This window comes from Drosophila montana, unplaced genomic scaffold, assembly GCF_035044405.1.
Source record: "Drosophila montana isolate Dmon_TW-CO22-7 unplaced genomic scaffold, ASM3504440v1 contig_3733_1, whole genome shotgun sequence".
NCBI classification, from domain to species: Eukaryota; Metazoa; Arthropoda; class Insecta; order Diptera; family Drosophilidae; genus Drosophila; species Drosophila montana.
The window spans coordinates 4,381,183-4,864,223 of NW_026998620.1; the positions used below are offsets into that span (position 1 = coordinate 4,381,183).

The 483,041-nt window shown below is 39.9% G+C and overlaps 59 protein-coding genes, 7 long non-coding RNA genes and 3 other non-coding genes across 104 annotated transcripts; 29 read left to right on the forward strand and 40 right to left on the reverse strand.

The window, feature by feature from the left end:
- Window positions 1–5,731: 5,731 nt before the first annotated feature.
- Ipp (inositol polyphosphate 1-phosphatase) lies at window positions 5,732–7,125 on the forward strand. The gene is made up of 2 exons (XM_064693671.1): window positions 5,732–6,326; window positions 6,391–7,125. The coding sequence occupies exons 1-2, from the start codon at window positions 5,846–5,848 to the stop codon at window positions 7,038–7,040; spliced, it is 1,131 nt and encodes a 376-aa protein (XP_064549741.1). The 5' UTR covers window positions 5,732–5,845; the 3' UTR covers window positions 7,041–7,125.
- An 845-nt stretch (window positions 7,126–7,970) lies between these two features.
- Kots (Kotsubu) lies at window positions 7,971–11,786 on the reverse strand. Its single transcript, XM_064694228.1, has 5 exons — window positions 11,332–11,786; window positions 9,408–10,860; window positions 8,622–9,343; window positions 8,365–8,561; window positions 7,971–8,307 (listed from the first exon to the last, which is right to left on the reverse strand). Exons 1-5 carry the CDS (start codon window positions 11,475–11,477, stop codon window positions 8,156–8,158), a joined length of 2,670 nt encoding a protein of 889 aa, XP_064550298.1. The 5' UTR covers window positions 11,478–11,786; the 3' UTR covers window positions 7,971–8,155.
- A 5,527-nt stretch (window positions 11,787–17,313) lies between these two features.
- On the reverse strand, window positions 17,314–17,914 carry LOC135437298 (uncharacterized). The gene is made up of 3 exons (XR_010437662.1): window positions 17,782–17,914; window positions 17,518–17,714; window positions 17,314–17,461 (listed from the first exon to the last, which is right to left on the reverse strand). It is a non-coding gene; the product is annotated as an uncharacterized LOC135437298 (long non-coding RNA).
- Window positions 17,915–37,231: 19,317 nt separating this feature from the next.
- Octbeta1R (Octopamine beta1 receptor) lies at window positions 37,232–48,225 on the forward strand. The gene is made up of 7 exons (XM_064694660.1): window positions 37,232–37,850; window positions 41,940–42,137; window positions 42,202–42,373; window positions 44,598–44,734; window positions 44,791–44,973; window positions 45,457–45,610; window positions 47,623–48,225. Exons 1-7 carry the CDS (start codon window positions 37,438–37,440, stop codon window positions 47,887–47,889), a joined length of 1,524 nt encoding a protein of 507 aa, XP_064550730.1. The 5' UTR covers window positions 37,232–37,437; the 3' UTR covers window positions 47,890–48,225.
- A 3,894-nt stretch (window positions 48,226–52,119) lies between these two features.
- On the reverse strand, window positions 52,120–64,405 carry LOC135436683 (1-aminocyclopropane-1-carboxylate oxidase-like). Its single transcript, XM_064694368.1, has 6 exons — window positions 64,334–64,405; window positions 62,107–62,397; window positions 53,432–53,547; window positions 52,600–53,376; window positions 52,344–52,528; window positions 52,120–52,232 (listed from the first exon to the last, which is right to left on the reverse strand). Exons 2-6 carry the CDS (start codon window positions 62,189–62,191, stop codon window positions 52,160–52,162), a joined length of 1,236 nt encoding a protein of 411 aa, XP_064550438.1. The 5' UTR covers window positions 62,192–62,397; window positions 64,334–64,405; the 3' UTR covers window positions 52,120–52,159.
- Window positions 64,406–65,198: 793 nt separating this feature from the next.
- Window positions 65,199–66,895, reverse strand: LOC135436782 (very long chain fatty acid elongase AAEL008004). The gene is made up of 4 exons (XM_064694503.1): window positions 66,650–66,895; window positions 66,335–66,592; window positions 65,977–66,276; window positions 65,199–65,908 (listed from the first exon to the last, which is right to left on the reverse strand). The coding sequence occupies exons 1-4, from the start codon at window positions 66,731–66,733 to the stop codon at window positions 65,690–65,692; spliced, it is 861 nt and encodes a 286-aa protein (XP_064550573.1). The 5' UTR covers window positions 66,734–66,895; the 3' UTR covers window positions 65,199–65,689.
- Window positions 66,896–82,149: 15,254 nt separating this feature from the next.
- Window positions 82,150–85,787, reverse strand: AdipoR (adiponectin receptor). Of its 4 annotated transcripts, XM_064693169.1 has the most exons (7): window positions 85,769–85,787; window positions 84,785–85,136; window positions 83,790–83,888; window positions 83,183–83,535; window positions 82,820–83,121; window positions 82,680–82,759; window positions 82,150–82,614 (listed from the first exon to the last, which is right to left on the reverse strand). In XM_064693169.1, exons 2-7 carry the CDS (start codon window positions 85,103–85,105, stop codon window positions 82,480–82,482), a joined length of 1,290 nt encoding a protein of 429 aa, XP_064549239.1. In that variant the 5' UTR covers window positions 85,106–85,136; window positions 85,769–85,787; the 3' UTR covers window positions 82,150–82,479. The 4 variants fall into 4 exon arrangements, with proteins under 4 accessions (XP_064549239.1, XP_064549238.1, XP_064549237.1 ...); XM_064693168.1 differs by lacking the exon at window positions 85,769–85,787 and having other exon boundaries at window positions 84,785–85,164; XM_064693167.1 differs by lacking the exons at window positions 84,785–85,136; window positions 85,769–85,787 and adding an exon at window positions 83,981–84,127.
- Window positions 85,788–86,651: 864 nt separating this feature from the next.
- Window positions 86,652–88,406, forward strand: dnk (deoxynucleoside kinase). Of its 3 annotated transcripts, none has more exons than XM_064693173.1 (4): window positions 86,652–86,667; window positions 87,142–87,493; window positions 87,554–87,824; window positions 87,886–88,406. In XM_064693173.1, exons 2-4 carry the CDS (start codon window positions 87,159–87,161, stop codon window positions 88,039–88,041), a joined length of 762 nt encoding a protein of 253 aa, XP_064549243.1. In that variant the 5' UTR covers window positions 86,652–86,667; window positions 87,142–87,158; the 3' UTR covers window positions 88,042–88,406. The 3 variants fall into 3 exon arrangements, with proteins under 3 accessions (XP_064549243.1, XP_064549241.1, XP_064549242.1); XM_064693171.1 differs by lacking the exon at window positions 86,652–86,667 and adding an exon at window positions 86,688–86,843; XM_064693172.1 differs by lacking the exon at window positions 86,652–86,667 and adding an exon at window positions 86,897–87,005.
- Window positions 88,320–89,443, reverse strand: LOC135435912 (uncharacterized). Its single transcript, XM_064693174.1, has one exon. The coding sequence runs from the start codon at window positions 89,244–89,246 to the stop codon at window positions 88,479–88,481; it is 768 nt and encodes a 255-aa protein (XP_064549244.1). The 5' UTR covers window positions 89,247–89,443; the 3' UTR covers window positions 88,320–88,478.
- Window positions 89,444–89,530: 87 nt separating this feature from the next.
- LOC135435913 (thioredoxin domain-containing protein 9) lies at window positions 89,531–91,302 on the reverse strand. Its single transcript, XM_064693176.1, has 3 exons — window positions 91,143–91,302; window positions 90,663–90,949; window positions 89,531–90,605 (listed from the first exon to the last, which is right to left on the reverse strand). Exons 2-3 carry the CDS (start codon window positions 90,837–90,839, stop codon window positions 90,132–90,134), a joined length of 651 nt encoding a protein of 216 aa, XP_064549246.1. The 5' UTR covers window positions 90,840–90,949; window positions 91,143–91,302; the 3' UTR covers window positions 89,531–90,131.
- Window positions 91,303–91,724: 422 nt separating this feature from the next.
- Rfk (Riboflavin kinase) lies at window positions 91,725–92,704 on the reverse strand. Its single transcript, XM_064693685.1, has 3 exons — window positions 92,592–92,704; window positions 92,318–92,529; window positions 91,725–92,246 (listed from the first exon to the last, which is right to left on the reverse strand). The coding sequence occupies exons 1-3, from the start codon at window positions 92,609–92,611 to the stop codon at window positions 91,873–91,875; spliced, it is 606 nt and encodes a 201-aa protein (XP_064549755.1). The 5' UTR covers window positions 92,612–92,704; the 3' UTR covers window positions 91,725–91,872.
- A 1,059-nt stretch (window positions 92,705–93,763) lies between these two features.
- On the reverse strand, window positions 93,764–98,758 carry spas (spastin). Of its 2 annotated transcripts, XM_064694218.1 has the most exons (6): window positions 97,722–98,756; window positions 97,052–97,222; window positions 96,660–96,869; window positions 96,168–96,343; window positions 95,856–96,108; window positions 93,764–95,797 (listed from the first exon to the last, which is right to left on the reverse strand). In XM_064694218.1, exons 1-6 carry the CDS (start codon window positions 98,425–98,427, stop codon window positions 95,052–95,054), a joined length of 2,262 nt encoding a protein of 753 aa, XP_064550288.1. In that variant the 5' UTR covers window positions 98,428–98,756; the 3' UTR covers window positions 93,764–95,051. The 2 variants fall into 2 exon arrangements, with proteins under 2 accessions (XP_064550288.1, XP_064550289.1); XM_064694219.1 differs by lacking the exon at window positions 96,660–96,869 and having other exon boundaries at window positions 97,722–98,758.
- Window positions 98,759–98,814: 56 nt separating this feature from the next.
- On the forward strand, window positions 98,815–102,599 carry Miro (mitochondrial Rho GTPase). Of its 3 annotated transcripts, none has more exons than XM_064694221.1 (4): window positions 98,816–99,771; window positions 100,504–101,705; window positions 101,970–102,032; window positions 102,268–102,599. In XM_064694221.1, exons 1-4 carry the CDS (start codon window positions 99,181–99,183, stop codon window positions 102,401–102,403), a joined length of 1,992 nt encoding a protein of 663 aa, XP_064550291.1. In that variant the 5' UTR covers window positions 98,816–99,180; the 3' UTR covers window positions 102,404–102,599. The 3 variants fall into 3 exon arrangements, with proteins under 3 accessions (XP_064550293.1, XP_064550291.1, XP_064550292.1); XM_064694222.1 differs by having other exon boundaries at window positions 98,818–99,771; window positions 101,970–102,008; XM_064694223.1 differs by lacking the exon at window positions 101,970–102,032 and having other exon boundaries at window positions 98,815–99,771.
- Window positions 102,600–103,067: 468 nt separating this feature from the next.
- On the reverse strand, window positions 103,068–105,216 carry Mettl3 (methyltransferase like 3). Its single transcript, XM_064694224.1, has 3 exons — window positions 105,003–105,216; window positions 104,630–104,941; window positions 103,068–104,570 (listed from the first exon to the last, which is right to left on the reverse strand). The coding sequence occupies exons 1-3, from the start codon at window positions 105,139–105,141 to the stop codon at window positions 103,165–103,167; spliced, it is 1,857 nt and encodes a 618-aa protein (XP_064550294.1). The 5' UTR covers window positions 105,142–105,216; the 3' UTR covers window positions 103,068–103,164.
- Window positions 105,217–105,527: 311 nt separating this feature from the next.
- On the forward strand, window positions 105,528–152,258 carry KrT95D (phosphofurin acidic cluster sorting protein KrT95D). Of its 3 annotated transcripts, XM_064694215.1 has the most exons (12): window positions 105,528–105,619; window positions 106,714–107,085; window positions 133,439–133,783; window positions 133,852–134,099; window positions 141,461–141,738; window positions 147,339–147,666; window positions 148,405–148,530; window positions 149,871–150,465; window positions 150,536–151,025; window positions 151,101–151,686; window positions 151,748–151,864; window positions 151,935–152,258. In XM_064694215.1, exons 2-12 carry the CDS (start codon window positions 106,817–106,819, stop codon window positions 152,063–152,065), a joined length of 3,513 nt encoding a protein of 1,170 aa, XP_064550285.1. In that variant the 5' UTR covers window positions 105,528–105,619; window positions 106,714–106,816; the 3' UTR covers window positions 152,066–152,258. The 3 variants fall into 3 exon arrangements, with proteins under 3 accessions (XP_064550285.1, XP_064550286.1, XP_064550287.1); XM_064694216.1 differs by lacking the exon at window positions 148,405–148,530; XM_064694217.1 differs by lacking the exons at window positions 105,528–105,619; window positions 106,714–107,085; window positions 133,439–133,783; window positions 133,852–134,099 and adding an exon at window positions 141,328–141,350.
- LOC135436516 (uncharacterized) lies at window positions 138,145–139,734 on the reverse strand. Of its 2 annotated transcripts, none has more exons than XR_010437544.1 (3): window positions 138,753–139,734; window positions 138,389–138,612; window positions 138,145–138,322 (listed from the first exon to the last, which is right to left on the reverse strand). It is a non-coding gene; the product is annotated as an uncharacterized LOC135436516 (long non-coding RNA). The 2 variants fall into 2 exon arrangements; XR_010437545.1 differs by having other exon boundaries at window positions 139,348–139,393.
- An 887-nt stretch (window positions 152,259–153,145) lies between the features above and the next one.
- On the reverse strand, window positions 153,146–154,987 carry LOC135436583 (actin maturation protease). The gene is made up of 4 exons (XM_064694226.1): window positions 154,702–154,987; window positions 154,387–154,634; window positions 153,565–153,661; window positions 153,146–153,499 (listed from the first exon to the last, which is right to left on the reverse strand). Exons 1-4 carry the CDS (start codon window positions 154,927–154,929, stop codon window positions 153,278–153,280), a joined length of 795 nt encoding a protein of 264 aa, XP_064550296.1. The 5' UTR covers window positions 154,930–154,987; the 3' UTR covers window positions 153,146–153,277.
- LSm3 (U6 snRNA-associated Sm-like protein LSm3) lies at window positions 153,725–154,299 on the reverse strand. The gene is made up of 2 exons (XM_064694227.1): window positions 154,151–154,299; window positions 153,725–154,098 (listed from the first exon to the last, which is right to left on the reverse strand). Exons 1-2 carry the CDS (start codon window positions 154,169–154,171, stop codon window positions 153,808–153,810), a joined length of 312 nt encoding a protein of 103 aa, XP_064550297.1. The 5' UTR covers window positions 154,172–154,299; the 3' UTR covers window positions 153,725–153,807.
- Window positions 154,494–156,064, forward strand: LOC135436587 (uncharacterized). Its single transcript, XR_010437551.1, has 2 exons — window positions 154,494–154,623; window positions 155,238–156,064. It is a non-coding gene; the product is annotated as an uncharacterized LOC135436587 (long non-coding RNA).
- LOC135436586 (uncharacterized) lies at window positions 155,201–156,021 on the reverse strand. The gene is made up of 2 exons (XR_010437550.1): window positions 155,792–156,021; window positions 155,201–155,723 (listed from the first exon to the last, which is right to left on the reverse strand). It is a non-coding gene; the product is annotated as an uncharacterized LOC135436586 (long non-coding RNA).
- A 1,097-nt stretch (window positions 156,065–157,161) lies between the features above and the next one.
- On the reverse strand, window positions 157,162–160,103 carry Rab7 (RAS oncogene family member Rab7). Its single transcript, XM_064694239.1, has 5 exons — window positions 159,957–160,103; window positions 158,900–159,147; window positions 158,614–158,832; window positions 157,691–157,828; window positions 157,162–157,632 (listed from the first exon to the last, which is right to left on the reverse strand). Exons 2-5 carry the CDS (start codon window positions 159,077–159,079, stop codon window positions 157,546–157,548), a joined length of 624 nt encoding a protein of 207 aa, XP_064550309.1. The 5' UTR covers window positions 159,080–159,147; window positions 159,957–160,103; the 3' UTR covers window positions 157,162–157,545.
- A 487-nt stretch (window positions 160,104–160,590) lies between these two features.
- On the forward strand, window positions 160,591–164,730 carry Epp (Ecdysteroid phosphate phosphatase). The gene is made up of 8 exons (XM_064694712.1): window positions 160,591–160,779; window positions 160,916–161,156; window positions 161,216–161,411; window positions 161,634–161,735; window positions 162,010–162,179; window positions 162,251–162,578; window positions 162,643–163,527; window positions 163,589–164,730. Exons 1-8 carry the CDS (start codon window positions 160,664–160,666, stop codon window positions 163,825–163,827), a joined length of 2,277 nt encoding a protein of 758 aa, XP_064550782.1. The 5' UTR covers window positions 160,591–160,663; the 3' UTR covers window positions 163,828–164,730.
- On the reverse strand, window positions 160,859–161,879 carry LOC135436938 (uncharacterized). The gene is made up of 2 exons (XR_010437630.1): window positions 161,651–161,879; window positions 160,859–161,590 (listed from the first exon to the last, which is right to left on the reverse strand). It is a non-coding gene; the product is annotated as an uncharacterized LOC135436938 (long non-coding RNA).
- Window positions 164,731–164,955: 225 nt separating the features above from the next.
- LOC135436936 (uncharacterized protein CG5902) lies at window positions 164,956–166,019 on the reverse strand. The gene has a single exon (XM_064694713.1). The coding sequence runs from the start codon at window positions 166,008–166,010 to the stop codon at window positions 165,222–165,224; it is 789 nt and encodes a 262-aa protein (XP_064550783.1). The 5' UTR covers window positions 166,011–166,019; the 3' UTR covers window positions 164,956–165,221.
- Window positions 166,020–166,070: 51 nt separating this feature from the next.
- LOC135436933 (diacylglycerol kinase theta) lies at window positions 166,071–194,685 on the reverse strand. 9 transcript variants are annotated; one of them, XR_010437628.1, is made up of 20 exons: window positions 193,437–194,684; window positions 183,362–183,441; window positions 183,167–183,269; window positions 182,140–182,246; window positions 181,978–182,062; window positions 181,709–181,909; window positions 179,729–181,273; window positions 179,061–179,345; window positions 178,565–178,991; window positions 178,185–178,506; window positions 177,889–178,118; window positions 177,679–177,827; window positions 177,346–177,615; window positions 176,376–176,661; window positions 176,156–176,312; window positions 175,978–176,085; window positions 166,946–167,031; window positions 166,680–166,883; window positions 166,305–166,624; window positions 166,071–166,245 (listed from the first exon to the last, which is right to left on the reverse strand). XR_010437628.1 is itself a non-coding variant. In XM_064694708.1 (17 exons), the coding sequence occupies exons 1-17, from the start codon at window positions 193,558–193,560 to the stop codon at window positions 172,856–172,858; spliced, it is 4,560 nt and encodes a 1,519-aa protein (XP_064550778.1). In that variant the 5' UTR covers window positions 193,561–194,683; the 3' UTR covers window positions 171,856–172,855. The 9 variants fall into 9 exon arrangements, 5 of the variants coding, with proteins under 5 accessions (XP_064550778.1, XP_064550776.1, XP_064550777.1 ...); XR_010437626.1 differs by having other exon boundaries at window positions 166,680–166,886; XR_010437627.1 differs by having other exon boundaries at window positions 166,680–166,895.
- LOC135436937 (transmembrane protein 179) lies at window positions 167,613–168,840 on the forward strand. Its single transcript, XM_064694714.1, has 4 exons — window positions 167,613–167,808; window positions 167,871–168,014; window positions 168,074–168,317; window positions 168,380–168,840. The coding sequence occupies exons 1-4, from the start codon at window positions 167,699–167,701 to the stop codon at window positions 168,581–168,583; spliced, it is 702 nt and encodes a 233-aa protein (XP_064550784.1). The 5' UTR covers window positions 167,613–167,698; the 3' UTR covers window positions 168,584–168,840.
- Window positions 193,948–194,319, reverse strand: LOC135436997 (TATA-box-binding protein-like). Its single transcript, XM_064694795.1, has one exon. It carries the CDS (start codon window positions 194,317–194,319, stop codon window positions 193,948–193,950), a length of 372 nt encoding a protein of 123 aa, XP_064550865.1.
- Window positions 194,686–198,509: 3,824 nt separating the features above from the next.
- On the reverse strand, window positions 198,510–202,543 carry AP-1sigma (AP-1 complex subunit sigma-2). 2 transcript variants are annotated; one of them, XM_064695091.1, is made up of 5 exons: window positions 202,395–202,543; window positions 202,023–202,201; window positions 201,851–201,959; window positions 201,653–201,790; window positions 198,510–198,674 (listed from the first exon to the last, which is right to left on the reverse strand). In XM_064695091.1, the coding sequence occupies exons 1-5, from the start codon at window positions 202,395–202,397 to the stop codon at window positions 198,630–198,632; spliced, it is 474 nt and encodes a 157-aa protein (XP_064551161.1). In that variant the 5' UTR covers window positions 202,398–202,543; the 3' UTR covers window positions 198,510–198,629. The 2 variants fall into 2 exon arrangements, with proteins under 2 accessions (XP_064551161.1, XP_064551162.1); XM_064695092.1 differs by lacking the exon at window positions 198,510–198,674 and adding an exon at window positions 199,628–200,026.
- Window positions 202,544–202,829: 286 nt separating this feature from the next.
- GluProRS (Glutamyl-prolyl-tRNA synthetase) lies at window positions 202,830–209,554 on the forward strand. The gene is made up of 6 exons (XM_064695090.1): window positions 202,830–202,991; window positions 203,157–204,059; window positions 204,117–204,288; window positions 204,355–205,426; window positions 206,447–208,264; window positions 208,325–209,554. The coding sequence occupies exons 1-6, from the start codon at window positions 202,949–202,951 to the stop codon at window positions 209,411–209,413; spliced, it is 5,097 nt and encodes a 1,698-aa protein (XP_064551160.1). The 5' UTR covers window positions 202,830–202,948; the 3' UTR covers window positions 209,414–209,554.
- A 3,074-nt stretch (window positions 209,555–212,628) lies between these two features.
- LOC135436809 (putative fatty acyl-CoA reductase CG5065) lies at window positions 212,629–218,809 on the forward strand. Its single transcript, XM_064694529.1, has 6 exons — window positions 212,629–212,731; window positions 214,196–214,454; window positions 217,199–217,593; window positions 217,648–217,757; window positions 217,823–218,276; window positions 218,340–218,809. The coding sequence occupies exons 2-6, from the start codon at window positions 214,233–214,235 to the stop codon at window positions 218,755–218,757; spliced, it is 1,599 nt and encodes a 532-aa protein (XP_064550599.1). The 5' UTR covers window positions 212,629–212,731; window positions 214,196–214,232; the 3' UTR covers window positions 218,758–218,809.
- Window positions 218,810–219,008: 199 nt separating this feature from the next.
- On the forward strand, window positions 219,009–220,286 carry Aos1 (activator of SUMO 1). Its single transcript, XM_064694034.1, has 3 exons — window positions 219,009–219,183; window positions 219,265–219,693; window positions 219,753–220,286. Exons 1-3 carry the CDS (start codon window positions 219,071–219,073, stop codon window positions 220,228–220,230), a joined length of 1,020 nt encoding a protein of 339 aa, XP_064550104.1. The 5' UTR covers window positions 219,009–219,070; the 3' UTR covers window positions 220,231–220,286.
- Window positions 220,287–220,466: 180 nt separating this feature from the next.
- Rpn9 (regulatory particle non-ATPase 9) lies at window positions 220,467–222,053 on the reverse strand. Its single transcript, XM_064694033.1, has 4 exons — window positions 221,762–222,053; window positions 221,592–221,705; window positions 220,995–221,525; window positions 220,467–220,940 (listed from the first exon to the last, which is right to left on the reverse strand). The coding sequence occupies exons 1-4, from the start codon at window positions 221,869–221,871 to the stop codon at window positions 220,547–220,549; spliced, it is 1,149 nt and encodes a 382-aa protein (XP_064550103.1). The 5' UTR covers window positions 221,872–222,053; the 3' UTR covers window positions 220,467–220,546.
- A 473-nt stretch (window positions 222,054–222,526) lies between these two features.
- On the forward strand, window positions 222,527–247,092 carry Hmgcr (HMG coenzyme A reductase). Of its 4 annotated transcripts, none has more exons than XM_064693195.1 (6): window positions 222,527–223,194; window positions 243,065–243,617; window positions 243,930–244,017; window positions 244,077–244,652; window positions 244,716–246,320; window positions 246,406–247,092. In XM_064693195.1, exons 2-6 carry the CDS (start codon window positions 243,191–243,193, stop codon window positions 246,476–246,478), a joined length of 2,769 nt encoding a protein of 922 aa, XP_064549265.1. In that variant the 5' UTR covers window positions 222,527–223,194; window positions 243,065–243,190; the 3' UTR covers window positions 246,479–247,092. The 4 variants fall into 4 exon arrangements, with proteins under 4 accessions (XP_064549265.1, XP_064549267.1, XP_064549268.1 ...); XM_064693197.1 differs by lacking the exon at window positions 222,527–223,194 and adding an exon at window positions 242,619–242,723; XM_064693198.1 differs by lacking the exon at window positions 222,527–223,194 and adding an exon at window positions 242,648–242,666.
- On the reverse strand, window positions 246,892–248,871 carry RanBP3 (ran-binding protein 3). The gene is made up of 3 exons (XM_064693200.1): window positions 248,712–248,871; window positions 248,131–248,567; window positions 246,892–248,074 (listed from the first exon to the last, which is right to left on the reverse strand). Exons 1-3 carry the CDS (start codon window positions 248,725–248,727, stop codon window positions 247,211–247,213), a joined length of 1,317 nt encoding a protein of 438 aa, XP_064549270.1. The 5' UTR covers window positions 248,728–248,871; the 3' UTR covers window positions 246,892–247,210.
- A 23-nt stretch (window positions 248,872–248,894) lies between these two features.
- On the forward strand, window positions 248,895–250,687 carry Rpt5 (26S proteasome regulatory subunit Rpt5). Its single transcript, XM_064693202.1, has 3 exons — window positions 248,895–249,244; window positions 249,309–249,729; window positions 249,782–250,687. Exons 1-3 carry the CDS (start codon window positions 249,035–249,037, stop codon window positions 250,435–250,437), a joined length of 1,287 nt encoding a protein of 428 aa, XP_064549272.1. The 5' UTR covers window positions 248,895–249,034; the 3' UTR covers window positions 250,438–250,687.
- Window positions 250,688–250,736: 49 nt separating this feature from the next.
- Window positions 250,737–254,265, reverse strand: Hrd3 (HMG-coA reductase degradation 3). The gene is made up of 7 exons (XM_064694796.1): window positions 253,458–254,265; window positions 252,660–253,405; window positions 252,416–252,590; window positions 251,775–251,923; window positions 251,367–251,701; window positions 251,101–251,305; window positions 250,737–251,048 (listed from the first exon to the last, which is right to left on the reverse strand). The coding sequence occupies exons 1-7, from the start codon at window positions 253,906–253,908 to the stop codon at window positions 250,737–250,739; spliced, it is 2,373 nt and encodes a 790-aa protein (XP_064550866.1). The 5' UTR covers window positions 253,909–254,265.
- Window positions 254,266–254,616: 351 nt separating this feature from the next.
- PTPMT1 (protein tyrosine phosphatase, mitochondrial 1) lies at window positions 254,617–255,942 on the forward strand. Its single transcript, XM_064693210.1, has 4 exons — window positions 254,617–254,790; window positions 255,028–255,171; window positions 255,289–255,606; window positions 255,672–255,942. Exons 1-4 carry the CDS (start codon window positions 254,779–254,781, stop codon window positions 255,798–255,800), a joined length of 603 nt encoding a protein of 200 aa, XP_064549280.1. The 5' UTR covers window positions 254,617–254,778; the 3' UTR covers window positions 255,801–255,942.
- SdhD (succinate dehydrogenase, subunit D) lies at window positions 255,938–256,914 on the reverse strand. The gene is made up of 4 exons (XM_064693211.1): window positions 256,755–256,914; window positions 256,553–256,668; window positions 256,303–256,493; window positions 255,938–256,244 (listed from the first exon to the last, which is right to left on the reverse strand). The coding sequence occupies exons 1-4, from the start codon at window positions 256,795–256,797 to the stop codon at window positions 256,040–256,042; spliced, it is 555 nt and encodes a 184-aa protein (XP_064549281.1). The 5' UTR covers window positions 256,798–256,914; the 3' UTR covers window positions 255,938–256,039.
- A 165-nt stretch (window positions 256,915–257,079) lies between these two features.
- On the reverse strand, window positions 257,080–259,571 carry udt (protein undicht). Its single transcript, XM_064693199.1, has 4 exons — window positions 259,410–259,571; window positions 258,883–259,301; window positions 258,009–258,820; window positions 257,080–257,948 (listed from the first exon to the last, which is right to left on the reverse strand). Exons 1-4 carry the CDS (start codon window positions 259,456–259,458, stop codon window positions 257,357–257,359), a joined length of 1,872 nt encoding a protein of 623 aa, XP_064549269.1. The 5' UTR covers window positions 259,459–259,571; the 3' UTR covers window positions 257,080–257,356.
- Window positions 259,572–260,331: 760 nt separating this feature from the next.
- On the forward strand, window positions 260,332–262,898 carry Lsd-1 (lipid storage droplet-1). Of its 3 annotated transcripts, none has more exons than XM_064693203.1 (7): window positions 260,332–260,492; window positions 260,555–260,853; window positions 260,931–261,141; window positions 261,455–261,651; window positions 262,104–262,294; window positions 262,361–262,538; window positions 262,596–262,898. In XM_064693203.1, the coding sequence occupies exons 1-7, from the start codon at window positions 260,489–260,491 to the stop codon at window positions 262,740–262,742; spliced, it is 1,227 nt and encodes a 408-aa protein (XP_064549273.1). In that variant the 5' UTR covers window positions 260,332–260,488; the 3' UTR covers window positions 262,743–262,898. The 3 variants fall into 3 exon arrangements, with proteins under 3 accessions (XP_064549273.1, XP_064549274.1, XP_064549275.1); XM_064693204.1 differs by having other exon boundaries at window positions 261,458–261,651; XM_064693205.1 differs by having other exon boundaries at window positions 260,336–260,492; window positions 260,558–260,853.
- Window positions 261,173–261,587, reverse strand: LOC135435932 (uncharacterized). Its single transcript, XR_010437456.1, has 2 exons — window positions 261,448–261,587; window positions 261,173–261,378 (listed from the first exon to the last, which is right to left on the reverse strand). It is a non-coding gene; the product is annotated as an uncharacterized LOC135435932 (long non-coding RNA).
- Window positions 262,735–263,593, reverse strand: LOC135435928 (probable oligoribonuclease). The gene has a single exon (XM_064693209.1). It carries the CDS (start codon window positions 263,526–263,528, stop codon window positions 262,866–262,868), a length of 663 nt encoding a protein of 220 aa, XP_064549279.1. The 5' UTR covers window positions 263,529–263,593; the 3' UTR covers window positions 262,735–262,865.
- On the forward strand, window positions 262,887–265,028 carry LOC135435927 (dnaJ homolog subfamily C member 8). 3 transcript variants are annotated; one of them, XM_064693206.1, is made up of 4 exons: window positions 262,887–263,029; window positions 263,831–264,016; window positions 264,154–264,474; window positions 264,533–265,028. In XM_064693206.1, the coding sequence occupies exons 2-4, from the start codon at window positions 263,948–263,950 to the stop codon at window positions 264,905–264,907; spliced, it is 765 nt and encodes a 254-aa protein (XP_064549276.1). In that variant the 5' UTR covers window positions 262,887–263,029; window positions 263,831–263,947; the 3' UTR covers window positions 264,908–265,028. The 3 variants fall into 3 exon arrangements, with proteins under 3 accessions (XP_064549276.1, XP_064549277.1, XP_064549278.1); XM_064693207.1 differs by lacking the exon at window positions 262,887–263,029 and having other exon boundaries at window positions 263,876–264,016; window positions 264,224–264,474; XM_064693208.1 differs by lacking the exon at window positions 262,887–263,029 and having other exon boundaries at window positions 264,014–264,153; window positions 264,224–264,474.
- Window positions 264,924–268,859, reverse strand: tst (twister). The gene is made up of 3 exons (XM_064693194.1): window positions 266,468–268,859; window positions 265,335–266,402; window positions 264,924–265,276 (listed from the first exon to the last, which is right to left on the reverse strand). The coding sequence occupies exons 1-3, from the start codon at window positions 268,772–268,774 to the stop codon at window positions 265,073–265,075; spliced, it is 3,579 nt and encodes a 1,192-aa protein (XP_064549264.1). The 5' UTR covers window positions 268,775–268,859; the 3' UTR covers window positions 264,924–265,072.
- An 854-nt stretch (window positions 268,860–269,713) lies between these two features.
- Window positions 269,714–270,874, reverse strand: LOC135436164 (uncharacterized). 2 transcript variants are annotated; one of them, XM_064693660.1, is made up of 3 exons: window positions 270,759–270,874; window positions 270,540–270,688; window positions 269,714–270,483 (listed from the first exon to the last, which is right to left on the reverse strand). In XM_064693660.1, the coding sequence occupies exons 2-3, from the start codon at window positions 270,663–270,665 to the stop codon at window positions 269,800–269,802; spliced, it is 810 nt and encodes a 269-aa protein (XP_064549730.1). In that variant the 5' UTR covers window positions 270,666–270,688; window positions 270,759–270,874; the 3' UTR covers window positions 269,714–269,799. The 2 variants fall into 2 exon arrangements, with proteins under 2 accessions (XP_064549730.1, XP_064549729.1); XM_064693659.1 differs by lacking the exon at window positions 270,759–270,874 and having other exon boundaries at window positions 270,540–270,729.
- Window positions 270,875–271,178: 304 nt separating this feature from the next.
- Window positions 271,179–278,834, reverse strand: Nup98-96 (nuclear pore complex protein Nup98-96). Its single transcript, XM_064693073.1, has 9 exons — window positions 278,205–278,834; window positions 275,439–277,973; window positions 274,842–275,363; window positions 274,600–274,770; window positions 274,008–274,195; window positions 273,665–273,950; window positions 272,579–273,590; window positions 272,108–272,517; window positions 271,179–272,043 (listed from the first exon to the last, which is right to left on the reverse strand). The coding sequence occupies exons 1-9, from the start codon at window positions 278,482–278,484 to the stop codon at window positions 271,541–271,543; spliced, it is 5,907 nt and encodes a 1,968-aa protein (XP_064549143.1). The 5' UTR covers window positions 278,485–278,834; the 3' UTR covers window positions 271,179–271,540.
- Window positions 278,835–279,103: 269 nt separating this feature from the next.
- mbc (myoblast city) lies at window positions 279,104–303,448 on the forward strand. Of its 2 annotated transcripts, XM_064693970.1 has the most exons (17): window positions 279,104–279,691; window positions 289,328–289,439; window positions 293,218–293,374; window positions 293,433–293,702; window positions 293,771–295,070; window positions 295,152–295,440; window positions 295,508–295,858; window positions 295,927–296,101; window positions 298,504–298,617; window positions 299,239–300,082; window positions 300,154–301,479; window positions 301,551–301,782; window positions 301,846–301,932; window positions 302,158–302,239; window positions 302,298–302,474; window positions 302,537–302,681; window positions 302,746–303,448. In XM_064693970.1, the coding sequence occupies exons 1-17, from the start codon at window positions 279,646–279,648 to the stop codon at window positions 303,066–303,068; spliced, it is 6,030 nt and encodes a 2,009-aa protein (XP_064550040.1). In that variant the 5' UTR covers window positions 279,104–279,645; the 3' UTR covers window positions 303,069–303,448. The 2 variants fall into 2 exon arrangements, with proteins under 2 accessions (XP_064550040.1, XP_064550041.1); XM_064693971.1 differs by lacking the exon at window positions 298,504–298,617.
- Window positions 303,449–304,172: 724 nt separating this feature from the next.
- On the reverse strand, window positions 304,173–324,796 carry LOC135436388 (shootin-1). 5 transcript variants are annotated; one of them, XM_064693973.1, is made up of 8 exons: window positions 324,654–324,796; window positions 313,371–313,577; window positions 313,120–313,306; window positions 312,754–313,060; window positions 312,587–312,699; window positions 311,647–311,836; window positions 310,719–311,109; window positions 304,173–304,675 (listed from the first exon to the last, which is right to left on the reverse strand). In XM_064693973.1, the coding sequence occupies exons 2-8, from the start codon at window positions 313,555–313,557 to the stop codon at window positions 304,506–304,508; spliced, it is 1,545 nt and encodes a 514-aa protein (XP_064550043.1). In that variant the 5' UTR covers window positions 313,558–313,577; window positions 324,654–324,796; the 3' UTR covers window positions 304,173–304,505. The 5 variants fall into 5 exon arrangements, 4 of the variants coding, with proteins under 4 accessions (XP_064550043.1, XP_064550044.1, XP_064550046.1 ...); XM_064693974.1 differs by lacking the exon at window positions 324,654–324,796 and adding an exon at window positions 313,648–313,851; XR_010437511.1 differs by lacking the exon at window positions 310,719–311,109 and adding an exon at window positions 311,337–311,530 and having other exon boundaries at window positions 304,513–304,675.
- On the reverse strand, window positions 315,388–324,796 carry eIF4G2 (eukaryotic translation initiation factor 4G2). Its single transcript, XM_064693972.1, has 6 exons — window positions 324,654–324,796; window positions 321,153–323,029; window positions 320,301–320,459; window positions 319,356–320,243; window positions 318,139–319,289; window positions 315,388–318,068 (listed from the first exon to the last, which is right to left on the reverse strand). Exons 2-6 carry the CDS (start codon window positions 323,008–323,010, stop codon window positions 315,732–315,734), a joined length of 6,393 nt encoding a protein of 2,130 aa, XP_064550042.1. The 5' UTR covers window positions 323,011–323,029; window positions 324,654–324,796; the 3' UTR covers window positions 315,388–315,731.
- Window positions 324,797–328,459: 3,663 nt separating this feature from the next.
- On the forward strand, window positions 328,460–359,734 carry LOC135436525 (protein Skeletor, isoforms B/C). Of its 2 annotated transcripts, XM_064694150.1 has the most exons (14): window positions 328,460–329,234; window positions 345,321–345,397; window positions 345,460–345,611; window positions 354,138–354,249; window positions 355,503–355,636; window positions 355,688–355,772; window positions 356,539–356,739; window positions 356,897–356,917; window positions 357,003–357,327; window positions 357,384–357,598; window positions 357,667–357,938; window positions 358,002–358,132; window positions 358,191–358,354; window positions 358,417–359,734. In XM_064694150.1, the coding sequence occupies exons 1-14, from the start codon at window positions 329,009–329,011 to the stop codon at window positions 358,585–358,587; spliced, it is 2,286 nt and encodes a 761-aa protein (XP_064550220.1). In that variant the 5' UTR covers window positions 328,460–329,008; the 3' UTR covers window positions 358,588–359,734. The 2 variants fall into 2 exon arrangements, with proteins under 2 accessions (XP_064550220.1, XP_064550221.1); XM_064694151.1 differs by lacking the exon at window positions 356,897–356,917 and having other exon boundaries at window positions 328,465–329,234.
- On the forward strand, window positions 337,199–337,364 carry LOC135437334 (U1 spliceosomal RNA). The gene has a single exon (XR_010437668.1). It is a non-coding gene; the product is annotated as a U1 spliceosomal RNA (small nuclear RNA).
- On the forward strand, window positions 340,024–340,189 carry LOC135437336 (U1 spliceosomal RNA). Its single transcript, XR_010437670.1, has one exon. It is a non-coding gene; the product is annotated as a U1 spliceosomal RNA (small nuclear RNA).
- Window positions 359,735–361,328: 1,594 nt separating the features above from the next.
- Window positions 361,329–363,922, forward strand: LOC135436898 (larval serum protein 1 beta chain). Its single transcript, XM_064694667.1, has 2 exons — window positions 361,329–361,620; window positions 361,679–363,922. The coding sequence occupies exons 1-2, from the start codon at window positions 361,411–361,413 to the stop codon at window positions 363,833–363,835; spliced, it is 2,367 nt and encodes a 788-aa protein (XP_064550737.1). The 5' UTR covers window positions 361,329–361,410; the 3' UTR covers window positions 363,836–363,922.
- A 378-nt stretch (window positions 363,923–364,300) lies between these two features.
- Window positions 364,301–364,466, forward strand: LOC135437337 (U1 spliceosomal RNA). Its single transcript, XR_010437672.1, has one exon. It is a non-coding gene; the product is annotated as a U1 spliceosomal RNA (small nuclear RNA).
- Window positions 364,467–365,222: 756 nt separating this feature from the next.
- On the reverse strand, window positions 365,223–400,740 carry Pli (E3 ubiquitin-protein ligase pellino). Its single transcript, XM_064694135.1, has 10 exons — window positions 400,435–400,740; window positions 399,510–399,643; window positions 371,603–371,695; window positions 368,415–368,646; window positions 367,427–367,618; window positions 367,169–367,357; window positions 367,004–367,102; window positions 366,783–366,936; window positions 366,540–366,717; window positions 365,223–366,472 (listed from the first exon to the last, which is right to left on the reverse strand). Exons 2-10 carry the CDS (start codon window positions 399,518–399,520, stop codon window positions 366,346–366,348), a joined length of 1,275 nt encoding a protein of 424 aa, XP_064550205.1. The 5' UTR covers window positions 399,521–399,643; window positions 400,435–400,740; the 3' UTR covers window positions 365,223–366,345.
- Window positions 400,741–401,395: 655 nt separating this feature from the next.
- TfIIA-S (Transcription-factor-IIA-S) lies at window positions 401,396–402,204 on the reverse strand. The gene is made up of 2 exons (XM_064693841.1): window positions 402,043–402,204; window positions 401,396–401,775 (listed from the first exon to the last, which is right to left on the reverse strand). The coding sequence occupies exons 1-2, from the start codon at window positions 402,112–402,114 to the stop codon at window positions 401,524–401,526; spliced, it is 324 nt and encodes a 107-aa protein (XP_064549911.1). The 5' UTR covers window positions 402,115–402,204; the 3' UTR covers window positions 401,396–401,523.
- Window positions 402,205–402,833: 629 nt separating this feature from the next.
- Window positions 402,834–403,310, forward strand: LOC135437001 (homeobox protein rough-like). Its single transcript, XM_064694798.1, has one exon. The coding sequence runs from the start codon at window positions 402,834–402,836 to the stop codon at window positions 403,308–403,310; it is 477 nt and encodes a 158-aa protein (XP_064550868.1).
- Window positions 403,311–405,145: 1,835 nt separating this feature from the next.
- Window positions 405,146–409,316, reverse strand: LOC135436621 (oxidoreductase-like domain-containing protein 1). The gene is made up of 3 exons (XM_064694277.1): window positions 409,161–409,316; window positions 405,491–405,618; window positions 405,146–405,430 (listed from the first exon to the last, which is right to left on the reverse strand). Exons 2-3 carry the CDS (start codon window positions 405,605–405,607, stop codon window positions 405,206–405,208), a joined length of 342 nt encoding a protein of 113 aa, XP_064550347.1. The 5' UTR covers window positions 405,608–405,618; window positions 409,161–409,316; the 3' UTR covers window positions 405,146–405,205.
- On the forward strand, window positions 407,801–408,940 carry ro (rough). Its single transcript, XM_064694799.1, has 3 exons — window positions 407,801–407,933; window positions 408,175–408,409; window positions 408,607–408,940. Exons 1-3 carry the CDS (start codon window positions 407,801–407,803, stop codon window positions 408,938–408,940), a joined length of 702 nt encoding a protein of 233 aa, XP_064550869.1.
- Window positions 409,317–409,383: 67 nt separating the features above from the next.
- Window positions 409,384–412,331, forward strand: Rb97D (Ribonuclear protein at 97D). Its single transcript, XM_064694272.1, has 6 exons — window positions 409,384–409,537; window positions 409,691–409,920; window positions 409,991–410,235; window positions 410,296–411,009; window positions 411,070–411,229; window positions 411,405–412,331. The coding sequence occupies exons 1-5, from the start codon at window positions 409,460–409,462 to the stop codon at window positions 411,222–411,224; spliced, it is 1,422 nt and encodes a 473-aa protein (XP_064550342.1). The 5' UTR covers window positions 409,384–409,459; the 3' UTR covers window positions 411,225–411,229; window positions 411,405–412,331.
- Window positions 412,332–413,683: 1,352 nt separating this feature from the next.
- SPARC (secreted protein, acidic, cysteine-rich) lies at window positions 413,684–417,283 on the forward strand. The gene is made up of 3 exons (XM_064694274.1): window positions 413,684–413,800; window positions 416,183–416,358; window positions 416,423–417,283. Exons 2-3 carry the CDS (start codon window positions 416,206–416,208, stop codon window positions 417,173–417,175), a joined length of 906 nt encoding a protein of 301 aa, XP_064550344.1. The 5' UTR covers window positions 413,684–413,800; window positions 416,183–416,205; the 3' UTR covers window positions 417,176–417,283.
- A 6-nt stretch (window positions 417,284–417,289) lies between these two features.
- On the reverse strand, window positions 417,290–419,146 carry LOC135436620 (histone H2A.v). Its single transcript, XM_064694276.1, has 4 exons — window positions 418,986–419,146; window positions 418,521–418,598; window positions 418,184–418,297; window positions 417,290–417,933 (listed from the first exon to the last, which is right to left on the reverse strand). Exons 1-4 carry the CDS (start codon window positions 418,986–418,988, stop codon window positions 417,703–417,705), a joined length of 426 nt encoding a protein of 141 aa, XP_064550346.1. The 5' UTR covers window positions 418,989–419,146; the 3' UTR covers window positions 417,290–417,702.
- Window positions 419,147–419,242: 96 nt separating this feature from the next.
- Slu7 (Pre-mRNA-splicing factor Slu7) lies at window positions 419,243–421,325 on the forward strand. The gene is made up of 4 exons (XM_064694271.1): window positions 419,243–419,976; window positions 420,034–420,262; window positions 420,318–420,501; window positions 420,558–421,325. The coding sequence occupies exons 1-4, from the start codon at window positions 419,376–419,378 to the stop codon at window positions 421,281–421,283; spliced, it is 1,740 nt and encodes a 579-aa protein (XP_064550341.1). The 5' UTR covers window positions 419,243–419,375; the 3' UTR covers window positions 421,284–421,325.
- Window positions 421,322–423,752, reverse strand: CPSF2 (cleavage and polyadenylation specificity factor subunit 2). The gene is made up of 2 exons (XM_064694270.1): window positions 423,512–423,752; window positions 421,322–423,460 (listed from the first exon to the last, which is right to left on the reverse strand). The coding sequence occupies exons 1-2, from the start codon at window positions 423,658–423,660 to the stop codon at window positions 421,345–421,347; spliced, it is 2,265 nt and encodes a 754-aa protein (XP_064550340.1). The 5' UTR covers window positions 423,661–423,752; the 3' UTR covers window positions 421,322–421,344.
- Window positions 423,753–424,100: 348 nt separating this feature from the next.
- On the reverse strand, window positions 424,101–425,069 carry LOC135436622 (uncharacterized). 2 transcript variants are annotated; one of them, XR_010437566.1, is made up of 2 exons: window positions 424,631–425,069; window positions 424,101–424,566 (listed from the first exon to the last, which is right to left on the reverse strand). It is a non-coding gene; the product is annotated as an uncharacterized LOC135436622 (long non-coding RNA). The 2 variants fall into 2 exon arrangements; XR_010437565.1 differs by having other exon boundaries at window positions 424,627–425,069.
- A 403-nt stretch (window positions 425,070–425,472) lies between these two features.
- Window positions 425,473–426,765, forward strand: beta4GalNAcTB (beta1,4-N-acetylgalactosaminyltransferase B). Its single transcript, XM_064694273.1, has one exon. The coding sequence runs from the start codon at window positions 425,590–425,592 to the stop codon at window positions 426,556–426,558; it is 969 nt and encodes a 322-aa protein (XP_064550343.1). The 5' UTR covers window positions 425,473–425,589; the 3' UTR covers window positions 426,559–426,765.
- Window positions 426,761–430,096, reverse strand: LOC135436614 (SCY1-like protein 2). Its single transcript, XM_064694269.1, has 6 exons — window positions 429,880–430,096; window positions 429,209–429,808; window positions 428,276–429,151; window positions 427,997–428,216; window positions 427,739–427,939; window positions 426,761–427,678 (listed from the first exon to the last, which is right to left on the reverse strand). The coding sequence occupies exons 1-6, from the start codon at window positions 430,004–430,006 to the stop codon at window positions 427,132–427,134; spliced, it is 2,571 nt and encodes an 856-aa protein (XP_064550339.1). The 5' UTR covers window positions 430,007–430,096; the 3' UTR covers window positions 426,761–427,131.
- A 300-nt stretch (window positions 430,097–430,396) lies between these two features.
- On the reverse strand, window positions 430,397–431,264 carry LOC135437064 (uncharacterized). Its single transcript, XM_064694896.1, has 3 exons — window positions 431,093–431,264; window positions 430,726–431,043; window positions 430,397–430,668 (listed from the first exon to the last, which is right to left on the reverse strand). The coding sequence occupies exons 1-3, from the start codon at window positions 431,153–431,155 to the stop codon at window positions 430,516–430,518; spliced, it is 534 nt and encodes a 177-aa protein (XP_064550966.1). The 5' UTR covers window positions 431,156–431,264; the 3' UTR covers window positions 430,397–430,515.
- A 13,050-nt stretch (window positions 431,265–444,314) lies between these two features.
- wat (waterproof) lies at window positions 444,315–478,525 on the forward strand. Its single transcript, XM_064694178.1, has 10 exons — window positions 444,315–444,745; window positions 473,127–473,237; window positions 474,916–474,990; window positions 475,054–475,166; window positions 475,239–475,487; window positions 476,898–477,153; window positions 477,222–477,414; window positions 477,484–477,723; window positions 477,784–478,041; window positions 478,111–478,525. Exons 2-10 carry the CDS (start codon window positions 473,150–473,152, stop codon window positions 478,199–478,201), a joined length of 1,563 nt encoding a protein of 520 aa, XP_064550248.1. The 5' UTR covers window positions 444,315–444,745; window positions 473,127–473,149; the 3' UTR covers window positions 478,202–478,525.
- The last annotated feature ends 4,516 nt before the right edge of the window (window positions 478,526–483,041 follow it).

Below are 483,041 nucleotides of genomic sequence, written 5' to 3' on the forward strand. Positions count from 1 at the left end.
AACGTGCAAACAGCGAGCACACCTTTTGCATAAATTGCAATAAATTCTAGTAAAGACAATTAAAAAACTCTCTAATTAAGTGATTAAAAACGCGCACAGACATCAAATTGTGGAAATATGCAAGTCAATAAAGCAAAAGGCATGCAACCCGCAGCCCGACACAGCCAACCCACACCCCACCCCCCCACACCCCACACACACACACCATTTGGATATGTGTGTGCGTTTTGTTGGTTTTCCAGGAACAAACACGCTTTCGCATTTTAATGCCGCGCAAATGAGGCGACGAGCGGGCCAAGAAACGAGCCGCAGCGTGTTGGCCAAATGTGTGTCTTGGCCATGCGGAGGTGTCTGTGTACGAGTGTGCAGGTGAGTGTAGCTAGCACGCACACACACACACCAGCACACACACACACACGCACGCAGACATTGCCTTGTTTCTGGCTAATAAATGCCTTTTTAATGAATAAATCACTCAGAGATAAGCATCTCTTAATAACGTTCATTTAAAGCAGCGAAAACAAAACACACTCCGACATACAAACAAGCCAACAACACACACACACACACACACACACACACACACACACACACACACACACACACACACACACACACACACTGACACACACACACTCGCATATCTGTCGAAAGTAGCGCCCCAAACACTTGGCGTTGATTTTGAGCATTTACTTTGAGAGAAACCTTGAGAGATTGGCGCTAGAAACGCAAGCGCACTTCCAACTTTCAGCCTCTCCCCCTGCCCCGCCTGCCCCCCCCCCCTGCTGCCTGCTGTCTGCAGGTGCCACAAATTTATTTGTATGTCTTCTTCATGTCAGTTGGTTGCGACTACAACTAGCAGACTATATGCCTGACATACGCAGCTCAGCTGTCACTCTGCTACGATATGATTTTTTAATAATTTTCTTGCCGCATTCGCAATTCCCATTCCGAGCACGCTGCCCAGGTAGCCGGCGTTCTCAGAGTTGTCCGCTGCCGCAATCATCAATGTCAATTAAATGTTAATGCCAAATTGTTGGAGGCCATCAGAGAAGTGCACTGCGTGTGGGAGTTAAACAGGATATGGCCATTGGAATGCAAGGTGTCTGCGGCAAATGAAGCTATCCCCAGACGCTATCAGACAGGGTCAGGACCCGGGCTTGTCTGTGGAATGGCTGCCACAATTCATTGGCCGGCGCGTAAATCTTTAACTAACGCCTCCAATGCGAAAACAAAATCTACATATTAACGCCACAGCAGAGCCAGCTGGATTGGCACAGACTGGCCGGGGCCAGGTCCGCGACCCAAAACGACGATCATTTACTTTATGATCACTTGAAAACCAATCAAGCATAATAAATAATATCTGCGGAGAGGAGCGAAGCAGGGAACGGGTACAAGCAGCGATATTGAAAATTGCAAGCACACACACACATTAAATTATATTCACACTCTGGCCCCCGAGAAAATGAAATGGTTTTAAATATGGAGGAAAGCCAAACAAGCCAACTCAGTCTTGCAGCAGATCGCGCCGAGATCAGCAAACAGAACAACAACGAGGAGGCAGGATGCGTTCTGGCGCGATCCCGTCCACAGGCCATTAAACATGACTCGGCATTGGCAGACACACAGACCCCAAAAGCAGTCGCAGTCACACTCCCATTCAGAGTCCCAGAGTCCCCCTGGCTGGCCAGGGTTGAGACCTGGAGACCTGATCTTGGTCTCGCTCCGCGGGCAGCCGCAGCCGCAGCGCAGCGCAGCGCAGCACGTTCGACATGGTCGCCGCAACGTTCGCTTTGCTCGCTCGCTTATCATCATAACAATAATGTTAAAGTGGCAAAATGGCAAACTTTGCGCAAAATCCATAAAATTTATATGCACTCGTCCAGCAACAGATTTGTATTTCTATACGATTGTATTTCCGCTCGATCTCTGCTCGACTGCTAGAGCAAGGAGCACGAACACAATGGCAACCAGCGGCAGGCGGAACAAACTAATTTGAATTCTCTGACTGTCAATTATGGTGAATAAGTGAATGCAAACAAATACACGCCTCTCACATATATTTACTAGGCACTTATATAGACATGTAGGAAGCAATAGATCAACCCCAGGGCCAAATATCACATATAATAACATATAGGAGAAATAAGTGCATAAAAATATATAACTATCTTAAAAAATCAGCATCAGGTTCAGAGAGAGAGAGCGTAAATAGGAGTGAAAATATGTTTATATATCATTTTAATTACAGCATGACAGCGTGTTAGTCTGAAATTATGAGATTCGCAAAGAAGGGCAATATTTAAGAATGTGATTTTGTTGAAATTTGCAGTGCTGCATAGAATGTCATTATAATTGTAAATTAAACTTGCATAAATTTGGTATAACAGAACCGATTTTGAACGGAAAAAGCTAAAGCTTTGAAAATGAGATTGAATCCGATTGCGCGAATAATAATGAGTTGCAATCAATAGTCATCCCCAGATATTTGGACTTTTCAATATCGGATATATTCTATGCATTTTTGAAAAACTAAGCTTGAATTCGATCGAACAAAATAACACATTCAACTTTAGTCCTCAAATTTCTATATAAATGTTTATATATAAATATCTTCCACTTTTGGGGGGTGAGTTTTCCCAGTGAGGAAAGTTTTACCGTTACATAAGTACAGTATTTACTGTAATAACATTCAACTTCCCAGATCGTACGAATCAGTCTGAAAGTTTATTTTCAATCAGTTAGTCAGTCAATCAATTTTAGCTTTGTTGATTGATAAAGTGAATATATATGTAGGTTTTTTTTTGTATGGCTAAAGCGACTTTTATATAAATTACACTGTAATAAAAATGTATGCTATTTTTGATCCAATAAAATAAACATTTATAAAAAAAAAAATAACTTAAACTGTTGTGATTAGCTTCGCTTCAAATATTTTGATAAAAATTGAATTAATTGTTAAAGTCGTTGATAGTTCAATCTAAAAATGTTTTGTTTAATTTTGGTAATAAGGATCCAGCCAGTTCTTAAGAAAATATATTTCTTTTATTTAGCGCAAGGTATAGGAATGAATCTACAAAATTTCTTAATTGCATGATAAGTAAATTCTAATTAATTTAAGATATTGAATAAATAGTCAAAATGTGCCATTTTAAGACTTTTACAGTGTTTTCTTATTAATAATTTATAAATTGATTAAAAATGCTTGGAAGTGCAACTTAATATTGGAAAAAATATTATCTAGACCTTTCCATATTTTAAATATTTGATTTGCTTGAGGTCCGGGTTTGTTAAAATAAAATATGTTAAAATTTAATATATCGGTTGCACATTGGCAAACCCTCTTCATGGCACTAACAACAAGATACATAAAACTTAAAATACATTAAGTTAAACAATTAATTGAACATTTTACATAGATTATTTTACACGTCTGCGCTTTTTGACGTGGAGACAAAATATTACCCTACAAACTGATTATGAATGCAACTAATTAAAATAGGCTGAAAGGTTTACCAAAATCGAACTTGTATTAAATGCAACGTAATGGTAAATGCTTATCGATGTAACTAAGCACATAAGTCAAGATCCAATGTGAAAGACTTAAAGTTGGGTCAGGGAGCAGTGGGATGCTGGAAAATGAAACATGGCAGGAAATGCAACTGGAGAAATAGAAGCCGCAGCTGAGCAGCTTTGTCGAGGGGGTGCTGGCCTCTCTGCCTGTCTGCCTGTCTGGCTGTCTCTTGGCAATTGCGCACCAATCGAAAACTGGCAAAGACAAGTTCTATGTTCAATAGGTAGACATTTTGCAACAGACTCCAGCTGCTGTCTCCCTTGCTCGCTTCAACTTGCATCGCTCCATCTTTCTCTAACGAACAGAACATTGTCACCAAGTTTTTGCCGAGCTCGCAGCTACTTAGCTAATTAATGAAGACGTGCATTTCGAGATACTTTCTTGGCCATTTGGGTTTGCCACGCCCCCTAATTACCAAAGCGAGATCTGAGGCTTAATTAAAAACGGTTATCAACATTGTTAGTTTTGTTGTGGCATCTTAATAATCAAGTGAGCGCACATAATGATAAACAACAAATGATAAAAGCAAACAAATTTGTAGAAGCGCTGAAACTTGTTTCAAACACCTCAGGGGAGGAGTCGGCGCAACAACAACAACAACACAGACGACAACAACAACAATATTGTGGCCATAGCAGAAATCAAGTCACAGACAATTTGAATATTTATACACAACGAGAGAATATTTATACAGACGACTGGCTTACTTTTCGCTTTGGCGATTAATTAAAGACTCATTATGAATTTGTTTAGCCCAAGCGATTAATTAAAAGGCTGTTAGACTTGAAAAGGGTACACAAGACATTAAGACAGAAAAAAAACAACCAAGACGACAATAGAAAAACATGTGTAGCCATGTGAAGCATATCACAGCCTAACCCCAAGTAAAACAAAAGACTTAGGCGACAAACTTGCTGCGACGACGTCCACACACTGAACCAATGTTATTTATTTATGCTCACATATAGGAAGAGCATTCGAATTGAATATGTTTGTTAACCAACACAAGAACATTTTCGGACTTAATTTCATATGGAGAAGCCCGCGGAGATGACGAATACTTCAGGCTGAGCTGTTGAAAAATCGTTTGCCAAAAGTTGTAGTTGTTGTAGCTATGGAAATTGAAACGTCAAAAGGTAAAAGGTGGCCAAAACGAAATGCAACATATGTTGCGGCCGTTGCGGCCCGCATGAATATTAACACATTATAAGCAACGCGTGCGTTTGAGTGAAAAATTAGCCCAAAGAGAGCCCAACATGTTGCTGTTGCTGCTGCCGCGGCTGCTCCTGCTGCTGCTGCTGGCGTAAATTATGCAAAGTCATCAAGTCAACGTTATCCAAACATCAATTGCTTGGCTGCCTGCGTCTCTGCGGCGCGCTGCCTGGGAAAATTAGCATAAGCCAAGCGATACACGAATAACTTGGATGAACGCTGGCCCGTAGGGCAGCCAGGACAAGAGCAGGGCAGGGCAGAGCAGGGCGGGGCGGGGCAGGGCAGAGCAGGGCAGAGCTGGCATTGCAAGAATGCGTAGTCGTTGCCACATTGATGCAGTCACTTTGATAGCGCGACATTAGCAGCAATTTATATGCAAATGCGGCCGGAGAGCAGCTGATTGATGGTCTCATTTCATAAGATGATGTCGCGGAGTGCGGCAAGGACAGCGAAGCCGGAGCGTTGTAGTCAGCATCATTAATGCGAATCATTAGCGCTGCTCGTCGATAAGATCGGGTGCAAATTATGCAGCAGCTAAGGTTGCAGCATCAGCAGCAGCACTCGTCCAATATTGTGCTCCTCCCCACTTTGACATGATTTATAAATTTGTCTGATCACGCTAAATGGGGCGGTGAGTGCTTAATTATTAATTGCCAATTAAAATTGGTTCAATGAAGATGTGAAGCCAGTGACAAGGACTTCGAAAAACTAAACACTTGCACAAGAAAATAAAAATAAATTAAACTAAAAATGCACTCTATTTAATCTTTTGTTTTATTTTAATTTTATCTATTTATTTGAAACTTATGTTTTGATTTATATAAATCAGAAGTAAACAAACATTCAAAATGAGCTTGCCAGTTATTGCGTCAAGTTGGCAGTGCTAAATATTTCGTGAGAAACTATCGCATAACATCGATATGTACTGCGTGTGGCGGCAGTCGATAATCGATAACTGGCATATATGAGCAATCTGTTGGCATACGAAATGAAACCTTAAAAGCGAAATAAAAACGTTAAAAGTATGCAATATTAATTCGTAGTCCAACTAGCAGAATGGCTGAGAACATAAATTTGCTACGAGTGCTAATTAACTGTGCAGAGAAGGCGGCAAACATTGCGCGCGTCTGTCGCTCCAATGAAGAACTTTTGGCGCTGCTCATCCAGGAGAAGACTGGAGCCGAGGCCAATCAACGGTTCGAGCACGATTTCAAGACGCTGGCTGATGTTTTAATACAGGAGACCATCAGGCACGATGTGGGAAAACTGTTCCCAGCCATGCGCGAAGCAATATTTGGCGAAGAATCCACGCATTTCACCAACAAACTGGGCCAGGAAATTACCATAGCTGTGGGCGATACGGAGGCCGAAACTGCTGCTTGCCTTGAGGCGGTGCTCGATGGACATGAGAAGGCAGCTGCTGCACTGGCGGCCGAGGTGCATAGGATCGTCGACTATGCAGCGAACCTTGGCGACATTCCGGAACTTCCAGCTCAGCTGGACTATAGTAATTTGGGCATTTGGATAGATCCAATTGGTGTGTAATACGAAATATCTCATTTCTCTTTATTGTTGCTTAATGCACACATATTTTTTTCCAGATGCCACTGCTGAGTACATTTCCGGTGACAGCATGTTCACCGACTTTCCGGGCATCACCTCCACAGGGCTGGATTGTGTTACCGTGCTGATTGGTGTCTACGAACGCGACAGCGGCACTCCGGTAATCGGCATAGTCTCCCAACCTTTTGGTCATAAGCTGGATGAGCGTGTGTACAGTTCCTCGTTGTATTGGGGCGTCTGTTTGCCCACCGCAAAGGCTCATAACTGCAAGGCTGACGCAAGCGGCAGCCACGGCCATTCCAAAATTGGAATATTCTCTAGTTCCGAGGAAGCCGAGATACTTCTGCGTTTTCGCGACTTAAATTATGAGCTGGCATTTTCTGCGGGAGCAGGTCACAAAGCACTTATGGTTATCTGCAACGAGGCGGACATCTACTTGCTCAGCAAAGGCTCCACATTCAGATGGGACACCTGCGCCCCACAGGCAATTCTGCGCGCACTAGGCGGCGATGTGCTCGACTTTGATGCCAGCATCAAGCAGCAGCTGCCCGTACCCATAAAGTATATTGCCCCTGAGGGCATTCAAACAGAATCCGGCTCCGATTGGAAGCGTAATGCGACGGGCTTGATAGCCGTGCGAGATATCAGCATTTTAAAGGAGATCTTTGGCAAATTCGCCGAGCACTAAATGTTGTTTTAGATTAATACCCTATTTATTATTGCTGTTGTAGCTAATCTGTTGTTGTTTGACCGTATAAAAACTGAAAACCAAACATATTTTTTTAAAATGTTAATCTAACACAACGGACAGGTGCAAGATAACCGAAACGAATGGGGTTTTCTTGCTAATCAGTACCTTCAACCAATTAAAAGTGAAGGGTTAACGACATGGAAACATCATTCATAGTAAAATATATATATTTTTCTTATAACATCAATCGCAGTGATAACTCGAACTGCCGGGCACTCTTTCTCCGCTCAAAAGGAGTGCCGGCTAAAGAAGGAGAACGATGTGGCCTTTATAACATTTTTTGACTTACAGTCATGTAGTAGATCTACTTTGAATATTTTTGATACATTTACATATATATAGTCTGCATTCACAGCTCCCTACAAGCTTCATAAAGTATACCAAAAGATTTTCCGTAAACGATTAGGGATTAGTATATTCTTCTTGTGGTGTGTAAATTGTAGAAATTTGACATACATCGAATCATGAGTTCTTTTTTTAAATCGGGCTTTTTATCTTTCATCGATTGGTATTCCTCTTAAGAAATCCTTAAAAAATAACAGAGAATGCATTCTCCGAAAGTCTAGGTTGCAGAGTAAAAGAGTATAGAATGAAGATTCAACTAAACTATAAGCAATAAGATTAACTGAAAGGGAGATTGAACAAAAGATATTATCAATTGCCAACATAATTTCAAAAATATTTTCTATAAGCCTATTACGCCCATTTCTATATTTTCCGATCTCTGTCTCAGGTCACATTTTCTGCTTTCACAAATATAACATTGAAATTTTTAAGTCACTTAGAAAGACGGCATTCTAGACAGCGTCTTACGTCGCTTGCAACAATCTTCCTCCTTAAATAATCCAATTCAAGAAATGTCATATGTATAGTAAATTATGAACATTAAATGTATTCGAAGTTTCAAGTTTCTCAGAAACAAAAGCAGCATTATCATTGATAATTATATATTAATTATGTATATATGTACATATACATATATTATACTAAAAACATAACAAAAGGACGTTATTCATATCGTCAAAAACGAAGTTTTTCAAAGTGTATTAAAATTAAATAAGTTCCTGGGATAAAATCTTGTCCAAGTGCGGAATGTTAATAAGACGGGTATTTGGCTCAGGTCCTTCGAGCACATTGCAGAGTATTTTATTTTTATCTGCCAGATATTGCTCGAGAATCAAGAAATTTTTGGCTTTATCGAAACCTGAAATCAGTTAAAATATTTTATATAAGTCCAATGGGAATAAGTTTATTTACTTACCATCTATAAAGCATTTGGTGGCATATACTCCATGAAGCACATCGGGCGGAATTGGTTTAATCCGATCCAGGGGAACCACTTCCGAGTTTCCAAAGTCACAATACAAAATACTAGCTTTCTGCCCGATAACCCGCTGGCAAACACCACGGTACCAAGAATTGTCCTCGGAAAACAGGGTCAGGCACATTTCGCCAACGCTGTTTTAAGAGAGATTGGATTAAATAATTACAGACTTTGTTAAAATACACATTATTTACTCAGGTAAATAGCCCGGTTTTAATGTATCGTCTACGCTGCCAATTTTGGCCACAAGATCGAGCAAGTTCTGGAAATTTTCTGCGACCTTCTCGCTGGAGAAGAAGCAAGCTGTTGCGTATCCAGTCTTATGTAGACCCGTAGTATTTAGGATCAAAACTAGCATATTTTCGCCCAGCGGTAAGAGATGCCGCTCCAAATCATTGAAGTAGTGTCGATCCATAACTTTAGACGACTTATCATTTTCAATCGGTGAATTTGGCGGTGAAGGTGGAAGCGGCGGTAATTCAATGGCTGCCATTTGCTCGGCTTGTAACGCCTTGATGGGCTCCGGCGCAACTACCGGGGGTGCAGGTAAGCTCAGAGCTGGCTCCAGCTCAACTGCAACTGGCGTAAACATCAGGGGCAGCATGCGGGTCATCAACGATTGCGGCTCGGCCGAAAAGTCAAGCAAATCAACTGTGCTACCATCGGCATCTTCAAAGTCCACCTGCATCTCCGTCTTCTGAGCAAACAGCTTCATTAGTGTCTGCAGGGCAACTGTATTTGGCGGCACTGCCGACGACGGAATGTTGCAGATGGTTTTGATTTTGACGCGGCATTGGCACACGGGCAAGTTCTCCAAAAATCGACAAGGCATGCGAAGGTTATTCCGTGCCACAAGATGCGTGGAGCCAGTGTCGATGTTACGAACAGCAAACTTATTGTTCTCCAGTCCAGTAATCTGTGGTATTATTTAACGAATCAAATAGATAAATATGAATATATATTTATGGGTTGTAACTAACCTCTGCACGAAAGTTGCCTCGACTGGGACTCACGACCAACACTAGGCTTCCAACGGCGACTTCACTAGACTGCCTAAATGGTGGACATTTTGGTTCCACGTATTTAAATATATCTTCGTATTGCTTGGTCTGTACAGAGCTGATGCAGACCTCCTGGTAGTTGATGACATGCGAGATGTACACCAAGCTTCCGTTTTCAATAGACTCCCGCCAGTACTTGTGGCCCAGGTCGCAGACGCGGCCCAGGAAGGTCATTGCGCGCACAGCGCTTACTTGGGCATTGTCGGCCAGCAGAGTTGCCTGGGCCGTGCGCAACTTGTCCTTGCCTTGCAAGTTCTCCATGTTAAATTTGATGCATAGATTGTCACCGCCTTGCGTTAGCTCCTGCTGCAAGGATCGCGTGTAGCCCTCTGCAGGAGTGACGGCAAATACGCGCAATGCATGGCCGAGTAGCTCACTGGGAATGCGACGCACATCGTCGGTCAACGAGATGCGGCCCTCGTCCATTTCGTAGACCAAATATAGCATAGGCTGCTCTATGAAGTCCAGCAACATGGCACGCCGATAGCCCTGTTTGGTGCGGGCCGCCAGAAAGAATGTACGTATCTCTTCTGGAAAGGGTTCAGTGAATAGCTGTCCAGGCTTGTCACTCAGCCTGGCGTTCAAATCGTCATTTAAATTATCCATAACCTTGATTTGCAGCAAAGCCACTTGCGGCTCCTTGAGTGCGGCGTCATGTTGCAGAGCTCTTACGAAGCTTACCTCCGGATTGATGGCCAGCATTTGTACCGGCAAGTTGAGGGGGATTGTCATTTTGGGCTTCATTTGCACCTGCTCGACGCCATCGGGCGTCTTGCTGCCCAATAGGCGCAATGATAGATTCTTGTTGATCTGCACGCCCGCATTGGTGGGCAGCTTGACCCTCAAGGCAAACGCATTGTATTCGGCCATGCGCGGCACAGGCAAATAAATGTCCTGCAAATCGCAACTAACAACTACGCCATAGTCAATGAGTCGCACCTCGGCGCCGGCATTCAGTGCGATAACCTCACCGCGAAACATTTTATGGTCAACATTGACGCCAACCAAGTCGCCAACAAGAATATCCTGAAATAAGCAGGATTTCTGATACTGCATGCTGCGCGCTATGTTGTCGGTGAGACGCTCCAGGCGCTCAGTATTGGCTACATCCACAACCCAAATGGATCCATCCTTTTCTATGTAAGTGACGCGACACTCGAAGAACTCCTTTTCCGGCGGCATTATAGACTCACGCCATGTCAGACTCCATTTCTTCTCAATTGGCTCGCTAATCTTTAAATCCTTTACCATAGGTTCAAGTGCGATTTGTTCATTTGGAATAGTTGTTGGCCTTGTTGCATTGTTAACGACGGGGGCAGGAACTGCTTCATGCCTAGAAGCCACCGCTGGTATTGAAGCCTTCACCAAGGGTCTAGAAAAATATAATACAGTTACGGATGCGTTACTTAACAATAATAATTGACTACAAATATAAGGACATACTTGGAGTGCCTCAGATTGAATTCACATGCGGGTTTTTTTTAAATAAAATAAATTCGTATGGCATTTGCCCACTTCTTAGAATAGTTTGTCTAACATGATTAGGAATGCACTAATAGACGAGGTCGGGCTGGGGATATATTTTCTTCTATACGTTACATAGTTCGTCATAAAATTATAATACCTTTGTAAGGGTATTAACAAACTGCTCTAAAAAAATAACAGCAAAGTAGAGACCAATCACCAACACATGCATACATAAGAATGTGTAAGTAGACCCTTCTCAGTAAATGTAGTATAATATTTTCTTAATCAATTTTAAAGTGTGCATTCATACACACACACTTACATGCACATAAACTTACATATGTATGTATGAATTTTAAAGACTACTACTACTTACGGCATTATGGAACAGAAATATTTGTGGCGCTGCCAATCCCTCCGTTGACAGACGTCGTTGCAGTAGGATTCTCCGCAACGCTGGCACATTAAACTGGCCAAAGTGCCGCAAACTATGCACGTCAGTTTATTAATATCCAAACTCATAATTGATGCTTAGCAATGATTCACAAGAAATTGACTCTAGAAAAGCGAAATCACGCGGTGTATACAGAAACCAAGAAAGATGGCGGACTAACGGTTGTTCACTTAACGCAAAGCCGAATGTACACATGTACATATATAAAACCAAAGTATGCGATGTGCTACAATTCTTCAATATTAAATTTCACTTGTGTCATTAGTGACTACTCTAGCAGCGTGATTATTATTTAAATAAGGTTAAATAATTGTCGAGCAGTAGCAAATTACTTAATTTAAGTGATTCTTTAATAGCTTTCAGGCGTTTAAATTCCGTGCAAACTCGCGAAGTATCGATATGTTCTTGCTTTAGCTAACTATGCGACTTTTTTGATATACTCCAAAAATGCACTGTTGCCTTCGGCTTGTACTGTTATCGGGGTATGCAATGTTAATGTACGGCGACTGTTATTCTCAAATGGTACTGTTACACCAGTTTACAGTGCTGGTAAACAGACTCATGCTTTAAAATTTTTCAATTGGGACTTTTTGAGTGCAGCGTCGATATAGAAGACAAATAATGTAATGAAGAGTCATTTAAAATCTGAGAGAAACATTTATTTTTCATTAGAGCAATTCAAATTTCAGAATTCAGAAAAATTGTAAAAAAAAATGTTCGCTTAGCTAACATATGGATGGTCCAAACGATGCAAATAATGTTTCAATTAAAGCTTTCGGAGTTGGGATTAAAAGATGGTGTTATTTTATGGAACCCATCTGGCAACTCTGAAATTGTAACGGCGGACACACAAGTGCTTTTAAAAAAGCTTTAGATCCGTCCGCACAAGTCTTTCTCTCTCTTTCTATCTCTTTTTATAAGCGGACAAACGTGTGTCGGTTGCAAAAGCCAAAAGCCAAATTGGCTTGCTTTTATTTCACTGCAGAAAGGGAAAAGGGTAGAGTGCGAGAGAGACAGGCTGATACTGCATTGTATTACTAGTTGTTTTCCAGCAAAGTGTGACGATTCCGTGCAATTAAAGCGGCTTTTGTGGATGTCTTCAACTTCAGACAAATGGTCTCGGATGCAAGCGGAAAACATACTCACACGCACACACACATATATGTAAACAGCCACAGCTGGTTATTGCAGGCAGAACGCCGAATTAACGGCAGTTGGATGTATTACTTGTATTTGTATTGTGTGTATGTTTGTATGTATGTAGATGTGCAGCATCGCTTGTGTATTATGTTGAATTCAATTTACTGTAAAGTTATTTATGCATGCGTATATGTGTGGACACATTGTTATTATTAAGTAGCTTTCCATCGGCTACAACTACAGTTCGTTAATGACCTGTAGGAGCTGCAGGCGCTGTAGGAGCGCAAACGTTGATAAAGGCATCGGTTAACTGAAAGCCGACCTGGGCGCAGGCGTCACGCACGCACACACAACCGCAAACAAAATACACGCAGTGTCTTTAATTGCCCTGCTGCCCGGGAGATGGCAGGGAGCAAGCGGTTAAGACTGCCAGTCTCGCTTGGAGTCGCACGTTTAGTTAACGTTGGGTGGGATTTATGTTTGCCTTACATGCATGTTGTACAAACAATTTAGCTGTAACTGTGACATTCACATACAAACTCACACGCACACACAGACACAGACACGCAGACACGTTCGAACATGCACAGCCAACTGGCGACCTCCATTTAACACCAAACGTGTCATTTGTGGCCATTTGCTGGTTGGTTTGCCTTTCTCTTCTTCTGCATTTGCTTTATGGACTTTTTCAGCTTTTGTGGTCTATTAAGTGGCCCGCAACAGTAAATCAAAATACGTACTGCATAATCTTTATGAGCCTGCCACAATACGCGGCGTATGAGTTATTTAACGCAAGTAAGCGAGCGAGCAACAAGCGGCAGAATTACATTTTTAGTTGTCCCGTTAAAATTACACAAAGTGCCGGCAAACCGTTTCCAGGGCTTAGAACTGGAGAGTGACAACAAAGCGAAATGAATGTGGATGTAGTATAATATAAACTGAAGTTCATTATAAGTAAAAACAAACGAGCAAAGTCTTAAGGCAGCTAAAGAACTTTGCTGCGCATGCAACAGTGGCAAAGACGTTGACAAGACAAAGACCAAGACTAGCCAAGTTAATTGCACTTGGAGAATGTTTCTATAATGCTCTCAGATTAAATCGCCATAGCATATATAAATCTGGGTCAACAGAAAAGTTTTATTACAACTGAATCTGGCATTATAATGATTAAAATGTTTCTCCATAAATTTCAATAATTTACATTAAGACTTGAACTTGATTTAATTATTATTTACAATCGTGTTAGCAGCAAAAATTAGTTGTTTCTGTTTAACTTACTTAAGTAACTATGCTCTTTACATATTTGACATATTTATATATTTATAACGATTAAAATGTTCCTCCATAAACTTAAATAATTTATATTGCGACTTGAACTGATTAATTTTCGATTTAATTATTAATTACAACCGTGTTAATAGCAACAATTAGTTTTTTCCTTTTGCTGAAGTTACTAATCTATTTTAATTATTGACATATTTATATAAAATGATTAAAATGTTCCTCCATTAATTTAAATAATTTACACAACTTGAACTGATTGAGTTTTGATTTAATTATTAATTACAAATGTGTTATTAGCATAAATTAGTTGTTTCTTTTTAACTTACTTAAGTTACTATACTCGTTTAATTATTGACATATTTTCTAGCTAATGATTATTTAATTTCAGTTGTTTTACAATTTTTACAGTGCATCCGGTCATCACACACGCGCAAAAACTTTCCCAAAGCAACAGGAAGCCGCACACACAAGCACATCCCCGTATGGATGGATGGGTTAGGATGCGTCGCATAAAGTTGTCTATCTAAGGCCGTTATTGTGTGTCTGTGCCTGCGTGTCTGTGTGTGTTTGTGCGAGTATGTGTGTCGGCTGGGTCGGTAAGCTTGTATTAAAAGCATATAAAAAGTAACGTTTAAAAACCAAACCTGGCTGGCTGACTGGCTGGCTGGCGGCGGGGCAATGAGCATCGCCTCGCGCAAATAAACAAATTAATAAAAGCCAAATAAAAATACAACAAACAGAAAAAGTAACTGAAGAAAAACACAAGAAAAACACGAGTCATAAATTAAATAGAAACAACGAAAATTACTTACCCAAAAACAGAGGCCGCCCAAAACGCCGAATGTGTCCCCTTTGCTGTGGCTGTCAATTTTTTTGTAGCATACACACAGGCGCGCGTCAAAAAGGAGTGGGCGCCGCTTGACGGCGGGAGGGTGGTGAGGGGGGGGTTGCAGCATTGGGTGCCAGCACGAATAATCTACTAGCGATTTATTTGTTGCTGTCGCCGCGTTCGCAGCCGCAGCCGCTGCCGACTTCGCCGCCAACGCCGCTGCTATTTTTGTTACTTCTTTTTCATATTTTTACTTACTTTCAACTAACGGCAACCGACGTCGCTCTGGCAATGGGCCATAAAGTAACTGCTGCTGCTGCTGCTGCTGCTGTTGCTTTTGGTGTTCGGTTATTCTAGCTCGTCAGCGTCGGCGCTGGCGTCGGCGTCAATGTCGGCGTCCTCGCCATCGTCCGAGCTCGTGCTCGTTCGCCGCAGTCGTGCGTTATCCTTTGCTCCAGTCGGTTGTGCACGCGCTTGGCAGCTGTCTGGCGCACCAATTTTCTCGCCAATTTGCTAACTTGGCTGCGAGACACGTCCAGTGCACACACCTGTGAGCGCCACTAGGCGGCTCTGCCTCTGCCGCTAGCACAACACAGAAAACATACCAAATTTGCACCTAAATTGCTTTAAATTATCGGCACAACATTTGGCACGCGCGAAGTTTGCACGGCGCGATTTGAGTATTGTTTGCCGCCGCCGTCGCCGCCGCTGCTGCTGCTGCTGCTGCTAATGGGTGTTTGTTTGGCGGTTTAAGCTGGAAAAGCGAAAGAACAAAAACATCACCGTTAAGTGTTTTCCAACTTGAAGGCATTAACTTTGGGTCCACTCTGTCCGTGGCTGCAAATCTTGGTAAGCATTTACTTGTGTCTTTCTCTCTCACCCAAAAGCCTTTTTAATTGTTTAAAGTTTTTGAAAATTGGCATTGTTTCTATGAAATATATTAAGCACAATTTGTTGTCCCTAAAAGGTTCGCCTGAACCCATTTCTTAGCATTTATATTTAAATGAGTTTTCGGGTTATGCGTATCAATGTGAAATTTGTTCGCTTTGTAAACGAATCTTAAAATCTATTTCGGTGCTTAACTATGTGGTTAAGATTTGTGAAATTCATCCCTCGGGTAAACGAAAGATTTGCTTTTCCGGGACTCCTGAAGCGTGTAAGCAACTGTCCTGACTTCATCGAGCCGTCACCTTGTCGCACCTGCATTAACATGTTCCTTTTCTGAGCTCCCGATGTGCTTTGCGTGTGTGCAGGCCGCGACGGCTTGTCTTTCTGCTGTGCTCCCGTTGTTGCTCCCGTTGTCGCTCCTCATATTCACGCATAAATTTTAATATTATTTCTATGCTTTAAATGGCCCTCGAGCCGTGTTTTACTATGTTTGTCTGTCTATCTGTGTCGTCGGCTTTCTAGCTTCCCCACATTTGGCTCCCGGTAAAAATAGCACACGGCATGCACTTATCCTTGAATGTAAATTTCAGAATATAAAATTTACATTCATGTGCCGAAAATAGATAGGGGTTCTTTTGTTTGTAACCACATTTAGGTCAAAGAGAGAGAAACTAACAAAGAGACAGAGCTAAAGTCAATTTCATAACTATTTACATTTCGGTAAAATTAAATTTAAAATACATTAAATATTACGTTTTATGTATAAACTGTGTAAAAGGTAAATATTTACTTAAGAAAGTTAGATAATTATTTAAGTTTCATAAATGTAGTAGGATGGGTTAGAGAAAGGGCAAGAGAAGGAAAGAGGAATAGAGGGAGGTTGCAAAAGACAGTGAGTAAGAGAGGGGGAGATATTAGATTAGAGATGCAGTACTACAGTACTCCCTCGCTAAGCGCAACTCAACAGGCCAATTGCTTAAATTGCGCTTGTTGCAAAACTGAGCTATAATTTTCTATTAACGAACGGACTTACTATTAAAGTGAGGTTCCTTTTCTGCACATTAAAATAAAAGTAATTAGAATTAATCTATATATAGAGTAATAATTTAATTTTGAAAATTGGTAACTTTTGGTACCACAATATTTTATTTTGAATTTACGAGCTTAAGAATGCGAATGTTGAGTTTATCGAGAAGTTGCTTGTATCGAGGGTTGCGTTGGGCGAGGGCTTACTGTACTTAAACGTAAAATACATTCACCCTTACAAACATACATTGGAAATTTTCATGCATACAAATCCACATATATATTTATATATATTGTCTAAAATGAAAGAAAGAAAATGAAAATAGCCCTGCGAAATACAATAATGGCTCGAATAAAACAATATAATATTTACTATATAACGGAACTGAATATGAAAAGTATTTACTAATTTTCTGGGCAATAAAAAAAATTTGAAAATATCTGCAATATATGAGATGCAGTTTGCCAATTAAGTATTCTATAAATGTTGCTGATTTGTGATCCTTTAAAATAAAGCAGCATTTGCAATTTGCATATTCAGCATTTCAATTATTTTCGTACGAAGTGTGGGCAAACACGTGGTCATCAGTTTTGCAATTGGCTGTGAGAGTATTTTCCATTAGCACATTTCATTTTAATTAAGCTGGCAAGTGTCACGTACTTCAGTTCGCTTTATTCTGCATTGAGAGCTGTTCCCCTTCCCCTTCCCCTCCCCCTCTCTCTATCTTGTCTGCCTCGTTCGACAGCAGCTTTGCATGATTGCAATTTACCTTTGCCCGTCGAAATGTCAAGTGGTAGCTGTGAATGTTACACAAAGTTCACAATGTTCCAAATTGGCCGCCCACCTGTCTGCGCTCGCTCGCATCAAATTCAAATTCAAACTACCTGAGAACGTACGTATGTATTTGACCCAAATCGTCGTTTGTGCTTAAAACACTTACTTTGATTTGATTTAAATCCAATAATATTTAGTTGGGCCAAATTTGGCGCAATTTCCAAAAGTTTTCGCCGAAAAGTTCCATACAAATTGGCGCCCCGCCCTCAATCGCATTTAATTAAACGCATTTTAATCGTTGGGCGCCACACAAACTGATTGCGCTGTTGGCCTGAAAAGTTTTTCAGTTGCCAAAATCAAACACTAAGAACGGCATTTTTTGGGTAACCAAAGTATAAAGACCCTTGCAGATATATGGCTAGAAAGTTACGACAGATATTTGATATGGTAGTGCGATATGCTCGGCGAACAGTGAAGATTTTGAGTTGGATCAAGATATCTTGAATAACTGTAAAACTCAGGTTAATCAATTAATTAATCTAGAAGTCCAATGAGGATTAGATTTTACTTAAATGGAGGGATCATATTGAAGATCGCAAATTGCAAATTTTATTCCAAATCTAAGAGATAAAAACATTTTTCAAATTTGTAGTATGAGTTTGAATGTAGCAATCATATTGAAGATCGCAAATTTCAAGTTTTTTTCCAATTCTAAGATATGAAAACATTTTTCAAGTATTATGAGCTCAATTTTCGACTGTATGATATACATAGAAGTCAAAGCTGGCCGATTCCGATATATATACAAGCTGCAACAAAATAGAAGACAGGCAGATGTCCATATTGACTTGCTTGTGGATCAAGAGTATATATATATATGAGTATATATGTATGTAAGAGTATGAAGTATATATACTTCATGGCGCCAAAGACGTCGTTTTCGTGGCAGTTGATAATACCCTCTGGTAGGGTATAAAAACAAGGAGTATAAAAACAGTTAGCGAGTTTGGCAGCGTTTATTTAAGTTGTTGCTGCCAATTGTTGGCTTTGAAGTAGTTAATTAAGTGATTGCCTGATTGACGACCAAGCCAGTCATCCCCCCCGCCGGCTAACCAAGCAGAAAAATATTTCCAGTTAGTGATTTGATTTTCAGTGGACTGAGTATTGAGTAACAATTTCTAGCTTCGGCCTTTAATTGGCCACAACATGGCCGAGGAAATGTTGCAGCAGCAAAACAACAAAAGTAAATTAAAGCTGTCGATCCGGGGGACTTAAGAGCGAAGTGCTCTGTCGACTGCAAGTGCCAGGGTCAATTAGAAGGGCCATAACAGAATTAGCCTTGATAAGTGTGTGCACTGCAATAGCTCGGCAACAGTAACAGGACGCAGCGAGCAGGATGAGTTGGCTCCTTTGGCTCGTTTGATTGATAGTCGAGCGGAGTGCAGAACATGACAGGAATAACAAGGTTACTCGTACGTAAGGCCAGCAGCAGCAGCAGCACACATATTAGATTTGTGCACAGTTTAATTCAGCATCATATTTGAGTTATTAATAGATAAAACAAGTAAGAGGTTCTAGTCGGGAGCTCCCGACTAGGGGATACCCTGAACCCCCTTCTTCCAACAGGCGATGGGTATAAAAAAGAAAGATACTTGATATATATATACTATTCTAGAAGCTACTTGTTAAGTTTGGCGACTCTAGCTCATATTATTTGCCGAAATTGTTCAAAAAACATGATTTCGATATCGATTTTTATCGATTACTTGGAAACGGGGCAAGTCATCGAATATCGGAAACAAACTCGATCTGCGCGGGCACTAGGAGGACCTGAAGCTAAAATATCAAGACTGTAGCTCTTATAGGTTCTGAGATCCTTGCGTTCATACATACGGACAGACAGACGGACGGACAGACGGACGAACATGGCTAGATCGACTCGGCTGTTGATGCTGATCAAGAATATATATACTTTATGGGGTCGGAGATGCTTCCTTCTGCCTGTTACATACATTTGCACAAATACATTATACCCTTTTTATCCATTTTCAATGGGTTCTGGGTATAAAAAGAAGAAAAGATGTAAATGCCCAAGTGGTTGACTAGGAAACAGTTTGTATGTAGGCACAAAAGACTGCACATTTTATTTTCTTTTATTATTTATTATTGGTTGATCAAACCAAGTATTTAGTACACAAAAATAGATTAATTACAATTGGATAAATATCCTTTATTTGTTATCCAACTCTTTGGAACTGGGAGATACCCTGATCCCAGAGCCAAGCTATTGTTACAAGCATTCTGGCATCTTATATGGTATATCAACACACACATCCGCACACACATCCGCAAACAAATCCGCACACCCAAGCATGCACTTCGCATTCTGCGCAGTTAACACAAAGGTTGTGCTTCTTCTTTCCTTTACATTCTTCAACAGATTCTGTGGAAGGCGTTTCTGTATCTTATCTATACCTATATGAACAAGCTTGCAACTTCCAATTGCTTGTTTCAAATTTAAGACATCAATTTTCCCGCCCTTGATAATCGACATTTACCCGTTTTATCTTAAGCTCCACAGCTCGAGTCATATTTTAATTATATATTTAAAAATTAATTTGATGTCTATTGAATTAAAAACCAATCAACGTTTTCCGCTCATATTTCACTTGTGTCGTGAAGTTTAGGGCCGAAAAACAAACTTTTATTCATTCAACCATCCAATTGAGTTGTCACAAAAACTTTAAAAATTATACTGAACAAAAAGTAGCAAAAAAGTCGTTTTCCACCCATTTTTCACAGTTGTGATAGAAATTTCTAAAATCGCTAACACATGTGTTCATTAAGAAGAATAGTTCAGTTCTTCAAAATATGTTTAAAGCCGATCGGTCGAAACTTAAAACTTGCACCAACAAATTATTGAACAGCATTTTCTTTGGATGTTTCTTGACTTTTTAACTTGGATTTTTCGCAAAAAATAAAACAAGTCTCAATTGAATTTTCACTGTAATTCAAATTTTCTTCGAAAAGTTGTGGAATTCGCAAAAACGCGAATAAAGCATCAAATGGGTTTTCATCAAGATCTTGAAGCCGATCGAAATGGCAAACGAAAAGGCTTTCACACTTTCGGGTGGAATTTCCCAAACCTCTGTTTTAGCATGTACCTGAGGTAACAATAGTAAAAACTTTAGCTTTCTAGTATTTACGGCTTGGATCAGTCAATCACTCAGAACAAACAGTTTTGTTTTTAAAATTCTGTCACGAAAGTCCATTTACATAAATAATGCAAATCTTCTGCCTTTTAAAAAGTAAGCATATATTTATAACTATGCTGCTTTTTAGCAGTTTTATTATAATAATATTCAGATGAGATAAGATAAGATAAGATAAGATAGCAAAAGTAATTCCTGCCACATGCCTGTATCCAAGCTTAGGTTCAAAAATTGCTTAGATAAATTCAATGTTTGGGGTCCAAGCTATTTGATTTAGCCCCATTAAAATAGTTTTTGTTTTTAAGAAAATATCCTATTTTTTTTAAATATGTTATGGCTTGGGTTTTGATGCGGCTGCGTTTGGCAACTAGTTGGGGTTAAGGTTAGGTTCATAGTTTAAAATAAATTGGAATGCCGAGCACGAACAGTCCCAAAAAAAATTTTTAATTAATTTTATTTTTATGCGCTTAGCTTCAAAACCTTTTGAGCTTTTGATAACAAATATGTAAAAAGTAAAGCGCTTTGCCCCTTAAATGGAACTAAGTGAATCCCATATTATTTTTACTTGAAGTAAGGCTCCAATTTGACTCCTCAAAATCTACAATCAAACGAATTTTATATATTTATGGCTAATTAGTGTGACTAACTAGTTAGTGACTCTTTCTCATTTCCATTAGTCAACTGACAAACTACACACTTAGCGATACGCAAAAGTAAGTCAAAACTTGTTTCACATAACTCATACGCACCGTTGTCCACGGCAGTTCAGTGTGCATTCTTAATGTGCCACGACATGTCGCCCAAGTAGGCACACACACATACACACACACACACGCACACACAACTGACTGATTAACAGCCATTCGGGCCGCAAAACGTAGCCAAACAATGCGATATTCGGGCCCCAATTGTAAGTGTTTCGCCATGGTGATGTCTATGGCTTCTGATGGCTGTCAGTTAGAATTTGGCTGCGCAGACGTTTGCAGCATTTGCTGCACGTCTTGTTTCTGATACTGTTGGCTGCTGGCTAAAAATACGGGGCCATGTTTTTGTGTATCCAAGAGATACACATCGCCATTGTTGCCAACCTGGCGAATTAAGAGCTCACCGGGCCCCTTCGCATAGATAACTAGAGCGAAGAACTTCTGCTTAGTTGACTGACTGACTGAGTGACTGGGTGACTGACTGACTGACTGAGTGACTGGGTGACTGCTGCTGCTGCTGCGCTTATCTAATTATAGCTTCATTACGGCAACTGGATGAACTTAACGAGCAAATGGAGCGTTCGTAGGTGACAGAGCTCGGCCATTCGAAGGACGACGCGCCGCCTGACAGGCTGTTGCTCTGGCTGGCGACATGTGCAAAGGCATCGCTGGCCGGAGACAGTTTATTTATTTTGATCATTATGGCTGGCAATATGACAGCCTGATAGTTTTATACGTATGTATTATACGATGCTGATGACATTGTAATGATATTGTAATCAGCCCGAGCTGCGCACCAATAGTCAAAATAACACTCATTAGGCAATAAGCCCACACTTACAGTTGTCAGTCAACAGAAATTGAGTTCGTTAACGGTAGGCAATGTCTATATGTGTGTGTGTGTGTATCTGTGTGTGTTTGTGTGTATCTCTGTGTGTGTTGTTGTTGCTATTGAAATTGCGCTGTCATAAGTATTTGCAGCAAGCCATCAACACCATCAAATTGAAAGCTTTTTCTCACCTTGGCTACATTGGCAAATGGCAGCTAAAATGACGCCTGACAGCACATACATTTACTCACACACACACACACACGCTAATACACACCCACACACACAGCTGCAACCAGTGCCATTATTTGCTTTTTTGTTGTTGTGTTCGCTTTTTATTTTATTTGATTTGCCTTCACATTTCACAGACGCTGCTCAGCTTTTGGCTTTTGTTGTTAAATCGTTGGTCCATTTCTCTTTTCCTCCTGTTTTTTTTTTGTTTTGTCGCCTCGCTTGACGCTGATTGAATACAAATACGAATGCAAATGGGAATACAAATATAAACAAATGTCGCCCACCTGCATGTAAATACAAACAACAGCTTTAATACACCATCAAATGATGGCATGTCTGGCAGCCACCTGCGCTGCCTGTCGCCGGGATACTTTACCTCGGCGAAATTCGATTTACAACATTTTCTCCTCTCTTTTTTTTTACACTTTGCTCGGGGTGTTATCGCTTCTTTTTTTTGTTGGGCTGTTGCCATTATGTGATTTTGTTATACTGTGCACCTTAAATTCAAAACACACAAAATACGTAATGGCCCGTCGCCAGTTTATGCGTAACAAGACATCAAAGATACCCTGTAATCAGCACAGGAATAACAAGTTGCTTGGGTAGATGGAAAAGATGCTTAACTCAACTTAATATACGATTACATTCATAAATCAAGTAGAGCGAAAAATATGTTATTAATTATTAATTTCAATTAATTTTATTTAATTTTTCCTTTATGTTTATATACAGTGTGCTAAGAATGTCTTTGCACAGCGACTAAGATATTCTTTGGTAACGAAAATAACTAACTTGCAACAGAGCAACAATAAAAGTTTAAATGCAGTTTTCTGTATCTATTAATTAACTTAATTTAACAAAAAAATATAGTTATAAATAAAAAACCAAAAACAAAGTCACGTTTTTGGCTCCAATAAAGTCTTCATACATATTTCAAGTAGGAAGAAAAATATGTCATTAATTATTAATTTTAATTAATTTAATTTAATTTTTCTCTTATGTATACATATAGTGTACCAAATTCAGTTTTCTTTATCTAAAAATTAACTTTATTTAACAAAAAAAAAATATATATTCAAAAGTTATAAATAAAAAACAAAAATAAGGCTCGTTTTTGGCTACAATAAAGTCTTCATTCATAAATCAAGTAGAGCGAAAATTATATCATTAATTATTAATATTAATTCATTTTTTTTTTTAATTTTAATTTTTCACTTCTGTAATATATGGTATATATTATCTATGGCCTCCTGTTACCCCTTTACCTTATCTTCTATAATAATATCTATTATTATTGTTAACAATTAACCAATTCGTATATTCACTTGTTAACTTACTCTCGAAATGTAGCCAACATTTTGTGACTAAATTATAGGGTATTCATTGTGATAGTTGGTGGGTTGGAGGGGGATGGGTGGTTGGGGTGTTGGCCAGCTCGACAGCCATTACCTTGAAATTCCCCATGGAGCATTTGACTTTAATGGCGTTGGGAGTTAAAGTATATTGACATGTTATGATGCGTGGCCCAAGCAGCGGGTGCTCACACACGCCAAGCCACCCAACCCACCCACACCCACACACACACACACACACGCACACACACACACACATGCACACTCTGATTGTTTGGCGCGTGTGCAGCTGAAATTTAACAAGCGCTGCGTGCGCTGCTTCTTAACGTCCGCCCAGCTGCCATTGAGAAGTCCATTGTGCCGCCTTTTGGCCAGCAAGATTGGTATTTCAGATTTTCTCCAATATTAATTTAATCACTTTAGTTTCGATTGCCATTTTATGGCGCGCTCTTTAAAGCTTGCGCTCTCTCTCAATTTCGCGAGTTTGATTTATTTGATAACAGGAAATAGAGACCACAAATCGAATATCAGACAAAAGCCATCAGCCCGGCGGCTTCTTTTTTTTTTTGTCCTGTTGTAGTTTTTGCACGTTTATTGTTTCTATGCCATCTTGAATATCGTGATTTTTCTTGCAGCTGTCAGCCAAATAACAAATATGTATTTTCTTGCGAGCATTTTTCACAAAGCGCTGCTTTGTCTGCGCTCAATATGCTTGCCAGACCTTGCAAGGTCGCCAGCCATCAGGCCACGGATTGGAGGGGGGGGGGGGGGGGGGATAAGTCAGGCATGACCTTTGCTGGCAATCCGAGACCGAATCGCATTATATATATAGATATACGCAGCGCCAATAAAAGTTAAATTGTGCACCATATACCGAGCATTCAATATGGGATTTCATATTTGTGCCCTAAATATTTGATTGGGGCCAGTCAAAAGGGTAGTTATAGCACACAGCCTGGCCATCTCCATCGATACTCGAAATTGCTTTCTCGGCACGAGCAATAGATAACAAATTAGATTGTGCTCAGACCTGAACTATTACTTACTCAATTTACGGAGCCTGAGCCTTTGAAACATTCAAGTTAGTTTTATTCTCCTAGAGACTATTGCGGTAAATGTAAATCTAAAGTGACTGCTGGCACTGCTTGAAATATAAATAGTTTACTAGCGGATATTACCCGGCTTTGTTCGAGCCAGCCAACGGTCTTGCATCCGCCTACAGGCAGTTGAACATTAAGAGTTCATAGAGAGTGCGATTTCCCAATCACGATTCACAGACATTTAAAAAGGGTTTTATGACGATCGGATAAAAATTGCATTCGAAAATCGGACAATTTAAGTTATTTATGATATATGAATGTTAAAATAAGTGTTGATGCTGCTGCTGCTGTTTCGTCCATACCACCTTTGACTTTCATTTTTGAAGGATTGGTGGATTTATCGAAAAGTGTAAGGCACTTCTCCAATGAATTCTCAACAAAATGTTTGAAAGTTAGTACAATGCCAATCGGATGGTTAGCAATAAAGTCTATACAACCATTTTCGCCAATTTTCCACACTTGCGTGTGGAATTTCTTCAAGCCCCGTCTTGGCGTATACTTTCATTATATAAAGTATTGAAGTTAAAATTTCATTTTCCCTGCTCTTACGTCTTGAGCTGTACCAATCGGTCAGGCAGTCTGGACAATCAGGTTTACTCAATTCAAGTGGACTTGGTCTGCAGTATGAATCAAGAATTCACGATCATAATTTCGAACATAAATGTTAACAAGAGTTTTAGTCAAAGTGTTCTCAGTCGAAATGCGAAAACGTGTAGCTTTCCATTATTTTGCACTTACAATTTTCCAAAGGAAACAATTCGCGGAAATCTGCGAGCAAAGCCAATATAAAAAAAGTCAAAGGATTTTCAGGTGCAAGCTTGGCGCTTAACAGTGGGCTTATGTGCTCGGGTCAGTCAGCCGCGTCGACAAGAGTATTATTTTATTTCTTATAAATATTAGATACTAAAAGCTGATATCATATTTTATTGCTGCCAACAAAGGGTTTGTGTTTGCCAGCTAACTTTAGAGACGCTTAGCTAGAAAATGCTGCGAGTTAAAGTTGATATTTTTAAGTATTTAAACTGAATAAAATTTGATTTAATGTGCGTAATTTTATAGCCAAGTGCATTTAAAGACTGAGAATTCAAGCAGAATTTCAGGCAGATATTTGTGAGGGATACAAGTTTAAGATACTTTTGCCTCTTCATGGCATTCACGTGAATCGCACCTGGAAATATATATTTAATTGTTTAAAGGCATAATTACTCACATTTAATGTACAAAAGAACATTCTTGGTTTCATATCATAATTTATATTTGCAGTATTTAAATTTGTCACAATAAGTTCGTTTTAATTGCGTCCTTTCTTTGGCATTAAATTTGCATTTCAATTAAATTTGTTGTTCATATCTTGTAAAGCAATTAAAAGCTTTTTAAATGTTATTTAATTACATGAATATCTTAATAAATAATAATATAATATTTAATAAATAAGTAAATATCCTAGCAAATGCAAAAAGCAATCAACTTATCTACCTATTTCATGTTTAAAATATTCATTATTGTTCTGGCAGCTTATTTTTTTATTTTTTTTATTCAGTCAACATTCTTGGCTTATTAAATATGTTATTTACGGCCAAGCTGCGTGGGCTGTGCTTCTGGGTCGGGCCATAAAAACGAAACGGTCCTCAATATAATCATAAATACTTACATACATACAAATACATATGTATATATTTATAGGTATGTAAGTACACAAGTCGATAATGTGCTCAATATGCGCACGTTTGGCTGCACAAATGTAGCCCAAGAGCGCGCTGCTTGGACTTAAAAGATGCCGCACTTTAACCAAAACTGGGCTTAAATACAAAATTAAATATTTATTCAAGCGAAGCGCGCCTAATCAAATTCTATTCTCCGAAAAGTGCGTAATTGCCGCTAATGGAGGAAGGGAGAGAAGGGAGGGAAGCGAGGGGAATGTGATGGAGGCAAAACAGCTTCCAATCAGATATTCATACACCAACTCGGCGGCGTGTGTGTGTGTGTGTGTAAATAAAATAAGTACAAAATTGCAGTAATATTAAGCATCAAGATGCCATCAAATGTGCCGCATTTTACACACTCGAATGTGCTTGAGTGCGTTCCGCAGATGCCATAAAAAGCGACACAAAAGGGGCGTGGCACGGAGCACATGGCATACTTTCTTTTTGGTTGGCATTTAGATATGTGTACTATATATGTGGTATGTATTTGATGTGCGATGCAAATGGCAATTGACATTCCTTTTGACCGACAAAGGCACTAAAGTCGATCCCAATCGCAGGCGAAGGTTGCCCGGCATGAAAAGGCCAAAGTCATTGTCTATCGACTTAGTTGATTGACTCGAACGAAATCCGGACCGTGCCGTGTACGTGATTTCATGTTAATCATAGTTTTGCTTGGCTCAGCTGCAGCAACAACTTGGCAAAGTTTTTGCCCGCCAAACCGAAACCGAGCCAGGGCCAACCGCACCCCCCCGCCCCCCCCCCCACCCCTCCGGCGGGTGTGTCTGCAATTTTGCGCTTCGTTTGTCAATGTCGTCGCAGAGACTTTGTCGTCGGTTCTTACTTCTTCGGGCCATGTAATCAATTAACACTAATGAAGCAGCGCATTCTGTTTGCCACTCGCTGATGCTCTACTCTGTGTGTGTGTATTGGTGTGTGTGTGTGTGGCAAAGTTCTTGTTTATGTTGCATAGTTTCAGGCACTGCAATCAGGTGCAGACCGGCGACCAAGGTCGTGTGGTCTTGGGCAAAAACAAAAGCCAAAAAGTTTGTGTGCGGCTGATAGACGCCAGTCCTTCGAGCCACGTGGCACAGGTTGGTTGGCATTCAGTCTGCAGCAGCAAACCCAACCACTCGTGCTAAGAGCAGCTTCCTCTCTATCCACACACACACAGACACACTCAAATAATCAGCACAAAAGTAACAACAATTGAGGAAAGTATTTTCCGTGTGCCGCCCACATAATAAGAGCAACAAGAATATGGTAGCAAGGTGCCTCGCCTCGCCTCGCCTCGCCTCGCCGTGCAATTGTTTATGTCCTTGATGGGGATGCTTCTTTTCTATTGTTAGCATGGCATTTAAAACTAAAATGCTCTCGTTTTGCTTTCTCTCTGTCGCTTTCACTCGCTCAAAGCCAGCGGCTGTGCCTGGTCGATGCCACATTGCCATGCTGCTGCTGCTGCTGCTGCTGCACCAGTGCATTTATAAATATGAAATCATGCGGAAGGCAGACGCACTGCGGCAGACACATGAGCAGGACCATCTGCTGCTATGCTGTTGCCCTTGTGGCCGTGTCTCTGACATATATACACATACTACTTATATAGAAAAAACCATAAAGCCAGGCCTGGCTTTTCGACTTTTCTGTATTATCCCTCAACGTGAAATAAATCTACAAATTTGTCAAGCGTTCACATTTGCAACACCTTGTGCATTAATTTAAGCGTTGAGAACACGTTTAAGCAGTTACCTTTGGTTTTGTCAAACAGCTTCATGTCGAACGTTTTTCAACATTTTATTCAAGTACAACTAATTCTGTTTGGATTTTACACAGTCTGGAAATAAATTTGTTTTACGATTTTAAACCATTTAGCATGATTTTAAATCTTTTGGGCTTACATTTTTTTTGTCAACTTTAATTTATGCGAAATATGTTTATATCACAAATTTAGGTTTATTCCCTTTTTGCGCATGCAAGCAAATTTACTTGTCAGAGCAATTGAAATGTGTTAATACTTTGTGAACTATCAATGCAATCAGACGTGTTTGGTAATATATTTATATATTTATATATATATAATTAAATTAAATTTATATTAAGGTAAAAGATCAGCCAACAAATATTATTTTTATTTTTTCATTTGTATTTTTTAACTTATAAATTGAATAGCCTATTCTTTTTGTTAGCACATTATTGTTTTTAGTTCCTGAACTTGTCATACATTTAATTTACATTACTTTCAAGCTTAGCTTTAATAACTTTGCTTGTGTAAGTACACATTATATATGTATATATGAATACTTGTTCTTAAAAAATCCCTGTTTTTCACTAACTTTAATAGGTTATAAAGATATGGAACCAAACACCTATTTTTGCATACAATCAATGTCTTTTCTTTATACAATCTACCGTGTAAAAAAAGAATTAGGTGTAATTTAAAATGCCTTAAAAATTCATAAAGCTTCGAGCGTGCATCCATTTTGTGGGCACAGCTCAAATGCCACAAAGTATTGTCCGCTCGATGGCTGGCTAAATAATAAACACAAGAATAAACAACTAAGTTAAATATTTGCATATGTGAGAGCAACAACAATGACACGGCACATGTGTGTGTGCACACACACCTGTGCCTGATGAAGTGTCCTGCGCTGACTTCTTTACACTTTTACATTTGTCAAATAAATTATGAATGCCAACGCTGGCGGCTAAATGTGTATAATACAAATTATGTAACCAAAAGCAAACAACAAACAGCATGAACGAAAGGTTCTCTACGATAAGCCGAAGACTTAATACCCTGCCGGGCATTTGACAGCATAGTGCTTGCATATATAGAACTTATCTAATCCTGTTTCGTACATGTGCTAGTAACATTTTGGTCAAGAGATCTATAAAAAACAAACCTTTTTTCTCATGTTTCGACCTTCCTTTATAATAAAGAAATCTGATCTTAATTAGACTTTGTTAGTCATATGTAAAAGGGATGGTTAATCTCGCAAATACCGAGCTTTGGTAAAAGTTTACATACAAGAACTGAATTTTTGACAGATTCTTAAGTCGGCAATACATAAGATATTGCTGCATGATCCGGTAAATCCCCAAATATATATGTATTACCTGCATTAAGAAGACCTATGTAAACTTGCATGACGATAGCCTTAAAGCTGAGCAACTATTTTGCATAGAAACGGTCAGACGTCAAGAATTTCTATATTTTATAGAGTCGGGGACGTCTTCTTCTACACGCCTAAGCTACCCTCTTCAAGGGTATCACAAAAAAACTCAACTGCCTTGGGAAACGTGTTCACGCTGTCCAGTGTGCCCACACAAACACACACACGCAAATAAGCTGAAATATTCAACAGCTGGCGCGTTGGCACAGAAACGCAGCGCTGAAAAGTATGCTATGGAAAATGGTTTGCCGCGCCGGAAACGGCTGCCAGCGCAACGTATGCGCAATGTTACGCAGATGAGCATGGTATGCGATGGAAAATAAAAAAAAATAAAAAAAATGCAAAATGTTAAACGATGCTTAATTTTCTTGGCTTCTCTCATTTGTGATATAAACATTTATTTTTAGTGCACGAAACCCAGGGCAAAAAAAATGCATATGAATTCACGTTCATTTTTCATAGGCAAAAACATGTTGAACAAAAAGCTGGCTATGGGCTTTGCTTGCAACAGGAGAAATTAATTAAAAATTGCACAAGTGGCATTTTTTTTTTGGATTTACGTTCACACAAAGGGCTGCCAGACACACAAAGCATGTTGATGTCGAGCATGCACGACTTAAAGTTACCCCAAAATTAACTAAAAAGAATTTTTGTATTGATTTATTATAAAAAAAATGTTTGATAAATAGACGAAAATAAACTTTCAGATGCACTATTAAAAGGAAATAAGGCTCACAATTGATTATCTAATTATTATTATTAGGAAAGTTTTCAAGCTTGCTGTCTTATGTTTATTTAATTGCTATAAATCTTGCTTGTTCCAACATATCTACAGGGAACTGTCCAACTAATTCTACATTACAATAAGTTTTGATATAGAATATGTTGAGCCTCTTGTATTCATAATTTTTAACAACTGTATTGTGTTCATTTTACCCAGATGATGGGTATGAAAACTATCCCTTTGCCTGCTTGTCATGATTTAGCTCACAGTTTTATTTGCATATAAAAAACAGGCCTCAGGTTGTAATTAGCAATCCGTTGTAATGTTTGAGAGTATGTGTGCATATGAATTTTCAATTGAGCCAACCTTCAAATTGTTCTTGTTGCTTTCTATTATGTTCGCCTGCAACATTCTTTTATATATTTTACACATATTTATAAATATCAAATAATATATATACATAGGTAACAGCATATGCTAAATAAAGAAATAAACAGTTGTGCAGGATTTTTTATTTTGATTTTAACCGATTTGAAGGTCTGTACGTGGATGAAAGCATGCGAAAGCCTCTTATATTTGCGATTGCTTCCGTGAAGCTTGTTAAGCCTCGACACGTGTGCTCGCTCATGCGTATCAAGTTCAAATGTCACAGTCGCCAAGAGTAGCAAATGATTTGAATTTGTTTTCAACCTTGTGCACGAAACTTTTTGCGTATTTTTTGTTCCTTTCAATAAATGTCGAACTTGAAATCAATCATATGAAAGGTTAACCTAAGCCTTAGATGTGTGAGTTGGTTCTACAAAAAGGGTTTTCGATTTTTCTGACTTCTATGCTAAGGCTTATAGAAACCGACAGATGCTATTCGATTGGCCGCCAGCTGCTGTATATGAATATAATGTATGTACACTCATTCTCTTGGCCCGTAAAATGTTGTAGTTTTGTACAGAAATCAGGTCAGCCCACAGGTTTTCATTGCCTCTGACATTTACTATTTACATTTGTAATTGTTACTTGTGCACTTTTATGACATGTCACTTCTGTATATTTATACCCTGAACCCATTCGAAATGGGTAAAAAGGGTATTATGTATTTGTGCAAGTGTATGTAACAGGCAGAAGGAATCATCTCCGAACCCATAAAGTATATATATTCTTGATCAGCATCAACAGCCGAGTCGATCTAGCCATGTCCGTCTGTCTGTCCGTCCGTCCGTCCGTCCGTCCGTCTGTCCGTCCGTCCGTCCGTCCGTCTGTCCGTCCGTCTGTCTGTCCGTATGTATGAACGCAAGGACCTCACCTATAAGAGCTAGAGAAATTTTAGCTATAGGTCCTCCTAGTGCATGCACAGATCGAGTTTGTTTCCGATATTCGATAACTTGCCCCATTTCCAAGTAATCGATATCGAATAAGAGCTAGAGTCGCCAAACTCAAGTATCTTTCATTTTATACCTATCGCCTGTTGGAAGAAGCGGATTCAGGGTATCCCCTAGTCGGGAGCTCCCAACTAGAACCTCCTACTTGCTTATTTTTATTTTGTTGCTGCCATATTCCAGGAATATTTTAGAAAATGCCACCCTTTCTAGTTGTCAGCCACATTGAAAAGCTCTGTTTAAACCACAGCAGTGGTTGTTGTCGTTGTCACCAGCCATGTGAATGTGAAAAGCCGCTTAAATGCTGCCAGCCTCAAAAGTTCGCTCCAGCTCAGCTCAGCTTGCATGTTGTGCGTGTGCGTGTGTGTGTGTGTGTGTGTGTGTGTGTTATGCAAACTAAATTCAAATTGTGTACAAAAAAATGCTATTCAGAAATTTGTAACGCGTATTTGAGGCCATTTAGCTGGCAAATGCAAATACAAATACATGGTTGCAATTTAAAATGTAAATGCTCGAGGCCAAGGAGATGGCCAATTTGCTGTTGGTCAGCAATCTACATAGATGTGCGTGTGTGCGTGTGTGTGTGTGTGTGCCGTATTGCATGCCGTTCCGTCATAATAATGCAGAGGAAAAGAACGTGTTTGTGGGTAGATGAATAATTGAACTGCGACTTCCGCACCGCCAGCTGATTGCCCGATACAGTTCGCAGCACTCGCAAGGTCATGGCGCACACACACACACACACGCACACTCACACACATACGCCCTGCGCTTGTGTGCTTCATGTTGGGCAACCGAAAGTTTTCTCGTTTCCTTTTCCATTTGATTTATCAAATGGCCGCTATAAACCAAAAATGTTGCCCCTTGTTTTCTGTGGTCGGGCAGATCGCTGCGGCTTTATCTTTGCATATTTCGAGGCGCCCAATTAGTTTCGATTCGTTGGCATTCGATTTGTTGTTTACGCATTCGGTTCGATTTGTTCGATTTGGCCAGCAAAAGAATGTTCGCTTGATTTCATTTGTTGTCCCTCGGCTCGTCCTTTTATCGTGGTCGCATCGCATCGCATCGCATCCGTTTTGTCTTTGCGCATTTTTAGCACTCAATTAATTCCCGCATCTGGCGAAAAGGACTCGAGCAATATTTTTCTGACCACGTCCTTGTCCGCTGTCCTGTCCTCCGCATTAATACTGCCGTGATAAATGACCCAAGTATTTTTTATACTTACGCTACTCGAGCCCACTTTGGAAGTGAAATCAATTAGCGTTAAAAATCTGCGTTGCCTGCATAAATAAAAAATTAATTAAAATCAGCGAAAAGTATTTAATACTCGCCCCACCCAGATTCCAAGATTCCAGCACAAAGAAAGTAATTAAAGCCCAAAATCGACAACTGACCTTAATCCAAGCCAACAAAAAACTTGCTGTCTTTGTACGACGAAAATGTCTTTAGTTATTCTACACAACTGTGTGTGTGTGTGTGTGTGTGTGTGTGTTAGCCAAAGCAAATAGCTGACGCCTGGCCTCGCCCAATGCCCAGCTGTAAATAAACACTGGCAAATTCAAATAAGCAAAAATAAGTACGAATAAATAACTTATAAGGGAAGGCAAGAGAAAAAAGAATATCCGCAGGTAGCCAGCCAGCGAATCATTCTCGATTGCACCTCAACAATGGCCAGACGGGCCGTAGTCGGAGCCCAAACGAAATGAATCACATCCCGTCACAATATGAATGGAGCGTCGTGTGAACGACCCGCTGACCCACCAGCCCATAAACCCGCAACGAGAGGCGGCACAGTGGATACAACAGATCGAAACTACAAAAATAAATCAAATAATATATAATTTAAATAAAATACTTTCAAGGAACTGAGACTATGCTATACCTTTAGCAGCTCAATTATGTTCCACGTTATGATAGCTCCTAATTCATCGAAAACTTTTATATTAATATCAAAACACATTTTAATAAATATCGCCCTTCTATGCAATTCTCATGCAAAGACAGTCATATTAAAAGTGTTGTTTGCCCGTCTCTCTACTTATTTCGCTTGATCTCTCCTTCTTATATTTATAACTAATATATAAAGAAATAGAAAGCTCAATTATATTTCACATAACGATAGCTCCCAAAACATTGAAAACTATTATATTCATATAAAAACACACTATTTTAAATATCGCCCTTCTATGCAATTCTCATTAACAGACAGTTTGCCTGTCTCTCTCACTCTCTCTCTTGTTTCGGTTGATCTCTCCTTCTTATATTTATAACTAATATATAATTACATAATTATATTTAATAAGAATACACAATACTGACCAAATTGTGATTTATTAAGATGATGTTCAAATAAAAGAGATATTCTTAACTTTTTGGTAATGAGAAATATTCAAAATGTTCACTTTTGCTTCTTCCTGCTCAATTTCTTTCCCTCTCTCTCTCTCTCTCTCTCTTTCTTTCTGTGTTAAATTCATGGTTTCGATCTCGTTCCCACTTCCAGTCGAATTTTCATTAATAGATAAAATAACATCATGGACATGGATATTTATCAGCCTTAGGTACTTTATTGATTTTATATAAAGTATAAATGAGCTCTCGCTAATTCCCATATGCTTTGACCTCTATGCAGCACGTATTGCTGTCAGTTGAAACTGAAATATTCATTTCTGCGCCATTGTATGTTGACCTTCTCCTAAACATGACCTTCCCCTAAGATTGAATGAATCCCAAAAGCAAACAAGCGCTGCCAAATCCCAGATACTTTAACAACAAATAAAAGTCGAAAGAAAAAGAAACGAAAAGAAAAGCGTGAAAAACGCGAGTCAGCCAACAATCTGGACTAGGCCCTGAGAGAGAGAGAGAGAGAGGGAGAGAGGGGGAAAGTGAGACTGGGATGAAAGTGGGCTGAGAAGGGCTAGCGGCTGTGGTTTGAAATGTCCTTACCTTGAGCACCGATGTTGTGCGCCTGTGAACGGCAACCAATCTCAATCGACTTCAGTTCTGCTCTCCTCGCCTCTCGTCCTCCGACCTGAATCCCCACAGCCCTTGGGCACTTGTGAGGCACAGCTGCAGCTATTATGCTCTTCTTCTTGCCGTATTGTTGTGAAGCATTGTCAATGTGGTTGACAAAAGGACTCTTGGCAAAGCAGCAGAGCACCGCCGCGTGACATATTTCAAGATTTTCATTTCGTGTTTTTCTTCTCGCTTTTTTTTTTGTCGTTCTTGTTATTGATTTAAAGTTCACTTCAGCTGGGCAAATGGGAAATAAAAGCGTGCGCGCGCTTTTGTGTGCAAGTGTCGCTGTGTGCGTGCCGACACGAAATTCATTTACCCGAAAGCTAGAGGTAGAGCACCCAAAGGTAGAGCACCTAAAACACACAACACAATCCCATCAGCTTTATACTTTGTTAGCTACACACACACGCCCACGCACACGCACACACACCCACACGCACACGCACACGCACATACATTAGCATCTACTGTTTGTTATATTTAAGAGACTTGCAAGTCAAAGCCGCAAATGTTTGCTTAACCGGAAGCAAATCAAAAGATAACTCCCACACACACCACCACACACGCACACACACACACTCACTTTTGTAAATAGCAACATATTTTTTTGGCAACAGCCTTTAGATATTTGTCTATGCGCAACTTGACGGCCTTCTTCCGTTGCCAGGCTTTCGTTTTAAGTTCCTAAGTTCCGGTAGCGTTAAAATAATCCCATATCCTTAAAATATATTTATATTTAATCTAAAATTTCGCAAACCAAAAAACAAAACGTTTTTTATTTTAGTCTTGCTTCAGTCTAAAATATGCATTGAAGCTTATTTATTTATGAGTAGCGCAAATATCGGAAAGTATTTAATTATTTATTTATATAAGCTAATCATATAGTTAAAACTAAATGTTAAGTGAATATCAGCAATGGCCGGCAGGGCCTGCAGCTACTATCAGAAAGTAAAAAGAGGTTTTTCTTATTATTCTTAATCAAACTGTTTTATGAAGCCAAGCTTTTTTTGATAGAGTTTAATTCAATATATGTTTTGAGCAAGTTTTATAATTATATAAGAATCTGGCGACTTATAACTAAATACACAAAGAACTTAAAAGCTATTTAACAAATTAAATATTAAACAAAAAAAAAATGATGTTTAGGTTGCGCTATTTTTTGTTGTAATTGCTCCGGTTTAAAGTTTAAAAAGAAATAGGAGTTCCTGGTTTGGACCCATCCTTTTCAAGCCCGAATTTGGCCTTGATTTTGATACGTGTTTACTTTAACATGCATTATTTTTTTATATCAATGAATCAATGAAAGGTTAATCAAGAACTCATTTTCAAAATGAAGCCAACAACATGTTTTGGCGGTTATATATTTTATAGAGTTCCATTAAATTATGAACAGCAAACTATAATTACTAACAACTAAAAAACAACTACAAAGAATCTGAAAGCTAAAGTAATTATAACCTAAGAAGTATGCTGCGGTTATCTTTTAAATAAATTAGAAAATCTTAAGTTGACTATACGATAGTTTAGATTTAGATAGTGACTAAAAGACTTAGTAGTTGCTAAGAATAATGAGATGATTTGTAGTTATAGCAAAACAGACATCATTGGCGTATAAAAAAGCAAGTTAAATTCCTGAAAATTTTCATTTTATAAGCTTTTTATTAAATGTTCAATAGAAGTTAAAATGCAACCGAGAGCAGCCGTTTTTTCCAGAACCTTAAACCAACTTAAAAGATTGCAGTTTTTATGCCGAGAACTATTACCGATTAATATTTGCTTACAAGCACAGAACTTCTGTGGAATTTGTTAGATAGATGTTTGATTGGAAACCTGCGCTGCTTGGCAAATTGGAAAAGTTGTAGAAGAAGTGCTCCGATAATTTAAAAGTTGATAAGGATAAAATATTGACAGGCAACAGTTGTCGGCAAGCGGAAGGAAGCGAATTTTGTCGCTTAAGCTAAGGCGTTACAGAAAATGTCGCTGCCAGCAGACACATTGGCGCTATTTATGGCAAATTAAGCCAATTGAGTTGAGTGGGATTACGTTGGGCGCCAAACAATTTGATATCCCTGTGTGGGTAGCAATTGCCATTGGCAGTGCTCAGCCAACGGCTCATCCGTAGCTTTATTTGTGTTTCTAGTGTGTGTAGGTGTGTGTGTGTGTGTGTGGGTATTCGTTAGTCAAGCGCCTGGAGCTGCACAATTTATACCAATACCATCAAAGGGACAAGGTGTTTATGAGGCTGGTTTTACATTTGCATGTTGTACAAATTGTGGCCCGCCCCGAGCCGCAGGCTCAGATGGTTGATAAATCGTTGGCACGTTCTGTGCTTCATTAAACTGGCACAACAAATGCCAAATTGATACAAATCGAATAAGTATAGATTTCAATGCGACAATAAATGAAATATGAGCACTAATAAATCGTTCATATCTATTCAATTGCAGACTTGGCCAGCAACTGCTGTCGGCAGTAAAAGCAAAAGTCAATAGCAACAACAGCAACAAACAACAGCAAACAACAAATGACAGCTACATTCAGCATGTCCTGCACGGCGAGCGCCCCTAACCACGACAGCAGTGAGTGGCAAGCCAATAATTGCATTCGATTCAAGGACTAACTTTGCCACCGAAGCGCAACAGCAACAAAATAACAATTTTGCCATCCACAATGACTCTCATGCGCAGGATAACGGCAACGGCTGCGACTGCGGCGAGGAGCCTGCTCGAGGATGCGGAAGGAGCGGGGGCGACATCACAACCCGTTTACATGCCACTGCTGCTGGAGGCAACGGCCGAGGTATCAGCATCGGCACATGCGAGCTATTTGAATTTCGTTGCCGATGGACTCATCGATGTGGACGAAGGTGTCGGCAACGGCGGCAGCCGGTCCGTTCCTTTGGCTGATGTTGGCGCTGGCCATGTCCAGGACAATGGCAGCACTGCCGCAGCCGCTGCCGAAACGGGCGGCGCGCATTTGACATTTGTCATCGTCAAGTGTTTCATTATTGGTTTCATCATACTGGCCGCCATACTGGGTAACATGCTGGTGATTGTATCCGTTATGCGCCACCGGAAATTGCGGTGAGTTTTGATCGCGTTGCCAGCCACAACGGCAACAAAAAACGAGAAAGATGGGCTATCTTCGGCACGCCGCAGATTGAATACCCTTACAGACCCAACCTTTTCATAATGCTCATAGATAATGCCGAGTATGGTTAAGATATCTTGAAAAACAAAAAAGTTTTCCATACAACAACTTAATTATTGACCAATCGTTCCTATGGCAGCTAAATGATATAGTAGTCCGATGCTGTTAGGATTTTGCAAATATATGAGGAGCATAGTAAAACTAATAATTGCCAAGTTTGGTCAAGATATCCTGATAAACAAAAAAGTTTTTCATATAAGAACCTACTTTTCGACCGATCGTTCCTATGGCAGCTATATGATATAGTGGTCCAATGTAAATAAGATTTTGCATAAATGTAGGGAACATAGTAAAACTAATAAATGCCGAGTTTGATCAAGATATATTAATTAACAAAAAAGTTTTTCATATAAGAACCTACTTTTCGATCGATCGTTTCTATGGCAGCTATATGATATAGTGCTCCGATCCAGCTGGTCCCAACGTATGTACTGCTTGCAACAGAAGGAGCAACGTCTGCAAAGTTTCATGACGATAGCTTTAAAACTCAGAGACTAGTTCGCATAGAAACAGACAGACGGACAGACCGACTTGGCTATATCGACTCGGCTGTTGATACTGATCAAGAATATATATACTTTATGGTGTCGGAGATGTCTCCTTCTATGCGTTACACATTTCACGACAAAATGATAATACCCTCTGCAAGGGTGTAAAAACAGTAATGGAAGCAACGCCCAAACGTGTTTAATTTATTCCTTCAGCCATTGGCCCGACTAGCTTGCGGCGCGCTTTTATTTTAAAACCCTGTGCGCATTAAAAATGGTTTAAAATGGTAACAGCTTTTGTACAAATAGGAGTGAAGCCATTTTGCCAGCTTTTGTACAAATAGGAGTGAAGCCATTTTGCCCTATTATGTAGAGATATGTATAGATACTGTTGATCAGTAGCAAAAACGGAGTCGATTTATCCATGTCCGTCTATAGCTATCGATCCCAGAGACTATAAGAGCTAGAGAATTTTTTATTATCGATTGCTTGTCCCGTTTTTATGAAATCGATAAAAATTGATATCGAAATCCGGAGAAATGTATTAGCACAGATCCAAAATATGGAACTTTTCGAATTGTAACGACAGCTAAACGCTCGGCTTAGGGTATCTGCTGGTCTGGCATTGCCGACACTCGCACTCTTTCTTGTTTATTATTGAATTGTTCGCCACAAAGCAGCATTGTCATCAGCGGACATCAAGGACACGGCCAGGACTTTGTGTCTATGTAGCTTTTTGCGCTGTGGCCGCAGGCGTGTTAATCCCGTTCGCCTTAGCGCCCATTAGCTGGCCATCATTTATCATATTTTGGCCAAGTTGCGTGTCAAGATATTTGTCAACCAACTGCTTGTTGGGAGGAGGAGGAGGAGGGGGGGGGGGGCGGTATCTGTTTAATAACTTGACCCCATTGGCATACTTATGTGCGGCACTGTCAAATGTCAAAAACGTGCGTAATTACATCGAATATGTTAATAAGAAGCGCGCATTAAAATATTGTGGCCTTCTTCAAAAAGGCCACACACACACACGGCCGGGTTGGTTGGCATTTCATTTACGACGGTTCGTATAAATTTTGTGGCAACAACAACAACAACAACTGAGTTGTGGGCGACTGTCACCCTGCGGCCTAAGGCAGTTCTTCATAATTTTGTACGTGTTTCAGGCACAAATTCATATGTTGTATTTTGCTGGCATTTAAGCAACATAAAGCACACACATACACACCTCCCTCTCCCTCTCCCTCCCCCTCCCCTACGCTACAGGCCCGGGGGCGTCCAATGTCAAGGCATAACAACTCTTAAAGCAGCCCAAGAAAATGTACACCTTGGCGACAGCCCAAAGGGCCACACAGAGACACCACTGACATTTGCGGGGCTCATTTAACTTGTGGAGCCTGCGTAGCTGGGTAATTTTGATGCCCGGGCAGAAAGGGCAGGTAATGGAATGCCAGATGTCTATTGCCAGGTGCATAAAATTTTTTTATCTGGCTGCTGCTTCTTCTTTTGGGCCATTTCAAATGTTTTGCTTAGCTGCGCAGTTTAAATCATTATGGCAAATTAAGCCTAATTATGCTTAACATGCATTCCTACTTAAGTCTCTTGCCCGTGAGTGCCCTCTATGTGTGTGCATGTGTGTGTGTGTGTGTGTGCGTGTCAAATCACAGGTGTGCGTCTAACTCCAGCTTCGCATAGCCTGCGATAATTTGGGCCTCATTTAACCTGACTACATCACAAGGCTGTGTAAACGTGCAGAAAACTCTTTTCCTAGTTCAAAGAGATAGCCAATTGTACGTGTGCGGCTGGCTGACTTAATATCCGGTCCACTAATTGAAGAAACTTTCCTACAGACCATTAAGGTGAAACAAACTAAAACTCGGTTGTGTTGCGGCATGTCTAAATAGAGCTATATAAGTTATATGGACTGCAAAGATGAAATGCTGCTTATTATATTCTAGTTCTAGTCATATTACGGCAGCAATTCGTGTGGAATTTTATGTCTTACGGCTTAAACTTGTTTAATAAGAGCTCTAAGAGTTACTAATAAATGCTGGGCTTGTCAGCCTCCGCAGCATATTTTAACATAATGTTAAACTGTTTTCGCTAATCTGTGTGACGTAATAAACTCAAATTACAATGCTGTCACCTTGCATCTAATATTCCCCAACAAGTTAACAGCTTGCAATTAACATTTAATGTGAATTCTAAAATGTATCGAGCTGTGTATCGATAAGTCAAAGACAATAAAAACACTGCAGAGAATAACAACACACATTCAAATATGCTGTTATGCATGCATATTCACACACATACAAATACAATTGCTTGCACGGCCCTTACAGAGCCGATGCTGTGAGTACATTCTATTTATAACTTTTCGCTCTTTCAGCTGTGAGAGCGCAATGATACTGACTTTGTTTTCGTTCTCAATCTTAGTGTTGATATTGTCTTTGGATAAGTGTTGTCAATTTTCAAAATAGCATTGCCACATTTTAAAACTTCACTTAACAGATAATGCATGTCAAAACAGAATTTAAAATTTACATTGCAATAAACAAGGTTTAAACTAGTGTTTAATCTATTCCATAGATTTTCAAGAATATTCAACTAAACATCTATTAAACAATGTTCAACATAGCCCACAACAAGCTACCAATCATTTCGAAACTGCGTATCTTGCCTCTTCAAAGACCCCAAATTTTAATGGTGAAGTTGACAAGTCATAAATCTAATTAAACTTGTCACCTATCAGAATGGACGTGGCACCGTTCATGCTGCTGCTCCTGCTCCTTCATCCTTTAATCGGCTTTAAAGCGACGCCTTTTTACTACTTATATTCTGATGTTGCCTTCTACCTTGTTGCCATTTTCTGCGTGGTGGTTAAAGCTGGCCATCAACTGTCCGCCTTTGGCCAACCCCTTGCCTTGTCTGCCATTTGACTGCCGGCATCTGGCGCTGCTTCCTGCGGATTGTAATTAAGTTTTGTGGGCGTTTGGGCGTAGAATTGTGCGTGGTTCATTGGCCTAGTGTAAATTGTGAATTATGAAAATGTAATTGCCTCTCGCTTAAAGTTTCGGCAATTAAAGCTGCAATCAGTTTTCAGCGTTGCGCATACGCCGTGTGTACATAATTGAGTTTAACATTCTGCGGTGCTTGTTATTATTTATACTGCTGGTGGCTGCTGCTGGTGCCGCCGTGTGTTAAGCAAATTATCAATTAACTCATTAAACTCCGAAATCCACAGTCAGGCCAGACGACATGCGGCTGTCACATGCGGCGTATGTGTAATATGAGCACAAGTTTTCGTACCACACAAAACTGACAAGTTATTAAGACGATAAGCTGAAGGGAAAACTAGACGCGGGAGTATTATGACATAAATGTGCAGTGCATAAAACTCAATTTGTACAACTTTTACATTTCCATCCGTCCAAAGTTTTTGAGATTTCCTTTTGCATATTCCTGCTTAATTTACAGCATCATCACGAACTATTTTGTGGTTTCACTGGCCGTGGCCGACATGCTGGTTGCCCTCTGTGCCATGACTTTTAATGCTTCCGTCGAAATATCGGGCAGATGGATGTTCGGATCGCTCATGTGCGACATTTGGAACAGTTTTGACGTCTACTTCTCCACGGCCAGCATTATGCATCTATGCTGCATTTCGGTGGACAGGTAAGTGGCCAGCAACAAATGCCATAGCCGCACAGGTAACCCAAAAAAACACTGTTATTCTCAGGTACTATGCGATTGTGCAGCCGCTGGACTATCCGCTTATAATGACGCATCGTCGTGTGTTCATCATGCTGCTGATGGTTTGGCTGTCGCCGGCGCTGCTCTCGTTCCTGCCCATCTGCTCGGGCTGGTATACCACTAACGAGAACTGGAAGTATCTCAAATCCAATCCCCATGTAAGCTGCCTTAATTTTGTGCCTGCATTGTTTATTCAATTTCCCAGCGCATCAGAATTCCAAATTCGCAGCTTCCGCTCCGAGATTACGTGTCGGTGTGTGCAGGTGTGTGTAGGTGTGTGCAGGTGTGTGCGTCTGTGTTGGAGGTAACTGCCAGACATGCATTTTGCTGCCTGCTGCCCCACATATTGGCCACAAGGTGTGCCATAAATTCTGCCAACACCTGCAAGTCTAGTTGGCACTTGGACTTTAATTCAGACCAGAGTTGGACGCGTGTCGGAATTTATTATCACGACACAAGACCTTTTACTCTGGATGTAAAATATATATAAGAGGTTTTAAAAAAATTCTTCAACAACGATACAATTTTATGTTGGAAATCCTATTTTTAGATTTATAGAGTGTATACATTGACCCTCTAGTATTTATTATTATATCTTTTTAATTTGAAACTTTACTTAAGGACATTCATTAAATTGTGTAATGCCTTCTGATATTCTGATATAAAAGAATTAATGGTATGAGGCCTGACGGGTGGTTCGTAGGCTGAAAGCGCTTTAGCTCCAGCCGATTACAATGTACTTCCTTGATTCCTTGATTCCTTAGAAAATTTTGAGTATATATGACATAACAAAGATTAAACTAATACCTGGATTGAAGGATGTGGAAAACCAGATTCGCGATTCGGTAGCTAAAGGCAGAGAATTTGTTCGAATCGTGAACCACAAATCGATGTAGCTTGTAGATTATACTTAATCATAGACTCCCAAGGGAAACTCTATACTGAAAACTGCCGACATATTTGGCACTTGGATCCCATAATGTATATATATAATATATATATCTATAGAATATAGATATACTTCATCAAGAAGGCGAGCTGATGTGGTCGAGGTGTCCATTCGTCTTTATCAATCGTGCTGTCAATCTCGAATACTAAAATATCGATAAATATCGATTTAAGTTCAAAGTTTTTAACTCAAATATTGCTAGAGTTAGATACAACCAACTTGGCATGGAGCTTCTCGATAGCATACACAGCTTAGGATTATTTCATTTCTTTGATACCTCTTCCAATTCCCTTAAAAAAAACTAAAAAAAAAATAAACTAATTTTGAATGCCATCAATGTGCCCTGTCCTGTAAGGATCGGTCTATAGACACTGAAGCTATATATGCTGTATATGCAATTATGAATTTTTCGAAGTGTGTGTGTATAGAGTGCATAGTTAGCTTGCCTGTATGTAATTACACACATACTCATGTGTGTATGTGTGTGTGTGTTTGCAGCTTTCTGGGTATCTCCCGCTCGGGTTCTCCCGCCTAGAGCTTGCCCGTAAAATGCGCATATTCCATTCGAGCAGCTCATATTAAGTTCAGGTAGAGGTTCACGATAGAGAACACGACACGCGTCCAGCTCTGTTGGCTCAGACTGAGAGCTTGGTTGAAGGAAAATTGATTTATGTGTGCAGCGTTTTTATGCTATTTTAGGCGCTCAGCCGACGGCTGGCATATTTATTACTAAGTCTGCTTTATTGGCCAGTTTTCGACATGAGCACGTCCTGGACCAGGTACCAACATATTTGTTAAGTTGTCAGCGAAAGTGGTTCAATACCTGCTGCCTACTGCTGCTGCCTAACAAGCTGCTGTCGGAGGGAGACTCGAGCCAGCTTTCCGCCATACAAATGCTGATGTATAAATAAATGTAATTATATTTGCGTTTGTGGTGTCTCGTGCTTCTGCTTGTGCTTGTGCTTGTGCCGCCTGTCCATAATTTTCGACTTCACACAAAGCGCCCGACTCGTTGAAAGCCCTTTGCATACATTAGCATTCAACTTGGGCTTTAATTAGTTTAACTTATTGCTGCTGTTGTTCTTGTTGTACTCTCGCATAAATCTAATTAGATGGCCTCAGCAGAATTGTGGGCGTGGCAACAAGCATCACATCATTGATTTAATGTATGCGGTAATTGGGTTTCTAACATATTTATTGCTTGCAATTCAATGCAATAATCGCATTACGCATACGCAACGTTGCGCCCGCGATTAGCCATTGTCTGGCCGGGCTGCATATTGCATTTTACTGGCCACAGCAATTGGCAGTCTTTTGTTGAATTCACTTTACTAGGTTATTTATTTCGATTTATTCCATGAAATGACAGCCCTTGCATATCAAGTGCTGCACTCTCGGCGTGCAACGTGTAATCTATTTGAATTGAATTGCAGATATGCGAATTCAAAGTGAACAAAGCCTACGCCATTGTGAGCTCATCGATGAGCTTTTGGATACCGGGCATTGTCATGCTGTCCATGTACTATCGCATTTACCAGGAGGCGGACCGTCAGGAGCGTTTGGTCTACAGGTAAACCAATTAATTTGTTTGCCACAATTAACGCTAATTACATAGCCCGCACGCAGATCTAAAGTGGCCGCCCTGCTGCTGGAGAAGCACCTGCAGATTAGCCAGATACCCAAGCCGCGGCCAAGCATACAGGTGGAGCAGTCAACCATAACGACAATGCGGCGCGAACGGAAGGCGGCCCGCACATTGGGCATCATAATGAGCGCATTTCTGCTCTGCTGGCTGCCCTTCTTCTTATGGTGCGTACAGCAAGCAGGATATCAAATATTAGACAATTTACTAAGAAATTAATTGAAATACGTGCAAGTCATTTCTAAACAGCCAGTTATTATTTTGCTAGTATTTTATGAACATTTTAAAATAATTTTAATCACTGTCAAAGATTACAAGACCCGAAGACTTGATTTTCTTCTTGCGCCTAAAAGTATGCTATGCTTTTTTAGTTATAAGTTGAGATAAGAAAAGTTGAAAAGTAAAAGTTCTTTGCTCTAATAAACGAGTTGAAAGTTGCAACTAGCAAAAAACTAGACGTTAGTTATACTAACCGTGCTTAGTTAATTACTTATAAGGCAAGAGAAAGAAAACAAAGATATATGTATGAAAATTAAAAGTCTTTGCAAGTGAAGTTTCTACCATGACTGAATATACATATATATTATATTTATTTCTATATATATTATACATTTATATTTAAGTAATATATTGGTTTCCTTCCTCAACAGGTACATCATATTCACGCTCTGCGATAGCTGCAAAACCCCACGACTTGTTGTTGGCATTTTGTTCTGGATTGGTTACTTTAACTCGGCGCTGAATCCAATAATTTATGCATATTTCAATCGCGATTTTAGGGCCGCCTTCAAGAAGACGCTCAAGGTGAGTTCAATGTGAGGGGGGAGGGGGTTGGGCGATTTGTCCTATTTACGTATTGGGCGGGGCCTCATTATACAAATTGCCAAGTAAGACCTTCTATCAAATACATATTGCTTTTGAAAATACCTCGATTCCCAAACGCCGTTTGCCTCCCAACTAGACTTAGTTAGAAGCAGCTGCTGCAGCAACGGAAAACCCAAGTACAACAGCAACAACAACAACAACAACAAAGAGAACAACAACAACAATAAGAGCGGCAACTGCAACAGCGCCCAGAGGCCCATTCTGGTAGCTATGTATATGAGTTAACTTGGCGCTGCATTGGCAACTAGTGCCCCTTTTTAGCTTGAACTTAAAAACATAGCATATATATTAGCTGACTGAGCAACAGTATTAATTTACTATCAACTGTCAACTGCAGCTGCTTTAGCTTTTGCTTCTCCATGTCACGACTTTCATTGCGACTGCGAAATTGTTAATTGCCTGTTGACTTCCATGCACGACCTGCTTGCCCTTTCTCTATAACTGTAAAGCAATCTCTTGCAATTTCTCTGTCTCTATTGGCATCGTATGTACATACTATATTGTAAATTGGTTTGTTTTCCTCTATCTTTTATCTCTCCTCTCTCCTCTCTCATCTGCTCATCTTTTCCATGCACAGCTGGCTTTTACTCTACCGTTACGTTGCCTAACGTCCGACAAACGCTAAGCCCTGCCAGAGAATGCCACAAAACAAAATGTAATATTCAAATTGAAAAGCTTGCGCGCATATAAGTATGGTATCATAATATGTACATATCCATATATGAATGAGTTCACACACACACGCACACACATACAAACACACACATGCTGCTCTCTTTTCGGTTAAGCAACAACAGCACCTGTTACAAAACGGTCGCCAAACAAACAACAACAAACACTTATAAATGCGCATATTTTGATGCCCACAGTTTGTTTGAACAACATTTCTTTTTCTGCCTTTTTTTTATACCATTCTCATTTGGCACACTAGTCCTTAACAACAACGCACACATTTACACGAACACACATTGCGATTTAGCCAAGTCCGTCTGTAATAATCAGAAAATATAAGAGCCAATGATTTCAAACTGTAAACTTGGGTCCTTCTAGTGCAGGCCTATATTGATTTAAAATATCGATAACTCTACCCACTTTTACAAAATCGATGAGTATCGATATACGCTCTCTCACAATATGAGAATATCCCATTTTTGGTACCAGATTTACGAGGTAATTGTAAGAGTGTAGTAGGATAAATACATGTACATATGTACACACATACATAGACGCAGACACACATCAAGTCAATTTGATCAACAATTTCCCGTTTATCTCAAGTTCGCTCAATTGTACTATTCCTCTTGTTCTCTAATTCTTGCAAGAAGAGCTCGACAAGCTCAATTACTTCTTGTCTCGCTCACACATGCATAAACTACATGTCACTTCTCCTTTAGTCTGTAGGCATAAAACGAACCTGGAGTCAGTCGCGATCGAAAATTCGCATAAAATAGACGTACCGGGGCGATTTTGTGTTTAACTTCGTAAGCGACATTTGTCTTCTACAAGAGGTAGAGCCTACGTTTTTGATATTTTACACTCTTTTGTATGCCATATTTAAGAACTGCATAGGTATATTTGGAAGATCTACGCTGAGCTTAGGGTATATCCTAGTCGGACACTTTCGACTAAACCACTTTTACTTGTTTATTTTCATTTTCTTTTTTTTTTTTGTTTTACTAAAAAACTTTGCAGAGACATGTGCTGTCTACCTCACACCAACACACGCCCACCGCCCACCGCCCATACCCGAATTCCGAGTGTGTGTCTCTTTTTGTCTCTTATCTATTTATCTCGCTCGCTGTATCTGTCCCAGACGTCGTTTAAATATGCCTAACCTTTGCGTACGTAGTAAGCATTCTCTCTCTACGCCTATTTGCACTCATTTTGTCTGCGTCTGTTTGTATGTGTGTGTGTGTGCTTTTCTCTTGCAGAGCTGCTGTCCCTATGCGTTCATCAATTGTCGCGCCAGTCTGCGGGCAGCTGGAAGGGGAAACGGCGCTGGCGGCGGCCACCGAAGAGACAACGGCGGCATCAGAGACGGATCCGCCGAGCTGCCGGCCTATATGAACTCGACGGCCTCATCGGAGATACACATGAATGTGATGCGTGCGCGACAGTATACAGCTGGCACGCCCACGCCGACGCCCACAATGACAGGACAGGAGCAGCAGCAGCTGCATCCGCTCTACACCAACTAAGCCCTTTCAGCTCCTCTTCTCTTGCTTATGTGTAACTGTGTGTGTGTGTGCACAGCTAGATACAGCACAACCTATGCTAGGAATTCCATATATGTATATGTATTATCTATATATAGAGCTATATATGTATGCCCAGAACTATGACCACGCTAAGCAACAGTTAAAAATGGGTTTAAGCCGAACACGACAATCCCACAGAAAAATATTGAAGCCTTCAAAGAAAAAACAGATTATCCGAAATAGATGTGCAAAAAATACACTCGAAATATGAAATATGAATACGTACAATAAAAAAAAAAAGAAAACAAATTGAAATATTTACAAATTGAATTTAAAGCGAAATTGTTGGGCAAAACAAATAATGAAAGACAAGAATTGCAAATTCCTAGAATTGCCAGCAACGATTTCAAGCAACATTTGATTGGCATTTAGTGCAGTGTTTATATAAAGCATACTTACCTATTTAATATATACACATACATACATACATAAATATATTGTATTGAATGTTTGATATACGTATTGCTATTTGATGTCCCATAAATATTGCTAACATGCGTGCGAATCGGATTAATTAAGTGCAAATTGTCTTCTAACTGAAACATATTTAATTGATATATATAGTATATGCCATGCCATACCATGCCATACTCGTATGACTAACATATCCAAATGGGTCTATTAGCCACACCTCGACACACCTGTAGTTACTAGCTAAAATGTAAAATGTAAAATGTGACTTAAAGTCTCATCAAAACAAAGCTGTTGCAATTGATGTATGTATGTATGTATTTGAGCATATTTGTTGTAGCATATAGTTAGCGCTCAAATATGATATAGATGTTAACTAAATATTTAGTTGCTAAGTGTATAAGTACAACACGACGAACAAACAACTAGTTGATTATTAGTTAAAAACTTGAAAAATAAATCAAATTAGTTGCAATTTTTTCTACAACTATAACTATATATATTTTGATACTTTTTTTAAGGTATTTATTTATATATGATTTGTATTTTATTTAATCTGCTTGTATTTATAGCCTTAGGTTCTATATATATTTATGATATTTCATATCTATCTCTTTATTGGTTCGCAATGCCCAGACAATCTTATCCAAGCACATTTTGACTTTGCATCTAGATTACGAACAATCGAAAAACAAAAGAAATTATGAAGATTGCAAACTTGTTTTTATACCCTGAACCCATTGAAAATGGCTAAAAAGGGTATAATGTATTTGTGCAAATGTATGTAACAGGCAGAAGGAAGCATCTCCGACACCATAAAGTATATATATTCTTGATCAGCATCAATAGCCGAGTCGATCTAGCCATGTCCGTCTGTCTGTCCGTATGTATGAACGCAAGGATCTCAGAACCTATAAGAGCTAGAGACTTGAAATTTTAGCTGTAGGTTCTCCTAGTGCCCGCGCAGATCGAGCATGTTTTCGATATTCGATGACTTGCCCCGTTCCCAAGTAATCGATAAAAATCGATATCGAATAAGAGCTAGACTCGCCAAACTTGACATGTAGCTTCTAGAATAGTATATATATATCAAGTATCTTTCCTTTTTTAGCTATCGCCTGTTGGAAGAATACGGTTCAGGGTATCCGCTAGTCGGGAGCTCCCGACTAGAACCTCTTACTTGTTTCTTTTGTTTCGGTTTCCCGTTGAACTTTCATTTTTCGACAAAGCAATTATTTACAGAATGAACGCTTATCAAGCGTTCACAAATTCCCTTTGTTTGGCTTTAATATCTATTATATTTTCGCTAGTAAATAATATACATATATATTCCAAATCATAGTCATTATCTACAGCGCCGGCTTAATGGCTCAGCCCAATAGACAAATGAGCCCGAGTCTGTCCGTCTGTCTGTCTGTCTGCCCGTATTTAGACTTCTGCCAATATTTATTTTATTTAACTTTTGACGCTTTGATTAAACAAAGAGGCGCCCGTTGCCTGAGCTATTGCGTTGCAAAATTAAATTGAAATAAATTAATGGCGAAAAATATTTGCTAACGAAGTTTACATATGCTAAAATTTAGCAATTGTAATTAGTTAATTTCCATATTCCAAGAAATAGTCACAGTTGAGTTTCTCTGTCTATTCTATTATTATTATTATTCATAGTTCAATTAAACGTGTAACTAATCGAATTAAATTGTTTCCTTGACGTTAAGAGTTATTTAAATGGTTTTAAATACTTTTGAAGTGTGTTTGAATGATTTCTAAATTATATCTACGAATAGATATCATTTTGATACTCTATGAATATACAAATTATTCAATTAAATTGATTCCATAAATTTCAACTAAGTGCAAAAGCTTGTCGTTAGGAAATACTTGAATATTTTTAAATACTTTTGAAGTGTGTTTGAATAATTTCGATATCGTTTTGATACTTTATGCATATACAAATTAAATGTGGCGACTTTAGCTCTTAAAAGCCTCAAGAAATGTTCAAGAAACTGAATTTTGAAATAAATACTTATCGATTTTGCGGAAACGGGGCGAGTTATCGATGATTCGAAATAAAGAGAGAGATAAATAACGTTTCAAACTAACTGCGTTCCAAATTTGTAGTCTCTAGCTCTTATTGTCTCTGAGATCGAAAAGTTGATTGGATCAAACATTTACTGGAGAGAAATGCCATTTGTCTGTCTGTAACATACTTTTTCAGAAATACTTGATACCCTTTTGGAGTAGAAACAGGGTATACAAAAAGCTAGTTCGTCTTCTCTTTAAATGCAGCTAAAGAATATATTTATATATTTGAGTTTTTCTCTGCCCGTTTTATGCCTTTGCAATATTTTGGAATGCATTTTTTTATTAATTTTTATTAAACAATAAGTTACATTGATGACTTAAGTGCAGATTTGTGTTTCCGTCGCCCCCCCTCCCCTCCCCCCCTCCACTTCCTAATAGACATACGATTCTATAAATGGTTATTAACAAATGAAACAACTAGCAGATACTTTAAGTACACACTTAGTTGCTTACAAGTAGAATATACTTAGAATATGCAATTCCCTGAGTATATCTATTCACAGTTATGACTGTGCCGATTGCGTGGCATATTGAAAAGACAGTTGGCTATTGATCAAATCAGTTGGCTATAAGCAGCAACAACAACAACAACAATAACAACAACAAGAAAATTGTTCTTATTGTCAGTTGGCATGTTAACTGACAGTGGAGCATGTGACTTGCAGTTATAAATAAAATAAATAAAATATTTTGCGCAAATATGGGGCTAAATAATTAAGTTATGGCAGCTCGCTAAAGCACACACACACACACACACACACAAACACAAGTACAGTAATGGCAAAAATGATAAGCACAGGTATTATTAAGCTGTAGCTGTTGTTAACTCTTGCCTGCGACTGTATAAACATTTTAATGACTGATTAATTTTGTTTGATTTTGTTTTTGTTGTCTCTTTCTACGATTATGTTAGTTACTAACTAATAAGTAAGTGTGTACGCTGTAGCCGTAGTTGTGTATATTGTTTGTATATAAAACTTATTAAAGAGAGTATGCAGCATTCGGTGTCAATCAATCAATCAAGCAGAGCCAAATACTCTCGGTAAATGTCCAAAAGTTTGACTACATGTAATGAAATTACCAAAATACAAATGAATAACAATTAGTTGTTAAATGTGTTTTTTGTGCATAGTTGAAGAAAAAGCAAAAACAAATATATATATATAGTATATATATTTATGTATATGTGTATGAGGAATTTAAGCAAAAGCTAATGGAAATAAACATTTGAATGAATCACATTCAGATAATTGAAAGATATCGTAAAAACTCACCGCAGCCAGACATAAAAAGATATATGTCTATATGGTCTCTGATCTCCGATTGAATCTGAGTCAACTTTGGACAGTGAAAAGGAAATAGTTGCATCTTGTATCTCTAAGCTAAATGTTAATATATGTGTGCGTTTCTCTCGGTGTATAACTAATATTAATACTCGAATTGTGCAAAACATATATATACATATATTTGTATGTTGTATGCATTGTATTGTATTTGTATATAAATATTCATGTATGTATATCAAATACATATGATACAAACTAAAGAAATGAAGCAATTACAATCGTATATTATAATGATATTTAAAAATAAAAAGTTACAAACAACATGCGTGTTGTTCACTTTTCTCAAATACGACGGAAACTCTCTCTCTCTCCTCAGTCTGGATGACGCGATGAATGGGGGGGTTGTGAGGGGTTGTTAGGGGGGGACGTCATTGAGAGTGATTGTTATTGGTATACGTATCTTTAAACTTTTTCTGTATTAACTGATACGCATTGTATACGCTTTGGGTTGATCAATTTACGGCGTGATAACAACAAAGAAACCCATAAAAAAAAGAAAAAGAAGAAAATCAAGTTAGTACATTTTTGTTGTTTTGTGGGATCAAAGCTTACCGCTCTTTCGCCGCCTTGAAGGACTTCTTGCGCTGCTTGAGACAGGCGGAATTCTGTTCGGCATCGGTTTGAGGCAGATCGTTGGGAGATATCATTGTAATATTGTCTGGATGGCAGAAGAATGCGATTGAGTGCCGGCCACGGGACCGTATGTGCTCCTGTTCGGGTATAACCACGCGATGTTGCTACGGTTTGTACAAAAGAAAAGGACATGAGATAAGGCTGCGAGTCCTTAACTTAGTATTTCGTTGCCTACCAGTGCGGGATATCGCTCCCTGGTCCAAATGGACAGGATCTCGCCACAGTTGACTAATATGGCACCCGGCAAGTGGCCCACACGATGCCACTTTTCGCTGCCCGGCAGCTTCACTTCGAGGCCACCCTCGGAGTCCTGAGCGAGCAGCGTAAATGTGCCGTAGTCGACATGTGCACCGCAGCGTATGACGGCCCCGTTGGCCAGCTTGTGCTCGGAGAGCTCGCCATCTCCGTCCTTGCCATTCGTTTGCACGCCGTCCAGCTCGTTGAGGTCGTCGTCGCGGGGATTGTGTTCGGGCCGAAAGTCCGGCTGATCGGATAAGCAGCGCTGGTAGCTATATTGGCAACGGCCCTTGAGCACATCGTTCTGACTATGGCCGGGCTCATCGTCCACCACGGGCGGATAGTAGAGCATGCGCAGGGTGGTCATGTTGTCGTGATCGCCGGACAGCATGTGTGAGTGCTTTTCGAGGAAGAACGTGTGCGGAATGTCCAGCGAGACAGCCAGCGCCTGTAGTATAAAGCTGGCCAGCGCCTTAAAGTCCTTGGCCAGTGTGCTAATGTGATCCGCAAAGCCCGGCAGCGGCTCCTCCGGCAGATTTTGGGCATTCAGCGTGCATATGTTGAACGCATGTCGCAGCTCCGGTGTCTTGCCATCGAAGCGCTCAATACCAGGACTCACATAGCCGTGATTGTCGCCATCGCTGCGTATATAATGCTGCTTGACATCCGACGCCAGATCCACAAAGTCATCCAAGTGATCCCAAGCCGTTTTCAGCTAAATCACAGTTCGTTTTAGAATAGTTATGGAAATGAAAATGTGTTTTAGTCACCTTTTCGTCGGATATGCCGTGATTGACCAGCAGAGCCATGCCCTTCTCGGATAACGCCTTCTGGAGCTGATGACCGACACGATTCACCACAGATTTGACGGGCACCTCCTCAATGCCTGTAATTATATATAACGATAATAGTGATCATCAGTTAAGTGCGTGGGCGTGGTTCAGAGGAACTGCCACTTCAATCATTTCCTGGAACAACAAGCAATAATTATCAGCCCCGGCCAGCTGCTGTCAATAACCATAAATAACATGTTCGCAGCCCGTCCAATTAAAGTACAAAAACCCCAAACGTATTAGAAACTATATGGACGCCAATAAACGCCCAAAATGCCACACGCCAAGTGTCGAGCAAATCCACGTTCCGGAAATTCGACTAATTGGAGCTCGCAATAATGGCCAATGATATAAAACCCATTTTGAGCTGTGGAATTGTCGAGTTAAAGCATCGAAAACCCGATAAATGCAAGGCGAACGAATGCAATAAAGGTAAATGCAATCAAGTTGCAATGCCAATGCGACGCGACACGATTTGGTTTTCCCGGGCGGAAAATTATATGAAAATAAAAGTGCGGCGGAAGTCAAGTCGAGTCGAAGACGCGGCAGGTGATGGGGCTATCTATCAATAGAGGTTGCAAAACGAAGCTCATAAACTGAAGAGCGTGAAACAGCTTAAAGTCCACAGATATAGCCAGGCCCTTATCTCGCCGAGATACGGCTTTGTGCATGTGATGCGGCGTTTTGTATTTGAAATTTCACTCTATATATATGCATATGAATAAATCTTTTTCAATGAATGAATATGAATAATTGCAAATACATTTGCACGCGTTCGCATTGACACACGCGGCGTATGCGCAATCTATAAATATATAATTGCCAATTTCAGCCCACCTTGCCCACCTGGGCTACCCTGCCCGCCCCCATTTCTCACTCTAATCAGGAGCATGACGCACAGTTTTTCGACTGATAAGCAAGCAAATTCACGGCTAATACTAATTACGTTGTATATGTGCAGTTATCAGTGCGTGTCGTGCTTCGGCCTTTTTTTTGGGCACCCAAAACAGATTTCTGTCACCAGGCGGCATACACATTAAATTGTACACAAATTCTATGGAATTTTTTTTTTTTCGGGGGGGCAACATAATGTTTATGACGATGATGAGATAGCTTGGCGAGAGGTCAGGCTGGCTTCTGAATGGCATCAATTGAAGCGCAACGCAGCCTTTCGATTTCATTTGATTGAATGCACATGGACTTATACTCAATGCTAGCTGGCATTACCCGGCTTTGCACGGCCAAGCACAAGCACAAGTCTTAAAAGTCTTAGATATTTTAAAATTTGCTTGATTTCGATCGAATGAAAAGCAAGAAAGTTATTTATTTTTCTTGAAAATAAGTTTTTAGCTTCATATTAAACTAACACTCTTGCTAACTTTAACCCCATTTTCAATCCACTATAAGTGTAAAAAACATTATTTAAATGTAAATTAAAGTATACATTTTTAAATATCATTATTTTAATTTAATCTATAAGGTTCTATTAGTTGAAAAAAAAAAACAAGAATATATATTCTTTGATAATAATCAATCTTAAAGAAATTATTTATTATTTGTAGTTATTTTAAGATTAGGTTGATGTCGATCGAATGAAAAGCAAAAAGTTGGTTATTTTGCTGGAAAGTGAGTTTTTAGCTGCATATTAAATTTACATTAATTTTTCCGCATTTTCCAGTGGATTTGCCGAAAAGTGTGAAATCATATCCGAATAAATTTTCGCAAAGACCTTTTTGAAATTCCCCCAAAGCCTTCTTCCATCCGTTTACCATACTTTTTCCACAACTGCTGGTGGAATTATCAAAAACCTTTTCTTACCGTGCACTAACAGTTATATATATATAGATATAGATATACTATATACAGATTCGCAGTGCCGTTTGGTTGTATTTGAGTTAATTTGTGGGCGTGACGCGATGTGGAGCATGTTTGCATGCACTTCAATTGGCCGGCGAATGTGTTTTGGGTCGCCTTTCAATTTGCGGCAGCTTGTAATTGGGAACAGCTCGCATGCTAGTCGCTAACTTGTCGCTAATTTATCTATATTGAGGCTAATTAATTGAGTCAGCAGCAGCGAGCATAATGTACAGAGGCCGCCTGTCGCAATCGTTGAAGATCATCGCCTCGAACGCTGCTTGCCACATGGGAGGAGAAGGGGGTGGAGGGGGGGAAGGGGCAAACGAATTTGGTTTTTGGCTTTGAATTTCTATTTCTAAATATTTGATTGGCATCACAGTTCGATCCGTTGCCAAATTGTTTGTGTTTACGAATATTTATATATATATGTATATACACAATATATATTCGATATTTATGGGCGTTCTGCTGTAAACAAACGTCAATGCGTTTGACGTCGTTTTGTATACTCTTCTTGTTTTGTGTATGTTATGCGTGGAATTTCTATTGACGCGACGCCTGCTGCTTTGTACCCTATACTTAATCTGGGGTAAAATAAAACTATGCAACTGTATGCGACAGGAAACCTCTACAGCTCTATACAAAAAAATAAATATATATATATATATATATATTCTTTATCAGCTTTGAACGTCCATTTGTATTTCAGTATATTTTTATACCCTGAACCCATTGAAAATGGGTAAAGAGGGTATAATGTATTTGTGCAAATGTATGTAACAGGCAGAAGGAAGTATCTCCGGCCCCATAAGGTATATATATTCTTGATCAGCATCAATAGCCGAGTCGATCTAGTCATGTCTGTCTTTCCGTCCGTCTTTCCGTCCGTCTGTATGAACGCAAGGATCTCAGAACCTATAAAAGCTATAGACTTGAAATTTTAGATGTAGGTCCTCCTAGTGCCCGCGCAGAACGAGTATGTTTCCGATATTCGATAACTTTCCCCGTTTCCAAGTAATCGATAAAAATCGATATCGAAATCCTGTTTTTTGAACCATTTCGGCTTCTAGAATAGTATACATATATCAAGTATCTTTCATTTTATACATATCGCCTGTTCGAAGATGAGGGTTCAGAGTATCCCCTAGTCGGGAGCTCCCAACTAAAACCTCTTACTTGCTTTTTTATGAAGAACCGAGCATACCCTGTCTAATAACCATGCTCTATACGATTCTCTAATGGGCATCTTGTAGTCGATCACAAGGCTACAAATTGCTTTGCTTTGTTTGTATTGAAAATCGAATTGATTAAATATATATATAGCGCAATTTATATACAGACGCGAACAGCTTAATGGCATCAATTTAGTTGGGGAATGCCGTACACATAAATGTTCGACCATACTTATAGAATATTTATATTTATAGACAAATAAACCGCGCGCGTAGTTGAATGGGCGGGCGTCTGCCCAAATGCCTGAGTGTGGGTAAAAAAAAAAAGTATTTATATTACTATAGTAAAAAGCCTGGCTACGCTTCAAATTGCCAGACTCAAATGTAGAATGGCCACAAAACCATATAAAATATTTATTAAATCTATAATTTTTTAAAACAAAAAACACTCAGGGAAAATAGTCTGTACTTCTTTGATGTTCGGATCGTTCAAATAAATGCCCACAAATATTTGCATATCTATATGAATCGAAATGGGCGAAAATATAATAAACATTCTTGAAAGAAAAATCTGCAAAATGCATTAAAAAGTTTGTATACTTGAGGCCTGGCCAAAAATCGAAATCTTGAAATTTGGTCTTGAAGACGCAATAATAATTTTCTCATTAAAATTTGAATGCATGTAAGTACAGTAAAGTATATATGCTCTTGATCAGTATCGGTCGATATAGCCATGTCCATCTATCGGCTATCGTCATGAAATGGGCGAAAATATAATTAACATTCTTGCAAGAAATCTGCAATATACATTAAAAAATTTGTATACTGGCCAAAAATCGAAATCTTGAAATTTGGTCTTGAAGAGGCAATAATAAATATGTCATTAAAATTTGACTGCACATAAGCGACCCCCTAAAGTATATATATTCTTGATCAGTATCAGTCGATATAGTCATGTTCGTTAGTTTGTTGTATGGACAACTTTTTTGTTTATCAATTAATCTCAACCAAGCTCGACATTTATTAATTTAACTATGCTCCTAGTATAAATGCAAAATCTTATAAACATCGAAGCTCTATATCATATAGCTGTCATAGGAACAATCGGTCGAAAAGTAGGTTAGGAAAGAAAGGTATGCAAGATATCTTGACCAAGCCCGATATAGTCTTACTCTGCTCCTTTATCTGCTCCTTTATCTGCTCCTTTATCTGCTCCTTTATCTGCTGCTTTATCTGCTCCTTTATCTGCTCCTTTATCTGCTGCTTTATCTGCTGCTTTATCTGCTCATTTATCTGCTGCTTTCTCTGCTCCTTTATCTCCTACTTTATCTGCTCCTTTATCTGCTCCTTTATCTGCTGCTTTATCTGCTCCTTTATCTGCTGCTTTATCTGCTCCTTTATCTGTTCCTTTATCTGCCCCTTTATCTGCTCCTTTATCTGCTCCTTTATCTGCCCCTTTATCTGCTCCTTTATCTGCTGCTTTATCTGCTCCTTTATCTGCCCCTTTATCTGCTGCTTTATCTGCTCCTTTATCTCCTACTTTATCTGCTCCTTTATCTGCCCCTTTATCTGCTCCTTTATCTGCTCCTTTATCTGCTCCTTTATCTGCTCCTTTATCAGCTTCTAAAAGCAAAATCTTTTCAACATCGAAAATTGGTTCGAAAATTGAGTTTTTATATGGACATTTCGCTGTTTTACGCGATATCTCAACCAAAATCAATACAAATATTCTCTAAATGCATAAGATACTCAATCGGTATCAACCTCGAATTGTCGCCAATTATCATTTATCAAAAATGACCCTCCCTGCAAGCTGAATTTTAAATTTGGCCATTTGAATGCGTCAGATTCTTCAGAGAGAGAGAGAGACAGTCCATAACAAAACATAAAATGACAAAAAATTCATTTAACACCTGGAAGCCTGCGACAGAGTTAAACTTTGGCTAGATATGCCAAGCCCCGCACACAGGTTAAAGCCGGTTTAAATCGGATTCAGAAAGCGCGTCGTTATTGTTGTTGGCTTGTTTAATTCTCAGCTCAGCTGCTGTGACGATATTTGCCGCATGTTTCAATTAAGCTGACAATCGACGGGTGACGCTGCCTGGGAATTCGCTGGCCAAATGCGTCACGAGCTGCGGGCCTGTTACCGAGTTTATTACGCGGCTTAGCCCGGGAGCAGAGTGGGTAAATATAGAAGCTCAAACAACAAATCAAACACTGCGCCACGCCCACACGCCCCGCCCCAAACAAGTGCAGCACAAATAAATACATATGTATATGGTATGCAAAAATATGCAAATGTATGCCAGAGCCAAAACAGAAACAGAAATAAAAATCGAAATAAAATCACAAGGCAAATCAAATCGAATAAATACGCGATTGTAAATATTGTGCTGCAATTTTGTTTGAATTTCCGCACTTGCAATGCCAGGCACAGAACTATGATGGGAAGCACTTCATAGACCCCAAGTAGTTCAAAAACCTCTCTCGAGCTGAAAAAGCAATTTAGGTTCCGTTGACACAACTGCGGCGCACAACTTTCAAGCTGTCAATGTCGTTTATTTACTTGCCTTTTGGGGGTCAATGGCTGAAATGTTTTGGACGCTAAGTCGTCGCACGGAGGTCAAGTGCCCAAGTGAAGGTCGACTGGGCATGGCTTGGCATGGCTCTACGACTCGAAGTCGCCCATTGCGCATATTCCCTGCCTGTCAGCCACACAAACTGTTAATTTTGTCATCGAAGTATGGAATACACATTGTGCTAAATACATCAACAATTTGTTTACATATCTACAATACCAATTTGCAGCTTTATTATCAAGTTATCGATTTACCAAGAGATATACGATTGCAAATCAATTTATACCCAATTTGTCTTACTTACGCGCCTTTTTCGCGGCCTAAGTTAACAGGCACTTTATCATGAAGTCTATCATTCTGCCTGACAAATACAAACATCAACTCATCGAAATGTCAAATATAACTGTACGTTGCATTTACTTCTTGTCAGTTGTAGTTGAATTTTAATATAATCGATTTTGGGGTCTAAGTTAACAGGCACTTTAACATGAAGTCTATTATACATATTTCGGACTAGCAAATATAAACCTCAGATCTTTTTTCACATTCCATCGCAATGTCAAATATAACTTTATAATGTTTTTACTAATTGTCAGTTGTAGTTGAATTTTAATATAATCGATTTTGTGGTCTAGGTTCACAGGCAGTTTAACATTAAGTCTATTATACATATTTCTGCCTGGCAAATATTAACATCAACTCATCGAAATGTGAAATATAACTGTATGTTGCATTTACTTATTGTCAGTTGTAGTTGAATTTTAATATAATCGATTTTGTGGTCTAAGTTAACAGGCACTTTATCATTCTGCCTGACAAATATAAGCCTTAACTCTTTTTTACCTTTAATCGGAATGTCAAATATAGCGTTATTTTGCATTAACTTATTGTCATTTGTAGTTGAATCGATTTGGCGGTCTAAGTTAACAGGCACTTTAACATTAAGTCTATTATACACAATTCTGCCTTGCAAAAATAAACCTCAGATCTTTTTTCACATTTAATTGTAATGTCATATATAACTTTATGTTGCATTAACTTATTGTCATTTATAGTTGAATTTTAATATAATCGATTTTTAGTCTAAGTTAGCAGGCATTTTAACATTAAGTCTATTATACATATTTCTGCCTGGCAAATACAAGCCTCAACTCTTTTATCACATTTCATCGAAATGTAAAATAGAGCTTTATGTTGCATTTAATTATTATCAGTTGTAGTTGAATTTTAATATAATCAAACAAGTTCTTCATAAAATATTTAGTATTTATGCAGATAGTATGAATATGCATAAAGGCATATTTTATAAAGTTATACTATCTGCATAAATGGATTCTAAATAATAATAGAATTCAACTAAACAAGTATTTATATGTGTGCCTAACAAGTGTATATAATATATCTGAATATTTACGATTTATATTTTGGTGTCCAGTAATTGTTCAAATTATAATAATTATCTAGTATGATATACTATATCACATACAAATTATTCATGTATGGACAATATTTATTTTTGCCAGCCATCAAAGTGCACTAACCATGACATGTCATAATTTTGGGCCATTAGCTTGTGTGTTTACTTTAGTATCAATAAAAGTTTTATGGCCTACTAAATTATGACTAACGATAAAACATTTTGGTAAATATTTGTTAGCTAATAATTAAAGTATGTGCAGCATATTCCGGCAAATATTTTATGACAAATTAATATTGTTTAATAATCGTTTGATGCAAATTATTAGCAGAAGACTTTTCATTCTCTTCATATTCCAGCTATATTAGTCTAGCTTGTTTCACTTTAACATTTGCTTAACATGCAGAATGTACAATTTTTAATTTGTGTTTAACTTTTAAAACATTTAAGTTGACAGCGTGAAAGTGTCAGCAGCACAAGTCAATAATTAATATCGACTCCGATAAATAATGCAATAGATTGAGAGCTCGAAAAAAAAAACAAGAAAGTGGCACGCCGAAGATTAAATACCCTTGCAGAACAATGGGTTAAGCTCTTGCAGATATGTGAGGAGAATAGTGAAACTCTTGTGAATATCTAGAAATATAGATAATACTACAATAGATAAACTCCCTTATCGACGGACTCTACGTATAGAGCTATTTGGCATACAAAACCGATGTTGACAAGATATGGCTCATATATAGGGAGAACAGTGAAATTAATAAAAGCCAGGCTCGATTACGATATCCTTATAAACTAATAAAGTTTGCAAGCTTTATGATATAAAGCTCCGATCTGACCTAATCGGACTGCAATTGGTCAAGAATATTTATACTTTAGGGGATCGAAGTTGTCTCATTCTAAATGTTAAAATTATAATACGCTCAAAAAAAGTATAGAAAATGTTCAGGAACTAGAACTAAGCTCTTAGCCCATCGGTTGCGCTGGCAGCTATATTTGTTTTTTTATATAGTTTTATTTTACCAAGTTCCAATTTTGGCCACAATTTGAATGCCATTGACCTTCTGAGAATATACAAATATTCTATAGCACAATAGGCTCAACTGTTGAATTTCATCAAGATCGGATAAGAAACACAAAAGTTATTATGGTTTTAATTATAACAGCATGATAAGTAGATATCGATAAGGAAATAAATGTAAAAGAGACAACCCGAAAATAAGTTAAATAAATTAATATAAAATACTACTACAATAATTTAGTGGTTCGATCCGGTCGCCGTCTACTTCTGTGCGTTACATATTTAGTAACAAAGTTGTTATACCCGCAAAGAAGGGCATAATTAGGAAACTGCAATTACCAGGCACACAGACACGCAAGAGAAAACCACAACATGAACAACTGTTAATTATCTAGGAATGAGTCAGGGTCTGTAGCTAATTAATCAGCGAATGTTGGAGCTGTGGTTGAAGGCGTGCTTGGCAACTGGCAACTAGCACACCAAAGTCCGAGCCAGGCACATGTTGAACCCGCATTGTAAAATTTATGTACATGGATAAGTTGCCATGGTTGAGTTGGACTTACCGCAATGAGCCAGATCGATGATTGGCACCACAGATCGGGAGAGCAGCGTGTCCAGCTTGTCGTCGCTTGTTTTTGTTTTCAGCATTTTGCCTGTGTGTGTGTGTGTTGGTGTGTGTGCGTGTGTGTGTGTTGCTTTATTGTGCAACTCTTTCTGCAGTTCTTTGGTTTGGCAGCACTTGGCGCAGTTGCGGAACGCTTTATCACTAATTGCGCGCGACGAACTGATCAATATTTATTTGTTTATTGTTTTGTTGTCTGTTTCTGTATCTCTTTGGTTATTCAGCTTGACGACTAAGCAATTAAATTGTTACTATTTGTTATTCTTTTTGTTGTTGTTGTTGTTGTTGTTGTTGTTGTTGTTGGTGGCTGGTGGCAAGCACCTAAGCACAGCCAAGCGTTGTCAAATATATAAGCGCATATATATAATTAAAAGCCAATATCAAAACAAAAACAAATCCAATCGAAGCCAAACGGCTATCAAATCCAATTGGACAGCGAGGGGTGGCGGGGGGCGGGGGCGCGCGTGTCGGGCGTTTCTTTAGACGCCTCGTAAGAAAAAATCGCGCGTGGTTATTTAACGTAACCAAACGGAAATCTACGTTGCGATCGCGGCGCGTTTCTCTGTTAAACTGATCAGGTATGAAATCGAGTTGGCGTTTTCTTGAACATTCCTCAAGTTGCCGCTGCCTCTGCTGCGGCCGCCGTCGCCGTCGCTGCCGTCGTCGCTGCTTATCGCACCTTTGGCTTTGCTGCTGAGAGTGGCGCATGTTATGGGAAACTTAAGAGGCTAGGCATGAATTCGCACTTGTGTGCGTCACACACAAACACACGCAAATCACAGTAAATGTGTGTGAGTGTGTGTGCGTGTGTGTGTGCCCGCACTCTCGCATGTGCGCCGCAATTAGATAAAAATGTAATCAAATCAAATTTGTGATAAGTAAATTAGCACTTGTCGTTTGTGCAATGCAGACGAACGGAGGGAGGGAGGGGCGGCGGGAGGGGGAAGGAGGCACTATGGGACGAAAGGAAGAGACGGTAGACAGTCTGGCGGGTGAGGAGCAGCACATATGCTAAACACGATATTTGCACTACAAAGTATCTCAAAAGCTGCTGCCGTGAGTGGCGGTCTCATCAACAGGTAGCTGCCAGTTCGCTCGCGAGTCGCGATATTCAGGTAACGCGCACACACACTTAAATGCCGCTCTACACACACACACAGACACACAGACACTTGCATGTACATAGGTACAAGTGTGTGTGAGTTTTTAGCTTCGCTTTGTGTTTTTATTCGCAAGCCAATACAGATACGTTTGTCGATGTGTATGCGTGTGTGTGTGTTTGCTTGTATGGGCGCAAATGTATCTGACAGATCTCGTTTAACGGCACTCGCACACTTGGACTCAGGTGTGTGCCCTGCTGCTGCCACAGCTTCACCCCTTGGCGACCAGCTGAGCAGCTCTAAAGCCGAAGCGTCGTGCCTGAACTCCGCATTTGCTTTTGTTTTTCTTTTTGTTTTGATAGCGTCCATATATGTATGTGTATATACGAGTATATTTCTTTATGTATATACATACATATGTATCTCTGGTTGCCGCGGCTGTTGCCAAGCGGCATCGCAGGAAACGCCAGATGAACAAGAAGCGGCTATGCAAAGTCTGCAACGTTTGCATCTTCAGGGATGGGATGGCAACGCCAGAGGAAAAACCCTAACTGAATGCGTACATGTGTGTGTGTGTGTGTCGATCTATCTGATTGCGCGTGTGTGTGTGTGTATGTGTGCGCGCATGAGTAAGCGTTTCTCCAACATATATTTGCATTTTCAAATCAAATCTATTTTTAAACAACTTTGAAAGCACTTTTTTTCTGTATTCACATTCGGAGTTAGTCGAGTTTTCGTGGCTATCGGCGAAAAATCGCTTTCTTTTTTCGCACAGATTTCCCTTAACAGGTTTCAACGTCACCAAAAAAAACGTTGCCAAGCAATTCTTTAGCTTTGTTTTTGTTTTTATTTTTTTTTTTGTTTTTTTTTTTACTTTTCGCACACTTTCCAACATTTTGTAACACACACGCGAACGCGAATTTAACCTAAATACAATATAAAAATGCGCACGCCAACAGTTGAGCCATGCGAATATACCTATATACCTGGCAACAGCAACCAGACCAACGAACAACAACAACAACAACAAAAGTAGTATATTTATAGCAACAACAATGCGACACTTACAACAAACAATACGCAAACGACAACGCGCCAACGAGCGGAAGGGACGCGTCTGCACTTCACCACATTTTCGCCAACACTGCGAGGCGAGTTTTAGTTTCAAATTCAATTTGCCTGCAACTTCAACATACACACACATCTTCACATACAAGCAAACGTGCATACATATGTATTGAATAGTGACATACATAAATACATAGATACACATAAATTATTTTTCTAGCATACTTTTAGACAGCCCATTAATTTGTTTAGCTACGAATTGAGTCTGAATATGCGAAACTCAAGTCCGGATGTTATGGCCAATGTGCTTATACAGATATCGAAATATGTATCATATATTAATCATCTTAAGTAGTACATCATTTGGTAAATATTGCCTGAGTCACGTTTCTTCTCTGGAAGTCTTTTATCTCGAATTCAAGTCAGTCAACTGTTCTTTATCGAATTTCCGCAGTATTCTGCTTACATATCTGTCTAGAGAAGGCATATCAAAAATTAATAAGAAAAAGTGTAACTGAAAATACGAAAATTTTTAGAATTAATGAATAAAATTATACTAATATGCATTTCATTTTTTTACAAAATTCTAAATTAAGGTACAAGCCCATTTGCAGCAGCTGCTTTGTGTTATTTTTGCTTGATGTAAATCCCAAATTAGCCAGCTGCTTTGCTGCACTTTAATAAAAAATGAATACGCACGCAAATTACAATAATAAAACACGGCTCGTTCCAAGAAATTAACTGGGAAATTAATTCTCTGAGTCAGACTCAGCGGCACGTGCGCGCCATCTAGCGGGAATAATTAATACCTTTTGCTTTCCTGAAATTCGCAAAGCATACTTTTAGGCACGAAAAAATTATACAATTCAATTCGTATTGTTTATTTATTGTTTTTTGAAAATATATTTTACAATTTACATGTTAATGTTTTGGAATTTAGAAAAGAAAATGGCAAATAAAATTACTGCTAATGACAATTTGGTGTTTTGCCATCTGCTGTATGTCTTAGAGTTTTATTGCACGCCAATCAATAAAATAAAAACTACATACATATCGAACAACTAAACTTAAATATTTGGTTCTATTATACTTTGCCATCACGTCAAGTGCAATAGCGACTGTTCCTTTGTCACAAACTCATTGCTGACTTCAAGGAACCTTAACAGCTAGAAAATGTACATACACCCAGCTTGATCTATGTATATACCTTAAAGATGGGGGTAGTCGGGGTGTGGAATACCCGTTAAGAAAGTGTATCTTCACAGTAGACGTGTACAGGCTATATAAACCTAACTAACGATCGCCTTTGGCTATCGATCTTAAGGCAAAAGATATAAAACATCGGCTATGTCGCTTCTACTCCTGTTTAACCGCCAATTTGGCCTGTGCCGCCGCCAGCTTGGCCTGCGCCGCCTGCTTGGCCTCCCGCTTGTAGTTGTGCACATAGAACGAGCTGAACATGTAGGTGAAGAGGCCGGCATTGAAGGTGAGCAGCGCCGCAATCGATTTGGGGAAATTGCAGCTGGGCTGGAACTGAATCTGCAGCGTGTGCACAAAGATAATAAGGAATTGCACCTGTTGCAAAAATAAAACAAAATATGGTTGATTGACTGGATCAATAACACGCTCTCGCTATAGCTTACAATCTGGAGAATGGTAATGTACTTCTTCCACCACAGATACTTCTGGACCTTGGGTCCCATGGCCGACAGCAGATAGTACGCGTACATAATGATGTGGATGAAGGAGTTGATGAAGCCCAACAATGTGCCATGGCCGCCGGCAAAGTACTTGACGCCAATGAAGGCGCACACGGGCATCAGCGTGTGATGGTACAGATGCAGGAACGAGATCTGGCGATCCTTTTTGCGCAGCACAAAGAACACCGTGTCCAGCAGCTCCGTGATCTTGGCAATGTAATACAGCCAAACAGCGCGCGCCATCTAAATAGAAACAGCAGCACAATTAATGCTAGTTAGAGTATATTGTCGTGCGTCTTACTCTCATGGAGATGGGATCTGTGGCATATGTCACCGGCTGGCACTTGAAGTTGTAATGTCCGCCCCAGCCGCCCTTGTAGCCCTCGTAGAAGAGCACCCAGCTGAGCAGCACCTGTACGGCATTATAGATGAGGAGCGTGTTCTTCAGCTCGAACGGCTTGCGGTCGCGCATATAACGCGGCCCGGCATACAGGCAGAAGTACAGGTAGGCGCCGAGTATCATGAACAGCGGCCCGGGCGCATTCGACAAGAACCAGCTCTGTGGAGAGATAACGTTAAAGATAAAGAGATAGATAGATCGATTTAACCAACTCACCTTTGTGCGCAGATCCTCGTGCTCCACAAAGAAGTTGACCATCTTGTCAACAATGTTCTGTGTTTCGTTCAGTCTGACCGACATTTTGCTCCAACTACAATTTAAACAAATAGATGATCAGCCAAATGTTGTATTTTTAGCACCTGGGCCACCTTTGATGCAGTTAGTCAACTGATATTTGATCTACTGTTGTTGGCCGGACGAGCATGTTAATCACGAAGGCACACAGAATTGCGAAAGCCAAAGCGAAGCCGCGCCCACGCGCGACCCATGCGACATTATTAATGGGATGTTTTTTGTAAATAAGCTATAAAGCAAATACGGCCCAGCTCGCTAAACTAACTATATATATAGATATATATATATATAAATATCAGGGCTGGCTCAAACCCACAATTCTCGGGTTGAGCCCATAAAACAGACGAACCAAAACCCAAACCGAATCATATATTTTTAGACATAAACCATATAAAGCTAGCTGCAACTTTTTGTGTATAGATTAAAAGGGCAAGTCCCTCTCTGACTTTTTGAAGTATATATATTCTTGATCATGTCCGTTTATATATCCATCATCTGTCTGTGAACGCTTCGTTTTCAGACACTACAATAGCTAGAGATACATATGCTATATATATAATTCTATATCGCCTCTCATTTTCATAATATTCATATATTAAAAACGAATTTTGAGACATGATTTATAAATCATAATTTAAAAGATATAAGACCTAGATACAATTCATGTAAGCTCTCGTAGAAAACTTATATAGATTTAAAGTATTTCACCTTTTGAATACCGCCATCCATTTCTCCAAAATCACGAAATCTAATTCATTTTCATAAGTACAACCTTCGTATTAGGTATATTCTTTCATTTGGCTGTCACAATTATGCCCTGTTAATTGCATAAAGATTGCATCGGATCCGACTACAAAGGTGCAGGGTATCTCGTAGTCGGGCTCTCCCGAGCAGAGCACGCCCATTTGTTAATTCACGGCCAAATTTAACGAACCTCAAGGCAGACCTACTCAAAAGAGTAGATTCTTTATATAAGCCGAAGCTCCGAATAATTTGTTGTTATTATTTTGTTTGTTTTGTTTTGTTTCCAGCCCTGATTTATACTACGCACTGCAGTTGGGTGCAAATTATCTAACTAATATGTATATGAGCATGTAAATTAGTCAAAGCGTCGCAGGTTTCCGTGGCAATAACCCTGCTGAATTTCTGCTTAATCAGGCCCTTTTTTTTCGAGCAGCTCAAAACTTTGCCTTGTCTCAGCACAAAGCGATTTTCTGTTTTCATGTACATTTTTGTAAAATTGTTTTACAGCTTTTTTTTTTTGGTTTTTTTGTTTTAGCCGCTAGGCTTAAATTACAGGCAGCCAGGGATGCGAGATACACATGATTATATATTTGCTGAAAATTATTATGGGCAGGAATGGAAGATTGGACTCGAAACTGGTTTGATTTCGACGTTCGATTTTGATTGTCATCTAGTTTTTGTGTAAGCGGGAATAACCCAGCCAGCAGCAGGAGCAGGATAGTTCAAGGACAGACAACTTGAGGGCATTTATTTTTTATATTTTAGCCACGGAGCGCAGAAACCTGTTTGCCTGTGACAGCTGCTGCTGGGGGCAGTTCCATCACAATAATTGGTCTGGCTAATGGCGCAATCACAGACAAATGCGGCGCACTTCAAAAAACTGGCATAAATCTTTACTTAACATCAGCTATGACAAGTTTCGGTGAGAAATTCATATTTTGTTGCCGTTCTAATTATGACGCTTGCCACTCGGCGGGCGTTGCATGCAAATTTGCGCGTCATTCTCGAATTATATCAGACCGTAACCAAACCAAACCGAAACGAGCCCAAATGCCGCCCATTTTCTGGCCAGTCATCGTTTTTATACCCTTGCACAGGGTATTATAATTTTGTCGTGAAATATGTTACGACCTGTCTGTCTATGCGAAAAAGTCTCTCAGTTTCAGAGCTATCTTTATGAAACTTTGCAGAATTGCCTCATTCTGTTGCACACAGTACATATGTTGGAACCAGCTGGATCGGACGACTCTATCATATAGCTGCCATAGGAACGATCGATCGAAAAGTAGGTTCTTATATGAAAAACTTTTTTGTTTATCAAGATATCTTGACCAAACTCGGCATTTATTAGGTTTACTATACTCCTCGTATACATGCAAAATCCTAACGACATCGGACCACTATATGATATAGCTGCCATAGGGTCGATCGATCGAAAAGTAGTTTCTTATATGGAAAACTTTTTTGCTTATCAAGATATCTTGACCAAACTTGGCATTTATTAGGTTTACTTTGCTCCTCATATATATGCAAAATCCTAACAACATCGGACTACTATATCATATAGCTGCCGTAGGAACGATCGATCAAAAAGTAGTTTCTTATATGGAAAACTTTTTTGCTTATCAAGATATCTTGACCAAACTCGGCATTTATTAGTTTTACTATACTCCTCGCATATATGCAAAATCCTAACAACATCGGACTACTATATCATATAGCTGCCATAGGAACGATCGGTCGAGAAAAAGTTGTTGTATGGAAAACTTTTTTGTTTTTTTCGATATCTTGACCAAACTCGCCACTTATAAGTTTCACTATGTTCCCCACATTTATGCAAAATCTAATACACATCGGACCACTATATCATATAGCTGCCTTAGGAAAGATCGGTCTGCAAGGGTATTTAATCTTCGGCGTGCAAAATGTAGCCCATCTTTCTCGTTTTTCTCATTGCTTTTTTGACAAACCGCGAGAACTTTGTTTGTATTTGCTTTGCTTAACATGCTCTTAACCCAATCCGACACGTGCATCTTGTCTAGAAGTTGCCTGAGCAGAATTAACAGCCTATCTGAGATGCAATTTGACCGGACGATCACACAATATTAGGCAAGAGTTAATAAACATATTCAGATTTGGCTTAAATGTTACGCAATCTATTAACATTTACATATATTTATATTTTGTATATGCCTGCTTCTATCTCCTAGTCTAGTTATATGTTCATGTTAATCAGGAAATCGTCTTCATGTTTAATTCAGTCTGACAAACCAGAATCAAACTTGTCTCAAATTTCATCAACTTTCGATTTAAAGTGTTTTTTTTTAATTTTTTTAAGAAAAGAACAAGCATTCTCATTCAGATGTCCAAGTGACCTATTCATTTGGGCAACTGAGCAACGAGCTTCAGGGTTTGCTTAAGCACAGAATTAAAGATTTTTACAGTAGTTCCCCATTTTTGAAATTGTAGAATTCATATTTATAGCTAATTTTTTTAGTATTTTTAGTTAATGTATACTATCATATTTTATAGGAATTATTAAATATTTTATAGAAAGTATTTCATGATTAACTTTGGTATTTAAAGGCTGATTCATATGTTATTTAAATAATAATATAGTATCATATGATAATAAATTTATAATATTATACCCAAATGTGTGTATATCCAAAAACAGAAATATTTTTAGTCTATTCATAATGCGAAGAACCTTAATACCTAGTTTGTTCAATCTGGCTAATATAATTTTCGAGCTATGCTTAAAATACTCTGTCATAAAATCGATATTTATCGATAATATAAACATTGGAGATATCGAAAATATTTATTTCAGATACAGACACAAACACACGGACAGACATTTGAGATCAACGCAGCTCGTCGTGTTGATCAAGAATACATATACTTTCTTCCGGCTGTTAGATACACAAGGAAAACTCTGAGATAAGTGTGAATATAAATAAAAATATTGTTAATCTTTGCGAATGCTATTTCCTATGACAGTTGTATGATTTTAAGCTACGGCATCCAGTTTTCTATATAGCTGAGAGATTAGTTGGCTTAAAACCGAGATGCAAACAAACAAGGCTATATTAACGCAGGTTGTCTTCCTAATCAATATGTAAGTTTTGTAAAAGAAGAGTTTCCTCTTTAAAGCAGAAATACTATACCCTTAATAGAATACGTAAACAGATGATGTTCCTTAGAGAAAGCTGCCCTAATGTCTAATGCCTAATGTCTAATGTCTAGACGTCTGCACTTCGATGACTAATAAGCAATATCATAAGCGAGCATATTATACAAATTCTATATTCCGTTTTATATATTTTTGATTTTTGCCCATTTGGCTATTTATTGGCATTCTAGCTATAACTGGCAGCGGCAACTAATTCCAAGCCCGCCCCAACAACATCATAAATGGCAAAATTTCTTGATTCGGGACTGGACTTTGCCTTTCAGCCTCTGTCAATCGGCATATATATATATACATATACACCCGTCTCTTTTTCTATATGCATATAATATATTCTAGATGCTGCATACATATATATATATATATACACAATATCACGGCTGATTCTAAGCAAACAGCGTTTGGATCTATGCTGTAAATTTTTTGCATATTTATTTACTTGGCTATTAATTTCCTAAACATGGCCAACCTTCACATGCAAATCAGCTATAATTCGTATATGTGTGTGTGTTCTTCCCGAATACTTGAACGCTTAAAAATGCTCAAAGCTAAATTCTTTAATTTGTCCAACCCGAAAACGAGCTCACAATCGCGATGCTCTATAAATATTTGCACCCACAAGGCGAGACTTTTCTTCTTTTGAAGGTAGACGTAACTCTATAGAGTTTGGCCAATCAATTAGCGAGGCAATTGCAAAATTGCGTACACATTGTTGGAAAAAAAAAAAATGTAAATAAATAGAAGTTTTATCCGCACGTAACCGCGCCCCTGCCGCTGACGTCAACATCCAGTTTCTCATTATGCGATAATCGGCCCGTCTACGGATCGGACGATCAATTCTAGACACGCGTTGCCCGTAGCACAAAAGAAGCACACGTTTAATTATTATTCCCCCATCTTCCCCTGCTTCCCCTTCTTCTTCTTCCTCTGTCCGTTTTGGACGTGGCGCACATGTCGTATACGCTTTTGGCCTTTGGAGTCTTGATTCAGGTTTAAAGTTTGGGCCGCTCAAAAATTGATAAGAGCCGCAAACGAAGGCTGCATATCTATTACATGCGTAGTTTTTTTTTTTCTTCTATTGATATCTGAAAAGCGCCAAGTCATTCGGGCTTTGAAAAATCTTGACTACGAGCCGGCTTTGAAAAGAACACACCGAACATTAAATACCCTTGCAGCATGGCTTATTAATGCAAATTGTTCATGTCCGCCCGATTGTTTCTATAACTGTTTCTATAAACTGAGCTTGGTTTAAGATATTTTAAGATATCGAATACTTTAAAATACTTTAAGATATACAATAAACATTTATATAAAAATCAAAAAATAAAGAAAAAAAATCATTTTTCAACCGATTTTTCCTTTAGATATATATGTATATATATTTTTTTTTTGTTTTTTAACATTATTATTTTTATTTAAAATCTGCCCGCTTTTTGGAATTTAAGATATATATATAATATAGTAATCATTTTTCAAGCGATTCTTCCTTTAAATATATATATTTTTTTTTTGTTTTTTCAACATTATTGTTTTTATTTAAAATCTGCCCGCTTTTTGGATTTAGAGATATATGATCTAGTAGTCCGATGTTTATGACATTTAGCTTACATGTCAGGAGCATGTTGAAGATCTGAAGTATCAAGTTTAGTCGAGATATTTTGAAAAGCAAAGCATTAAGTGAGCTTTTCAGCGATCGTTCCTATGCCAGTTAATATATTAAGATTATTATTATTTTTATTTAAAACCTGCCCGCTTTTTGGGCAGCTAATATATAGTGTTAGACAAAGACGGACCTGGCTGTTCATACAGATAGAGTATGATTGTCTGTGCGTTACAAATTTCATGACAAATTGAATATACCCTCTAGGGTAGAGTATGGGAAATGAGCAAGTGAGGCGCATAACATTAATCGGCACAGACAATGTCAGTGTCGGCAGCATCTGATCAGGCCAGAGAGACATTGCTGCTGCCGCTGCTGCTGCTGTTGCTGCTGGACTCGAGGCAACAGCAACAACGACAGCAACAACAACAACAACAAAAGCGACAACAACAACATTCAAAAATCGCTGGCAAGGTCGTACGCTTTTGAGGAAACGAAGCACAATCGAAACAAAATGATCTCTTGCACCTCCGGATAGGCGCATGCGTCCCTGGAACCGCCTCGCTAGCTGTTTATATGGCTAATACACACAAAAAACCTAAACATTTAAATACGTTATTTACAGCATCGTATTAGACGGCAACAGCAGCAGCAGCAGCAGACCACAAATAGCGTGAATTCGTATGCAGATTTTTCGTCGTTATTGAAACTCGATTTTTATCGCTTTTTACACATATTTTTAGCATTCGTTTTTCGATCGCAGCAACAATTGCCTTGAACTAGTGCGTATGCCGCCGCCTTATAAACCCGTATAACATAATAGCATAATAATATAAAAATAAACAAATCGCATACACGCATATCTTTCACTCATAAATATCAACATCAATAAACTATATCAAGTTTTTAGCACTTCCGTGTGCCGTTTGACAAATGCAACAATCTAAACGCATTTGTTTTTGTTTTTGTTTATTCATTTGTTGCTAACTTTATAACTACATTAGCTACATATGGCAAACGCGATATGCTGGAAGTGTTCCTAATTGATTCGAGGTCTTGCTCTGTGGTTTAGTCAGCGCTTAAATATGTAGTTGACTCTTGTTTGATTTTCAGTGTTATGTTTTATGGGCATGGCTTATTGGTAGAACCAGGATTTGACATGTCTTTCAATTCGGGAGTCTTTGATAGCTTATAGCTTATGGACTTATGGACTTTTTGCAAATGTATGCAACAGGCAGAAGAAGGCTTCTCCGAGCACATGAGCTATATTTATTTTTCCGACTCCATCTCAGAGACTATACCAGCTAGAGATTTAAAATCTAAAACATAGCTCCTTCTATTGCCACGAAACTGAAAACTACAGATTTTTTGGAAAATATTTCTGTTAAGAGCTAGACACAGCAAGTTTAGGCAGGTTTTCGAGCATGCTACATTTGTACAGCCATTTTCTCAATATGTTTAACAAGTTTACCATCTTTTGAGTCAAAGACTTAAGCTTTGTTATATACACAGTTTTTAATGTCATATTTAAGCCATGAAACTTTCATAAAGATCGGACCATAAGCACCGAAGTTATTGAAGAATGCATATGTGTGGCTAAGGAAGAAGAAGCCCGGCTTAAGGCTTGAATAAGCATTCATATGTGCATATTTTGTAGAATGTCCCCAAATATTTCTGACGGGCATTTCGCCGCTTTGTACAGGGTATCTACCAACTGTTGCCCTCTCACTTGTTTAATTCTTTTGGGTTTTGTGCCTTTCTGCCCTGGCTGCGCGTTTTATTTCCATTATAAACAATTCGTTAATGCTGACTTTTTGTTTGTCAGCTTTAGATCAATTTAATTGTAAAATTTGCATTAATTGTCTGTAAAGTGAATGCCATTAAATATTAATTATTATGGTTATAAACAGGTGTATTTGCGTTTTCGATATTAACTTTAAGCTTTAGCTTTAAAATATAAAAAATTTAATTTAAAATTATATACAAGTGTATAAATATTAAACAATAATTATTAATTTTTATATTATTATTGAGCTTTAGTTTTAAAATATAAAAAATTAAAGTTTAAATTATATAAAAGTGTTTTTAATATTCACAGAAATTTAAAAATCTCTTTAAAATTTTATTTTAATGAACTTTAAGTATTTTTAAATCTCAAAACTGGTTTTTCGTGGAAAAGTAAGGGCTTTTTGTTTAGGCTTACAATTTGTTCAAATCTTTCAATTAAGTTGACTAATTTTTGTTGTGCTTGTTAATTTTGAAATTTGCGCCCAAACAATAAGTTCAGAGTTCGTTGCCTGAGTCTTTCGTTTAGAATTGTTTAGCTAGAAATTGGCATAAATTAAAAATGTGAATATAGCTTTTAATTGCGATAGAGAGGCAAATGCAAATACCTACAAAACTTGCGGGAAAATTCTATGATTCGTTTCTCGATATGCAGATGAAAATCACAGCCAGAATCAATTGGAGACTTATTTGTCGAACAGTCATCAACATTGGATCATCATCATCAATTCTGCTATAACTATTACTATTATAATTATTATTATTTAATATTATTGCTGTTGCATTTAGACAAATCATTTACTCAATACCAAGGCTGTTCAGATAGGCCAAGTCATTCGTAGTACGTAGTTAAATTAATAAAAAAAAAACCTATATAACCATATACTAGTTACTTCTGGCCTCCAATATTTGCAGGCGTCATCATTTGACGTTCTGTCAGTCGGTTTTGTCTTGCTCTCTTTTTTTGGGCGTGTTTACGTTGCCATTATTATCAAATTTTTGACCGGCGACCGTGGCTTGTTAGGCAAACGAAGTCATTTGAAAATCACCTGGCCAAGAAAATAGCGAAACTCAAACAAAGATGATTTGTTTTTTTTCTTTTTTGTAGAGGTGCTCGAGAAGGTGTGACCGGCCACGCATGTGACCCCAATTGGACGCAAAATCCAAATGATATTTCACATGGCAAGAGGTGTCACCAAAAAGGCCAAACAATCCGCCCTCGCCCCCGGGCAGCGCCCCCGCCCTTGCCCCCAGCATCGCGCCCCCCTGTGCGGCACTTGCTCAACGTGCGAACGGATGTGCAGCACAAATCTTTGCTGGCAGCTCGTTTTTTATTTTCTTTCTTTTTTCTGACTTTGATATTAAGATAATTTGAGTGGCGCGACGGTCGGGCTGGCGATCGGGCTGTTTGCGCGAAGACAACAACTATAAAATCATAAGTAAACAAATTGCGCGCATGCGTTGCGAGCGCCTTTTTTGAAGGGCACACCGAATCTGAGAAATTCGTTACAGTCCGGCCAAAAAGTTTCGATTTCCCATACATACACCTGTGTATGTACTAGACAGGTATGCATATACATATATATATATATATATATATATGTGGATAGGTATATGGAGTGTATCTTGCCGTTTAGCACATTGCTGGCAGCTTTTTGTGCCCCGAACTTGTCCAGGTTTTCAAGTGATTTTTGTTGTTGCCATTTTCAGATGATATAATATCACATAATTGTAACAAATTGGCCAGCTCTTCAGCTATTTGTATGTATTTACGGCATTAACAGCAACTTGTTATCGTTGCGTCGCCTTTTTTACTGATAAATAACAGTCAAGCACAACTGATTATGCTAGTTGATCAATCGTCAAATAAATTTATATATATATATATATCTGTGTATATACGAAAACCATTTACATATGCGTCTCGTTTGTGATTGACTTGGCTGAAGCTCACGACTTGGGGCCCAAACGTGGCCCATATGTGTGCATGTATTGGATGTTGTAATCTGGTTTCGGAGATGTCTTTTATTTATTTTTGGTTGTTTTTGTTGTTTCTCTTTTGTATACAATACATTTTTTGGAGCGGTGAGGGGGTGGGGGGGGACCTCGGAATTGGTCCACAAACACGCGCATCTCTTTCGCAATGGGCCAAAAAAAAAAATACAAAAACTGGCTCAGCTTGCAGCCAATTGTTGATATGAAATTTGTATTTATATTAATATTGAGCATATATTTGGTATAAATATTATTTTCAATTAAATTCTGCTGCACTTGTTGATATGAAATTTTGAGCGCATTTCTTATTTAAATTAATATTGAGCATATATTTGATAAAAATATTTTATTTAACTAAGTTCTGCTTGCACTTGCCTTTTATTTGATTTTCGGACAATTTAGTCGAATAACTTTTAATTTATTTATATATATATAATATATATATTTATATACACAGCACACAGCACTTTTTCGGGACACACAGAGAAAATCCTTTCGACAAATAGTTGGCCGCAGATTTCGCGTTTAATATTTAATATATTCTGAATTTTTGGAGAACATGCGGTTATTAGCTTTGCCAGTTGGCCAACTTCACGCTTTTGCGCTTACTTTGCGGTTAAAGCGCCGGCAACAAACTAAGCGACATCCGGACGCGACAAGCTGTCTTCTATGCGCCCGCTGCAGACACACACAGCACACACACACAGCACACACACACAGCACACACACATGCACACTCGAGCTTTTGATACGGCTCGATCGATCGCACGAGGTAAGGTCCGAAGCCGATCGCGATCGCTAGCCAACTTGTTAATTTAGCCACAAGAATGTATATGTGTCGATCGCGCCAGTTCTGTCTACCTGAACAGGTGATCGTGTCTCTGTCTGTGTGTGTGTGCGATCGTGTGCTTATTTTTTCTCTCATTTTATGCTATGGCATTGCATGATTTTGAGGGCCCGTTGTTCTAGGATTTTATAATATTAATTTATCAGCAAACTAATAAGCTAATTATCCGTTCGATCGCAGATTAGCGTCAAATATATGCACATACATAAGTTGTGATTAGAAAGCAATAATTTCTAACTATCGTGGCCGAGCATTATAATTATCCAAACACCTTCAACGAGTTTTTCCATATATATAATTTTATTGCAATTTTTGTTTTCGTTTCACTGATTGAATATGGCATAACTTTGGCATATACTATATACTATATGAATATTGGCAGGCAGTTGTTGGGCTGCGCCCAAACGGCGGCCCAAAGGCGACCCATATGATGCTGTGTGTGTGTGCAAATCATTGCGCAATTTAATGGCACCAAAAGGCCACAACCACAAGACCAAACCAAAATGACGGCAACTGCAACTGCGACGACGACTGCAGCTGCGACGACTGGAACCGCAGACAAGGCATACCAAAACTTCAGTGGCCCCTTCTGACTTTGCGCCAAGTCATCTATGGAGCTTGAGCTCGGTGTCATTATGTAGGCGCAGGTATGAATATGAGTGCGACTATGAGTACAACCATATGAGTACTCAAACTATAAACATAACAATAATGCACACAAGAAAATGAAAAAGAGTCTGACTGACATTTGGCAGCCAGCCGGGGCCCAAATGTCGGCACAAGCTGCAATTTGGCCAACAAATTAAATGGCACTCGAAGCGGTTGCCTTGGTCCCTATTGTTAATTACTCAATTGCTCGCCAGACAAAGGCGAACTAGCGGCTGCCTCAGCCTCCGATTGATGTGTCCGCTTGTCTACAAAAAAATCAAGTAAGAGCTTCTAGCTCCTGACTAGGGGATACCCTGTTCCCTCTTCTTCCCACAGGCGATAGGTATAAAATAAAATATACTTGATATATATATACTATTCTATATTATTTGCCGAAATTGCTCAATAAACAGGATTCCGATATCGATTTCTATCGATAACTTTGTAACGGGGCAAGTTATCGAATATCGGAAACAAACTCGATCTGCGCGGGGACTAGGACGACCTACAGCTAAATTTTTAAGTCTCTAGCTCTTATAGGTTCTGAGATCCTTGCGTTCATACATACGGACAGACGGACAGACGGACGGACGGACAGACAGACGGACATGGCTAGATCGACTCGGTTGTTGTTGCTGATCAAGAATATATATAGAGATGCTTCCTTCTGCCTGTTACATACATTTGCACAAATACATTATACCCATTTTTAATGGGTATCATAAATCTGCATGCATTACTTTGAATTTCGTTTCATTAACGATTCAGTCGCAGATTTTCAGCAGCGCCCAAATCCGATTTGGCCACATTTCAGCTTCCGCAGTTTTGAAGGTGAGCCTAGCCTGGCTTTTTAGGCATGCCAGGCGCGTGCTAGCGCCTTTTCTGTGCGCCGTGCATGCGGTTCATTTCAATTGCCGAACAGCTGCTCAGTCACACTTTTTTTTTGGCAACAGTTGCACGAAATTTGGCGCGTGCTCGGGCCATCGTCTGCTAAGTGCGCCTAAATTCCGAATGTACAACTTGTAACATCCATTTGACATGTATTAATTAACGAGCTGCGACCTACGTAGACCTAGACCCAAACGGCAATCTTTGATCGGCATGCTCTTCAAACTAGTTTGCAATCTTAAATTGTGTACGGTATTTGCATGTCTTGTGCTTGTTCAACTTACAATTAAATCGGTTTTCAAGTCAATGTCACGCGGCGGAAACAAAAGACTTAAGACACAAACTTGCGCATGTCTATAGGTCTTTTTTTTTCCTACCATATAACGACTCATTCGATTAGAGTTTTTTGTACAAACAACTACACTTAAACCAATTTGTATTAAAGCATCTTTACAAAGCACGAAAACGAGGGAAAAAAAACAGCTTTTTTTTTTTGTTTTGATTTGTTGATCTTGGCAAGATGGCATAATTTGCATGAAAATGATTGGGATTCGATGAGGCACCGGCAAGAATTAGACACAACAGTTTCGGATCATTAGCCGAGGCGCGCGCTAGGAAAAAACCCAAATCTGTACCCTTTATATGTTTTACTTCTGGTTTTTTATTTTTTCGAGGCAATTGGAGTCTACATTAAAACTCAATTTATGAGCAGCATTAAATGCGTGTTCGGCTACGAAAAGAACAAAAAAGCAGCACACGAATTTGGCCTGGGAGGAGTACGTCACGCTGATTAGAAATCAATTTGTTGGCTGCAGACAAGTTAAGTCCCTGCAATCTGGCCTTGACCATAACACTTATAAGCTGAAGGCCTTCAAAGACACGAGTTGATTACCGTTGCCTCTGACTGTCTGTATTATTGATTTAGACGCATAAAATCCGCTGCAGAGAACCATTAATAAAAGCAAAAGCTCAATAAAACCGAGAGGGTCTTGAACTCTATTGAAGCATACTGACATTGAACTACACACACTGACGATTTATGCTGCTTCCGAGTTGCTAGGAAATGCGAAAGAAAAGGCAAATGACGAGCATGACGACCATTAAATACTCTCACAGACTAATTGTGGACTACAACAAAATGTAGCTAAGGATTATAATCAATGGGAAACTATTTTCAAAGACAATTGATGAAAGCAACGTTTATCTATGTTGTCGACCATTTAATAAATAAATATATAAATAAATAAGTAAATAAATAAATAAATAAATAAATAAATAAATAAATAAATAAATAAATAAATAAATAAATAAATAAATAAATAAATAAATATATTAATATATTAATAAATAAATAAATAAGTAAATAAATAAATAAACAAATAAAAAATTAAAAAAATAAGTAAGTAAATAAATGAATAAATAAATCAATAAATAAAAAGTAAATAAATTAATAAATATATAAATAAGGTAGTAAATAAATACATAAATAAATAAATAAAGAAGTAAATAAATAAATAAATAAGTAAGTAAATAAATTAATAAATAAATCAATAAATAAATAAATAAATAAATAAATAAATAAATAAATAAATAAGTAAATAAATAAGTAAATAAATAAATAAATACATTAATAAATAAATAAATAAATAAGTAAATAAATAAATAAATAAATAAGTAAATAAAAAATAAATAAATTAATTAATTATTTAATTAATTAATAATATAAAAAAATATATTAAAAAAATATCTATGTATATCGTGGCTCAGTTCACAGATCAAATATCATGACTCGTCTTAAGGTTCAGCTCGAGAGTCTGGCTTTAAACTCATTCAGGTTCAAGTTCGTTTGTTTTTCATCAAAGTTATACTGTCTAATGTTCCGTTCATGTTTGGTAAATAATAGGAATTTTAATTTAATCAATTTAATTTTGAATAGTAAGATATTTAAATCGAATAATAAGTAGTTCACTAAGTATATTTTATTTTTATATTAGCTAATATGCTTCACAGCAATTGCATTACGTCTAATTCCATAATCATACCAAAAAGAAAATCACAATTATCCTGCTCCTAGACCATGAAACCCTTTATGAAATTGTGCTCCACTTAAATAGAGAATTGTTATTCATCTTCAGTGCGTTACGAGATGCACAACGTAATTGACATGCCCAATGCGAGGGCATAAAGGCAGACCCTCTCATTGTCGCATTAAATATAATGATCGAAATTGCAGCTTGCGTGAACAACTTAATTGAAAGTGAAAGCCCCGCTGGCAAATTTGAAAACTTAAAATGTTGAACAAAAACATCAAAAATTCGGGTCTATCCTCTGCCATTAATGCCTAGCCATAAACATTTCAAATATACGGCTGAGCTAATGAAGAAGACAGGGAGAAAGAAAGATATATATATATATATATATCAAATTTCAAGTTTGTACTTTAACCCGAAAAAAACTAAACACCAAAACGAAAATGACAAACGCTTCACGCATAAATTGAATTAATCTTTAGAGACATTTTATAAAATGCAAAAAAAACTATTTCGATTGGATCAAATAACTGTATATTGCGAGAAGAGGATTGTGGATTTTTAATCCCAGCCTCATTTATATGCACGATGCGTTGGCTTTATGGGCAAATTTTTGGTTTATGGCCAAATAAATTTTTTATTTTTGTGAATGAATTTGTCATACAAATTTTAGCTTGAATCTGAAATTGAAAAAGAAATACAATCGCAATTGGTTTTTTATGTAGTTATTAAAACACACTACAAAGAACTTTAATATTTGCATAATTAAAATAAGTATTTATAAATATATATATATGTATAAATATGTGCTACATAGATCTATCAAAATCTCTGACATATTAGCAACTGCCATCAAACCAAAGACAGAGACTTGAAGTAGAACGAATAAAAATAAAAAAAATCTCATCTCAGATCAAGTCAATACAGCGGGTCAAAGTCAACGCTTGAGCCAAATTTTTGCCAGTCATTAGCTGGCAGCACGTTGCCCTCGCTGTCGAGTCCAAGACCAAAACAAATAGTTAGTATATGAACTAAACTCATAAACCCACTCACAAAGGCGACTCTCTATAGATTTCGATATGCGCGCATTAGGCTAAGGCAATGGAGCACAGCAATTAAGAACATGGTAAGATGAGGAAACTCTCCCGTGTTATGCCACATTATGATTCCAAAGTTAATCACCAACTTGGCAAATACTAAATCGAAGTGTACTTTCGAAATACTTTAATAGCCTTGATAGCCTAAGCGATTAATTCAATAGAATGTTCTCTAGAATGCATTCAATTAGTGCCAAAGCGAACAAAGCATTGGAACTTTTAGTTTTACCCCCTTTTGGATTCGCTATTTGACATTTTATTTCATTTAAGGTTCTATCTTGATTATATTATATAATATATTCGTGCTATAATTAAATCTTGCACTGGTTATATATTTTAAATATATTTATATTTTAGAAATAATAAAAATCAGAACTGAGCGATTTTGTATTTCTTATTTCGATTATCTGAACGTTCTCAATTGAAAAGCTTAAAGTATAGAATTGCTTGAGTGGCCTTAGTATTCTGTTTAAAATTAAGCCCCTGAGCGCAACGATTGTTGAAATGTTTTCATTTTTACGATTTTACGATTACTCCACCAGCAAAATATGTACTATTTAAAGATCAATAATCTAAAATAAAATTAGGTAAAAAATAACTTTTATAAATTATTATATTAATTAAACTACTACAGATTTCATTCGATTATAATAAACGGGTATTGCTAAGTAATTTATAACGCGAGTTTTTTAATATTCATTCCGGATAACAGATGTCCTTGTATTCATCCTGAATGTTGGTATTTTTTCTTATTTTAGCCAAATAACAAAGAACAAATGCGAGCCAAACACTAAAATGGCCGCATTGTCAAACTGCGATAGATTTTTCATATAGATGTGTGTGTGTTTGTGTGTGTATGGAGTTTTTGTGAGTGTGTGCATATGATTTGATGTGACTAATGTAATATTTGAATTTGCTGGAGCATTTAAAAAGTTATTGGCTCGATGGGCACAGTACATTCGCCGACGGTGACGCGATACATGGCCATTTCGGAGATGCCGTGGTAATGCACAAACGCTGCCGCAATAACGAGCACATGGAAAAGTTGATGTGACTGGAACTGCAAGAGACGAAATGCATTGGTAAAGAGAACTTTCATTTATAACGCTCACAAAATAAACTTACCCAAATGTCAAACTTGCCGGGGAACCAGCGCTCGGGCACGCGGAGAGCATACAACAAAGCACCAAGTATATATAGTAAGCCTTAAATCAAGTTAAAGATTTGAGTATAAGATATAAGTTAGTGTTATTTGCATAGCTTACCCATCAGTATAAGCCAACCGAGACTAGCGCGGCTGATTTGACTTAACCAACCCTCCATGATGCTGTAGTGAATGGCCGGAATAACTCCAGAGAGGCCAAAACTCATGAATACGCCGGCACGCAGCGGGCGCAAGGCTGGCTCCGAAAACTTATCCCACAGCGAGACTATGATGGAAAGACAGCCGAGCACGCAGACCACAGAAAGATATATAACCTTTGGCTGATAGTGACAATAGAAGCCATAGTAAAGCCAAGGAACAAAGGAGCCCATTATAAGTAGTGCAATTCCACAGTAGTCCAGTCTGAAATTAACATAAATTTAGATTAATATAAATATCTAGATGATAGAGTATGCACACTTACTTTGAAAATAGTCTGCCAATCTCAACCGAATGACAGCTTAACGTATGAAAAGCGAACGAAAATCCTAAACAAATGATGGCGCCCATAAAGAATGCGCCAAAAACTAACTTCTCTTGAAATTGTATCTCAACTGTGGGACGGGAAACAAAATATAGGGCCACGCCAATGAAAGCAATGCACCCAAGCAGATGCGTCCAGATGTTTCCAGTTTCCGTGTGCACACGGAATATCGATTTGAAGCATGCCCGGAACGAAGGGAGCGGCGGGCGATGACCGCGATGCAAAAAATCATTGTCCTGCAACCATTTGGGCAAGTTTCGGTAATGGCAAACCTTCCAGCTGGCTTCCCACACCTGCGAACAAATAAAATGATTATAACACGAAAATATATATTTAGATTAACATGTAATTATTTGACAAAGAATCATGAAACGAAACAGAATGAACAATTTATGATTTAACAAAAACTAGTAAATGCATTTATTAAACATTAAATGTGAATATGGGTTAAAAAATATGTGTTAGTACATGATTGTTAAATATACATTTTAAGGAAGTTACAAAAAGGCCCGTCAAAGAAATTTTTTTGCTTGAGCTTTCAGCTTACCTTGCGCACAAATTCCTCGGCCTGCTCGGCGGCATTGTGAGCCAGTGCGCCCAGATCAATCTCGTCCGAGAGCACGCCAGCCTTTAAAACTTCTGTCATCTAAAAGAAAAAATATATGCGTTAAGCTTGAGGTACACTTTAAGGCAGACTTAAAAGCTTTAAATTAATTTACTATGCCAGAAGAGACTAACGTTGATTTCGCTTGATTGAAACTTAATTGGTTCTTCATAGGGTTGATTCTTAAATGATTCCAGAGATTCGCCCACGTTTATAACAGCATCGAACTCAACTCGCGAATCAGCCATTGAGCAGCTCATAAAATTTAATATAAATACTGAATAAAATATAAAGTGCACGAAAAGGCAAATGGCAAGTTTTGTACTTTGAAGTGATAGTCGATCGCCTACTAAATTCAAAAATTGTGTACACATTTGCGGCGGAAGAAAATGCGAACGAAGCCCGCGATAAGATAACGAGTGTAAAAAATCGACGCCAGACGTAAAACAACTATCTGCGTCACATCTGTTGTTATATTTTTTTTGGTTTTTTTCTTTAATATTTGCCTCGTCGCCAACAAGCGCCCAAATCCAGTGCTCAACGCCTAATCCGCACCTGACCCCACAAGGCGTGCTAATTGTCAATGCAGACGCAAATGACAGCAATAAGTTATAAATACATGTACATATGTATTTAACTACGCAGACATGCTTATAGCCCATGCGGGCAGGTGTTGGGTGGCTGGTTGTCTTGTCGACATTTTGCACCTGCGCTAAAGCATGAGGCAACGCATATCGAAGTGACTCCAGCGATATGATAAGCTCCGTCGCGACATTCAAAATGTCAGCGAACGATTGCTCCAATTCGTATATGCATGAACAAACATACAAACAATATACATACGTATAAACATGTGTCCAACCCACTTGTAAATGCTGATAGCCGCTGACCCCTGGGTCAGCTAGCTGGCAGCTGATTGCGTCTTTGGTTTGACTTACCTCTGCCTCTATGAGCTGAGTGTCCTCTGGCGTTGACGGCAATGGACAACCGGCATCGTCCTCCTCGACGAGCTCGTCGTCGTCATCCTCAAGCAAGTCTCCTGGTCCCCAGCCGCGTCGCTTGCGCAATATCATTGTCACCTGCTCGAAAATGTCCTCGTCTTCATCCTCGCCGACAGCGCTCTGCGCCGCAGGAGTATCGTTCATTTCCACCGACGAGGGCAAACCAGAATCCTGATCGGTAACGTTGGCGCTTGTGCTGGCCAATTCCTTATCGCTGCCTGAGCTGTTGCTTTCCAGCAGTTTCTTAGAGGAATCCATCACAATTGTTTGTAGCCTCTACGCAAATGTGCTGAAAAAATAGATTTATTTAAAACAAAATATAAGACAAACTTTTAAATGGAAAATTTTTATTAAAAGTCTCTATACAGATGTACAATTTACATTAGCATTCCAAATCGAGAGTTTGAGAGTCATGAACACATGGCAGTTTACTATTGATGACGCTTGTCGAACTTTGTACCCTTGATAGTTAATAAATGCACATGTGTGTGTGTGTATTGTTATTGGTTTTACATTTATCGGGCTGCGCGAACATGGTAACGGAGGTGCATACGGCAAGAGGAAACAAACAACGAAGCAACAAGCGAGCGAACGGCTATTAAAGTAATTAAACTTTTATATAAGTGCCCCCACAGGTTTGCGTCGTCAAGGGCGGCGGTGAAGGAGCTGCACTGGAGACGGAAAGGGCACACAGATAACTGGGCTGATTTTCCAACTGTTTTACTTATGTTTGTTTGGTTCAGTGGTTTTCATTAACAGACAAGTAAAACTCTTAAGCAGATTCCACGAATTAAGCTGAGCTTTATGTATGCATCTAGGTCATATAATCTGTTTTCACATTTATTAAGCACTGTGGAATTAAGCCCCAACTCATTCTTAAATGCTAAAATTAAAATATTGAACCGAGTTAAAACGACTTACCCCTTTTTTGGACGCAATGTTTTAAATTAATCCGTGCGAAAAATGGATTCGCGTTGAGTCGAAACGAAAAGTTTTAACAAAAAATTATACCAATTTCCTCTTTCTACAATATAACAAAAAGTGTGCCCACATCTATGGCAGCTGTAACATTTTTAATTTAGTCTCATGCACATTTTACGATACTTATCGATAGTTTTTCGGGCTCTACCTACCTAGTTATTCGCTGAACTTCAATTATTTGAATCGCATTAATATAAAATAATAAAATTCTTTCAAGAATTATGGGAGGCTAGGTTTCATTCATGCCAACAAAATTTTTACTAAGATAGCGGTGAAAGAAGAACTTAAATTGAATGATTTCGACATACATTGTATTTAAAAAAATGAATATATCCTTAATGCGCAGTTAAATTTTTATAAAACCCTACAGTATTTTGGAGTTTAACATTTGCGACCAGGGCTAGTAACTTTTTAGAAGCAAAAAAAATCTTTATTCGAAAATAATGTGAAATTTCCAGCAAACAAACCTAAAAATCTGTTTTTTATCATATTTATTTACATTTTTTCTATACATTTTTAAAATTTCAGTCAAATTCAGTATAATAGATTTATTAATATTTAATTTAGGAGTAATTGGTAGTTGGTAGATCCTCTACGCAACTGGTATCTATAATATAAAAAATTGGCTGACCCTTAAATCTGTGATTTAACTTTGTGCGTTGTAGTACACGAGTATGTTAACTTGCCATTTTCACAAAAACAATAGAACTCTGTTCATGCTAGAAATGTTATGTTAAATTCGATAAGTCACCATGCTTGTCGATGTAAAGTTTCTGTTAGACCTGGAAATTTTACATATTGTTTTCTTTGTGTAAGCAAAGCGGAAGAAAGGCAAAAGGGTATTTAAAAGCTAGAGATTTCGTTGCCCGCTGTTTTCGAGTATTCCCCGCAATTGGACTTATAAAAAAATAAACAAATTTGATAAATGCAGACAACCTAACAACAATCCATATTTTCTAACTTATGATGAATTTACATAAGATGCCGGGCTCACCAAAAATCATCAAGCAAATATGTAAATAATTTCTTTACATTTATCGATTTTAAGTTAACAAGCATTTGTTAATCGAACAGCTGTTAAAAACAACCTAAACAAACAACTTTAGAAATGCCGCCTTTTCAAAGATAGTTCCCGCTTTTTTCGTTTTTTCGGCACCAAAATCGTGACCATCTCGTGGTTAGTTCGTGAGTCGCGATCTCATCGTACAGTTTCATTGATTTGCTTTTCGGCAATTTCACAACACATCGTTGCATTCACGCATTATTTTTTAGAAGATTTACTAAAATAAATATAACACATTTTTGACGAACAGATAAACGCTTAGCTTTAATGATGGCCACGGCAAAAGCATGCACAAGCAATGGCCGAAAGTACGCCCAGGACACACAGCCCTTCACGGTGCTGATTGAGGGAAACATTGGCAGTGGCAAGACGACATTTTTGAACCACTTTCAGAAATATGACAAGGATGTCTGCCTGATCACAGAACCAGTCGAGAAGTGGCGCAATGTAAACGGTGTCAACTTGCTGGAAAAAATGTACAAGGATCCACACAAATGGGCTATGCCTTTTCAGTCATACGTCACATTAACGATGCTCCAGGCGCACACGGCACCGACGGCTAAAAAATTGAAAATAATAGAACGCTCTATTTACAGTTCACGGTAAGCAGAATATTTGGTCAGTTTTTAGAATTTATAAAATTAATTATCGTCCCGTTGCAGATATTGCTTTGTTGAGAATATGTTCCGCAATGGCTCCTTGGAGCTGGGCATGTACAACACACTGCAAGAGTGGTACAAGTTCATCGAGGAATCGATACACGTGCAGTCCGATCTGATTATATATCTTCGCACCTCGCCCGAAGTGGCGTATGAACGTATACGTCAGCGCGCCCGTTCCGAGGAGAGCTGCGTACCATTGAAGTATTTACAGGAGTTGCATGAGCTGCACGAGGATTGGCTCATACACCATAGGCGTCCACAGCAATGCAAGGTTAGTTGAATTGAACTCGCCCAGTCGTTCAAAGTGGTATTCAATGTTTTTGTTATTGCAGGTTCTTGTGCTAAATGCCGATCTTAATCTAGAAAATATTGGCAGTGAATATCAGCGTTCCGAGTCGAGCATTTTTGATGCAATCTCAGGGGCGCATCAGCAACAGCCTACTGCGGTGCTGGTATCGCCCAGTAAACGCCAAAGATTATCTAGTTAACCAACTTGGCCTCGGGTCGCCGAAATCAGACGATCAATAAACCCGGACAAAGTTTACATAAGCAAACACTTTTATAATCTTACGAAATTCTGCTCCTGGTTATATTCGCCCAGGACATCATGTAAATGGCTTCAGCTATTGTTCTTTATAAGATAGTAATCGCATTTCATACATCACAAATATTTTAAATTTTACCAATATAAATTGTAATTTTATTGAAAGCAGTGCTCGATAGTGTAATTAGAAATTTTATTTATGACACCTTCAGTTCTAACAATTTTATTCAATGTTATATCCTATACAAAAAACCTACATTGTAAGCTAAAATGTTTAATAAAAGCAATTCTGTCTTTGCGCTTAAACAACTAATATAATAACCAAGTGTATTATTGTAATGTGTGCATTTGTCACAAAATATAAACAATTAGCTCAGCCGTCTAGCAAAAGTCAATTTCTGCGCCGCCGCTTTGTAAAACAGCCTCCACACGCCACGTCATCGACTCGTACAGCTGATCTATCTTGTTCACCAGCTCCTGGTCGCTGTGCCAAATATCATAGAGCACGGATCGAAACTCGTAGACATTTTGTGGTGCCTGGGTTTGTATCTTGGGCTGTATGATGGCCATTAGTTGCTCCAGCAGGTTCAAATCATTGCATTCGCCGCAATCGGGGCCCACCAATGTGTCCAAGTAGATTTCTTTGGGCGTTGAGCCTACCATAACTTTCTGGTCGTCCATGTTGAAGATGTTGCGCCAGTCCTGTACCGTCCATTCCTCGTGAGCGCGTGCCCATTCCAGGCGCCTCTGCCGTACAGTCGCACTCAAGCCTCTATTCTTTGGTGGGAATGGGCGCGCCCTTATCTCACTGATGCGCCTTTGAAGCGTGCGACGGCTCACTTCAATGCCAAACCGATTCAGTAGCTCGCGCTGCACATCTATCGACGTATAGTGTGGATGATCACAGAGCATCTGCTCCACCAGCTCGCGGTTTTCAAACACTTTCGGCCGTCCAACTTCCCGCCTGCTCTGCAATTCCGGCAGCGGCCTCAGCCTCAATTTAGCCACTTTGCCATCATGCTGCTCAGTTTCGGTAATGCAGCTCGTCACGCTTTCAACATCACACTCCAGCATTTGGGCGATTTCCGCGTGGCTGTAGTTATCCTTCAGTGTATGCACAATATTCCGTATATCGGTTTCAAGCACCATCGCGAAATATGACTTGTTGGCCGTGCCAAAATCAAACAATAAATGCGCAGAGTTTAGATTCAGCGCCGTGTTTATATGCGCTGGCAGGTAAACTTCACAGCAAATGCAGCTGCTTAGGTTTATGACGCGCAAGCTGCCACGGATTAGTGAAACCTTTTATTACGCACATTTGCCCGTAGGTAAAATGGTGGCTGCGTGTCCATATATGCTTTTTAATTGCTTGTATGGAACTATTTTCATTTTTACCTTAGTGTACATCTGTAAGCCCCAAACAATAAAATAGATTTTTTCCGTACTTGCCATTTAATGTGAAGACGATTTCATGTTGATGTATGATTGTAGAATTACAAAAATAAATGTAAAAAACTTGTACATGTGAGTTAGTTATTTCTACAGTAGGAAATGCATCACTGCCAAATGTCAGATATTGTTAAAAATATATGCCAGTTTTGTCTTTTATATTTACGTAGGTATTCATTATATCCATTTATGACGAACGAGTTAGAGCTATTCATATTGTGCCAAAGGCGCGCAAGGCCTATTTTGAACGAACAACATAGAGGGGCTTTTAGCTGGGCACAAGTGTGTGTAAAAATATAAAGGAGGAAAGGCAACCATATAAGCTCGCAGTGAGCACCCCTATGACATGGAGAGTTAAGGTTTGGGTTAGTAGCATTAGCTTGATTGGAATTATACAATTAAATAAATAACGATAAAGTATGCCTAATTGGTTTCCTACATTCATGTGCTAGGTTTTGATTTGTTTTCTTTTCATATGATGTTTTTTGTTTTTGTTGAGTGTTCCAGGCGCAACAAAGTGCCAAGCAGCTAGTGTTTACTCTTGTGGATGTGTTTGTTTATGTTGCGGCTGCCGTAGGCGCCACATTAGTCATCCAGATCGATATCTGAATCATCGGAGTCATAGCCGCCGCGTATGGTCTTCTGTGGGCGATTTATAAATGGCTTGCGTTTCACATCTGGTGGCTGCATAAGATCGCCTTTGTACTCAATGACGCCCGAATGGGCAATACGCCACTCGAGCATCTCTGTGGAGAAGTCATCACAGTTGCCCAAATCGGTGAAGCCGACTATGAAGTCCTTGGTTTTACTGTCCTTCACTAGTGCTATTGTTGGCAGCACCTTGATGCGTAGACGTTGGGTCAAGAATGGTGTCTTCTCAGCATTCACCTTGCAGAATTTGGCCTCAACATGCTTGGCGGCGAGTATTTTCAGATGCATGTCGACAATGCGACTGCGTTCCGAGCTATCCCTATAGAAGTGGCACACAATGTTCGGCGATTTCTTGGATACCTCAAAGAACTCTTTCTCATCGGCCAACTCGGAATAGGTGCCGTGACCCTAGAATAAACATTCAATTAAAAGATAAAACATCTCAAGCAGCCAGATTGTACTCACGTTTCTCAGCCACTCTTGCTTTTTATTGTTTAACTTTTTCATTTCCTGTAAGCGCTTCTCTCTCAAGGCCTTCAAGTCGTCCGTGTCAAAGTTATCCAAGCGATCGATCTCCTGATCCAACTGCTGCTCAATTGCTTGCGCAGCAGCATATAATTGATTTTCCACTATGTGCGCCATATCTCCGGTGTGAGCTGTGTAGGTGCACTTGCTGCTTGTGGCAACTAATTCGTATCTATTTTGACTCTTATTATGCCTGTTTGTGCGTCTGTGTGTGTGAGCTGTACGCACTGCGTGTTTGCGTGTCGTGTTTTACAAATGTTTTGTTTTGTGTGTATGCGTGTCCGGCATAAATGAAAGGCGTATCCAGATGCAGATGCGTCATGTTTTGTGGAAAATTCAATAAAGTAGCCAACGTTAATATAAAAGAACATTTTATTTGACTTAAGACGAGTATAAATCAGCTATTTGGCGACTACTTACGTTAATTTTTCACTGATTTAATAGAATTTGAATAGATATTTCTTATAGCTTATTTATTAGCAGTGTGGGATGGCGATTGTACAAGTGAATCGATTAACTTCACAATCGGTGTGGCTGCATAGTGAAAGCATTAAAATACTGATTTCGATATAAATTACACTTGTAGTTTTGTTAAGTCGTGCTAAAGATGACAAAGTGAGTCGAGTATCGATATGATTTTAATATGAGTATTGTAACTCGATAGCTCGATTGGTTATCGGTCAACACAAATGAGTATAAAAAGCTTGGCAGTTAACAAAAATTAAATCCTTCAATTCAAAAAATTAATATTTGGCTTATTTAAATCAATTATAAAAAGGTAATTGTCATAGTTAGTCAAAATATAACCATACACAATTTAATTAATTCAAATAAATTCCTTTAGACTGGACCTTGTCTTGGTCAGTATACGTTCTTTATTTTGTATTATTAAACTCTTCCTTCAACGAGTTTCCGCGTTCTGTCGCGCTCTTGTCGGGTGTTTAGAAGTCGAGTACTTCCACTTAAGTCTAATGACGTGGCTAAGGTAATCAATCAATCGACTTACGTGATGGAAATGTAAACATTTAATTCAAGATCAAGATTTATCTTAAGTACATTCAATTTTATCTATCAATTACGTGAATCTCGGAAATTCGAGTCATCAAAGTACCTGAATGATAACAAAACTATAGCGTAGCGATCTACATATTCAACATTTTGAAATTTTGTCTGAAAAGAAGGGATTCTCTTGCAGCTTTCTATTTTCCGGCTTGTCCAGCAACGTTTTCGCCTCTTCTATGTCCGACTTAATAACTTTAATTAAGTCGTCCAGCGAGTCGAAATTTTTCTCAGGTCGCAAATATCCTACAATGCAGATTTTTAACGTTTGCCCATACAAATCACAATCGAATTTATGCAGCATATGCGTTTCCACGCTCTTTTCCTTGTTGTTGTAGAAAGGATTCCATCCCACACTTAGAACCATTTTGTACACCTCACCGTTATTTACATTGGACCAGCCATAGTAGACTCCGGTGTGCAGGGATTCGGGCAAAGACTTTACAACATCAAGCGCTAAGTTTGCTATCAATAGAAATCGAGAACATTATTAGGCGTTATGTGATCAGGTTACGACAGTCAAGTTCTGTACATACCCGTTGGAATGCCTAGCTCTTTGGAGCCACGGCCAAAACCGCGTACAATCTCGCCGCTGGCATAGATTGGCAGCTGGTGAAGCATTTTTTTATGGTCGTTGACGTAGAAGCTGTCTGTTTTGCTGGATCTGCTATAGAACTTTGCCTCTGGTTTGTGGTCTGCTGAAATGCAATTTCGTCTGGTTGCCCTGATCACGTTACTCGCCAATTTTCTGAAACAGCTTGCAAATTAAGCATAATTATCAGCGCGTGCGATAATTACAACATCACTCACAAAACTGTTAGACCCCCCATTGATAATGGTATTATAAGCACAACAGTGAGACACAGTCAGCTGTCAACACGACTGCAAGCAAATCGAAATCGATTATCGTAATCGGTTATCGGATTATCGTTTATTGTTTACACGAATATGAATAAACACAATTATTCGTCGATCATTTATCGTTGTTACGCGGACTAAATAGATCTGGCTAGCAGGTGTCGAATAATTAACAAATAATAAAATTATAAATAAAAGTGCAGCCGTGTTAAAATATTGGCTAATATGAGGAAAATAAGTGGCGATAATAAGCGGGCGAACAGGTTAACGGCCATCAGGTGCTTCAAATGTTAACTTCCATTTAAGCAGACTAATTGTAACTACAAACTTTAAAGCAGAACAAAGGCATTAAGAAGATGTTTGGGCGTGACTGCCTCAAGCCTTTCGCAAAACTGTCAAATGTTTAAGAATTTCTTAAACTCCAAAACTCCTCATTATACAGAAAAACATGCGAATCTTATAAAGCCTAAACACTAAACAACTTAATAATGGCAATAAGAACACCTCGCCAGAAGAAATACAATCCACAAATTCCAAGATATGGTCTACCATATTTTGCCACAGACGTCTCAATATCGGATATCGCTGTTGGATTAGCTGTACACGATTTCACAGACAAAGTAAACTGAATATACAATAACAATACAAATAATTTCATACACCTGTGCGAAACTGTTAGCTTTAAGAGAAAACATTACAAAGTTTATAATATTTACAAGCAGTAATGGAGCTCCTCTTCATATTTAGTAGCTGAGCTAAGGTACACCTGAGACTGGACAGGTATATGCACACCTGGCAAATGCACATTTTGAAAAGAAATATAAACTGCAGAACATCTAATTTTTAACTCTATGAAAAATATATAACACTTTCTCTTCAGTCAATTCTATTAAAGACATCCTAACCTGTGAAGAACAACTTAATCTAAGAGAAATTTAATTTTTATATTAAATTTATACTTCAATTCTACTTGTGAAAATCCAAATTGCGAATGATTGTCTTTAATTTTGGACTGTCTAAAATGTAATTTTTCATTTTTATTACGCTAAACTCGACAAAAAACTAAGCACTAAAAAAGATTGTCAATAAAATAAATATAGGTTTGAAATATGCAATAAACAATATCTGTTGAAATGGTTTTTTATTTTCCGCATTAGCTTATGTTTGTTTTCGGGGTTGTATAAAGCTATTAATTAGCGTCGTAAGCAAATGTTAATAATTCTAGGTACAATAATTTGGTAACGGTACTATAAATAATATAATTATGTATTTGTCTGTATAGAAGCATCTATTATTGGTTGAACGAACGATGAAAGATACGACTGCAGCTATTGTACATTCATAAAGGAACTAAATTCTAGTTAATGTTTAGAGCCTTGGCTACAACTTAGATCAATACACAGATGTGTTTTTTTTTTTGTGAAACGTGGCGCTTTTATCTTACGGCTATGCTTATGTCTACGATTACGTGTAATTATATTTGAGTGGAGGTTTTGGTGGATACTAAAAACAATTTATTATTATTATTATTATTATGGTAGTGTCTATGGCATAAACTGTACAACAGAAACTGCTTGAAGGCTAATATGTATTTAATTGGAAGTAGACAGTGGACTATTGAGCCACTAAACAACTTAGTATTAGGATTTTTAATGATTAAACAATGTTTAGCTACACATGGAATGCTTTAAAGTAGGTACAGAATTCGTTTAGAAACAATTGAAAATATAAAAAAAAAATAGTAGTTATACATTTTACAAATGTTTACTTAAGCAGTTAAGTGAAACTCATTTAACATCTTTCTTGGATAAGATAAGTACAGATAATATTATAAATGAGTATAGTTTGCAGTAATATGATTTAGACAGTATCGCTTATTATTTATGTTTCGTATGGATTATGATCACGGCACCGTTTAAACATAGCATTTATAAACATAAAACAACTTACAATGAAGATTTCTCGTACAATATTCTTAAACATAGGGAACTTGTACGTTAGAAAAAAGCAAATGAATTGCAATCTCATATTCATACAGATAAATCAACAAAACTTGTGAACACAATTAAAGACTACCATGAAGATAAAAGCTAAATGCTTAATGAACGTTCTATAAATGTTAAAAATACAAGTCATAGATGAAAACTAATGCGGTTGCATGTGCAACACAACAGCAAGAACAACAAAATGTAAATTCCGTCACTCACATCACATACGATTGCGCCGGCCTTTCAAGCTGTGTGTGGCCTGACGTGGACAAGTGGGCGTTGTGGCCTTGTTTCTGGTATTGTGCTTAGCTTTGGACTGCCCGCTGGGCTTTTGTACCAGCTAGCTGCATTTGTTGTGGTTGGGTGGGGTGTCACCAAAAACAAACCAAAACCGATTGCAGATTAAATAGAAAATGCGACCAAACTAAATGGTAATGTCGCCATAGTCCTGCGACCATTTCTCGTATGAGTTGAGACTTTGCGGCGCTACCGAACGACGTATGCGCTTTAACGAGTTATGGAAATCCTTTTCGGTGATTGGGCGCATAGCGCTTATGTCCAGACACTTGACCTGCTCCACATTTAGTTCACGTATGGGCTCTAGGGCTGCATCCTTGGCCAGCGCTGTTAGATCAGAGCCCGAATAGCCGTCAGTTATCTTTGCCAAACGGGCCAAGGCTTCCGTATCCAGTGGACTTCCCTGCTTCTGGAGCAGGCGACTTAAAAGCAGCTCGCGTGTTTGTACGCCGGGCAGTGAGACGTAGACGCGCTTGGTGAACCGACGCAGCGCAGCTTCGTCCAGCTCTTGCGGTCGATTGGTAGCTGCCAGCACCACAATGCGATCTCCCTCTGGATTGCCAGGTAGCCCATCGAATTCGACCAGGAATTCGGTTTTAAGGCGACGCGATGCCTCATGCTCGTTGCTGCTGCGCTCCGAGAGCAGCGAATCGACCTCATCAATAAATATTATCGATGGCTGCATGTGACGAGCCACCGCAAAAAGTGCGCGCACCAGTTTCTCGCCATCGCCCACATACTTGCTGGTCAGCGAGGCGGCCGAGATGTTTAGGAATGTGGCGCTGCACTCGGTGGCCACGGCGCGCGCCAACAAAGTTTTGCCATTGCCGGGCGGTCCGAAGAGCAGCAGACCCTTGGCGGGTGCGCGCAGGCCTGCGAAAGAACAAGTTGTTGTTAAACATATGCTCTATTTGAGGACGGCGCAACCTACCTGTAAAGAGCTCGGGACGCACGGACGGCAATATGACCATCTCCTGTAGCGCTTGCTTGGCCACATCCTGGCCGGCAATGTCGGACCACTCCACCTTGGCGCCACCCTCAACAATCTCGTCGAGTATCAGCTGCACCAGCTTCTGCTCCACGCCCTTGACACTTATCATTGGCGTGCTGGCCCCGCTGCCGCTGGCCGCATTGTTGTTGATGGGCGTGCGTGAGCGCTGCGGCGGTGTATTGCGGCCGGATGACTGCAGGGATTATATATATATTACAGAAGTCTGAGATGTCTTGTGAAATCTTGACTTACAAATTGGCGTCGCACGGCCGGTGGAGTAGCTGCCGTTTTGGCTGGCTGACGCAAAGCGGCGCCCACGGAGGTTGAGGTCGTCTTCGAGCCGAGATTGCGTGGCAGCGTTTGTGACTTGTTGGCGACGGCCAGATTGCCGGGTCGCTTGTTGCCAATGGTTAGTTTGCGCCCAGAAGCTGTATTTGAGATGACAGTTCGATTAATATGCGCTGCAAAGATTGTGGCTAGGGCCTTACAAGCTATAATTTTGTCTAGACCAAATCAAAAGCTAATCAAAATAACTCAAATTGAAACTAAAAATCATGCGGTGCTTGAAGTGGAAATGCGAGAGTGTGAGGAAAATGTTGATTGTTCGCTTGCAGTCGTTGGTATAATTATAATTATTATTATTATTTTTGTTGTTGTTGTTGTTGTCGCTCTTACTGGACTGGGTGCTATAGCTTTTATTGTTGCTTTTGCTGTTGCAGTCGTTTTAAAGGTTACGGCACTTACCCGCTGGCACGGCTTTGGATGTGGTTGCGCTGCTGCTGCCCGTTTTGGGTCCGTAGCCGCTGCTGCGCAGTGTTATTTTCGGTGGATCAGCGCTTGCTCTGCTGCTGGTTTGACCCACCAGCATGGGTTGCTTAAATTTGTGCGGCAGCTGCGTCTTGGGCTGCTCCTTCAGGGACAAACGTTGCATTTGCAAATCTTCCTCACGCAAAGCTGGGGGAAATGGACGCGAATGAGGGGCCGGGGATGGGGGCACAACGTAAAACAAAATGTGCAAACACAAAACGACAAACACAGGTGCAAAACAAAAGAAAAAACCAAATAATAAATGAACGATTACACTACGCTCAAGGGCGGAGGAGTTATGGATGCAGACATACAACGCAGCTACTCACCGAGAAAGTGCAGACGATCGCGGGCCATGGAGAGATTGGTTTGCATTTTCTCATGCAAGCGCTGGGCGCGATCCCAGACATCGCCGCGTCCGCTCCAGCAGTCAACGGCAATGCCATCCTCCAGCTCCTTGATGCCCTTACGATACAGCTCAATGGCCAGCTCTTTGTGGCCTGCAGGCGTATGCAAAAGCAAAAGAGAAATGAAAAATAAAGTATCAATAACAGAGTGCACATGTGTGAGTGTGTGTGTGTGTGTGTGTGTGTGGGCGGCTATTGATTTGCAGCGGAGAGTTGGAGAGGAGAGTTGGACGCGGGTCGAGTTTTCTTTCGTGACACGAACACTCACGATAGAGGACGTGCCTGTTAAACAGGACAAACACGGATTAGCATCGAAATCAAAGACATATAATTTGAATTGCATAGAAGTAAATTTAATTGTTGCAGAAGATGCAATTGTATGTGTATGCAATTGTATCGTATATGTATTTAAAGATATGTATGTGTATTTAGTCTTTCCCAATTGTGATTCGTGTCGTGTTAGATAAATGCAACACGAGCCTATCTCTAGCTCATACAACAGATACGACAACAAAGCGCGCGCTGCGTTCGATGACTCATGAAGCACCACTCCAGCAGCCGCAATCACAAAGCAACCCCATAAAAGGCTTACCTTCGTTCTCCTCGTCAATTTTGAGCGCCTTGGAAATGTACTCGAATGCGCGTCGATGATGATGTTTTTGCTTGGCCAGCAGCGGATCACCGGGACCAGGTGAATAGCCACCACCACCACCGCCACGACTAGCTGCCATTTCTAGGGTTTGGAGTGCGCGTTGTCGCTGGGGCAGAGTCTGTGCCTGTTCAATGCCGACGCTGGTGCCCTCCAATGGACAAATGATTGCCTGCTGCTCCTTGGAATTCTGGACGACAATCTCAATGTTGCAGTCGCGTCGATGGGGACTGCGATAGATCACCTTTGTGCTGGCGCCGTACAAATATCGAAAAATGCAGAACAGCTGATAAATCAGAGAGCGCAAAACGTTGAACAGAAATATAATGGGAAATGAAACAACGTAGAGATTTTGCTTGTGCACCGAAGTTCCGCCTCTCGGCACGTTTCCACTGGTTGGCGTCAGGTCCGCATCGGTGGTGTCGTCGTCTGGTGAACTGCCCGGTGTAGTTGTTGTTGTTGTTATCGTTGTTGTAGTGCGTTGACGGTTCGACGACAGCTTCGAATTAGACTTGCCGTCATCGATTAATGCATCACTGCAGCTGCGACTGCGATTGGCGCTGCTGCTGCCGCCTCCGCTGATCTTGACCGGCGATTTGGTGCTGCTGCTAGCGCTGGACGACGACGATTGGTTTTTGGTGCGTACCATCGATATTGATTCCGCGCCGCAGCACCCAAAACCTCACTATTTTCTAAGCTATTCTCTTTTCGCAACACCTTCCACCTCCACCTCAACCTTCACCTCCATCGACTGAGAATCGAAGTTTTGCCTCACTCTTCTTTCACAGCTCAGACACAAAGACAGTAAACCAGAACGCGTACGCGATTAAATAATGACTGAAAACAAATAAACTGAAATGGAACACACGACGCGCGCTATTTGTTGTTAATTGTTGTTGCTCATTTTTCTATATGTATTTATTGAGCGCCGTTTTTTGTGCCGTTTCAACTCGCAAAACAAATTTTCTCCGTCTCCGTTGACGTAGTTGCCAGACGGCTTGAGGTTTACGATTTGAATATTCTTAAAACTTCAAAGGAGCAGCAAACGCTGTTTTTCGAAATAAAAGCTGGTAAATTAAATATAGTTTGATATTAAGGTCAGCAAATGCAACAAACATTAGTCACAACTTGAATATTTTCAAATAGGCAATTGGTCCGGCAGCACCACATGGGTTGTTCTAGGGTTGTTGTCGTTTCGAAAATTTCGATGTTTTGAGGTATCGATACGCGTGTCTTTATAAAAACAGCTGCCGTCTCGGCTGTATCTGCGTTTTTTGCATAACAAATTCTTTAAAATTACCGTAAAACCACAAGAGAAAGTAATCAAAATTGCAAAAAAGAAAAAACGAGAACGTAAAGCGATAAGCCTTGTGTACTTACAAATAGAATAACAAAACAAAAAATGGGACAATACACGGCGTCGCAGCGCAAGAACGTTAGAATTTTGCTTGTCGGCGATGCTGGAGTTGGCAAAACATCGTTAATATTGTCCCTGGTGAGCGAGGAGTATCCAGAAGAGGTGCCGCCGCGCGCCGAGGAGATCACAATACCGGCAAACGTTACGCCCGAACAAGTGCCCACCAATATCGTTGACTTTTCGAGTGTGGAGCAATCGGATGACGCACTGGCTGTCGAGATAAACAAAGCGCATGTCGTGTGCATTGTATACGCCGTAGACGATGACGACTCTCTCGACCGCATTACATCCCACTGGCTGCCCCTGGTCCGTTCCACATGCAACAGCAACAGCTCCACCACAGACGGCGAGCCCGATGTGGCGCGCAAGCCAATTGTGCTGGTTGGCAATAAAATCGATTTGATCGAGTATTCGACCATTGACAGCGTTTTGGCCATTATGGAGGACTACCCAGAGATCGAGAGCTGTGTGGAATGCTCAGCGAAGACGTTGCACAACATTTCCGAAATGTTTTACTATGCACAAAAGGCGGTGCTTCATCCCACCTCACCGCTGTACATCATGGAGGAGCAAAATGTAAGTGCGATCTGGCTGAATTATTGGTCTAGGATACGCTTTAACATTGTTCATGCTTATACCCTTGCAGAGGGTACTTTAACTTTGATACAAAATGGGTGACGCTCAGAAGCAGACGTATCCGATCTTATGAAATCGTCTATCTGTTTTTGATCAGCAAGATGATGTACGTCCGTATAATCATGCTCTTCCGTCTTTCTGGTGCAGGCAGTACATATCACTCAGCCGAGACGGAACACTAGCTTCCATAGGAACGATAGGTCGCAAATTGATTTTCCTTTTGTAGAAAGCTTCAAGTTCTCTTAACTCTCGCATCAAGATCAACTACCATGTCACATAGCTCCCCTTGGATTAATCAGCCAACAAATTCAATTTGTATATGCACAATTTTTTTGTTTTTAAAGATATTAACCCAACTAGACATATCCTAAAATATTCGCATCAATCTTAGTACTAAAAGGTTCCTCTAATAGCTAAAATCTGAAAATGTATTAATACAGTCTAAACGACTGCAAGCGTATTTAGTCTTCGGCACTCCGAAGATAACTCAAAATTATCTTTATCAAAGTGCAATATTATATTATATATAAATTAATTTAACGTAGCTATAGTAACCGGGTTGTGTGTGGCTCGGTGCAGACATAATATTGCATATAGCCCATTTCATGGCAAGATTATTTAACCTTTAACCCGAAGATAACTTTTTCATTGCGAAATTTAATTTGATTTCAGCTAACACCTGCCTGCAAGAAGTCGCTGGTGCGCATATTTAAGATATGCGATATTGATAGTGACAATCTGCTCAATGATTACGAGCTGAACCTGTTCCAAAGGCGCTGCTTTAATACGCCGCTGCAGCCACAGATACTGGATGAGGTGAAGTCCGTGATACAGAAGAATGTGCCGGATGGCATCTATAACGATGCCGTTACGCTGCAGGGATTCCTCTTTCTGCACTGCCTGTTCATACAGCGTGGCCGGAACGAGACGACGTGGGCGGTGCTCCGGAGGTTTGGGTACAACGATCAATTGGAGATGTGCAAGGAGTATTTGCGGCCGCCATTGAAAATACCGCCGGGCAGCAGCACGGAGCTATCGCATCGCGGCCAGCAATTTCTGATAGCGGTCTTCGAGCGCTACGATCGCGACGGAGATGGTGCCTTATCGCCGGAGGAGCACAAAATGTTATTCAGCACTTGCCCATCGCCGCCGTGGTCCTACTCGACGGACATACGCAAATCGTGTCCAACCAACGACGACGGCTGGGTGACCCTGCACGGCTGGCTCTGCCGGTGGACTTTGATGACACTGACCGACGTGGTCAAGACTCTGGAGTATTTGGCCTATTTGGGCTTCAATGTGCACGAGAACGACAGCCAACTGGTGGCCATACATGTGACACGCGAGCGTCGCATTGATCTGGCGAAGCGGCAGAGCAGTCGCTCCGTCTACAAGTGCCATGTGATCGGACCCAAGGGGTCGGGCAAGACTGGACTGTGTCGCGGTTTTCTCATTGACGACATGAGCAAGCTGCTGGGCAAAGAGTTCAAGACCAATGTTGTTCACTGCATCAACTCGGTGCAGGTTTATGGCCAGGAGAAGCATTTAATATTGCGCGACATTGATGTGCGGCATGCGCTCGATCCGCTGCAGCCGCAGGAGGTTAATTGCGATGTCGCCTGCCTGGTGTACGATGCCTCCAATCCGCGCTCCTTTGAGTATGTGGCTCGCATTTACATTAAATACTTTGCGGAGAGCAAAATACCCGTCATGATTGTGGGCACCAAGTGTGATCTGGACGAGCGTCGTCAGGATTATCTCATGCAACCGTCGGAGTTCTGTGAGAAATACAAGCTGCTGCCGCCGCATCTGTTCAGCCTGAAGACCAACAAAAAGGAGCTCTATACAAAGCTGGCCACAATGGCAGCGTTTCCGTGAGTAATAAAATGCTTTTTCACATTGGGATTTCCGGTCATTCAAAGAGCACGCTCATGGGGCTTGGGTTGTTGTTACACTCTCATCTGTATATCTGGCATATATCTGGATTAATGGCTATATTATTATTATCTTCTCTTATTTCCCTTCCCACTTAACCACTACGTCTTTGTGTTGGTGTTCTTGTTTGTTTTGTTGATGTTTGTGCATCCTTAATGCTTTCGGACTCTGCTGCTGCTCGCCATGGACTTGCTGCCCCGTAGGCGCTTTCAAGCCGCCTGGATACTATTCTACAAGCACAGGTTGGTACAGCTGTGGGAATCGGCGTAAGTGTTACATATTTGACTTTAATATTTACTAATGCTGTCTGGGTTTCTTGTTATATATATTCTACATGCATTGCGACAGTAATTCCATCCCATATCTCCCGCACAAACACGCATAAACACACGCTTTATAAATGTGTTCTGTATGCAACAACAACATATTCCGAAAACCCCATTTGTATCTCCGAATTTGTATCTGAAACTAATCAACAATTTGTTTACAACATTCTCTTAGATATTTGCGACAATTTGGACTCATGACAGAGGATCCAAAGGTTTGGATAAAAGCCGGTCTGGGCGTGGCCGCCGCCACTCTCCTTGGCTTCATTGTGCTCAAGGCGATAAGTACAACTGGAACGCATTCACGTTGAGGATTTGGATAGCTGACACGAGCTCGTAACTGCCCAGGCAAACAGCGCAAAGCAGACACACACACACACACACATATATATATATAGATATACACACCAAATGTTCAGAAATTGATGTAACTTCGTGTATTTTCGTTTGACTTTTTTCCCTTCATTTTTGATCAAAATTTATTGTTTAAAATACCACGTGAAACTATTTCAATGGGACTTTTCGTGTCCAAATGAGAAACTAAACCGAGTCATGTACATAAGAAGCCATCCACAGGCACAGACAAACAGTTGAGTGAGGGTATTACAGGGCAGGGGACTGCACACACACACACACACACACTTCATACGTTGCATTTCTACAAGCATATATATATATTTATGTATACATATATATATACATGTGTTTATATATATATGTATGTATATATATGTATAATATAGACCTTAACGCTGTACTCTCTGGATAAGTCTTATTAGTTTACGTCCTATTTATGCCCATTAGTACTCATATATAGCTATCACGCATATAATGCTGTGATTATCATCGTATCTAACTAGCTGTTCTATGTACTATATATAAATGCATAGATTTGTGTATACATTTAATATATATATATAAAGGTACCCATTATTCATTTAGCGCCGACACTTGTAAATACGCGCAAAGTCCCAATGAGCAATAAAATCTATTTAAATATTTACTTTAATCTTAACGTACTCGTATTTATAAAACCTTGATAACATATAATATCCTTGTCCGTGTATATTGTTTAATTTTTGATTGCATTTACCGCCGCCGCTGTGGGCGACATGCAGTTGCCATCGGGATAACGCTTTTGGAACTGGGTAATCAGCTCGGGATCGACGAGGCGTATGCCGTCCAGCTGATTTCCCAACGTTATCCAGTTGGGCTGGATGTTGTGTGGCCGCCCGAAGAGCTCGATTTTTCGTGTGCCCGGACTGAGGCGCTCAATGATGCCGTAGATCTCGTCGGGCTTGTGGCTGGTGGCGCGCACTTCCGCCACAATGACATCGCAGTCGAGGCCACGATTTAGATTTGTGGGATTGCCCTTCATGCCAACCAGACAATGCTCCTTGCCGTGATTCAGCCAGTGACCGGTGCGTCCAGTGCGTATAATGCGCTGCAGCTGATTCGTTTTCACCCAAATCAGCTCGTCGACGCGCTCGTAGCCCCACAGTTTAAGGCAATCGCGACCCAGTTCCATGGCACGCCCGGTTACCCAGAGAAATATGAGACCTTCCTCCTGCAGCGCTGGTATGCCCAAGGCACGCATCTCGTCGTCCGACATGGTGCCATAGGGCAGCTCCATGTGTATGTCCCACGGAGGATCGGCCATAACGACAGCAAATTTGCCTAGCACAGTCATGTCCAGAAATCGTAGATCACACTGTATCCACTGGGGCGGATACAAAGTGCAGCTGGAGTCAACGCTGCGCTTCAGGCTGAGCTTGGTCTTTACATCCGTCGGCTTATTGGTATTAATGTGCGGCAGCGTGTCCACCTCATAATGGACGTACTTGCAGGTGGCCATGTGGAAGCAAGTGTTTAGGAAACTGCAATCGCCCAGGGATTCGTCCGTGTGCGACTGAATGATTTTCTTAAAGTGCAGCTTTGTGCATTTGTCCGAGTCGCCGGAGGTCTCGCTGTCGTCCGTCGACTCTTGCGATTCACCCTCACAGTTGTTAAGGGTATCGGCAATGATTTCACCATCTTCGGCATCCTCGGAACCCAACTTGACTAGCTTGCTGCTGGTGCTGCCAATGGACACGTCAGCGACAACAGAGCCGCGCAATTCCTTTTCCTCACGACGTTCGAGTTTTTTCTTGGCCGCCATTTCGTTTGCCACCTGCTGTGCCTTGAGGCACTCGACTTTGGTGCCATGTGAGCAAAACTCCATGACTTGTGCACCGCCATGAGATTTAAACTTTTCGGCCACGGAGCGCTCCTTGGCCGTCGGCTTAGTCAGCAGCTCGAGAATCTCCTCACCAACCTGTTTGCTCTGTTTCTCGCGCGTTGAGGGCAGGGAAAGCAGCATCATGATGTCATCAGAGGCATCCAGACTGGTGGACTCCTTGCGGGCGGCACCTGCATCGACTTTTAGCATTTTACATTGCAAACGCGCAGCATCGCTCATCTCATCCTGCCCAGACTCTACTGCTGGGTAATTGGTATTAGTTGGAATTAATATATACGACTTTCGGGCAGTTTCTTACACTTTCGCTTGACATCCTTCTCCTCATTCTGCTGGCAACTGTCGTTGACATCGTCATAGATCTCCAACAGCTCCTTGGTTTGCACGGAAATGACTTCGTAGCCCGCTTCCGTGCCAATTGTGACATTCCTTATGCCAATGGCGCCTTGATTGGCAAGCTTGCCCAATATGAAGTTGACCATTTCCATGGTTGGCGGTTTCTCCATGAGGCCACCGACTTTATTTACCACTTGTGTAGAGACAATTGGCAGCACCAGAGTGCTGGCACTGAGCGCCTGCAGTACTGCCTTTTGCACCTCGACATCGGCCTCAACTAAAACATTTATTTAACACATTTAATGGGCGCATCTACTTGTTGCCGGCTTGCCGCTTACCAAGCTCCTTTTTTGGATTGGATTGATCCTCCTGTTTGTCAGATAGTATGTCGAAGCGTTCCTTTTTACGCTTTTCCAGCTTTTCGCGTAATGTATTGCGCTTTGTCTTGAGCGACTTTATGTCCCAAGCATCGGCCATTATTTGTTAGTTTTATTTGCGTCGCCGGAAAAGTGTCTTTTGTTTACATCAAAAGCTATGATATGAAAGATGACTGAAGCCCTGGCTGCATCGGCGATAAGTAATCGATGAAATTTAGTGTTGGTAAATGCAGACAATACTCTGTTACGGCTGTGTAAGCTATAGTGATTTGTTGCCAATAAAACAGCTCTAGATTTAAATATTAGCCCTATTATTTGCACAACTAGCTGCAATTTAAGATAATGTTTAACTATATTTTGGTTTTTTACAAAGACTTGCATTCACAAAAATAAGCTTTTTATCATTTTGCCAAAAGTAGTTTGCAGTCACTGTTAACAACATTTCAGTAACTGTTAAGTTGTTGTTTGTTGCTGCCTGTGTGTTAGTATGCTGCTGTTAGTATGGGTTAATCTGAACGAGCAGCGGACGTTGTTGATGGTTCCGCGATTTTTTACTCAATAAAACGTGATAAAATTAAGTAAATAATAAATGAGAGAATATCTGTGTGAAAACATAAACGATGTGCACCCAAATTTAAATACAAAATTGTGGAAGGGGCTACTGCTGTTGTCGTGCTAAGGCGCTCTCCTACATTTGTAGGTATATATACACACACACACACACACACACACACACTCATATAGTCACTCATTGGGCCTTTTGTTTCCTTTTGTTTATGCGCGCGTAGGAGAGCATAAAATGCGCGAATAAACACACGAACAACCAAAACACGGACACAAATTTTGCAAAAAGCGCCAACGTTGTGTTAGTGTGTGTGCTCGTATGTGTAGTGTGTGTGTGTGTATTTGCGTGTGGGGGAGTGCGCACATTGTTATTGTTGCCGCTTGCGCTCTTGACGCGCCCCAGCAACGGGCTTGTTGCTTACTGAATTTCTCTCTTTCCCACTCTCTCGCTCACTCATTCTGGTTTCAGCATGCGAATTGAGTGACTGTGAGAAATTTATAACGCGACATTCGCACGGCTACTTTGGAGCATGACGGTTGTTTCTGTTTCTCCAACGGCATAGCACACAACGCGTACGTGCGGTTAGAGCTCTGAGCTGCTCCCCTAGACGCTCCAGCGAAATCAGTAAAATTCTGTAACAGATTCAAATTGGGTGCCAGCTAAAAGTGGTGTTATTGATTCTGTGTGTGTGTGTGTGTGTGAGTGTGAAATTTGCAGTTGCAGCAGCGCTTGGCGCTTGCTTTGCCTCTGTCTCTTCTCGTTTTGTGTGCACCGCCCCTCCCCGCCTGCTCGATTTCGTTTTGAATGCGTCGTGATTCTGTGTATACTACGAATAACACTTTGTTGACCGTTAAGGGCGAGCAGCACAGCAGGCAGCCAGCAGCTGGCGCGCCCCACAACAGCAGCAGCCGCCCAATCGCTGCAACGGCAAAGATTTAAAAAAAAAGTGCAAAAGAAATCTTGTATATACATACACACTGGATGTACGTAAAAAAAAAGTTTGCCACGCTCCAAACGCTACTTTCGAAAAAAAATATATATGAAATTCAGATACATAATACGAAACAACGTAAAATCTAATTTAACTGGTACTATATATTTTGCTAGATTCATAATGTGCCACAGAAATTAACAGCAAACACACAACATACAATAAACAACAATAAAAAACAACAACAAAAATAACAACAGCAATAACAACAAATTCACCATGAAGATGGTGGACAAATCGTCAAAATTGATGGATAAATTTGTCGCCAGTGGCAGCGGCGGCGGCTCAGCTTCAGCGGCAGCAGCGGCCAATGCAGCTGCCGCCAGCGCTGCATCAGCCACAGCGGCGGGCTCAGCCAGCGGCATCGGCGGCGGCGGGGGCTACGGCGCTGGCAGCAGCAATATGACAGGCAACGGACAGAAGCCGGTGCCTATGAAACTCTTCGCCGCCTGGGAAGTCGATCGAACGCCGCCCAATTGCATACCAAGGTGAGTGCAAGAACAACATTTACATAATGTGCAATTGATAAAGAGAGAGCCAAAAGAGAGCGAGAGAGAGATGGCAAAATATCGTTGCATTAAAAAAGGCAATGCCATAAAATATATAAACTACATATGTGTGTGTATAAAACAGGGCTGCAAACCCAACAAAAATTGTCGGTTCACGGATTGAACTTCGAACCAAATTCCTGACTTTAGGTTCGGTTCGCGCAACTGAAGACACTAATTTTGGTTCAATTATATTGTTTTTCATACTTTAAATTAAATAATTTCATGTTTTAATTTAATGCTAACATTTGCTTTGACATTAAATTGAACTGTTTACAGATTAGTTTTTTGCTTTCGACCTTGGCAGTTTTCTAACGAAACGAAATTCTGTAATTTCTTGGACATATCTTTTCTGCTCTAGGAGGACCACAAACTGGAAAGTTGTCCGCGGTTGGTAGCTTTTACAGTAGATGTCGGCAAAAGTATTTAATTGTCGGCACTTTGAAGACAACGATTCTTGTAAACATATATTTTGTTTGCTTTTCTTTCTATTGTTAGCCACAACAACAATAATTGCACTGTCTGGAATTGTTTGTTTCTCTCGTGGTTGTTGTTTCTAGTTGGCTATTTGGCTTTTCTTTGGCTTGACATTCATGTTAGCAGCATTTTCTGGCGTATCTTGTTTATCGGGTCCTGTGCTAGTGACCCCCAAAGTGAGATTAGTTTTTGTTTAATACCAATTTGTATTTGTCTAATTCGCATGAGTCACATGCAGATATCAAATATAAGATACAAAGATGTGGCGTCTGTTTACCCACAGATAACGCAATTCTATTTTGGCCTAGACAAAAAAACTGCCTCGTGCCCTTTTTTAAATATCAATGCGCAATTTCTGCTAATCGTCATTTTTCTCAGGGATCAATTTATGTGCCGAATATATGATTAGACACCGTACATAGTATTTGTCGCAATCTTGTAAACAATTTTGTCTTCGCTTCGTGTACTTTGTCGTAGCATCAACCGGCGGGTAAAATTGGATTTGACGGTTTGAGTTAATTTATGCACAGACGAGATTCTCCCAGCTCTTTCCACATAATCTCAACACTCACAGAGTCTCTAAGTGTAAATGGCTTAAAATTTGGGTACATCCATATTCTGTATAGCAAAAGTAAATATCAAATTAAAAATAACTAAAGTCCGATTTGCCGAAATCCATTAATATAGTTTCTCAGCTTGGGGTTTGTATATGAGGTATATTACCTTCCCTTTCCTCATCAAAATTTCATAAATTTTAAGATGCACAGGCAAACTATCTCAACGTCCTGAGAATTTCAAAGAGAACCGACTGTAAAAACAAAAGTCAAGAATAATTTTGATATGTGAATATACGGGGCATCTCCCAGTCAGTCACTTTTGCTTGTTCCCCTTGTTTTTTTTGTTTTGTTTGCCTCAGCTGAAAAGGTCATGCACGGGTTGAATCTGCTTTATCTGTCGGGCCACATTTTGTTATTTTTTTTTGTTTTCGACTGCCTGCCCGTTGTTTGTTTATAATTATGCGCTCGCTTGAAGCCCGCCCAAAATTAGAATCGGAGGCACTTTGCGCAAACAAAAATTTGATATCAGCTTCGACTGACATTTGCAAAGTGTGAAAGGCAAACTTTTCCTTTAAGGTCAATTTGCTGCTCCAAGCGACCTTTATTCCATCGTTTTCCCAACAACTACTTCAGCCGTCTTTTTTTTTATGTGAATCGGATTGTATCTGCCATCCATATGAATGCGGCACGTACGGGATTACGGCCGGGTATTAGGGCACGCGGCATTAACGCAACAAACTGTTACTTTAACTTTGGTTGACCAAAACTACGTGCGGGGACTAACCCGAAACTCGTTCGACTCGTCGCCTGACATTTAATTCAAATCAAATGTTTTGCTACCACAGATTACCACAAATTTATTTTGGCCAATGGATTGTAACGGTTTTCCTTTTTTGCCAGTTGCAGCTTGAAATAAAACGTACATGTTTTATTCATAAAGTTATGAGCGAGATTTGTAGGGCCACAAACATTCGTATTTATCTATACACAAAAATAAAATGGCACACATGTAAATTTATCAATTCCATCCCAGTTAGATCATTAAGTGTTTAAAAGGTAGTATTTTTAAGATAGTTAAATAGGGCATAAACATACTTTTTCAGAGATGGAGAAAAAGGATATATCAATGCTTGAAAAAGATCTTCACACGAAACTTAAATCTTGTAGTCGCTAGTTACTCAATGTTATGAAAATCGCGTAGAAAGGCGATATTTTAAAGTGAAAGCCAGCAAGTGAATTGGCGCATGAGAGATAATTGGAGAGTGACAGGTAATTGAAATGTTTTTCTTAGATCATAAATATCGCATCCATTAAAATTGTACTATAGTGTAAGTAATAATTGTAACAAGCTTGACGTGTGAAGGCTGTTTCGATATCTTTAAATAGATCTTTTTGGGACAGATCTAAACATTTCTTTGTAGTTCCCAAGCAGTTAAGAAAGAATATTCTCTGTTCTTTAAACTATCAGTAATTACATTGCCTGAAAAGTTTCAATTACATTCTCAATATCCCCAATTAGTTCTAATGTAATCTGAAAATTACATTTGTGTGGCCTATATGTTCACATTCCCAGTAGTTTTCATGTCAGATAAGATCTCAAATCCAGATTATGTATCTAACAATATATATCTGAGGACAGCAAACAATTTAAGCTGGTCCCTGCCTAAGATTGTGGGTCTTTCTTTTATAGCTTGGGCTAGGTTCGATTTGTGGGCACTTCGTTGTATCCTTAATCTTATCTTTAAATGTGCTCCGACAATTATTTATACGCAATTTATTTACAATTTACGTGTGGCTATAAACGAAATTCTTCCGAGCACATGACGGATCAACATGATTTTGAACATACGTACAATTATATATATATATACATTATATGTATGTTCATGTGTATTCTACTACATGTTTATATTTGTTTTAGCCATCTTTTCATGGGGTTTTTCGGTGCGTTCTAAAAATAGAACACCTGGTGACAATTTTTTTTTTTGATCAACTTTGAGCAACAGCTTTTCCCCAATGTGAATTTGTAAACAAGCGGCAATGTTTTTTTTACTATAGATTAATTGAAAGCCAACAGCCAAGCAGAATTAGCTGAATGACATACTTATCTTGCAGATACGTTTGAGTTTTCTTGAGGTATTTGTAGCTGCGGCAGGAGAGGCGCGGCCCCGGTAGCCTCTACGTAATTGCCTGTGTGTGTCTGTGTGTGTGTATATACAAGTAGAATTTAAAACACGACACGCGGCAACAGTTGTTTAGCTCAAACACTCTTCCTAAATGCGGTTACATTAACTATAAGCTACGATTGGCAAAACGAAAAGATTGCAAGAATTCCGCTCAAAAGCATGGAGAATGGATGGAAATCGATGTAAACAAAAACGGATTTTAAATGATATTCAATAAAAGTATTTTGCACTGGCAAAGCAAATTGCTACTCGCTAATCTTAGATTTACTTATATAACTTCGATCCTCTAGGTTTTACTTAACTAGTATTCTATATTTTATCAATCGCATTTATCGTTTTTTGAGATTCAGAGAAGGAAGTATATATTGTAAGGGTATCTTTTATTGGCTATGCCAAAAGAAAAAAGACTTTTTCTAAATATTGTTTTTGATGCGCATGTTGCCCACCAAATTTTAGCCTTGAACTTTTTGTTTGTGCTTAGCAACAACAACAACAACAACGAAGAAGAAGAGCACAACCTCAACAATAGCAAGATATACACAAACTTGTGTATATATACTTATATCTTTGCATCTACAAACTTTTATAGATACTCGCGTGTGTTTGTGTGTTCATTTGACAAATTGCATAGAAATTTCACTGCAGCAATGTCAGCTGCATTTGCGTTGTTTTTGTTGTTTTTGCTGTTTTAGTTATTTGCCATTTAGACAAAAACATTTTCAAATGCATTCAATTTGCGCTGCTTTTACGGCTGCTGCCATTTGTTGTTGTTGCTGTTGTTGTTGTTGTTGCTTTAATCTGACTGAAAGTCAGCTACTGCAATGCGTTTAAAATTGATTTTGTTTGATTTCGCATGGAATTTACTGGCTGAGATGATTCAGCACAGGGGCTCGGCACTCAATTTATTGCACCTCATAAAAAAAAAAAGTACGAATATTCGAAACGTATATGCCCGACTGTGCGGTACACTAGGTGTTCGTGGGCGTGGCAGAAAACAATCATCGTTTAATATTAGATTGGTTACCCTGTGCAGCAGCAGCTGTTGCCCAAATGAACCCGCTTATTTTCTTATGTCATATGAAATGAAAATATTGCAATACAAACATTTTAAATATAATTTTTAAATAGATATTTGGGCTCAAAATCCTTAGCTACAAAGTTATTTAATAATGTAAGTTTATTAATTATTATAATAAATATTAAATATTACAATAAATTAAAAATAATTTTGAATATCTAGCATATTTTAAAGAATATTTATTGCAGCATGATAAATATATAAACATATAAGAAGTTATTTAAAAGTTATTCATTCAAAGCTTTGCGGTCTTTCTATTAGAAGTTATTTATAGTCTCGTAAAGTTATTCATTCCAATCTTGGGGTCTCAAGAAATATATATAGATTTCCAATTCGTTCAGTCAGTTATTCTCTCAATCGGAAAGAAAGTTAGAAAATTGCGAAATGCCCATGAAGTATCTTCTAATGGAATTGATTCCAAGCCACATTGACTAACCGATTGCGTTGCTGACCCAAATACCAAAAGCCTGTTGCAAGCGTAACCAATTTGAGCCCGGCTTGGCTCACATTTCTCCGCAGGGGCCAAAGGGTGTTTGGGAAGGGGAAAGGGGGAGGAGGCATAAGCGCATTTGCCGCTTAAAAGTTGGCGTTAGGTTAATGCTAATGCATTTTCAGCGGCCAGCTGGAAAATCTCTGTGGTCATTAGGGCCAACAGCTTGCGATAGAAGGAGGGAAGAGTCAATTAGAGTAAAAGAACGACAGCTGGCCAGTCTCTGGGGGAAGAGAGAGAGGGAGAAAGAGAGAGGGGGGGGGGGACTGTGGGCTAAAGAAAACTGAACAAAGCATAATAAAAATTCGAAATGCAGTAGTTGGTTGCATGTTGAGTGACAGCAGCAGCAACAGGAGCTGCCAACAACAACAATGGCAAAAAAACAATATCCAAAGATTCTGACTTAACCAAGGAGCTCTCGACAAAAGAGGGAGAAAGCGAGACAGAGACAGAGAGAGAGAGAAAGAGCTGGTCAATAGACAACAGCAAGTGGCGGCAACGTCAACAAAATGCAACGTCAAAGTTAAGTTTGTTGACTTGTTGTCCGCCAACCTGCGCCAAAGTGGAGCTGCCAACAGCAACAATGGCAACAACAATGGCAACACGATTGGGCCTGGTCTAGTCGCAGGAAGCTTCCGCTTCGACGAGCGCCCAAACGAGCAACGGATGTCAGCTGCATAAATCGTTGCCTGTCGCTCACATCTGCATACACTGCACACACACACACACACAACACAAACACACACACAACACAAACACACACACACACAAGCACACACCCAAAGACATTCACATAGCCAAGTCCATAAAACTGCAATTTATTAGCATGTAGAGTGCGCTCTGGGACTTGGCCAGGCCCAAACAGTTGAATGTGGCGCAGGTTTTGCTCTGGGGCCCTGACTTTTATGGACTAGCCCAACGATAAAAACAAAACATGCCAAAAGTGCTCGACTAAGAAATACTCTGTAGGCAGCTTCGCATCGGTATAAAGATTTTCATGGCTAAAATATGGTAATCCAATGAGAAAGTATCGAACATGTGAAATGAATTCAAGATGTGTCTACTATACCAAGAACAGTTAATTGTTTATACAATCGATTTTTGGGAAACGGATGAAGTTATCGATCATGTAACCTGATAATAAATTTAATCCAATAATAAGATAATATGGGAACGTATTTGTGTGAAGTCTAGCTTTGAAATACAGACAGCAAGCGAACAGAAATGTTATCGATAAATCTGTTGCGATATACAGGAACATATTTTTGTAGATGCTAGCTTTTATAAGACAGACGGAGAGCGGACAAATATTTCAGATAATCGATGTTAAAATAATCGATTACTGAGCAACAGAATAAGTTATCGATAATTTAATTTGTTTATTGTGTATGTGTAAAGGAACATATTTATGTGAAGTATAGCTTTTGAAAGATAGATAGATAGAGTTCAGACATTTTATATAATCGATTGCTGAGGAATGGAGAAAGTTATCGATAATTTAATCTGTGTTTGGTATATAGGAACATGTTCTTGTAGAGTCTACCTTTTGAAATACAGACATTTAGTGAACAGACATTTTATATGATCGATAATTATATAATCGATTGCTAAGGAAGGAGGACAGACATTTTATAAAATCGATTTGTATATTATCGATTGCTGGTGGAACGGAAGAAGTTATCGATAATTTCATCTATATGATATATAGGAACATATTTATGTGAAGTCTAGTCTAGTCTGGCTTTTGACCTACAGACAAATACCGGACAAAAAGATACACATATATCACTTGATCCACTCGGCTGTTTACGTTATTCAAACCATCATACCCGATAATTGCAAACTTTCGATGGATACAGGGTATACAGAGCAATAACCAAAAGCCTAAGAAAAGTAAACAAACAAAAACTGCAAGTATGCATGAATTTAGTTGCAGTCGCCAGGTTTTGCAGTGGGTCGCCATCGCAAAATGTTTGTACAGACCCGGCCTGCTGCATTGGCCATAAAAATGCAATCAAATTTGGGATGCAACTCTCGTGTGCATTCAATTTGGCATTTAATTTTTTGTCCAAAACTTTGTGAATTTTTGCATCGTTTCCACTCGCCCTGAAACGGAATGCCTGTTTTCTCCATCATGCAACATTAATATCCGCTATCGAAATGAAAAGCAAAGTTTTGTATTCAACTTGAAAAGAATTCTTGAATTTAATGGCGTCTATTAAGTAGTACACCTGGATAAATTCGAAACGATTGTTTGTTATATACTATAAAGATATAAGGGAAATTAAAATATGTTTAATTTTTAAATGTACTGCTATTTACATACTCCTTCACAAAGTGCAAAAGTGTATATTAATTTTGTTAGAGAAAAACTTAGACTTGAAATATAGACTCGTGTAAGGTGCTAAAATTAATTAAGTTGTCAGAAATTGCGGGCAATAAATTAAAGGCTCAAAAAGGGCTGGGCTTAACGAATGTTAAGTAATCAAGTTAAACTATGAGCTGTTTTTGTCTACATAATTTATTCTAGATTTGACATATATGTATATATTTTGCTACTCAGCAAAACTGTGCCTCAAACATTTATAGAGATTATTTTGAGTTATTGGCTTTTAGATATATAAATAAAATGACGGTTAACAAATTATTTACATCAGCTTAGTAACCTAAGCACCCAATTTAGCCATAAGAAGACCCAACATAGTCACGAGTCGTAGATTTCTTGGTGTCGTCCCATCAATTAGCGTTCAAGTTCAACATCTACTAAATTTCAATTAAAATTTTGCACATAAGACATGATTAATACACTCTTGAAAGTACGTTGTCGCATCTGAAGATGACGTCGTTGATGACACATGGCCGCAGATGAGTGTGCCTGGGTTGAATCAACCCGACCGACTGACTGGTGCCTCCTTCAGTCGAGTGTTGCCGTAGTTGTTCATGTCATTTGATAATCAAATACATACACAGATGCACACACATACATAGATAATATATTCATTAAGAATATAAGAAAATAAAACAAGACAGAAGAAGTTAACTTAGAATTGTTGAAGACTTAATACTCTTATATATATGCTACATAATTTTACAACTTTGACATCTGAACTTTATCATAGTTTTCATAGTTATATCAGAGATAATTACTAATATAATAATAAAATATAAATAAATAAAAAGAGGAAAGAAGGCGTTGCCATACTACCTTTTCGTTATGTGTTAGGTTGGCCACAGATAAAAGTAAGAATAATAGATAGAGATATAGATAGAGATATGGATAGGGAGGTATAGATGGATGGATAGATAAATAGAGAGTTAGTTAAATAGAGAGATGGATAGATAGAGGGGTAGATAGATAGAGAGATAGATAGATGGCTAGAGAGATAGATAGATGGCTAGAGAGATAAATTAATAGAGAGCCAGCTAGATAGAGAGAAAGAGATATAGATAGAGAGAGATAGAGATATAGATATATATATAGAGAGAGAGAGAGAGAGAGAGATAGAGCTATAGATATAGATATATATAGAGAGAGAGAGATATAGATAGATAGAGAGAGATAGAGATATAGATAGATAGAGAGAAAGATAGATTGAGAGATAGATCAATATAGAGTTAGATATATAGAGAGAAAGGTTGATAGACAGATAGATAGTGAAAGCTAGATAGAAAAGGATAGATACATAAAGCGATGTGTTGATAGATGGATAAAGAGATATATGGATAGATAAACAAAGGGAGAACTATAATTATATATGCTGCACACGTGCTTTAACAACGTAGTATACCCTCTGCTGTGAGAGTATCAAAGCTGTAAATTGATTGAATAGCGAGTCGCAAATGAAACTCTCGCTGCTGAATCATTTCGCATCATTTGAATGTATTTTTTTTTTCTGATAGCTTTGGCTGTGTATATATATTTTATTTTTTCTTGGTCTCGTGCCGCCGTCATGTGGCAAAAGTCGAGTTGAAGCGAGTGCGGCACATGTGAAGGCAACTGCGAGTGCCCGGCAAGTGGCAGCCGGGCCAAAATAATAATCAAATAGAAAGTGAAAGGCGCCGAAATTTGCAAAAAAAAACATTTGCATGTTGCCCACGAAAATGAAATGAAGCGTACCGAACTGGGATCAATTCAAAGACAGTTCCACTCTATTGGACACAAGAGACAAAAGCGAAGATTAAAATGGACTCAAAATGTTAATGATTCGTGGCTGCGGCAATTATGAAATGCCGGCTGCCAAGTTGTTGGCCCAGAAAAAGCGCTTTAACCAAATTGAAAGAAGCTGCTTGACATCAATTCTTGCTCTACTGCACACACATTTTTCTCATATACTCATAAATATTACGAGCTACAACTATAATAAAAAAGTAGTTTAAATTTTTGCATATTAACGAACAACTTTGACAATCTTGAAAACATATTCATAGACATTGAGAAAAGTTGGAGGGGAAAAGGCTTCAACTTTGACACAGCCGCCACTTGGCACAGTTTTTAGTGGTTGCGGGCCGACTTTCCCAGGCCAGGGGGGAATGCAATTTGATTGTAGGGCTAACAAATGCTCCCGATTTCTCAGCACAACTTTTCCAGGCATTTTTTATACCCTGAACCCATTGAAAATGGGTAAAAAGGGTATTATGTATTTGTGGAAATGTATGTAACAGGCGGAAGGAAGCCATAAAGTATATATATTCTTGATCAGCATCAACAGCCGAGTCGATCTAGCCATGTCCGTCTGTCTGTCCGTCCGTCTATCCGTCTGTCCGTATGTGTGAACGCAAGGATCTCAGAACCTATAAGAGCTAGAGCTAGAGTTTATTCCGATATTCGATAACTTGCCCCGTTTCCAAGTAATCGATAAAAATCGATATCGAAATCCTGTTTTTTGAGCAATTTCGGCAAATAATATGAGCTAGAGTCAACAAACTTGACATGTAGCTTCTAGAATAGTATATATATATCAAGTATCTTTCATTTTATACCTATCGCCTGTTGGAAGAAGAGGGTTCAGGGTATCCCTAGTCGGGAGTTCCCGACTAGAACTTCTTACTTGTTTTTTATTACAATTCAGTTTTTACCTTCACTTTTATTGAATCCCAAAGTTCGCAAGTACTTTGCGTTTTATTAATAGTTTTTATTTTTATGGTTACATTTCTAAAGATTAGTCAAAGTTCGCTTGAATATTTGCTTAGCCTTATCAGAGCAGAGTTTTATGTTGCCAATAAACTGATAAAAACAAATTATAGCATAAGAACTTTCTGGTATTACTCATCAAATCGTGAATATATCCAAAGCATTTTAGCTAACCCAAGGCAAATATCTTTCATACTTTAACAAGAAACAAATTAAATTCCTGTGGCTAATTTTTTACAAAAAAACATCTCAACACACTTGCGTTGCAAGAAATAAACAAAGTTGTTTATTGTTTATGTGGTATGCCACAATATATGCTTTTGTATACAACAGCGAGGCATTCATATGTCGACTCATTCGCTCGTAGATCGCAATGCATGATTTAAATTTAGAAAAACTCAAAAAGTATAATCGAAAAGCATCTCAAAGACACAGCACATAAATTACAAGTTTTTCAAAGTAACTTGTATAAACATTCATGCTACTAAAATAGCATAGGATATTGAGGAATATTGTGGATTGCAAACATATCTAGAATAGCTTAAACATTTATAGATTCCACCTAACAAAATGAGAAGCTATTAAATGTTGCTAAACTCAAGCGAAAGGTTGACGTAGGTCATTTCAATGCTTCTTTAAGTTTTGTAAATCTTTTAAGGCTTTAAGCAACGCGTTTTCTAGATCTTTGACTCACAAGCTGTATCATGTCGTTCGTAATTTTATGTTGTGTGATCTCTAGAAGCTTATTACATTTATTAAAAATCAACAAATTTATAAAATAGACATATGTGTGTAATTCTTTGCATTATAGAAGCATCCAGGAATTATTTAAAATTAGGTCTTAAGATTGAATGTAAGAAGATACGAGGTATATGTAAAATAAGTAGAACCATCTAGGGTTAAGGACATATTGCTAGGTGTTTTCTAGGCTCATTTTGATAAATAAAAATTGAAACAGAATTCAAAGTGAGTTTCAAGTATATCACATCTCAAGAAATCCAATAAAGGGTACATCTAGGGATGTTCTTTGAATCTACAAGGTTGATTTTGGAAAAATGATAATTAAAAAATAATTCAAAGTGAGTTTCAAGTATATCACATCTCAAGAAATCCTATAAAGAGTCCATCATGGGATGTTGTTTGAAGCTATTAGATATGCATATTTTGTACAGAAATTAACATAAATAAATTGTACCTTATATATGTAAGTTAAATCCAAAGAAATCATTTCAAAATTAAAAACCGAGAAAAATAGCAAATAAACCAACCCGTCTCCCATGGCTTCTATTGTACTTATTTGAATAGCGACATTTGTGAATCCCCCAAGACGTGATATTCTCGGATGTGGTCAAACAATTTCAATTAAAATGAAGAAGAATTGATCGGCGCCCAGCAACGTGGCAGGCGATGGCATCCTGCTGCGCTGGCCACCTGCCGCGTTCGGTAGCAATGCCAGTCAATTCTCTGTGCACACAAACACACACACATTAAAAGTTGGCCAACAACCACTTTAAAGGCAAAGTGTCTGGCGCTAGTTAATTTTATGGGACTGTTTTTACACTGTCCTGCAGCGCAGGCAACAACTTTGCATTGGGGCGTGGCTCAATAATGTGCGACGTGGCGCCGTCGTCATTGTAAGCCGCTTTTTGGCCCCCGCCACGCCTCGTGGAGCATTTTATTTGTGCGCCTTTGCTTTGTATTTTATATTTATATTTTTTATAGATATAAAAGGCTTTATATATATGTATATATATACATGTATGCAACCAGACTTCCTCATGGAAGCATCTGCTATCTGTAAAGCATATATATTCTTAATCAGAACAATTTTCTGAGTCGCTCTGACCATGAACTCTTTTATCATATTGAAATTTGATGTACATATATATTCTCATGAACGCATACAAAATATCGTTTGTTTTCCTCAATGATTTCCTTAGGTTCCTAATATCGATAAATATCGATTTCGAGCCAAGGTTTCTAGAAAATATATCAGAGATTATATGACTTTCGACTAGAGAACCCTTTTTTTACACTGAACCCATTAAAAATGGCTAAACAGGGTGTAATGTATTTTTGCAAATGTATGTAACAGGCAGAAGGAAGCATCTCCGACCCCATAAAGTATATATATTCTTGATCAGCATCAACAGCCGAGTCGATCTAGCCATGTCCGTCCGTCCGTATGTATGAACGCAAGGATCTCAGAACCTACAAGAGCTAGAGACTTGAAATTTTAGCTGTAAGTCCTCCTAGTGTCCGCGCAGATCGAGTTTGTTTCCGATATTCGATAATTTGCCCCGTTTCAAAGTTATCGATAAAAATCGATATCGAGATCCTGTTTTTTGAGCAATTTCGGCAAATAATATGAGCTTGAGTCAAACATGACATGTAGCTTCTAGAATAGTATATTTTCTTTTTTAGCTATCGACTGTTGGAAGAAGAGGGTTCAGGGTATCCCTTAGTCGGGAGCTCCCGACGAGAACCTCTTACTTGTTTTTAACTATATTATTTTTATATGTTTTTAACTATATTATTTTTATAGATTTCTATCAATTTCTTTTTTCAATAAGGCTCAATATGTTTTTTGAAAAAATGTTTGCTACAGCTACTGAATGCAATTTACAGGGTATTCGCCTAGTCTAACACGTTCGACTAAAGCACTCTTGCTTTTTAACTATCCTTTTCTTATAGATTCCTACCAATTTCTTTTTATCAATATGGCCACACTTGCCGCACATTTGTTTAGATTTGTGGGCGGCATTCGGAACACATAATTCGAATATTTGAGCAAGGTAGATACGCACATGCGTATCATATGTATATATGTACATGTGTGTGTGTGTGTGTGTATGTGTGTGTGTATCTATAAGCGTGCACGCTGATATGTATTTTATTTATGTTGGAAATTCCGCATCCTCTGGCAAAGTGTGATTTTTCGTTATGTCAACCTTATCCAACTGATTTGCGTCACAAATTTGAGCAAAAGGCTAATAAATAAACAATATATATTTATCTGATTTTCTCGTATATGGTTTATTTCTGCGGCCCCAGGCCCAGACGAAAATAATTGCCAAAAAGCTTTGCACATAAATCTATTCCTAAGAGCTCTGTTACCTCATATTTTGTGTAATTTGTTTAATTTACTGCTTATATAATTTGTCGTGTGTTTACACTTGAAACATAATATGCAAGGTGTGTGTTTAATACCTTTGCGAGGTGGGCGACCTTTTAGGGCATAATTAGCTGAACGTACTTATTATGAAAGATTACAAAAATTACTTAATAATGGCTGCATTTTACAATACATTAAATAAATTTAATTGTTAACTTTCTTACACTAAAGTTTCCTTTCCAGTGACAAATTCCTTATTAATGAACTTCTCTAATCTAGCTTAAGCTTCCGCTTACAAAGGAATAAAGCAAATAAATATATATTTACTTTTCCTTTCTCAATTCTGCATTTTGCTGATTATCTTACAAAATTCCTAACAAACTATAATTCACAAAAGCCTTTAGATTAGTATCTAAAATGCAGTAAGAGAATATTTAATGAGTTGTATGAAAAACAAGGTCTTCCAGGCACAGGATTATTAAGCAAATAGCAACTTGGTCTGAGAAGCGACCTCTGCGCAGTTTGTGTAGTTTTTTAATGAGAACTATATCTTCATTTATAGTAAAAACAAGTCCAGTTCCGAGCTGCATTTAGCAAAAGTCTAGATTTGTTTTTTGTATAAATTAAAACACAAACACACTCTTCTTTTCTTCTCCAACTACAATGTCTATAGTCTGATCTTAATGAGGTTCAGCGCTTTAATATGACTTACATAAATGTGAATCAACTCGTAAGACTCGCTCCTAAGCTGAGTTTCTTCCAATTTTGATTAAATGTAGCAGATATCCAAGCGGTAAACCATTTTTAATCAGCTTATACTATACAAGAACTTATTCACCAAGTTTGTTATGTTCAAGGAAACATGACTCAAAATGGATTCGAATTCTGAATGTTCGTCGATATCGAAAACAATGAAAGCTAGAGAGTTTGAAGTTGATATATTCTCCTAAGACATAGTAGTGTGTGATGTACATTTGAGGTATATATACATACCCTAAAAATATCATAAAGATCGGGCAATGAATAATAGAAGTTTTCAACATAATATCCGGAAGAAGTTGAGCAGTTGGCCCCATGAATGCATTCTTAAGTATTCTAGAATTTATATTGGACTATATTGTATAAATTTAAGAATTGATATCGTTGTGCTTTAGCAGCCTAGATATTTTACAGGGTATTCTGTAGTCGTTCACACTGGACTGCTTGGCTCGTACATGTTTTATTTTGGAAAGCATCATTTTACTTGCAGTCTGTTTATATTTAGCAGCTGCATTGTTGGCAAATTTTTTTTCTTTTCGAACCTTTGTTCTTTTTACTGAAAAGTCAGCCAACTGTGTTGGTCGTTTTTTTCAATTGATTGCCCCCGCCCCCGCCCCCTTCAGCCCCGTCCATTCGTCAGTTGATCCCCCGCTGGCGTTGGTGGCCCTCGTCAACGTGACGTATGAGTAATCGGTTGACAGATTCATGCGGCATTCATTATTAGTTATTGTTTATGAGTGTGTCTGTGTGTGTGTGTGCGAAACACATACACATGCAATATGTGCTTAATATCCAAGCCGTTGAACAATTTGTTAATGACCCATATATCATATGACCCACTGGCCACGCCCCCTTCCCACCTACCAACCAGCCAGCCAACCGACCGACCATCGCTTTTTATTAAGCACTGTTGCGGCTTCTGTCAGTTACGCGTTGCTTATTTTGTTTCTCCGGTTCATTTTTCGCCGATTGTTACAAAATCAATTGGCCAATGCCATTTTATTGATTGCCTTTAACATTCATGTTACATTCATACATACATGCGAATACATAAACATACATCACAACTGGTAAGTTGTCATCATCGCTCAGCATTTTGCTCAATCCATCAAAATGTTTGCAACTTTGGAGTCTGTATATAAATAAAATATCTATAAAAAAAGTCATTTTTAGAATCAATTTTTTAAAATATATTTCCGTTTGCAGCATAAGAGAGCAGACTTTTCTAGCGCTAAATAAATATATTTTTAAACAAAGTTAAAAGAAAAAGTGTTTGAATAATTTTTGGTCTAACGCCTAGTACATTATGGTTAAACAAAACCTACAATGAATATGTTCCTCTCCGTTCCTCTAAAGAATATATTTTAAATCACATTTACAATCGTTTTATGCAAATGTATGTAACTGGTAGAAGGGGGCATATCCGACACCATAAGTATATATATTCTTGGTCATCAATAGATAAGTTTCTCTTACCATGTCCGTCTGTCTGTCTATCCGTATGTATTCAAGCGTCGATCTACAACCAGGGGGGCTAGAAACTAGAGAAGTGTCGATCTTTCTAGTACGAGTTTGTTTTAATTCATCAATACATTTTCACGTTCTATTGAAATCGATATTGATTTTTAACTATATCTCAGAGCTTTTAAGAGCTAGATACGGCAAACTTTAGATATATAGATATCTCGTATAGTATACACAGATGCGTAATATTTTAATATTTGGTTGAGCCTCTCGATGTAATATCATCCGTCTGGATGTCATTTGTATGCCCTAAAAATGACAATGATCGGACAATAAGCAACGAAGCAATGGAAGCAGTGCAGCAAGCAGTGTGTGTGACTTTGTGCATGTATGTGTAGAAGGAAGCTTGAATTCTTCTGCCGGCGCGAGGCCCAGAGAATCTCCTAGTTGAGCACTCCCGATCTTGCTCTCATGATATTCCTCATAATTGCATTGTTTCCAAACCGTAGTAAAAAGTAATATATTAAAAATGTTAACAAGTTCTGCTGACCATTGTAATAGTTAACTCTGGAATTTCGAACTGTCTTCTTTTTATGCTTTTTTACAGACTACTTGCTAAGCAAAAAAGGTGTGAAATTGCATTATACAAAAACTATTTAGCACTTTTGCTGCATTCTCAAATGTCAATTAACAGTTTCACTTTAATTGGCCCTTGAATATTTATATTGTTGTGGTTATTATTGTCGGTGCCTCACCTGTTGTAAAATGCATTTTTCAATTATTGATAGCCCCCCGCGCCAACTGTATTGTGGGGGGTCGGAGGGGCGTGAACTCGTTGTGCTGCCAGTGAATGAACTGCAATGACCTCTGCGACTTTATGTTGACGTCATAAATTCAACCCCCTTTTACCCGATTTTGTAGCTTTACATTTGTCGGGTCTTATTGTTGTCTTCAATTGCAAATTAGTTGCTAATTATCACAAATTGCAGCCGTCAATTATTGATACTCAATTTATTATGCTCTATGTGCAAGTATAAGTTTATTTTGTGTAAAGGATAGTCGCATTTGAAGTAGAGAACATTGTAAATGATAGAATGATAGAAATGAATTTATAAAGAAGGGAACTTAGTCGGTTAAGGAAAATTATCTAAATTCAGGTGCATTTTTCCATTCGTCTAATTATTTTTCCGTTTCGCTCTGTTGTTATTCTTTAAATTTCGACTGATTGTGATAGCTTTTTGTAAGAGAGAGTATAGAGAGATACATAGATAGAGAGAGAGAGAGAGAGAGAGAGAGAGAGAGAGAGTAACTATTGGAAAACAGCTTACATATATAATTATATACTGTAGAATACTAATAGTATCTTTACTGTAGAATAATAATGTACGGAAACTAATACGAACTAATTCTACACCTGAACAAACAATAGTCTATTGTTTAAAATTACAACATTATTGTACTAATATTACAAAAGACTCACAAAACTATCACAGAAATGAAAATACTGTTTGGAAATTTAAAAAATACTGTTAAATTATGTTTACAATTTAAATATAACAAAATACTAATAAAAATACTACAGAACTACTTATTTGAATATACAACTAAAAACATTTTTAGACACATTTACAAAATTTTACCAAAGTTATGTAATTATACCAGAAAAAATTGTTTTTAAATACTAATAGAAATACAGAATAACAGCCCCAAATACTGTTAATAATATACAAAATAATACTAAATACTTAACAGAATAATACGCAAAATGATACGAAATAATTATATATAATACTGCTAAAAAATACTCTTACAAAATACCATTGAAAAATATAAATTGAAAACTAAACTAAGCTAAGTTTTTTTTAAATATCGAACTACTTTATTATTATTATTATTACAGGGTATTTTGTGGGCGCATCGAATGGCTTAGTACTGAAATTTGTTGCTACTGAATGTAATTACGTTTATTCGGAATATTTGAGCATTTAGATATTTGAAGCTGAGCTACTGCCCCTCGTTCAATCAAATAGTCAATGTTCGGGCACAGTTTCCCAGCTTGGGGCCATTTCCGGGCATTTGAGGCATGCGTAATTCTCGAATTAATTCGAATGGCCCGGCGGCACACGGGGGGCGACCAACCGTGGCACTCGCCCGGGGCATGCATAAGTAAAGCGGCAACTTAAGCGCATACAAAATGCATTTGATCAATAATGCAATGGCCCAGTATGTAGACGGGCGTGCTGTGCCCAGACTGGCGCCGTCGCAGAACTTATGATTAGGGCAGGCAGTAAGCTTTCGTTTGGGGCGGCACCTCCTAATTATACACCCACCTGCATGCGAGTATGTAAAAACTGGTTTCGTGCCTTAAATTCATTTGGAATTTAAGGCCTGGCCGTTCATTGCCCGGCGACATTTTAAGCGTTTTATAAATTCATGAGTCATGAGCCCTCCAAGCCGGGCAAATCCTTTATAAATTACAAAATTCGACACCAACATTTTCAGCAGGTGTATTGTTTGCCGGGACTATGTATATGTAAATCGATATGCTGTATTTCAGGGCACACACACCATGAGCCCATACTTAAATGAAACCCTAAAAATGGCCCATAAGTCGCGACATCACATTAGCCATGAGTAATGTAGGCTGTTGGCTGTTCGGGTCCGGGATAATGACGTCTGGCTCAAATGGGTAGGGCGAACTCTGACGTTGATTTCTGCTGGCTCAGTTCGCGTTCTTTGTGTTCTCATCGTTGTTGTTGTTGTTGTTCTTGTTGTAATGCGGCGATTTGCTGAGCAATGACACTTGACGTCGCTCTGTTTGTCTGTTTTAAGACCCGTTCTTGTTGTCCTTGAGGTCGCGGAATTAAGCGACTCTTTGTCATATCATCTATGAGAGTACAATAAATAAATACATGCATATATGTATTTACGAGGGGTAGCCTGTTAAGTTATTTATAAATTGTTTAATTCAAGCTCTAATTGATAAAATTTAATATTTGTATTCCTATAAGAGTATTTTGGAAGAGTATGTTAAAAAATCGTTTTAAACTGTGCAATATCAGAACATAAAATCTCGCATATTCTATAAAGTTGACAGGCAGCTTAACTTCATGTTAAATATGTAGCAGGGCAAACACACAGCAACAGTTGCATAAATCAAGTACATTTAACATTGCCATTCACACATCTTAACATAAACATTAACATTAACACGCTCTGTAACATAATTGAGCATTAGAGATACACAGGGAGCTAAATGAGGAAAAGGAACGGAAGAGAGTTGAAGAAAAATGTGTTATTTGGCTTAAAAGAGCATATTAGTCTTCTACAAATATAACAATTAGTTTACACAAATATTTAAACTGTCTATCTTCAGGCTTACAAATGTCTCAGTCAATCAAAACTTGAACTCATTACGAATTATAACACGTCAAGTGACAAGAAAATAAATGTATGAAATATTTGACACGGAGACACGCACGAACTTCTTAGATGATTACAATAGTAGATTAATTTAACAGAAAGACTAAATTAAAAATACGAGTAATAAAAGATAACAATAAATGGATAAGCTACTTTTCGTTAAGATTTCATCATTTATTTGAAATTCTTTTCAAATTGAAATCTGTTATTCTGTTATTCATAGGAACAAATTAAGAGATGGTTACTTATTATGTATTATTATATATATAACAATATCTTCACTTTAACAGAATGCATTCAACTCTTTGAAACTCGACAAACGGCCCTCGTTTAGTCAGAGCGGAGGCGGCTCTCTGCCATTGTGGCTCGGGCACTTGTCATTTCAGGAAATGCAAAATGCTATTTAGGTAGAGAGCCCCTCCTCGTTTGCGGTTTCTCATGAGTCATGAGTCGGGAAAACATTTGTTATGGCACGCAAATGAAACGCTAACTGCGAGAGTATTTGCCAAGCGAGCGTCAACCAACTGCAAATTAACATGTTAACAAAATTGCCGGCTAGCTTACTGTGTCTGTGCCACTGTCTGGTCTGTTAACAGCAGCCCACAACGGCAACAACAATTGTGGATGATCATGATAAACCTGTAGCTATCCACACGAGTCGCACGCAACAGAGAAACACATTTTTGAAAATAACTTGTGTGTGCTTGTCACTGCCTTGTTGTTTTAATTATGTCAAAAGGTGCTGATAAAATGGGTGTCACAACAAAAAAACAGTCACCGATGCACAATAGCGATGCTCGCATACGCTAAAAGACTTTGAACAAAGATACGACAGTTTATCTAAGAGATACATCTGCTGTTTACATGTCGTTTACAAGCCAGAAACGGTTTGTAACAGCGCGCATTAGCTGTTATCGCATCAGAAATAATGTATGTAAATGGCTCATTGTTTACATTTATTTAAGTTCTTAAACTCAAGTCTATCTTTCCTTTACGTTTAAGCTAAGAGAGCGGTAACTCTATATAACAGAGCAAAATCTCGCTGTTAACATCACTCAGAGACATTATAAAAGGGCCAACAGCTCATATTTAACAACTTTAAGTTAACAGAGTAGAAATTATATATTATAGAAAAAGAACTAATTGTGAAATGTTACTGTTGAACGTTGCCTAATATGTTGGCTAAGTAAACATTTCTCTGTAAGCATTTAACTTAGGCTGTTAACATAACATAACTCGCTGTTAACATAAATCAGAGAAATTATTAACCACTCTTTAGGCCAACAGCTCAACTTATAGTTAACAGATTTGAAATTATGTTAAAAGAACTTATTGTGAAATATTTGTGCGTCAATGTAAAACCAAAGTATATATTTAACATTGCCTAATATGTTGGCTATGTAAACATTTCTCTGTACAATTTAACAGAGTCTGTTAAACAAAGCTATTGGCAAACGTAACTTAACATACAACAAACTTTAAGATGTTATGTACAAATATTTTCATATTTCTTAGCAACTTATTGAGTATTTTCAATAATAGGTGATTCTTCTTCAACATATTGCTGCTATATCGTGAAATATTTTCTGATCATCGAACCAAATAGAATATTTTTCAGTGCGCCATCAACTTGAGTAGCAATGTGAGCATACCCTCATCTAAAGAGCCGCTCAGAGCATTTCCCATTTGCTGATGGATGCTTATCATGATGGGGGACTGATGGGTCGCGTCCGGGTCTGATTCTGAGTCCCCGAGTCCGGGTGCGGGCAACGCGCCACTGACACCGTTTTTTTGAGCGCAGCTGTGGAGCAGTTGCTGGCGTGGAGAAGGGGGAGGCGGAGGGGGTGGGTGGGGTGTTGGGGATTGCGTTTGAATGACGCGCTCGCTATTTCAATTTATTTATGCGCAGCATATTCATTTTTAGCTGTTTTATTTGTTTGTTTCCACAACTCATTTTAAGCTGCTAAAACTTCCACTAATCAGTCTCAATTTGTTCGCTTTTCGCTTTTCGCTTTGACCTTTGCTGGACTTACAAGATAGCAGCTGATACTTAAACCTAATAGTTGCAGATTAAGTAATTATTGCTCGGCGTGCGTTTTATAAACTATTGCACTGAGCACAAGTTGTTAGTTTGGTTGTAATTGGTTGGGTGAGGTGTTGAAACACAATTAAGATTGTTAGATTACCTGTAATAGCTTTCTCGCTCTATACCTGGCCTGTCAATTAGTGGGTTAATCGTTCAAGGCATTCAGATTTGTCTGATATCAAGTTATCAGTTATCTACTTGGCACGCCGTATACTCGCTTTTCCGGGTACAATGAACCTTTTCATGTTGCAATACTGAATTTGAATATTAAATGAAAGTAAAGTGAAGAAAAATCGTGCGGGAAATTCCTTCCGTCAATGTTCGACGTGTGTCATTCATAATAAACCGACAAATTCGCGTTGACAATGCTGAGAAAAAACACAAAGCTCTCCCAAAGAAAACCCGAAGCAAATCAATAACAACAAAGACGACAAAAGTCACTTTACATTGACCAAGTCATTCACATTGCCAACAACAAAGCCAGCCAAAATACAATAAAAACAAATATTCTGTGTCCGACTAGGGGATACCCTAGATTCGGCTTCAGCTGAATAATATAATCGTAGATAATTATTTTGTTTATCGTCCGATCTTTTTGCAGCCTTCGGGGCTTAAAGATGACATTCTATTAATTCTCTAGACCATAAAATGTGTATTTTAAGTTTTTTGGGTGCGAAAAAGTTAGTAAATAGTGAAATATTCTTAATATGTTACACTATACGTTACACTATACGATAAAGTTCATAAGTTTTTTTTCTCTAAATTTTAAGTTCCAGAGATATGCTCAAAAAATATATGTTTAAGATCAATATTTATCGATTGAGCGAAAATTGTTATCGAAAAGAAACTTATATATACTTTGCCTTCCTTCTCATATTACATTTATTTGCCATAAACATTTATAACTTGCTTTAACCATTTTAATGGGTATGGGATACAAAAACGGGGCGTGTGCCTTTTTTTTGCCAAGTTTGCGTGTGTGTTTCCAAAAATAAACGCAACCAAAAGAGAATTCAACAAACGAAAAGTTGTTTTTTATAGGCCAACATGCAAACCAAAATGCCGTCAAGTGCATGCCAAAAAAAAAAATTAGTCTCTACATCATGAACTTTTGCAGTTTAGCAAATTGAACAATTATGCATCGAAATGAAAACTACAATATATCTATCTACAGTTTACAATAATTGTCGATAAGTTAACTAAGGGGAAGTAAAAAAAACTCGCGCTTTGGGAATATTGATCAATCTTTGCGATGTAGTATGTACACATTTCTGTATATAGCTGGGAAATTATAGGAATTATTCATACATACTCAAAACGAGTACTCGCTATTCGTTTCAGTTTAAAATCGCATTTAAACTATTCATTTGGAAAGACTTTGTCCTTCTGACAGCATTTCATTTGAACTTTATCTGCGCGTCATTCAAGCATTAAAATCTTTACCAAGAAACGAAATTAATTAAAATTCTCATTAATAATTAATTTTGAAGTTCAGTTGAACTGATTCAAAATTTATATGCATTTATTAAGAATTGCATTTTTGATTAACTTTGAGAATGTTTCGTAATCCTTTTCCATTCGCTTAATAACTTTCTGAGTTTTTGCATGCGAACTGCGTAGGTTAAATTTCTACTTGTTAAGCGCGTTCTGGGTCAATCAGTCGAATAAGTTTTTAACCACATACAGTTGTCTCACAATACAATAAATAATATTTATTTCATGTTTATATACACAAAACCTTTGTGTTGACTGATTGATAGGGACCCATAAATATCTCTAACCGAGCTGAGAAGCTGTATTGTACTCTGAAAGTAAGACTAAAACCAACAATACCTATAACGAGAAAGAAGGCATATATTTGGCACGCCGAAGATTTAATACCCTTGTAGACATTTCCCTTTTGCAGATATGTGGGAATATTGAAGGTCGTAAATGGGAAGTTTGATGCAAATTTATTTGGAAAACAGAATATTTTGCCATATAAGAACTTTCTTTTCGACCGATTGTTCGTATGGCAGCTATATTATATAGTTGATAATATTTTTGATATATGTAGCGTGCATAGCGAAACTAATAAATACCGAGTTTTTTCAGGATATCTTGAATAACAAAAAGTTTTCCATACTAGAACCTACTTTTCAACCGATTGTAGCTATATGATATAGTGGTCCGATGTTGATCGAATTTAGCAAATATTTAGCAAACAAAGTGAAACTTATAAATGCCAAGTCAAGATATCTTAAATAACAAAAATTTTTTTCATACAACTTAATTTTCGACTTATCGTTCCTATGGTAGCTATATGATATAGTAGTCAGATGTTGATAGAATTTCGCTTTTATATGAGGAGCATAGTGGAAATAATTGCTGAGGTTGGTCAAGATATCTTCATAAACTAAATAGTTTTCACTTCAAGAACCTACTTTTGGACCGATCGTTTCTATAGTCCGAAAGGCCGGTTCCAAAATATGTACTGCCTTCAAGACGATAGCCTTAAAACTGACAGACTAGTTCGCATGGAAACAGACAGACAGACAGACGGACATGGCTATATCAACTTGGCTGTTGATGCTGATCTAGAATATATACATATACTTTATGGGGTCGATGATGTCTCCTTCAGGCGTTACACATTTCATGACAAAATTATGATACTCTCTAGAAGTGTATAGTAATGCTACTCTGAGTGGAATAAGAGTGAAAAAATCTAGCTTTTATCTGAAAGTATTAAAATACAATTTCCAGATAAACTTTAATGAAAATTGTACCACCCCGTAATTAAGAAATCGCTTATTAAGCCAAGAGTTAAATTTATCTGCGCGCAGCTTCATAGTTTATTTTGAAATCGATATAACCTTCATATAGAAACGTCCGCTCAAGTCTTAAAAAATCATTTAGAACCGAAAAAGCCAGATAATAAATATTAGCTTAAATATATAGGTTGATGTGTAGCTCATTTATCTATAAATAAACTTGATGTTGATGAACACGTGCCGCTCTTTATGGTAGTGTGAAAAATGGTTAGATATGCGCGAATCGCATTCACCCTTGAAAGGCGCACCCTATACGGCTGGAACTGACCGACTAGCCATATGGCTATGTATCTATGTCCATCTGACGCGTCTAGATGGAATTTGAATATATAGTGAGCAGCGAGGTGACTGTTTGAATTATTAATTAATTAGTTTATTGTGTGACGACTCCGAACTTGGCCCCAAACGGCATTCCGGGCCACGCGCTTTCATTAAGGCGCTTTGAACGAATTCAATTACCATAGAATTCAAAAGCGCGCAACAAAAACTGGACAGCAGCAATTCATCTTTCTATCTGAACCGAGCTCCGTCCGCGCTCTCCATTTGCATTTCCAGCCGGAAATGTGTATTATGACGATTGCCTGACCCATATGACGAGTGCCCCAATGTGAACTCTCTCTCGTTTGCAACAAAAAACACAACAAAAGCACACAAAGTGCGCAATCTTTAAGCTCTTTGTATATCGGACTATCTCACTTTCTTTGTGCTGCATTGCGCGGCATAATTAATCAGGAAATAATTTATTTTTATATATACGAGTGATAGCCACAAAGTCAGCCACAAAAATGCTGACCAGCCTCATCTTCGCTAACATCCTCAAAAAACAGCTTCCTGCTCTTCTCTTTGGCTCAATTGTTATTCAGTTAATTTTTTTGCTTTTCTTTTTTAGCTTAAGCAATTTCATTTGCTCTCGCCATATTTTTATGACTTCATACATACATTTCCCTTCTTTTGTATACCCTGTAGCCATAAGCAGGGCTTAAGAAATGTATTCGAATTTTTATTGTTAAAATAACAAACATTGGAGAACTTTTTTCTAGAATTTTCTAGATATTTATATTATTATATAAGTATATACATTATATTTTTTTGGGTACACAAAACCTGTTTGCAGAGTATCCTCAAGTCGAGCACGCTCCAGCCTTTGTTTTTATAGATTTAAGTTTTTTAATTTCGATGCAAATGAAAATCTTGGCATAAAATTAATTACATTTTTTTTTTATTTTTCTTATACGCTGTAAAAATGTTGCTATTGCAACTTCGTTGAATTTCACTTTGTAATTAATTTTCCTCGAATTTTCGCGAACAGCTGTTTTCCAGTTTGACACTTCATTTATTGTTTATTAAAGGGGGACCTACAAAGTAATTTGAGTCGGATTAAAAAATATAAATATAAGTCAAATTCCAAAGTAGATTTAATGTGCGCTCAATTGTTGTTTAATTACATTGATCTACATTTACATTACATTCATTTCACGCTTAGTTAAATATCCATTTCTATGTCAAGAAAAATATTTAACTTGCGCAAAGCTAGAAAACAATTTGTGAAAAGTCTCCCGCATTTCCCGCTAATGAGATTGTACTTAGCACAAATATTTTGCTGGGAAATTGGAAAAGCTCAAGTTACGCATTAAATGGAATGCGAAGTCATTTGCAGGCCTAAATACATTTAATTACAGAACTCAATACAAATACATTACAGCCTAAACAAATATGAATTCCTTGGAATTCAGCTGAAGTTTTCTATTTGATGTAACCAACTTTATGCCATATTATTGTTTAGAGTTTGGTCTTGTTGTGCCACAATTTCTGGTTAAAATACATCAATTAATATAATATTATATGATTCAAAATAGTATAATATAATAGATTCAAAAGATAAGCTGAATATCTTATTAAATAGAGCTTAGACAAAATTCATAATATGCTTCTCAGTTTATTCCGGTTTAATTGCTTTTAGCTGCGTTTTTTAGTCCGATTTCATTGCGGCATTTTAATAAACATAAAGCTAAATGTTAATAATAAAATCATATATTTTACTTCAAACCGAAATCTGAAAATAATAAACAAAACAGACGAAATTACCTTTTCCCAAGCTTTTAAAATTTTAAATAAAAGTAATATACAACTTGTTAAAAGTTTTTCGTAAAAAAACAAGAGGTTCTAGTCGGGAGTTCCCGACTAGGGGATACCCTGAACCCTCTTCTTCCGACAGGCGATAGGTATAAAATGAAAGGTACTTGATATATATATATACTATTCTAGGAGCTACATGTCAAGTTTGGTGACTCTAGCTCTTATTATTTACCAAAATTGCTCAAAAAACACGATTTCGATATCGATTTTTATCGATTACTTGGAAACGGGGCAAGTTATCGAATATCGGAAACAAACTCGATCTGCGCGGGCACTAGGAGGACCTACAGCCAAAATTTCAAATTTCTCTAGATCTTATAGGTTCTGAGATCTTTGCGTTCATACATACGGACGGACGGACATGGCTAGATCGACTCGGCTGTTGATGCTGATCAAGAATATATAGACTTTATGGCTTACAAATACATAATACCCTTTTTACCCATTTTCAATGGGTTCAGGGTATAATAAACTAAAATTCATATTTAATAAATCTAAATTCGAATTTAATTAACTTAAAAATGAATTTCTTTTCTTTAATAATTTAATAAACAAGATTTGTTGTTTTATATTTACAGACTCTGCTCTTTGACAATAACGCGTCTCTCCATCCTGACCCCGCTGCCCGGGGACACGACTTCGCTTTCGCTGGCGGTCAAAATGCAAAGCTCAAAGCGAACGCTCCGCAGCCACGAGATACCCATCAATGGCACCGCTCTGACATCGATGGCATCCAGCCGGGAGAGCGCCATGCAGGGCAACTCGCCGCTGGGCAATGTGATTGGCGGCTCCGGCCTGATTGGCACGCCGGGCAATGTGGGCAATGCGGGCATCGGTACCGGGGTTGTTCCACTGACAGAGACGGAGCTGGACTTGCACTTCAGTCTGCAGTATCCGCACTTCATCAAGAGAGACGGCAATAGGTAGGTTAACTCAGTTACCAACTGACCCAATCGCACTTCATGTTTCTCCTACCCCTCCCCGCTTGCAGACTGGTGATTTTGCTGCAGCGCCGCAAGAAATACAAATCGCGCACCATTCTGGGCTACAAGACGCTGGCCGAGGGCATAATACGCATGGATGCGGTGCTGCAGAAATCGATGGACATGATCATTGAGCTAAGTGCAACCGGCAAGAACGGCAGACCCGGCACTGTGGTTGCCTGCCTGCGCGCCGAGCGCGTCTCCTCCATTCCAGTTGACCATGACAATAAGAATAACAACAGCGTGCTGCTGGCAGGTGAGTCACCATCACCTATTCCTACAATTATCCCAGTGGTCCACTCCATGCAGTCCATCTACGCAGCCAAGCAACTTATTGCCAAATCCATAAAGCACACATGATCAACAATTCTCAAGAGTTGAGAATAGGAGCAGCGGGGGCGACGAAGGGGAAGCATCTCCATATCAGCCAGGCCTCACTCTATCTCTCTCTCTCTGTCTCGCTGAAGCATGTTACTGTTGTTATTCTATATATATATCTATAGCTATCGAAGATGATCCCAATTTGAGTTTATGTTTATGGTAATTGCTTGTGAAACAATTCCCCGCGCGCGACGTGAGAGATTCATGACGTCAGCCTTACTCGCCGCATATTTCAAATATATATATATATTTATTTATTCTACTTAACATTTGCTCCTTTTGTAATCGCGATCTTCCCAAGATTTCGCCATGTGTTTATCTGGGTTACAGCAGCAGCAGCCATCTCCATCGCATGGCAACAGCAGACGTGTCCCAGAATTTTTGTTATGAGTGTGTGTGTTTAATTAAAAATACTTTCCATACACTTGCGGACGGTAATATAATTTTGTCGCGAGCTGTGCGACGGTAACATCTCCGACCTGAAATTCTAAATATTTTTGTGGTACATATAATTAATTGTAGTATAATTAATCAGACGCGTGATTGTCCCTTTCTATGTCAATTAGTCTGAAACTTTTAAAACCAGCTTACTTTACAACTTCAATATTTTTGCACATAAAAAGATAAGTTGACCAAAGTCATTATTAAAGAGTTTTATATCTATAAGATAAGCGCAAAACTCAGTCAAGATCGTTTAAACATTAGGCAAAAAAAGGATATTACCAAAATTTCGGTATACAATTAATGTTTCGAGAATTTTTAGAATTTATTCAAAACATATTTTCGAGATATCTTGCCTTAACTTATCAAAGACAATTTTGAATAAATACTTAACAAAATTCGACTGCATTTTTCAATATCATACTAACGTGTATTGTCCGGCGTTGTCCGTAGAATGTTTGCATATTTCACGTTCCGCATATTTCACAAAAGTTCTTTGAAAATAAGTTTAGAACCGATCGAATTATTGCGACTTTTGCTGGTGGAATCACGTATGGTAATTTCAGTAAAAATTCCACCCTTTTCTAGCTTTTAGAAGGACTAAAAATGACCTATAGATATTTCTAGATGTTTGCCACACTTCAGCAAGTGTATTTCATCTGCGGCAGATACCAAAAATGTTCTATTTTCGTGCTCAAAGCAAACATCCCAATCGCATTCGCAAGCCGCAAGCATTCAAGCGCAAAACAGAAGAAGAATTTCGAGAAAATCCAATTATGAAAATAGCAAGGAAAATTTCTCATTTAGACCCTGCGGCGTCTCACAGCAGCAACTTGCAACATGCGGCCAAACTGTTGAGTTCCTGTTGCAGCCACAGACCGAGTATTTTGCGGGGCACGAAAAATGGCCAAGGTATCCAAGGGGGGCGCACTTTGGGGACGTGTTGCAGCAACGTCCTTGCAACCGCATTTGTACATGGTGTTCGACCCTCGCCGAGGGTTGAGGGTCAAAACTTATCGCTAGCCACTTGGCAGCTGGCCCAAAAATTATTGCCAATTGGGACTACCCTGCCAGCGCTTGGGGTCAGTCGAGTTGTTTTCAGCGACAGCTGTTGAATTACTTTTAGGGCCCGCTTTCTAATTTGCAAAAATTTATTTCAGTTGCACGGGAGAAAGAAACCTTTTGTACCTCCACCTCATTTTGTCTATTGATTTTTCGACCTTTTTTTGTGCGGCCTACAAAGTGCGGCTGTCGTCAATTGGGCCAAGAGCAGTCGAAGGCAATTGCATGGGCAGCTTGTTAAAAGCCACACCTAGAACCAAGAGTCCGACAGTAGAGAAAATCATCCCTTTGTAGACAACGATTTTTTCATTATATTCAATTCCATGCATTTTTCGTTATATTCAATGGGCTTTTGTGCCTGTTGGCTGGAAGACGAAACCCTGAAACCTGTCAGATTTCTAAAGCAAATCAATTTATTAATTCCTTAAAACCTTTTTGTGAACATCGTAAATTGAAATTCTTCGCTCCGGGTGAAGTTTTTATATGGAAAAATTTCCAGATTTCTGGAAATTAAGCCCCTTTCATTGGGTTCGCATATTATACACTAATAGAATATGTTTTTTGATGCCCCTCCTTTAGCTCTTACCAAAATGGAAAGATAGAACCTTGCGCTTTGGTATTTGCACATATTTGGTTGCCATATTGAAGCCCTAACAAATTCATAAGGATCGGACTGATCTAAGAACACATTTTCCAGACTGTGTATAAAATATGTAAATCTTTATTTAGCTGAATCGAAATAGAAAGGTCGTATATCTAAACTGACTGAATGGGATTTTTACTTTAGTTAGCTTACCTTCACTAACTTCATAAGGATCGGATAATAAACACCGATTCTAATCATCAAAGCATTCACCTTAGTGTTAGGGCTGACGGGAGATGAAGCATAACCGTTTTTCAAGATCTTTGCAAATAAGCTTTCACCTGAAACTTCGCCCTGTCAACTTTTCCAGCCACAAGGGATGAAAAGTGTAAAGAAGTTCACGAAGATCTTTGAAAATGAGTTTGAGGCTAATCGAATGTTAAACAATAAAGTTTCATACAATCGTTTTTTCTAAGTTTTTCACACTTTTGGGGGAGTTTACCAAAAACCCGTCTCGGTAAAAATCTTAACTAAGAAACTTAATATTGGGCTGCTCGTTGATCACGTTTTATATATATAGAGCTAAAAACTGAGATATTGAAAAGTACAGTACTTCGATTTAAATTTTATATTCCCACATAGCAAAGTGTTCATTATAACAAATATGCATTGAAATGCTTTAATCGATTTTTGGATGGGATGCCAAAAATTCGAATGTGTCAGCAAAAAAAAGAAGCAATAAAATATTTATAGTATTCAGAAATGAAACCAACAAAAATTTCAACTTGTGTGCTAAAAATAAAATGTGTTATCAGGAAAGCATTGTATTGAACGAGCTAATAATTAAACGCAGGAGCACTCTGTTGTGCCTATTCAGAAGGTATAAATAATTGTGTAACCGTTGCCAAGAAAGATGGAAAGCATCCTTGAGTCAGAGCATTGTCATTTGTAGCTGCTGCTGACAGGAATTAAGTCATTTGTCCTTGTGCGCCAGAGATAAGCAGAAATACAAGGCAAATGTGCAAACGAGAGCAGAGAAGAGGCTGAGCACGAATATGACAGTCAGGTGGCCGGATGATGCCCCCCCCCCCCCCCCCTCCCCCTTTTCGGACTGGGATTGGGCCCAGCCTGTGAGATACATATACATACAGATTTATCGTTGAGTGTTTAATGGCAAAATGCGTAAATTATGTCGAGCGTTGCTAGGGCGCATCATTGTTCACAGCCGTAACCCCCTACCCGCTGTCCCCCCTGCCCCATTCCCCCCCCCCCCCCCTGCCCCCTGACATGCCACTCGTTGTGTCGGCTGTCATCTAATGGCAACCTCCGCTGCTGTTGCGGCTGCTGCTGCTGCCGCTTCAGCTTTGGCCAAGGTCAAAGTAATGTAGTACTTTTTGTTGTGTGCCACTTTTTTTTAATACCCTGTAAAACTTGATTAAAAAAAAGCATGTTATGCCTTTGTGCAAGGCATCTGCGACCTCATGAAGTATATATATTCATGATCAGCTGAGGCGAACTCGAAAGCTAGAAAATGACAGGAAATTTGTATCTGAAATACTCGTATAACATTCATAGATCAAACTTGTTATTCCTTCTTCGATATCGTCTTCCATTTCCATTATGTCCATAAGTTCTCAAAGCTTTTAAGAACTTATTGGGTAGTTTCTCATAGGGTGTATAAGGTTTAAGGATATTTCAACCATCGCTGCTCCCAAAATTGTAATAAAAAATGTTAACATTTAGTTGTTTGGAAATATAAATTTCATAGGGATCGGACTGTAAATACCTAAGTTATTCAAGTATGAATTACACATTGCGATGTGGGGTTTTTTTTTTTTGTATATATTTTTGAATGATATAAATGAAGTTGGGCATATCGACATTTAATGCGGGGTATCTGCTAGTCGCATACTCCTGACGCCTTCGCTCTGGCTTGTTTTTTCGGTGCTGTTTATCTCTTGGTTGCCAGCCACCGCCGCAGCCATGGAACGTCCAGCCTCAGCTATATCTATCTATATATTTATATATATGTATAAGCATTAAATCAATGTCGTTCGTCGCGTTTCAATACGCTTTACATTACGTATACGCCGCGTTGAGCGCGTGGGCGTCCATAAGTGTGGCATCTGGTGCGGGAGGGGGTGTCTTCCTGGTGGGGGGAATTTTTCCCATGACTCGTCTTCTCCATTTTGGCCGCTAATGATAGATGGCCCCCCCTTGCCACCCCGGAGAAACACTTTGTCTTTGCCATTTTCAGTTTGTTTGCATTCATATGAACCGCAGTTCGCGGAATTTTGCGCACCTACAATAAGCAAGTTGAGGTGGAATTTTTACGTTTTCATGGAAATTTTATTAATATGCATAATGTAGACCCCTATGCAGATGGGAATTGGCGTGCAGTGTAGCGCATTAGTTCTTGAATAAACACACACACACATTCACCTCGCATATACGAATACTTTTGTAGATAATTAATATCGCTTTTGATATCGCCTTGTTGTTGCTTTGGTATCTTCATCCGGCAGGAAGTAGTTCGTTTGGCGAAAGTATTTCGCCTGAAAGATGAAACAGTTGGAAAAGTCAAGGCATGTTAATAAAGCTTGGGTAAAGAAGGATTCTAATATTTACAGGGTATGTAAGCTTCGGCTTACCGAAGACTTGTTAAAGGTATTGTTTTGGATAAATATACATATATTTAGTTGAAAGAGCGCAAAAGATGAGTCGAGCGAGATATAAAGGGGCATTATCTTGTCATTACAATATAATGACAAAGGCCATTGCAGATATTAACTAAATAATAAAATTGCATTAATGTGTTGTTGTTGTTGTTGCTGCCGCTGTCTAGAGATGCAGACCCAAATCGCAGCTGCTGCTCCACTTCACACGGCACCCGTGTCGATTGTTGTTGTCTGATCGCCGACACGCCACTTGCTGGAGATAAGAATCATACCCAAGTCTCATCATCGGGCAAGGAGTATAACAGTCGACGTTCCTGGTCGAGGCCTGCATTTGCGCGAGATGCTTGTTTTCTAATCACCTGCTTTTCTAATCAGTTAACTGTTTATTTAATGCTGTTAAAAGTAACACTTATCCGCGCGCAAACAAAAACAAAAACACACACACACACACACGCACACTCGCACTCACACTCGTATACGCTACGATATTTAGGGCCTCAAAGTTTTGTCCGTTTTCGCTTTACACGCTTGTTGCTTGGGCACGCGATGGGCTGGCTGCTGCCGTTGCCGGCCGGCAAAGGCTCGAATCGAATAGTGTACGAATGATAACGGCAGCAAGACATGCAAGTTAATAATTAAACAGAAAACAAATCGAGAGACGAACAAACAGACCAAACAAACGAACCGATCAACGAATTACCTACATGCAGACAAGAACAAGCAATAGGCTGACGACGCGACGCGACGCGACGATGACAACAGCAGAAATGTAATCAGACTTTTTCTTTCGTGCACTTAATCCCACACACTCAAGCCCAAGCTTAAAAAGCCCCCACATCAGCGACAGAGAGAGAGAGACAGAAAGAGATAGCGGGCTAAAGAGAGTGCAGCGCGTTAAGTCAAGTGCTTTTAAGTTCATAAAACAGCGGTACATATTAGATACATATAGATACGTATCCATATATGTATGTATATATGTATGTTATGTTTGGTCATCGATGACTATTTCGTCAATTAACTGAATCGATGCGTAAAAATAACTTTAATAACCGTTTGCCATGCCCCCCGCACGGCCAATAAGCTTTCCTGCACGTATACATGAAATACACATACGCACTCACATGTTCGAGGGCAGTTATTACAGTATTGGGAAAACTGATGATGAAATCATAGCAAAAATTATGAAAACTAAATTTTTTATGTTAAAATTCAAATTAATATTTTTTCATGCATCACATTTGATGTTCAACAAATATTAAAACAAGTATGAAATTTAATATAGTTAAAATCCAAAATTCTATTTTATATCATTGAAAAATAAATATGGAATTCAGTAGTGTTGGGTACATAACTAGTACAGCTCGCAAATTAAAAGGCATGTAACCGAAAGGAGATTGGAAGATTTAAATTAACGTTTAATAAGCAATAAATCATATTTCTTATATACCTATATAAATTAAACATATGTACATACCACTGACAGTATTGAAGCATACAGATAAAGCAATAATCTATATCGTACGTCTTTTGTAAATAGATATCCATTACATTTACAAATAACGTTTTAATATTATTGATTATAATCTCTAAAATGTGTAAACAGCAGGGTATTTACATATGAAATTGATGTTAAATATCTTCACATAATGTATTTATATTATATACAAACATGCATAGGAATTGTGATATAAAAATGACCCCATAAAATTTTGATAGGCCCTCGTGTGTACTTAGGCTTTTGCCCGGCATTGCTCGACAATTTCACGCAATGATTTTAAAAAATTTCCCCCGTTGCGCGGTCAGCTAATCGACCATCGCTCATTGCCGCTCATTGTACGTGTTGCTCAGCGCTTAGGTGAGAAAGTGGCGCGCTCTTTTCAGTCAACGGTGCTGCTGCTGCTGCCGCTGCTGCTGCTGCTGCTGCTGCTGCTAGTGCTGCCGCTAGCGCTGCCGGCGTTGAAACAAAACGTGCGAAGAGTCAGCACAGCGCATTCATTTGGCTGGCGAGCGTGCAGCAAAGCGCACAGTGAACAAAACGGACTGTTGAATCGAAGCAAAAGAGATGGGCCGATAACTCAACGCTGATATCTTGTGATTAATTTATTTACGTAGTCAGCAGTGTCAAAACAAAAGCAGCCCGCGCGCGTGTTTTTTTTTCCCTTTTTACTTTTCTGCTCTTTCCGTTGAAGTACGCAGTACGCGTTCAAGTAGAATATACAAAATTATAAAGCAGACTCCAAAAGCGGGGTCCAAAACAACAACGCAAAAAGAAGCTGCCGGCCGCGACGTCACGTCTGACAAACGGTTAAATACAATTGCCAAATAGTGAGACGACCCCACGCGCATACATAGAGACATATATGTGCGTAAGATATGTGTACATATGTACATACATACGTGACAGCTGAAAGTGAAGCATCATTGCGAAGATCTACTATATCTGTGCGTATATTTGCTTATGTATCCAAACAGATCGCGTTGCTGAATACTCGGACGAGGACGAGGAAGCCGAATTCAGTTCGGGCGAATTCAACGACGAATCCAATGAGCTGGCCATCACGGGCTACGATCAGAAGCGTGACTATAATCCGGCCAAGCATGATATGCGCAAGTATCGCAACAAGCTGCAAAGATCGGGCATTGCCGATATCGCAATAGTGGGTCATCATCCGCATCAGCATCATCCGGTGGACAGCGACAGCGAGTTCGAAATGAAGGACAAGAGCTCATCCCGTGCCAAGTTCAGTCGGGTGAGTCACATAACCAGACATAACTAACCACAATATATGTATATCTAGTACACAATTTGTACATACCCTACATACCCTACATACCCTACATACATATGTACAGTTGTCATGCATATAACGTGTAACCCCCAGCAGGTGTCCCCAATTCGACCACCTACTTATTTAAATAATTGTTTTGCCCGTTTGACATGGCCACAGTCAAGGGCGCCCCCTCTCTCTCTCTCTCTCTCTCTAAGGCGTGCTTCCAATTTAAATTATTTTATTTTATCATGCTAAGTGAACAAATATCATTTTCAGTTATCTAAACGCAAATGACTCGAAAAGTTTGTAGATTACGGACTTTTGCATTTGTACTTAATTAAATTGAAAACAATTCACTTGGCAACAAAATGTGTAGGAATTATATAGTTTGAGCAAATTACTTCAAATATATCATATAATATTATATGTTATAGATGCAAAAAAAGGAGCTTCATATCCTGCATGTGTTGCATATAAAAAAAACTTAAAATAATAAATTCTTGAAAAGTAGACAATTTCACAAGGCACGATAAATTTAAAACATGCTTAACTATATTAAAAAAATGTCTTAAAACTTGTGTTTCTTACAAGAAAAACTAATTTAAAATATTAATTCTCATGCATAATTTATATAAACTTAAAATAATAAATTCTTAAAAAATTTAAAATTTCACAAGCTATTAAAAAAAATGTCTTAAAACTTGTGTTTCTTACAAGATAAAATAATTAAGAATATTAATTCTCATGCATAACTTGCTTTAATTTGATTTGAACTTGAAACAAGGATATATTTTTTGATAACTTTTTAATTTTCGAAATAGTTACAATTATTTCTAGAATATATTAGAACAAATTATTAGCATACTTTTAATGTATTATTCTTTTAGATACTTGTTTTTTTTCCTAAATCGAGTATTTATTTTTAAAAATTAGTTTAGCATGCCACGAACTTCTGCTCCCAATTTTTTTAGGTCTCAGCCTCTTTTTTTAATTTAAGCCCTGCTTATTCGTAACTTGATTTATGTTTCTCTTTAAGTTTTTAAGTGTAACCCAAAGTTTTTTTTTGGTGCACAACATTTTGTTATGATCGCTCATTTCGCACGGCTGCAATTATCAAAGGCTTTGGGCTGTGACAAGCTGCCAGCCGTACGCCTGCTCTACATTAGTACTAACATACATACATACGCACATATGTACTTATGTACATACTAAGTATGTACTCAGAAATGTATATATTGTATAAAGGTATGCATATTGTTATTTTATTTCGTTGTTGTCTCTATGTGGTTTTCGAAATTTTAATTTGGTGACGCAATAATCGGGCCACTGCCTGCAACTATTTCCGTAAGGCGAAAGCATTTTCGGCATTCACTTGCCCAATCCCCACTTTTGTACTTGGCTAAAACACTGCATGCCCGTCTAGTATGTATGTACGTACTATGTTTAGTTAAAACTATGGCATGGCTAAGAATTTGCCATCGAATTTGTTGACAATTGTTGTTTCTGGCCTTGAGCACTCGCGCACATTAAGGCCAAACGGTGCCATGCAGGGGGTTTGTTTTAAAACAGAATCGGTTTAAGAATTGTATTATTATTTTCTACCCTTGAGACCCTACTCACCTACCCGACCCTACCCTGGTGCTGTTGATGGGGCCTTCGGCTCTGGTCTGAATCCATCAAGTCTAGAGATGGGCGCGGCCCGGCACGAACAACAAACATGCGCCTAAAAACACAGACAACTTATTAAAAAGCCCGACCCGGCACGGCGCGAAACACAAACATGCTGCATTTTTCATATATTTTTCGTCTGGACTTTTGCGATAAGCAAATTCTTAAAATTGTTTGGCGTTTGGCTTTTGACTTATAGCGCTTCTTTAATCTCTATAAATAAAACTGTTATCCTGACTGACTGACTGACTGATTGATGATCGACGAACAGCCCAAAACCATAAGAGCTACTAAGCTCAAATGTTGACTGTACTTTCCATTCCACCCGCAAGTATGGAAAAATCGCGGAAAACGTTTGTGTGAAACTTTTTTGTTTATTATCCGATCGGCCTCAAACTCATATTCAAACTCATATTGAAATAATTTGAGGGGCATTTCATACTTTTTGGATTCATTGGTCCTCGATATAAATGGGGGTCAATGTTTTGGTGGGTGAAGTTTCGCGTTCAAATTCATTTCCGAAGGTCATTACGAAATATCTTTTGAGATGTGTTTCACACTTTTTGCATGCTCGGATATTTGGGCGAAGTTAAGGGTTTTGTCAAATCCCTACATAAGAACTTAGTGAATACGTGTTTCAGCGCTTTTGGAAATTCCACCTGACAGTGTGGAAATTTGACCGAAAGCTTGGAACTTTTTTGTTTATCGGTTTCAAACTCAGAATTTATTTGATACATTTTTCGGATGGAAAATGCTGGTCAAAAGTTTTAAATATATTTTTCAGCTTCTAGATTCTCACCACAAGACTAAAATGGTCGGCAACCGCTGATTCAAACATTTGTTTCTTTATACGATGCACTTTAAACATATTTTTAAATAGAATTGAAGTTCGAAATGGGTAGATTTAAATTTTCCACGGGTTTATACCTGGTGGAAAGGTAATATCTAAAGTTTGTAGCACAAAACGTGCCACGGACAAGGCCGCGTAATACACGGTACTTATTTATATATTCACATATCTCCCATCGTATTACGCATTTATTTCGCCTGCGCCTTGACGTATGCAATGGATTTGCACGCTCTCCTGCGTCGTCGAACGACATTAACCAGAAATAGCTGCAAGTGCAGACATGCCGAGTGAATAAATAGCTGATTGATTGACTGCATGAGAATTGAATTGCATAAATGTCAAGGAGAAGACAAGCATTAAACAAATGCTCGACTTCCATTTACCCTATACAATCAACATACCTTATTAAAGGGTATATATGAATATTAACCTGTTTGATCAGTTTTAGAAATGTCTGTCCAACATCATAAGGTATATAAATTTTTGATCAGTTACCAAGTGTCCGTCTATCAGTCTGTCTGTTTCTATGCGAACTAATCTTTCAGTTTGCATACGTCTATCTTTCTGTTGCACTATATCATATCGCTGCCATAGGAAAGATCGGTGGAATAGTAGGATCTTATATGGCAAAATATTCTGTTATCAAAGATATTTCAGCAAACTCAGCATTTTTGAGCTGCTCTAATTTCACATATCTGCAAAAGGGAAGTGTCTGCAAGGAAATAAGATAAAGATAAAGATAAATAAGATTTAACATATATCCGTCTATTTGTTATAGTCTGAGTTGCTTTGCTGTTATAACTACTTTATTACCTCGGAGTTCAACTTCGAGTACAGAGTTTTTTTAATGAACAATTTTATGTTTTTCTGTTATATTACCTATACTAGATAAGTTACAGCTATGCGCATAATCTTATATCTTATAGACGTCATAGGAACAATCAGTCAAAAACTTAAATTGAATTTAAGTTCTTTATCTTTAATGAATGCAGGGACAATAAAACTTGTTCTTCAATATGCATTTATTATTTATTATTTTCAAACACAGTACAGAATTTTTGAAATTTTGTTTTATTTATTCATATTTTTTCAACCCTACAGAATTTTTGAAAACATCACAAATTATTAATGGGTATTAAAAGCTTTGCATGCATTTAATTGATATCAAACTGAAACTATCTTTTTTATGACTATTTGTGTGAATATTTTATTATTTGCATCTCTTTTAATCTTAGAGATAACTATAAAACAAATAGTCTCAGAAAATACCTGAAATAATCAGCGAAGTCTTCGTATCTTCCTTATTTTTAGCTTTGGTTTAAAAGGGATTTGTGACGCATGTCAAAATCTCAGACATGCTGGCTTAGATATAATTAGAAAATCAATTTCATATTTTCTTTGTGTTTATTCTGGAGCAGGGCCAGACGGAGCGACAACTTGCCAGCAATTCGGCATATTCAGGGACAATTTTGTTAAGAACTTAAGAACTCTTATAAATATTTAAAAGAACAACAAAGAGCGCAGCCAATTATAAGCTGCAGCGGAACGAGTGAACAGACAAGCCGACAACTTTAGAGGAGGGGATCGACCGTACCCTCCCCCCCCCCTCCCTTCCTGCTTGCAGCATGTGGCATGTACGACGGTTACGCCCCCTTTGGCTGCCTGTCAGCCGCACAGGTGTAATATTAGCCTGCGGCTTTTGTTGTTTTCATTGCTGTTGCTATAATGATTATTATTGTTGCTGCTGTTGCTGTTGCTGCTTATTAATGTGTTGGCTTTTATTGCCAGGATCATTTAAATGTCTGTCGTAGATAAAAAGTCGCTTAATGACAAGGCGACAGACGGACAGGTAGACGGACAGGCAGGCAGGAAGACACGACAGAGCAGCGCAATTAAAATGCTCTTTCTATTGAAGCATCGCAGCTGCATACATTTTATCACCTAAAAAGTTCCTTGAGATTTTATTTAACGGCCCATAAGAGCTTCAGATTTATAATTTTTAATGGCCTGTACCCAAAGCTTTTAGGGTTATATTACGACTGAAAAAAACTAGTCAGGGACGCCCATTATAAGTAAATAAAGTCTGTTAAATATGCACCTGTATATGCAGCACAAATTAAACAATATAATCTGATGCTTAAGCTAAGTTAAGTACTCTTAACTTATCTTGCCATTTGTTTTTTATTGTTTTTTAAGTTTATCAGACGGTGAACACAGTAGAGCAGGGCCTATTATACTAATATGATCCTTCAATTTGTGCTTTAAGAAAGTCCAAAATCAAAGTATAATTAAATGATTTATTTTTTATTTAAAATTTCTCTAGTACTCTATTTTTACTTAGAGTATTCATCTGGTAGATTAACAAAGAAATAGTGGAACTTTATTTGTCTAAATCGCAGTATTTTTCGTATGAATATTAAAACGCAAAAGTTTACAAAAGTTTATCTTTTTATGAGACTGGGATTAAGAACAAACAGTACAATTAAACAAATAGACGCTCAAATTTGAAGTATAAATATTTTTATTCGTTTTTTTGCTGTATGTTTATTACGTCCCCGACTTTGAGCCTAGGTCTCTGTCCTAATCGGATATTCGCATGTGCCAGGGGCAGACAGCTTGCGAAGGGTTAAAGCATGTAAGTCCCGATCTTTACAAAACGGGATTAAGCAGCAAACCCGTATACTGGGATTCCATAAAGCTAGGCAGGAGCTATGCAGGCTTTATAGAAAAGGGCAGCGTATTGCTACTGCTAAGAAGCCATCTAAGATGGGCTTTTCTGCTTTTCCGTGTGAATGTTTGCTAAAAGCCAAAAGCCTGTCTAAGTTCACCCCTAAATATTGGTGAGTAATATTCCCGGACATATGTCTCCGTGGAGCGCATAGGTCAAATTGGCACATTGATAAAAAAGCAATCAGTTTTTTAGATTTCGATTTTAAGCATGTAAAATACTCAGCAACTTTTAGTATAAGATTTAATTACGACTTTGTCCGTATTGTTTATATTGTGTTCCTTAATTGTTTGACTAATTTAGAGCATATTATCGAAATTCTTCTTTTTTCAGACAATTTCACTGCAGCAGCGCAACTTTAAGCAGAAAATTGTCGCGCTGCTAAAGCGTTTCAAGGCCAGCGAGGAGCTGGAGGATGAGACACATAGTGGTACCGCGGCGCTGCGCGGTGAACGCGATTTGGACGCACTCTTTCAGGAGCTGGAGTCGCTCTCCTGCTGCGAGGGTGATGATTCCGGGCCAGACATGGACAGTATATCGATTGGCTCGACGCCGAAGCCGTCGCTGCGTCCGTTCTTCACCAACTCGCGGATAATGCTGCACGACAGTCTCGCGGGCAACGGCAGTGGCGCCCCGGGCAGCGGCATTGGCGGAGCAACGGGTAAGTTCTCCATCTTGCCAAAGCATTTTAGAGGCTACCAATTGATGATATTCTTGTAGCTTTATGGGGTTATATATATATGAGGCGCCTATTTCCGTTTGTCATTGCGGCACTAAAATGAAATTGTTTCAGCCCAAAAGCAGGCAACTCTTTTTGGTCGTGTCCAACTCGCAGTACAACTATTTGTCTGTTTTATTTTTATACCCTTCTCTTGAATCTTTTTTTGCCTGCTTTCGGTCAAGGCTGCGTTTCGAACGAACAAAAAAGTTTTCGCACGTGTGTGTATACACACTTACGCATACACAGATACGAACACACATACACACAATTACAAGGTCACATAGAGGCAGAAAGAGAGAGAGTGAGGGAGAGAGAGAGAGAAATGGCAGCAGGACCAGTGAGAGATTCACTTACAGTAAATTTAATTGACCATTTGTCCAATTGTGACAGGGGCATATACATACATGGATACACACATACATTCAAACATACATGTGTATGTGTGTATGTTAAAATGGAAGGGAGCGTAACTGGAGGCAATGCTACATAATTGCAATTACGATTGATTTTGATTTTTTTTTATTGTATAAAATGTATTTTCAATTAACAACCTGACACGTATTCGATTGGAAAGCTTAATTGTTTCCCATATTTATATTTATATTTATATTTATATTTAATACACAAACAAAGAAAAACAGAAACATTTTGCATGGCTTGTACAAATTTCTTTTGCAGGAAACTCTGAGCGCCGATCATCGGATAAGAGCGACCAATTGACCAATTCATCTTACAATATTGAATATAACAAAAACCAAAAATGCATTCATTTAACAAACAATAACAATTCGGCTACAACACCAGGTCTGTGTAAATTGCAGCAACAAAAAACCAACAAAAACCTACACTTAATATCTAAAATTTTAGTACACCAATAATAGCCCAAAAGCCCAACCCACCAGCTAAAAGATATACATACATACATACCCACCCCTCAGTCAGTAAATAAGTACAAGGCACGTTTGATATATATGTGATGAATTGATAAACTATTTAAAGTCTCAAATTGATGGTGGTCATCGTATCCAATGTGCACTGTACTTACGCAAACAAGCAAACACATTAATAATTTATAAGTTGTTATGTTAATTTTCAAATTAAAAGCCTTGGCCTGCCCCACCATTACGCACGCCCTTACACATACTCACACACACAAGCTCAAGTACACCGTTGCACTTGCAATTGCAGCGCTTACATTCGTAGTGTGACCGCGCATTGGCTGCTGTTATTGCATGCGTTAGCAGCGCTGTTAATGTTGTGACGTCATATGAAAATCTCATTTAGGGCCGGTCTAATGTATAGAAATTGGTATTTAAATACACTTTGACTTTTTTATTGCACACTATCATTAACCAGAGTGAACCTATTTTTTATTAACGAAAAAAAGTAATGCATGTCACGCTTGTTCGCGTTTAGTGCTAATAAACCAACAACCCTTAAAAAGAAATCAGAACATAATTAAATTCATGTGTTTATTTCGAGCTGTTTTTTTTCTTATTTTTTCAATTAATAACACCCTTAAAAACTCCAAACGCACCCCAAATCACTGCGTCAATGCCACTTTCTACTTCTACTTCTACTTCTCCTTCAACTTATTCTTTGCATGTTGCGCCGTGACCCCCTTTAGATTAATTGCGACATTGCTCAGAAAATTCAAGTGGAGCACGCTACACAAATATAAATAAACACACAGTCTAAAGGTGTTTGACGAGCATACACCTTATGTATGTATGTATGTATGTATGCACATATGTGAGCACACATACATATATACATACATACATTCGTGCGCAGGGCTTCGGGTAGTAAAAAGTCTTAACTATATTTACGAACATGGCATTTATTATTTATTTACCAATATAACGTCGTCGTCACATACGCACTTGAAGCACCTTGGAATGAACTCCATTAGGCTCATCAGTTGGAGGAAGTTGTTTGCGGGGGTGGAGCGAGAAGGGGGAGCGAGGGACGTCTGTGCCTGCCTGCATGTATTTTAATAGCATTTCTTTAATAAATCGAACTCTAGTGCACCACACCCAACTTAAGTATTCCTCTAGTCCCCCTCACGCAATGTGTACCTCGTCTCTTGTTGGGTTTTTTTTTATTGGACACATCTGACATCTGGATATGTATTCCTTTCACAGATCGCGCTGGTAATGATAGTTCCGGTAATGAGGGCAACGCCGGCTACACCGATGGCCAGAACTCCGATCCCCAGAATAGTCCGCCCAGGGACAAGGATTATCTGCGCCAGCAACAGTATCAGCAGCTGACCCCGGTCAGCTCCATCGCGGGCAACACGTGCAGCGTTAGCCCAGCTCAGGCCCAGGGCCAGACCGAGAAGCGTTCGCGCTTGTTTCGCACCTCCAGCAATACGCCGGTCATCGGCAGCGCAGGCGGCGCAAGCGCTGGGAACAACAGCAACGCGGCGGGCAAACGGAAGCACACGCTCAGCCTGAGCGCCGAGCCGCGTTCGGCACTGGAGGCATGCTTGTCGCCGACAAATGTGGAGCCGCGCAAGCTACTGCTGGATCAGTTGAGCCGCGTTTTTGCGGGCGACGACAACATTATACCCGAGGTGGTGACCATCATAAGTCCCCCTGAGGCGTTGGGCGGCGGCTCGCTGCTGGCCAAGCTCATTACATTGTTTGCCAATTCCCTGAAGCCGGCCTTTGTGCCACAGAACACCGCCGAGGTCAAGGCCGTGCTGCAGGCCCTCATGGCCAAAATTCAAAAGTAGTGAGTAGACATGCCAGCTCAGCATTCCAGCTGCCTCCACTCAAGCATTTTCTTTCTTTCACCCAATTAGTTGCAATTCGAACGCCAAGCCGCCGCACACGGTGAAGGTGCTGCTCATCGGCGGGGACTGGCTGCAAGGCGCCACGCTGCGGCACTACGTGGAGCTGATGGGCGTGCGTCCGCCCGACTGGCTGAATCACTTGCGCTTCTATCTGGTGCCCATCGGCGGCGGCAGCAGCAACGGCAGCGTGGCGCGCCATCTCAGTCAAATGGATCAGACCTATGCTGCCATGTTCGGCTCCGACAACTGGTCGCAGCTGTGCGAACGTTCGGCAGCCACCGCGGCGGCAGTCAGCGCCGTGACCACAGTCAATGCCACTGCGCTGACCGCCAATCTGGCTGATGCGGCTGCTGTGGCCAAGTCGGACATTGCGGAGTTGGTGCAGCGCATACAGCGCTATCTGCATGCGGCCGGGCCTTGCACACAAATACCAATTGCCGAGGCCATGGTCAACTATAAGGACGAAGACTCGCGCCAGATCTTTGTGCCATTTGTCAGCGTAAGGGCAGCCGCTTATAGTATTTTACCTGGTATTATGTTTAATTTCCGTTCCCTTTCACGCTCTTTCATGCAGGACGTACGCATTGGCTATCTGGATACGCAGGCCTCGCTGGATCTTGAGGAGAACGCCGCATCCAATATGACCGGCAGCGCTGGCAGCGGCAGTTCAGCAAATGCTTCCAGCATGCCCATACCCATTGGCGGCAACCAGAGCACGTCCAGTGTGCATAGTGGCGTATCGGGCTCGCCGCCTCAGCAGCAGCAGCAACAACAACTGGGCCAAGGCATGGGACGCATATCACCACCGCTGCTGACGCCACCAGCATCGGGCTTGCCGCATCGCGATCGGGCCGGAAATGATGCGCTGATAACACCCTCGGCCATGCAATCGCAGACGTTCAGTGGAGCACTGGCTGCTGCAGAGGCCGTGGAACTGCAGGTGGACTATTGGCCGCTGGTGCGGCACGGCGAGTCGCATGCCAAGGACTCGAAGGGCGGAATGTCGCGCGGCAGCGAATCCGGCGGTGGCAAGAATAGCATTAAGAGTACGTTTAGGAATCTGCAGGTGTGGCGCCTGCCGCAGAATGCACAGCAACTGGGTGATATGTCCAATGGACTGACTGTTAGTTTCGCCACCAAGGAGAAGAAGCAGAAGCAAAGTAAGTGTCCGAGATACACAATCTTATATTATCCATAACTACAGCGAATATTCACCAACAGTTATGCGCTTGGGCAAGAAGAAGGACAAGGAGCGTGATCTCGAAAAGGAGCAGTGCGTCGAAGGTGTTGCCCGTCTAATCTGCTCACCCAAGCAGTCGCATCCAGTGCCCCTGCGTGGTAAGTGTTGTCGGAGCACGTGATATCGTCAACTCAATCCTAATCCTCTGCTTTCTGTTTACTCGCACAGTTTATATCGATGGCACCGAGTGGACTGGCGTCAAATTCTTCCAGTTGTCGTCGCAGTGGCAAACCCATGTTAAGAACTTTCCCATTGCGCTAATCGGCTGCACGCCCATGTCGTGTGCCGAACTAACCTAGTCAAACAATATATCCAATGCCCGTTCTCATGCAAACTCGCACACGCAGACAGATACAGACACAGAGATAGACATTGAGCAGGGGAGCCGGACAGATGCGCGGCAATTAAATTTATTAACTAAGAAGAATGATAATTTATTTTATAATTAATATTTGTAAATTTTTAGTTAATAAATTACTTTTAGCTTGTAAATTTCTTTTAAGTCTACAAACACGCAAATTTGTGAATTTATCAAAAATTTTCGAGCCACACGCATCACACACACACACCCACACACACATACACTAACAATAAGTAATAGCTATATAGTTAATATACATAATGAAATTATAAAAGCCGAACGTTTACCACTTGTTCAAATTAACGCGTATCAAATATCCTGTACAAGTAAACAAAACTATGTAGTTGCAGTTTCAAGAGTTTATTACCAAGAACAAATTTTCTAAATCTAGTTTGGCTAACAAACGGTTTGCCAAATGGTTTCGGTTACAAGCTGTTAAGATTAGCGTGTTGTTCTCTTTCTTCTCTAAATAGGTGCCACGCTGGAGTCAGGAGCATTGCCAGAAGGGCTCCGAATCGAGCCACATGATCTCAACTCTGCTCTCACCATGGCAACAGCGTGATATATGCTCTGGCATTATCTAAACTAAACTAAACTAAACTATCGTATCTATATGTTATGCAGCATACTATAACTACAACTGCTTACCAATGTGAATGCATATTTAACCAACCCGTCGTCTATATATACTATCTAAATTCAGACATCTGTATGTGCAACTAAATATATACTTAGACAATATATATACATATATATATACTTATATAAGCATACCTATCTAATCTGCATATTCTAACATATGTACTACTCTAATTGTTGTGATTTTTGAAAATTCATAGTGTGAACAGCCGATGCATAGATGGTTTAGGAACATGTATCTTTATGCATGCATTATATAGAAAAGATATGTATGGAATCCGTTTCAAGCAATATACCTAGAAGTTGGGTGCGAAAATTTTGCCGATTTAAGATGAATGTCAGGAGCGTTGCAATTGAGAGCGAAGTTAAAAATCAAATATTATAAGATGTGTAATTTATAATTGTATTATTAAATATATATATATATATGACATTTAAAGACAAATCGAAACTGTTTTTGTATTAGCCACCCTTAACCAGCTTTAGATGGGGGCCGGTTGCAATTCCAGCATTAACGCACTCGAATCAATTTGTGTGGCAGCGCGGTTATTAGAATGGATCGTTCCTTGAGACCAAGAGCACCGTCTATGCCGCCGGGCGGCAGCAGAAAAGTGCATCCTTCATGACCCTTGGGCTGCGCGAATTCCACAAGATTTGCATTGCTCTCGCTCAAAGAAACCAAAGACCATACAGCTAGGCTACGTGTCTTGCCATGGCGTGCCACCACGAAAAACTGCAAAAAGGGCAAGTTTCGTGCATAGTTTAATTCATATTTAATATATTCATATATTCGCTCACCTTATCCTGGTCATCAATTAGGTAGCCCACAATCAGCGCCCAATGGGCTCGATGACCGGACCTCAGGCAGGGTGCATGATTGACGTCGGCATCGTAACTGAATAATTAAAATATGCCTAGATTTAAGGTAAACCAAAGTATGCAAGAGAGACTAATGATATACAATTTGTAGCACTTTATTTAAAGCAATCTTAATACAATTTGCAAAAATGCAGCGTTCCTATTTCCTAATCCTGTCGACTTTTAGCCCACCCGCATGGGAGGCGAGACCAATATGACGCCGTCTCCTCGTACGAACAGCATGGGTATGGTGCGCTTTGTGGTCTTGTACACCTCCTCGTAGGTTTCCTCATCAATTTCAACGGTGGTCACCGTCTCCTCGGCATCGCCTAGAACCATATTTAAGTGCTGGTCAAAGGCGTGTAATCGTCCTCTTAGTTCTCGCTCGTTGCGCATTTTTACGTACACCTTCTCGTCCAAGCTGAGGCGAATAAGGTCCAGCGGCTCTTTGACCGGCAATATCACCTGGCTGAGCTGCAAGTACGAAAGTTAGTATGATAATTATATAATGTATGTGTCTACGCACCTGTTCCTCTTCAGTTGCCATTTAATGAACAATTAAAAACTCTTAGTTTATAACAAATTATTAAATTCAAGGGAGAACTTATTTTGTTTTCTTGTATTCACTTTGTTGCACTAAATAATACCAAAAGTTAGTATATACTGGGCAGCACTACACGCGGCACCAGTGCTGCTCATTAAAATACTATTCAAAATACATTTTGGATTTAAAACTAGCAAAATTTGTTTGAAAAAGGATACGGCACCAATAAACAGGCACCACCGATAAGCTGCTCCTTGATCCTGGCACAATCTAGAAGTCCTTCATGAAATAGGCAAGCGCCTGCACTGTTTAAATGCTTCTGTGTCAATTCATATAAATATTGCGCACTGAACATTTCACCATTTATTGTGTACTTCTGTGCACTGGCCTCTGCGAACAATTCCGTTGCCGTCGGCTGTCCATTAAGCAACATGCTTAGCGCCGTTAGCCCACAGGTGGGTCCTACCTGTAATTATTATAAACATATATATAATTGCATACATACATATTATAAGCATAGACAGGTCGCTAACTTGTAGAAAACTTGGTATGTCATAAAATTGGCATCTCTTGGGCTGTGCATATTGACACACACGGCTGAGAAAGCAACCCTTCTGCACCTCCGGGTAATCCAACGCCCAGCTACACTCATCGTTGGGTATTCGAGAAACGGAGAAATTATCTTTTTGAACGCTCGTACGAAAACTGTTTAAGCTAGGCGGCGGCGGGGGCTGGGGTGGAACGGGCGCGGCTGGTGTCATTTAGCACAGAAATTCAGTTATTGAAGTAGTTGGGGGAAACAAATTAATAAATAAACAGCTGATTGTGCGTTATGGGTAGCACTTTTTTCTATCACGGCGATGCCAACTTGTTGAAATATTGCCAGCTTTTGTAACCGCCAAATACTTTCAAAGTTACGTTAAAAAATGATTTTGAAGGGAATTATGTTTTATGCTTAAAGTTAAGTCACGCAATTCGTTTGAAAAAGGCTTAAGGACATTACTTAAACTAAAAACGCTCTAATTGAAAGGATTATGATGCTAATTATTATTTTATTTATTTATTTAAGTGCAACATTTCTTTTTCTGAGAGCGATCAACATTCTCTAGGACTATGGCATGGTCAAAATCGAGGACGTTCTGTTGCGCGGCCGCCTCTTCCATTGCTTTTTTTGCTATTTCTGCAAACGCTTTATCCACATTACTGCCATCCTTTGCTGAGGTCTCATAGAAGGGCATGTGGTTCATTTTACACCATTGCTGAGCGCACCGAGTTAATACCTAAATTTAAATACGGACTTATGTTAGAAATTACCCATTTGAGCAATTTGACATACATTTTGCCCATCTAGGTCAGCTTTATTCCCGAGCACAACAAAGGGAAAGTTTCCGGGATTCCGTGGACTGGCCTGTATTAAGAATTCATCGCGCCACGAGTTCAAATTCTTGAAGGAGTTGGGAGAAGTAACATCGTAAACGAGCACACAACAATCCGTGCCGCGATAGAAAGCCACGCCGAGTGTTTGGAAGCGTTCCTGACCAGCCGTGTCCCAAATCTCGAGAAAAAAAATAGCCCGACATTGAACCACCAAATACAAAGTCGGGAATCGAAGCTTAGGCTCACCTGCATTGTGGTCATGCGATTGTTGATAACAACCTCTTTTGTACAAAAGTCTGTGCCAATCGTTGCTTTGTACATATGTGTAAAGCGTTTGTTTACATAACGATTCATCAGTGATGTTTTCCCAACGCTGCAGTCTCCCAAAACTAGGACTTTAAGAAATGGCTTAGGGTCGTAGAACATGCTATTTGGAGTTTCATCATAATATGATTTATAGAGAACATATACATATATATATATATAAGGAAGATAATAAATATGAATCAGTATCAACTACATTTGATTGACAATTACTTGTAAATGTCGATGTTGACGAACAATATATTTCCAGTTTAATACAAAAAATAAAAAAAAAAAAACACATGCTCGGAAGCCCGCAATAACCACAAAATTAAAAATGTATTATTAGTATATGATGTAGTTTAAAACAATTATGATTGATGTAGAACTACTAATGCTTGTCGTAAAGATCCGAGTACTACTAACTCTGATTCCTATATATTTGTATACTCAACTTGTATATATAAACGTTTAAAAGGGAAACATTTGTAAACGGAGAACGCGTTTCACAATTAATTGAAATTCGAACCCTTGTAAACACTTATCAGAAAGATATAAAATCGACCAAGATACATGCGATCCAGTAAATTCCCAAATTGTGGCTAGTCATCGATGATTATTTACTACTACACCTGCGATAAATAATCTTCAATTTTTCAAGATTATAACCCACCTGTATTGTTTTTTTTTTCATCCGATGTACTTGCACGAATGCGATCGCGTTGGCAATGCAACAGTAACTACTTCTACATGGGTTATTTTCTTGTGAAGAGAGTGAGTTTTCATAATATTTATATATAAAATATGTGAACAAGCAAAAGCTTTGTGGTCGGCGGCAATGAATGTACAAGAGTACGAACATTCAACACACCTTCGCATCGTTTAATGTAAGCTATTTATGTATTTATGTAAATAGGATATCGACGTTCGAAAGAATTGCGAATTCGTCGAATTTCTGGCACTGTCCAAAAGATAGCAATAAATTGAGGTTTGCTTATTTGTTCAAGTTTTGGCTGTTTCAATAGTTGTTGCTTTTTCATTGTTTATTATACAAATTAAACCAAAAGTATGAAAATGGTAAATAAAAAGTTGTGAAAATTACATAGTATCGAGCATACACAAACGTTGTGTATCTATTACCAAAGAGGAGCAATTATTTATAATACTCTACAACTAACAAAGTGAATTAACCAAATTTATGCTCAAATTGATTAGTAGGTTGAGGTGGAAACTGAGCTAAGCCAATAAATTGTCAATCGCCAATTGAATGTGCAGAGTTATATATATAAAATTAGTTACAATACAAATGTATATTTTTGTTTTATTAAATTTACAATCACAAGAATTTGTTTTTTTTTGTTTTAGATAATTTGTTATTGGTGATTCAGATTAGTTTCTGCAACGGCTGCATCTGTTGAGAGCAATAATTTTACTAACGGCAAAATATTACTAGGAGGGCGCGCACAATATGTAAAAGTATTTAAATGATTGATAAACAGAATTTAGCATCCTATCATTATACCTATGCTGTTATTGAAATTGTTTTACTTAAACTTATAACCTTGCTGTCGTACATCATATTTGCTTTTTATACTCATATTCTGTTATGTATTTTTATTTATAATAAAGATTGTGTAATTATGCACTTTGCGTTGTATTCTGTTGCCGCAGCTGCTGCCCGTAAAAATATAATTACATTAGCATTGACAATTGTCAGCGTTGCCTGGACGATTATTTTCAGAGTTCAAGCGTATTTGATCGGGGAAATCGTTTATGAGTTCAGCCTGAAATACCAAAATATATGAGTGTTATCAATGCGGGCATTCATTACTCAAAACATACCTCCGTTTCCTGTTCGAGCGCATTCTTTGCGATGGTTTGAAACGCCATTTCAACGTTGATGCCCTCCTTTGCTGACGTCTCATAATAGGGTATATCGTTTTTCGATTGGCACCACTGCTGCGCACGGCGCGTGGATACCTGGAACAAACAAGATATTAAATATAAAAACAAACAACTGAAAGATACTGCATTATCTACATTCTGAATGTATACAGCTGGTTAAAGGAACAACTGTTTTGTAACTTTTAAATCATGGCTATGAAATAAAAACTGGCACCAAATTGTAAGAATGTCACCAACTTTTATAAATGAATAAAATGTACATTTTAATACATGTAATTGTTATTGAATTTCCAGCTAAATTGAAATACAAGGCAAACAGAACTGGCAACTTAAATCAATCATCTGTTGAGTTATTCTCGGTTAGTATTTCAAATAACTTATTGTCACAATAAAAGCGATGAGTCTGCCTCAATCAAAATTTAGAATGGTTTTGGTTCTAAGCCATAATCAATCTTTTTTGGCATGGTCTTAGCCTCGGAGGTCAAGAATGATGAGCGGATAATCAAGAATCCAAGCTCAAATAGTCCGAGATAACAAGGGGCGCAGACATAAAAAATGCACGTCAAAAAAACTCAATTTTTTAAAAAGCTCAGCCAGGTCAAAAACAAAAAAACACTATTGTTTTTATATATATTTTTTCTGGATTTTTGCAACGATCAGATATTTGCGAATTAGAAGTTTCTTTCAATTATTTATCTCGATAATTTTTGATTGGGGAGAGATTAGCTGTGATGTTTAGATTACGGTCAATATCTGGCGTAGCTATTTTGTAAGAGATGCCTGCCAGCTACTAAACTTTATTAGTTATATATAAAGTTAATGCTTTGCACGATTTCATGCTTATCTGTTTGATTACTTACTTGACGATTATCTAAATCCACTTTATTGCCCAGCACGACAAAGGGGAAATGCTCAGGATCCCGCGGACTGGCCTGTATTAAGAATTCATCACGCCACGAGTCTAAATTCTTAAATGAGTTTGGCGCCGTCACATCGTAGACGAGCACGCAGCAATCAGCGCCCCGGTAGAAGGCCACGCCAAGTGATTGGAAGCGCTCTTGGCCAGCCGTGTCCCAAATCTAGGAAGCAATCAAAACGTGCAATAATCAATTTTAAACAACTTCCGAGCACTGGGTATTTGCTCACCTGCATTGTGACAACACGATCGTTCACAACAACCTCTTTCGTGCAAAAGTCCGCTCCGATCGTTGCCTTATACTGATTGGAGAAGCGTTTGTTTACATATTGATTCATAAGCGACGTTTTTCCAACGCTGCTGTCGCCAAGTATGATGACTTTCAGCAATGATTTCTTTCTGGTGGCCATATCGATATTTGTTATTTGTTATTTTTCTGCTATTCGCTTTTAGATAGCTGCTGTTTAAGCGTTGGTGCCTGCAATAGACAAGTACATACATATATTGGCATATTGTTTAAAATATACTTTTGCACCAACTTATTGGGCATTATTTAATTACACGCTTATCTGAAACTGCCTCGGATTACCAGCACAGCAACAACGACCAAATCTGGCCTCTAATTGAAGTAATGCCACGGACATGGGTATGGGCATGGTTGAATGATAAATTCTGATTTTACACTACGCACATGACTCATGCTCTGAACAATGTCTGACCATTGAACGGTGCACGCGGAAGAAGGCGAGGGGTGGAACGGGAGCCCGCATCGAAGCGATAATAAAAATAATGATAGCAAGCGCTTGCAATGGAGAAAGTGGCGATGACACAACATAACAGATGTAGTATATGTATGACAAAGTCAATGATCAAGGCTGAATCGAACAGGAAGTTATGTTGCTTGCGACAAAACAACATAAACAATATTTGGCCCAAGGAAAACGCCCATATTTATCACAGCATATAGGCTGATTAACATTTAAAAATTAATGTAAACACAACTGCAATCAAATCTGTGCGAAAGCTAAAAAATTGCCATCTCCGCATCGTTCAACACCCGTCCCGTTTGGGACCCACAAATGACTTGTTTTTGCGCACCACTACAATAACATTTGTATGCATATGTACATCCATTTGTATGTATGTTTTTCTCTGTGTCTGAGCTCCACTGGCATTTTCCATACTGTTTTTACTGCTGCGTAACACCATTTTTTAGCGAGTCTTTGTTTCGAATAACGTAGTTTCTTCACTTTACAATTTGCTGCAAACACCTTATGTATAACTTACTTTATTTACGATGTATCTTTATTGTTTAAACGCACTTTATTGCCACTCAACTACGCAGTTAATTTTTTTGTTTTCTACAAATTTTGGCCAATATCAACTATATTATCGATATTGCATTTAATCGATAGACGATTAGCATATACAATACGTTAACAGAGTACTCCACACTTAACGATGACTACACAATTTTCGATATTCGACTTTACATAATTACTCCACTGTTAGCGAGGAATTCTACTTTCTGATTAGAAAAGTCCATTTTTTAAAAAGCTTCCAAAACTGAGTCGTCAAATACAAAAGCACATAAAACGAAACATTAGTTATATTTCAAGACTTAAAACTGATAATTAAGCTCCTTTACTAAACAGGAAAATGTATAACGTAAATAGAAATTGTATAATATTACTAATAACCAAATATATAAATGTTTTTTGAACAAAAATACAATTATATTTATTTAACAATATTAATAAAAAATTGAACTGGTTATTCTCACCATCGACAAAAACATCAATTTTAACGATAGTACCAGCTCTACTTCCCACCTATTAAAATTAGACTTGCCGTTGGTCACATTGCCATAACGAAAAACAATAAAGTTGTAGCAATACTAGTTAGACCATAAAATATACTACAATTTCTAATTATTAAACACAAAGCCCGTGTATAGCCGTAGGTATCCGTAAGATACTGCAATATAAGGAAACATGGCAACGCTGCCGCCGCGTAAGAATCAAACACCAACTCGCATCTGCCAAACCATGAAGCCGCACTTGACTCCGCTACAAACGTTGCTGCAAATGGGTTTCCCAAAGCATAGAGCGTAGGTATCAGCGCCACCAAGCGCCTTCTTTCAGTAGTAGCTAGTCGTGCTAAATCGTAATTTTAAAACATATACAAAATAAATGGAACCAGCGCAGCGTCATTTATTGATTTTTTTTATCCCAACTCCCTAACAGCGAAAAGGCTCTGGCTTCAACCGGGAACAGAGGCGTGCAAATTGCTTCAGATTGGCTTCTGGCCCACGTAAACGATGCGACGTTAGACGAGTGCGCGCCACGCGAGTACATTATATACGCGTGCCCAACTGGGCCGTTTTTACAGCAGCTGGAAGAGTTCTGGTCAAAATCGCGTCAGGTGTGCGGTTGGAACGGAGCGCACAACTATGTGCCGCACATAACGCTAGTTTCCTTTTTCAAGGTGAGCACGCTCTGAACTTGAATGTTAATCAAACCAATAATGCCCATTTTCATTGGCAGGCACCCGACGAATGCTCATTGCAGCTGTCCAAGGCGCTGAAGCAAGTCGTGGACATGACGGGCGCACTGCTAGATCGCCCCATCAAATTGGAGCCATACATGAGCCAAAACTTTATGGGATTCTTTGTGGCCGAAGATGATGCCAACTATTTGAAGCGTCTGGCCTTGCAATATGTTAAGGAGGTGTCCAATTCAAGTATGCCCGCATCGCCCATTGCGATTTTTGTTTGGTAGCAGTTGCACTGCTTTCCTTTATTTTCTACGTTGTTTTGCACTATTTATCTGGTTATCTGTTTAATGCCGCTGGGTTCGGTTCTGTACAGTTTTGGCGTGGCTTACGGTTTCGTTCTCTTCCTATCCCTCTGCCTGCACACACTAACCGTTGGAAATGGACTACACTATTGGTAACGGAGCACAGTTATAAGCGATACTTACGAGCAGCTGGACGCAATTGTGGCCTGCTTCCCCTGGTGCGGAGCAGTATCCTCGGGTACCCGCTGTATTCCGCGCAGCAGTCGATGTAAGCGTCATTCATTTAGATAAAGTAACCGCTATCAGTTCATTATCAGTGTCACACTCGCATTCCCTCAAATGACTTGTAGTTTTGATTGTCAATTGCATGCGCAGTACATAACATATTTACGGTTTACACTTGTTATCATAATGTGACCAGTTTTACGAAAGCCTTATCTCGGGAAAATATGCACACTCATGATACACTCATTCGTAAATTAGTTGACAAGCTTGTAGGGTTTTTTCCTAGACATTAGTCTAATTCGCTCTGTTGCCCGTAGCTATATCACTCGAGCCACACGTAAAGAGCCTGCACCTGACGCTCGCCTATCAGTTCCCGCAGGCACAATTCAATGCACTGAAATCACTTGTGGAAACCCTTGATGCCAGCTGCGCATCCAATTGGGAGCTGCGTTTGTATTCTCGTGATCCACGACTCGCCACCAAACAAGTTAGCACAGCAAAGCGCACTGTTTGCACCCACTGGAGCAAGGAAATTAAATTAATATTAATAATTTATAGGTGCAGAAGGTAGTATATCCCCATAATCCGCACGAAACGGACGAGCTGGAACTACGCATTGGCGACTACATCTACTTAAATAGCGAGGGAGTTGATAGCTCTTCCGACGGCTGGGCGGAGGGCATATCGTGGCTAACAGGTAGCACGGGACACTTGCCGGTTAATTACACGGAACGCACTGCTGAGTCTGATGCCTGGACGCTGCATCGTGTTGTTCAGCTTTCCAAGAGTGTAGCATCCTCGCTTAATTCAGCTGAGGATCTAGATATTGTAGACGGGCGCAGCATATCCACGGAGCCCGAGGAGCGTCAGCGCGAGCTGCAGCAAAGTACATTAAAACTCATCTAGTCCTCTTTAATCCTTCTGCCATATATTTTATTTCCTATGTCTAGGTGCACAACATCCGGAGATTATAGAGGGTTCTTCGTTTGAGGAATCGGAACAGAGCGTTGAAAAATACTTGCGACAGACTCTGCAGCCCTGCCTGGAGCTGCCGTCGGTGCAACTGCTCAACAGTCACAATTTAACACATCCGCGCAATCCACACACGCCTACAATTGAGATCACGACCAATATGTCTTCGGGCTCCAACTCGGTATCCAAGAACATTGATGAGATAATGGTCGAGCCACTGGCGGTGCAGCCTCCTAGACCCGATGATACGCTCAGCGTGCACTCGGACCACGAGCACTCCTTGCAGCCCAACACATTGGATGCCATGCACAGCGGCAACCGTAAGGTGTACATTATGCGCCATGGCGAACGGGTGGACTTTACATTTGGCACCTGGATACCCTATTGTTTTGATGAGTTCGGCAATTATATGCGCAAGGATCTGAATATGCCCAAGGTGTTGCCGCATCGCAAAAACAGCCCCGATGGCTGGCAGAACGACTCACCGCTGACAAACGTGGGCCTCTACCAGGCGCGTCTGACCGGCGAGGCACTGCTCGAGGCAAAGGTCCAAATCGATCATGTGTACTGTTCGCCCTCATACCGATGCGTGCAAACTTGTACAAGCGCATTGGAGGGCCTCAAACTGAGTGGAAACCACAAAATCAAGCTGGAGCCAGGACTTTTTGAATGGATGGCCTGGTATCCCAATGGCGTGCCCGATTGGTTAAGCAGCAGCGAGCTGATCGACTCCAAGTACGACATTGATTTGAACTATGAGCCTGTGCAACAGGCCGCTGATTTAGCTGTCCAGTTAAAGGAATCCACGGAGCAGTTCTATATGCGCAATCATAAGGTTTTGCTACAGCTGCTCGAGCGCACGAGTGAGTAACTTTGAAGCCCGCACCTAGTAGACACTTAAATAGTCTTTAATTTTGCTTACAGCTGGCAATATTCTCATTGTGGCACATGCCACCACACTGGACACCTGCTCGCGTCAACTGACGGGTGGCGCGGCACGCAGCACTAACGAGCTGCGACAGGTTATACACAAAATACCCTACTGTAGCCTGGTCACAGTGGAGCAAATGGATGGTATCTGGAAGCTGGTCGAACCGGATTGCCTCCCCGTAACGCACTCGAAGAATCCGCGATTTGAGTGGAATGCGTTGTCGGCCACCTAGTGCCCGTGCTTGGAGCAGTTTCTGTGCACGCATTGAGACTGATATAAAGACAATTAAAAACACACGACCAAACACAGAACCGCATACATATGCAAAAAGCAAACATACGTAAATTGTTAAGTTTATGAAATTGGCTGCCAAAGCGTTTGTGAAATTGTTTGCACTTTATAATATATATTCACTGAAGACAATTGTATAACTGCCAAACATATAAATTGAAAGCCCATGTCTAAAATTTAAACATATAAATATTTATGTGCATATATATTTACGCATTACAATTACTACGCTATAAGAAGCAAAAGTTGCTGAAATTGAGCTAATCGGCTCAGTGTTTTCGTACGTTTTTTATAAGATGCTGCAATGTATACGCTACCTACAATAATTGTAAACAATATGTAGTTATAAAATGGCACTTTTAGCCTTATCATCAGTAATCCTTTGCTGCTTTGATCTAGCTTTAGCATGGCCCGTTGGCTCAGTTATGCTTAATATTGATTAGCTTTAGCGTAGCGCAGTTTTATTTAGCTATATCTGAAAATAAAGCAAACCCCAGAGGCATGTTCTATATATTTGGACATAGACATATAGAAAACCTATAATGGCTTATAGATATTAAAATTGTTTTAGAAGTTAACAGAAAAATATATGTAATAACGCCCAACAATTAAAACAATAAAAAGTATATCATATAAAAACTGATGTTGCCTTGGTATCTATTTAATGGACTTTATGATATTGCATTTCGACCCACCCGGAAAACAACATTCCATAGTTCGCTTCACTTTGTGCGGCTCTGCAGAAAATAGCCGACATTGTATTTATTGCGCATAGAATTAGTACGGTAATTTGTTGTAATTGTTAAAACTATGAAATATATAATTGTTGAACTATTTAATTGAATTATTATTTGTATTGGTATTTTTTATACTACATATGCATATGCATATGTATATTTGTTTTTAGTTTGTTTTTCTTTTTTTTTTGTATTATTGAATTTGTAATAAAAGTCCAGCAATTGGACAAAAATAACGAACTTAAGATAAGTAATAATCTGTAAATGAATTGTTTTTTTTTCCTCCCCAAATTGCTCAATAGGTTGATAAGCATTTGTTGTTTGATAAAAAGTACTTTAAAATTCGCGTCACTTACTGCGACGACACGTCATCCCAGTTAAGGACCAAAAATATATTTGTAAGAAAAAATTAAATCAGTGAATATAGCTGTTGCAACAGGACAACTTAAACTTGAACAGTTGCTCAGGAGTAGAGAAAGACGCTCGTAAATAGTCCCATTCCTTGAGTCAACTCAATGGCCACCAATAGCAGGAGCAAGACGAAAACGACGCCTGCCCTCAGCCAGGATCATTGTCCCGACGTTTGGTTGTCTAATTGTTAGCATTGCACCTTGCCGAATTGAACACCGCGTCGTTCCAAGTGCTCACGGTACTCCTTGTAGTGCATCTGGATCTCGTGGGAGCGATAGCGTGTCAGCTTGATGGACTTGCGCAGGTCCTGAGTGATGACTGCCCGGTAGCCGCCCTTACGCAACAGCGAGTCTATGGTTTGCACCTGATCCCAGCCCTGTTCGGTAGCCACTTGCGGTAGATAGGTGGCTGTGCGCTTTAAGCCGCGCTCGGTCAAAAACTCAATCCGAATGCCGTGCACGCCCAGTTGCCAGTCCAGATGACCCTGGGCCTCCTCGAAGTTCTGCAATATGGATACGGACACCGTCAGCCTGGGCAGCTCGTCGCGCGAGATAGGTGCGAACCGCGAGTCCTTGAATGCGCTGGTCAACGCATATTCACGCAGTCCATTGTGCAGCTCCATGGCGCTAAAAGTTCCAATACAGCCCCGCAAGCGCTTGTCACGTCCAATTTTCCAGGTCACAAACAACGGGTAGGCATCGTTGCTAAACATCGGAACACCAGGACCGTCAATGTTGTTCAACTCGCAGTCGAGCACCTCGAAACAGAACAGGCACATGTCCGGCACGGCGACACTGTCTAGCGGCTTGATTCTCATGCCATGTCCATTCATATAGTGCTGCGAGTAATGCACTGGCTGCTGCTGGTGATACTCCTCATGTCTGTCGTCACCGTTGCTGTTGGAATGCTGCGGCTGTTGCTGCTGCTGGTAGTTGTTGTGGTGTTGCTGGTGATGGTTGTAGTGGGAGTTGGACATTTTAGCTGCTGTTGCTGCTGCTGCTGCTGCTGCTGCTACGTTTAAGTTTAAGTCTACCAATTGCGATATCTTTTATGTATCTATTTTTTTTATAGTTAATGGCAGTGCACGTTGATGATCTAGGTTCAATTAACATAAGATAACAACGAAAAGAAGTCTAAAGGATCTTTTGTCTAGCATGTAAATCAAAAGCCAGCCAAGCGTATTCTCGTCCAGCGAATGCTGCGTATGCGTACTGCAAGATATTATGGGAAATTTATATAGCCTAACTCTATGGAATGCTCGCGTGCTTACCTTGACAATAAAGTCACTGGCCACCCTGGTTTGGTCTGTCCTGTCTGTTAACTGCTTGCACTCGTACGCTAACACAGCACGTTCTTTTTCTGCTACAATGTGCTGCTCGCATTTAACGGCTCGCACCTTTGTCGTCTTTGTTGCTTTTGCTGTTCGCTTCCGGACATTTGCTCTTGCTCTTGCTCCTCTGCTCGGCTGCCGTTTTGAATGCTACATAGCCATAGCTCATAAACAAAACATTGAATTGCAGCTGTTTGTGCTTCAGCTCCCTATTTCAATTGAAAGTGCGTGTGTGGGCGCCGTCGTTCTTTCTGCGTTAGCTGTGGGTGTGAAATGGTGTTCAGTAAATGTTTAATGCACTAATGCGATCTTCACCTTTTTGTCGCGCAATAGCTTAATGCAATCTCATTGCGTTATCTTAGTGAAAGACAGAGGAGAAGAGAAAGCAATGCAATTCTTGTTTTCCAATTCGTTTCATTTTCACTATCTTTTTAATTGCTCTTTGTTCCCACTTCATTTGCATTTGCCACACACTAACATGATTTTCGGGCGAACAGTTAGTTACACAAGACCCGTAACCTGCTATTAACGCTGTTTGCACCAGTTGGTAAAATTTATTTCAAAATTTTATATACAATTACCTTGCTTTGAGATCCAATTTAATGTAAACAAATTTAACAATTTTTTACGATTTTCGGAGCAGTGTTGCCCAATTCCCGAAGCTGACCTAAAAATGAACTATATTAAAATACTAGCCATGCAGTGTTTTCAACAAACTTTATATATAAATAATGTTAAACCTAAAATGGTGGGTGTATAACTGTAATTAAAATATGTTTATAATTACACTAAAGGTTTAAAGGCACAAATAAACTAAATATTTATTACTAAAACAGTCTTTAATGATTAAAATTCCCTCATTACCAAACAGTAACTTCAATTTGGTACTAAAAATGACAGCCGAATTTTCAATGCATAACTTAATATTCATTGCTCAGAGTAGCTGTAGCCAGCCGTAAGTGATCTGCTGATTGCAAAATTTACAATTTAATAATTAGTGTTAGACGTATTATTCGAGCAATTCATGTCCAATTCAGTATTATGGCAAATCTCTAGTATCAAGAATAATCTTAAAGTGAAGTAATGATCTGAGTATTTGAAAAGCTTTTAAATTACATGATAATAAACGCGTTTTTGGTATATATTTTAGCTATTTGGTATTTTTGCGTTAATAAAGAGGTGTTTTTGGTATTTCATTGAATTTGTCTGACATTTGTGCGGAACGCACAGAGTGGTTAAACGTAATAACTGTGCTTTGCCAACCCTGTTTAGAGCCAAACAAAAATATACAAGTATACACATATATAACAAGTATTTGCGAATTATATGCAAAAATGGGCTTATCAAATGTACTTTTGCTTAGTCAAATAGCGGGACATGTTTTGCTATTCATATTATCGTTGTGCATTGTGCTGCCGCTTTCAATAAATCTTGATCAATTTTGGTATGTATCTAACGGCGTAGTTTTCACCAGGAAATGACTAACTAACCCAAATATTCACCCAGCGGACACTGCTTGCTCTTTACAACGGGCAAATGGCGGGAGGAGGACGGCATGTTCGATGTACATTGGGCCTCAAATGGATTCTGCAATTTTCCACTAATCACGGGCATCTTGCTGCTGATCATCTCAGTTGTTCAAATCTACCGGTGCGAATCTACATTAGCAATCCACGTGAACGTGCATATTAATCTGATGTATTTTTCAGATATGCGCGTATGAAGGATGAGGAGTCTTTCATTGCACTCTTTATTGACGTTGTGCTCGGCATTTGGATGCTGGCCATGTCCATTCTGTCCGCAATTTTCATAACGTTGGGTTTCATTGTCTGGTGCGATGGAATGACCGAACGTTTTCCATCATGCGAAACTTCAGCTGGACAAAACATTATACGAGGTAATACGGAGAAAATCAATACCTCAGGATTCTACATTGAAATGGGCACAACCCAGGTATGTGGCAATTACTTCTGAGCTATCCGCATACAAGCTTAACTATATTGTTTAACTTGTAGTTTGGCGCCTGGGGAGCATTTGCCATTTCAGTGGGCATTGGAGTCATCGCGCTGCTAAAACTTATTCACAACCATCAGGTGCGCAACATCAAGGTGTCCATGTATCTAGAACGGCAACGCTTGGTTAATCAGCAGCAGTTCGATGGACGCTCAACGCCGCCGCTCCCTTCGGGCGTTTCATCTGACTCTGATCAAAATAAATAGTTGATGCTTGCGTCGGGTCAGCAATTTGTTATTCTTTATGTTTTTCTCATCATGTGCTCGATAATTATAATTTGTCATTTAATTATTGTTCTCATAATTGCGGTTGAGACGCGGCAGCTGGAATTCGCAATGTAGTGCAATTTATATTAGTGCACTGTTATTGGATATAAATATTAATGTATTATAGCTATAAGTTATTCGCGTGATATGAATATATTAAATCAATTTACTCAATAAATTTTATATACAAAAGTGAATTGGTAAAGGCATGATTTAAGCTCAAAATAAATTCAAAACTTGTATAGATAATAAAGAATTATTCCTGGGTTGTCGGCTGCAGACAGTGGTAGCATACAAATATTAAATCTTCAGCGAACTGTTCCTATATAAGCTATAAGATGTAGAGGTCTGATGTTAATATATAGGTAAAGATATCTTGTAAAAGGACAAAGTTGTTAAAGCTTAAACTCAATCTCTGACGGAGATATATATGATATAGCGCTCCGAATCCGACAAATTTGTCAAGAGAGCTTTGTAGCTTAAACTAGCTTGCCTTGAAACAGATAACTCGTCGGCTTTATAAAGAATTTATATATAACCTTTATGGGGTTGTAGATGTCTCCGTCTATGCGTATTGCACATTGTTCTGGAGTTTTTCCACTTTAAATTCAAAACTTCACAGCCGACGAACCCCTTTGTTTCTCCTTGATGACGGTTACCGAGATGAATCTTAATATATATGTGAAAAACTATGTATGTAATCATGTGATGAATATATAAATATATTTTCAACCACCCGGTGCGAAATTTTAAAGCCTGCTCAGAAACATGAACTTCAGAATGCGATTTAATGGTTTAATGAAAGATATTATATTAACTTTATTGTACTTACCATAGTATCCGGTAAATCGAAATGAAAATACAATGTATTAAATTCTGTTATGTCAGTTACATTTATTTTTGCAGTTATTTCCGTTTCCTATCTGTTGTTTTGTTGCAAGAATTTGTCGTTCTGTAAAACGGATTTGGGTTTTGGGATTTTCGCAATATTATTTGCATTTCAACAAAATGTTCATTTAAGACTTTAAAGCGACTCCCATTGTACATTATAAATTCCGTATTTGCATGCGTAGTCTGTTTAACAATTTCCGCAAAAATTCCATCGAATTTTGCTTGACAAACTTAGCTTTTCAATATACATACATATCATACTTATTTGATTCAATAATCATCCACTGCCTGCATAAAGTTTAATTTAATGTGGAGCAAAAATTGTAGCTTTTTACTTTGGTTTAGAGAAAAATAGTTACTTGTACATTTATGTATGGATTTTGTTCTGTTCTCTTGCGTTTATGAAACAATTTTGAGATTGGGGAAACACAAACATAAGTTTTTTGTTTTTTTTTTTGGCTTAAAACTAACACTACATCAATGTATGTACTATAATTAGTATTTTTAGTTGTTTGTTTGTTTTTTGGGTTTTTTTATATTTTTATATTTTTTTTTGGATTTTTTAGATTTTTTTGTGCTGTTATTATGTTTTGGATTTCTTTGAATAGCATATATTTATTTTTGTTTTTTTTTTTTTTTTACTTACACTAATTTTTTGTAATATTTTTTTTTAGATTTTTTATTTTTTTTTTAAAATATATTTAAATAACATAGGAAAAAAAATAATTTGGAAAAAAAAATTTTGTTGCTTTGGCTCAGTGTATTTATGTTTAAATTAGACAAAATTCAAATCACCTGCGAACTGCAATTTATATGCCAGTGGCTAATCGCTTCGAATTCGAGTTCGATTCGCATCGAGCTGCATTTCGAATATGTTCGCGAAACGGCGCACGTTACAAATTACAGACGTCTATGCAATATGGGATGGGTTTTTTTCGAATTGCCTTATCGTACCGAACTAAATGTTAAATGTGAAACTTAAAAGCAAAAAAACTCCTCAAATCTCATTCCTTTTTTTTTTTTTTGGTTTTTTTTTTGGTTTTTTAGATTTGATTTTGACGCGCATTTAGTTTTGATTTTGATATCCATTGCATAGTCGACTGGCGGCTGGTCGTTGAACGTGCGGGATCGCTATGAGAGTTACGGAAATCTGGTGTGTTCCGATTAACCCCAGGCACTGAGCCCCATAACTGCAGCTGGTCAAGGTGATTTGCTGAACTGAAAATGCCTTAGAAGGTCATGTGGTAAAACTAAATATGAGTGAGTTTTCTGCGAGAAACTCTTGTGATTTTTTGGACACTGTTATGCGATTTCCGTGTTTGCATAACAGTGAATGGAAATGCGGTAAAACGGTGTGTTTGTGTTTGTGGAGACTGTGTTGTGTTGTGTTGTGTTGTGTTGTGTTTGTGTGCCAATGGAGACTGTGTTGTGTTGTGTTGTGTTGTGTTTGTGTGCCAATGGAGACTGTGTTGTGTTGTGTTGTGTTGTGTTGTGTTATGTTGTGTGTGTAAGGTTCAAGGCGACCGAGAATACTCTGCATTGATGCTCATTGATGCTAAGCACCCGGATATTCCCATTCCCGATCGCCTTGAATTGTGTTGAGGGATGAGACGTTTGCGCATGCGAATACCCTCTAGTGCAGAGCATGCGCAATCGCCCCATCCCCTGTGTGTGCGCGTGTGCGTGTGTGCGTGTGCATGTGTGGCGTTTGTCTTGTGTCTAACAAAAGACGTAATGTAAAATTATTTATAAAATTCTCAAAAATTGTTTTCTTTATAAGCGTTTTGAAGTTGAAATTGTAGTTTTTCGGGTTGTTATCTTCATCTTTTCTTTTCTTTTCATTTCATTTCATTTCTTTTCTCTTCATTGAAATGAATATCCTTCTTGGATTTTGTTATTTTTTCTCTGTAAGTGGATTCTACACCCAAAAATGTTCAAATGCATGTGGAAATACTTACGTGCCCCAAACTGACTGACTGACCGACTGACTGACCGACCGACTGAGTGGCAAATCAGACAGCAGCAGTGTTCAGGCACATTTGTTTTTCTTTTTGGTAAGAAAATGCATTCGTTTACATTTCATAATTTTTTGCACAACAGTGGAGAAAATTTATACCAATTGCACAATCCAAATTTGATTTAACCCATTCCAATATTTGCATGCCATATCTCATCTATATTCTCTCGAATTTGTAGTTCCATTCTCTTGTTTGTTTTTTTTTAGAATATACGAATTGTTGCGTCCCCATTGGTTCTAGTCCGACAAGCTATGCAATTTGCAGCTATTTTTTTACGAAAGCTTCGTACAAATTTTCTCGCAGCTGTTGTAACTTTTACTTTCATATTTTGCTTTGGTTTTCATTTCATTTTTTTTTTTTTTGTTTGTTTACTTTGCCGAGAGTACTTTGCGCCAGAGCGCTGGGCAGCACTGTGTTGCGCCCTCTAGCGGTGAGAGGACGCAGCAGTGCCACATTTGACAAGTTGGTTAATTTTGGTTTACATAGTTTTTTCTTTGCTTCATTTGGTTTCAACAAATAATTATTTAACAATTAATTTTGTACTGTTTTGTGTTTTTTTTTTTGCTCTTTGCGCTGGTTTTCTTTTTGGGGTTTTATTTATTTTCTTTATTTCCTTTAGAACTCTCTCTTTTTGTTAACGGTATCACTAATCTCTTGTTCGGTTTTTTTATGAACTTTTTGTTGTTGTTTGTTTTACATACATAGGAACAAAACGGTAAGGAACATAATTGAGCTTGAATTTTATACAACATTTGCCAGACTATTGCTGTGTAAGGAATAAACATTTGGTTATCATCATCATTTGGAAAGCACGTATGCGAATACTTTCGTCTAAATCTGTGAACGTCCCGGAGAGTATACGTACGTACAATACAATACTAAGTAGTTTATGCGTAAATTTAAAGTGTACAGTTGCGCACAGCTGCATTAATAGTATAGTAGTAGGTATTTGTAGTTGTAGCATTAAATAGTATTAATAGTTGTTGGTTTTTTTTGAAATACATTCAAGTAGTTTCATTTGTTGTTGGCTGTTGTTAGTTCGAGCTGTTTGAGTTTAACGTACTTATTGCAGACCTGACATGACAAGGACATACTCTATACACATATACGAATAGTAATACACATACACATATAGAAAAAGAGTTAATTTTGATTAATGTTTTTGATTTAAGTTCTATAGCAATCGATTATGAATGTGTCGGTTGTGGTTCTGGTTGTAATTGTGGTTGTGGTTGTGGTTGTGTCTATGGCTGTGGTAAACGCTGTAATTAGCACGTTAAATCAGACGCTCGCTATACCATATTCAGAAGTCCGTATTATTTGGGCCGGCGTCCGCCTCGGCGGCATCGCCCACCTCCCCAACGCTGGGCGGCAGGGCCAGGGACAGCTGTGGGGTTGTCGAGCCGGCGACCAGCATTGTCGGTTCCGTGTTGCGACGTTTCATTTTAAGTTTATTCTTTTTTAACATGGTTGCCTAGTTAAGTGATGCGATTTATCATTTATCAATTAATCAAATTGTTTGTTTTTTTTTTGGTTTTTTCATTCGTAGTGCAAAGTGTTTGAGGTTAAGTTGAAAAAGAAAATTTTGGCGTCCGGTGCATTAATTGTTTTGTTTTTTTTTTTTGTAAATTGGTTAGGAACAGATTGATGTATGTTGTTGTTGTTGTTGTTGTAGTTGTTGTTGTTGTAGTTGAAGTTATATACATAGAGAGTATATTTATTATATATATATATGTTAAGTAATATATAAAGAGAAATAGAGAAAAAGAGATAGAGATTAAGAAAAAGAGAGTTAACATAAATAAAATTATGTTGTATTGGTTTTTTTTTGTTTATTTAGTTAGCTTTTAAAACTTTAATATACTGCAAAATTAAGGCATGGCTTTTATTCAAAATGAAAAAAGTAAATCAAGCAAAATGCATGGAATTCGAAAAGAAACTAAATTCGCATCTAATGATTAATGAAACCAAAATAATTTACACCTGTTGCTGTGAGTTGTTAAAGGGGTCGGGCTAAGCGTCTCTTCAAAGGAGCAAAAGCAACAAAAGTGGGAATAAATACACCAAATTAAAGACGTGTGTGTGTGTGTGCGGTGTGTGTGTGTGTGCAGCTAGTTTGAGTTTCATTAGCCGCGGTCACAGCTCTTAATGTTGGCTAATTAGCCGGAAAGTATGCTACAAAAAAAGTTAACATGGTTGGTTCAAAGTTTGTCTAAGCTGCAAGTTTTGCTGCGGTTGTTTTGAAGGATTTGTGCTAATGCATTTTGTGTGGCTGTCAAAGTTTCATTTAGCTTCTTCTATGTATGTAGTTTAGTGTTAGCGGCCTACGGGTAAAAACAGGAGAACCAATATCGCAGACCGGACGTATATGCTGAGGCTAGACTCTAGGAGCTGCCAAAGTGCAGCGAGGGCGGCACTGAAATATCCTTGTCGCCGTTCTCGACTGCCTGCTGCAGTTGTTGTTGTTGCTGCTGCTGCTGCTGCTGCTGTTGCTGCAGTTGTTGTTGTTGCTGTTGTTGTTGCTGCTGTTGTTGCTGCTGTTGCTGTTGTTGCTGTTGTTGTAGCTGCGACTGCTGCGGCGGAGTTTGCATGGCCGAGGTGCTGCCTGGCAGCGAGAGGCTGAGCACCGCCGGCGAGATATGCGGCTCCGTAAGTCGTCGTTTACTCTTCATTTTCTTCAGCATGGTGGCCTGGATGTAGCATATAAAACACACACAAGGTCAAAGGCGACAAAACTCAACAACGGCAACGGCTCAACAGACATCAAATGTACACACCCAGAACATATACAGTAACAAATTGGGTTGCTCAACTCACAGGCTAACATTAAAAACGGATATTCCTTTTCTTTCTTTTTTTTTCAGTGTTTGCCATGTTTTTTAATTATAATAGTATACGTTTAATTTGGACATCAACATTAAAACGAACAAGAAATTGGGTTTATCTTCGATATGCCGAAGCTTTCATTCCTGCAGACTGAAAATAACCGAAGACTGTTAAACGGACAAATTAATATCGGGTAAGGTTTTCAACTGAACCTCACATTTATAAGCTTCAGGTTTCTCAATGTCCTTTTAGCAACGTTGACCAACACTGGGCGCCAGTGTGTCCATATTAAATATGAACCAAATTAATTGCTTTCGTTTCTCATTATTAATATACCAAAGGTATTTGTGCTGAAACTTTTATTTAGAAGCAGATAAATTATTCGCAACTCTGTGGGATGAAATAAAAGTCTGGTATTCATTTTTCAGGAATTTTGTGTTAAATTTGCAAGTCTCATACAAAACTAATAACTCAGCTATTAAGAGACAACCTTCAGTCGAGAGGAGTTTATCAACTTAGCGTCAATAAGATATTTCGAAAAAGTTATTTAGCTAAAAGCCACTTTATAGTGAGGCAAAGAAAACTAATCATCAGTTTATATATACACTCTTTAGTTTCGGAAAATATCCATGGGAATTATTCTAATTATATAACACACAAAAAAGACCAAACATTACTGCATTTAATATGGATATACATGGGTTCTGGTAGGGCTTCTGGGGACAACAGGTGCTCTATTGAAAACAAATACAAGAGATAACAGTGACAATATTGATGCGCATTTAATTTCATTAAATTAAATACCGAAATACATTTATCACTATTATTCAGCTAGGTCGTATTATTTGCACTTGGGACGTGGGGGCGTGGGTCGCGGGGCGTGGCAGTTGGTTGCATGCACGGTTTTTACATAAAAAACAAACACACACATTTTCAATTACTGTTTAAAATGATCAAAATTGTTGCTCACGATCGTTCCACTACGCTTAACATAAAATCGTTACAACAAATAACTGCTTAAATTCTATACTCCCTACTTGTTGGGGTTTAACATGTGGATACCAGGAGGATTGTGTGTATGTCAAATTTAAACACGACTAATCGAAAGAGTGTAAAAGGTTGCTTCCATCTCTTTTTCCATCTTTCTTTTATTACGATTCTTTTCAAGCTTTATCAATCAATGAAAAACTTGGATCTATTTTTGTGGCAGCTACAATTGTTCATCTTGTAAAATGTAGCTTAGATCTTTTCTTGGTACTTCCTAAAAACTCTTATAAAGTTATGTTCTTGCTCTTCTAAATGTCATTGTTAACCGGTTTTATATAGTTTGTTTCGGTGACTTGTCAAGTATGATCTGTGGATTCCGGCTGGGTTGGGTGCACAAAAATTGTTGGAGAAATGATAAAAAAACGAAAGTCTCTGGTGCTGGGTGCACATGATTTGATTTCGGTGGCATGTTCATGATCAGGCCCATAAGAAAATGGTATGTATATACAAAAGAAATCAAAGTGGAAAGCTGTCATGCAATAACAACTGAACATATTTAACATGCAGCTATAGCTTATATAAGATGGGGCATATCGCTTGGATGGGACTCACCTTGAGCGCGGACTTGAGGACGACCACATCGCCGGGACTCTGAATCCATGGCTCGCCGTCCACCTGCACCGGCATGTCGGTGTTCAAATGGATTTTGATGTGGCCACCCTGTAAGAGAGAGAGCAAAAGATTATTCAATATATATTACTCGGGCCCACGGGGCGTGTGTGTAACCCACCTGTGCAATGCGCATGGCCGTGCGTATGCCGGACTGTATCTGGCCCAGGTGCACGACGCCCGTCACGCCCACAACCTCCAGCATGCCATCGTAGTGATTGGGCGTGCTGAACTGATCATCCTTGTCCGGGCCCCAGGGATTCGCGCCGCTGCCCCAGCTGTGAGAAGCAACCGTGTGAGTTTATATTGTTTATGGAATTCGTTTTCAATTTTCCACTTACCTCAATATATTTAATATGATGATGCCATCGACGGGTGGCAGTTCGACCACCTTGCCGTCGACCTCGAGGCGCAGCTCCTTCTGCAAATCCTTGACCGTTTTGCGTCCGACAATCTTGCGCAAACCCATTTTAACATAGTAGCCCTTGTTGCGCAGCCGGGAATTGAACTGATTGGGATTCTCCTCGCGGGCATTGTGAAAGTCCAGACACAGATCGGCATCGATGCCAATGCCAAAATAGTTGTTCATCACAAAGATCTGGGAGTTGTCCTCATTTTGAGCGCCACCTGACAATCGAGGAGAGCATTTAATGAGTCCAAATTGGAGTTCGAGCGCGAGATTGGCATTGACATTGACACATGACACCGAACATTGAATTTACAAAACACATCGAGATAGACATATATGGGTCGTGGGTTTTACCGACTTCGCCTCGGGCTTCCACTTGACTCGGGTTGACATACATTACCTGAACTCCTTGGGACTAACTACAACTAGACAGCGATGCATGCAGCTCTAATGAGTGTATAAATACATCGTATACACATCAAAACTACAGCATTTATCATCAGCTACCAAACTTGGCGGCAAAAGACTACTCGGATATAAATATATTGAGGTTAGGTTAGGTCAGGGGAGGAGCATGGAATTTTATTAAGGTCTACAATCGAGGGGGTAAACCGATATTCCTGCAACCGATTATAATGTTTAGTTGGAATTCTCAGTTAAAAGTGTATTAATTTAAGACAAATCAGTTGCAGAAATAGTCGGAACTAAGGTTCGGTAGCTTTATGGATATTATTACAGCAATATTTCAAAGCACATGTAAAATTACAAAGAACAAAAAAAAACGAACAGCTATTGCTTTGTTTTTACAGGGAGTTGGGCCTCGGGTTGTTTTTGGGGGGTTTTAGTTAAATTAGACAGTGAAACGTATAAAAAGAATAAATAATTTTGAAACATCAAATGACCTGATATATCACTCGATGTCAGAGCCGGTAATTGATGATGCTGATTTGTTTGTTGCGATAGATGTGCTTGGTGAGCCTTCTTCTTCTTACCCGTTGTTTGTGAGGGCGCCTTCATGGCCGGCTCTTCGGGCTTGTCTTCCGGATGAAAGACGACAGTCCAACGATCCAAGCGTATCTCCTCCGCCTCAATGACATCGCGCAGCATATTGAGTGGATCCTCGCCACCGGTATAGCCGGAACCCCAGCATAAAACCCGTGCCAGATCGTTGCCTGGCAAGACTTGGGCTTAGGAAACGGGCAACAGGTTGGGCAAAACAATGGCCAGCTACTTACCTGTACCTAACGGTACAATCGCGCACGGTGGACTAGAGCATTCCGAGTCCTGGCCAACATTGTCCAGGCACTGCAACACCCAGCCAATGGTGCCATCGCCGCCGCACACCAAGATCTTGTAGTTCGTGATCTGCCGGAACACGTAAAGCCTAAGGGCGAGAGGAAAACAATAAGGTGAAGCTCCCCCAAATAGCTTTCCGGTTGACTTACCCTGGCAGCGGACCTCCGTTGTCCAGGTCAAAGACCTGATACGGATTCAGTAGTTTTCTAAAGCTCGATATTAGTTCCAGGCCCTGACAGCCGCCGGATTTGACATTGACAAAGACCAGCAGGGGCCTGACATCCGAGGGCACCATGCTGGGCTCAATATTTGGCAAGAGTAGGACCAACAGTTTCTTGTCCTCGATGATCGTCTCGCGTAGGTTGTAGAAAGCACGAACCTGCCCGGCAAAAGAGACAAATATGTCACCAAGATCTAAGAGAGTTTTTGTGGCCGTGGAACCTACCGCCTTTTGAGAGTCCTCGAATGTGAGCACAACCGAACCGTACTCGTAGTAGATGGGTCCAATGCTGATGAACTTATTCTCATCGGTCACGTATTTGCTTAGGATCTGCTCGTAGTTGCGCTGCGAGAGTCCTGTGGGTAGGTTGCCCACAAAGAGCGCAATGTTCGGGCCATGTGGATCCTGTTTGTGCTGCATGTAGAAGCGCATCAATTCCATTTGACGAATGGAATCCTTGCCCAGCTGCTTCATAATATCCCACGGACGTTCGTTCCACGAGAGTATGCGCTCGGTAACGCCGCGATCGAGCAGCACCTCCGAGCATCTGCAAAGGCGATATGAAATAAGACAACCTTGGGTCACCTCGGCTGGATGAATCTTACCTATAGTCCTGTATCTGGTTATCTTGTAGACCGAATTTATCGAGTGCGTCTCGTATCAAGTCCTTTATAACTGTTGTATTATCGACAGGAACATTGACATAGGGATCTTCGAGTGAGCATTGCAATTTGCCAGGATAGACGCGCACATGTCCTCTGTCCTTGTCCTGAAACCTGAGAAACATGGCCGGTCGCTTGCCCTCCAAGTGTGTCAGATTCAACACCGGAGTCGGATCCTGCAGCGCTGCATCCTCCATGCCAGTGGCCGCATACATATCGGTCAGATAGAACGCTTGCGGATCGCGCGTAATGTGAAACGCCCGCAAGGCGGTTGTCAGTAATTGTTCCAGCGTATAAGTCCGTTGCACGATGATCGCACGGTACTGCTGGCGCCGGAATGAGTTGTTGCCGTCAAAGACCTTGATCATCTCTGCGGGACAAGGATTGAATCGCTTAAACTGCGCCTTGCCTGATGGGTGCACCTTCCTCTGGCACTTACCTATATCCTTCTCTTCGCGCTCCTTTTCCTTCTTCTCCCTGTCCTTTTCCGACTTCTCTGACTTGTGCCCCGTGGCGTCGGGGCGATAGTATGTGGAAGATCCACCAGTGCCAGAGCCGCCACCGCTAGAAGCACCTGTGCCTCTTTCTCCGCCTCCACCACCGCTGCTGCCAGCGCCGCCGGCGGCCGCGTTCGCGCCATGCGAGGACTCGGCCTTGCCCTGCGACTCCTCGTCCTTGAAACGTGGCGCATCTCCGCTGCTAAATTCCTCCGATATACTGCGTGCTAAACGAGCACAGACAAATCCGTTAATAAACTATAACTATCAGATATTCGGGCAGAGGGTGTTGTTAGCTTGAGAGGATCATGCAATGTGTATCTGTATTATGGCGGGGGTTAGTTCTGTCTGATGCGATGCGAAATGGTGCGATCGTATGGCATGTGATATGTGATAGGTTGAGTTAGTTGAGTTAGTAAAGGGTTAAACAATCGGAAACTAAGGCAGGTGGTTAGCTCAATAACTAGAAACAAATCGAAGAACCAAAAACGAAACTTAAGCCAATCGAGCACTGAGTACTGAGAGAGTATACGGCAGTCGGTGGCAGTTGCTGTTAGAGAGAGATTACAAAACGAGTACAAACGAGTACAAAGTGCGGTACGCTAATCACCTCTGCGCCTCTGGTAGCGCGGCTTCCGCCAGCCGGCGGACAGGCCGCGGACGCGCCGCAGCAGCCGGTCGAGCACGTGACCCTGTGACCCTTGGACATCCGCGTCGCTGGCGCGGGATCGACTGCTGGCGCCGCCATCGCTGATATCGCCAGCAATGTCATCGCCGGCGCTGTGCGGCCGATCGTCCAGATACAGATCCTCGTACTCGACATCGTCGTAGCCATCGGCATCCGTGTCGAGGGGCAGGCGAGCCGCGGAGAGCGTGTGATAGTTGTCATCGTACGGCTGATAGTTGCCATCCTCATCCTGTATGGTTATCTCGATATTCTGCGACAGCCTGTCCAGGCTGTAGTTGCTCTTGGCGCCGCCTTTGGGCGAGCGCTTCGAGCGACGACGCTGGAACAGACCGCGTCCGTACTTTTTATAGCGGGCAACGCCCGGCTCCTGAAACGACTTGCTGCGACCCACCGGCGACAGCTGTAGGAGCGCCGAGGCGGGCTCGGGCGTATGCGCGGGCGCGGGCGATGCCGAGGAGCAGTCGCTGGAATTGGGAGAGCTCACCGAGCCGCCCTTGTGCTTGGGCGCACTGAGTATGGGCTTGGGCTTCGGCTTGGGTTTGGCTTTCAGGAGAGCACCAGTCTTTGGGTTGCGGCCAGCGAGCGCGCTTAAGGCAGGGATCGGTCCTGGGGCGGGGCCCGCACCCCTGGCGGCGGCTGCGGCTGTGGCTGTGGCAGTGGCAGTGGCAGTGGAACGCGCCTGGATCTTGCGCTGCTCGGAGGTGTTGGAGGTGTTACTATTACTACTATTATAGCTAAGGTTGCTGATCAGATTCATGCTGGAGTCGAGATCCTCGGTGTTGGTCAGCTCGCCGCCCGTGTCGGACGTCTCGTAGCAGCTCTCCCGCGGCGCCGTCTCCAGCTCTACGTCGCCATGGTAATCCGTCTCGCTGACATCGCGCGGCGACCGGCGCGAGCAGCGCTTCCGCAGCAGCACATCGCAGTGATCGTAATCGTCACTCAGATCGCCGCCACTTATATCACAGACACCCCCATCCACATCCACATCGTCGTCGTCGTCCTCCTCCTCCTGCTCGCTGTTGGAGGCGCCGCGACGCCGACGTCGTCGCCCCTGGCCGTGGCCCAGCTTACGAAACAGGCTCGTGTAGATCAGGTGCAGCGAGGAGTTGGCGGAGGGCGACTTCTGCAATGGACCCGTGGCCAAATTGCTGGAGGCAGTCGTTAGCTGCAGCGCGCTGTCATGCTGCTGCTCGTAATCATCCTCCTCGGCATCCTGCTGCTGCTCCTCCTGATCCTGTTCCTGATCCGGGTCGTTGCTTGTCTCGCCCACTGTCAGCGAGGGCGTGGGTGAGACACAGAGCGACATGGAGCCACAGGAGGTGGGCGTGGGCGGCGTTGAAAGTAAAAAATGTTGTTTCGATTGCTCAAGTCGCTGTCTATGGAGCTCGAGCAGCTCCTTGAGACACAAACCCGACGCACCAACTTGACCAACAGCCGCGGCGGCCTCTGCACCGAGCTCCGGGCTGGCTGCCGAGGCGTCAACGGCCAAACAACCAAACCAAAAAAGAAACGTTTAAAATAACACAAGAAAAACTCAATAAATAAATCAATCGAAATGAAAAAATCGAAGAACAAAAGTCGACAGATACAGTGAAAATGTGAGAAAAAAAACCGCAGCTGGAAACGAAAACTGAAACTGTTTGCGATCGTGTTGCGAGATGAGGAGAGTCAGATGAGGAGGCTTGAGAACTTGAGATGATGATCCATGGATCTGAGCAGAAACATACAAATGTGCACAACATCGAGAGCTGATTTGGAGAGCAGCTTTTAGGGGGTTGGTGAGTTTTGGGTGAGTGAGCTGAGCTGAGCTGAGCCGTCAGGTCGCACGGATCACGCGACTGTGATCGGATTTGCAAAAGGAAACGGGGAATTGCGGGGGGGGGGCCGGATTGGGGTACTTACGACACGAATAGTCGCGCACGAGCGACGTCTTGGATTTGACTTGGACGCCAATAATCGCCTCGATTGGCACCTCAGTACGTGGTATCGAAACTGAATGCGGAGGTAAGTAGATAGGTTGTAATATACCAAAATTACATTCGGTTGGCAGGTACATGCGACATCCGGCGTGCGTGGTCATGCCACACCACTCGCACCGATAGCCTGCAAAATGGGGAGAGATTAGTGGAGGATTACCCTAAATATAGCAGTGTATTCCTTGCGATACCCACCTGTTAGGCATTCCGAGGACCAACAGGTCTTTTTGCAGTAAGCGCATTTGGACGTTGATGGAAGATTCCCCTCTCGCCAATGATGCTGTCGAGCATTATTATATATTATATAGTGTATTGGATATCGCAAATAAATCATAAATAAATCAGTTTTATACTCACTTGATGCCTCACATTAAGCAATTCCTTGCCAGGCACGTATGTTGCATTCTCGGTGCAATCGGGCACTGCAAAATCTTGGCACTCGGTATGCGCGAAATATTCGCACACTGTCAAGGGTTAAAAGTGTGAAGGGTTAAAGATGTGAAGGATTTAATAGATTGATATAGCTTTTTGGTATAAAGCTGGAAATTTTAACTTTAACTTATATTGAACATGTTGGATAATAAGTTAATAATAAATTTATTATCACATTGGGATATTCTCGAAAGAAAAAACTCTGATATTTGGCAAGAAATCTATATATACTTAATTGAAATTTTATTTATAATTTTTTTGTTAATTTTTTATTATTACTACATTTATCTAGAGAACTATTCACTTATTATATTTATATTTAAAATGCATTCTAACCGAATTTCATGTGCATTTCCTTAAATATTAACACTATTTATACCAAAGTTGTCAAAAGACAACTTTTCTAGTTTTAACTTGATTTAACTAAGTTAAATCATTTTTTTCTAAATTTACTTTTTGATAGTTCATTAATTGATTGTTAAATCAATTTAGTGGTAGAATAATCCTCCACAAAAAAAAATAAAAATTAAAATAGAATAATTTTAAAAACTTTTTCCACTCTTAATAGCTAAGATGTTAAAATAGGTATACACAAAACCTTGGTAGAAATAGTGTTAAAAACTTCAAACTAATAAGTTTTAAGTGGGAGTCTTTAGTTGGGCTTCTAAAAGTATGCAACATTTCAAATGAAATCCGAATTGAAGTTATATTAAATTTAGTAATGGAAAATAAAGCCTCCGATATTTGAATGTAATGTAGTATAGCCTTTAACGAATATAAGATAACATCTAGAGGCGTCTATAAATAAATTGAAGCCATGTTTGACATGCACAGGAATTGGTTATGAAATGCATTTCAAATAAGCTGACAGCCCTGAAACTAGTTGGCGGTTTGGGGCTTCGAGCCCAGCCTCGCCCCGCCCCCCGATCCGCTGGGTGAAATGTTGGCTTACCTAGACAATGCACCGCTGGCGTTTCATCCAATCTCTTACGGCAAACGGTGCAGAATTTTCTCTTGTGATGAGTTGGCTCCGACCAACAATGGGCGACGGGATTCTGTCCAACGACATGACAGATGCCAAGTTATTCAATGTAAAACAGATATCAAGTATATATATATGTGTGTGTGTGTAGGATAGTGTACCCACCTTTATAATGCATGGCGCAATACCGGAACAGGGCGTTACCACGCTGCTGACACATCGCTCGTGTATGATAAAGTTGCAAACTGCAAGAGAGAAGCAAAAGGGGGAAGGGTGAAGAGGGGAGGGGGGGGGGGGGGGCATGTAAGTGTCATTCAATAGAGAATAGTGAATGGAGACAACATTTTCCCTGACTATATAATGGCAGTTCTTATCTAAGTGAAACAGGCTGCATAATATAACAACCTGAGTTTAGTACCTCGAGTAAGTTGCTAGCTATGCAGGTACAGTGAAGGCTCTCTTGAGCGGACACCCAATTTGTACAACAATATTTTTAAATTGATTTCTAAATAAATATTGATAAATTAAAATATATGTTTAAAAACATTGCATACACATATGGCACGTATAAAACATATTTTCTGAAAAAGCTTTAGAAATAAACGATCAACTTTCATTGAAACCTTTTCCGCCAATTTACCACTGTTGCGGGTGGAATTTCCCTAATCGCTGAAGCAGGTAATTCTCAAGTTCCCATGTAGATATTTATTTATTAATATTCAACAAAACAGAAGGCAACCAAAATATTAAATATATTATAATTCAATAATAAAAGCCCAAATCGAATACAAAAATTTCTAATAATATTGACGAAACGGTGGCGCATTTTATTATATTTTATTGGTTTAAAAAAAAAACTAAATAATCGATTATTTTAATAATTTTGTTTGCTTAATAGCAAATAATAAAAGTACCAAAAAATGGAGGATTTTTTTTGGGCCTTGCAAAAATTTGGAAACCAATTTTCTCGGCTAAGTTAGCTGATCGCTAATAGAGATTTTACTGTACACGGTACACTTGTCTGCATGTACACATGTAAAATGAACATGTTATGGCTGAGTGTGAGGACAATCGCACGTCATCGTCAGCCACCCATTAGCGCCATTCATAGCAATGGGCCATGCTGGGGCTCTTGAGTTCATGGGCACCATTTTCATTGAAGGCTTGCACAGAGCACACTCACACACATATGCATGGACAATAGCACTTGCATGCACATGCACATGCACACACTCACAATCGACCTGGAGCAAAAAATAAGCAAGCCCTAAGTGGCTAACCGTAAAAAGAGAAGCAAAAGCTGCAGAGAGAGAGGGAGAGAGAGCTACGCACAAAAGCGAAAACAAACTCAGCAATAATGCAGGGCAAACAAAGAGCTCGCTCTCTCTCGCTTCCACTTGCACTTCCATTGCCACTCTGTTTGCATGTTCGGTGTCTGAATGGAAGCAGCAGCAGCAGTACCGCAACCTGTGACCAAAGCAGCGCTGCCACTGTCCTGGGCAAAGCTTCACACATACATGCAAGGCATTGAGTGCAGCCCAGCTATATATGTATATACATACATATATGAATGTATGTATTTTATGTATTTGTGCAGCTGTGTGTAGCCCAGCATAGAAATTCGAATTTTATTTTAAGAAAATCCGGAAAGTTTTACACACTTTTCATGTATATAAATGAACATATATATATACATATTTTAAACGCATATGTACATTTATATGTAGGTATTAATGTGCAAAACTGCGCCTTATGTACAGCTAAATAAATTCATAATTCTATCTACATTTATTTGCATTTTAATATACATATTTATGTATTTGTATATGTGAATACATATGTATGTTTGTATGTATTTAGCTAGTTCTCGAACTAGGCCGCTGACCTGACGCTGACGCTCTGACGTCATGAATGAACTCATGAATTGGTTGCTCTTGTTGTTGTTGTTGTTGTTGTCATTCAGCTATGTATAAAAATAAACGAGTACTCGAAATGTTTACGGCGCATGTTGCATGCTCAAAGTGGATAATCATTTTTGGCCGTGTAAACGTGACGCTGGCACGAAACCAACTGCAGCCTCTCAATCTGAGCGTGTGTATGTGTGAGTGTGTATTAATGAAACATAATATTATATTTGGAAAAAGCAGCAGGCATACATTTTTGATCATCTACATATATAATTTGAGTCAAGCGAAGCGCGTGGCCTGAATCGTATAATGTTTTAGAGCGTTACGAGGGTTAGTTAACTGTATTTTATAAATATATGTAGTATTTGCATGTATGTACATATGTATATACATATTTATATGTTTGCATTTTCTTTGGCATTATGTATACCAAAATGTTAGAGTACGCATATGTATGTGTGTGTGCGTGTGTGCTTGTATGTGTGTGGTAACAGAGGAGATAAATGCGACGAGGACGCATGGGAAATTTTCAAATGTTTTTCTTCGCACTAGTTGGGAAATTTACGAAATTCAACACACTTTTACTTTTACATCTTTCTTTTGCTTAGCGAGGGCGCGCTCACGTCGTTGTGTATTGTGTGTGTGTGTGTGTGTGTGTGTGTTGCTTTAATAACAACAATAACAAAGGAAATATAAAGCAAAGACGTCGAAAAGTACTCAAAGAAGTTGGCAGCAAGTCGAAGTCAAAGCCGAAGCACAAATATATGTGTTTAAGGTGGCGAATAATGTTTGCCACGCATACACACACACACACACTCATGCGACACTGCATGCATATGTATATGTATACATGTACGTATATGTACAGTGTGCGTGTGGGTGTTCTGTGCTGTGCTGTGGCAATTGAATAGGCACAAGTTGACATGCGTAGTACAATAGCAACAATTAAAATTGATATTTGCATAGAACTCACACCCCACCCACACTCACACACACACGCATACGCACACGCACACGCACAGCGTGGGCGAGAGAGAGATTTTTGCATTGTCAGCTGTGAGTTATGGATTTTGGTTGGGCAGGAAATCAATTTAGAATCAAACTTCCTGACAGCTAACCAAACTCGCTCAAAAATAGATGAAACCATAAGTAAATATAGAAATAATTGGATCAATGTGACGCATGAATAATAATACACAGAACGCTTTCGATTCTATTCTGTGCGCACTTTAACTCGACCACGAGCCGCATGACGTATACGCAACATTCGAACTGAAAATAACTTTGAAAATGTCAACTATCAACGATTCAAAATAAATGTTGTTATGCCAAACTAATGCAGCCAAATGCAATTCAAATTGTTTGTCAAATTAGAAATTGCATCAAATTGCAGCCGCGTTTTATTTATAGGTCACGACTCGGAATATAGCATAACATAATTTAGTTTCTCATAAATATAATTTGTAAAGCTGCAAATGAAATCAACTCAATTGAATTCAAGCAAATGCGCGCAGCTACAAATCTTGTTGTGTGCGAGATACACACACACACGCACACGCACACACACACACGCACACGCACAACACTCTGGAGCGCTCTGGCAAGTACGTAAGCACACACAAGGCAACAGTCAAGGATATCGTGTGCGTCGTGCCTGCGGATTGCTGCCGCCTCCCCGCGCGACGTCGCCGTCGACGCCGCTGTCGACGCCGACGCCGACATTGCGGCCAGCTGCGCCACTTGATAGAGATTGGATTTGCATACCCTGGGACCAATTCAGATTTTGGCTGGATTATCTTTATGCTCGCTCCAATTATTTGAACTATTTAAGTCACAGAAATGCATAACATTTCCATGTAACCGAATAATAAAAGGAATCGCTTTGTAACTTAATTAAATAAAAATATTTTATCTTTTCTTTATGAGTATGTGATTTATACTATGTTTATTATGTTAATATCTAACTGTTATTTGTTGTTAAACATTCATATTACATATATCTAAAGTTATTTAGAGCTCTTTCGAATTCAGCTTTCTCTTACTTCTTTTTTGAAGATTCTTTGATTGATTAAGAGTAAAATATGTTTTCTTTCAAAGGCCAACAAGAGATTTTTAGTATTGGAAATTTTCCAGTGCTGCACAACAAACTTGATATTTATGGAAATTCATCGCTTCGACAGCATAATAAGTATTTCTCTCAATGGGGCGAAGTCATTAAGGAATGCTCCCTTAGAGAATCTTTTCAGTGTACTAGATCCTATTCAAAGGGCTCTTAAGGACAACTCCTTAGAGACAAACCTTAAAGGATCTACATTCCTTTACATGATTCATCTCTTTGCACTTTCCAATAAAAGATACATTTTTAGATGGATCGATATATATATATGAAATCTCATTTAATATCAAAAGGGAATCATAGAAGAATACCTAAAATATGTGAGCAGTTTTAAAGCGATAGATTTGAATCTAAAATTTTAAGAAAGCTCTCAAGCTCTCAAGTGGGAAAAATACCTAGTTATAAGATAACAGTATTTTGTATACTAAATATATTTAATTAGCGGATATTGCCCGGCCTTGCCCATGACAAGTTTTGTGCTTGAAATTTTACCAACAGAAAAGTTTCAGGCAACCTTTTTCGTTAAGCGATTTTTCCAAAGGTCCTGGTGGAATTTTCCACCTCCATTCCATAAGGTAGCTACAGTGAAAATTGCAGCTTTTTAGCTTTTTACTAATCATTCAGTTAGTCAGGACAAACAGTTTTATATATAGAGATGGATCTGACAGCCAAATATACATATATATATGAAAGTGGCCGGGCGTGAAACGTCAGCAATGCCACTTGAAGACCGCCCCGGGCTATCGAGCACCAATCTGATGGCTATGCCAGCCAAACTGACGACCAAACAGTTTAAACAAAAAAAAAACAAAAACTTTTTATTCATTTGCTTTTTTTTTTGTTGCTATTATTATAGTTGTTGCCTTGGCTTTCATTTCATGAATGAACAGCAACAACGTCGTGCAAAGATGGCAATTAAACGGCATCAGGTCCGCGCACCTCAGCCGTGCCGCCGTCGGCCGCCGTTAGCCCATATGGCACTCGGTTTTTCGGCCGCGTTCCGCCACATTCATGGCGGCCATTGATGACGCACTTTTAGCCCTTCGCTGCTATCGGCTAGAACAGCAGCTGGCCAGCTGTGTGTGTGTGTGTGTGTGTGTGTGTGCTGCTATTGGTTTTTTTCTTAGTGTAGGTGTGCGGACAGGCCCATGCACGGGCAGGGCCAGCTTGTAACAAGCCCACACAGTTTTTCACATTCAATTTGGTTGTTATGCTCACCTGCTGCTGCTGCTGTTGCTGCTGCTGCTGCGGCTGCTGCTGCGAATGCGACTGCAATTGCCAGTTGGCAATTGCGCCCCCGCAACCCTTGAAAACCAATTGAAACGTTGCCTGCAGCTGTGCGCATCCTCTGTGCGTCTGTGTGTGTGTGTGTGTGTGTAATTGCTTGTGCATCTCGACCTAGTTTCAGGCGGGCTTAACAGCAAGTGAGAAGAGTGCAACACGCTGTTGCTCTGCCTGGCAACTGTGTGGGCGACTTGCAGCTCGTTGTCTCTCTCGCTCTCGCTCTCTCTCTTTCGCTCTCGCCCTTGCTCAGTTCTCAGAGTTGCAGAATCATTGTTGGCTTTGACTTGCATACGCCCGCGCACTGTTCGCCCCCGCCCGGGCCATCTTAATTTCAATCCCAACCTCAACTCTCATTTACACTCTCCTGCACGGTTGCAGCCGAGCTGAGCCTTGTCCCACACGCAATTAGAGGCTGCAACTCAATTAGAGCTGCGTGCAACGCCTCTGCAAACAGCTTCGCATGCGACTTGTGTGCTAATGAGAGCAACGCCTGCGGCTATGCAATGCAAATTTTCGCACTAAAAACATATTACCAGCGACCAACCAGAGATAGTTATATACTAAGTATATATGCATATGTATGGATACATCAGAGCAAGTTTTGCAAATTTATTCAGTCAGTTGTCGGCGTAATATATTTATATTTTTGAAAATCTACCAATCTATTATCTAGTAAACAAGTCATATGTGGTATGCAGCTTTACCTGTTGCATCCTCATGTAAAATATAATTGACTATATTAAAATATTTTCGAAAAAGGACGCACTTTTGTGAATATAAAGATATTTTGTATATGCAATAATTGAACGTAGTTAAAGCACTTAAAATTTCACAACGATCAGATAATAAGCACGGAAAATATTTATGATACAAATTTATAACATGCAATATTTACAAAATCAAATACGGCAAAAACTCTATTAAGCGGACAGTCGACCGCTTAATGGGGGTGACCTGATTTAAAAATTCTACAAATAAACAAATTCGTTTGACAGATTTTCCCTTGTTCGCCCAAGATGAGTGTCTCTTAGAAGAGTTTTCACTGTGAGCGGGTTCTTATTAGGGAATATCATGAACCTTGTTACAATCATTAAACCTTCCTTCCATACACACACACACACACACACACACACACAGTGCTTCTTCTTCCAGTTATAACATCTAAATGTCTGTTAATACTAAAGATTTTTATTTGAATTTTGGGTTATTTGTATATCTAGTTCTTATAAGATCAGAGATAATCTCAAACAACGGGAATTTGCTATCGATTTATATCGATTTCATGGGAACGCTGGAAGTTATCGATGTTTTGAAATAAGAGGAGGACGAGGAGGACCTATCTCTGAGCTCGACTCGGCTATTGGTATTGCCCAAGAATATACTCTATATATACCCTAAGGGATCGGAGATGCTACCCGTGTCACATACACTTGCAGGGTATAAGCACGAAGCTGGCTACAGGGTATTTGCTAGTCGCGCACACTCAACCCGTTTACGCTTGCAATAAATATATTGAAAAATAAATAATTGCAATTGAAATATGCCAGAGACAAGCGTTTATTTCTAGCTCAAACTGTCAACGGCGCACAGTTACGAATGTGTGTGTGAGTGAGTGTGTGTGTGTGTGTGTGTAGAGGGGATAACAAAATTTCAAACTGATTGCAGCTTGCCGTGCGACCCGTAACATAAATGGGGCTAGGCGAACTATTTGGCAGAGCGCGTGAGCCTCGCGATCCTCCCAAAGAAATCGACGTTATATAAACAAAGCAAAGCGCGCTGTGCAATAATTATAATAATAGCAAAGGCAAAGGCAAAGAAATAAACAAATTAACGTGCGGCGCTTAACACGCTTCCAATTGGGAGAGGCGGCAGCAGCAGCGATTGGCCTGTCCGTTGCCGATGTGGCCCCCAGTTTGATAGATTCTCGTGGCCAGCCGCAGCCGCAGCCCCAACACCAGCCCCAACTGCCAACTGCCCGGTCGAGATGCTGTCTGATTCTGTGACGTCGTTGGCCGGGGCTAACGTCACGGTGCTGGGAAGTTCAAATGCGCACACTTTTGGCCGCAAATAGCATCATGATGATCACCATAATGATCACGATAATGATCATCGTCATCATTATCATTGATCATCGTTGTTCATGTGGGGAACGTGCGGATGCAGCTTGTAAAAATCACACTCACAATTTAAAAAGTATTTTCCGAAACTAGACGAAACTATTTTTATACATTTTGTGGCCATTTTTGCTCGGATTTCGCCCGTTTCAGCCCATTTTAATGCCCATTTAATTCAACTTGGCAGCCGGACTATAAGCCAAAAGTGCTTGGCATATAACAAAACAATTCCACAAAATTTTAATAGTGCGACTTGAATGGCAACTTAATTATTAAGTATACGAAATTATATCGCGTAACTGATCCTGCTTCCCTCAGATCTTTCTAATATTATTTGCAACATGTGGCATATGCAACTTTGAGGCTGTATCATTGAGAATAATCTACAAGAAAAATAAATATATCTTATATGGAGAATATGCAAGGGATATATCTTTCATGAGCATAATCTACTCCATTATTGAAAAGTATAAGAAAGATATATATTTTATGTATCCAATATGGAGAATAAGGAACTTCAAGGATATATTTTGCATGAGAATACTTTCTCTATTATCGCAAAGTACAAAAAAGCCATATATATTTTCTATATCCCATATGGAACTTCAAGGCTATATCTTGCATGAGAATACTCTGCTCCATTTGGCAAAATATAAGGAAGATATATGTATATGTTATTTAAATATTTATATGATATATATATTTATACTAACATGGGCGTACGCCTCTGATTCCAACACTTGCTTCCTTATTCGATGCACTTAAAACATATTTTTAAATAGAAGTGAAGATCAAGATGGGTAGATTTCAATTTTCCACGGACGTGTGCCAAGTGAAAAGATAATATCTAAAATTTGTAGCACAAAACGTTCCACGGGCAAGGCCGGGCAATTTCCGCTAGTCTTTATACATATTTATATATAAAAGTTATAAAGTTATTTGATGAATGTGAAAAGTCAACAAAACACTTTTATAACAAGACGCAGATGCTGACATTCGAAGGGCTGCTGCTTTTCTCTCAGCTTCTTTTAATGGTATATGGTTTCTTGGCTATTCTTTTATTTCCGACTTGATTCTGTTCCTCTTGGTATATTTAAATTATGCCAGAAATATCAAAATAGAACAGCTCGTTAACGAGCGTTTCTTAAAAGTGCATTAGACTTCAGATTTAGCTTAGCTCTTCCTTCCTTTCCTTAGCTCTTCCTTTCGGGATCTCTATGAACCTTGTTGGTATAGTCTGGAAGAGACTACCATGATTATCATGTAGCTTCCCTGGGAATTATCGGTCTAAAAAACCTTTTATTCATGCGAAATCTTGTTTTTATTTGTCAGATATCACAACGATATCTCTTCCGTTCTAGGTCTTCTTCTGCCATGTGAGCAAAATCTTATCCATTATATAATTTAGAACCTTCTAAGTTATTGAGATATTGAGGCAACAAAAATCAAGCACGCCGAATATTAAACCCTAGTTTGTTAGATATCTTGTAAAACAAAATTCTTTTCTACTAAAACTTATTTTTCGGCCGTTTTTTTTTTCATATGACCTATATCATATTATTGTCTATTATTGAGAAGATATATGTATAAAGAGCATAATAAAATTAATAAATAAATAAATAAACCTGGGTCGAGTTATATTAACAAAAAAGTTGATCTCAGAACTTAATTTTCGAATGATTATTCTTATGTCGCCTTTATAATACGGTGCTCTGATCTTAATAAGATTTAGCTTATATGCAATCTTAAAATCAATCAATAAAATCTGAGTTAATTTGTTAATTCCTTTAAAATACAATATGAATATGTGAATATGAGTGAATCGACTCGCCTGTTGATTCTTTTAAAAAAAAAAAAACACATTAACTCAATAGGAAGCTATTTAAACTTTCCTAATGCCCAAATTTATATAGTAAAATATAAAAACTAATAATATGTGCAATTTTTGAACTGTATTCATTAATTACAAGTCGTATAATACCATGTAGCCCCTAATATTGGTTGGACATCTCCCTTACCGGACCAATTATTTTAGACGTTTTTCTCTAATTGTCGAAACTTACATTTCTGAATGTTGAATGTTTTCACAAAAAATCTCTTTTTTTACCCTTTTTGAGGGTATTATAATTTATAATAGAAAGACACATTCCCGACGCCAGAAAGTACAAATATTTCTTATCAGTATTGAGAGCCAAGTCAATATTATATCTATATATATCATGTCCGCCCCTTTATCTGTTTCTATGCAATTTAGTCTCTCAGTTTAAAAAGCTATCGTAATGCAAATTTGTATAGGTCCGTCTGTCTTCTGCAGGCACCAAAAATGATCGGACCTCTATCTTAGATAGCTGCCATGGGAATGATCGATTGATATTAAATTTCTATTTTTAAAAAGTAATCTTTTTCCAGATATATTGACTTAATTAGTTTCGCACTACTATATCATAGCTCTATAGAGAATCGGTCGGAAAATTAGCTTTCATATGGTAAAAGTTTCTTTTAATAGAAATAAACAGTGGACTGCCTTATAAAGCAAAAGAAACTCTTTTTATTTGAATGCTTTTTTTGATCACATTTATACAAATCACATTTAAACAATAAAAAGTGCAAGGAAGCCTAATTTATGTATTTTTCCTAGCTTTTTGGTATATTTGCAGCTGAGAAGAACAAAAAAACTCGTAGCTTTTCACTCAAGAGAGCTTTCATCGAAATATACTTACAACACATTGCAACTCCCTTGGGAACTTTATTTAAGGAATCATATTGCGATTGCTTGGGATATTTAACGGGATGCTTAACGGTAATTAGTATGTACTTACCCTCGCATATGTAGCCCTGCTGTATGAGGCCCCACAGTAGATCCGAGCAGTGGTGACAGTAGGTTGGCTTATGAAATGTCTTCTTCACAAATGAATGCCCACCATCCGCCATTTTGTTTGTCATCTACGGAGAGAGAGCTACAGCTTCCGGGCGTAACTCTGGCGCCGTTCGAAAATCTCGTGGGTCCGTTTCAAGTACTTGTTCTTGTTGCAGTTGTTTTTCTTGTTCTTGTTGTTGCTGTTGCTGTTGTTAGTTTGTTGTGTTGCGGTTTTAATTGGCACGAGACGACTTTGTGTGCTGTCTATTGTTATTACTATTGTTGTTGTTATTGTTGTAGTTGTTATTGTAGATGTTGTTGTCGAAGCGTTTGTGCTTTATTTGGTGTTGTTGTTGCTTGTTGTTTGTTGCTTGTTGTTTGTTGCTTGTTGCTTGTGCGATGGGCTGTGGTGCTCCTGTTGAGCTCCTTTAGAATGATTTGGCAAGCCAACTAACTGAAGAAACTGGTGCGTACTAAGCCGCAGCCAGCTGAGGCAGTGGCAGAGTGCTTGGGCTTGTGCTTGAGCTGGGCAGCGGCAGCGGCAGCGTCAGCGTCGGCGGCAATGTGGGCGTACAAAAGTAGGCGTGATCTGTGCACACTGCTACACCTACCCGTCTTCCTGCTCCTTGTTGCGCCAACTGCTGCGGCTGCTGAACTGCTGCGGCTGCTGCAACTGCTGCGGCCCTTTGGTGTTTTGGTTGCTGTTGAGGTTGTTGTTGCTGTTGCTGTGGCAGCGGCTCCGGTTCCGGCTGTTGCTGCTGCTGCTGCTGTTGCTGCTGAGGCTGACAAAAGCGATGACAAGTGGACAACGACGACGACGACAAAAATGACGACGACGGCTGCATTTTCATCCATTGGTTAACTGGTTGTTGTTTTTATCCAGACATTTGCTTGCCGGAATTTTGCGCCTCTGCGCCCACACTTTGTTCTTAATTAGCAGCAATAACTATTTATTATTATAATATCCTTTATATTATAAATTCTTTTGGTTTTTTTTTTTTTTTAGGTATAGTTTGAAGGCTACGTTGTTATTTACATTTAATAATAGTTATTGGGTTCTAAATATGTAGATCATTTTTGTTTTTGTGGTTTTTTTTCTTGTATATTTATAATTATTTTTGTTTACTATAGGTTTCGAGTTTGGTGGAGTGTTTGTTGTTATACTTTTTGTTACTTATTTACAATTAACGGTGACTTTTGCTTCAAGCGCTGCACTAAAAAAAAACGAATTTGCACATTAAAAACACTTGATTAAAAATTCAATTGATTTTCATTGTATCTATAATCATATATTTATAGACAATTTCAAATGCGTCCGTCGCGTTTTATTTGTTTTCTGTTTGAATTAACGTTTGCAACAGCAGCGAATATATTGGTATGTTAGTTAGGTTCGAGGCCCGCAGTTGGAGTATGCTTTTTCGTTCTTGGTGCTGCCTCCTTTTCGCTACGTGGGCGCCGCACCCCCAAACGACAGGCAATAAAAGTTTCGAGATAACATAATATACACTAGCGGGAGTTTTCGAGCGCCCACCAAAAAAAATAGAGAGAGAGAGAGAGCGCGCGAGGAGAAAACGAACGTGCGCGAGAGTGGGAGCAAGGCTATGCGTGGTGAGTTTGCGATGAGCAGCAATACCCGTTATTTGAGCATGCACATCCCCCACACTCCACGCGCATATTGAAAGTAGTAGGCATCATATAATAATAAAACTGGCAAAAATATGATATCAACAGCGTGTCAAGAGATAGCCAGCCCGAACGATAGCGACTGCAAGCGAGTGGATAAACGAGGAAGAGCGAGAGACACTGAGACTGAGACTGAGTAAGTTATATTCCCGTTGGAAATTGCATTCAACATTTTATAGTTGCATGAAAGCTAATATAGAATGAAAATTAAATTGCGTTTGCCAGCGAGTTGTCCAGAAACTGCCCCAATAAGTATGCACCATAGAATCCGGATTTCTTAGAGCAGACGCAGGAGCAGCAATGATGACCGCATAGTTGGCATTTCTTGGAAAACACTGAACCGTATGCCCGATTGTGTGCGTGTGTGTGTGTGTGTGTGTGCGAGGCTGTATGTGTAGGTGCTTCTATAACGCCCACGCACAGCACACCCAGGGCTCCGTTCGGCCAAGGACAGACGGCAAAGCTTGACCATTAACTCATACAAATTCTAATAATAGATGCCACACTTGAAATTTTCAGCTTTATGACAATATGAAAAGGACCAGCAACAGCCACAATCTCTACAGATATACTAATCCATTGTACCCACATACATACGTATATAATATGCACACATACATATGTAAATATATATGTATGCATATATACATCCATATGTATGTAATTATAATTGTATGAGCCAAATATGACACAAAGACCTGCCGCTGCCGTCGACGTGGGAGGCTTATGTTCATGTCCTGGTCACCAGGTGGCATGCGCAGTGGCCAATTCACCACAGCATAGCCGAGGCGAAAGTGTGTGCAAAAAGTTGCCAAGTTTAAGGATAAATCACATCGAAAAGCGCCACAAAAGGAAACAAAGAACAATGGAGCACACACATTGAAATTTTTGCAACAAATGCTGCTTATTGTGGCATTGATGGGGTTAATGCCGCATAAATTGTGGTTTCTTTCTTTTTTTTTGTTATTTTGGGTGCGAATCGTTATTGAAATAAAATGAAATTATTGACGATGCTGAGGCTAGAAATTGGGCAGCTCGAGATGAGCGCACTCACACACATACATATTAACATAAGTGTGCGTGTGTGTGTGTGTGTGTGGAACGCATGTATACATACATATGTACACAGGCAGCAGCCGCAACACTTTGCACCCACTGCCCGTGGCCATAGCACCCACTGCCCATTGCCAGTTGCCTCCCACAGCTCCACTCTCTCTCTCTCTCTGTCTCTCTCTCTCTCGCTCTCTCTCCACAAACGTTGTGTGGCTCGCTCTTTTCGAGCCGCATGAGCAAATCGCAATAGATAGAGAATTTTTTCTTGCTTCCTCGGCTGCTCCTGTGCTGCGGCTGCCAACAACGTTGACTCCTCGCCACACATACACACTAACACACTCCCACACATATAACAGCATAGTCCTTGAATGCTTGCCTGTTATTTTATATATATTTTGCAATTGACCAATGTTCAAAAAAAAAAAAAACAAACAGTCCTCGATTTAAGTTTTATTAATTGCATTTCGAAATTTCGCATTTTGCATTAGCTGCATGAGATGTTCAACCTACGCTGGCGAACTTTGCACATATGACAACGTAATTTTCACGCACACACACAGACGCACATGCACGCACACACACACAGGCAGGCACACGCGCAGATACAAAATGTATGTACCATATATTTTTGCTGGACAACGTAGACGACGGCAATTCGCAAAACTGAAACTGCTGCTGCCACTGCAAATTTGCACAATAATTTTCCAATTTCATTTTCATTTTCGTTAACACATCTCCGCTGCGGGACTTAAAAAATTTTCACTGCTGCTGCGACTGCGTTTGCAAATTGTTCGTCATTTTACTTGCGCCCTTTGACAGGCGTTGGGGATTTTTAGCACTGGATTTTTAATTTCGGTTACGTTTATGTTTCGCGTGTTAATATTTTCCTTTTTGTGCACTGCGACTGCTTCGCTTTATTGTTGAATGGAAAATTTTCACAATTCGAATGTACAAGTTTTCAAGTTTTTCTTTTTTTCTTGTACATTTTTCCTACTTTGGTGTGTGGTATGTGAAAATGAAAATTCTTCTCTGTGTGTGGCAGTGCCCCCGTAACGTACAAAGAGCACACACCTAGTGGTTGTGTGTGCTTGTGCTTCGCTGAAGACGATGGTGCGCTCTGACTGGGGCCGAAAACTGTTCAACGCTCGCTAGCTGCGACACTCGGCTGCTGGCCGCAAATTCGGCGTGTTGAAATTTTTTGGCGGCCGCAGCGGAAAGTCCCACCAACAACAACGGGAAAATAGCGGGAGTATTGCCCACATTCTCTCATTTTCGCGCTCTTGCTCTTTATCTTTGTCTTCATTTCATGCTCTCTCTCTCTCTCAGCCGTTAAGGCGCTCGCTCAGGGTTTCATCTTTTCGACAGATGATGAAAGTTTTAATCTGTCATCGATATAAATACATCGATAAAGAAAATAATCGAGAGGCAACCAGCATCAAACGATTGATAAGCAATATATCGTAATAAATAAAACAACACGTATGTAATTGCGATATATATTCATTAATTAAATTACTGCGTAGCTGAAACAAAATATAAATATGGGCCGTGATATCTATGTAACTAACTTCTTGCGATCGGCCTGACGAAGAAAGATTGATTAAAAGACCCTATTCCAGCAAAACCGTATACTTCCTTAGCAACGAGAATCCAATTGCAAGATTAACGGCAGTTACTTCGTTAAGTATGCAGCAGCTCCTTGAGTTAAGTGTGGACAGCAACATTTTCTAGCCAAGACACAAATCACTTTTGGACTTAAATCGACTTATCGGTACTGTGCAGTGTGACCAGTATTAGAGGTGGATTATGTGAATAAGAAAACGTTTTCTAAATAAATTTGATTTTTATTTGCATTTAAGTGTAACAAATTTTGTCAGCAGTTAAAAAATGAAGCTTCATTTTTAAAGATGATATATTATTGTGCGTAGCTATGAATTGTATAAGTTATTTTATATATATATTTTTTATATATTTTGTATATATATTTGAGCACGCAGGTTTTTAGTACGTTTACTTTAACTACATATTTTAGTTCCATCTATATGAATGTGGGACGTTTTGACGATATATTCAAAATCCAGCGCCAGACGGCAATACCTTCAATCGCAGGTGTACAACAAGGCTTGTTGTTTTTCTATTTTATGTTAATTTTTAAAGTCGTTTTTTAATGTTGGCAAATTACATTTGCCATGCGTTTGTTTTTGAATGGAATAGGCTACAAGTACATTTGAATAAATATGTGTTTAACAGCATTTGTGTGTGTGTGTGTAAAAAGTTGTAGCTGATAACAGGATAATCATTAAAAATAAGACCAAATACGACATATATACTTTTTCGGTTATGTTGAATACAAGTACAAATACACGCATAGATTAAGGCGACTTTTATGGTTAGAGGGATTCGTTGCATTTGTTGCACTTTAGCCAAGGCCATGATCGTCAAAGAAACTTTGCGGTGTTTCATCCTGTAAAATGGAAATGCGTTCTTCATTATGTATACTTCGGAATTTCACCTTTCGATGTAGGTCCAACAAAAACGTAAATTAATTGAATAATTAATGCGCTACACAAAAATATTTCGTATGTTGGTTTTTGCTAAAGTAAACTAGGTAACATTAAGCTATGAGACACAAAATTTCGATTTTTGTTGATAGAGTATATAGACAGAGTATTCGTAGAGCAAGGCGTAGAGAAAGTGGGGGGAGAGAGAGGAGAAATGGTTAAAGTCAGCACAGTGAATTGAGCCAGTGTCAAACAATCGTATTACCAATAGCAGCAATCAAAAGGCGTAACATAACAATTAAAATAATATTAAATTAAAAGGGTCAAATAAAATTTGAAATTAAAAAAAAAAAAACAACGATCACCGTTCAACCTTACCTCTAAGCATATTAAGTACATAATTTTTACATACAAATACATACATACAGTTTTGGTGTTTTTTTTAAAAAATATTTCGTTTGTTTTTATTATTGAATACAAAACACAGGAATTTGGCTAAAATGTACAACACACATATGTATATATAGAGAGAGTTAAATATATATATATTTTGTATATAAACTATTGGTTTTTTTCTTTTTTATATAGTATATTATTTACTACTAAGAGTTTTACATTTTCATTTTTCATTTCATTTTCCGCATGTTCTTTTATTTAATTTTCTTTAATTTATTTTTTTTGTTTTGTTACGAATTTAAAGCTTACTTTTTCTATGTATTGCATTTTTTTCTTCCCTAGTTTCAACTGTTATTGCCCATTTGGAAGTAAGAAGAAACAATATTGCTTTCTTTTTTGATGGTCTCGGAATGATTTTCTAAATAAGTTATTATAAACGCTTATGAGAAGTTATTTAAAATGTTGGGTATTTGCGTTTTGCATGAACTTTTCTCAAGACTAAGGATGAGGGGACGACCGCGCCATATGGTTGTTGTATTAGCTATGCACTTGTCTTAACTGTTTTTTTTCTTTCTTTCTATTTTTAGCCTCGCTATGTGAAAATACTAATTGCACTTTGTTGTTTATTTGTGAATTCCAAATGATGTTCTATAGTTTTACTTTAAGGCTTTAACAGCACACACACATAGTTTTTTCTTTACATACGGTGTAAGGTGTGAATGTTGTGCACTCATATTGCTGCAGCTAAGTACTTATGTATACATGAGTGTGTCTGTGTCTGTGTGTGTGTGTGTGCGTGTGTGTGTTCTATATGGGCGTGCGTGCATGTTTGCATTTGTGTAATAACAACTACATTCTACGTATTGGCTTTCTTTTAGAGTAGTCCAATGTCTCTTAAAGTGCCCTCAACAGCTTCGTCCTGGAGTACAGAGAATAAGAACAATAAGAACAAGAAGAGTAGATACATAGAAAAAACGTGTAGTAGCTGTGTGAGAGTGTGTGTGTATGTGTGTGAATTTAATTTACTTTTAGTTCGTGTGTTTCATGTTGTTAAAAGAAGAAGAGTACGGCACAGCTTTGTATGTAGCACGTTGTAACGGTGTTGTGAGCATGTGTAAACAGTTATTTGTACATAGTATGTATGTATGTATGCGTATGTATTGCAAGCGCACGGGGCGTGGCGGGCAGGGCGGAACGGTACACAAACTACGCATTGCAGCGAACAATCTCTGATGTGTGCGGCCGGCCAAAACAGGAAAAAGCTTTTGCAATATATTTACAACCTTGACTTTGTTATCAAAGGACTTTTACTGTTAAATAATGATAAAAAAAAATATCCTGACTAAGGCTCAGCAGACCTAAAAACTATTATTATTAGTTGTTCGGTAAATGGAATCTTTTCAGTTTTCTTTTTTTTTATTTATATATTATTTTTTTAAGCATCGTTTTTTTTTTTGTCAACTCTGATTAGTTTAAATACTCATTGAAGTCCTGTTGATGGTTGTATTAACATCGATATATGCAGTGGCGGGTAGGGCAAGCGTTAATAATAACAAGAGAGAGGGTATTATGGTTACACATTTAGATATGTTGTTAAATAAGTTTTGTGTGTGTGTATATCGCAACACGGTCTTGATTAATTTAGTTAGTTAGTAGATTAGTACTACGGAAAACGAGGAATGGAACCACAAGCTACAAAGATCATGCAAAACAAATAACGTGATACCTTCTTCTCGATAATGTTTAGTTTTAGGAAACAACAATACACAAATTGTACTACAACACATTTGACTACATTTTAATGGCAATAAATATATATATATGCATAGATATATACGTTAAGTGGACGGAACTAAATTGAATATCTTTATCTATAGGTTTAACAATTATGGCAAGCTAAATACTGTGATAAAACGCATTCAATTAATTCTCACATTTAGTTGCGGATACTTTTCTTATAAATGTTTTTTTTTTCTTTCTCTTTTTTCGTTTTTCGTTTTTGTTTGGCTTGGTGGCAAGTTGTTTCGGAACATAAATTGAGGCGCGCATGTGGCATGCAATGACAAAAGTACGCAAATCATAAAATTCAATACAAATTAAATTAAACTTAAGCTAATAACAGTTTCAGTTTCAATTGCGTAAATATGTAGTTGGCTATTGCAGTGAGTAAAAGAACTCTTCTTGCTGTTGGTTTTGGTGTTCAATATCATAAAATTCAGTTAGATGTATATATATATATATAAGTATAGAGAGTCGATTAGTTTCGTTTGCACAAATTACAGAAAAGTAGAGAAAGTCAAAACAATAATTAAGTAGTAGAATTTGAAACGTATATGTACCGAGTGATATGCATGAAATGACTTTTTAAAAATTGCATGAAAACAAATACTAACGAGATAAATATAAAAAAAAAAAACAAAATTTGATAAACCAGCGAATTGAATAAATATGTGGAACAATTAACAATATATCCGGCATATATAAAGATATTCTTATGTACACACAACGCTAGGCATTATAGTTCATATATCTCGGGTGTACTGACCTCTTGTAGCAGATCCTGTGAGGCAATCGCTTTAAGGACATTCTTCTTCGATGTCTCCTGAATCTCGCCGCCGATCAACAACTCATCCAATATGAAATACGCTTTCTCAAAATTGAATATGATATCCAATTCGCAGACCTGCAAGGACACACCTATATAAACCTTACTGATCACACACAATAATATTCTATAGCTTACGCTTCCAAAATACTTATCCAGGAGCTCGACATAGCGATGGATTATCTCCAGTGTCAGCAGCTCGTTGTCGTTCTGCTCGATGGCGCAACAGAAATACAAGCTGGCATAGCTGCAATAATTACAAAATAGTCAAGCACAAATAAACAAACAAATAACAACTCTATGTATATACCGCTTGTAGACAATTTTGCAATCTTTCCACTCGAGAAACGAGCACATCTTGGGCTTGCGCGCTAATATCGTCGTGACCAGCTCACGTGTTATCTTCTTTTTGGTCTTGTCTGGATAGGCCATATACCATTTTTGCAGCCGCAATTTGCCCTGCCGACTGAACAGCAGCATGAAAAGCATCTATAACGAATAAATACACCAATTAGCAGCAGTAAATAAGACGGAAGATCTCCTGGCAGCGGCCATCTGCACTTATCGAATCAAAAAGGTGACTCAGGTGAGTGGCATTGGCCAGCGTAGCAAGACGACAGCGCTTTAAGCTTCATTATTATGTTAACTTAAGCAGAACTTTTATGAATCTTTATTTACTTACCATTATAACTGTTGCAGCTGTGAGTTTTTAGGTTTTTAGCGGCGCAAATACTAGAAATATTACCAAAGCTTGTATTTTTTCACTCAGCACATAAAGAAAAAATTGCTTCTTCCACAAATTTTGACAGTCACTGTAAAAGCACTTAAACAGCTGTCGTACATTTTACTGTGAATGGCAAAAACATTTGTGCTATCGATTTAAAATAATGAAAATCGATTAAGACATAGGCTGCTAAATATTTTGTTCTAAATGTTACCAATCATTTAAACAACACCCTATGTAAATATTCCAATAATGTTCCAAATTTTATGTCTGACGTATAGGCGTTTAAATTCATTTCAAACAGCTGTTCACAGCATTAAAATCAAATGAGGGAATATCACTAGAGCTATTCAGTGGTTCTCTTTTTTTTGCAAACAGATCTAGTTCAATAGTTTAGTTCCTCGTTCATCAAAATAAAAGCGACGTTGTGGCAGCTTGCCGTGCACTTGCATATAAGTCGAACAATTTCATAATTTGAGTTTAGTTTGCAAACGAATATACTGATAGGCAAAATGTCTATTAAATTAAAGGCAAACGTTAACAATCCACCCATAAGTAAGTAGCGTAAGAGCGTAATTGTGTGTGAACCAAGCGCCTGCAATATTGTGAGGTTATGGTTAAATTCGGTATTGCCTGCGCTTTAATCTATTTATGAACAAAATATATCGGATTGCATCAGTTTTTTTATCAATTAAATAACACTTTCTCCTATACACTCAGGCGGTTTGGCGACGGCGCATTTAATCAGCTCATCGGTGCCCGTGGAAATTGTTTGGAGCAAGGAAACCTCGTTGCAGTTCCCGGACAACCGTCTCCTGGTTTGCCACTCGAACAACGACGTGCTGCGCGCGCTGGCACGTGCTGCACCCGATCATAAGTTATATGGCGAGACGGCGATTGAGCGCACACAGATCGATCACTGGCTGTCGTTCTCGCTCACCTGCGAGGATGACATATCGTGGGCCATGTCCTTCCTGGACAAGTCCATTGCGCCGGTTACGTATTTGGTTGCCAATAAGTTGACCATTGCCGACTTTGCGCTGTTCAATGAAATGCACTCGCGCTACGAGTTCCTCTCCGCCAAGGGCATTCCACAGCACGTGCAGCGCTGGTATGATCTGATCAGTGCCCAGCCCTTGATACAGAAGGTATTGCAATCCCTGCCGGAGGAGGCGCGCGTCAAGCGCAGCATCAATGAGCCCGTGGCAAAGAGCGGCGAGCGCAAGCAGGAGGGCAAATTTGTAGAGTTGCCTGGCGCTGAGATGGGCAAGGTTGTGGTGCGCTTCCCGCCAGAGGCTTCTGGTTATTTGCACATTGGACACGCGAAGGCGGCGCTGCTCAATCAATACTACGCCCTGGCCTTCCAGGGCAAACTGATAATGCGTTTCGACGACACCAATCCTGCCAAAGAGACTGTTGAATTCGAAAATGTCATACTCGGGGATCTGGAGCTGTTACAGATCAAGCCGGATGTCTTCACGCACACCTCCAACTACTTTGATCTCATGCTTGAATACTGCGTACAAATGTTGAAGGAGGGCAAGGCCTACGTGGACGATACGCCGCCCGAGCAAATGAAGCTGGAGCGTGAACAGCGCGTCGAGTCGGCGAATCGTTCCAACTGTAAGTGTCTACCATTGTCAAGATCTTTGATTTTTTAATCCAAAACATTTTATTTAGCTGTTGACAAGAATCTGTCCCTGTGGCAGCAGATGCTGCAGGGCACCGAGGCTGGCCAAAAGTGTTGCGTGCGCGCCAAGATTGACATGTCCTCGCCCAATGGCTGCATGCGTGATCCGACCATATATCGCTGCAAGAACGAGCCCCATCCGCGCACAGGCACCAAATACAAGTGAGTTAGCCAGCCAGGAGATACCCTGTACCCACCTTCCACTAATTACCTGTCTCTAATCTTCAGGGTCTATCCTACCTATGACTTCGCCTGCCCTATTGTCGATGCCATTGAGAATGTGACGCACACACTGCGCACCATGGAGTACCACGATCGTGATGATCAGTTCTATTGGTTTATCGATGCACTGAAGCTGCGCAAGCCCTACATCTGGGAATACAGTCGCCTTAATATGACGAATACGGTGCTTTCGAAACGGAAGCTCACCTGGTTTGTGGAATCGGGCCTGGTGGATGGCTGGGACGATCCACGTTTTCCCACGGTGCGCGGCATCATTCGACGTGGCATGACGGTCGAAGGGCTCAAGGAGTTCATCATTGCCCAGGGTAGCAGCAAATCGGTGGTCTTTATGAACTGGGATAAGATCTGGGCCTTCAACAAGAAAGTCATTGATCCCATTGCGCCGCGTTACACGGCCCTCGAGCACGACAGGCGCATCATTGTGAATGTGGCAGGTGCCAAGCTGGAAAAGGTGCAGGTGCCTGTGCATCCCAAGGATGAGAAACTGGGCACAAAGACCGTCACGTTGGGTCCGCGCATCTACATTGACTATGCGGATGCTGAGGCGCTCAAAGAGGGCGAAAATGCCACCTTCATCAACTGGGGCAATTTGCTCATCAAGAAGGTGCACAAGGATGCCACCGGCGCCATCACATCAGTGGATGCGGCGCTCAATTTGGACAACAAGGACTTTAAAAAGACCTTGAAACTCACCTGGCTCGCGGTGGAGGACGATGCCAGTGCCTATCCGCCCACGTTTTGCGTCTACTTTGATAACATCATCAGCAAAGCCGTCTTGGGCAAGGACGAGGACTTCAAGCAGTTCATTGGCCACAAGACGCGCGACGAAGTCCAGATGCTCGGCGATCCCGAGCTCAAGACATGCAAAAAGGGCGACATCATTCAGCTGCAACGTCGCGGCTTCTTCAAGGTAGACAACGCATATGCCCCGCCCAGTGCCTACACAAATGTCGCCTCGCCCATCATACTCTTCTCCATACCCGATGGCCACACAAAGGACATGCCCTCCTCGGGTCTAAAGATTAATACAGCTCCGACGCCGGCTGCCAAAACAAATGTAAGTACAATCCACCAATTCGAATATTATAATGTAGGGGATACCCTGTAAAACTGTAGAATACGAGGGGTCAAAAAAGTGGATCAAATAATATTCAAAACGATCATTTTAAAGCGTTATTTAAAAAAATCGATTTAGCAAGTGAGAGAAAGGGTCTAGCTAAGAATGAGGGAAGCAGATTAAGGTAAGACAGAGAGGTACAGAGAGAGAGAGAGAGAAAGAGTGGGACTTGGTGTAATTTAGTCAAAGTTAAAGAGAATATCAATGTGAGATCAATTTTAGAGAGGAGAGAACTGCACTTAAAATCCTGAGAATCGCATAGAAAGGTGATCCACAATTAGGCAATAAATAATTTTTAATAACATATAAATATCTAATATCACAAATATTCAAATAATTATTTGGTTTTATAAACTGGTTTCTAATTGATTTAAACAAATTCAGTTAAATTCGAAAATAACCAAAAAAAAAAAAAAATATAAATAGCAGTCAACAGAGTGTTCCAATAATTAGTATGTCAGTCAGAATGTCAATGTGAGATCAATTTTAGAGAACTGTACTTGAAATCATGAGAATCGCATAGAAGGGTGATCCTCAATTAGGCACTAAATAAGTTATAAATATCTATTATCACAAATATTAAAATATTTATTTGGTTTTATAAACTGAACAAGTTCAGTTTAATTCGAAAATATCACAAAAATATAAATAGTACGCAGTCAGCAGAGTTTTTTCACATAATCAGTCACGGAATAGTTACTTGTTACTCACATCGAGCGCAGTCACAGTTTCGCTTCTGTTGCTCATCTCTAACGCCAAGTGACAAGGGCCAAAAACCAGTTGGCTGCAGACGTCGCATGCGATCGGTTCGTTACTTTCGATAGCTTCTGCTCAACACATAGAAAGAAGAAGAAGCAAGCGAAGTTGAAAGTAAAATTGTTGACACGTACTCAAAAGACTTTCGAGTGCTTCATTTGCATTATTTTAAGTTGACTTTGGCTAATTTTCTTGTATTTTTAGGCTGCCAGCAATAAAGCATCGAATAATACGTCGGAATTGGACAAGCAGATTGGCCAGCAGGGCGATCTGGTGCGTGAGCTGAAGGCCAAGAAGGCAGCCAAAGACCAAATCGACGTTGCAGTTAAGCAACTGCTCAGCCTGAAGGCGGACTACAAGGCAGCCAGTGGCAAGGATTGGAAGCCAGGACAAGCTGCGCCTGCTGCACCTGCCGCAGCTACACCCAACAACGACGCAGCCGCCGTTAATGCCAGCATTGTCAAGCAGGGCGATTTGGTGCGCGAGCTGAAGAGCAAGAAGGCTGCGAAGCCAGAAATTGAGGCAGCTGTCAAGCAATTGCTGGAGCTGAAGGCTCAGTATAAGACGCTGACTGGACAGGATTGGAAGCCAGGTACGGTAGCCGCAACTCCAGTCTCCACTCCAGCCTCCACTCCAGCCTCCACTCCAGCTTCCACTCCAGCTTCCACAGACGTTGCTTCCGTGCTGGCCCAAATAGCTGCCCAGGGCGAGAAGGTGCGCGATCTGAAGGCAGTCGATGACGCCGTCAAGACGCTGCTCAGCTTAAAGGCCGACTACAAGCAGCTCAGCGGAAGCGACTGGAAGCCAGGCACCACAGCGCCCGCCGTCATCAAGGTTAAGCAGGAGAAGTCTCCGGAACCCGTAGCTGCCAGTGCCGTGGCCACATTGCTGGACAAGATCGCACAGCAGGGCGACAAGATCCGGCAGCTGAAGTCGGCGAAGTCGGAAAAATCGCTGATCGACGCCGAGGTGAAGCTGCTCTTGGCTCTAAAGACCGACTACAAAAGTCTGACTGGCCAGGAGTGGAAGCCAGGCACCGTAGCGCCCACAGCAGCACCAGTTGCGACCATTGACCTGACTGCTGACGAGCCCAGCGTTGGCGGCGACATTGCCAGCGTCTTGGCCAAGATTCAGGCGCAGGGGGACAAGATTCGTCAGCTAAAGTCGGCAAAGGCAGCCAAGGCGAGCATCGATCCGGAGGTACAAGCGCTCCTGGCTCTGAAGGCGGACTACAAAAAGCTGAGTGGCAAAGATTGGACACCCGACGCCAAGGTCGAGGCTAAAGTGGAGATGGCTACGTCGGAGAAGGAGCAGCTGACGCTGGACATTAATGCGCAGGGCGAAAAGGTGCGCTCCGTCAAGGGCAGCAAAGCTGCCAAGGACGTCATCGACGAAGAGGTGCGCAAGCTGCTGGCGCTTAAGGCCAAATACAAGGAGGTCACAGGCACCGATTTCCCCGTTGCTGGTCGCGGTGGAGGCGGCGGCGGCGGCGCCGTCAAGAAGGCACCCAAAGAGCCACAGCAGAAGGCGGCGAAGCCGGCCAAGAAAGAACCAGCAGCAGCTGCTGCTAAGCCAGATGCCGCTGCAGGTGTGAAGAAACAAACCCGATTGGGTCTGGAGGCCACGAAAGAGGACAACCTGCCGGATTGGTACTCGCAGGTGATAACCAAGGGCGAACTGATCGAATACTACGATGTGTCCGGCTGCTATATACTGCGACACTGGTCCTTTGCCATTTGGAAGTGCATCCGGAACTGGTTCGATGCGGAAATCACGCGCATGGGCGTCAAGGAGTGCTACTTCCCCATCTTTGTATCAAAGGCGGCGCTGGAGCGTGAGAAGGCCCACATTGCTGACTTTGCCCCGGAAGTGGCCTGGGTAACCAAGTCGGGTGATTCGGACCTGGCCGAACCAATTGCTGTGCGTCCTACCTCGGAAACTGTTATGTACCCCGCCTATGCCAAGTGGATACAATCCTACAGAGATTTGCCCATCCGCCTCAATCAGTGGAACAATGTTGTGGTGAGTATACCGAATGCCACAATTGAATGCCATGATCCTCACAATGTTTTTTTTTCACAGCGTTGGGAATTCAAGCATCCGCAACCTTTCCTGCGCACACGTGAGTTCCTCTGGCAGGAGGGCCACACGGCATTCGCCAGCAAAGCCGAGGCCGACAAGGAAGTTCTAGAGATTTTAGATTTATACGCGCAAGTCTATACGGATCTGCTGGCCATACCCGTTGTGAAGGGCCGCAAAACCGAAAAGGAGAAGTTCGCCGGCGGTGACTATACCACGACAGTGGAGGCATTCATTTCGGCCTCGGGCCGCGCCATCCAGGGTGCGACCAGTCATCACTTGGGCCAGAACTTCTCCAAGATGTTTGAGATTGTCTACGAGGATCCGGAGACGCAGCAGAAGCAGTATGTCTACCAGAACTCGTGGGGCCTTACCACGCGCACCATCGGCGTCATGATTATGGTGCATGCGGATAATCAGGGATTGGTGCTGCCGCCGCATGTGGCCTGCGTGCAGGCTATTGTCGTGCCCTGCGGCATTACGGTGAACACCAAGGACGAGGAGCGCGCCCAGCTGCTGGCTGCTTGTGACAAGCTGGAGAAGCGTCTAAATGGCGCCGGCGTACGCTGTGAGGGCGATTACCGTGACAATTACTCGCCCGGCTGGAAGTTCAATCATTGGGAGCTCAAGGGTGTGCCAATACGCATCGAGCTGGGCCCCAAGGATATGCAGGCCAAGCAGATTGTCGCTGTGCGCCGTGATACCGGCGAAAAGCTGACTATTGCCCTGGCCGATGTGGAAAAGAAGATTCCCACTTTGCTCGAAACTATTCACGAGAGCATGCTCGCCAAGGCGCAGTTGGATCTGGTGTCGCATACGAAGATTGTCAGCAACTGGACGGACTTCTGCAACCAGCTGGAAAACAAGAATATGCTGCTCGCCACCTTCTGCGGCGACATGGCCTGCGAGGACAAAATCAAAGCGGACAGTGCACGCGGCGAAGAGGCCGAGCCCGGCGCTCCGGCCATGGGCGCCAAGACGCTGTGCATACCCTTCGACCAGCCGGCGAAGATCGTCGACAGCGACAAGTGCATCAATCCCGGCTGCACAAACAAGCCCAAGTTCTACACGCTATTCGGACGCAGCTACTAAAAACGATCCCCAGCATTGAATATCCACCTGTAATTGTTCTCCATATTTTAATGTCACGACCCTGATTTTCAAAAATAGTTAGCTATTAAAACTTTAATATAATGGCACGAATTTTGATTCGATAAAAATGCTCTAATTTAATTCGTTACGAATTTCTGTTTTGTTTTTTAAATATACACACATATATCAATCATATATAAAGTAGTCTATATATATATATATGTATATTACTTAATGGAATTTCAAGAACTCAGCATAAATGGACAAACGGGTTAAATGGTTTTTATCCATAAGGAAATATTCAAATCGAAAGTGCTTTCCAGTCGTATTTTAGCTTTCAGCCGGATATTCGGCTCAAAAGAAAAACAGCACTCAATAAATTTATCGATTTCTGCATAGGGTAGGCGGTTATCGATAATTTATGCTAAAATGATTTCCGCGTGCACTGTTGGGGGAACACACATTTGCATTACTCACGCTCTTTGAGATTAACTCGTTCGATTCAATCGGCTTTTTGAGTATCTGTTACAACATTTCGAATACTTATTTAAATTTTTGTATATAGGTGGGTGATTGGAATGTTATTGAGTACATTCTGGGATTTCAATGTAGATCCTTATTAATTTTTTTTATTTCTATTTATATTGATAGAAGCCTAGCAAAAACTTCTTAATAAAATTGTTGACATTTTGAAATAGCATTATCTCTTTGAAAATTAGTATATATGCCGTTTGTCTTTTCCGTATTTAACTACGTCGAAAGGCATTATGCAAAAATCGGACAAGGATTTTGTAACAGTTGCAACTGCATTCGAATCTGTTGAGTTGTTGCTTTAGACTCAACCGGTTTCCAAGCCTGAGATATTGCTGGATATTATATATTGTGTATTTGTTTAGATTATTAACCGCGGGTGTTTAATAAGCACTCAATGAATATAATTAGCCTATTAGTTGTTAATAATGGTTTTTTAAAATACATATCACTTAAAACGTAGTTTAGTTCACAAGTAGTTCGACTCAAACATTTTGATGACGAGATTAAGGCTGAGATTAGCTCGACTATGAGATGCCCTGTAAAGGAGTATTAATAGAGGTTTGTCTTGAGGAAGGTACAAAGCAAAATCTGCTGAAAGATGCAGACAAAAAACACTTTAATATCCAACATTTTCCGAAAAAAGGGAATTAAAAATTTAATTAAGATTTAAGTTATAATTATTTGATTATCTGTATTATAAATCGAGTCAATTATAGGCTCAAATCGACCCATGGAATTCTGAGACATATCTTTAGTTGTGAATTGAAAACTCGTTTTTACAATGCATTCCATATTTAATTCATTTAGTTAGACTGTAATTAATACAACAATTTTTTGTATTTAACTTGTTTTGAGTGGAAAACAGTTGAGGCCCGCGCGCCTAATTGAAAAGTCGTTTGGGTGTGCGTAAGTAGGTAAATGTCAGGTAAATACCAGGAAAGCAGGAAAGCAGCAAAGCATTTACAAGCACATATTTGCCCAAGATCCATTACGGCCCAAACCCGTCTTGAGTGGAAGTCTTAAATTTAAAACAATTTACAAGCGGAGCACACCTCTATTTTATCTACCGTACCCATATTTATATATGTAAAACATCAAGTATTTGCCAAAAGCCACAAAATATGCTAAAAGCTGCTTGACCCTAGGTCAAACGTTTTATCTAACTAAATAGTTAACGATTAGTTTGAAAATTACTTTTCAATTCCAGCAGCTGGCTCGTTTTCCACACGTGTTTGATTTATTTAACTGGAACCCGACTGAAATTAAATTAAATGAAAGCAATCACACAAAAAATAAGCAATTTAATTGTAATTAATTTTCAATATATAACCAAAAGCTGCATTTAAATACATTCAAAAATAGCTGGCGTAATTTAATTTAATCATAAAAAAAGAATTGCAGGCAACAATTGCAGCCGAAAGCCAGTTAAATTTTTGAATAATAAAAAATAAAATAAAAATAAAAATAAAAAAAATTTATTACCAAACTGTGTGATTTACCTCTAATTAAAATGAGCAACAACTTTTCCGCATCATTTGATTACAAATCGAAAAAAAAAAACAAAAATATAAACGAATTTGAAGCCAACAATTTGCGGGCTGGTGAGAAGTCTATGCCAAATGCTACAACTTCCTAAGTTTACAGAACCACTTAGTACGCTTCCCTCTCCCTACCCCTCTGCCCACCCTCTCTCTCTCTCTCTTTCTCTCTCGCTCACTCGAGTGGAAAAAACAGCTTATGTCATCGTGATCAAAGGAACGCTCTATTATTAGCCAGCCGACGGGCCAATAACCAGTGAAATTGAAAACGTAACGGACATCAGGTGAATAATCAGTTGTCAAGGTCGTCATCGTCAGATTTCTGGTTATCGTTGCGAAAGACCCAAGACCCATCCTGACTGATGGTTGGCGGGCTTCCATTCCGTTCGGGATCTGTTCGAGATTCAGGCTAACCAACCAGTCGCACAACTTTTTTCTTTGTTGTTATCGCAATTTTGCCATGGAGCAGGTTCCGAAAAAAAAAAAACAAAATAACTGTATATTTTCCCAAATGCAGATTGTACGCATGTGTGCGGCTTATGCAGTCATGTATATGCATGCATATGTACATATATATGTATGTATGTATATGTATATATGTATGTGTAGACACGCTGTTGAGCTGCGGATGACATGCACTTTTGGGGTCGCATCGAGCCCAACTCGAGTTGGCTTGGCTCGACTCGCTGGCCTTGGCTGCAGCTGAGGCGGCGGCCTGTCCTTTTTCTGGGCTTTTTCTTATATTTTGTTTTACTTTTTCTGTTCACTTTTGAGTGGCGGCTAAGTGGCTTGACACAAAATGCTGCCCTTGCACTTATGTAGACATTCGCAAGTGGCTTTTAATTGATTTCATTAAAATACCCTGTAATTAATGTCGCGACGGGCCTCAGAAATGGTTTTGGGACTACCCGGAAAGTGGCGTCCAACGGCAATACAACTGCATTTACTATACAAAACATGCAGCTAAAGCCATACACACACAGACACTCACACACACACGCCTGCTTCGACACACGTACGCGCTGCGCATGAACAGCAAATCATGTCTGCCCGCCTGCGCATGTATGTGCACGTGTTTGTGTGTGTGTGTGGTAACGCCGTTAAATTTCCTTTACGACGAGTATAACTTCAAGCCAATTGCCCGCTTTGTATTCAGTCGCTGCTGAGTATTCAACTGATTCAATTCGAACAATTTTTTAGCAGCAGCAGCCAGTGTAAAAATAACAACAACAATCAAACTTTAAAAGTGAGTTTCAGTTTCAGTTAAAAAATAAAAATAAAATAAATAAATGTCTGTGTTTAAGCGTCGGCGTTAATTATTAAAGAAAACAAAGCGCCAAGAGCTTCTGTATTTGTTAAGCATGCGCTAATTAGGCGCTAAATAGTTACTGATTTGGGTCCTTAGGCGCAACTACTGTGAACTATGCCATTGTGACTGCTTGGCTGGCATGCAAAACTTAAACAATTCACAATGTTAAACACAAAAAAAAAAATACCAAATTGAAAAGCGCAAACAAACAAAAACAAAGTATGAACAAATTCACAGTGCAAACAAGAGAAAAAAACAAAAAAAAAACAGAAAAAAAAAACAAATCAAATAAAGTGTCATAATTTGCGTGTACAACTGGCGGCTGTTTGGATATGTGAATATTACGTGAATATCCATTTGTATTGTTGACCTGACCCAAAGACGGTGGCGTGAGAAGTTTGATGCCCGGAGGCAGGCGCAAAGCCTATTTGCCGAGTCTCTGTGTGCGTGTGTGTGTGTGCACGACAAATCTGCAACGGCAGCCACAAGGAGAGGGGGGGGGGGGGGGTTGGGGGCTGGGCACCAATATTAATGGCAAATATTGCAATAGATGCATATCGCGCACAGGCCTGCGCAGCCAATCGAGTTTGTGTTCCAAGCAAGTCTTTTGTTTTGGCTAGAAGGCAAATGCAACGTTTGGTATTCAGTTTTGGCTCTTTGTTGTTGTTGTTTTTTTGGGCATTGCGTCAACTAACTGTGCAATTGTGTGGCTATATTATTTTCATTATTAGCGAATAGTTCAATTCGGCGAGAAAATAAATGGGCCTGGCGCATGAATTTCGAGGAATTTTGTTTAATAAAATAAACTTTTTGTTAGCCTTTAACCTTTTGGCTTTAAATGCTGTTGAAATTTTTTGGTGCGACATAATTATATTATTAAAAAACATTACAAGCGCTCAAAACTAGGTTTACAGCCGCATTAGGTTAATTTCAATTGTTGTTGGCAATAAAATCTAAAATCTAAACATATTGCTCACTTTCTTTCTTTCCAAATAAGCCCGCATGTCTTAATAGACTGACTCACAAAAAGCCAACAAATGAGCTGCCTGTTAACGCAGGTCTTTAAACCTAACTTTGTTTATTTATCCACATAAATGTAAAACAACAATTAAAAAAATGAAGTCTAGCGTTGGATGGGAAACAAAAGAGCAAACAGAGGCGAAAATCCCTTCACGCCAATTACAGCTGAGTTGTTGTTGTTGTTGTTGTTGTTGTTTTTGGTTTGGATTATTTCGTAAAAGCTGACATTGAAATAGAATATTTGCAGAGTAAGTGGGTTAAGCACACACTCAACAAGTGGGCCCCCATATTAGATCTTAATTTGCAATGACAACAAAGCGTATGCATATATATATATATACAGACAGACCTGCATGATCTAATAGAATATTCCTCTTGCAGCACCTGAACACCTCGGCACCTCGGCACCCCATTCAGCATGGAGCTACTGAACAACGACGCCGACTCGGGCGTATCGCAAATCGCCAATTTCTATGCCGGCAAAACGATATTGATAACGGGCGCCACGGGCTTCATGGGCAAAGTGCTGGTGGAAAAGCTATTGCGCAGCTGCGCGGATCTGAATGTCATCTACCTGTTGATACGCACCAAGAAGGGCGTCGAGCCGAGCGTGCGCAAGGAGCAGTATTTCCGCTGTGTCGTAAGTTCATTTACTTCATTTAATCATTCGCTGTGCGAATCAATGCCGGCCAAGAGCACACCTCTCCTCCACGCCACATCCATAATTCAAAGGTTTCAATTAAAGTGCCGTCGCCCTTCTGTGCAATTTTCAACACATGCGGTTTAATTAGTTGTAATTGAGACGGTGGCTCGATGATTCAACAAGTCTGAAGAAGAAGAAAAACAAGCCATTGCAATTCGGTCAAGGTCGCAAACTGGCAACGATTTTCGTTTTAGGCCCGATATACCCACATTTTACTCATTCCAGGATATGTATGACCTAAATTAATTAAAATGCGCGCTTATTTCAAGGTTGAGAATTCGTATAGCAGGTTTTTTTTTACCTTTTTCCAAGCACTTTTTTGAGTTTTAAATCAAAAATCAGTTTTACTTAATTCAAGCATTTTTTTCTGTTTTTATACCGTGAATGGGTAAAAAGGGTATATTGGTTATGTGCAAGTGTATGTAACAAGCAGAAAAAAGCTTCCCTGACCCCATAAAATCTATATATTTCTGATCAGCATCGATAGCCGAGTCAAGTCCGTCTATCTGTCCGTTCGTCTTTCCACCCGTCCCTCTTTCTGTCTCTCCGTATGTATGAACACGTCGATCTCAGCTAGAGACGTGAAATTTCGATTCCGATAATCGATAACTTGCCCCGTTCCCAAGCAATCGATAATAATCGATATCGAAATAATATTTTTTCAGCAAATCTCATAAGAGTTTTAAGAGTTAGAGTCACCAAATTTGAAATGTAGCTTCTGGAATAGTATATACAGCTTAATTATCTTTCATTTTATATCTACCTCTCCCCCCTCTGAAAACACGAGCCGCATTTGGTGTTGGTAGAAGAAGGCTATGGTTAACCCCAAATCGGGCAATCTATTTTGACTATCTATATACCTATTACAAGAATATATAAATATTTGTATAAAAGGTGTATTTAAAATTTTAAGATTATGTGCGCTTCGCTCGCATTGTATAGGTAAACAATATAAATTAAACTAGACTAAAACTAAAATGTTGAAACCCAATTTAACAAAATTACCAAAGTATTCCATAGTAAAAATATAATAATTCTTTAATTTAATTTAATTTAATTAAATTAATTTAATTTAATTCTGCCGATTCCTGCCACAAAAGCTGTTCGGATTATAATTGAGATTGTGCTTTATTGGTTTGATATTACATCTATTTAATGCATCACGAATGAGTAATTTTCCAATGCAATCGTTTTCCGGTTCGCGATGTTAATCAAATGGCAGACTTAGCACGTGATTACAATTAGTTTGTTTAATTAGCTGTAATCATAGCTGGCTGCTGGCTTATTACTAAAGAACCATGACGAAAGAAGAGAAAATATTTCCGCAGCAATATTACGAAATACAACGTAGACGACTTGTCAAATTGAATGTTTGTTTTAAATACTAGTATCAATGTTGTTATATGTTGCATATGTGTTGTATATATGTTGTATACGTGTTGTACATATGTTGTATATATGTTGCATATATATTGAATAAATGTTGCATATATGTTGCATATACGTTGTATATATGTTGTATATATGTTGTATATATGTTGCACTTATATTGTATAAATGTTGTATATATGTTGTAGATATGTTGCATATACATATGTTATATATATGTTGTATATATGTTGCATATATGTGGCATATATTTTGTATATATGTTGTATATACATATGCTGTGTATATTTGGTATATATTTTGCATACCTGTTATAGATATGTTGTATATATGTTGTATATATTTTATATATACATATGTTGCATATATGTTACAAATATGTTGTATATACATATGTTACAAATATGTTGTATATATGTTAGAAATATGTTGCATATATGTCACAAAAATGTTGCATATATGTTACAAATATGTTGTATATACATATGTATGTAACAAATATGTTTCATATATGTTACAAATATGTTGTATATATGTTGTGTATATGTTGCACATATGTTACAAATATGTTGTATATACATATGTTACAAATATGTTTCATAAATGTTACAAATATGTTGTATATGTGTTGTATATATGTTACATACATGTTGTATATGTGTTGTATATATGTTGTATACATGTTGTATATATGTTGTATATATGTTGTATATATGTTGTAGATATGTTGTATATGTGTTGTATATATGTTGTGAATATGTTGTATATATGTTGTATTTATGTTGTATGTAGATATGTTTAAATTATTTTATTTATGCGATTTAAGCACCTAAAACCCAAACTCAATGTCAGTTTTTATCCAAAGTTCTCTGTTAATAGACTTGGTAATCAGTTAGATATTTTAAAGTTGTCCTCCAATTCAAGAAATTGTAACACTTTAACGGCCCAAAGTTAGTCTCAAATTACCAAAATTACCGTCGAAATAAAATGGCCAAGCCATAAAATAGAGACTAACACACACACACACACACACACACACACGGCAGACATTTATAAGTCAAGGTAGTTATTGTAGTTATTTTGTTTTTCTTTCGAAAAAATCCAAAATTACAATGACTATTAATTTCTGTGGCGGCCCATTAGGCGATTCTGAGCAGCTGCTCCAAGTCTGCGACTCCGACTCCGACTCCGACTCGAGTTACACACAACAACACACGACAACACACGACAACACAAGTGCAGAGTTGTAATTAATGAGCCCGCCGGGGTTTTAACTGTTAATCTCTTTGCAGATTTTTAGCAAGCTGTTGGAGAAGAATCCCGACATCGTAAATAAGGTGCGCATTGTAAAGGGCGATGTGCTCGAGCCGGACCTTGGCCTGAGCGCCAATGACATAAACACGCTCGCCTCCACCGTGGAGATTGTGTTCCACTGTGCGGCAAATGTGCGCTTCGATCAGCCGCTGCGTCCGATGGTCAACATGAATGTGCTGGGCACCCTGAAGGTGCTGCAGCTGGCAGAGAAAATGAGCCACCTGCTGGCCCTGATCCATGTGTCCACCTCGTACTGTCAGTGCAACGAGAGCGTGCTGGAGGAGCGCGCCTATCCGGCGCCACAGAATCCCTTCGACATCATCGAAATGCTGGAGACCATGGACGATGCCGGCCTGGCGGAAATAACACCCAAGTAAGATACATGTGGCTGCTGCTGGGAGTTAACTAAATATGTTTCCACTTGCAGATTACTCAACGGCTTGCCGAACACGTACGCTTACAGCAAGGCGCTGTCCGAAGATCTAATTTGCAGATATAACAAAAAGCTGCCCATAATCGTCACAAGGCCTTCCATCGGTATGTAGGTCCCGCAAACTGGTTGTGGGCTCGTCAAGTAACTTTTCCAATTACACCCTTTTTAGTGACGGCGGCGATACACGAGCCCATGCCAGGATGGATTGAGGGCGTGAACGGACCAACCGGTCTGATGATTGGAGCCGCACGCGGCGTCATACGTTCGATGCACTGCAATCCGGATTATGCCTCCACGGTGATACCCGTCGACAAGGCCATCAACGGCATGATACTCTGCGGCTATCGGCGCGGCAAGGTCAGCGCCGGATCGAAAGCTGGCCAACAGAGTCAGGTGGAGTTTTGCAATCTGTGCATCTCCAGCAAGGCCCTGATGTCCTGGGGCGAGAGCATTGAGACGGGTCGCAAGTTTTTCTACGAAACTCCGCTTAGCTTTGCGCTGTGGTATCCTGGTGGTTCCATCAAGCGAAACTATTACCATCATCTATTTTGCGTCATCTTCTTTCACTATTTGCCTGCCTATTTTATTGATTTCTGGCTGCTGATCTTCGGCCAGAAGCCATTGTAAGTGGTGCTCCTCCGGATTTATTTGATCTACATTTTAACCTTCCTGAATCTTATTTTCAGCTTGGTAAACGTTCAGCGGAAAATATCCACGGGGTTAAAGCTGTTGCAGTACTATACAACAAAAGACTGGGACTTTAGAAATGAGAAATTTCAGGAAATGAGCAACACACTAAATGCCACGGACCAAGAACTGTTCGACACATCGGTTAGCCAGGTCAACTGGGAGACTTATATTAGTAACTATATACGTGGCATGCGCACCTATATTCTGGGCGAAAGTGATGCCACGTTACCGTACGCTAAAAAAGTGCTGCGACGTCTATATATCCTGGATTGGGTCAGTAAGATTTTGTTCTTTACTTTAACGTTTTGGTTCTTGTGGACACATTTGGATGGATTTGTGGAGAAAAGCGATGCATTTATTCGATCATCACTGTATAGTATCTATAGTGAACAAAACTCTACAATACATACATAATTATACTGTTATTATATTATTAAAAGTCTTAAATAAAAAAATTGCCAAACAAGAGCGTTTATTTAAAATCAAATGCGCGCTTTCCTAAACTGCAGTGCAGCAATCTGTACTGTTATCGATTTTTAAAAGTCACCAATGACGATAGTATTAGCCGTCGATAATGCAACAAGTGCAGCAATAAATACTGTTATCGACTTTTAATAGTCACCAATTAGCCGTGTTGACAAATCGATAGTTTTGCAAAATTAATGCATCTCTAGCATTTTTGGCGTTCATCTTTTTGCAACATTTGGAGACAACATTTTGCTAAAATATGAAAATGGACGTAGATAAAAACACGAAAGAAACTGGCGTTGAGCTCACCGAAGCCGAAAATGAGCTATATGATAGACAAATACGACTTTGGGGCCTGGAATCACAAAAACGGTAAGTTTGCCGGTTAGCCGGGTGTCTCCTATTTTATGGGAAAAATTACAATAACAGTAATAATTAAATTTTCTCATTTAGACTGCGCACAGCCAATATACTCATTTCCGGTCTGAATGGACTTGGTGCCGAAATTACTAAGAATATAATTTTGTCTGGTGTGAACTTGGTGAAATTGCACGATGACAAATTGGTTACCGAGGAGGATTTCTGCTCACAATTCCTGGCGCCACGTGAATCGCTGGGCAACAACCGGGCCGAGGCGTCATTGACGCGTGCTCGTGCCCTCAATCCTATGGTGGACATATCCGCCGACACTCAGCCATTGAAGGAGAAGACAGCTGACTTCTTTGGCCAATTTGATGTTGTCGTTATAAACGGCGCGAGCAACGAGGAGCTGTTGCGCATCGACACAATATGCCGGGACTTGGGCGTTAAATTTTTTGCCACTGACGTTTGGGGCATGTTTGGTTTCCATTATGCCGGCTTGCAAAAGCACAGCTACGTGGAGTAAGTCACTGACGCATCTATATATATAAACTCGCTTCTATAGCCTTCATTCTTTGTAGGAACGTTTTCAAGTACAAGGTTATCTCGAAGCCGAACGAAAAAGTTAAATACGAAACGGTGTCCACTCCAGTGCAACGCGAGGTCGATTATCCGGCGTACTCCAACTGGCTCGACTTCGATATTAATGCTCCCAGTTACCAGCGCAAGCTGCGTCGCGATGGTCCCGGCATCGTCCTGCTGCGCGTTCTACAAAACTTCCGCAGTGCGAATAAGCGTGATCCCCACTACAAGACCCGAGCGGCAGATATTGCGCTGCTGGAGCAAATCCGCGATGAGCTGGCACCAAACTCTTCCTTAACCAGCGATGCACTTGGCTTACTTTTCGCACAGATTTCACCGGCAGTCGCCGTCGTTGGCGGCGTTGTGGCGCAGGAGATTATCAAAGTGGTGACCAAAATGGAAGCACCTCATCGAAATTTATTCATCTTCAATCCAGAAACTTGTGTGGGCTATGTGGAAGCCATTGGCGTCAACTAACATAAGCCAGTTATTGCATGAATAAAGTAACATTACATCATTTATTTCATTTCAAATATCAAAGCTCTTTCTCTATTTACAGAAAGATTAATCAATTAATCGAACTGGTTGTAAAGCAAGACTCCTTCAGACTGAGATTAATCTTGATGTTAGTATTATTATTTAGACAAAATCTTAGCGACGCCTTGTTTTTGTTTAATTCTACCTTACAGGAGGAAACTTTGAAGTAAAACCAATTATTTAGTTTGCATTATGCATGCGTGTTGGTTTAATACAAAAAGCATATACGCAAACGGAAATTAAAGAAAACTTATAATCAGTTTGTGAGAATTTCGGCAGCACGATTTTCCATAAGCTTTTCCATATTTGTGATCGCACCCATCCATGTGTCCAGTGTGCTGGCCATGCCGGCAATTTGTGTGCGATTCAGAACACGTGGCTGCACCCAGGACATGTTGACCACACCAGCGACCTGATCGATTTCGCCGCGCACCAGATCGAGAGCTAGAGCCTTCATGATCAGAAACTCGACCTCTTTGGGCGGCAGCTTTGTCTCTCTGGCGATGTCGGCAAAGGAAATCGCACGCTCGATGGCCGAACGCTTAAAGGTCATCTCCATGAGGCAGAGCAGCGAAATCTTTTGACGCAATTTAACTTCTTGAGCAGCCAAATCGGGTATTTTAGACCAAATAGTTTTCATTTCATTAAATCTGTAGGAAACGGAATTTGTAAAAGTTTGGAGATGGAAGACTTGGAGCACTCACTTGTTTATGTTGCCCGTGTTGAATGCCTTCAGTAATTCAACCAGCCATTCGTTTTCCGTATTTTGTAGGGATTCTAAAATTGGATGCGCCAACAGCTCACCAATGTTGTAGACGCCATCGCCCAACAGGGCGGCAAGTCCCAAAAAGAATGCCTGCTGCGCCCATTGATCACGCGGGTAGTCGTCCAGCGAGCAGCCCAGAAACTGCAGGCCACAGCGATAATATTCGCTGTGCTTGCCCACACGGCGATAGTACTGTGAGGCCAGCATATAATATTTGCCATGCACTGGCGTTACGTTGCCGGCTTCCTCCAGGACATCGCGCAGCTCCTCGATGATCTTTTTGGTGGCATTCAAATCGTTCAGATTGCTCAGATATAAATTACCCTGCATGACTTGCAGATACCAGACAGCTTCATCGCATATTTTGACTTTATCCTTCATTTTCTCTAGAAAATCGATGGCCTCCTTTTTGTCGCTTATATTATCCACGACCACCTCAAGTATTTGAATCAGACCATAGGGATTTATTCTGTTAATATAAATATATATAATTTTTAATGGTAGAAAAGTCTTTTGGAGTGCGGCTGCGACTTACTTTGTTTCGAAGGTGGAGATAAAGTTTTGATACAACTGCAGTAGAGCGGTCTCGTCCTGCAGCGATTCATGGCGCACAAATGCTACAAGCTTAATTGTCAGCTCGTTCCACAATCTATGAAAAACGAAAATTGTACAAAAAAAAACCCGGAAAACACACAAAACGTTTACTTTTCATTGTGCAGCTCCTCAATAAGGGTCCATTCGGCAGCGAGATCTTTGTTTGTGGTCTTCTTCTGTGCTGCCAAGTATGCAGTAACTGTCGCTTGCGTATTCGACATTGTTGCTATATCGTGAGCTGAGCTATATTCTGATTATATTTAATTTAATTTTGTATAAAAAATATGCACGTATGAAGTAGGCAAAGTGAAATTGCAAATCACAATTAGCGACGCCTAAACTATCGATATAATGCCAGTATCGATCACTTTAAAACGTGATATATTTGCGAGCGTCAAATATCGGATTGACATCGAAAATTGCTTTAATTTAATATTGATTTAGAAATTATGTTATTTTGAAATTTAACATGCAAACTAGATCTGGAACAATTGTTTGTTATTTTAAAGAACGTTGCGTCGAACAGTGTTTTGTGTTAGTAATCCGCTGACGATTAGCAAAGACAAGAACCATTTAAGTGGTAACGCGTACAGTAGTGGCAACGCTTAACCTTACTTTGATAATGAAAATAATCGTACATCAACTTGTCAGCGACTGATTGAACTCAACTTTTAACTTATAAAACCAAATGGCCACCTGATCTTTTTAGAACATTCAATTTTTTAAATAAAAAAATGTAAAAGATCAACCATTGGCGGGAAATGCACATTTTTGATGCGCGCTGTTAATAACACCAAATGTTAATGAAAATGCCACTGTTATGCTGGCTGTTAACAGTGAACAGCTGTTGGACTCAGCGTGGGGAGTTCAGTTCAACGAGAACAGCTGAGCGTGAAAGTCGTGGTACACGGGAAAACACAGTCGCTTGGGCTTACCAAAAGTTTATAAACGTGAACGAAAAAGGATACAACACGTCAGATTGTTTAAACGCAGCCAAACCGCAAGTTCTTCAAACGCAGCTAGATCAAAAGCGTGCAAATCTCACAACAATTAACTACCGTGCGTGCAGCAACAACAACAAAGAGCCGTATCTGCAAAAAAAAAAGAAGTAACACCCTGATTGTTTAAACAAAATAGAAAACGAAATTGTTCGCACTGGCAATGGCATGTTAATGATTGTGTGATTGTTATATAAATGTTAAAAAATTTATTAAATAAATTGCACACACACGAACCATTATGTGGATTTGTTTGCGAACTGGCCATATAAACAAAACTAATACGCATCATACAACAGCCTTTGTGCTTTAAATACAAAATAGACGTGCTCCACTAAATACACTCCAAAAAATAAATAACAACTAGTTGAAAACCAGCTGAGTGTGTGTGTGCTGCCATCGCCTCATCTAAAAGTGAAGCAAACGGCTTCATTTGCATTTCTTTAGTGCGTGACACCCATCAGATACAACTCGCCAAAGCGTCGGCGACTCGGCCCAGCAACAAGAAGATATATATATATATATATCGAAAATAGCAAAAGCGAGGTTAGTTCTATTTATGTTTAGTTATAGATCGTGCTGTAGTGGAACCTTATCAGTTGCCTAATCATTAGCATTTCCCTGCTTGACTGCCCGCATTTGGCTAGCCCGAAAATTATGCAACTGGCCACAATTGGGTCCAATTCAATCCCATCCAATTGGGTTGGGGTCGCCCTCTCTCTCTCTCTCTCTTATCGGCTGGCTGTAAGCGGACGCCACATGTGCAACGCATGTTGCGCCCAACTGTCCCTTTGGGCCATTGTAAGTGCATTTCCTGGCCCCACTTGAAACACTCGAGGGCCCATTTCTATTGTCTGCCATTAAAACAAAAATTGTTTCGGAATGGCGCCGCGTACGCGGCTCGTATCCTGTTGCGCTGTTAACTTTTCCCATTTCCTGCAACTGTCGATGCTGCTCGAAAGTCGCCTCCGTTTTTCAAAATCAATGTCAGCAGTTGACTTCCTCGGCCTGACCCGTCCCGGCCCGGCCCGTCCCGGCCCGGCCCGTCCCGGCCCGGCCCGGTCCGGTCGGCGCTGCGTTTCCCTACCGAAATGAGCGACATCTGGCGCAGACAGACGGACGGACAGACGGACGGACCTGACTGCCTGCCTGTCTGACTGCCTGTATCACATTCAGGTTACGGTTATGTGAAGAGCGGCAATTTCAAAAATTCAAAAAATGAACAAAAAAAACCATTTTTTTACAAGAGTTTTGCTTTCACTCAGAGATCCACTTGAAAATACCCTGCACTGAAATTAAGTGAACTATGTAATGATTGATGTTTATTTATTTAGATGGGATCTGTTATTAGAATGTTTAACATTAATTTTTTTTTTTTGATCCATCTATTTTAACCTACGAAACTAAAGCTCCAAATGTCATTTGTCGAAAATTCTAATTTATGGGAAATAACCATACGAATAAGAAAGAGATGAATTAACTGTGAAAGTACTTTTTTTTATCATCAACCGAAAATAATAGGTGAGAGTTACAATTTCTATGGAAAATATAACTTTTGACTCAGTTAACAAAAAAGTTAAAACAAAGTAATTGGGAAAAATTTTATTGTAATGTTCATAACAGGTTATTTTGTGTTAACATGTCAATTTCATGGCACATTAAAGTACACAAAATGTTAACTGTTATAATCGTTTCAGTTGCAATATGTTAAAGTCGTATACTGTTTTTCTTAAATTATAAACAATCTATTTTAAATAGGCATACTAAGTGTTAAATTGCAGCTGCTTAGACCAATTACCTGCATCTGCTTTATGGAAACGTGTCATAAACAATTTATGAATTATATGAGCTACTTGTACTTGTACTCACTAAAGGGTATAAGAAATAACAAAACATGCCCAACATGCAATTTGCATTTTGTTATCCGTTGTCTCTGTTGTCTTTTAACTGTTGACTGCTCGCGTTTTTTCTCTTCTGTTACACTGGCTATTAAAAGCAAAAGTGAAAAATTCCATACAGCGGCTAGTGGCAATTGTTGGCGGCATCAACTGGAACGGCAACGGCAACTGCAGCAGCAACAACAACAACAACAGCAACAACAGCAACAACAACAACAGCAAATGCAACATTAACAGCAACGGCTACAACTCTGTCAAGTGCGTTGTCGCTTCCTACTCTTTGGGTGCGTTATGTGGCCAACCAACTGAATATACATAGCTGCATATATGTGAGTCTCTGTGTGTGTGTGTGTTGGTGTGCGTGTAAGTGTGATTCAATTACAAGCCAATCCAGTCCAAGTTGCCGCATTGCTGAAGAGTTGTCTGTGCCAGGCCCAGGCCTCATTTCGGTGCTTGCTCGCCATATTGCAAAAGAGTTTCTCAGCCGGAGACTTGGCCAAAGTCAGGCTGCACGCCTCATAGCTACATACATGCATACACATACACACACACATACATGCATACATATGCATGTGTATGTATTTACATCGATTCGAATTCCATCGACGGCGATTTCATAATCGGCTGCGCCGCTTCCCCCCGTTTAACTTATTTCTTGTTGCTGCTTCTTCGGCTGAGTTTTTTTTTTTTATGGCTTGGCATTTTTTTTTTTGTGAGTGTTTAGCTTTTGATTTTTTCGGGGCTGCTTTAAGCTTGAGCAACAACAACAATGGCAACACACAACAAAAAAAAAAGTTGTTTCAATGTTGGAAACTTTCTCCTCAACCACCTGCCAAAACCACAGAGCGCACGCAGTTGAGTGAGTGTGTGTGCGTGTTAGGTGTACGTGGTGTGTGTGCTTAGTTGTATCCATTTGTCATGTTATTGTGTTTAATATGCGCGCTATGCCCGCCAGTTGATTGCGCGATTAGCGATTAGTGTGCGCGCGAATTTCAAACTGAACTCCAATTTCATAATCCTCATCGTGATCAGCAACAACATCATCATCATGATCATCATCTTCGCAGCCAAATAGCTGCCAGCTGAGTCAAACTATGTATACGTGCTAATTGAATCGATTTCCAACACACAACAAATCTCTAACACAATGCAGCTTCCTAGTCGAACAGCTAACTGAGACCAAGGCGAAGGCCAGCCTCTGGGCTGTGTCTGGGCTATAAAAAAACAAAGACATAGAGCAGGCAGGCCTATGCAAAATACACAGTGACAAAAAGTTGGGCTTCAATTTAAATCCATAGCCAATTTTGAAACCAAACCCAATTTCACAGTTCAACACAACATTTTCAACTCTTTTGTTTTAAATTAACAGCAAAATATAAGTATTTTTATATTTTAGAAAATTCGTTCGTTGTCCGATCTTTATGCGATTTTTCAGGGCATTATATGGCATTAAAATTTTCGTAAATGAAAATAAATAAATTATGCCGTATATATATATTAAACAAGAGTTCCGATATATAGACAATAAACATGGGGCTGATATCGATATTTATCGGGCCAGTTATCGATGAGTTGAAATGAATGGGTTTCAAGATTCTAGCTCTTGTGGCTTCCGAGGTCAACTTGTTTATGGATACATACAGATATGGCTTAATCGACTCGGTTTGATAAAAATTAATGCATAGTAATTTAATTACTTTAACTTTTTTCAATGGGTTCATGTAATAAAAACCCAAAAATGTATTTAAATGCACAATATAAAAACCAAAAATAAGCGTTTTACAACTTTTAATTCAACCAATATTTTTGTTTACTGTGTAGACGCATATATATATCTACCATCTGTTGGGTGGCCATAAAAAATATTGCAATTAAATTGATGTTCGATCAAATCAGTTCAATGGCAATGAAGCGCTTGACAGACAAACAGCGCACTTAAATTGCCTTTGTAATGCAAATATCAACAAGAGTGTGCCTGGCCTAAACACACACACACACACACGTCCACGTTTTAGCCATAAACATATTAAAGTTTATGATTATTGGAGCCGCGACAACGACTCCTCTGCAGCTTATGCAAATCTCTGATTAAAGCCATGGATGCACCTCTTGGCGGCTTTTGCTCCAACTAATCGACAAAAAGAGGTCGATTGCATTGGAAAACCAGTTGCCAGTTGGAATCTTTTCATGTTCAGGGTTCATCAGGTTGTCGTTGTCGTTGTCTTCGATTTTGTTGCCAGCCGTTGGCAGCATTTTTGTACGGCATGCAATTGGCACTCGGAATTGCCGTTGACCGCCATGCATGCTGATGACTGTTAATCGTTTAGGTAACTGGCCAAAGCTAACTCTGCCACACGGACGACAACGCAACATTCCGCGCCCAAAAGCAACAACAACAACAACAACAGCAATGACAACAACTAAATGCAACTGAAAACGAGCGCGTTTTGATTTCTGTATTGGCATATGGCATAATCAAGTTTGCAGCTCAAGTGGCTTTTACTTCCACTCGGCCCCTTCGGCCCATCCGCTAGACTGGGCCATCACGCACCACTGAGGAGCAATCAGTAGTACCCCCCCCTCCCACTCCCACTCCCCCCACACTGCCCCACCCCCATCGCGTCTAGTGGCTGCCAAGTTGTCTATGTCACATGCGTTTGGCTTATGTTTTATTGCCAGCGTCGCGACGTCGCAGCGGCTCGTGTTGTTATTTGCATTGGCCAAACAGCATTCGGCAGCGACGTCAGCGTTCACTGTGCACAGTGGGGCAAAGATGCGGAAAAATATAAAAATACATTTATTATGTGTGATTTGTTCAAGGCGTGCGCATATTAAATGGGTTACATCAAATTTGTTATATCTTTTGGTAATATAATTCACTGTGCACAGTGGGGAAAAGATGTGGCAAATATAAAAATACATATTTAATGTGGGATTTCTTCAATTTGTTATTTCTTTTGGTAATATAATTCTTGATTTTTACAGCGAATGTTTTATGTGTGCATATTATTACATATGATATTAAATTTAATGTCGTATTTGTTTAATTAAAATGTCCATCTCTCTCTCTCTCCCTCTTCCTTTCTCTGTTACACACAACAAAAAATCATTGTAAATTGTTTTACTTACACTTAGATTAAAATATTTTTGCCAGCAAGAAGTAGAAGAAGAAGAAGTTACCTAAAAAATGACATTAAAATTTCTTTTTAATATAAACATATTTAAATTAATGATTTTCATATGTAATTGTATTTTTCCACATATTAGTATCAAAGCGGAAAAATATTGAATATGAAATTTAAATACTTTTAACTTTTTTTTTTTAATTTAAAGTACCTTAGTTAAATGTAAATGCATAATATTTCACTTAATTTGTAGGCATGTTCCTTACTAATATCCCAAAAATTTTTAAATTAAAATTGTTTCCGATTTTTTCCAATTAAGACTTTATTAAATCTACTGTCAACTGTTCCCAGAGATATCACAAATATTGAGGATATATTGATTGATCAATTGAGTGATTGAGGAAAATTGATTGAGATGTGAAAGCATGAGATGAGAATAATGAAAGATGTGAAAAAGAAAGAAAAGTCCGAAAAGTAGCCCTTTGCTTTATTTCGTATTTCTCTAAAATATCTATGAACTCATTTCCGCCGTCCACTCGCATTTTCAATAGATGCCCTTTGGTTTTCGCCGCGATAAAATATGGTTATGAATCAGTGTCGTTTGTTGTCTGCCAAGTTAACGCAATGAGCGGCACAAATATTGAAATAGCCACAAGATGGAAGATGGGAAAGGCTGCCACCGAGCTTGTCTCTTCATACAATTAACTGCTGCTCTCTGGTAAAGTTCTATGCATAATTCTATCGTGTCTTGTCTTTTAATGCATGTTCAGATTGTTTGTTTATATATGTATGTATGTGTATTTGTTTGCCCAGCTCTCAACGGGCGGCCTTTTCCCAAAAGGTCCCGCAAATATTGCACAAACGCATCGTGTTTGAACTACACTCGATGTGGAATTTGTTGTAGATGCGGCTGCGGTGGCGGCTTCTTCCGCCGATGTTGGTCTGGAAGCGCAGAGAATGGCATATATATGTATACATATCTATATGCATAGACTAGTATTTGGTTGACCCTCACACGGACTTTATAATCAAACTTCAAAGTCAAACAATTGTTGTTAGGCCTTGTCATAATAATGCCAATAAGTTACCAAGCGCATGGCAAATTTAAAAAGTCAATAAATAACTAATATATTTAGCAATCCATTTGGTTTTCTTTGGCTTTGATTAAATTCATTTCCTAATGACCAAGATTTTCCGGCTTGCATTTGGGTGCCAACGATTGCTTTGCAGATCAAAGTCCAAGAGATACAAAAGTATCTATGCATTGATAGATTACCGTTAGGATAAAAGCATTGAGTAATAAGAAATAGGTTTTGTTACTCAATGGGAAGTAAGGAACTGTAGAACGCACATTTACATACATGTTGCGGGAATTTATGTGTTAAAGATACAAAAGTATCTTAGAGATAAATATAAAGTACTAGCTTGTATGTATATATATATCTATATAAAAGTATAAAAAATATACATTATTAGGTGCCAACGGTTATTATACATGCGAATTTTTAATATATACAAAAGTATCTTTGTACACAACAGTATCTTTGTACACAAAAGTATCTTTCTATTGATGCATTACTATTAGGTTGGCCAAAATATTGGAGGTAATGTAATATAGACAGCAGTAAACAAAATACTATATACACATATGTTATAGACACAAATTAGAGGCAAACTAATATTGCACAGATAAATCTGTTATAGATATTTTAGTATCTATGCATGGCAACGATACAAAGTATCTATGCTCGAAAAAATTGTGAGTTTTTTATAGCCAGAAGCAAATGACTTAGTATAATATATGTACACGTGCCAACTCGTGATATGTTTGGGATGAATGTATCTCAAAGATCGCAAAGAGTCGCTGTCAATTTATTGAAACATTTTCTCGATTCTGGGAACGATTCGTTGTTCTCTATAATTCGGAAAACTATGAATCACATGAATATCGCTAGCATGGGCCAATTGTTTACAGTTTTCAGGAAAGTCTTTCACTTTATTTTGAAATCGTTAACACTTTAAGAGCTGTCTGTGTCATAACCTAATCCTGGCTGGCTTTCAATCCGCCCACATGCTGCACACAGAGCAATCAATTTGTGTTCAGCCGGAGTGCGAGTGGAGCCGGAGGGGAGCAGCTCGACTCTGCTCAGGCCGTAATCCAGACGCAGCCATGCAGCCGTGTAATATGAATGTGATTGAAATTTGAAATTGCATCCGGCAAAGAACAGAGACGCGATGGCATAGTCGATGCCCCCCTTTAAATACCCTGCAAAAGGCACTTAGCACTTGGTACACTTGGTGCACATATTTGAAATTCCACAAATGTATACAATTATTAAAAACAATTTGTACATTTTTGCCGTACAGCGATTAATTTCCACAAATGTAAACAATTATTAAAAACAAATTATTGCGCGCGTCGATCAAATCCAAATTCAAATTATTGTTGCCTCCATAAAACATTTTTTGATTTTTTGTTTCGAACTGCGTAAAAATATGTCAGGAATAAAGTATGTCGATCATTTTTTAATGTCAAGGGACTTTATTACTATAAAGGCAGATATTTATTATATTTTAGATCTGTTGATGCCGCAAAACTATGCGAAAGTTAATTTAGAACTTGTATCTATAAAATCTCTAGATAAAATCTATATAAAATCTCCAAAATATCTTAAGCCTCTTGGATCAATAAAAACTTTTTCGTTTTCATGTAAAAATCAAGTATTAAATTAATCTGTAAATATATAACTATATAATAATATAATATATAACTTTATGTGAAACTATTTTGACTTATGGAAATTAAAATTTTATAAAAATATATGCAATGCATTACAAAAATATAAAATGTTTATTTCAAGAAGTTTTTTTTCTATTTATTTTGTATTTTTATACAATTTTAAAAAACGAATTAATATCAATCCATGCAAAAATAAATAGAGTACATATTCATTCTAATACGAGAAAGCACAATTTGTATAATAAATCCAATTAAATGATTTTGTTTTTTCCAATAAAATTTTAAATGTGAAGCGTTCTTTATAAGACTTACCCTCTGATAGATATTATTACAGGGTATCTCAGCAAGCCAGCTAGTTTTTTTTTTGTAGGCAGAATTAAAATTAAAATTTACGAAACTGAGGCTGACAACAGCGCAGACAACTCAACGACTTTACGAGTCAGCGATGATGATGATAATGATAATGTTAATGATGATTACGATGATAGGGCAATGATGATGTGTTATGTATGACATTGTGTGTACATTTGCGCGTGTGTGTGTGTGTGTGTGTAGGTAGTTAGCTGATGATTCGATGGGTAACCATGTGCGATTAGAAGGATGTTTAAATTGTTAGCAAGCCGAGCTAACCGAGCATGAAGGCAGCTTTGGCTTTACTTGGCGTGATTGCAAAACGCATCGCATCGCATCGCATCGCAAGCTGGTTCAAGTCCCAAGGCGTGGCTCGGATCGGCTTGGCCACGCGTGCCGCCTAAACCTTGGCCGAGCGCATTTTTTAATTATGGCTTAGTTAATTATAGCCTCAGATTGCTTAAATTGTTAACAAAGACTTTAATACACTTGCATGCATTTGTCCCGGTCGTGTTAATGGGCAATTAAGCGGCGTTGCCGGCCAATTAGCGGCAGACCTGTCCAGACTATATATATATATATATATAGACGCATAGTCGGAAGCCATTATGCATGATGAATTCGCATGTTCGATTTGTATGCAACTATTTTACAACATTTCATTTAACGAGTTCGATTCACGCGCCAAAAACCAACGTTTAGCCAACTTAAAGGCAACTTTTAATACTCTACCCGAAAAAGTCGTTTCGACTTGTTAACAGCTTGAGCTTCGCAGACGCATTTATACATATTATGTATCACGATTTATAGATCTATTATATCACATAACTGAGATAAAGAAGAGATTCCAAACAATTTTGTTTTGTTTTTTTGGAAGAATCTTTCGACAAAGTCACGAGTTTGAAGTATAATTCCGTAACTGTAAAGCGCATTGAAATTGTAGAATACAATTTTTTGGGATCAAATTACTATATAGATCAATTATCAATACATATTTGTACTTTATTGATAAACTTATCTATTTTAACTCTACATAACTTATAGTCTGATGATTTTAAACAAATTTCTTTATCTTTACTGTCGACAGACTCTGGTTGGGATCAAATTACTATATAGATCACTTATCAATAAATAGGGTATTTGTTCTTTCCTGATAAACTTATCTATTTTAACTCCACATAACTTATAGTATGATGATATTTAGCAAGTTTCTTTATCGTTACTGCTGACAGATTTTGATTGGTATCAAATTACTATATGGATCTTATAGGGTATAGAATATTTGAACTTTATTGATAAACTTATCTATTTTAACTCCACAAAGCTTAAAGTATAATGATATTTAACAAGTTTCTTAATCTTTACTGCTGAAAGATTTTGAGTGGGATCAAATTACTATATAGATCACATAGTGTATAGAATATTTGTACTTTCTTGGTTAACTTCATCTAGCTTAAATCCATATAAATTATAGCATAAAGATATTGAACAGGTTTCTTTCATATGATGTCAGGCAACAAAATACCAACAGGTAGCAATTGTTGTATTTCTGGAAAATTGCTTTCCATCACGCGCAATTAAAAGAAAACAAATGTTTAAATTGCTAATGTTTATATCTGTGGCTCTTATTTTGCAAAAGAGTAAACAAGCACAATTTGTATAATAAATCCAATTAAAACATTTTGGTTTTTCCAATAAACTTTTCGATATGGAATTTGTGATTTAAATTATACGAATTTCTTTATTATATCATACTAGCAGGAAATACCTGACGAAATTTCATATTTTATTTCGTTTTAATTTGTTGCCCATTGGAAATCGAAAACCAACTAAATTATTTAGCTATAAAACCTTTTGATTTGCATTCCGTTTTTCGAGCATGTGGCTCAATACATAAATGATCAAACAAGTAAGATGTTCTAGTCGGGAGCTCCCGACTAGGGGATACCCTGAACCCGCTTCTTTCAACAGGCGATAGGTATAAAATGAAAGATACTTGATATCTATATACTATTCTAGAAGCTAAATTTCAAGTTAGGTGACTCTAGCTCATATTATTTTTATCGATTACTTGGAAACGGGGCAAGTTATCGAAAATCGGAAACAAATTCGATTTGCGCGGGGACTAGGAGGACAGACAGCTAAAATTTCAAGTCTCTAGCTCTTATAGGTTCTGAGATCCTTGCATTCATACATACGGACAGACAGACAGACGGGCATAGCTAGATCGACTCGGCTGTTGATGCTGATCAAGAATATATATAATTTATGGGGTCGGACATGCTTCCTTCTGCCTCTTACATACATTTGCACAAATACATTATACCCTTTTTAACCATTTTTAATGGGTTCAGGGTATAAAAAACTAGATAGTATTTTTTGTCAGTTGTGGTGACTCCATTTAAAACTGTTTTTTAGTTAGCACGGCCAACACATTGTCTTGGCCTATTTTTGTACGGCTGTTGCGTTTCGGCAAGGGTATCGAGAGACAAAAACTTTCTATTTCATTGCGATCGAGTTCCGGTTTTTGGATATTCGTTAATGGCAGCGCATCTCAAAGCGTTTTTTGTTAGCTCTTCGTCGATCTGAATCTGGGCAAATAAAGCCAAATCAATAAATGGTCAACGCATTTGGGTCAATGTCAAAAAACGCTCGTTGGGCCCAACTTCAACTTGAATCATAAAGATGACGCCGAAGATGAAGATGATGATGACGCCGAAGATGATGATGATGATGATGATGACGATATCTCCATCTACGCCCAAACTGGCTGCCATTAACATGGCTCTGCTGCACACACGTGTCGCATTGTTCTGTTTTGGCCAGCATGGCGTTAACTTGGCTTAAACAACTTGATGCCTTTTAATTGGAAATGTAAGCCTTGTGTTAAACTTTTGGCTCCGCGACGCACAAATCTTTTGATGTGATGAACCAGCCAAAGTTTTAACAATGTCTACAATTTGCATATATGTTTATACTCAGTTATGTGTGTGTGTGTGTGTGTGTGTGGGCCTTGGTCTTTCAGTTTGCTTTTTAGCGCTCAAAAGTTTTTCCTGGCGTGCCGCTTTGATTGCATACAAATTAGCGTTATTCGCATTTTTGGTAGAAAGTAAAACTGTTTTTATTGAATTTATTTATTTGGCCTCTGCCGCTGCCGGCGACAACTTTTACTTTTTTCTGAAACTTGTAAATTACACAGATACTCGCCGCAAAAGAAGATAAAAATACGCCCAAAAAAAATACACCTTTTTTTGTTGCTCTAAACGAGTCGGCTCGACTGGCAGCTACCCTGCTCACGTGTCTATTTATCCATTTGAACATCAAAAGCGCGTATGTTTATAGGTTTTCCCAGTAGATATTTTATTTATCCTAGAAATTGTTTTTCTATCTTCCCATCACTCTCCTCTCTTCAAAGCGACATTTAAGTAGATTTCTGACATAGTTTTTCCCAATAGATAGATATTGTTTTTTTCCTTCAAATTGTTTTCCTGTCTTTCTATACCTCTCCTTTCTTCAAACCGACATTTTGCGAAACTTCTGATATAGTTTTTTCCAAAAGATATTTTATTTTTCCTCCCAATTGTTTTCCAATGTTCCTCTTTCCTCTTCTCTGTTCAGAGCCACATTTCGCAAGACTTCTTCATAAAAGAAAGTGTGCTAATTGGGTGATAAGAAAGCGTTTCGCCTGGGAGATAGAATTGCGATAGAAACGAGAGCACATCACAAAAACTATTGATTAAATTCTTTGCTATCTACGAACTGTTTTTGAACTTTTAACTTAAGAATAGCCAAACCATCCGAAGGTGCAAAAATAAGAAACCTTCAATATATGTATATATACTCTAAAGATAATTAAAATGCTTCTGGGATAATTATCTTAAGGTGGAAAAAAAAAGAAACCTTCAATATACTCTAAAGATTATTAAAATTCTTCTGTGATAATTATGCGTTCGTGGAAAATATGTTATTAACTACTCAAAAAAAAGAAGGCTTTATTTTTTTGTATAATTGCATAATTGAATTAAATAAGACTGGAAGCGATACTTTAAGTATCAACTAAACTTAGTCAGCGTTCGGTATTCAAGAATATATATAACAAATTTGTATTTCTCTTACCTTAGGAAAACTGCAACCCATTAATACATATCCAATATCTAATATACTATAGCAAATTAAACCTTTTCTGTGATTCGAGCTCGTTCTCAAATCTGTTTGTTCAGTTGCCTCAATGGCTGCATCAAATCAATCGACTGCACTGTTTACCCCTTTGCCTAATCAATAGCTACAGGGTATACAAAACAGTTTGTTTCGACAATTATTATTATTCGACTTGATTTAATGTGTGCATTAATCTTCTTTTCAAGCATGTTTGAATGCGTCCCGCACTGAGCCAGTTGTCGGAGACATTTGACTTGATATTTTCCAGTTGTTGCAGACTGATTGCTATTAATTAGATAGATATTTTATCTGGCCAAGTGGCTGGCTGGCTGACTTAGTGGGGGAAAGCTAAAAAGAAGAGTTTCAAGCCAGTTTATACGGTTGACTGGCGGCAAAGTCAACGTTTTATTGGGCTTATCATGAAAACATGCGCTCTAATTAACATTTTGGCACGTAGCTACAATGTGGCATTGACATTGTTAACTAACTAACACCAAGTTTCCAATTAATCTAAACAAAAGTGGAGCAAACGTACATGAAAATAGAACAACTTTCCTATCGCAATCAGATTTGCCGCTATCGCAATACATTACGTTATTTATATATCGATCTTTGTATAAATCTATATTTACGTATCTATCTATAAACGATTCTCTGCCCATCAACATTGCAACACACTCAATTCCCAATTCCCCAAAAATGTTTATCAATGACGACCCATTCCGCGTGGCGCTAAAGTCCATCAACTATAACTGATGTTATATGTGTGCTTATATGAATTTTCCCATTGCCATCGGGCCAATATTTAATTGCTGCCTTATCAGCTGGCGACAAATAAATTGAATAAAAAACAAATCAACCGGCGTCAGCGTGACTAATTTCTTGATGTCGTCCGTGGCCGATATGAACTTTAGCACCAGCGACAAGAAATTCGGTATTCTATCTTGAAAGACTTGCAGAAATCATTTTAGAATATCTTCTACATCGGCTATAAATTATCAGAGAGCTGCGTTAAACGTAAATTATTAGGAATTTGGCTTGCATAGCTTTTAAATATAATCCAATAAAACTTGAAGAACTTATTTATTTGTACAGTTAGATATTTAAACCCTGTACCCATTGAAAATGGGTAAAAAGGGTATAATGTATTTGTGCAAATGTATGTAACAGGCAAAAGGAAGCATCTCCGATCCCATAAAGTATATATATTCTTGATCAGCATCAACAGCCGAGTCGATCTAGCCATGTCCGTCCGTCCGACCGTCCGTCCGTTCGTATGTATGAACGCAAGGATCTCAGAACCTTTAAGGGCTAGAGACTTGAAATTTTAGCTGTAGGTCCTCCTAGTGCCCGCGCAGATCGAGTTTGTTTCCGATATTCGATAACTTGCCCCGTTTCCAAGTAATCGATAAAAATCCGGTTTTTTGAGCAATTTTGGTAAATAATATGTGCTAGAGTTACCAAACTTGACATTTAGCTTCTAGTATAGTATATATATATCAAGTATCTTTCATTTTACACCTATCAGCTGTTGGAAGAAGAGGGTTCAGGATATCCTCTAGTCGGGAGCTCCCGACTAGAACCACCTAATTGTTTTAATATTAAACAATGAAAAGGCAGTTTTGTACCAAGTTTAATAAAAGTTTATAGGATTAATGTTATGATTTCCCGATATAGTAAGTATGTCTTGCTGATGAAGCTTATTTAATTGTCTGGTATTTCGAGAAACTCGTGGCACTCATAATAAATTCTTCGAATTTTATACAAATTTTAAATACCTAGTTAAAAGTTGACATCAGGCGTTGCGAGAAGAATTTTAAAATTAACAAGAATATATTTTCGGGAAAATTATTTTTTTCACATTCAAATACAACCATTTAGTATATCATACCAAGAAAAATATTCAAAATTTTAATCAATTTTATCTTGGTATTTATTAATGTAACAACAAACAATATTTAAAATATTTTTTAAAATTAATTTTAATTATTTAACGGTGTCTTTTTGTGTCATTTGTGTGACATTAGTTACATGGAAATATTTTATATTTCAATAAACTAACTGAAATTACAATTTTAATAAAATATTGTCAAATTTTGGAATCAAACTTATTCTAAATTAATTATTATTAAACGTGGGCTAGTCTGAATGGATAAATGTTTAGGTAATTTCTAAATGTGACGCCTTGACAGAGTTAAGATCTGGATGAGATTATTATATTAATGTTATATATAAATATATATATTATAATAAAAATTGATTAATTGAAGAATATGTCGTATTCTTTACTTAATAATGTTTATTGTTTTAAAAATGTACATTGTACAATTTGAAATATTGTTCAAGCAGTCAAGAGTCGTTTATTAACACAGTGTTTTTTTCTCAAGCGCTTGTCAATAAAAATTTACATTTTTAAGTGCTTCCTAGTCTTAAGCAAGTATTTAAAATGCTAAGACACGAAATATTTTGATCCCGCTTCCTTGAATTATGCCACGCCCATCGTGCTTAAATTGACCCATTTTGATTTAATTTAAAATATATGTATAAACACTTAAGCACATGATTTTCGGCATGGGAAACTAATTTCCTCTTTGAAATTTGCAATATTTTTTGATTGTTGGTTTTTGGGTTTTGGTTTTATTTGGCGCATGATTGGAAATTGTTCAGCAATAAACAAATTTGCCGACACTTTGGCAAGTGCCCAGAAACCTGAATACTATAATTAGCAACCGTAATTTAAACGGTTGGAGAATTCCAGTAAAGTCAACATGATCAAAACTAATAGCAAACAAATTGTGAAATCGAATCAAAACAAAGGCAAAAGGAAAACAAATCATTTGAGGCGTTAATTGCAACAAATTTCGATTGACCTTTGCACTGAATTTGAATTTTCTGGAAAAGTGAAGGCTACAAATGATTTACAAAATGCAAGTGAACTATTTATACTGCACAACAATATTTATCAAGGAAATGTTCGGTGGAAATACTTTTATTTAGATACAAATATTTTGCGTGTTTTATTGCTTTTGGCAGCTGATGAGCCATATTTGAATTCGATCGATCGCAATTAACAGACTTATGTTAATGACAATAATCATTTTTGACATAAACAATACAAATCAGAGGCCAAAACGAAATGTGGAAAATTTTGCGAAAGCCAATAAACGCCATCTAGCGGATGGGAGGCGCCCACGTTAACAGATGAGTCATCGGATGCTTTCCTGGTAGCTTGACAAAAGTAATTTACGATTAATTCGAGGCACTTGTTGCATGTTAATTGGGCGCAGGGAAAGCCTACAAAAGGCTGCATGCGTCGCCTGCAATTTTCTCAGAATTTTGTGAAGCCAAATTGCGGCCATATACATACATACATAAACATGTAGCCCCCACCCACCCCAGGCAAAAACAACAATGGTCCTCCAATTGGTCTCTGGTCTGTGGAACTGTTCTTTTTTGGGCGCTTGCGGCGCTTTGTTTCTGTTCAGTTTTTTTTTCAGTCATTTTTCTGTGCTTTTGTTTTGCGAGTTTCTCTTTTTTTTTTGGCTAAACTCTATTGCGCGCACCCTCTGGCTAACAGCCTACTAATCTCTCTCCCTCTCTCTCTGTCTCCCTCCCCCACTCGCTTGCCGCGGGCTGCTTTCGTAAGGTTGAGGTCGAGCGCAACATCCGTTTGGCGAGTGCTTTTCAAATGTAAACGAAAAAGCATGCAAAACAATGCAAAGCACACGCACACTAGCACACACACACACGCGCGCGAGAACGTCAGCAGGGCTCACAACACTGTTTTTGATTCTCCAGCTCCCTCAATTTGGGAATCGCTAAATTTAACATTTCGCCATTCAATAGTTTATCTATTTTTTTTTTCTGTACTTTGTTTTGCAGCAGCCCAGCGGCGCCTTCGACGAACTGTTGTTATTGTTATGGTTATAGCGGTTGCTTCTTTTCATTTTCTCATTTGCAATACCAAAATAAACATTTCTTTGAAAATGGAAAATATTTTTGAAAAGGCATTTTGCAATGATCATTCGTAATGCCAGGCACTTTACACTTTACACTTAACACTCCAACTTCATGCACTTTGAACAGCAACAACAAAAAAAGACGACGCGAAACAATAAATTATAATGTTTGTTTTTTTTTATTGCTCATCTGTTCCACTATTGCAAATTTAATTTTGATCAGCATCATCATCATCACCATCATCATCATCTTCATCAGCTCAATTATCTAAAATGAGTTTCAAGGCAGGAAGTTGAAATTGGACGATTTAATTTTGTAGTTCCTCTCATTGACTGGGTATTGTAAAAAAGAATAAAGACTTTAGTCGAGGTCATAGGGTCATGATAAAGTTAAGCTTAAGTATCCTCCTGTTAAATTTGCTTTGTGTTCCTATCCTCCAGTCAAAAAAAAACTGCAACTCGTTTTTACTCATTTTTTATATATTAAACGGACAAATCAATAAATAAAACAAGAATAAAGACTTTAGTCGAGGTCATTGGGTCATGATAAAGCTAAGCTTAAGTATCCTCCTGTTAATTTTGCTTTGTGTTCCTATCCTCCTGTCGAGAAAAAACTGCTACTCGTTTTCACTTATTAAATATTTAACGGACTTATCAATAAAATAAAATATAATGAATATATGTACATTTTATTGGAAGATTGAGGAGCTTGACATAAGACAGAATAAATATAGATATATGACATAAAATATATATAATTTTCAGTTGTTAAGTTTGACATCAGCTCAGTTGGCGGAATAGCGACAGCGAGGCGATGGCTTTGAATACAAAGTGAAAGATTCCAATCGTTTTGACCGTATGTAAATATTTGATCTGTTTGACGTACGTGCTGTTTTCACAGCCAATGCCCAGCCTATTTGTTAAAGCATTGCGAATTCTCCTGAAAATGTTGATTAGTCGAAAAAACCCCAAAAGATTTGTCAGTGAAGGGCATTTTCAATATAATTTAAACAGATGGGTCTTTCGTAATGCCGATTCTTAATGTTCAGTGCAAAGAAAGACTCAACCAAGTTGAAAGGTTTAGATACAATGATATCCATTTATCATTGTTCAAGTAGCTAAAAAAAAAACTAACTTTAATTGCATTCATAATTTACAAAAGTTGCTTTTCAAATAAAGCCGTACTTGAGATTCCGAGTTCTCTTCTAATGCAAAATTGTTTGCTGGTGTGCGAAACGTTTTCTACTTTTAAAACCAATTAATTTACAAACATCACGTAATTAATTTTTAAGTTCTTGCAACAATTAAGAAATACATTACAATACAGAATTGTTAACTGGCAAAGCTATTTATTACTTCTAAGTTTTTAGATGATTTTATTTTAATTCGTATTACCTGATTTTTGGCTCAAGCTAATCTTATTTCTAATTAAGTCCGCTTTCAACATAAACTACATCAGAGGATTGCTTAGGTCCAATGCATTAGATGAAGGAGATATTTCTAACTAGATTTATTATTATTAGATTGATTCTTGGATGCAAAACGTTCGATGCCTGTTGATTAGATTCGTGTACCTGGTTTTCCACATTCATGAAGAGAGGAGCTCATTGAAAGTGGAATTGGATATCCCTCTTAACATTTCATTAAATTGATAAGCCCAAAAAAAACTCTGTATATGCCCCAAAAAATTCTCTTTTTTTATTATCTGAACCATTTAAAACGCTTATCCAAAATCTTAAGAAACGTTTGATTTGATTCGAGTTAGGATTCAGCTCTCTTTTGGGAACTGGTTCAAAAAAGTGATTCCGGGTTCGAGCCATGTTTGATTCGGTTTGAAGACATGTTATTGACTGTTAAGCAGCAAGGTCTTCAAGGTCTTTAGTAAATGCATTAAAGTATTTAACACAGGCATGAAATTCGCACCCGGAAACCCTTTGCTTATAATCCTTTCTCCATATGATTTATCCACTAAGTCAATTTATTTGTAGATAACTATAAATATTTCCTTTAAGGTTTCCTTTCACTTTTAAACGAATTATATCCAGCTGTCTTTTCCTAATCACCATGAAAACGGTTTCAGGAGTTATGTATCCAATAATTATAATTAAATATGTTTTATTTTACGCTGGAATCGATCAGTGCCTTCTGATCTCAGAGCGTACATAAATTGCATTTAGTGGTTCACCTTTGTGTTGTCTTGATCTTGATCTACTCTTTCATCCCTGGCCTTTGAGGCGTTCTGTTTGCCTGACTTTAGCCATAAAACTTGTATCCATTCAAGTAGCTGAAAATAGCATCCGACAATTGCATTGATGTTCATTTTAGCCACAGCGAATGCATAGTAAAAAACTTACAGAAAAAAGAACAAAATGAGCTCATTGTTTATGCCCAGCACTTTTTACGATCGCCCCAGCTTACGACCCCGTGCCAGCCCTCCCCCCCCCCCCTCAATAACGCCCACATGCTGCCCGAAATGCCATGTCTATATATTTATTACATATGCATATGCACACAGTAATATACATATAAACATCGCTCAGAGAATGGATCGAGCCAGCTGCAGCAATGCTTTATGGTCAAAGGCTTCGGATTACACAATCCAGAAACATGGCTTGCTCCTCGGGCGATGTTGTGTTTTTTTATTTAAAGTACAAAACATCTTTTATGGCTGCCACGATAAGCAACGGCACTTGGGTTCAGAATCTCGTTTCGCATAACTCAAACTCGGCGACAGACGCAGACGCAGACGCAGTCAGACTTTCAATATTTATGGCGCCTGCCCAGGATGCTTGTCTATGCCGGGCACGTTGCGCGCGATCGTTTACTGAGATTTGTGCCAAGTGCCAAGTGCCAAGTGCCGAGCAAATCGCCTTAGTGGCTTAATTAAGCCGGCCAGCTGCCGCCTCTGGCGTAGGCATGCGGATGTGCGCTGGGCCGTCTGTGGTCGCCGCCCTGGCTTACGCCATCAATCAGTGGGCAGTCGGTGGGCGAAAGGTAAACGCAGAGGCTGCTGCGTATAAGGCAAAGCGTACGCACAATGCCTGTTCAAGGACGCGATCAAATCGGCTTAGTGCAATAACCAGAGCAACGAGTTATACCCTGCTGCTAAGCCATAAAGGGCGTGTTAAGGCGTGTCAACATTTATCTACATGCATATTTAACTCGCAGTAGCTAAGGCTTAGTTATGTTAACCTGATAATTATGTTACTTAACATGAATGTTATTGAAAATAGGTAATTTTTTTTTAAACGTCTATTAGTTAAGGCTTTCTTAAATCACCATCTGATTGAAAATAAAACTTTTTGTGAGCATTACAAAATATATATTTAAAAAAAAAAACATTCAAATAAAATGCAATGGCGACTATATTAACTCTATAAGTTAGCTTGCTTATTGTCAATAACATTTATGTAAACATATCTCGTTAACAGTGGGACATATAGAACACAGCAGCATATTTCGTTAACAGCGCGACATATAGAACGCAGCAACTGGGGAAATTCGCTTAATGCCAGATTAATACCAACTTTAACATTAAACTGTTTAGTTAGAGCACGTCATATTTGCTTAATGTGTCTTAATATGAGTTAACTTTGAGAGGTAAACTAAAGGGGCTGTTTATATTACCTTTGGATCATAAAGATTGCAATATATTTGCCTATTTGCTCAAGGACAAGCATTTAACAGTGGCCTGTTAAGTCTTTATAACACTCATGTTAACAACATGACAACTTTTTAGCGCTGGCCTTTTTAAAATTTATATACTTAGACGCTTTTCCGACAAAAGGTTTGCCGAAAACATAAACTCCTTGCGCCGTGCGCAGCCTGTGCAGGATATCTAATGGTTGTGCTCTCTGCGACCTATTTATTATGTGTTTTCTTGTTCGCTGTGTAACATTCGCTGGGGCCAATCGGCCGTTGGGGTCGTTGTTATCGCATTGGGGAGAAAAAGAGACGAGCGTGTCAACAGCAATCGATGAAATGTTGTTGTTTTAGTTTTGTTTTAATTTGTTTCTCTCGCTCTCGGCTGCTGCTGCTGCTGTTGCTTTTGATGGCTGGCTGAAAGGCGACTGAAAGCGCAACGATTATGTGGCGCAGGCAAGTTGATTGGCCTGCGTCCACTGGTCCTTGGTCCAGTTTTCCCAATCCAACTAACCGGCGGTGCGTATTGTCTTCTATTTGCAGCGCGTGGACGCAGTTGCACAATAGTGCCAGCTGCCTGCCGGAGAGTTTTGGCCATTGAGCAGCGTGGTGCTGGGCAAGTCAAGCACAGAGCACTGGACGAGCTTACTGAACCAAGCGGCACTAAAGATGATTGGACGTTTATTTCGCGCCCACGGCGAGTTCTGTGCCTCGCATCCCTGGGAGGTGATCGTCGCCCTGCTCACCATCACAGCCTGCATGCTGACCATCGACAAGAACACCAGCCTGGACGGCAGCAATGGTCTTAGCAGCGCCAGTTCAACAGCAGCTGCTGCTGCGGCTGCTGCAAACAGCGCCGGAGCGGCGGCGTCTGCAGCCGGCGGTGCGCCGCCCCCGATAATTGCCAGCGCAACGCCATCGGCGACATCGAGCCGCCACCGGCCCTGCCACGGCTGGAGTCAATCCTGCGATGGCCTCGAGGCCGAGTACAATGCCGCCGATGTCATTCTGATGACCATCGTTCGCTGCACCGCGGTGCTCTACTGTTACTATCAGTTCTGCAGCCTGCATAGGCTCGGCTCCAAATATGTGCTAGGTAAGTGCGTGTGTCCAGGCCGGGGATTGCGTCATCGCTGCGAGACTATCGAGACAATGGGACGCGTGTGTTGACACAAACGATTAGCTGCTGGCTAAAGAATATGCTTTGTTTACCCGCGGCCAAAACTATTTTGATGAGCCATGTGCGAGGTGTTTGGCCAACATTTTAGCTGCCTCTTTCGTCCAAATGGCATTTCTCACGCGGTCTCTAAATGAAACGACCTCTGTTGCTAATTGGAATCGGCGAACCCAGCTCGAGCTCAAATTCAAGTGCGCCGCTCTCTTGACTGTTTGTTTTATCTGTTTGCAGGCATCGCCGGGCTATTTACTGTCTTCTCCAGCTTCATATTCACCACGGCCATAATTAAGTTTCTGGGCAGCGATATATCGGATCTGAAGTGAGTAAGCCGCACCTGGTATGAATCTAATTTATTAAACCTTTTCCAATTGTTTGTAGGGATGCGCTTTTCTTTCTGCTCCTGGTCATCGATCTGTCTAACTCGGGTCGCCTGGCACAGCTGGCGCTTTCGGGCAACAGCCAGGCGGAGGTCACACAGAACATAGCACGTGGCCTGGAGCTGCTGGGCCCAACCATTTCGCTGGACACCATTGTCGAGGCTTTGCTGGTGGGCGTGGGCACGCTGTCGGGCGTGCAGCGTCTTGAGGTGCTCTGCATGTTTGCGGTGCTCTCGGTGCTGGTCAACTATGTGGTCTTCATGACCTTCTATCCCGCCTGCCTTTCGCTCATATTTGATCTGTCGCGCAACGGCGTCGACATGTCCATGGTGCGCGAGCGCGCCAAGGGCTCGCTGTTGCTCAAATCGCTAACCGAGGAGGAGCAGAAGGCCAATCCGGTGCTGCAGCGCGTCAAGCTGATCATGACCACCGGCCTGATGATTGTGCACATCTACAGTCGAGTCGTCTTCACCAGCAGCGATTACGATGCGGTGGACAAGACGCTCTCCCCAACGCTGAATCTGAATGTCAACAACAATCGCACGGACTCGGGCGAAATAACCGATATCATAATCAAGTATGTAGTCCGCATGGAAATAGTGCCAAAGCTCTTGGCTAACCGTCACTTCTACTTTTGCAGATGGCTAACGATGAGCGCGGATCACATAGTCATCTCTATTGTCCTGATTGCCCTTGTGGTCAAGTTCATCTGCTTTGACAATCGCGATACTCTGCAGAATCAGCTGCGACAGCCAACCTCAGCGAAGGCGTCGCAGACCACGCCGCTGGAGGAAGAGCCAAAACAGCCACCAACTTACATGCAGTTCGCACGTCGCACGCCGCTGTTCAGCATCGAGGAGCACAACTCGAAAAATGCAGCCACACAGACAGAGCTGGTGACCGTGCGTCAGCGTCTGGCACCGCCAGCCCGCCCGCCCCGACCACTGCAGGAATGCCTGAAGGTGCTGAATGCCATTGACGAAGCCGACGGCATAAGCGGCGCTAGCGTGTTGACCGACGAGGAAATCATTGCCCTTGTCAATGCTGGCGGAACGCATTGTCCGCTCTACAAGATTGAGTCCGTGCTGGAGGATGCAGAGCGTGGCATACGCATTCGGCGCCAAATAATAGCCGCACGTGCCAAGATGCCGATGTCACGTCTGGAAGTGCTGCCCTATGAGCATTTCGACTATCGCAAAGTGATGAACGCCTGCTGCGAGAATGTCCTCGGCTATGTGCCCATACCCGTGGGCTATGCGGGCCCACTGCTGCTGGATGGCGAGAGCTACTATGTGCCCATGGCAACCACAGAGGGTGCTCTGGTGGCCTCCACAAATCGTGGCTGCAAGGCGCTGTCTGTGCGCGGCGTACGCTCTGTGGTCGAAGATGTTGGCATGACGCGTGCACCTTGTGTTCGTTTTCCCAGCGTCGCTCGCGCCTCCGAGGCCAAGAAGTGGATCGAGAGCGAGGAGAACTACAAGCTGCTGAAAACAGAGTTCGATTCGACGTCACGCTTTGGTCGCTTGAAGGAATGTCACATTGCCATGGATGGTCCGCAGCTGTATATACGATTCGTGGCGCTGACGGGCGATGCCATGGGCATGAACATGGTGTCCAAGGGTGCGGAGATGGCGCTGCGCTGCATCAAGCGTCAGTTTCCCGACATGCAAATCATTTCGCTGAGCGGCAACTTCTGCTGCGACAAAAAGCCCGCGGCCATCAATTGGATCAAGGGGCGTGGCAAACGTGTAGTCGCCGAGTGTACCATACCAGCAGCCACACTGCGTTCGGTGCTGAAAACGGACGCCAAGACGCTGGTCGAATGCAACAAGCTGAAGAACATGTCCGGCAGTGCCATGGCCGGCAGCATCGGTGGCAACAATGCACATGCGGCCAATATGGTGACAGCTGTATTTCTGGCTACCGGCCAGGATCCCGCTCAGAATGTCACATCAAGTAATTGCTCCACGGCCATGGAGTGTTGGCCCGAGAACGATGAGGATTTGTATATGACCTGCACCATGCCCTCGCTGGAGGTGGGCACCGTGGGCGGCGGCACTGGACTGCCCGGCCAGGGTGCCTGCCTCGACATGCTGGGCGTGCGTGGCGCACATTTCACGCAGCCCGGCGAAAATGCCAAGAAACTGGCGCAAATTGTCTGTGCCACGGTCATGGCCGGTGAGCTGAGCCTAATGGCAGCGCTGGTCAACAGCGATCTAGTCAAGAGCCACATGCGCCACAATCGGTAAGTGCAAGCCAAGCAATGTTCAGCGCTCGTTTTGCACGATATCATCAATTTTTTTTTAATTCTGTTGTCATTTCACTTTTAGGTCATCCATTGCCGTGAGCAGCGCCAACAATCCGCTCAACGTGACCGTCTCCAGTTGCAGCACAATCAGCTAGAACTGACGCCGCATTCACCTCCTGTACATAGGCGCTCAGTTCGAGTGAAGTTAAAATTCTTTTGTTCAAACGAATGCTTATTGAATTAATTATTGTAATTATAATTGTAATTAATCCAATTGGCCAGGCCAAGCAGCAGCAGCATTAAGCAATTGTTCAAAGCCAAAGCCTTTTGTGTGCGTATGCGATTGATTTGTTGTAATTGTTAAAACTAGTATCAAGTAGAACGCAGCCTGGGATTCGTTGTTGTTGCAATTTCCATTTAGTTTATACGAATGCCTATATATATATATATATCTATATATAAATTGATGTGTGTGTACGATAATGAGCCTATTTTTTCTACAAACATATTTCTAGTGCAAGCGCAAAACTTGTAAAAAGTATTCCTTAAGCGAATTAGTTTTAGTGACTAAGATTTAAAAGAGAAAAGGGTGGCTTTTTTTTTAATAGAACAGACAGATTGCGAAGCGGAATGCAAATGAAAAATTAAATACAAAATGTAATCGATAAATGTCATTTATAGACGCTGCGCCCGGGCTTACAAATCGGAACTCCATTTATTTTACTTTAATAATAATTATTAATAAATTATTATAATTAATTTATAATAATTCACAATGCGTTTTATTTAGTTTGTTGTGAAATGGTTTTTCATTTGTGTGTTTTCAAACAAAAACTAAAATAAAATAAAAAGTGGGAAAAAAAGAACGAAACATACGCCAGCTAATTTTAAGCCCTCTCCTCCTCGGGTATCTCCTTGGGCTCTGCCTCGGCATCACTGTCTGCCGCAGACACCACAACATCCACACTGCTGTCCGCCAGCATGAGCGCCTTCTTTGGGCTGGGCTCGTTGCTATCCGCCTCAGCAATGGCTGTAGTTGAGCCAGCGGTCGGCACTGGATTGGCCACACCACCGACAGCTTCATCCTCGTCATCATCGTTGGTTGTAGATTCGGGCTGTACACTGACTGTGCACGGTTCAGATGAAATGCCATTTTTAGCTTCCGCCATGGCGCACTCGTCAGGGTGCGTCAGCTTGCGTTTGGCAATGCGCTCACTTAACGCTTTGTGCACCTGTGCAATGTCTGCAGGTCGGCCCATGGCCAAGAAGATCTTAACAGTGCCCGTGTTATCCATAGCTGTGAGACGTAGTGATTTCTGGCTAGCGCGTTCGGCCACCATTGCCGCCCAGACTTTAGTATTCACCAGCAGGCGCAAGTTGCCCGAAGTGCGGAAGACGACGCGCGAACAGTCACGTTCATCCTTGGCATCGTTTAGGCGCAGACTGCCACGTCCACGCTCCTCCCAGTTGCTGCTGACAAATGCAAACAGCTTGCAGCTAACATCGGCAATATTGATTTCGTTCTCCTCGCCGGTAAAGGTCTCTACCTCCTCGTATTTGCGTTTCTGGGCACGGCTCTCCTCGTACTCCCGCGCCACATCGTTGAGGCTCTTTGCTTCGGACGTGTCCTTGTTGTTGTCTGTGGATTGGGCAGCCTTCTGAATAACGCTGGAAAATAGCAGCTGCGATGAGGTCGCTTCCGCCGTACCCGACGATGCAGCTTCTGCATTCGATTCTGTGCTTACGTTTTCCTGCAATAAATTTCGCATATATATTTTTTTTACAGATTAAACGTATCGCAACTTACCCCCACGACCCGTTCGTGTACGTTCTGACCGAAAATAAATCCACTTGTCTGAACACGCGGCAAGGTGGTTTTGGCCGCTGCAAATATGTTGGAACGATCGATGCCATTGTTGCGCAGCATTGACAGCGGATCCGGCCGCTCATCAATTTCATCGTCATCTTTATCAATATTCTCTGTGGACTCAACCACTTGCGCGGCCGCCTCATCTTCCTCTTCCTTCTGCTCACGTAAAAACGGATTGCCTACAATGCCATCTTCATCAGTCTTCTCGTTTCCGCCGGCTAACGCTGTGGAGCTATTGTTGCTGTTGGTATTGCTATGAGCCGAGCCCAATACTGAACTGTCACCCAGCACAGCTGGCCGCAACACGGCTCCACCTAGCCGCGACGCTTTTAAAGTAAAACCGCCTCTGAAGCAATTGGCTTCAAGCGACGCCTCTACAAAATACATGAACAAGGAGGATATTGTATTTGACTTTAGCTTTACATTCGCTGATTTTTGCACAGACAAAGGCACATAGAACGTGTCAGAGAACCATGTGCACGTCTAGAAATATATTTTGGTTTGGCTAGCACACTTACCATTATTTTCGGACATGGCAATCGAAATTTATGTTTATGATTTATAGTTTGGCAAAAATTTTTTACAAGAAAAAAGCGTTCTCCTCAAGCCTAAAACAGTCTTGTAAAACGCCTGACTATCGATATACTGATAGCATTGTGCTCGTCTTAACACCGATAATATTTGATAATTTTACAGCACACTTAGCTGTCAAACTCGGCAAAGGCTGGAAAAAACACGAAAATTTACAAGTCATCGACTAAAAAGGCAAAGCAAAGAAATCAGCTAGCCACAGCAAAAGTTTTATTTAAGCAAGTTTATTAACAAAGCAAATTGACGAAAAATGGCCCAAACACTTGAGGATAAATCAATATGGGAAGATGGCGAGGAGTCGCTGGGCGAAGAGGTGCTGCGTATGTCCACTGATGAGATTGTGAGCAGGACTCGCCTGATGGACAACGAAATCAAAATAATGAAGAGCGAAGTAATGCGAATCACACACGAAATTCAAGCGCAAAACGAGAAAATCAAAGACAACACAGAAAAGATCAAGGTATATAATACCAATAAATTAATATGCAACCAAAAATTGTAGCGTATACGAACATCTGTTTTAGGTTAACAAAACTCTGCCATATCTGGTGTCCAATGTCATTGAGCTACTGGATGTGGATCCGCAAGAAGAGGAAGACGATGGTTCTGTTACCGTGCTAGACAATCAGCGCAAAGGAAAATGTGCCGTTATCAAAACATCAACGCGTCAGGCGTATTTCTTGCCAGTCATTGGCCTAGTCGATGCCGAGAAACTCAAACCCGGTGACCTGGTTGGCGTCAACAAGGACTCTTATCTGATTCTGGAAACTCTGCCAGCTGAGTATGATGCTCGTGTTAAAGCTATGGAAGTCGATGAGCGTCCTACAGAGCAGTATTCCGATATTGGTGGCCTGGATAAACAGATCCAGGAGCTCATTGAAGCCGTGGTGTTGCCCATGACACATAAGGAAAAGTTCAAGAATCTGGGAATTCATCCACCAAAAGGTTAGTACGATTGCACTCTACTAAAAGTGACCAACTAAAACTTTATCCATAGGTGTTCTATTGTACGGCCCACCCGGAACTGGCAAGACTCTGCTCGCCCGTGCTTGCGCTGCCCAAACAAAGTCAACTTTCCTGAAGCTGGCTGGTCCGCAGCTGGTTCAAATGTTTATTGGTGATGGCGCCAAGCTTGTGCGCGATGCCTTTGCGCTGGCCAAGGAGAAGGCACCCGCCATCATTTTCATTGATGAATTGGATGCCATTGGCACAAAGCGTTTCGATTCGGAGAAGGCTGGTGATCGTGAGGTGCAGCGTACCATGTTGGAGCTGCTGAATCAGTTGGACGGTTTTAGCTCGACTGCGGATATTAAGGTCATTGCTGCTACGAATCGTGTTGATATTCTTGATCCCGCCCTGTTGCGGTCCGGCCGTTTGGATCGTAAAATCGAGTTCCCACACCCGAATGAAGAAGCACGTGCGCGCATTATGCAAATCCACTCACGTAAAATGAATGTCAGCAACGATGTAAACTTTGAGGAGCTATCCCGTTCCACAGACGATTTCAATGGCGCCCAATGCAAGGCAGTGTGCGTAGAGGCAGGCATGATTGCCCTGCGTCGCTCTGCCACATCGGTTACGCACGAGGACTTCATGGATGCCATCATGGAGGTGCAGTCCAAAAAGAAAGCTAATCTTAACTACTATGCCTAGGCTAAAACTTCGCAAATTAAATTTACTTGTAATCTTGCAAACGCGTCAACAATAAAACACATATTATATTAAACATTAACAAGAAAAGAAAAAAACATTGGTTTCTGGCCAAATTTATCTTTAGGAATCGTATCGCATGGATAAGCAGTTTTATCAGTACAACACATATATATTTTTTTGAGTAAGAAATTTCTGACTTTTAAATATCTAAAAATTCAATTCAGAAATAATAAAAAATAGATGATAAATATTTACATGGTCACTAATTAAACTAGGGATGATTAACCAATTCGTTAAGACTAATCAGTGGGATCGAGTGCGTTGCTGCTGCTGCTCGTCCCTGCGGATGAGCTGGCTGTTGCCACAGTCGAAGCTGCTGGTGTCGCAGAAGCTCCAACGGACGCTGGTTGAGCCGCTGGAGTTGCATTAACGGCAACAGCTGCTATATCATTAGCTGGCGGCTGCGGGGGCTGTGCAGGCTGCTCGGGCTGTTGGAATGGTCGTCTAGTATACATTATAATGCCCAGTAATAAGGTCAGTATGGTGATCATATATAAATCCCAATTGGCAGCAATGTTTTCATCCATATAAAAGATGAATCTGTATGGCGACTAAGGAAAATCGATTAGAGTGGGCCCCTAGTTGGCAATTTGAATATCTTACTTGTTTTATTGATTCCATCTTAGCTAGCATCTGAAGCTTGAAAAGCGCAATAGCTACAGGAACTTTGGCATCCGAGTTCGTTTCGGCTGCCAAATCATATAATCTCTTGGCCAAATGCCAATCCTTCTTCATGCCCAGGCCCTGCTCGTGCATATAGCCCAAATTAAACATAGCCTGTGCATTGTACTGCTGATCTGAAGCTTTCCTATCATAAAATTAAAAAACAAAATTATTAAAATCTGATGAATGATTTAAGATTTACGCACCTATAAAGAGCTGCAGCAGTTTCAAAATCCGTTTTTGTTCCCCAGCCATAGTAGTAGTAATCGCCCAGCTTAACTTGGGCCGCCGAATAGCCCTGGCCGGCAGCTCGTTTCCAGTAGTAAAATGCGCGGATCAATTCCTCGTGACGATCATTAAACACATGCACCTCCTCGCGATCTAGCAGAAAAGCTGCATTGCTTTGGGCCACCTCGTAGCCTACTTCAGCCATTAGGGAATACTGCATGTAGGCCTCATCGATGCGATTCTGCTTGTAGTCACTGTAGGCGTGCATTAATCTACTGCTCCATCGACCACGTTCCGCCACGTTTTTAAAGAACTGCAATAATCAATAGATAATATCACCAGACCTGAATAGCTATCGTAAGCTATAAATTAGCTGTAGAACCTACCTCAACAGCAGCTGGGCAGGATCGCAGCATGCCCATGCCGTATGCATGCATAATGCCCAAATTGTAGTACGCCAAAACATGGCCCGACTGTGTGGCCAAGTTGAAATACTTGAGCGCCAGTTTGTAGTCCGTCTTGACGCCATTGCCAGCTGGAATTAAATAGTAAATAAATCAATATTTCTTCATAATTTTCGATACTTATCAATGAGGAAGAGTTGTAGTAGGGGTGTCAACGAAAAAAAAATTATTGAAAATGATTAGCAGATTTATACGCAAAAATATTATTATACAAAAACTCAACTTCAATCTAAGATATAGTTGTCCGATGTTGATAAGATTGTTCGTATGGTAAAATACTAATAAAGTTTGCTCAATAAAAATTAAAACTCAAAACAGCTTTTCATGCAAGAAAAATGAACATGATACTTTGGTCCGATCCCGCAGAAATCATGTCAAGGTTAATCGAGATAATCTTAAAATTGAGTAGATAGTACTCATAAAAACAAACAGACAGACGGACATACCAACTCAACCGGATTATGAAAATACATTTTCGGAACGGAAATGTTTTTGATGCGTTACACATTTCATGACAGAACTATAATACTCTTTTTAAGGGTATAGATAACTGAATAACTTACTAAAGTACATGGTGCCTAGCTGCAATTGTCCATCAACCCAGCCTTGGTCAGCAGCCTGTGTGAAGTACGACAAAGCCTTGATAGAGTCTTTGGGCACACCAAGACCCTTCAGATACATGAGTCCTAGACCGCTCTGGCCTACAGGATCACCCATTTCGGATGCCTTAGAGAAGTACTATTAATCGAAAGGAAAATTACGATTATTTACATTTAAAAAAGATTTTTAGATAGTTTCCTGTCTCACCTTAAAAGCCGTTTCGTTATCCGCCTTGATTTGCTCACTACCCTCCAGATAGAGCTTGCCCAGAAAGGCAAAACCTATAGCATTGCCTGCATTGGCGGCAAGCGTAAAATATTCCAATGCCTTTTGATGATCCTGCTGAATAGCCTTGCCGCCTTGGTAGTACAACTGACCCAAGCCCACCTGGGACTGCACATCGCCCTTATCAGCCAACAGCTGATAGTAGTCGACAATTTCAGTCTCGTGACTGCCTGGGTTCTCTAGCTCATCTAGCAGCCGGACTCGATGCACCACCGGTCCATTCGCGAACGTTATTTTGGAAGCTACCTTCTTGGCCACACGCTTATATTGAATCAAAGCCTTCTCGCAGCTGGTGGGCACATTGATGCCGTACAAATAGCGATACCCCATGGCCATTTGGGCGAGCGTATTGTCGCCAAGAGCTGCCAGCGTATAGTGCAGTAGAGCCAGCGGTTGGCTGACATTCTTGCCACCCACGCCCGCTGAGTACAAAAAGCCAAGACCCATGTGAGCTTCGGCTACTCCTTCGTTTGCCAAGCTCTCGAACTCGTCGGCGGCGTGGTGAAAATCAAATGCCATCCAATGACCCAAGAGAACGGCCCAGGCCAGTTCTGCGCGTGCCTTAAGATGATTGAATGCGGCCGCCTTTCGCAACAGTGTGAATGCAACGCGTTTATCAGTGCGCGGCTTAGCCAGCATCTCCATGGCGTTCTCGTAAAGGCTCTGAGCTGTAATTTAAATATTGCAATACTGGAACGCTTTTGCTATTGAATTACTTACCCTCCATCTGTTCGGGAGTCCGCTCGACAGCTTCAGCGGGAGTTTGCCCTGCTTCAATTTTTTCGATTTGAGCTTTCAGTTTTTGCTGCTTCATTAGACTGTCGTTCCATAAGCGCTCCAGTACTGCAGCTGGCATTAGTTTAGTGCGCGGCGCGAACTCCTTGTCCTTGTCCTTAAGCTTGGCCGCTTTGCGATCGTTGCTGCCTGGTGCTGTTGCTGACGAGGATAGGTCGACGGGAGGAGCCTTAGCGTCTTTCTCGGCTGTTGTTATCTCGTCGGCCTCAGTCTTGCTCTGACTATGTGGCTCCGTGGAGCTAACGGCCTCTGGCTCGGAAATTGCTGTCGTGCTGGCGCTTTCGGAGAGTGGACCCTGCAGCTCCGCCCGCAAGAGGTGGCTGCACTGAACCAACAGGAGCATCGAAATGCACATTATGCTTGGCAGTCTCATCATATGGAACGTGTCTCTGTCTTTGCCGCAAAAAAGATAAGCGATAAATATACTAAAAATTTTGGTAGTCTTTTCTTGCCTCTTTAGGTCTGACGTGTTGTGTTATTTACTTTTTCTTTTGTGCACACACTGATTGTTTTTTCACCGTTTGATAGGGCTTAGTGCTTCCAGTCCAGTTTATCGCTGGCGCATTTTATACCAGTGCAGTTGGTTTAATTGTTGGCCTATTTGCCCCTTGACAGCTTTAGTAATTTTCACACGTAAGATTAAAGAACCTTTCATTTGTTGCAACAATAATTACTGCCCAGTGTTGTGAACGACGCAATGGCAGAGATGAGCAACAATGTGATTTTAAATCGGCGAACTGTCACAACTGTCATTTGTGTTCATGTGTTTTTTATTGTTAAGTGGAATACAAATTTATTTTAATCTCAAATTTATAGTTAAGCGTTGTGTGAGTATAGAAAAGTAGTTTTTAAGCAACCCATTAAAATGTTAACCCAATTCTCACATGAGCTGCGAGTAGAAAATAGTAACAAGTTCTCAGTCCCTTTTCATTTTTACCAATGTAAGCGTGATTTTATTAGATATGTTAGTATTATTGCATGTTAATACTTGTGCGCGATAGCTGCTATGTTATCTCTAAGAACAGTGACTGATTTACCGATATGCTCACCTTAGTGAGCCAGTGTTAAGAAACTTTGTAACATGAGCTTTGCTTGTTTTTGTTGTTCCATTTCATAATGCAAATGCCTGAAACAGCAGCACGAAAATTAGAGTGATAATTCGTGAATATACTAATTAATATACGAGGAAGCATTGTTAGGGTGTGACTCATTGTTCTTTTGAACCGGAGAAGCTCGAAAAAACGGCATGGAGATGAGTGTAAGTTACGACTGCGGCTGCAAGCCAGCCCCTGGCACTGCGCTCAACAACATCAATGAAACCAGTTCCAAGCCGCGCTCCAAGCGACTCAGACAGTCACGCATTAAATTATTCATGCTTAACTTCGTAAGCTGGTGAAAGTTTACAGCTGTTGCAGTCCGTACTCTAGACCCGAAAACGTAGAGCGTCAATTATTAATCCCACACCTCTCCCTACCCACCTGTGTATCAATTAAAGGCGGCTATGCTTGCTCGTGTTTCCTTTTATCCGACGCTGCTCTACAATGTCCTTATGGAAAGGGCAACGGCAAGGAATTGGTACGATCGCATTGATGAGAATGTTATACTTGGAGCGCTGCCCTTTCGAAGCCAGGCAAATGACGTAAGTTACGCGACTCGAGACCAAACAAACTTTATAATGATTTTGTTAAATCTATCAAAACTCAAAAAAAAAAAAAATAAATAAAAAACCCAATAACTTATAAAAAATTCTCAACAGTTAATCGAAAAGGAAAACATGAAAGCTGTCGTGTCAATGAACGAAGATTACGAGCTTACCGCGTTTTCAAACGACTCGCCCAAATGGAAAGCCCTTGGCATTGAGTTCCTACAACTAGCTACTACCGACATATTTGAATCACCCAACCAAGAGAAGCTCTACCGTGGCGTCGAGTTTATCAATCGCTTCTTGCCATTGTCAAAGCGCATAGCCAAAATAAACTCGTCGCAATATGCCGAAAATATTGGTTCGGTTTATGTGCACTGCAAGGCGGGACGCACACGTAGCGCCACCTTGGTGGGTTGTTATCTTATGCTGGTACGTAAAATATCTCAGGCGTTGACAAGTCAAAGCTTTTGTTTAATTGTTCGCATTATTTTTAGAAAAACGGCTGGACCCCAGATCAAGCTGTGGACCACATGCGTCAATGTCGTCCACATATCTTGCTGCACACCAAACAATGGGACGCGCTTAGAATATTTTATGCAAATAACGTAGAGGCCAAGTCATGACCCAACCCTGATAACAGCCGTTGAAAGTTTATTAAATACGTAACATATGGTGCCAGTTTCTGATTTTGCTACCATTACCAAAAACTAATTAGTGCTTTTTCATGTAAAACGATGTTTTAAATACAATTTTGTTAAAATACGAGTTACAAGTTATTTTTATTTATTGCTAATGACTAAGAAGCAATCGTCGAGTCGCTGTACACAATTAGTTAACGGGTTCGCCATTCTCTGGTAGGCAATTAAGCTTTGTTTTCGGAATCCTTTCCCTTGATAGCCCAAAAGCGCTTAATACCATTGGCCAGACCGACGTCATTCTTGATAAAGTAAAATAGGCCTCCCAATGTGGCAACAGAAATTATGATAAGAGCAATGTGAGCAACTTTTGGTAAAACATTGCCGACGACACCTGGACGCAGGTAGTCGACTACCATAGCTTCAACGCCCCTGTAAAATGAGTTTTAATTGTTGTAATTGTATGCTGGCCTCGAACTGTTCATCTTACCAATGGGTGTGAATAACTACAGAGATCGCCAAAAGGGCGTCCAAAACCTGCGAAGGGGCGGCAAAAGCTGCAGGAATAACTGCCAACAGGCCAACAGACACTAAGCGCTCAAGCGTCCACAAGCCTGTGTGGTTACTAGTATCGGAAGCCATTCGGGGAGCGCTCACTGAAATCTGTCGCATCGCCAGGGGCTGAAATATCGGATTAACCAATTAAATTAAAACCACTTGATTGATTCTCAAATAAATACCGCTACTTGCTTGGCCAGCACAACAGGCTTTGTCAGAGCTTGGCGTTGCGTGTTGGCCACAATTGTCGAGTAGGCCTTCAGCGGCGAGAGACGCACGGATTTAATAAGGCTTGCAGCTGTCGGTATGCCAAACGACAAGGTTATATAATAAGAATAGTGGTCGGATAAAATTCGTATATTTACAGTTAAATGCAATACTTACCATTGCCACGTCCAACGCCACGCAGTAGCACAGAAGACAACATGTTTATTATTTTGTACAATCGAAAATTTTGAGCAAAATATAAAAACACTTATTGGCTTGAACAACCACAGCCGACTTTTACAAAATTTCGCAGCACTGAAAACGTCGAGGCCTACTATTTATCGATGGGGGTGAGAGCTATCGTATAGAGTTATCGGTTCCACCCAATATATGTATGTTTGAAATAAAATATTTTGAAATCAAATATTAAATGTATTACGATTCGGAGATTTGCATACATCGATTAAGTTGGTAAAGGTACTGCCATAATAAAAAAAAGGGATAGATATTGTAATATTTATTTAGCAGCTGTAGTAGTTTGTACAAAAACATTTGAGATTCTTTTGTGGACGGAATGCAAGTGTTGCAGAGATTTGTAAATCTGCATAATAATGAGTTGTAAAACCTCCAATTATGTGTGTACTTATAAACTACATAGATATGTTGAAAAAATTTCGTTAATTTCATTGCATTTTTAAGGCACATTATTAGATATTTCTAAAAGGGCACTTTTCGGCTCGGATATGATGGATGGTACTGAACAAATTATTCTAAACTTATTAAGCGACTAAATACCTGGCTAGTATATAAATTGCGCTGATGGCACAAACGACCGGCACACTAATAAGGGAAGCCAAACGATTTGCGCCGGCCTTGTAAAAGTCCCAATCAAACACAATATTCGAAGCATCTGACGGTCTCCAAGGATTGAAACCATCGTCGAAATACATTGGACAGTCGTCGCGTTCACGTTCGTACTCAACGGCATCTATGGCGACTGCAGCGCCTTCAGAGTGATTCCACGAGGTCACGTCTTGGTTAAGCTTGCAGAATGCGCCCACTGCCTGGGACATGAGGACACGGTTTAGGTCGGCGCGTTGATATACCCAACAACGGTATTTGGATAGCGGATCCAAATCATCGTAGGTAATTAAATAGGATTTCAGATTTTCCTTCCAAAAGCCAATGCATTTCATGCGGTAATCTGGATCACTGTAGATATCAACAGGTCGGCCCAAATGATCCACAGACAAGCAATAGTTCTCATCGACAGCCAATTCCTTTTGGTCTGTATCGCAAACTGATAAATCAGATATGTTTTGCTTGCAGTGGATATCGGGACGTGGACTCAGAGTAACGCCACCAAGAATTCTAAAAGTATATAATTGAATAAGGTACATATTTCTATTAAATGTAAAGTTAATTGCTAACCTTGTTCTAAAGGGATGCTCGCCTCTTTGGGTGAAATTGAACTTGCCAGCGACTGGACAACGGACAGAAACCGGGTTTTTCGCTAAGAACAAATCGTATTTCCAAGCCTCTGAATTAGGAAATTGTACCCAAGAGCAGACTGTGCTGAAATCATCCTTGATTACAGCTAAGCCCTTGCGATAGCGTATAATATTGTGATGTCTGGGCATAAAGTCAAAGCACACGTAATCCTTTTGGCAACCATCGACGGTGAGACGCGCCATCATAACACGATTGCCCCGACGCTCGCGGCACACGTAAATTGTCTTACGGTATCGTGCTCTATCTGGATAATATGTCTCATTTATGTGCGTTTCACTGATAGACACATCGGCATCAATGTTAGCCGTGTTCACCCATTCGCCAGAGAAATTCTGGGGAAGCGTACAGCCGGGCTCAACAAATTCAGCCTTAACTGGGGTAAGTTTAAGACGCTCTGGCGAGTTTTCGGGTGTTTTGAGTGTATTGCACTCGGCAGTGATGGAGACACCCACATAAAGATCATCGTCACGATTCTTGAGGAAGCAACGGTATTTTTCATCCTTACGCGACTCTTTTGTATTGGCAACAGCAAAATAATGATTTTTTCCCACAAACCAATCGCCCAAGCAGCTAAACTCTACGGTGCCGCTGAAGGTGCCCTCCATGCCCTCGCACTTTTGATAAGTGATGTTGAACTTTTGATTCTGTATAAGAAACTGTGTGCCAGCCGTTTGACAAGATTGGATGCGAGCATCTGGTTTATTGCACACGCCCGTAAAGCGGAATCGATTCTATAAACAAGTGTTAATTATAATTAATTAATTATACAGTTTAACTACGTGACCAAACTTGCCTGATATGTAAAATGCCAAACGCCTTCGAGCGACGAGCGACAATTGATTGGCACAAAGTTTTCGTTGAACAGGGTTATCTGCTGCTGATCATCTTTAATGCCCTTGCAAACGTTTTCAACGGTGGGCTCCTGGCCAGGAGGCAAGCCCACACATGGTCCCTCGAATTTCTCAAATATGTTTAATGTGCGAATTATCGTACGCACGCAGTGATAACAGTTAACGGAGCGCTCCTTAAACACAAACGAGTACTCGTCGCCGCGGTGTTTCTGGTAGTTGATGCAATAGCCACGAGTGGACATGGAAGTCGCATCGATGATCGTTTGGGTGGGCAAGCCGACCTCCCATGAGAACCACGAGCCCTGCAGGATCTTGGGTATAATGCAGTTGCGCTGCTCCAGCTCATTGAATTGTGCGTGCGCTGTAATTAAAATTTGGGTAGTGCCGAAATTATTGAATTCTCAATGAATCACAATTAAGCCTCGCTTTGAGGCTTGGGTGTGGCAGTAGCTCAAGTCGCTGTACTAACCCACGCTAGAGACGCCTAAGAGGCAGATGAAACTAATGTATTTGTTCATTTTGAAATCGCTTTACATAGACACTTTTATGTGAACATTTTTTAACAGAACACAACCCTTAAGCAATTGAAATTAAAACACAACTTGAGCAAAGAAAACACGCAACAAACAAATTTACCAACTTCTACGTATACGTTTTACAGCACTGTAGTCGCAACACTGAATTTTACAGCACTGCACGCATGTTCAACTAGTTGTAGTCGATTTATTTCGTACTTACAGTTTAAATTCAAATTGCATTAGTTCATAGCGAGACTCTGTCCTGAGATCAAAACTCAAATTTTTCCGACACAGACAAGCTGCAGACACATTATCTGATTATATTCGTTCTTAACCGCTATATGTTGTAATTAAAATGTCTGGCTGATTACAGAAATCACAACTTAACACAAGCTGAAGGGAAAACAATACAATTGCGCTAAATTTAATGCCGTCTGGTGCTCCTAATGCGAGCATTGACAGCTCTGACAGCTATCTGTGGTATTCCAATTGTCGCACGCTTAACGACCCGAACGCCCCCGCAATAATGACTAACACACATTAACATAAATCTGTTTAAAATACACTTTGAACTGTTTTCATCATTTTATGAGATGCCATAAATGTTTTCAGATAAAAAAGATTTCTGCAATCAAATGATTCACGCTTGGCATCTATGGAGTCCCTAGTTTTATTGGGACTATAGGAATCCGTTTCTGATTGCACTTTGGAACTTATTCAACTTTCTACAAATGGCATGTTGTTGATAAGTGTAGTCTAGGTACACACTTTTGTGTGCGGACCGCGTCGTGCTTATCACTGGGCGGTAAAGGTCACTCCGTGCATGACGAGCCCGTCGACCAGAATGTCTATTAAGCGGTCAGTGCAAATTTGGCGCAGTCTCAATTCGAAGCCCGTTTAAAAGGGACGTGCGCTCTTACATTCTCTTGTAAACTTAACTTTATATACGTCGCTCTTTCAAAAAGGAAACCCATTGCGGGACACTAAGGAATAACCCAATATACCAATTTATATTGCTAATCACAATCAGATGGGTTAGTACGGAGCGGTTATATCTGATCAAGTGTATGTTCAACGTGGCCTTAATCCTTTAAAGCAGCTGCAACAATGGGAAGTGGGCTGCATATGGAAGCCATTGATCGTATAACATCGATTCCTTTGGTGGAGTCGAGCGTTAAGCGTGTCGAGCACATCTACGACAAAGTCAAGAACAACAATCGCCTCTTCAGCTGGTACTTTGAGACGGCCGAGGCGACAATTAGTGCCGCCTACGACACGGTTCAGCCGGCTGTCAAGCTCTTCGAGATGCCCATCAAGCGACTGGACAATATGATGTGCAAGAGCCTGGATATATTGGAGCAGCGCATACCGCTGGTCTATCTGCCGCCCGAAATGGTAAGTGGAGCTGCGGCCCCATAGACGCCAATGTGGCATGAGATCCGCTTACATAGGCCATCATTTTGTGCTTAAAGATGTATTGGAATACCAAGGAGTACATGTCGGATCATCTGGTGCGGCCCGTGCTCAAGCGTGCGGATTCAGTTAAACAAATTGGAACTGCGGTGCTCGAGAGTCCCCTGACAACATATGCAGCGGATCGTATTGATGGCGCCTTCACAGCTGGCGACAAATTCGTTGACAAATATTTGATCCCCATACGCATAGACCAGGATCAGACGGACGGTGAGTGCAACTTAAAGCAACAGCTCAAATCTTAGACTTAATATACGTACGAAGCTGACGGCATGCAGCTCGTGGTTTATTTTTAAAATCCGTCGTCAGGCTTCACGTAAAACCAAAAACTGGCGTCCACCGAGGTTATCAGTCTGTGCTCCACATGAGTTTTGAATCTATTTGATTTTCATTTTGTCGCCTGCCTAAGCGGCGGCAAACAAGTCATGCGATAAGACTCGGCTCAACCTTATGACAAAAAAAAAAACATTTAAAGAAAAACCTAGGTATATCATTTAAAAATTATTTTTAATTTACTGCACAGCAGCGCCCCATGATGATGATAACGAGCCAGCAGGCGCAGCGTCCGACGAAAGGGGCGCCATTAAAGCAATTCATCACGGTCAACGCTTCTCTCGCAAGCTCAAACGCCGCCTGACACAAAGAACACTCGCCGAGGCGCGGGCCCTCAAGAAACAAAGCAAAGAAGCGATCCATGTGCTCATCTATGCTGCCGAGTTGGTAAGTCGAAATCATATACATACCAGTTACAGTTAGGCGCGTGTCGTGTTAACTTTCGGGATACACGGTACATTTCGTGCGTGTCACGACTTATGGTATGCACGACTTAACATTTGTCGAACATTAACAGAAATCTAGCATAAAATAATAATAATAATAGTAATAATAAAATAAATAATAAATATTAAAAAAATAATAATAATAAATAATTGCACAAAATTAATTCTAATATCGAAACTGAAAATGATTATAAAAACTTATTAGGTAAAAGCAATGCTAAAAAGAAAAATTAAACTAATTCTATTTATAAACTTTTAAGCGAGATTCTAACAAAGTTGCAAATTGTTAAACTGATAAGTTCACTTTTCTAATCACAAATATTAATTACGCGCCGGACACTTAGTAAACAAGGCTGAATCGACTTACTTAAATTTAATACCCAAAATTCCCAGATTGCCACAGATCCGAAGCAGGCGATGCAAAAGGCCAAAGAATTGTGGGGATACTTAAGTGCGGACGAGCCGGAAAATCAAGCCCGACCCGTGACCCTGGAACAGTTGATCGTGCTGCTGACGCGCGAGTCAGCCAGAAGAGTTGTCCACCTGGTCAACTTCAGCGCCAATGTAGCCTCAAATATACCCAAGTGAGTGACTTATTAAAATGCAACGAAGTAGCCCAGGCTAATAATAATAAATAATTTCAATAATAGACATTTGGCGCACACTACCACGGAGGTTGTGCATCACATAATATACATAAACAATCGCATAATCACAATTTCTCGCTTGGATAAGGTCAAGAGTATATCGAAAGAGGAAGCCGAATCTCTATTGAAACGCATGCTCGCCTTCTATGGCAACCTGCAAGGGCTCACGAATGGTTATCTGGTAAATATATTGCATTCTCCGGCTACGATTGTATTTTGCAACGCAATTTACTTGCAGGAACGTGTTGCGAGCTTTCTGTCCGGACGGATCGAAGCCGAGAAGGTGACGGGCAGCGAGAGCAACTCTGTCAGCAGATCCTCGAGAAGACGACAGGAGGCAAACAATTTCTCGCCAGCTCACAATAATATAAATGGAGTCTATTGAGAAATCGAGTTTTTTATTGCTGTCGTATTTTTGTTTCTAATCATAGAGTTTTGCTTTTGCTTTCATATTCGTACTAGTTAAACAGTTTTATTTGTTACATAGTGCATAAATCTAATATTAAAATCATTTAAATAAATGCTCCTTATAGTATTTCAATTCTACTATGCTCTCTTTAATGTCATCGAGGCTGCGGTGAGCGAGTTTTTTGGGTGAAGCTGCTTGGATAACCTTCGGATACCATCTGGTTGCCAGCTCCTTAAGAGTTGAAACATCTATGATACGATAATGTAAATATTCATCGACCGCTGGGTAAAATTTTCGTAGAAACAAACGATCCATATAGATAGAGTTGCCGGCTAACGGGCACTTTCTTTGGGGTATGTTTTCCTTAAGAAACTTCAAGAGAATGTTCTCCGCCAACTCGGGGGTTACCTCGGACTCTTTACACCTGTCCACCAGGCCAGATTCATTGTGATGCTTTATGCACCATTCGTTCATGTTATCGTACACGTGTGCCGCATGACGGATTGCGAAACATGGCCCCTCCGCTTTGATATTTAAATGCTTGTCTGTTATAATGCAAGCAACCTCCAGTATCTGATCTTTATCTATATCTAGTCCGGTCATTTCCAAATCCATCCAAACAATGTCTGATTGATCACCAACGGTATTATTGCACGTGCTCATTTTAATCACTTGAGTATGGCCAAGCGCGGGTATCTGCTTACTTTGAGATCGAATAACGCTACTGAATAAGGTACACAGGCGATTAAATACAAAAATCATTGATAAAATTATTAAATTTAAGTTTCCTACTGGCCTTACGACTTATCAATTTTGAAGTGACCAGTTTTCCAATTTAGGGAAATTTTAACAGCGTAGCAACAGCTGTTTGGTGCTCAGTAATGGGGGAGTCATTCTGTGAGTTATGTTGCATATAGTATTTAAATATTATTAGCTATGATTAATAATCATATTAAATATATTAAATAATATAATATTTTTGCGATAATGAAGTGCTATTGACAAATATGAGCAACAAAATTATAAATACAAAAACCACTGGCTTAACATTACATTTTTTGCAGCACTGCACAGCACTGCAAGTGGAATATTTGGTAACACTGGCTGTACCTTGTGCGTTTTCTCTACGTAAAACAAACGATTATAAAAAACAACATACATAGCTGAAACAAAAACACAAAATGTCCTCCTCGACGTTAAGAGATCAGCCCGGGACTTCAAAAGAATCGTTTGAGGACTTCTACACTGAAGTAAGTTGAGTGATGGTAACAATGCCGTGCCAGCGCCAAAGCCAACGCAGACGGCTGCGGCTGAGGCTCTTCCAAAGATAGCAAAAATTGAATTTCATTATACACATAAATAAACGATTTTGTGACTATTTTCGCAGGTGAAAGAAATTGAAAAACGCGATTCAGTACTAACTCCTACTCAACAAATTGATCGTTTACTTCGTCCAGGTTCCACATACTTCAATCTTAATCCTTTCGAGGTGCTGCAGATTGAGCCCGACGTCGAGGTGGCCGACATAAAAAAACGCTATCGCACCCTGTCCATACTGGTACATCCAGACAAGAACCACGATAACCAGGAGCGCGCCCAAATGGCATTCGATATAGTTGCTCGTTCCTGGAAAATATTGGAGAACGACCTTACGCGCAAAAAGTGTTTGGAGGTGTACGAGGAAGCCAAGGGACGCACGGATCATATGGTAAACATTCATTAGCCTCGATTTAGTCTTAAAGCCAAGCAAGTAATTTTGTTTTTAGATTGCTGAAAAACGTAAAAAACTTAAAAAGGAGGGCAGATCCTTTGAGCCCATACCAGAAGACGATCCTGTCAAATATAAACATGCCATTTATGTTATGGTTATGAAACTGTTTGCCGACATGGAACGTCGAAGGCAAAAGCTTGATCAGCGCGACCAGGAGGAACGCAAGCGAAAACGAGAAACGGAAATCGAGGAGGAGGAACGGGTCAAGGCGGATCGCGAATGGCAGCAAAACTTTGAGGAATCTCGTCAAAGCCGTGTTAATAGCTGGCACGACTTTCAATCTGGCGCTGGCAAATCAAAGAAAACAAAGAAACAGAAACATATGACGGGCATGATGGTACCGCCAAAGTTTAAGCCGGAGACACGATGAAATTCGCTTGTGCTCGTCGCTTGCCGTCGCGTTATTTTACACATATATTTTTACATTTTTATAAGTATCCTTTGGAATTGTAATTGACATGATTAGTAATTTGTAGTTTTAGGAAAAACAATTCTGTGTTATCATTTCACCATATTTCTTTTTGTGGCCTACATCTTAGAGTTCCGTGTATAAACTGGCTGTGAATACAATATCACGCTTTATGGCCGCGGAGGCCTCTTCCATTTTGGACTGCAGGCCAGGATTGCCTATCCTTATGGCGGCAGTTTTTACATCACGCAGCGTTTCGTCCAACTGCTGGATGCAGCGCACAATGATGCCCTCCTGCACCTCAGTCAGCTTCATGATCTCAGCAAAAGGCTGCCAAAAACAATAGCGAGTTGGTGAAAAGGTTTTAAGGGATTAAGGCTGAACTCACCTTGTTTTTGGCCCACTCATAGACAACCTCGAGCAGTCCAAAGTTTAAATTATTCTCTGCCTCGATTGCCGCTTGACAGCGCTGCTCCTCGGCCAAGATGGTGTCATTGATTTGCTCGAAGGCAGCAACGCATTTCTTGAGTGGCTCTGGTATAACAGGCTCGCCTTGGATTTTGGCCTGAAACACCAGACCCGATAATAGCGCAGCTATTTCCGCCGGTTCCAGATCGTTAAACATATTGCAGAGTATCAGCTCGGTAATTAACAGCTCATTCTGGCCCATCTCGCAGGCGACCTTGCCCTTGAGCGTCACCTCGTTAAGCTCATCGATATAATTCAGGGCGCGCAACACCTGCAGCTTGTTGCAATAATCCGGATACAGGGTTAAATTCTTAGCCGAGTTCTTGAAGCGCAGCTCTTCTATGTGAATCTCCAACACACGCCTCTCGTAAACCTTGGCGAACTCCTGCTCAAATCCAGCAATATTGGTGTGTGGCAGCACATCGCCCACCTGGCGTGCTAGATGATCCACATAGTTCAACATGGCCACTTCGCTGTCTGCATTTACATTTATCTCCTTGGACATGTTAACGTATTTAATGCTCTCCGGATTGGCATTGTATGCCTCGTTAAGCTGATGCAGCTCCGTGACGGCTTTGACGACTGTGGCACCAGGTGGCGCATCCTTGAACCGCTCCAATTGCCGCTGTTCCCAGTTGCGTATGATGACATCGGCATCCACTTTGATTGTTGACTTTGTAATCGTTATTATATCGATGGCTCTAATGTCCAGCACGGTGTGTCCGCCAATTCCCTCTGGATGGAAGAACTTGTGCTGTGGCGTCAGCGAGAGAATTTTGTAGTAGAGCTCGCCACGATTGACGTTGTCGCTGTCATTGCTCTTGAATTGATGGTCCAGCACCAGCACCTTGTAGACGGTGTCCTTACCCAGGACGGACTTAACATTCAGCAATATCGCTAGCTTGTTATAGTGCTTGCCCTGGGTGATGACAATGACGCGTCCTACTTTCAATTCCTTTTGGATTTTCGGCTGGGTTACAATGAATTTCTGGAAAAAAACAGTCAAGAAAGTTAACACTTTATTTATTACTATAGGTAGTTGCAACTACTGACCATTATGCGATGCTTCTCCTTCCAGTACTCCACGGACTTGTCGTAGAAATAGATCAGCGGCTGCAAATGCTCACCTAAGGTGGGCAGCATGGCGAACTTGTCCTCGGCCAGTTGCAGCAGCTTCTGCTGCGTAGGTAGCTGCAGTTTCTGGTTAAATTCCTTGAAGCTGAACTGCATAATGTCCTCCACCTTGATGCTCTCAATGCGCAGGCACGTCAGGATAACGGCGTAACGTAGAATAAATTGTGACTGCAGCTTCTCGGGCAGACCCAGAATCATCGGACGCAGTTCCATGGAGGGCGGCACACTTGCCTTGCACATCAGGATGACGGTACCGTTTTCATCGTGACCACGTCGTCCAGCGCGTCCGGCCATCTGTATGTACTCGCCCGGCTTAAGATTGCGCATCTCCATGCCATCGAACTTCTTGTGCGAGTCGAAGATGACCGTGCGGGCCGGCATATTGACGCCCATGGCAAAGGTTTCGGTCGCAAAGAGCAGCTTAACAAGACCGTTCTGGAAGAGCATTTCGACAATCTCCTTGAGAATGGGCAATATGCCGCTGTGATGGACACCAATGCCCCGCTCCAGTGCGTCCTTCAGTGCCAGCACCTGGGGTATAGTGCGGTCGGGCGGCTTCAGCTTGGCCAGGCATTGCAGGAAGAACTTTTGGACGGCGCCCTTCTCGACCGCCGTATTGAGATCCACGGATTGCAGTGAAGCCACATTTGCATCGCAACGATTGCGGGACAAGGTGAAGGCCACCACAGGCATCTTGTTGTTGCGCTTAAGAAAATCAATCAGACCAATCCATGTGCACTGATCCTGCTTGCTGCTGACATAGTTTTTGGGACCGCCCGCTTTCGATTTGCTCTGCATCTCCTTCTTGCGCTCGACAGCCTTCTCGTAGTTGCCCTGCAGGAATTTGCCCTGGGCATCGACCAACAGAAAGATGTCATCGCGGCTCTTGCCACCGGCGCCAGTGTAGAGGTAGTGCATCAATGGCACCGGACGCTTCAGCGTGCTAATCACGTACACCTTTCGCTTCTTAGTGCTACCTACCCAATCGGCCAGCTCCATGGTATTGGGCACTGTTGCGCTAAGCATGATAATATTCACATGATCTGGGAGCAATATGATGACCTCCTCCCAGACGTGGCCGCGCTCAGGATTGTTAATATAGTGCACCTCATCGAATATGACGTACTCCAGATCACGGGTAATGTCGCTGCCACAGTAGAGCATGGAGCGCAATATCTCGGTGGTCATGATCAGGCACGAGGCGGTGGGCTCGATTTGCAGATCGCCAGTGATTAAGCCCACATCCTTGAAGGTTTTGCGAAAGTCGCGATATTTTTGGTTGGACAGCGCCTTGATGGGCGACGTGTAAATGGTGCGGGTCAGATCCCGCTTGGACAGAGCAATGGCATACTCGGCGACGACTGTCTTGCCCGCAGATGTGTGCGCCGCGACGAAGACGTACTGACGCTGCTCCAGCTTGAGAATGGCCTGCTTTTGGAATACATCGAGTTCAAAGGGAAACTCCATGGCGGGGCAGGGTATTTGCTCCTTAAAATTGTTTATCGGCTGACTGATGTCCACCATTTCCGCCCAATCGCTGCTGAAGGTATTCGCTGTGGTCGATATATTCAGCACGGGCTTCAGATCTGCGTTCATAATCTCGTCATCCACATCCTTAAACTCTGCCGGAAATTGCAGATCTCGCTGTGGTGCCTTTGCGCTGGTGGCTTCGCTGTCGCTACGCGTCATCTGCAGCCACTGCTGCACGTCCAGGTCCTGCTCCAAATTCTCCAGCAAATCTACATTGCTGGCGATGGCAACCGGCTCCTCGGGCTTCTTGGCTTGCGAGAAGTCGTGGCCACTGACAAAACCCGGCGGCACTGTTAGCAGCTTGTCGCCCAGCTCAAAGTTGTCCACTTCCAGCTTGGCAATCTCCGGGGGCTGCTCCTTGGCGTCAAAGCCGCCCGGCCAGAAGGGATAGTTCATGTGCGAGCCCCGCGTCATTTCCTCCAACAGACCTGGCTCACGCTGCATGGACATCGAGTTATTGGCATTGGCGCCCACATCCTCCACATCGACCTCGACAAACTCAAGTATTTCGCCGGTCACAAAATCTCTACGTGGAACCAACCTTGTGCTTCCCGGGCATTTGGGAATGTGCAACAGGCGCAATTCATTGAACTTGCGCGGCAGCACATCGGGCAGCGGATCATGAATGGATATATCTGGATAAAGTATGTAATTGCGCAGCTTCTCAAGATTGTCCTCGCCGCGAATGGTACTCATTGTGCATCTGCTTGAATCTAATTTTTAATATTTACGCAGAGCGACAAATGAGAGAAAATAAGAGATATGCATACAAACATACAAACAACTATTCCGTATTCAGTGAGACCATGCTATGCGAATAAATTTTAATAAAATACTTTTTTAACAAAATACCAACTATGCTGTATTAATACGTGCTTAAGCAAAGGATTTCTTGAAACTTCATCGTGGGAACTTTTTAAAGGAGTTTTAGAATTTAATTGAATTGTTATTTGAGCTTAGTCTGATAAATATGAAGCCAATCGCAAGACTGTTGAATAGACTAAAAAGTTTAGAATTAACATTAACTTGTTTTGAAACAAGTAATTAAATAATAATATGACATAGCTCATAAGCTCTAAAAAATCGCTTTAACTAACTTTTTTTCTTTTTAATTCACAAATATACATATTATTATTTATATTATGTCTCAAGCACAACAAATGCCCATAAAATACTGCACATGCCTCTCAAACAACGATCATGTTGCGACCATACAATCATACATGTATGGACTGTCTTATTGCGGAATTCTATGATTTTTGTATGAACGAAATGCTGCATACGCTGCCCACAACTTGTTGCAGCTGAAACATATATATTATGATCCAGATTAGCTTACTATTGAGAAATAATAAACAACTAGCACAGATGAAATTTTTGGTGGATGAGATGAAATAGAAATTAATTAATCGATCCTATATTTCATAAGAGTCAATATTCGATTTGTATACTCTGTTCACAGCGTGAAAATGAGTATATTGGTTCTTTGCGATCATTGCCTGTTAAGTTCCTTAAATAGACTCAACTTATAACAATTGTATAAATAATCTGATTATGGCTATCAGCTTACAGTTTATAAGAAATGAAATACTTATACTTATACTTATACTTTATAAGAAATGAAACACATATACATATCAAAATACTCTTTTTATTTGCTTCGTCTTTATGGATCCACCTTCAATCAATGTACGCTCACACATTTTTAGATATATTTCCCTTTATTTCCTGCGAAAGACTTCAACCTTTAAGGGATGACACTTCTCGTCGGGCACTGCGGCACCCACCGGCATGGAGACATCGCCCTGGGGGCAGGCACTGAGCGCCACCAGTAAATTCATATCGGCTATAAACTCAATAAAGTCACCCTTCAGGGCGGGACTCGGTTTGCAGAAGTACTGTTGCGTATCTTTGGTGAAGCCGGTGCACATGAATATGTTCCACACATCGTGCACATCCTGCTCGGTCATGCCGCGCTCCTCCACCACCGCCCTGACGAGGGAGCTGTGGCAGCTGCCCACACGCTGCTGCCCGGTTATCAGTTTATATGTGTAGTCATCGCAGCGGGTGCCGATCACATCATGCAAAGCGCCGCCGTCCTCGTCGATGCCATATTTGGCCAAAGTGTCGAACACGAAGGTGGCCATGGGACGCAGGTAGGGCAGGCAGCTCCAGAGTCTGTCGTACACCTTCAGGTGGGCTGCGTGCAGCTGACGCGTCTTGCCCGAATAGAAGCGCTCTTGCCGATTTTCCAAATTCCAGAAGTTCACATCGCCCACCTGGGCGCCCTCGTGTACTGTAATGCGGCACAGATCACCCGTCTGCATGGTCCAGGTGCGCGCCTCGCGCTTCGGCACCACCAATGTCTCCACCAGCTCGCCAGTCAAGGCCTGATAGCGTTTATCCTGCACAAGATAGAAGTTGTAGAGCCTATGTCTGACCTAGTTATAGTTCAACTTACATCGTATTCGTCCTTGGAAACGACAGCTGCCGCCGGCTTATCATAGCATATTATGGGCTGGTGCTTGGCAAATTCCCGCGGCTTGTCGCCTCGTCCACACCACGGACTTGGTCTGGCTTCCGACATGTGTGTTGCGCAATTCTAAAGAACTGTATGCAAATTAGAAAATCTTTTAGCTCAACAATTGTTACATCCACTCAAATAGTTATTATGCTTAACTGATAACTGCTCGCATGCCAAAGGCCCGTCGTCAACTGATCAAAAAGCTGAAGATCTCGCTTATCGGCAACGGCAGCAACAGGTGTAACCGGGGCTTTGAAAAGCTTAATCTAAACTATTATCGATTACTAACAAAAGCTTTAAAATGTAATATTAAGTTATATTTTAAAGTTATTAAACAAACATCAGATCTGAGCGATGCACAACTAGTCAAGCGTATTTTTTAAGATTAATTTAATTTAGTTAAAAAAAATATATATTTTTTTTTAGTCATATATCAAATTTGAACTTCCAACGATTAATATTATTAAAAGCCGTAATCGATAAGTTTTTGGCAAGCGCCTTCTTTTAAAATATGCACTTTGTTAGTTGAGCAATCTTGATGAAAAGCCGCAGCTTAAAAATCACTTAATTTAACAATTTTTTAAGTCACAAAACAACTATATTAATTTTATTGTTTCTGAAGAATACGTTGCAAATTATTATAAACATTGGATCAATTTTAGATGGTAAACAAATTAACAATAATCGCATCATATAATTGAAAGTTTGTCTTTGTAACGAAACGTTGCATATTATACAAGTATTTATAGATTTGTTTTTTTTTTTTTTAAATAATTACTAATGCTTGTTTGTGTGCGATAGGACCTAACATCTAAGTGCAATACACATATTTATATATATATATATTCATAAATCTAAATGAAACTGTTTGCTAAACTACAAATCTTTTGTTTTTCACTTTTTCCCTGCTTAGTTATCTATGGATGTTTTCCTATTGTTTAAGTTTGCATCATTATGCGCTCGGTGGTGTGCAGTGGCGCGGATTCGGAGTCTGTGAATGGCCGCTGATTCTGTATTTTGTGCATCAGCTCGTCGAGTAGATTGCTTAGCTCTTTGGTGGAGAATTCCTGTGGCATGGGCAAGCGTTCCAAAGCCATTTTTAAAACGACACACGGCTCGAGTTCTGGACAGACTATGCACATGCCATTCACCAGGCAGCTCAAGCTCTTCGCTATTTCGCTCTGGCATAGACGATGCTTCGATGTGGGGCATGGCAGCAGGCTGATGCGCGAGCATATCTCACTTAGCTGCGGCTTTAGGTTTTCCCAGCGCGCATGTATGTCCTCCACGCTACTGACGTTGTGAATATGCCTGAACTTCTCATTGATGTCAATGTAATCCAGAAATATCTGACCCTGATTTGTCCAATTTGGCACCTTGACATTGCTGCCGTCCGTACATTCAAACTGACTCAGCAGATTGTATAAGTATTGCAGTTTGCCTGAAACAAATTAACAATTATATAAAAAAAACATTCCATGTACTTAATTGTTTCTAATAATTACTGTTAATGACCGCATCGGGTGCGATATACTGATAGATGACTTCATGCGCCAGTACCCAGTGCTTGGCCTTCAGCAGATATTTTGCCTGCAAATGGCGCTGATCCAGGGCACCCGCTTTTAGCGCCTTGGCGTAGTCCACCCAAGATTCGGGCACTCCCAACTGTTCTATGATGAACTGCTCCTCTTCGTTCAGGGGCACATCGGCGTCTATGCTGACATGCTGCTGCAGTGTGTGCTGCACAGCACGTTCGCGCTGATTGCGATCCTTGATGTGTAGCTGCACAAATATGGCCCACTGCCACAGACCCTCATTCTCCAGCTGGCTAGCAAAGTCCACGTGTAGCTGCGCCTCTGCCAGCGAGCTGCAGTGACAATAGCCCAGCGCCTCCAAGGTTTGTAGCAACATCCAGCTGTAAATTACAAATAATATTGTTTAATTTTTTAACATTTGATTCGCTTGCAATAGCTTACCTTAGCCGAAAGTCCATGGGATCGGAGGTGTGTGTAATCGGGTTCAATGTTTGCTCCAGGGAATGCTTACGCTTCGAGTAGAGCTGCAGCAGGTGGTAACGTAGATCATAAACAGAAGTCTTGCTGGTGTAGGGTGCGCCTTTGTAGCTGGGCCTCGGCTCCTCCGCGTAGAGCTCGTCGGCCTGGAAAGCCTTGTCATACTCCAGCATGGCATCTGTTATGGTCGAGGTGGGTGCCGTGAAGTACCACAGCTGTAGTGCCAATACGGTTAGCCAGCTACCGTCCTCCAGTAGATTGATAGGGCCATGTGAGGACTGCATCAGCGGCACGCCCGCGGCCATCATGAACATTTTAATGCGCTCCAGACTAATGTACTTATCCGATTTGCTTTGCTGCCAGGCAAAGAGTTGCTCTTCTAAAAGCAGGCGGACCACAGCACCAGAGCTAAGTTGTGCCAGAATCAAAGCTAGATTGGCATCGTCGTATTTGAAGGCCAATTCACAGGCTTCGGTCACACGATGGCAGCTCAACAACTCGAGCATATGCGCCAGATAACTATTGCTGCTGACCTTCTTTGAGAGCAGATCTTTGCTGACCAGCGTGTTTTCCAGCCACTCCGAAAGCAGATTGCGCCGGCACATGACCACATAATGCGAGCTGGCATCCTGCCCGATGAGCTCCTCATGCTCACCCCACAGTGTAAATAAGAGGGACCACACAGACACTCCATAGCTGGCCATGCTGCTGGTGTTGTTTAGCTTAATGGCCTCGGCCAGATGCTTGGCAATCAGTTGTGTTCCGTTGCTCGACTGCAGCCAGGGACAGTCGCTGCCTTCCACCTGATTGGAGCTGCAGCCCTGCAGCTGCACTTGCAAATGTGGCACAATGCTTTCAGCAAAATCTGCGTACATATCCACTGTATTGAATTTGACCCGCTGCAGCAAATTGGGCGAGAAATCGTTTGAGGCGCGTGGCTCAAAAACAAGCGCTGCGGGCAAGGCCCTAGCACTAACTATAATACAAAAAAATTTAGGACAGCATTAGCGTGAATTCCTGGCCAAGTTAATGGGTTCTTCGTGCACTTACGCTCATGCACGCTGCGCAGATTGTTGTATGTGTTGGGCACCATCAACGTGTTTTGTGGTCCAAAGCTAAGCTTGAAGCTTCGTCCCTTGTAGAAGCCCAGATCCGCAATCCAGTGCTCGTGGAGGCCTTTCGTTATGGAACGCGTCAGAGGCACCGTAGTGGCGAACACTTTAATAGGCGCCACTTTGGGTTTGATAACAAAATTGAATGGTTTTAGGCCACCCAAAGACGCTGCTGGAGCCTTCATTTCAGCTGGAACAATGCTTTCGGCTGCCAGCGATGAGGCCTGCAAGAATACCCAATGAGTAACTGGTATAAAAGTGAACAATGTGCTAGCTTTTACCTCCTCCGATTGCAATTCGCGGATTATACTAGTTACAGAAGCTGAAGATGATACGGCCAAGAGTGGCGATTGACGTCCATAATCACTTGAGGTCTCCGAGGCAGCCGCATCCTTCCACAGATTTGTGTCCTGTGAGAACAAGTTTTGAGCGCGTTTCACCTGGGGTCGACTATGAATCGGCTGTGTATCTGTTGGGATCAAGTACAAAATTTGAGATTAAACAATTAACTTAGCAGCCAACATATTTGAATTAACAGGCAGAAGGTAAAAGTATAAGTAAAATCTTTAATATACATTTCCGTATACACAGAGTATGTTCATTTTTTAAGAAATCGTCCAGTTGCTTTAAAATCGTATGCAAACATATTTCTAGCCCGTTTTTTGGGCATATCTCGCGGGTACAAAACATTTGATTTTTAGTTTTTGAAAAAGCTCACACTCTTGATTTTTGAAAAATCTTGATTTTTGATATATCTTCATGTTCTTGTGTCCACATGTATGTACATCAACAAATATTGACGAAGAACTCTTGAGTTGAGCACAATTTTGAGATGATTCTGTTACAGATAGAGCTACATTTTTAGGTACACACCCATCTCATCGTCGCTGCCTTGGTCCTCGACAAATAGGGACGATTTCATCAGTTGCATTTTGTGCGGCTCTTTGCCGACAACCTCTTGAGCCAGAGCGGCCGTGGGGCTGGTCACAGTACGTGGGGCATCGAACATGGAGAAATCCGTGCCGCTGCCGGCTTGAAAGAACTCTGCGGTGTGGAAAGCAAAATAAATAGTTAGCAAATTGTTTTAATGAAAAGTGTTATCTTGAGCTACGCACGCGTCTTGTCCATCATCAGAAACTCCGCCGAGTTGTCCATGGGCCGAAAGCCGCTGGCCACGCCTGCGGCCAATGATTTGGGATCCATGCTGCGTGCCGCGTCCTCGGAGATCTTCTGCGCTTTGCGCAGCGATGTCAAAGTCATTTTATCAGTGGCAGCTGCGCGGTGAGCATCCATTGCCACCATTTTGGCTTTTTTGGGATCGGTGGGCATCTCTTCATCCTCCTCGTCGCTATCGTTGAGACCGTATTTGGAGAAGTGCTTGACGCGGAACACCCAGCTGCCTGTCTCGGGCCGGTATTCGATGAAACGTGTGGCATTCTTATCGCAGACGCGACGCAATTTGCCCTCCCAGTCGATTTCGATCAGACGCTGCGGATCCTTGATGGCCTCGTGTTTGGTCTTGTCTACTGGCCACACCTGGTCCAAGGTAACCTGAGCCTCGCGATTCAGGCCGCTTCCAATGGGCGGCTTATTGTCATCATCCGGATATATGATGACCTCCTTGTTGCGGAAATGTACTGCGGGAGCAGGAAAAAAAAGATTAGTTTTATGGATTAAGCATTGGTAGATATTGATCTGCCAAGCGCACTTACCAATCTCATCCAAATTGAGCCCGGCCACGTCAAGCTCTTTGCCAAAGTAGACGTTGCCGTAGCCCTCGCGACCAACTGTGAAATTGGGCACCACACAGGATCCATCCTCGGCAAGATATGACTTGAGATCGTCCAATGGCGGTATGGTGTAGTAGCCCACGCGGCGCAGCACAATGCCCGTTGGATGCGGCTCAGTGTCGGCATCGGCATTAGCATCAGCTTCGGCTGGCGCCTCAATGGCCAGACGCTGCTCCGAGTCATGGGAGCGAATGGAGAGCGTGCTCTCATTGCCATGCTCCGAGGTGAAGGTGTCGCGTCGCGCAATGCTGCTGGACTGATCTTCAAATGGATTCTCCGGTATGGTCGACACCGAGAGACGTGTGGGCAGCGTGCTTTTATAGGTTTCCAGAGGCTTGCGCGGCACCAGCTCTGTGAGGGTGCTGTTCAGAGGTGCCTGATCCATGCCTGTCTGTAGATTGTGCTGACGGACCTTGGCCAAGTTATTGGGATGCAGCCACGACTCACGGCGGCTACTGTCCTGATCCGCCTTGTTCATTGCTGGCGAGCTGTTGGCACTGCCGCTGGGCAATGGCTCGTTGGGAATAACATTATTGAATGATTCGCGTTGCGGACGCACTACACCCACAATGGGAGAGTTGCTGTTGTTGTTGCTCATGGCCATGCTACTAGCCTCGCCTTGGTTGGGTGTTGTCTTCACCTTGGGCTTTATCACCAGCCGCTTGACGTTCGGCTTGAGATTGAAGCCCTCCACGCTGGCATCGAACTCCTCGAGGCCTTCGAACATGGATTTGCGATTCTTGGAGTTGCTCAGCGCCTTGACACGGATGCTGGCCGGACTCTCCTTGTTGGTTATCTTAAACTGATTGCTGTTCATGTCCAGCACCGCCTGCTGTGCGGCGGGATTTGTGGCCCGCGTGGCGTCCACATCATCGCTGCGCTTCAGATCCTTGAAGATGGGTGTGTCGCCGTACGGCGATGTCACCTTCGAGAGAATCTGCTGATGTATGGGCACCATCACAACGCCCTGAGCCGGCGCCGCGCCCAGTCCGCCCATGCCGGACAGCGCCATATTGCCGCCGCCGAGGTTACCAAAACCACCGCCCAGTGACGAACCGAAGGCGCCACCCGCGCCGCTAGTGCCAAAGAGTCCGCCACCACCGACAGTCGTGCCAGTGCCCGTGCCCAGAGTAGAGGTGCCGCCAAAAAGACCGCCGGGCTTGGCGGCATTGCTGAAGATGGAGCCGCCCGTGTTGCCGGCATTAAAGTTGAGCGGCGCCGACGAGGTGCCTCCAAAGCCGCCAAACGCCGAGGTGGCCGGCTTATTGAGATTGGAGTTGAATAGACCGCCGCCGGTGCCCGCATTGGTGTTGCTCAGCGAGAAGTTGCCGAAGCCTGTGTTTGCCGTGGAGCTGGCGCCAAAAGCAGGTGTCGCAAAGCTGGTAGCTGGCTTGGAGCCAAAGAGACCGCCGCCAGCGGTGCTCGTTGCCGGCGCACCAAAGCCACCAAAACCCGTGTTGGCTGCAGAAACATTCGCGCCCAAACCAAAGGCGGGCTTATTCGGATCCGTGGCATTTGTTTGTCCAAATAGTGGTGTCTGCTGATTAGTTGTTCCCGCGGTGCTGCCAAAGCCGCCAAAGCCACTGGTTGTTTGTCCAAAGGCTGGAGCAGCGCTCGTGGCAGCCGCCTGGCTAAACATGCTGCCGCCGCCCTGACCAAAGCCCACGGGCTTGGCGCCAAACGGATTCGAGGCATCCGCTGTCGTTGTGCCGAATGCGCTGGTCGGAGCGGCACCGAACGGCTTCTGCATGAAATTATTTTGCTGGGCGGGAGCGCCAAAGGCGCTGGTTGCTGCCGGCTGTCCAAAGGCTGAGCTGCCGAACAAGCTCTTGTTCTCCTGGCCCGCCTGTCCGAAGAGTCCCGTGCCGGGCTGCTGCTGTGCGGGCGAGCCAAACAGTCCGCCGGCTGCTGGCTGTGTACCGGTTGCGGGACTGCCAAAACCAAAAGCTCCCGGAGCACTGCCCGCCTGAGGACCCTTGCGCGAGCTGAGATAGTCCTCCATGCGCAGCTCCTCCAGTGACTTCATCTCGTACTCCTTCATGGCGGTAATGCAGTGCTGTTTGGTATTCACATTGTTCGGCTGGCCGCCCTTCATCAGCGTGTCCGTGCCAATGGTGGGCTGGTACTTGACCAGCGAGGTGCCTGGATTAACGCCACCCGCAGCGCCCACAGCCACCGACTGCGGCTGTCCGAACGCCGACGCAGCGCCGCTGCCAAACACATTCGTTGTGGTGGGCGCCGCCTGACCAAAGCTACCAAAGCCCGTTGTGCTCGACGCAGTTGCCTGCTGTCCAAACAGCGGCTGCGCTGCCGGCGTCTGTCCAAAGCTGCTCATGCCCATCGTAGCTGGCTTTGCAGCGCCAAAGGCGCTTGTTGCGGCCTGGCCGAACAGCGAGGTGTTTGGCGCCGCCTGCGTCGAGCCGAATATGTTGGAGGTCTGCTGTGGCTGCGAAAATGCTGAGAAGGAAGAAAATAAAAGAGCATTAAACAAAGCAGATTGAATGAAAGAAGAGCTGCCCGAAGATTAAATACCCTTGCAGACAAAAACTACTTTAAAAATTAACGGAAGGACTTGGCTTAGTGGAGTCTGTACTGATATATATACATATATACAAAAAATACTGCATATTAATATATCAAAATATCGTCTGCAAAGGGTTTTAATACGGCTTGTGGTTCGTCTCTAACCTCCAAATGATGTGGGCGCTGTGGTGGTGCCGCCGAATGCGCTGGTTGTGCCTGCACCACCGAACAGGCCGCCAGTGGGTTGGCTTGTTGCCGTCGCGCTGCCAAACATCGAGGGTTGCGTCGGCTGGGCGCCAAAAGCGGGCGTGCCGCCAAACGCTGGCGTCGCTGGCTTCCCGAATGCCGACTGTCCAAAAGGCGTTGCCGCTGCGCTGTTGCTGAACGTGCCGAAGCCCGTGGTGCCGGCACCGGCGCCGAATGTGGGTTTAGCGCCGCCAAACATCTTGATTGATCCACCGGCTAACTGTTCGTACACACAAACATAAACTTTTCGCTAATCGTCAAATTCTGCTCGCGTTCTCTCGCAAACTTTGCAATGATTTCACAAATGGTTGCAACACGAGCTCGCGTTGCGCAAATAAATATACATATATGTATGTGTGTATCTATATTTGTTTATGCGTTGCTCTTGAATGGGGTAGGCAAGAAAAATGGCTAACCGGTGGTCGTTAAACAATACCAACAATTACAATTTTGTCTAGTCTGCTAAAAGTTGTTTTGGGAGCACAAACACGGAAATGGCGCGCCGAATATTTTTCACTATGTCTTGACTGGCGAAAAACAATGCGACCGTATTCATTTACTATCGAAGGTATTTTTATACGCGACTCAAAATATCCTGCAGCCCTGGTATCGTTACAATGAACAAATACTAACGAATTTTATGAAAGGCTTCTATACATGTGTGCAATAAATACGTTAAACTGACTTTAAAGCAGTCTAAATATTGATAAAACAAGTGCCAAAGTATGGTATTTAATATTTTGAAGATTAATGCTATACGTTTTAATGATACTACTACTATGGTATTTTGGCGGTTGCCATGGCTGGTCACATTGCACAGTAGAAGCCGAGCAACAGTTGAAATGAGTGCTCCGCGCGGGGTTCATTCCGGTTAATTAATTAATTGTGAACGAAACAGCGAAGTGGAAATATGCCCGCTCGAGTGTATGTGTGTGCGCGCGCGGGAGCGTAAGCAAAGATAATGTGCGGCCAACTCCCAAAATGAGAACAATTGACATCAACGCAGCGACAAAAAGAGTGCAAATAACATAAAACTTAAGAAAAATAAAAAAAATAGCAATGGAATTGTGCAATAAATGAATATAAATATAATATGCCAGTTGAGGCAACAAGAAAATGGCAATGTTGTCAGCTCTGTGAACACCAAAATCAAATTCAACTACGTGTTGCTTAAATACAAAAGCGGGCTTTTATTGTTGTTATCTTATATATTTCGCATCGCGGTTTCTTCAATATTTTGCAAACGAAAGAAAGTGTATACAAAACTTATATACGTATTTGTGTGTGTGTGTGTGTGAGTGCTTGTTAGTGTGGTAAAAGTTAACAATATCAACAACAACAACATCGACAACTATTCAAAATGACTGTGTGGAGCGATTGCAATGCTAAGCAGTCATTTGGCATTGGTGAGTCTGATTTTGGCAAAAAAAATAAAATTAAAAAATCGAACAGCAAAAACATACTCAGATACTTTTAATGTGTCGAAAGAATGTTTAGAACACGCAACATGTACATTATTTCTCAAACATGTTATAGCCGCAACAAAATTGTTTAAACAAAATGTTTAATTTACTGCTACCCTTTCCTAGAACAACAACAAACAATACTTTCTGTGTGGGTGCGCTGCGTGGTACTCATTTCCAAAAAAAAAAAAAATAACAAATCTGTAGCAAGGCAGCGAACAGCAACAACAACTTGCGCTCTCAACGCTCTCTTCTTACCTTGTGCTCAAGTGCGAGTGCTTCGCTGACTTTGGTTCATGGTTTCTGGTTCCCCTGCTGCGCTGCTACGGTAGTTTGTTGTTATTGTTGCACCTCTCCCTTGCATTCGCCGGCCATGTGGTCGCTGTGTCAACATGCAGACACAGACTTTCCTCTTGTTCTTCCTCTGCGAGCACATTAATTTCGTTTTTCTTTCAATCTCATCCTATTTCGTTCCAGCCTCCGCATCTACGCGTCACTTTTCAACACAGGCATATATTTTCAGGTCTGCCTGACTGCTGAGCACTCGTAAAGCTGTAACCTGTTTTCTATCGCCTGGTTGCACTCACTTACACTTAAATGCACACAAACACACACACACTCACGCTTACTTTTGTGTGCATGTGAGAAAACAAACATCCATTTTCCATGCACAACAAATTCTAGTCTATTCATTGGCAATGACCATGAAATGGCAATAGTAATATCTTTGAAATGCTCTCATCGACCTGTGTGTACGTGTGAATTTGTTTTATTATTGTCGGCTCTTTTGTTTGTTGACCTTTTCGGTGTTCAATAGATAGGTAGAGTGCACATACATACATACATATGTATATATTGTATATGCATGTTTGTGTATCTATGTATTTACACATCACTTTCGCAATCGAATTAACTGTTCATTCACTACACTCATAATATTTGCTTGCGCTTATTATATAGTGTGTCTGCCCTGGCCCCGCTCAGTGCTCAACACTGTCGATATAATTTTAGCATCAGTATGCGCCCAGTAGGGTACACTGATGGGCGTGGCTGCAATAAACGTAATCAAATTATGCTTCCTTTCTGTACGTAAAAATATGAAAGAGATATAATGTTAGATTACAATCGGCATTGAGCTTAGTTTCATTTGTCGCTATTGTAATGAGAAACTCACATATATGTACACATATGCATGCAGATACATAGATATGTATATTTATGTATATTCATAGTTTGTCAAATGTACGTTGTTGCCATATTAAAACACGTTTTAAGGTTTGACTAAGTTATCCTTGCGGCATTTGCTAACCGTTAAAATGTGCCCATAACGCACACAACAAACACAAAACATTTGCTTATCAACAATAGTTTGTTGTTGTCTTATCGCAAGTTTGTATTTTATTTTTATTTTAACGCCTGCGTCTTATAGTTAAGGCACTTAGCAAATACGTGTGTCTGCATTTGTGTGTGTGTAATGCTGAACACTAACAGCAAGCAGAACAACAACAATGCAACGCATTTCGAAATGCGATAAAAATGCGATTCGCTGTCCCACATTTGAGCAAATAATAGAAAAATTTCTTAAGCTTTTGTTTGTATTTATTTATTTATTTTTTTCATTTGTCATTAGATGCTTGAAAAAGGCTCAATTTGAATGCAAAACAGAAAGCGCACGCTACCCCACCTAACAGCCCCCCACCCTCCACCGATCAATGTGTGAGCACATGTACAGGCAGACATTCACATGCTCGCACCCGCACTCCATTGTACGCTCTCTGCTCTCTCTTACTCTCTTTAGCCGCCTGTCTATTTGTGATGATTTGTGACATGCAGCAGTCGCCGTCAGGCATTTACTCTGCTACTCCAATGTTCATTGGCATTAGTTGAGCGTCTGCTGCACCTGCGACACTGGCTTACCCCGTGCTCTTTCTGTCCCTCTTGCTTACACACTTTTTTTACTCCTTTTGCTATTTACACTTGACTCGGCCCTTTATACGATATTTTCTTTAGTAAAAGAGAGAGCGAATGAGAGTAGGCAACCATGCATTCTACTTCTAAATTTGAATAGCAACAACAACAACAACAACGACAACAAGAGCAAAGCAAACGTAAAACTTAATGAGGCTCTGCATTGAAAAGTAAGACGTGATGAGAGGGATCGGGTTGAGCTGAAGAGCTGAGTCGAATTGATGAGTTGCTCTGGCTATGGCTTTGGGGTTTGGTTTTTCTATTTAATTAAAATTTTCTTGTTCGTTAATTTTTGTGGCGCATGAAATGCCTTTTCATTTGCATAATTGAAAGTGCTTTCCATTTTGATCCAGCGGCAAATTTTCTAGCATGACAAAGCAACTCCAATGCAGCTCACCCCAACTCATAAGTATGTACATACATACATATGCCTGCTATTCATGTATATGTAAATATAAGAGTTTCTCAATCAAGCTCTGTTGCCAGATTTAGCACTTGTTCAAATAAAATTCCATTTCCCCCTCCCTAACTGTTTGTTTGCGGGCTTGAAACTATCAACAGCAGCATTACCTCCTCCCCTACCCTGCCCGCAATCACATTCATGAACACATCCCCCGACAATTGTGCAAACTACTCAAAGCGACATCCACTTACATTTTGATATCTACTTCCACTTCCCTTTCCACTCTCCCAACGCACTCGAAAGCCAATCTGCGCTTTCCATTTTGCAATCCATTGAAATTGATATTTAATCGTAGCCAATGCCATCACATCTACCCCTGACATGAGATTTTATTGCTCTATAAATCGCCAATATCAAGAGATTGTCGCATCATTTGTTGTAAATTGGCATTTTCCAATCGTGGAAAGCTGGAATTGCCTATATTTAAGCATAAATTGTGTAGAGCGCAATTTCTGTTCTCTGTGGAGAATCGAATCTACGTAGAAAGTAATTGGGTTTCACTTGGCATCGACTGAGTCATTCGGCATGCCGCATAAATGCCTCGTTCAAGGCAGTTGAAATTGGTTTCACTTTATTGAACTTCTAATGTTACGATCATGTACTCAAAGTCCACGAACCCTGGGTTAACAGTATTCCATGACTCAGTATGTACGCATATGCATATCCTATTAAACCATTATACATATATAATTCAAACAAACTACTTTTCAGTTGAAAAAAGTGGAGACCAATATATTTGTGTATTCAAATTTGTCATATCTTTCCAGTATATAGACTAATACTAATAGAGTGAGAAGTACAATATTCTTTTTATTTTTCCATACTTTGAACTGGACTACCGGAATGCGCTATAAAAGTGCGTTCCTGGGAAGTTGGTACTGGCAATAAAACTGGTATCCTTCCTGCCTATAAGTATTGTATCTTTTATTTTGACCTTAATGGGTCAAGTTTGTGTTTACATTTCCACATTGTCGCTCTGCATCGTTGTTTTTATGGCTCGTTCCATAATAATAACGACTATCAACATTTTTCGTTTGTACCGCGTCTAATTTTTTGAGTAATTTTTGTGAGTTTTACGAGCGCGGCGCCATTAACTGTAACTGTCAACTGCACATAAAATCTTATCTTCAAATACGGTTTGTTCTTTTTCTTTATTTATTTTGTTGTGTCTTACCGTATAACTGTCAGAATATTTTGTTTGTTTAATAACTTTTGCAAAATGAGAAGAAAAAAAGTATAAATACAATGGAATTTCTGTTTCGACATGCCCATAAAAAGCGTTACGCTAAACTCTGAGAGCTCCCTGAAATATACTTTTGTGGTGTATATAACATACATACACATGTTCATATGTACATATATGTATGTACATATGTTTGTATAGGAGAAGCTTCTGTTATTAGCCAGACGAGCTGAGACTTAACCGTTTGAGATCCATTATAATTGACCCTCAAAACTCAGCTCGCGTATATGTATATACATATGTTCGTATATACACACAAACATAAACATAGCTTAGTTACCAGCTAAGAGAACCGAGCGCCAAGATCAAATGAGCTTAGAAAACAGGCTGACTTAATGCGTCAAAACAACAAAAACTAAAACAGAATAGAATTAGAGATGAGCAGCAGTCACTGGAACAGAAGAGATTTAGTGATGAGCAAAAGTCACTAGAATAGAAGAGATTTAGTGATGAGCAGTAGTCACTGGAACAGAAGTGATTTAGTGATGAGCAGCCGTCGCTGAAACAGAAGAGAATTAGTGATGAGTAGCAGTCACGCTGACTGATAAATGTACTCAACGATCTTTCAACGATTTCTTTAGATTTCAATTGTTATTCGACCGCAAAATCCGCAACATGCGAATATTACAGTAAATGATTTTATTCCACGAAATACCTTATTTATTATTGAACTTTTGCGGTTACAATTCCTAAATAACTATTATGCAATATGTGAAAAATATAATTGGTTGATTGCGAGCAATATATGAAGTGCTCATACCAATTCACGAATCCCAGGCGCACGGAAGTTTAGTGTGAATTCAGCGCATATTTGTTATATGTATCAGGCGCAGCCAGCATAGCTATATTTAAAAAAAATTCAGGCAACCCCTTTATGATGTACATATACCGAAAGTATAGGTTTAATTAAGTAATTAAAAATAATTTAACGTTTCCATTGGATTGATAATGTTTCCTTACAATTTAAACATTAATTGTCGCTAATGCGCTGCCAACTTGTAGTTATTTATATGGTTGCCGTCTCTTTTCATCATTTTTGGAAGCTTTCGCCAAAAAATATGTACATATACAAACCGGTATTATCCGGCCTTGTCTGGTCCAAGCTTTTTGCTTCTATTTTTAGATAGAATATTCCCACTTATTTTTCACAAGTGGAAAATTAAAATCTATTCTAATATTGAACTCTATGTCTTAAGTCGGCATCTTAAAACTTCTGCCAATAAATTCGTAACTCGCATTTTGCGAAACCGCGATTTTTTCACACTTACTGGTGGAATTACAAAAACCCCGTTTTAGCGTGCACCTTCATCGCATAAGCTCAAATAGCTCTTAGGGTTTGGCTTGTGAATTGAACACCAATCAGTCAGTCAGGACAAACAGTTTAAATATATATATATAGAGAAGATAAAAATATGCGTATGATATAACTGTAACTGATAACAATTTGCGAAAAATGGCTGAAAAGAGAACAAAGTCGGTGGCTAAGCTTGCCTTCTTGTGCACTACATTAAATAATTTTGTAATGACTCATCCGTCTTTAAGATTATCTTATGAGATAGAATAGGTCAGAGGAACTTCTCTTAATCTAACGGATGAGCTAGCTTAACAAATATATCAATATACTATGCAATATGAACTGGTTCACAAATGATTCTTTTGGGATTATGCTCAATACTATCGACATTTGATTAAAAACTTTAATTCAGTTTTCAAAATGAGCTATGACGACTTAGAATCAGTATCACGGTATCACTCGGGACTTACGTGTGCTCCCAAAGCAGCTTATGTATACTTCTGAGTATGTAAAACGCCAAGCCGCGTGCTATTTAAACCTGAAATATCCAAATGAGCCGCTGCCGTCCAGTCACGATTGTTTTTATGTACTCAACTTGTTTGTGTGTGTGCGTGTGTGTGTGTGCTTTGTATGCTTGTGTGTCGGCGGGAAGATGACGAAGCGTCGTAGTTTTTACTTGTTGGCAATTTGTTGTTATTGTTATTATTATGATGTTGATTGTTGTGTTTCATTTTCTAGGCAACATTGGCAGCAGCAGCAGCAGCTCCGAGCTCTGTTTGCACATTTGCACGGCTACCTTTTGGTAGACACACACCGCACGTGCTGCCCCGCCCTGTTTTAGGGGGAGGGAGGGAAGTGGAGCTGAGCACATTCAGCTGCATCCGCAGCCAACAAAGTCGTCTCCTTCACAATTGCGCTCTTTGTTGCACAATTTGTCCACTGCCCGGCTGGCTGGTCGTAAAGTGTGTGGAAGGGAACTCCTCGTCGTGGTCGTGCTCGTGCTCGTGCTCGTCGTCTACCTGGCTTTTACCTGGCTGTCATGCTGGGCTGTAGCCTTTCTTCTCACACCATTCAGCCGTGACTTGGCCTGTTGCCGCATTTATTTATAACTCACCGGTTGCATTTCATTATTCACGATTGTTTCCGTTAGCCCAACGATTTTCAGATAGTTATAGGTTGGGTCTGGCTAGAGTTAACAATCGCTCCTGCCTCCTGCCTTATCGCGTGCATCGGAAGGGAAATGAGTTCAATTTAATGACCCTTTCATAGCCGATGTCGCCGAGCAAGGTGTGTGCCCCGCCCGATGACTGATTGACTGGTTGACCGTCGGCAGCGACGTCGACGTCGTCGTCATCATCATCATGATGATGAATCATTTGCCGTTTCCCAGAAATTGAGTTCTGTATGCATTGACGTTTAATAATCTTGCATAAGAATATTTTAAGTTTAACTTATGTATAATCGCTTAGTGTATTGAAATTTAATACAAGTAAGTAAGTAAGCAGAAAGAGAGAGAGAGAGAGAGAGGGAGAGGGAGAGTTCAAAGTTCTCGACGAGCAGATACATTTGATTGCACCATAAATACCCATTAAAAAATAAAAAAGGCAGAGAAATAAAAAAAAGAACAGATAATGATATTATAAAAACACAATGATATCAAAATCTACTCAAGTTTTAAAGGGAGAAAATGGAAAATTCAAATTAAATAAATTAAATAACATAAAATTAAGCGAGATTTGGACTGTGTTGTAATTTTTATGAATTTAAAAGCAGAGCATCCTAAACTTATATATAGTTAACCTACTGACAGTTTTAACTACCCGTTTTAACAGCAGGTCAAAGCTTGACAGCTCAATTTAGTTGAGAGCTGGCTACAGGGTATCCCTCGGTCAGTTACTCCCGTATTAGTTTCTTTTAACCGGCACTAAACATCCAATTTCCTCATTTGAAGCGTTGCTGTTAAAAAATGCGCATTAATTCGCATTCGCAGTCGCGCATTTTGCGCTTAGACTAAATTTTGCTCGCCAAGCTCGACTGGTTTTTGCAATTGACCCACTCCGTGTCCAACTTTCCATGCAATTGGGCAGATAATGAATAACTCTATTACTCTCCAACAAATGCGAGTGAATACAGAAGAGAGCGAATTAAAATCAAGAGTGCTCTCGGTTGTGACCGACGCAAAGATACCCTGTATATACGGATACATCGATATTAACATGACGGGATGCTATAGAAATATGTTATACGATAATATTTATTACAACTTTCAAATCCTAGCTCCCATAGTCGTTCGTACAGACAAACATGGCTAAATCGATCAGGATCGTAGTTATGATAAAAAATATATACATATACACTTTGTGGGATCAGAGATGTATCTCTATATATAAAACAGTTTGTCCTGACTGACTGACTGATTGATTGACTGATTGACTGGTGAGCCGAAATTTTCACTGTAGTTACCATATGTGCTGAAGGTGCACGTTAAGACGGGGTTTCGGAAAATTCCACCCGCATGTGTGGAAAAATCGCGAAAAAGTTTGTATGAAACTTATTAATTTAATATCCAATCGGCCTCAAACTAATTTTCAAAGATCTTTTTGAGAATTTATTTGATAAGTTTTTGGCTGGCAAATGCGGGTCAAAGCTTTAATGAACAAAAGTTTATTCTTTAGCTTCAAGACATGGCCGAAAATAGTTAATTGCAACACTTGTTTCTTTATTCGATGCACTTAAAACATATTTTTTAAAGTAAGTGGAGCTCATTTTCCACGGGCACTTAGTGGAAACGTAATATCTATTTGTAGCACAAAACGTACAATAAACGTTTATAAAAAAAAAGTGTTGCATACGTTTGTACAAAACCATAATTCCCTTTTACATTCATTTTCAATGGGTATAAAGAGATACCTTTGCAAATTGCTGCCACTCATTTCTGTTGTTTTTTTTGTTGTTGTTGTTTTTTCGTTTATGTGCTGTGGAGGTCGTTCTTGCTGGTTATGCTCGTTCATCACAGCCACAGAGACCGCGCGTCGGTCATTGGACCGGGACGGTGGCGACGACGGCGACGACGACGACGCCGTCACCAGCAGCACCACCAGCACCACGGGCACCACCATCGCCACCACCCGGGGCGTGTTACGCGAAGGCGGCAACGTTTTTATACCCTTGCAGCGGGTATTACAATTTTGTCGTGAAATGTGTAACGCATAGAAGGAGACATCTCCGACCCTATAAAGTATATATATTCTTGATCAGTATCGACAGCCGAGTCGATATAGCCATATCCGTCTGTCTGTTTCTATGCGAACTAGTCTCTCAGTTTTATACCTATCTTAATGAAACTTTGCAGAAGTACATCTTTCTATTGCACGCAGTACATACAGATCGGACCACTATATCATATAGCTGCCATAGGAACGATCGGCCTAAATTGAGGTTCTTCTATAAAAATCTTTTTTGTTTTTCAAAATATCTTGACCAAACTCGGCATTTTTTAGTTTTACTATGCTCCTCATATATTTGTCCTAATAATATCGGACTACTATATCATAAAGCTGCCATAGGAACGATCGGTCGAAAATTAAGTTGTTCTATGGAAAACTTTTTTGTTTTTCAATATATCTTGACCAAACTCGCCATTTATAGGTTTCACTATGTTCCCTAACTTTATGCAAAATCTTATTTACATCGGACTACTATTTCATATAGCTGCCATAGGAACGATCGGTCGAATATGAGGTTCTTGTAGGAAAAATTGTTTGTTTATCAAGATATCTTCGACATTAACAATTTTCCCAGTGTTTCTTAGATACGAGCAAAGCATTATGAGTATTATGAAAAGGTTGGGTCTGCAAGGGTATTAAATCTTCGACGTGCCGAAGATAGTCCTTCTTTCTCGCTGTTGTTGTTTTTTGTTGCGCTGCCTAATTATATCTACATACATATAAAAATGCATATGCATACATATACATAGTATTTATATGTACACATACATATGTTTTTATGCTTGTGTGCAGCTTGCGTTATCGGGCGAGGAAGTGATGACGATGTCGCCAGCGACTTGGTTGACCGTCTGCCAGTTATATGACTGTGACAGCGGCTTTGTCTCGATCCTCATCTGCTGCTGCTGCCCCCGCCCCGCCCCACAAACGCTCCGCTGATTGCGTATGTTGCATTGCATTTCTTCATTCCACTGTGCATTCATCGAAAATGCGTCATTTAACTAGAAGTTAATCAGCTTTATGCTGTATAGGAAGCATGCATGCAGTTAGATAAATCTCACGTAAAACGGGGCATTGTTATCAGCTCGTAGACCCCATCCGCCGGGGAAAGCGACAACCCTAGTTTCCGATTCCCCATATACATATATATATATAGTTTTGCTAACTAAGTAATTGATAACCCTCGCCCCAAATTGCGCTGTCGAGAGAATCACCTAGCGCTAGATCGGGGCTTTGGCTGAGCTTTAATCTGACTGAGCTTTAATTTGCCCGCACATAGCTCAGTTTAGCTTAGCTACTGAGCCGCGCAACAGGTGATTCCACTAAAAAAAAACGAACATCTATTTAAATTTTTTATTAAATAATTTTACTCTTTTTTCGTTTACAGCCAAATGCAACTTTGATCAGGATACGAAGCCACATCGCTTGAATTTGGATGTGGGCGACGCTGTCATAATTCTCAAGGAGACCACACACTGGTTTTACGGCTACAAACAGAAGTACGTATTACGGATTATGTAAATCCAACGTAATCTCTCCTCTAATCCAACATTTGCATCTGCACTTTCACTTTATTTACATTGACACGTGCCCGTCGAATGCATTGTGAGCTCTGCTCGCAACGGCATAGATAAAATTAAATGAAATTAGATAAAATTAGATACATGTACATCGGTAATTGAGGAAGCAATTTGTAAAGTTATTGTTCTGTTAGACATCTTGATAGGGTCTGTACATACTGTGGCAAGAGTCTAGTTTAATAGTGTCCATGTCAATTACAAGTTCCTTATCTAAAGTTTGATGTTTATTTGAAATTCTAAAACACTTAAGATTGCTTCTGAAACGATAAGAACTTGCAGTTTTATTTATTTTTATCAGTAATATAATTATTAAATTTTAGATTATTTTCTTTTGCACTCAAATGAAGTATTTGAATTATTTGAAACGTTTCTATTTGTGTGCTTCTTCTTTCTTATAAGTAACAAGGTAAAAAATACAAATAATGAAATAATTAAAAAAAAAGCTTGTAGTTTGACAGGACTAAAATTTCAGATCGAGCTGTTACAGAGTTAATTGAGATAATTGATACATATAACATCTGAGCTAAATACAATTTCGAGTATTATATATATATATAGGATCTTGGAGGATTCACCCAGGCTCATCTATTCTTTCTGCGTTGTTATAAAAATGTATGCTATTTTTTGTCCAATGCAATAGACGGTAAAAAAGTCTTGCCTTTTGGCCAATATTGTTTTCCCTCTATATTTGTTCACACTCTGAGTAAATTTTATTACCAAAAGACTCTGGCTTGATTAATGTCTTCTTTGAACCTAGTTTCGAGCCTCATTTAAAGCATGCCCAAGATCCATTGGGATGCATTAAGAACTTAAAGTATAAAATTTACTTGACGCATTACGAATTATCTCTTAATATATTATATATACATTTAATTAAGTTGCTTTTTCCTTTTTTCCTTTTAATCCAAATATATTTAGTGAAAAGCCCCTTTTTTCTTTTTCGCCCTTGATATTGATGGAAATATGGCTGAAAATCGAAATAGGAAATTTACTTACCCAATTATGACTAGTATAATATAAAAAGAAAATATTATGGAGAATCCATTATTTAGAGAATTAGTTGAGTCACCAAAATTGCACCTACTATTATAATTTTAGTATATACGATGCTATAGATTTATATATAATATTTAAAATAACTCTTAGAATGAGAGTTTGCAAAAAATAACTGCTTTTTTACAGAATATTTAAACACCAAGTGTTTTAAGTCTTGAGCTTGTTTTTATACAATTATAAATTGATTTAATGTTTAGGAAATAGTTTTTTTTTTTAAATAATTGTAAATATATATGTGTGGGTGTACATATAGAAAAGGGCGAGGGTTGTGAAAAGTCTGTTATGGTTTCCGTCGTCTCTCTCCCTCTCCCCTCTCTTTCTCTCTCGCTCTCTTTGCTGCATCTGCCCTCCCTCCTACAACTCGGTTTGTTTTCAAGCAATAACAACAATAACAAAAGCCACATTTCTGGAACGAAGAGAACGGAAACGGTTCCAGAACTGTTCACATGCATAAATCAGGTAACCAGCTGGTGGCCAAGATGTTGCCCGTTTGGCGTATTGTTTACTTAATCAATCTGTCGGAATCTGTGCCAAGTTGCCCAATACAAAACAAAACGCACACACAAGCTGCACTCTTGTCCAGGCTAAACAGATGCGGCCATGTGGCAAAAAACTTCCATAGGAATTTCAAAGGGCAGAGATAAAGTTGACCCTTTTGCTCTGCTGGGTTTTCACATGTCGCTTTTCAGTATCTGCTTTTATTTTATTTTTTCTTTATTTGGTGAAAGAGGTTTTTGTTATTTATCTATGGACACTCACTTGAGGCAGCTCTGCTGTGCCTTATCGTGGACAGAGGGCAAAAGAAAACAACAACAACAACAAGAAGAAGAGAGATACGGTAGCTACAAAGAACGAGAACCACATCACGATTGGCCGGCTGACCTTTTCCATATTTTTCTGCTGACCCATAACCCAGACACGCAGCCAGACACGACATTCAGTATAGAATTCAATGTTGAAAGTACAGTGAAGCAACTGAAAGTGCATTTTCATAATTTATAAAATCAATTTGAGTTGACACAATTTTCAATTATCAATTGGAAAACTCATTTGACTTTAGCTTGCATTTGTTTATGGCGGTTCGTTAGCGCAGGTCTTCACTGTAGGCTTAAGTATTTATTACTGTTGAGAGCGATAAAAAATAAATGTTGTTGCGAGTGTGTGGCATTTAAAAAGAAATTCAATGCGTCGTGTTGATAACCTCTCTGGTCCGAAATTCGTATTTGTTGTTGTTTGGCGGGGCGATTGTTTATTTATAGTAAAATATCAATTTTAATTGTGCATTTTCTCACGATTTTCAAACGATAAGCAATTCGAAAATCCAAGAATTCTCATGCCCAATCGATTGGTGCCCCAAACCGAAGGTCACACCATGTCCGGTACCTGTCCGAAATTCCATGGAATCATTTGTCACAGTTTCCAAAAAAAAAACAAAGCCTGAAGAGTCGGTTAACTGCGGTTAAATATGTATGCTGCGAGGCCTACTGATTGATGGCTCCGCCAGTTCTGCTGTTCTGCTGTTGCCTCGGGCAATTAAGGCCCAGCCACCCCGCATGTCAAATGCTGAATTGAGCCAAATTGAAGCATTCCATTTCATTTGCGAGTGTCACACTTTGCGCGCACTTCCTCTGCCCCGAGGGCATCCCGAACAATGTCCACTCGAGGGTTGGATTTGGGCTTGGGTTGGGTAATTCATCAGAATGAATTGTGTCATGCTGCACTCATAAACATATCGTACATGTATATATATATATATATGTATACATTCAGATAAATGCAAAAGCATGCGAGGGCAACTCCTAAAATAGCTGAATTGGATAATTGGTATACATACGAATGCTTGAAAATTATATTTTTTGGATTTGAACTTGAACTCAACAATCACAATGCCAGGTTTTGAAATGCATATGCTTATAAAATGAACATGGCAAATAATAAAAACAAATTATTGGGCTCATTATGAATTACTTTAATGATAAAAAGTTTTTATTTTCCTTTTTATTAGCTAATTTATTGAGACTATTCTTGAGCATATTAACCGAGCTTTACAATAATGGGCTTAACGTACTTAACATTACTTATTAAGTTTTAGAATTATTCAATTTAGCCTTTCTTTATCTCATTACCCGATTTGGGAGTTCGATTGGGTGGATTCTTCTGCAAAGCCTTTTTGCCAATATATTGGGGTGAACTACAATAAAAACAACTTATTATAGATATATATTATATATATTAAGCCGGATGCACTATTAAATTTGTAATTATAACAAGCACTTAGCATATATTTATTTTATTAATTTATTATTTATTCATTTATATATTTATTTAATTTAATTTATAAATCCTATACAGAATCGTCTATCTGATATTTCCTGCAATAATATTGTTAAATTTCACATTGCAAAACTCCTCAATTTTCATATTTTAATAAAATAAAAATATCTTCAAGTGGTTTCTCAACCAATCTTAACTACAACTTTAGCAGTCGCCCCAATTTTGTTTTTCACATGATTTTTATATATATATTTTTTATAAGCACACATAATTGTCAAAGTATGTCCCTTTGTTGGTTTAGCGACCATATGCAGGCCACATTTTAATGCTGTTGTCTTTCTTTTTGTTGGTTCTGTTTCCGCTGCAGGGAGAAGCAAACACGTGGCATCTTCCCCAAGAGCTATGTGCATCTGTGCGAGTACATCATTGTCAATGGCGAATACTGCATACAGCGCACCGATATCGTTGAGGAGATCACCAAAGTGCTGCTGGAGTGGGGTGGCATAGCCAAGAGTTACTTTTTGGTAAGCATTAACGCGACTTTAATTACCAGTTGAACTAACTTTTGCTTCTCGCCTGCAGAGCACAAATCCCGACTTTCAGAAGATACGACGAAAAATGAATGAGCTGAATAATAATAGAGCTGCCTTGATCTCCGGCAATCTGCCGCTGGACGAGATGCGCAAGGTGAAGCTGCAGGCGACGGCACAGATTGATACCGGCAACAAGCTGCTGGGTCTGGACATGGTCGTGCGCGACGAGAGCGGCGACATACTGGACACCAATGCCATCTGCACCACGGAGCTGTACGAGAACCACGTGCACGCGGTGCATCGCATAGAAAAGGCAAATGTGAGTCAACAGATTGTTATTTAATTAATTGTGCGTCCCTAAGTCTCTCTCCATTCGTTCCTCTGTAGCGCCTGTCCAGCGAGCGCGAGACGACGCGCGGCCTCAACAAATACTCGCACAACATACTGCTGCACGTGAATGCGTTCGTGTGCAAGTTCCAGGAGGATTCGGATCTGCTGTTCACGCTCTTCAATGGCGACACACACAAACCGATCAGCGAGAACTATGTGGTGAAGTGGTCGCGCACCGGCATTGCGCGGGACATCGATCAGTTCGATAATAATCGCGTACTGTTCACCGATCTCAGCCGCAACGATCTGAGCATCTCGAAAATGTATCTGGTGTGCTATGCCATACGCATCGGTTCCATGGAGGTAAAGGACTCGACCGACTCGAAGCGCACCAGCATGAACATTGCGAACAGCGTCCTCACGGCGGCCAGCCGGAAGCATTCGCAGTTGTCGGTCAACTCGAATGGGTCCTCGGGCAGCACCAGCGAGTACATGATGCGTCGGCCTTTTGGTGTTGCCTGCAAGGATTTAACGCCCATCATCAGCAAACCGGAAGACTTTCGGGGCAATCTCGACCTGCCGTTCATCATGTGCGAGAAGGACACGCTGGATGGCACGCTACGCAAGCTGATCGAAAAGGACGTTGGCAAAATCGAATCCAAAATGGCCGTTACCTTCGAGGTTCTGCGCGGCGACATTAAACAGATCAAGGAGGACTTTCCACGCCTCGTGCACACCAATGTGCCGGTCGCACGCAAAATGGGCTTCCCGGAGGTCATACTGCCGGGTGACGTGCGCAACGATCTCTATTTGACCGTTTGCAGCGGCGAATTTGCGCGCATTGCCAAAACATCCGAGAAGAACGTCGAGGTGACCATCTGCGTTGCCAACGAGCACGGCCACCTGGTGCCGGGCGTTATGAGCATTGGCGCCGGCCATCCGCCCATCGATGAGTACAAGTCGGTGGTGTACTACCACGACGACAAGCCCAAGTGGCAGGAGACCTTCAAGATACACGTGCCCATCGAAGAGTTCAAGCAATGCCATTTGCGTTTCACGCTCAAGCACCGCAGCAGCAACGAGCAAAAGGATCGCTCCGAGAAACCATTTGGCCTTTCGTATGTGCGTCTTATGCAGGCCAATGGCACCACAATACTACAGGGTCAGCATGTGCTGGCTGTCTACAAGATTGATCACAAGAAGTACGACAAAACGCTGGCCAATAGCTACATGGAGCTGCCAGCGACCACAGCTGAGCTGCTGGGCACCAAACCATCGATAACTGGCCTAAGTCTCCTGCCCAAGGATCAGCTGACCATCGATGTCAATCTTTGCAGCACAAAGCTAACGCAGAGCGGTAAGACTGACCTTATATGACGTATCCTCATGATAAGTCAAATGTTAAATATCACACTTAAATGTAACCTCATTATTCCAGTAAGCCTCTTGGGATTGTTGCATTGGTCGGCGCACAAGGAGACGTTGGAGCAATCGTTGAATGCTTTGTCCACAGTGCCCGGCGAGGAGGTAGTCAAGTTTCTGCAGGACATATTGGATGCGTTGTTTAACATACTCGTGGAGAACGATAATCCCGAGAAGTACGATCAATTGGTCTTCATGAGCATCATTCATCTGATTGAAACGGTCTCGGATCTGAAATATCAACACTTTTTATCCGTTCTGGATGTGTACATCAATGAGAGTTTCTCCGCCACGTTGGCCTACACGTAAGTGCCTAGCATCATGCTGTGTGTGTCGCCTGTAACTACAATTTGTATTTCGTATTCAATATAGAAAATTGATGGACGTGCTGCAACGCAATATAAGCGATGCCATCACGCCGAGCGAGAAGTCTGCCGATGGCATTGAGCACGAGGAGAGCGCCGCAGTGCGTCGCCTCTATAAGACGACTCGCTATCTGCACTATGTGATGAAATTTGTCATCAGATCGCGCGTTCTATATGCGGCGATGAACTGTAATAATGACTATGTGGACTTTGCCGCGCGTCTGCAGGAGCTGCTCAAAATGTTCATCGATATGATCGGTTGCCCCAGCAACCTGCTGAAGTCGGAGGGAGCGCTGCTCAAGAATCTGCATATTATAGCCACCGATTTGATGGAGGTTTTCGATCAAGTGCATCTCAGGTGCGTTATAAATCCTAAAGAAATTCTATGGGAATGCAGAAATATATATGTTTTTTCCTATACTGTAGCATTTCCATTGTGGAGATCTTGGAAAAGTTTCCGCCACGTCGTCTTACCCAGTCGAAAATGGGCTGCATCAAGGACTTTGTGGAAACGAAGCTGTTCAGCTCGCCCAAATGCCGCGCCATATTGTTGCCCGTGTTTTGCAAGCACATCAAAGATCATCTCGAGAGCAAGGAGGAGGTATGTTCTGTGCCAGCCAGCCAGCTAATGCTCTGCTTGTGCCATTAATTAATAACCATCGGAATTTGCATATTGTTTATAATCTAATGCATCGTTTCAATTTGTGTTCGATAAATGGTCTTGTGTATGCAACAACAAGATGCAAAATTAAAACATAACACGGCACATGTTCAAGTCAAATGATCAAACGTAACTAATTTCAATTAACTGCAAAAAGTCAGCGCGCTATTTTTTGTTCAATTTAACTGATTTTGTAATTTAACAGATCGTTTTACACTAATCACACAACTCTATTGCCATTGCCATATTCCTAAAAAATATATATACAAAAAGCGCTTAGCTAATATATTTTTTTTTATAGCTGCAAAATCAAAGCGCTTGACATTGAATACCATATTGTACATCAGATCATTCAGTTTGTTAATTGGACATGTGAGCTGTCTTAATTTTGCTCAGTTTCAATCTAGATATACATATTTAGCTATATATATGTAGAATATATATACATAGATATATGTGTCTGTAGCCTTTTGAGATGATTTGTTAGTTAGTTTTAAGCATGCTGCATCCATATGTGTTCTTTATACTCTTGCAGAGGGTAATATAACTTGGTCAAGGCTCTTGCCTGGCATATATGATCTATTTCTACCCAGTCGGATGTCCATAAAATATATAAAAGAACATCTTTCGACTGAAAATTGTACAACGAGTCCAAATAATTGATATCAGACTGTTGAATCATAAAGATGTACTTATCTAATGAGTTTTTTAAGGATGTCTCGAACTAACTTATCTATCGGTGAAGTGGTTCGAACCAACGCCTCGCCTGGCTTTTCATATTAAGGCACCTATCCTTTTCAATTATAATTGTCAATACTTTTTCATTTACTAGTTCAGAGTACTGTCAAATAATTGATAAGCATCAGACTCTTGTATTATATATCTCTCCCTAGATGTTCTTATCTAAATTGTTTTTTAAAGATGTCTTGAACAAACTTATCTAACGGGAAAATGGTTTACGGTTCGAACCAATGCCTAGTCTGGCTTTTCATATTTATCCTATCCTTTTCGATTATATTTGACAAAACTATTTCATTTACTAGCTCAAATTACGGATAATATCGTTAATTATTTTCTAATTGTATTAAAAATATATTTTCACTCCGAATGAAATCGTCTTAAACCCATTTAACAGACATGTTTTAAATGTTTTCGCGACATTTATTTTAGTTTGAAAGATTCTATCATATATCATATATATATATATATATGAATGTTATATGTTTCAAAGACCATATGAATAATCATATATGAATGTTATATTATCTGCCTTGGTATCTGCAAGGGTATTTGATCTTCGGCAGCCCGAAGATAATTATTCTTTGTTGTTTTTACGTTGTTTAATTTGGATAATGACTGCAACTGATTGAATATATATTGTTTTGTGTCTGTTAATGTTGATTGTCACGTGTCCTAGGCTTAAGCACCTTGTAAAGTAGTCGCAATCACGCCAAATATGAACTATATGTATATGTACTTTATATGTCTTATCTTAACTGTAAGTGTGTAAGTATTTACACTGTGTACCACATACATACATATACATATGTGTAATTTCACTTAGTTAGCGCTCGAATTGTGTGTTTATAGCGAGAAGATCTCACGATCATCAACGTCGTTTAGTTTTGTTTAGTTAGTATAGGCATTATATACACGCATACTATATGTGCTTATATATTTACCTTAATCATGATCGTGCAAAATATTTGTCGGGCTTAGCTCTCCTCTTCTCATCTGACGTCATTTGTGTCATAGATGCTTCTATGGCAATTAAATATGGCAACTCATCAAAGCACCTCACATACACACCCATCCACCCACCTGTACACCCACCCACCTGTATCTGACCAACACGGTTCTAGTTATCCATACAATATGCATACATACACAATTATATATCTAAAGATTTCAAGCACCGCACCAATACACGCACACACACACACACACACACGCACCGTATATAATGCGAATGTATGTATGTATGCACATCTGGAACGTCCACCTCTTTAATATTTATATACCTCTCTCTCTCTCTCTCTCTCTCTCTCTCTCTCTCTCTCTCTCTGTTCACTTGTCTATATCTTTTTGTCACCCTTTCATCTGTCTGTAATATCTCTGGCTTTATGATCATAATCGTATTATTATTATATATATATGCCTTAAATGCCTTGATATCATTATGATCAACTTAATGTTTTCCAATGTTTCTCCTATGTACCTGCCTCTTTTGTGCCTATCGCAATCACAAATTGGTTCACTCGATATTGGGTGCGTTAATTTTCTCGTTGTTTTTTGTTGTTGTTGTTGTTGGTTCACAATCATAACTTGTGTTATACAAATAGGGTGACTCGAAAACCGATATCTGGCAGCAAGAAAAGAATCTTTCGAAAGCCGCTAAAGTGCTCGGACAGAAAAAATCCCACCTGCACACACGAGAAACGACTGCCAATAAAAAGGTAAAAAAAAAACAATACAGAAACACAATCAAATTGTGCACCAAACTCAGGTCTATGTAACGCACGTCCAAAACTGAGCTTCAGCCGCCTTTTGCGTGTTCCAATCTACTATAAATATATACATTCATTTAAATTGTTATATTAAATTGTTATAATTCTAGTTTAAGTTATGTTTAGCTTTTTTTTTGCCATTTTGCACAGCCGGTGATTGGCGCACTTTACGCTCAATGGCTTTTAATTTGTAAGCTTTTCTCTATGCCAGTGTGCGAGCAATGCGCCGCCAAGCTTTCGCACACGCACACGGCTCACGCAGCGCTGCTGTGCTGCTGCAGCTTGGGAGCTTTGAAAGCTCACTAATACTTGTGCACTGCTCGCGTGTTGGTGTGCGCCACGTTTGTTTATGTCAATGCAGCCCACGCAATTATCAATGTTGTTTACTTAATTTAAACCTTTTTTGTGTTTTTTCCATATTTATGCACTAATTTAAATTTAATCTCTTATGCGAAGTACAGCTAGGTCCACAGCTCTCGTGAGTTCGCGTGTTTTGATTATTTCTAGGATATTTCTGATTTCTCAAACCATGAAGAAATTCCAAACTAATCTGTCAACTTTTGTCGCTAGATCGCCGAGTGCATCAACATAATGAACAACATCCTGAAGCTGCTCTATCGTCCGGACGTCGGATCCACGCACAATGATGTGCGCGACATAATGATTATATTGCTGCGTCCGGTTATGAAGGCGGCGCATTCACTGGATCGGGATACGGGCGTGGTCGGCCAATTCTTTGCCATCATGCTGGGCATATTGCAGCGAATGGATGCACAGCATTACAAGTACTTCGTCAACGATCTGCATCAGCACGGCGAGCTGAAGGACTTTGTCATCGAGATTTTGCTCGTCTTCGAGGAGCTCGTGTCGCCGCATCAGAAGGCGGTATTTCCGCGCGACTGGATGGACATGATCATGCACCAGAACACGGTCATACTCGGCGCTCTGCAGCAGCTGAGCATAGTCATCACGGACTATTTCCTGTGCCCGGTGTTTGACAAACAGATCTGGTCGAATTTCTTTCAGTGCTCGATTGCGTTCCTGGTGCAGTCGCCGCTGCAGCTGAACGACTTTAATGACAATAAACGGCAGATGGTCTTTGCCCGGTATCGGGATATACGCAAGGATACGGCCAAGGAGATACGCAAGATGTGGTTCCAGCTGGGCATGCACAAGCCGAAGTTTGTGCCGCAGCTGGTGGAGCCCATACTGGAGATGAGCATGATACCCGAAACGGAGCTGCGACGCGAAACGATACCCATTTTCTTTGACATGATGCAGTGCGAATATAATAGCTCGCGTCTGGAGGTGGAGAGCTACGGCGACACCAAGCACAACAGCTCCCACCACAAGGGCAACTTTTCCGAGTTCAAGACGGCCATGATCGAGAAGCTGGACATACTGATTGGTGCCGGTAAGTGCTGTGTTTATTTTAGCCCTTCGTTAGCTAGTTATTAATTATATTTTCTCTCTACCCGTCGTCAGGCAAGGGCGATGCCGAGTACAAGGAGCTGTTCAAGAAGATCATGCTGGAGTACTGTTCGGCCCACAACACGCTCAACGTGGACGGCACCAACTTTGTGAACATGGTGACGCGGCTGATGGACAAACTGCTCGAGTATCGTTTCATAATTCAGGACGAGAGCAAGGAGAACCGCATGGCGTGCACATTCTCGCTGCTGCAGTTCTACTCGGAGGTGGATCTCAAAGAGATGTACATACGCTACGTTTACAAGCTGTGCGCCCTGCACATGGAGTTCGAGAACTATACGGAGGCGGCGTTCACCCTCAAGCTGCACACGGAACTGCTGCGCTGGAACGATACGGAATTGTCGCCCCAGCTGCGCAGTTATCGCCACGGCAGCTGCCGCACCCATCGCGAGCTGAAGGAAGCTCTCTACTTTGAGATCATGGACTACTTTGACAAGGGCAAGCAGTGGGAGTGCGCGATCGATATGTGCAAGGTGCTCGCCCAGCAATACGAGGAGGAAATCTATGATTACATCAAGCTGGCGGAGCTGCTGAAGCGCATGGCCCAGTTCTTTGAAAAGATACTCAAGGAGCTGCGCCACACATCCGAGTACTTTCGCGTGTGCTTCTACGGACGCGGCTTTCCACGGCTGCTGCAGAACAGAGTCTACATCTTTCGGGGCAAAGAGTATGAGCGCCACAGCGACTTTTGCTCCCGGATGCTTGTGCAGCATCCACAGGCGGAGCTAATGCAAACGCTGGAGCCGCCTGGCGAGGATATAACGCACAGCGACGGGCAGTACATACAGGTCAACAAGGTGGAGCCCATTATGGACGCTGCCTTCTCCAAGTTCAATGAGAAAATCATCTCAAACGAGATTGTCAAATATTTCACCTCCAATAATGTGCACAAGTTTCAATTCTCGCGCCCCTTCCGCGACAGCACTGGCGGCGGCACCATGGACGATGTCCGAAACCTTTGGCTGGAGCGCACCGAGCTAATTACGCAATTCCCACTGCCCGGCATATTGCGCTGGTTTCCCGTTGTCGATTCGCATACGTTCAAAATTTCACCACTCGAGCGTGCTGTGGAGATTATGAAGGACACCAACAAGGATATCAGACAACTGGTCATACTGCATCAGAGCGATGAGAGTCTGCACATAAATCCGCTCAGCATGAAGCTCAACGGTATTGTGGATCCCGCCGTTATGGGCGGATTTGCTAAATATGAGGAGGCGTTCCTAACCGACGAGTATCTGGAGCAGCATCCCGATGACAAAGACCTTATCGAGGAGCTTAAGGAATTGATTGCCTTGCAAATACCTCTGCTGCAATGTGGTGCGTTTCATTAGCATTTTATTTTGTTGAAGATTTTCATGCAACTAATCATGTTTACCCTGAATCTTTAGCCATTCGACTGCATCGCCAGAAGGCGCCGGATAGCTTGAAGGCGCTGCAGGATCATCTGGAGGGCTGCTTTGCGGACATGCAGCAGCACGTGGAATCGCGCTATGGACGCAAATCGTGCGATTTGAAAATCGAACGCGATTCGGTGATTATGCGACGCACCAACTCTTTCCTGCCCGCGATCTTTGATGCCAGCAACAATCGATTGTCCGAGACCAGCATGGGCTCCTCCGAGTAAGTCCCGAATAGCTTTTGCCACATTTGGTAAATCAATCCTAAGCTCTGCTCCAATTGCAGCAGCGGCCTGTCGAAGTCAACCTTCCTGCCGCGACCGCCAACAAGCTCCATCAAGTCCACGCTGGCCAGCTTAAGCTTCAACACCAGGTAAGCGCTGATTAATCATTCAATTAAAAAACAGCCTCCTCTAACTAAGAAAAAAACCAAAACCCAATTCTTTTAACACTTTTTGTCGCTGCTCGCCGTTTTCAGTTTGAGACTTTAAGTTGTTTTCCTTTAGTTTTGTTTAATTTGTTGCATGTGTTTTATTATTGTTTTTTTTTTTACTTTTGTTTACTTTAAATTTGTTGCTTATTGTCTACGCTCACATAGACCTAGCCTGGGCCACTCACCCAGCACCAAAGGCAACAAGCACAAGGACAAGACGCCCGCCAAACGGCGCTCCATGAAAAAGGTATCTAAGCCCAGTTCTATGACAAATTTTACAGTTAATTAACAACTTGTCTTTTAAGGATCGCGAAACATTGAGCTTGCCGGTGGCCAATTGCCAGTGGTATACGCCGCCGCTGACCACCATAACGTCAACGCCCGAAAAGGAGATCAACACATCTGTCAATTCCTTGGCTAGTGCTTCGAATAGTTCTTTAAGTGGTCCCAAAACGCCCGATCCACGCGTATTAACAGAAGAGGTTAGTCACATACATAACAAACGTCCTCCGTTTAATCTTGAACCCATTTAAATTCCAAACAGCTGACACCCAAACGGCCGCTGCGCTCCGAAAAGGAAAAGGAACGTCGCCTCTCGCGGCCAGCCAGTATTGCCACGCCCACGGCTAGCATTAAGAACTTTGCGGACACACGCTCCCTCTCCGAGAGCAGCAATCGCAACTCAGTTGGTAAGCAGCAAGAGAGAGAGACGTAACTCCTGAAATTGTTAAACATTTTCTTTCAATATGGCAGAAACGACCGATTCGACGTCGGAGGAGGACATACGACCACCGCCTTTGCCCGCCAAGACGCGCGACTCCACCGATTTTAGCAGTTTGTCGCACAGTCTGGACTGGAATCCCAATGGCTATACAATGTTAAATGTGCTGAGTAGCAACACCAGCACCAGCGGCAGCATTAGCACGACTACAATGACAAAGACCAGTATTACAAACTCAACGTACGAGTATTTGGAGGCCACAAATTTCAGCATGCCGGGCATAAACGATGCCAGCAAGCCGCGCCCTCCGACTCCGCCGCCAAAGCCATCGCGGCACAGTAAACACATTCCATGAACGAACGAACGAACAGCAGACGTAACTGCTGCTTCCAGTGCTGCGCCATATATAACAAAATGAAACGTTGTCAACGAGAGCAAGCATCGAGTGCCAAATATTCCTGTTACTACATACATATAGCATATATATATATATAGCACTAATCCCCGAAAGAAACGAGCAACAATCGAGCAAGATCAACAACACACAACATTTGCCTCACATGACCGACTACCAAATAGTGTCTAAACAAGCGATCGCACTAGATTTAAGATTAATGTTTTTAAAGCCTAAATAAGTTTTATGGTATATGTTAAATGTTTAATTATGTTGAAATGATATTATGTTGAACATGTCATCATTTTTTTCTATGTTGATAGTTTACCTATATAAAACATATATATATATATATATATATATATATATATTATATCGAAGCAGTCGCTGTCCGCTTTGAATTTGTTTTCGAACAAATCGCAATACGTAAAATACGCAAACTACTTGTCTTCCGCAAGTTTGTATTTTGATTAAGGATATAAGTATGTTATCTAAACTTTAGTAGTTTAAGTTCTAATCACAATTCAACAACTTTGTACGTATCTTATGCAAACAAGTGCCACAATCTATAGAAAGAAATTATTCAATTATGTCAATTTGAAGCACAAACTCAATCAAGTCAATTACAGTGCATGCAATACAAAACCTTTGAAAACTTTGTAAGCAACTAGCCAAATTTTTTTAAAATGATAAGCTAAAACTATTTTTATTGTACGCCAATTAGCCATAAACTCAAATTTTAATATGTAAATTTAGCTCGTCTACTTTTAAAATGAACAAATAACTTTTTAATGATTGTTACACGATTTACACATATGTACTAATATATACAAACATACATGTAAGGGAAACTTTGTGTAATTTTTATGTAATTTGCGATCTGTGCATCGGCCAAAGATTAAGTAATAATAAAGTACAATTAAGCCTGATAAACGTATTATCCATCAATATTTATGTCATAATGCAAAACGTATCGGAGGAAGTGTTTTACAGGATTTAAAATTACGTATATAGAATACACCCCCACATTCATAAATTAAATTGAATAATAATTAAATAGATATATTTGGTTATAAAGTTTATTCAAAATATTTCGTTGGGTTTCAATTGTATAATAAAGCATAAATAATAATATTAATGAGTAACATGAACACATTGTTAGAAGTCAAAATCAAATACATGTTAGTCAATTTCACATAGGGATATTATATAAATTAGTTAAAAAATGGCTGGTTTTCCTTCAAAAGAAAGGCACACACAAAGGCAAAGTTAGTGTATTAAATAGGAGGGAGGGATTACGAATAAATATTAAAATGCACGGAATGTTGTTCGATGTTGAAGCAGAGCATAGGCTTTCGATTTGAGACCAAAGTAGAAGAAGAACTTATATTGTTGAACTTATATAGTTGTATTCAGATCGACGCATATCTTTGAGTTGCGATTCTGCTTCTGACTTATCTCGAGTACTTGGAACATCTCCTTGAGAGCTTCGCTGGTGCCGGTTTTGCGACGATTCCGACGCAACGTAACGCGTCCAGATTTAAATTCCCGCACTATAGCGTCAAGACCTGGAAGATAAAGAGAATGTTAGTATACAGTAAGTATTTAGTTAGTATTAAGCATTATTTTTGATTACATTAAGCCAACTACAATGAGTTTAAACAGCATGCGGTTAGCTTAGAAGACTGTTAATAACCTTTGCCCAAATGACAAGAATGAACCTACCTTTAAGGCAGCTGGCACGCGACATAATCAAGGCAGCTAAGGATTTTAAATTGCGGATTTTGGGTGCTGTGGCAAATGTATATAAATCACGGATGCCTGCCACAGTAACAACAACAGCAACAACAACAATAAGGAAAAGGAGTGCGAACTAAGCCCACGCATTCAACAACTGTCAGCGGCAACAAATGAAGTTGCGTATACGACTTGTTGTACCCAAACAAAGTCAATCTTTGGGTCTGTGGTGTATGTGTGTCTGTTCATAAGAAAAGTGGCGCAATAAAACACGGAAATATAAAACGCACAAATAATAATAATAATAAGCCATAGTATGACAACAACGGAAACAACAATGTGTCTTGAAGGTGGCAGGCTTCGACTTGGCTTGGTTGGGTGGGTTGCGGAGTGCGGCAAAGCCAAGCCATTTGGTCTGTTGTTTGGTCTACTCGTAAAAATAATAAATGGCGTAGTCCTTGCCTTCATCGAACCTGATACGTTGGCGGCCGCCGCCGCCGCCGGGCGTTGGGTAACATAAAGCGCAGTAAGCTGCGAGTGAAGCATGTAAACGCCTGATGGCTGTTTAAAGCCAAAGCTGTCGCATAGACGACAGCCACAATGCCAGCACGCCTTCCCTCCCCCCTCACTCACCCTCTTTCTCTCCGTGCGACTGTTGCCAGGGTAGTAGCCACGGCCTCGAGCTCGGCCCCGGAAGCCAGCTAATAGCTGGCAGGTAGCTCTCCAGCTGCTTCTCTGGCTTGGGCACAAACTTTAAATCAATTCAAGTGCTCGGCATAATACACACATGCATGATGATGCGTGTGTTGTGTATCGGTCGGGATCGGAAATGACAGAGTATATAGGTTGGTCGTGAGCCTTTTTCAAAGTCAATTAATTTACACTGGCGGAAATTGATCCAAGTGCGACCTGCTTGAATATAGATAATGCAATAATGGTCAGAATTTCAGGCATAAACATTGCCATGGTAATCTATGGACTGATGCTGGATACACACAACTACAGGTTGGCTTCGCTTGCTGGCAGGCGACAACAATATTTCGTTTCATTTGTTTTCGAGCCGAGTACGAGGAGCTACAGCTATAGCTGCTGGTTTTGACGAGGACGAGCGCCAGGACACGAATGCCAGCAGCTCTGTGGCTAGCTGTAAACTTGCTGCTCGCTGTGCTGCCAGCTCAAACGCTTCATGTGCTTCAAGTGGGGCGCGCGCGCTTCGTTCCCAACGCACGGCATTCGGATCGAACAGGTTCTGGGCATATATTTTGCTGTCTGTTAATAGCACGCGACGCGCACAATACGCGTCCTGATTGATTTCAATGAGCGCTCGTTACGCGTACGCCGCGTGCGTCGCGCGCCAACAACCGGAAACCGGATGTGCTTAGTGAGACAGTGTGACAGTGCGGGCGGCAGCTTCTTGTAATTGAGTGAGCGCGTAAGTCAGTCAGTCAGTGTGCCCAGCTACATATATATATATACACACATATAAAGAGAGAGAGAGAGAGAGAGAGAGAAGTGTGCGGGTTTGTTTGCTTGAGCCATTGTTGTGATTGGCATAAGCTTCAGTTGCTTTGATTGCACGGCTCCTGTGTGGAAGCTCGTAAGGAGCTCGAGAAGATTTATGTGTGGATGTTATCATATTTCCGCTGGCTTTACCATAAATCAGCCATAACCAACTGCATGCAAGGATTTCTAAAAAACAAAAGCTTACTGCTTTTATTTTCTAGTGAGTGACAAAGTGTCTAATTGAATATGTGATTAAGCGTGGGATCGTAAGTATCCAGATAGCTTATATTTATAAATGCCTATTGGCTAAAAGTATTTTTAATATGATATACGCAAATATCATTTTACTGTCTGGCAAAACACACACACAACACACATACATAGGCACCCCTTCACTGCCAGACATTTGCACATACATACAAGCTGCTTGGCTGCTTTATGGTTACTATATGTGTGTGTGTGTGTGTGTGTGTAGGTGTGTGTGGCCGTATGTGTGCGTGTGCGTAGAGCCCATTCTGCAACCAGTTGATTTCATTGTCATGCTGTTTACATGGTGTTGTTTGCCTCTGGATGTTGTGGTTGGCGCACATCATCACCTGATACTTGATGTCGGGCATAAGGCCAATAAAAATTACAACAATTTATACAATATTATATAAAGGCTTATACAAGATAATACTCTTTAAAAGTGCAGACAGCACGCAAGGGAAACGTTGAAACTATCATATATACATATATAATTTTTTTTTAATTTCATAACATGCATTACATATTCTGAATTGATCCAATTAATACTTAAATATCCGGAATTAAATTTGTCCATTAATTTGACAAAAAGAAAGCCTTGAATAAAGTCCAATATATTTATTGCAAGAATTTTCGCGCTTGATATAAGCGTAAACCGATCTTAAAAGAAATACAAAATTTTATAGATTAAATAGTTCTGTGCTTGTCGACGCTTTTAGGAATTTCGGGATTAACAAAATGTTTATATCCTTATAATTTTGCCATGAAATGTGTAACGCGTAAAAGAAGACATCTCCGAGTCCATAAATTAAATATATTAACATTTAAAGAGTAGAGTTGTTATGTCCGATTGTCTGTTTCCATGCGAACTAGTTTTAAAGTTATAGAGGAACCGGCCGGATCGGACAACTATATCATATAGCTGCCATAGGAACGATAGGCCAAAGAGTAGGTTATTGTATTTAAAACATGTTTGTTTATCAAGATATCTCAACCAAACTTGGCATTTACAAGTTTCACTATGCTCGTCATATATAAACGAAATCGTATCAACATCTGACCACTATTATTATATTATATATTAAATACATGTTTAATAGAAACAAATTTTGGCCAGAGAATAAAATGTAGCCCGTATCTTAGATATGAAATGATGTACGCCTAGTAATATTTTTTGAAAAACGTTCAATTATAAATTAAAATTCTGAAAATTATGATATATTGAGGTTTAAACCACAAGCTGGTTGTGGAAAATCCGCTTCACGAGCTGTAGCCAAGGGCTGCGAGTTGTTTCGCACCGTGAATCGAACCAGAAATAAGTTCTTTCGGGTCTGTTCTGCTCACATCGGGCTGCGGCAATTGGAGGCTGGAAGTTCCAGGTTAAAGCTCAAACTTAAATCAATAACAAACGATTGTTTGAGCGCAATTAAAGCGGAAATTAAACGCCAAAGATGTCCCACAAGTGCAATGGCAAGGCAGCAACACAAACAAATACAACGCACACACACACACACACACACACACACACACACCCACACACATACACACCTGCACACCTTATAATAAAGTATGCTGGTTTCATATTGATTGCAAAATATATCAAGGCTAAAACGAAATTCAGCCCTCGCCCGCCCCTCTACCCCTCCCCCTTCTCAGAAGCGTAAAGCCGACGCTAATTAGATTTTTACTGCCGTGCTACGCCTCTGCACACACACACGGATATTATATAGGTACACATATAAATTGATATATATGTATATATTATTATCCACGTGTGTGTGTGTGTGTACCTGGTGGCAGCAGCTAGTCTGAGCGCTGCGTCAAAAAGCTTCTGGCAAACTTAATTAAGAAGTTGCCGCTGTTGCAACAAGCGCCAGCCAAAAGGGGGCGTGGCATGGCAGCCTGCAACCGTAGCCGTAGCCGTAGCCGTGGCAGACGTGGCAACGTTTAGGTAAAATCAAAATCAAAAACAAAAGCAGCAGCAGCAGCAGAAAAAAAGAAAAACGCACAAAATCAATTATAAACGCAAATGGGTTGTTGTCGGGGAAGGAGGCGGAGAGAGGGGAGGGGTCGGCGGAGGGGACGGCGGATCGCAGTTGACAAGTGACAGCAACAAGTAGAGGACGGACAAAGGATTCGTTGCGCCGAAGGATTAGATGCAGCCTCTGACAGCCTATCGATTACAACAGCCATTTTTTTTTTTTCGCTTTTGTGGTTTATGGCATTTGCATCGTTCCCATTTTCCCAGCTTTTGGCTTGGCCGATGCAACGAGCAAAAACAGTTTAAGGATTCTTTATCGAACATTTGGAAACAAATCTTTAAATTTTTGTCTAGTATAAACTATTCTCTGGGTTTATAGGCAATAAATCAAATGTCGCAGGTTGGGATGAAACAATTCAATTAAAAAAGCATACGAAAGCTCTTTATCTGTGTATGAACCCATTGGAAATGGAAATTGCATAAAATATATATTCTTGACCAGTGCCAGCAGCCGAGACCATCCATGTCTGTTTATCTGCCTGTCTGTATCTATGATCGGATCGAACCAGCATGTCATAGCTCTGTCATTAGAATAAACTTTTTTTTTGGATATCTTGCCCAATTCGGCATATACTAGTTTTAGCATAGCCCTTATATAAGCATCAGACAACTATTTTCTGTAGAAAGAAACGGTCGAAAATGACATTCTGTATGGAAAAGTATAAGGCTCCCAAAGGAGCCCGTAGATGTGCATGATATGCCTCAAGTGGCATATAGTACAATGAGGCAAGACAATGCGCCAAGAACTGCAGAATACTTTTGGTACCAATTGAATAACATGCATTCACGGACGGACATTAGATTCGCCCCTTTCTAGGAGGTGAGGCCCACCTCAAACCTCGGCTGGCCTGTGGGTACAGCACCCGCTTGTTACGCAACTCCACGCCGAGCAAAGCTCTAGCCGCGTTTTTTGGTATAAACCACAACCAACACGTAACTCTCCTAAGGGAGAGGACGGGTCACAGTTCCGCGGGCTCCTAGCTACCCGTGGTACAGTTTTGGTGGACTGTTCGTAGTCGTGTCTATTACCCAGTTTTGTCCAACGCCAGCAAAGAATGGTTCATCTCTTTTGACCTACCCAAATTGGGGCTCTTCTGGTATACCTCATGGCTTGGTATAAGTACCTTTCCATTATAAAATTAAGAACTGATTGAGTCTTGAGTTAGCTGGTTGTCTAATGCTACCTTGGACAGTCATCCAGGGTTACAGCGAGGAGCCCACATAATACTGATGGGACACCTTGTGACCTCGAGTCGACTGGACTAATGACTAATTGCCCTTCTATTGCACACCTGCCAAAGGAACAATCGGAAAATCCCTTCTAAGTTACATGTCTACAAGGACGTTTCTAAAATTTCGATAGCTAGATAGATTTGTCTTCCTATCGCTGGAAAAATAAATATGTAATATCAGGTTAGTTCTGGTTCGATTCAAACTAATTTGCAGCCGCGTTTTAATGGAAAGGCATTGTCATAAGGACTCCTTAAGCTTTTTCCAAAAACAATAGTTTTCAGACCAGTGTACTCTAGCTAATTGCAACATTTAACATTAAGCCCATGGCTTATCAAGCGCAACATGAAATCTTAAGTTTTGTTTTTTTCTGTGCTGCTTAAAGATTGCAAATAGTTTAACCAATTCGTTGCTCAACAAAAAGTTGAACTATGCCGCGTGCAGCGCGCAAACTTTATAAAATTTCAATCTTGTTACGAAATTGCCTAGAACGCACACACACACACACACACACACGCGCGCGCAAGTGTATGCGTATACGTGATATGTGCAATGGCTGGCAGATTGCGCATACGCCCCGTATGGCCGCACACGTGCGATTGGAGAAGGGGCACCCATCAATAGAGAAAGGCACGCAACGCTAAAGGTTTTACGACACGACAAATTCCAGTCAAAAAGTGAGAAAATATGGCCGTAGTGAAAGTGCTTCTTGGAGCATGTCCTGTCCATTGTTCAGGGTTTGACATTGAGTGGAAAACATGACAAGCACACACATATCCACATGCGCACCTAAACACACGTCCGTATTAACTGGGCCAATGGTTTATGGGAATTTTAATAGCTGGATGACATACCTGTTGCCGCCTGCGCCTGTACCTGTTGCTTGACGTTGTCGATTATCTTCTCGCCCAGGCCTTTGTGCAAATTATGCGCGGCAATGTGCTGGCTAAAGCTGCCAGCCTCCCCATCCCCACCAGCTGCACCCTGTGCCTTGTAAAGCACTTTGGACGGCATGGGTGGGGGCGGCGGTGGCGGCGGCGGGGGTGGGCTTGGTGCCGTTGCAACTGTTGTTGTTGTTGCTGCTGCAGGCTGTTCCGTTTGCTGGTAGCGCACCAACTGCTCCTCGGCGAGATCGGCGCGTGTTAGCGCCAGACGCAGCTGCTCCTCGAGTATTTCCAACTTAAGTTGTAATTTTTTTAGTTCATCGTTAGTAGTTTTTGCAATAGCCGCATCCATAAGACTTTGCTACGGTAACAAAAGAGCGAGCGAGCGAGCGGGGGTTTGGCGGGCGGGCGGCGGAGCGGGGTCAAAGGTAACGAAAATTAGTAGAACAAAAATTAGTCAAAACGCCTTCGATGCGTGTTAGGGCAAAAAGCGATACATAGTGTATATATATATATCTATATATAAGTAGGAGCAGGAGCAGGGATAGGGAGAGGGAGAGAAGCGGAGGGCAAGCGAATTGCGCTTACGTTTTGCTCGGATTCCAGCACCAAAATATTGAGAAAGGGAACAACTAAAACCCATCTGGACGCATTCCATGCATATTTTTATTTATTATTTCTAGGTAGAGTTAAGAGTGTGTGTGCCTTTATCTGTGCGCCGTTTAGTTGCTCTTAAAGATACTCGAAAACGGCTTGAATATGTCAAACACGCTACGTGTTTGCTTTGAGACGGAAACACAGATGGGATAGATAGATAGATTGATTGATAGATAGATAGATAGATAGGTAAACCATCACCAAATATTATGTGACTGCATTTGAATAACTCGTGGCTCACCATTTCCACAATGCGCTCGTTGTGCTCGAGCGTCTGGTGCTGCACCTGGTCCGTAATCTCCTCGAACTCCGCCTGCGATTGCATCGTCGTGGGCGATGGCGTTGCCTGCGGCTGTCCGTCGGGCTGGTCGCGTATCTTCGCAGTTAACTCATCGTTCCGCTGCTTCAGCCTTATCAAAGCCGCCTCCATTCTGCAATTAAGAATGTTGCAATTATTTAGCTAACTCAAAAAGGCAAAACTATTCTACAAATTATTTTAACTATGCGCAGCTGTCTAAATACCCTATTTAATCTATATGTATATAACTTATAGCCTAGAAGCTCGCTGATACAAACGATTTCTTTCCGTTCAGGAAGTCATATAATAAAGCAGGGCTGCAAGCCTGTAAGAATTTATTTGTGGTTCGTCGTGAATTTGTCTTCGGTTTGTGAATCTTGTTTTGCCAGGTTACGATTCACATTCTGATTTGTCTAATATTTATAAAATTTTAGGGAAACAGTTTTCGTTTAAATCTTTAAAAGCCGTAAATATTTTCATAATCAAGATGCGAGCTGAATGTTATTTCTACTCAAAATTTGTATCTACCAAACAAGTTTAAATAGATGCAATGATTCGAGAACAAGTCCAAGTTATATTAAATGTCAAGTTTGGTTTAGATATCTTACAAAAGAACTTAGTTTTGGCGAATCATTAATATGCCATCTATATGATACACTTTATCATTAGTCCGATCCGGCTTATACGGCGTGCAACAGAAAGACGCGACCTATGCAAAGCTTCATTACGATAGCTTTCATACTGAGGGACTCGTTCATTAGTTGTTCAAGCAAATCATGTGTGCTTTCATTTTGAATTGAACTTGAATTAAAGCCACAAAATGGGATTCGTGCTGCTATAAATCCAGGCGCACTTTTAATATGCCAATGTTAGCTTCGCTTACTTCTGACTGGTCTCCACGCTCTCCTTCATGTTGTCGGTCAACAGTTTGGCCACCTTGGTTAAATTGCCGTTCTCGGTGCGCAGAGTTTCGTTCTCCTCCTCGAGCAAATGTTGCTACAATAAGAAGTATAAAGTAAGCTTGATTTAACTACATCGACGTGAACTTACGTGCTCGACTAGTTCGGCTATTTTCTCATTGGCCTCGTACAGCTGCAGCTCCACGGCGTTGGTGGCATGTTTGACCGTTAGGAATTCAGAGACGAGACGCTCCACCAGGCTGTTGGTAATGGGCACATCCAGATTGCCATCAACATCGATCAGGCTGTCCAGCTCGCTGCCAGCTTCGCCGCTGTCTGTGCTGTCGTGTTGTAAAATCTTGAGCAGATTACGTTTTAGCTCCACGGAGCCGACTAGCGGAGCCCCACCTGAGGGTCCGAGCTGCTTTTCGCGCATGTGCTCCAGCTCGCTGGTGAGACTGCAAGGTGGAGGCATATTTAATGCTGTTTGATTCGCTTTTATGATTTGGCAGCTTACTTGTGTATTTGATCGACCTTCATTTTGTGCAGTTTGTCAAGGGCATTGCGCTCGTTGAGCGTTTTATTGAACTTGCCGGTGAGATCCTTGATGTCTGACTCGAATTTGCCCTGCTGCTGCTGCAGCAACTCCAGCTGGGCACACAGCTTCTCGTGCTGCGCCTGCTGCTCCTCCTGCGTAGTTTTGTCTGCGTGTAGAGTTGGAGGCTCAGTACACGAACATATATCATTTAAGGGGCTGGGTTAACTTACGCGATTCGATCTCGAGTTTTAGCGCTTTGTTCTCCTCCCTTAGCGCAATGTTGTCCTCCAGCAGCGTAAACATATCATGCTCCGGATCCTGATTATTGTAGTCCGGCTCACTCACACGACTGCGACTGCGTGTCTTCGCCTCCTGGGTGCGAAACTTGGCAACCGGAATACGTCCACGTCGCTCCATGCTGCTCTAGGACTTGTTATCTGAGCGAGCAGAAAGAGAAGATTAGGGATTAGATCAGTTGTTGGAAAATATATCTTAAATTCTGCTTACGTTTGTACGCGCCTCAAGCCTTAAAGCATTATGCTAACCTCTTATGATATATGCGATATGAAACCAACACCATGAATTGCCTGAGTGTGTGTGTTATGTGTGTATGAATTCATGAGCGAGATGTGTGCGTGTGTGTGTGTGTGTGTGTTGCATGAGTTGGATGTCCTTTGGCCTCTGGCCCCATATTGAAACGCCTTGCGGTTTTATTTTTTTTTGCTTGTTTTTTTTTTCTTTTCTTCTTTTATTATTATTATTATTATTTGCTGTTTATAATTGTTAATCAGTTTTTATACCGCCCCATTAATCAGCTTCATGTGTTTTTTTTAATGCGCCTGTTTCAGATTCTTGCTTAATGTCTTTTACATGTGATTTGAGATTTTTTTTTTAGTTTTAGTTTGTAAACGTTTTTAGAATTAAATTGTATTTATTATTATTTGCTTCCTTTGCCAAAAATGCTTACAGTTAAAGTGTTTTATTTTTTGTTTCAAATTATCCCAGAATTTGGCTACACATTTCAAATGCATGCAAAGAATGCTAGAAGTTCTCAGAATTTGCTTAGCTTGGCTTTAAACTATTCGCTTTTCAGTGCAGAAGCGTTTCGACAATTGCTTAACTAATATTTTATTTTTGTTTACATTCTTTTTTGTATTTCATGCTAAATAATTTATTCGTACCACTTTATACTTTTTTTTTTTTATATTGATTTAGTTTATTTTATTTCTTGCATTTTGCCGCAAAACCATTTTCAATCTTTGCCACTTTTAAATAAAAACAAAAAAGAATGTTCAAAAAAAAAAAAAAAAAAACATTCGAGCTGTGAAAATCTTTTGCTATTGAAATATTAATTTTTGAAATTAATTTTTTCTTTCTTTTTTTTTTTATATACTTATAAAAATAACTAATTCAAGGCGGCTTAGAGCTCTTGGTTTTTGTTTTTCATCTTTTTTTAAGTTTCTTTTTTTTTTATTTTTATTTTTTCAGTTTTATGCTGTGAATATATAAATATAGTTTTTAATTTGGTTTAAATTGCTATGTTTTGTTTTTGTTGTTATTATTTTTTAAATTAAAGTTTATGTATTTTTTCATTCTTTTTACAGCTAATTTTAAATTGTATCTTTGGATTATTTGTTTTTTGTCATGCACTGTATACTAAATACATACATACTTTACATGTCTTTTCTTGCTAAATTTACATTGTTTAATGTATAACATACAATACATATACATATATATATATATGTAATTATATAATTTTGTATACATGTATTTTTTTGAGTCTAAGCCTCGAAATAATTAAAATAGTCATAGATTCTTTAGAAGGAAATAAACGTTATCTGCTTTTGGGTTTGAGCCTTTTGCATGAGGAAATCACATGAATCAAATTTTGTAATAAGTAGTTTTTTTAAAAGTAATTATAAAATAAGAAAAACAAAAACAATGCAAATTCAAAATTTTTTTTTTGTACTGAAAGGTAAACAAAATTTGCCTTTGTTTAGTGTTAAACAAAAGATTGCTAAACTATTCCGATAGACCCCGTTTTGGGAACATTTGAAGGAAACATAGGAAAATGAAATACTGTCCAGTTTTACGGGTAAAAGTAAATAAATCATAGATCGGTATATATATAAATATATATGTGTGTATATATATGTACCCTGTCTTATATATATATATATATATTTAAACATATATAATGTTTTGTGTTTGATTTTTGAGAATACTTTTTGACGCCGAGATTCGTTTTAGTTTTTTGTTATTTAATTTATGCGTTTTGTATATAGGTTTTATTGCAATAGTTTATAATATATGCCGTTGTTTGTCGTGTGTTTGTTTGTTTGTTTCTTTGTATGTTTCAATTGCAATGTAAAAGTGGTTTCTGTCTGTATGTGTTCATGTTTATAGGTGTGTATGCATATACGACCGCGCGTGGTGTATGATTTATAAAGGCCAAATGGCGCTGTTTCAAATTGTCATATACATATAAATATGTGTTTTGTTTTTTTTTATTTTATTTTGCCTGCGATTTGCTTCGTTGTTGTTGTTGTAGTAGTTGTAGTTGTTCCTGCATTGGGTGTGGGGTTGGTTTACATTTCCTCGATAAAAGCACGCAATTTGTCCATAAGGGCCCGAGGATATCCGGCGGAATGTTCCAATTCCTGCTTGAACCACTTATCAAACGAATCCCGCGATATAACCTCACAGTCGTACAGAACGCTCCAGGTGCTGCAGATGGTCTCGCCCGCGGCCATCTCATCCTCCATTTCGAGCGCAAAGTGTTCCTGCAGCGCATCGACCGTCTCCTCGATGCATGCAATCTCGTGCGCCTCCTGCGCATCAATGCACAGCCGCAGCAGCGGAGTGCAATGTCTTCGGAAGCTCTCCACATTCAGCTGCAGTTGCAGTTTATTCTTGTTAGTACTGTGGTTGTTATTGTAGTTCTTGGCTGATGGATTGCTGATCACAGTTAATGCGAAATCACAGCAAAGGAATTTGGTAAGGTGACGCACGAAATTCACATTAATATGCACATTGGTATTGATATAGTCAATGGCGGTGTCGCTAGACAGACGCAGCAAATAGCTAATCCGTTCCACGTGCTCCGCCTGGGTGCGTGCGACCTTTGGCCGCTGCATACTAACTATACCTGTGCTGTTCGGCTCCAGAAACTGAAAGCTATTCGACTGCAAAAAGTCGCGATACTTGCGAGCATCGCTCCAAAACAGCTGGCCTCGATCCAGCTTGCTGTCGACATGCCACAGCTTGTGTGTGTATCCGGCGCCAAATTCTTGGACAAAGTAGCTGACAAAGGCGCGTACAAAGCGTTCGGTAAACAGTGGGTCCTCTAGCCAGCGCTGCTGCCACACGTCCTTGAACTCAAGACCACCCTCATGCATTATGGGTCCGAGAAACTCAAAGACATAGGTCCAGCCGTTGGGCACATCCATCAGCAAATCGGGAAACTCCTCCCCGAATCGGCCGTACGCCTGAGCAAAGCTTCCTCTGCCGAATGCCTCCTGCTGCATTAGATACGAAAAGACATTGGCGCATGCCAAGCGCTGTTGTCGCTTGACTTCCGCACGATGCACGTAATCCATCAGGATATAGTATATGATGGCCACCGCAGCTTGTTGCTTGGCATTTGAATTACGCCAAATGGCTAGAACTTCGGTTTGCCAGTCTCGGGTGCTGAGCACTTCTTCGACCAGCTTTGTGAGCATCTCCTGACACTGTTTCCTATCAAAGTCGATCTCTACGCTGCTCGGCTCCGTGTTGTTATTTCTGTTGGCTGCCAGTGGCCCGACTGCCGTTGGCGCCGCTTGCTGTTGATACGTCGGATAGTTAAACGAGCTTGTTGTTGGCGGCATGCGCTTGAGCAAACTGGGCTGTGTCGCCGGTGCTGCACTGACCGGACGATTGCTGGCATTGCGCCACTGATAGTGCGAGGAGTTGCCCAGCTTGGCGGTCACTGCGTCGTCGTTGTTGCTGCTGCTGAAGCGCAGCTTGTTGGGATCTATGCTCAATGATTGGTTCTCATGCTGCTGCGCCTTGGGCACCTTTTGCATAAAGTAATTGCTGCTCTCATTGTAGCCATGATGATGATGGTGTTGCTTCTGCTGTTGATACTGGTAGTTCGACTGCTGTTGCTGCTGCTGCTGTGGCAGGTGGCCGCCACGTCCGCTGTGCTGCTGCTGCTGCTGCTGTTGTTGTGGCTGTGCCTTGGGCTCATCGTGCTGTTTGTGACGCTGCCGACTGCCAGCGGTCGAGTGCGTTGTCGCCGGCTGATCCCAGTTACGCGAGCGTAAATCAAGCACATCCTGCATCATAAAGCGCACACGGCTGCTAATCTTGATGTTAAACTGATGCTGTCGACTATTGCTGCTGTTGCCACGTGAGCGCTGCACAATATCCTGGATGCGGCGAAAGATCTTCTCGATGCGCACACCGCTCTGGTACTGTTCTGGTGGGCCAGCCTCCAGCAGATGGCCAACGGTTGTGAGCAGCTTGCACATGTACTCTAATTTCTCCTCACAGCCATGCTCCAGCAACGATTCGATGCAGTGTAGCACCCGATCGCTAGTCAGCGATTGCAGCTTGAATAGCTCGCCAATGAAGCGCACAGTGCCCCAGGCGCGGCGCCTAAACTGATATTCAAGGTCCTCCATTTCGGCACGTAGTTCAGTTTTCTTGGCCGCTTCCGTGCACGCATTAATGCGCTCCTGGGTGGGCTGCAGTTTCTTGGCCTTGGCATTGGCATCATTCACATTCGACTCGAACTCGTGCTGAATACGCGTGATAAGCGAGCTGGTGAACAGCGATTTGTTCTCTGCCTTGATCTCGTGGAACAGCACCTTACAGAATCGCGCATAGGTGGGCGCAAAATTCGGTTCACTGATGGTCTTCTCAAATATAAGCAGCATAACCTGTTGGCAAGAAGAGATGCAATCAGAATTTGTTAAAACACAGAATATAGAATAAGAAATCCTTTCTCACGTTAGTCATTTTGCCCTGGGTATCCATCTTGATGCTGGACATCTCCTTGAGCAGCACGTCAAAGTTGTCGGGAGTCAGCTTGTTGAGTATGCCACGCACTTTCTTCAGCACCCCTTCCATGTCATCATCCGGGTCTGGTTCCGTTGTGCTGAACATAGACATGCGACGCAGCGTCTCCGGCTGCCAGGCATTCTCGCATTCCGATAGCTTAATCTCCTCCTTGAGCGACAGCTGCACACGTATTATATCCATGTGCCGCTGATTGGAGCTGCCCATGCCGCTGGGCCCGGAGCTGTTGCCACTCGAGTTGCCGCCCATTTGTTGATGGCCATCGTGATGTTTCTTATTCGGCCCATGGCCATGACCGCGCCCGCGCTTAACAGACCCATAGTCCATCGAATCGTGAGCGTGCTGATACTGCTGTCCATGCGGATTATGTGCGTGATGATGCTGTTGCTGCTGCTGCGACTGACGCGAAACAAAGAGCTGTGCAATGCAGTCGCCCTTCTGGCAGGGCACCAGCGGCGGCTTGCGTGAATCACTGAGCTTGGACAGTTCGCGCAGCTCATCTATGTTGTACCTTATGAATTTGCTGATAGTGGCGCTCTTGGCGCTTGCTGTCGGAGCCTTGCCGCCCGCGGCCTTCTGAATTGAGCCTGATATTTTGGCTGGCTGATGCATGGGCGATGCCTTCTTGACGGGCGTCTCAATCTTTTGAGTGCTGACCTTTGGTGTACAATCTACATTATCCTCGGACATGGTGGTCTGCGAGCTGGTCACATCGATTGGCTGTGAACTGGACCAGGTGGAGCTACATATAAAACTGGAACTATGTGCAGGTGCCTCCTCACTAAAGTCACCAAATTTCAGTTCGCCCACAATGCTCTCAACGCACTTGCTTTCAATATTAGCGATAAGTTCGCCGCTGCCTGCGTTGCTCTCAGTTAACTTTTCGGCAATGCCAGCGCCGCTTAGTAAATCTTCGTCCTCGCACATGGAACTGCTGCTGTTTAGAAATTCCAGCTGTGTCTCAGCTGGGCTGGGCGCATCGTCGAAACTCTTTTGCAGAAACTTGGCCACAATGTCCTCGTTGGCCATGTGCTTGTCCAGCTGTTGTGTCATATCACACGAGTCTTTATCCTTGTCGTCAACTGAAAAACGGTTGCAAAAGATTAGTTACAGCCGTGATTTGTTGTCACCTGATTCTGTGTACTTACATCTATGTTCGATGGCAGCCGCATCGTCATTGTTGCTGCTAGAATGCTGCTGATCTTTGGGTTGCTTGTCTCTTATGCTAGAACTTAAGCTAGAATTATTACTAGTTGCACTAAGCTTATCAGTCATCGAGGACGCCGTTTTGTCCGGCGTTGCGGACGCGACAGCGGCTGTCGCTTTAGTTGTTGTCACATATGTGATGAAGGTTTCGGCGCCACTTGTTGCATTGTTGTTATTGCTGCCGTTGCCGTTCCCGTTGCCGTTGCTCTTTGAGCCGCTTGTGGCGCCACTCTTGCTGCTATTATTATTATTGTTGCTGGCCGCATTAGTGCTCCCGCTGCCGCTGGCTGTTGTGCCGCTTGTGATGTTGGCAGACGCCTTTTGCTTTTTCTTCTCCTGCTCCTTGCGCTTCTGGGCCTTGCGCTGATTCTTTCGGCTCATATTGTTTGGCGGCAAAGCAGCTGCAGACATAACTGGACTTGGCCCAGCTGTTGGCGCTGGAGTTGGGCTTGGCCCTCGGCCGGTGCCTGTGCTTGGTCCTGCCGCTCCCTTAACTTGCTTCGACTGTTGGAGCTGTTGCGACTTTTGCTGGTGTGTGGGCGTCGAGGCAGCTGACGAAGAACTCGACGGCAAGAGTGGCGCCTGCTGCTGCTGCTGCTGAACAGATGGTTTTTGTTTCTGGGTCTTTGTAGGACTTGCTGGAATCGAATCAGATCCCATCGTTTTTGTTGGATTTTGCAAGAGCGGCTGCGACAGCGACTGCGGCAGCGACTGCGGTTGTTGTTGTGGCGCTGAAGTGTGTTTGATACTGGTTAGAATGCTGATACCTTTGTTGCTGCTGGTGGCTGCCTCTGCCACAGCATTGGCTATAGATGTTGGCGTCGCGGTGCCTGCAAAAGTTTTCACAATTAAACACGTGCATTAAGTTAGAAGAAATATACACCAACTTTGCTTGTTAGCCGACTTGGGGCGCTGCTTCTTGCTTGCCAGCGACTCCTCGAACAACACGGGCACGCCCGTGTTGCCACCAGTGGGAGATAAGTCATCGAAATGAGCATCCACGTTGCTGCTGGGTAGCTCGGCTGCATTTTCCGAGGCATTGTCCACTATAGATGCATAAGTGGGATTTTAAAAAATTGATTAGACTTTTGTGACTTGTTTTGCCATCGCAATAAACGACCAGGCAATTTTTCGATAATATATATATATAAATTTATATATTAATCTCTAATTATGCTTTGAATTACATTTTAAGCATTGTTAAAACAAGGAACTTTTTTTAAGTTTATGATCGGAAAGAATACCTGAATTCGAGTATATGGGCTTACAAAAACTAACTCAATTGGGATTTGATTGTTCTTAAATGGGAAACAATTTGTAGATTATATGGCAATTATTTGGCAATGATTCAAATATAAGCAAGTCTTTCTTTGAATTTGGTTGACAAACTCATCTTTCTATTCAACAAATAAGCTATCGCTGGGCTCTAAGTATATCATTTTCAATATATCTTACGTCCCTTTTCCTTTTAAAAATATATGTAAATATATTTAAGACTATAATACAGTGAAAACTATCTTGACTGTCGGGTTATTGTTTATTCTTCAGAAGAAGTGTCCTCCTTATATATGCGGGAATGGTTGTGTCCTTATTTTTAACTACTTGACTGATTTAAAAAAATATAAAATATGTAATAAGTCCGTCTGGAGCTTGGCTTCTAATGCTTATATGATTAGACTCTATCGAATTCTTTAAGCAACTTGCTTCCATTTAAAGTAATCTTTTTGGTTGAAACTTACCATCATTATACTGCCAAAAGCTGAGGTGTTCGTCTGGATTGCCCGAGTGGGCCAGTATGTCCTTAACAATGACGCTGACCTTGTCCTCGTCGGTCAGTGGGGGCGATGCAAATGCGGCTGGCTGACAGACGCTCACCGGCTGAGAAGCTTTCTCAGTTTGCATTTGATGATCCACCATGACGCCGGACAGCATCAAGGTAGTTGAGCCTGAATCCGATATAGCGGTCGATTGGTATTGGGGAATGCTGCTCTCGCTTCCCGTACTCGATGTGAGTGTGCAGTTCGAGTCTTTTTTGATGAAAACCGATGAATTGGGATCCAGGACATTCTCCTTGGTGTCCGGATGAATGATGGGTATAGCATGCCGGCGCTCTTTAAATTTATCACCCCCAGCCAGCTGGGCAGCTGTGGTCAGTGAGGTGGCCGAAAAAGATGCAGTCACACCAGGTACAGGTCCCACGGCTGTGGCACTGCTGCTCTGCAAGTGAGGCGCATATGTGTGCAGTCCAGCCGATGGAGCCGGCGCCGGCGCACTCATCCCAGCGGCCGCTATCATCGGCGCCGTGGTCAAGCTGGTTGCGGGCATAATCGGTAGGCTGGGACAGAAATTTGGCGGCATGTGAAAGGCTGCCGTTCCATTTAGAGGTGTGCTCCGTGAATTCATAATCGGCTGGACAGCCGCCGCTGCTGCGTTGTTGACCAAAGTGGGACGCGGCGGCGGCGCAGCCGATGGCACCGCATACGCATAATAGCTTGGCTGCTGAGGCGGCGTCGATCGTTGGCCGCCGCGCATATTGCCGCGGTGGCCGCCATTGCCTCCTCCGCTGCCTACGGGATTGTTGTTGTTGTTGTTGTTATTGAGCGGCGCCGGCGGCAACGGTTGATAGTAGGTAATGGTCTGTTGTTGTGCTGCATTTGACGCAATTCCAGGATTAACGCCGTGCTGCTGTCCAGACGGCAATTGTTGTTTCTGTTGGGTCGCAGTCGCATAGAATCCCCCAGCGGGCGCTGCGGAACCACCGTTCGATGCAAATGCTACGGTCTGTGCGCCAATTAGGCCGGGATGATTGAACGGCATATATGTTGCCGAAAGGTAGGTGGCCGTCCCGGTCACACCCCCATTAGCGCCGGCCGGTGCGATCATGCCAGCTGATTGCGTAAAGTGCGGCGGCAGCGTCGGATTGCTGAGGGCGCACACCAAACTTGTATTGCTGCTGGCTGGCGTAAGGACGCCATTCGCATGCGCGTGACCATGACCATGGCTGTGATGGTTATGGCCATGGGCATGTCCCAGCGAGCTGTTGCTGGCGGCGCCACTCAGTTGAAGAGCGGCGCCACCGCTGCTGCCATTACTGCTGCTGCTGGACGAGTGTTGCGCGTGGTTCACGTACGGCAGTGCCGGCGGCGGCTGATTGGGATAAAAGATGATCGGCTGCTGTTGTATATGATGCTGCTGCTGTTGCTGCTGCTGCTGAAGATGTTGTTGCTGCTGCTGCTGTAGATGTTGCTGCTGCTGCTGCTGTTGCTGCAGCTGCTGTTGCTGTTGTTGCGGTAGGGGGTGGTGGTGATGATGAAGATTACCGAGTGCCGAGACCCCGCTCTGCTGCGGCACAAACACCGCGTGCGCTGCCTGTTGCTGCTGTTGATCCTGTTGCTGGTGCAGATGAGAGATGCGCGACTGTTGCTGCTGCGGGGGCGGCTGTTGTTGCTGCTGCTGTTGCGACTGGGTCTGGTGATGGTGGTGCGTATGCGAGTGACCGTGTGGCGTCTGGTGGTGCTGGGACTGGTGGTTGTGGTTCTGCTGGTGTGTTGATTGTGGCCTGTTTCCCTTCCCACCCCCTCCCGTTGGCATGAACATAGGAGGACCTTCGTAGGATCTAAACACACACACGCACACGAAACCCACAAATGTGAGTGTGAGTGTGTGTGATAGAGGCCGAGAGTGAGAGACAGAGATACAGAGAGAAGAGAGAGAGAGAGAGAGAGAGAGAGAGAAAGAAAGAGAGGAAGAAAGGAGCACACGAGCATGTGCAGGCGACCACAAATATCGTTGGCGTCGTGGAACAGAACAAAATGTACAAAATTTTATTGTTAGTAAGATGAAAATGGGGAAAATGAAACGCATTATATTAAAAGCCATGGGTCATCGAATGCGGTGAATGATCGTGCGAGATTTAAGCAAAAAGCGCATGCAAATAATTAAATCTAAAACAACTTACAACTTAAAGATACATACATAGCTACGACTAAAAAGCAGGACAGATTAACTATCCAGAATTTTGATAGTATAGCGAGAAATTAAATTTCTTCAGCATTATGCTGTTGCTTGGAAATTGTAACATCTGGGTATTAAAAATGCATTTAAATGTATTTTTTTTATTACTTTTTTCGCCATTTTGTTTAGCAAAAATTCCATATTTTTTAGCAATAACAATAATTTTAAATCCAAAATGTTACAATTTTCGAGCGACTACTGCAAATGCACAGGTTAACCAAAGACCAAAAGACGAACAATTATCCGAGCTTGACTGTCAATTATTTTCCATTCCAGTGACTTAAGTGTCAAACTTTTTGAAAATAGAACCAATAAATTCGACTTTTGCCAATTTTCAGCGAAATCGAAATGCATTTGCATAGAGCGCTGCATAATCTATGCAATTGGAGAAACGAGAGCTACAGAGCGTGAGAGAGAGATTCTCCTTTGTGACAGTTTTGCAGTTAATTGAGCTCATGAATTGGCATGATGTCACGTACGGGGCGTGTGAAATATTCACACACTCACAGACACACACACACACACAGCTGTTGAGGATGGCTCACTTATCGGCTGCTTTTATCAAAACGTATCACATACTATTGCAAAATATACAGTGTGTACTTCATGTAAAATAAAAAAAAGAAGAGAACATTTAATAAAGATAGCAAACCATTTGGTGACACACAAAACAACAGGTGGCGCTCTTAGTCAGCGACAAGACGAACAGTGCTGCAAAAGATGGCAGCAAAAAACAAGAGCCGCTTAGCGTGGGAGCAGTGGCTGCTGTTTAGACGTTCCACATTCAGTGAATGCCCATCTTCAGCAGAGGATGTGGGCAATATCTGGCACAAGTGGCCACTGAACTGGCATCACAGGCGTTTCTCAAGTATTTGCTTGCAGAAAACCTGTTTCCAATGTCTATAAGACTGAACTACAGTTTCTGCAGCATTGCCACTGTCGGCCAGAAAAAGAAAACCGAAACGAAAACCCGTTTCGTAAAATTTTCACACTTTTCGTTGTTTGTAAACAAAAACCAGTTGCGGCCCAAGCGTGGGTGAACATGGTCTAATTGGAATGGTTCTGATTGACAATCACGATGGATGGGATACAAGTTAAATAAAGCCAGATTCACAGAGCGAAAGTTAAGTTGAAAGCAATAAAATTAACTATAAAAAAAATAAAGCGCAATAGTCATATTCTATTTTCTATTTTCACTGGTATTTATACAGGGTGTGTTAACTTACCGCTTCCTGCGCTTTTTTTACTGTTCCTGTTCTGCACTCACGCTTAGGTTTACGTTTTTGTGGTCTCCTACCGCAGTGGCTGTTATTCCTTTTTCCTTTATTGTTTTCTATTTTGTTGCTACAGACGCGTTGTTGCTGTTGCAGGGTCCCCACGACGAGTTTTGAAAAACAAAGCGACGCGCGTTTGTTTTTACTTTAATTGCGTTTGTTTCCCGATATTTAACAATTCTTTTTTGGGCTCTGTGACTTGCAATTTGTCGTAGTACGCAGACTCAAATGATAATTCAACTCTTTCTCGATTTTGTTTCGCTTTGTTTATAATTTTGCGAGCTGCTGAAATGCAGACTCAGGGGTTAGCGAAAATTTACGCGCTTTTTTTTTTTCGGGGCCGCGTTTAATTTTCGTTGAATTATAAACCTTTCGCATGTATAATTAACGAAATGCAAATGTTAACGCACATCGACATTTAAGTAGACGAAAAACGAGCACGCACATATATACGTTCAAAATATAGAAATAAGTACTGCTAAAATTTCACGGTAATTTTCTCTATAATTAAAAGAAAAAGATAAACGTTTGCTTTAATTTTGCATGTACAATTTGGTCAATTCAAGGAATTGTAAGGCAAAGCTTGCTATATTGTTTTCGATTGAATTTGTTTTTCTCTTTCACACACACACACACACATACACTTACATACAGGCACACACTCGCACACGCACACACGGATTTTCGTCGAGGCGTTGGTGTTGTTTTTGCGTTTGTTGCCTCTGCTGCTCGGCTGTCGTCTGTCTCTTTCGGTTGGTGGTACTTACTCGCCGCCCAAAGCTGCTTACACACAGCCACACATCATAAATGAAGAAACGAAAAAATTGGGTTCCACGTGGGGAACACGCCTATTAAGTACTCGCGGTGTGTCTTTACATTAGTTCATTGTTTTTTTTCTTTTGGTTACAGTTTTGTATAGTCTGTATATATTCCTATTACAAATAATTTTGTAAAATGTAAAAACGCTACAGAAACACGTCCGCTCTTGACAACTTCACTAACAGAATGTTATCGACTAAGTCGATTGTCGTTCGCATAACATATGTTTTTGACAGCCAAAAGCTAACACTTGGCTGAACTGTTATTAACAGAAGGAATTCTGTTAAATTGACTTAAAACGCCGTTATTAATCCAAATTAATATAAACCATATTTTTTTTTTGCTAATGCGATATATTTGTTGTTTAGATTGTTTATATTGTAGCTGCATTAAGTTTAGTTTAGCAGTTGCTTCTTCAGTGAACCACTTTGTAACAAAATGCGGCTCTAACCTGAGGAGCACCAATACCGTCTCTAAAAGCTGTAAGCAGAGCGATAACAGAGCAGAACGTTTTTCGATAATTAATATTATAACAAATAATTTGTTTATCTATAATTATTGTTATTAAGAAAACCATATATATAATAGATAATTTTCGTAAGCAAATGTTCTTACAAAACGCATCCCTTTACACGCTCGACTTTTCGATAAAATCTTCACCCGAATTCTTAAACTCTGTTAACGGAGCTTAAAAAAATACCTAAGTTTACTAAATTTGCCTAAGGAAGTCGTACGTTTACTGTACTTGGACCAGTTTTCCTTTGTTTCTATTCCCGCATGATGCATGCGGAATAAAATTAAATTATTACTCTTAATATGGAACTAGGCGACTTACTTTAATTTATAAATGTAGAAAAGGCGTCTCAGTTGGCCTTGAGGACAACCGCCCAATTGTCCCGACTTTAATGATCGAATGCGTACTGTATATGTGTACTTGAGTATAGTAATTTAACAAACCTATCGATATGCTATTGGCATTTTTATAAATACTGAATGTTATTATACAAACGGTCACACTATGTTCGTTCAAAAATGTTAAGTGGACGATTAAAAGCTTGCTGATGTAGCACTCATATACAACTGTTAGTATGCATGTAGTTCGATAGATGGCGTAAAATAAAAGTTTTCATTTTATTTTATTTTTGTTTAATTTTATCGTAGTCTATAATTTAAAAACGCGGCTCAAAATAAAAAAAATTATATTTCAGTTAAAATTCAAACGGTAATTTTTAAAAATCTACGCCTACTTTAACGTTTAGTTGTCGTCTTGTTGATATGCGTAAGCCGGCATGTGAGGCACCTATGTAAACTTGTACATATTTATTTATGCATATATAAAGTTGTCTTTGTAGTTGTATTTTAACGGACATGCGCCGTTCATCTGCTTCCAATGCGTATTTGTCACCCTGTATGGCCTTGGTGGAGCTCGGAGCTGGAAAACTTGCAGTATTTACGCGCCCAATTCTTGGGGACATAGTAAAAGTTGTTTTCTCCCCATTTTGCCGGATATGCTGTCAAAAGCGCCATCGCTGCGGCTCGGCCCCCATTTTGTATATGCATCCTATACCTCCATCCCCCCGCTTCCCGCTGTCCCAAGGCTGTGGCGCATTTCTGGCTGCTTTTCTTGTTGAAGGTTTTTATCAGTTGAGTTACATTGCGGGTCTTGCTACTTTGAGCGCTGCTATCGCCCGGCCAGAAGTTCTGGATGTTTTTCTGAAAACTTCCATTGAAATGCCGGACTGTTTTTTGTTATAATAAACACAATGAGTTTATTAGTCTGATTTATTAAACACATTCAACTCTTTATTCATATACTTATTTATGCATGTTTAGACTGTAGCTAATTGGTCAAACAGTTCTGACTTTAGGTTTGACTCAACCAATTTAACTATCCACAAAACTGACAAAACAAATGGCAAAATAAACGGCTTGTTTTAGACCAATGGGACTGCAAAGGCAGCTAACCGCAAATGCAAATGTGCAAAATTGAGAAAGTAAACAAGGGAAACACAAACCGCAGAGCACACACACACAAACATACATCCACACAACCACATTGTGGGTAATTTACATTGCACATTTTCCCGCAAGTCGTCTTATTTATTGCAACATTCAACATTCCTGGGCGAAATGCAGGTTTTATTTGCACAGAAACAGTTAATTAGTCAAGTTTGAATATAACGGTTGCTTTTGCAGCGCCATCTATCTTCAATAAAAGGCGAATTTTCAAGTGTGACCAGCAGCTACTGTTGCTGATTCATTATTTTACTTATATTTTATTATCTCATTTCAGGCTTACATTGAACCAGCTGTATACTGTGGAAATATACTGTGGAAAAAAATAAAACTGTAATACAACAAATCTGATATATGGGCTACAAATTTGTCTGAGTGTAAATAAATACTAAATGCATAAATGCGCTTAAAAATACCGCACGCGCAAGCATAGCGTAGCACCGCGAGCGTTTCCTATTGGAATTTGCGCGGCACTCAGTCTGAGGCCGAAGCTTGTTCCTGACGCGCGTTTTGCGAGCCGCCGCGTTTAAAACGCATTTTTCCGTTTTATATACTCTTCTGCACACATTTGGCGTTAAAAAATAACAACAGTATCGAGAAAAAGAAATTTTAAAATTACAACAAAACAACAGCAATTTATTTACAATTAACATACAAACTTTGTTTTGTTTATTTCGAAAGTTTACGATAAACAAGTGAAATGATAATAACACAATAAAAGTGGGCACGTTTTTGACGAATCTATAAGAATGGGCATAGCCCAATTAACAATATTTTCTTTTATTTTTATATATTTTAAATAAATAAAAAAAAAACAAAAACGAAATATTAATCATAGAAAAGTTAATTTACAATTGAACGACAATAAAGTGTTATTTGTGCAATAATTAGAACATTTCTATAAGAAATTAATAAGCGAAAAAAACAAAAAAAAACAAAATCAAAATCAATTAAAACCAACGTAGATAGTAAAATAAATAAATAAATAACCATTAAAAACGAACAAGAAAACAAAAAAAGAAACCTGCGCCATTTTGTAGACCAACTTACGAATGTTACTGTAATAAAAGCTCACACCAACACAAGGACACAAAGATTGTGTGTGTGTGTGTGTGTGTGTGTATTGGAGCCTGCATAATGCGATGTGAGACCTTGAATTAAAAAAGAAAACAAGCCAACGATTTGCCGCCAACTTGTCGACAATATCTCAACTAGAAGACACCCACCAAGAGAGAGAGGGAGAGAAAGGGAGAGAAAGGGAGAGAGAGAGGTAGCAGTTGGCAGAATCTGTGTAGAAGACAGCAGCCCACCTGAAATTCGCCCTCGTAATACCTACCAATAGATTTAAATCCAAGTACACCCACGCAAGCGCATGTCCGGGCCAGCGATAACAGCAGCAACAACAATTGAAGCCGCGCTCGCCTTGGTTTTTCGGTCATTTTGTGGAATCACACGCCAAATTTTTGGTTGGCATGGAAACGCGTCGTCAGGGACAAACAAAAGCATCAACAGCATCAGCAGCAGCAGCAACAACAATAGCAGCAAAAACTTCAACAATGGCAACTGCAGCCATGACAAGGGCCAGGATAACAACAACAACCTCAACGGCATCACAAGGATTAATCGGCACATGGTCCCAGCTAGTTGTTGTTGTTGTTGTTGCTGTTGCAATACTGCTAAATTGCCACGTCTGTCAAGGTGAGTATCCGACCAATTGCCAATATATGTGTGTGGGTGTGTGTAGGTGTGCGTGTGTGTGTGGGTGTTGCGTTTAATAGCTGAATGAACACTTTTGCTCTCGCCCAAAAGAGGTTTAGACCAAATAAAAGCGAGTCTAAGTCTTTGTTATTCAGAGATCAGTCTAGAGAATATATGTATGTATATGCAAAATTTTCATATTTTTACTGTCAATAATTTAGACACGACTTTTGACACATTGAGTACAGCGTTATATGTATATAAAAAAACAAAAAACAAGGCAAGGCCTTCGGACACTTGAAAGTTGCCCAGCTCAAGTGTGAGATCTACAAAATGACGAGCTCCAAATGTATCTACACTCGGCTGTAGTCTTAATAATTTGCACCTCGCAAAAAGTGTTGCGTCATTTCCACAGCCATTTGATTCTATAGTTTTTTTTGCTATATTCTTTTCTATAAATAAAAAAAACGAACTCTTTACTACCTTCCATATAAGTATGCGCATCGCAATTATCAATAAGGCGCAACTCATTTGGCAGTCAACAAATAAATGAGCAGCTGCAAAATTAGTTTATAAAACGCTCAGAGGGAATTTTCGAATAATCTTGATATTGCAAGTGGTTCTTAATGGGCTGCAATTGAATATTCCATTTGGTGTTGCCATATCTGATCAATTTTAAAATTACATGCAGTCTGGCAGCACAAACTGAAACGAAATGCCTATGTTAAGTTGGCTGCGCCAGACTTGTAAAATAATTAACATTTTTTTAAATAATTAAAATTTGTTAAAAATGGGCGAATTTTCATAAAATTGGGCCAGATAGGTAATTTAATAAGATGCATTTAAAATATCAAATAATTTTATATATTTTTTTTATATTTATTTTTTATCGTGCATTAGCTTTGAATAAGTTGTGTGCGAAATTTGTGAAGGGAAAATTATCTTAACTAAAATAAATTAATCATTTTTGAATAAATCGGTTGTTTTTCTGACTTTCATTATTCTTTAATTTAAACACGAATGTGAATGCCTGACTTTAAAATTAACTGGCTGATATTTATTTTTGCACTAAAATCATCTAATTGAAAAGTAAAAACAAAGTATTAAGTCGATTGAATCAGAAGAGTCTATCTTAATTTGAATATTATATAAAAAATGTGCAATAATAGGCTGTCTATAAAGATAGCTGGACTGTAAGATCATTAACTTGGAACAGCTACTTAAGCTTTTAATTATATATATAGATAACTAAAGCAATTAAGAAACGTTAGTTAAAGCTGACGACAAGTTTTGGCCAGGTGAGCAAAAAGATGCCGATAGTTGTTTTGAACAAAGTGAAAGCCATTACGAATTGCTTGTAATTCGCTTTAATGAGCAGAATTCATGCTCGCTGATCTCAGGCATACTATATGTATATATACTATATATATGTACATACATAGAAGATTCCTCACACCAGGTATTAACTTTATTTGCTGACTGATTTGTGTTTCGGCTTCTTGTGTCAAGCTTTCTGTTTAGCGAGCATTTAGCCATTTATGAGTACAGCTTGTAAATGTGAATTTTCAAATCAAAGCATAGCCATTGTTTTGCATATTATTGAGGCCCGAAGATAATACATGGCTTCGCCTGCCTAATTATCATAATTAGCCCGGCCAACAGAGGCGCAGGCCGCATGGCTTGCGGTTCATTGAACCGTTGACACCGACGCGCTCGTCACGCAATTGGTCAACAGCGAAGGAAAAAAACATAAAACAAAGAGAATTAGGTACGCTGTAGTCGCGTGTGCTCGACTACAGCATACCCTGTACCCCTCAGCTAATATAATATAATGCTTCATAGCACCATTTTTGAATTTCCCAAATGCTTATGCAGGTATTTATAGATTAATTATGTACAAATATAACATGACATTTGGTGGAAAACGGGGGAAGGTATCAAAAATGTGAAATATTGAAATTTGGTGCATCTAGCGCTTTTACTTTTTGTTTCAAGTTCGTTTTACAAATTTCAAAATTTTGAAAGTCCAAAGAGATCTGGACCATTTATTATAAACTCGTTTTGCGTATGGTATAGGATTATATATTTCTCAAATTTCCAGTCTCTAGCTCTTGTAGATTCGATATCGACAGGTAGACAGACGGACATTCGTAATTCGATTCAGCTCGTTGTTCTAATCAAGAATATTTATACTTTATGGGCTGGAACATGCATCCTACTGGCTTTCACATATATTTGCGCAAAACCAATATACCCCTTCTACAGGGTAAATACAGATTCATACTCTTTTGTTAAGAATTTTAAGGTTTTTGATGTTCAAGTGTATCGGATGGAAACAGGAAACTCTAATCGATTACTACAAATATTTTGTTCGTATAGAGATATGGCAGTATAGATATTGGTACTTGTGGGATCGGCTTGTAAGGCTGACATAGAAAATGCACATATACATGCATATAGAAGGCGGCTTTTCCGACCCCACAGAGTATATATATATATTGTTCATCAGCCTTGGCTCTGGCCTTGTCTGTCAGACTGTCCGTTCGTCCCTCGTATCTCTGAAAGCGTTTCTATGAGAACTATAGAGAATTAATATTTTGAATGTAGGTAGTTCAAGTCGTACCACGAAATGATCCCCTTTTTTTTGTTTATTTTTCTATTTTTTATTAGCTAATTTATTGATAGTATTCTTGAGCATCGTAACCTTGTTTTACAATAATGGGACTAACTTACTTAGCATTACTCATAAGGCTTTATAATTGTTCGATATTTTAAACTATCGATAACGCATCCCGTTTCCACAAAATCGATCAAAATCAATATCGATTTTTTGTTTTTTGACTATGTCTCCCAGCTTACAGATAGAGATACCAAATTTAATATTAAGGCTCTGGCTTAGTATACATAGACTCATAATATTTCATTAAATGTGAGTATATTTCTAATATTATCTTATATATATTAAATTAGCTTAAAAAGGTTGCCACCGTTTCTGCGACCATCATGGGCGTGATCCTCAAATGGCCATACTTAGAAACGGTCAAAACTAATGTTTATTATAATTCTAAACGCAGTTTCCCACGTCCACTGTGCGAAACTCAACAATTGTCAGATCTTTTTCTCACAGTTCTAAAGCGGAAGTCAGCAAATTTTGTTGAATTACGAATGACTTGTTGAAAGATGTAACCAAAAATGCTGTTCCGACTCCGTAATCATTTTTTTTCACCCAACAATCTTGAGATTTTAGGAACTCCAACTTCTCAGGTGCTAGTTTTTTGGTCAAAGAAATTTTTAATTTTTTTCTGTTCTTGATATATACGATAAACCGAGCTAATGAGCCGCATTTAATCAGGAGAGCATTTCGATTCTGTATGTTTTGGCCATATATCTCAGCTGTGGTGCGCTGGTAACATTATTTATGTCTTCGCATTCTCATTAGACATTAGAGAGGCCAATGAACCGCAACAAACCAAATCATTCCATGCTATCTGTGCTGGTAAGTGTAAATGCTGGCAGTGTAAATGCTGCGTTTTCTTCAGCGGCAACAAAGTGCGAGTACTGCCAAAAAAAAAAAAAGCGAATGGTGTAATGTGTAAACCGGTTGACGATTGTCGGACAACGGCTGTGGCAATGTCTTCTCATACTTGGCATACAGTTCCCAGCGCACACTTGGCCCAAAAGTTACACATCGAGAGCTGGCTTTGGCTGCGGCTGGCGCAAAACAGAAGTGACTCGCCAGCCAGCCCATATGCCGCTTACGTAACACAAGTCTTTTGAGCGAAAAAACAACTCAAACTCGAACTTTTAAAATGAAAAGCGCAGTCGCAGTCGCAGTCGCAGTTGAACTCAATTCCATTGGCATGCAGTCGCTCGTCTTGGCGGTTAATTAACATGGCATAAATATGAGCAGCGCGTAGAGCGAAAAAAACGAAAGTGCGTGGCTAGCATTACGTATGCCTCGGCTCCCAGAAACACTTTAGGCCAAAGCTGTCTCTTAGCCAAAGCCGCAGAGAATGACAATATCGAACAGCCGAGTCCGTTGTGGCTAAAAAACATTGCATGCACGCTTATGGATTTATCATTTTTGGTATTTCATTTACAATTTAAATGACATTACTTAAATATAACAAAAGCCAAATAAAAATGTTTGCAGTACTCGCTAGATTCGTGGCCTAAATCACTTGGCCATTTAGGTAAGCGAGGCGCGCTTAAATGTTGCAAGGGCTTACCTGAAATCCAAATCGTCATATGTAAAGTTGGGTTGATTGTCTAAGCTATATTATATTAAATCGCGTTAATAATTATTATTTTGAAGAAATCATCTCAATAGTCTTTTTATATTAAACTGTTTGTCCTGACTGAAAGGTGACCCACGACCCGTAAAAGCTGCTAAGCTGTAATTTTACTGAACTTTTTCTTTTCAATCCAAGAGCTGCACTAAGAGGGGCAGGCGAAAATTCAGCCATCGAAATGTAATTTGCAAACTTGACGTCATGTGTTTAGGTCTCCGGTTCTGGTTCAAATCCGGCAGCAATTGTTTCTTTAAATTGTTATTATTCACAATGAAAAAAAAACAATAATACATTAAGAAACAAGAAAGAAATAACAAATGAATACTCGTTAATAATAATAATTGGCATTTTCCTTTTGTTTTGATTATTTTGCCAACCACAATGCTTGATTATATATTTCTTGGCAGGCCCCACTCATTTGATTGGCTAAAGGTCAGGTTAAGGGTTCCAATAATAGAGAAGACAGACTACTTTTACCTTTTCAATTCAAATTAGAAAATGTGTGAAAATTAATTATATTAATGGGTTGTCTTTTTGAATTTGGCATAAATTAAACATTCATTTTCGGCACCACTTACATTTACAACAATATTCCCTTTAGCCCCGCAAACACGGGTAATATCTTGTAACATATCTATACATATTTTGTTTGTTGTTTGTTGTTTGTCTTTTATTATTACTTTATTAATCGTAACATTGATGGGTATGCACGGTAGGGCGGGAGATTAGATCCGTGGTGAAAATGTTACTGGTTCAACGCGGACAAAGTCGCGCTTGGAAATGCTTAAAAAGAACAATATAGGAATTTCATAAGAAAAATTTAGTATTCGATCTTGTTTAAGATGGGCAACGCATTATTATAAAAGACTGCATAAAGTCAGCTCTATCCCCATCTACTTAATTATGTATTATGGTGCTTAACGATAGTCATGCATATTATTTTGGGAACACAATTTTGCAGTTTGAATTGAATTATAAGAAATGGTGGCATGTTAGTACAATTTTATAGATAAATGATGCAGGCTATATATATAAATATGTTTATGTATATATATAAATATGTATATTTGAGCAGCATTCGGTGAGTAGCTACGGACTATTAGAACAAGAGCCTCAAATTGAATTTAAATTTATGTTATCCCCAGCCAAATGCAAGTTGAGGTCATTTCCAACTATCGAACACTGCTTAAATTTCAATATTAATTTCCAAAATCGACAAAAATGAGCGAAAGAGTAAATTTTTGATGTAGGTTATGGAAAGAGTATGCGGATCACCAATATTTCTCTTTCTAGATACTTTCCCCACTTCCTCAAAAAACTAAAAAAAATTTTATTAGAGCTTAAGTTAAGAATAAAATCTTTAACATTCAGTTAAGTAACTTAAAATAAATACTTTTTTAAGATGGCATCTACCCTGGGTAAAAAGGGTACAATGATATATATATATATATATATATATATATATATATGTATACAGGCAGAAGAAAGCATCTTCGACCACATAAAGTCGGTCTCTTTTTAGTTCATTTGCTCGTATCTCAGAATCTAGAAGATTATCAAATAATCGATCACTTTGCCCCTTTCCATGCAATCGATAAGAACGATATCGATATTTGGGCATATCTTATAGGTATAGGATCAACAGAGATATAATTGATTTTATTTTCTTTATTATACCCAGGGCCCATTAAAAATGTTGAATAGGTCATGCTATAAAACACACAGATAAGGTTAGTTTTGAACTATTTTTATTGGAAGAAAGTTAAGGATATCTCCCAGTCAGGCATTGCAGAATTGACACCTCTTACTTCTTTTAATTAGTTGTAGTTAAATTTGAAGGCATCTCAGTGACAAGACATAATTAATATTTCATTCAATAATAATTGGCGGTTTCAAGCTCTTTTATTGTTGTAGTCCAATGAAATCCGATTGTCTGCACTAATGATTATCATTCGGGCGCAACTTTGGAGCTAGTTGCCTTGAAGGGAGCTCGACGTATGCTTCATTGAGCTTCAATTGTCAAGCAATCAAATTATCAACTGGCGATATTATAATATGACTTATTTCCCATATGAATTGTCAGTTTGGGACTCAGATGTGGCATTTGGCTGCGATCGTGGACTATTGCGCTGACAAGCTTATCGCGTATTTGCAGTAGTCGACGGCATTTAACAAACGATGGCCATAAAACTAACTTCCACTTTTCAATGTAATCTAATTCGCACCAGCTACTTAGCAAGAGGGTGGGGGGGGGGGGAGGGGGGTTGCATTGAGAGGGGCGGGGAGTCGTATGTATCACTTTTCACGTGTGTAGTTCTAATGCCGCGCAGATTGTCGAGCAATTTGCAGAGATTAAATTAGCTGAAGCGTGCGCTGCCAAGCAAGAAGCAATCCCTGTCCCATTTTATTCGAGTTGTTGTTGTCGTTGTTCTGGTTGTTGTTGTTTTGGTTGTTGTTGTTGTTGGGAGTGTTGCCGTGTACGGCTCCATGCCGATAGCTGTGGTTGCATACGAAACCACCACCGAAACTGGCTGCGTGCGGAACTGAGACGGCGATGTCTGCGCAACTTTTGTGTGTGGGTGTTAATGCGCCACGCCCCTGCCCTCATCTCACCGCGAAGCCCAGCTGTGAGATGCCCGCCCAACCGCCCACCTTGTGGGCAAAGCATTTTTCACTCGCTCTCTCTCGGTCTGTGTGATGTTGCCGCGCAAAATGTCTAATCTGTACGCTGGATTTACGAATTGTACAGCTCCCTGTTCCCTGCTCCCTGTTCCCTGTTCCCTGCTCCCAACTGCTGCCAGAGATCCCGAATCGACTCCCCGTCGACCACATTGAAACTTTGTGTACATATTTGAGTTTCATTTCGTTTGTGGTTTGGTTTTTCGGTAACATGGAGTCATAAAATTGAAATAAATATAAATGTGAGCTGCGCTCAATTCCCGCTGAGCGGTACCGCCCCCTTTTCCCAGTTGAGCGAGGGGGGGGGGGCGGGGGCGGTAGATTAGCGTGTAGCTTACAAATCTCTCACGAGTGTTGGCTTACCAAGAAACAATTGAAGACCAAGGCCGGAAAAAAAAGAAAACCTTATCTTCAGGGTGCAGAACATGAAAAACTGTTGCACTGTTAGTTGGGATTTCCCTGAGATATATGGATATGTAGTAATCGGATCTAGAATTAAATCGAGCCAGTCAGGTGAGAGAACTGGAAACCCTATACAAAACTTGTATCAAAACTGAACTGAAGTCTATAAATACATCTAAAATATATAGTCATGAGGTCGGTTATTCTTTCATTTTGCACCCTTTAAATAGCAAGCAGAAAGTGAGAATTAGTTTAGTCCAATTTAAATCTTAATTAGTCAAGGAATTAAGAAGGACATGAGAGCTATGTAATGGAGTAATCCGATTCAAATACCACCCAGCCCGTAATTTCTGAAATAGACCTTCCTATAAAACCCTCTGCAAGGACACAGACAAACCCAAAAAGTTGGTACCTGGTTTGATGACTATTGATTCAGCTACAGCCTTTTTACCTGAGTTCAATTACACGACCTTACATTTGTTCAATTGTATTGCATATCTAAGGGCGTCAGAGTTTTACAGCATCATCTGTAATTCCCAAATAGTTATAGCCATGTGAACATGGAAACCTTAGCCCAGAGCCGAGAAAAGCATACTTACCTGGCGTAGAGGTTAACCGTGATCACGAAGGCGGTTCCTCCGGAGTGAGGCTTGGTCATTGCACATTCGGCTGAGTTGACCTCTGCGATTATTCCTAATGTGAATAACTCGTGCGTGTAATTTTTGGTAGCCGGGAATGGCGTTCGCGCCGTCCCGACATATATTAATACATTTAACAAAACTCTATCTAAACTATATATTGGATTAGAATGATTCTTGCATCATTTTCCGTTGCGTTGTTCTACAGAAATGACAAATGTGATATTCTTGGGAGAATTAGGATTAGGAGTTGGTCGATCAGAGTATATGAAATTTACAAAAATCGTTCCGAGCTCGTATTTCTTCTCTGCTTTAAGGGAAAACTTACTGATAGAGATTGCATAGAATATAATGATAATACCCTTTTCACCTATTTTAACTAATCTAGTAACTTATTGCATTAACTTAACTTATAGTTTTTGTATAAGTTATGGCTATAAAATATCAACCTTGAAAGGAAGTTGCTCTCGCTGTGGCCTTAGATTTAGACATAATATAATTCATACCCAAAACTTGGGCCACAATCCTAGAAACGCGTGGTTCAATTGACTGCGTTATTTAGGCAACTTATCTATCAAAGATGGAACATCATATATATACATATGTATAGATATAAATATATTTTTAAAAATAGAAAACGAGAAAGTAGGAATATTTTGGGCACGTCGAAGATTTAATACTCTTGTAGATTTAATACCCTTGTGTAGAGCGCGGCGGAGCTATGTCGCTTTAAAACATCATAATTTCCGCAAAAAAAAATTGACATAATTCAGCAAATGTCGCTTTGCTGAAAATATCTTGGAACACGGATTATGTTGCCATACAAGAACCTAATTTTCAACCGATACTTCCTATGGCACCTATGCGATAAAGGGGTCCGATGTTGACAAGATGTTACTGAAACTAATAAATGCCAAGCTTGGACGAGATATCTGATGAACAACAAGTTTTCTATACAAGAACAAGTCTAAGTTTTTGGCAAGCCGGAAATATCCAACTGGGAGATAAACTCAAACCAGCGTCGAGCTGCCGTCACATTCATATTTTACAAATTATACTATTTCTCCAAAACTGAAGGAAATGCAGGCATTATTCTATACACGTGCACACATACATATGCGAGGGCTCTTTTCCAAATTATATGTAAGAATTTTGTATTGTCTTATGTGGGATATATATAATTGGAGGTTTTCGTCAAACTTTCAAATGATAATGTAGTCTTGAGGTATGAAGAGATGGCAGATCGTTCGGTTGAAGGGAGCGAGGTACAAATTTGAGTAAAATAGTTGATTTTTCTGTTACTGTAACTAAATACGTTTTTATGGAAAACAAAAGTTGATCTTATCGATGTGTTTTCCTTATTATATCTTGATCTTATTGAAAATGGGTAAAAAGGATAGGATAGAAAGTTCAGAGTATCACTCAGTCGGGTACTCCTGACTAGATGTCTAACCTGTTGACATTAGGATAGCTAGCCTGCACCTTGAGGTTATTTAAAATAACATGTAAATATAGCTTATGACATATCGTTAAAACCTTGCACTGGTTACGCATTAAACAATTATGGTTTGATTTTAAATAGAAATAATAGCTCTACGACTGTTTTATGTGTCAGTAAGTACTGAGACGTCGCTTTAGAGTTAACATCGGCGACAGTTTAGCTGATCGATTTATCAATATGCCCGAATCAAAGTCGAACTCAACCCATGCCAATGCAACCCATCCCAATTCCATTCCATTTGAATCCATTCATTAGCCGCTTTTCTTTATGCTTGTCCCGCCTTCTATTCCGCGTTTCCTTATTTATTTATCATCATTTATTTCGGCGTCTCGGTCTTTGGCACGTCTTAAAGCCCGTGCCGAAAAGAAAGGAGTCCGAAAATTGTCGCTGTCAGATTACGGTGCAATATTGCTTCCAGTTGCCATATCCTGCTGCCTTTCCGCCTAAAACTCACGACCGGGTCGAGGGCGAGGACGAGGACGAGGACGAGGACGAGGACGTGCGACTCCCCCTTTTTTGGCTTTGACACAAGCAACAATTTACTCGGTTCCAGGTTAAAGTCATATCGTTAGCATTAACGCTTTTTGATTTTTATTGAGTCAGCTAAATTTTATTCGATTTGCCATCCATACATATACACGCAGAGACCCGGTCACACCCGGGGTAAAAACAGCAGCAGCACGCATCCCCCGTGATGAAAGGGAAGACTACAGCATAGACAACAACATTCCTGGGGGAGGAATATTTTCGAGCTTTAATGATGTTGGGCGACCGACCAACCAATGAACCCGCCGGCTGCGGCTGGGGGGACGGGTAACCTGCTTGCAGAGAGTCTATTTGGCAAGTAAATGAAAATTTGATTTGGAATTTCGTGCGTTGCGCTGCGACGTGCATGCGGCACGACCCGAACCCCCGGACACCCTGGTTCACGATAATGTTGATGACGACGTCAAAGTCGAAGATGGGCATGTGATAAAATAAATTACGGGCAGATTAGTGCGAATTTAATTATCATTTGTTCCTTTGATGTAGCTACGGGTAAATAAATAGAATAAATACCCGGCAAAGAGAGATTATACTAAGCAGTTCCCGGTGCGGCATTTATAACATCATTATTCTGGCTCTCTAGCTTCGCAGCGAGGCAGTTGCAAATTGCAATTAATATGTCACAATGTGAAAAGTGTTGCCTACTTTCTAGCTGAAATGCGACTGAATATAATTCCCAAACAGTTCTAGTGGCGCGGCAATGGAAACCCAACGGTTGTGCCGGAGAAAGCATACTTACCTGGCGTAGAGGTTAACCGTGATCACGAAGGCGGTTCCTCCGGAGTGAGGCTTGGTCATTGCACATTCGGCTGAGTTGACCTCTGCGATTATTCCTAATGTGAATAACTCGTGCGTGTAATTTTTGGTAGCCGGGAATGGCGTTCGCGCCGTCCCGACATATATTAATAAATCTGACCCAACTAAATACGAATTATATTTATAGCATTTGGTTTCTTCCTTCCCAAAAGACGGACAGTTGTTCATTCGGATTTATTTTTCGCCAGCTTTGTATTAAGGCTTCGCATCGGCTTAATTTTCGTTAAATTCTGCTGGTTGCCTGTGGTTACGGCATTTGGCTTTCCCCGTAATGTCTCAGCCTCTTCTCATCCCTTTTTGATGACGATTCCGAGCAGGACGCACTTGCTTGCAGTTTAGGGCGCGGGATGGTCCTAGGCTTTTTGTGAAAGCCAACCCTTTGACCAGCTTTTTGATTATTGTTCCAGGCAGATTGATTTTGTGCGTGTTTATCCCCCTTTCCGTGTGGCGATACCCATGGTTACCAGTTAATTTAGCGAGCTTATGCTGTCTGCCAAAATGCAAATGCTTTGAGCAGATATGCCGCTGGATACTGTTGCAATTCGGATATTCAGGACTTACTTCGCTTAAATGTGATTTGCTGCAAGAGGGTTTTACTGTAGAACAGGCTGCTGCTGAAACATCCCCTGGCATAAAAATGTTGTGTGTTTCCCTTTAAAGTTCATTTAAAATGTGGGTCACATCGTTGTCGCCTCAATCAAGGCATTCTTTGCCTGGCAACGTCTTTGCCAATATACATTATCTGCTGTGTGAAATCTTATCATTCTCAATGATGAAATATCAGTAGAAAAAGCCGCAGCCGCAGCCAAACATTCAGCCAGTCAGGCAGAAAGATAGACATGGCCAGTGGGCTATTATTTGCTTGGCATGCAGCCTCCTCACGCTGTCAATGCCCATCCGTTCTCTCAACAGCCACCAAACATTATTAACAACAACAACAAGAACAACATCGTCGACATCAGCCTTAGGCTTGCTTGGTCTGAGGCTCAGTGCCAGCCCTTTATGAGCATTTCATTGGGTGCGGCTGCACACACGGACACGCACACGGACACGCACACGGACACGGACACGGGTACAAGAGCAACATCAACATCAACATCAACGTTAACGTTAACGTCTACGTCAACGTCAACGTGCTCGTCATCACATTGTATAAATATCCTCGAGCACGTATATTTCATGGAGACACGTGCTGCATGTTTGCGGGCCGGTCCAAATCTTCAGAGATTAATGCACGCATTAGTAGATTTAATGCATATTACGTTGAGCGCACGTCCTTCTCGTCCTTCTCGTCCTTGCCGCTGTTCATGTTGTTGCTATTGCTATTTGCATTGTTGTTGCTATTGGCACTGCCGCCGTTGCCTTGGCTCCCATCATCGCCATTGTCGTCGATACAATTGAGACATTCTGGGGAATACCCTGGCATCATTTGTTGAGCCACCCCTGAGCCCACAACAGAGTAACAGTTGCATAGAAAACTGAAACTACGATATACTTGTAGCATGGAAAGCTTACTTTGGCAAATCGAAGAGCGTATACTCTTTTTTTTGAATCTGTGTTTAAATTTGTCAAAATCATATCTAACATTTTATGAATTGCGAAATATGTTTGCTTAGGGCACAATATATTCCTATATATATTCCTAAAGGATTTTTTAATTAATACTAAATCCGGCATTAAGGCAGCAAAGGCCTCAAACTGGGTCTGAACAGAACCGTATGTATATCTTGACCAATCTTAGCATTTACTATTTATACTATGCTATCAATCAATCTCATCATTTACGAGCTTCACTATTCTCAAGTATGATAGCTGTAGTTAAAAGTTCTAAGCTCGCAGATACTCTTGAGCTCATTTTGGGTATTCATAATACAATAGAGTGTTTAAGCATATTAAATCATTTCGGAGGGTATTGTGAGAAACTGTGTAAACCTTAAGGGAGACGTGGCTGACCTTTATATTTGCTTATATACATTATATCATTTTCTTGCATATATTATATAATTTTATTTGTTTGTTCAAATATCAACTCACCGATTTTACATTTTATAATTATTACCAATTACCACACTAAATTTGCTAACTTTAGCTTTTATTAATTTTCCATATGCCGATTATCAAATGGGGCAGCCAATTTCAACTAATATATACGCTAAAATCTTTTCTTATATCAAATATATTTTGTTTTTCTCATTTTGTGCATGGCGATAAGCAGGCAGATTAAATGACAGACACCGTCTACTTGAAGATGCCTCTTTTTTATTTTTGTACATCTATTAAACTTGTTTAATTCCTTGCATAGAATAAATGTTCAGACATTGCGATTAGACACTAAAGTTTCTAATCGTTTAAGTTGAGCCTTGAGGCACCTGCTCTTATTCAAACATCAACTTCCAACTCCAAAGTTGGATAAGAATCCGCAGGCAGATTTTGGCACCGTACAACTTAGCCTTGAATTTGAATATATTTCATGGTTCTCAAATTTATGAAACTTTTTGAAAACTTTCGTATAACAGATTATGATTAGGAACCAAAGTTTCTAATCAATTATGTTGGGTTTTGGGGGCACCTAGACTTATTCAAACATTAACTCGCTTTTCACAAATTGTGAATTTGGAAATGAGGTTTGCTTGCAACTCGAATGTTTCATTTAGAGTCCCCGGGTAGATTTTTGCACCCTTCAGCCGAGCATTGAGTTTCAATATATTTCATGGTTTTCAATCAATTTCATGGCAAAGCCACAGCGGGGTAGCAACAACTCCCAAAGGACCTGTCAAGAGTATTGCAAACAGAGCTGAAAGCTGGCATCATCAGCATCAACATCATCATCATAATCGTCATCAGCATCATCAATGTCAGCATCATTTTCATAAGAAGCCGCAGCTCGTCATTATTCAAAGCAAATGATAGTCTGTGGAGCTAAGAAAATGGGTTGGGGTGCGTTCTGGCAAACTTGAAGATACGAATTGTACTTTCGACTAAAACTGAAACTTTTGCAACGTGCACTTTTTGTGTGGCAAAGTTTTCGGAAGCGGATTAATTTGTAAGGCAGCTGACGCTTTTTGTTTTTTTTTCGAGAGTCCCAGGATTGTGAATATGACAACTACAGCTGCATTGCCTTGACAATGTGTATCTGCATCTGTATCTGTATCTGTATCTGTATCTGTATCTGTATCTGTATCTGTATCTGTATCTGTATCTGTATCTGTATCTGTATCTGTATCTGTATCTGTATCTGTATCTGTATCTGTATCTGTATCTGTATCTGTATCTGTATCTGTATCTGTATCTGTATCTGTATCTGTATCTGTATCTGTATCTGTATCTGTATCTGTATCTGTATCTGTATCTGTATCTGTATCTGTATCTGTATCTGTATCTGTATCTGTATCTGTATCTGTATCTGTATCTGTATCTGTATCTGTATCTGTATCTGTATCTGTATCTGTATCTGTATCTGTATCTGTATCTGTATCTGTATCTGTATCTGTATCTGTATCTGTATCTGTATCTGTATCTGTATCTGTATCTGTATCTGTATCTGTATCTGTATCTGTATCTGTATCTGTATCTGTATCTGTATCTGTATCTGTATCTGTATCTGTATCTGTATCTGTATCTGTATCTGTATCTGTATCTGTATCTGTATCTGTATCTGTATCTGTATCTGTATCTGTATCTGTATCTGTATCTGTATCTGTATCTGTATCTGTATCTGTATCTGTATCTGTATCTGTATCTGTATCTGTATCTGTATCTGTATCTGTATCTGTATCTGTATCTGTATCTGTATCTGTATCTGTATCTGTATCTGTATCTGTATCTGTATCTGTATCTGTATCTGTATCTGTATCTGTATCTGTATCTGTATCTGTATCTGTATCTGTATCTGTATCTGTATCTGTATCTGTATCTGTATCTGTATCTGTATCTGTATCTGTATCTGTATCTGTATCTGTATCTGTATCTGTATCTGTATCTGTATCTGTATCTGTATCTGTATCTGTATCTGTATCTGTATCTGTATCTGTATCTGTATCTGTATCTGTATCTGTATCTGTATCTGTATCTGTATCTGTATCTGTATCTGTATCTGTATCTGTATCTGTATCTGTATCTGTATCTGTATCTGTATCTGTATCTGTATCTGTATCTGTATCTGTATCTGTATCTGTATCTGTATCTGTATCTGTATCTGTATCTGTATCTGTATCTGTATCTGTATCTGTATCTGTATCTGTATCTGTATCTGTATCTGTATCTGTATCTGTATCTGTATCTGTATCTGTATCTGTATCTGTATCTGTATCTGTATCTGTATCTGTATCTGTATCTGTATCTGTATCTGTATCTGTATCTGTATCTGTATCTGTATCTGTATCTGTATCTGTATCTGTATCTGTATCTGTATCTGTATCTGTATCTGTATCTGTATCTGTATCTGTATCTGTATCTGTATCTGTATCTGTATCTGTATCTGTATCTGTATCTGTATCTGTATCTGTATCTGTATCTGTATCTGTATCTGTATCTGTATCTGTATCTGTATCTGTATCTGTGTCTGTATCTGTATCTGTATCTGTATCTGTATCTGTATCTGTATCTGTATCTGTATCTGTATCTGTATCTGTATCTGTATCTGTATCTGTATCTGTATCTGTATCTGTATCTGTATCTGTATCAGTATCTGTATCTGTATCTGTATCTGTATCTGTATCTGTATCTGTCTGTATCTGTATCTGTATCTGTATCTGTATCTGTATCTGTATCTGTATCTGTATCTGTATCTGTATCTGTATCTGAATCTGTATCTGTATCTGTATCTGTATCTGTATCTGTATCTATATCTATATCTATATCTCTATCGGTAGCTGAATGTATCAGCATCTGTCTGTATCTGTAGCTGAATGTATCTGCATCTGCAGTTAAGTGCATTGCTGTGTGTGTGTGACCCAAAGTGCGACTTGAAACTTACTTCATTTTTGGCCAAAGTCTTAGACGCATCAAAGTAATGTCCAGTCTTCATGGCTGAAGCTCACGTTAAGCCCTTTGACCTGACTGTATCTATATCTGAGTGGGTGTGTCTAAGTAAACAGAACAAAAACATGAAAGTTACTCACTTTTGGTACAAAGTTTTGGACGCATCAAAGCGAATTACAAGCCAACTTCTCATTTTTAATTCGCATCCCACCTGTTCTTCTCTTCTTTGCAGGAGCCGGTCGCGCACCACCGGAGCCCTACTTCGGCCGCTACATTGGACAATTCACGAACTTTGCGCATGGCATAAAGGTGGGCGGACAACTCAAAAGATTTCAGTCCAAAAGCTATTAACTATGAATTCATTTTCGCAGGGCGCCATCTATGCCGTGGACGAGTCAACGCTGTTTGTTAAATCCTTTGCGTACGATGGCACCGGACCGGATGCCTTCTTCTGGGTGGGCAAAACGCCCAGGCCATCGCCCGAGGGCTATATTATACCCTATCCGGAGGAATATATCGGCTCGTATGTATCGCTGACACATTATCAATGCATTGGAATTGGGCAAATTTTTGGGGGTTCCAGCTACGGCGGCGACAACTCGAGCGCAACGGGCCATTTCCTAACACTCAGCGTCTGCCCTGTGTGTGTGTGTGTCCGTGCCATGTATCCTTGCAGATTTTACGTTACGCACGCTTGACAATGAAACCACTTTTAAAAATTAAAAAACATTTTTCATCTTGGCTGCCATTTGCGAAGTCGCCTTCGTTCCGTACGTTTAATGCTTTCTTCTTGTTGTTGCTTTTGCTGTTGCTGTTGTTGCTGTTGTCGCTTCGTTGCCTCCTAATGCGAAAAACTCATTTATTTCTTAACGTTAGATCTGCGGTCATATGTACATACATTTATGTATTGTGTGCGAGAATGTATGTATGTGTGCTTGTAAGCATGTGGCATTGGCAGCCGCCCGCAACAACAGCAAAGAGTGAAAGCCGCAGCCGCAAGTGCCAAGGCAGACAGCGGAAGGGGGCGGGGGCGGGGGCGAGGCAATGGGTGTGTGTGTATGTGTGTGGCTAGTAGATTTTAACCACATTCTGGCTGTATTTACTTAAAGTTGTTGCAGGCGCAAGGTTAAGCCGCACCAATGTGCATTTTATTTACCTTGTTTGTCCCTCACCTGACTTCTTGGCCGTCAAGTTCTGCCTCTACTCCTGCTGCTGCTGCTGCTCCCCCCTCTCCTTGGCGATTGCCGTCCACTTGAACTGCACTAAGCCGCGCTGAGCCACACAGCGTGCGACGCGTCTCTATGCAATGTGTCGTCGTTGCATGCCCCACGATTGCTTATCAGCGCATGCAACGCACACAATTTGACGTCATTTGACGGCTGCTTAGGCATTAGGCACTTGGCTGCGACGCATTTTTATCATTATCATTCGTATCAGTATCATTCCCACTTGACAAAGTCGCCGTTGATCCGATGCCAAGGTTAAGGTGAAGTGCCTCCACTTGTCGCTGACATTTAGTCATGCTCCTTGACAAATATTTAAAAACTGCCAAGATTTGTGGCATCGCAATGCGTTGCGAATCAGCTCGGTGAAAAAATGTCACGTTTAACTGTCAAATAACAACAAATCGTCGTGCGCAACAAATACCATCATATGTAGAAAAGCTCCTTTTGCAAAAAATATTCTACCACATTTTTCCATTTTTTTGCTCAATACATTTGTGTACACACACAGAATGTGAACAAGCTTTGACATAAACATTAAATATAGGTTATAGGGAAATAGAACGTAATTTATAAATAAGGGCTAAATTGGTCTGCACTATTGTGCGTACAAATATAACATAGTAAAAGAACATTACAAGTTACAGATATATAAATATAATATAACATGAAAATCGAATAGAAAGGCGATATTTAAAGGAGGCAGATAGAGATAGAGAGAGAGAGAGGTGAGGGAGAGAGAGAGGGAAAGAGAGGGCGAGAGAGACTAGCTAGAAACCCGAGCAAGCAATATATAAACTAGAAAAAAAGGAATTTAGGAAGAGCCAAAGATATATATTCCAAAAGAAAGTTCCTTATATTATAAACATATATTAAAAGCAGCATTCAAATCGCGAAGCTTACTTTTATTAATAATAATCGTTAGTAAAAGGTTAATTTAAATAAAGTTTTAAATGCAAAAGTAAACTTTATGGTTTGATTTGCCAAAGTAAAACGAGTTACATAAATATAGGCATAAATATGCCTAAGATTAAATCTACTTAGAATCTAAGAGCAAATTAGAACCTCAGAAGACATTTGATATGGTAGTAATAAAATATAATAGCAGCATGCTTAAGTCTGAAAGTTGTCAAGTTTAATTTGGAATAGTCTTTATTCAAGAACTGAAACTCTACCGATTGCACACAAAGGAGATGTATGTATACAGGAGAACGAGTTTAAGAAGATTTTGTTCAAAGAAGCACAATTAAGTACTTAAGTGCCAAGTATAGTAAAGAGATCTTAAATAAAAAGAATCGGATCGTTCCTTAGGTATTGAGATCTGATCTGATATGCTAACTTGATATGCCAAGTTTAGGATATACCTTGTTGGTGAATGTCTATAAAGCTGTCTTTTTGCTGAAGTTCAGCTTTTATCCAAAAATGTTCTTGAACAATTTTTTGCTCGTAGCCTTTGGAACTCTTTTCACATCCGCTTTAGAATTTTCCATTGCCCTTGCTATTGTCACGTGGTTTCTCGCTTGAAATGCCTTTGACAAAGTTGTTGCTGCTTGATGGTGTGCATGCCATCCCCTCCCCCCACCCTCTCCACGCCCCCTCCACTCTCTTCCTGCACTATGCTAACTCAAAATTAAAAACCCTGCGCCCCGCAACCGTCGCCAGCTTCGTATTGTAATCGACTTTAATGCGTTTCATTGTTGATGCCACGTGCCGAGCTTTATTAGTTCAATGTATAACATTGGCATGCCTCATCCTCATGACACCACCTCAAAGAGTATGTGTGTGTGTGCGTGTGTGTGTGTATCTAAATATGGGGTGCCAGCGTAGTCGCTGGCCGGAACGAGACGCGGCAGCGATTGCACGCTTTTACGCTTTCAGACACACACATTACCCATCCTACTTGCCACACGCCAGATGCACCTTTTTCTATATGTGTGTGTGTGTGTGTGTGTGTGTGTGTGTGTGTTGTGCGGGGTTGACAGGTGGGCCCAAGTGATTGCTGTATTATGTGGCGCCGTTACTAAGTGCTAACCATAGCATACATTTGGGCGCACTAATTGCGCGCATTTATTGTGTGTAATCAGTTAGAAGCTTATTCCCATTTGATGTCTATATACAAATACATATGCATATATATATATATAATTATTTATTTATATAAATTGATAAATGCAATTGATGGACAAGCTGCTGCTTGTCAGCTTTTGCTAATATCAGCTGGCAGCTTTAGTTGACTTCTTAGCCGAGAGAACTGGCGCTCGACTTCGACTTCAACTTGGGCTTGTTCTCGGACTTGGACGCCTGCCAATCAGCTTTAATTATATAACATCGTTTAGCTGAAGGGCTGCTGACGGCGCTGCTCACTTCCCTTTATGTTCAAGTGTGTGTGTGTGTGTGTGTGTGTGTGTCACAATGGATGCATCGAGCATAAGTAATTAAATTAGAATTTTTTGAAAAGCATGAAAGCGGCTGTGACGCGTCGCTGATTAACGCCCGACGATGCCGCCCGTTGGCTGCTGCTGCTCATTTGCATTTCCAGCAACTTGTACAATGCATATCCCCCCCTTAACACCCCCCACCTCTGCCTTAACCTCCCCCTGCTCAATGCTGTTGCTGCTGACGCCGATACTGATTTATGCTGATCTCATTAAAATGTGTTGCATGCAAAGTGGCAAAACGAAGTTTTTAGTTTTTATGCCCATTGTCAGGCAGAGCGAGAGAGAGAGAGAGGGAGAGGGAGATGGGAAGAGCCGCAGCCACCCGAGTAGACAGGGCCCAGGGCCCATCATTCATTGTGTTAATGTTAATCAACGTTGACAACGCAGCCGCAACACGCAAAAATGCTTTTTGCTCTTTCTTTAAAGCCTTTAACTTAATTAAGCGACAAAAAGTTGTTGAGGCCCGGCCCAGCAGCACGATGGGGCCAAAATGCCTCAAGTAGTTACGCCTGTTGCTGGCAGCTTTTCGGTTTGGCGCGTTCAAAAGTGCTCATTTTTTATTTATTTATTTTTTTATTATTTTTGCCATCGGCAGTCGAAATATAAAAGCTCTTAATGCACAGAGACAGATAGAGAGGTGTTAAATATCCTGCTTTAATCAGATACCAAAATGTTATTCTGTATTCTGATTTGTTAATATAGCATGACTTTTAATTCACCTGGTTGCCAGCTTAACTATTTGAATATATCGTTAAAATGCCATTCAATTCGAAATACACAAGAGTTCTCTTATAGTCATATTTCCAAACTTGGATTATACAGATGAATCTCTTGGTCACATGGGATTTTGATCTATCCATCATATCTATTGGCTTATAGTTTAATCTAGAATTAAATATTAACCAACAGTTTCTATTAAAATAATTACTATGAATTATTTATTGTATTAGATCAAAAATATATCATACATTATTTCAAACTTCTATATCATCAAATTGAGTAATTATTAAAGATGATCTTCCCCATAGTTTTAACATGCGGTCATTTTCTTGTCAAATGCTTAACCATCAATTTAAATTACAAAATTTCAGTTCATTCTAAACTATATTTGGACTTATGAGATATTCCGATCAATATACTAGTCATTCCGAATGAGACTCATTGTCAAATAGCTAAATATAAAAAATAATTTTAATTTTCTCAGAAAAGGGAATTCAAGATAGATTTCCACTGGTGGGAAATGGATGAAAAAAAAAAAATGAAAACTTGCCTAAAGAGTAACTGTCCGCTTTTTCTTAACATATTTTCGTAGCTATTAAATGTGCTTGACATTGACTATTGCGGGCAGAAAGCCCTCCTTCTCCGACCTCATAAAAAAGTGCCCTTGCTCAGCATCAACAGACGAATCGGTCTAATCACGTCCATTTGCGAACAACAAAAAATCGATATCGTTATCCTTTTTTTTTTTTGATCATATCTAAGAGCTTACAACAGTTAGATACTCCAAGTGTAGGCTGTGGTATATAATAAAGATTTCTAGAATATTGCACTTTATTGATAACTCACTGCGATCCCCCCAAATCTATCTAATTTTTGGAGGCATAGCCTTATACTTTGGATACCAAAGTAAACCCCTGAAAATGAAATAGAGATTGAACACATTTCCCATATTGTGGGGCTAAGGAAATAAGAAGCATAGCTTTTGCTTAAGCTACATTGCTTCCGAGTACTTTTGTGAATAAACATGCATATCTGAAGAAAAGACTTCGTATGTGTTGAAAGGCACATCTCTGCTTTCAGGGCATCTCCAAGTCGGGAGAACATCTACTTATTTTATTTTAATTATCGCGGAGCCTTATAGAGGGTTACGGTTGGCCTAGAAGATATCCACCATGAAATTCCCGTGCCGCGTGACCAACGAAATATGCACCAAAGCCCGCCCTTGCAAAATATTTCATATTTTCATACAAATTTAATTGAGTGGTCGTTGCCGAGAACTCATCTGGCGCTGTTGCTTCTGCTGGTGATGGGGGGGCAACGCACCACGCCAGCAACCCACGCCCAAAAATTAAACATTCATAATAATATTTCGAAATAAATGGCATGAGTCGGTACGTTTATTTGGGGGGTGATTGAGCTCTGGCTGGCTGGCTCGCTGTCTGGCTGGGGCGCAGTTTGTCAAATGTCTGCTGAGCTGGCTCGTTTCATTGCCTAGATTCTGGGCCAGGCGCGATTGTTCCGCATTTTTGCGAGGCAAGCAAATGTAAAATGCCAGTCAGCCAGCAAAAAGATCCCAACGAGCCAAATAGAAACGAAAAAAAGATGGATACGCAACAAGTTGCTTGCGCCTTGTTGTCATATTCAACGGAAATTGTGAACGCAGCCAAGTCAATAACTAGTGATTGACACACTGAACTTTGGCGCTGGTCTTGGTATCTGCTGCTGGCCGAAAGACAAATAAACAAGGCAGCCTGCCTGCCTGCCTGCAGGATAGGACACTCTAAGGCTTTCAAACTAATTGGGGGAAAGTTGGTGGCGAGAACAAACAACAGCAGGAAAATCGATAGATGCTTATGGATTTGTTTGCTGAGTGCATCAATGTATCTGAATCTTGAGCCCGCACACAGCGAGCTCGGCAAATCAAACAAGGCACAACACATACAAACATATTTGCAATGTGAAAACCAAAGGCAAAGTCAAAGGCAACCAGCAGCCGCAGGGGAACATTTCAAGATGCCTGCTGGAAATCAAAATGAATCTATCTCACAGATACAGTTACAGTTACAGTTACAGATACAGATACACATTCGCTGCGCTGTTGACACAGTACCATTCAATTTATTTTGCACTCATTAGAGGTCAAAGCGACGTCAAACCTGCAGCTCGGACGTTCTTTTGAGGGTGTAAATAAAGTGCTTAGCCGTGTCTAATGCCAAATGTCGTTTGTGGCCCGTCTGACACTTGTTACACAACACACACCAACTGACTGGATGACAGATTGACTGACTAACTGACTGACTGACTGACAGTTGTACCACATACACAACACAAACTCTCCCTCCCTTGCGAGAGAAACCCAGAACGGATGCTGATTACTTATATGGCCGATGATAATCAGCGGGAAACTCAGCTCTCTTGGGATTGACATACGCGTACTTCGACTTCGAGTTGGTAATGATTATTGCCACTGCGAGAAACTCGAAAAGCTTTAAGCTGTTTATGGCCGAAATTCTAATTTGAATATATATAAATTATTGAACTCGAACATTAAGCTAAGATAGTTGAAGGCAATTTGCGAGGCTTGTGTTTGTCTGAAGTTGGGGCGAATTATACAAACAATTTCGGTAACAAATATTCAAGATTAATTAAACTTTAAATAAAATAGGTTTTAAATAAAAATCGTTTTTGGCTTCTATGAAATCAATATTATGATTAAATGATGCACCTAGCATTTATAATTTACTCATAACTGAATCGAATCGAATCTGAAAAAACAAACACTTTCTAATTTAAGTTATTTCAGTCGGCTTTTATGAATAGATGCTTAAAGACCGAAAGAGAACATTTGCAGGCTACTATTTAAAATGGGAATATCAAAGCTTAGTTGGGTTGGAGCTCTCTTTTTTATTGCATTATAGATTTTGTGACAAAATAATAGTATCCATTGCAAGGATATAAGAGGTCAAACACATAGATGTACCTGCTTTTTTATCTGAACACACATTCCACGCATTAGCCAGAGCTTTTTGCTGAAGTCTGAATGTCCGTTGAAACCCTTTTAAAAGGATTGCAAACGAATTAAATCTTCAATTACGAGCTCATTAATTGGCTTCCCATTCAGATTTTCCGTAATTGCAGCTCGTCAAAGAGCTGCGCATTTGAATAGAATTTTAGCTGAAAAAAAAAGTATATATATATAATAGTTCATGCACATGTGCATGTGTAAGTGTGCACACAAATATGTGTGTGTACACATTAAAAACTATGTACAGAAACGTGAAACACATATGATTATTCGGATGCGCAGTGGGAGCATGTGACATGGCTCGCATCGTTGCATTACCCATAAATCTTCCTCATAGTCAACAAAAATTATGCAAGCGTAAAAAACCAGTGCGAATGTCTTAGTCGAAAGTGCACGACTAGACGATACCGTGTAAGCAGCTATTGAAACTGTATGTAAAAGATAGAATAATGCATTTTGCGACTCTATAAAGAATATAGGTTGACAGAGTGTGAACGCCAAGAGATTCGAAATTTAAGATATATAATTTCGAGATGACAAATTTTATATATATATTCTCATATATACGCAGAACAAGTATGTCTTTTATATTTTTCGAAAAAAGTTTGAAAAACAGCGATTTTGAGATACGATTTTTTATGCATAACTCGAAAACAATGAGAGCTATTAACAATAAATTTAATATGTGGGCTCTCGTATATACAGACTCAGAATAATTGACTTTTGGCATATATCCGTTCTCCACAAAATATAAAAAACATAATTTTTAATGCCAGAACCTTGCTATACTTAATTCCTGAAAATTCAATAAGAATCGGACAATAAAGACCGAATCTATTCAGTTTCCCATGGTATGAGACAGAGAGAAGAAGAAGAATCACGGCCAAAGCATTAATTATTCTTGTGTCTCTGTGAGTGTAGTTTGGCGCTGGGCTTAAGGTATCTGCCAGTCGGTCATTCCAGACCATAGTCTTCTTAGTTATTTATTTACCCGAATGTATTTGAGTTTTCGTAAGTCATTTTGCCAAAAAATAACCTTTTGATAAGACGTTTACTTTTGTACGGAAACTGTTTTGGGAAAACTAGCCAATAATGATTTTATTCTCAAGTATTGCAAACATGAAGTTAAACTAAAGCCTCAAAAGAATCGTACCACGATAACTTAAGCTGACTCGTACATATTTTCCTGAACATATTGTAATTTGTTCTCTCTGTTTATATTTCGATTAATACGAATTGTCCGGCCCAAGGTTAACATTGCGGCAGTTTCTGGCGGGTTTTGCTTTAATTTTAATGGCACTGCAATTACAAGCGCTCGTCAATATTGACAGAGTAAATTGGAGGCGTGCTCTGTTGGCCAGAGAGCTGGGTCAGAGTGCCGCCCGTAGGCCATGGGAGTGCATTCTGTGGAAGTGGACATTGTGCTGATAGCAGAGGACTTTTAATAAGCGCTATTTAAGCGCCGTTTACTCTGAATAGATATGGATACATATAAAGAGTAAATGGCTGCAAGATGGATGAAGTGTTCTTGCTAGACTTTTAAGGGCTTTATTGCTGCACTAGGCACAAGGCACAAGGCACACACAAGGCACACAGGACAATGTATACTATGTACTATTTTTTGCTTTCATGGTCTCCCGCAGTGATCCGCCCGTTCTGCAGGCGCACAACAATACGGACATCATACTGCGTTTACCCATGGGCAAAAGGATTAAGGACATTCGATGGCTCTCGGTGTGGTGCAGACGCTTTACGGTAAGTTTTTCCCAGTTTTCCCATTTTGCCGCTTTTCTCGGCAGCTCTCGAAACGGCACGCGCCGTCCGAACAGATTTATGTGTGTATTTAGTGAGGACCAAAACCATTTTGTAATTACATTTTTGTAATTTAACTGCACTTGCTAAAAAGGTTTTTCTTTTCTCCTTTTTTTTTTTTTTATTTTTATGCATTAGAGTTGCAAGCATCGATTTTCTTTTGTTTGTTTTTTTTTTTCTGCTTCAGCTGGATGTGGGTCAGTTTTGTCAGCCAAGTGGAAAGTTTGTTTTCATTAGACTTTTTAGATTTGTAATTACATTTCTGCATAGACAACTGCGCTTCCGTAACCCAAGAGCCGGCTGACCGCACCCCATTTCATGGAGGCTCTCCCCAAGCCCCCCCCCGCCCTGGGGTACATACACACAAAAATGAGTTTATCCTCTCGTTGCTGAGCTGAGAATTAAATTTCCTTGATGCAAACTCAAAAATGCATTTTAATTGAAAATAAAATATAACTTTAAATGTTATTGCTACTCTTTTTCTAAACAACATTCTCTCGCCTAATGATATTGGGGGGAGCTGGGGCTGGGCGGAAGGAGCTGTGAAAGTTAAAGATGGCCGCCATAGTAAAATAAATTACAGCAGACATTTTTGATTAACTCAAGTGGTTGCATATACACAAACACCAGCACGCGCTCTCCCACACAGTCTCCCAAAGACTCACACTCACACAAACACACACACGCCCGAATAGCGAGGAATTATACAGGGTGTCGAGTTGTTACTGTTTTAAATACGTATACTGTTTCATATAGGCGTGTGTGTGTGTGTGTGTGTGTGGTGTGTGTGTGTGTGTGTGTGTGTGTGTGGGTGCTTGTCTATGTATTTGTGTTACGCACGCTCTCTGTTTCTCCGCTTCCATTGACTGACAGCCAAAAAAGTTCTTGGGGGCTGACACACACACACACACACAAGTGCAGGCTGTCCACATTGGGGGTATGTTCGTGTGTATGTGTGTGTGTGTTGTTTTATGGAGCTCTGCGCGCGCATGCCCATTTTTTGGGGGGCCCTCACAGACCAGTTAACATGCATGTATATAAGGCTGATATATATAGAAACGTTTTGGTATACAACAACAGCAAAAACAATGCAGGAAATTACCTCGAACTAACTAATACACTACTTTTCAGTAATATTATTAACAAGAATATATAAATGTATATATATATATATATATTATTTTGCTTCCCTTCAGGTCGATTTTGGTGAGGTCTTCATACCGCCTGGCTTAGATGTGCCCAAGCCACGAGTACTACCGGAATTTAGGCGTCTGGCCCATGGACTTCGTTCCAGCAACATCAGCGTTTTAGACGCAAAAACATTCTATATGTAAGCAAGTTTTGATAGTCGCAAATATTAGCTACAATATTTATTTTACAGTCCCAACCTGCACTATGACGGCGCTGGACCCGATGCCTATTTCTGGGTGGGCAATGGCAGCGAGCCGAATCTCATGGGCATTAAGGTTTGTCTAGCTTTTTATATATATAATCTGAAGACTACGTTTTCCTGCGAAAGTATTTTTTTTTATTTTTTTTGTGAACTCCCGTGAACTTGGTTTTATTCAAAATAGAGATGGGCGCAGCAACATTTATCTTTGAGCAGTTTTACAACTAACCTTTCTTGGCATAATCTATTTGAAGACAGCACATTAATATCATATTGTACTTACATTTAACAGATATCGTATAAAACCCACAAATACAACTTGTACAGCTGGAAAAATTTTAAAGTTTCGGTTATTTCTTGAACACAACCCTTAAATATATCCCCATTAATATATTTTGATACATTAAAATAATCCTAATCAGAGCATCTTGCCCTTAATTTATATCCTGTAAAAGGTAGAAGAAGCCTAGAGACGACTATGGAAAGTTGAATCTGGATTATTCCTTTTCCTGAATGATTATTCGTTTTCCTTAAATATGTCATTCAAATGGAACATTTAAATTCCAAGTCTCTAGCTGTTAGATACGGGTAGACGGGCGATGTTGTTGCTGATCAACAATATATCTATATCAAATTTATGGAGTCAGAGACGCCTCCATCTGCAGGAAGCATACATTTCCACAAAACCATCATACTCTCTATTTTATGTGGGTTCGGGGTATAAAGATGATTTATTATCCAATTGGAATCCATAATTTTAAGTGGGTTCAGGGCATAAAAACGATATCTTATCCAATTGAAATCCGGCGATTGTAACCAATTTATGACTTATTTTTTTCTAGGTGCCCAATGAGGTTGGATCGTTGGACCCGTTGCGTAGCTATCAGGGCGAGGATATTGAGATTCAGCTGCCCGGCAGCTTGACCGTATACGATATTGACTGGCTGTCGGTGTGGTGTGTGGAATATAGGCACAATTTTGGACACGTCTTCATACCCAAGGACCTGGATGTGCCGCCCGCATTGGGTCAGACGAAAATCACGGTAGGTGCAAGCAAAGCAAAACCAGCAAGTGCAATTAAAGACACACACAATTTAACTATTCACATACTAACACACACACACACCTGTACTTAACCATGTGCTCATTCCCACATAACTCACAATTGTATATCTCTTTAACCTAAACGCGCCGCATCAGCCTTCATGGTGGTATTCACCCGTAAGTACTAGACCTAGCCTCATGCATGCTGCACATTCTTTGTGGAACTTTGTTGAATCTCACATTTGGCCTCTGTTCATTGCAGACGACGACAACGCCGCGGCCCGTCTACTCCAATTGCCGCGAGGTGCTGCCCAACAAGTTGCAGGTCAAGTGGGAACTGCAGGGCGAATATATACAGATCGAGCTGTTTGGACGCATCACCGAGGATCAGTATATGGCCTTTGGCCTGTCCGGCGCAAATGGACGCCCCCAAATGGCACAGTCCGACGTTGTGGTGGCCTTTTACGATACTAACGCTCGAGTGTTCCGTGCCGAGGACTATTTCATCTCGGATCTATCACAGTGCGATGGTCAGCGCGGCGTCTGCCCCGACGAGCGTATCGGAGCACGCAATAATGTGATTGTGGGTAGGTAAAGACTTGAGATTTCATTGGTACAGTTAACCCAGAATGACAATCTGCAGTGAGCGGGGATCGCAAGAGCGGCGTCACCAGCATCCGCTACAAGCGCCTGCTGCAAACAAATGAGCCCATCTACGATATGCCCATTCCCATTGATCGCGAGGTGTCGATCATTGCCGCCGTGGGACCCCTCAATGCCCGCAAGGAGGCCAACGCGCACTCGCACACGGCCAGCGATCACAATCCCGACGACATACGCATCAACTTCTCAAAGCGGGTGAGTGAACAAAACAGCCCCACAACAACACCTGCACCAACTAATCCCACTTTAAACTCTGTGTGCAGAACGATCATTCGTGCAAGAACTCGCTGTATGATGTGAAGGATGAGAGCGGTCCCAAGCCGTGGCCCACGCGCAAGATCGAAGGCGAGCACAAGTTCCGCGCCAGCATTGGAGCCACAGGTGGCAAGCGTGGCTATACATCGATTACGGGCGTGCCTTCGTGGGGCATTGCCTGGTATATCAACGATCTGCTAATACCGGAAATAACTGTGGAGCGCGGCCAGACCTATGAGTTCATCATCGAAGGCGGCAACGATCCAGCACAGCCAGCCAGGTGGGTTCTCTTCAGTGTAGTGCTATGTGATCAATTGTTCAATCCAAATATGCCCACCAATAGATATCATCCGCTGTACATCACGGACTCGCCGGAGGGTGGTCTGGGTCAGAAGACTGGCCTGGAGGCGCGCAAGCAGAAGGCCTATGCGGGCGTCGAGTACGACGAGGATGGCAATGCCATACCCACCGGCGGTAAGTACATCATTCCACAAATCCTTGAGCATGCTCCTAACTTGAGACTTTTCCCCAGTGGGCCGCTACTGCGAGTGGGAGCACCGCACTGTCGATCGCTCGGCGGAGTTCGAGAACTTTGAGGACTTCAAGGGTACGCTGGTCTTCAAATGCGAGGACGGCGAGCCGGGCTATATGAACTGGACGGTGCCCATGGATGCACCTGCCGTATTGTATTACCAGGTGAGTTCGCCAATTTATTCTACTTAGAAATGTTTACTCACGGAAAACTATCTCCATTGCAGTGCTTCACCCACAACAATCTCGGCTGGAAGATAAACGTGGTGGACGCCGGCGCAAGTGCCGCTCCGGACAGCTTGCAGCTGGGCCGGAATCAGCTGCTCTTCTACATGATGCTAACAGTTTTTAGCCTGGTTGTAGGACGTTCCAGACTGGCAAGTCCCTTGCTTGCCTGATAGTCGGAACGGCAGTAAATTGACGTAAAGGCGTGTTCCAAGGTTTTCAGCAGATAATTCGGTTGCTTTGAGCATATCTTACACACACACACATTACATATCCTTAACCATATTGAGTCTTTTTAACAAGTTTTCTAAACGAATTTATAATTTCATAAAACATATATTAATATCGACTCTTCAGGCACCGAATTAACTCTTTGCTGGAGATTTTGGAACATTTGAACGTATTCTACATAACAACCAGGCTAATATCATCTGAAAGACATATCTTCATAATAATTTATAAGGTGTAAAACTGTTGAAACTATTGTGTGTGCGTGTGCAAATGGCAGTGGTGCGTACTTACTGTACCCACTGTAGCTGTAGATATCATATACGATTACTCTGTAGATACAGATACAAGAAAGATACAGATACAGTAGGGCCAGGATTAGATGGAGGCGCAGCAAGAACTCTTTGTATATTTACGTGTATGGAATTCTACTTTTTTACGTGTATGCAGAACATACGAAACTTACTTATACATTTACATTTACAGTAAAATTGTAATTTTTCTAGCAACAACTACTACTTATACACATACATATACACATATATACATATATCTGTATAGATATATAGATTTATATCTACTTAAAGGCGATTCTATGTAAATGTAAGCCGACAATAAAAACGCGACAGGATGACAATAAATGAATGTGCGCAAAACAATATATTGAGCCGAAACTGAAGCTCAAATAATATTGTATAATAAGGAATTAATAATGTTAAGAGTTTGGTAACGAGAGATATGACAATAAAACAAGGCATATGCAAATCTCAGTTAAATTGAGCAGAACAATACAATAAATACAATAAATTTACACATTCTAAATGTATGACAAAGCGAAAAGAACACATACTTATATATAAATATTATATATATTTACTACAATATGGAAGGGAGTTTATTTTTATTGCTACTGACTACTGTGGTGCTTCTTGTAATAATATTATTGAGAATAATCAGGAGTAATAGAGGATAAATGTTTAGAGATGCGGCGTCATGGAATGGATTCCAAGTTTTTGTTATCAACTGTTTTTCTTGTAACTTTTTAACTCTTTGCATAATTGATGTTTTTTATAAATAAATGTATACACATAACTTTTGTTCTTTGCTGTTTATAATATGCATTATGTAAAGACAATAAAAAATATACCTACAATTTTTGTGACAATAATCAAATGTCGGTTAATATTAATAAACTTATAAACAAGTCACTTGAGAAGTGTATGAAAATGGAATATTTGACAATATTTAAATATTGAAATTAAGTTATGTTTCGTACCGTATACCTTTTGGTAGTTGTACGTACGATTTGGGCACGGGTTTGATATATACAAAAAATATGAAGAAGAAAAAAAACAAAAAAAAAAAAAATAAATAAACTATTCAATATTTAGTATAAATAAAATGTATATACAAAAAAATATAAAGAAAAACACATTTGAAAGACTATTTCCAGCTCTTGAGAAACCACTTAGAACATATATTTAGTACTCATCAATCTGTTAAGTTTCTGTTGTGTGACTTTCTTGATACTCTTCTTTAGTTTTCGTTTTGTAACGCTATAAAACTAGAAATGATTTCAACTATTTGCATTGATATTTAAGTGACCAGAAAACAGAGCTCAAATCCAGCAAATGGGCGACAAATAGCCATCAAATAATTAGAAATTTTGATAATAACATTTGAGATTTACGTATATACAGAGGTATAGGCTTACGACCTGGGGCTCGATTGAGTTTGTAAGGCAATTGAATATTTGTATAGATTATTTTGCAGCTAAGCGCACAAGAGTCCAACACAAAGAGGCAAAACAACAACAACAAATATTAATAAAAATAAAAAAACAGAAACAAAAACTCAATTTATAAAAGAAATTTGCGTATAGTATTTAATTAATCTACATGAATATAATACAAATTACATATTTATGACTTGAATATTGAATAATCCAAAAATACATACATACATTTAAATATATATATATCAAAGTATTTTCATGTCGATTATAACACAGCACTTTCTGTACTTAAGTAATATTAGATAGCAAACATTTCTCTGCAAAAACCAAATAACAACAACAATTCTCATTGTCTGGCATTGAAATCTCCAAAACTAAATTAATTAAGTAAGCACTTAAAACCATAAGTATGTATATGCATGCGAAAAAAACTACTCCATTTTAAAACGTTAATAAGCCTCAGACAATAATATACATATTGTAAATCCATCAAGGACATTTGAAATCTGCTTCAACGGCGGCGAGTCCTTCAGAAAACCTAAGTGGTAGAAAATTGAAACATTGATGTCAATAAGCAGCTGCAAGAAAATTTAATTCAAAACTGCTACAAAACATATTCTAGAAATAAACTTGAAAAAAAGAAACAAATGTGTATTCAATTCTCAATCTGGCTGGACCCCGGACTTGCTTTCCATTCTGATTGCTGTTGCTTTCTTTAATTTACTGAAATTATTCTAAATATTGCAATTATCACATGGCAACCGGGCGATAGATAAGCTGCGACAGATGCGCACCAATTTTTTTGACAACAGATGTGCCGAGCACCTGAGATACACTCAGGTGACACCCCGTGAACCCCAACCTACGGCTGCAGCCTGACATCAGATATTGTATTCGACTTTTTTTGGGTATATAAGCCAGGCGTTGGCTGGCGAAAAAGCAACAGTCTTTAGGCATTGGATCCCCAGTTGTGTGTCTAATCCGGAGCAGTTGAGCAGTTGAGCAGGAGCAGGAGTAAGAAGGAGCCTTCAATATGAAAATCGCCATCGCATTGCTGGCCTGCTTGGGTCTGGCCGCCGCGGCCAGTTTCCATAAAACGCACGAGGTGAAGATCGCCGACAAAGCCTTCCTGGAGAAGCAGAAGTTCTTGTTCGAGATCGTCTACCGTGTGGAGGATCCTCTGATGTTCGAGGAGTACATCAAGAAGGGTGACAAATTCTACTTTGATGAGTCGTACTATACTGTAAGTTTTGCCCAGCGCAACTTAATTATCCTTCTAATCCGCTCCGCATCTCTTCCAGCACTATGACATCTACATGAAGAAGTTCTACGAGGCGTACAAGGCGCACTCTCTGCTGCCCAAGGGCGAGTTCTTCGGCCAGCTGGTCAAGTCTCACGCCAAGCAGGCGCGCGGTTTGTTCAACTTCTTCTACTATGCCAAGGATTTCGAGACCTTCTACCACAACGTGTGCTGGGCCCGTATGCATGTCAACGAAGGCATGTTTGTCTATGCCCTGACTCTGGCCGTCATCCATCGCCAGGACTTCCATGGCCTGATGCTGCCCTCCATCTATGAGATCTTCCCACAGTTCTTCTTCAATAGCAAATTCGTGTACGAGGCCGAGAAATTCGACTTTGAGATGTGGACCAAGATGAACATGTACGAGAAGGAGTACATGGATGTCTACTTCAAGGGACACAACCAGGGCAACATGTATCAGAGCAGCGACTACATGTACATGAAGGACTGGAAGATGTGGCAGTGGTGGAAGCTGATGGGTCTGGGCGAGCACTGGTACAGTGAGAACAAGTTCATCCTGCGTGAGAACATCTACGAATTCAACCAGGACCCCAAATGGCAGCAGATGATGAAGGACGTGAAGGTCTTGTGGATGCCAGTTGACTACAGCCGTGATCTGGATTACTACAACGAGGAGTCGAAACTGTCCTATTTCACCGAGGATTTGGGCTGGAACGCATACTGGTACTACTTCAACTTGGACTACTCCTTCTTCCTGGACGGCAACACCTTCGGCCTGAAGAACGATCGTCGTGGTGAGCTGTGGCTGTACACCGTCCACCAGCTGCTCTCCCGCTACTACATGGAGCGTCTGTCTCATGGCTATGGCGATATTCCCGAGTTCTCATGGTACCACCAGATCGAGATGGGCTATGATCCTCAGCTGATGTACTACAACGGCATTGGCTACAGCTACCGCAAGAACTACTACGAGATGGAGACCTACGGCAACTTCGAGATGCTCGACAAGATCACCGGTTTCATTAAGCGCATCCACAACATCGTTGAGACGGGCTACTACAAGACCGCCGATGGACACATGGTTGATCTGCGCAAGCCCGAGTCCATTGAGTACATTGGCAACATTCTGCAGGGCAACGTTGACAGCATGGACAAAATGTTCTACCAGTTCTGGTACATGTTTGCCCATATGTACTTCGCCGATACCGACTACTACCAGATGGAGGTCTACCCGAACGTGATGCTCAACTTCGAGACAATGATGCGTGATCCCATGTACTACATGTTCTACAAGTCGATCGCCCAGATTTACTTCAAGTTCATGCACTATCTGCCCAAATACACCAAGGAGCAATTGTTGATGCCCGGCGTAACTCTGAAGCATGTGGAGGTCAGCGAGCTGGTCACCTACTTCGATCTGGTTGACTTCGATGTGACCAACCTGATGAACGACAAGATGGTCTTCCACGAAGGCAAGTTCGTGTGGGATAAGTCGCTATACGCTCGCCAGATGCGTCTCAACCACAAGCCCTTCACCTACACCTACACGGTTGAGTCCGACAAGCCCGAGAAGGTTGTCGTGCGCGCATTCATTGGACCTAAATTCGATGAGTTCGGCCGCGTGATTTCACTCGCGGAGAACCGCATGAACTTCATGGAAGTGGATGAGTTCTTCTACGAACTGAAGGCTGGCAGCAACATGATCACCCGCAACTCGAAGGACTTCTTCTGGACCGTCAAGGACCGCACCAGCTACAGCGAACTCTACTACTACACCATGATGGCCTTCGATGGCAAGTACAAGTTCCCTCTGGACATCAGCGAGCCCCACTGCGGCTTCCCCGATCGCCTAGTCTTGCCCATGGGCTGGAAGAAGGGCATGCCCATGCAAATGTTCTTCATGGTTATGCCATACACCGCACCCACCATCCACGAACAGTTCTCCAACTTTGACTACACCTACTCTTGCGGCATTGGATCTGGCGCTCGCTTCATCGATGATCTGCCATTTGGATATCCCTTCGATCGCGAGATTGATGAGTACGAATTCTACGTGCCCAACATGTACTTCAAGGATGTACCCATCTACCATGTTGACACCATGGAGCCGTACTACAAGTACAAGGGCTACACCAACTACGGCCAATTCGACTACACTTTCTTCCGTGACTACTACACCAAGCATTTCAAGTTTTAAGTGGATCGATAGGCGGGATAGCCGGACACCTTTGATGATGAACACCGATCGCATATTTGGAAATGGTTGCAAAAGTTAGATTCTAAGTTGAGCAAAAAGTGAAATAAACTTTCGAAAAACACAAAACTGCATTTTATTTCTAACTTTTTTTATTAACTAATATTATATTACATTTCTCATGGGAATGTATAAAAGACAAATGTAATCAAAGCAAGATATATTGTGTCTCTAAATTCGTACTAAACATTCTATAAACATTATTCGCCAAAATAAGCATTTGCTTGAAATCTCTTGTACATTAAGTAAAATATGTATTTACTTGGAGCACACAAACTCACCACCATTCACTAATATAATTTTATGCTGCATACTCTGAGGGCGGTTTTTTCATTTGTATGAGCTTGTGATTCTCAAACGGTTCTAGCAGTGTGCCCATGGTATGCCAAGCTCCGAGCAGAGAAAAGCATACTTACCTGGCGTAGAGGTTAACCGTGATCACGAAGGCGGTTCCTCCGGAGTGAGGCTTGGTCATTGCACATTCGGCTGAGTTGACCTCTGCGATTATTCCTAATGTGAATAACTCGTGCGTGTAATTTTTGGTAGCCGGGAATGGCGTTCGCGCCGTCCCGACATTTATAATGCATTTTGAATTGTTCAGTCAGCTGCTACAAATGTTGACATCTTAGCGTGTTGTGTGACCAGCGTACCATAATATATCGATACATTTTATCGATATCGTCTGCTCGGCGAGTATGTGGGACTTGCTCAACATTGTAAAACACGACAATCGCTGCAGCCCTGGTAGTATTGGGCGCGAATATTCAAACATCCATTCCCCTCACGAGAAAAGATATACGACTTGAATTAGTAATCAGGTTAAATATCGCTGTCCTGTTCATTGGGAAATAGTTCATTAATAATGAAAGTTGCATTATTATAGGCTTATATCCTTAGCCGTATTCGGCATTATCTATTTTCCCTGTGCTTATATATGGGCAGCGTTGAGTATTATGAAAAGGTTGGGTCTGCTAGGGTTTTAAATCTTCGGGGTGCCGACGATGGCCCTTCTTTCTTTTTTTTTAACAAACTTAAATAACAAAGCAACACTTTATAATTAGCTGTGGTACCGCCAGCATTAAAATTTGGAAGATTTAGCTTCGAGTCTAGAAATTTTGTTTGTACAAATCATTCAACATTTGTAGTAATAGGCAGAAGGGAATAAGAAGTATGTCATACTCTTATTTCTCATTCCCAATATTACTTATTAAAAATAAAATAAATAAATGAAGCTAAGAAAGGATGAATTTGCCACAGATGTTTGACATTTTTTTCCTGCTAAGTTAGATCTGTGAGGAAAAGGAAAATCGACAAAACTGAAACACAACAATTAGTTTTTATGCAATGCACGCTTTAATGAAAATATACTTGCGTTTGTATATTTGTATGTGTACGCTAGATTTTTATTTTACAGTTTATATTTATTTTACTTTGTTTGTAATGTTGTAATTGGTAACATTATCGTGTCGCAACATTTTTCTGAACACAGTGTGTTTTTGTTGAACTTTCCTATTTTCTTCTTTCTCTTTTTTTTGTTGGTTTTTTCTTTGCATACAAAATAATAATACGAATAATTTGTTGATGTAATGTAATAGTAATTAACGTAATAATGCATAATGTGTTCAGACAGAAATGTAATATGTATGAAAGGCTGAGATAATTTGTAGAAATTTGCATATGAATTATATGATTTTTGTGTAAATGCGTAACATTTTCTTAATTGCGACAAACATTTGAAACTGTACATATTTTTAGAATTTGTTTCCATATTTTGTATGAATTAGTATTAAAATTAGTTTGTAAGCTCTAGATTTGGTAAAAAATACATAAATGTTGATTGATTGTTTGCCAGTACGAATGGGAAAACATAGTTGCTGCTCTTCTTGATATTGTTGTTATTGTTGCTACAGATACGCATTTAATATATAAATTATGGTTCAATCTTATGTTTATACAGAATTACATATACACAGTTTAGGCAGCTGGCAGCTTAAATCAGTGTGATTTAATTAAATCAATCATTTAATTATTACTGCGGGTATTTTTTTTCTCAATGCTTATTAAATTTGTTATGCAATCTTTGCTTTGAAAATAATTTATACAACAGACAAAATGTATAGGAAAGAAAATAACATTAAACTATGTATGTATGACATGCAATTTGGGGTCTGTTGCATGTAATTGATATTGTAAATGTTTGTTTGCGTTTGAATAATTACTGAACAGTTGTAATATAGCAATTAAAGCAATTAACTTTTACAAAATACATATGTAATTTACTTTCGTTTTAAATAATATATTTTTTCTTGTATTTCTCCATTAATACATGTATAATTAATTAATTATAATAAATAAAGCCTAGTTTTAATGCCTGCTTCAAACTTCGACATTGTTCAATTACTACAAATACATATCTACGTTAAAGATGTGCACATACATATACATATACATATTTAATCTAAATTATCCTGGAAAATTAATTTAATGTAGCCAGTCGCGCCATCCAGCGGTGTCGCACAGAAAGGACAAACGGCCTGAAAGCCGTTGGTTCCGTGCGGTATTTCCACATTTGCCCAGTACCTGAACACGAAATAACACAACAATTTTAGGAGGAGTTCTTTAGAATGAGAATGCCTATTTAACCTACTTGACAGTTTTCTCAGTCGCCATGTGTCCACATGGATTGAATGCGAACGTGGGTGCGCCCACGTCCACATAGAAGGCCGGCTCTAGGCCCATGCACAAGGTAACAACAGGACCCAGTTCTAGGCACATGGGACAACGGCGAGCACCAGTATTCTCATCCTGACCCCAGTCATGATGACCTGTTGGTGGACAAGTAAAGCGTTAAATATAATTGTTTTCTTCATTAAAGAGGCGGTAAACTTACCCTGCACATGGCCGCAGTTTAAGTACACATAAGGCTGATTAACCTGATCACTGATATTCACTTTGCGTGGTATAACCAGCGTATTAAGGCCAACCGGGCACTGTGGACGACCAGCGTTAATGGCATCGATAAGCTTCTCCAAATCGTGTTTGGTCTGAAATTGAGAAGAAACTTTAAAGTAAACGAAAATTGGTTTATTTTGATTATTATTTTTGTATTACCGGTGAATGTTGCAATCCCTCGGCGGAGCGCCAGAGCAACGTTGCGCCGCAGAGATCAATGAGTGTGCCATCCTGCAAGATGTTGCATTCATCGTAGATCTGCACGTATAAACGTTTATATATATAATAATTGCCCAGGCATATATATATGTATGTATTACTTACGGGCTGACCCTTTTGTTGTGCCGAACGCGACTCACGCAGGCTGAAAACATCGCCACCCACGGAGCATTCGCGCCAGAGGCCGCACTTGGCATTGCCGCCACAGAACGAGCCTTTGGGATGCATTATTAAAACACCATTTGTGGTCAGGCCGTCGATTTCCACATTGTCCTGCCACTTGGTGGCCTTTTCCTGCATTTGCATTGAGAATGAGGCTTATTAGCATGAAAATTGCTTTTGTTTATTGTTCATTTCACTTACGCCCAAGAATATATTTCTGCTCGAATCGAAGCCGGCGGCAAAGATTTTCGCCTTGGCGGGCTCACAGCGATTTACCAAAATGCGGCAGGCGAAACGTGAAATCGTGCTCTGCATCACCTTCGCGTCCTTCTTATCACCGGGCAGCGTGTCCATTACAACAAAATCAATGGGCGACTCTGACGAGCGTCCCACCTAAAAAGATTGAGCAATGGGGTCTGATTAGAGGGGCTCATCGATTGACCCAAAAATATCTCCACACACACACACACAAGCCCGCATATTTAATGTCGTTTGGGCAATCCATCAATGTTCAAATAAATGCCAAATCATGCGATATTGGTATTTCACTTCAATCCCACAAGGAAGTGCAAATGGAATTGGACGCGTCGACAGGCCGTAATCAATATATACATATATATTACGAATGGGAATAGTTTTATTTTCTGTCGAATCGTTGCCGTGCAATGTCAAAGCGAACGCAAATTATCTGACAATTGACCTTTCCGAAGCACCAGCTCTTAAAATAATCTATCTTCAAGTGGCGGCGCAGGGTCTGAACCACATTTAATGTCGCACCAAATATAACCTAAGCTGTTATTGGATGCTTAAACTAAATTAATAGATTCCTAGTCCTACGAAGTGCTTCCTTTCTTCTTCATTTCATTTCTTGTAATATAACATAGATACACTCAAACACAGGGTTCTACCAAAAACACATTCGTTCGTCTGAACGAACAGCCGTCGGCAGCATGTCGTGTGAAGTGGGAAAAGCCAGATGAAAGGCCAGGCTAGAAATTCAATTCAAATGTATGGGCGTTACTCATCTAAGTGTTTATATTGCCCTTGGTGCTACCTTCAAAAATGATTTTATTTTTCAATTTTAGGAGGGATTTATTCAAAAAGTATTCTTAATCTGTGTAGACTACCAGGTTTGGTTTAGCAGACTCTTATAATTTTCGAGTTATTCAAAAATAAATAATAATCTCACCTGAAACATGTCCGTTTCTGTGTCCTCCTTGTACTCGACTATGACGGCCTGGTTGCGTGAGAGTGTATACGATATGGAGTGCTGGTTGGCATCCAGTATGGCCTTCGATGTCTGTGGTGATTGTACGATGTAATGCTTGGAGCGCTTGACGCCGCTCGGCTCCGTGCGCTTGTGCAACACGAATTTGGAGCGTCGGCGACCGCGATCGCCCTGTGGCAAGTAGCCATTGTAGCTGCAAGTAGAGCAAGAGAAACGAAGCAATATTGTACTCTATGTGTTTGACGTTCTTTGGCTGATTTATGATAAGGCGACCCGTGCATGCTGCGTATGCCTCCAACATCGGGGGGCAACATTATTACGAAACAGACACACAACAATTTGTTTCGTTCAATTTATAGGTCAAGTTCCGCGTCGGCAATGTGTTTACACAATTAGCCATGCCCCGCCCTTAGCCACAGATAATGAGCTCAAATAACTTAAGAGCATTTTCTTTTCGACTACATTGGCGAGTGAATAAGTTAATTGCCAGATCATTAGTGGAATTCTATTGGATTCTACGTACATAAGTCTTTAAGTTGTCAAATGGTTTGCGCCATAAAAGATCTCTTAATGGCATGCGCGGCTGTCGGATCGCTCTTCGATTACGGAAAAGACACGCACAGCGCCCATTAAAGGGGTTATTTTATAACTTCTTGGGAAGTTAAGAGGGTAAGAGGGAGAGAGAGAGGGAGAGAGAGAGAGAGAGACTACTCGATTGAAATATTGAATAACCTATCTGTGAAGTTGGAATGTATCTTATACGGATTAAATCAAAACAAACCATTTTCTTATTCAAAATATCATCTTAACAATAGCTTCTTTTATTCCATTTTCCATTTCAACTCAATTTACAAAATAATTAACTTTTAAATAAATCAACTCTTAAGAGCACACAAATTGATTTTATACAAATAAAACTCTATCTATTAAAAAATATATACAAATGTGCAAAGATATCTCAACAAATAATTCCCCACAGCTTCATTTCTAGCTAACTTTTGACAATTTAATGAGTCGAAAGCCCACGTAAAATATCAATAATAATGTATGCGACTTTATTAACGAGCATTTGGGAGTAAAACGTGCCGATATACCCAAGCCCTTTCATAAATATATCCATGGCATAAAAACATGTACATTTATTGTGCAACAATTTCTTTGGAATAGCTTATCTAACATGGGATGATGTTCCTTGATCTAAAGTTCTTGGAACAATCAAAGTAAATCAAATAAAAGAAACACTCTTAAAAATTGAGCTCGGACAACGCAGTTGTAAATGTTGACATTTGAAGTTCGTAATTGTTTGGACGCTAATGTTTTTGATATTATGATATATTAGTGGGCGCATTGAAGAAGTTGTAAATGATATTTAACGAGCTGACAGTGGCACGACAAGAAAAAGAAACAAAAGCACGATTTGTTTGTTCAATTTGACGAGAACAATTAGAAGTTGGTTGGGCTATAAATACCAAATAGTGCGTCTTCACATGCCCGTCGACATAAATATCATATTTCATATATCGCTGTGCAGCAGGAAGAAGCCATTCAAGTGGGCGGTAAATGGAGAATAACCCAGTTCGCACTCGGTTGGCCTGTTGATTGCCCCAGCCCGTCGCTTGTGGCCAAAGAAAGTCAAAGGCAAGCACGCGTTCCAAAATGAAAAATTGATTTGCTGACACATGACGACGACTGGTTGCCACAGACGCACAATAAACCAAAGACGACCCGCCTCCTCCGAGTCGAGCTTAGACTTGTGGGCAATTAAACCGTGTTAGGATACAGGAACGAGCAGAAGATATACTACATATACAGACTGCACGCCATTTACAGAACGTTAAGCTAATGACAATGAGTCAGGCACTCGGCTGGCCCACAATTCACGTGTGAGTCAGGCGGCGCGCCAGGTAATCAGCGCAATGTCAAGCGTTTTGGCTGGACCGCCGCCATCAAGATTTACAAGCGTCCGACGCAGCTGCCGGCCAAAATCATCAATCTTGGCCAGCGGGCCGGCTGCAGCGTGAATCTAATTTATGTGGCTAACTGGCGAGCCGAGCAGCTCGACTGGCTCGCCAGCCCGACCAAGCTGAGCTGAGGTTGCGGCTTACAACGTGGCCGAACAAGCGTTAAGCCTTTTGTTCCATAGTCTGCGGCACTACTGTGGTGTTGCACGGGTCAGGTAACACGCCACGCCGCGCCACGCACACTGGGGCAACAGCACGTTTATACGAAACAAAAACTTACAGTGCTTCATTTGAATCTAAATGTCAATATTCGTTTTGAAGCTTGAATAAATACCAGCGAGTACTTTTTAGACAATTTAACGCACTTCAGCCTTTCTAAGTTTTTTTTTGTTTTTCATAAATTTTTTATAAATTTCAAAGTAAATTAAATATGAATTTTATGATAGATACGGGGCCTCTAAAAACGATTGTTAATGTTTTACGTAGGCTAGTTTTTTTTTAAAAAACAATTTCAACATTTTGGTTTTCGCCTCCTTTGGGGAATGGGTAACAACTTTCGAAAACTCAACTCAAAAAATACACATATTAGAAAATCTATATTATTTACTATTAAGCCATTTATTACAGACAGTATTTTAACCTGTATCTAATTGGTTTTAAATTATGTTGGAGGCGGTTCTCCATGAGTTCACAATCGAATCATTACAGACTAAGAATCTGACTTTTGGATAAGCAACTAAATCATCTTTAAGCTGCTTAAGAACTTGCTGCATAACAAATGGGAATAAAACTAAAGCCTCTTTAAAATAATAATATATATATGAATAGCACAAATTAAAATTAAAACTTTTTTTCTGATAATTTATACAACAAATTATGAGCTCAAAATACATTTTCATATATAGAAATAATATAAAAATTCATATATGTTTATAGAATTCAAATTCAATTAATTAATCGTAGGTTTATTGAACCAATGTGATGGACCTTTTAATCAATGTGGAATGTATGGATGGAATGATGTCAATATTATTACAATTAAATAATAAATAAATCAAAAATAAATAAATATTGAAAGAAAATGAGCTTGAATTCACATTTAATCATTTAAGTACCTATTCTAAAGACCAAAAATCTTATTGTAGCACAAATAATGTGTGCATATTCATATAGGGCCGAGGTACTTACCCAAGTATAACTAATTCTCCATATCGCAAACGGGGTTTGTCGTGACCATCGCCAGCGTCTTCAGCCAGTATGGGAGATTCTGTGCCGTCGGTGCTGCAAATGCAAATAAATAATGATAAGCCCAAATTAGATCAAGTTGTTTATTGTTATGAAAAGTTTACTCTACAAAAGACTTGCTTTGTAATGGGCCTTGCAGGGGAGATGGACACAAAACAAAAGTAATATAATAAAAGAACGTATCTCTTTTTTTGTTTTTTTTTTTTTCATTTTGTAAAGCAAAACTAAGGCAAAACAATTTCAAAATGCACAAATGCCAAAGAAATAGCTCATTTGAAAGCATTTTCCTTGCTGCCAGTCGTCGAATTTCAAATGAGGATATATCTAAGGTGTCTGTCTCCTCGATGTCTGGCATTGTGCTGAGCGCTTTACAATTCCAGTTTTGCAGCTCGTCTCATTGTTCGACTCATTGGCATGTAAATTTGACACTGACTTTGCCAGGGGAAGTCATAGAAATTGGCTTACAGTAACACCTCGAGTTACCTTTTCGAGTCCACACTATAAGCTATAAGATTGCCCGTAATGAGCAGGCGATGGGATAGATAACTCGGTGTTTCATTAGCTTGCGAAACGGAAAGATTCGTACTTGCAGTAGATGGTTTTTTTGGGGCACGTCATAAACTTATTTACAGCAATCTAATAAAGCAGCACGGCGCCGGTTGACGCCCACACAAACAAGGGGCGCCCCAGCCAAGCCGACATGGCAACTCGCAACTGGCAACGGGCAAATGGTTTTTACCCCAACTGTAGACTGGACTGGGCCAGGGATTGGGGGTTGGGGGTTGGCATGGGGGCTGATGGACTGACGCTGCTTTGGGGTTGCATTGATTTTTGCTCGTTGCATTTAAACTTGCTCCCCTTTCTGCTAGCTGGCGGCGGGGTGTGGCGTGCGGGGCGGGTACTTGAAATTGTGCAGCGCAGACTGAAATTGTGCGCATAAAGAGCGTGCGAGGGGGCGGGCGGGCGGCGGCGTCAGTGGCAGCGGCAGCGGGGCACACAGACTGTGGCGCGTGCAAGGTAAATAGGAATGTGGAATGTCTGTCGCCCTGTCGGTAGGCATCAAATTAGCGCTGCAGCCTTGTTTAGCTGCACACAAGTACATGTATATATGTATATGTATATATTATACATATATACAGTACAGTCTGATTTAAGGCTCAAGCTAAACGAGAAGCATAAATCAAATGGAAAAGTCATTAACAGTGCATTAGGTTCCGCTAACAGTTGACTGTTAGCTGTTGACTCTTACGTCTGCACTGTTAACCGTGGACTGTAACCTCTGGGCTGCAGCGCTGTTAGTTAACATAGCGGCCTGCTTTTGCCTGAAGAGCTTCATCTCTCTCTGCATGTTTCCCTCAGACAATGTGGCCAAAATGCATTTGAGCGCATAATTTGCATCTGATTGTCTCAATTGCAAGACAACAAAGTTATTATGTTAACAGTGGCAGCTCTTTACATAATAATTATGGTAAATACTGCTTTGTAGTACAACTTTTAGATATGCAGGTAAGTTCGTAGCGCCGCAGAAAATCAGTTTATATTGTATTTTGTATGGACTCCTAACTTGATAGCAAGCCTTAAGCTCTGCATTCAAATGTGTGCCTATTTTGATGGCTTTCGCGTTGCCAGATTTTAAAAATTTAAATTTTAAAACAAACTGCGGTCACACTTACACAGTCTGTTGGCAAAAAAGGCAATTTATGGGCACATTATTAATATTATTTATTTACACTCACAAAATATGGGTGCAAATTAGAATTTGGCTTAATTGTTTAAACCATTTTTAATTGATTGCTTAAACACAAACCATATTTCAAATGTGCAATAATTTAAGCAATACTAATTACACAAAATTTGAAGAGTTGAGCTGCGCTTTAAGAACCTACAACATAAACAAAATACCAAGCTAAGCCCACAAAACAAAATAAATAAATAATGCTAAAAAGGGCTGTTAATTCCAATTTTAGTGAAAACAAACACAACAGGCTCTTGGCGGCCAAAGTCGTTGGTTGGCGTTGAATTAGAAATGTTTGCAATCAAGTGCATGTTGTAAACAATGCAGCTAAAATAAAACTAGGTTAAATTGATTAAGCATGCATTACTTCTAATTGTGGCGCTCCGAGTGCCGCAATCTCGCATACTATATACATTTAATTTAATTAACAAACAAAACTGCAGAAGTCTCGGCAAACAGAAATGTGTTTTCATTTTTTTAAAGAGCGCACAAAGCCCAACAAAAACGTTTTGTCACAAGGCAAAGCGTAAACAATCCGATACACTTTTGCAATATAGTATGTAGTTTACTTAAATTAATGTAAATATTTGAACAACAGCACAAAATAATTGAGAGAAATATGCGTGCAGCATAATGTGAGCTCCATAAAAGCTGTCCAAATGGCGCAATTGTCATGTGAAGAGGAAATATGCCGAAAAAGGGCCACAGACATAAATCTCAATTCTTAAAAGCATTCATAAATTTTCAGCTACAAAAATAACAAATCAGAGTTCTCTAGCCGGCAGTGCCCGATCCGAAAATACCCTGTACTCTGAGTCGAGCTGCCGTTATCAGCATTTTTCAGAGCTAAAATATGGAACTAAAAGAATGCTCAAAGAAATCGCAAAACTTTACGATCTAAAAGCATAATCCAAATGTCGATCTTTAACGATTTTGTGGAATCAGAGAGAAGTTCATATGATTTATAATAAAATTGACATTAAAAGGTCCCAAATTTTTAATGCTTAGCTCTTACAGTCTCAAACATTGAGGGGCTCACCCAGACGGAAGCATGGACCTGGTTAAGTTAAGTCAGCTCCCATTCATAAAGAAAGATATTCTTAATGGGTTCGAAGATGCCTGGAACCAAACCATTATACCCGCCCATTTGAAATGGGTTTAGGGTATAAAAGCAAACTATGCGCCGTTCTTGTTCGACAATCAGCTGTTTGTATCGCTGGAGAGAGCTTATCGATTTTCAAACTAAGAATGAAAGAGTAAAGGCATTTGCATATATTTCAATTTGAAACCTAAGTATATAGTATATTGCGATAGAATTGTATACAAAATTGAGTTTAACACGCACACACGTCCGAACGTATCCATGAGATACGGCGACACAAACTGTTAGATACCAACGCGTCGCTTGCGCTTGTATCTGTATCTGTGCCTGTGCCTGTATCCGGCGTATCTTTGTCTGTTTAGTTGCCAGCGCTATTTGTGGGAAATCAATTTTTATACACATCTGTGTGTGTGTGTGTGTGTGTGTGTGTGTGTGTTTGAAAGGCTTATAAATGTATATTATTATTTACCTTAGACTCAGACACACACACGAACACACACGCTTAGCCATTGCCTGACAACATGCTGCAATCGATATTTTTTTTCTTGTTAGCTGTTTTTGCCGTGTTGGCCACATGCAAACCAAATGGCCCGGCAATCGCATTACAATAAATTCTCCATTTCAGCGCTAAAACAAAACAGAAAAAAAACCGACCATTGCATGTTAACAAGTGCAGTAGGGCCCCCAAAGAGCAAATGTCAGGGAACAGGGCGCACAGAGCACACACGGAAAATCAGGCCAGTTTGCAGGGCATAGGAGCACAGGAGCGCGGTCGTGGTTCAGTCGGCCCGCTTTTAATGTCACGAGTGCAACTGCACACAATATGCACTATATATGTGCATTAATTTGATTATTTTCGCTACATATATTTCATGCATTCATTTGATTACACGCACAGCTGCGTAGGTAGATGCTAATGACTACCTTTAATTGGCATTGCCAAAGGCTTTTAGCTAATTTAGTTCAGCTTTGGCCCATTGAAAGGCCAAGTCCGGCGAAAGCACCGAAAGGCCAATTTAAGTGAGCGATGTGCTGCTGCACACTAATACATTAGCAGCGTTTGCATGAGTATGCGTGAGCTTTTAAAAGCTCATCCATCTAAGCCATCAACTCGGGTGTTCCACCATCATGCCAGAGCGTAACTGTGAGAAGCGTATGTGTTTGCTAATTGTAAGTTAATATAATCTAATGACTCATTAAAGCTTTTGCTAATACATTTACAACACTTTCATTAGCTGTTGGTGCTTTTCTAATCAGAAAAGAAAATTAAGTATTTTCAGAGAAAAAGGTCCAAGGAAATAGATTGTAAAATTAATTTTAGTTGGTGAAACATATAATTTTCACTTAAGTATTATATATTAAGTGATTGATCTGTTCGAATCAAAGTACGAATTCTTTGAAAAGAAGATTTACTATTTTCAGAGAAAACAAGTTTTGTATGGTAGAAGCAAGATCCTCCAAGGAAAAAGATTGTATAATCAATTTTAGTTGGTGATTCTAACTGAAAAATATTGTTTTTCTTTCATTTAAGTTTTATGTATTAAGGCGAGGTAATTGATATGAATACTTTGAAATGTTTGCGCTCTTAATTTTAAATCTGGCAACACAACAGCTGCAGCTTCTTTTTGACTATTTGAATAGGTAAATGCGCGAATAAATATTTTGTTTTAAGCGGTTTTCCCTGTAATAAATTTACTTTAAATAAACATAAATACATATGAGCATATACATGTGCATTTGATGTTTGCTCGGGTAGCTGAAATTCGAGCTGAATGTGAGCATGTCAAATGTCTGCTGAATAACTGAAATATGCAACCTGCAACTTCGTTGGTTGTCAGCAAAAGTGCAAATGAAAGATTAAACAATAAACAAGGGAACAATGGCATAGGGTGCTCCGGCAAAGAGAAAGAGAGAGAGAGAGAGAGAGAGACGGAAGACACTTGCCGCAGGTGCCCAATGTTGGCCTGATGCATGGCAGGTGTTTCGTTACCATATTTTATGGCCAAATTTGTGGCTGTGCTTCGCTTGCGGATGGCACTTCACTATGCTTCATTCATATGCCAAAGGTGTAGCAGCTGAATTTGTATCTGTATCTGCATCGGTATGTGTATCTGTGGCCATTATATGTATCTGGCGGCCTTTGGCACAGCTGTTTGCATTTCAAGAATGAAATTCTTAACGTGCAGATACAAAAGCGAATACCCAGACAGAGCCAAAGCGGCAAAAAAACACACACACTCAAACACACACACACACACACAAAATAAACTCGTTCTTCCAGCGAAATTCGAGCATAAAGCGTGGAGGGAGCAACAAATTGCAGAGCATAAAATATGCGCAGCTGAAATCCAAAAATAATTCACAAGCCACGAGATTGTTTTCAAAGAAACAGCTAGAACTTTGCAGGCAAGCACACAGATTAAGATACAAATGCACATTCATATAGATACAGAGACAGATAAAGATACAGCTACAGAGACAGATACAGCTACAGCTACAGATACAGATACAGAGACAGCTACAGATACAGATACAAGAGCATGGTCGGTCCGTTAGGTTAGTTAGTCTGTCAGTCAGCGGCCGTCTCACGCACAGCTGACACGCCCTTTGCCCTTAGCTGGGCGGCTTGTTAGCAACGTCTCACTAATTTCATTTATGCAAATCTGCTTGTCAATTTCTAAACAACTTTTCATTTGGCTGGGACAGCAAAAACAATATTTGCTTTATAGTTATTTCAGTTTTGTTTCTTGCATAAGCAACACAGGTTTGACTTTAGTTTTTTGTACCTTTTTGCATAACATTTGTTTATGTTAAACGAGCAGCAACAACAATACCAACAATCGACTCTTTTTGCCGGCCTGCTCTTCAGAAGCTGTTTGCGTTTCAATTGTTTGTTTTGTTTGGCTATGCAGCAGCACGTTTCGAACTATTTTCTCTGCCATTTTGGGCAAGCAACAAATTTGCAACCACTCCACTAGGTGACAACAACAATAACAACTGCAACAACAACAGCTTTTTAGCCCGGCTAAAATTATAAAAAAAGAAAAACAAGCAGCAAGAGCAGCTAGCCGAGCATGACTCGCTGCACTCCTCCTGATGGCAGCTCTTGTGCACGCTCTGCTACTTTAATTCTGATACCCTAACACAACACGGCATGTTGCATTGACAATTCGGTTTGTAATTCAACAAATCAAAAGGGAAACTTCAGAAGTGACAAGAGAAGAGATACTAAGAGAAAGTCTAAGTGACACAATTGAGAAACTAGAATCTGTGTTCGAGTTTCAAACTTGTGTATTTGGTATGTATATATGGTTTGTAGGGCTTTTTCAAAATTTAGTTAATATTTTGTAAATATATCATGTAACTAAAATAATCATCGAATCACAATTTTAGGTACTTTTCAGCACAGCTCCGGAATATTAAGAATTAAATTCTGATTAGTTTTGTACTTTATAATTTGTTAAATTCTATGAACGAAGGGGTAAGTTCTAGCTTAAAGCTAAACAAATTATATTTTAATTTATAAATATTAAAAAAAAAAAACCTCAAATACAAATAAATATCAAAAAATTCTCTCACACGTCAATTGGACATTTTACTATAGCTATCTTTATATATATAAACGCAATCTAATTATTTAAAAAAAATTAAAAACTTAATAAAGTATTAAATTTTTAAATTGTAAATTCACCACCCAATCAAAGAGATAAAAAGTACTTAAATATAATATATTTTGGATTCAAAACAAAATCTAGTAAATTTATAGAAATTAATCAAATTATTATTTAAAAGCATATTTTTGATGATTAACCAAGAACAACAAAAATCAAATTTTATTTTATGTTTATTTTACTTTAAAACATCTTTGTAAAGTAAATTTCAAAAAATATTTCTTTTCAGCTGTTACTTTTGCAGGTTTTCTTTTTTTATAGAGTATTAAGACTTCGCTGTCACAAAGAAAGCCTCTTCATTTCTATATATTTATTTTTGTTTTCCTTGGGCTTACCTAGATTCTGGCCTGCGCTTATGCATTTTCTTTTGCTGGCTGACTATTTTCGCTTTTGTGCTGCTCGTTTTGGACTTAAAATAAAGCCACAAAGCGCCAATCGAATGGAGCCAGCCGCATAAAGCTTGGCAGCCAACGATTTTCCGTGGTACTCGTAATAGTTTCGCTTTTCATTGTGGACCGAACGTTGCCATTTCCAAGTCGGGCAGAAAGGCAACCACCAGGCAACCAGGCAGCCTTTGTAAACGCTTTGCTATTGTCTGGCTGCGCATTTTTGGGCCAATGACTGTCACAATTTGTGGCCGTGTACTTTTGGGTGGTTGTCGTAATGCGGAAGAGTTGAAAGCATACTGAACCGACGAACTAATGGTCCAATAACTGAAATTGCACGAGCTTTAAAATGCTCAACGCCAATCAAGCCGACTGCAGTTTGTCATTTCCATGAAAACATGAATATGCAAATTGCATATTTTATGACCAACGACATCGCAATTTTAATAAACAAATGCCAAGCGATAGAACTGGGCTGGGCAATAGAACAATGCCAGCCGTTGCGCTGCGTGATTACGAACCTAATGGCAAGCTTAGCCTTAGGAAATGAACCATAAGCAAGAATGGGGTGGAACAATATGCTTCCTAATACTGATATACTTTTTTAATCCCTTTTTAACAAACTATGCCCGCATCATAAGGAAATCTAGTTGCAAAGGAGCGTACTTAATGCCTTATCATAAATATGTTACCCTTTAGTAAAATAGAAAAAGAAAAAGAGAAAGAATGAAAGATTGAAAAGATTGATCCATGCTTGAGTTTTATAACATGCATCGCCTCATCTTTTCAATATGATACAATCTAAATCGAAACCTTTCTCAAAAATGGACTAGTTATAGTAATCCAATATCATTAACATTCGAGGAGAACATTTTGGACACCTAATAAATCTTCATGTTTGTCAAGATTTTTTTATATTCATTATATACTAAAACTTAGGTATCTTAATAAGATTCTACCTTGCCATTTTGAACACATGACAAGAAACGTAGTTAGTAATGACTTTCATTTAAGAACTTAATTATCAATAATAATTGACAGCTATAACAAAGAATTATTCAATTCCTTTCGACTGTGAAATAGGTTCTGACTATTGAAAAGAGGAGGATGTAGGCAAAGTTGTTGACAAAATTCAAGTACCCCTTCTGTTAGGGTATAAGAAGCATCGACAAGCGATTGTAATAATCGTGGCATATGTCTCTGCACGAGCATCATTTATTTCATTAATTAACATATGCTGTCATCTAATGGACATGTGCCATTATATAATGCCTCGAAAATCGATGGCATTTTAATTAACAGCCGCACAGATAAGACACATGGAGGTCCAAGTACTACATATACATATATACATATATAGATAGATAGATATTGGTGGTGTTTTCTGCCTGCATTAACGTCACCCACATGGCAGACATCGCCGTTGACACTAGCTGCTTTCTGTATCTTTCATTCAATAAAACCCATAACAATTCATTAAGTCGGTTGCGGTACGAAATGTTCAATTTAGTTTAAGCAAAGGAAATAGATTATTTGGCGATATCGTTTGTAAATAATGTGATAATGGAGGTAGTATCGGCCAACTCGAGGACTTTGAGCTACAAAATTCACTTCTATAAAATGTAAATGTAGGCGTATAAAAGTACTTAGACTAGGAGAGATTGATAGATTGAGATTGATCAGTATGTAGCTTTATACTAATTCCAAGCTTGTATAAGCACATGGCCATAAAGACTCGGTCTCTGACATGGATCAATAATAAGTATAAACATTTTAGTCGATCTTCTTCAACACATATTTAGTGACAATATTATAATACTCTCTGCAATAAATGTATGTGATTTCGGGCGGGGAATTGGCTAATTGAGGAGAGGCTTTAATAGAGAGGTTGTGAAAATAAACGTACTAATGCGTACGAGCAGCCATTCAGTAATACGCATTATAAGCACGCATTGTGCGTAGCTGGACTTGAATTAGTACAAAAAGCATGTTGTGGCATTTTAGCCATTATTTGAATAGTATATTATAACATGATATATTGTAAAATAAATGGCGACAGGTTGTTAAACTCATTACCCCAAAAAACGGCAACACGAAAAACCTCAAACAAAAACACAACAGAACAAAATGAAAAAACAAGAGTTTTCTAGTGACGAGTGACCGACTTAAGGATACCGTGTAAGCAGAGTCGAGATAAATATACAAATATTTCGTTTTACCTTTTTTACAAACATATGTACGTCCACAAAAACAAACACTCGCACTTTAAAAGATAGTTGTTTTTTCTTTTTAATTTAAGGATGATTAATAAAGGATTTAAGGATCATGCCAAATTTCAAGTCCATTCTTATCTTCGTCGAAAAAAACCTTAATTTAAAATCTATATTTGTGACAATATTACAGAAATAAAAATACAAAAATTAAATATTTCTAAACCATGTATAATAGTATATGAGATCCTAACATAATAATTTGGTGTATCTAACTCTTATAGTTTTTGAGTTATGTTTAAATAACCAAATCTGAAAATCGATTTTTATCGATATCATGAAAACTTGACGAGATATCGACAAACATTTATGCCCGTTTTGCGTATGATGAAGGATTATACATATTTGAAATTTCAAGTCACGAGATTTGGGTTTTTCGGACGATGACGATGGAGATCGACTCGGCTTGTCGTCTAGATCAAGAATATATATTAATACATATAATTAATAATAGTTCTAATTAACTTTATGTGGTCGCATATGCCTCTCTTTGGCTGTCACATACATTTGCACATAACCAATATACCCTTATGACTGGGCACAGGGTATAAAAAGCCAACAAACTAAGTTGGCTTCATGAGCCATTTGGTAATTTATTGTGTGGGTGTCGGTCGCCTTTTGCATGGCTGTGGCCATAGTTAAAGTCACTTCATTAAGTAGACTCTACCCTCGGCCCACATGGCCTAATGAGCGAACGGAAATTGAAACCTATGGCCTTTTTAAAAGTTTTTAAGCAAACATTTAATCAAAGCAGGTGACATAATTTTTGCTCATTAGCTGGCACGAAACGAAAGCAAGTGAACAGCAAATATAAATGTTGCACAAGTTGCAGGAGGAAAGAAAAAATATTATAAAATTGTCGTCTTCAGATGCGTGACCAAAAACCATTATGACATAATGCCAGCCAAATGCCGGCAAATGTTAATGCAATAAATAAAACGCGTCTGGAGGGAAATGACAAGAATCTGGCCAAAAGTCGCTGGAACTTGTGCGCGGAGGCAGCTCCCATGAAAAACCCCCCAACACATATTTATAGACTTTGGTTATACGTAAGTATTATGCCGGCTGAGGAAAGTAGAACGGGCTTGTCAACATTATCAGAGGCGGCCATTATCAATATATATAGAGAATTGAGTTGACGCGACGAGGCATAAAGAACCAAGTATTGACCTACATAGGCCCCCCATCGGGGCACATTGGGGCGGGAATCGTTTTGTGTGTCTCGCTGCCTCTCCCTGGCGACGCGTAGATCAATCACAAGACCTTCTTTTTTTTTTTACTTTTATTGATTGCTGTGTGGCAGTTGTTATTCTGTTATTTTGTATGCAACTATTTTAGGTCTTTATCGGCGGCGCAGCGCACTTTCGTGCGAGATGCCCAAAAGCAATGTTGGCTCTATTTTTGTCTGCACTGGAAGATTTATGGCCAAACGTCTGTCTGCCACTCCGACAGTCAATTCAGCTTACTCAGCCATGTTTACACACTTTAATTGCTTAGACTCGAACAGCCAGAGCAGCAGCAGCAGCAGCATGGCACGACAGGAAATGCCCGGGCCGGGTCTGACAATTGGTATTTTTTCTTCTTGTTTTTCGTTTTCTTGTATTTTTCGTGCTCAAAGCACACGCCCACCGCCTTGGCTGACTGTGATTGCTGACTGGTGTTGCCGCTGCTCTCTGTTCACGGCCATAATCAAGGCAATTTAATAATATGTTACGCTGCACACAATTTCACCTGCAAGCCAGCCAGCCGGGCAGCCGGGTAGCCGGGCCAGACGGGTAGCCGGGCCGGCCATCCAGTGTAGGCCATGAATGCTCCTTGTGGGCCAGGAACAGGCCACAAACCGAACCCAACCGAACCGAACCTTGCTGTGCCGCGCTGCAGATTGTTGATCTTGTGGCCAAAATTGCGATTTGATTACAAATTATGCTCGTGTGCTGCGTGCTCAGCGAGAGACAGAGAAAGAGAGAGAGAGAGAGAGAGAGAGAGAGAGAGAGAGAGAGAGCGAGAAAAGTAGAGAACAGCGGGGACAATAACATTTGGCACACAGCAAAATTAAAAAACGTTCGACTGGCGTACGTGACTTTTGGGAACTGGAGACACATCGGCTGGAAAGACGGCTTGCTTTTGAGAATATGCGCATTAGGAACGTATTTGACAGTCGGGTCTACAAATCGACAGTAGTTCCATAATTGGACAGAATTGGTAACTTTCTAACTGAACTTGACATTAAAATAATTTTGTTAATTATAATTTATAATTTAATAGCATTTAATAGCATTTAATAGCTAATTTAATAGGTCATTTCAGCCACAAAATCACATTTATATTTTCAAATATCAAACAAATATAATTAATCTATTAATTCTATTAAGTCCATTCACATGAGGAAGTCTATTCAGGCAACTATGCAGCTTTAAGATATAGTGGCCTATCCGGCCGGATCTGATATACGTACTGCCTGCAGCAGAAAAATTAATCTATGAAAAGTTTCATGCCGAGAAGCTAGTTTGCATAGACATAGACTTCTGATGATTAATTTTCCATCTATGCACGAATTTTTGAGATATGTTTTTAAATTTCACTCAAATTGGATCCAAAATGTGGTAAGAGCAGCAATTTAACACAACTTTAAAATTGATTTTAAGAATCTATAAACCTTTTTTCAAGAGCGAAAAAAAACTGAATCTGAACTTTTCACATTTCTAGAATTTTCAAGCAAATACTTTGCTTAACTGTCGCGCAGACAAGTCTTTTTTTTATAATTTTCAAATTTGTATAGTATATATATTTATTCAAATTTAATATCAAGAAAACGAACATTATAGTTGACAAAATGTAGATTTTTGTTTTTTGTGACATTAGTTAACCTTCTTGAAGACTTGAACCGATGCAAAAGGTACAGCTGAGCCCACTTGACTGCGGTGTTGAGACATAGATGTTGTTTTTTTTTTGTGGTTGGTTTTGCTGCTTTTTTTTTTTTTTTTTGTATATTTTGTTAGCTAGCAATTTTGCACGTAATTCGACACGTAGGAAAATGTTGTTGCTGCTGATTATGCATTGAAAATTGCAGACGGCAATCTGCATAGCCCGGCAACCGGCAGAAACAGAAACAGGCAGCCGCAGCCGCAGCGCTCGTCACTCAAGCATGGCTCTTCCAGCTCTTCCAGCTGGGCTGGAGAGCTGCATAGCCACATTCACATCTACGCGAACGACTCGAACTCCAGTTGCTGTGGCTGATTACGCCCGCGGGCCAGCCAAAGCCATAAATATGCAGGAAAGCAGCAAAATATGAAATATATTTTCGTGTGCAACAACAACAAACAACAAACAGCAGCAACAACAACGAACAACATTCGCAAATTCGTGCGCCAATTAATGCCAAATTGAAATAAAGCCATAAAACATGGCCCGCTCTCATTCAGTTAAGCCCAAAGCCCAACCCTTGGCGACCCGCATCTGAAACATTTGATATATCTGTTCGGTTTATTGGCATTTAATGCGTTTTGTAACAATTGGCCAAAGTCCCATCAGAATCATAGTCAATCACAAGTACAATCGCATTTTATATGGTTGTCTACGATACGAGTGTGTCAATCAAATCAAAGTGGGACGGATTCGCGCAGCCAGGCCAAGCGGGCAAATGTCAAAGGTCACAGCGCTCGATAATTTGAGTCATAGGTCAGCCACGGACTGACCCGCAATTTCTGTAACTATAAATATGCAGGAGAGTTAACCTTTCCGCAGGAAATCGAAGTATTAAAAAGTGCCTTATTATTTATGTAAATGTTAACTGTACAACTCAAAAGAAAGAATCGAATCGAGGTTCAGTTGAGAACTCGAATCAGTTCTTCGCATTTTGGTTAACGATAAATTTTCTATAAAAAATTTAAGTAACTTTAAACTCTTTTTATTGAAATAAATATAAATGGGAATTCGTAAAATTTAAATATTCAAATTGTTTCGGTTCAAGCTTAGGTTAGTTTATTTTTCGGGCAACTGATTCGGTTCGGTTCATCAAATATTGGATAACGTGGCTAAAATGGTTTGATTAAAGCCCGGGTAGTAGCTTTGACTTCCTGAATAAATCAGACTTAGACACGAAAGTATGTTATGTACGTTCGCCAAGCACTCAAAAAGAAAATGTCCAAACCTAGGGTACGCCAACATTTAAATTAACTGAAAGAGCTTAACTATGTCAAGAAATAGGAAAAACTTTTATCTTCAGGGTTCGAAAAAGAGAGGAAGATAGAGAGAGAGAGAGAGATAATGATGAGCTGCTGTATCAAATGATTATCATCGTAGAAGGTATTATAATTTGGTCATCTGTTGCAGAGGGAAAATATATACATATGCCGGAACCGGATCGGATCAGTTTAGTGATATTATATATGATATATGTGACACCTTATTGATCTGTCGAGAGTTAAGTTCCTGTGAGACAGTTCTTAGTTTTTCTGCCAACACATAAGCAAAACATTATCAAGATCGGATCACTATATCATACAGCTGCTATAGGAATAATCGATCGAAAATGAAATGTATTTATACTGCTCAAGGTAACTTGCGTCCGTCATTTATTAGTTTCACGGTGCTCCTTATATATAGGCCATATCTTATCAACATCGCATTACTATATCATATAACAGAAAGTGTCGATCATTAAATGATTTTTGGATAGAAAACTGTTCAGTTTTTCATATAACCTCACCGATCCTAGGAATTACGAGTTTCACTATTCTCCTCACTTCAAATCTAATCTTTCTAATCTAATCTTTCTTTCTGATTTTTTAACTTTTTTCTATAGAATGAATCTTCTGAGTGGAAGAACTTAAGATCTCAATCAATTAATTCTCTCAACTTTTTGATCGATTGATATTTTGATATTGCAATTCATCTATAACATTCGATTTTCTAAATCATAGGAACGGTTAGATATCTTGAAAGATTAAATATATAAAAATTTACTTTTTAATGCATAACAAATATAAAGTATTCTCAGAAAAGGCGTTAAAATAATTCCAGTATTTGTAAACCGGGTTCAAGATCTAGAATCAATCGATAATTTAGGTTGTTCAATTTCCTAATTAAAAAGACTCATTCATCCAAGATATGGCATAAGTTTTCCAATTCTCAAATACTGACCTTAATAGCTTCAAGGAAACTAAACCTTTCGAAGATTTTGGGAATGTAAGTCTTAAAGTATTCACATTGGGACATTTGACTTGCAACTTTTTCAGTGAGATTACCAGAGTAAAAAGTAATTGGAAATATGTGAGCTGTCGCAACGATTCTCGAGCTCTTTTTTCCTAGGCAAAGTTGATGTCGACCTCAAAGTTAACAGAAACAACAACGCGAAATTGCGAAACAGTTGTTGCCAGGCCAACTGTGCCGATTATGTCACAGAGCTGCGCGAGTTACAAGCCCGTTCCCGTTCCCGTCCTCGTCCCCCGGCACGGTCCATAAAAGCCAGCACGCTGCACGGCACAACACAACCAACCCGGCCGACAACATCCTGTGTTGCCTCTGCCCTTTCTGCTGCATATTATTATCATTACGTGTTTTGTGGCATTTGCGTCGCCTGCATCTTGACAGATATGGGTTGAGTTTGGGGCCAAGCTGAAGTGCCATAAGGTCGGAGGGGTTTGCCAACCAACCAGCCAACCAGCAATGTTGCAATTTGCTAAAGCATTTCTCAACAACAAAAGAACTCACGTCTTGAGAAATGGAGAACGCGACAAGTGACATGTGAGAAATTATTTCATAGGTGTCAAAGCTTAGACCCCCAAACCGTTAAGTGCTCCAGTATTACAAAGAGAGAGAGAAAATAATAGTTGACACTTCCCCAAAGTGTAACAAACGCCGCCCCCGCCTTCGGATTAAGTGCAAATGTCAAAAGGCGGCGCCACAGTTAAGGCGCGTATGTATTTAATTGTTGCCAAATGGTTCTTTGAAGTGGCGCCCCCTGGCGACTTGAACCAAGCGACTGGCCGCTGCCTTATTCAAGACATTTGAATACCATTGCTATTGCTGTCCTTGTCGCACTTGCAGCTGCTGCTGCTGCTGCTATTGCAGTTTCAATTTTCTTTTACATTTTGAAAGCTCGAGTTCCGTTCTAGTTTCTTCAGAGCGCACTCGTACTGTCCAAGGCTGACAAACGACTGATTTACGAAATGTCTGGAAATTGTCGATGCGATTACGTTAAGCGAGTGCCAAAGGTTATCGTGACTGTGTGCAAGTTTTATTTATATTTTTAGGGTGGACCTGGGCGAGCAGTTAACGGTGCGGTTGGAAAACCATTAGTTAAATTTACCATAGCGCACTTTCGATTTTGTTTTCTTTTTGTTGCCCGGCGCCGAATGTGGAACGGATATTGACGCAAAGCTACAAAAACTTTTGTTTGCCTCAAGTACATAGAAACAACGGGTAATTTCTATGGCTAGTTGTTAAAAACATTGCTCCAAAATATAGCGGAAGGTGTTTCTTTTCGTACGCATTTGGATTGCTTGGAATTTCCGCAATAACCGTATTGTTTTAGAGCATGTTTCCGCTATGCTATGCGATGCTTATCAGTGGGAATTACCAAAATCGATATTAAACGCGACCTTTCTTAACATAACTTAGCCTACATATAGTAGTTGATAACATTGCGGATGTTATTCTCACAAAATAGCTCCAATCTCTGCGAACTCTTCCTTTGATAACTATTATATAAGGCTGTTATCAAATAGCTATGAAAAGTTACTTAAGTTTATTTTTAGTGTTTTTATAGAAGCAATACAAATATATATCATATATATATACTATAGCTATGCTCATCTGATCAACTATTTAATTAAATTCAAATTTACCATTCTGAGAAATCAGTTTCCTTTTTCAAAATCAATCAACAGCAGTAGAATTTCTAAAATCCAAGTCTGCAGTTTTTCCCCGAATTCCTAGCCATAAATTCTCGTATCACTTCACTTATCGAGACACACTCATAACTGCAAATATGCCACAAAAGTCAATGTCAAGTTTTATAAACCGTTTTCCGTTTCTGTTTATTTCTGGAGGTTCTCCTTCAACTCCATGGAACAAATTTAATTAAGTTGATATGACACAACAACACACAACAGATAAACATCGACAAATTTCAGAGTCGCATTCCGCCTGTCTACGCCCCATAAACAAACACAACAATCCGAACGTACGTATCATCATTGTTCAATGAATTCTCAAATCGCCAAAGCGTGCAGATAATTCATATCTAATTGCCACGAGCATTGGAAAAAAGAAAAAGAAGATAGAGCAAAGAAAAAAATAAATAAATACATTTTCTCATGTATGGATTTGTAATGCAAATGCTGGAGGCACCCCACATATGGTCGGTCGGTCGGTCAGCTGCCACACACAGACACAGCATCCATGACAAGTAGCCGATCGGCTTTGAAACCGCAAGCGCAGTTGACAAGTGCAGTGCACACAGCGGGCAGAGACGCTGGCAGCGACGCTGGCAGCGACTGCGGCTGCACCTTGGCGGAATGGATTTATGGATACGAACTGGAGGCGCAGCGGAGGCCATGTCAACAACACTTTGGCGACGTTGCTGTTGACGTCGTCAATAATCAGACGCTGAACTCACAGCAGCAGCTGCAGACAGTCTCAAGGCGACAGCAACAACAACAAACAAACTAGCAGCGGAGCGACAAGTTGCATTTCTTTTCATTACTTTTGTTTGGCTTTGCCTATTGCGTCGAGCTTTTCATTTTCGCATTGTTTGGTTTGCAGCGCCAATTGCCATAATCAGTGCAAAAGCAGCAGCTACAGCTACAGCAACGGCGACAAAGCCAAAGACAAAGGCCAAGCGACGATTACGGCGGCATCACTTTCATGCACTCAGCGAGAGCGAGAGAGTGAGAAGCACTGTTTGTATGTGTGTGTGTGTGTGTGCGCGCGTGTGTGTGCGCGCATAGTTGAGAGAGTGAATGTGGAGCTGGGCACACCTGAAAGCTTAACAGCGGCATTGGCTCATCGACAGCAAGAAACCAGTTTCTTTCCATCTATGACGCATGCGTGGCTGGCCTTTTATTTTATTTTCCTTTCTTTTTTTCATTTCTATTATTCAATCGAGCTGCACATGAACTACACATGAACGAATGTTGCCATAATGATCTTGCGCTTGCCACTTCTTTTGCAACCAGTTAGATGAGTTGGAGTCTTAATTAAAGTAAGCTTTAGTTACATTATTAGTTATAGTTAAATATCAAGTAGGCTTTATTCGTGGTGTATAAATGTGTACACAAGTTCTATTGTATCAAACAAACTATAATGCCTCACACCTAACGTAACTAATTCGATATTAGTACATCTAATAAGAAAGTCTCCATCATGCTCTTCAATAACTGCAAATGAAACATCCAAGTTTAATATTAACTAGTGATATAAATTAAAAACGATTAATGCAATAGTATCTTCTATTCCAAAACATTAGCTGAATGTACCCTATAAAAACTGTTTAAATTTGTATTATTTAGAAATATGTAAAATTAATATGATTTTCAAATTGAATTGAAATTTCCTGTACAGATCTAATGCATTGATCTACGTGCTAAATAAAGCTTACTAATCTCTATTAAAATCATCAAATGCAAATCAATGTATTTATTTGTTGTCGAGGAAAACTGAATATAGGATTAGAAAACCAATCAACAATTAGAAACTTTACATACATATTTGCAGCGAATTGCTGAGTTTAATTTATTGACATTGGCCCAGGCAATAATATTAATATTTCCTTCTCATCCAGCTAATGATATGTATCATGATAATATATATAGTATATGAAATCGATTATTTTGATTACTTTATATTTTGCACATGGCACATTTTAATGGCATATTAAAGTTAATGACGCTTAATTTTCGCTTTGCGATTTTTTGTGTTTGTTGCTTCGAATTTATTATTAAGACTTTTACCCATACACATTGTTGCTGCTGTCCATTAATTGGAATATGTAATTAGGTTTCACGCTAAATATTTTTCGGTTTCATTGTTTTATGTTTAGTTACTAAAAAATAAAAGCATTTTCATGTTTTAATCACTGATCTGCCCCAACAATCTGTTAGTTAATTGCGGCAATTTGATGGTGTTTTTGCCTTAATTCGAACTTGGAAAATAATGAGTTTCAGGCGAGTCAACGATGACGCCACTTTCTGCGGCACCTCAACCAGCAAGTCGCAGCATCCAAAGTGAGGTTCGAGTTACAATGTTAGAATCGGAGTCATCTTGGCGAAGGTCAACACCTGGCTTGGCCTAATCAATGTACGTGAATAGCTGCATATACATATGTAAGCCTCTATTAAGTACTCTTGAAAACAAGGCCAGACGAGCAGTATTCAGTCTGACAACTCTTCACTCTGCTCTGTAGCTGGAAAAGCGTACGCACATTAGAATTTATCTTGCAGATACAACTGCACTTGGTCGTAAGATACATGCTTTGAACATGCTTATCACAAATAAAATATTTTCGCTTGCTATCGCATATCTTGAGCTGCATTTAGATAACAAATGTTATGATAGTTGGGCGGATATTCACATAATCGCAAATATTTCCTCATTTGTCATTCTAATCTTTTCAAATAATCTGCATTTTCATGCTAACTGACAACAAATAAGGAAAACCATTTTATGTGAGCATATTTTAAATACATTTTTATTTATGTAAAAATATCATTTTAAAATCAAAGTGGCTTTCATTTTTGTCTAAAAATAGTTGTGTGCAGAAGAAAATTTTCTTTTATATCCTTTAGCCAAAAAATGGGAAAAATTTGATGTGAAAAATTGTGGAAATAATAATAATAATTTTATCTGCATGTTTCCCACAGTCTGAGAGACCCTAAAAGCTGGGGCCGGACAACAAAATCATGTTCAAATATATAGAAATTTTAGATAAAAAATAAAAGAAATTTGTGGTTAAATTTAATTACAGTTTGCCAGTTGAAAGTTTGCTAATGATTTATTTAATGCTATTCGGATCTAAAACGTAAAACTACAGTTGAAAACTTAGGCGGAAGACTTGAACAATTTATTTGTGTTTTATTTTAAGAGCTAGTGTAAAGAGTTCGCATTTGTCTTTATGCATATGAGTGCGAATATAAGTTGGGGTAATTAATATTAAAGTACATCGTATACGACTATCCTTTTCTCTATAAAATAGAGAATAAGTCAGATAAGTTTTAAATGCGTTCCTTTGTTGCTCCACGTTTGTGACACCGCAAAGACCGCAACAACAACTGCATAATACCAAATATTTAAATAAATAAATTGAAATGAGCAGCTTTTTAGTCAAATAGGCTGCCGCTTTAGTTTCGACGCGCTTAAAGTGGATGGCTGCACAATATATTGGCAAAAATGTGGGTCAACAGCAACCACAACAATAACGCCCAATAAACGCCACAATAATAGTTATCAAACATTGTGTGTGTGCTGGTGTGTGTTGGTGTGTGTTTGAGTGTGTGTGAGTGTGTGTTGGTGTGTGATTGCGCCTGTCTGCAGTTGCAAGCCAAAACCCCCGTCGCAGAGCCCGGCGACACGCCGTACACAGCCAAAAAGCAAGGCACGCCTTTGTTGCTCATCGTCGGCGAATGTTTCATCAACTTTGTTTGCAATTCGAAAATTGCGCGGCAAGTAACGCGCATTACACACACACACACAGCAAATATGTACACTCACCCACACACACACACTCGCACACACACAGAAAATGCCATTACGCACCAACTAACGTGGAAATTATGCAAGTAAACAGATTAATTGGGTCATAAAATGGGCACAACCCAAGAGTTGGCGATAATAACCAGAACAAAATTAGCGAAAGAGTTGAGCGGGGGGTGTGGAGGGGCTAGCAGGGGCGCTTCCTCAGTGCACAAGATTATTAACAGATTCAAGCAACCAGGAACTACATATATATATATATATATAGGTGACAGCATCCGGTCGACGAAGAGTTAGTTTAGCATTCGGATACTAAACACTATTTCCGGCCAATGAGTTAGATGTGTACACAAACTCTTCGCAGTTAGCCGCTTTTATACAGGTATGCAAACTATTTCTAGGCAAGAACCACTTTGCAAAAAGTTAATAAAAAACAGGTAGTTGATCAAGTCGAGTGTTATTCTCGATTATAGTACGACTTAAAACGCGTTGTTCATTATATTTATAAGTTTATATAGATATGCGCACTTTATGCTTTCCCTAGTCAAGTCTAGCCTCATTGCATTAATACGATCAGACGATGGACAGCATTCCAAAAGATAATACCCTAAAGTAGGAGCGAAATCTTCTAATGAAATACAAATTGCAAAATGGGGACAAGTTGTTATAAAAACGCATAACCTAACATAAGTACCAGGAACTAGATAGCACGAAGAAGTTCGAGAAATTTATATAATCTTAAAGAGTTTCAGCAAATATAGATACAAAAGTGAACACAATCATTTGATATAAAGTATTTAAATGCAGAAAAATCGTATTAACTGAAACCTTCAACACAATAGCAAAATTATACATTTGTTTAGAAACTGGGAAGCTTCTACAATTGATCTAATGATTGAAATACTAATATTTTTTGTTTATATTTTTATGTTAAGTATACGTCACAGTCTATGCGTTAGACGTTCTGTTTAAAACATTCGCACATCCATACTTTAGCCTGGGATCCAGAGCCGGATCTTCGTTGTTTAGCTGCCCGACTGCATAATAATAATAATTCACATAAACTTATCTAAATTAATTACTGAGCAACAGTTGATCAAGCATAACTAACGCAGCTACCTATTCAAATAATTAACTTTAGTATATACTTGAGTATTTGGTATATACTGAAGTAAGCTAAATACCAAAGTAAGTATATACCATTTAGTAAAGAGGAAGGTTTGCAAGTATGGATCATATACTAAAGTAACAGGTATATTTATAGGGAATGTCTTATTAGACAATCTAAAATGGCTGAGATATCTTAGACTCTAACTTACAATGAGATTTAATGGGAAAGCCTAATCTTTTACCAAACTGATCATATTTATTCATTAACTGTGTGTATTTCTTGGGCTGCATTCTACACAAAATCTGAGGCAGCTGAGGTTTTCCCATGGAATGCTTGAATTCGGCCAGCTAACTGTACAAGGAGACCCAGCTAGCGCCAACATGCACAAGGCCAATTTCAGTTAGTCGAGGTGCTCAAAGAGCTCTTGCTCAAACACCCCACACACACAAAAAGTACAAAGTACAGAGTCTCAGAGAGACGCGGCCCACAACGTCGCGTATTTAAAACTTTTGAACATACATATTTATAGCTGACATAGAAAACAATAACAATAGGTGTGTGTCTCTTGTGGGCTAGGAATTTCCCCTTATTTTGGTGCTTTGTCATCTCCGCAAATGTTTGTGTGGGAAATTAATTGTTCAAAAAATATGTAAAGCTTGCAAAAAAAAAAAACAAGACATAAAGCACTGTCGTGTTATTATTTCAAATGAGTTTCCAAAACCGCAAATGGAGGAGGGGGAGGAGGAGGGGGAGGAGGAGGAGGAGGGAAACGAAAAAAGTCAAACCAAGTTTTGCGTGGGTTCCAGCTTGGCGTCCAATAGTTAAAACCCATTCGAAGTTTTCAATTGCTTTCAGAAGTTTTCAGGCGGAACTTACCTGCAAAATAGAAGAAAAAGCAAAGAAAAATATTTAAGAAAATTTATAGAGTATCATTTGAGACAATAACAAACTGCTAGCAGCATAATGAGAGGGCAATGAACCAAGCGCACACACAGAGAGAGAGAGAGAGAAAGAGAGAGAGAGAGAGAAAGGACAACGCCACACATGGCACATCCTGCAGCCTGCAATCCTTGCTCCCGCATCCTTCTGCTCGTCTCTTCGGCACACTCTTTCACTTTCCTGCGGGCGCTTTGTAGCCAAGCAAACTAGCAGAGCACAAAAGCGACTTGCCGCAAATGGCAACAAGGAAGCGAGACGCTCGGACCGAGAAGCGGCTGGGAGGAGGCGGAGGCTGCGTTCCGTAACCGGAAACACTGGCAACAAAAGCTGCAAGTTCCTAAAGGGTACGCCAGCTGAGCGTGCACATTGAAGGCGCAATGTGCCACCAGCGAATTAAGGTCAAATTATGCACAAAAAAAGGCTGCGAGCTGAGAGCCAGCCCCCCCTCCCTCCCTCCATCGAGCGAGGCTGACCAAACCCGTTTCGCAGACAGTCCCCGTCCAGCCATCAGTCAGCTTCTGCGGCCTGGCGGAGCCCCTCATATTAATGACAAAGTTTCTGTTGTTGTTGTTGTTGTTGTTGTGTGCGACTTGACACTTATTTTTTGTTGCTGCGCTGCGCAGGATGTGTGCAAGTTTTTTACTGCAGCCGCAACTCAGCGTCGCGCACATCCTGCACATAGTACATATCCTGCAATAGGACTTGCCTGTTCGCTTCTTTTCCTAGCGGATATATTGTACGTATTATACAAATAAACCTTCTAGCTGAGCTTTATCCAGATATATGCATAGTACAAGATTTACTTCGGCAGATTCTTGATGATTAACATTTGCATTTCTATCAAAACACAATTTGGATATTCTCCTGGCTTTGCAAGTTTGCAAGATCAACAGATCTGCAGATCTGCACAATTAGCTGTTTTTTGTTTACAATTTGATTTTTTTTATTTCCATAATTAATCAGTTGCTAATTAGGAAAAGATGGCATTAAAGATACGCTCTTGGAAATAAGTGCAAACGAAACTAATCGTAAAATGAGACATTTTGAAGGTGTGAACAATTTGTTGTTTCTTTTAGATTGCATATTTTCATATATTATCTATTGAAAGAGATCATCTATCCATTAAATAGTTGTTGCTTAGCACTAAAATATATTAATCTTTAAAGATTTATCCTTAAAGAAGTTAAAGAATGGAGAAAAAGGATAAACGATAGGCAACTTAGCATAAACAATACCAGAAAAATTCCAAAAATTATTTTTCCTTTAAATGTTGAATGAAGTTGCAAGCTTTCAACCAAATTCTTTAAATAACGCTGGCTTCTAGGGACTTCTGCTAAGAGAATCCTTTCACTTGATTCGCATTTTAAAATTAAATCATCAAAAATGTTTTAACAATAATAATTATAGTGAAAGGCCTCTAATGCCGTCGATTCTTATTGCTGAAAGCTTTTCAAGCGCGCTTTTTGCTGAATAAGGAGAAAATCAGGAGCCGGATCACGCTCAGGGAACAGTTGTTATAAGTTCCTTGATCAACTCAAGAATACCAATAAATAAAAATATCATATTTTCGTTGTTATGGTCATTTATTAATTTGTTATTTAAAAAATACGTCTGAACTGCTTGGCTTGTCTGTAAAACATACACTTTCTTGTTTTTTTTTATTTTTTATTTAAAGAAACACTTTCAAATTAGCCCAAACAGCTAAGAAAAGAACACAAATTAACTTATTTCAACACTTTGATTCTATGGATAGTAAATTATTTTCATTTTTTCAAATTTTCAACTATTATTGATGCATATATATTTGATTTTTAGGCTGATTCTTGATAAATTCTAAACTTCTAGTACTTATATTAACTTAATTTGAGTTTGTTTAGATTTGCCCTGGAATTAAGTGGTGCATACTCACACAAACATCTTATATATGCACACATATACATTCTCTGCTCTCCAATATCATTTTGGGACAATTTGGCCAAATCAAAATTTGAATTTAACAAGCCAATCGACTATTAAAATAATTTTTCATTTCCATTTTCACTTTCATTTCTCGCACACAAATTACCAGCTCAATGCAAATTTGTCGTAAATTGTTGTAAGTGGCTTAAAATGCCAGCGAACAACAACAACAACAACAACAATAACAAAGGTAACAACAACAACAACGACAAGCTGACCAAAACTTTCACTTGACGAGCAGAAAAAAAAACGGCACAAAATCAGCTCCTGCCCTATGTGGGTCAAAAAGCTCGCCCGCAGCGGCTGTGAAAAATCTTTCGGCTTATCTCAAACTCTGAGCCGAGCTGCGCCAGTTGGGTTCAAATGGCAATGCACGCAAAGCCGATTGGCGCCCAGCAGCAGCAGCAGCAGCAGCAGGAGCAGCAGCAATCTTTGGCTGAGATGTGCTCTGATAAAAGATGGACTGCGTGAACTTTGAACTCGAGCTCGGTCAGCGGCAAACATTAGAGCTGCCGCACTCTCGAACATTTTGGCAATGAACTTTAACCACAGCGCGAGGGGCTTGGGGGCGTGGCTTGGCTTAGCATTGGATGAGACGAAGCGTCTGTTGATTCATTTATTCAAATATTTGCCTCAGTTGAGTTGCTTTCACATTTCTTATCACAGTCACACTGACACACACACATACATGCACACACACACACGTGCATGCACTGCTCGTAATTAGGGTCCGCGTGCATGCAGCCTTAAAATCAGGTCACGTGTCTTTTAACTTGAATGATTAAGTTTAGTTGTTGCATTTGCCGTGGAATTTACATTTTCCTACTCTTTCTCACCTCTGCTGCTGTGCCTTATCAGCTTTGGAAGCAACATACATAGCAATGTCTGCCACGCAAAAAGTTAAAAGCCAAATTTGCTGACGCAGTGCTGTCTGTCAGTTTTCCTCGTGATAAATGTTAACAGCTAAGCGTCGGCTGTGCCCCGACTACGAGATGCCCTGTAACGTGCATCCAGCCTTAAACTATCAGGCATTCATATAACTTCGAGGTTTTAGGACCAATCTTTGTTAAATATTCATCCAAATATGACATCCAATGGACCCTCAGTTCCTTCATTAAGCTTCGCAGTTTTTATAATAATTTTAAAAATGTATTTAATCAAATTTAAAAAATAATTAATTTTGGCGTTAATGTAATTAATGTATTAAACATTTGGTGAGCGCAGATAAAACTATTTAAAAATATTTAAAAACTTAAGATTCTTAAATTTATATTATTTCTAATTTCCCCATCTACAAAGATTGTGGAGTATATGAAGTACTTTATTTACTTATTTGTTTAACTTTTTTTTTTTTTGCTTTGAATAGTAAATTATTAATCTAAAAATAAAACGACTTTCCAATAGACTTGAATTTATTAATTAATAATGTAATTAATTGTTTGTCTGTCCGAATGCTCGCAAATTATGATAAGTATCTTTTATTGCAATTGATTTATGTTTTCCCTTTCAATTTTGTAGCAATAAATATTGTAAACTACTGACTTTAAAGTCAAATTCATAAAACTTGTTTCTGGAAAATTCTTTTCTGTTCTCCGAGAGTTTACTGCAATATGTATTTTGCCACCTACAGCACCTTCACATATGCACTTTCCAAATGCACGGTGTAGAAATAACAAATCGGACTTATAGTATGTGTGTTTAGAGAATCAAGTGTGAAAATGTGGTTACATACACGTACATATGTATGTGTGAATTTATTTTCATATGTATGTATGGCTGCGTTTATTGTCTCTCCCACGCTGTGACAAAAGCCACGCTTGGGCCGCAAACAGACACAAACGACTAAATGAATCATGAGCATGAATAATAACGGTTAATTATGCGTATGTGTACGTTTGTAGTTTGTGCGTGTGAGGGTTATTTCATAAATAAATTTGCACTTAATAAATTAAGAGAATGTTGCTAAGCGCAACAGGCTTACAGCATGCTGCAGCTGAAGGTTAACAGGAACAAAGGCGGGAGCGGTGGGCAGCAGTGGGGACTGGCTACCATGGAACAAGGAAGTCGTGAAACAAAGAGAGGCGCAGACAAAGCAACAACATCGGCAGCAAAAACAGCCGTCAGACAGCAACTGCGGCATTAAAATTTAATTTTAATCGCCAAAAAGAACAAACAGTAACAGCAACAGCAGCAAAGAGAGAGAGAGAGAGAGAGAGAGAGAGAGAGAAAGAGTGAGAGATAGATTGAGGGGGCAGGCAAGCCTATCCATTGACTACACAGACACTCCCCAGCACAGCGTACAATACAAACAGACATACGTACATGCATAAATCCATGCATATGTATGTACATATGTACATACATAATGGATAATAGCGTGCAGACAAATACATTTTCAAGCAGGCAACGTTGCCTGCCGTACGGCAACTGCATGCATGCCATGCACATACATACAGACATGCATACAGACATATGTATGTATAAAGAAAATTTAATAAACACAAAATACAAAACAGCGCAGGCAGGCAGCAAGATCTGCAGAGGCAGCAACAAAGCAGTCACATGCACATAAAAACCTGCATACATATGCACACTTGCTAGGCTGAAGATTTGTAAAGCAAAGGGAGGCGATCGGCAAGCAAGAACAAGCACAGCACCAGCAACAACAACAACCAGGCGAACAGGTCGGCATCAGGTAAACATGCAACAGCAACAGTAACAGCAGCAACAGGAAGTCTAAGCAAGAGCGGGACAGCGTGAACGATAAGACTAAGTATGATAAATATCGATAAATGAGCAGCAGGGCAGGCAGGAAACAAAACTACTACGAAACTAGTCAAAACAAAAGGCGAACCAAAGCAGGTAAAACAACAAAGCGACAAATACAGGCACAGAAACATTGCTGTTGTTATTGATGCTGCCCGTGTGTGGGGGCGCGACGACCGAAAAAGCAACTGTAAAAAAGCAACTGCAAGAACCTGCTAAAACTGTAGGACCACAACAACAACAGCAACAACAACGCGACAAAGTAATGGTAAATATTGTCAGAGGCAAAGGCAAAGCGCCGCCAACGTTGAAAAATAAAAAGAAGAAATCCATAGAGATAGAACGCGAAGAAGCGAGCGAGCGAGAGAGAGAGAGAGAGAGAGTGCAACGTATGCAGTTATTTATGCAGGCAAAGAAAGAGGTGGAGGCAGACCGCTGTCAGTGTTGCCAGTGTGTTCTGCTATTTTGGAGTGCCCAACAGATGAGAAAACATAAAACCGTGTAGAAAATCAAAATGCAGACAAAACAGAAACGAAGCTGGTGTGGTTGTTGTTGTTGTTGTTGTTATTGTGACGTCAGGGCGCATGCGTTAGGCTGATGCCGCGTTGGGCTGGCTATTCGTCGTTGTTGCTGTTATTGTTGCTGTGCTTTTACATTTTGATTTTTTGGAAAACGCAGACAAAAATTTATGCGACGCCGCTTGTCAACACTGTTGGATGTGTTCTGTTGGTGGTGGCTGCACTCGAGGGGGTGTGTTTTTTTGTTGTTGCCAGAATTGGGGGTTGTTGTTGGAGCATTAAGTGTGCTCACATAAAGCAAAAGGAAACAACGGAAAGTCATGCTAACAATGTGAATGCAGACTGCGACGTAGTTAAAAGCAACCCTACAACAAGCCCTCCTCCCCCCTAACTCTTGCTAAGCAATTAACAATAATAAATTTCGTTATAATTCGTCTTTATCAACGCGAGGCATAAGTTCAATATACCTTGGTCAATAAATCAAGAAAATTCTAAAAATAATCATATGTCTACGACGGATTTACGCAAAGGCGGGCGCTAATTTCTTAGCCAATTGCAAATGGGTTAATGAACTGCAGCGTTCGTGATAAGCAAATGCATCCACTTTCCATTTGTACACATGTATGTATGTTATCATGGAACAAAATTACAAATATGTACATACATATGTACAGATATGCATGTGATATGTCTGTACTTACCGTTTGACCATTTTGTTGGTTACCCCAGAGTTGTTTTCCTGCTGCGTTCCAATATCAACGGATTTATTATAATCCAGTTTTGAGGTAAAGATTTTGATGCGACGGAAATCAATTTTGGCGATGTCTGCTTAAACCTTTTTAGATTTTAATAAAATTGACTACAATTATTTTCTCTTATTCATTCTGATTTATTTATTTTACGCGAAGGAATTTAGCCAGAAATATGTTTGTGTTTTTTCGCTTTCGAAGGAACAGCCCCACTGCGGGAGTCCAATTGGACTCGTACAAGACTTAACGGCAACGCAAAAACAAAGCGCAAACGAAAACAAGCGAATGCCATAAAATTTATAACAAAACAAAACGCATTGTAAACAATAATGAAAAATTGTATAGAACTAAATTCTACAATGCTACACAGTACACATACATACATCTATATTATTATATTATGTATGTGCGACTGTTTATTTTGCACGTTTTATATGGCTTAATCATGCAGTTTGTGGCAATAACAATAACAACTACGTTTGCGTTTTGCGCTTTGGTTTCCGTTTTCGGCACTTTACGTATGTTTGTTTGTTTGCTTGTATTTTTTTCTGCAACACTTCAAGGGCTTTGCAGCAAAAGCCACAACAATTATTGATTCACTGTTATTTGCAACTGCTTTGGCCAAAATCAAACACAAAATTAACACGCGCAGTTGTTGTAGATGAATGCACTTTTGTATTTTACGCGTTTGGCTTTTCGTTTTCTTTTTGCTCAGTCAGCCCAACGGCAACAACAAGAACAACAACAACAAAAACTAATAATTCCACAAACACCTACACACACGCATACATGCATACACAAACATACATACATATGTGTACGTACACCTCTAGCCAACTAGTGGATATGATTTTATGAGCACATAGTGTATTTTTACCTTTTTGAAAAACAATTTAATAAGCAACTTGGATTGCAAACCAGCTACGTATTTTCTAAGGTTTTTAAACTTTGATTCACTTGTCGCAGTTAAACTTTTGCTGCATTTCGCGAGTTTGCTGTTGACATGCATTCGCGCCTAACTGATGCTTTGCCTAGTACGCACAAATTCAAAATGAATAACATCAATTAAGAATTGCAATTCCAACGTTCAATTAAAATAACTTTGCCCGTTTCAAAATATCTGAAATTTGTTTGTTATCAAAGCGGTCTCCGTGCGAACGCGACGCGCTGTTGTTGCGTTTTGTACACCGAAACGAGGGATGTTCGCTTTATGTCGATATATCGATTTGTTAAAACATGCTAGATAGTTCGTCTGCCCGATACATAAGCTATCGATATTGCTATCAACAATTTATAAAGCGTGTTTAAATCTTTTTTAAACATTGCGCTTAGCATTGAGCTTAAATTTTAATATTTTCAGTTGTATTATAATCAAAAATCTTTAAATATACGCTTTATAATCTAAATGATTTTATCGATGTCGACTGTTGTCGCATTGCTCAAATGGTTCTTAAACTAGCCATAATACTTTGAGCGCTTATGTTAAATATCGATAAGTCAACCCCTTTTAAACATCGATTACGAACATAAAGCATATCATTCGAATTTAAATCCGGCACCACCTACATACATACGTTTATAAATACCGTAGAATTTAAAAAATTGTATTTCTATATATTGCCTATTTATTAATTCAAATATTTACGCTACTATTAATATGAGTAGGCGAATGGTGTAGTTGATAGAATTCACAGATTTGGAGAACATGATCAAAGCTAAGAAATCTATCGTGAAGCAACTAGCTGACTTAATTAATTAGATTAGGCGACCTATTTAAACCTAGTTTGAGTTTAAAGAAAATGCCTCACCCGCTAACAGTATTAAAACAACGTACGGCGTATTATGTGTTAACAGTTTACTTCCCCCAACTGCTGCAGTACAGACAACATTCACCAACTCAACCTTATTAATTAGAAACTTAAAAAGTAGAACGCGTTGCAATTTGTGTGCTGGTTTCTCTTAGTTATTAATTGAAATCGCCGCTTTTTCCGTCGCAGGCCACAATCTTAACCTTGTCGACCTTAACGAATTCGTGCACCTCCCGGAACTCGACATCGTTGAGCATCAGGGTCCAGACATTGTCACAGAAGCGATATGTGTTCAGTTTTCCCGCTTTGAATGTAACTCGAGCTTTAACCCTCTGATTGAGGGCGTTGTTAATGCTCTTGTCAAACTGCAGCAGCACCTTAAAGGCCAATGCGGGCGTTATTTGTCCATACTGCAAATATGATTAAAGTTACTTTGACGTCAAAATCAATATTTTATATATATAATAATTAAAAATATAAAGCTAATAAAGCTTATTAACATGAAAAGAGGCTATATCAAATGCAAAATAGTCATCTGTTTAGCCAATTAAATAATTGTTGACTGATGCACTTGCCAATGTGAAAATGCAAAAATTTGACAAGACTTTGCCTGGGTCTGCGACGCAGCTGCTGCTTCGGCCTGTTGAGAATTCTTTTGTGTCGGGCACGGAGCTTACCTGAATTAGTTCGTCCAGGCTCTCTTGTAGTGTATTGCCAAGCGTAGTGTTGCGATATAATTGATAAGACATATTTTAGTCGCTAAATTGTTGAAATTAAAATCCTATTTTATTGAGCAGCCAAAATGTATTGTAGCGATGTCAGTAAATGGCTATACTAAAATATTGTATCGATAGCTTATATATTATTTTCGATATATGAAGCTAGCTCGATATATCGATATATTTTATGCGATGTATTATCAAATGCTGGCATTAACAATAACTACCAATTTTAATACGTTTATAAAATTGTGTTTTATTCTTATCTATTTTTAAAATATATATAACGATAAGTTGAGAACATAAAAATTAAAACTCGATACAAAAAACCAAATATGGAGTTACGTATCAGTAAGCTTTCAAGCGCGATGTGCTGCTGGCAACAAGCTACCAGCTATAGCTTTTGTATGAAGTGGGCGGTGCTTATCCTTTTTGCTACCCTTAGAGGATACTCTAAAGCGGAAGTTGAGTAAGGGTTGCTCTGTAGCTGCATCCAATCAGCGCAGCGCCGTATTTGCCTCAGGTGTGGCGCCAATATTTTTGTATTAACCACAATTTTAAGCACCTTCTTGTCGATTTTAATGTGGCACATAATTTGTGACGCGCAAGATAAACGCAACCGCTTGACCAAGACAAACGACTGGTCAGGCTCGAGCTCGGAAGTAACGGCAGTTTCAGTCACTCGTCGATTACCCAAGTGATAAGTTTAGCCGGTGGTCGCTAGCAACGGTTCGAATCGGGCGCACAAAATGCTGCAGCAAAACCCATCATCGCCGCTCCATGCGGAGAATGTTATCAAATCTTCGAATTCCACGCCGACACTAACACCCACACACACGGTGCTTGCCACGCCGCAGCGTCCGTCATCTCCGCGTCAATTCTTCGAGCGTCTTTACGGGCATCTCGAGACGCGGACGCACAATAGTGAGAGCGGCGACATCGACGTGGGCACACACACCGAGACGCCTTACCAGAGCGACGGAGGCAGCGCATCCTCACCGGATATTTCGATAAGTGATGAGCGCGTCTCATTAGTCAGTTTTCCATCGTATGAATTGCTTGCGCCTCCGGCGGATTACAATACGTACGGCGCCATTGCGAACGGAACTTTACCGACGGGTCTATCATTTCCAGCTTTTTCGGGCGATCCGCATATTAACGCCGGATTCTCAGCATTTTGTGAGTATACTAGTGAGATTATTCAGAAAAATCAAATTGAATTTTAAAGTGTTTTTGACCTAATACCATACAAATAATTTTCAAGATATATAGATATTTCTTATCAAAATTGTATTATATTATTATTATTTAAAACGTACTTAACTATTTTAGTTCCTGTAAAGATCAGATACGGGTTAGTGAAGTTTTTTTTAGGATAATTGGAGCGGAGGAATAGGTCTGGCCATATACCTATGTAGCAGTGATAGGCTTTCCACCTGGGTTATAAAATATTTTTTGATTGATTATAATCGAAGATAAATACACTCTAAGGTCGTAGTATGGAAGCTTGGAAGAGCTTGGTTGGGATACTGGGAAAGAATCCGTGTTCCCACGATCCCATCTATGGGAACTATATAATATAGTAGTCTGATAATGAGCAGATTTTGCTCGTAGAATGAATATCATGATTGATAAGCCGTTGCCATAAAGGAACCTACCATTCCACCGATCTATAGGAGCTATATGATATACTTTTCATACGATATGAGCTTCATAATGGAACTAGTACGTCCCGAGTTTAGTCAAGTTACCCTAATTTAAAAAAGGTTTCCATATCGGAAACAACTTTTCGACTGAACGTTCCCATGGCAGCTATATGATATGGTTATCCGATGTTGGTAAGATTTTGAATACATGTGGGGGACGTTTTAAAACTTATAAATGCCAAGTTTGGTCAAGATGTCTTAATAAACAAAAAAATGTGTCATACAAGAACCTGCTTTTGGTCCGATCGTTCCTATGACAGCTATATAATATAGTGGACCGTCCCGCCCAGTTCCGACGTACTGCCTGCAACAGAAAGACGGACGGGGAAAGATAGCTTTAAAACTGAGAGACTAATTCGCAAAGAAACAGATAGACGGACAGAGGGACGGACAGACAGGCAGACAGACAAACGGATATGGCTATGTCAACTCGGCTGTTGATGTTGATCTGGAATATATAAACTTTATGGGGTCGAAGATGTCTCATTCTATGCGTTACACATTTCATGACAAAGTTATAATACCATCCATAAGGGTATAACAAAGGATTTCATGCAATAGTTCAGTTTTCGACACATAAAAACCCTTATGGATACGATCTGCTTACCTTGAAATTATATCCCAAAGAAATGCCAGATGTTAAAAAGATTTCATCGGATCTAAACTGATACAAAAAATCGGTCTTAAACCAAATCAGTTGCCCAAAAAACAGCCAAATAACAATCCAACCCAGATTGGTTTGAATCAAAAAAAAATCCTTTTAAGGAACATCCAGACGCAAAGTTTTGCCATGGAAGATGCGGACCCAAGTATAACAATTCCATTATCGAATCATATATCGGATTTGAAATTTTGGCTATTTTTAGTAAAACGTCCAGTTATAAGTTAAATATTAAAATTATTCTTTATTTATATTAAGATCTAATGAAAAACCAAAGCTTGAGCCAAAACTTAGGTTCAAGACACAGAATTGACCTGAATTTTCTTTGGGATATTATTGGGTATTTTATTATTAAAATATCGCATTCGATTGATTTGGGAAATTAATTGCTTTAATTGAACCTGGAACGTTTCTATATACAGCCGATTTTCCACTCAGCTACTCCTAATTTAAACTTCCCTTAGAGCATCTGTTGTATAGGGTATTTATATGGTCGATGAAACGTCAACTTTATCAATAGACAGGACACCTTCGATGACATGTCATTATGTTTGTCTTGTAAGCGAGTATCGGATTTCAGCTTGTACCTTAATATGTCCGAATGATTGTGATTAGTTGGGATTGAAAAATTGCTAAAGCATAAAGATGTTGTTTTTTTTTCAGTTCAGTTAAAATCAATCAAATTAAGGCATAATCGGATTTTTAGAAATCTTGCTGATGTATTTTTGAATACAATTTTGTGCTACATTTTGGATTATTTGGGTTTCTTTTTTGCCTCCTCTGCCTCTCGAAGCTGTTTTAAGTTGCTCAGCTCCATGCTCAAAAACATTCGCAAATTGGGATCTTTGATCTTGGCCAGGACAATCTCACGGGCACGCTCGTCGTTGTTGCCCAGCAGCTTGGCCACAGTCTGCGCGTACTCCACCCAGACGCAATTGGGGCATCCGGACATGCAGCAGGTGGTGGGTTCCGGGGGTAACTATCAGTTTTAAACGTTAGACGAGTCAAGTTTCAAATGGGCGAGGCAAACGAGGCTTACCACAATATCCGAGGCGTCTTTATTCGCCAGATGTCTGGCCTGGAAGGCTGCGGCTAATTGGATTGTCGCCCGGCCAAGCAGGCAGCGCTGGCAGCTGAAGCACAGAGGAGCACGCATTCTGATTGGATCTGTAATATGGTCAGAAATGTGAAAATGTAAAATGCAAACCGATTTTCACACGCTGGCGCATGCAGGTGCACGAGTTTAATGAACAAAAATAAAGAAGAACAAAAATTAGTTCCGCAGGAACTGCGTAAAAAAGCTGTGCAATAAATACCAATAGCCAGGCTATTAAATATCCTTGCACTTGTCGGCAAATCCTTGAAGAAAAAAAACTATGCAAAAGCAAAGGAAGCAAATGCTAAAGAAAAACGAAAAGCAGAGACTTGGGGAGAGAGAGAAAGGGCCTTAAGAAGAAGAAAGCAAAAAAAAAACACAAAAAAACACAAGAAATTAACAAAATATTAAAAAGCATTGAGCCGTAAAAATTTCCATTTACTTGCGGTAATCTCGCTTAAAGGTCGCTGTAAAGGGTGCGGGGGCGGGGCACGAAAGTGATGTGGAAATTAAGAATGGACAATGGTAGACGAAGATTGATAAGGGAGAGAGATGATATTACAAGCCACATCACGATAATTTGGCACCCCAATAAATATGCCACTTTCAGAGTTAGCTAAAAAAAAAAGAAGAGTAGAAAAAAAACGCATTGCTAAAAAATTAACACTGTAATTGAGCTTAACAGGAAACCTAAAAAACACACACACAACACAAACATTGACAGACACTTGCGCCAGCTCAAAGAACACTTGTCCTATCGAATTTCACACGTGATTTCAAAAAAATTTATGTATATACATATATATACATATCTTTTTGCAAATAAGCCGAAAGCAGAGCTTAAGGCTCTTGTGAGTTAGTCAGGCAGAGGGTAATCAGGCGAGAACTAGAGATTAGCACCCCCTTCCCCATCTCCCCGCGCTCACACAAAAATTTGCCAACAAACGGAAACTTTACAGCTTCGCAACAGGCAAGGCAAGAGAGAGCGGGAGAGAGAGAGAGAGTGGCTGGGAGAGCGAGCGCGCGACAAGGACTGGGAAAACAACAATTAAGCGGTAATCAGCGTACGCGAACAGACAATGAGAGTATGTGGGCGTGGCTGAATATTGTTCGCTCGGATGACGTCTACGTCATAATGCAATGCAAACAAATATTCATTAGGATTGCGGCACAACGAAGTGCATATACCCTTACAAACAAATTAATCAAACTGTTGTCAATACTTTGCTCGCTAAAAGAGTTGCGATTCTTATTTGCAAAATATACAAAAAATATATACTACATTTTTTTTTAAATTCCATAAAAATTAATAATTTTGAAAACATTTTAATATTTTTTCATTTATTATCTTGCGTTGCGGCCCTCATTTTCGAAGTATACCAAATACTAGCATTTTTTTTTGTATTCAATTAAAATTATAAATAAACAATATATATTTAATTTGTTCTTGGTGGTCCGCATTTTCGAAAGATACAAAATACTAAAATATTTGTTGCATTAAAAAAAAATTAATAATTTTTATTGTTATACAAATTAAATTAACTATTGTTGTGATAAATTGAGGTACAGCTCGAAGCTCGAAGATATTTAAAAAAGTGCAGATCAAAATACAAAAAATAAAAATGACAATGACAAATAAAATTAAAAATTTTTATATAAGTTATAAGCATATAAAGCAATCGAACTTATGAAACTCTTGACCTAAACTTATTGGAGCCAAATTTATTTTTGATATTTTTTGAAGTCTGTTGCCTTCTACAGGATCTTATATTGATCAATTGTTTGTTTCCCGTGCTGTCTTTAAGTACCTCAATGGTACCTATTAGTTATAATCAATCGCCTGATCCAACGTATTTTTTTGTATATTCATATTTTCATATATTTTGATGAAAGTTTTAAAAGCTGAAATTATCCAGAAATTGAGTATTTAATTTCTTAATGTGCTCAGAGCTCTCGAAAAACTTTCTTTTTAAATAAATTGGATTATTTTAATATATTAAATGTATTCTCAATTTATTCCTTTTACAAAAACTAAGGCTTTACAAATTAGAATTTTTAGAAAATTTGTGTGCGAAATTGAAAATAGTAAACAGCGTGAAAAACGTATAATACCCTTCCAAGAAGTGTATAGTTATGATGACTGTTAGCAGCATAGCAAAAATAACAATGGGAGGATGGGAGACAGCTGTTGGTATTGTTGAAAGTTTCCCGGCTTCGGATTGCCCAAAGTATGAATTGCTGGGAGGACAAAGGATGAGGGAGGGGCAGGGCGCTGATGGACAGTCTAGGAGGAACACGTGTAAAATGCATTTTAATGTGCGCCATAAACGCGATCACAAACATCGCTTAGCAGTAGAAAAGGAGGAGGAGGAGGGGCATCAGCATGGTTAATTATTTGTTTAACTTGTTCACACGCAAGGACACTAAGCTGGACGCTGATATATGTGTGAGCTTGTACAGGAGGGGTAGAGGGGTTGGTGGCAATTTGATGGTTTATTAATGTGGGATTTAGTTCACTCTAACATCTCCATTGTGTGTGCGTGTGGCCCAATGATATACTATCAAGCCATTGTTGTGGATTATAATGTGCTGCCTAACAATTTGATTATCCTATCTCTATTTGGCAGTGGCTCGACGTCGCCGCAAGGAGGGGCGCCAGAGGCGGCAGCGCACCACCTTCAGCACGGAGCAAACACTGCGGTTGGAGGTGGAGTTCCATCGCAACGAATACATATCGAGAAGTCGACGCTTTGAGCTGGCCGAGACGCTGCGCTTGTCAGAGACACAAATCAAAATATGGTTTCAAAATCGTCGCGCCAAGGATAAACGCATCGAGAAGGCGCAAATCGATCAGCATTACAGGTAAGCAATAAGTAGCAGGAACGGAAGTAATTCAAAGATATGTCAAAAGTTTAATTGATGTACTCCCATAAAATTAACACGAAATTAATTTTACGACATTTACGGCCCAATTAGACAAATGTCTGGGTCGGGGTCTGAGTTTGGGTGGTTCACTGTTCCGACATTTTTATGTAATGCACGATACTATCAATTTGCAGGAACTTTGTCGTGGCCAATGGTTTTATGAGCACCATTATGGGCCAAACGAGTTACGCGACGGCTGCGCCGGCTAACAGCTCAGCGGCGGCCATGCTAGGCGGCAGCTACTATGGTGCGGCACCGGCGCTGCAGCCGCTGCTGCCGGCGCCGCTGCCCAAGGACAGGCCGACGCTCGTAAATAACGCGCGTCGTGCGGATGTTAATTATGTTGACATTGAGGACCGCCACCACCACAATCATCACCAAGTGCATCCTGACCAGCAGCAGCAGCAGCAGCAACAGCAGCGACGCAGCCGTTTTGTGCCTCCGCCAACGCTTATTAATTCGTGCTAGCACTTACGCAGCCTTAAGTAATTTAATACCTTGATTTAAGCTCATATAGCACATGAAAATGCGTAAAATAAACTAAGCTTAATTACAAAACCTTATTTTCGCTTTTTTCCCTCGCTTTTAGCTTTTAAAAAGTCAAAACTTGCATCACTGTCTGGTGGTTATAACTATCCATGACAACAGTTTATTTGGCGGTCTAACGCCAACGCATTGATACACGTACCTTAGTTCACTGCATTTGTTGTTGCAGCAGTTGAAGCAACTGCTGGTTTTTTTAAAATCCAAACGAGCTCTTACTTTAGATAAATATTATACAATTTGACTAAACAACGTAATAATAACAATAACAAACCAGGGCTGCCAAAAATCCGTGCGTCAAAATAATATATCGAAGGCAGGAACTTATCGATTGTCACGTAGAACGATGTATATTGCACATCCCTGAAATTTTCTTCGCGTGCGTGTGTGACGAGCTGTAGTTTGCATTTTTTTTTTGTAAGTTTAATTAAACGTGCGCCAAATATGGCAAACACACCGCAAGTAGTCAAATTAGAGGATTCCGCAGATGAGCCCGAGATATTTGAAATCAAAGACGAAGATGTAAGTACCAATAAAAATGCGGCATCTGCACTACTCATTCTACTGAGTGCACCTTGTGGTACATAAAAAAGACCTGTGCTGTTTTTGACAAACGAACACATGCATGTGTACATGCATATATACGAATATATTTGTGTTTAATTTGGCCTGCAGGACATTTGTGAATTGGAGCACTTGCGCAAGCTGTTTATTGGTGGCCTGGCGCCTTACACCACAGAGGAGGGCCTCAAAGTCTTCTATTCCCAGTGGGGCAAGGTGGTCGATGTTGTTGTGATGCGAGATGCTGCCACTAAGCGCTCACGTGGCTTTGGGTTTATTACCTATACAAAGTCCGCCATGGTAGATACTGCGCAAGAGAACCGACCGCATATCATCGACGGCAAGTATGTATCTAATGTTATATTTGTATTAACTCAATCTCATAATTATTATCTGGTTTTCGGTTTCTTCTAGAACCGTGGAGGCAAAACGCGCTCTGCCGCGTCCGGAGCGTGAGACACGTGAAACAAACATTTCGGTTAAAAAGCTGTTTGTCGGCGGCCTAAAGGACAATCACGATGAGGATTGCCTGCGCGAATATTTCCTGCAATTCGGCAATGTGGTGTCCGTGAAATTGCTCACAGACAAAACTACCGGCAAGCGTCGAGGCTTTGCCTTTATCGAGTTCGATGACTACGATGCCGTAGACAAGGCGATACGTGAGTCTAATAAAACAAATTAATCTGAACAATTTCAATGTAATAAATTTTCACTAACAGTTCAAAGACAGCACTCTATTAAATACGTGCTCGTCGATGTTAAGAAGTCCATATACAATTTGGAAAAGAAAGACAGAATGGCTCAGGGCGCTACAGCCAATGGCAACAAGATGCCGCAGCAGCAGCAGCCGCCGCCTAAAACCAACATGCCACCAACTGGCTACCGTCCCCAAGTGCCTCCGCCGCAGCAAATGCCGCCGTATCAGCACCAACCGCCGCCGCCACCCATGACCGCTCCGCCACCAAACTATAACTATTGGGGGCCACCTCCGCCCATGCAGCCTTATTACCAGCAGCCGCCGCCGCCTCAAATGAATGCGTGGAATGCTTATCCACCCGCGCAGAATGGCTGGAATGCACCACCGCCCCCACCACCCGGTGCTCAGCAGTGGCATCCCAACCAGTGGGGCGGTCCGCCAGCGGTACAGCCGCCAACACCTGGCGTGCCTCCAGCTGGTCATCATCGCAGCGGTCCACCGCCGCAAGTGGTGGGTAACTGGAATATGCCGCCGTCTGGGGCACCACCAGTACCTGGTTCCATGCCGGTACCACAGGGCCCACCACCCCATCAGCCGCCACCACCACAGCAGCAGCAGCCACCGCCGCCAAACTTTGGCACCGGCTATCAACAAAACTATGGCGGTGGCCCAACTAAACACAACAACATGAATGGCAACCGCATGAATCCCTACGCTGCCCCACCCAGCAGCTATCGTAAGTAGGATGACTTTTTCGAATTTCTGTATTTCAGTATCAGGCTTTTTCTCTGTATAGACAACGCGCAGCCACCAGCACCCGGCTATGCGCCCTACAATGCCGCAGCTCCGCCGCCCAGTGGCGGTGGTCCCCCCTCGGGACCCGTGCCTAAAAATATTTCAAATGGATCGGTGGCCACCGGGGGCAGCGCGAACAGCAAATATCGCCGTTAGTCGGGGTAAGTGAAGCGAGAGACTTAAAAACTGTCCCTCACCCATTGCGTTGTCATTGTTGTGGTACGTTTATGCCTAGTACAATTAAAGCAAAGTTTAAGGTACCAAATACTGACTCCAATTGTGTCCCTCTCTATAAGTATGTCAAAGTACTAATCTTTATAATTCTCTTTAATTTAGATGCCTTTTTGTGTGTGCCTTAAGTGCAGCACAAAAGCTCAGAATTCAAGATACAAATACAGATACTGATAAATAGGCTTGTAGTAAGCTAGGACACACACTCGCTTAGTAACTTAAAAACAGGATAAATATTAACAGCGTTGTCTCTCTTTCTATATATATACATTTATATCTAACTGAGCGTACGGCAACAACTAACTAAAGTTTTTAACTCCTTAACTTAAGCTCTAATGTTATTTATTGAACGATTGATATCCATCTATGTTTGTATTTAAGCGATACTCGGCTTATTAATAAGACAAATATTTGATACAACTGTGAGTTGTAGCCAAAATCGTTTCATTTCATTTACTGTTAACTTGCCATGCATCATTTTCTTTCAAAAAACTAAGTTATACAAATTGTAAACCCCAATTAGAAATTAACCAACTAGTGCTCTCTTATTCTCTCTTCATATTATAATTATGTATGCCTAAAATGTAATTCCAGTCTATAAATACAAATGAAATTCAGTGCCCGTGCCCGTGCGTAGCTCAGCATTAGAACACCGTAAACGTGTATTTTTGTAATCGAATTAGACCTTAAATAATACCTTTAGCAGCCGAGCTTATAGAGCTAGTTTGCATAGCTCTCGTATATTATAATTAATAGACGCCTTAATGCTCGTATATCCAAAAATAGATCATGTTGGCTGACGAGCATAATACCAAATGAAAAACTGAAAAGATACGTCCAGTAATATAACGTTAAATCAAATCAAAAGGCTGCTGAGCAACGCACGGCTGCGCACATCAAGTATAAAATATAAAGTATAATATAAAATAGAAAAGTTTAATACTGTGCATAATTCTAATCGAGTTGATAACCAAATTACTGTCAATTTGTATAAACATAAATGTATATAAATATATATATATACGTATATGACTCTACACTCTACTTACATTTATATTAAGTTGTAAACGGTTTCCTCTCACACTCAAACTCATTTTGCAATTGCTGCAATAAGATGAATGCGAATGCCCACAATATTCAAATCTTGCACATTTAGATGTTTATATGTGTAGAGCCTATCTTTTAAATTATGCGTTTCAGATCCAAAATACAAGAAATTATTCAGAATATTTCAAAAAAAACAAAAAAAGACGAACGTTAAAGGAGCAGCTGATTTGTTATTGTGTGACAATTATGTATTTAATTGCAAAATTTCAAAATAAAATTAATGGATTGATGTGCTTGTAATCAACCACGACATGAACTCTAAGTTTAGCATTAATTTATAAATATAGATGTTGCGACTATATCTCGATATGTATGGATATGTTTAAGTTTTGTAGCGCACGCCAAAGGCTTAACACGATTTCAGTTTATATATATATATTAACTATATATGATATATGTATTAGATTATGCAAGGCCCAACTAAGAGAGTCCCTAATTTGCCAGTTTAATATAGCTCTACGCAATATAACTTACGATATAATTATTATATATATATACAATATGAAAAACAAGTTTCAATATATTTATTTTTAAATAAATAAATTCTTTAAACCCACACTATGTATTATAATATTTACTTGAGCTGTGCCAAAGCTGCAATATTAAGTAAGTCTCCGAAGATAACTAAGTACTTAGAGTCCTACTTAGCCAACAACCTATTTAATTAACAGTTATATTAACAGTTAAATTTAGTTAAACTTATGCCTATGCAGCTCTAGAAACAAGTGCAAGCAATTATTCTCTATAGCTCTATCTCTCTCTCTCTCTCTCTCTATTTATATATTTATATGATTTTTACTGTATGTTTTCGAGGCCTTGCGTCAAGCTTTAAGGTAAGTTAGTGGGCACAATTTTAGATACACAGAACCTTATTAACTAACTATCTAGTTTATATGAATGCTTAAGTACCGCTATTTATACGTATTTAGCATACAATCACTTTAATGCAGCATTTCTAAAAGTACCAAATCCCTATTTCTTTCCACACAACACACACAAGAAAAAAACCCTACTCAAGCACTGCTGGATGCACTGAGACAACAAAATAACTAGATTTCGACCCATAGGTAAGTCTGATATATATATATTGTTATGATATTCCCCTCCATGTACTATATACTTAGCTGTTGTTTGCCCGAATAAAATCAAATCGTATTCAAAACAAAAATAAAGAAAATCTGTGTTGTTATTGTAACGAACATGTTGGCAGCCAACATGTTGGCGAGCCCAATGCCATGTTGTGTGCCTGTGCTCCAGTTAAGCGATATATTTGTGGACATCCCATGACGATCCATTATCGCTCTGTAGCCCATCGTCCGGCCAACAGTCGTTCGTCTGCCGCCGACGCGTTTGGACATTCTCTCAATTGTACAGGAATTTAATAATCAAATATTGTAAGTATTCTAAGGCAGCTGCGAATCATTTGTGAAGTACTCGTTGTATAGAATCGATTCAAAGTTTTGAAATTCGAGTGCCTTGGCTTTTTGCGTGTCTCAGCTTTAAATTGTATTTCGATATTCAAGTTCAATAATCTGCGTAAAATGCATTGCAATTAAAGTTAATTGAACTCAATTCTAAAAACAATTTGCCAATTAATTTAATCAAATCTTTTTTTAAATTTTGCTCTGTTCTGGCTATATACTAGAATCTTGCATTACAAGGTCAGATCTGGACACAAGTATCATTATCACAGTGCATTTCCGGCTATTTAAGTTTATGTTGCATAAAACAAGTAGAAATTCTTTAAAGAAATCTCAGATATTTCTGATTTGGCTACTGTAAAACTTTTCACCACAGTTTTTGCTCAGTGTAGCTTATGATTACAATGAAAATTCTGGTACATTGAGTGTAGTCTCCCACACAAACATAACAAGATCTGCGGCTATATATGCGATAGATCACGTCATTCTTGGTCGGTTTTCGTTATAATTAAACTGCAGCTGCAACAAACGCGAGGAAGAGGAAGAGTAAGAGGCAGAATACCCAAAGCATGCAGCATCCACTGAAATATTCCTGGAAACTGTTGCATTGAACAGAGATGCACATGCACATGAAGATATTGTATATAGATATGAAGTGCCAAGTGTATATAGGAATTGTGCCACATTTGAAACAAGAAACATTGCGCATTCGCTCTGGTCAACTGAAAAAGCGGCGATTGAGCAAATCTCAATTCCCAAAACGGAAGCCCAGGCTAGAGATAAGCGCACAGGCCAAGCTAATGCGATAAGCCCACATTTGTTATTGTACTTATGTGCTTATATAGTGTACCCTATTGTACAAGCACATGTTTATATATGTTCTATAACATATAGTTGACTGATGAGCATGGTGATTGGCCCATAGTTTTTGAGTTACCTCAGCATTCGGGTCAAGCTTTAATCGGAACAGAACCATAGAAAATATAGTACATATTCCTATTATATATATAGATGATTTCAGAATTGCGCTTTTTATGCCAAAGCAACGATCATAAACAAATTTCAAATGCTTTGAACTGGAGAACATGTGTTTAACATGCCGTCAAAATCTCTTTTTGTTTTTAGTGTGGACCCAAATGCATTGCAATTCCTACTCAGTCATTTGCAAAGTATCTAAAAAGTTGCCTGAATATGTACTAATAGAAAATAACATTAAAGTTGGGTTGGTTATTTTCATTAACATAATCAATTTCATTCTTAAAGAAAGTTTCTCTTCTTAAATTGCAAAAGTTAAATTTTGATTTGTATCTATTCTAAAAGAAAACATACCTTTGGTTTTCCTTCGACGCAAATGCATTCCCACTCTAACTTTCTTTCAACTCAGTTGCTTGTATATATACCAATAAATCCAAATATTTGAGATTGTTAGAGCTGTATTAAAAATCTAGATTACTCAGCAAAATATTTAATTCCTTTTTTATGACACTTAAGATTTTTAATTATTCCAATAGAATATTAGAACCATTAAAATCTTTAATTTTTTTCTAGCCAGTCTTGCAAAGAATTTAAAGGATTTCTTACCATAAAAACAATTAAACAATCAATTACCATATATTTGACTTCTTAGTTAACTCCATTTTTTAAGTAGAATCACCCTTTAATTTTTTATATATGTCTATGCTAAAAAATATTGTTTTGTTGACCCAAATGCACAGCAAAAACTATTGCCAAGAATTTAAAGGGTTGCTTGAATATGAAACCCGAAAACAAATCGTTAGGGCATTATCTTTAACTAATGTTACTCAAATCAGTAATTTTCAGATACGTACATATACACATTCCTTTTCTTAAGTAAAATATTCATTTAATTTCCTTATGAAACTAAAGATTTGTATCTGTTCTGCAAGAGTATATCTGTGTGTGCAAGCTGGTCCACCCTATTCGATGCGTTCTCCTTTTGCAATTTTTTCACCGCAAACAATAAGTGTGCATTGTATTCATCAAATTCCGCAACTTCCTGGTAAATGCCCTTCCGAAATATATGTTGAATTTACATGTAGAGAAATGCGACGTCTTCAAATGCCGCGCAAAGTCTTTGCAGTGTAAGTCACCCTAAAAAGGGGGTTGCTTACCGTTATAGTGCGAACCGTTACAGCAGTACAGTCTCGTGCACTTTAAGAAACTAGAAAACGTTTTTTTTTGGCGCAAAATTTCGAAATAAAATACACCGAAGGCTAAACTTAATCGCGCCACCGTTTGACCTCCCGCACTTGAGGGAGATTATTTGTTCATATAGTATATAAATATTTAAGTATATTGTATTTCTGAATAAATAATATGCTTGGGCACTTTCAGTTTTGTGGGGAACTCGTAGGGAAATGCGTTCCGTTTGGTTGCTGCTCTGTTTGGGGCTGCTGGCGCTTGTGCAGGTGCGCGCCGAGGAGTCTGTCGTTGATCTCGACTTGGATGACATAGCCGAGTTCGATGAGGACGATGAGGAGTTTCTGACCGTGCTGGAGGAGAAATCCAAAGTGTGTATTGCTTAATCCATTAATTGTGAGCACTTTGTATGATTAACTGGTGGCATTCTTTCAGAACAAAGATGTGGAACGTGAGAACGAGCTGGCCCAGAAATTGGCGGATGTACAGCATAACATACTGAATCCCGTTGTCGAGGTTGATCCCTGCGAGCTCATGCACTGCGGCGCCGGTCGCATTTGCCAGCTCAACAAGAGCAAGCCGGAGTGCGTGTGCATTCCCGAGTGCCCGGAAGAGTCGGATGTGCGTCGTCATGTGTGCACCAACAAGAACGAGACTTGGCCCTCGGACTGCGCCGTCTACCAACAGCGTTGCTGGTGCGACATCAAAGACCCGGGCTGCCGTCATCCAGACAATGCGCATCTGCACATCGACTACTATGGCGCCTGCCACGAGTCGCGCGTTTGCGACGGTGAGGATCTGAAGGACTTCCCGCGTCGCATGCGCGACTGGCTGTTCAACGTGATGCGCGATCTGGCCGAGCGCGACGAGCTGACCGAACACTACATGCAAATGGAGCTGGAGGCCGAGACCAACAACTCGCGCCGCTGGGCCAACGCAGCTGTATGGAAATGGTGTGACCTGGACGGAGACACCGATCGCTCGGTGTCCCGCCACGAGCTGTTCCCCATACGCGCACCGTTGGTCAGCTTGGAGCACTGCATTGCGCCTTTCCTGGAGTCGTGCGATTCCAACAAGGACCATCGCATCACATTGATTGAATGGGGCGCTTGCCTGGAGCTGGATGCAGAGGACCTCAAGGAGCGCTGCGACGATGTCCAGAAGGCAGTGCCGCATTTACTGGGCTAAGCTGTTCCATGGGGCCCACATATTTTGATTAATGTAATTTTACTATTACTATTTTGTGCACAAAGTTTATTTCAACAATTAATTGTCTAATAAATTCACCAATAACAATTTGGGTTTGTTGTTGTTTTGTTTTTTTATTTAAAGTTTTATTAAATTTATTTGTGTAATTTACTTTGCTCTAAATTAAGTTTGCATTAATCCTCTTTCTCATTTAACATTGCATTTTGCTTGACAATTAAGTTTACATTTGTATGTGTAAGTGCGTGAGTGTATGTGGGTGTGTGTGTGTGTGTGTGAGTGCGGGTGTTGAATGTTCATGTTGCCTGTTGACGATAGAAGGGTAGGGTAGGGAGGTAGCGGGCAGGGAGATGATGGGCTCATTTAGAAATTGTTGTAAATTAGAATTATGCTTAACGCCTTGGCAGCTTCGCACAGAATTGTTACAACGCGTCATTTAGTTTGTAATATATTTTTAAACATAGATGTAAAATTTGTATTCCGAAATAGTCAAAAAGAAGAGGCAATTATTAATAAGCCTGCGAGAGAATGACATTTCCCTTCCGCTGCGGATCCTGCACGGTATCCTCTTTCTTGCCAATAAGCGACTTGTGTATGTGCGGAATAACGCCGCCACCGGCAATGGTTGCTTTGATCAGACTGTCCAATTCCTCGTCTCCGCGAATGGCCAACTGCAAATGGCGCGGCGTGATGCGCTTCACTTTCAGATCTTTCGATGCGTTGCCTGCCAACTCCAGCACCTGCAAAGAAAAGTAACAGTAACAAAAAACAATTTGAATATATTGCATAAATGTTGCCAATTGGAATATGTTAGTTAACATAGCTCTGTTGCGGCAACGCATAAGAATTCTGTTAACAGGTCAGCATGTAAACAAATGCCGTTGTCAACATTTACAAATACGCATGCACTCGAATCAACACAAGTAAACACCGTTATATTTGACAATAGTAAAACGGAAAAAGAAATTATGTTAGGCGCGAAAATCTCACCTCAGCAGTTAAGTATTCCAAAATGGCTGCAGAGTAGACGGCAGCGGTGGCACCAACGCGTCCGTGCGATGTGGTGCGGCTTTTGAGATGGCGATGAATACGACCAACGGGAAACTGTTTGGTATAAAAGCACATAAAAATCGCATTAGGAAAAAGTTTCATCTCTTGTTTATGTTTTGCTACCCCCAAGTAGCACAAGCAATTTATTTCCCAGCAAACATACACACGGCTCATGCAAACGCACCCTGTTGTGCACATATACATATATATGTATGTATGTGAGCTGGTAAAAAAGGCGCCAAATATTTATTTGGTACAGACAACAACAATAACTCACCTGAAGGCCCGCGCGCGCCGATCGTGAAACCGCTTTCGCCTTAGCTTTACCAGAGTCTTTGCCCGCTTTGCCACCAGCCTGCAGAAGAGAATTTTGTCCAGAATTAGTAAAACACAAACAACACACACATACAGAATAGAGGCCAAAAAGAATACGGAATACGCTACACAAAATGGTGGCGGCAAAATCGACATTAGCACTAAACTTTGAGGTTAAACACGAACGTTTTGGCGCCCCGCCACAATAACACTGGTTAAAATTTTCCCAATTTAAATAGCACCGCGGACTATCAGAGAACGTCAGCGCCAATTGTCAATGTTCGCGCTACGTGGTCCGTGGCAGCATTAATATTTCAGGTCGCGAGGCACGCGCAATAAACGACAGTACGTCAAACCGCTTCTGGCAAGCAGATTGCGATGCGCCGCAGCAGCAGCAGCCGCGACAGTTAGTCTTTGTTAACATTACCATTTTTATTTAATCGATTTTTCCGTTGTGGTTAGTTGTGTATGGAAAATCACAAGGCACGTAATTTGTTTATATATGCGTGGAATGATTGTAACAAGAAAATGGAAACTTAGTAGTCTTTGGATTTTAGACGCGTCCGCACTGTAGTATAATTTTTACACGAATGAGACGCCGTCAGTGTTGCCAGTCACCGGACTGTGGGCCATTGCTGTTTTATGTTAACGTATTTGGCGAATGGCATGCATTGTTATCGGTCTTTCTTTGTATTGTGATATCGATACATTAGAGGAAATCTCTATTGTTGTACCTTTTGCTCGTTTCCACCGATACCAAAACAATATTAGTTGATAGATTAATCTACTTTTGTTAATTTTAAACAAATCTCTCACTATGAGTTCGGGTGCTGTTCGAACGCCCGTATCGCAAATAATCCACAATAAGGATGATCAAGATGTTGAGGACGAGCCCAAAAAGAAGTCACGCGAAGATTGGCGCAAGGCCAAGGAGCTGGAAGAGGCCCGAAAAGCGGGTACTGCACCGGCCGCCGTTGACGAGGAAGGTCGTGACATAAATCCACACATTCCGCAATACATTTCTAATGCGCCTTGGTACTACGGCTCCCAGGGGCCAACATTAAAGCATCAGCGGCCACAGCACGAGGATGAACGTGGTCACTTGGACAATAGGGCTCCCAAAGGCCTGGACACGACAAAACTGGTTACCAAGTTTCGTAAGGGCGCCTGTGAAAATTGTGGCGCCATGACCCATAAGAAAAAGGATTGCTTGGAAAGGCCGCGCAAGGTCCAGGCCAAGTACGCCGAATCGATTGTGGTGCACGACGAGCACATTGTGAACGATGCGTCGATTAACTATGATGAAAAGCGGGATCGATGGAGCTCCTACGATCCATCGAACCATCGCGAAATCATCGAGGAGTATGAAAAAGTAGAGGAAGCAAAGCGCCAACTTAAAGCGGAGAAATTAAAGAACGGTAAGCCGTCTCTGCCTACAAGCAGCTGTTTCTTTTAGTAATCTCAACATTTCATAGATCCTGATGCTGAAATCTCCGATGAGGAGGGTAACGAGGACAAATACGTGGACGAGGTGGACATGCCGGGCACAAAAGTCGATTCAAAACAGCGTATTACCGTGCGTAACTTACGCATACGTGAGGATACAGCGAAATATTTGCGCAATTTGGATCCCAATTCAGCTTACTATGATCCTAAGACGCGATCTATGCGCGACAATCCCAATCCAGCGGTCCCAGCGGAAGAGTAAGTTGAGTTATCGTTTCTTATTCAATTTAACTAACGATTTTTAATTTTCTAGAGCCGAGTTTGCGGGCGAGAACTTTGTACGTTTCTCTGGGGACACAACAGCGCAAGCTACTGCACAATTGTTCGCATGGGAGGCGCACGGCAAGGGCGTTGATGTTCATTTGCTTGCCGAGCCCACAAAGCTGGAGCTGCTGCAGAAGGAGTACGAACAGAAAAAGGAACAGTTCAAGTCAAGTGTAGGTTAATGAAAAACTAATTATTCTAAACAGCATTAACACGGTTTTCCTTGCAGACCAAAACAGACATTGTGGAAAAGTACGGAGGCGAGGAGCACTTGCAGGTGCCGCCCAAATCGTTATTGCTTGCTCAAACCGAGGAATATGTCGAGTACTCGCGCAGTGGCAAGGTTATCAAAGGCATCGAGAAGCCTAAGGCACGCAGCATATACGAGGAGGATGTGTACATAAACAATCACACAACCATATGGGGCAGCTTTTGGAATGCCGGTCGTTGGGGCTACAAATGCTGCAAATCCTTTATTAAGAACTCTTACTGTGTGGGCATGCAGGAGCCGGAAGGCTATTCCGAGCAACAGCTGCAGCATGCGACAACATCAAGTGCACCACCAGTCGCCGCTCCAATTGTAGATGCTGTGCCAAGAATACAGACGGAAGTATCAGAAAATGAGGCAGCAGCCTCCGAAGTGAATTCTGCACCTAGTTCGGAAGACTCCTCCGAAAGTGAAGAGGAAGTAAAGGAAAGCAAAAAATCAAAGAAGTCAAAAAAGCGCGAAAAGAAAAGAAAAGCCAAGGAGCAGCGAAAAAACAAAGAGAAACACAAAGAAATTAAGGAAAAGGAGACGCATGCAGTCCGATCCAAGAACCAGCCTGATGAAATCGATGATAGAAAGCGGCCATACAATAGCATGTACGATGTTAAGGCGCCTACCGAGGAGGAAATCGAGGAATGGAAGAAGAAACGCACGCGCACCGACGACCCCATGCTGCAATTTTTATAAACAATTGTATATACCTAAATATATTAAACAACTTGACATGTCCATTGCTTATTTTTATTCCTCAGACAATGGCATACTGCTCGTAGAGCAGTTCGCGTATCTTGTAGTAGTCCTCCGATAAGCAGCCTTCCATGGCCACCTTGCCGGCATCAACGCGCCGCAGCGCCAGTGTACCATTGGAGCACCAGAGGACGCCGCCAGAAAATTCGGAGTTAATGTTGTTGCGCATAAGCACCTGTTTGAAGTCGGACAGTTTCAGTTCGTTGATCAGCACCGAGTTGTGCACGGGAATTTCATCTTCTTCGAGTGTTTCTAATGTAAGTGTTTTGCCCTCCTGCGCCGCCACGTCCTGCTCCACGGTGACTTCCGATTGATTTGGTGCATCGATCGCCTGTAGGCGCATACCAAGGCGACCATCAATCCAGGCCACCTCCGCATCTTTGCCCTTCTGGAATTGCAGCTGAGAAACGAGACCCTCGGTCAGGCGCACCTGATAGATGTGAATCTCTGTCGTCACATCGATTATTTCTCCTTTTTGCGGCGCAAAGACGCGAGCGCCAACATTCTGCTCACAGTGCTTGGCCACCACCTGGGTGCCCTCGGCTGTGCCGTGTACCACGATGACGCGCCGCGGCCTCAGCTGTGAGAGAATCTTAAGCATTGATTCGCCATCAGAGCGACCTTCAAAATCGATGCGTTGGATTTGTGCGTTGACTTCAATGGTTTTGCGTTGACTGATCAACTTGGTGGGTTTCTCCAACATTTGCACATCATTGTCCAGGTTGCCATTGCTCTGCTGCTCCACATGTGGCTCCTCCTTTTTAACGTTCTCCTTATTTTGCTCGTCCATGGGCGCGTAGTCGTAGCCGGCGTCCACAATGCGGTAGTCATCCAGATTAATGACTTCACCATAATCGTCATACTTAATCTTTTCTTCGTGGTAGGGAAACATTACATGATGGCGTTTGTTTGACTTGAAGAAGCCGGAATGATGACGGCCCTCGGCCCGAACCACAATATCATGTTTGCCCGTAATCACGCTCATTTCAATATCATCCTCGGATTCAGAGCTACTCTCCTCCTCAACTTCTGGCTTAACAATGAGCGGATTAAGTTTCTCGCCTTGAGTGCGCAGATATTCCTCGAGCTCTGCTCCCTCCAGCTCAACGCGTCGCCGCACATCCAACTCGATCTGCCTGCCTGGCGTTGAATTTTCCACCAGCTCCATGCTCAGCGAACCAGGACCGGTGCGCGTTGTGAAAATAATGCTATTATTTGGATTGCTAGCCCATTGCACAAATAGATCGCGGGTGAAGCCACTCTCCATATCCGGTGTGCTGGCAAGCACCACCTTGGGACCTGCAGGCAGCTTGTAGATGTCGGCGAGCGTGTGGCAGAGATGGATGTGCTTGAACTGAAAGGGATTGTTACGCGCACCCTCAAAGGCCTTGGTCAGCTTGTCGCTCATCCATTCGATTTGTGACTTAGCAAATTCTATTACATTGTAGCTGACGTTGTTGAGCAGCGCCAATGAATAGGCCATTAAACCAGATTCCTTGTTCTTCCACAGCTGGTCAAGCATGTGCGCCAGCTCCAGGACGCGACCTGCCGTATCCACAGCGATAAGTACATTGCCATTGTTTCGCACGGTTTGCAGAATGTTGGTCATCAGTTTTTCATCGCGCGCACGCCTTCGGGCCTGTTGATACTGTGCATTGTACGCGTCGGTTATCAGCAGAGATGGTCGCTGCAGTCTGTCCAGCTCACAGCCACTGAGATGCCGTTCCTTCTTATGATTGAAATCAATGGCATAAATAATATCCTCCTCGCCAACTTTGACGATCTTCCAAATAGTGCCGCCAATCATGTGACCTGCGCTTAGCGGTGTTATGGATATGCCGTAGCCTTTTCCTTTCAAGGAGACCGTTTGATTGTACTTTAATTGCGTGATCTTTTCAAAGGCTGTGTCCACATCATCCAATGAAAACAGATCGAAATCGTACATGTTAAAATGCGACATATACAAATCGTACATAAACATTTGGCCCATTTTGAAGACAGGTATTGTCGCGTAGATGGGACAGTTGAGGCCCAACTTGCCAACCAGATACGGAAGCGCTCCGAGATGATATGCATCTGGATGAGACAGCAGAACAGCGTCCAGGGTATGCACTTGCCTATAACAAGCTCTGTTAAGTATTTGTCATTTATCTAAATTAGTTTCTTACCTTTTTAATTCCTTTATAAAATTCGGATCGAATTTCTCGTCCCAGCCGCAATCTAGCAATATTCGCACATCGTCTATTTGTAAAATATAGCACGGCGGTGACTCGTCCATGGCACCAGAAATGGTGTGCAGTTTAATAATTGAAGTCATTTTGCAAGTGCTTGCTATTCGCGTTTATCAAAAAGCATTTGTTATAAATAATAGGGAATTGTATCTCAGCCGGTCGTTCGATACTTAATACCGCAAGTTCGATAGATCTATCGATAAAGGTATTTTCGCTTTGGACACATTTTTTGCGCCATTATTACATACCAAAACATGACAAATTTTTATAATTTAGCACTAAAAATGGCGTGATTCGTAACATACAGAATAGGACGAACAGTAACGGAAGAATACAAAAAATAATGTACCTTGGGCAATGTAGAAACTTATTTAAAAGAGTTATAATTTGTATCAGTTTTCCCCTTTTCGATTATAATGTCATTCCTTAAATAAAAAGAGTATGTTTAACTGTTTCCGATAATACAGAAAAATCTTTTATTATCTTTAAGTTGATTTACACAGGTATATGAAAAACTATTTGGTAATTGCAGTGCAGTCTTTCACTCGATACATTATCGTTAACTTTATTTAATCAAGACAATGCTTCCGCGGTATGTGTGTCGCGAAAAGTCATGTCAATATCATCGAACTCCTGAAGCCGGCGATGATTGGAACGTCTCAATTGCATACGGCGGTAAGCAGCACGAGTCCGGCTAATCGGACGGAGTGCAACGAAACAGTAAAGTACCAGGGTCACAACAATTACCCCAAATAAAACCAGCAGAATGGCGACAGCCAGGTGTTCGCTCTTTGCTGGCAGGCGATTGTGGATGATAACAGTCTTATTTGCCGGCTCACGGACACAATAATCCCAGTCGGTATTGTCAAGGTCGCTAGGAGACCAGTCGGGATTCAGATGATACCCCTGCCAGCAGATGCAACCGAAATTGTCGACAACCTTTGTGCATATGGAGTGATCCGGGCATTCTCCTTGTATCGTACAGTTCTTAACTAGTATAAGCGGGCTAATATAAAAATATTTGTCACCGATTAACAAGTTTTTTGTCTTACTGACGTCGCAGTAGATGCCCTTCTTCAGCACTCAATCCAAGAAGGTATACACAGTATACAGCTATGTAAACAGAACATTTAAATGCGGTGCACATTCTGTTAATAAAATAGACATAAGTGTTCACAGCTATACGTCCGATGAGTAACTGCCAGCAGCTGAAAATGCATATCTTATCGACCACTGCGTTATCAAACGAAATGGGTATGTGTTTATAAGTTTTAAGATGTTAAAATAATTTAGCGAGTCCAGTTTTCGTTCAGTATGTAAATAAATTGCATTAATTCGTATTTGCTTATTTACACCACTTTTGACAAATACATAAAAAGTAATTAATAATTCCCGTGTGTAACTCTTTCGTTTTAGGTCAAACACACAGAAACATACGTAAAATCAATTCGAAATCTGCTTTCAGGTCGTATAAGAATCTAAGCAAACCGAAAGTCCTCACATAAAAACTTATTAAATTAAAAATTTAAAGTGTTGGAAAACGAAAATATTTGGTGGCGAGCATTGAACTCTGAAAACAGTGAGAAAGCAGAATCTAACCGCGGTTAGCGATCGTTTATGTTAAGGAACAGCTGATCTCTGGTTGTGCTCCCACTTTATGGGTGTGAATTATCAAATGTTAAATCTTATTTGAGACACTTTCGCTTTTTAGCTTCCAATCTATAAAATAATCAATTAAAATTTTGTATTTCCAGAAAACGGTTATAAATGTTAAGAAACATATCTGAATATTTAAAAACTTAACAGCTAACTGAAATTTTTTGTGGAAGAAATAAGTTGCCGCTGTTAATAACAGTTTGCCAAGCCATGTTATGTTAATGCCAGCATTAATTTGTTTCTGTTTAATTGCCGTGCTGGCCTGCTGTATACTGTTCCTGTTTTTCGTGTTTTCTCATGTAAATAGTACAACTATGTACCGTAGCATTCAACTACCGTTAATAGTATAACAGTGAATAATGATAATAAGGCTGTGCCAGCACAGTTTTCATATATACGACTTGCTTCTATTCAGCGGCGCTCTAACCATCCTCGTCTACATTCTACTGCCTCATCGATTCGCCCTGCGCTATGACTACATCGATAAGGAGCACATTGAGGAGGCTCTTCTTTCGGCAACCATTTCGAATATCTCATCACAGCAGGCAATCGATTGCAGCTACAAGGAGGTGCTAGCTGAAAGCACATTTGTCTACGATGCATCGCATCGTGCGGCTATTCTGCGCGGGGAGGAAATACGTCTTGGCGGTGAATACCAGCCGGATGAATGCCGTGCACGATTCAGTACTGCCATTATTGTGCCGTATCGGGATCGGCAGGAGCAGCTGGTCGCATTTCTCAACTATATGCACAACTATCTGCGCCTGCAGCAAATCCATTATCGAATTTTTGTGGTAGAGCAAAGCGATCGGAAACCTTTTAATCGGGCCATGCTCTTCAACATAGGCGCCAAAGTGGCAGAAAGTTATGGTTATCCTTGCTTAATACTGCACGATGTAGACTTAATGCCATTGAACTCTGGTCAGATTTACGCATGCACAGTTCTGCCAAGGCATATGAGCTCAGCGCTGGACAGCTGGCGCTTTCATCTGCCATACCGCACACTATTTGGTGGCGTTGTGGCGATTAGTACCTCGCAGTTTAAAATGATAAACGGCATGTCGAATCTGTACCATGGTTGGGGCGGCGAGGACGACGATTTGTACGAGCGCCTCAAAGTCGTGGGCATTGAGATCTGCCGCTTTGATCCGGCGTACAGTGAGTACACAATGCTAAAGCACAAACACGCTATACCAAATGAAAATCGAATGGCATTGCTGCGATCCGCTTCACTGCGTATGCACACCGACGGCCTCAGCTCGCTTGTCTACCAGGAAGTCGAACGCAGAATGCATAGTCTCTTCACGCACATCCTAGTCGAGACCTAGACGCAACTATTCACGTCTTCAGCTTTGTCATGCTAAACTGTTACTTAGCTTCTAGTTGTAGGAATCTCTGTGAGCCCAGTACGGCAAATGAATGTATTAATGTAAAAAAGAGCGCTTTGTTATAGTGTACTACATAATTTAACTTGTTGTAGAGTCATATTACGTAAAGTATAGAGAGAGAATACAAATAAATAACAATAAATTATAGTTGACTGTTTTTAATTGATAATAAGTATATTTTAACTAGCTTGTGTACACTGAGATACACTAAGGAGCAAATTGCACAATACACATCTAGATGTACTCTATATATAATAGGTTGCTTGACTGTTTGCCTAGACTAACAATAAATTATGCACATTCACTTTTTAAATTGATATTTGTTGAATGATACAACGAGCAAAACTTCAAAACTGCTTAAAAACACTAACTCACAAAATCACACGCACATACACAGACATACAATTGCACATACACTCATTTATAATTTAAATATATATAGTTCGGAATAGTTATTTAAAACATTGGCTATTTGGCAGACATGCTCGGTAGGCTGTCGCTGGAATGATGTGTCTAGTTCAAGAAGTTAAGTATGTCTTGTTGAGACAACGTGTTAAGATTCTTGCTATCCGGGGACTGGGTCATCTGTGGCATCAGCGTGGGCGTGGGCGTGGCCGTGCCAGCTGCACCCAGGATCATTGGCTTGTTTAGTCCGATGCTCGGCTGCATGCTGTTCATGCTGTTTGCTGCATTGTAGCCGGTTGGATATATGTAGTTAACCGTGGGTTGCTGCAGCGTATACATATTGGCACCATTTGCATTATTGGGCTTGGCAATCTGGCTGGCGGCACCAGCAGAACCAAATGGATCTAAGTCGTCCAGCGAGGAGAAATTGTTGTTGCTGCTGCCCTGCGGTGAGGCTAGCTGATGATTCATGACCAGCGGATTTGCGCTATGCCAATTGTTGCTATTGTTGCCGCTGGTATTGTAGGGCATGGCGAGCTGAGGAACAGCTGCTGCTGGCGTGCTCTGGACAGTGCTTAGGGTGCTCAGGTTGCTTTGCATTAATGAAAACATGTCCGTTTTGGATGTTGTCTCTGTCGTTGTATTGTGCGTTATTCTGAAAATATAAGATTTAGACTTAATTTTCTCGGTATTCAGCGCTGATTGCATCATCTACTTGAGCTGCTCCCTTGTTTTGACAGGCGCCAGTGCTGAAATTGTAGGTTTTGGCGTCGGAGCGCTCGCTGGCTGACCCACGCTGAAGCCGGAGAACATATCATCGTCGCTCTTATTGCCATTGCTAGCACCAAAGCTGCTTGAGGGTGAGAGCGTAGCATTGTCCAACTCATTGGCCAGTATCTCGGAAGCATCCTTGGGTCTATATGAGGTTGTATTGTTTAGAATGATATGTTGTACTCGAGAATTTAAACCTTACTTGTTGTCCCGCTGTATTGTAGACAATTGCTGGAGCTTTTCTCGTTGCTCCTGTTCCACTCTACCCAGCATTTCTTTGATTAGCGCTACGATGGTATTGAATTGCGCTATGGTCAGTCCATTTTCTACGCTCAGCGGCACCAGGAACGGTATGCATTTGTGCGCCATTACATCCTTTGTGATACCCAGCTTTGTGTTCGTCATGGCGATTTTATAAATGCCTGCAAAGAAGTTCATAATAATAATAATATGGAAAAATATTGGTAAATTTAGACAACACCTATTATAGCCATTACAATTGCAGGCTCGCGGCTCTGTATCTGCTGCAAAAATGGGAGAATCTCGTCTAGCACCAGCCACTTGTCCAGGTTCTCCAGTAACTTGCCAATCGATATAAGACAGTTAACCTTAACCGAAACATTGTTGCTAAGCAGACAGAGTTTTTTAATACGCGGTATGACTGCGTTCTTCATGGCATTATAATCGATGAGAGTGGAAAAGGTAGGGAGCACGCCCAGGCAGAGCTCCTGTATTTGCGGCATGTCACACTCCAGTGAACGGTAGAGCAGGGGCAGCACACTCTGCTTCACTTCCTCTGCAGGCGTTAGCTTGAGAAGCAAATCCATTTTTTGCATAAATATTAGAAGGATCTGTATGGGATCCGTCAGCCTGAAAATGGGCTTCAAGTGTGGCAGTATGTGATCGCAGTATTCGCGTTGGCTGCTCATTTCGGCAATCAGTAGCACATTGGGCAACACAAATGGAATCATAGGCGAGTTGACGAACTCCTTAATCAGATAGGGCAATATCGAGTGTAAATTCACGCGATGCGGCAGCGTAGGTATTATCTGCGGCAGACCCTTGTAGAACTTCGATTTCTGCAGATTGTCCCACTGATAAAGTGAATCCAAATAACTGAGAGTCTTGACGCCCACGTCCTGGAAGTAAGCAATCGATTTCAGTTCGTGCAACTTCGGCCGCAAACTGGCGCTGGGATGCAGTAGGGCTTTAAGACTTTCGGTTAGCTCGCTCGGTATTGTGTTCATGGGCGGGTACTTGCGCTGATTCAACTCGTTGGCGTAACGCCGAAAGCCACTGTAATCGCTTCCAAACATTTTCAGCGGTTTGCCCGAGTAAATTGTGAAGATGAGCACACCTAAAGTTGTAATTGTACAGTCATTGATATTGATAAGAATCAGTAAAGAGCGCTTACCCAGCGAGAAAAGGTCACTGTCCGGCGTGTTAACACTGTTTAAAACCAGCTCCGGCGCTGTATACTCTAAGCTTGGCTGCGCCAGCACATGCAGGGATGTGCTGTACTCCCTACATGGCCAGTGAGGAGTGCCATTTGTTGAGGGCTGATTGGCTATGCAGAAATCGAAGCCAAACAGTTTCCAGCTGCGGTTCTTGTTGATCACAATCGTTTCGGCGCTTATGTTGCGATGCACTATCTTGGCATCGTTGTGCAGGAATTGCAGGCCATCAAACAGCTGGAGCAGCCCGTGGCGAATTTCAACATCGTAAAGCTTCTTTTCCGAACGCACCGCGTCTCCAACCACATTGGCGAGCGATGCAAAAACTGGCTCCGTGGCAAAGGCCAGAGAATCGCGACTCTCTTCCAGCGGATGCTGGACGGTTAGGACATGTGGGTGTCGTATTTTTGTTAGTTGCTGAACGCCCCGGCGCAACGTCTCCAACATTGTTTCCCGGTCGTCTTTTGACCAGCGTTCCAGTACCTTTTTCTCGAACACAAAGACCGAGACTTCCTGCTTGGTGCTTTTCTTGTGGCCATTGTAAACCTTCCACATGAGTCCTAAATATTTAAAATGTTTGTGTACTGGTTAGCTGGATGCGCATATGTCAGTAAATATTTCCTGCTCTTACCCACACCCGCTGTGCAAATCTGGTCCAATACTTCGTATTCCCGTGTTACATTATTGCCAGGCAGCACACCCGAAAGCTGCGAGACCGTATGTACGGCGGACGAGTAGAATTTGTTGATGACATCCATGCTTGCTGCTTTTAATGATTACTATAAAATTGTTAAGCAGCTTTGCAGCAATACCAAATGTTTTTGCCAAATTCTTTTTGTTTTAGTAATCAATAGAGTCAGTTCTGCTGTGAACTAGTTCAATCGTACTCTTCGATAAATGCATGCTGCTATCGGCCGTTTAATGCGATTTATCGAACTACTGCAATTAACCGTTCTTCTCCGTTCTCGCGCGCCTTTCAAATATATATAAATAGGAATTTTATATTTACGTTATTAAACTGAGCATTCCGTGCAAAAAAAAAAACTAAAAATTTGTGTAGAGCAACAACAAAGGTTTTTATATTATGCATAATGCAAATAGATATGATTTCCAGTTTAAATTAAAAAGCTGCGTTAGTCGCGCTTGAATAGGCATAAACGATTTTTAATGAGCGTATCAATATATAATTACACTGAAAAGTAATAGAACGATTAGCTGAACAATTTGAAAAGCCGTATCTGAAAATTAAATATTATCCAAGCACAATTTAAAAATTCTCCACAAATGTAAAGTACACATTGGTAATGAATTGAGTTCTTCCATAAAATTTCCATTTCATTAGTATAACATATTCTCCAGTTGGCATTATAACGGGTAGCCTATCAGCTATTGGATAAAAATTTTTTAAGTAGTTTATACCCTATAAAACAGAAATTTTTTATTATTTTATACATTCTAAAGGTAAAATTTAACTCACGTTATATGGACATGGATGATTAACTGATGTTAATTCTCCGATTAGAGCAAAGAGTAGATCGGCAAATTTATCTTTTGGTTTTCGCATGTGTCTACAAACATCAAATTCTCCGTTAACTATCCAAGGCTTGTAGCCGTTGGCTCTTTTGTTAACTTCATATTCTATTTTCATAGAATTCGATGGATGCAGTATATTCACGAATACATTCAGGACGGTTTTGTTGCGCTGCAATGCTCGAAGCCGACAAGTGTCGATTAGCACCCAGGATTTGTTGTGGCTCTCGCAAACGGCGTTCGTCATCTTAAAGACGATCCCGCTCTGTAAATATATACAAAATTAGATATGCAACAGACCTTTTGTTTCGCACATTTAGTTTTATTATTAGCAGCAGTGGCAGCAATAGCCAAAACATATTCCATCTGCCCGCCATCGTGGTATTTTCAGCATGGAGTGCTCGTTACGACTGCATGATTTTCATCTTACTTGCACTCGTTTATTAATTTTATTTTAATCGAACATTAAATACATATTAAGCTACTTTCAATTATTCTGTAATTTAGCATAACTCTATGTGTTCAATAATACACATATAATATAAAATATCATTTTATTGGCATTACGTTTCGTTTAATTTTTATACTCACAATGTGAAAAAGTCCGTCTTTGCGCATGAATGCATTTTTTTCGAAGCTATTGAAATTTAGTATACATGCTCGTGTATATCTGTACAGATACATTTTTAATATTATATGGATTCACACACTGGGGGCAAGGCATAACAAAATTGGAATGAAGACTATTGATGATAAAGAAATGTTTCACCCACTTACCTTAGTGCTATTTCCGGCAACATTTAAAGTGTGCTGAATTTGTATACCCTGAACCTACTCAAAATGGGTAAAAAGGGTATTATGTATTTGTGCAAATGTAACAGGCAGAAGGAAGCATCTCCGACCCCATAAAGTATATATATTCTTGATCAGCATCAACAGCCGAGTCGATCTAGCCATGTCCGTCTGGCTGTCCGGCTGTCCGTCTGTCCGTCTGCCCGTCCGTCCGTATGTATGAACGCAAGGATCTTAGAACCTTTAAGACCTAGAGACTTGAAATTTGAGCTGTAGGTCCTCCTAGTGCCCGCGCAGATCTAGTTTGTTTCCGATATTCGATAACTCGCCTCGTTTCCAAGTAGTCGATAAAAATAGCAATTTTGGTAAATAATATGAGCTAGAGCTTCTAGAATAGTATATGTATATATATCAAGTATCTTTCATTTTATACCTATCGCCTGTTGGAAGAAGAGGGTTCAGGGTATCCCCTAGTCGGGAGCTCCCGACTGTAACGTCTTACTGGTTTAATATGGTTTGTTGGCATATCTTACAAATTTAAAGGAATCAACTGTAATAGAATGCCAAGCCTCTAGAGAGCTCGGGAAGACATTCAGATAAATTTCGAGGATTGTCTGTTTTTTGATGCACGGGCTTCAGCTGGTGACAGGTCATCACCAGGATTTGTTATAGGAATCAAAGCTTTATATATATTACTTTTAACCGGCCTGAGTCGTTACGTATTTAACTAAGCTCTGGGATTTTTACAAACGCTCGCTTATAATGAGATCTTGCTTTTGAATTAATAGGTAATAGGGTATTTTTTTTGTTACTTTTTATCTGTAAATACAAAATTTGTGTGAAAAAATTTGATATAATGCAAATAAACAGGCAAAAAACCATTTTGGGGATTAAAAGGGATTCGACAAATAATTTATTTATATATTTTTGCCTGCATGGCATTTTTATCTGGAATATATAAATGTGGTTATGCAATTTAAATGACTCAAACATTTTTCTATCAAGAACACCCTAAATTAATCGACTTTTTTTTAAATTTCGACAAATGAAAGTTAAACCTTTCTCGAATTAGTAGCTAACCCCTGTTGGATATGGGTTGAGAATTAAATCTCTATGTATATCTAAGCTCTTTGTAAATTAAAAAATTGGGAAATTGAAAGCCATTTTGATCTTATTTTCCTTAACTGTCGAAAACCCTTAGGGAGTCCTTCTTGAAGTCCTCCATGTAATTTTGAAGCCATTACTCTTTCTCAGAAACTAAATTCTTATTTAATTTTCTTGGCTTTTAACATTCAGATTTTTGTTCAACTCGACAAGATTTTGCGGGTTCTATATAGAAGGTTTGACGTCATTTTAAAATGTTCGACCTATCTTGATATGTATTTAATTTAATTCTACTGGTTTTCCAATGCAAATAGAAGTTTGTGAATCAATTTTTTTGAAGTACTTGATATGCATTAGTTGCGCTTCAGCAAATAGTCAATTTTTAATACATATTTTTTTATAAAATAATTTTTGGCTGTCAAACTGTCATTAAGTAAATTTTCATATACTATACATAGATCAATAACTTATAAATACTTTTCCAGAAATCTTAACTACAAATATTTTGCCTTCTTCCGCCACAAACATCAGGTTGCTTATATGTGTGTGTAGCTAAAAAAAAACCAAAGTATTGTTGTTTTCTCTGCCTCTGGGATAGTCGAACTTGTCACTAGCAGTACTCAAGGAGAAACTGGCCAAAACGGGAAGCACATACTTCGGGAAATAACCAAGTAAATGAACGTGAATGACATATTATTGCACATCAAGCTTGGACTGAGCAGAAACTTTGTAAAGGCATTGAATGCAGAAGCTAAAGAACTAAAGCATCTTACAACTTGTTTGCCACCTCTTTAAATGGCAATTATTGAGGAGGGCGTATTCGATGGCCCACAGACTTGAAAGCCATTAGGAAATAATGAGTTTTACCTTATTTTGACATTTGATCAAAAAGCAGCAACAACAAAAGCGCGTATTATATTGGAACTGACCACAATTTAAAAGAAAAAACAAAAATTATAAAAAATTTGAGCAAACATGTCACTAAAACTCATTTTTCTCCATTCCCCCTTAGATATTTTTCCACCTAGCTTCGGTGACCTCGGCAATAAACACGGAGAACGATTTAACCAAAAAAAAAAAAAACAAATAGTTCGACATCTATTGGGTTCGGGAAAAGAGAACATGAAGGGGATGTGCGATATGTGAGGGTCTCATACGAGCAGCTGATTCTAATAAATAAAATCAGAATTAGAAAAGGAAATGCCTGCGCTTGGTGCTTACTTATAATATTGGAATAGTATACACAGATCGAGAATATTTCATTGTTTCGATCTCCCGATTCACAGAAAATGCTATATTAAAGTTAATATTGTCAAATAACGCTTTAACTAACGTAATGATTTTAATTACTGTTATACACGTGTTTTCTTAAACGTTTTCATGTTCTAAGCTCTGTCCTTAAACAACGATTAAATAGATAAAACCACTCGATCGATTCCACTAATTTTGATGTTTAATATAAACAGCAGTAATTTATTAGAAAATACAATTTCAGGCATTAAATAGGTGCAGGGAATCACGCGCAATTTACTGAGGCGTAACTTATTGAGCTTTCGAATAATTCCGAAAAGTAGATTTATACCTTTAATGGTGTATAGCATAAAAAAAGTTGTATTTAATTTCTATCAGGTTAGATCGCTTTGATATTTAAAATATATCAAATATATAGAAGAAAAAAGAAAAGCCACCAAAATCGCCAGCCCGCGTCTATGTTTCACCCCAAGCCCGCCCTTGCAATCTACTATTTGCAGCCTATTACAAACGAAATTGTAGGGTATTTAATCCTTGGCGTCATGAATATAGACGTTCGCTTACTTTTATACCCATTTTGTTTATTAAGATATCTTGACTTAACATATATATGCTAAACCTTCTCAACATGCGACTACTATATAATATAGTTGCCTTTGCAAAGGGCAAATTACTACAAGGGTATTTAATCTTCGGCGTGCTGAAGATATCCTAACTTTCTGGTTTTGTTTGTCTTAGTTTTCAATATATCACATAGCTATCGTTGGTGGCGCTTGAGTACATTAAATTACGCACTTTAAACTTTTTGAAACAAAATGTAAAAACTATAGCAATTAACTAGCTACAGAAATATATAGCCATTAAATGAGGCGTAGCTTTACAATAATTAAATAAAAATTGCTTAATAGTTTTATTTGGTGCACAGCGCAACTAGACTAGTATTGGAATTCTATCAAGGCAGATCGCTTCCCTTGAAATGGCATGTAAAATAAAGTATACGATCTTCGGTAACTTCTTGCTTCTGTCGGGTCTGCTGTTGCTGATGCTAAACAACAACTTTAATGTGAGAATGAAGTACGTATCTGTAGAAAATTTTAATATATTTAATTTGCAGAATGGGATTGTCTTTAAATTGACAAATGCCGTCTGTGAATCCTATAACAAGTCCTGGGTGGAAATAAATCAATGTCGTCTGAAGGCCGTGCAGCGAAACAAGGCGATCCTAAACATTAACCTTTATATCTTTTATCCTGCGTACGATATCAAGACAAGAGCGCAGATTCTGACAAAGGCCAATGGCTACAAGCCTTGGCTTTTTGATGTCACAGTCGATGCCTGCCAGTTTATGCGAAAAAAAAACAACCCTACTTTCAAATTGATTTATGATAACTATAAAAATTTTACAACATTTAATCATACGTGTCCCTATCATGTAAGTACAAATTAAATTAGATGTGGCTTTCGATTAATTTAGTACAAATTTACAGGGCAATTTAACTCTAAAGGATTATTATCCCACAGTCGAAAAGCGTATATTGTTTCCAACAGCCGACTATTTAGCTATTCTAACCTTTCTATTTCATAAACAGAAAGCTTTTGTAGTAAAGGTTTACTTTTCAATTGTTGAAGATTTATTATAGATACTTTGTTCATAAATTGGAACTTTCTAAAATAAATGCAATAATAAAACAAGTAAGAGGTTCTAGTCGGGAGGTCCCGACTAGTGGATACTCTGAACCCTCTTCTTCCAACACCAAATGCAGCTCGCGCTACGCGCTCGTTTGATTTAGTAGTAATAAAGAAAAATGAAAATAAAAAGAAAAAAATTGTTCCCTTGGCAGGGTTCGAACTCGCAACTAACCGGACCACTTACCGCTGCCTCTACTCAAGGGCCACACCAATAATTGCGCTTTAATGAGAAAAACCAAATAAAATAGCAGCGCAGAAAACAATACAATCGCAATTGCAATGCTGTTGATAGAATTCAAAGCAAACACGCATCAATGTGTGTGTGTACATGTATACAGAAATTTTTGGAATTTGCGCAGCAGCTATGCTGCTAACACGTGCGCACATAACTTTTGTATTTCTTAACCGATCTTAATGAAATTTTCGACAGTACATCTTATTGTTGAATAGAATAAAGAATATTTGTGTATTCTCAAAAATTCTATTGCAAATAAATTGTGGCTTAAATTGATGGGCAATACAAGTTGGATAATTAACTTGATTTATTGTTTTGAGGTGGTAGCGGGGAGGTGGCGATAGCTTAAAAAAGGAAGGATACTTGATATATATATACTATTATAGAAGCTACGTGTCAAGTTTGGTGACTATAGCTCTTATTATTTACTCAATTTGGTCAAAAAACAGGATTTCGAAATCGATTTTTATCGATTGCTTGGAAACGGATTAAGTTATCGATTATCGGAAAAGAACTCTTACTGCGCATGGACATGGAGGACCTACAGCTAAAATTCAAGTCTCGAGCTCTTATAGGTTCTGAGATCCTTGCGTTCATACATACGGACAGACGGACGGACGGACGGACATGGCTAAATCGACTCGGCTGTTGATGCTGATCAAGAATATATATACTTTATGGGGTCGAAGATGCTTCCTTCTGCCTGTTACATACAGTTGCACAAATACATTATACCCATTTTAGCCATTTTCAATGGGTACAGGGTATAAAACCACTCGATCGATTCCAGTAATTTTGATTTTTAATATAAACAGCATGAACAACAATTTCAAGTATTAAATAGGTGCAGGGAATCATTCGCAATTTACTGAGGCGTAACTTATTTAGCCGTCTAATATTTCCAAAAAGTAGATTTATACCTTTATTGCATAACTAGAATTGTAGTTGAATTCTATCAGGTCAGGTCGAAACTCTTTAAATGTCATTAAAAATGTTATATTTATCTCTATATATAAAACTGTTTGTCCTGACTGACTGACTGACCATAAGAGCTAGGAAGCTGAAATTTTCATTGTAGCTACCTTATGTAATGTAGGTGCACGTTAAGGCGGGGTTTCGGGAAATTCCACCCGCAAGTGTGGAAAAATCGCGAAAAACGTTTGTATGTAACTTTTTTGTTTAACATCCGATCAACCTCAAACTTATTTTCAAAGATCTTTGTTCAAATTCATTTGAGGGGTGTTTAGCACTTTTCGAAAAACCCATTCCTCCTTGGTGCAAATGGGGGTCGAAGATTTGGTGGATGACGTTTTGTGCTCAAATTTATTTCCAAAGATCTATAAGAAAAATCATTAGAGACGTGTTTCACATTTCTCGCAAAATCTAAACTCCTTCGATGGAAAATGCATTTTTAAGATTTTTTTGGTGAATTTTAAGAGTTTTCCGATTTGCATAAAAGTTGTTTGATTCCCGTCCGATCAGTTTCAAAATCATTTTCAAAGCTTTTTTGATTTTATAACTTACGTGCCACGGGCAGGGCCGGGTTATACCCGCTAGTATATTATATTTGTAGATGAAATTAGCACCCAAAGCATTCTACTATTAGCAACCTATTACAAATGAAAATACCCTACATTTAGTCCTCGGCGTTATTAACATAGACGTTCGCTTCTTTTTATACCCACGTAGAGGGTATTCTAATTTTGTCACAAAGTATATATCATGCTTATATATTCCAGATCAGCATCAACAGCCGAGTTGACATAGCCAAGTCCGCCTGTTCGTCTGAAAATATGAAAGTATGAAATATATAGCTGCCATTGGAACGATCGGTCGAAAAGAAAGTTCTTGCAAGGAGACTATTTTGTTTATTTAAATGTCTTGACTAATCATATATATTAATAATATATCAACATTCGACCACTATATCACTACAAGGGTATTTAATCTTCGGCGTGCTGAAGATATCCTTTCTCTCTGGTTTTGTTTGTCTTAGTTTTTAATAACCACAAAGCTATCGTTTGTGGCGCTTCAGTACAGATGTACCTTCTGGGTTAAGGGTTAATAAGCACTGCAAACTTTTTAAAACAAAATATAAAAATTATAGCCATTAACTAGGTACAAAAATCAATAGCCATTAAATGAGGCGTAGCTTTTCAATAATTAAAAAAAATTGCTTAATAATTTTATTTGTGCATATCACAACTAGACTAGTATTGGAATTCTATCAAGGCAGATCGCTTTCCTTGAAATGGCATATAAAATAAAGTATACGATCTTCTGTAACTTCTTGCTTCTGTCGGGATTGCTATTGCTGATGCTAAACAACAACTTTAATGTGAGAATAAAGTACGTATCTGTAGAACATTTAATGTTTTAATTTTTAATTTGCAGAATGGGTTTGTCTTTAAATTGACAAATGCCGTCTGTGAATCCTATAACAAGTCCTGGGTGGAAATAAATCAATGTCGTCTGAAGGCCGTGCAGCGAAACAAGGCGATCCTAAACATTAACCTTTATATCTTTTATCCTGCGTACGATATTAAGACAAGAGCGCAGATTCTGACAAAGGCCAATGGCTACAAGCCTTGGCTTTTTGATGTCACAGTCGATGCCTGCCAGTTTATGCGAAAAAACAACAACCCGACTTTCAAATTGATTTATGATAACTATAAAAATTTTACAACACTTAATCATACGTGTCCCTATTATGTAAGTACAAATTAAATTAGATGTGGCTTTCGATTAATTGAGTACAAATTTGCAGGGCAATCAAATTGTAAAGGATTATTATCCCACAGCCAACAGCCATATAAGGTTTCCAACAGCCGACTATTTATTTATTCTAACCTTCATATTTCATAAGCAGAAAACTGTTGAAGTAAAGGTTTACTTTTCAATTGTTGAAGATTTATTATAGATAATCTGTTCGTAAATTGGAACTTTCTAAAATAAATAAATATATTCGTTTTCGAAATATTTTGAAATGAAATTCGTGAAATGAATGTGTATTGTTTGATTGCAGAATTCCTATGTATTTCCGTTCCCATAAAGTATATACAGATATTCTTGATCAGTATCAACAGCTTAGTCGATGTCAGACCGTCTGTTCGTCTGTTTACGCAAACTTGTCTTTCAGTTATAAAGCTATCAACATGAATGATTGAATGGGCCAAATCGGATCACTATATCATATGGCTGTCATAGAAATGGTCGATCGAAAATTCAGTTTTTGTAAGAAACCTTTTTTTGGTTAGACACCTTGATCAATCCTTCTAATATGTGAGCCAAATCTTATCAACATCGGACTAAATACTACAAGGGTGTTTAATTTTTGGTTCGAGTTTTTTCTTTTTCTTTGTTATAGTTTTCAATATATCACAAAACTATAGTTAGTTGCGCATCAGTATTTTGCAAAATATACTCTGAACCAATTCAATTGTGCAGAAGGATTTGATTGAGCTCTGATATTGTACTTGAAGGTTCTTCGTATTTAGAACGAAGCTGTTCTTCTCCATCGTATCAGTGCAACTAGTGTATTGAAAAAGCTTTTGTGTTAAATGCCAAATACTTATAAAACCGGACACAAAAATTATATTCAAAATAAGTAAGAGTATTCTAGTCGGGGGTGCCCTACTAGGGAATAGCCAAAACCTACTTCTATCAAAAACACAAGCTCCCACGCCGGGGCAAGCTATTGATATGTTTTTCAAAACATAATCGCCCTGATCAGTAATATATATACTGTATGGAATCGTAGATGCTTCCTTTTACCTGTTACATACATCTGCACAATACGATCTTAACCCGCTTTAACTGCTTGGGTTCTCAATGGGTTAACTCAATGGGTTCGGGGCATAAAATTTCGTATTGCAATTGTGGAATTTAAAACAAAGGTGTTCGTATATAAAAATTTTGTGTGTGTGTGTGCGTGTCTCAAATGCGGATGAAATCGCCTTAGAATCTGGCTATTATTTCCAAAATTAATGTATTGTGGTCCTTAAGCAATTATATCCACAATTTGTACTATATATATTTTAAATTAATTTGTATTAAAGTGGAAAAGTCGTATTTATACTTGTATGTATTCGTCTTAACTGAGCCAAAACTTGAACGGAATAATATGTATGTTTTTTTTTTTATAAAAATTTGTATATTTTGTTGTTTTAATATGTGAAAAACTAAACAATTAAATCGAACATTAAAGCGAACCGTATACGGTCCTGTGGTATACCACAGAATACTTTTATTGCTCTTATCTGTATTTAAATAGACATTAATATATTATTTAAATAAGACGGATGACGACCCACAGATCGAAGTGCAGCAAGTAAATTTAAATAACGACTCAACGTTTCTTTCCCAGTATAATTGGAAATGGCTTTATAGATTTTTAAGTTTTTCTTAAAGCAAATAAAAGCCGTGAAAAATATTGCAGTCGATGCAAATGAGTGTGGCATACACAGCTCGAGATATATTAAGAGAAAATAAACGTGGATAATGACTTTTAAACTGTGAAAATATTGATTTTTGCGAATTGTGTCTTATAGTAGATCATCCGCAATCTACCTGTTAATATTGTTAACTTATGCTCCAAGATAGTAAAAGACCTGATGGGCTTGCAAGCCAATATACTCTTTTGCGTTTATGCGAACAGCTTATAGTTATTTTCCAGTTAAATTGCAACGCAAATATGCAATAAAGTAGCAAATTTGCGCAATCAAGTATAAGCACAATGTTTACCCATTTCACTTTAAATTAGCTAAAAACTCGCAAAATAAACACATTTTGACAGGCTTACGAAATACGCAAGAAAATGTATACAAACTTTAATCCAGAATTTATTTAATCACACAAATTTGTTATGCTTTTTAACTTTTCTTGGAAGGATTGGAATCAGAGCTGACACCAAAATAATTGAAAAAATGTATTTTATTTTATTTATTGTCTAAGAATAAGATTGATTAGTTTGGCGATCATTGTAAATATTTAAACATTTACATTTCTTATATACTTAACTTTTATTTAATGATGGTAACCAACTTGCGACCGTTTAACTGCACTGGAAATACATTTGTTTACCAGCTAAAATGAATAGTTATCAGAATATTTACACCTGCCTCGGGCCGCACACATACCGTGTGTGTGTGTGTGTGTGAGTCGTACACACGCATACTACATGAAGCAGCTCAATAAATAAAACACTCGAATGCATTTAGAAAAATCGCGTTTGGGACTTTATTGGTGGCTGCCACCCCACACACAGATACACACACATAGGCACACACACGGACATAGACACACACACACGGACGAAACGATGGACACACACACAGACACATACATGCACACAGGCATGCGGCAGCGTTTCGGGGCTTAGCCTGGCTCTGAGCGCCTGGTGAAAGATGGCGATGCCACGAAATGCAGTCGAGTTGTTTACGCGATTTGTAGCTGTGGCCGATGCTGAACCCGTCCGGAATTTCAATGGATTTTTCGCAGTGTATGTGTGTGTGTGTGTGTGTGTGTGAACGCTTTGGCCAAGTGCGGGTAATTTTTGCGTTCTATCATGACAGGTATTTTTATATGGAGGGAATTAAAGTCGTACGCCGCGCGGCTGATGTGTTGAGTCATAAAATAAATCAGAGAGCTTGACACAAGCGTCGATGTTAAATCACGCCTGTGGCATATCGAGGGTTCCGCACAATTGAACCATCACCCCCCCACCCCACCCCACCCCGCCATTTAGAGGCGGCGATAACTATGCAGTGACAAGCAGACTATTTGCCTCCAAATCCGCAATAGCAATTACCGCTGCAAAATGTTGCTAATTCAGACTTTGACTTTTGTATGATTCTCGATTTGTTTGTTTACGTTTTACACACATTCGGCCGCCTGGGCTAGGCCCGAGCTTGGTATTCCAAAGACACCATGACTTGCCGAAAAACTATAATATTATTCATCATAATTGCAGGTAATTGGCAAGTGTACTCAGCTCAAGAGGCAACTTGGGTGGCGATGCGTATCCAAATAAGGCTACTTAAATGCAGAGCACCAAACCTGCTTCAGCTTCGGCAACCACAGAAATAGTTCAGCATTCGCATGCATAAAACCTTTAATTGGCCGCAAAGCTAATACATTATTTTCAAATTAATTGAAGATTTTTGATTATGTTTATTTGTATATTGTTATTGAAACTACAATTATATTTGTTACTTTAAATAATAAAGTGCTTTTGGAAATAAAAACAAATAAGAGCATTGTGAGCGTAGGCTATTGACTGCGCCATACTCTGTTCCCAGTGCTTTGAACCCAAATTGAGTAAATTTTGCTTTTTAATTCATGTGGGTATTCATAACTCTTTATCAGGTTCAGGGGATCCAGCTTTAAGTGCGACGATAACAGATCTCTCGGGGAAATAACATTATGCGTATGTGTAATAAATATATAATATATATTGAGCACACATCCCTTTAACATTTATTGTAAAATGTTTTAGTGTCTAAAAGTTGTCAATTGAAATTTATGCTGTTTTCGCAGAAAACCATACTCAATATTGTCAAAAGACAGATGGAGATTAGTATAAGATAGAAGTATAAGACGTATAAGACACATATCAATTACTAGTAATAAGAAATTATCGATAGTCTGATTTGTGATGTTGAGCAGAGAGGATATGAAGAAAACCGCGGACTCAGGAATTCATTGAGACAAAGAATGAAGTTAAAGAATATGTCTATACACATATGAAATATAAATTATAATAAAAAATAATCAAAGTCATCATGACAAATAAATACATATTGTGACATTATTAATTGAGTTGATAGCTCGCAACTATCAAATCGTTGTAATAATCGGTTCGATTGCCTTGAGCCATTTGACATTAATGTGTTTATCACACATGGAATGATTGGCTCCTAATGTTGGGTTTACTGGTGCGCGTGATTGTGTTTGTTTACATTTCAACAGCTTCCGATGCGACATTCTGTTCCAGATCATAAGCAGCTGGCGAAGACATGACGTATGAGCACTTTGTGAGTACCATAAAATATTGTTCTAAGCAAACATATTACATTTTTTTCACAGACATCATTAAAATACAACGGACAGAAATATGCACAAAGTGAATTAATGCGTCTTTTGTTTGTTTATGTACATATTGTACATATGTATATCAGTTAATAGAATTTAGCCTTTTGTTGTGTGAAAAGATACAAAAGCAAGATACAGATGCAAACGTCGCAACAAACACGCTGGCAATTACGTGATTGATGGCTGCGTCGCGATTATAGCTCTAAGAGTGAGTGTACTGTAGAATATACACGCTTGACCGTCTAGAGATTGGCAAGAAAATAAACGAAAACAAGTAAGAGGTTCTAGTCGGGAGCTCCCGACTAGGGGATACCCTCTTCTTCCAACAGGCGATATGTATAAAATGAAAGATACTTGATATATATGTATGTATATACTATTCTCTAGCTCATATTATTTGCCAAAATTGCTCAAAAAACAAGATTTCGATATCGATTTTTATCAATTACAGCCAAGTCAAGTCTCTAGCTCTTATAGGTTCTGAGATCCTTGCGTTCATACATACGGACGGATGGACGGACGGACGGACGAACGGACAGACGGACGAACGGACAGACGGACAGACAGACGGACATGGCTAGATCAACTCGGCTGTTGATGCTGATCAAGAATATATATACTTTATGGGTTGGAGATGCTGCCTTCTGCCTGTTACATACATTTGCACAAATACATAATACCCTTTTTACCCATTTTCAATAGGTTCAGGGTATAAAAAAAAAGGAAAATTACTGAGCTGCTAAATTTATGGGCGAACAACGCCAAACGACGTCTCGGGCGCACAATGCAGGCATACAAATTAGGATCAACTGACGGATGTGAACTGGACAGTCGACGGCGATGATTCAATCGCTCCACAGGCTCAACTTGGCCTTTTCCCCGCACGCGGATAAGCCGCGGTTCGAGTCTCTCATGGAGTAAAAAAAACACGTTTAGTTCACGCTTGAGAAAATAAGCGTCAAGCCAAGTGCCGCCGAATAACAGACGCAGCTTGCTCAGGTAATTAATTAACCGTTTCGTTTGGCGACTCTCGCTGCTCTGCCTATCGACAGCGCCACTCAATTTGACTTTTGTCTGTAACCGCGAATGCGGCGACGGCGACGCTGACTGCGACGCCGACTGCGACTGCGACTGCGACTTGCGCTTGCTACCCCAAAGCTTGGCTTGGCTTGGCCGCCTACAATGCTGGCGCAGCAGTCGCCGCCGCTCGTCTTGGGCAAGCGCAGCAACCGCGACCGCGACTGAGACGGCGACAGCGACGGCGACGGCGACGGCGACGGCGAGCGCGACTGCGGCCGTTTCAATAGCTAAGCCGCGTTCAGGCCTCCGCTTTGGGCCGCTGTCAGGTGTTGTCGTTTTTGCAAGCCGCAGTCGAGCTGAGTCGGTTTTCGTCTGCCTGGCAGCGCGGTTCTGGAACGCGTTCAATTCGTTGGAAAATAAGCTCGGTTTCGGGGGATATCGGTGGCGCGCTAAACGAAACGCGAAAAATAGCCAAGTCGTTTTTCCTGAAATACATTTTCCGCCAGTCGGAGTTTGGTTTGCTGTTCAGGAATTTGGATTTTTTTTGCCGCTGGCCAGCTCAATTGTGCAACGTCGGGCTACACTGCGTGAAAAGCGTGAAAATTTCGAAAGTGCGCAGCCAATTGCAGCGAACACTATTTGGATACAACCACACACATGCACACACAAACAGCATACAGGAAATTTTGATCGCCGATCTTTGTTTTGAAAACAATTTATTTGGCAAGATCAAAATTTATAGATCCGCCCATAAACGTTGGATTCGTGCAATTCGCGCTACTGAGTAAGCCAAGTTGTGTATTTACATTAAATTTGAAATATTTGTATGATTCATGATATTTCGTGTGGTGTGTGGCATTATCTAAATTAAAGAAAAAATAATAAAACAAGTTTCTGGTATTTACAAAGTGTTTAAAAAAAAATTTACAATAACATGTTTAATTGAAACTTTTTGACACACAAATACTTTACGCATATGTAATATTTAAATATATCTTGAAATTCAAATGAAATATGTATTTTTCGATCTTGAAAACAGTTTGAACTTTGAAAAAAAATGTGTAATGAATCAATATGTGAAATTTGAAGGCAATTTTTGGTCAAAACAATATTTATTTTTATGCTCTGCTCACAAAGTGTATGCGAGCATATTGGTTTTGGGCAATGTTCGTCGTACTTTCTGTTTATCTGATAAGGCTGTTTATAGATAAAGCTGTAAAATGTGGAAAACCACAAAGTTTTGTCGCTAGAGACAACAAATTAAACTGATAGATTACTGATGAGCTCCTCTAAGATTCGTGCTGAAAACTCCTTTAATCAAGGCTTAAAAGTCTTTAGTTTGGGCTTGCATTCTTCGAGCTATTAAGCCAAAAACCAAGTGTTCTCTTTATAACTGACTTAGACTCTAATAACACTGTAAACAGAGTATTGCGCAGTTGGTTGCACCCTACTGCAAAAAGGGAATAAAGAATATGCAGTCTACTTTGTTGAACTGCACACGACGTCTAATCAACAAAAACTGAGAGGCAAGGTCACTTTGAATACACTAGGCATAATAAGTATGTTATCTGGCGTATTCTATTTGGCAGCTCTTTACTGCCATATAAATATTTAAGTACATCACCTTTGCCAACCCGCAAGGTGTGACATGTGATTTATATTGGCTGTGCATTTTCTTTATATACTAGAAAAGCAAAGTCAGGGCACGTGTCGTTACTTCCATCATATCAAATATTCCAAACATTTCTCGAATGCATACATTTTGCATTGGCATGAGAAAAAAGATTTGCTTTCCTCTAATTATGCGAACTAGTTCTTGGCGACAAAGATCTGAATGTTTACTTCAAGCAATGTGTGTGTTAATTTTTTTAAGTTAGTTTTTTTTCCTGCATTTTAGCAAAAAATCCTCTTATTTTCATTTTCTTTTTTATGACTGATATTTATATTTTATAGTCTACATAGATGTTAGAAATGAATTAAGCTATCGTAAGTTATAATATAATTATCGATCCTTGGGTTCCCATTAAAGACAAACATGCAAATGTCTTGAGAATTTATTACACTTTTTAATTGTCCGTTGGCTAGCTTTAAAAAAAATTTACTGTTCAAAAATTAAGTTTTTTATTTGAATTTTTTTGTTTTTAATGAATTTAACCTTGATTATTTTGTTGCTCAACCACGCAAAAAAAAACTGTTGTTCATTAAGTATCAAATTAATATGACTAGGTCTACAATATCTATTAAAGACTGCATTCCTAAAATGAAATATTTGAATAAGTATTTGTGCAGTTGCCGTTCACTTGCGATTAATTCAACCATGCTAATATTTTGCGCTGTCGCACGTGAAACTATCAAATGTATATATGTGAGTGTGTGCGTGTTTGTGTGTGTGTGTGTGTGTGAGTGTGTACCATTTTGATTTTCAGCTAAGTAAAACCTTGAAAAACTTAATCGATGCAAATATTGAATCAAAGTCAAACAGCATTAAACTTGCCGAACTTTACCCGGGCTCTGAAAAAGTTTGTTTTTCCTCGCAAAAGGCGAAAAACTGCATAAGCTGCGAGACAGACAGAGAGAGAGAGAGAGAGAGAGCAGCGAGTGCAGGAGAGAGAGATAGAGTGACAAGCTAAGGTTGTGGCTGGTGTTAAGGCTGCGGCGCCTTAGACTGAAGTTGGAGCCAAGGCTTTAGTCGAAGGTCTTTTTTTATGAATGAGCGCAGCGTAGCGCAAATATTTGACAAATCCCGCGAATGCGCTGCTTACTTATGCTGTCGTCACGTCGGGATTCGATGGGTTGCCGGCCAGTCATACTGATGAGGCTTGCAGGAAGCTGCGGCTGACAGCCAAAAGCTGAAAGTCTTCTTGGCGCATTTAACTAAGCCCAAGCATGCACACATATGTTGCATGTATTTACGGCAGTGTCTCGGCGCGGCAGGGCAGATGGGGATGGTGAAAAAAGAAGCGAAATTTGCATGCAATTTTATCGAGGTGTAATTTATATTTCGCACCTTGTGCACTTTTTGCAGCATTCAATTTGTTTGGCTCGTTTGTAGCCGCTGCTGTTGTTTATGCAATTTGCGAGCTGAGGCGTACACCAAAGGAAAGCAAATGGCCGCACAATGCCCAGACCGAGACTCAGATTCAGATTCAGTAACAGCAACAGCAGCAGCAAAAACAAACACACACACACACACACACACGCATGCATGCAGACACAGACACTAACAGCGCTAACGAGTGCAGTCGCGTATCTGTATCTTACGGATAGCTCAGGTAACACACCTCAGCGCTGTGCTGAAATGCGCCAATTTGTATGCAAGTGGCGTTAATCGTGTAATCCGGCAGCAATGCGTTGCACACAGTTGCCAGCCCCACAGCCCCACAGTCCCCCATGCCAGCTGCTTGGGCAACGCCAGCATAGTCCAAGTCGAGGTCGAGCTACGTGAGATGCGCCATTGTATAAAATTGATTTGTAATCGATAAATGTGCGAATATTGCGCTAACGTTTAAATCAAAAGCCAAAACATTTGCCGTTTGGCCATTTGGCAATTTGCCCGCTTTGCATGCCCAACTGTACCCAGATACAATTGTATCTGGCAATTGGAAATATTTTGCTTCGCCAGTTCTTGGCACTTTAATTATATACGTGTGCCCGTGCCTGGCCAGGCCGCCTTTTGTGCTGGAAAAATTGAAAAATCAAACACAAGGAAAACCACTCGACGAACCGCAGCAGCCGCTGTCGCTATCGCAGTCGCAGTCGCCGTTGCAGTCGCCGTCGCAGTCGCAGTTGTTGCTGCAGCAGTTGCAAGTAGCTGCTGCCACTGACAAGGTTAGCGCATGGCTTTTATTTGGGGCCTCTGGTGGTCGCCATTGAATTCTAAACGAACCGTTGATTCATAGTGCAATACCAAGTATTAATCTTGCAGCAAATACACTCACACACACACTCTCACACACACACTCACACACATAGTTGCAGTTTTAGTCAACCGCCAGCTTCTTGTTAGATGTGGTGTTGTTTTTTTTGCCATTGTGGCCAACAACAGCTTTGGCATTAGCAAATATTTAATTGCAATAAATGCACCGGAATACCTTGACTATGCTTATGCCTGAGCTTGAGCTTGAGCACGGCAATCTATCCAATCTCTGAAGAGCTCTGAATAGCTGGCTAGCTAGACGGGCTAGACAAAGACACACACATCGATAGCTGTGATGGCCACAATTTGCCAGCTATCTTTGTGGCCACTTGTTGGCCAAGGAGCATACTCACAATTAAATTATTTATGCCTTCAGTTGTGGCCAATGGAAAGGTTAAATTCGTTAAATTCATTCATGCATTTTGCTGCAGCACGTTAAATTGCGAACGTCTCGCTTACGTTAATAATTTATTGTCTTTTTTGTCAACTCATTTGGGCCGCACCGTGTTCCGTATTTACCTGCCGTATAATAAGCCAGCTACGAGTACTTACCGCCTGTAATAGCTTCTTAATTATGCATTTGGCCATAAACATTTTGACCAGCTCCAAAAAGCGTCTGCCAGCATAGGCAAATGGGTCATTACCACTCAGCCCCAACCGTGCCCGGACTTTTCTTGTGGCCAGCTAATGCTGCTGAAGACCTTGGCTTAACGTGTACATAAAACACAGATTTACAGGTCATCAAATGTGTAGCGTAGTGTACTAAAAATTACGTGCTTTAGATATGCTGGCAAGAAGCCGTGCTCAGCTGCGAGACTAGTCGCAATAAATCAAGGTGAAATTAACTTAATTTACAATCTCAATATCAAACAAAAGTTCTACGAAAACCAAGCTGCAAAATATGATTATTTTAAAGTGCTTTAGTTTTGACAACAATTAATTAAATAAGTATGTGTAAACAAGGTATTTATAAACATTCCATAAGTACATAAGTATTTATAATATTCTCAAAATTAGTCAATACTGTATTTTAGTGTTTGTTAACATTGTAATAGTTTAAAATATATGCGCACGAAATGGCAGAGTCTGTCAACATTGTGTGAGTACTCTTCTTGCATGTCATTGAGTCCATTATTTCACATAAAACTATTTCGTTTAACTTTTTGTGCGCAGACCAGATAAATCCCAGCTGCGTTCCATAAACATGCCAATTACAACGAACATAATAAATTAGGACAGACTTTCGCAATTGTACTCAGCTCTGCAGTTCCTGCTTTCCTTTGCTCTATTAATATTAGTTTACATGACTTTTATTTTAAATTATTTATTGTGCGCACCTTGCCAACATTTAAGGGCACAGAATGATATGCTAAAATATCAACTATTTATCTTAAACTATATTATGTTAAACAGATTTATTATCTACTTGGGCGTGAGTTAAATAAACTTATAATTCTTGTATTACCATTTGTAAAACGGAGATGAACTCTTTTACATATTTTACATACATATGTATACTTAATTTAATAAGTATACTAAATTATCCTCTCACAATTTGGAGCGATAATTCACCTATTCTATTTGTCTTCTAGCAGGGACTATATAGTTATTATTTTATGCAGTCAAGGATAGTTGAGCTGTTCAACTGACCCAATCAGGGTTCCGGGTTCGAATTATAGACTAGTGTATGGATGTATTATTGTCTGAGCAAAAGGCCAAATAAGCTACATTAATAATTTTTAACTATATTCTACACTTATCACAATACATTATGTTTTCTCTTAATATGATTTTCTTGATTTCTTACGTACTCAAGCTAATTTAATATGTTGAAATGTTTACTTATAAGAATATAATTTCTCTTCCAATATGAAATATGTGCTGCACGGCTTTAAAACCCTTTAAACACATGTCCATCTGGCTTTGCCTTTAAACGTCAGGCACAGAGCTACATTATTTGATATGTGGTTTAGGTTAAGATACTCAAACCTCTTTTGTACAGCCATTTAAAACCCACTCAAAAGAATTCAGCGCTTAGTCATATTGAAAATTGGAGAAAATTGAAAAAATGTCCGCCCTTAAAGTTAACAGCAAATCAAATTGACGCAATGATGTTGCTACCTTTAATTAAATTAATAATTATGTACCTTAATGAACGTATAATTGAATAATAAACTACGTGCACACGCCGCCCTCTAGTGAATACGTATGGTATATTTATATGTATATATAGGTTGTCAGGGTTGTTATTGTTGCTGTTGCGTATTTAATTTGTTAACCTTTTAACTTTTGTACACTTCAGCAGGGAGCCCGCCCTGCAGAACCCGCGCGTAATAAAAATGAGTTGGATCTCATTAAGTAATCACATGGAATATTTCCGCAGCCAATTAAACCTGAAAGCCGCACAGTCGGATGAAAACACCAGATAGCCTGTCAGATAGATGGACAAGCATGCTGTTACATACATATGTACATAAATACACATAAAGATACAGATACAGTTAAAGTCACAGCTATAGATACAGTTACAGATACACTTGCATATGGAGTAACAAATACAATTAAATTCGTTTCAGGAAGCATTTATGCAGTTTGCATACATAAATTTTTTTTTCATTATGTCGCCAATTTTTTCGGATTTTTACCATGCACCCGTTAGTAGTTCAAAGCGGGTATAATAGTTTTGCATTAATTTATGTAACATGCAGATGGAAGCAGGCTTGACCCTATAAACTATTTTGATACAATATTTTTTAAGTATATCTTGGCGAATTTAAGAGCTAGAGACATCAAACATACACAGATTCAATATTTAACAGATGGATGCGACTCCGATTATTTTATAGTTAAATGGCGTGCGCTTTGATATATGCATACATTAAGGTGCCATATATCTGCCCTGAAAATATCATTAAGATCGGACAATAAGCACCGAAGTTATTAAAGACTACATTTCCCACAATTTGGGGCATAAGGAGTTGTTGTTGTGTAAATGAATAAATAACATAAAGTTCTCATTTGAATTTCTGCGCCTCAGCAAAGGGTATCTCCTAGTCGGGTAGTGTGGACAAGCTTATTCTTGTTACTTTTGGCTTGTGTCAACGACACAAAAGTGCAACTGAGGATCCGTTGATGAACGCAATGATTCCCATAATGGGAATTTAATAAAAGTGTACTTTCAATTTAGCACGAATAGCATTGAGTTAAGCAGAGTGTCCTACGCTAATTGACTGACTATATGAGAGATATCGATTGAGAGCCGGTTTTTGGCTGCGGCTAGCCAGTTGGCCATTTAGCGCAGAACCTGAAAATTGAAGGCGATGCAACGACAACTTCCGCAAACAAAAGTTTCCACTGTGCGCATTATTTACGAGTGCAGTGGAAAAGATAGCCCCTGGCGCCGGCTGGCGGTTACGTTACGTTAGATCGAGCGGTTGCACCACAATAAATACCGCGCGACCAAACAATTTCCAGACAATTTTTAAGTTTATATCAAATGGCGAGCCGATTGCAGACTCTACACATACAACTGGTTTGACATAATTTTGCAGACACGAAAAGTGGCCAAGCCAAGCCGAGAGCCGAGAGCTGAGAGCTGAGCCTAGCCTAGCCTAGCCGCCAGTCCGGCTGACTGACAGAGGCGCGTCGTCCGACAGGTTCCAAGCTGTTGATGACTCGCCGTCCACGATTCGACGCGCCATGCACACGCATCGCATCGGCGGCGTTTTATTAAGTAAGTACTTTTGGCCAGTTGACCAGTTGACTGCTTACTTCAATCTTACTGCCTATTTGTATCTCATGGATACGCGTTGTATAGCATTTCACATTTGTCTGTTTGGCTTTGCTACATCTTTGGCCCACTACCATTTCGGTATTTCGGTTTTTCGGCTTGTTTGCACAATTTATGCGCAACAGTCGCCAATGCTGTCGGTTCACAGCCGTCGCCGTTGTCGTTGCCGTTGCCCGGGCTGCACCTCGCACTTCCCCCAAAATGCGGCACGCACAACTGTCCCATGGACACTGTGGACACTGGCTAGCCAAAAACTTTGTATATTTTTTCGAATTTCCAAGCCAAAACTACGTGCGTGTCTGTGTGCACAGATATTAGCCACAGTAACCACAACCAAAACTGTGTGTGCATGTGTGTGCATTGGCGGCAGCACTGATACTAACTAAAAGCCAACACCATAGTGGCTACCAACTTTCAGCTCGTAAATAAATCAAAGCAATGCCAAGCACAGTGGGCACAAGTCATTCAAATACCAAATAATATGAAGCTTATTGATTGCCTCAAGCAATGCAAGATAATTGGAGAGTTAGTGCAATTGAAATATAAGCAGCTAATTAAAAAGTTACGAATTTACGTTCGATGTTCAGTTTTAATAATTGCAATTCCCTATTCCCATTTTTGATTGTTCAATTCTGACCTTACGATCTATGACTAAGTATATATACTTAAACTATATTATATAATTTTAATAATACTGCAAGTTCGTGTAATTGCAAACGAATATGAAACATCGGTCAGGGCATAGATTGACTTTAACTGGATATAGCCTAGGTTAAATAAGAATCCGAAGTCCTTTGTAAAATTATATGCAAGAGATCGTGCAGGCGGAGCTTACTTCTGCTTGCCTTAATGCTTCTCCCTTATTTCTGTGCAATTTTTCATTAAACACTTTAAATTATTCATTTCCTAACAACACTTATCTCGTAGCTTCTCCTTTCTTTCTCTTTCATTCTTCCTTATCCCTTTGAATCTTCTTTATGGGCTGCAAACTATTTTAGTTTCTTAACTTTCTTCTCTTAAACTTATCTACGAATCGCCAATATTTCGAGTAATTTGTAGTCAAAATAGATCATATTTATAGAAACTTCTTCTCCGTTGCCCTTTCTAATGCTTTGTACAATGTCCTTTGTAGAATGATATGCAAAAGGTCGTGCAGGCGGAGATTACTTCTGCTTGCCTAAATGCTTCTCCCTTATTTCTGTGCAATTTCCCATTAGGCACTTTAATTTATTCAAATCTTAACAACACTTATCTCGTAGCTTTTCCTTTCTTTCCGGCTTTCATTCTTTGCAAACTAGTTGAGATTCTTAACTTGCTTCAAACTTATCTTCGAATCTCACATATTTATAGAAACTTCTCCGTTCCACTTTCGAATACTTTGTACAATGGATTACCATTAACTATTGCTTCGCTTCTGGCGACAATTTGAAATGAATTCTACCCACTGTTTATTGCCTGCCTTGCCTACCTCCTTTAGCTTTTTCTACATATGCGTGCTTCTTTTGCGCTTTGGTAATTTGTTTTAAATATTTGTTTAAAATATCAAAACGCACGACAACACACGTACACATTTGTACGTGGCATCTAACAGATACATGTGAAAATAAAAGTTGTTTGCTGTGTGGTGCTAGGAGTGGTGCTTGGCCTGGGTTCTCGACAAATAAAATCAACCTCAAACTGCACATAACGAACTTCCCACTAAATCTCAAGCCCTTCTGTGTACACCCGCATAACACACACACACACACACACCTTTTGGAAACATATTGTGTTGTCCAGAATGAGATACCCATATTAAACGTACATAGGTCATTCTTAACGGTTCCGTAAACGTGCTGTGATCGGGCTTTCCATGGATTGCTATGGCTTTTGTTATGCATTACGCAGCTCTGTGATGTTGAAACGTGTACGCGACTTTTCTTCCTGTGCTTTGGTTACCAATCGCGGCCTAGTCCCAGTTTCGAAATCTTCCGCTTACAATTTTCGTCACCATACGTGATATAATTTGTGGGCGACTTTCGAAGTTTGCCCAGCAACTGGCCTACAGTTCAATATATATATTGATAACTAATTGCCTATAAATATATAATTTTAACAATAAATACATATGCGCTCAATGTAGCTTATCTAATGCAAGCCCTACTAGATTTAATCACTATGTGTGTGACCTGCAAATAGACCTTAGATTAGTTTTCCCTTTGCACTGTAATTAAATGTTGCATGCAAACCTGACTTGGGCATATTATAATTGATAATCCGAATAAGCGTGTACTCGCTGACCCATTCACGATGGAACCGGTTGTGTGTGTTTTTAATTACATTGTTAGACACAAAGTACTAGGTTGATATACGTATATGGTATGCCATAGTTTATGGATAGAACCGTTTAAATAGTTATATCCAATGGCTAAATGCACCAAATCGAAGAGAAAAGCCACAAAAATACCATAAACTAGGTATTTCTCCAACACATCGACCAGTAAATACCCTTGCCACGGCACGTCAGCAAACATATTTAAGGTGTTTTGTTATAATCTCTTTTAGTCCGGGCTAGCTTATCAATTTAATTCCAAAACTTGTAATATTACCAGTTGAAAACATAATAAGTATTTAATATGTAAAGTTTATTTTTAGTTTTAAAACATTTTAATTGAAATTTATTTGATTTTGAATCTTTTTTCTTACGTAAAATTGGATTCTTCTGAAGGTATGAAAAGACTGTCTATATCCCAACACATATTTTAGATTGCAATTAAGATTTCATAAACGATCCATTTGAATTGCAATTTTATTCCCAAGCGATTTTTGTACTGTCATGGAACTTTTTAGAAATTGGTCGTTTAATAGGTATTGAATATTTATAGAATAAATGCAATGGAAGACTTAGTCTTAAGATGTTCAATATTCGTGTTGTTCCTTAAATATCTTAATACATATAATATTAAATATCGGATATATGTATATAGTAGTATACGTTTAATTGCCTGCGTTGCAAGTCGTTCGATTATTCGTTGCATGCCTGTTATGGCAGTGTATTGAAATGAAAACCGCGACAGCGGATAACACGCTGATCATATCGCAATGCACACTGCTCTGGGCTGAAATATTCAAGCATAAAATAAAATCAAAAGAAAAAAATGAAAATGAAAATGAAATAAACCAGAAAGTATTACGATACGTACTATTTCGCTCGATGCCAAATCATAAAATCAAAGAGAGCTCAGGCGAGAGAGGGGCAGGCACTGGATGAGTGCGGGCCACGGGCAATGGGTGCAGTCTATATCGGAATCCAAAAGCGAAGCTCTCGGCATGGGCAAGTTTATTGCACGCACCAAAACCGCATGGAATATGGTCAGTGGCCAGGTGAGCTGGCCGCACGACGGGATTGGCGAGATGTGTGTTGTGTTGTGTTGTGTGGTGTGGTGTTGGCTGATTGAGCGTGAACGTTTCGTGCTTAAAGAGTTGTGCAAATAATAAGCTACATAAATAGAAATACATGGCGTGGTATACTTGAATTTCAGATGATTTGGGCAAACAATAATGTTAACAAGATTAGTGCTAATTGAGGTTCTCGACACGACCAAAGTTTTCGCCGAATCGCGAAGGCGGAAGCTGTGCGCGGCCAGCGCGAAAAACCAGCGGGCATATTAAAGTTCCGAGATTTATGTATAAAAAAAAGGAATTATATAAAAAATCTGTCACAAGCCATCTGGACAACGGCAAAGCCCGAGGGGGAAGAGAGGAAGTTGCTGCATTTCAATCGTATTTGCATGCGATTGGATTCATTCATTCCATTTGCCAGGGCCCTTATTCAATTGGCAGAGCCAGACGGCCAGAGAGGAGGGGCATCGGGGCATCGTGGCATCGGGAGCACGGGGCACGGGGCAAGCAATTCAGTTATGAAGCCCGAATGTTGCGTTCTTTATTTATTTTGCGCACAAAGTGTTTTTGTATGTAAGTAATATATACATTTATGTTTGCATTTATGAATATATGCACGTATATGCACAAACATTCAGCCTCCCCCCAAAAACCACCCACCCACAAAACGATTCAGTTATTTTTTATGGTTTCTTGCGCCGTTGTTGTTTTATTTTTTTTTTTTTTGTTGTTGCGTTAAAGCATACAAGTGCAATCGATAAACGTGCGTGGGCGGTGCCTATCTTTGGGCGCATTGCAGTCAAAGGGAAGCAACCACACACACACACGCACACACACACACACATATGCACACGCACACAGATGCATGCACGTTGCTATATCCGCTGGATTACAAGCTAGACGAGCGTTTGGGCCATCTCCGGCAAGTATAAAAGTATCGCAAACGCTCCATGAAATCGATTTAATCATAATCCAGCTTTTACTATTTATTGTTTTGAAGCTATAGTATAAATATGGGGATGCATTAATACAAGCACAAAATATTATACACATGCTTTTGTTGCTGCCACGTTGTTGCTGGACGCTGCCCGCCCCTTTTGGCTGGTTTGCCCATTGCTGGAGCATATTTATGGTTATAGTATGCATAACTGGAGGCAACCATAAAGTAATAATATGAAAGCGCCAAAGCAGCACAAGACCACCATACCCCCAATTCCCACTCCCAACACAGCAGCTACCAATGTTTCAATACATGTCTAGCTGGAGGCAGCGCACAGTAGGGGAGGGGGCGTGGCAGTTGTAGTTCTCACAAGTAATGCTCGAGCAATCATTGATTTCGGTTCAACTTAGTTTTCTTATGCAAATACGCAAAGCATTTTCCATTTTGACTTGATCCCGTGCGTGCGTGTGTGTGTGTGTGCGAGTGTGTGTGTGCGAGTGTGTGCGAGTTTTATTTGTGTTAAAGCTAGTGCTTGGGATAAGCGAGTACTAGGATTTTCTTTTGGTATCAAATTGAAAAAATAGCATAACAAAATATGGTAAACTTGCTGCCGAATGTGTAATTGTCTACGATGATTCTAAATTGTTGTTATTATTGAGTTCATTCAATCTAAAATGCGATAGAAGACTTTTGAAATTAGATTTCACATACTCTTCTGTAGCTATTTTCTTACCTGATTCGTAGCTCTATAGGGATTTCTTTAAATTATTGCACTTACATTTTATACTCATGATATTTTATATTAAATGAAATAATTTTGTACCTTCTCATTAGACTAATTTAAACTAAATTATATTTGTTTTTTTTAGCCCATCAGAATCTCAAAGATATCGCATAATTATATGTTTATTATTTATTTTATTTTCTGTGCTATTCATTTATAAAAACATTCAATTATGGCTTATTAAATTTACAAATTGCGACATGAAAATCAAACCAAATATCAATGAACGTTAATGATATTCAGTAGGGCGCAACATTCTAATTTATTTAATATGCTGCCTGCTTTAAAAGAGATAAACAAATGCGCTTTACAATATCTGAAATCAAAAGGCCACAAACAAATTTATTTGCATTTTAAAATGAATGAAGTAATAACTTTTATGCCGCATTTAATATATATATATATATGTATGTATGAATTTTTATGCGCTGCGCAAACATTGTGCCAAACATTTGATTTTATGGAAATTTTTGATTTGCAACAAGCAAAATAAATTGCATGCAATTTGTGGGGCGCATAAAAATGAGCAACATAAATCCAGTTGCCGGACGAGCCAGACGGCCAGACGGCCAACTAGCTGGCCAAGTGCATGTGGGCCAGGTCCAGGCTGTCTGTCCAATTCAGCCTGTTCATATTTCGTATCAAGTAACTGAATCCACAAATGCATAATTATATGTTCATAGCAGCGCAAAGCTTTTGGCCACAAAACATGCCATACACAACATTCGAACTTTGCCACGATATAACATAGATAAAGTTATGTTTGTTGTCGTTGTTAGTTCCTTTGAGCCATGGTCTATTTGCAGTTCGTTGTTGGCTTAGAGGGTGCAGCAGAAGCAGAAGCAGAAGCAGCCGCAGCGCAATCATAAGAATTAACAATGGGAAAATCAGTGAAACAGCTATAAAAACACAATAGAGATGGGACCAACAAACAGTCCAAAATGTGAAAGGGGCAACAATTTACTTTGGGGCCAAAGGCCAATGCCTGGCTGCATGTTTGGGGTTGTCTTCGGGCGGGGGCGGGGGTTTGTGATAAAAAATAATGAGCAAATTGTAGCAACAACGTCTGGCAGTAAAGCATCTTTGTGCTACTTTGTCTGGGTCAGTCGGTCGCTCGGTCGCTCGGTCGACGGATTGTGTTTTGTGTCCAGATTGGATGTTGGTCCAGTCGAGAGGGCAGCCTGCCAAAACTGGGCGGTACAGTCAATGAATTGGGCGTAACAACAACAAATTGTCGCTTAAGCGAGCGTAGCAAATGAATTTCTATGAAATTTTATAGCACGCACACACACACACACACACACAGCCCGTAAACAGTTGACATGCACTGATACAGTCACAGCGATGCGTCCATAGAGTGGCTGAAGAAAAGCGAGCACATTGATACCAAGAAACAACAACAACAGCAACAACGACGGCGAACACTAAATAACATGCACAATGGCAAGATAAACGGCCAGATGAGCAACAACAACACAAACACTTTGGCCAAACAAAAGCCTTTGTACGTGTCAAGCACTCATTGCTGCCAAACATGCCGCACAGTTGACGTTGACGAAAAGCAAATGCGGCAACGTGTGGGAAAACAATCTGTAACACTTGCGCCTCACGGCGGCCAGTTTATGCTGAGGGGCAGCCAGGCCAGGGGGCGGGCCGGTGGTACAGGCCAGACAAAGTCAAGTCGGCTGCAGAGTAACTTCCATCTATTCATCCAGGCGCTAGCTCAGCACGCAACACAGCCTGCCCACACACACACACACGCACACATAGACAGCACCCCCGCACAGTTCACAGTCAGGAGCCACGCCCAGCAGCCTTTTCATCCGTGCGTCGCAGCTGACACTTGAGCCAGCAATCAGGCTCAATCGAAGTGTAGGCGGCACCCCGAACACCCCGCAGCTTGCAATCTGGTGCTCGCACTCAAACGTTCGCACGTACACGCACACACACACACGCACGCACACACACACACTATTTAGTCGTGTCGTACTTAAGGCTGTCAGCTTTGAAATCTGAGCGTTTTGAGCAGCAACAACAACAGCAACGAGAGCAACAATAATAACAATAACAAATATAAATCGCCAACAATAAATAATCGTCGAGAGGAGCGTTCGTTGTTGTAGGCCCTGCTTATTGCATTTGTAGTCGTATTTGTAATACAATTGTTTATGCTTTTGCTTTTGCGGCTTGTTGTTGTTTTGTTTTTATGGTTTGCCGCACACACCAACATCAACGCACACACACACAAGCAGACGCACACACGCACACACACATAACTCCTGGCTAGCCAGCAAAGTGTGACATAGTTTATTGTTATTTTATTGGGACCTCTTTTGGGCTTTCGCCTGCTTTGTAAATAATGCGTGCTCGCCACGTTTATGACGTGATTTCTTCTTCAGCCACTCACACACACACCCCCCCCCCCCCCTCCGCCCACACTTCTATATATATGTGTTTAGCTGCATAAATGCTGATATATATAAAAGTTTGTGTATGCTTGTAAATTGTTACTGCGGATCGCATTCACATTGCAAAAGATTTTGAAATCCGAGCACCTGGCTGCATCTTATCCAATTGTAGTTGGTTATGCTTTATTTTGTTATGTTATATTGTGCATATTTGTCGCAAATCGAGCTCTTATACAGACATTTACTTATATCGCAATTTGTGTTTATTATAATATTATATATATTATATATAAGTTGTATTTTCTAGACAGATGCGCGCCTGAGCGCACAGTAAAATGTTGTTCTATATCATGGATAAGAAGTTATATATCATACATCCGGTTTTACTCGGTCTTTTTAATCTTTGACCTCAGATAATTAGTTTTCTTGTTTTAAGTTATACGCCAACTAAGCAAAGTACATTTACAAAGCTTGCGCTCAAACGCATCAACGTCAACAAGCGTATAAAATTGTCAACAGAAAAATAATCATTTAAATTAAATAAAATCGTAAATAAGAAGTAAAAGTCTAACCGATTTTGTGCTCAAATTATTATTATTATATATATTAATTATTTCGCTTAATTATAAAAACATTGTCTTATTTTTACTCCAAAATGTTCATTAAAATTCAACAGAAACTGGTACAAATTAAACGACTTGTTTGTTTATGACAACAAATTGTTTAATTAAAGAAAATATTTGTTTGGTTTAATTTAATTAACTTTTATAAACGGACAATGCAAATTGAATCTTGGTAGTTATTCATCCGAAACGTGAAATGTTAACAAGTAAAGCAAACATATTTCATTGAAATATTTTTGCTTTTTGATATTTCAAATTAACGAAAATTACTTTTATATGTATGGGCCAGAAATGCAAGCTACAAAGAGGTGTGATTAAGGAATAAAAGTCATAATATTCATTTAAATGCATTTATTTTTTTTGTACAGATAAAAGCAATTATTTGAAAATAAATATGTTAAAAAGTCAAATCCCCTTTCATAATTGATAATCTAAAAGCTGCTATGTAATTAAATTATTTGTAGAATTATTGTTACATAAATGAATGTAAATAAAATCTATGCTTAACGCTTCTTCATTCAGTTAAATAGGAAAACTTTTTTTTGTATATTTAAAAGCAAGTTTAATGCTTAACAATTTAAATTCAATGTTTTTATCTAGTTTCCACCCGTGAAGCCGATAAGTAAACTCTCCATAATTAAGCCAAATAAATTCTGGCAAATATCTTTAAATATGACTTTGATACCGATAATAAATAATAGTAAGCCAAAAAGTCGAAAGTTTACGCCAAGTTAAAATAAAATCGCTTCAACACGTATTTAATAAGTTCTTATATAGGGCTTGGAAATTGTTGATTCGCATTTTCCACCGAGGAAGCTTGTATTTTGCGAAAAGTGTGAAACACGTCTCAAATGATTTTTCACAAGGATCCTTGAAAATGAATTTAAACGTGGAGGAACGGATTATCGGAAACGTGTGAAACAACCCTCAAATAAATTTGAACATATATCTTCGGATTTTTCCGTTTTTCGCGATTTTTCCACACTTGCTGCTGGAATTTCCCGAAGGAAAAGCATCCTAGATCTCCCTTTGATCACCAATCAATCAGTGAATCAGTCAGTCCGGACAAACAGTTTTATATAGAGATACATACTTGCTTCAAAGCTTTGGATTGTTCAGGCCAGTCTATTGATTCCTTTGTATAGATCTCATTAATAATTGTTCAGTGCATAAAAATTGAATGAGAATACATAATTATAGTAAATGTCACGATAATTCTAATAATTAAATAACATATATTTATGCCAATATTCTGGCTTCTATTGATTGGCATGTCCATAAGGACAGAAAGACTGAGATTTATATGTTTAATATATTTTTAATTTTTTCTACTATTCAAATAATTAAATAGTTATACAGTTTTTCATCGTTCATACAAACATTGTTATTTATTCCTAACATTTTTTGACACAATTTCTGCATTGTTTGCCCATTATCCATTCATTCTTACTAATAATTCACATGTTTGTAAATAAAATCCAAAGAGTTAACTACGGAAAAACAGTGGCAGCCGCTACACAAATCAGCGCACAGCGGATAAACATTAATAAAATGTAGCTATAAGTGCTCTTGGAGGTGAATGCTCGACTAGGAGATACCCTGCCGTCACAAACACCTCAGCTCCACGCTCAAGAAAATGTGTTCTTCAATAACTTTGATGTTTATTGACCCTAATGAAACTAGACGAAAACTTATATCCTTTATGTTGTATTGCTAGTTCTCATTAGCTCTGAAATGAAGGTAAAAAAGCAGCACACATTTGACCCATTTGCAAAGGTTTTAGGGTATAAAAACTAGCAATAAGTCAAATTATGGCCCATGTAACACTCAGCGATGTCATTTAATTATGTACACATAAATAAATATTAACAAAACAAACATTGGCGCTAAGTTATAAAAAAAATAAAAGTTGTATTAAAAAGTAATAATAAACGTTGCAATTCAAATGCCTTCGGGTTACAAGCGCTTGAAAATGTATATTATTTATTTATTTGTTATTTTTTTTATATTGGTATTGTTAGATTTATGCGCTTTTTATACCCTGAATCCATTTAGAATGACTTAAATGGGCATAATATTCCATTGCAAATGAATGTAACAGGCAGAAGGAAGCAGCTCTGAGCCATAAAGTAAATGGTTATTGATCGGGATGATGAGCTGAGTATGATCATGTTATATCTGAGTGATCGATATCGCTATTGATTTGATATCGACTGCCTTTACTAACAATAAAATATATTCTCCTATACCAAAAAAAGAACAAGTTTGTCATTTTGTCGATATCTCATCCTATTTCCAAAACATCGATAAAAATCGATTTAAGACTTAGTTTCTTAGGTTTAACTCAAAAACTTTAAGAACTAGATACACCAAATTAGGTATATGTGCTCTGTTAAAGTATATAGAGATAGAGTAAATGTATATGTTGTATATAAGAGGTTATAGTATTTAGAATGGTCAATAGTAGTAATTAAGATTAGCATTGTAATAGTATTTTACATATGATAATGTGACACATATGTATTATACAATCAAGGTGACTCTGACGTTGATGACTTATCGTTATGTAGCTGGTAACATAATTTTAAATGTTAACTTAACATAATTTAAAATGTTAACTTAACCGAATTTAAAATGTTAACTTAACATACTTATAATTATGTTAATCGTAGATCGTACGTGAAAGAAGCTGGTTTACAATATATATATTTGTTTGTTACCTACCAAGATTCGTAACAAAATTGAAAACAAAACTCATTTATTCTGTGTGGAATATGTATGTGCTGAAAATTTGATAAAGCTAAGGTAAGAATAGTAAAGGTCGCGGAGCTTAGGGTATCTTCTAGTTGGGCACTAGAGCACTTTCACTTGTTTTTATTGCTGAGCCGTCAATTGTTGGCGCTTTGATTTTTGGCCGGCAATCCGTGCGATTAACACGCTAAAAAACTGATTAATTAATATAAATTACGAGTATAACGGGCCATGTTTATTGTATTTTATTGTTGCATATCGATTTTATAAGGTCTCGTGTTTTGTTATGTCGTGATTGTAATAATTTTTGGTTGTTGTTAATTTTTTTTATTTATTATTTTTATTATTTTTTTGGCGTTGTCATTGATAATGCGAGAATTATGTAATTAAAATTTCAGTACGCGACTTTTGTGGATTTTTTTTTTATGTTGAAATATTAGCCACATTTAAATCGGTGTAATAATGGCGCAACGAACAATTGAGTTTGATTTAGAAAAAGCTCGCACAAATCAAATAAAAGTTTAATCAGCTCTAGCGTCGGTGAAGCGCTGCGGAATTGATTAAAATGAAATTAAATTATGTGAAATTAATTGCATTGCAAAATGAAATGAAATGAAAGCATACCATATAATTCAAATGATATAATGAGCAATAATTAAGTTGCTTTTACGGTTGCACTAGAGCAATTTGGCTAAAAAGAGAACAACAATTTATATTGCAGGAAGATTGCATTCAATTGAATATAATGTAATACTTGCATAATAATTGCACAATGCGGCGTATGCTTAATATCTGATTTCAATTGCCGTTTGGATATCATTGAACTCTTTCTTAATTACGTACTACATGCAAAACGTGTCAAATTGAAATCATTCAGGTTTTCTGGCAGCAAAATGCGCAAAATCAAATCATATCTGTTGTGCATGAGCATTTCGGCTTATTTGATTTGATATGATTGTTATTGAGCATGTGGTAATGCGAAAGCGAGGCAAAGCTTATTAATATTTGCCTAACTCAAACATAAATGTTATGGCCAGGCCCATTACCAGCAATGGCAACGCGACATGCCAGTCAGCCGGCCACCAGAAAACAAATGCAACAACAATTTGGTTTCACTCAGGTGCGCACAACAGATGTATCATTCATGTGCGTGTCTGCAGACAGAGAGGCGTGGCTGGCTGTCAGGGCAGGCACCGCAACCGCAATGGCATCAATGAGGCATATCAACAATGTGACGTGGATGCCAACGCTCATTAGCTTGCCCCTACCCCTTCCCCTTACCTAGCAACAGTTTACGCATGCGCAACACTTTGGCTTAGCCCCAAAGATTCCACATTGATAACAGCTTTGGGTTGACATTGGGAATAACCCCCAGCTAGCTGAGACACGTAGCATTGTAATTGCAAATGTTAGTCTCTCTCTTTGCATGAAACTCATAATTGGATAATAAAATCTTTCACACGTGCCCCACAGAGATGCGACACTTGGCTGGGTTGATTAGCATGCCAAGAACTTTTGTATTTCAATTTGAGTGCAATGTGCACATGCAAGCCGAACAAAATATTGTATGCATTAGGAACTGGCGCTGTGAGAACCCGCAGTTGTAATTAACTCAGTACGGCACTTAACAGCGCGGTGCTAACAACGAAGCCAAAGTTGTTTCAGGTAATTAGTGGTAAACATTAACACTTTCGTCGACACTTTTGATGGTTGTATTGTTTATCGAATGCACTTTAGATAATGATTGCCTTTATTTTCTTCACAGATTTTCCAAAAAACTTTTCCCACAGCTTTTCAATTTCTATTAATTAAACGTTCCTTATTGAAATGCATACGATTATTAAATGACCAAAGTCAATAAGATAGCAATAGCATTCGCATATAATTACGTATACGCATGTGGTTAACTGTATTAATTAGAGCTAAGTACACACACACACACACACACACGAGAATACACACCCCCACGCATAGACATATTAGGGCAGCTAATAATTGAGATTTTCCCCCCCTGCACTTGGGGCCCATCATGAATATCTTGTTTCCAGCGCGGACCATTATCGCGCCGAACATAAACTAGACGCTGTCACAAGCCACTCAATTTCAATACCATTGTGGCTCATAAAATGACGCATCAATATAATCAAAATGATCATTATCCGAGCAGCGGCAGCGGCATCAGACAGCATCAGCAGCATCAGCAGCATTTACAGCAGCATAAAAACTATAATCAATATCCATATCCATTAGCGTTATCGTATCAACGAACTCGAAATAATAACAGCGTACATATGTATGTGTGCACCGCAGACAACCGCACGGATAATAGCTGCAGACCCGGTCCCCTCCTCCGCTCCCCCATCCACCGTTCATTTGTCTTCACGTAATTATCTTTTAATAGATTTAACGAACATTTTTCGCACTGACTTCGCCTGTCTCATCTCTGTTAGTGGGCGGCGGCACGGCCAGTACCAGCACCAATATCACCCAATCTCAATCCCGCTGCCTGTGCCCCTTCCAGGACGCAGACAGAGAGATACAACAACAAACAAGCTACAGCTGTTGGCCACTGCGACCGGTCGGTCAGCCAGTCGGAAGTCGGAAGTTGTATGGCCATGGCACATGCGGTGGACCCAATGAAGGATGAAGTATGCAGAGGACAGGAGAGGGCGGGCGGGTCGACAAAGGGGAAGGCTTTGCACTGCTGATGGCAACGGCAACGGGAAAGGCAACGGGAACGGCAACGGCAACGACAACCATTTTCGCTTTATGGACTTTCAAACTGTTGCTGTTAATTATTTCTTCTTCTTTTAATGTGGCCACTGCTGCTGTCGTAGTTCTTCTTGCTCTTCCCTGCTTCTTCTTGCTATTGTTGTTGTTGTTTGTTGTTACCGTTGATGATGATGTTGTTGATATTATGCAGTGGGGCTTCCCCGAGTGCCGCTCCCCGCCCGTCGCCGCTCGCAAAGCTGTTGTTTGCACTTTTTCACCATTTTACACTTTATTACAAAAGCATTAAATAAAATTCAAAGCGAATGAGCCTCGCAAATGCGGGCAACCCACTGAGTGGTATATGTTGGCCGAAGGGGGTAGGTGACTGGGTAGGTGGAGGGGGAGGGGGAGGGGGAGGGCAAGGGGAAAGAGAGGCGACTGTGGCCGGCTCTTCGATTCGCATTTGGGTTCATTGAAATATGCGAGGCGAATTCGTCGACGCTGCAATGTTGTTGCATTGCTTTCGGTGTTCAGGGCGATTGTTGTTATTATTGTTGTTGCGGTTCATACTTTTGTGTTTTGGGCCATTGTTTCGAGTTTTGCTGTTGAGGCAACAGCAGCATCGGCGGTAAACAAGCGCCAAAGTACGAAGAACAGCGCCAAGTAGTATCAAAAATGCCAAAAGCAGTGTGACATTGGGTTGGGTAGCTCGAACCGTGGCACAAAGGTCATGGACTACATACGAAATTATGACATTATTGCTTGTCATATATGACTTTTAAAATCGCATTAAAAAATCTTGACATCAGGTTGAGCTTATTGAAAGATTAACGGGATTTTAATATGGTCGGCATAGAGTTTTATTTTAGGATCTTACATTATTGACATAGTTTCTAAAACCTTAACATTATATGTATGCATTCATAGAGTAAAGCTTTGTCCAAAAAACTAAGAATTATGATCTATACTCTTTGACAAAAACACATTTAATTATGATCTATACGAATTTTAGAGGCGAAAACCTTTATTTGGATCAAAAAGAATGATGAGTTGAAACGTTTCAATAAATCTTTATATATACAACTGTTTACCTTGACATTGCTCAACGCACATGCAAAATCGTAAGAGCTGGGTAGCTGAATTGTTTACCGTAGTTAACGTACGTGACGAATACGAGGTTTTGGGAAATTTCATCTGTAAGTTGGTAAAAATTGCGAAAATCTGCTGTATGCAACTTCTTTGTTTACCATCGGTGCAGCATGAAACGCATTTTCAAAGATTTATTCAAATTAATCTGAGAGGCGCTTTACATTATTCGGAAAATGCACTCCAGAGTGGAAAATGGTAGTCAAAATCGATATACTTCGGAAAATTCCGCTCGCAACTGTGGAAAATCAGACGGTTAACGGTTGTGTGCAATTTTTCGTTGACCATTTGACCAATTGACTTCATGCTCATTTTGAAATGATCTTGTGAAAATTCATTTGATTCGTGCTTCACACCTATCGCAAAATTCACATATTTAGGATGTCAAATTGGGGCTAAGGGTTGTATAGGCAAAATTTAATTTTTAAGCTTTAAGTGGGTTTTTTTTTGGTTCCTAATTCTGTGGACTCTTTAAACTCATTTTCAAATTACTTGCTGATATTATGCTATTATTGTCATCTACCAGATATATATGGTAGATGGAAATTTTCTATCAGCGGTAAATGGCTGAAAATTAATGCGAAGAACTTGAAGTGTCAAAAACCGGGAAAGCCCGAGATATACCAACTAGAAGCTTTATATTCTTATAAAAACTATAAAAACTTACACTTATATTTTGAGTAGCATGTTTTTCGCAACCTTTTGGAGTATCTGTAACTTTAAAGGTATTTTTTTTATCATATAGAATAGACATTGTCTAACAAACCTGCGCTCGCACGGCATCTGAAAAGTGTTTATACCCTGGCATGTGACCCCATAAAGTATATAGATTCTAGATCAGCTGAAACAGCCGAGTTGATATAGCCATGTCCGCCTGTCCGTCTAAAAGTTATATTTATTATTTATTATAAGTTTCACTATACTCCATACATATATCCAAAAATCGATCAACATCGGACGACTTTATTATATAGCTGTATAGAAAGAATGGATGGAAAAATAAGTTTTTTAATGGAAAAATATTCTGTTTTTCAAGCTATTTTCATCAAAGTCAGCTTTGACGAGCTTCATTGAATGAATCTAGTGTCCTTTTAAAATCGAAAAAATCATAAAATATATTAATCAAAAACTGTTTTTTTTACTTGCGCAAATATGTGCGTAAACAAAATGTATTTAAGTTATGTTATGTTTGTAGTTACATAAATAGTTATATGCTAAATTATATTTAAATTTTCCGCAATGCTAAATGCTATTTTTTTGCACTCATGCAATTTCAATTGGAAGCTGAACAAATTGATGAACTTTAATTACAAATATTATTGTCAGTAATAATTTCGTCTGAGCTAGTCCAATGTCATTTCATATTTTAAATTAAGTTTTTTCCTCAAACAATTTTTTTGTACATTTTATTCTATTTATTTTTGTTTTTTGCAAACATTGTAAAATATTTTTTAAATTTTAATATTTCTGCAGTTTATTTGTGGGCTTTTGAAGAGTTTACAAAAGTAAAGATTGAGTTTATTTCAAATGGATTTTATTTTGGTTTATTTTGCCAAGAATCGTGCAGATATGTTTGCTATTACATGACAGATGACATATATATGTGGTGTATATATATTAATCGTTTTTTTAAATATATTGAAATTAAAAATAATAGAATATACATATGTATATACATGTTATTTTCTTATAAATTTTGATAAATATTTAAAAATCTATGCAAGACGATATCGTAGCATATTTGCAGCTATTGCTTTCTCATAATATTTATGAGTCTGGATAACTTAGCTTCATTTAGGCACACTGTGCAAAATGTTTCAATTAGCTGCGCTTCGATGTGCATCGCCAATGGAAGTTGGTGTCGACAACAGGCAGTAGCTACAGCTAAAGCAGCAGCAGCAGCAGCAGGGGCAGCAGCAGGGGCAGGGGCAGCGGCGGTGGCAGCAACAGACGTTGGCCAAACAACAGCAACAAAACAACAGCAAGGCAAAGGCAGTGCCTGCAGCTGTGGCCTATACTTAAACAATGTATAAATTCGCATACAAAATCAACCCCCCCCCAGCGCCCAGCCACACCCCCAAAACGAGTATCATAGCTGAAGTAGCCGGGAATTCGTGCAGTGCGTTCTACAGTTTTGATGTTCGCGTTGGTGGCGCTGTGGTCGCCGGTGTGGTGCAATCAGTTGCTGTGGCTTTTTGGCCGACATTGCCAGCTAGTCAGTCAGTCAGACAGTCAGTCAGTCAGTCAGTCAGTTAGTCAGTTAGTCAGTCAGTCAGTCAGTCAGCTAGTCCGCTTGGCAATCTGCCCAAGCACCCGAGCATACAGCATCCACCTGCCGCTCACCTCTCACAGCTTTCGTCATTCATACGATTGAGTGCGCGTCGAGCCAAACGGGGCAAAATCCCCTCAATTGGTGTGAAATGCAACATGCTAGTTGCAAGCCTGACTGACTGACTGACTGACTGACTGACTGACTAACTGACTGACTGACTGACTGTATGGCTGCATGGCTGTCCGGTTGGCTGGTTGGCTGGTTGGCTCGCTGTCTGGCTTGTTGGCTGGCTTCCATTGCAAATATGGGTTAATTGTGCGAGACTTCGACACTCAAATTATTTAATGTTCAGTTTCATTTCGCCTCCTTTGCCCTGCCCCTCTGCCGCTTTGGCTGCCATTGTTTGGTTGTTGGTTGTGCCCAGCATGAATGCGCTTCGGATCGTTTTCTTTACAATTATTGCGTGTATCTGGCAACGCTGGCATTGTGCCACGCCTATCATTTACATATAATAGATTTGCATTGAACTTGCTGCTAGTCGCCGGCAAACAAGCAATTAATTCACTTAGCTGTCATCGAATTTGTAATTTTCATTATTAGTAATTGTTTATTTTTTGCTACTTGTTGTTTTTTGGGACTTGACTTTTTGGCATTTAATTTGTGCGCAATTCAAATTCCACAGCGTCATCGACATGAGCACTTCAATTAAATTTTATTCAAGACTGAGTATTGTTTGTTTCTGTTTGGCTGATTTCGCAATTTGATTCTTTAATTAATCGCACGCACCGACTAATATTAATCGACAAAAACTCGCTTAAAAACGGGAGTATTTGTTTTCATATTTTATTCCTATAAAAACACATAAAATGTTTGGACTCACGCATAATTATAGTTTTATGAAATTCGAATCGAATGGATATACCATTTGTCCACCAGGATGAGTTTCCTGCTTTGCGCTCGCAAGCCTTTCTCTCAGCTGCAGGAAGCGTGCTTAACACAACCCGCAGGATTCGATTACTTTGCCACATATGCCCCTAAGGAATATTGGCTTAAGTTTGTGTGTGACAGCAAATTTTGTTAACTACGTGCCCTTTTGCGTTTAAGATCTGCTTCAGAAGCAATTCAGATAACTAGCTATTAGGGGTTTTTAAGCCTCGGCACCCCTGAGCTGCCTGCTTCTTCTTGATTGCCTTTTGGCATAAAGGAAGTGTTGCACCCCAAAAATATCACATGCAAAATAACAATGTTATTCAATACTTTTGTCTGATTATTGACAATGTGTCTTTAATTCGTTATTGATTTCATTTTAGTTTTCAATTAATTAAAATTGTTTTTTAATATTAATTACCTATAAGCAATTTGGACTTTAAGTTGAATATAAAGCATATTTCAGCTGCATTGCGAGTTGAATACGTATAAAAATGTGATATAAATATATTTATATATTTATATATATATATATAATTATAGATACATATTTCCATCCACATCAGCAACGGAATAATTCTATTAAACAATCGTGAGTTTTCGGCCAAAAGCGATCAAAGGTAATTGAGTTTACAACTTGAGCTCTGAAATTAAATACAATCATATCGACATTTTCATTTATTTATCCCAATTATCCTCGAAAGCGGATGAGCTAAGTAGTAACTGCAATTTGTAAAAAATTAAAATAATACCTTAAGAATTTGTTGCTTCTGGCGAGCCTTCATTTTGAAACATCAAGAAATGTACGACTTCAAAACGAGTTGCGAAGAGCATAGGAAATATATTGGCAACAGAATTAGACAATTTAATTTATTTCTATTTCAAGCTGATCAAGAGAGATTGCGTTCAAGAGTGAAAGTTTGATGGAAGAAACTCTGCTCGTACAAACCTGCAAACTTATTTTCCATCCTAGAGATAGATTTACCGAAGAGTGCGAAGCTCATATACTTATAAAACATTTTTGGGGCAGATCTTGAAAACAGTATCTGAAGCTGATTGGCAAGAGAGTTTCATACAACTAAGTAGTTGGTATTTCCTGGCCTATCCTTGCCCAAGTTTTTTTCTTTGAGCTTTAGACATCATTTTTCATACTAACCTGATATCTACTACTAAGGCTATATCTGACATGGATATTTGATAATTGATTTTTAAGTACATAGAATTAACAATCAATGGTTGAAATTAGCGTTAAAAATGCCTGGTCGGACGTGTAAATAATTAACGCCCTGAGAAAACTGGCGGAACGCTGACAAAATAAAATGGGATAAGTTAAAAATGTAGTTTGACTAAAAACTCCGACCTTGAGCTAACTAAAACTTGAATCCGAAAAAATAAACTTTCGGGCATACAAACTTTAACCCGAATCCAAGTGGGGTGGATTTGGCAAAAGGTGTGAAACATGTTTCAAATTAAATTACAGAAAGATCTTTCATTATAAGTAAGAAACCGATCGGATAGTAAACAAAAAAGTTGCATACAACCATTTCCGCCAATTTTCCACAGTTGCGGGTGGAATTAGGAAGAACGTTGAAACACGTATTCATTAAGTTCTTATGAAGTTCTTTGAAAATTGGTTAGTAGCCGATTGGATGAAACTTAGAACTCCATTTTCGAACAATTAGGGGTGTATTTATTAAAAAGATTCAAACGAATTTTAATGGGCTTTATCCAAGACCAAAAATAATGAGTGTTTAAATGACATTTGTTGCAAACTAGAATTTTGTCAAGCTGAACGTTTATTTTCTACCTCGTAAATGTGTGTATTTGAATTTAATTTATGTTCTTGAAATTTCTATCGGGTTCCTTGCATACTTAAAGCGTTCAATAGCTTCTTCGACTTGACCGATATAGTTTTTGTTTACTTTTGTTAATTTATTTTGATTAGCATTAATTAAAAAAGATAGCAACAGCGAAGGAAAGCCATATATATAGAATATCCACTTTCATTTGGGCTTTCACTTAGTTGCTTTTTATGAATTTTATTAAAATTGTATTTGAGTTGAATTTTCAATTCGTTTTTTGTCGCTCTTTGTCAACAGGTGCGTCTGGCACTTCATTAGAACTGTTAGTGTAGCGCTCTCCCCGTGCAAATGGCCGCAACGCCCTGTTGGGTTTCGTGGCACACAAAAGCCCGAGCAAAGTTTTAATTAAATTTTGAAATGAATTTCACTTATATTTGATTTTTAGTTGCGACGAAACAGTCGCATAGAGACCGCCGTCGGTCTTGTAATTGCCCTAACGCATTTCAATTGAATCATTTTCTAATTAGTAAGACATCAATCGGTGTACAGGATGTCAGATTTAAGCCCAAAAATGGCGCAACATAAAACTGTTCAAATGCAACACTTTGACAAGTCGGACTTTATTTCGCTGAAAAAATGTATGTACAAATATTTATCCTTGTTAATAAAAGCAGTTTTAAGCATGGAAAAGTTTAACATTATGAAGTGTTTCATATTTTTAAATGGTCTCTCAGCTTAAATTCTCCTTTTTCGGCTTATGTAAAATTACCTTGCCTCGAGTGAGTTTTGTGGTATGAAACTATATTCAGGTATCATCTGAATAATCAATCAAAAACTCAACATTATTTCGTTTAAAGTTTCAAACTGCCTCACAAATTTTAGTTTAAGTTTAAATTCAAATTCATTATACCAAAGCCGCTTTGTTTTCAGGTTTTCCATAAGCTCTGAACATTTTTACATTTAATTATTTTTGACCTTTGCGAAATTACAAAATCTATATCTTTAAAAAACGTATAGCAAAAATTACCGAGTTTATAGCACAGATTTTCTTTTAACAATATTTTTGCCCATATATTACACTTGTTAAGACTAAACATTGAAACAGTTATTATATAGGAAAAGGAGAATCGCATAGGCAAAAGATACCTAGTGGAAATATCAAGGGGGATCGAACGGGCGTAAGATACCTTGTACAAATTATCGACCCATTATCTACTGAATTTAAATATACTTAGCTGATAATAATTGTGAGAGGATGATAAAGATTATTGGGTATATTTATTAAATTAAGTATGTGTTTGTCTGAAAGTATTATTTCTTTGGTCTCAATGTTCTTTATTTGTTGAACGCATGTCACAGACTAAATCTTCTTAACAGTAAGGCTTAACATTATCTTTAACATACAAGGAAAATGATAAAAAAGGGACCGAATATACTTATTTATTTCTATACAACAACATAATATACAACATACCTTTTTAAAAAAGTTCCTCAAAACACTTTATTTGAGCTTTGTGTTCTTATAATAAGTTTAAGAGCATATTCTGATTGAACCCGAATCATCTTAAAGATTGTATTTTTTTCTAAAATATAATAGTTATATTCAAAAGCAGAAAAAAGCTGTTAAAATTATTTAAGTTCCATTTAATTATAGAAAAATTATTATTATTTTTTTGTTTACTAAAAGTTAAAATAATGTAATTCCATGTACAGCTCGACCAAACAACTTTCTGGCCATGATGGAGGATGCGAAATTAATGAACCTTCGCAATGGATACACGAAGTCTTTGGACGATCATTGCCAGCTTATCACCGGCACACAGGGTGAGTGACCAGGACCTTTAGAGGGCACTGCCACGGCCAGGGTCAGGCTCAGGCCAAGGCACAACAAAAACAGTGTATATCAAGTTGTGTATATATGCACAGCTAAGGCAACCAGGCAGCCAGTTCAATGCTGCTTAAAAACAATAAGCATTCATGAAGAATTACGTTCGCCTTCCGTGGTGGAAGGGGGTGGGGTGGGGTGGCGAGGGGGGGTTGATGGCAAAACGAAATTGTTGAAATTGACAAATTATGTGACAGACTTTTTGTCTGCGAGAGACAACGACAACAACGGCGGCGCGCAAATCCAAAGAGCCAACACAATTGTTGACAATTCACTCAAAGTGGCAATATTGTTGTTGTTGTTTTTCTTGTTGTTATTATTGTTGTTGTTGGTTTTGTTGGTGTTGCTGGCGCTGTCGCTGAACAAATGCCCCAAAGCGCTCAAAAGCTTTAAATGCGCACGCCGCACGCCGCATGCCGCACTCCAAGTGAGGCCACGCGTTTGGGTGCTGGAGCTCAATTCCGAAGCGCTCATAAACAATGCTGCAGGGAGGAGGGGGGGGGGGGGACATCAGTGGGGGGCATTTGGGTTAGATGGCGGCGGCTCAGTTTCGGCTTGGCGCGATGAGAAGTGCGCTTGAGTTGCATTTAAGCCAATTAGCATAGGTAAACAAAACATTTGAGTGAGCGCGCCAAGTGCTTTTGGTTGAGTGCGACCCCTGGGTGCTGCCGTTAAATGGATAGAGGGGGGGGAGGGGGGGTGGTAGGAGTCTGTCAGTTCTAGGTGTCAGCCAGTATTTGTATGAATATGAATGTGTGCGTGTGTTAGCTTGTTATGCTTGACGCCAACAATGCGACGAGAGCGAGTTGAGGTGGCAGCCGGGCAGCCAATGGGCCAGCCTTAAGTCCTTAACAATGTTGCATTTATTATGCAATTATCGAGTGGCCAAAGTGTTTAAGTGTGTATGCATAGCCCGTATAACCCATGCAGTGACAGTGATTTACGTCGTCGATTGGCAATTAGGCCACAGCAGTCGACGCATCCAGCATGGGCCACCTTCAAGATACAGGAATGTGCCTACATGTTCTACACATTGATATATGTATGTGTGCGTATGTATGTGCACGTGTGTGTGTCATACCATTGTACGATAGATGAATAGCTCGACGAGCTGCTAACTTGCAAATATTTATGAGTGGCCCACAAGTGGCAGCCTGCCACAGCAGCAGCAGCAGCAGCAACCAGCCACAGCAGCAGCAGCAACCGACAACAATGTCAGCATTGGCGTTAACTTTGAGTGTTGTTGTTGCCATTTTGACATATGGCCAAAATGCAGCCACATGCCAAACGCTCTTTACGTGCGACTACTGCCTGTGACTCTCACTGTGACTGTGTACGTGCCGTGCCAGCGTGTGCGTGTGCGTGTTTGTGTGCGTGTGTGTGTGTGGCGGCGTGAATTATGCGCAATTGAAGTGGCTTTTGGGGCGCGCATTTAAATTCGTGACGCGCTTCAAGTGGGTGGCAAACAAGCGTTGAGCACGGTGGCTGGGAAGTGGCATTTCCACTTGCCACTGCCAACTGCCCCAGCTTAGGAGAGAGGGGGGAGGGGGGGGGCGGCACAATGATGCGCATCAAATTGGCTAATTGTTTAATGGCTGTTTGCATTGATCTTTGCAGATGAGTCGCCCATGCAAATGTTTTACAAGGATAAGGGCGTCTTCCTTACTGGCGGCACCGGCTTCTTTGGCAAAAGTAAGTTGGCAATGGCGAACGTGACTTGAATAATTGAATACTTACGAATTGATTTGTACGCAGTTATTATTGAGAAACTGTTGCGCGTCACGGAGGTGGCCCAAATATATTTGCTGATACGCACCAAAAAGGGCAAGGATGGCCACGCACGCATCGAGGATTTGTTCAACGATCCGGTAAATCATTTGTCCATCCCCCAACATCCACTAATTACTAATTATCTATATTACGTACTTTCACCCATTCAGGTATTCGCCAAAATGAAACAGATCAATCCAAAGTATCGCTGCCAGATCACGATCATCAGCGGCGATTGCTCGCTTCCCGGCCTCGGCATCTCCCCGGACGAGCGCGAGACCATCAAGGAGAATGTCAACATTGTGCTGCACAGCGCGGCCACAGTCCGATTCGATGAGAAGCTCAAAATGGCCATTGCCATCAATGTGCACGGCACAAAGGAGATTATCAAGCTGGCCAAAGAGATTGTCCACCTGAAGGTGAGCCCGACCGCTAACATAATTGTCCAAAAAGCTAGACTAGCTAATACCCTGTGGCCAGTTTTGGTGGCATTTGATTGAGACTCTGCTAGAGTTCATTCATTCAAATAAATTCAGATTAGGCCTAATTATATTTGAAAAATTTAGATAGATTTAGCGTACAGACGATGTTTATACCCTGGATTGGTTTTTACTGCCATTCGCATTTTATGAAGTAAATTAAGTAAATTAACTCAAAGTTTGATTTACTGTCGGATACCCAGTAGTGTTAGTCATGAAGGGCCTTATCTGAAATACTCGTTGTTATGTTCAATTCAATTTTATAAATGATTAAATTTCTTTTATTTACAAATGATATGTTGTTACTGTAGCTTAGCAAGTTTTATTAACGTGAGGATCGGTGGTTCATATTAACAGTAGCTTTGGTTTAAGGTGGCTTAGTTTATATATTTAAATTGTTGACATGTTTATTTTGTTAGGGCTAGATTATTTTGTTGAGGGTCTGCAAGCTTCACTAAAGAATAGGTCTTGATTTTAAAGTAATAATTCGTACCTCAATGTTATACTTATTCTACAAGTCATTTACATGTCATGAATACCCCGTATTTTGTTGTAATCAACTTTCGTTTTATTTGATCAAATTAATTTAATCTGACAAAAGTTAATTAGGAATACTTATTATAAAAACAATTAACATATATACCATTTATGATTAAAGAATGTTGATTTTAAGAGCTTTTATTTAATATTGTATTAAGTCAGCAAAGTCAATTATATAAAAGCTAGGGGCGAAGTATCTGACTCAGTTCTCAGTAGACACTACTTGATATAAGCTTAAAAATATAAAGTAAAAAGTATAAAGAAAACTATAATACCCTCTAGTGGCATATTTAATGGTTAAATAAATCTCTTGCATGCACTTTAAAGTGCGGAAGATTACCTTTGCAGACACACATCAAATGTGCGTTGAATGCACAACATATCTATACTTCCTTGCACAATGGTATTTTATACAATACCTTCATTCTAGGCCAATTTTACCAACAAAGCAGATGCAGTTGGATAAGTTGGTTAATATAACTCACAAAAGAAATAAGTTGTGTACACAAAAGTAAGTCAGACGAGGCAAGGTATATCAGCTCAGCCAGTTGTCCTGTCTAAAATATCGATCGAATGTGTATTTATCAATGCATGTCTGATTTGGCAGCGCACTTACTTATTACGACTATCAGATACCCTGTAAAATGTTAAGACAATGGTTTCATTCGCTTTTTGTTACACTGACCAGGCTCTTGTGCATGTCTCGACCGCATTTCCGGTTATCAGATACCCTGTAATATGTGAATAGGCCCTGTAGAATGTTAAGACTTCAAGACAATGATTTCATTCGCTTTTTGTTCTTCTGACCAGGCTCTTGTGCATGTCTCGACCGCATTTGCGCACTGCAACATGCGCTACATTCAGGAGAAGTTCTACAGCGGCATGATGACGGGCGACAATGCCTTCAAGCTTACCGAGTGTTTGGACGAGCACACGCTGAACACGCTGACGCCGACGATTATCCAGGGCTATCCGAACACATATACCTTCACCAAAGTGCTGGCCGAGAATGTGGTGCAGCAGGATGCACAGAAATTACCTGTAACCATATTTAGACCGGGCATTGGTACGAGACTCTGCACTTGTAGAAATAACTTGCCCGCCTTATTGGATCATTTTTTGGGCTCTTTGCAGTGATCACCAGCTATCGGGAGCCGGTTACTGGCTGGATTGACAATATGTATGGACCCTGCGGCGTCATCGTTGGCATCGGCTCGGGCGTGCTGCGCGTTTTCACCGGCAACATGGACAACAAGGCGCACATTGTGCCCGTGGATATGTGCGTTAATGCTCTGCTGGCCAGTGCCTGGGATGTGGCACGAAATACGTATGTGAAGTGGCATCTTTGTCGGCAAACAGGGTGCATATAAAAGTGTGTTTTTTTTTTTTATTAAAGGTATGAGACGCCGCCTATATACAACTATGTCCCGGATGTGGACAACATGGTCACCTGGCGGAATTATATGCAGACAGGCTTTAAGTATGTCAATGATATACCCATGCGCAAGTCCATCTGGTATCCGTGCTTCACCATTGTGCCGCACATGTGGCAGTATCACATACTCTGCTTTTTATATCACACATTGCCCGCCATGTTCATGGATTTGATAATGGTTCTTATGGGCAAGAAACCCAGGTATTTCTTAGACATTTCTCTGTGCTTTGGCATTTTCCCAACATATTTTCTTTTCTGCAGAATGATGAAAATCTATCGCAAAATACACAAATTCAGCAACGTTCTTAAGTTCTTCAGCTCGAACGAGTTTCGCTTCGATAATGACAATGTCCGGCGACTGGTTGATAAATTGGACGAACGGGACAAGCGTCTGTTTGCCTTCGATATGCGCGATCTGGACTGGACAAATCTATTCCGGGTCAGCTTATATGGGCTGCGCTTATATGTTGTCAAGGACGATCCCAGCAGCTTACCCGAGTCCATAAAACGCATTAAGCGGTACGTACTTAAGTCTTTTGTGTATAAATACTCTGTACTAAATATATTGTCTGGCCTTTCCCCTTGCAGCATGATGGTATTACATTACACCACATTGGCTATCGTCTATTCGTTGGCCGGTTGGGCGCTCTACGGGCTGGTGAAGCTGATTTTCTTCTAATCTCTATAGGATTTCCTTAAAGTAGATATATATATGTGTGTGTATATCGTTTAAAATCGAGGTTAACTGTTGTCTTTTCGTATTGTCACTGTAACATTTCAGTCTCGGAGTAGCTCTAGCTCTAGTTTTAGTTTAAGTGCGTCTCTACACATTGATTATGTTTAGTCCTATGGTTAAAGCGCTCTATCCGATATCTGTATAGTCTAGTTTGTAAATGTAATACTACTGCTAAAGTTGATTATGTAACACATACTGTGTATATATTTATGTACGAAGCTAATCGAATTGCAATAAAAATCGCTTCATATTTTTGGGACAAGTTCATTCAAGTTGCGTTATTATTTAGATGGATATACATTGAATATATTTCTACTCAGACACCAATTAACATATACTCAGGCGATAAATATTGATTGTGATGGAATGGCATATCCTTTAAGTTTGTTGTCTTGATCGAGGATAGGGTACAAATATATATTTAATTACATTTGCTCATAACAATAGTCACGTTAACAATTTACAATAAAATCAATTCAATAGAAAATGTACTCAACTAGTTGCAATTCAAAAGAAATGTTACTTAATCAATTGATAAACCGAATATGAAATGTATTCAATAGCCACTGGATTACACTTGAGGGTTGTGGGCGGGGGGTAGCTAATATTGGCAAAAAAAACAAAAAGTGAAAAGAAGAGGAAAAATGTAAAACAATAAGATTCACTGATTTACACATTGGCTTAGTATTGATATTTTTATTGCATACTTTCGGGCGACTGGCATGTCAAAAAGAAATGTCGTAAAAATAATGCCAGAGAGCTTATCAAATTGCAAACAGAAGCGGCATTGCCTTCAGCCATCATCCAAATCCTGTAAGGCGCTTTATCGCATCGCGCGCACACATGCATAGAGTGAAATACAAAAACTCACACACACACAAACACACAGGCACACAGACACATTTATATGTTAGCACACATGCACACTTACGTACATAAATAAATAAATCCACATGTATCACTTTGCAGTGCTGCACTTGTATGATTTCAAAATTAAAATCAGAGCATAACCCAATCACCCAGCCAGCAATGGCAGCTACGCCCAGCCCCCCAGCCCGCCAGCCCAGCAGCCCTCAGGCCCTCCAACCAACAAGCTTCAATGATACAAGCCCCCCGCCTCCTTGGAGCTATTCGCTTGCTTCGGCCTGAACGGCTCATTCCCAATACAGCCATAAAACTCTCGCACACTCATCAAACATACACGCCGCGTCGAATGGGGTGTATATCTGTGTGTGTGTGTGCGTATGTGTGTGTGGCAGATATGTTGTGGAAGGACGACGCTGTGGCGTTGCCGTTGCACAGCCAGTGAAAAATGTTTGTCAAACCGCAGTGAGCGCTGTGCGCAATGATTGAAGCCATTGCGACGCATCGCAACGCGTCGCATCGTTATCGTTGAGATGCGGATGCTGATGCGGATGCGGATAAGAATACTGGGGGCAAGCATGTAGATTTTTCAAAAAATTACGACACCGTAACGCCCGCGCGTCCAATTAAAGTAAGCGGCGAACGGGGCATGTGTGCACAGACAGACGGACGGACAGACTGGCAGGCAGACAGACAGACAGACCATGCGGCTTGTTGAGTAATAACTCCCCAATATGTTGCATACATATGTGTGTGCGTGTGTGTGTGTATATATATGCTTGTGTGTGCGTATATATGTACACACATAAATATAAGAATGGTTTCTGTTGTTGTGGCTGGGGCTAAAATTGCAAGCGTCGCAACACGAACGAGCGAGCAGAACATTGAAAGACCAAACAATCTCAATCTCTCAAATTAGATTTTCAGAAAAATGCACCTCTGGGAAATGCAGAATGAAAAAGCACTGCACACACACACCGCGCGCGCACACACACACTCACAAAACCCACATATACCAATACCACTAAATACACGCCGTCGGCTTTCAAAGCGAGCCGAACAAACGAAGCAACTTTGTCGTTGTTTGTCTCGCGCGTGTTCGGCAAATTGAAAGCTTTCCGAGCTCTCAGCTCTCAGTGCATTCGCTGCTCTCGCATTCGAGCTCTCGTGCACGTCGCAAAGCCATAATAACGGCACATGAAGTGTATGGTTATTCAAGGGTTGTTCATTCGTGAAATTAATATTGCGCCAGCCACGATTCGGGCGCAGCGGCAGCACGCGCGCCACAATGTTTATGTTTGACGGCCGTTGTTGTTGTTGTAGCGTTGGCGCTGCAGCTGCATATTGTAACGGTTGTTTATGTGCCCCAGCGGCAGTAGAGCTCTCCCTGCTTGCATTCTGTTACACTTGCGTTGCCTTTCGCCAGCTTGTTGTGTTCCGATTCCAGTTCGTTTCACTGCTGCTCACTCTCTGTCTCTCTCTCTCTCTTTGTCAGTCTCTTTGATGGTTTTTGGCCTTTACATTTCATGCTCTTTTTTTGTTGTTTGCCTGCGTCCAGCTGTGTCTGTGTGCGTTCGCCGGCATTTGCGCTCTATTGCCAGCGGTGGACCATTATCAGATTTTGTAATAGCTTTACGTTTATTACTTTTTTCAATTTCGTCGTCTTCGGTATTTTTGGCATTTGGCGCACTGTCTGGCGTGTCGGGCTTGCCTGCTGCTTACCCTAACTGTGTGTGTGTGTGTGTGCAATAATGGACACATGTATGTCGGTATGTTGGCATGTATGTATGACTGCGTGTGTGTGTGTGTGTGTTGTTTTTGGTCCAATTTCATGCTTGTGTGTTTGTGCCTTGCAGTCAATGCTTGTTGATTTGTTGTCGGTTGTAAGTGCATGTCAGCGTTGTCCTGCTCGAATTTTGCACGTCAATTAAAAAACTTGACTGGAGCATTTGGTTTTGCGCTTAGCTCCAATAAGTTAGATATATACATACACACCCACTCACACACACATACACACTCACACACACATACACACCTTCACACGCTTATACAGTTGCCCATCTGCTTGTAATTCCATACTTGGTTTCGCTTGTTGTTTTGGTTGTTTGTCTGGTGCTTCGTGTGCAGCTCGCATGGGCTATAATTATTTAGCCCTGCCCTGTCACTGCTGCTGCCACATGCTCTCTTCCCCTCTCTCTCTTTTGCACTCTATCCACGGTGTCTCCGTCTCTGAGCTGCTTACTCCTTTGCCAGTTTCCTTGGCTTAGTTTAGCGCTCGCGTGCGCATATAATAATATTTTAAATTAATTACAACAAACACACGCTTCTCTGTGTGAGTCTATGTGCAGCGCGTGCTTTTGTGCTGCTGCAGCCTTGCCTGCTGCCGCCACCGCTGCCGCTGCTGCTGTTGCTGCTGCTGCCGATGCTGCTGCTGTTTTGTATGAAAAGTGAATTAAAGCGAATTTAGTGCGCGTCGTCCACGTCCAAAGTGCATTTGTATGTCCTGCACTGCTGCTGCTGCTGTCGCTAACTTTATCCTTGGCTGGCTGGCATTACACACACACACACACACACAGAGACACTTTCGCTATCGCAGTGTGTTAGTGTGTTTATGTGCTTTTCAATTGCAGTGCATACGTTGCAGGGAACACGCCCCCGCATGCTTACCGCCCGCCCCAGTTAGTTGCCTCCTCCCCACTTGGCTTTGCCATTGTCTATTAGTATCTCGTTTGCGCTTCTGTTTTCTGTTCTAGGGCTTCTTTTGAAGTTTTCGCTTGCATTCGCATTTTAATTTGAAGTGCATCATCTCAGTTACCCCGCCCCCGCCCCCGACCCCGCCCCCTTGCTGCATGCGTCTGCGGCCACAAACAAACGAACAAACAGACAGATAGTGAGACAGGTAGACCGAGCAGACCGGGCGGGCAGACAGCGGGTAGCACACAAACAAAAAAGTCCTTATGCTCATTCATTCATTTCATTTCCCATTACATTTACACAGCCCAGCGCTGGGGATATCCGACATTCATTGCCAACATCTCGAGCTTTGGCTGCGAATTTTCACCTGAGCGCCGCGTGTGCGCGCCTAAAGGGAAAACGCAAAGACCAAACAAAATGGTTAAAAAGCAAACCAGCCCAACAACTACAACTCAGCCGCCACTTGCGACTACTTTATGCCACTTCAACGCAACTCAATTGCTGTCTTTGCCCCTAACAAAGGCTCTCCTTCTCTCTCTCTCTCTGTGTGTGTGTGTGTGTGCGTGTGTGCGGTTTTTATTAAAATACTCTCACTCCCTTGCCGCGTCTGCCGCTGCGGCTGCTTTCCGCTTTTCTTCGCTGTTTGTTACTGCAAATAAAAATAATGAAAAGCGCCGGCAAATAAAATTTGCACAAATTATTATATTTTTTTGCGCCCATTTTGCTTCTTTATTTGCACAAAATGCATTGAGAAAATAAATAAAATTATAAATGAAAGCAACGCGTGCAGCTTTTCGCTATACCCTGTAAGCCTGCTATATCTGCATAGGGTATATGCAGAATCTAATCAGTTTTATCGTGTGGGAAAATATCTTATACGATAAGGCAGTTTTAGATATCGAAAGTAAGAAAAAGTTATTGAAAGTGACAAAGGACTTGAAAATGAAGGGAAATTGAATAGAAATAGGCCGCATTTAAGCATTTTAAAGTGAGGCTTTAATATTACTTACTCACCCTTGCAAATCCATCAAGTAATACATGTGCGCATATTCGCTTCAGTAAATCCCCATAGGTAACTACATTAAACCCTTATCCTTTTGATTTTGTTATGAAAAGTTATGGCAGCTTTTGCACCTCGTTTTAACACCAACAATTTGTTCCTATTACACTTTGTATACCCTTCCAGAGGGTATGTTAGTTTTGTTATAAAATGTGTAAGGCATAG

Bases quoted from the DNA above. Each gene is read 5' to 3' on its own strand.
- LOC135436525 (XM_064694150.1), top strand. From the start codon at position 329,009: ATGGAAACGCGTCGTCAGGGACAAACAAAAGCATCAACAGCATCAGCA. The intron at 356,918-357,002 runs GTAAGTACTAGA...TGTTCATTGCAG, and splicing joins CTTCATGGTGGTATTCACCC to ACGACGACAACGCCGCGGCC. The intron at 358,133-358,190 runs GTAAGTACATCA...ACTTTTCCCCAG, and splicing joins CAATGCCATACCCACCGGCG to TGGGCCGCTACTGCGAGTGG.
- LSm3 (XM_064694227.1), bottom strand. From the start codon at position 154,171: ATGGCAACTGAAGAGGAACAG. The intron at 154,099-154,150 runs GTGCGTAGACAC...TCGTACTTGCAG, and splicing joins TGGCAACTGAAGAGGAACAG to CTCAGCCAGGTGATATTGCC.
- LOC135436388 (XM_064693973.1), bottom strand. From the start codon at position 313,557: ATGGAGCGACGTGGACGTATTCCGGTTGCCAAGTTTCGCACCCAGGAG. The intron at 312,700-312,753 runs GTAAGTTCACGT...TTCTTATTGTAG, and splicing joins TAGCCGAACTAGTCGAGCAC to CAACATTTGCTCGAGGAGGA. The intron at 311,837-312,586 runs GTAAGCGAAGCT...TCTTAATTGCAG, and splicing joins AGCGTGGAGACCAGTCAGAA to AATGGAGGCGGCTTTGATAA.
- Nup98-96 (XM_064693073.1), bottom strand. From the start codon at position 278,484: ATGTTTGGCGGCGCTAAACCCACATTCGGCGCCGGTGCCGGCACCACG. The intron at 273,591-273,664 runs GTAAGTGCACGA...TTTGTATTATAG, and splicing joins TCTGCGCAGCGTGCATGAGC to TTAGTGCTAGGGCCTTGCCC. The intron at 272,518-272,578 runs GTAAGCTATTGC...TGTAATTTACAG, and splicing joins CCCATGGACTTTCGGCTAAG to CTGGATGTTGCTACAAACCT.
- Rb97D (XM_064694272.1), top strand. From the start codon at position 409,460: ATGGCAAACACACCGCAAGTAGTCAAATTAGAGGATTCCGCAGATGAG. The intron at 409,538-409,690 runs GTAAGTACCAAT...TTTGGCCTGCAG, and splicing joins TTGAAATCAAAGACGAAGAT to GACATTTGTGAATTGGAGCA. The intron at 409,921-409,990 runs GTATGTATCTAA...GGTTTCTTCTAG, and splicing joins CCGCATATCATCGACGGCAA to AACCGTGGAGGCAAAACGCG.
- TfIIA-S (XM_064693841.1), bottom strand. From the start codon at position 402,114: ATGTCTTATCAATTATATCGCAACACTACGCTTGGCAATACACTACAA. The intron at 401,776-402,042 runs GTAAGCTCCGTG...TCATATTTGCAG, and splicing joins GCCTGGACGAACTAATTCAG to TATGGACAAATAACGCCCGC.
- Slu7 (XM_064694271.1), top strand. From the start codon at position 419,376: ATGAGTTCGGGTGCTGTTCGAACGCCCGTATCGCAAATAATCCACAAT. The intron at 419,977-420,033 runs GTAAGCCGTCTC...AACATTTCATAG, and splicing joins AGCGGAGAAATTAAAGAACG to ATCCTGATGCTGAAATCTCC. The intron at 420,502-420,557 runs GTAGGTTAATGA...TTTTCCTTGCAG, and splicing joins AGGAACAGTTCAAGTCAAGT to ACCAAAACAGACATTGTGGA.
- LOC135435927 (XM_064693206.1), top strand. From the start codon at position 263,948: ATGTCCTCCTCGACGTTAAGAGATCAGCCCGGGACTTCAAAAGAATCG. The intron at 264,017-264,153 runs GTAAGTTGAGTG...CTATTTTCGCAG, and splicing joins TTGAGGACTTCTACACTGAA to GTGAAAGAAATTGAAAAACG. The intron at 264,475-264,532 runs GTAAACATTCAT...TTTTGTTTTTAG, and splicing joins AGGGACGCACGGATCATATG to ATTGCTGAAAAACGTAAAAA.
- LOC135436782 (XM_064694503.1), bottom strand. From the start codon at position 66,733: ATGTCGGTCAGACTGAACGAAACACAGAACATTGTTGACAAGATGGTC. The intron at 66,593-66,649 runs GTGAGTTGGTTA...ATCTCTCCACAG, and splicing joins ACGAGGATCTGCGCACAAAG to AGCTGGTTCTTGTCGAATGC. The intron at 65,909-65,976 runs GTAAGCTATAGC...TTTTTGCAACAG, and splicing joins ACATTACCATTCTCCAGATT to GTGCAATTCCTTATTATCTT.
- CPSF2 (XM_064694270.1), bottom strand. From the start codon at position 423,660: ATGACTTCAATTATTAAACTGCACACCATTTCTGGTGCCATGGACGAG. The intron at 423,461-423,511 runs GTAAGAAACTAA...AGCTTGTTATAG, and splicing joins TTTATAAAGGAATTAAAAAG to GCAAGTGCATACCCTGGACG.
- PTPMT1 (XM_064693210.1), top strand. The intron at 255,172-255,288 runs GTAAGTTACGCG...AATTCTCAACAG, and splicing joins TTCGAAGCCAGGCAAATGAC to TTAATCGAAAAGGAAAACAT. The intron at 255,607-255,671 runs GTACGTAAAATA...CATTATTTTTAG, and splicing joins TGGGTTGTTATCTTATGCTG to AAAAACGGCTGGACCCCAGA.
- LOC135435912 (XM_064693174.1), bottom strand. From the start codon at position 89,246: ATGGTGCTTGAAACCGATATACGGAATATTGTGCATACACTGAAGGAT.
- LOC135435913 (XM_064693176.1), bottom strand. From the start codon at position 90,839: ATGGCGCACATAGTGGAAAATCAATTATATGCTGCTGCGCAAGCAATT. The intron at 90,606-90,662 runs GTGAGTACAATC...TGTTTATTCTAG, and splicing joins AGCAAGAGTGGCTGAGAAAC to GGTCACGGCACCTATTCCGA.
- Hrd3 (XM_064694796.1), bottom strand. From the start codon at position 253,908: ATGATGAGACTGCCAAGCATAATGTGCATTTCGATGCTCCTGTTGGTT. The intron at 253,406-253,457 runs GTAAGTAATTCA...TTTAAATTACAG, and splicing joins GACTCCCGAACAGATGGAGG to CTCAGAGCCTTTACGAGAAC. The intron at 251,306-251,366 runs GTGCGTAAATCT...ATTTTATGATAG, and splicing joins ACTGCTGCAGCTCTTTATAG to GAAAGCTTCAGATCAGCAGT.
- LOC135436937 (XM_064694714.1), top strand. From the start codon at position 167,699: ATGGGCTTATCAAATGTACTTTTGCTTAGTCAAATAGCGGGACATGTT. The intron at 168,015-168,073 runs GTGCGAATCTAC...TGTATTTTTCAG, and splicing joins TCAGTTGTTCAAATCTACCG to ATATGCGCGTATGAAGGATG. The intron at 168,318-168,379 runs GTATGTGGCAAT...TTTAACTTGTAG, and splicing joins TTGAAATGGGCACAACCCAG to TTTGGCGCCTGGGGAGCATT.
- Rab7 (XM_064694239.1), bottom strand. From the start codon at position 159,079: ATGGCCACCAGAAAGAAATCATTGCTGAAAGTCATCATACTTGGCGAC. The intron at 157,829-158,613 runs GTAAGTAATCAA...TGTTTGTTCCAG, and splicing joins TGGATTTAGATAATCGTCAA to GTATCCACGCGCCGTGCGCA. The intron at 157,633-157,690 runs GTATGTTTTGAG...TTGGTATTTCAG, and splicing joins CGCTCGAACAGGAAACGGAG to GCTGAACTCATAAACGATTT.
- tst (XM_064693194.1), bottom strand. From the start codon at position 268,774: ATGAGTACCATTCGCGGCGAGGACAATCTTGAGAAGCTGCGCAATTAC. The intron at 266,403-266,467 runs GTCAGTAGTTGC...GTTTTTTTCCAG, and splicing joins AGGAGAAGCATCGCATAATG to AAATTCATTGTAACCCAGCC. The intron at 265,277-265,334 runs GTGAGTTCAGCC...TGTTTTTGGCAG, and splicing joins ATGAGTGGGCCAAAAACAAG to CCTTTTGCTGAGATCATGAA.
- LOC135436997 (XM_064694795.1), bottom strand. From the start codon at position 194,319: ATGCAGCCGTCGTCGTCATTTTTGTCGTCGTCGTCGTTGTCCACTTGT.
- AdipoR (XM_064693169.1), bottom strand. From the start codon at position 85,105: ATGGATTCCTCTAAGAAACTGCTGGAAAGCAACAGCTCAGGCAGCGAT. The intron at 83,536-83,789 runs GTAAGCTGAAAG...ATTTGTTCGCAG, and splicing joins CCGAGGAATTTGTGCGCAAG to GTGTGGGAAGCCAGCTGGAA. The intron at 83,122-83,182 runs GTAAGTGTGCAT...TGTTAATTTCAG, and splicing joins ATTGGCAGACTATTTTCAAA to ACTGGACTACTGTGGAATTG.
- LOC135436809 (XM_064694529.1), top strand. From the start codon at position 214,233: ATGGAGCTACTGAACAACGACGCCGACTCGGGCGTATCGCAAATCGCC. The intron at 214,455-217,198 runs GTAAGTTCATTT...ATCTCTTTGCAG, and splicing joins AGCAGTATTTCCGCTGTGTC to ATTTTTAGCAAGCTGTTGGA. The intron at 217,758-217,822 runs GTATGTAGGTCC...CACCCTTTTTAG, and splicing joins CGTCACAAGGCCTTCCATCG to TGACGGCGGCGATACACGAG.
- Pli (XM_064694135.1), bottom strand. The intron at 367,619-368,414 runs GTGAGATTATTA...CAATCTTTTTAG, and splicing joins CAGAAACGGACATGTTTCAG to GTGGGACGCTCGTCAGAGTC. The intron at 367,358-367,426 runs GTAAGTGAAATG...ATGCAAATGCAG, and splicing joins GCAGAAATATATTCTTGGGC to GAAAAGGCCACCAAGTGGCA.
- Rpn9 (XM_064694033.1), bottom strand. From the start codon at position 221,871: ATGTCGAATACGCAAGCGACAGTTACTGCATACTTGGCAGCACAGAAG. The intron at 221,526-221,591 runs GTAAGTCGCAGC...TTATATTAACAG, and splicing joins ATCTCCACCTTCGAAACAAA to AATAAATCCCTATGGTCTGA. The intron at 220,941-220,994 runs GTGAGTGCTCCA...CGTTTCCTACAG, and splicing joins AACACGGGCAACATAAACAA to ATTTAATGAAATGAAAACTA.
- Aos1 (XM_064694034.1), top strand. From the start codon at position 219,071: ATGAAAATGGACGTAGATAAAAACACGAAAGAAACTGGCGTTGAGCTC. The intron at 219,184-219,264 runs GTAAGTTTGCCG...TTTCTCATTTAG, and splicing joins GGCCTGGAATCACAAAAACG to ACTGCGCACAGCCAATATAC. The intron at 219,694-219,752 runs GTAAGTCACTGA...CATTCTTTGTAG, and splicing joins CAAAAGCACAGCTACGTGGA to GAACGTTTTCAAGTACAAGG.
- LOC135436621 (XM_064694277.1), bottom strand. From the start codon at position 405,607: ATGCGTGCTCCTCTGTGCTTCAGCTGCCAGCGCTGCCTGCTTGGCCGG. The intron at 405,431-405,490 runs GTAAGCCTCGTT...TAAAACTGATAG, and splicing joins AAGACGCCTCGGATATTGTG to TTACCCCCGGAACCCACCAC.
- LOC135436683 (XM_064694368.1), bottom strand. From the start codon at position 62,191: ATGCTGAAAACAAAAACAAGCGACGACAAGCTGGACACGCTGCTCTCC. The intron at 53,548-62,106 runs GTAAGTCCAACT...ATATAATTACAG, and splicing joins CATCGATCTGGCTCATTGCG to GCATTGAGGAGGTGCCCGTC. The intron at 53,377-53,431 runs GTGACTAAAACA...ACTGTGATTTAG, and splicing joins ACGGCATATCCGACGAAAAG to CTGAAAACGGCTTGGGATCA.
- AP-1sigma (XM_064695091.1), bottom strand. The intron at 201,960-202,022 runs GTATATACATAG...TAATTATTGCAG, and splicing joins TGCAAAATTGTCTACAAGCG to CTATGCCAGCTTGTATTTCT. The intron at 201,791-201,850 runs GTAAGCTATAGA...GTGTCCTTGCAG, and splicing joins TGGATAAGTATTTTGGAAGC to GTCTGCGAATTGGATATCAT.
- mbc (XM_064693970.1), top strand. From the start codon at position 279,646: ATGACTGTGTGGAGCGATTGCAATGCTAAGCAGTCATTTGGCATTG. The intron at 295,441-295,507 runs GTAAGTGCCTAG...TATTCAATATAG, and splicing joins TCCGCCACGTTGGCCTACAC to AAAATTGATGGACGTGCTGC. The intron at 301,933-302,157 runs GTAAGCGCTGAT...ACGCTCACATAG, and splicing joins AGCTTAAGCTTCAACACCAG to ACCTAGCCTGGGCCACTCAC.
- dnk (XM_064693171.1), top strand. From the start codon at position 86,792: ATGATGAATTTACATAAGATGCCGGGCTCACCAAAAATCATCAAGCAA. The intron at 86,844-87,141 runs GTAAATAATTTC...TTTGACGAACAG, and splicing joins AAAAATCATCAAGCAAATAT to ATAAACGCTTAGCTTTAATG. The intron at 87,825-87,885 runs GTTAGTTGAATT...TTGTTATTGCAG, and splicing joins GGCGTCCACAGCAATGCAAG to GTTCTTGTGCTAAATGCCGA.
- KrT95D (XM_064694215.1), top strand. From the start codon at position 106,817: ATGAAGATGGTGGACAAATCGTCAAAATTGATGGATAAATTTGTCGCC. The intron at 141,739-147,338 runs GTGAGTCACATA...TTCTTTTTTCAG, and splicing joins CCCGTGCCAAGTTCAGTCGG to ACAATTTCACTGCAGCAGCG. The intron at 151,687-151,747 runs GTAAGTGTCCGA...ATTCACCAACAG, and splicing joins GGAGAAGAAGCAGAAGCAAA to TTATGCGCTTGGGCAAGAAG.
- LOC135436936 (XM_064694713.1), bottom strand. From the start codon at position 166,010: ATGTCCAACTCCCACTACAACCATCACCAGCAACACCACAACAACTAC.
- SPARC (XM_064694274.1), top strand. From the start codon at position 416,206: ATGCGTTCCGTTTGGTTGCTGCTCTGTTTGGGGCTGCTGGCGCTTGTG. The intron at 416,359-416,422 runs GTGTGTATTGCT...GCATTCTTTCAG, and splicing joins TGCTGGAGGAGAAATCCAAA to AACAAAGATGTGGAACGTGA.
- Kots (XM_064694228.1), bottom strand. From the start codon at position 11,477: ATGAGTTTGGATATTAATAAACTGACGTGCATAGTTTGCGGCACTTTG. The intron at 10,861-11,331 runs GTAAGTAGTAGT...ATATTTTTCTAG, and splicing joins TATTTCTGTTCCATAATGCC to ACCCTTGGTGAAGGCTTCAA. The intron at 9,344-9,407 runs GTTAGTTACAAC...ATAATACCACAG, and splicing joins GAGGCAACTTTCGTGCAGAG to ATTACTGGACTGGAGAACAA.
- ro (XM_064694799.1), top strand. From the start codon at position 407,801: ATGAGGGAGGGGCAGGGCGCTGATGGACAGTCTAGGAGGAACACGTGT. The intron at 407,934-408,174 runs GTTAATTATTTG...TCTATTTGGCAG, and splicing joins GGAGGAGGGGCATCAGCATG to TGGCTCGACGTCGCCGCAAG. The intron at 408,410-408,606 runs GTAAGCAATAAG...ATCAATTTGCAG, and splicing joins CAAATCGATCAGCATTACAG to GAACTTTGTCGTGGCCAATG.
- LOC135436898 (XM_064694667.1), top strand. From the start codon at position 361,411: ATGAAAATCGCCATCGCATTGCTGGCCTGCTTGGGTCTGGCCGCCGCG. The intron at 361,621-361,678 runs GTAAGTTTTGCC...CATCTCTTCCAG, and splicing joins TTGATGAGTCGTACTATACT to CACTATGACATCTACATGAA.
- Lsd-1 (XM_064693203.1), top strand. The intron at 261,142-261,454 runs GTGAGTGCAACT...TTTACTGCACAG, and splicing joins AGACCAGGATCAGACGGACG to CAGCGCCCCATGATGATGAT. The intron at 261,652-262,103 runs GTAAGTCGAAAT...CAAAATTCCCAG, and splicing joins TCATCTATGCTGCCGAGTTG to ATTGCCACAGATCCGAAGCA.
- LOC135437064 (XM_064694896.1), bottom strand. From the start codon at position 431,155: ATGGCGGGCAGATGGAATATGTTTTGGCTATTGCTGCCACTGCTGCTA. The intron at 431,044-431,092 runs GTGCGAAACAAA...ATATATTTACAG, and splicing joins TGCTAATAATAAAACTAAAT to AGCGGGATCGTCTTTAAGAT. The intron at 430,669-430,725 runs GTGAGTTAAATT...TCTGTTTTATAG, and splicing joins ATCATCCATGTCCATATAAC to GGTATAAACTACTTAAAAAA.
- beta4GalNAcTB (XM_064694273.1), top strand. From the start codon at position 425,590: ATGATAATAAGGCTGTGCCAGCACAGTTTTCATATATACGACTTGCTT.
- spas (XM_064694218.1), bottom strand. From the start codon at position 98,427: ATGGTACGCACCAAAAACCAATCGTCGTCGTCCAGCGCTAGCAGCAGC. The intron at 96,109-96,167 runs GTAAGTCAAGAT...TAATCCCTGCAG, and splicing joins CGGCCGTGCGACGCCAATTT to TCATCCGGCCGCAATACACC. The intron at 95,798-95,855 runs GTAGGTTGCGCC...GTTCTTTCGCAG, and splicing joins GCGTCCCGAGCTCTTTACAG to GCCTGCGCGCACCCGCCAAG.
- LOC135436933 (XM_064694706.1), bottom strand. From the start codon at position 193,560: ATGACAAACAAAATGGCGGATGGTGGGCATTCATTTGTGAAGAAGACA. The intron at 178,119-178,184 runs GTAGGTTCCACG...TTTGCCGGGCAG, and splicing joins TCGAGGACTCTCAAAAGGCG to GTTCGTGCTTTCTACAACCT. The intron at 177,828-177,888 runs GTAAGTCAACCG...TCTCGCCCTTAG, and splicing joins AACGGAGGTCCGCTGCCAGG to GCTTTACGTGTTCCGGCAGA.
- eIF4G2 (XM_064693972.1), bottom strand. From the start codon at position 323,010: ATGTTCATGCCAACGGGAGGGGGTGGGAAGGGAAACAGGCCACAATCA. The intron at 320,460-321,152 runs GTAAGTTTCAAC...ATGCATCTATAG, and splicing joins CTTTTGGCAGTATAATGATG to TGGACAATGCCTCGGAAAAT. The intron at 318,069-318,138 runs GTGAGAAAGGAT...TCTTGCCAACAG, and splicing joins CCCAGGGCAAAATGACTAAC to GTTATGCTGCTTATATTTGA.
- Rpt5 (XM_064693202.1), top strand. From the start codon at position 249,035: ATGGCCCAAACACTTGAGGATAAATCAATATGGGAAGATGGCGAGGAG. The intron at 249,245-249,308 runs GTATATAATACC...CATCTGTTTTAG, and splicing joins ACAACACAGAAAAGATCAAG to GTTAACAAAACTCTGCCATA. The intron at 249,730-249,781 runs GTTAGTACGATT...CTTTATCCATAG, and splicing joins GGGAATTCATCCACCAAAAG to GTGTTCTATTGTACGGCCCA.
- Epp (XM_064694712.1), top strand. From the start codon at position 160,664: ATGGCAACGCTGCCGCCGCGTAAGAATCAAACACCAACTCGCATCTGC. The intron at 161,736-162,009 runs GTAAGCGTCATT...TGTTGCCCGTAG, and splicing joins TATTCCGCGCAGCAGTCGAT to CTATATCACTCGAGCCACAC. The intron at 162,579-162,642 runs GTACATTAAAAC...TCCTATGTCTAG, and splicing joins TCAGCGCGAGCTGCAGCAAA to GTGCACAACATCCGGAGATT.
- Miro (XM_064694221.1), top strand. From the start codon at position 99,181: ATGGGACAATACACGGCGTCGCAGCGCAAGAACGTTAGAATTTTGCTT. The intron at 101,706-101,969 runs GTGAGTAATAAA...GCTGCCCCGTAG, and splicing joins GCCACAATGGCAGCGTTTCC to GCGCTTTCAAGCCGCCTGGA. The intron at 102,033-102,267 runs GTAAGTGTTACA...ACATTCTCTTAG, and splicing joins GTACAGCTGTGGGAATCGGC to ATATTTGCGACAATTTGGAC.
- LOC135435928 (XM_064693209.1), bottom strand. From the start codon at position 263,528: ATGATTTTTGTATTTAATCGCCTGTGTACCTTATTCAGTAGCGTTATT.
- Hmgcr (XM_064693195.1), top strand. From the start codon at position 243,191: ATGATTGGACGTTTATTTCGCGCCCACGGCGAGTTCTGTGCCTCGCAT. The intron at 243,618-243,929 runs GTAAGTGCGTGT...ATCTGTTTGCAG, and splicing joins CGGCTCCAAATATGTGCTAG to GCATCGCCGGGCTATTTACT. The intron at 246,321-246,405 runs GTAAGTGCAAGC...TTTCACTTTTAG, and splicing joins AGCCACATGCGCCACAATCG to GTCATCCATTGCCGTGAGCA.
- SdhD (XM_064693211.1), bottom strand. From the start codon at position 256,797: ATGTTGTCTTCTGTGCTACTGCGTGGCGTTGGACGTGGCAATG. The intron at 256,494-256,552 runs GTATTTATTTGA...CCGATATTTCAG, and splicing joins TGCTGGCCAAGCAAGTAGCG to CCCCTGGCGATGCGACAGAT. The intron at 256,245-256,302 runs GTAAGATGAACA...CTCATTTTACAG, and splicing joins GTAGTTATTCACACCCATTG to GGGCGTTGAAGCTATGGTAG.
- Ipp (XM_064693671.1), top strand. From the start codon at position 5,846: ATGGCTGAGAACATAAATTTGCTACGAGTGCTAATTAACTGTGCAGAG. The intron at 6,327-6,390 runs GTGTGTAATACG...ATTTTTTTCCAG, and splicing joins CATTTGGATAGATCCAATTG to ATGCCACTGCTGAGTACATT.
- Octbeta1R (XM_064694660.1), top strand. From the start codon at position 37,438: ATGACTCTCATGCGCAGGATAACGGCAACGGCTGCGACTGCGGCGAGG. The intron at 37,851-41,939 runs GTGAGTTTTGAT...CTTAATTTACAG, and splicing joins ATGCGCCACCGGAAATTGCG to CATCATCACGAACTATTTTG. The intron at 44,735-44,790 runs GTAAACCAATTA...GCCCGCACGCAG, and splicing joins CAGGAGCGTTTGGTCTACAG to ATCTAAAGTGGCCGCCCTGC.
- RanBP3 (XM_064693200.1), bottom strand. The intron at 248,075-248,130 runs GTAAGTTGCGAT...AATTTATTGCAG, and splicing joins TACACGAACGGGTCGTGGGG to GAAAACGTAAGCACAGAATC.
- GluProRS (XM_064695090.1), top strand. From the start codon at position 202,949: ATGTCTATTAAATTAAAGGCAAACGTTAACAATCCACCCATAA. The intron at 204,060-204,116 runs GTAAGTGTCTAC...CATTTTATTTAG, and splicing joins GTCGGCGAATCGTTCCAACT to CTGTTGACAAGAATCTGTCC. The intron at 208,265-208,324 runs GTGAGTATACCG...TTTTTTTCACAG, and splicing joins ATCAGTGGAACAATGTTGTG to CGTTGGGAATTCAAGCATCC.
- LOC135436614 (XM_064694269.1), bottom strand. From the start codon at position 430,006: ATGGATGTCATCAACAAATTCTACTCGTCCGCCGTACATACGGTCTCG. The intron at 428,217-428,275 runs GTGTTGTCTAAA...ACTTCTTTGCAG, and splicing joins AATTGTAATGGCTATAATAG to GCATTTATAAAATCGCCATG. The intron at 427,940-427,996 runs GTAAGGTTTAAA...AACCTCATATAG, and splicing joins ACAATACAGCGGGACAACAA to ACCCAAGGATGCTTCCGAGA.
- LOC135436164 (XM_064693660.1), bottom strand. From the start codon at position 270,665: ATGTCGGAAGCCAGACCAAGTCCGTGGTGTGGACGAGGCGACAAGCCG. The intron at 270,484-270,539 runs GTAAGTTGAACT...TATCTTGTGCAG, and splicing joins TTTCCAAGGACGAATACGAT to GATAAACGCTATCAGGCCTT.
- Rfk (XM_064693685.1), bottom strand. From the start codon at position 92,611: ATGGGGGGTCTAACAGTTTT. The intron at 92,530-92,591 runs GTGAGTGATGTT...AAGCTGTTTCAG, and splicing joins ATGGGGGGTCTAACAGTTTT to AAAATTGGCGAGTAACGTGA. The intron at 92,247-92,317 runs GTATGTACAGAA...TTCTATTGATAG, and splicing joins AGAGCTAGGCATTCCAACGG to CAAACTTAGCGCTTGATGTT.
- LOC135437001 (XM_064694798.1), top strand. From the start codon at position 402,834: ATGCTGCAGCAAAACCCATCATCGCCGCTCCATGCGGAGAATGTTATC.
- LOC135436583 (XM_064694226.1), bottom strand. From the start codon at position 154,929: ATGACACCAGCCGCGCCCGTTCCACCCCAGCCCCCGCCGCCGCCTAGC. The intron at 154,635-154,701 runs GTTAGCGACCTG...TAATAATTACAG, and splicing joins ACATACCAAGTTTTCTACAA to GTAGGACCCACCTGTGGGCT. The intron at 153,662-154,386 runs GTATCCTTTTTC...TTAATTATTCAG, and splicing joins GGTGCCTGTTTATTGGTGCC to TTACGATGCCGACGTCAATC.
- Mettl3 (XM_064694224.1), bottom strand. From the start codon at position 105,141: ATGGCCGATGCTTGGGACATAAAGTCGCTCAAGACAAAGCGCAATACA. The intron at 104,942-105,002 runs GTAAGCGGCAAG...TAAATGTTTTAG, and splicing joins CAATCCAAAAAAGGAGCTTG to TTGAGGCCGATGTCGAGGTG. The intron at 104,571-104,629 runs GTAAGAAACTGC...ATTACCCAGCAG, and splicing joins GAAGGATGTCAAGCGAAAGT to TAGAGTCTGGGCAGGATGAG.
- udt (XM_064693199.1), bottom strand. From the start codon at position 259,458: ATGAACAAATACATTAGTTTCATCTGCCTCTTAGGCGTCTCTAGCGTG. The intron at 259,302-259,409 runs GTTAGTACAGCG...TTTTAATTACAG, and splicing joins CTTAGGCGTCTCTAGCGTGG to CGCACGCACAATTCAATGAG. The intron at 257,949-258,008 runs GTTAGCAATTAA...ATATACTTTTAG, and splicing joins GAGCATCCCTTTAGAACAAG to AATTCTTGGTGGCGTTACTC.
- wat (XM_064694178.1), top strand. From the start codon at position 473,150: ATGATGGAGGATGCGAAATTAATGAACCTTCGCAATGGATACACGAAG. The intron at 475,488-476,897 runs GTGAGCCCGACC...TCTTCTGACCAG, and splicing joins AAGAGATTGTCCACCTGAAG to GCTCTTGTGCATGTCTCGAC. The intron at 478,042-478,110 runs GTACGTACTTAA...TTCCCCTTGCAG, and splicing joins TCCATAAAACGCATTAAGCG to CATGATGGTATTACATTACA.
- LOC135436620 (XM_064694276.1), bottom strand. The intron at 418,298-418,520 runs GTGAGTTATTGT...TATACCAAACAG, and splicing joins CGGCGCGCGCGGGCCTTCAG to TTTCCCGTTGGTCGTATTCA. The intron at 417,934-418,183 runs GTGAGATTTTCG...TTTTCTTTGCAG, and splicing joins TGGAATACTTAACTGCTGAG to GTGCTGGAGTTGGCAGGCAA.